Source organism: Podarcis gaigeae, assembly GCF_964106915.1.
Source record: "Podarcis gaigeae genome assembly, chromosome: 9".
In the NCBI taxonomy this organism is placed as follows: Eukaryota; Metazoa; Chordata; class Lepidosauria; order Squamata; family Lacertidae; genus Podarcis; species Podarcis gaigeae.
The window spans coordinates 70,389,647-70,966,362 of record NC_139685.1 but is presented as its reverse complement, the minus strand read 5'-3'; the positions used below and the strand labels follow the sequence as shown (position 1 = coordinate 70,966,362).

The 576,716-nt window shown below is 44.5% G+C and overlaps 10 protein-coding genes and 4 long non-coding RNA genes across 36 annotated transcripts; 7 read left to right on the top strand and 7 right to left on the bottom strand.

Moving 5' to 3' along the window:
- Positions 1–16,601: 16,601 nt before the first annotated feature.
- On the bottom strand, positions 16,602–21,971 carry LOC310852966. Its single transcript, XR_014568491.1, has 2 exons — positions 21,641–21,971; positions 16,602–16,974 (listed from the first exon to the last, which is right to left on the bottom strand). It is a non-coding gene; the product is annotated as an uncharacterized lncRNA (long non-coding RNA).
- GC (GC vitamin D binding protein) lies at positions 18,449–56,815 on the top strand. Of its 2 annotated transcripts, none has more exons than XM_083756662.1 (13): positions 18,449–18,746; positions 36,737–36,806; positions 38,302–38,434; positions 39,663–39,874; positions 42,489–42,621; positions 45,430–45,524; positions 46,983–47,112; positions 49,433–49,641; positions 51,235–51,367; positions 53,600–53,691; positions 55,243–55,375; positions 55,683–55,783; positions 56,662–56,815. In XM_083756662.1, exons 1-12 carry the CDS (start codon positions 18,683–18,685, stop codon positions 55,737–55,739), a joined length of 1,461 nt encoding a protein of 486 aa, XP_083612788.1. In that variant the 5' UTR covers positions 18,449–18,682; the 3' UTR covers positions 55,740–55,783; positions 56,662–56,815. The 2 variants fall into 2 exon arrangements, 1 of the variants encoding a protein (XP_083612788.1); XR_014568352.1 differs by having other exon boundaries at positions 18,588–18,746; positions 55,683–55,917; positions 56,021–56,815.
- A 48,110-nt stretch (positions 56,816–104,925) lies between these two features.
- On the bottom strand, positions 104,926–299,326 carry SLC4A4 (solute carrier family 4 member 4). 10 transcript variants are annotated; one of them, XR_014568331.1, is made up of 27 exons: positions 298,492–299,319; positions 253,633–253,706; positions 237,435–237,605; positions 190,056–190,191; positions 181,586–181,746; positions 180,358–180,537; positions 172,433–172,509; positions 162,891–163,048; positions 160,832–160,919; positions 159,057–159,211; positions 157,245–157,358; positions 156,692–156,866; positions 150,156–150,289; positions 148,381–148,652; positions 141,279–141,349; positions 137,314–137,502; positions 136,326–136,439; positions 134,627–134,788; positions 129,795–129,973; positions 129,410–129,482; positions 125,156–125,224; positions 121,138–121,311; positions 118,534–118,695; positions 114,712–114,808; positions 112,527–112,606; positions 108,669–111,228; positions 104,926–106,320 (listed from the first exon to the last, which is right to left on the bottom strand). XR_014568331.1 is itself a non-coding variant. In XM_083756374.1 (26 exons), the coding sequence occupies exons 1-26, from the start codon at positions 298,521–298,523 to the stop codon at positions 111,126–111,128; spliced, it is 3,372 nt and encodes a 1,123-aa protein (XP_083612500.1). In that variant the 5' UTR covers positions 298,524–299,326; the 3' UTR covers positions 110,167–111,125. The 10 variants fall into 10 exon arrangements, 6 of the variants coding, with proteins under 6 accessions (XP_083612500.1, XP_083612502.1, XP_083612503.1 ...); XR_014568332.1 differs by having other exon boundaries at positions 180,385–180,537; XR_014568333.1 differs by lacking the exon at positions 298,492–299,319 and having other exon boundaries at positions 253,633–254,436.
- Positions 190,772–248,888, top strand: LOC310852932. 3 transcript variants are annotated; one of them, XR_014568455.1, is made up of 4 exons: positions 190,772–190,920; positions 191,778–191,932; positions 214,964–215,070; positions 221,529–222,707. It is a non-coding gene; the product is annotated as an uncharacterized lncRNA (long non-coding RNA). The 3 variants fall into 3 exon arrangements; XR_014568453.1 differs by lacking the exons at positions 191,778–191,932; positions 221,529–222,707 and adding an exon at positions 247,999–248,888; XR_014568454.1 differs by lacking the exon at positions 191,778–191,932.
- RUFY3 (RUN and FYVE domain containing 3) lies at positions 275,295–506,479 on the bottom strand. 10 transcript variants are annotated; one of them, XM_083756526.1, is made up of 19 exons: positions 497,530–498,307; positions 488,113–488,166; positions 481,544–481,717; positions 480,015–480,132; positions 479,426–479,527; positions 476,169–476,292; positions 474,549–474,610; positions 473,359–473,424; positions 473,183–473,252; positions 471,915–472,007; positions 471,082–471,168; positions 470,203–470,370; positions 468,424–468,521; positions 464,043–464,162; positions 462,318–462,441; positions 460,237–460,316; positions 458,926–458,953; positions 457,943–458,017; positions 455,687–457,281 (listed from the first exon to the last, which is right to left on the bottom strand). In XM_083756526.1, exons 1-19 carry the CDS (start codon positions 497,705–497,707, stop codon positions 457,138–457,140), a joined length of 1,965 nt encoding a protein of 654 aa, XP_083612652.1. In that variant the 5' UTR covers positions 497,708–498,307; the 3' UTR covers positions 455,687–457,137. The 10 variants fall into 10 exon arrangements, 9 of the variants coding, with proteins under 9 accessions (XP_083612657.1, XP_083612652.1, XP_083612655.1 ...); XM_083756529.1 differs by lacking the exon at positions 497,530–498,307 and adding an exon at positions 488,876–488,996; XR_014568346.1 differs by lacking the exons at positions 488,113–488,166; positions 497,530–498,307 and adding an exon at positions 505,863–506,479 and having other exon boundaries at positions 464,043–464,182.
- On the bottom strand, positions 386,812–400,901 carry DCK (deoxycytidine kinase). Its single transcript, XM_083756944.1, has 7 exons — positions 400,296–400,901; positions 397,038–397,153; positions 392,515–392,708; positions 390,852–390,999; positions 390,208–390,323; positions 389,750–389,849; positions 386,812–388,134 (listed from the first exon to the last, which is right to left on the bottom strand). Exons 1-7 carry the CDS (start codon positions 400,363–400,365, stop codon positions 388,108–388,110), a joined length of 771 nt encoding a protein of 256 aa, XP_083613070.1. The 5' UTR covers positions 400,366–400,901; the 3' UTR covers positions 386,812–388,107.
- Positions 403,563–437,096, bottom strand: MOB1B (MOB kinase activator 1B). The gene is made up of 6 exons (XM_083756963.1): positions 436,531–437,096; positions 419,703–419,869; positions 413,941–414,034; positions 411,262–411,395; positions 410,058–410,221; positions 403,563–408,783 (listed from the first exon to the last, which is right to left on the bottom strand). The coding sequence occupies exons 1-6, from the start codon at positions 436,542–436,544 to the stop codon at positions 408,706–408,708; spliced, it is 651 nt and encodes a 216-aa protein (XP_083613089.1). The 5' UTR covers positions 436,545–437,096; the 3' UTR covers positions 403,563–408,705.
- On the top strand, positions 442,636–454,604 carry GRSF1 (G-rich RNA sequence binding factor 1). The gene is made up of 10 exons (XM_083756647.1): positions 442,636–443,441; positions 446,467–446,623; positions 447,729–447,884; positions 447,996–448,139; positions 448,985–449,120; positions 449,960–450,135; positions 450,268–450,389; positions 451,203–451,338; positions 452,190–452,276; positions 453,295–454,604. The coding sequence occupies exons 1-9, from the start codon at positions 442,977–442,979 to the stop codon at positions 452,249–452,251; spliced, it is 1,554 nt and encodes a 517-aa protein (XP_083612773.1). The 5' UTR covers positions 442,636–442,976; the 3' UTR covers positions 452,252–452,276; positions 453,295–454,604.
- LOC310852960 lies at positions 484,703–486,279 on the top strand. The gene is made up of 2 exons (XR_014568485.1): positions 484,703–485,437; positions 485,806–486,279. It is a non-coding gene; the product is annotated as an uncharacterized lncRNA (long non-coding RNA).
- A 2,729-nt stretch (positions 506,480–509,208) lies between the features above and the next one.
- UTP3 (UTP3 small subunit processome component) lies at positions 509,209–511,145 on the bottom strand. Its single transcript, XM_083756661.1, has one exon. The coding sequence runs from the start codon at positions 510,768–510,770 to the stop codon at positions 509,289–509,291; it is 1,482 nt and encodes a 493-aa protein (XP_083612787.1). The 5' UTR covers positions 510,771–511,145; the 3' UTR covers positions 509,209–509,288.
- A 53-nt stretch (positions 511,146–511,198) lies between these two features.
- On the top strand, positions 511,199–517,244 carry LOC310852928. Its single transcript, XR_014568448.1, has 3 exons — positions 511,199–511,346; positions 513,121–513,216; positions 516,038–517,244. It is a non-coding gene; the product is annotated as an uncharacterized lncRNA (long non-coding RNA).
- A 1,626-nt stretch (positions 517,245–518,870) lies between these two features.
- On the top strand, positions 518,871–528,117 carry JCHAIN (joining chain of multimeric IgA and IgM). The gene is made up of 4 exons (XM_083756987.1): positions 518,871–519,136; positions 521,378–521,513; positions 525,760–525,840; positions 527,121–528,117. Exons 1-4 carry the CDS (start codon positions 519,073–519,075, stop codon positions 527,323–527,325), a joined length of 486 nt encoding a protein of 161 aa, XP_083613113.1. The 5' UTR covers positions 518,871–519,072; the 3' UTR covers positions 527,326–528,117.
- Positions 528,118–530,658: 2,541 nt separating this feature from the next.
- On the bottom strand, positions 530,659–550,606 carry LOC310852761 (protein FAM47E-like). Of its 2 annotated transcripts, XM_083756734.1 has the most exons (8): positions 550,420–550,605; positions 549,761–550,142; positions 545,380–545,543; positions 538,530–538,680; positions 535,946–536,143; positions 534,111–534,254; positions 532,528–532,605; positions 530,661–530,916 (listed from the first exon to the last, which is right to left on the bottom strand). In XM_083756734.1, the coding sequence occupies exons 2-8, from the start codon at positions 550,127–550,129 to the stop codon at positions 530,788–530,790; spliced, it is 1,233 nt and encodes a 410-aa protein (XP_083612860.1). In that variant the 5' UTR covers positions 550,130–550,142; positions 550,420–550,605; the 3' UTR covers positions 530,661–530,787. The 2 variants fall into 2 exon arrangements, with proteins under 2 accessions (XP_083612861.1, XP_083612860.1); XM_083756735.1 differs by lacking the exon at positions 534,111–534,254 and having other exon boundaries at positions 530,659–530,916; positions 550,420–550,606.
- A 15,363-nt stretch (positions 550,607–565,969) lies between these two features.
- On the top strand, positions 565,970–568,950 carry CXCL11 (C-X-C motif chemokine ligand 11). The gene is made up of 4 exons (XM_083757019.1): positions 565,970–566,109; positions 567,779–567,911; positions 568,150–568,222; positions 568,369–568,950. The coding sequence occupies exons 1-4, from the start codon at positions 566,049–566,051 to the stop codon at positions 568,390–568,392; spliced, it is 291 nt and encodes a 96-aa protein (XP_083613145.1). The 5' UTR covers positions 565,970–566,048; the 3' UTR covers positions 568,393–568,950.
- The last annotated feature ends 7,766 nt before the right edge of the window (positions 568,951–576,716 follow it).

Sequence of the window (576,716 nt, the reverse complement as noted above, 5' to 3'; positions counted from 1 at the left end):
GAACATTTCCACAGAGAAATATCATGTATAGTCAATGTGATTTAATACATTTTCCAATGACATTTTTTGTCTTGGCCCTGGGTGACAAAACCAGTGAACATGCTAGCAAAAATCTAGGGTTAATTCACAACAGAGATGGGGAACCTCAGGCCCACAGGTCTAATAAGTCACTTCCCACAAGGACATTTTGGCCAAACCACACCTACCTGCCCTACCCCAGATATCATATATGATGTAAAGTGCAGGGCAAGACCTGGCTCAGCAAAAAAGAGTTCTGCAGGCACTGACAATCAGCTAATCAGGCAAAGGGGCTTCACATAGCCACCTTAGTTTATAATAGTGTTCCATTTTTCTTTTAACAACTTTGTATATTTTAGTTTTGCTCCTTCGGATAAGTAGCCTTAAGTAATTCAAGCTGTTCATAATGTTGTCTGAAAACAAAAATTGCTACTGTTTCTCGGGAATTATAAATTAGCTCTGGAACAAGAAGCAACAGGAAGGACAGAAATAAATAGGAAGTTTAATTACAGAGAAAACCACTTATACACTAATGACCTCTGTTAGAGACAGGGAGACGGGCAGTTTTTTAGGCCCTGAACCACTCAGGGACCCCCTCAACAGGAGCTAGTATCATTGTCCTGGTTCTCAGTTGTTGCCAGGCCCACCTGCCTGATTAGAGTACTGCTCTGTTTTGAGCAATGAATTCAGCAGTACAGTACCTGGGACAGCTCTATGTAGAGCTCAGGCTGGACTAGAGTGTTGTTTCAGCAGCAGTCATCCTTGGACTGAGCCTTAAACAGGAGCTGCAGCTGTATCTCAGTAGCTGGCTCTGCCTTCCATGAAAGGAACCTCTTCATTGAAAGGGGATCAAGCCTGCTTTAGCAGTACAGTGGTACCTCAGGTTAAGTACTTAATTCCTTCCGGAGGTCCGTACTTAACCTGAAACTGTTCTTAACCTGAAGCACCACTTTAGCTAATGGGGCCTCTTGCTGCCGCTGCGCCGCCGCTGCACGATTTCTGTTCTCATCCTGAAGCCAAGTTCTTAACCTGAAGCACTATTTCTGGGTTAGCGGAGTCTGTAACCTGAAGCGTATGTAACCTGAAGCGTATGTAACCCGAGGTACCACTGTAATTGACTCTGATGGAGTGTGGGTGACTGAGGTTCCACTAGGGCTTCTGATGTGTATTCAGAGGAGGGCAATGTGACCATCTTGGGCCAAGGAAATGGCACAATGGCTTGCACAAATGTTTCCAATCTGCTATGTACCTCTGGGACCGATCCTGAGGGCAATTCCCTTTCACAGTCTGAATTCCCAGCCTCATCCCCTAAAGAAGAGGAGCCTTCCAGCTTCTTCCATTAAATTAAATTAAAATTAAAGAAGGCAATTTCTACCATATGTGGTGGACTTGCGAAGAAATGAAGAAATTTTGGGATCTGATTTATAACGAGTTAAAAAAAATATTTAAATACACTTTCCCTAAAAGACCAGAGGCCTTCTTACTAGGAATAATTGGGGATGAAATTAAAAAAGAAGATAAGACACTATTCCAATATTCGACAGTAGCGGCTAGAATATTAATTGCACAAAATTGGAAAAGTCCAAATACCCCAACAGTCAGAGATTGGCAAACAAAATTATTTGAATATGTTGAACTAGCAAAAATGACACAAAAAATTAGAAACCAAAAAAATACAAAGTTTATTAGCAATTGGAATAAATTTATGGTATATATTGAAGGAAACTATAGAAACTTTAAAACTACAGCAGGTCTGATATAAACCTTACGATGCGCAAACCATTAACAATTATTAGCTGCAGAAAAAAAGAAAGAATTTTTATCAAGAAGCCCAAAATCGGGAGGGAAGGAGGTCAATAGGTGTGTAGAGGAAAGATCTAAATATCTAAAGATATAAAGATTTAAGGAATAAGACAAAGAACTGTAACGGAAATTGATGTTATTTTTGTGTTATGTATGGATATTTTCTTTTTTTCCTGAAACTGTTGTTTTGTTTTTTCTTTTGGTTATTTAAGTGAAACTCAATAAAAAGAAATTAAAAAAAGAAGAGGGGGAGGAGCCTTACCTCAGGGTCATGATGGCTCTGTTCTGCCTCCACTGTTGGAGAGAGTACTATTGTGCTCACATCCTTCTTGTGGGCTTCCCATAGGCATCAGGTTGTGAGCACAAGATGGGTAGCCTATGATGGGCCACTGGTCTGATATAGCAGTTTCTTCTTATGTTCTTGATTTATTTGTGTGATTCAGCTCAGCATGCATCTCATTCTAGAAACCCTTTGAATCAACTTCCTTTGAGCCCGGTGATCCGGGATGCTGAGCCAAGTTTCTCTCATTGTTTGTGATGTGTTTTTGCAACAGGTGGCAGTCCGGCACTCTCAAAACTAGCATGTTTGCTCCCTTCCTTGACCAACTGGTCATTAACGTTATGCCCAGCTGTGTCTTCTGGCAATTTAAAGACCATTTCAAACATGGCTTTTTGTTTGCACCTCCAGGCTCTCTGGAGCACCATTTCCCTAACATCATCGTTTAAAGCCGGATGTGGTGTCAGCGGGTTCAAGCAGACCCAGCCGCTGGGGAGTACCTTTTGAAAGGATGTTTATTAATGATTAGATCTAATGCTGTGTACTCACTGTGCAAACAGCCCAAAGGAGACCACAGGGAGAGAGAACGAGAGCCAGAAGTACATTGACCTCCTCCCTGTTTGCTGAATGGTGCTCTTACGGGATTTGAGCAAAGTGTCGGAGAAATGAGAAAATATTTAACCAGCTCTGCAAAAGTGCCACTGAAATGTTAACTTAGCAATGGAACTCCCCAGAGCTGCTAATGGTGCAAAGTGATGAACATAACCCTAGCTGGTTAAAAGCCTGTTATTATAAAGGTCCCTTGCATCTGTTAAGCACTTTTGCAGCTCAACATTTTGCAACACAATTCTCCTTCTTTCTTTAGGTGGGGAAAGAGTAGCCTGGAAAGCCTCAGTTGTCCCAAAGCTCTTCAGGAAGCTAATGGTTGAACCCACACGGAGGCCGCTCCCATCACAACCACTCTGTGCAGGCACTGGCTGCACAGAAGAAGATGAAACCGTAAGACGTGTTGGGAGGCTCACAAAGTAGGTGGAGTGCTATTATAGTGGAACCTCGATTGTGGAATGTAATCCATTCTGGAAGACCATTCGACTTCCAGGTACAGTGGTACCTCGGGTTAAGATCTTAATTCGTTCTGGAGGCCCGTTCTTAACCTGAGGTACCACTTTAGCTAATGGGGCCTCCCACTGCCACTGAACGATTTCTGTTCTCATCCTGAAGCAAAGTTCTTAACCCGAGGTACTATTTCTGGGTTAGAAGAGTCTGTAACCTGAAGCGTCTGTGACCAGAAGCGTCTGTAACCCGAGGTACCACTGTATTGTTGTTGTTTAGTCGTTTAGTCGCTTAGTCGTGTCCGACTCTTCGTGACCCCATGGACCAGAGCACGCCAGGCACTCCTGTCTTCCACTGCCTCCCACAGTTTGGTCAAACTCATGTTGGTAGCTTCGAGAACCCTGTCCAACCATCTCGTCCTCTGTCGTCCCCTTCTCCTTGTGCCTTCCATCTTTCCCAACATGAGGGTCTTTTCCAGGGAGTCTTCTCTTCTCATGAGGTGGCCAAAGTATTGGAGCCTCAGCTTCAGGATCTGTCCTTTCAGTGAGCACTCAGGGCTGATTTCCTTAAGAATGAATAGGTTTGATCTTCTTGCAGTCCAGGGGACTCTCAAGAGTCTCCTTCAACATCATAATTCAAAAGCATCAATTCTTCGGCGATCAGCCTTCTTTATGGTCCAGCTCTCACTTCCATACATCACTACTGGGAAAACCATAGCTTTAACTATACAGACCTTTGTTGGCAAGGTGATGTCTCTGCTTTTTAAGATGCTGTCTAGGTTTGTCATTGCTTTTCTCCCAAGAAGCAGGCATCTTTTAATTTCATGGCTGCTGTCACCATCTGCAGTGACCATGGAGCCCAAGAAAGTAAAATATAGCAAAAGTCATTTTGCACTGAGCCACATCACCGACCTGTGCCCTCAGAAACTCTGTAAAAGGAGCACACTTTCTGTTAGGCATACTAGCATGCCAGAAAGAGGATTCTAGCCTAGCCTTCTTCCTAAGAGGCAGTGAGTTTAAAAAAGGAGCATTTCCATACCTACACTCTGTACCAAATCTGCAGTCCTAAATCATGCAAAACACTAGAAGTTAGTTTCAAGTATATCAAATCCATGTGTCAGATGGCTCATGGTATGCAAGAAATTAGACTAATCCCATCAAGGCTTGGAGCACATAGTTACTGAAATGATTTAACAAGTGAAACTTTATGTAAGAAAAGGAACAAGTTGAGCCATGAAACACAGGTGATAAAAATGGGCTAGAGGTGCTTGCCTTGGAACAACGTGGAAAGGCTTAGCGTAATGGGAAAGCTGCTCTGCAGGGGAAGAAGAGAGATAATTAAAAACAGCCAAGAAGGGGGCGAAATACAAGCAGTTATATTCGTGGGAAAGGAGCAGTAATTGACAGCAACGTTAACACAATTATAGCCACTGTGATAATTAGATGTATAATTTCCCTGCAATTCTTACAGCTAATGGCAGGATGTGTACAACACAGTCTAAGAGGAAACCTGGCTGGTGTACAGAACACTGTGGTCAAGGGAAACTTAGGTGAAGTTCTTCAGATGTTGTTGAACTCCATCAGCCCCAGGAAGCATGGCCAAATGTCACAGGTGACAGGAGCTAGAGTCTAACAACATCGGGAGGATTCCCAATTGGCTACTCCTACATTTAGGATGAGCAGAACAGCCGTAAGTCTGCAACTATAAATGGCAAATCAATCAGCAACTTAAAAATTGAGTCCTAGTCAGCTAAGGCTACACTACTAAGCAAGCTTACTAGGAAGCAGGGGTGAATGATTATTTTACCTGTGAAGTTAATCAACTGAAGGTTTAGTTGATTAAGAGGTGGAGGCTAATTTTGATGGGGATGGGACTGTGAATTATAAGCTGTCAGTGACTGGACTGAACAGGAGGAATGGGAAATGAAGCCCTTGGTCTGATCAGCTCCTCTCAAAAGAGGAGGAAGAGTGGGAAGTTTCACCCTCCCAGTCTCCAGCAGTTTCAGGAAGAGAGGGAGACAGGGATGATGTAGAGCTGAATGAGGAAATGCCTAGTTATGCGATAGTGGAGGATGATGAGGGGAAAGTTAGAGAGCAGACAGCAGAGACCTTCCTGGAGAGTATGGGAGACCCTCCTAGTCCAAGGACTTGCTGGTCCCTCCACATTCAAGAACAGACAATGCGGAGGAATGTGACTCCTGTGACTCCCAGTCAGTGTGGTGTAGTGGTTAAGAGTGGTAGTCTCATAATCTGGTGAACCGGGTTCGCTTCTGAGCTCCTCCACATGCAGCTGCTGGGTGACTTTGGGCTAGTTACACTTCTCTGAAGTCTCTCAGCCCCACTCACCTCACAGAGTGTGGTTGTTGTGGGGGAGGAAGGGAAAGGAGATTGTTAGCTGCTTTGAGACTCCTTCAGGTAGTGATAAAGCGGGATATCAAATCCAAACTACTCTTCTTCTTCTTCTTCTTCTTCTTCTTCTTCTTCTTCTTCTTCTCCTTCTCCTTCTCCTTCTCCTTCTCCTTCTCCTTCTCCTTCTCCTTCTTCTTCTTCTTCTTCTTCTTCTTCTTCTTCTTCTTCTTCTTCTTCTTCTTCTTCCTGTAGGTTTCCAGAATGTTGTGGGAGATGAAAGAGGAGGGACTCAGAGTAGCCAATGTCGCCTATGCATGGAGACATGGATCTTTTATCCTGCAACCAGATGACTGAATAAAAAGCCATTAAATACAAACTGTTTGTTCTGCTTACCTCTGAGGCTACCGGGGGAAGAGAGGATACTCCACGCCTGACATAAGCATGCTCACTTATTTTTGTTATTTTGTTTTACTGTGCCACAAAAAAAAGACGACTTGTCCTGGAGCTCTCGCTGGCTTCTCTGGGATTGCTTGTGTTACCACATTGCAGTGCCCGCCTCTGCCACTCCAGATTCAGGGATCTGAATCTTTCTATTCTTTCAATTGACCGAGGGCAATGGAGCCCATCGCCCTTCTCTTTGGAACAATATTCACCTATCCTGAAGAAACGACTGGTCCATGTTCAACAGCTGTTCACATGGAACCCTTCTCTACTTCGGCCTTCAAAGTTCTTAAAAATAAAAATGTTATTAGAGTTTTTATTTAAAACAATAGAGTTTTAAAAATAAAAGGTCAAAGGTGTTCTTCCTTTCATATAACATATAATTTGTTTCGTATCTAAGATATTTCTCACCTTGCATCTGTGGTAGAATTCTTTTTTTAAAAAAAGATGTCTTTATAGTTTGATCAATTGCTGTTTGCCACCCTGTGCTCATTTTAGAGGAAGGATATAATTGTAATAAAAAGTACATATTTATGCCAACTTTGTTTTGTTTTGTTTTCAGTGGCTTTACCATATCCCAATCATGTGGGATAAAATGGTCCAGGAATCTCTCTTGCTACTGTGATTTTGCTAAAAGTAGCTGTACATTTAGGCTACTACTTACACACCCAGGGAAGGCTTGTTTTCACTTTCCTGTGGTTTAAGCTTTGCTCTTGACTGCCCTTTCCGTGCTTGCCATATGCACCAGTTTCACATCAGGACATTTATTCTGAAATGGACCGATCCAATATCCCACAAGGATTGCTGATCTTTACCAACAAGTGTCCTGAGCATCCGGTTTGGCCTTTTGAAATGTCTTCGGGGGATTCCGCTCCATCCCTTCAAAGGCAAAGAGCTGATATATCACATGCCATCATCCATAATGCACCTAATCTTTCCCCAAGGAGGTCCCAGGCAAATGCAGGGGGGGGAGAGAACAGGACTCAAGGGTTTTGACAACAATTCACTGCTATTGGTTAACTATCCAGAGCAATAGAAGAAATGGCAGGTACCTAATGTGCTCCAAGTGCTAAAGAATGTAGCTCGGTGGTAGAGATTCTGCCTTATGTGCAGAAGCTGCCAGGTTCATACCCTGAAGTCTGCTGGTAGAGCTGGGGAAGTTTCCTTCTTGAATCTCTGGAGAGCCACTGCCCACCAGTGTAGACAATAGTGAGCCAGGTGAAACAATGGACTGACTGAATATGAGGCGGCTTCCGATGTTCCAATTATCCCTCTTATTTACAAGGGACAGCCTAAGAACATAGCGGCACCTGTATTGCTTTGGGTTTGATCAGTGACATGCAGTCAGTGAACTAGGGGGACTAGCTAAGGTTTTTTTCCAATGAATCCAGGGACACTTTTCAACTTCAATGGATTTTGTATGGGGACTGATTTGTAAATCCGGGGACTGTCCCCAGGAAACGGGGACGTCTGGTAACCTTAGACTAGGCTAGTCCCCTAAATGTGCCCAGTAAATTGAAGTATTAAAACCTGGTGCCTTCTTCGGAAAACCTAGTAAGGTACTATACTCTTTATAGGGACTCTGTATGGGACAATGACTTTATTGTCATTGTCCCATACAGAACAAAGAAATTGAAAAATTTACATAAGACATTCAAAAACCAACAAGCCTGCTATCCCAGCTATCCTAACCTGGTTAGCCCGCTTAAAACTGTGATACCCCAATTTTAAATACAATATACTCCCACACAGACTCCTTACAATGCGTCTAAAACCAAAATTGCATTTGGGTAGAAACTGTTTCTCAGGTGGCTAGTCCTAGTCTTTATAACCCTGTACCTTCTTCCAGAAGGCAGAAGCTGAAAGAGATCATTTCCGGGATGCGCACTATCCTGCGCTAACTCTGCAGCTTTCTTATGGTACCTGGAAGCATAGATTTGATCCAAGGTGGGAAGAATGCACCCAATTATTCTCTCCGCAGTCTTTACAACCTTGGACAGCATTGTTTTTCCCCTGACCGTGCAGCTCCCAAACCACACACACAGACCATAAGTTAATACACTCTCAACAGTACAATGGTAAAATGCCATCAACAGGTCCTTTGAGAGATTGTTTTTCTGGAGGATTCTCAGAAAATATAACCTCTACTGTGCTCTCTTTATCAGGTCTTTGATGACTTGGTGGATTGACGGACCTAATGAGCACAGCAGCTTATCCCTGTTAGGTCTTGCAGATCACACACTCAGATCCGATGGGATCCAGGATTCCTCCCACCACCTGCCCAGCTTTGAGAAGGAGGCAGGAGGACTCCAGTATCCTATCAGGTGCCTGGTGCCTCCTTCCCAAAGCCTGGCAAGTTTCTGTCTGGCTTAGGGAGGGAGGCAAGATGCTCACAAGCATGATGTCAGGAAGTCAACATCAGCCTTCCCCCAACCGCCCTTGTAAACTGGTGCCTCTGACCCTAATTGTTCCCCTAAGAAAAAAATCACCACACGACACTGGGTTTGATGTGGATGGGAAGGTGGGAAAGTGACAGTGTGAAGCACAATGCTCTTCGTTCTGGATACACATGGGAAGCTGTCAGAGACCATTGGTAAAACTGGCTGGCAGTAGCTGTCCAGGGTTTTGGGCAGGAGACATTCCCAGCCCTACTTGGAGATGCTATCCAACATCCCAGTCTCACAGTGGCCAACCAGATGGCCACACAAAGCACACAAGCAGAATCTGAGCACAAGTGAACTCTCCCTTCCTGCGCTTTCCATCAACTGGAGTTTGCAAGTATACGGCCTCTGCCATTGGTAGTTTCATCCTCCATGAATTTGTCTAATCCTCTTTCACAGTCATCCAAGTTGTTGGTCATCACTGCCTCTTGTGGGAGTGGATTCCATAGTTCAACTGTGTGCTGTGTGAAAGAGTATTTTCTTTTATCTGTCCTGAATTTCCCTGTCCAGCTTCATTTTCTCCATCCAGTTTTCTCCATGACATGCGTTACTATACAGTGGTACCTCAGGTTACATACGCTTCAGGTTACAGACTTCGCTAACCCAGAAATAGTACCTCAGGTTAAGAACTTTGCTTCAGGAGGAGAACAGAAATCACATGGTGGCAGCAGCAGGCCCCATTATCTAAACTGGTACCTCAGGTTAAGAACAGTTTCAGGTTAAGAACAGACCTCCAGAATGAATTAAGTTCTTAACCTGAGGTACCACTGTATACACTTCAGTCGTGTTGCCTCTTGCTCACCTTGTCTCTTCAGTGGTACCTCACAAGACGAATGCCTCGCAAGATGAAAAACGCGCAAGACGAAAGGGTTTTTCGTTTTTTGCGTTGCTTCGCAAGACGATTTTCCCTATGGGCTTGCTTCGCAAGACGAAAACGTCTTGCGAGTTTGCTTCCTTTTTCTTAAAGCCGTTAATACCCAGCGAATCCGCGCTCCACAAGACGAAAAAATCGCAAGATGACACAACTCGCGGAACGAATTAATTTCGTCTTGCGAGGCAGCACTGTATTCTGAAAAGTCTCAAATTTACTGAGATTTACTGGAAAACAGAGGTATTATTATTAATTCAAAAGCTTCAGTCCAAATGTCCACAAGTGTTACAGTCATTGGCTCAAGATACAGAACCTTCTCCAAAGCTATGCTTCATCACATGGGCACTTTGTTTGGCCAGGCAAGCTGCCAACTTGCATAACTCAGGGACAACCTGGCACCAATGACCCTTTTGAAGAATAGGCTATCTCAGGCTCCATTTCTGGGGTCAGAGAGGAGATGACAAAATACAACTTGTCAAATCCATTTCCTGTGTGGCTAAACATAGGGTGGGAGGGGACAGTGCAGGGGCAGAAGGGACAGGAGTGAAGGATACAACAAAAAAGGATCTCCTGATCAGGGATGAATCCCAAAGCAGCTTACAAACAATAAATAACACTAACATAGTACAGCATATAACATCACAAGTACGGCATAAATAATGTAAAATAATTCACAAATCTTCAGTTGAACAATTACAATCTATAAAACACTATTAACAAAGAAGGTTGCAGGTTCGATCCCCGTGCAGGACACTGCATAATTCTATTATTCTATGAAGGCAGTAACTAAAAAAATCAGCTAATTACAGCAAAAGTCATATAATATGTTTAACAATTCAATACAGCATTTATAATCTATAAAACAATATTATCAACATTAGCAAAATAGCAACTAAAAAACCAACAAGCTAAGCGCTGCTAAGTTCATACACACACTCTCCACACCTCCATGACTTATATTTTTTCATTCTCTTCAGTTCATGAAAATACACACAACCCCTGTTGCTGAGACAGCTCAGCCAGATGTTCTGTGAGCTGGGATCCTCAGGTAGTTGGCCATGGTGGAGATGATGGGGCACTCGGGCCTGCTGCTGGAGGTAAAGTGGATGTTGGCTCTGGGTAGCCAACCCAGGTGCCATTGATGAGGCACTCACCCATGTCACCCTCAATAATCAGAAGGTCCATCAGATGAGCCTGTTCCTCCACAGCAACTCCCCTGCTGAGTGCCTGCCTCTCTCCACCTGGCCCAGGGTGGGGCCTGAATGGCATCATAAGGACTGCAGCTGCTGCCCAGCAAGGACTGGGGTATTTGGGGGAAAGTTTTTTTTGGGGGGGGGGTTGCTGTTAATGATATTAACTTTTTGAATCTTTATTTTTATGTGAAAATTGTTCAGTTCGGTTAAGTAGTTTTTAATGTTTTTATTTTTATTTTTATGACTACTTTGCTTTATTTGTAATTGTGTAAATCTTTTCATATTGTAAGCTGCCTTGAGCGTTGTTTTAACTGTAGAAAGGTGGCATACAAATAAAATGATGATGATGATGATGAAGAGTTTGGATTTGATATCCCGCTTTATCACTACCCGAAGAAGTCTCAAAGTGGCTAACATTCTTCTTTCCCTTCCTCCCCCACAACAAATACTCTCTGAGGTGAGTGGGGCTGAGAGACTTCAGAGAAGTGTGACTAGCCCAAGGTCACCCAGCAGCTGCATGTGGAGGAGCGGAGACGTGAACCCGGTTCACCAGATTACAAGACTACCGCTCTTAACCACTTCACCACACTGGCTCCCATGATGATGATGATGAAGATGTATCTGAACTTCTTGGTGGCAATATAGGTGATATATAGATGCATTTGTTTTGTGGCAAGGAAACAAAGCAGTTCTGGCATGTTTCGGCGACTGTCATTACTCAGTTATTGAGTTGGCATTTGAGAACGTTGGGTGCAGTGTGCCTCTGAATATCAATTCCTGGGAAGCTCTAGTGAGGAGAATGCTTAAGGACTTCCCATAGGCATCTGGTTGGCCTCTGTGAGAACAGAGTGATGGTCTAAGATCGACCTTTGACCTGCTTACATCACTGCTTACCTTACTGGTATTGCCGGTCTCCTTTCAGGGCCCTTCATTTGGCAGGAGGTGGATATTGCTGTACAGCCTGGATTCTTGTCCAGCCAATTCTGGTTGCCAGTTTGGGATTTTCTGTAGAGCTGAGATCCAAAAGTGTTTGAAGCTTATTTTAAAAAAGTAGCATGAAAGGTCCGATTCCACTGTATTTATTTATCCCGCAGTTCCAGCAGTTTTCTTCTAGAAATAAAGTTTGCTTCAAAAGTTTGGGATCCACCACCCCCTTTAAAAACTTGTGCAAATTTTCATTAAAACTTCATTTATTCCTCTTACCTTCATGGACTGACCCACAAACTAACTTTCTTTTATTTGTTCAGGGCTGAGTCCTCTCTCTTGCTAATAGGGGTCATCATTTCTCACTTCTACTGTTGGAATCTGAAGTGGGAGAATTGATCTTTCTCTTTCTTCAAGGACTTCCTGGGGTCCATCAAGATTATAATATTATAAAAGCCAGCCAGCTTCATTAGACATCTTTGGAGCTTGTGGGGAAGTTACCTTTTATCAAATGCTTTAGAAATGTTAATCCTTATTAGATGGCGATTAAAACCCTCTTTCCTTAAAATGAGAATGACTGCTCCCCGCTTAAAACGGGGGGCGCCCTTTGCGTGGACGCGTGCAGCCCTAGATCTGGAGCGGCTCCAACAGCATAGGCTTGGCTTTGCCTTCCCTCAGGTGGGATACCTGGAGGTCTCCACCTACCTCAGTCAGTTGTCCAATCCCACCTGGGGGAAGCGTTGCCAAGGAGACCAGGCCAGGTAGGGGAGGGATTACCTGCCCACACAACAGAGGGAGGATCTTACCTGGGAATCCTCTCTTGGCTCCATCTTCCTCTTTGCGGCAGCGATACCAGGGTTCCCCATTAAAGGGGTTTTCTGAAGGGAGGCTTTGACCGTACGCCGAAAGGTCGTCATTGCTCTCCCCTGCGGCGGCGGCATTACAGGGGCGGCTATCTCTGCTTGAACATATGTTCTCCAGAGCCGGCCCATCCCCCACACACATACTGGATAACCCTGATGCTCCCTAGGTCCCCGGCTGGGGGCTGGGGAGGGAGAACGCCCAATGCCTGAGCCAAGGTCTACCCACATTTGAAATTTAATAAAGTTGTGGCCAATTTAATCCCATAGCACGTTGTCTTGAGTCGTTATTCCACATGATGTGGGGACCATGCGGGATCTGGGGACTCCGCCTGTCCACGCAAATGTCGGCTGCTCATTGTAATGTCATGTTATTCTTTCTAAACACAAAGCACAGTATTACAGACAAATGCATTGCCTTTGTGTCAACCCTTTTCTCATTGTTAGTATTCCCTTTCTCCCATTTACAGCTGTTATAAATGAACGGGACCCTTGTCCCACTATGCCTCACCTGACACAGTGACAGTCTGCTCTTCATAAAGAAATTGTATACAGGAGCGTCATGGGTTGTCCCCTGATGGTGAGGCTCAAGTATCATTGGTCCAGTCCTTGGAATACTCAGCCAATAGAGATACACCAGGAATGTTTTCTTTCAACCTTTCAACCTTTAAATGTAAAACTTTACTGTTCTGCCCAACATACACTGGCAATTAAAGTACGTTTGTATAATGGTTAGTTGATGGCTTCTGGTTTTAAATTTGCACACGCCTTTATTATTTACATGCATCATTGTAAGATGTTTTGATCATTTTTTTATGATACAGCTGATATGTTTAAAAATAAATTAAAAATACCATCAGGCCCAGCAAAGGAAAACATTCAAGGTCATTTAATGCAGACATCCTAGCCCATAATATGAGTTGCAGTAGGCTGTCTCACTGCCTTTCTCCTCTCCATAGCCTTGCAAACAAAGCACACCCTCATTCCTCCAAGGAAGATATGAATAATTACTGATAAACTCCAGGACAGATTGCACCATGCTTTGGAATGCAGTAAATAAATCAGAGGACAAAACAGTGATATTGAGAAAATTGACTGAGCTGGAAAATTGCATCCATTCCAAAAGCTCATGCAAGTGCAATGGAAAGGAAGAAAAATGGAAGCTGTTTCCACTGAGTGGAGTTCCTTAGTCTTCATTGAGTCACAATGCTGAAAGAGAGTCATTGTCATCACACAATGTTCAAATCCAAGAGCCTTCTTCATAAGTATTGCTTATGAAGTTGCTTCTGGGAAATAACATGAATTAGCTGGACTTTTTAGTCTTCATACTATGCTTTTTTTAATGTGGTTTTAATTGATCTACTTTGTAGGCAGAGTATGTTCTGCAATCCAATCCCATTCACTCAAAGTTAAGCCCAACCAAGTTCAGCAGGAACTTCTATGAAATAGGCTTGGGACTGGGGACTTAACATTCTTGATGCCTACAAGGCTCAATGGTAGATCATTTGGCTTTGCATGCAGAAGGTCCCAAATTCAGCATCTCCAGAAAGGGCTGGAACAAGGCTCCCCGCCAGAAACCTTGGGGAGCCACTGCTAGCCAGTGTTGACCACTCAGAGCTAGATGGACCAATTGTCTGACTCAGTGTAAGGCAGCTTCCTATGGTCCCATGGCTTTGGAACACACCTTTAATTGCTGGGCTTCCCTTGAAATTCTCCATGTCTAAGGGCTATCACTGCTCAGCCTAGGTCCCATCCTGAACAGGAAGGCTTTGTTGCCCTTTCCTTTGTGAAAGTGATGAGATGAGATGATAAAATAATAAATACTCAGAACAGCAAATGGTCAGCTTGGCTAAGTAGATTCACTCCTGTAGCTGGGACACCTTTTCTAGCTAGGAAGATGCTTCACCACGTGTGGCAGCTGTATACAAAACCGTGAGTTCCCAGTCCTGATCTCCCAATTGCTTGCTTATTGGAGCATCTAGGTTATTCTGCTCTTCTCTATAAGTCATGGGTGGCTTAGGGGTGGCCCACGTTTGGCCAAGGGAGTCAGATCTTTGTCTCCCTGCACGGACCAGCTTTGACAGGTAGGTGGGTCATGATGGTGTGGTGTCAGCTGTCATGATGGCATCAGCTGACTGATAGCAGACCCCTACAGTCTTCCCACCCAGCACTCTGGCAGTCCTGGATCATTCTGGGTGGCCCAAACTAACCCAGGATGATCTAGAGTTATCTTGACCCAACTCAGGTCAAGCACCAATTTCCTTGAATCAGCCCTATTTTAAAGGGCCATCCTTACCATCATTGACCCTTGCCCAGTATACCCATAATACCTCGTCGTGTCTCATAAGGGTTGGTTTTTAAAAAAAGACCTTTTGACCTGTGAAAAGAAGAAAAGAGATTGTTTAAGAGCTATGGGAGATGTCTTGCGATGAAAGTTTTTAATAGCCTCGACCTGCTAAGTTTTATTGGAAAAGGTCAAGTGGTGGCTTGACCGAGGGGTGAGCTCTTACATAAAGGATGAACACAAAAGGTCCCATTTGCTCTGATTAAAGCAAAATCCTGGCACTTTCCCCAACTGAGCTTGTTCAGTCAATGCTGGATGTAAGGAGAATGCACAGAGTGCACAGACAGTGATGGAGGTTTGAAATCCCATGGATGAATGACTGGGTTGGGAAACAAAGTGCAGCAATCTCCCTCTTTGAAACAGGTGAGAAGCAGTCCTGTCACAGAATGCAGAGTGAAGATTTGAAGCCCCCCTAGCATTTTCTTTTGTTGTTTACATTTATATCCTACCTTTCCTCCAGAGCTCGATATTTCCCCTCCTGTCCATTGTATCATCACAACGACCCTGTGAGGTGGGTTCATCTGAGAGCGAGGGGCTGGCCCAAGGTCACCCAATGAGCTGAGTGGGGATTTGAACCCTGGTCTCCCTGGTGCTAGTCCAGCACTCTAACAACTACACCACACTGGCAGAACGGGGAGCCTCTCAGGCTCAGAGGCCAACTGAGGTCCCCCTGGCCTGTTCTGTTTGGCCCTTGGAAATGTCCTCAGACCACACACCCTGCTCAGCCACATCTTCCTTGAGTGTCATTGTTGTTGTTTGCCTAGCTGGAATATATCCTCGAACACTCTAATAGCTCTTGCCTGCCTGGATAAAGGATAGTGAGAAGCATGCAAATGTGTGTCAAAATTAGCCCACACGAAGAAAAAGCTAAGGCCAGAGCCATATGCTGAGGAAGGGTCAAGTAATGGCAGGGACCAGGGGAGAGGTGAAAATATGTGGGGGTCTTCTAGGGAGTTGAGGCAAAGAAATGGTCGTGATTAGGGGTGAAAGGATGAAAATTGAGGGGGGAGGTTCAAGAAATAACAGGCTGTGGTGGAAGAGGAATTAATAAAGGAAGAGGAATAAAATAACAGGCTGTGGTGGAAGAGGAATTAATAAAGCCTTTGGGTGAAGACTTTATTTTTAAAGAAAATAAGAAAAGCTAGCCATATATTTTTGGTTGGTTGCACAGTCCGTCCCTTTTGTCTCTGGCCCCACCCACCACTGGCATGTGCCCCTCCCAGAATGTTGTCTAGAAGATAATGTGGACCTTGAGGTGCAAGAGGTCTCTGTCTCCCCTATACCCATTTTACAAGAATGGTTGCTAAAGAAAACCAGACTGTAAAATACTTTGAGAAGCGTCTGATTCACCCCAGAAAGTGTTTTCCATGAAATAGAGCTGAGCAAGGATGAGCTCATCATTCCCTATTTCCAAAAAATGTGCAAACAAATTCAGTCTAAGGTCCCTTGCCTCTGTCCCTTGCTCTTGCCACGCTTACGACCCAGGATAGAACAGGAAGGTGTACATTCCAATAGAACACAGTTAGAATGTCTCCTGAAATATATCAAGAGATCTCTATGTCAGGGGACTGAATAGGATATTTGTAATGGGATCAGCCCTCCTTCTGCCTGTCTGGTTATCTGCATCGTATGTTTGTGATGTGTTATATAAGCACCATGATATCTGGCAGACTAGACTTCAACCTTTGTCTCAGGAGGAGATTAGCGCTGCATTGTACATGCAAATGTTTTATTTAAAAAGCTGGGCTCACTCACTCCACTTGCATGTCTTTTGTTAGAAGCTGTGGACCTCTTGGGGTGTGTGTTTGTGTGTGCATATGCAACCTTATACAGTGTCAAGACCATCTAGTTCAGAACAGCGAGAGTGGGGGACCTGTGGCCCTCCAAATTTTGTAGTCCTGCAGCTCCCACCATCTCTACGCATTGGCCATACTGCTTGCACATTGCTTTCCCACCCCATGCATTCATCTCCCCTGAACCCAGAGCATTGCAACCCAGCCAGCTGAAATCAGAGCACCACACATTCAATTGTATTGTCGGTTATCTTGGTTTATTATTATTTTTGCAGACGCATTTCACAAGGTTTCAGAATAGAGCTCAGCTGCTGTTCAGGGTCAAAGGGTTTATCCATACATGTATCAGAGAGTGGGTTTGTAACATTTGTGGTTGCAGGACTGATCTAGCCTTGCTGACAGCAGTTCTTTGGCGTCTTAAGGAGATGTCTCTGTTTCTCAGCTCTGCTGCCAGAGGTCCTTTCAGCTGGGAATCTCAGAGGATGCCCTGAGACCTTCTGCATCCCTGCAAAGCAAGTGCTCTGCTATAGCTCTTCTCCTCCAGCTCTTACAGTACCCCGAGTGGCAATGGATTCTGCCCTGTCCATCACAGCTTGTAGGTTCAGCTCCTGGATTTGAAGAGAAGAATTCACAAATGCCCAGGAGCAGATTGCCAGTTTTTGATTTCCCAAGTTATGGTAGCTGGATGGAGCCATCAGGAAGAATGAATGACAGATCCAGGGCAGGCAGGCAGGCAGTTTTATTGCACATAGCCAAAGGCTGCCTCAATGTACACAGAAACATTCAACAATTAAAAGAAAATATACTGGATTGATACAAAAAACTTAAAACATTTATATTATCAAGACATTACCTACTCTAAACTATAAAAGTATTTTAATATACAAGTTAAGACATTTAAAAATTTATAAGCTAAGATTATCACATGGCGACTAATATATTAAGAAATAATGTTAACTGATACAATATGCCCTTGTGAGTTCTTTCAAAAAATTCCCCTCTTCCCCCGCATAGAAAAAGACTACATATTTGGTAAGTTTAAAATACTTTGCTTGCACAGTCTCCAAAGGTCAAGTTCATGTGCATATCTATACAGCGTTTAGAAAAAGTTACACACGCAGTAAAACTTGGCTGAGCATCAGTGGTGAAAGTTCCTAAATTATTGGTCTAGGAACTCAAGAGTGACTTTTAAGACCCATGCAGTCTGAGCTGCAGCAACCAGCTCTGACCTCCTCACACATTGAGCTTCTCTGGTAGATTGGAAGCTTCATCACCTAGTCCCTCCCAAGGGGAGCTAAGCCTGTCAGGACAGCTTACTCTATGGTGTTAACCCCTTTGTGCATTAATTAGACTACAATATGTTGGTTATATGAGACTGGTTAACTCACAATATTGATATTATATCTTAAGTATCTCTGTGTTAATTAATGCACATTAAGTGCATTAATGCACTGTGTCATTTTCACATTAGAAAAGCCCTGCTGGGTCAAACTAAAGATCCGATTCTTCTCTCCCAGTGGCAATCAGATGCCCATGGGATGCCCATAAGCATGAGTTCTTTAGACTCTTCCACTAAAGATCTACAGCAACTGTTATTCAGAGGCACACTGCCTCTGATACTGAATGTAGTACAGTTTAGGGATAGGGAGAAAATTGATTTTGCTTGCATTTAAAGGTGTTCTAGCTTCTTCTGGGAAGATGCAGCTGGTAGTTGGGGAGGTCTTTTCGCAGCGAAATGTGATACCTAGTTCTCCTTCCTGCCCGATGTCCCACCCACTGACAGCCCTGGATCCCTTCGGGGCATCCAAACTGACCCACGGAGATCTGTGGCTATCTCAGCCCAAGTTGTCTGAGGCCCAGTTCCCTCCAAACAGGCCTGATTTGCATTGGGATTCGGGACAAATCTGGTACACGGTGCTTGTCTACTCTTTTATTAGATAAATGTACCACATTTGATGTGGAGAGTACTGTCAGAAACAAGATGCTGCAGCAGAGGGACCACATAGGTCCTGTCTCTTTTATGTGCCAAAACCGAGCATTCTTAAGTTAATGTTTAAAATGGAATATGGTCTGGAGTCTGTCAGCACCCACCAGTGTCTGTTTGCCTGCCGAAGAAGCTTCGGTTTATCTCAGCCAGGCCAAGGATGCATGCCCCCTGCCCCACCCCAAAATTAATGATTGATCAAAAAAATTGGGAGTAAATAGATATAAGTGGCATGGCAAACTTTTCCGCCGCCTTTGTGAAGCAGCCTCTGGGAAGAAAACCTTGATCGTATCATCTTCCCTTTAAACTTGTGCAATTGTCAGGGGACAAAAATGAAGGCCGTCATCATAACCGCCTTGCTGCTCATGTTAACGTATAGCCATGCAATCGAGAGAGGTAAGGAATTTTTTTAAAATATACATATGTATGCAGGCACACATTGTGTGTTGCTGCTGTGGAAACTTCCATTGGAAATTTTGGGTTGCCTCCGACAGCAAAGAGAAAGGGTTTGATTTCGTTCTTTCTAAGACTCTGTCAAGAGCTTTATAATACGTTTGAGAGGATTTGATGCGCTTGGACAAGAAATTGCTGTTTCAATGGGTTCGTAAACTACACTGATTGCTTCTGGTCCTTGCTTGGCAGTGAGAAAGAAACTCATTATCACTTGCTTGGGAAAAATGTGTTAAGCAGGTGAATTTGTAAGAGTGTTCTGAAGAGAAATATTGTGTGTGTGTGTGTGTGTGTGTGTGTGTGTGTGTGTGTGTGTGTATGAATTGCTTGGGCATTATATGAACTCCTAGATTGTGTGTTCCCTACTTCCACATGTATGTTAAAAGGTCTGAAAGAGACCCATCCTAGGTTAAAATTTGTGAAAATGATTTTGCTCACCTACATCACTGGCACCCCTGCTTGTTCAGAACTTAGAGGATGGAGACCTATGAACCTCTATGAACCATTGGGTCCATTTAATTAATAAATAAAACAATTTATAAATATTAATAAATATATAACATACAGTGGTACCTCAGGTTAAGTACTTAATTCTTTCCGGAGGTCCGTACTTAACCTGAAACTGTTCTTAACCTGAAGCACCACTTTAGCTAATGGGGCCTCCTGCTGCCGCTGCGCCACCACTGCACGATTTCTGTTCTCATCCTGAAGCCAAGTTCTTAACCTGAAGCACTATTTCTGGGTTAGCGGAGTCTGTAACCTGAAGCATCTGTAACCTGAGGTACCACTGTAATGTAATAAATAATTGAAATGAATAAAATTTGACGCTCACTCCCATTAGCCCTAGCTAGCAAGACCAATCATTATTTAGTTTCGAATATTTATTAAATTTGTTAGTCGCTTTATCTTGCCCAAGGCAAATCAAAGCGCTGTACAAACAAAACAAAACAAAAAAACCACACATAGATACATTAAAACAGAGTGTTGGGGGTAAAAATATACCACCCGCTTTTAATAGGCCACAGATAGTTAGAGTCCTGGTTACAGAGAAATGTTTTGGCCATGGATACTGGAATTTGAATTCCAGCAACAGCTGAAAGGCCACCGGTTCCTCATCCTCATATTATATAAATGTCCAAAGTCCAGACAGGTATGACCATCCTCTATATGTTCATATGGGATTCACCTATCAAACCCATAAGCAGAACTCCCTTGCAAATACTTCCATTTGTACAATGGGGCTCACACACAGACACCCCCGAATCCTCTCTCTGAGGAATTCACCGTCACACTAGATGAATGTTCCATCTGCACAAGCGTAGCAGATTAAATTAGCTCACTCTCCTCCCGCCCCAAGCACCTTGCACACTCCCAAATTGGCTCTGGGGCAGTCAAGAGAACCCCAGAAAAGCACATGAGAAGTATAGCTCCATCCAGAAAGCTGATGTGCTTGGGCAGGCAGAACATTCATCTCTGCATGACATCAAATTCCACCCAATGTCTGGAACAACAACTCCCGTCTTCCTTGCCCATTTGTCATGCCAGCTGAGGCTGATAGGAACTGTCGTTCAGCAATATCTTGAGGGCACCAGGTTGGGGAAGTCTGAATTTGATATCCCCTCTAAAGACGAAATAACAGTTTCCTAATTCATCCTAAAAAGAATTCAACAAAGCTGTTTCACTGAAACCTGAACCTCTACATGCACACAATCCCCAATTATTCTCACTGGTGGGTATAATATTTTTTTGTTTGTTGCTAATATAGAATTGAATTTAACAAGTGGCAAAGATTTCAACTGTAGAACTAAAGTTAAGCAAAGAGATTTTTTCCCCACTATCTCCTGCTTTACAAAGCCAGCCACCTACTCAATTCCTCTACCCAACCCATATTTCCCAGTAAATACCAGTTCTGAAAAAGGATTTCTTTTAAAGCATTTTGACACAAAGGGAAAATGTTAATTAAATATGAGAAGTAGTGGGAGAGGGAAAGGGGAGGGTGGAAGGCTCCTTGCAAAAGGGTGAGATTCCAGTAGAAAATTAATGTTGGATTAGAGAGCAATTCTAAAAAGTTCAGCCAGGAAAGAAGTCTAAATGTGACCTCAACCTTGCTACATTTGTAAAAGAACACCCCTCCTACAGTGCCTAATTTGCAAGTCTATCTTTAATGGACAAATCTAAGATAGCTGTCTGGAGGACCCAACATTGGCCAAGGCTGCTCTAAGACACATTGAACTCCAATATTTATTTATATGCTTAGAAAATCAGAATAAGTATTGGTATCAATATAGTTGTAGGCATGTCCAACAGGTAGATCGTGATCTACCAGTAGATCACTGGATGTCTGCAGTAGATCACAGGTAGATCATTGGCTCCCCCCAAAGAAGCTGAACAACTGTGGCTCCTCTAAAAAAAACTCAACATTTTACTTCCTTCCTGAAAAAACTAAACTTTAACCTGAACCCCCCAAAAGGGGGTAGATCACAGCCAGTTTTTAACTGTGAGCAGATCACAGTCTCTTGGGAGTTGACCACCCTGATATAGTGGATATCAACAATCCTTGAATTCAAGAGATAAATCATAGAATCATAGAATTGCAGTAAGAGACCCTGACGATCATCTGGTCCAACCCCCATTCAATGCAGCTATCCCATAGAGGGATTGAACCTGCAACCTTGGCATTATCAGCACCACACTCTAACCAACTGAGCTATCCAAGCAGGCAGCCTTCTAGCAACTGATCAGATATAGCCTTCTAGCATTTGAACATTCCAGTTGGCCTATCCCAGTATGCCAGTTGATGCAAAATTGTCGTCCTGTTTGTCCTTCACCTCACCACTCACCTGTGTTAGAACACTCTGCACCTCCAGGCATATCCTCAGCAATTTTGTGAGCAAGTTCTGTTGGGGCAAGAGGCTGCTTGATACTGAGTCCATCTTGCTCAGAATCATCTACAGTGTCTGTCCATGGTTCTCCAGAGTTTCAAGCACAAGTTTCTCCTAGTCTTACCTGGAGATGCCAGGGATTGAACCTGGGACCTTCTGCATGGACCTTCTCCCCAAGCACGTAGCCAAGCTCAGACATTGAGTCAAGGAATAGAAGTCCTTGGAATATAATAAGATGCTTTGGTCCCTCTAGCCCAGTAACTGGCAATGACTATCCAAGGGGGTCTCTCCCAACCCTAACTGGACATGCCAGGGATTGAATTTAGGACCTTCTGAAGACAAAAGATGCTCTACCACAGAGCTGTGCCCCCTTCTTCAGTTGCTAAAAGCACATTTTATTTCTAGGAGTTCCCGGGGTAAATGCATTATCTGGTGGAATTCCAATCACAAAAGGTTGAACCCACCTTTGCCATGAGAATATTGCGCATTCCCTCTCCTTTTGATCTGCGTTCAGACACCGACAAGCTCTTTCTCTTAAGACCTTTTCAGCCATAGAAGAATACAACTCCCCAAGGCAAACGAAGGTGACATTTTCACGTTGCAAGTAGCTAACAAACAGGAACAGGGAAAACACAGGGAGCGGATTAGATGATAAAGAGCTAAATATGCACACCGAAGAATTAAGTATTGAAGCTATTCATACTTTAAAAAAAATGTGTTTTGGAACAAAAGAAAGAAAAACGCTGCAGAGTCTGCTAGAATACTTCCTTTGCTTCAGCAGCACATATATTAAAATTGGAACAAAACAATACAAATAAGTTCTACCTCCGCTGTCAGATACAGTGGCTGGAAACTGCAGGAAGGGAGACCATTACTGCCCTCACGTCATAGCCATGCCTGCCAGCTACCCATAAGCATCTGACTAGCCACTGTGAGAACACAAAGCTGGGTGAGATTTGCCTTTGGCCAGATTCAGCAGAGCTCTTCTTATGTTCACAGTGTGAGTCCCTTTTTTCTATTATCATTCTGCAATGTTACTTTCACAGCTGGCTGGAGAGATGAAGCTGGCATATTCTGAGTCAAACCTTTGGTCCATCTAGATCAGTATAGCTCTGTGTGACAGAGGCTCATTGGGCTCTTACAATGGGGGACCTTCCTTAGACCTTCTCCCAGAGGTGGTCAGGGGTGAGGAACTCCCAGTCTGTGGAGCAGATGAGGCCTGTGGTACCTTAGAATGCAGCTCACCTCTTCCCAGACTCTGCAGGTGGAACGTTCCACAGGCAAGGCATCAGGTCTTCCACCGGACTATGAAAGAGCAGCTTCCACCAGCCTGGCATGAGATTGTACCTGCAGTCCAGGGTATGGGAACAGTGTGTCCTATGGTTTGGGTGGCACTGTGATCTAAACCACTGAGCCTCTTGGGCTTGTCAATCAGAAGGCCAGCGGTTTGGATCCCCACGATGGGGTGAGCTCCCGTTGCTCTGTCCCAGCTCCTGCCAAACTACCAGTTTGAAAGCACGCTGGTGCAAGTAGATAAATAGGTAGCGCTGTGGCTGGAAGGTAAACGGTCCAGTGCCGAGGGCCTTCTGATGGTTTCCTCACTGTGAGAAGCGAAATTACAGGGAACCAGGCAGAGGGCCTTCTCGGTAGTGGCACCCGCCCTGTGGAACGCCCTCCCACCAGATGTCAAAGAGAAAAACAACTACCAGACTTTTAGAAGACATCTGAAGGCAGCCCTGTTTATGGAAGCTTTTAATGTTTAATAGACTATTGTATTTTAATATTGTGTTGGAAGTCACTCAGCCATTATTATTATTATTATTATTATTATTATTATTATTATTATTTTCCGTGAGTTCTGGTTTCCGTCATGGTGTTCCGTTGCGCCAGAAGCGGTTTAGTCCTGCTGGCCATATGACCTGGAAAGCTGTCTGTGGACAAAGGCTGGCTCCCTCAGCCTGCAAGATGTGCGCCGCGACCCCATAGTCGTCTTTGACTGGACTTGACTGTCGAGGGGTCCTTTACCTTTTCTTTTTTTACCTTTCCCTTTGTTTCTTTCACAGTTGCAAGACAAAGATATCCTTGTACTGTTTTGCATGTGTGTTTCAAAATACACAGTTATCCTGCCATATAGTATGAGGGCGGCATTAGCACAGCTAGGCCCATGCTATTTAGGCAAGCTAGGCCAGGGATAGGGAATACAGTGGTACCTCGGGTTACAGACGCTTCAGGTTACAGACTCCACTAACCCAGAAATAGTACCTCGGGTTAAGAACTTTGCTTCTGGATGAGAACAGAAATCATGCTCTGGCGGCAGCAGGAGGCCCCATTAGCTAAAGTGGTGCTTCAGGTTAAGAACAGTTTCAGGTTAAGAACGGATCTCCGGAACGAATTAAGTACTTAACCCGAGGTACCACTGTACTCGGCCCTCCAGATATTGCTGAACTTCAACTCCCATCATCCCTTGTCCTTAAACATGCTTGCTGAGGCTGATGGCAGCTGTAGTCCAGCAACATTTGGTGGGTCAAAGATTCCCCCATAGCTGAGCTAGGCAGTTATTGAGGGAGTTCCCCACCCCACCCCACAACTATGCTACAGATTGTTCCCCCTTACCAGGAGCTGCCGGTGGGGAGGGGCTATTTGCAGCTGTGTTGCTGCCACCTACTAGAATGGGCAGGGGGTGGCAAAGTCAGGGCAGTTTGAGCACACAAGTCAATTGGGCACTCCCATTGGCATACCCAAACTGCATCAAGGGCTCCACAGCCCTGCCTCATCACTGTTGCAGGACATGGTAGCAATGACATTGCCAGACCAGGTGCACTGCACTGCCTCTGCCAACTGAGAACTGGGGGGCCAGAGTTGTGTGCATGATGTCAGGACATCGAAGGAGCCAGGGGGTGGAGCTGGACATGGCTCCTGCTGCTGCTGCCACTGGCTAGGGGCTGCTTCCCCACACCAGCTCCTCGGAAGCAGCAAGAGGAAAAGGAGCCGCCCACTGCCCCCCTCATTGAACATGGGGGTGCCCCTCCCCCAAAATATTGGGGGTCCCCAAAAGGGCTCGGCCCCCAGGAGATGACACCCCAGCCTCTGCCCACTGCTCACCCCTGCCTTACAGGCATTTTTCAAGAGAAGCAAATAAATTATTTGCAATAGCTACACAACCCTAGGCGGGGATCTTCATCCCCTGTGGATCCAAAGGTAGATGTGGAAGGGGCTTTCAGTCTTACCCTTGCTTAGCAAATATAACGGGCTGCTTTCCATCTCACCACTTCTCTCTCTCTCTTGTCCCAACCACGGCCCCCTCAGGACATAATGTATACAGTGATACCTCGGGTTACAGCCGCTTCAGATTACCCAGAAATAGTACCTTGGGTTAAGAACTTTGCTTCAGGATGAGAACAGAAATTGTATGGCGGCAGTGTGGCAGCAGTAGTAGGCCCCATTAGCTAAAGTGGTGCTTCAGGTTAAGAACAGTTTCAGGTTAAGAACGGACCTTCAGAACAAATTAAGTTCTTAACCCAAGGTACCACTGTAGATGGAAGGGGCCAATATGTATGGCGGCGAAAGGATGATGGGACAGAACAAAGCTCCTTTTCCGCCCCCTCCCCAAGGGCCAGGCTATGGACAAGCACACATCTCCTTTGTTAAAGGAGGAGATTGTCTGTCTACTTTGGCTTCTTGTGTCATTGCAAGTGCACCTCTCTGGTTATTTGGCAAACACATTTGTTCATTTGTTCCTGGGACAGAAGGCGTTCTCTCTATCGCTCTCATGCCCTCCCTCATTAAGCCTCAGAGTATTTTCCTGAGCCTAAAGACTACAAATTACATGGTAATTAATGCTTCAATTGCTCTGGAAAGGCAGCTCAAGTGATGCTCTGTTTTTATCAACGCTTTAATTGGATTTTCTTGATGTGATAAATGAAGAGACCTCCACATTAAGCAGCCAAATGTGTTTTCAAAGCCAGTAAAAGTTCTGGGAGCTTCTTCATCTGCAGCCCTCTTTGACTAAGCTGTGTCCCAGGCCTAAGCAACAACAACTTATTATTATTGTTGTTGTTGTTGTTGTTGTTGTTGTTGTTTGTATACCACAGGCATTTCACAAGGCAAAATAAAGGACAGTGTCTATGTTGTTGTTGTTGTTGTTTAGTCGTTTAGTCGTGTCCGACTCTTCGTGACCCCATGGACCAGAGAACGCCAGGCACCTCTGTCCTCCACTGCCTCCCGCAGTTTGCTCAAACTCATGCTGGTAACCTCGAAAACACTATCCAACCATCTCGTCCTCTGCCGTCCCCTTCTCCTTGTGCCCTCCATCTTTCCCAACATCAGGGTCTTCTCCAGGGAGTCTTCTCTTCTCATGAGGTGGCCAAAGTACTGGAGCCTCAGCTTCACAATCTGTCCTTCCAGTGAGCACTCAGGGTTGATTTCCTTCAGTATGGAGAGGTTTGATCTTCTTGCAGTCCATGGGACTCTCAAGAGTCTCCTCCAGCACCATAATTCAAAAGCATCAATTCTTCGGCGATCAGCCTTCTTTATGGTCCAGCTCTCACTTCCATACATCACTACTGGGAAAACCATAGCTTTAACTATACGAACCTTTGTTGGCAAGGTGATGTCTCTACTTCTCAAGATGCTGTCTAGGCCTGTCATTGCCCTTCTCCCAAGAAGCAGGCGTCTTTTAATTTCGTGGCTGCTGTCACCATCTGCAGTGATCATTGAGCCCAAGAAAGTAAAATCTCTCACTACCTCCATTTCTTCCCCTTCTATTTGCCAGGAGGTGATGGGACCAGTGGCCATGATCTTCGTTTTTAGATGTTGAGCTTCAGGCCATATTTTGCGCTCTCCTCTTTCACCCTCATTAAAAGGTTCTTTAATTCCTCCTCACTTTCTGCCATCAAGGTTGTGTCATCTGCATATCTGAGGTTGTTGATATTTCTTCCGGCAATCTTAATTCCGGCTAGGGATTCATCCAGCCCAGCCTTTCGCATGATGAATTCTGCATATAAGTTAAATAAGCAGGGAGACAAAATACAGCCTTGTCGTACTCCTTTCCCAATTTTGAACCAATCAGTTGTTCCATATCCAGTTCTAACTGTAGCTTCTTGTCCCACATAGAGATTTCTCAGGAGACAGATGAGGTGATCTGGCACTCCCATTTCTTTAAGAACTTGCCATAGTTTGCCGTGGTCGACACAGTCAAAAGCTTTTGCATAGTCAATGAAGCAGAAGTAGATGTCTTTCTGGAACTCTCTAGCTTTCTCCATAATCCAGCGCATGTTTGCAATTTGGTCTCTGGTTCCTCTGCCTCTTCTAAATCCAGCTTGCACTTCTGGGAGTTCTCGGTCCACATACTGCTTGAGCCTTCCTTGTAGAATTTGAAGCATAACCTTGCTAGCGTGTGAAATGAGTGCAATTGTGCGGTAGTTGGAGCATTCTTTGGCACTGCCCTTCTTTGGGATTGGGATGTAGACTGATCTTCTCCAATCCTCTGGCCACTGCTGAGTTTTCCAAACTTGCTGGCATATTGAGTGTAGCACCTTAACAGCATCATCTTTTAAAATTTTAAATAGTTCAGCTGGAATGCCATCACTTCCACTGGCCTTGTTATTTGCAGTGCTTTCTAAGGCCCATTTGACTTCACTTTCCAGGATGTCTGGCTCAAGGTCAGCAACCACACTACCTGGGGTATACGAGACATCCATTTCTTTCTGGTATAATTCCTCTGTGTATTCTTGCCACCTCTTCTTGATGTCTTCTGCTTCTGTCTATAGCGTGCTCCAATGGCTCAATTTGCCATTGTCTATAGCGTGCTCCAATGGCTCAATTTGCCATAATTTTGCCTGGGGACCAAAAATGATTTGCTTTTTGAACAGGTTGTTGTGTCCCAAAATACACACACTCCCCGCCCCCTATCTCATTATTGTGTTAAATCGAGAAAGGTTTGCAGGTTCTTTTTGTAGATGGTGAGGCAGAAGTGGCTAAGAGCTAAGCCAAATTTTATCAGCATATATTTTTTAGAGAAATGTTCTGAGATTTCTTTCTTTTTCTCACCCCTCCACCCCCCCCAGCCCCGACCTCTAAACAAGACTGATTTCTGGCCTTTTGTTCTCGTGTGTTCGCCAGTGACCTCACTTCCTGCCAGGGAAGTGAAGGAAGACCTGTCTTCTCAAAGCATCTTTAGCTAGTAGCTTCTGCGCCCTTCAGTCATGCAAAGAGATACTTAATGAAATTGGCTAGAGCCATTAACTCAGTAAATGGATTGGTTTGAGCACTTAAGGATACCTTTCAGCTGCAGAAGCCCATCTTACAGATATAAAACCACAGGCTTGAAGACATCACACCTAAGCCTTTCCTGTCCTGCCACCAAGCCAATGTGGTGTAGTGGTTAAGAGCGGTAGTCTCGTAATCTGGTGAACTGGGTTCGTGTCTCCGCTCCTCCACATGCAGCTGCTGGGTGACCTTGGGCCAGTCACACTTCTTTGAAGTCTCTCAGCCCCACTCACCTCACAGAGTGTTTGTTGTGGGGGAGGAAGGGAAAGGAGATTGTTAGACGCTTTGAGACTCCTTAAAGGGAGTGAAAGGCGGGATATCAAATTCAAACTCTTCTTCTTCTTCTTCTTCTTCTTCTTCTTCAAGCCTATGTCAATATTGTAAAATTGGTCATCTCTAGCCTAAATCAAGATTATCACCTTCGCAAAAATTACTTTTCAGCTTAAGAAAGGAAAACTCCATACCCTCCAACATTTCTTCGAGGAAAATAGGGATGTCCTATTAAATAATGATGATGATTTTATTATTTATACCTCACCCATCTGACTGGCTTGCCCCAGCCACTCTAGGTGGCTTCTGAAATATATAAAAACATAATTAAACCTTTTAAAAGATTTCCCTACACAGGGCTGCCTTCGAATGTCTTCTAAAGCTTGTCTAGTTACTTATCTCCTTGACTTGGGGGGGTCGCATAACTCCATACCCTCCAATGAAAATAGGGGTGTCCTGCCATGCCCTCCAACATTTCTCCTATGAAAACAGGGGCGTCCTAAGGAAAAGCAGGACATTCTGGGATAAAATCAGAAACCAGGACGGCTTCTGTAAATCCCAGACTCTCCCTGGAAAACAGGGGTACAGTGGTGCCTCAGGTTAAGTATTTAATTCGTTCTGGAGGTCTGTTCTTAACCTGAAACTGTTCTTAACCTGAAGCACCACTTTAGCTAATGGGGCCTCCGGTGGCAGCTGCGCCGACGGAGCACAATTTCTGTTCTCATCCTGAAGCTAAGTTCTTAACCTGAGGTACTATTTTTGAGTCTGTAACCTGAAGCATATGTAACCTGAAGTGTATGTAATCCGAGGTACCACTGTACTTAGAGGGTCTGAAATTCTGAGAGTGGTTTAAGAATCAATCCCACTTCCCAGAAAATTCAGAGAATTGTAGCTCTGGGAAGCAACTCCTGCAGCCAAGCTGGTACCAAATGTATTGTTTTCCTTTCATTTGGGCCACAAAAGCGAGGCCTGGAGTGAGATCCTGTCGTCTGGGCAGCCCAGGACCTCCATCCACACTGCCCAAGCTTGCGTCCCAGGGAGATCACTTTGGTGCTGCCAACATCACCCATGATTATTTGAGGGATACCATGACTGTTTAAAGTAGTATGGTACTGCTTAAAATGTAGAGTGCAAACGGGACCTGAGACGTTCTCCACAGCCCTGGCTAGCCACCCGAAGCAAGCTCCTCCCCAATTATCCTGTGGCTGCAGCAACTGTTTTTGTAGGCAAAGGTCATTAGAGCAGGATAATGACCCTGAGATAACTGTCCTTCTCAGTTGCACAAGACGGCCTTGACCAAACAGAAAATACATGTGCAGGGTGTACTAGTCCTATGCTAGATTGAGAAATCCTTGCAGGAATTTACCAGAAATAAAAGGCATTTCAGTGCTGGAGTGATGCTCGCTTTTTAAGCTGCAGATAAAAACAGGCTGTTGTTGTTGCTGCTGCTGCTGGATAGCATTTGTTCCAATTGCTGCCACTGCTACGCTATAAGATCTGTAAAGTCTCAATAATCTGTGTCTCCCAGTCCTTACTAGTGATGCCTGAGACTGAACGTGGGACCTCCTGTGTTATGATGATGATGATACAAATTAAATTAAAATTGTTATTAATTAAAATTGTATACTGTCCATCATCTGTAGATCTCAGGGTGAGTCACAGCATCAAAATAACATAAAAATAACAAAATAACAAAAGAAAAACACAAAATACATAAAAAACCAAGAACAAAAAAGCACAAACGAATACTACTCCCCCCACACAAGCACATTTAAAAGGACATAGGATGTTAATCAGCCAAAGGCCTGGTAAAAGAGGAATATTTTTGTCTGGTGCCTAAAGGTGAGTAGTGAACGTCCCCTGGGAGAGGATTCCAGCTCATGGGAAACCACTGCATTCTCATGTTGCCACCCTCCAGATCTCTCGAGAAGGAGACACACAAAGAAGGGCCTCAGAAGATCATCATTAACATTATTTTTAATTTGTATACCACCTTTCTATCTTGCAATACCCAAGGCGATTTACAAGCTGAAGAAACAAAAATTGTACATCTTATAACAATCTAATGCAATACAAAAATGTGATAATAAAACATATCTTTAAAATAGGCAACCTCCATCAAAAAAGTAACGTTCTACAATCATTAGAATATTGTAAAATAATAATATCAACATATAAAAGTTAAACAGAAATCCATTCAAAATTTACAATAAATAATTTCTAAACTATAATCAATAAAACAACGGCAAGCCACAGTACATAAAACAATACAATACACATTGAGAAGCACAGGGTACAGCAAGGCAGGTGGTAGGAGGCCTTGCCTGATGGAGTCTCTCCCCTCACAGTTCTTCCTCCAGGAACAGCTCCCTTATGATATCTTAAGATGATCGCAGGGTGGAGGTCAGGGTGGAGACAGGTGGTCCTTGAAGTATTGTGATCCTGAGCCATTTAAGTCTTCATAGGTCAAAACCAGCACTGTGAATGCTCTGATTCTGTGATTCCTCCTCTACAAAAAGTCCCAGAGTTGTGCTCCCTTCTGCAGCACCACCGTCTCTCCCATGGCTACAATTCCAGAACCCAGTTAACCCAAAACCTTGTGGAAGAGTCATAGCTCAGTGGCAGAACATCAGCTTTGTGTGCCAAAAGTTCAATCCCCGGCATCTTCAGGTTAGCTGCGGTTTTCAACCTGTGGGTCCCCAGATGTTTTTGGACTACAACTCCCATCATCCCTGAGCTCTGGCCTTGCTAGCTAGGGATGATGGGAGTTGTAGTCCAACAACATCTGGGGACTCAGAGGTGTGTATTCCTACATTGCAAGGGGGTTGAACTAGGTGATCCTCATGTTTCCTTCCAACTGTATGATTCTATGACTGATCTTCACAAAAGGAGAAGAAACTTTTGAAAACTTGGAACTTGAAAGCAAAAAATAAAATTTGTGGGTGTGTTGGTTGGATTGGGAGGACTAGCACACAAATCAAAACACGGTATGTATCTGCAAATATCTGCAAACAAACTTAGACAGCACCTTAAAAAGCAGAGACATCACCTTGCCGACAAAGGTCCATATAGTTAAAGCTATGGTTTTCCCAGTAGTGATGTATGGAAGTGAGAGCTGGACCATAAAGAAGGCTGATTGCCGAAGAATTGATGCTTTTGAATTATGGTGCTGGAGGAGACTCTTGAGAGTCCCATGGACTGCAAGAAGATCAAACCTATCCATTCTAAAGGAAATCAGCCCTGAGTACTCACTGGAAGGACAGATCCTGAAGCTGAGGCTCCAAGACTTTGGCCACCTCATGAGAAGAGAAGACTCCCTGGAAAAGACCCTGATGTTGGGAAAGATAGAGGGCACAAGGAGAAGGGGACGGCAGAGGACGAGATGGCTGGACAGTATTCTCGAAGCTACCAGCATGAGTTTGACCAAACTGCGGGAGGCAGTGGAAGACAGGAGTGCCTGGCGTGCTCTGGTTCATGGGATCACAAAGAGTTGGACACGACTAAATGACTTGTTGTTAGCCGCCCTGAGCCCGGCTTTGGCTGGGGAGGGCAGGATATAAATAATTTTTATTATTATTAAACAACACATCTGCAAATATAGCCCAGGTTTCGATTCAAACAGTCTTTTCAGGAGAGAAATACTCCATGGAATTGAATGTAAAAGTGGATGTAAAATCCACCACCATTTCCCCAGATTCTCCACTTGCATTTAAACCGATGGCCGTCTCTGCGGAGGCCGAGCCGGCACACTTCTGCAGCTACTCGGTGAGATTAGCTATTCATTAATAAGCCCTTCAGCACAAATGGAAGCTACGTGAGTTGCAATATTCTCTTTTGAGGTTTCATAATGGAGACGCAGTATGTTATTTCATTGGAATCATATTGACTTCTGTATGTTTCTCCGGATATTTCCAGCCAGAACAATATGCGCTAGCAAATCCTCTTTCTTTCGACAATGTGCATCACAATAGTGCCCTCTTTGGGTTCTTACCGGAACAGAAATCTCCTTCTTCCTTTTGTTAACAGGCAAGGGGCAAGAGAAGCAACAGGATAGTCTAGACCCCAAACCAGCCCGATAAGGCACATCTGTTAAGTGCGGGGTTCTCAGAGTGAGCAATACCACCCCCCTGTGGGGCAGTGCAATTACCTTTGAGATGTAGCTGTTTTACTACAAAGGAATTTCAAAAATAGACTGGAAAGAGAAGCTGCTGAATTGCAACTTATCACCAAACTTAAAACCATGGAGACACCTGGTCTGAACAAAGACCTTGGATTCTTATCTCATTATACATGACAAAGCCATTTTTCACCTTCTCACCCCTTGCTTTTCCTGTAAGACCTATTGCAGTCGTTAAGAGTCGTCAACAGGCTCATCACAGCTATCTGCCAATCACCCATTCCCACCACCCTTCTGAGTAATACCCCTCCCCACCTTCTCACTATATAGAAGGGTCTGGAAACTTCTGTTTCAGTGTATCTGAAGAAGTGTGCATGCACACGAAAGCTCATACCAAGAACTAACTTAGTTGGTCTTTAAGGTGCTACTGGAAGGATTTTTATTTTTTTTTGTTTTGACTATGGCAGACCAACACGGCTACCTATCTGTAACTTAAACTGAATAGTTTAAATTGGATTTTCAATCAATGTGCACCCAATTGTTACTGTCTTGAATTTCATTGTGTTGTTGTCTACTTTTCACGAGTCTATTCACTCATTTGTTTCCCTTCGTTGAAAATACTGCTGGGAGCATCTGGATGGCGCCAATATTGTTGCTTTTAGTTTTACTTATTTTATTATTTCCCTCAAATACCATCTTCGCATTCTCTCCTCTTTCTCTATTCTCCACTTCTGTAGACTAACCTGCATTTTTAAGAATGCATATGTATTTTATCAGTCTTTTTTTCTAAGATGCTTGCTGTCCAAACTTATACAGGCCAACTCAGAATCGATTATTCTTCTGTTCCTGTCTGTTTCTCTATCTCTTTGCTAGTTTCTACTCTCCAATGCCCTTGGCCTCTGTGCTGGATGGCTTCCTAAAACAGAAGCTGTAATCTTTCTGTTTTCTCATGATGATTGCTCTAAGGCAGCGGTAGCAGAGGGTCATTCCCAGGGTCAAAAGTGGCCCTCCAGACCTCTCTATCTGGCCCTCTCGGAATGCATCCTAGACTAAACTCCTCACTGGTCCTGCTTCACAGACAGCCTCTGGCAGATTGCGTGGATGAGACTAAGAGTGGGTTCAATTTTCAAGAGAAGGCTGTTTCTGTATATGCTGTAGAGGGAACTGAGTGGCAGATGGGGCTCATCAACCTGGGTAGGTAGCCCATCTAGGAGAAAAACTCTGACCCTAAAAGAAAAGGCTATGGAGTAAACCCTACACACATCAGGAGTAGAGTCCCTAAGATCGTTGTGTTAGAATTCCTACTCCATGATTGCAGTCATGGGATTTTTGTCTTTCACATGACGGTGTATGTTTTGACTCCACAGAGTGGGATGTGACAGAGACAGGATGTCTGTGTTACTGTGTTCCGTGAAGTGGGACTATTGTCCTTTGTTCTTTTTCTCTTTGCTGTCTGATGCTTGAGAGAGAGGGAGTCATGTTGCAGTGCTCCGTGTCTGTTTATGTGTAAATAAAGTAGATTAGCCAAAATGCTGAGTTTCTGAGGTCTGTCACGGAAGTTGCGCAAACTCTGCAGATCCCTAAGTATGCCAGTGTCGGTTGGTACCAGCCGCTGTGATGTTCGGGCAGAAGAAAGCTTTTGAAGCTCCCAAACGAAAGACCAGGAGGGAGAGAACATGCCAGTCAGGCATGCATCTCTGCCAGGGTCCTACTTGAGTGTACACTGAACTCCTGACACGTTGGATGGCGCCTTCCAGCAGCTCCTGGAGCCAAGCTGGTGCCAAACGTATTGCTCTGCTTTCCTTTGAGCCTCACTGGCGAGGGCAAGAGAAGGGTCTTGTTGTCTGGGCAGCCCAGCACTTCTAGACACACTGCCCAGCCTTGCAGTCCAGGAAGGTCACTTCAGTGCTGCTAATGCAGCTGTTTGACTTCACTCCATTGTCTTTCAAAACAGAGAGATGTCAACGATTCACGAGCATGCAGCTTGATTTGCATGTGGGGTGTTTATACATCTTCCCATTCATCTTTCATTCGCCCAACACTTTTCTAGGCATTTTTCTTTTCACTCACCAGGTAGCAAAAAAATTCCATTGTTTAAAGTGGATTTAAACTGCCAGAGTATTTTCACCCACTCTTCCTTGAATCCCACCACTCTTCTGAATAATACCCTTCCCCACCCTATAAGGGTCTGGTGACTTCTGTTTCAGTGTATCTGAAGAAGTGTGCATGCACACGAAAGCTCAGACCCAGAACAAACTTAGTTGATCTCTAAGGTGCTACTGGAATGAATTTTTATTTTATTTATTATTTTTTTCTTTCGCCTGCGAAGAATGAGTCTCAAGGCTCCCAGAGGAAAGCACAAATTCTTCCTTCATTGTTGCATGGGTTTCCATGCTCGCTCTCTCTACAAGAAGCCTTCGCCTGGAATTAATGAGCAGAAACAGCAATTTCCCTTAGAAATTCTCAGCTTTTGCTTCTAGAACATAACATACCCATTTCCAAAATGTGCACTGAGGATGAAAGAAGCAGCGGTAAAAAGGATGCTGGGATTTTTTATTTTATTACATTTTGCAGCCCTATTAGCCTTAATGAATCAAGAGGAGACGAAAAAGGAATTGTGGAAATTGGGGCCCTGGAGGGGAGGAAATGAGAGAGGTGGGTTTAGGATAAAATATCTTCCCCTTGGTGATTGTCAAGACTCATTTCAGTGCCATAAGCACTCAGTGGCAATTGCTGAAACAGTGAGCTGCCTTTAAGTTGTGACTTACGCCTCTCCAAAGGTGTAAGCCATCTTCCAGAAACTGTTCCTAACCTGGAGTTATTGAAGAATAAACAGCAGCATGCTTTCAGGATCTTTAAGCTCAGCCATTATCAAGCAAGCAACCTCCGCCCGCCCCCCCATTTTTATTAAATTTCCTGTTTTACATTTTTGAATATTCATTTAAACAACCTTAAAATATCAATGACTTCCCTTCTTCCCTTCCCATGGTTCATTTTGCATAACATAAATCCCTGCATATTTTATATAAGCTAAACCATTGGGTATTCCATTATTGCATCCATGAAAACTTATTTACACGGTTGAATTTATCTTAATGCTGCCCACGTTTTCAAATATACACAATTTTCCCCCATATATTCAATAAGCATTTCCCAATCTTCTTCAAACATATGTTCTTGTTATCAAGCGGGCAACCTTGCAGGAATCTGGAGAAGGGCACATCTTTTGAAAAATGGACAAATATTTTTATTTCAACATAACAAATTATCAAACCATATGGTCACATACATTATTTTTCCCTCTCCCCACCCTTCCATCCCTCCCTTCCCCCCCCCACCAAAGACTTCTCTCAGCTCCTCTTTCTGATTTCTCAACACTTATTATTCTCTGCATGTTATAAATTTATACATATCCTTACGTTATCTATCTATCATGTTATAAACCAATAAATTTGTGTATGTTTATTCAAAACCCTTCCTAGGAGTCCAGTTCATTTTGTTGTCTTTTTAGATAATTTGTAGAAAGCTCCCATTCTTCCTTAAAGTCACAGTTGTCCCGCAATTTGTATGTCAATTTAGCCAGCTCTGCATAGCTCATCAATTTTTCCTGCCACTGCTCTTTCGTTGGGGTTTCCTCATTCTTCCATCCTTGTGCTATCTAGACTCTTGCCGCTGTTGTAGCAAACATAAATAGATTCTTTGTTTTTCTTGGCAGGTCTTGTCCTACAATCCCTAACAGAAATGCTTCTGGGTTTGTTTGTTTTACAAATGTCATTTTAAACATTTTATTTTTTTTCAATTCATTATACAGTGGTACCTCGGGTTAAGAACTTAATTCATTCTGGAGGTCTGTTCTTAACCTGAAACTGTTTTTAACCTGAGGCACCACTTTAGCTAATGGGGCCTCCCACCACCGCCGCACGATTTCTGTTCTCATCCTGAAGCAAAGTTCTTAACCCGAGGTACTATTTCTGGATTAGCAGAGTCTGTAACCTGAAGCGTCTGTAACCTGAGGGACCACTGTATATCACTTTCCAAAAAAATTTAACTTCTCTACTTTCCCACCACATATGAGGGGAAGACTATTGATGGCTACAAAGCCATGATGGCTATGCCCTGCCTCAACAACTAGAGAAAGCAAATGTTTCTGAATACCAGTTGCTAGCCAGACATCTCGTTGACTACTGTAAGAACAGGCTACTGGACTAGATGGGCCATTGGCCTGATCCAGCAAGCTTGTATTATGTTCTTATTATCAAACTCCACCATGGCTCCAGAGAATTCAATCCTCATATTATTGATGACTGGTGACAATGATGATAAAAGTAGCTCTTTGGTAGCTCTTTGGAATGCAAACGGGCTTTCAAATTAATTGCTCTTCCTCCTGTTTGGTTTTTCAGGACGGGATTACATGAGAGACAAAATCTGTCAAGAATTCAACCACTTGGGGAAAGACAAATTCCGTTCTCTGTACGTATTTTTGAAGGCGACGCCTATTCAGAGCCGCACACCTGCTGTCCTTCAGACCAGCCAAAATGGGGTAGCTCTGGTCGTAAAAGGGAGATATCAAATATCTGTTTCTCAACAGGGCTGCGCCTGTTTGGTTTCGAAAATACTGAGCTAAGCCAGGGGCGGGGGGAGCCAGATCAGAACCCAATAACTTAAGGAGAGAGTTTGGTGGAACACACAGCCATTTGGTAAGGCAGGCTGAATCTGAGGGAGAAATAATAATAATAATAATAATAATAATAATAATAATAATAATAATTTATTTATATCCTGCCCTCTCCAGCCGAAGCCAGGCTCAGAGCAGCTAACAACAATAAAAGTAACACAGTTTACATAAAATCACAATCAATTAATTGAAATATATTCTAAAATCAATTCATTCTAAAATCAATTCAGAGTCAAATTAATGGCAACGATTGGGCTAGAGTTCTATGAGGATTACCAAAGAAGGGGGTCAGACTGTGCCTTGGCCAAAGGCTTGGTGGAACAGCTCTGTCTTGCAGGCCCTGCGGAAAGATGTCAAGTCCCACAGGGCCCTAGTCTCTTGTGACAGAGCATTCCACCAAGTTGGGGCCAGTACTGAAAAGGCCCTGGCCCTAGTTGAAATCAATCTAACCACCTTGCAACCTGGGACCTCCAAAATGTTGTCATTTGTGGACCTTAAGGTCCTCTGTGGGGCATACCAGGAGAGGCGGTCCCGTAGGTACGTGGGTCCTAGGCCTACTGCATTGTGGGTGGAGAATGCCAGAATGTGGAATTGAATGGCTTTTCGTGTCTAGGGTTTTGCTGGCTGCTGCTGGTGGCAACAGTATAGCGTGGAAATGTTTATTTTATTTTTACCGTTATTAAACAAAATTGATATATTGCTTGATTGCAACAAAGCCCTTTGGGATCCCTCCCAACTCCACAATTCCACGATTGTCATTTTGCTTGTCTGTTTGTCTGTATGTATGTCTGTCTGTCTGTCTGTTTGTTTTGCATTCCGCCCTTCATCCATAGATCTCAGGGCGGTTCACAACATAAAAATGCAAGATGAAAAACACAAAGTACATGATATAAAAAATAAGAAGAAAAGTAAACCAATGAGCCCCACCCCCTTCCCACAACACATTTTAAAAGGTATCAAATGTTAACCAGCCAAAGGCCTGGTTGAAGAGGGAAATGTTCGCCTGTCTCATAAAGGTATATAATGAAGTTGCCAGGCAAACCACCCTGGGGAGAGCATTTCACAAGTGGGGAGCCACCACAGAAAAGGCCCATTCTCATGTTGCCACCATCTGGACCTCTCAAGGAGGAGGCACATGAAAGAAGGGCCTCAGAGGATGCTTTCAGGGTCCGTGTAGGTTCATATGGAGAGAGGTGGTCCTTGAGCCATTTAAGGCTCCATAGGGCAAAACCAGCACTTTGAATTATACTAAGATTATTATAATACCCTTTCCCTCCTGTTGGTTCGCAGAGCAATTATCATGAACAGCAGGAAGTATACCAACAGCACCTTTGAGGAAGTCAAGAGTATCGCGGTGGAGATTGTCGCCCTTGCGGGAAAATGCTGCATTGAGGGAGCCGACCCGGAATGCTACACAACAGAGGTACACTTCCACAAGCAACCCTTCTCAGTGCTAAGTGGTACCAACTTGAGGAGACCATTGGGGGGTATGGCAGGTGATGAGGGGGGTTCCCCTGCCCCCTCCATGCCCCCTCATCATGCCATGCTCCTTCCAAGTCGAGGTCAGGCCAGCGTGCACTGAGGCAGGCTCAATGAGCAACAGTTGGTGGCAGCGAGAACGTCAGCATCATGGCTGGGGCACTTGCTGTCCTTCCTCCCTTCCCCCCCCCCAGTCAGCTGGCCAGATGTGCTTGTCAGAGCTTGGACTGCCACCATGGAAGTTCGGGGTAGCTCCCAAGGGAGCCACTGTCCCTGCCGTGGGATGAGGCTGCCTCTGCTGGTTCACCCATGTGCTCCTGCTAGGCTGCTACATTCTAAACTGTCAGAGATTGGCGGGACGGATGGGGAATGGTGGAGATCACACACACCTCTTCTCCTGACGCTGCAGGAGAAGAGGGATGCAGCACTGATAGCAGGGGTTTGAGGAGTTTGAGGAAGGTCATGTGGGAATGTTCAGGGATGCTGGAGAGCATCTATTGTTTGATTATATCCTTTCCAACTTGTGTTAACAAGTTCTACAATTTAGCAGAGTAACATTCCCCTTTTTAAACTCAGCGGATGCGTTTGCTCAGGCTCACCAAAGCCTCTAGAATAACTGTTCTGGTATTTTCCCCTTATTCCCTCATAAAAGATAAGACACGACACAGTCTTCTATAAAAGTATTAAAAGAGTTTACTCACATTCTGTTCACAATTGGATCCCAGAAGGCAGACTTAGCTTAGAAAAGTAACACACACTTGGAAACTATCACATAAAAAGACAGTCCCTTTGTCCTCTCTTGGCTGGAAGCCAAGAGAGCATCTTTGGCTAAGCAGATGTTGCTTTTTCGATGCATGTAGTCAAAGAGAGAGAGATGGCTGCCCTGCCCTGTGCTTTTGTCGTTACCTGCACAGGTGAGGCCACGCTCACCTCTAGTCACATGCAGAGGTAATCTGTCCCAAAATTCAATGTATTTTTCAAAACGTGTTTCAAAAAAAAAACATTTTCACAGTGTTTTTTATGCGTGTGTAGATTCCACCTAGATTTCCCTTTGCTTTGATCAGACAGTGCTTTTTCTTGTGATCTTATGTACAGTATCAGAGGCTGTAATACTTAGGCAAACCTGTAACCTTTCCCTCTTTTTTCCTTCCCTCTCTCTTCCTCCCACCCAGTCTTTAGCACTCTCGGCCAAATCCTGTGACCCAAATAATCCTTTCCCGAAGCATCCAGGAACAGCTGCCTGTTGCCGCGAGGAAGGCCTTGAACGAAAGCTGTGCTTGGCAGCCTTGAAGCACCCACCCAAGGAGTTCCATACATATGTGGAGCCATCCAATGAGGAACTATGTGGGGCCTTCAGAAAGGACCCCCAAGAATTTGCAGACAGGTGAGTCATGTGTGCAATTCAAGTGTGCCACTTACCTGTCCCATTCAGGCACCAGAGTCCATCTCTGATGGCTGTGCCACTTACCTGTCCCGTTTAGGCACCAGAGTCCACACTCTGATGGCTGGTCCAGGTCTCATGGGCTCAGGGAAGCCCTGGAGACAGATCCCTGCAGTTGGAGAGAACGCTAAAGGTCCTAACTCCTCCATCTACTGATTATCCTATCATAATATAGTCATACCTCATGTTACATTTGCTTCAGGTTGAACATTTTCAGGTTGCGTCCCGCGGCGACCTGGAAGTACTGGAAAGGGTTACTTCCGGGTTTTGCCGCTCACACATGCTCAGATGCGCAAAATGACATCATCGCATGCACATAAGTGGCGAATCGCGACCCACAGATTGCGGGTTGCGTTCTGCTCATGTTGCAAACGGGCCTCCGGAATGGATCCCGTTCGCAACCAGAGGTACCACTGTAGTTCTTACAAATCTCACCCTATGAAGCTGCCTTCTGCTGAGTCAAGATCATTGATCCAGCTAGCTCACTCCTGTCCACCAACAGTAGTCTGTGAGGCGGGGATTTTTCAGCCTAGAATTAGTTTTCTACTCTCAACAACAGAGAGGAAAAGCTGGGGCCTTCTGCACTCAAACCACGTGATGTGCTCCACCCACTGAGCTATGGCTCCTTCCTGGGTCTGTTATAATGCAAATATACCACCCCATATATTTTCCTTCTAGAAACTTATTTTTTCTCCAGTTTGCCCAAAGTTCTTTCCAGTGAGGTGTCTGTGAAGCAAGAAAGAGCTTTAAAACCACAAACAGGTTTTCTTCTCGTTGTTTTGCACAGCTGGGGATTTAATATTGGAGGGATTTGGAGGTTGGATAGGATATTATTTATTATTTATCCTTCCTCTTATCACTCCTATGAGTTACCGTATTTTTCGCCCTATAAGACGCACTTTTTCCCCTCCAAAAATGAAGGGGAAATGTGTGTGCGTCCTATGGGGCGAATGCAGGCTTTCGCTGAAGCCTGGAGAGCGAGAGGTGTCGGTGCGCACCGACGTCTCTCGCTCTCCAGGCTCCAGGAAGCTATCCGCAAGCCTTGCACGCCCGGAGGGAGTTCCCCTGGGCGCGCAAGGCTTGTGGGCGGCAGCCTGCAGCGCGGAGCACGGGGCGCCCTCCGGAGGACGCCCAGTGCTTCGCGCAGGTGTCCGCTAGCCTTGCGCACCCGGGGGATCTCCCCCCGGGCGCGCAAGGCTTGCGGGCGGCAGCCTGCAGCGCGGAGCACGGGGCGCCCTCCAGAGGACGCCCTGTGCTCCACGCAGGTGTCTGCAAGCCTTGCGCACCCGGGGATCTCCCCCGGGAGCCGAAGGCTTGCGGACAGCAGCGCGGAGCATGGGGCACCCTTCGGAGGCCGCCCCGTGCTCCGCGCTGGTGTCGGCAAGCCTTGCGCACCCGGGGGATCCCCCCTCCCCGTGAGCGCAAGGCTTGCAGGCGGCAGCCGGCAGCACGGAGCACGGGCGCCCTTTGGAGGACGCCCCGTGCTCCGCGCTGGTGTTGGCCAGCCTTGCGCACCCAGGGGATCTCCCCCCGAGAGCGCAAGGCTTGCAGGCGGAAGCCGGCAGCACGGAGCACGGGGCGCCCTTCGGAGGCCGCCCCGTGCTCCGCGCTGGTGTTGGCCAGCCTTGCGCACCCGGGGGGATCTCCCCCCCCCCGTGAGTGCAAGGCTTGCGGGTGGAAGCCGGCAGCACGGAGCACGCCCTTCGGAGGCCGCCCCGTGCTCCGCGTTGGTGTTGGCCAGCCTTGCGCACCCGGGGGATCTCCCCCCGAGAGCGCAAGGCTTGCGGGCAGCAGCTGGCAGCGCGGAGCATGGGGCGCCCTTCGGAGGACGCCCCGTGCTCCGCGCTGGTGTCGGCAAGCCTTGCGCACCCGGGGGATCTCCCCCCGGGAGCGCAAGGCTTGCGGGCGGCAGCCGGCAGCACGGATCACGGGGCGCCCTTCGGAGGCCACCCCATGCTCCGCTCTGGTGTTGGCAAGTCTTGCGCACCCGGGGGATCTCCCCCCGAGAGCGCAAGGCTTGCGGGCGGCAGCTGGCAGCGCGGAGCACGGGGCGCCCTTCGGAGGACGCCCCGTGCTCCGCGCTGGTGTTGGCAAGCCTTGCGCACCCGGGGGGCTCGTGGGGCGCCCTGAAACAGAGGGTTCCCCATGCTGCGGACTGTAGCCTGCCGCCCAACCCGCGGGGCGCCCTGAAGCAGAGCGCCCCTTGCGCCAGGCAGACATGGGCCAGCCCCACAAGCTCGGGGGACAGCGGGGAGGCGCAGCACCGCCACCCCACTGTTCCCCGACCTGGTTTTGGGGGGGGAAATAAAGGAAACATTTTTTTCCTTTATTTCCCCCCCCAAAAAGTAGGTGCGTCCTATGGGACGGAGCGTCCTATGGGACGAAAAATACGGTAACATCCAGTTAGTAGAATTTAAAATTTACCATCCCTTTGCAGCATAAAATGTGGAAACTCAGCATTTGGAGAATTCTGACAGCGGAAATAGCTGCAAAGATTTCGCTGACCTCACTTGTAATATGCAGTCACTTAGGTTCTACTTTGTGGTCCATTTTCTAGGTTTCTGTATGAGTTTTCCATTGACCATAGCCATACACCTTTGCCACTCTTGATCGCCTCCACAACGACCTACTTGTCCATCGTCGGAACATGTTGTACCCATGCGCAACCCACAGTCTGCTTCTTAAAAGAGGTAGGTGCTTTCTTTTCTCAGGACTAAACGCATTGCATTTCCAATTCAGCTGCAGCCCGATGCCGGCAGCCATTTCCCTGACAAATGAACTTTAAGCACCAAGCACATCAAATGCCTTCTCAGTGATGCTTCACAATTTGTTCCACTTATGTAGCATTGCCAGCCACCTAAGGGCGCCATGTTGTGCATATTTGCAATGGGTTTTTTAAAGAAGGAGGAGGAGGAGGAGGAGGAGAAGGAGAAGGAGAAGGAGAAGGAGAAGGAGAAGGAGAAGGAGAAGGAGAAGGAGAAGGAGAAGAAGAAGAAGAAGAAGAAGAAGAAGAAGAAGAAGAAGAAGAAGGGGGTGCCAGAACTCACACTTCCCTGCCATTGTGCATTCCTTGGAGTCTGGACCTGCTGCCCGTGTGGATCTTGCCACCTGAGGCAGTTGCCTCACCTTGTCTCATGGGTGGGCTGGCCCTGCTCCCAACCTCAGTATCTGTCAAAAGCTTAAACCCACAGAGTTAGGAACATAGGATACTGTCTTATACTGAGCCAGACCATTGGTCCATCTAGCTCAGGCTTCCTCAATCTCGGCCCTCCAGATGTTTTTGGCCTACAAATCCCATGATCCCTTGCTAGCAGGACCAGTGGTCAGGGATGATGGGAACTGTAGTCTCAAAACTTCTGGAGGGCCAAGGTTGAGGAAGCCTGATCTAGCTCTATATTGTCTACACTGACTAGCAATGGCTCTCCAGGCTTTCAGCCCAGGAATCTTCCCAGACCTATCTGGAGATGTTGGGGCTCGAACCTGGGACCTCCTGCATGCAATCAGATATTCTTCTACTAGGCTACAGACCTTCTCCATTGGAGAAGTTGGGTGGAACTCACTTTTTGCTGTCCTTGACTCATGTGCAGAACTATTCAAAGTACAGGCAACTCCCAATTTACACGAGGGTTACGTTCCAAGGCACTGCACGGTTACGTGAAATTGCGTATATCGGAAACGCCATTGGAAAAGCCTGCAAACACGCTCTAAATCTCCGGAAACCCTCGAAAAACCCAGCAGAACTTACCAGACGCCAAACTCTCACTACAATCGCTCCCTCCAAACCTCCTAGCTCAAACTCCAACTCTCCACAGGCCTCAAAGGTCGGTGCAAAGGCTCCTGGGATTGCTAGGATTTTGCATATTTTGCCCTTTCTGGGTGCTTTTAGGGGCATTTTTGCCATTTTTAAAGTCGCCAATGGGTTCGGCACAATGCGCATGTTCACAGTCACGTGCCCATTGGATGTGTGTAAATTGGCCGTTGCCTGTAATGCAGTTGATGGAGAGTCACCACAGAGATTCTCACATCTCTGTGAGGTAAACATTTGATTCTCACTGTCAGGATTTACGATCTCCCTCTCACACCAAGAGACGGCAGGCCGGCATTTTCATAATTTTCAGATTTATTGGTATTTACATAATAGTTCATTCCGAGCACACAGCTCAGTCTTCCGCCCTCAATGGGTCAGATGAACCCAATGGGGGGTGAGCTCTTTTCCAACAGGAAATACATCATCTACTCCTCCTTTTGTGGGCTTGACACCAAGCCTGAACTCTGGCCATCCTTCTAGTATGAGGAGATTCATGAGCAGCCTGTGCCTCCTCCCCTGAAAGCGTGTCTGAGAGTTGCGGCCCCTCTGCCTGCCTGACACTGTCCTGAAAATTTACGACTTGCCTTCCGGGACGGGAGTGTTAGGATATAGTTCCATTCCACCTTGAGAACAGATGTGTGGATTGTTGTATGTCACATGTCTGTTTACTTCCAGCACAGTCTGCTGGGAACTTCCGTTGTATATTGCTTTTGTTATACTGCTCTTTGCTTGGGCACAAAAGGGAAGCAGACATGTTTTTCCATTTGTTCCTGATGCTGAATAAATGCCTGTAAATATGCTTACACACGTCTCTGTCTGCCGCTTCCGTTGCAAAGAGTTCTTATCTCTGCTGGCTTGGGTGCTTAAGCTTCTGAAGGCTTCTGAGACTTGGATCGCTGTTCTGAGAACAGGAGTTTGCCTGGCTGCCGGTCAGTGGCGGGAGCCAGCTGGCGGCCTGCCATATTATTATTATTATTATTATTATTATTATTATTATTAATTTCTACCCCGCCCATCTGGCTGGGTTTCCCCAGCCACTCTGGGCAGCTTCCAACAAAACACTAAAATACAATGATCTATTAATCATTAAAAGATTCCCTAAACAGGGCTGCCTTCAGATGTCTTCTAAAAGTTTGGTAGTTATTTTTCTCTTTGACATCTGGTGGGAGGGCGTTCCACAGGACGGGTGCCACCACCGAGAAGGCCCTCTGCCTGGTTCCCTGTAACTTGGCTTCTCGCAGTGAGGGAACCGCTAGAAGGCCCTCAGCACTGGACCTCAGTGTCCAGGCAGAACGATGGGGGTGGAGACGCTCCTTCAGGTATATTGGACCGACTCCCTGGACGCATCCCAACAAGGAGGGGCTCGCTTCACTCTCTGCATGTGAAGGAAGCAGCCCTCTGTCTCCTCCTTCCTGCCACTCCCCTTGTTCCTCAGAGCTCTCTCTTTCACTCTGGGAAGGAATGTTCCTAACACCCATTTTACAGGTTGATATTCTATGACAGAGTTCTAGGACTTCCTCGTGACCACTCGCCTCACATCCCTGACAACTAAATTGAGTGAAACTGTGTGATTGCAAAGCTCTGTTATATTTCAGATTCCTGTTAACAGGCACTTCCAGATCTGCTAGAAGCAGATCCCTTCACTAAGTGTGTCAAGTGTTTGATCTCACCTCTTTCTTTTACGCTGCAGAAGCTGGAGAGGAAGTCTCTCATGATGCTCACTGATCTGTCCAACAAAGCGTGCTCCCGCTATTCCGTGTTTGGGAAAGAGAAAACAAAACTCAGGTACAAAGCAAACCTTCTGCATCCTATGTATTTATGGCAAGTCAGAACTTTACCTGTTGAATCTCTGAATTTTTGGTAGTTCCTGTTCACTGTGAAAGCTTGGATAGATCTATCTGGGTTGGAAGAAGCAAACTGCAATGGAATTTCACGGGATAGTACCAAATTTGCTACCATATCCAAATGTGTCTTTCAAGTCGTGTTTTTCAAATGCAGCAGTGCATAAGAATTCTGTCTAGGGCACACAAAAAATGATTCACTTCATATCTAAAGGTAAACCTACCTAATTCACATGTTGCAAAACAATATGAGAACTGAAACACAACCATCGTTCCAAAAAATAAATAAATCACACTTTAATGAATTTTGCAATGCAATTTTCAACTAGACAATAATATAAGGGGGAGTTTGCATAAAAATGAATGTATTAGCGAAAATAACATGCAAACATGCATTATGTTAACGGAAATGGTTTGCTAAAACTTGAACATTAGCCCAAACTGCATACAAAAATGTGTTTGTCTGGCAAAATTCACACTAAAATGCTAATGAATTTTCATGAGGATTTAAACAAAAAATCACAAATTGCTGGAGAAATGTGGAGAATTGAATTTAAGAATGGAAAAATGAGAAACTGGGAGAGCCACAGTCTCCCTTTTGTGAGATGCCAGCTTCACTCAGGAGCTCCCAAATTGGGCCAGAGGTTCCCTATAGTATAGATCCTCTATAAACATTTTGGTACTCCCATCCACTGTGTCCAGGTCACTGCCTGAAGCCAGATCACGACAATAGACCTATTATTGCCTGGACACATATTAGGGACTGGGATTCTTCACACATTTAGCTTAGCATGGTTAGAATACACACAGTAAATGTGGGAAGGTCAGAGAGTATCAGAGGATTTGGGAAATGGAGCCAATCACTGCCCCCTTTCCTACGCTGCTTCAGACAAGAATGCCATATAGGGCTAATAGGCATGTTGCAGCAATTCTGTGAACTGCCCTGAGATATCTGGGTATAGGGCAGTAAATAATAATAATAATAATAATAATAATAATAATAGGAGCTGCACAGCCAGGGGAAAAACAATGCTGTCCAGGGTTGTAAAGACTGTAGAGAGAATAATTGGCTGCACTCTTCCCACCTTGGATCAAATCTATGCTTCCAGGTGCCATAAGAAAGCTGCAGAGTTAGCGCAGGATAGTGCGCACCCCGGAAATGATCTCTTTCAGCTTCTGCCTTCTGGAAGAAGGTACAGATTTACAAAGACTAGGACTAGCTGCCTGAGAAACAGTTTCTACCCAAATGCAATTCTGGTTTTAAACTCAGTATAAGGAGTCTCTATAGGAGTATATTGTATTTTAAAATGGGGTTTCAGAGTTTTTAGGGGTTTTTGAACGGACCATTTTGGGATAGCTACACTAATTTAAATTCCCACTTATTTTCCCTGCCCATGTCTAGCTATTTCATAACATATACTCAGAAAAGTCCAAATGCTTCTGTTGAGGATATCTTATCCCTCGCTGAAGATGCTTCTGAAGTGCTTGCCAAGTGCTGTGATTCATTGGAAGAAGACTGCGTCCAGAAGGAGGTGAGCATTCAGGAGCAAAAGGCCATTTCACATTGATGGCCGTTGTCATTCTGTTGAAAATAGTAGAGCATTCTGTGTCTGACAGGAATGGCTGAGTCCTCTTATCTGCAGAATCAGGTGCTGTAGCTCTTGCTGGGTTGTACCGCTTCCAGCTCCACATAGAAAAGGAGCAAATCAGAGAGATGGGCTTTAACTGGGCCTTCTCAACTAGTCTTCTATGTGCTGGTTTTCCATCTGCAGAACAATTTTTACATGGGGCATTCAGAACTGTGATCCTGCCCTCCACTGGTTCCAAAATGGTACAAGGCAGGAAGAACTGTGTCATGTGATCATGCCGACTACGTAACACAGATTGAGCCATATACTCAAGTTCTACATATTTCAATACCTACTTCCAAGGAAGTGTGGATTTAGTGCAATGAGTCTATGAATTCCAAAAAAGAATATCCAAAAGTTTACCTATAGGAAGGTAGGCATGCTTCAATCAGTTCATTTTTGGTTTGGACCACGTACAGTGGTACCTCAGTTTTCGAACGTAATCCATTCCGGAAGACCATTCGAGTTCCGAATTGTTCGAAAATGGAAAACTCAATATGGAAAACCATGTGGCATGTTCGACTTCCGAGGCGCATTTGAAAACCAAAGCGTTTACTTCCCGGTTTTTGGCGTTCGAGTTCTGAAATGTTCTTCAACGGAGACTTTCAAAAACCGAGGTACCACTGTATGTGTCAGGGCTGGTTCAGATGTAGGTCAGCACTCAAGACGTAGAGACAAGCAGAAAAGTTAGCTCTTTATTCAAGAAAACAGCATCCCAAGCACCAAGGACTGGCCCCCATGGAATAGTTGCCAGGACTGAAGGTCCTTATCTAATAATAATAATAATAATAATAATAATAATAATAATAATAATAATTTATTATGTGTACCCGGCCCATCTGGCTGGGTTTCCCCAGCCACTCTGGGCGGCTTCCAACAAAGATTAAAAATACATTAAAATGTCACACATTAAAAACTTCCCTGAACAGGGCTGCCTTCAGATGTCTCCTAAATGTCAGGTAGTTGTTTATCTCTTTGACATCTGATGGGAGGGCATTCCACAGGGTGGGTGCCACTACTGAGAAGGGCCTCTGCCTGGTTCCCTGTAGCTTTGCTTCTCGCAATGAGGGAACCGCCAGAAGGCCCTCAGCGCTGGACCTCAGCGTCCGGAGGTGGAGACGCTCCTTCAGGTATACTGGGCCGAGGCCATTTAGGGCTTTAAAGGTCAACACCAACACACTGAATTGTGCTTGGAAACATACTGGGAGCCAATGTAGGTCTTTCAAGACCGGTGTTATGTGGTCTCGGTGGCTGCTCCCAGTCACCAGTCTAGCTGCTGCATTCTGGATTAGTTGTAGTTCTAGTTGAAGGGTCACCTTCAAAGGTAGACCCACATAGAGTAGATTGCAGTAGTCCAAGCAGGAGATAACTAGAGCACTTCCCACTAACTCCCCTCCCCAGCTGGATGCCTCCAAACTAGCCTTAAACATGGAGGCAAGGGAGGAGGGGAGATTACTACAGTAGGAAAGGCAAGCTCGGCGGATGCTTCTGCTACCTCTAACCCCTCCTTCTCTGCTTCATGTTCTGAGTCTGCCTTGCTTTCTGCATCTGGCTCCTCTCTCTCACTCAAGCCTGCGGCTTCTTCAGCCTCGAATCATTCTGCCCCCGCTTCATCCTCTGACTTGTTCTCAGTGTCCCACCACCACTCCCCGGGCTCTGAGCCTTCCTCCTCTGAGATCGCCCTAGGGCAGGTATAGGCAAACTTGGCCTTCCAGATGTTTTGGGACTACAACTCCCATCATCCCTGACCACTGGTCCTGTTAGCTAGGGATGATGGGAGTTGTAGTCCCAAAACATCTGGAGGGCCGAATTTGCCTGTGCCTGCCCTAGGGGGTTCTGCCACTACTCTTCAGCCAGTCCTTGGTGGTGTATTTTTCCCCTGGGACATTTCAGGTGAAGCAGGGACATATGGCTCTTTTTTATCTTGAGTAAAGTCACTGGCTTATCTACTTTAGTATTGTCTACACTAACCGGCAGTTAAGTCTCTGGGGTTTCAAACAGTGGGCATTTCCAGTCCTGCAAAGCAGATGCTCTACTACTGAGCTATGGCCCTTTCCCAAAAGGTGGATTTTAAAAACGTCGAGTTAGTTAATTACTTTGAAATTGGCCTCTGTGGCTGGACACGCCACATGAAATTGGTCCTTTGGTGCCCGCATCCTTCCACACGAACCATCGCATGTGGTTCAGTTTTGTTGCAAAATCATTGGCTGCCTTTCCTCCCCAGGTGTCGAACCACACTGTCAAAACCTGCAATAAACTCTCAACCCAAGATAAAAGAATTAATGACTGTTGCCTAGACAATTCTGGCTCCTTGCAGAAATACGTATGCATATATTCCCTGCCATGGGACAAGAATACCGACAGTTCAAATGTTGCACGTCCGACTCCTGAATGCCTGTGTAATGTGGACTGTAGACAGCGGGAAATTTATAAGTAAGTGTCCCCCTACACCTACACACACACACACACACACACACACACACACACACACACACTTTCCTAGAGATAAGCTTTTTAATTAGCTGTAATTTAAATGTGCTTATTCATTATTGGCAACACCTGCTGGTTCCAAACTCAAAATTGCAAACTGACCTTAATTCCCACTTCAACATAAACCTGTGTCAAAAAGGTGGGAGAACCCACTTATATGCTTTTTTCCCACCCGACTTGAAGGTAACAGGACATTTCTTAATTCATCAGTGGTAGGACTTGTGGAAGAGACTGGGGCCTTAGGCACCAAGGAAAAACATTTAAGTTCTCCCAGACAAGCTATGATGTGTTGTAATATGCAAGACTGAAACTGAACGTGTGTATTTTGAAGAAAAAAGTAGCCACGCAGCCCTAATTATCATTATTATATATTTATTTTTCACAACCTGCATTTTCCCCCAGACAGGACTCAAATGCAACTTACAGTTAAAAACAAGAACCGGTACAAACATTTTCTCAAAGAAGCCAATCATTTAAAAACAATTAAATGTTGATAAAATTAAAACTCTATACATATGTGAAATCTGTTAAACCCAGTACTTTTTTTCTGAGGGGACACAGGGGTACGCATACCCCTAAACATTTTGTGAATCTAAGTTTGGCCTGATTGAGGGACAGTATTTCAATATGAGTATTTTATTTTATTTTAGGAAAAAAGCACTGGTTAAACCCATACCAATAATTAAAATAGAAAGAGAACAGTACAGTGGAACCTCAGGTTGCGTACATGATCCATGCGGGAGGCACGTTTGCAATCCGCAGTACTGTGCCTGCGCACGCATGTGACGCGATTTGGCGCTTCTGCGCATGCGCAAAGTACGATTTAGCGTTTCTGCGCATGTGTGAGTGCTGAAACCCGGAGGTAACCCATTCCGGTACTTCCAGGTTTCGGCACATTCGTAACCTGAAAACGTGTAACCCGAAGCGTCTATAACCCAAGGTACCACTGTACCAGCCTTGACCCAGAGCCTTGGGTACTAATTCATTTGTAAGGTGAGGAATGAACTGGAACTAATTCCTTCCTAAAACAAACTTTTCAAGAACTTATTCATGAAGAATAAAAGTCCTGGTTAGCTGCTTGATATAAGAGCATATATGGTGATATATATATATGATATATGGGACGCGGGTGGCGCTGGGATACAGGTGGCGCTGTGGGTTAAACCACAGAGCCTAGGACTTGCCAATCAGAAGGTCGTGGTGAGCTCCCGTTGTTTGGTCCCAGCTCCTGCCAACCCAGCAGTTCGAAAGCACGTCAAAGTGCAAGTAGATAAATAGGTACCACTCCGGCGGGAAGGTAAATGGTGTTTCCGTGCACTGCTCTGGTTCGCCAGAAGCGGCATAGTCATGCTGGCCACATGACCCAGAAGCTGTAGCCCGGGTCCCTCGGCCAATAAAGCAAGATGAGCGCTGCAACCCCAGAGTGGTCACGACTGGACCTAATGGTCAGGGGTCCCTTTACCTTTATAAGAGCATAGGAAGACCTAGCGCAAACGTTCTGTGAAATGTTCTGAGACGCTTTTCTCTCTGTTGCAGCTATATACACCGCTTTGCCCAGACATTTACGTATGCCCCAGAAGCTCTTCTCGTTGCTCTCTATGACGATAGCCTAACAGTGGCGAACAGTTGTTGTGGCACGGAGGACCCCGCTACTTGTTTTGCCGGAAAGGTAAGATGCAATATAGTTGTGAAAGCTTCTTTTCATTTCTAAACAGAAGCCCAGCCAGTAATCTAGCAGCTGCATTTTGTTTTTGTTTTTTGTTTTTTATTAAATCATTTTTATTGATTTTCCAATAAAAAGCATCCAATTAATATATCCAATCATAATGCTCCTATTAAATAAATTAAATAAATTAAAATAAAAAACTAAAATAAAAAAGACCAAGTTATGGTCCAAATTATAATTATTAATTTTTTGGAGCTCCCCACGGTCTGGATCTCTGAAGCATATCTCCACATCTCAGTCCTACCTCTCCTCCTTGTTTCCATATTTTCCACATCTCAATTTTGACGCTTTATAATTCTCCGTCCCTGAGTCCACGATTCTCAATCATGTCAAACATCATGTACTTTCATCCGTCGAATACAGCTTCATTAGTATATATTTTTCCAACTGTCTTTGTATCAGCGCAGCTTCCTCTGTCTCCGTTCCAATCCAGGATGTTGTCCAAGCCTGTTATCTGAAGTTTAATGGCGCAGCAACTTCCAATCATTAATTGCCCAAACCTTCCTTTTGAGCTTCATTCAACCAGTACCTTCCAAGTTAAATTGTTAGGCAAAACTGTTTGCAATATTACAATGTAGATAAACCTTATTCCACAGTTATCAGTCATTTGACGATCCATCAGCCTTTGGAGACCGCACTCTCCCCCCTCTGGGCCCTAGAGGGGGGGCTAGCAGCTGCATTTTGGACCAGATGAAGGTTGCATGTCAAGGGCAGCCCCATATATAGTGTGCCCTAGTTTTAAAACCTGAAAGAGCCCGGTCTGAAAGAGACATAGAGTTGGAAGTAATCCACCAAGGGTCATCTAGTCCAACCCCTTGCATTGCAGCAATCTCAACAAAAGCATCCATGACACATGGCCATCCAACCTCAATCTTAATTTCAGGATAATGGGTTCAATCCCTATGTTGGGCAAAAGAGGGCGGTTGGACTAGATGACCCATGTGGTCCCTTCCAACTCTTGGATTCTTTGATGTAATAAATGAAAATCTGCCCTTATTCCCTTATGTGGGATACAAGAGCCCTTATAGAGTCCTTTGTAGGTTCTCCATCGGTCGGAGAAAAGAACAGAGGCCAACCAGAGAATATTGAGAAGCAAAGCAGCTCGTAAGCCTGATCTTTATTGAACTGTTGCAACAGGGTGCTCCCCTCACATGCAGGAAAGGAGAAGGACCCCGAACAAAGGTGTGTCTGCCCTTATATAGACATTTTAAATTGCCTGCCTTGGAGTCCAAGACCACCCCCAGAAACATGATACCTACATCACAGAAGAGGTGATCTACAACAGAAATCTGAGTGCGTTGTTTATCTCCTGTCTGGCAAGTTACCTGTTAATGGTTACTTGATTGGATACCCTGGAGAGCCTAGCTAGTCTTTTGTAATGACAAATACTTAGTTCCTGAGCCAGGTCACAGGCTCACCCTATTCATACACAGACAAACCCTTAAGACAGGATTTGTGAAGGAAAAGACAATGGGGAGGCTCCCCCACCTCCTCCCTCCTTGCAGAGAAAACATGTGGTCAGTTTGGGAGTGAAAATGGTTTCAGGGCAGTCCTCCTGTGCTGCTCCAGACATGTGGTCCACACATCTATGTATGCGCCTGCTTGGTACATTTATGAACATTTATTATATATATATATAATAAAAGACCTTATTTTTTTTTATTTCAATGATAAACCCCCTCACAACAGTGAATCTCACTGAGTTACCTTGGGCCAGTCACGAGCGATATTCTGCCTCCATAGGGTCTCCAGAATATGGCATGGCATATTAACATGAAAAACTGCCCTAAACGAAACCCTTTCCGCTCCTCATTTCACATTAAAAATAAAATAAAAAATATGAGGGCAATGTGGGCTTCTAGATGTGGGCTTCTAGATTCTAACCCCCATCAGCCCCAGCCAGCATGGTCAAGGATGATGGTAACTGTGGTCCGACAAATGACTGTATGACCATATGTTCCCCATCCCTGCCCTAAAGGGAATGCTAAAAGAACTAGTACTGCAAACGGAAACCAGTTAGTTTAGACATGGCCTGATTATTATTGACTTGCTGTGACACGGAGACAGGTTTTTTCACTGGTGGCATCAGCATCGCAGAATTTCATTATTGTTTAAAAAGCACTTATATACTGCTTAATATGACTGCCGTTCTACATTTTTCCTTATGAACTCCAGAAACCACCGACAAAGTTATTTGAGTTGCTTTCGAAAGGAAATGAAATGTGCGGAGCTTACACAACTCATAATTTCCTGGATTTCAAGAAGAGGTGAGCGCTACCTTCTAGATAAGGAGTGGTTGTACAGTAAGCCCGAAATTTGTGGGCATTCAGTATTATTCACGTGGCATAAATAAATAATTAAATAAATAGGAGGCAGAAAGCGGAGGGTTCTGGGGGAAATGACTTTGGCGATCCCAGCCACCACTGAACCCAGTGTGTTATGACTACAGTAGAACCTTGGTTCTTGAACGGCTTAGTTGACTAACAAATCGGCTCCCGAACACTGAAAACCCAGAAGTAAGTGTTCCTGTTTTCAAACATTTTCGGAAGCCGAACTTCTAGTGCGGCTGTCAGCTATTGTTTCTGCAGTACCTGCGCCAATTGGAAGCCGCGCCTTGGTTTTCAAACGTTTTGGGAGTCAAACGGACTTCCGGAACGGATTAAGTTTGAGAACCAAGGTACCACTGTATAAGCAATATTGGCTTTAGGCATGATCCCCAGAATATACTGTAACCCCCATGTAATTTACAGTAATACCTCTGGTTGCAAACAGGATCCGTTCCGGAGCCCCGTTCGCAACCTGAAAGGAACGCAACCCGCATCTGTGCATCTGCACACACGCGGGTCACGATTTGCCTCTTCTGCATATGCACATGACGTCATTTTGCGCGTCTGTGCATGCGCGAGTGGCAAAACCCAGAAGTAACCCTTTCGGGTACTTCCGGGTCGCCGCAGGATACAACCTGAAAAAAAACGTATCATGAAGCAAACGAAACAAGAGGTATGACTGTATAGGCTTAGTTGTATTTCAGCTTGTAGACTGGGGTGGAGAACCTCAATCCCAATTGACAATGGCCACCCTCCAAGTCTCCCTGTCTGGCCCTCATGCCTCTCATCAGCCACACCATTCTGACTCTGTTTTTCACTGTCCTTGAGTGTTTTTGCATGGCTGGGATGTGCCTGATTATGTTTCCTGCTTGTCTGGATGAAGGGTAGAGAGGTGGCATGTTAGAAACTACCCTAGTGCACAAAGGTAAAAATTTATATCCATTGCTCCACCCACTTTACCTGTCTCTTCTGATCAATGGCATGTGCCCCCCCCACCCAAAAAATGGTTGGGTTGTAAAATGTTCCCTAACCTGATGTAGATGTTAAGGATTCGATTTGGAGGTGGGGTTCCATACAAAGTGCTAGCGACACAGCTGTATTGCTTTCTCCAGTTTTAATCAAAACTGGAATAATCAAAACATTTTATGATGCAACAAAACCAAGAACCAGTTGGTGACACGCCATTAAAAGGTTCAAAGGTTCAATCCAAGATCAGTCAAGAAAAAGGGAATCTTGTTTTCATAGATGCAGTGTAGGCTAATAGAAGTGAAATTTCACATGTGATCAGAACCAAGTAAAATCAGATTTGGTAGGAACCTGCCAGTCATCTGTTGGGTTTCTAAATATACATTTAAAAAATCCACTATGTAGCAGTATAGTCCATTGGCTTAGTAGTGCCTCATGAAACACATATTGAATGAGTCATTCCCCCCCCCCCGAAATTGCAATATGCAAGGCCTTCTTAAACCAAATATTATGCCCATTCTGCAGGCTAAGAGAGCACTACCACAAGGCGCTTCCCAGTGCCTCTGAAGATACCATTTCTGTGCTGGTCGAGCAAAGGTCTACGTTTGCATCCACCTGCTGCCATTTGAACGCACCTCCATCGTATTGCGGGTTGAAGGTAAGGAGTTGTCTCTCCAGCTCAGCAATTCAAGGAAGCAGCCCTTGGATTTCTGGTTTCTAGGACCTACTAGAGACATTGCTGAAATGTCCAGGAAATGTATGTCCAGATGTATGGCAACTGATGTCGGAAGTCTAAATTTTGGTGAATTTCATAAAAAAATAAAAACTTCATTCTCTTCTGAGATTTCGCAACAAGTTTGCCCAAAAAAAGAGCCCAACATCTTTTTGTTTCTGGATTTACAATTTTAAAAATATGGTAACCCTAGAAAATAGAGTTTTGAAACATCCCCCCCCCTTATTTTCAGGTTCAAAGTGAAGTGGCTTACACATGCACCAGTGATGACTGCTTGGCCCAGGACTAATTGTGAGAATATGATTTGTGTCTTCTGGAGCGGGGAAGGCTCAGGTAGGTAGGAAAGCAAAAATAAACTCTGTGTGTGATGCAGGGTACGATGTTGTGCCTATGTATGCGCTGAGTTTTTATTTCACAAACATCTCTTTGGGATGTGTCAGGAGTCCAGTCCCTGGCTTGATAACACAGTGAGCGTAAACAAAAAAAATTCCTTCCAGTAGCACCTTAAAGACCAACTAAGTCAGTTCTTGGTATGAGCTTTCGTGTGCATGCACACTTCTTCAGATACAGTGAGCGTAGTTAATTAAAAAGGATTATTTATTGTCAAGACAAACAGATAGCTTCAGATGGCTTTAACACAGCCTCCTCCATCATCGATCAAGATGACCCTTCTGAAGACCTCTTCCGGTTACAGAAGATATTGAACTTTCTCACTTTGCGCCTTTTGCTTTGTTTTCTGTCTAACAGCCCTTCCCTTAGCCTAGTCTTAAAAGGGATTGGCTCAGCTCCCATCTCATCTCGTTCTGACAAACTGCTTTCTTCTCTGTCCATGCCAATTGGCACTTCCCAAGAGCATTGGTTGGGTCCCAGCTGGCTCCCCACCGGGGCGGGGGAGTTGGTACTATCCGACGCTCCTCCTGCATGGCAATTAACCCCTCTGTTCCTGGCTGCTTTCTTCATTTGGCTGCAAACCTTCCCTGGGGACTAGCTGCAAGCCTTCACTGGGGGTTGGCTCATTCATGACAGGAAGCTATACCTGTGCTATTGCAAGTGACTGAGAATTAAAAGTGTAGCATGGCAAATCCTTTAGGCTGATCATGTATTTCTCTGCACAAATGTATCCAGTGCTAACACTGCACAAGTATATCTCTGCTAATTAATTCATCCCTTTCCCATAGCCATGAAAGAAACATTCTTTTTCATATTTGCAGGTGCAGCGAGAAAAGACTTTCTGTGACTTCAGATTGCACACAGACCCTAGATTTTGCTGAGTCAACACTGCTGACCTCTGAACACATCTCTTTGTCTAGTTTTCTAGAAACCTGATTAGGGCATATTGGCATCTTAATAAAAGCTGTATTCATATTTCCAGCCTTGTGATTGTTTCAATACAGGTGGGGGGAGAGGAGAGAGAGCCTTTAAAAAAAAAGTTGTCTAAGTGCACACCTAGAAATGATAAGAAAAATAATCCCATTCATTATAATTTACGGATTCTGCTTACGTTGTTTGTATAGCTCTTTTGCTTCAGAGGGTGAAATGCTTTGCAGTTGTGATTCAGCATCACACAAAAAACGCCCATTTTACAGACAAGGGAACTGAGCCAGAAAAGGAGTGGTGGCAAAAGCAGAATCATGCTAGACAACAGATTCGAAACCTTGTCAAAATAAAAATAGAAAATTCATAGGACAGCAAAGCTCAGAAGGCAATGTTGCCAGGCAGACTCAAGGAGAACTGAAGGAGAACACCTCAGATGAAAATAGTGGCCATCTTATGTACTTTAGTATCTATTGTTCAGTGCATGTGATATGTCAAAGCTTGCCAGAGGTTCTTTCCCACCCACTCTTCACTATCCTTTCCCTGGCTGGTGCTTTTCAGATGTTTTGAACTACAGCTCCCTTCATCCTTGAGTTGTAATAAAAAATACTTGGAGGGCACGAGGTTGGGTAAGGCTGCTTTACACTATATATCCAGCTGTGGCCTAGTAATCCTCCACACACATTTTATATGTGCTAGAGCAGGGGTCAGCAAACTTTTTCAGCAGGGAGACGGTCCACTGTCCCTCAGACCTTGTGAACGAATTCCTATGCCCCACAAATAACCCAGAGATGCATTTTAAATAAAAGGACACATTCTACTCATGTAAAAACACGCTGATTCCCGGACCTTCCGTGGGCTGGATTTAGAAGGGATTGGGCCGGATCTGGCCCCCGGGCCTTAGTTTGCCTACCCATGTGCTAGAGGTGTGTTCTTCTTGCTACATTTCCAGAGACCTGGGGGAAAGGTTGAGGCCTAATGCATGTGTTCACATTAAATAAAATAAAAAAGACATCCTCAAACTTTTTCTAAAATACAACAGGAACAGGAGCAGGACTGTCCACAGTACATAGGGGCAATTGAAGCCACCATTGAAAAGGCCCTGCTCCAAGCAGCTACCAATCTAACCTCAAGAGGAAATAGGCATGCTTGCAGAACTTGTTCTTTGTGGATTCTGATTTGAAGAGCTAGTCTGACACACACCTCCTGAGCTAACATACCGTCCAAAACTGAAGTCCCCTTTCACCAGAGGCTGATTTTGGGAGACAATCTTTCTGGTAGCATTTAAATTTCAGAGGTAAGCAAATCCCAAATATCAAACTTCAGAATGCAGGACAGGTTTTGAGACAGGAGATGTATCTCAATATGCCACAAGGAAAATGGAATAGGCCCTCTGAGTTCTGGAAGACTTCCCAACATCTATGTAAGGCAAGCTAGAAGACCAGCCAGCAGAAAATGAACCAGGGAGGAAGGAGGGGCAACAGACCTTCCCACTCTCATTGTTTGTATATCTGGGTCCAAAAGGTTAATCAGCTCAGACTAAAGGTACTTAATATGTGTTGACTTGTACCATACAAATCAGCATTGGAAAAGGAGCTCAGCCCTTATTATGAAACACGTCTCTATTTAGCCATTCCCATGGTTTGAGGAATCTGTAAGCTTTTGGGACGCAAGAGGCAGAGCTAAGTTGTGTCAAAGTTGCCGCTGTTGGCAGAAGCTAAGCCCCATGTACTGCATGCAGAGACAGACAGGCCTCAGTCTAGCACCAGGTCCCTATTTGAAGGAATACCTTGTTTGGAGAACTGTGTGGTCCAAGCCCTATGCGGCCAAGGACCCACGTACCTACGGGACCACCTCTCCTGGTATGCCCCGCGGAGGACTTAAGCTCCACAAATAACAACACTTTGGAGGTCCCAAGCCTCAAGGTGGTTAGATTGGTCTCAACTAGGGCCAGGGCCTTTTCAGTATTGGCCCCAACTTGATGAAACGCTCTATCACAAGAGACTAGGGCACTGCGGGAATTGACATCTTCCTGCAGGGTCTGCAAGACAGAGCTGTTCCGCCTGGCCTTTGGTTTGGACTCGGTCTGACCCTTATGTTTCCCTCCCTTTATGGTTTTGATGAGGCTGCATTTTAAACTGCATTTTAACCTGTATTTTAAATTGGTATCCCCCCCTCTATTTCCCCTATTACTGTGATTTTATTACTGTGATTTTATTGGTGTTAGCCACCCTGAGCCCGGCTCTGGCTGGGGAGGGTCGAGGTATAAATAAAATTTATTATTATTATTATTATTATTATTATTATTATTATTATTATTATTTTAAAGACAACCATAAAAAGAAGACCCAGTGTGGTCTAGTGTTTTGAGTGCTGGAGCAGGACCATGGAGTAAAGGTAAAGGTAAAGGTACCCCTGCCCGTACGGGCCAGTCTTGCCAGACTCTGGGGTTGTGCGCCCATCTCACTTAAGAGGCCAGGGGCCAGCGCTGTCCGAAGACACTTCCGGGTCACGTGGCCAGCATGACATCGCTGCTCTGGCGAGCCAGAGCTGCACACGGAAACGCCGTTTACCTTCCCGCTAGAAAGCGGTCCCTATTTATCTACTTGCACCCGAGGGTGCTTTCGAACTGCTAGGTTGGCAGGCGCTGGGACCGAGCAACGGGAGCGCACCCCGCTGCGGGGATTCGAACCGCCGACCTTTCGATCGGCAAGCCCTAGGCGCTGAGGCTTTTACCCACAGCGCCACCCGCATCCCTAGGACCATGGAGACCAGGGTTTAAATTCTCCTTCAGCCATCAAGCTCACTAGGTAACCTGGGACAGTCGCTCACCCATCTCACAGGGGTGTTGTGAACATAAAATGGGTAGGACGATAGGTATGTACAGCCCCTAGAGCTCCTTGGAAGAAAGGTGGGATATAGGTTTGTTAGAGAAGGGGAAGGCCATGGAGGTGCTCTTCCACATATCTGGACAGTAGAGAGAGAAGGACACAAATCACCTGGCCACAGTTTCCCCCAGTGTAGTGAAATGTGTTGCAGTGGTTGACAGCCCTAAAACAAAACCTAAGTTTCCAATAAGGAACATGGGTAGGCAAACTAAGGCCCAGGGGCCGGATCTGGCCCAATCGCCTTCTCAATCCGGCCCACGGACAGTCTGGGAATCAGCATGTTTTTACATGAGTAAAATGTGTCCTTTTATTTAAAATGCATCTCTGGGTTATTTGTGGGGCCTGCCTAGTGTTTTTACATGAGTAGAATGTGTGCTTTTACTTAAAATGCATTTCTGGGTTATTTGCGGGGCATAGGAATTCATTCACCACCACCACCCCACAGAAAAAAAATAGTCCGCCCCCCCCCCACAAGGTCTGAGGGGCAGTGGACCAGCCCCCTGCTGAAAAAGTTTGCTGGCCCCTGCACTAGAATATCAGGTTCCTAGGATTCTTGAAGAGATCTCTAGTCTACCAAAGCCTGAATAAACCTAGTTTTATTTCATGAACAAATATGTATTCTTATTGTTTTAGCCTGCAGATGGCAACATTGCACTATCTGTGAAATAACAGCTGCAGGTCACAGCTCTAGTCTTCCTCTGGCCTCCTGTCTCTTCTCTTTGGGGCAAAAGGAAAGCCTAGTAAAAATCTGACCCACTGCTTGAATTCATTATGGAGAGTGTCTGGCTCATCTCTCTGCATAACCGTAGGGCAGGTTTTGTCCTGGATGCTTTGCTTTGCTGTGCTCTGGAGTCTGTTGTGCATAGTCTCAATATATTCCGTTTACCAGCAATGCTCCTTTTTTGTGGTACCTGCCCCTGGACAAACAATTGCATTGTTTTTATGGTATATAACACTTTATAGAGCAATGTTCTATTGTATCACATCATATGGCATGCACGCACCTTTTAAATGGCAATGCCCATCAACTTTGCCTCCTCCAGCCCCCTCAAATGTTTTATGTTGGGGACGAAGGGTCCTTGACCCCTGGGAGTTAGGTCCTATGCAAGAAACTATAAAACCTCTGCAAAATTCCACTCTGCCATCAGAGTCAATTGCATCAAGAGAGGAGGAGGCAGCTAAGAGCTCAGAGGTCGAGATGGAGATCACAAGAGCAAATAGATTAGAAGCTGCCAAAGGGTATGTAGGGGTGAATCTACACACGGGGGGGATCACTAAAAACAAGTCATAAATTAAATTAAATTAAATTAAATCGTTATAACAAAAGAAAAAACCTCCACGTAAAATCGCATAGAAATGTTTTTGTGCTTTACAGCACCATCTGGTGTTGCATGTCTATAATGCATTTTAAACACTGTTGTTGTTGTTTTGTTTTTTTTTGTTTTTTGGCTAATGTAGCTGAGTCCTAAGACTGTTGGGGAGTGTTCCAGAGGTCACTGAACATCTGCTTTCGATATGTTGCTGTCCATGGTCAATGTTACCAGCTTGAATAAAGCCAACATTGTGGATAAAGCTCACAGTGGACCATGCTAGCTGTGCATAAGTTATAATTTATGGAAGGAGTGATAGAACAGAGCATGCACAGCAACAATTTGGAGCAGGGCCACTTTCCCCAGTCTTTGAAAGCACTTCCAGACAACCTGTTTATTGAACAATCATCCTGATTTGGTTGCATGGTGCTTAGATGATGTTGCATCAAAGTAAGTGTTACCTGTCTACATTCCAGTGCATTCCAACTTCACTTTTCTTATGAATGCACAATAAAAAAGACCTTCTAATTTGAAAGCAAGAGGAGTGGAAATGGCAAAGAACCCTTTTTAAAGGCAGAATCCAGATGTTCAACCTATCTGGAATGCTGTAGAAGTAAATTTCCTGTATTGGCAAGTGGGGGCTGACAGGTCCCTCCCAATTCTATGAATCTCAGATATTCAATATAGGAAGAAAGTATTTGAAAAGCGCTACAGGATTATAGCAGGAGCGCCAAGGTAATGTTCTACCGAAAACTCATTTCAAGTCCCAGCTGAATGATTCCATTGACCTCATAAACCCAGTCCTCAGGCCAGGAGGCAAACAAATTGCATGGGACATTTCAAAGAAGAGTGAAATCATAAGGAAATCCCTGAGAGACATACAGGATCTCCAGGCACAAGCAGGATCAGCTGGGAGAAGTAGAATCATAGAATCATAGAACTGAAGAGTTGGAAGGGACCCTGAGGATCATCTAGTCCAACCCCCTGCAATGCAGGAATATGCAGCTAGTCCATACAGGGATCGAACCTGCAACCTTGGTGTTATCAGCACCATGGTCTAACCAACTGAGCTATCCAGGCTCATGGATGTACAGCATGGTCCCATATATCTTGATAGCCCTGGCCTGACCTAGCAAGTATTTCCCTTTGTTGGGCAAAATTAGGGGTGATATGTTGCCATGGGAACTATAGAGCTGGCCAATTGCTTATTGGGACAGAACAATCAAAGAGGGGACAGTAAAGGATGGGGAAACCAAGCTGGATCTCTGTGTGAAAAGAATAGACTAGCAGTTTGAGGCAGACTGAGAAAAGATGCAGAGAACTATAGTTTAGACTCAGGGGGAAAAACCTTTTGTTTTTTCTCCTTGGAAATCTGATGTGAGAACAGGGGGTTGTGAGGGTGTGCTGGCGGGTTTAAGCTATGCCTCCAAATTAACTTGTATGGATTTTTTTTTGCGGGGGGAGGGTGCAAATATTCAAACATAATGTGTCGACTTTTAGAAGCAACTGATTTTTAGAGAACTCATCTCTTCGTCCCTAGTTTATCCCTTTCCCATGGCTGTGGGGGAAAACAGATTTTTTTTAATTTGTTCTGAAGTTGGGTGTTTTTTTAAACAAAAAAACAAAAAACGCCTAGGTGCAGTGTTTCGTATAAGCTTCTGAACAGCATGTTCTCAGAGACCTTGATACTTAATAAGAGCATTTTGATTCCTTTCCTCCAAGCATTCCTGACCACATTTTCTTACTTTTTTAACCTTTTTTCTTTGGGGGCTGACATTTCTCTGATCCCTACAGATTAATCGTTAAGTGAAAAATGTGAGATTTGGAACCATAGTAGCCAAATCCTAGGGGCCAAGGGGTCTTCGGTCCCCAATAAAATATTTGAGGGGTCCGGGGGCCCCAAAGCTGATGGGCAAAGTAATTCAAGTTGGCACCCCTGGTTCCTTGAAGCCATCAGTTTTAACTGCTCTAACATCACAGTTCAGGCTAGGCAGTTATGCAAAAGAAATTCACATAGGAAGCAGGTGATAAATTCGCAGTTGCATTCAGTGTGATTCTCGCTCATGTATCTTTCAGCTGCTTTTCAAATTCTCATCAATAACCGCCAGCTGAGTAGGCAAAGACATCTGAATGGAAGCATTTATTGCTGGCATAGAATCTTGACTTGAGATCACGGCCTTTTTACGCAGCGTCCATGTCAGTAGAGTTTCTCAGAGACCAGAAGTCACCACATGGGAAGTGAGGATGGCGTGAACAGAGAGAGGGAGAAAGAGAAAATGCCATTTGTCGTTTCTAAGTAAACAACACTTCCATCATTTATTAAAATAATGTTCTTTCCATCCCAGTCTCATATCACCAAAGGGCGGTTCAAAGTGTGGGAAGAACAGCTTGGTTTATCAATGCATCAAACATTAACTTGCTTAGACCTATAAATGCTGCTGGTTTTTAACTAAGGTTTGCTTCTTTCATTCTTTTAAAGGGATATTTCCTTAAATAGCCTTTTATTGTCTCTGGTGGATAGAGGCGCTGGGCCTTTAACAGTGCTAGAACAGGCAGAAACCTACAGGTGAAGCTTTTCTCATCCCTGAACTGTTCCATTCAGCAAAGCTTCCTCTTAATATTGCTATTCCTCAGCTCCCTATGTCAACCAGTCACTGTGCACATAGTAATAGATGTGTGACTGCCCTAGGCGTCCCAACTGGTCAAGTTGGGGGGCAGCAACAGCCCTCCCTACCACCAGGATCACTTTTCTTTCCGTAGTACAAGTAGGAACTGCAACAAAATGTTGCACTGTGAAATATTCCTGTTTAGCACGCCAGCCATGCTCCCCACCATCAGCCCAACACATACCCAGCATCTTGTGGCCACTGAGCATGCTCAGTTCTTGTTGGACATTTTGGGAGGGTTCGTTCTTAGAGCTTTTTCCTAAAGCTGTTGTCTTGCCACCCTCGGGGGCCAGTCTCCCCACCGTGCCTGCAGATAGCTTCTTCTTTAGTGTGGATGGTTGCATTTGAGCTTCAGAAGAGTGGGCAGCCTGAAGGTGGCCTTTCTATAAATATATAAATGGAAATAAGCGTTGGTTCATTAAGTTTATATCTCCCTCTTCCTCCAATAGGCAGGAAAAGGAGGGAACCTGCCAAACTCCCCTCATCTCATTGGCATAGTTGTCAACATTTCGCGTTTTTGAAGGGAAATTCCCTTATTCCGAATAGGATTCCTCGCAAGAAAAGGGAAGAGTTGACAGCTGTGCTCACTGGGCAAGCAGAAATTCTCGTGCTGATTGAGTCTCAGTACAGTGTTGAGTTCTTCCCTTTACAACAGGGTAGTGCAAACCCCTTCAAACATTTGCCAGACAGAACACTGATCTAACTTCGAAGAGACCTGAGTTCGAATCCCCACTCAGCCATGATGCCCACTGGATGTGCTTGGATCCATCACTATATCTCAGCCGAATCTACTTCACTAGGGTGTTTTGAGGATAGAAGTGTCCTCCTGCTCCTCCCCCTCGCCATGCCCTGTTCTGGGGGTTTCTCCCAACCCCCCCAGAATAGGTTTGTGGGAGGTGTGCAGGAAGGAGAGCAAAGAAAGTCCTATTGCACTAGCTGGAGTCTTGGCTTCTGCTAGTAGAGCGGGTTAGTTTAATCCAGCTCAGTTTTGCAAAGCAATATTCTCTAACAAAATGCAGTTGGGTATGTTACTTCCACCAACAGATGCATTGTTGTGGACACATCACCCTAATGTATGCTTAATTCTATGCACAATTCTAAGTGTTGTTTGTGACCTCTAAAGGCCTAAATGGCCTCGGCCCAGTGTACCTGAAAGAGCATCTCTACCCCCATCGTTCCACCCGGACACTGAGATCCAGCGCTGAGGGCCTTCTGGCGGTTCCCTCACTGAGAGAAATGAAGTTACAGGGAACCAGGCAGAGGGCCTTCTCAGTAGTGGTACCCACCCTGTGGAACACCCTCCCATCAGATGTCAAGTAAATAAACAACTATCTGACTTTTAGAAGATATCTGAAGGCAGCCCTGTTTAGGGTAGTTTTTAATGTTTGATGTTTTATCACTTTATTCTTATTATTATTAATATTCTGTTGGGAGCCACCCAGAGTGGCTAGGGAAACCCAGTCAGATAGGTGGGGTATAAATTGTTGATGCTGTTGTTGTTTATACGGATTACTTGGCCAGAGAACTTAACTGCAAAATTCAGAAACACGCAAATTCTGAAGGGTTGTTGCATTTCAGTGTTGCATATTATTTTGGAAGGTGCAGATTTGGTTGAAACACCTTTAAATGGAAACAGAATTCAATTTATTCCCCACTGCAACCCACATGGACATAATCCTTGTGCTTAGGTGCCTCATTCACAAGCCTTGTGATCTTGTAATGTTTCAGTTTGGGACGTCTGGCACAAAGTTTTGTTTGACAGCAAACACTGGCGTAAGCTTTCTTTGGCACCTTCTCTTTATAGTCTGTCTCCCCACCCACCCCCAACCTTTTTTTTCTTTTCTATTTTTGCAGTGGGTTGGGATGATCTGAAGGAACAGGATTTGCACCGCTGAAGTAATGTTATGTTTTATTAATAGCAAAGGCCGAGCTATCAAGTTAAATGTCACCTTACAGTCAGCTCCTTGGGCTTCTAAGATATCACGGGTCATGGAGCTAGATATTGAAAGGAAAAGTCTGGCTCAGAGCATGCTGAGTGCAGACTGCTGTTTCCATGATGCTATGGCAGGATGTCCAAATGTCGGGGAAATGGCTCAGTTCTGTTGGAGGCAGGATGCTTCGGAATACTAGTTACTGGAGGGGAGCAAGCTGTTGAGCTCAAATCCAGATTAGAGAACCATGGAATTATGGAGTTCGTTCCCACAAGAAATAGTGATGGCCACCAACTTGGGTGGCGTTAAAAGAGAGTTAGACAAATCCAAGGTAAGTCTATCAATGGCTACTAGCCATGAAGGCTATGCTCTGCCTCTATGGTCTGAGCAGGGCTGGATTTAGGTTTGATGAGGCCCTAAGCTACTGAAGGCAATGGGGCCCTTTATATGTCCAGCTGTCCTTTGTCAACAACAAATGTTCATTTTTTATGTTGAATATTTATTTGCTATATGGTAATTTATGGACCTAATAAGTATCTAAAGCCATTTGCACATGTTGCCATGCAGAATTTAGGCACCCTATATATAGAAATGAGCAAACCAGTGATATTTTAGGGAGCAGGCTAGCAGGCAGGGCCCATTACTTACATCATAGGAGCCTACACAACACAAAACACTGTTGCTGTATGTAGGTTTTATTTTATTTGTTTTTTATTTTGGAAATGTACATCCAGGTTTTTTCCCCTTTAATTTTTTTTGGGGGGGCCAAGAGAGTGGGGCCCTAAGCTATAATTTGTTTAGCTTATACGTAAATCAGGCACTGGATCTGAGGCTCTCGAGGTCTTCCAAGCAACCAGGGACTGTGTTTGTGTGCCACCTGCCTTTCCTCCACCCTTTTTATGCCTCTCCTGGTTCTGGGAGACCACTGGGGAAAGGAGCTTGTTGCAGCAGAAGGGGGAGACACTTGTGACTCTTCACCAGCCAGACCCCTCTCTGCCTCTTAGCTTCCCTCCTCCTACCCTCCTGCTTCAGCTTCTGCCTCTGATTCTGCCCTTCTCTCTGCCACAGACTCTCCCAGCTCACTAAGCCCTGTTACCTCCTCAGCTTCCAACACCTCCTCCTCCCAGTCTTAACCCTCTTCTCCCACCACCACTCATCATTGTCCCACCATCACTCCCCAAGCTCTGAGCTTTCTTCCCTTGGTGGTTCCCCAGCTGGTTCCTCCCACCTTTCCTCTGCATCCAACCAGTCCATGACAGAGCTCCTCCATCGTAGGCTCAGGTTGTATATATGTGTAGATAAACCATACATCATAAAAACACCACAGTCTCCGCTGTCCCTCATTCCAAGGGAACTGAACCCTGGGCAAGTGGCTAGAACCCCTGGCGCCACTCACCACTTGGAGATTGAGGTGGCCTGCAAAAATATGTTAGGAACCAAAACATGGTGGGGAGATCACATTTTTAAGATGTGTGTGTGTGTGTGTGTGTGTGTGTGTGTGTGTGTGTGTGTGTTTGCTGGGTGAAAAGTCTCTGACCTATCGTTCTCCCAGCTGTGTTGTTCTTGTTGTTTATAAATTTAAGCCTATCCTAACCCAAAGTCCAAGGATGCGGGTGGCACTGTGGTTTAAACCACAGAGCCTAGGACTTGCCGATCAGAAGGTCAGCAGTTTGAATCCCAGCAATGGGGTGAGCTCCCGTTGCTTGGTCCCAGCTCCTGCCCACCTAGCAGTTCAAAAGCACATCAAAGTGCAAGTAGATAAATAGGTACCGCTCCAGCGGGAAGGTAAACGGCGTTTCCGTGCGCTGCTCTGGTTCTCCAGAAGCGGCTTAGTCATGCTGGCCACATGACCCAGAAGCTGTACGCCGGCTCCCTTGGCCAATAAAGTGAGATGAGCGCCGCAACCCCAGAGTCGGCCACGACTGGACCTAATGGTCAGGGGTCCCTTTACCTTTAACCCAAAGTCTATACCTAACCATTACCATAAGCAGTGCTATTTTTCTAGAGAAAAGATGCCAGAACTTACCACGAACGCCTCCCTTGCTCTCTTATCATGGCAATGGTGCCCACCTGAGAGGTGCTGGAACTGAGGCTGGGGGGGAGCCCTGACCATAACTAGCCTAACCCCCTAATCCTTGGACAAACGTGGCTTAGCTCTCTGCAGAATGATGTAGAATAACCCATCAAGAGATGTACCATGTGATCGCATTACCTGATACAGAGATCAAAAGAACCGTCCAGCTCTTCAAAGGCTGAAGATTCCTTTTGTTAAGAGCAGAATGGCTTCTAACCATCTTCTCCAGATTGTTTTATGAAGCACGCAGGTTATGAAAGAACCGAATAACTCTCAGAAGCCCTTCCTCCTTCTGCTGATATGTGTCAGCCTATGCCTAAGGACAGCTTCAAAGACCCATCATTCATATTTAGAATGCCTAGCATTTCATTCATTCCTAATATAAAGTTATTGAAGGTAGCGAACTATAATACTTTGTGGATGAGATTTTTTTAAAAAAAATGTTTTCTTATTGACCCAAAGAATTTAAGCTCACTGTCCAGCTCATCTCCTAGTTAAGATAGCTTCCATTTCACATACATGAAAAGGGAGTTGCTTGAGAAGCACCAGTTAAGGGAAATAATTTGTGTCTCTTGCCTTCGAATATAAACACACAATCTGAAGTTCTGAGCTAAGTCAAAGCAGCAGGGGTGGCGCTGAACTGTCCTCAGATGTTATTTCTCCAAAGAGGTTTCTCTGAAGCCATTTTCACGTGATGTGTCTAGACATCTCAACACTGAGGGTGGTAGCCAACTAAGTTTTACTCAAAGTTGACCCATTAAAATTAGTGGCTCTAACTTAGTCATGGTCATTACAATGGGTCTTCTCTGAGTACGACTTAGCTGAAGACCACCTATGGACTAGAGAAGGGAGGGAAATTCACAAGCTCATCAGAGCTCATTCTCATAGCGAGAAACCAAGACAAACTCTGAAGTAGAAGTCAGTCTTTCCTCCCATTATCAGATAGCACCCTCTAGCCCTCTCTGGGTCAAGCGAGTTCCATGGCCAAGGAAACCAAAATCTTGTGCAGAGTTGCTGCAAAGAGAATAAATTAACACACAAGACAAAACTGACTGTGTTCTTAGATAAGTAAGGTATACTATTCATGTATCAAATCATAAATTTCAACGGAAGTAACTCATAAAGTTAAACAAACGAACAAAGCAGAAGACCCAGTGGATCTAAGATCCACTGTCCTATAATATCACATATGAGCTTTAACTACTGATGAAGCCCAGGACAGCAAAACAAGGCCAATATTCCGGAAATCCTTGCCTTAGACTCTGTGAAAGGATTCTGTGGAACTGCTACAACCTTTCATGTGGATTGCGTGGACCTTATGAACAGACAGGTGGAATAGACACTATTACACTTATGCATGAACTGACTAGAGAATGATCTGATCCGCTGCGTCTTCTGCTTTGTTTGTTTGTTGAACTTTATGAGTTACTGCTGTTGAAATTTATGATTTGATACATGAATAGTATACCTTATTTATCTAAGAACAAAGCCAGTTACGTCTCGTGTGTTTATTGAGTATGCTTTACGTGACCGTAGGTTTGTTTGTTGTTGTTTTGAAAGAGAATAAATTAAGCAACATTTCACCTGATTACTCAGTGCTGCTCAGATGTCGGCAACAGGTTTAGCTAGTAGGTCCATCGCAGCCCTTCAGGATGACATTGGCTTAGCTTCCCTGATGTCACAGAGGGTCTGAGCAACCATTGGGTCCTTTGGCAAAGTACGGAAAGGAACTTGGGAGACCTTTGAATTCTTTGCTGTAAAATGAACCACTCACATTCTGTGAACACGTCATGCACTTCCAAAACAGCTCCTTGCTCGTGCAGACAGGCTTTGGAGCCATTTGATGTTAACAGGCTGACAACATTTGCTGCTTGGGTAAGCAACGCTATGTAAAAAGGCATGCCGTAATAAGTCAGTTAACCTATAAAACGTCTTTTAGTTACTGCATAAGACAAATACTTTTAGAAGATTCGGAGTCACTTAGTTGTGATAAACAAGATCCACAGAACAAATATTGAATTAAAATGTGTGTGCTTTTCACATAAAACATTTTCCTCCAATATCAACCAAACTAGATGCTTTCAGATCTCATCCCAGCAGCAGAATAGCTACAAATTTAGGGAACTGCCTTTCTATCAGTAATGGGCCACACCCACATCATGCATTTAAAGCACATTTAAAGTGTGTGGCTTCCCCCCAAGGGATCCTGAGACCTATAGTTTATTGAGGGTGCTGGAAATCGTAGCACCGTAAGGGCAAACTACAGTTCCCAGAATTCTTTGGGAGAAACCATGGGCTCTGAATCTGCTTTAAATGAATGCTGTGGGTGTTATCAGGATCCCTAACACACACACCATCTCTGCTAGAATTAGCTTGACTCGGAAAGGCTGTTCCCACATAAGCTATTGAAGAATAGATTGGGGGGTTATCTCAATAAATCTGAATTCCATCAGCCTGTCCCCCTCCCCTTCAGGGACCCTCTGAGCCCAATCCCTGAGCCTCCAGTGACAAACCTCCTTTCACCCACTGCTTCACCAAACCCTCTAGCAAAAATAGGGAAGACATGGGAAGAGGAAGCAGGTGGGCATCGTTGCCTTTCCTGCTTTCCAGAACCACCACCCCCTCAAGATAACATAGCACCTCGGACAGAGTTTTCAGGAACGTGGGAAGGAGGAAAAGCACCTATTATCTTTTCTGGATCTAGAAACTACACACACACACACACACACACAGTGATGATACAATGGGCTAAAGATTTTGGATATAATATTCAGTTAGAATCTTGGGAAAGGCTGTGGAATGAAGGTATTGATTTTACTGCATGCAGTGCATTTAAAGAAAATGAGGTATAGATGGTATTTAAGACGGTCAAAACTTGCTAAAGTGTATAGGACAAGATCTAACAAGTGTTGGAAATGTAAAGAAAAGGAAGGTATTTTTTACCATATGCGGTGGGCTTGGACAGAGGTAAAGGCTTTCTGGGAAATGATATCTAATGAGTTAAAGAAAATGTTTAAAAACGCTTTTGTTAAAAAAAACCAGAAATCTTTTTACTGGGTATAGTAGGTGAAGAAATACCAAAATAAAGATAAAAGACTGTTCATGTATGCAACAACAGTGGCAAGAACCCTTTTAGCCCCCAAAATAGAAACAACAAGAAGTACCAGTGAAAGAAGAGTGGAAGATGAAAGTGATGGACTTTGGAGAACTGGCAAAGCTGATCGGAAAAATCTGAAACCAGCACGATCAAGAATTCCAAAAAGACTGGAGTAAATTTACACAATATTTGAAAGATCATTGTAAGCAATTAACAACACTAGTAGGGTTATCTGAAGATTTGTAATGAGGAATTTTTTACCTTTCTGCATTTGTGCAGAAATTTTTGAGGTCTTTTGCAATGAGTTATATTAGAAATGGAAAATATATATAATGCTGTGATATAAAGGTTATTTTTGAAAGCCAAGAGGTGGGAGGGAAGGAGGTTGCTAGGCTCTAAAGAGCCAAAGAAGTAAAGTGGATAATAATGATGTGATTATATATGTTTCAATGGAAAATTAATAAAAAAAATTTTTTTAAAAAAAATAGAAACTCCACACACACGTACACACAGGCCCTGAGGGGTGCTGCAAGTCTCCTAGTCCAGACTGGCTGGGGCCTGAACGGGAGCACTCCAGTCAGGGCTTGAGCCAGGATACTCTGCAACATTTTGTCGCAGATCCCAACTTGCTTTTAAAAAAATTATTCCAAACAAATTGCAGTCATTCTGCAACCTCAGGCATGGATGGATGAAAGAATATCGCCAGCAAACGCAATAATGGTACAAAGCCATTGCCAATTGTTCACATTCTTCTCTCTCCTTTCCTCTTATTGCTTTTGCTTCCTTTGATGCAAAGTTTGCAAGAGGATGAAGCTGCATAAAAAAAGGATGTATTGCATTTTTCAGTTAATTGAATATGGGTATGAGAGAAATAGAGAGAGATTAATGTGGCCCCAAACAATATATAAAGGCTCAATTCAGCCATCATAGGTTGTCATTATTTGCACTGGCCTTGATTTAGAGCAGGCATGGGAAATGTGTGACCCCTCTCAGTGTCATTGGACCACAACTCCCATCTTTCTAGAGGGGGAATGAATGAATGAAGCCATCCCTGACCATCTGCCATGCTGAATGGAGTTGGTGGGAGTTGCAAGCCACAACAGTGTGGCACAATGGTTGGAATGTTGGGCTAGGACCTGGGAGACCAGGGTTTGAATCCTCTCTCAGCCACAAAGCTCACTGGGTGACCTTGGGCCAGTCACCATCTCTTAGCCCATGGGTAGGCAAACTAAGGCCCGGGGAGGGCGGATCCAGCCCGATCGCCTTCTAAATCCGACCCGCGCATGGTCCGGGAATCAGCGCGTTTTTACATGAGTAGAATGTGTCCTTTTATTTAAAATGCATCTCTGGGTTATTGGTGGGGCATAGGGACTTGTTCTCCCCCCCCCAAAAAAAAAAAAAATAGTCCGGCCCCACACAAGGTCTGAGGGACAGTGGGCCAGCCCCCTGCTGAAAACGTTTGCTGGTCTTAGATGTCTTAGCCTTACCTACCTTAAAGGGCCAGAAGTGCCTGGCATGCTCTGGTCCATGGGGTCACGAAGAGTCGGACACGACTAAATGACTAAACAACAACAACACCTCAAAGGGTTGTGAGGCTGAATTGAGGAGAACCACCACTGTAGTTTCATAAAGGGGGCTGATAATATTCCTTTTAAACCACACTGTCACACAGAACCTCTTCTAGGTGGCGTAAAGTTCATAGACCTCATAGAGATTTCTATCTTGGGAGTGTAGCAGCAAGCAATGGGGAACTACCACATTCTCACTGTGCCAAAAGGCAGAAGCTGCCTCAACCTGCCATTTTTATTTTTAAGCGAAATTATCAAGATTATAAACATTTGCATAATTACTGATTTGGCAACCGCAGGATTTTTTTAAAAAAAATATGAATCAGAGTGTAGCTGTTTCAGAGTTCAGCTCCCGCAAAGAATTCCAGTTTGCTGAGCGTAATTTATGTTGCTCACAGCAAAGTTACGAAATGTGGCTTCTCCGGTTGCAGAATGTTTTGATCTTCAGCAAGTTCTGATTTGCAATGATGAGGCTCAAAAACATTAGAAAATAAATAAATCTTGTTTACTGTACGTTGAGGTGAATCTCAGGACTGAGTGTGCCTGGTCTGCAAACAATGCAGCAAGACTGCCCAACTTGCTGCTCTCCAAGCTGTTTTGTACTACAATTCCCATCAGCCCCAGCAAATAATGACCACACTGTCTGGGGCTGATGGGAGTTTATAGTGACCATGGACCATTTATAAAGGTCATCTCCAACTCCTTGAAAGATTCCATCAATGGTGTCTCCGAACAATTTTACACATCACTTGGGAAGACAGGTGAACTAATACCAGGATACTGGAAGAAGCAAAGATCACCAGTAATTCTTCAACATTAGCTTTGTTGGACTGGTCATGCTGTGCAGATGCCTGATTATCGTCTTCCAAAGCAACTACTCTATTCTGAACTTAAAAATGGAAAGCGTAATGCTGGGGGTCAACAAAAGAGGTTTAAAGACTGTCTCAAGGCAAATCTTTAAAAATGTAGTATGAACACTGACAACTGGGAAACACTGGCCTGCGAGCGCTCCAGTTGGAGAACAGCCATTACCAAAGGTGTCATGGGCTTTGAAGACACTCAAACTCAGGACACAAGGGAGAAACGTCCTAAGACGAAGGCACGCTTGGCAAATCCACACTGTGATCTGTTCTCTCCCAGAAACCAATGTCCCCACTGTGGAAGGACATGTGGATCCAGAATTGGCCTCCACAGTCACTTACGGACTCATTGTTAAAACCGTGTTTATGGAAGACAATCTTACTTAGCTACGAGTGATCACCAAAGAGAAAGAGAAGAAAGATAGTTCCCCAAACATCTCTTGTGTTGCAGGTTAAGGAAGGCTGAACTGGAGAATGAAGCAGGTGACACACTGACCTCCAGTAACCCGGTGAGAAAGATGCAAGACTATATGTACACACAAATGTGCCACATAAGGTTTACATCACACTTGCAAGAAATCAATCTTATAGAAATATAGGAAGTGGTCTTATACTGACTCAGACTTCAGGTGCAAAAATCTTACCATTCTCATGTTACCTGTAGATGCCAGGGACTAAATACCTTCTTGACACAAGGAAGATGCTCTGCCCCTAAGCTGCAACCTTCCCCAAATCTTTTAGCAAGCCAGCACCTATTCTCCAAAACATCCCACCTAATAATATTAGGGTTAAGGTTGTGCCTCAGCTATACTGTTTTCAGCACCTTCTAAAAACTTTTTTTGCTTAGGCAAAACTACCTGGGCAATTTTATTTTGTACATTTGAATTGGGGGGCATTGGTCATTTTGTTGTGTCCACTGTTTTTGAAGTCTATTTTAATTGCTATTTAATAATGAATATTTTATCGCATTTTAGGTAAACTGCTAAAAGGTTGAATTTTATATAAATTTTGCTAAATCTATAATCTGCATAAGCAATATTCTGGCCACTAAAGCTGTATACAAGAATCCTGGGAATTGTAATTTATTAAGGGTGCTGGGAACTGCAGCTCTCTGAGAAATGATATTTGCTTCCCAGGGTTCTCTGTGGGAAAGCCATGTATTTTAAGTGTGTGCGTGCGTGTGTGTAATCAAAGATGCTCCATCATCCATTCACAATTCACAAATTCCCTGGAGAGAAAATTCTTTCTCACAGTTTCTCAATAAATAATGACCTTGGCTATTTGCTCATTCGTGTGAACAAAGGGCACCTTGCTTTCCTGTTGGATCCTGTGATGTTCTATTGATATTTTGCTACGATCCTGTTCTTCAACACACGTGGCTTTAATGAATATTTGGAAACCACTGACATAAGGTGCTCTGAGGTTACCTCTGTATTTGCAGAACCCAACTGTGATCTGGACATTTCCCACAGGGTTAGTGGTAGGGCACACATTTTGTATGCAAAAGGTCCTAAATCCAATCCTCACCTGCAAGAAACAAGGGCATATAGGTTTGAGGTAGCCATAAGCAAAATGTCCTCTGGTGGCCCATTTCTGACTCTAAAGTTGGCTAAGAGGCACTGCTTAAATTTCCCACAATACCCTGGAGTGCCTGACATGGCCTCACTCCAGGGCATTATGGGAAATTAAAATAGCAGGCTGAAGGTCCAGTTGACCAGAATTAGGCAGATAAAGTCACAACAACTGTTCTCGGGTACCAGATGCCTGGTGGGAATGCTAGGAAAGACCCAGGAATGTCATTGCCAGGACAGGAGAGACTCAATACAAGGCTGTCTTCTTCTACCTTGGATCTTTAAATGTTGGTGGACTACAACTTCCACCATCCCCACTGCCAGCTGAGCTTAGCCAAAGGTCAGGGATGAAGGGAGTTGGACCCCAGGTTGAAGAACACTGATATTAGGCAATTTCTTATACTCAAAGCATTTTGACACACAAATATTTTACTGATGTTATGGCAAGAGAAGAACTAATCTGTGGATTGTGGCCTTTTTCTGGGCTGGCTGCCATTTGAGAGTGAATGAACTTTCCCCACAAAAGCCCACTAACCTTTCCCTGGTTCTAAATAAGAGCAAAGCCTCTAAATGCCACGAATGCACCTAAAGTTCAATGAACTCGGGTAATCTCTCATGCCATGCAAAATTCCCACAAGCACAGAGTCACGCTAGCCAGCTACCCAGCAACAACCTTCGGTGGAGATTTCACAACCTTCATCTCTCTCTTTTTTTCCATTAGAGAAAGGTTTTTGCTAATACTGCTCTGTACAACAGCCAGAAGCCTCCCGCCACCCCAGCCCAAAAATCAGGCTTGAATTTCCCAATGAGGCAAATGCCTCATTTGATCATCTAAGGGATGATCACCAGACCCAATTCCTTTGAAGGGGAAGGATGCGCTCTTGCCAGCGAGAACAGATCTCCTAGACATCCCAGTTAGCACCAGAAGAGCAAGCTCAAGGCTTTATCTGTGTGTGAGTGAGTGGTGAGCTTCCCTGCTACACCATTTGTCGCTTTGCACAACTTTGGGGGCCACCCCTTTCCACTAATCAGCTCCAAGCAGCGGGTGAAGACAACGGAACATTTGCCTTGGCAAGAGAGGCAAACGGAATTGTTTCACAGTGGTGTACCAAAGCCAACCCATTTCCTCCCCATCCCCCCATACATTTACATTTATATTTCCTCAATCCATCATATTATTCTTTTCTCCCTCCTCCCACTTCCCTCCGCCCGCCCCCACTCAATTTCCTCCACATTATACAATTTACAATAATCTTTGCATTTTACAGACTTCTCAAATAATCTATATAGTCTTATTATCTTTCCTTACTAATTTTTCTTCCATCCAGTACTTCACATTTTAATCTAGGCACATTAGCATATCTTTTTTTGGAGCAATATTTTGCCATATATTCATCAAAACATTTCCACTCCTTTTAAAATTTTTGATTCAACTGATTTCTTATTATAGCAGTTAATTTTGCCAAAATTAAATATTCATTTAGTTTACAAATCCATTCCTCCTTTGTGGGTATAGTTTGTGACTTCCACCTAGCAGCAATCACTATTCTAGCAGCTATACTCGCATATAGAAAAATCCACACACACACACCCCGTGGAATCTCTTCATCTATCAATCCAAGGAGATATGTCTCTGGTTTCTTTGTTATTCATATTTTCAACATCTTCTTTAGTTCTTCATGTAAGGTAAAGGTAAAGGGACCCCTGACCATTAGGTCCAGTCGTGCCCGACTCTGGGGTTGCAGCGCTCATCTCGCTTTATTGGTCAATGGAGCCGGCGTACAGCTTCCGGGTCATGTGGCCAGCATGATTAAGCCACTTCTGGTGAACCAGAGCAGTGTACGGAAACGCCGTTTACCTTCCCGCCGGAGCGATACCTATTTATCTACTTTCACTTTGACATGCTTTCGAACTGCTAGCTTGGCAGGAGCAGGGACCGAGCAACAGGAGCTTACCCCATCGTGGGGATTCAAACCGCCGACCTTCTGATTGGCAAGTCCTAGGCTCTGTGGTTTAACCCACAGTGCCACCCACGTCCCTAGTTCTTCATGAAAATTTCTTAATTAAGAAATTTCTTAATTAAGAAAATTTCTTAATTTTCTCACACCTCCACCACATATGTATTGTTGTTCCTATTTCTCCACCACATCTCCAACAGAGGTTGGATTTCAATTTATATATCTTTGCCAACTTAACTGGCGTTAGGTACCACCTATAGAACATCTTTACAAAATTTTCTTTAATTGTATATGAGGCAGTAAATCGTATATCCTCTCACCAGAGTTTCTCCCATTGCTCCAGATAGATAGTATGTCCGAGATCCTGAGACCATTTAATCCTAGTTTCTTTCACTTCTTCCTGCAACCTTGGTGTCCTTACCACCATGCTCTAACCAACTGAGCTATCCATTTGAATTGTGGATCCCTGCATGTTACAGTAACACACCAGAACCATTGATATATTTTTCTCCTATTCCTCTGTTGCTACTTCAACGATAATGACCGTTCCCCTCATCAAATGGGGGCACCTTTTGCGTGGTCGCACGCAGCACCCTGGATCCCAGTGCAACTCCTGGTAGTTCAGGCTGGCTTCACCCTCCCCAGGCTGGATACCTGGAGGTCTTCACCTACCTCAGCCAATTGCCCAATCATGCCTGGGGAGGCGTTGCCAGAGGATTGGCCAGGTAAGGAGAGGGACCGCTCTGCCCACACAACAGAAGGTGAATCTTACCTGTGAAGCAGCAGTCAGCTTCCCCACCCTGCCTTCCATCAGTTAAGTCTTCTTTTGCAGGTTAACCTCTTCTACACAGATACGCAGGCGCTGCTATGTCATAGACACTGTTGAAGGGCCGGAAAGGAATTTTCCTGCATTGGCAGGTTTTGCCTTCCCATAGCATAACGTCACAACTTTGGCGGTTTCAGGCCTTGGGAGGAATCCTTTAGTCTATCTTGCTAAATGGGGGGGGGGTGAAGCGGTGACCCATGCCCCCCTTAAAGCAGTGATCCCAGGGTTCCCCGTTAAAGGGGTCTTGAGGGGAGGCATTGGCCATACGCTGAGAGGTTGTCATTGTTCTCCCCTGAGACGGCGGCAAAACGGGGGGCAGGCTCTCCGCTTGAACATATGTTCTCCAGAGCCAGCACTATCCCCACACACTCTTGATAACCCTGATGTCTCCCAGGCTGGGGACTGGGAAGGATAAACGCCCAATGTCTGAGCCAAGGTCTCCCAACATCTGAAATTTAATAAAGCTGTGGCCAATTTAATTCCATAGCACGTTGTCTTGAGTCCTTATTCCTCTCGGGGGTCGCTTAGGGTTGGGGGGACTCTGCCTATCCACGCAATGTATAGATTTTTGATAGCATGTGACTGCTAGTCGTAGTGATTCATTGGCCATTGTTGGTGGTGCGCTCTAAGAATTCTGCCCAGTAACCCATCAGAACCAAAAACACACAGTGTGTCCTTATGCTACAAGCAAACCCATGGATTAAAACCTGCTTCCATTTGATTAATCAACTATAGTATGCACCCCGGAAATGATCTCTTTCAGCTTCTGCCTTCTGGAAGAAGGTATAGGGTTATAAAGACTGGGACTAGCCGCTTGAGAAACAGTTTCTACCCAAATGCAATTCTAGTTCTAAACGCAGCATAAGGAGTCTCTATAGTATACAGTATTTTAAAATGGGGTTTCAGAGTTTTTAGGGGTTTTTGAATGTCTTATGAAGATTTTTCAATCTCATTGTACTGTATGGGACAATGACAATAAAAATATCGTATCGTATTGTATCGTATCGTATAATTTTAGCTATCAAACTTTGTAGCACTATTTGTTGTGCTTCCACACCTGATGGGCTTTTTCGAAGGCAATATCCTTCAAGTGTCATTGAAGTGCTTAGGAAGAAAAATCAACACTGGTGAATGGTGAAAGTTGTTATCTCCTCCTCCTCTTCCTCATTCTGCTCCTCCTCCTGTAGGGAAGAAGCCAGCTAATTCTTGATTCTACTTTAAAGAACTTTTCGTGCTCGAAAACATTTCATGAAAAATGTTGGTGGAGAACAGTGTGAGAAGGAATCGGATGCCGTGTCTGATCAAAGCATATGCTAATGTGCTGTAATTGAAAAGCAAGAGAACACCGAGAGACTTATCTTGGACAGCTGAGGTCAGTCCGACATCTTCTAATGGAAGGGGGAATGGTACTGACGAACTTCCTGGGGCAACTAAGAGACACCTTTTTAGACAGCAGGGCAAGGCCATCCTGGCATGACTATTTAGACAGGCGTGTCATAGACCCATAGACTCATAGAAGTATAATTCTATGAGTGATCCTGACATTGCCTGTCATACACGTATCTTATGCATGCACACTGAATTGGAGTACAAATGAAATCCACTGCGGTGCCAACTTGAATAAAAAATTGGGGGAGCAGGTAAGCCCTGCCACACATAATTGATCACATGATGCAACTTATGCTCACTACAGTGGTACCTCGATTTATGAACTTAATCCGTTCCGGAAGTCGGTTCTTTTTTTTCCAAATTTTTAAATTGATTTTCCACATTTATCACAAAAATAACAAAACAAAACACACAACAAGGAAAAAACACATCACACTACAATAAACTAAACACAAAGAAAAATTGTTTCTTCAAATACCTAATTCTCATAACATTAATAGCTGACTTCTTCGCATCCCCTCTAACTGAATTTCATTATGTCACCTATATAACAGTTCTCCAAATTCATATTTCTAATAATATTGACTCCTTACATTTACTAACCTCTTCTCCTTTATTAGTATTTTAATCCTTAATATTTAATCCTTAATATTTAATCTCAAAGAATAATATTCTTATTATTTCCAAGAATTTTCTATTTATCTTATATCACAATATTTAGCTACATATTCTTTAAATTTCTTCCAATCCTCTTTTATCTTCTCCTCTTTCTGGTCCCGGATACTTCCAGTCAGGTCGGCCACCTCCAAAAAGACCAACATCTTCATCTGCCATTCTTCTATTGCTGGTATTTCTTGCGAATTCCAGTTTTTGGCTAATAAAAGTCTTGCCGCTTCCGGAAGTCGGTTCTTAAACCGAAAGCGTTCTTAAACCGAGGCACGCTTTCCCTAATGAGGCCTCCCGCAGCCTTCCACCATTCGGATTCCGTTCTTAGACTGAGGTAAAGTTCTCAAGCCTGGACCTCCGGCTTTGCGGAGTTCGTAAACCGAATCGTTTGTAAACAGGACTGTTTTTAAACTGCATTTGAATGGCAATAACCATAAACTTTGGGGAGGCCTCAAATATTTTATGGGGGAGTGGGGCAAAGACCCCTCGACCCCCCAGGGGTTGGCTCTTATGAAATCCATTGAGCATGAGCACACACACACAAACACACAGGCTCAATCTCTGTGTGAAAATAGGAGGAGTAAGCTGGCAATTCCACCCTGCATGGTTCAAACAGAGGCCTGTCTTAAATCTGCTGGATTTTTTAAATGTCAGCTGGAATGTAAAATGGATTATTGCTGAGCAGATAGCAACGCCCCTCATGCAAGGCAGATTTTCGTGCTTTGATGGAAAGGGGCTGAATTAACAGATTTTTCCCATGGGCTTGCTTGTGAATTATAAAATAATGTGCAGGTGAAAGAGGGCAGGAGTGTGGAATGTCTGGGTCACACCAATCCAGGACAGATTTAGGTTCACTGGAGTTAGATAGTCACACGCCTAGAAGTCTGTGGTCAAGCAGAATTTTCTCTTACAGTAATACAGGGAAGGGAAGAGGAAGAGGAAGGAGCAGGAGATTCTAGTTCTCTCTCTATTACTAAAAGCAAACTAAGGCTCGCTGGACGGACCAGGCCCAATTGCCTTCTGGATCCAGGCCATGGATGGTCCAGGAATCGCCAAGTGGACTGCCAGTGAACACATTCTTTCCCTCTCCCTCACACGGCGGTGGCGGAGCCTCCTCCCTCCCTCCTCTTGGCTCCTCCCTGCCCTGCCTAGAGAAGGAAGGGGGCTGGGTTTCATTGGTGCTAGCAGCAGCAGCGCTCCAGCGGCCACCATTTTAAGCAGCCCCTCTCTGGAGCCCTTTTGCATGCCACTCATCATCCCTCCACCGCTGCCTTCAGCCCCTGCTGCTCGCAAGACACAGGTAAACAGCCACCAGGGCTCGTGATGCTCTTGCATCGTTATTATTTTTTCAGAACATAGTGCGGCCCTCCACAAGGTCTGAAGGTCAGTGGACTGGCCCCCTGCTGAAAAAGTTTGCTGACCCCTGACTAAAAGCAATGACACAACAGGTTACCATTATAATAATAAAATTAACAAGGAATAAAGCAACTGGATTGACCAGTTCAACTACCGAGAAGGCCCTCTGCCTGGTTCCCTGTAACTTGGCTTCTTGCAGTGAGGGAACCGCCAGAAGGCCCTCAGAGCTGGACCTGTGTCCGGGTAGAACAAAGGGGGTGGAGACACTCCTTCAGAAGGCCAGAGGGCCACATTTGACCCTTGAGTTTGAGCTTCCCCAGTCAGTTCCCCAACAAAAGCGTTTCTCCAGCAAGGAAGAGCAGCCTCAGTCTTCTGCGTTCCTCTATGCTAGCAGATGCTGTCGATACATGATTCCAACCCAGAAATAATGTCAGTTGCGTCAATTAGGCTTAATTGGGGGGAATTAATTTTGCCTGCCTGGGTTATACAACTGAGCAGAAGCCATTGGGGTCAGCCTCAAGGCGGAAAAAGGCAAACTGCTTTGTGCACAGTTTCTCAGCCTGATCAGTAGTTTCTCTATTGATATCTCTCTCCTTTTGATGCAATTTTAATCACCAATAAATTCCCTGCCCCAGATTACGTGCCTGACAAGAGCCCACCGTAATGGTGACAAATCGCTTTCTTTTTGAATCATTAAAGGCAGGTCTGGATAGAGGCCCTCATATTTGCATACGTGTATCTTAAAGTACATTGGCGCTTAATAGCATGACTCAGGAGTTGGGAAATGTTCCAGGCTAATAAAAGAAAGAGCTTTAGCCGCACCTATGGCTGCTGTGGTTATATATATAATGGGAGGTGATTTAATGGGGGGACTTTGGAGTTCAACAGCTGAGTAATGAGAAGCAGCCCATTCCAAGGGAAAACTAGGAATGTTCAGGGTACACTGGCAAATGGCATCCCAGAACTCATAACCCTAATCCATCATGGCTGCCACAAATCAGCCAGGAGTCAGTTCTTGGATCCACTTGTTGCAACCAAGTCCAACATTCACATTTTATTAACTTTCGGCTTGAAATTTTGGTGGGTGGGGCAAAAGCAGAGGGAGGTAAAATCCAGGCATCATTCCAGGGTGGGCACTAAAATCATTAAAAAGATCACATCATCTGAGGGTGATGGGGAAGAGTATCAGCATGGTGGGGGCAGCAGCAGAGTTCCTCTTCTTGGCCACCCAGAATGTCCCTTGGAATGATCTGAGAGAGAGGAGAACTGCAGACATATCTACCACACTAGACAGAGGCCACCATTTCATCCACCCATCATTTTTACTGCACAATGTCCTTGGTTGTCTTACAAGGAAATGGAATTTGGGTGGTGGGGAGAGACGGCTGCTCCGTGGGGATTTTAAACCTATTTAGAGTGCGCAGATTGTAAAGGATTTCCCCTCTAAAAATGTGCAAAGACCCAGGATAGAATAGTCCTTCTCGTCTACTCATGTGCAATGGCTACAGATGGGATCAAGACTATTAAACTCATACTTTATCTGTACCAAAAGAGAATATTGAAGCAGTACAGGCATATTTAGAGGCTCTCAAGTTGTTGTTGTTGTTGTTGTTGTTGTTGTTATACCCCGCTGTTATGTACTGAGTTGAATAGGATCCAAAAGGCAGCAGTCTGATTGGTCCTAGAACAATAGGATTCAGAATGCAACAGTCTGATTGGTCCTAGAACAATGCAGCAGTATGATTGGTCTGCAGGAGCCACCCAATCCAGCTCCAGGTGGAAGTGAATCCGCAACCTGACTGGCCTACAGGTGAATCCCAGAATTAGCCAATCATGTGGGGCCAATTGTGTAAATAATGTATATAAAGCAGACATTCTGGGGGAACGTCCATTCATCCTCACCATTATGAGCTGAATAAAGAGCATGAAATCCACTCTCGACTCCAAGTATATTTCACCCACCTATCTGGCTGGGTTGCCCCAGCCACTTCCCTACACAGTTACTGTCTTCAGGTGTCTTCCACAGGGAGGGTACCACTGCCAAGAAAGCCCTCTGCCTGGTTCCTTGTAACTTCACTTCTCACAGTGAGGGAACACCAGAAGGCCCTCAGAGCTGGACCTCAGTGTCTGGGCTGAATAATATAATTACAAGTAACAACAGGGTGTTCACATGTTATATTCACTGGGTGTGCAATCAGGGTACGTGTACAAACAAACAGTTGAACTGTACACTTATACAGCTTTTTTTCATGAATCAATAACTCTAACCTTGGCAAGGTCATTCATCTCCCGTGCTTCCAGCCAATGGCTTAAAAGAAAAGGAACTCACCCTGTGAGCACCTGGTATCATTTAATAAATGTCACCTTCAAGTCCCACAAACTTTTTTTTAGAATCTAACAAATCTGTCCCATTAATAGATAAAACTAAAGTGGAGTACTTGCTCATCCAAACGGGTTTTAAAAAATCCTTCTGCATTTGGTGGAGTGGAAAGCAAAGAAAGAGACCAAGTGGATTATACTTGTGGATAACATCCATAGGGGTTTCATTTCTCTTCCCCTCCTCTAAAATACCCACAATATTGATTATCAAGCAAGAGAGAAGGAATTATTTGATGTTACAAAGGTCAGTGAGAGGAGACAGCAAAGTGATCATGGACCTCCCTTTTGTATGTACCAAAAAGGTGTAGAGCCCGTGTACACACCTGCAAGTTTACACTCTTTTGCACAAACACTTGTGTGCATTTGTCGAGACTGCACCCTAATACTTTCATAGGGTACTGGGCCAAATGTAGTATAAACACTGACAACTGGGAAACACTGGCCTGCGAGCGTTGTAGTTGGAGAACAGCCTTTATCAAAGGTGTCATGGGCTTTGAAGACGTTCGAACTCAGGACGCAAGGGAGAAACGTGCTAAGAGGAAGGCACGCTTGGCAAATCCACACTGTGATCCACTCCTGCCTGGAAACCAATGTCCCCACTGTGGAACGATATGTTGGTCCAGAATTGGCCTCCACAGTCACTTACTAACTTACTGTTAAAACTGTGTTTATGGAAGTTTATGGGAGACAATCTTACTTGGCTGCTACAGGTGATTGTCAAAGAAGAGTGGATCCACTGATTGCCTTTAGAAGAGTGGATCCTCTGAGCAATGGGCTGGTTTGTTCCAAGTGCCTGACACAAGGCAGCTTCACATGCTTAAGTCAAGGGAAAGATCCCCTAGACAGTGTGGCTCCAAGTCAGGCATTTCTTCCCAAGACGAAGTGGGGGAGGGGACAATGCCGCCCATTTTAAGTAACTCACATAAGCCTCTGTAAATCTGGGAAAGGGAAAGAACCACAGATCTCAAGAGCCAGGTCTGAAGTCAACTCATTAATCCCCTTAGGTCCCATGTCACAAAAGCTTTGCGAACTGGAGGGGATTTTCTAAATACCTTTGGGAACCAGTGCATTAAAAAAAAAAGTTAAATGATTCTGCTTATGTCCAGGTTTGGGCACATTTAATGATGGGAAGGTGCAACGTGAATCTTTCCCCACAAAGATAAGTGCACGGAAGCAGAAGAGAACCACAGTCTGCCCATTCTGGCCCCAGTCCAATCACAGCCATGCGCAAATGGGTCACCCACAACAATCTAGTACAGTGGACCCCCAGGTTACATTACCTTTGGGTAACGTAACTTTCGGGTTGCGAACACGGCAAACCCGGAAGTGTATACTTCCAGGTTTCACTGCGCGAGCATGCACAGAAGCGTTCTATCACACTGTGTGCGTGCACAAAAGCGGCGCCTCATGTTGTGGATTTTTCAGGGTATGCAAGGACCCCCAGAATGAATTAAGTTCATATCCAGAAGGTCCACTGTACACGATTTAGAGTCTCCAGACAGGCTGGCACCTTACAGTAAATGGACAAAAGTACGAAGATTCACAAAATGTTTAGGGGTATGCTACCAGCATGAGTTTGACCAAACTGCAGGAGGCAGTGGAAGACAGGAGTGCCTGGCGTGCTCTGGTCCATGGGGTCATGAAGAGTCAAACACAACTAAACAACAACAATCCCCCCAGAAAAAAAGCACTGGGTACCAGCAACCCGGTTTTAAATTCCTGTTTGGCCAATTCAGACATTCCGAATGCTTTGCTCATGAAAACTTGGAAACTTTCTTTTCAGGTGTATATCGTTCCCCTTTTCCACACCAGTAGTAACTTTGTTTTTAAAATCCACTAGAGGGTCTCTATCAACAGATAAAGGGGGGGAAAAACCCTCTTTATTCCGTCTGAGAGTATACAGGCTTAACCGGGTGTTTGGAGAGGCTTAGATGCCCAGGGTGGGTGAGGAAACCCAGCCAGATGGGCGGGGTATGAATAATAAAATGATGATGATGATGATGATGATGATGTCTCCTGGCTTCCTGTGCCTTGTCATGTCTTGGTAAACACAACACATATTATTTATTTATTTGATACTGAAACATGAAAAATTGGTTTCCAGGTGGAAAAATCAAAATTGGAAATAGAACTGTTAGATCCCAAAACTAAGAGATTATCAAGAATGTATAACTTGCTGTTGAAATGGAACACTCAGGCTGAAACGGTGAAATCTGCTATGATAAAATGGGCACAAGATGTTGGACATAACATAATGTTTGCTGACTGGGAACAGTTGTGGATCACAGGTATGAAATTCACGGCATGTAATGCCTTAAGAGAGAATATTATGAAAATGATATACAGGTAGTACATGACATGACAATAAGTGTTGGAAATGTAAAGAAAATGAAGGTGCATTCTTTCACCTTTGGTGGACATGCCCAAGGATTAAGGCTTTCTGGGAGATGATCTATAACGAAATGAAAAAGGTATTTAAATATACCTTCCTGAAGAAACCAGAGGCCTTTCTCCTGGGCATAGTCGGCCAATTGGTGCCAAAGAAGGATAGAACTTTCTTTATGTATGCAACAACAGCAGCAAGAATACTCATCGCAAAGTACTGGAAGACACAAGATCTACCCACCTTGGAAGAATGGCAGATGAAAGTGATAGAGTACATGGAATTGGCGGAAATGACTGGCAGAATCCGAGATCAGGGAGATGAGTTAGTGGAAGAAGATTGGAAGAAATTTAAAGACTATTTGCAGAAACATTGTAAAATTAATGAATGTTAAAATGATGTAGGATTGATTGAATTGAGATGGTTTCTGCAACAAAGTTAAAAGAATATGTAAAAATGGATTGATAACTAGATGACAATATATAAACATGTTAAGATATAAAATTAAGATAAAACAAAGAGGGTAAGGATTTGCTGAATTAACCATGTGAACAGGAATACAAAAAAGGGAGGCGTGAGGAGGTCAGGAAAATAAGTAAATGAAGTACAAGTCATGAAAAGACTGATTTGTTTTTAATGTTTTTTTATTTTTCATTTACTCTTTTTTATGTATTTTGTATTTGTTAACTTGTATTTTTGTATCTTTGTCTTTTATTTTTATTTTTTATTTTTATTCTGTAACCCTTTTTTTGCCTATAAAATCTTAATAAATATCTTTTTTTAAAAAAAAAGATACTGAAACATGGACATCATCTGTGTTCCACCTTAAGCAGCCATGGCTCCCACCCCCCACAAGAATCCTGGGCACTGTAGCTTGTTAAGGGTGCTTTGAGAGTTGCTAGGAGACCCCCTATTCCCTTCACAGAGCTACAGTTGTCACAGTTCCCCATGAAGAGGGATTGACTGTTAAGCTACTCTTGAGTTGTTGCTGTTGTTTAAATCATGTGATCCGCTTGACCCTTCTAGTTTTGTCCCTGGATCAAGCAATATCTAGTAGTATCACACCAGCGGAGAACCAGGGAGCTCAACTGACAGCCACGCTTGGCAATATTTTGCATGCATCTCGACGGTAACCATAACAGATACTCAGAGCCACCTTAGGCATCGATCTCCTGGTTAGTGTTTGCACTTCCATTAACTTTAATTATTCAGAGGTGGCAGGGAGTAGGGGAGGAGTCATTCAGCTTCACCATATCCCCTGCAGGAGATCATTAGGATTAGACAGGTGATAGGATACTGAGCCATTAGGAAAATTACATCTATTACAGACGACTGCACAAGGCCACCTCTGCCACTGTCTGTCTCTCTGTGTCTCACACACGTCAAAACCCTCCATAAAACCCACTTTTCTGTGAAACCTTCAACTTCCTCAATTCTTCTCCAAAGCTAAATCAAACCACAAGTCCCTGGGACTTCGTTTTCTCACATTTATCCTTTGTCACCCTTGCCATTTCACTGTGCTCCACACCAATTCTTCATTATGTCTCCTGCGATTAAATGAAATGAAATGAAATGAAACAGGCTGTCAATTCGTAGGGAAAGGGGTCTGCCTATGAGGGTTCCATAGGATGCCACTATATTTTTATGGTATGGGGGGGGCCGTCTGTGACAGAAGCACATTCATTCCTTGGAATTGAGGTTAATGGATTGAGGTTGAATCCTGACAAGACAGAAGTACTGTTTTGGGGGGACAGGGGGCGGGCTGGTGTGGAGGACTCCCTGGTCCTGAATAGGGTAACTGTGCCCCTGAAGGACCAGGTGCGCAGCCTGGGAGTCATTTTGGACTCACAGCTGTCCATGGAGGCGCAGGTCAATTCTGTATCCAGGGCAGCTGTCTACCAACTCCACCTGGTACGCAGGCTGAGACCCTACTTGCCCACGGACTGTCTCGCCAGAGTGGTGCATGCTCTAGTTATCTCCCGCTTGGACTACTGCAATGCGCTCTACGTGGGGCTACCTTTGAAGGTGACTCGGAAACTACAACTAATCCAGAATGCGGCAGCTAGACTGGTGACTGGGGGCGGCCGCCGAGACCACATAACACCGGTCTTGAAAGACCTACATTGGCTCCCAGTACGTTTCCGAGCACAATTCAAAGTGCTGGTGTTGACCTTTAAAGCCCTAAACGGCCTCGGCCCAGTATACCTGAAGGAGCGTCTCCACCCCCATCGTTCTGCCCGGACGCTGAGGTCCAGCGCCGAGGGCCTTCTGGCGGTTCCCTCATTACGAGAAGCAAAGCTACAGGGAACCAGGCAGAGGGCCTTCTTGGTAGTGGCACCCGCCCTGTGGAACGCCCTCCCATCAGGTGTCAAAGCGATAAATAACTACCTGGCATTCAGAAGACATCTTAAGGCAGCCCTGTTCAGGGAAGTTTTTAATCTGTGATATTTTAGTGTATTTCTGGTTTTTATGGAAGCCGCCCAGAGTGGCTGGGGAAACCCAGCCAGATGGGCAGGGTTCAAATAATAAATTATTATTATTATTATTATTATTATTATTATTATTGCCACATACATTTAAACCACACATGTAAAGCTTCCCCAAAAAAATCTTGGGGGTTGTAATTTACCTTTTACAGAGCTACTGTCCCCAGCACCTTTAACAAACTACAGTTCCCAGCATTCTTGGGGGGGGGGGTCATGTGCTCTCCATGGAGATGCAGATTAACTCTGTGTCCAGGGCAGCTGTTTACCAGCTCCATCTGGTACGCAGGCTGAGACCCTGCCTGCCCACAAACTGTCTCGCCAGAGAGGTGCATGCTCTAGTTATCTCTCACTTGGACTACTGCAATCCGCTCTACGTGGGGCTACTTTTGAAGGTGACCCAGAAACTACAACTACTACAGTCTAAGCTAGACTGGTGACTGGGAGTAGCTGCTGAGACCATATAACACCGGTCCTGAAAGACCTACATTGGCTCCCATTATGTTTCCAAGCACAATTCAAATGTTGGTGCTGACCTTTAAAGCCCTAAATGGCCTCAGCCCAGTATACCTGAAGGAGCGTCTCCACCCCATTGTTCAGCACAGAAACAGAGGGCCTTCTCGGTGGTGGCGCTTGCCCTGTGGAAAGCCCTTCCATCAGATGTCAAGGAAATAAACAACTATCTGACTTTTAGAAGATATCTGAAGGCAGCCCTGTTTAGGGAGGTTTTTAATGCTTGATGTTTTATTGTGCTTTTAATTCTGTTGGGAGTCACCTAGAGTGGCAGGGGAAACCCAGAGAGATGGGTATTATTATTATTATTATTATTATTATTATTATTATTAGGTGTGCATGCAGCCTGACTGTAAACAGTTTGAAAACTGCAGCTCTATGCTAAAGAGACCCAATTATTTAAGACTTCCTTTATGGGGAATCTGATCTACACAGCCTTGATCATTTTACTCTTTCCTGTGTCTTAATCATCTCTGATATAGAGCCATGGCAGTGGAGAGTCACACAGCACAAGCCCCTATCTGTAATCAAAATCCCTCTGAAAACTGCCTCTTGCACTTTAAGCAAATGAGGCGGGGGGGGGCGGGTTGCAGGAAGATCAATCTGCCCCTCAAAGGTAGGGAACTCAATGTCACTTGATCTGTCCGCTTCAACATGCTGAACAAGACACCATGGCAGGTGCTCTCCTTGGACGTATGAAGATAGCTCCCTCCCTCCCTCCCTCTTTCTTTCTTTCCCCCCCCTTTCCTTTTGAAGAATGAAATTGCAGCTTCAGATATCCAGTCTACTCAGGATATCTGGAAAGGTGCACACCTGACATGTTACCTTTTTGGATGTGCAAACAGTTTTCTGGGAAAACAAATGGACATCTTTGGGCACAATTATGTGAGAAGATGGGGTGGCACTGTGGTCTAAACCACAGAGCCTAGGGCTTGCCGATCAGAAGGTCGGCTGTTCGAATCCCCGCAACGTGGTGAGCTCCCGTCGCTCTGTCCCACCTCCTGCCAAGCTAGCAGTTTGAAAGCAAGTCAAAGTGCAAGTAGATAAATAGGTACCGCTCTGGTGGGACGGTAAATACAGTTTCCGTGCGCTGCTCTGGTTTGCCAGAAGTGGCTTAGTTATGCTGGCCACATGCCTCGGAAACTGTATGCCGGCTCCCTCGGCTAATAAAGCGAGATGAGCGCCGCAACCCCAGAATTGTCCGCGACTGGACCTAATGGTCAGGTGTCCCTTTACCTTTACCTATGTGAGAAGACCACAGGTTTATTATAGTGTCTGTAACCACTGGGAAGCCACAAAGCAGGTTGTGATCATGTTGGCATAAGCAGATTGCTTTTCTCGGGGGGGGGGGGTTCCCGGGGGGATGCAGGGGTACGCATACCCCTAAACATTTTGTGAATCTAGTTTTGGCCTCATTGAGGGGCAATATTTCAATATGAGTAGGAAAATGAGAGTATCCCTAAAAAAAAATATTTTTTTAAAGGAAAAAAGCACTGGGTCTACTAAAGCACTCAACAGGCTCATGAAAATTCATCTGTGAATTTCTCTGAATAGACACATTTACAGAGCAATTCCTCCAAATGTAACACACTAGCAGGGAGTGCCTGGCGCTGCCCAGGGATTTGTAGAAACCCAAAAATATTGTGAGTTTCGGACCTCTCAAGCAAAGAATCGGGTTCAATCACCTGGACGTCACATTTCAGTCCACCATCTTGGTTTAAAATGGCATGTGGCACCCAAACGATCCATGAAGACCACTGCCCCCACTATGGGAAGCTTTGTGCTGAGTTTGGTGATGATATCTCAAGGGTTATCAGGCGGCGCCATATTAATAAACACCCTCCCACCAGATGTCTAAGAGAACAACAACTACCAGACATCTGAAGGCAGCCCTCTTTAGGAAAGCTTTTAATGTTGGATGCATTACTGTATTTTAATATTGTGTTGGAAGTGGCCCAGAGTGGCTGGGGAAGCCCAGCCAGAGGGGGGGTATAAATAAATTATTATTATTATTATTATTATTATTATTATTATTATTATTACATCATCCCATCATTGAAGCTGGGGGATGGGTTAAGAAATGGTATATTTCTCTCATGGAGTCCAACCCACAAGCCAGTGTGGTGCAGTGGTTAGAGTGTGGCACTAGGACGTGGGAGACCAGGGTTCAAATGCCCACTTGGCCAAATGAAGTTCACTAGGTGACCTTGAGTCAATCCCTCCCTCAGCCTAACCTACCTCGTGGGGGGGGGGGTAGGATAGCAATGCAATAATAGTATATAATAATAATTTATTATTTATACCCCACCCATCTGGCCGAGTTTCCCCAGCCACTCTGGGTGGCTCCCAATCAAGTGTTAAAAACAGTACAGCATTAAAGACAGGATAGCTGCTTATTTCCTTCACATCTGAAGGGAGGGTGTTCCACAAGGTGTTATGTGGTCCCAGCGGCCACTCCCAGTCACCAGTCTAGCTGCCGCATTCTGGATTAATTGCAGAATTAATTGCAATGCAATGCAATCAATAAAGCAGGGCATAGGGCATCTAGCTGCCCATCAGTTTTGCTAATATTTAATAAAATGCCCTTTCAACTTCTTGCGGCTTTCTCATTCTTATTTATTTTCATTAGGTAAAATGCCCCGGAGATAACATTCCTCTTTTTCCCCCGAAGGGAAAGAATAACTTCCATCTCCTTGAGTGGAAAATATTTTCTTTTATGGTGACTATACAAATGTTTTGTGCATTTTTGCTTTATAAGAACAGCAGATTTTCATGATCAACCCCCCCTCCCTCCCTCCCCGACACGTGATGCCGAGAGCAAGGGGCTGTTTTTATTCTTTTGAGCCTTATTTATGAACAACAGTTCTGCTCGCTACCTCCAGAATTCAGATGCAGGCCTCTTATTGAATCAGTGTCAGCAGGGTGTTGGCCAGTCACCTTTAAGCAACAGAGAAGGGCAAATTCCCCAATTCAAAGCAGAACCATATCCTGATGGGGAGGCAGCTGGGTGACCCAGGAACAAAAGAAGGGGCCCAACTAGCTCAGCATTGTATACCCTCCAGCATCTTGCTGATCAAAATTGGGACGGCCGGGTTTTTTGGTCCTGAGCTCTCACTGGAGACAGGTGATGAGCATGAGACAAAAAAGAGTGCCTTTTGGTCCAGCTTTCTGGTGCGAACCAGCTAATCTGTGCCAGAGCACTGGAGCAAAAGACAGGATATTCCAGAATCCAATCAGAAACCAGAGTGGCTGTTGTGTTTCTGGGATGTCCTGTGGTTGAGTGGTATGGCATTATGAACACTGACAAGCTGTGGCCCTGCAGGGTTTCAGGCAGGGGGTATTCTGACCATCCTACCTGGAGGAGCTAGGGGGTGATCCTGGGAACTTATGCATGCACAGCAGCATGGGAAAACATGTAGCTCCTCTGCAAACCCACACCCAGTAATCAGGACTGTGCATGCAGTTTCTACACTGGAACAGGAACCGCACATGGACAACCCAGCACTGCAATACTGTACCTGCTTTGCATGCAGAAGGTTCCAGGTTCAATCCCAGCATCTTCAGGTAAGGAGGTGCTCAGGGAATTATAGATGGCCTAGTGTCATGGACCGGCTGGATGCAGAGAAGTGTTTGGAGGCCCAGCTGGGGAACCCCCAGGGGCAGGCACTTATAAACGCCATCCTTGAAAGATTCCATCAACGGCGTCTCTGAAAACATTTACACATCACTTGGGAAGACTAGCAAACTGATGCCAGTGTACTGGAAGAAGCAAAAATCACCAGTGTCAAGGCAATGATTCTCCAACATCAACTTGGTTGGACTGGTCATGTTCCTTGGATGCCTGATTATTGTCTTCCAAAGCAACTACTCTATTCTGAACTTAAAAACGGAAAGCGTAATGCTGGCGGTCAACAAAAGAGATTTAAAGACTTTCTCAAGGCAAAGCTTTAAAAATATAGTATAAACGCCAACAACTGGGAAACATTGGCCTGCGAGTGCTCCAGTTGGAAAACAGCCTTTACCAAAGGTGTCATGGACTTTGAAGATGCTCGAACTCAGGATGAAAGGGAGAAACGTGCTAAGAGGAAGGCACACTTGGCAAACCCTCACTGTGATCAGCTCCTGCCCAGAATCCTATGTCCCCACTGTGGAAGGATGTGTGGATCCAGAATTGGCCTCCACAGTCACTTATGGACTCACTGTTAACACCGTGTTCATGGAAGACAATCTTACTTGGCTACGAGTGATGACCAAAGGAGGAGGAGGAGGAGGAGGAGGAGAAGAAGAAGAAGAAGAAGGAGTGGTTGGAAGTTCCAGCTGGGGAACCACCCAACATTGTGGGTGCCCGGCATGTGTCTGTGACATCATACACATCCATGATATCACACATCGCAGCAGCAGGGCTCAATGGAGTGCCCCACTTCAGTGTGCGACACATTGGGTCTCCTGGCTGGGCACGCGCAGTGAAAGGTTTGTGGGTGCCTTAGGCCCCCCTGGCCCCTGCCCCCCCAGAGATGGTGCCTATGGGACCATCGGCTGGGTGAGGACTGCAGGGCCTGCTCCTTCCAGGGCCTTTTCCAACTGGCCCAGGGGGCGTGGCCCAGGCCCTCTCTCCTGGCTATAAAGGGACTCCTGCTGCAGTGAGGCCTCGAACCATCAGCTGGGTGAGGACTGCAGGGCCTGCTCCCTTCCAGGGCCTTTTCCAACTGGTCCAGGGGGCGTGGCCCAGAACAAACTTTTGGAACAAACTCTTGGGGAAGGGTGGGAAGTGTTCTGCCATTGCTTCCCTGTTCCAGGTGGTTAATGTGCTTAAAATGTCCTCAAGCAGTCGGTGGCAATTTAAATTTTTATTTCTTTATTTCTTTTTTTCCATTGTTGGGGGTGGGTGGGATGGATATTTGGTTGGGGATTAATTTTAGTATAATTGTTCTGTTCCTTTTTGTTGTTGTTGTTTTATTGGTTCTGTATAGTTTGTGTTTTGTTTTGAAGGGGCTAGATCAAGGCTGCCTGGGAGTGGGGCCCCAGCCAACACGATGGCTGGGACAAGTTCCACAGGGGGGGAAGCACTGGGACATCCGATCTCGGTGATCATGGGCAGGAGGCGGAGTTACGCTAAGACCAGACCATGTCATTACCGAGGAGGCAGGTTTAGTGGTGTTTGAAGACTATCCCTGCCTCCGGGTCTGGCCTTGACCGGATGGATACTGGAATCAACAGGGGAAACCTACACGACCTGAAGGTGTTGCTGTGTAATGCCAGGTCAATGATGAATAAAACCACTGCCATCCACGACCTGATTGTGGATGGAGGATTTGACCTGGCATGTGTGACAGAGACCTGGTTGGAGGAAGCAGATGGGCCTGTCCTTGCCGCTGCTTGCCCACCAGGTTTCTCTTACGCACAGCAACCCAGGTCATGTGGGCGGGGAGGGGGGGTTGCAGTGATTTTTAGGAAGTCACTAGCTTGCACCAGGCGTCCTGCTGGGAAGATCCAGTTTTCTGAGTGCATGTTCTGGAAGTTGGGCAATAGGGGCAGTACAGAATTCCTTTTGGTGTACCGACCTCCCCGCTGCACCAAGGATTCCCTGTCTGAGCTGCTTCAGGTCGTGGCGGATTTTCTCCTGGAGACACCTAGTTTGGTTGTCCTAGGGGATTTTAACATCCATGCCGACACGACCTTACAAGGGGCCGCTCGGGACTTCGTGGAAAGCATGGCCTCCATGGGGCTGTCCCTGAATAAGTCTGGCCCAACTCATAGCCACGGACATGCCTTAGACTTGGTGTTTACCTCTACGGATGTTGGTGATCTGACACTAAGTAAAAGTGAAACAAAAGAAGTGCCATGGTCAGATCACTTCCTGGTGCAACTGGACTTCTCCGCAACCCTTCCCCTCTGCAGGGAGGTGGGACCAATTTGGATGGTCCGCCCCCGCCACTTAATGGATCCAAATGGTTTCCAGAGAGTGGTAGGGGATGCTTTATCCCATGTTGATGGCCTTTCAGCTGATTCCCTGGTGGCCCACTGGAATGCGGAGTTAACCAGGGCTATCGACTGTCTGGCTCCGAAGCGCCCTCTCCGATTGCATGGAGCCCGGACAGCTCCGTGGTTTTCTTCGGAGCTGAGGGCGATGAAACAATCGCTGAGACGGCTAGAGCGTCGGTGGCAAAAAACTCACTCCGAATCTGACCGGACACAGGTTAGAGCTCAACGTCGAGCCTACCAAGTGGCAATAGCGATGGCGAAGAAGACTTTCTTCACCGCCTCTATTGCATCTGCAGAAAATAGTAGCAGGAGACTTTTTCAGGTGGTTCGTAATTTAACAGAACCACCTTTACCACCGGGGCTTTGTAAAGACCCCAAGATCTCCTGCAACGATTTTGCAAAGTTTTTTGCAGATAAAATCACTCATATTCGGAAGGAGCTAGACACCACCGTGGGAGCAGGGCTGGGGAGGGAGAGTGCTAGAGCTCTGTCTGGTCAAGTTGCATGGAATCGATTTCAATCCATTATCCCCGAGGATGTGGACAGGCTGCTTGGACACGTGAAACCAACCACCTGTCTCCTGGATCCTTGCCCATCCTGGCTAATAAAAGCAAGCCGGGAAGGGCTGGGCGATGGGCTCTGTGGGGTGGTGAATGCTTCCCTCTGTGAGGGAACATTCCCAGATCCGCTGAAAGAGGCGGTCATTAAACCGCTTCTTAAAAAACCATCTTTAGACCCAGCCAGTATGGCCAACTATCGCCCAGTCTCAAATCTTCCATTCTTGGGCAAGGTGATTGAGCGCATGGTTGCTGAACAACTCCAGGCACGCCTGGAGGATGCGGACCATTTGGATCCCTTCCAATCGGGATTCAGGCCTCACCATGGGACTGAAACTGCCTTGGTCGCGCTGGTTGATGATCTCCGGCGGGCTAGGGACAAAGGTGAGAGTTGTTTCCTAGTTCTGCTGGATCTCTCAGCGGCCTTTGATACAATCGACCATAACATCCTTCTGGACCGTCTAGAGGGGCTGGGAGCTGGGGGCACTGTTATACAGTGGTTTCGCTCCTTCCTCCTGGGCCGTGTTCAGAAAGTGGTGGGGGGGGGATGAGTGTTCAGACCCCTGGGCCCTCACTTGTGGGTTGCCTCAGGGTTCCGTCCTCTCCCCCATGCTTTTTAACATCTATATGAAGCCGCTGGGAGAGATCATCAGGGGGTTTGGACTGGGTGTCCATCAATATGCAGATGATACCCAGCTCTACCTCTCTTTCAAATCAGAACCAGTGAAGGCAGTGAAGGTCCTGTGTGAGTGCCTGGAGGCGGTTGGAGGATGGATGGCGGCTAATGGATTGAGGTTGAATTCTGACAAGACAGAAGTACTGTTTTGGGGGGACAGGGGGCGGGCTGGTGTGGAGGACTCCCTGGTCCTGAATAGGGTAACTGTGCCCCTGAAGGACCAGGTGTGCAGCCTGGGAGTCATTTTGGACTCACAGCTGTCCATGGAGGTGCAGGTCAATTCTGTATCCAGGGCAGCTGTCTACCAACTCCACCTGGTACGCAGGCTGAGACCCTACCTGCCCGCGGACTGTCTCGCCAGAGTGGTGCATGCTCTAGTTATCTCCCGCTTGGACTACTGCAATGCGCTCTACGTGGGGCTACCTTTGAAGGTGACTCGGAAACTACAACTAATCCAGAATGCGGCAGCTAGACTGGTGACTGGGGGCGGCCGCCGAGACTATATAACACCGGTCTTGAAAGACCTACATTGGCTCCCAGTACGTTTCCGAGCACAATTCAAAGTGCTGGTGTTGACCTTTAAAGCCCTAAACGGCCTCGGCCCAGTATACCTGAAGGAGCGTCTCCACCCCCATCGTTCTGCCCGAACGCTGAGGTCCAGCGCCGAGGGCCTTCTGGCGGTTCCCTCATTACGAGAAGGAAAGCTACAGGGAACCAGGCAGAGGGCCTTCTCGGTAGTGGCGCCTGCCCTGTGGAACGCCCTCCCATCAGATGTCAAAGTGATAAATAACTACCTGACATTCAGAAGACATCTTAAGGCAGCCCTGTTCAGGGAAGTTTTTAATCTGTGATATTTTAGTGTATTTCTGGTTTTTATGGAAGCCGCCCAGAGTGGCTGGGGAAACCCAGCCAGATGGGCGGGGTACAAATAAATTATTATTATTATTATTATTATTATTATTATTATTATTATTATTATTATTATGCCCAGGGGAAGGAGGCTCAGAGGCAGGGGATTGGTGGTGGGATGATGTTGAGTGCTCAGAGGGAGGATCAGAGGGAGGAGGAGGTCTCAGAAGCCGAAGAGGCAATAGGGTTTTGTGAGCAGGAAGAGGGCGTGGCAGAGAGCAGTCCAGACACAGAGGCAGAAGCAGAGGCTGGAGATGAGGGGGGTCAAGAGGCAGAGATAAAACAGGCTGCTGAAGGACCCAGGGGGTCTCCCCCTCCTACTGCGACCAGGTCCCCTTCCCCCTGGTCTCCCAAGACCAGAAGAGGTATGAAGGAGGCAGAGCAAGGGACAGGCTCAGTGAAGAAGTCTCAGGTTGCTTGGGATGGAACTGGGGGAGAAGGAGACTTAGGGAGATGTGGGAAGGCAGGAACTTTCAGTCATCACAACTGCCTCATCGAGGCAAGTTCTACCTCGAAGAGTTGCTGTGCTCTCTAGGGCTGACCTTCTGAACTGTCTTGTTTCTTTGAATCAAGAGTTCACTGAGTTATTGTTGACCTGGCACCTGCTCCTCTCCCCTAGTAACGAAAGATTCCCATTTCAGAGTGGACGACCCCTATGGAGAACTCAATTTCTGATGCTGCAGAAGACAGATGAGCTTCTGCATCAAGGTGCTAATTCAGAATAATGGTTGAACTTTTGTGGACAAGGCACATTCCCACCTGGAGCCACTTGTTTTTATGCTATGAGTATTGGGTCAGAGCCACTGTGTCTTGTATTTGTGAGGATACCTTTCAGTAACAGGTAGCCCCTACTGAAATATCTCTCGACATCCTTCCAGCAGCTTAAGATTATGTAGAGCATGTAGGCTGTGTTATTCTGCAATGTTCTGCACGTGGGATTTCTTTCTATGCCCATTACCCCTAGAGTGCAAATTCAGTTCAGCACGTGCCATTTGAAGTAATCATTCAGGTTCAACTTTTTACTGGGACAATAGCAAGCACTCACTATGGCTCAAAAATGAATGCAGTTGCATAATTGAATCTGGTACAACTTGCTTGTAAAAATGTCTCTCTGTGTTATGTTCTGAACCTGCTGGCACACAATAAAACTTATTTTAGAGATGGAAGGAAAACACATTGTGTTCCTGACAACTCCTTTTTCTAACTCGCCTGCGCAGACTCTGCAGTTTAATAATTCTGATTTCCACACCCCCCTGCAATTTCCTGTAAATAACATGCAAGGAGTACAATGTTCACTATGTTCAGTGTGGCTTACTCCCAGGTAGAAGCGGACAAACCAGCCAGTTTCACTTTCACTCTATTCCTCATTTTTCCAATTTTAAATAAAGTTCTTAAATTAACATGAGTCCTCATGAAAATTCATCAGTGAATTTCTCAGATCTTTGTATGCAATTTTGCCGAATGAACCCCTTTTTGCAATTCAGTTTTCCCTAATGCAATGCAATTCTCATGTGATTTTCATGAATAATATGCATTTATATGCACACTTTACCCTAGTATGATATGCATTGTTGTATGTGTTACTTGGCTGGAGAACTGTATTGCAAAATTTGGAGTAGTTTGAATTTCAAAGGATGGCTGCATTTCGGTTCTCGTGTTGTTTCAGAAAATGTGAATTACCGGTAGGTAGTTTTGCCTTTAAATGCAACGTGAATTTAATTTCCGTGCCCCCTCACCATAACAGGATAGTAAGCCTATCTTTGCAGCCAGATGTTTCACATCTGGACTACCTAACCCTGTCATTTCCAGCCTGATTTTGACATGGACACTGGTCAGCAGTCACATAGCTCAACATACACACTCACAGACCCTCTGGCATTAGGGAGACCATGATAGCTCAGCCATCTTTGCTTCATCTCTCCCAGCGCAATGGCCTTGCGAGGGAATCGCCTCCCTAGATAATGAAAAACCTACTTAAACAGATTAAGGGATTCAGACAGTGTAATGCCTCCATAAATTATCATCTCAGGGCTACAAACCTCCATTCTATAAAACACTAGGCTATAAATACACCCAGAGAGCATGGGTGCTTAAGGCAGGCGGAGTGGGAGATATTCAGTATTATCCAGGCTAAGGCAATGGGTTTAAACTCATATGGATTGTTATTGGTGCATTTTAGCCATTGCAAACCACTTTGGGATGTTATTGTTTTGAAAGGCGGTCTATGCCCTTTTCAAGGAATGAATGAATGAATATTTAAAGCAAGCACAGTCTGGCAATTTATTAGCTCTTTTTTGGAGCACACACATGGCGCTCTCAGGTTATTTAAGGATGCTGATGATCTCCGCTGTCTACCTCCAAGACGTGAGCACTGCCAGCCTTAATTTTCTCCCCATCTTCTTCCAGGGAAGTCAATGGACAGCAAAAACACAGCTAATGATAATAATAATTTTATTATTTATATATCGCCCATCTGACTGGGTTGTCCCAGCCACCCTGGGCTGCTCCCAACAAAATATCAAAACATCAACACAATAAAATATCAGCTTCATATAAAAGGGAGGGAGGGGTTTGTGTGTGGGTTTGTACATTTTTACACAAACTGCTCACTGAAGAACCTGAACATTTTTTGCACATATGTTTCTAAATTTCAGTGTGGCTTTCACTGTCGGGAAAATGAGAGCAGGACATTCACTTTGTTCCAGAGTCTCCTTTTCCAATAAAATATAACTTAATCCTTTTGTGTGTGTGTGTGTGTTTAGTAACATGCCAGGTATGGCCTGGTCTGTCTTTTGAGTTTAGAGCAATATTTTTCTTCTAATCAAAATATTTGGTTCTCTTGCAGCCCTTGTTTGTGCTGCACGAGGCCTCAGACACAGTTAACAAGTTTTGAGTTTCTATAAATACAGTCTTGCATGCTGTTAGGTCAGCAGTCAAGTTGGCACAGCCCTTGATCAGTGTGAAGTCCAAGTCTGCTTACCCCATCTCAAAAATGGGAATCGTAAAGATGAAATGGGCTAAGATCAGGAGACTTTCCCTACAAGGAAAACCCAAGCCATCCTGGGCTCTTCTTGGATTGTAAAAAGTAGGCTCTGTGGGATATTTGATTCAGCAAACTAATTCTTAGCCTGATTGCCTTCGACCTGGAGCAAGGAACCTTGGGTCCTGCAGATGTTGGAGAACTACAATTCCCATCAGCCCTAGCAAGCACAGCCAATGACCATGGATGGTGGAGCCTTCAGAGGGCCACAGGTTTGCCACACCTGTACTGTATATTACGCTGATCATTTATTAAATGTACAAAGGGGATGGGTAGTACCTCTGGTGGGGGACATTTCAAGCTCTTTCTGGAGTAGTTTGTCCATCTTTGGTCCCCACTGGTGACTCCTAGAAGCTGTCAGCATGCGGAAGCAGCCACACCTGGGAAATGGTTTCGACTGGCCAGCTAAACCTGATGAGGAGAGAGTAGATGATGGGTCTCAAATCCTTGGTTAGTTAGGAACTTCCCCTGAGTGTGAAGACAGGATCTGGCAGATTGAGAGGATGAGGTCAATGGTCAAGAAGGTGGTTTCTGCACATACTATAAAGGGAAGCAAGGAACCTTTATAAAGAGACCTGCTCTGCTCCAGAGGAAGAACTGAGAGGGAGAGAGACTGTCTATAGGCAATGGCTTTTAGAACAGCAGAATCATCTGGGATGAGAGTTCAGGGATAGTTTTGTTTCAGTGTGTATATATATGAAGATAAAGGGACCCCTGACCATTAGGTCCCGTCGTGACCGACTATGGGGTTGTGGTGCTCATTTCGCTTTAATGGCCGAGGGAGCCGGTGTACAGCTTCCAGATCATGTGGCCAGCATGACTAAGCCGCTTCTGGCAAACCAGAGCAGTGAACGGAAACGCCATTTACCTTCCCGCTGGAGAGGTACCTATTTATCTACTTGCACTTTGACGTGCTTTCAAACTGCTAGGTGGGCAGGAGCTGGAACCGAGCAACAGAAGCTCAGCCCATCACGGGGATTCGAACCACCGTGTGTTGTGTTGTGTGTCCTTGTTTCTTAATTTAATCCTTTTACATCGTTTGTGGTAATTTATGTATTGTGATTTGCTGCTATTTTTATTTTTTATCGCTTTATTTTTATCGCTTATAGATGAGTAATCCTTTCTTGTAATTGATAAGTGTAAACTGTTTATGACTTGCTGATGTCTCTCACATGGTTTATAAATGGAACTGAGCAGCAAGCAACTGGATAGAACAACTCCATTAATTTCCCCCCAAACAGCCCTCTTGACCTATGGGCATATGGGTGACATTTCCCCTCCCCCCCCCAAAAAAAAAGTTCACAAGCATGACTTCTTCGCATCCAGATTGTCTTGGGCATCTGACAAAAGAATTATTGTGTAGCCTAGTAAGTATCCTGGCAACCAAATGGCACCTGTTGTTTCCTGCAGTTCTTTTGCAAAAGCAAAAAAGGACACCTTTTGTCTTTCTGAGCCGGATTCATTTAATGCTAAGGTCAGCTGCGAATGCAGGGGCCTCCAAGTGGAAATGGTTATTGCAGGTAAATGCTAGGCGAATTGCCAAGCCCATTCCATGCCAGCTGGAACTGGGGAGGGGTGACAGGGAAAAATCTATTTGTCTGACTACGACTAACATCCTCATTGCTTATTAAAGCTGAATAAACACTGAGCTTTATATGTCAGGTGTACTTTGAGATGGGCAATGCGTGACAGCTAATAATATGATGATTACTTTCCAAATGTTAAAAAAGAAGTAATTTATTCTGCTTAAAGCAGTGCTTTTTTCTGGGGGGATGCAGAAGTACGCTTACCCCTAAACATTTTGTGAATCTAACAGAAGAAACTTTGTTTTTTTATTACCGTATTTTTCGCTCTATAGGATGCACCTAACCATAGGGCGCACCTTGTTTTAGAGGGGGAGAACAAGAAAAAAAATTCTCCTCCTCTCTGTGCTGCGCCCCTTCAGCGAAGCGGTAGGAGAAATAGAGCCCTTTCCATTTCTCCTCCTGCTTTGCTGAAGGGGTGTTGCACAGCTCTCCTCTCACACATTGCCTTCAGTGAAGGCAACCTGAAGCCTCCAGAGTGTGGCGGGAGTGTTCCCACTGTGCTTCTGAAGCTTCGCGTTGCTATCGCTAAAGCCAAGGAGCCTGCATTCGCTCCATAAGACACACACACACATTTCCCCTTAATTTTTGGAGGGGAAAATGTGCGTCTTATAGAGCGAAAAATGCGGTATTTTTAAAAAAGGTTTCTTCTCTAGCATGGTGAATCGTCAGTTCAGTTGCTACCCCCAATGGCAGTTTCCTTTCCTTTCCTTTCCTTTCCCGGTGTTTCCCAAGTCTCAGATGGAAGCGGGTGTTTAATGTGTGAAGCAGTGTAGAATATGGATGTGTGGAATTGGGAAGATGTTAGTGCACACAAAATCACGCCAGTGTGGAAGTTACTGTGAGCTGTCAGCTGTGTAATGTGAGCTAATGCATTTGTACTTTTGTCCATCTACTGTATTTATTTCCACCGATTTAAACTATAAAATGGTGATTTCCTTGAGTCAAAAGGAGAGTACCCCTAAACATATTTTTTAAAGAAAAAAAGCACTGGCTTAAACTATACTGTAGTGTGAAATGTACCTGCTGTAATTTCATAGTAAGTGCGTCTCCCAATCGAGGGTTACCTGGATTGTGAGGGAAGGGGTTCAAAGATCTCCTTCATGAGAGCAAGGAAAGGAGATGCCTGGAGGATTCTCTCTCATCTAAAAAGATCCATAGGTGGGGCCACTTTCTACTACCATGTTATGCCACCCCCCAAAAAAGTAAGGGTTCTCCCCTTCCATTCAGAAATTAGAATTGGTTGGTCTGGGTCTCTTTGAGCAGCACATCCATATCCCCCTTCCTCAAAAGTGTCAATGCTTGATCAGCTTCCTCGGGGGTGAAGGATCTGATTCATTTCCAGGGCAAGCAGTCTACAACTTAAAAGGTAAAGGGACCCCTGACCATTAGGTCCAGTCGTGACTGACTCTGGAGTTGCGGTGCTCATCTCGCTTTATTGGCCAAGGGAGCCGGCATACAGCTTCTGGGTCATGTGGCTAGCATGACTAAGGCACTTCTGGCAAACCAGAGCAGTGCACGGAAACACTGTTTACCTTCCCGCCAGAGTGGTGCCTATTTATCTACTTGTACTTTGACTTACTTTCGAACTGCTAGGTTGGCAGGAGCAGGGACCAAGCAATGGGAGCTCACCCCGTTGCGGGGATTCAAACAGCCGACCTTCTGATCGGCAAGTCCTAGGCTCTGTGGTTTAACCCATGGCACCACCCGCATTCCTAGTCTACTTAGCCATTCCTAATTTTTAAGAGCTCAGTGTTACCCCCAAACCACCACCAGTGGGTGTTTCCCAATTCAGAAAAGCAGCAAGCAAGCCAGCAAAACCTCTCTCCCCTCCTGTTGTGACGCCACAGTGTCGTCTCGCCAGATTTTAAGCATCAAGCACTTGGGTGTTTCTAACAAGAAGCTGCTACAAGAAGACACCTCGAGTTGCTTGCCATACTGTTTTAACGAATATCAAAAGCCAACTCTTTGGCTCTGATTTATACATCCGGAACAACAGCACAGCTGTCAACTCCAGGGAAGGTTCAGAGGTCTGCCGGGCCACCATTTGGGTGGGCAAGTAGCCAGCAACACTGACCAAGGGAGGGACTAGGGTTCAGTTCAAGCACCTGCTGTGATTATAACATGTTTTCTGGCAGAGGCTTCCAAGAACAATGAATATTATCTCAAGTAGTAATCATTCCTCTCTACTCAGCACCGGTCGGGCCTCAGCTGCAAGGCTCGGCCCAATCCAGGCAACGGAAATGGAGGGATTTTTGACAAGTGGAACTGTTTCGACTCGGGAGAATCTACAAGGGCGACAAAGGCAGCAAAACGCATGGGGAGGTTGAAGCTGTCCGTCTGCAAGAAGACAGAGAGGTGCGCTGGCCACTCGTGGGATGAATTTGCTTAATTCACACAAGGAATCCCAACGAAGTAAGGCAACATGGGCTAACATTTCACTCTATTTTGGGGTGCATGCAAAGCTTTTCAGGGCATTAAAGGTAAAGGTAAAGGGACCCCTGACCATTAGGTCCAGTCGTGACCGACTCTGGGGCTGCAGCGCTCATCTCGCTTTACTGGCCGAGGGATCCAGCGTACAGCTTCCGAGTCATGTGGCCAGCATGACTAATCCGCTTCTGGCGAACCAGAGCAGCACACGGAAACACTGTTTACCTTCCTGCTGAAGCGGTACCTATTTATCTACTTGCACTTGATGTGCTTTCAAACTGATAGGTTGGCAGGAGCAGGGACCGAGGAACAGGAGCTCACCCCGTCGCGGGGATTTGAACCACCGACCTTCTGATTGGCAAATCCTAGGCTCTGTGGTTTAACCCACAGCGCCACCCGCGTCCCTTCCAGGGCATTAAGATTGCCCCAATTCTAACCAGCGGTGTCTTGTACCTATTAGGTTGTGGCCAAAGTCAAGGAGATCAACAACTGGTGAAGCCAGAGCCAACTAATTCTAGTCTTGTCCCCATCCTCCTTTCTTCTGAGTCTCTATGGGTAATGCCAAGATGGAGGAGGAGGAGACTGCCACCCCCTGTACTGGCTGGAACTAATGGCCAGCCTTCACTGGATGAGAAGCCTCAGAGTGCTTGCAGCAGCTGTATGGCAGTGGCTCACTCATTCACCTTTCCTCCAGCAATGCCTGGTGGTTTATTGGATTCTGCTGTGGCTTTCTTGTTCTCCACCACCACTGAGAGTATAAACCTAGCAGCCAGGCACTGCCAGAAAACATTCCCCCAACCATGAATGCTAAGAACTTCTCTCAAATGTGAAATGAAGCAACAGAGTCTTGCAGGGAGCACAGTGAATCTTTGGGTTCGGCAAGTGGCATTTGGTCATTTCAACAGGTCTACTCAGATTATGACTTAGTTGGAGATCGTCTGATCTTTTCGATTCCTGGTTTGCCCATACAGAAGACAACTTTGCACAACAGGTTACAGACAGGTCAAAAACCATGTGTAATGTTAGAAGGCATGCAAGCAAACAAAAAAAGTTGGGACGACGCAGATAAATGCATAAAGTTACTTTATTTTCAGTATACATTTAATTTTGAAAAATATAAATGCTAAAATATCTCATCTTCTTCATTTCTTGATTCCATAAAAGTCACAATAGAAAGCCTCATAAAACTGTAAAATCCTATAATTTTATAATAAGGAATCTCATGGTTTTACTTTTCATATTCCGGGGGGGGGGGGGGAATCATTCAACAATTTGAAATGTTTTCTTCTCTCTCTCTTGAAAAATTCCTGTTTGTTCCACTGTGTTGATCTACTTCATTTCAAAATAAAGTGGCTGTGTTTTTGTTTTAATACGTCATTCTTCCAAAGCAAGTACAGACTTTTCAATAAGAGTTTTACAACGAACAAATAATAATAACAACAACAAATAACAACAATAAAAGTATCTGAAAGTGCATCTTGATTCCGAGAAATAATGTGAATGCATGTATTGTATCGGGGAGGAACTACAGAAATGAGACAGAGAAGGACAGACAGACAGACAGACATGAGTGGTCAGTACGTTCACATTCTAGGTCTGGGACAAAGTTATCTCTGGCTCTTTAAAAGTTTCACTCAACATTAGCCCTGAGCAAAAAAAAAAAATCTCTTTGCAGAGTTTGGCTATGAAGTTGGTCTAAGCAGCACGCCTTCCTAAGGCTGTAGTCCTCAGTGAGGCCAATCATGCCTCTCTGACTGGCCTGATCAAAGACACCTTTCCTCTTTCCCTTTTGCCTTCTCAGCTCTTGCTGCTCCTGGTGGCTCTTACAGATCTAGAAAAAGACTAGAACCACACATTCATAGCCTGAGCGCCCCGTTTTAAACTACAAGCCACTGTCACTGGGCCAGGAGTCTTAATGTGCACAGAGTGGCACTCCTCTATCCCTGCTACCTCTGTGGTGAAAGCCGCGTACCTTTGCGCAACAGCAATGAGTGATCAAAAAAGTTCGGTTTCAGAGTAGGAGTAACCACTTGGACTGTGACAGGATGTACTCCATCTTTTGAGGGTCACAGGGCCTCCACCCTGGCTCCCATGTTTGCTTAGATGCTTCATGCACTGCACGCATGAACTTGGTGCCTGGGATGGGAACCTTATCAGCCACTGGATGCAGTGTGTACCCCCAGAGCAGCAGTTAAAGAAAGAGTTGGGCTGGCTCCTTCTACAATTTAATTTAATTTAATACAACAGTCCAGTCCAAAAGGCTCCACGATTAGCCCTTCTGTGGAGTTTGAAGTGAAGTGCGGGGATAAATAAAAGATTTGTAACCGCAACGTTATAACCAAGACGTAGAAATGTGATGTCGAAGTCTGAAAGAATGACACTAAATCTCTAGGGGTTCCACACTCAAGTTGGTGGCAAAAGTAATATAACTTCTGTGGACTGCGCTCCAAAGATCTACAGGCTTCAAAGCTATTCTCAACATTTACCTTTTACTTGACCACCAGCACAATCCTATAATATGTGTTGTTGTGTTCAATGGGGCTTACTCCTTCTGAAGTGTCCTTAAAACAGCAGCCCAAATTGTGTACAGTACTATAGGAGAGAATAGCATGCTTCCAAGCTGCAGAGCAATTTACTTCCGGTAAGAATCAGAAGGGTTTTGTGCATCCTGAAAGTATGCTTCACTCAGTCACTCTCTATTCCTTCTCTCAACTGGCATCAGTCCAGTGATGGGATGAGATTTATGGTGCAGTAACCTCAGAGCTCTATGGCACCACACACAAGAATGTGTTGCTACAGCTGCCTCTCTATTCTTCTGTATCCCGTTTATATGTGAAACTTTGTTCTTCCAGGTTCCCAATAGCTCCCAAGGTCTTAAACAGAAGGGAGCTGTGACTTTGACAACCAGTGAGACAACTGGGTCTGGCTGGCACGTAACGATGAGCCATGGTTTAGCAAACCATGGTTTAGCATCATGTGGGAACCCTGTCCAGCAGCTTCACTGTGACCAGCTTTCTGCCCAAAACCACACCTTGAAGCCATGGCTTGTTCCTGGTTTATAAACCTTGGCATGGCTTGGTGTTATATGTGACGCCAGCACCTTTCCTGAACCATGGTTTGTTTCGGCGCTCCAACCCAGATGTTCACCAAGTAATACAGACATGAGGCAAGAGCAACTGTAGAGTAGCTTTGGAGGAACAAGCCATGGTCTGTCTGATCATCTGTGAAAGTCGAGGTTAACCCATCGTTGGTTAAACAAACAGCAGCTTAACGAAACCATGGCTTAGTATTATGTGTGAGCTAGGCTTTACTCTCACAACACGCAGGAACCAAAACGCTCCTGCACAGAAACCAAATACTACACAAAAAGTGCTCATTTCCTGTAGCTGAAATATTTAGAGGGTAACTTTACACTACACAGTCTGGTTTTACAGCCATTCCTTCATCTAAGGGGATTTCTGTGGTGAGAGGCTATGTGGAACGGAGACCCCGAAGGGAGACTTCTCTGCACCCTCACCAAACAACAATTCCCAGCGCTCTTTTTCAGAGGGAAGCCATGCCAGTTAGACTGGCAAAAAGAACGATTTGCAGCTGTAGTGTAAATAGACCCTTAGCAGTGGAAACTGCAAAATAAATAAATGAATGGTGCAGCCAGGCACAATGAAGGCCAGGAGTGCATGAAGTGCAATACCTCCAACCATTGTTCCTTCCTTCCTCCTCCTCCTCCACCGCCCCCCCCCCCAATTTAAGTGGTACAAGCAACTGAAAACAGAATTGTCTCCCCCTCAATTCCAATGCCATTTTCTATAGTCAGAAGTTACCACAGTAAATTCAAGTACATGGTGAGGAGTGGAAGACCCTTGTCAGGAGACAATGACCACTAGGAACATATCAATGGGAAAATGGGCATGTGTGTGTGTGTGTGTGTGTGTGTGTCACATAACATCTCAAAAACATCACTGTTGGTTTCAAGGTTCTCGGTTTCCTTTTGTGCTTTGCACCTTGGTGCGTATACAGAATCACTCCCAGCTAAAACCAGGGAGGTCGAATGGGTCTCTGCTCCTGCAAGCAGGATTTTACTCCTGCAGAAAAGAAACTCGCTTCCACGCTCTCTGCACCGCCAGATCAGTGGAGAATCCAAGGCACACTGCGCTGTTCGATACCTGTGACAACAGGAGTCTCCAATGAAGTGGTGGTTTGGACAAGCACAGAAGTGAGGTACTTGGCTGCTGGAGCAAAACTACGCTTGTCTGAGAGCACCAGTAGATACAGACCCATACACAGCGCACTGGTCCTAACCCAGAAGGGCGGTGTGGTCAGCAATCTATGTGCTATGGGGACGCCAGCTCTTGCATGCTCCCAAACCGCCTACAAAACTCTGGGGAGCCTTAAAGTCTCGACCCAAATGCAGCGCGAGGAGCTGCTGTTTGAGAAAAAAGGGAGATGTCCCGGGTGCACACCCAAGCTGCTGCTCAGGGATTGCCTGGATCATGCCCAGTGTCCTTAGTCCTCCCTTGCAAGAGTAGCCTGGCTAAAGAGCATTCTGAGAGTCACTAGAGTAGCTACAGCCAGTTTCTAATTATCGCTTTTAACAGCCACTGCATATAATGCCCATCCTGTTTTTTATACCTCTGCATCTCATCCGCTGTGCACCTGGACCTAGTTGGATTTAGAGCCAATCTATATGCACAGCAGAATCGTGTGGGGAATCTTTTCCCAGGCTACAGGTGGTGGAGATCATGTTTCAGATTTTCTCTTGAAGGAAATATTCTCTGAACACTTTTAGAATAAAAAAAAAAACCCCAGCACAGTGTTTCTCAACCTGTGTGTCTCCAGATGTTGTTGGACTACAACTCCCATCATTCCTAGCCAGCATGACCAGCGGTCAGGGATGATGGGAGTTGTAGTCCAACAACATCTGGGGACCCACAGGTTGACAACCGCTGTCCTAGCACATCAGAGAGAAGGATAGCCTAAAACCATTCTCCAGAACGTGCTCTCTGTGCAGTGAGGTTTTTGCAGGGGAACTACAAACATGTCAGTCCTCCCACATTCAGTATGAAGTAGCACAGTCCCCCAAAAAAGACACCTAATGCGATTTTACTCTATATAGATTGACACGGGGTGAAAAGTAACGTAGTGTGGTTCTAGCCTTGATATCACCCTTGCCTGGAGGACTTTAAATCTACTCTACATAACGTTTGGGTAGGCAGGAATGAGGCTGGTAATTAAGGCATTAGAAGTGCCTCCCCACTCATCAGTTCCAAACCACTTTTTTACACCTGTGTGCAGTGCTTTTTTCTGGGGGGTACATAGGGGTACGCACACCCCTTAACATTTTATGAATCTTTGTACTTTTGTCCATTTACTGCATTTATTTGCCCCGGTTTAAACTATAAAATGGTGATTTTCTCGAGTCAAAATGAGAGTACCCCTAAACAGTTTTTTAAAGGAAAAAAGGACTGCCTGTTTGGACACACACACACACACACGCGCGCACGCACACACACACACACACACACACATACGTGCCAACAAGTGTGTATAAATGAAATAACACTAACAATTCTGGACAGGGACTCAACACATGACTATAGTCTGCATCTGCTCATTTGACCTTACTCATTCCCCGTCGGAAGGGAGTTTGCAAATTGTTTCCGCTACACACTCCTCGTTCACGCTGACGGCGTCTGCGCAGAGGTCTCCATGAGATGAATGGCGCCAGTGTGGCAGCAGAGTGGGCCGATTGTGCTGGTTGCGTTCAACAGAACCAGCCAAAAAAATCACATGACGTTTAAACTTGGGCCCCGATTCCTTCATTGGCTGCAACTCAGTGTTGACGCTAAGCTACAACTATGGTTAAGCAAATTAGCCTCTTGCATACAGGTTTCTCCTTTCATCCAGCAGGAGAACAAAACATGGAGTAGCTAGCTTGGTATTATAATCTAAATCAGCACTTGTGGTCTGTGGTCCTCCCAAACCGGGAAACCAACAACAAACCTTGGCTTTTAGATTGTGTTTGGTTTGGAGAAGAAACAAACCGCAAGTCCCGATTTGGGTATAACACAAAGCCAGCTATTCTGTGGCGAGAGGGAGGGAGGGAGGAAGAAAGCAGGAGAGCTTAAACTTCATGCACAAACTAATTTGCTAATTTGCTTAGCCGTAGCTCAGCTTCATGTCCAAACTCAACCGCTGGGTGATCAGGTTGTTAAGGAAGGAAGGAAGGAAAGAAAGAAATAAAGGTTCCAATGAAAGGTATTAATATTATCTTATTTCAGTTCTCTGCCATATACCCTTGAGATTGTGGTTTTGTTTCTGTTTTTTTTCTGTTTTTTCTTCTTTTTGTAAAAATCACATTATATAACATACTATACAATTATTATTATTCTTATTAATCTTCTTTTCCTTTTTTTAAAGAGAAAGTCCGACATCTAGAAATAAGAGGTAGAACTACTGAAAACTATTATGTTTCCTGCTGCAGGAAAAAAATTCATTTTTTTACAGTAATTCTTTAAAAAAAACAGTTAAAAAATTGACAAAAAAAAATATAAGTCGCAGGTTAGGCCCCCATAATTTAAAACAAAAACAATGAAGGGGGGGGAGAAAGAAAAGAAAATAACACTTGTCAATGCAGCTGACAGGTTAAGAATCCATTAAATTGGGGCAGAATAGAAGTTGCAAAGGGTAGGGTCCACACTCTCACAACAGTGATGGGAAAATGGGGTGTACCGTTTTTGATTCCTTTGCTTGAGACTATTGAAGCATGGGTGATGTTAAGAACATGTTACGGTTAGCAGCATTTTACCGGAGCAGAGGACTAATGAGAAAGGGTGGTGAATTAGACCAGAGGTCAGTTTTGTTCTGATAAAGAGGGAAAAGACATGTGGGTGGGGGCCAAAACAGAAGAAAAACACTGATTCACAACTAAAAAAAAACCCCCAGTCAGTTCTGCTGACGTTTCACAAAGCTGTGATAATATATCCTTAATACTTCCACCCCTCTGCTGAAAAGCTCAAGAGGAGGGCGTACGACGTATTGTGTGTGACTGAAAAGGCAAAACCAAGAAAGAAAAATGTCTTGGTCAGAATGAAAGAAAGGAAAAATAAAACAGAGGTAAGGAGGGGGGGAAAAACCTAAATGCTTTCGAGAGAAGAATCTGCCTTGGTTTCACCTAGGCAGAGAGCTTTTTGGATATTTGGCTAGTAGTAAAGGAGGAGAAGGAGGAAAAGGTAAAAAGCCGGTTTCAGCTGAAGATTAACGAACACATTACAACGTAGTTTCTGTTCCCTTGCTCCTCCAGAAATAACTGTCTTCAGGATCAAGCTCTATTCTAATTTGAGGCACAACTTTCATTGGAGTTCGTGGAGGGCTGGAGAGAGAGACGAGAAAGAAAACCAAAATCATCAAAGCAGAATTTATACACTCAGATGAATCCCCCCTCCCTTGCTCATTCTAACCACCCCTATCTTTTATGTGGGTGCAATAATATAAAAACTACCCAACAGTGATATGAAGACAGCAACAGAGTTGGTTGCAATTACCCCATTCTGCTGGTGGAGCCCCTGTAGATACAGGATAATAATGTTCCTTTGAATGTTCCTTTGAACATTTGAAAATGCAACAAAGGTTTATGTCATGTAGGACTTGCATAGTGCGCTGGAACATGGGCCAGGGTTTAAAGAGAAGGCCCAGAGATGTTCCCTAACTTTGGGAGGTATGTTTCAACTTGGTGGGAAGTTATTTCTTACGTGATACACGCAGGAATAAACACACTGGCATGAAGCAATTCTAGAAGCCTTGGCACAGAATGCCTTTCTAGATACATCCCAAGGAGAAGGCAAGTGTGGTATAGTTTGTAAAGCAGATTTCCCCAAGTGGGTACCTTCCAGAGTTCCCTGACACCTGGTCATTGATATTCTACAGCAGAAAACCATAATTAGACTTGTTGGGTGGTGCTGACATCTTGTAATTCAATGATGAGGTTACCTCTTGCCCCCCAGAAATTGCCGTGCTGCAAATCCCATAAGTCCCCGTGACAAAGCATTACACTGTTGACTCGTGTTTAGCTTGTGGTCTACTAAGATCCTTAGATCCCTTTCACATGTACTACTGGGAATCCAGGTGTCCTCCCCACCCCCCAATCTTATATTTGGGCAGCTGGTTCTAAGTACAGAACCTGACATTTGCCCCTATTGCATCATGCTTTCCTTTCTGGTTGTCATTTCTGTCCCACCCGCCCCGCTCAAAAGGACACCGTCTGCTACACGATTACTTGTTCTTAAGCATCTCCCATGCATCACAGCCTGGGTTCATCCTGGTTCATCACAGGCTGTGATGCATGGGAGATGCTTAAGAACAAGTAATAGTGTTAGGCAAATGCCAGCTCTATAAAAGAGCTTTAACTTTTTATGCAGGTGACTTATTTCGCCCAGAAGGGATCAATGTTTCGGTGACACCAAGCATTTTGAGAAAGTGACAAGCTTCACCGAATCATTCACTTTTGCTGATTCTGCATAAGGGCTTGATTCCGGCACATTTAGATTGCTGTCAAAGCTTTATTTCATTTGCAGTGGAACTTCTGCACTGGAGTTTCAACCCACCATACCAATGAAAAAGATGAATTACAAATAGTTTGCTTGCAGGTCATACATCCATATAGATCCTCACCTTGGCATTGTGTGGGAGTGCAGGAAAGGAATTTTATCAGCATGATGTATGGCGTTCAAGGAATGTTGGTGATTTTTCTCCTGTTATTTTTTTTTTGGAAAAATAAAATAATAATGCTTATCGACTGCTTGATTTTAGAAATTTCTACCCCTCTTTTATTTATGAATAAACACAAAGCAGCTAAAATAAAGTTGCTACATCTTGAGCCCAGTACAAAGTTCCCCATTACCAAGGCAAGATGGCGGCCCAGGAAATCGAATGCCACACCTCCAAGTGCAAAGAAGAAGCAGAGCTGTGTGCCATCAACATATTGCAGACAACGTACTGCAAAACTCTGGATGACCCCACTCAGTGATTTCATGTAGGCGTTAAACAACACAGGATATTTTTGCGTTCAAGCTGCGGATCTTCAGATGTTGTTGGACTCTAGGGCTGCCATATTTCAAGAAGTAAAAGGTCCAGACACAAAAGTTATTTTTTAGGGGGTGGGGGAATCACCCAAAAAGTTATTTGGTCAAACAGATGCTTACTTGTTCTGTTGGCAAAAACCCGGACACTTTAATGATTTTTTGAAATTCCTCCCGGGATGCTAATTTCGCTGTGGAAATCCTGGACATGTCTGGGAAATTCCGGACATATGGCAACCCTCTTGGGCTCCAGTTCCATCATCTCTGCCCAATGGCCACCCTGCTTGGGGATTGATTTGTGCTGGGAATGCAACAACCCCTGGAGGACCACAGCTTCTCCATCTCTATCCCCATCCACACTCAAGAGGGAAATGGAAAGCTCCATTTTCCTGGGAGGGAGAGGACTGTGACACTTCAGTGAAGACAACAAAATGGCAGTTTAGTATTCAAAGATGTAGCAACTTTTTAATAGACATTTGTGGTCCCATCTGATTGTTCTGCTGTCACCATAGTTACCCCTGAACCAAGCAACCCGCTCACCAGTGCTACACCTTACTTATTCCATCTCTCCTGCATCTGAAGCTTTTGACACTTACCGTCTTCCTGTCTACCCACCCAGCCAGCATCATTCCATTCAATTAGCATGTCTAACAAGCCCATCTCTTTCCACCATCTTCCCCTACCCAAAATAGGCAGTCTGCAAGTCTGGTTCTCTTGATCCGCATGTTGCAATGGCACCATGAGGGCAGGCAGGTTCTGATCGAGTCTACACTGATATATTCCCCCTAGGATATTTGCCACTTGGTTTATATCTGCAGAGAGCCAAGCCATGCATTCTTCTCCCACCAACTCGCAAAATATCCACCTGCGAGTTTTGCACGATTCCTCCTATTCAGCAAAATGCACATGGAACCATACAAGACCTGCCATATGCAATCAATAAAGCAACAAACAGAAGATAGGCAAGGGAGTAAGCAGAAGTGGGGCTGCAGTGTTTTGTTCTCATTTTGAAATGAAAAAGGCAATCACATTTTAGCACAAATTGAAGAAGAAAGTGAATATCACCCAAGCCACCTAAAGGAAGACAAGCGTGTTAATAGTGCTACATGATTCACAGGATGACCTCTTTTTCAAAAACAACGGACAAATACAATGGACAAATATTATATGCTTAAGTTCTGATTTTTGGCGGGTGAGTGGATCCTAAGGAAACAAACAGCGCGAGACAGTGGTGGTGGTGCTTCTATTAGGCTGCAAAACCAGAAGATTAGCCAGCAGGGAGGGAGAGCTAAAGGAAATCATTGAAGAGCATTAGAAAGTGCAAACACATCCACCGTGCGGGGTCAGAAATATACCATGCCATAAATGGGCTGGATTGATTTGGAGGGTTAGAAAGAGAGAAAGAGAGAGCTAGTGACGGATCTGTTAGCAGCTAGATAAAAGCAAATTAAAAAAAGTGGAGCCACAAAAGGAGGGAAGAAAGAAAAAAAGCAAAAAACCCAACGAACTTACAAGAAAGAGATATTTTTAAAAGCCAACCAAATATATATATATATATTACATGCTGTGTAAGAAAAGACTGGCTTAAAGAAACAACATGTAGATATAAGAGGGGAAAAGAAAACATCTACGGAACAAGGTTTTTTTTTCTTTTTTAAAAAATCAATGTTGTAAGTATATATAGATATATAAACCTATATCTATATATCGCTATATAGCTGCTTTTTGGAGGTGCAACTGAGACTGAAGCAGGCATGCAAGGTGTTAGTTCTACTCACTGTCGGAAGGTTTGCTATCACTTAGGAAAGGTTCCTGTTCCATGATGTCCATTGGAATTTTAATACTTGGGACTTTTTCTGAGTAGGGGCAGTCGGACTGTGGAAGAAACGTGCACAAAATTTCTTAGAATGCTTCCATCTCGCCCGTGCACTCTCTCGCTCTCTCTTGCCATTCCCCACAGATTTATCCAGGGCGTACCAGCCCAGCTCTGGCATTTCAGGGATTCCTTACCAACTTGCTATTGCTTTTTTAACTGCGGCATCAAGTTCGGCAACAGCTCCACCTGCTGGCAGTTAAGGAAATAACCGCGCAATGCACTTCAGCGCACTTTACTGCTGTCCAGTTTACGAAGGTTGTTTGAATGATACTGCAGAACTTTTAGGCCAATAGGCATTTCTTTTTTATTTTGTTGTTTATCCTCATCATCCTTCTGCTCCTCCAAGCAGCTCATGGTCATCAAGTGCCACAACTGCTAATTTGACAGAAGTAATATGCCTCCAGAAGGGTCTTCATCACAGCTCCAGAAGTAGTCTACTAAACTCAGGAAACAGAATGGGGTTGGGCTCCAGACTCCATCTCTGCAGTATAAGGTGGGTGTGTTTGTGGATCGGCCCAAAGCTACACCTCAATTGGTAGGTCCTTATAGGTTTTGATGACCATAATTTAACCACAGAAGGCACAAATCACATGAGACATTTTGCACTCGTTTTATGAAAAGCATGGGAGCCCTAGCTGGCAACAAGTCTGAGCAGGAAGCCAATCCATCACTATGAGGGTGAGCCATCAAGACCAAAGGCATAGAAGAACAGGCAAGAATGGCCAATAAACCCTAACGACTGAATTAGAAAAGCCAAGTGATGGTACCACATTTTCTCTTGAAGTCAATGAAAGCAGACTTACAAATATGTGAAGTGCACAAACACTGCCCCCTATTAAGAAATAAATGGACCACTGCCTCTTAATTAAGAGTGCAAAATCTCTGAGTCACCGTGTTTGACAGTGCAGCCAATCCTAAAGATCGGAGTGGTCAAGAGGTATTCATGCTTCCAGGGATGTCACAACAATTCAGTTAGCACCTGGGAGCTGTGGCACCTGAAACTAGCTGGCTTCATGACAGCTGGGCTCAGGATTTATTTAGGGTGGGGAAATGGAGAGAAGTTGTGTGTGAGAGACAGCTGAGCACTGATGCAATTATCCTAATGCTTCTGGAAGCCAGAAACCAGCCTTCGCCAACTGGAACCACTAAGCTAGCCTTCGCCAAAGTTATGCACTCAATGTAAGCTGGCTAGGTCTGATGGGGGCTATAGTAAGGAGAGCAGCAGGATGGCAAAGGCTGCTGTAAGCAATGCCTTTGTTGCTCCCCAACTGTCTTACACTTTTACACACACACACACACACACACACACACCACACACCACACACCACACACCACACACACACACACACTTCCTCCTTTATTCAATTTACTGCTTTCTGAGGCTAGTCAGTATGGAGCTTCCTGGAACATTACACGCCTCAGCTGTGTCACACACACCTAGTGGCCAATAAAGACCTTCCTTAGTCCAGCTTCTGCCCCATGGGCTGCCAGTTGCCAACTTCCAGAACAGAGCCTCATAGGAGCAGCCCTTAAAGGTCTTCTGAAGTTTCCATCTGCCTTAACAACATGTGGAAATGGCGGTGGTGGCCTAGGGAGTCTTTGTAATGTGGAAGAACAGCTGAAGGCACATGAGTATTAAAAAAAAACAAAAACCCAACACAATTCAACACATTGCAAGGCACAAAGTTGGGTTAGCATGCCCGTCTGTCAGTCAGGCTCAAATACCTGGAATCAAAAGATCATCGAAATCCACCCTACAGGCAGACACTTTTCTTGTTGCTGTTTCTAAAGTGAGATCACCAACAACATATACAATGCAGAATGTAATTGAGCATGTCAGATGCTTTGAAAGCATTAAAACAAATGGCAAATGAAAAGGAAAGAAAAATCAAAAGAATATTCTCACTGTTAGTGTGGATGGCTGCCAAGATTGTGTGGGCCCTGAGATAGGACGATATACTATTCTTATTCTTATCATTATTGTGGTTAAAAACGAGAATTAACTGAAAAATCAAGACTTGGGAGCATAATAAACATGAAAAAGGAGAAGGAACTGTCATATATCGATAGACTTTGATAAGGGAGGGGAAAAATAGGTTCTTGAAAATTAACCCTTCTCCCATAACTTCGGAAAGGCAGGACTTGAAAGTAAGGCTTTGGGTGGTTTCTCATGAACATATTGCCCAAATTTGCTGGGGACATATTCATATGGACAAACGTAATGTGTGATCAAAGCTGCTGATAGCAGAAATTCCTTTGACTGTTGAGACTGAAGAAAATTCAGCTGCATTCATAAGAAAGCTTTGCCAGCCATCTCTCTCATCTCCTGGACTCGTGTTAGAACCAGCCACCCGAGAAGGTTACCAAGGGCTGTCAGGATTCACAAAAGCATTGTTGGGCAATGTCACTTTTGAAAAGAGCTGGAAATACAGGAGACAGGAACCCCAGTGGGTTCAGTGCCAGACTAGGCAGGTAATGAGGCAATTCCCCCAGAGCAAAAAAAAAAAAAAAAAAAAAAAAAAAAGACATTTGAAGAACTTCTATAGGTGGGTGCAAAGAGACAGACTGGGTGCCTTTGTGCGTTGTGATCCCAATGTAGCCAGACAAATATGAGGTCACTTTCATGTTTGGCTGGATGCACAAAATTGTCAGAGGGGGAAATTCCACAGGCTATTGGTGTATGCACAGCTAAAGATTACAGAAGCTTCCTTTTCAAAGTTTGCTGTTAGATGTGATGATCCTGCACTATCAGCCAAATGCAGAAGTAACTACGCATTCAACTGGCTGAGTGGGACCACCACGACTGAGTTTGCTCAGTGTTGTGTAGCAGAGGGATGGTTCGGAGAATTGCGAGGGCAACAGCTTAGGGATGCTCCAAATCCATTTAGCTGGGCTACGTCTATTTTGTGCTACAGTAGATTAAAATCCTGTAGCCACGTAACCTAAATTCTGTGTGAATTCTGCCAGGGCCTTTTCAGTACTGGCCCCGACTTGGTGGAACGCTCTTTCACAAGAGACTAGGGCCCTGTGGGACTTGACATCTTTCTGCAGGGCTTGCAAGACAGATCTGTTCCGCCTGGCCTTTGGTTTGGACTCAGTCTGACCCTTATGTTTCCCTCCCTTTATGGTTTTGATCTATGGGCTACTTTTAAAATGAGGCTGCATTTTAAACTGTATTTTAACCTGTATTTAAAATTGTTTCCCCCCCCCCCATTATGTTTTTACTGTAATTTTACCGGTGTTAGCTGCCCTGAGCCAGTCTGGCCAGGGTATAAATAAATTATTATTATTATTATTATTATTATTATTATTATTATTATTATTATTATTAGGGAAAGGTGCATTCTGCAATTTGACGAAGTATTTCCTCTTATTTTGCTAGTATTAGAGAGAGGCTAGCATGAGCCATACAAGACACTCGTTTGGCTTCCCCACAACCATCAGACCAACATCCTCCTCTTTTTTGAAAACTTTGGCAGGCACTGCCCACTTCAATATTGAATTCAGCACCTGCTGCAGAACTGTGAAATACACGCAGACCTGTGTATTAGGCGTATCAGCCTCTGTCTCTAGCATCAGACATAGCCAAGAACCTGTGATTTCATGGCTGACGTGGCATGAAGATAGTTATGTATGTAATCCAAACCTGAAGAGCTGTCACAAGTTAGCCAGAATAAAAAACTTTTTTTAAAAAAAATGTTAACAATGGTGAAAATGGCCTTACATCTTCATTGTCACTGTCCAGGCTGCCTTTCTTTTTCTTCTTTTTCTTCTCGTCTTCTTTCTTCTTCTTGTCCTTTTCTGGAATGACGTCGTCGAGGAAACTGAGGTCGTGCTGGGAGAAGAGGTAGTCCATCGCCTTTCTGACTGCCACGAGCGCCAGGATCTATCAGGACAGAAGCCAGCACTCCCTTACTGACGTGCAACATCTCCCCCACCTTTTTGGCACCAAAGCTTACCTTCTTTGCCTCACCTGATCCAACGCAGGGCTCCTCCCTCAGCCCCCGGGCTGGTAAAAAAAGGGTTAACAATATTTGAAACCTGAGCAGCCGCTGCAGTCAACCCGGCTTGAAATCAATCGGAAGTTCCGCCACTCAGATTCCAGGTTTCAATTTCTCGAGTCACCCACAGGTTGGAAATAAATGGTACAATATTCAGAGACCGTGATGTCAAGTGCCACTTGTAAACTCTGCAACAGGCAGAGCTGCAAAATTGCACTGCCTTTATTGGAGATGTTCAGGAGAATAAGACAGGATAAAAAATAAAAAAGAATGGCAAGCACAAGGATTTCCTAGCCTCACTTTGTAATTTGCAGCAAAGGGACCCAAACATAATTTGCATGGCCGCTGCAACCTAAGGGACGACTACCTCGGAGTACTCTCATACCAAAAACAAGTCTGGCAAGAGACATTCTGCACATGGATAGCTTTTAGCTGTAAACTTGCTGCATTGTATAGCTGTGCGGCATATTGTATAGATCTGTGGCTTTAAGGAATATCCACCAGGAAGTGGGGAGAGGTGGGGATGCAAGCCTCTGTTTATCTTACATACAGACAGCATAGAGGCAGCAGAAAGCAAGGGACATGGTGGGGTTCCCCTATCCGGAAATCATTATTTATTATTTTATTGAATGTCTTCTACACCGCCCTTCATCCAAGGATTACAGGGAGGTTCACAATATAAAAACACAAAAATACATGACATAGTAACAAATAAAAACGATCACCCATGATACATCAGAGTTTAAAATTCCACAAGATGGTCTATTAACCTGAGCATTGTCTTTAGAGGAAGTGGGGTGGTTGGGGAAGGGAGAAATAACCAGCAGGAGTGATACCCTTTCAAAATTGAAATGTGAACATGGGCCCAAAAATGTAGACACTCCTTGATGCAAAGTGATGCACATTAGAACAACAACAAAAAGCCCTAATGACTGCACATAACTGAATTTGCCACAATTACTCTAGGATACAGTGGTACCTTGGTTTACAAACTTAATCCATTCCGAAGTCTGTTCTTAAACCAAAGCGTTCTTAAACCAAGGTGCGCTTTCCCATAGCACTCCATTTACAAATGGAACACATTCAACAGGAAGCGGAACATGTTCTGCTTCCAAGGCAAAGTTCACAAACCAAAACACCTACTTCCAGGTTTGCAGCGTTTTTAATCCATAGTTCATAAACTAAGCTGTTCTTAAACCAAGGTACCACTGTAGTGTGAAAATGTCCACTCAGTGAAGGTCAATTTTTCTGCCCTCCACTCCTTCCCCCTACCCCTGTATTGTTGCCCTGAGGAAACCACCCAGTACTCAAGGAAAGAAGAAACAGAAGGAACTAGTAAAACTTTCCCATATTACCAAAACTCTAGCCTACAACTACCAGGCTTCCTCAACTTGAAAAAAAATCTCGCTGCTATTATGCCTGATCAGATAATGAAAAAAACAACAACCTGAAATATATGGCTGATCCACACAAATTAAAGCTACAAGTTATTAGCCACTGACTCCTGAAAGGTATAGAATCCAACTGCAAGAGGACACCTCTCGTTTTGCAAAATATGAAAATCAGAGACTTCTCAGTGGAAGACTGGTCCAGGCTATGTATAAACTATGAAGAAGTGATGAATAAACAAGGCAAAACAAAGAACGTTGGCCATCTTACCAGCATACCTAATTATTTCATATCCACCCATCCCTCCTTTCAAACATCCTTTGAAAACCTCTACAACAATCAGCATTTACACAGGTGAGTTTTGTGGGTTGTTTTTTTTTAAGGAAAAAGAAAGGTTTGTTCTCTATTTCACACTGCATTATTAATCTTAAAGGTAAAGGAAAAGAGCCCCCTGACCATTAGGTCCAGTCATGGCCGACTCTGGGGTTGCGGCGCTCATCTCGCTTTACTGGCCAAGGGAGTCAGTGTACAGCATGACTAAGCCGCTTCTGGCGAACCAGAGCAGTGCACGGAAACGCCATTTACCTTCCCGCCGGAGCAGTACCTATTTATCTACTTGAACTTTTTGGTGTGCTTTCGAACTGCTAGGTTGGCAGGAGCTGGGACCAAACAATGGGAGCTCACCCCGCCATGGAGATTCAAACTGCCGACCTTCTGATCGGCAAGTCCTAGGCTCTGTGGTTTAACCCACAGCGCCACCCACGTCCCTTATTCAACTTACTTTTCAGCAAAATAAATATGTTCAAATTGTTTCCATCTTTGGACAGGGAAGGAGTAAGGTTGTGGAACTGTGTCACTCATCAGCAAGGCAAGTCAGGCGGCGCTAGAAGGAAGGAGGATGGGTGCAACAGGTGTCAGTCACAATCGCGCCAACCTACCATGACTGGGAATATGATAGCAGCCACTGTAGACTTCAAGATCCAAAGGAGAGCCAGACACACCACCTGGAGGAAAGTGAAGAGGTGGACTCGGCGAAGGGGGACATGGCGCAGGTAGATGAAGTCAGGCTGGTGCTTCAGAGGCATCAAGAGCAGCTTCAGGCGGTCCATGAACTGGGGTGGAGAAAGGAGGAGGAGGAGGAGGAGAGTTCAGCAGTGTGGTGCTGGCATGCGCCAATGCAGAAAAAGCAAACGGTATGTTTTGTTTTGCTTCTAGCACCCAACTGGTGAATCAGCAAGGCTTTGGTACTGCTTTAAAGCTCAAAAGAGATGGGAGCTGCAGGATCATTTCCTCAAACACACGAGCGCCATAGTGCAGATTTACTGCAGTGAAAGGAGGGTTCCCCCAGTGCTCAGCCTGAGCCTTCTGGCGGTTCCCTCACTGCGAGAAGTGAAGTTACAGGGAACCAGGCAGAGGTCCCTCTCAGTACTGGCGCCTGCCCTGTGGAACGCCCTCCCAGCAGATGTCAGGGCAATAAACAACTATTTTACTTTTAAAAGACAACTGAAGGCAGCCCTGTTTAGGGAAGTTTTTAATGTCTGATGCTGTATTGTTTTTAATATTCAGTTGGAAGCCACCCAGAGTGGCTGGGTAAACCCAGCCAGATGGGTGGGGTATAAAAAATAAATTATTATTATTATTATTATTATTATTATTATTATTATTATTATACATTCGCTTGGAAATAAACCAAGCTAATTCTCAGTGGGAAAATAATAATAACCTGGGTTAGGGTTGTATACAATGTTGGTCCTACCTGGAATAGGTCTATTGAGATTAATGGTCACAACTAACTTATGTCCATTCATTGCAAAGGGTCTGCTCTAACTCTCGAAATTTCCAAGCCAAGCCAACTTGGGAAGTCCCACACTTCCTCCCTCCTTCCCAGACACGCTGGCTATCGACCCCTCAGCCCAGCTTCATCAGCCCCCTAATGCCCCATCCCTGTACCTCTTTTCCATTTATCCCAGTCATTCATACCCAACAGAAGTGTGATTCAAGGCAAAGGGGATGTTTGAGATCATAGTGTTGAAAGGGACCACAAGAGTCATCTAGGTTCACACCCCTGCAATGCAGGAATCTTTTGCCCAAAGTGGGGCTCAAACCCACAACCTCGGAGAGCTGCACATTCTACTGACTGAGCTACCCCAGGATCAAGCAAATCTTTTTCAGCTTTGATTTTAATCCAAGTCAAACAAGCGTTATGAGATTTGTAAAGCTTGCTCCAAATTTGAGGTGGGTTTTCGCCTGAACTCAGATGAACTTCACCATCACCGTCACTCCTTTTCAGAGCTCTTAGTCCCATCCCAGCCACCACTGATACGAACGTGCCAGGGCCAGCCCAAGACATTTTGGCAGCTGAGGCAAAACACAAAACGGTCCGCAAACGCACACATCCATGCAAGGAGGAAGAGGTGATCTACATTGAGGAGACCAGCAGCACTGTCTATTTCCCAAGAGGCCACCGTAAAGGCATAGCTGGGGAGCGATGCATTCCTTGGAGACTGAATCTGCTGCCCCAGTGGATGCTGCCGCCTGAGGCAATTGCCTCACCTTGCCTCATGGGTGTGCCGGCCCTGGAACACGCACACATCGTAGTGAGGCGGGAGGAACCCACCGTGTGCATAATGGAATTGTTGCCACAAGGACAGGACGATGTGCAACTCAAGTTTTAGCTGATGATGACCTTTGTGTAACCTGAGAACCAGCGAGTGTTTCTGCAGTGTGTTGTTTTAGGAAAAGATGCTCCCTCGTCTATTTAGTTGGCTTGTATGCCTATGCTGAGAACCAACCTCCCCTCCTCGGTCCTCCTCACTTTCCTCCACTTGAGTGATGGCCTCAGTAAAGGCCTAAGCTCAGGCAAGAATTAACAATAAACTATTTGTCCTCTGGCAGCGCCCTGGCCCGCTGCCCACAGCTGGCTGACTCTGAAGCCAGATTAATCTCAATCCAGTGAATGAAACCAAGGCCCAAATAAATCTCTAGGGGAGGACACAAAACATGCACTCCTTTTTCTATTAAGCACAGAAGAGCAATGCAATTAACAAGGTGCCAGAAAGTTAACAGAAACATGACCAGTTTTTCCTGGTGCCAGTTCCAAGATGCTACGCTCTCCGAGGCAAAGAGCTTTCGTGCAGCGTTTTCTCAAGCGACAAGACAATCATTTTAAAAAGTGGCCGAGGTTTCAAGATGTGCCAAGTTTTATGAACTGTGAGCTTCCCATGAGCTTATGCCAACTCAGCCACATCAACTCAAGCCTCTTCATAAATTGGAGGGAGGCGGTCTCATTTTAAGGGCCAGGCTAAAATTCATCATACAGCTACAGAGCAGGTCCCTGTGACAATTGGACCTGCTGGTATAAAACCACATTCTACAGTTAGATTCCCTTGAATTAGGTGGCAGATGAAGATTTCGTGGCCCCCATCCGCATGACACATTTAAAGCAATTTCATACCACTTTAAGGAGCGAATGCTTTCCTGCTACCACAGGGTATAATGCTGATTTAGATGTACAATACAGATGAAGTCTGTGTTCAGAAGGTTTTTACTGAAGTGTGACCCAGTCATATCATGGAATTTTAACTATGCATCTATGGAAATGTTCTTACTGTCTGTTTGTTTTAAAGTTTGTAGAAATGGTTTTGTTTTTAAGAGTCATTTTTTCTGCATTTGATCTCATTTTATCTTACTGTGCACTACATCCGTAACTTCAGGCTGTGAAGCAGTTTACACATTTGCAAAATAAGGAAGTACACAGATTTCTCGGCCACTACGTTCCAAAACCAGGAGTTCTCAGTTGTGCTGTTTTTCCTCCAGAGATAAATGATTAGAACTGCAAACCAATTATTTATGTTGCTTTCTATAGAGTTCAGAGGGAAACATAGGGGGCCAGTAAAAGACCCCAGTATAAGAATGTGGGTCAGTAAGAGTCCTCTGTCAAGGGGTATTAAACCCACCCACGCCATGCTTAGTTGGACAGCTCTGCTTGCTTTCCCTGAAACCCTGCACCCTGCTGAAATTAACAGGCTTAGCTTTGAAGCCAATTCTTTTTTAAAAAACCATTAATAATACATGTATTGTTTTAATTAATAAAGCATGTATCGTTCCAGGGTAGGGCTGGATTTAGGTTTGATGAGGCCCTAAGCTACTGAAGGTAATGGGGCCCTTTATATGTCCAGCTGTCCTTTGCCAACAACAAATTGTCACTATTTTTTTGTGTTGAATATGCTATATGGCAATTTATGGACCTAATAGGTATCTAAAGCCATTTGCACATGTTGCCCTGCAACCAGTCCATGCAGAATGTAGGCACCCTATATATAGAAATGAGCAAACCAGTGATATTTTAGGGAGCAGGCTAGCAGGCGGGGTCCATGACTTACATCATAGGAGCCTACACAACACAAAACACTGTTGCTGCATGTAGGTTTTATTCTATTTGTTTTTTATCTTATATTTCAGAAATGTACATCCAGTGGTTTTTTCCCCTTTACATTTTTTTGGGACCCCTAAGAGAGTGGGGCCCTAAGCTATAGCTTATTTAGCTTATACGTAAATCCGGCACAGGGGAATGGTATAACTCTGCACCACAGTCCTGTACTTTTTGTGTGTGTGTGTGTGTGATACACATACTGGTCAATTTTCTGCATGCCTTTCTGAATGAGAAAGAGATGGAAGACGAGAGAGCAGGAGACCATGTTAATCAAAATAAACAGAGCTCCAGAAGAGGAAACATATTGACACGCAGCTGGAAGATGGCAACAATGGGGTCTCCCGCACCTTATTGGCCAACTGACTAATTGAGCCATGTGCTTTATTCTCAGGAGCTGAATGACCTACATCAGATGTGTGAGAATGAGGAGGCTGGTTAATGTTTACCATCTCTCCTGACAAGGGACTTCTAAAACGTGCACCCCACCAGTCGTAAGACCTTGGGTTGCCAAGGAGAAAGCTTACCTGAACGCCATTAAGGGAAGCGACGCCCATATATAGAAACACGCCATACAGCACAGGCATGGGAATAAACTAAAAGTGGGGGAGAGGGAAAAAAAAACATGAAGTATGCAATTCTGATCACAATTCAAAGTGTTGGTGCTCACCTTTAAAGCCCTAAACGGCCTCAGTCCAGTATACCTGAAGGAGTGTCTCCACCCCCATCGTTCACTGAGATCTAGCGCCGAGGGCCTTCTGGCGGTTCCCTCATTGCGAGAAGTGAGGTTACAGGGAACCAGGCAGAGGGCCTTCTCGGTAGTGGTGCCTGCCCTGTGGAACACCCTCCCATCAGATGTCAAAGAAATAAACAACTATTTTACTTTTAAAAGACAACTGAAGGGTGGCCCTGTTTAGGGAAGTTTTTAATGGCTGATGCTGTATCAGTGGCGTAGCATGGGTTGTCAGCACCCGGGGCAAGGCAAGTAATTTGCGCTCCCTAACCCATGGATTTTAATAGGGGCAGAGAGCTGCGAGTGCGAGCACGACCCCCCCCAGATGTTCCCCAGTGCGGGGAAGCCCAGCCAGATGGGCAGGGTATAAAATTATTATTATTATTATTATTATTATTATTATTATTATTACTACTACTACTACTACTACTACTATTATTACCCAAAAGAAGCAGCAACAACTATGTCAAAGGATATGCAGAGCACAATTGCTAACTGCAGTAACAGCCACGAGCCACTATATGGCAGGCACTGCTTACTCAATGACCTTCCTGAACTACTTTATATTCTCCTGCTTCTAGATATTGTGTTCACTTTTAAGCACCTCCAGTGCACAGCAGAGTAAGAAAGAAAGAAAAAAGCACAGGAACTTTAAGGAATCAGTGCATTCCCTGTTGCTTTAATAATCTCTTAGAGATCTGATCTGCAGGAGAATGCAACAACACATGATCCCAGTGTGTTGAGGACAGAATGCTCTTTACTATAATCAGAGGGAAGTGAACATGACCAACTGCACGGTCAAGAGTGAAAAGCCCTGGGGGCTTCTCTATGTGCTCAGGATGGAGGGGGGAAAGACATGATCCAAATGTCTCAGGATTACTTCAGAATGCAAGGTTGGGAACGCATGTTTAAATGCCCGGGTGGCATGACAAACAGTGAGTGAATTGGCGGAGGTACCGCAACTTGCATACGAGACAATTTGAAATTCACCCCCTGGGGAGCACCTCGGCAGCCACAACTAAACTCCAACCTGGTTTCTTATGACCTTGAAAGAACTCCCTAAGCTGCTCATCTTCAGAAATTCCTGTCTGGCTTGGCCTGATCTGAGCTCTAACTGGCCTCTCTCGTTTCTTCCCCGTCCCAACTCTGCAAGTAGTTTTACTGCTAGGTGCATAGACAAAGAAGACTCTCCAGTTGCTATTTCTGCTCGAATGTCCTGAGGGCATATTTATTTTTTAAAAGGAGGTATTAAATCACTTTTTGAATTTTCCCACAATGGCATCATCCTGGAACGCTTCGTGCTTTCTCTAATTTTTCTGTTTTAAAAAAGAAAACGCTCCGTTTTCTAGAGCAGGAGATGTCAGCCAACACAGGAAGGGAGGCCTAATTGCATGGAAAACAATGAAACTGAGCCTCCATGTACAGAGCCACTGTACAGCAAAAAGCTCTTCCCACCATGCCTTGCGTTACTGCTTCACTGATCCATCGTCAGATTTCATGGCTATTTTTTATGCTTCAGGGTTTGGTTACAAATGATTATATAGACCCATGCACTGGTATGCTATTCTACCTCATCTGTTAATGAACAACCCAGAAGCTGGAGGGCTGGTTGAAAAAGTTCTCTCTTTTTTTAATTAAAAAAAGGAATAAAAGAATTAAAGAGGATACAGGCTGTGCACTCTTGCCCTTGCCTTCTTGGTCAAGCAGGAAAAACAATATTTAAGATGCTGCACCTCTTTTTTAAAGACACAGAATGCTCCTCACACGTTGCCCTGATCTGCTCTTTGTACTCAATATGCTATTCCTACCCAAGGTTGCAAACAGCACTAACTGCTTTATAGCAAGTCAAGCCATTTGTTCAACTGGTGGGTCACAGCCTGACTTAAGGCGAACTGCAGCAGCAGTTTTGCTACTCTGTCATTGTTTTGGGGCTCAGTTCCATAATTTCAATTGTTCTAATAGTGTTTTATTGTTGTTGTTACCTGCCACGAGCCGTTTGGCTATGAGCACAAAATAATAATGATCTGAGCCTGCAAAGCGGAAGGCAATAAAACAAAACAAAACAAAAAATGCCATGCCCAGATTTGAAACATATAACCCTTGCAAATTCGGGGAAATTCCATTTTAGCACCACCAGGTTAAACCATGAAGGATGGAACTGCATGTTATGAGCAGCTCAGGGCTGCTACCCAAACCAGAAGCCTGCTGTCCACACCAAGTTCCTCCCTCTATGTCAGGGGTCAGCAACCTTTTTCAGACGTGGGCCGGTCCACTGTCCCTCAGACCATGTGGTGGGCCGGACTATATTTTGGAGAAAAAAATTGAACAAATTCCTATGCCCCACAAATAACACAGAGATGCATTTTAAATAAAAAGGATACATTATACTCATGTAAAAACACACTGATTCCCGGACCGTCCGTGGGCTGGATTGAGAAGGCTGTTGGGCCGCATCTGGCCCCCAGGCCTTAGGCTGCCTACCCCTGCTCTATGTTGTATGCAGTACTATAACCCTCACATCCTAGAATCATAGAATGGGGGAGGGAGAGAATTTTTCTATATGCAAGTACAGCTGCTAGAATAGTGATTGTTGCTAGGTGGAAGGCATAAACTATCCCCACAAAGGAGGGATGGCTTTGTAAACTAAATGAATATTTAATTTTGGCAAAATTAACTGCTATAAGAAGAAATCAGTCGAATCAAAAATGTAAAAAAAGGTGTGGAAATGTTTTGATGAATATACGGCAAAATATTGCTCACAAAAAAAGATATGCTAATATGCCTAGATTAAAATGTGAAGTACTGGATGGAAGAAAAATTAGTAAGGAAAGATAATAAGAATATATAGATGATTTGAGAAGACTATAGAATGCAAAGATGATTGTAAATTGTATAATGTGGAGGAAATCGAGTGCGGGGCGGAGGGAAGTGGGAGGAGGGAGAAAAGAATAATATGATGGATTGAGGAAATATAAATGTAAATGTATGGGGGGATGGGGAAGAAATGGTGTTGGCTTTGGTACATTTGTAATGCAATATGTGAAAACCAATAAATAGATAGATAGATAGATAGATAGATAGATAGATAGATAGATGATAGATAGATAGATAGATAGATAGATAGATAGATAGATGATAGATAGATAGATAGATAGATAGATGATAGATAGATAGATAGATAGATAGAGATAGATAGATAGATAGATAGATAGATAGATAGATAGATGATAGATAGATAGATAGATAGATAGATAGATAGATAGATAGATAGATATAGATAGATGATAGATAGATAGATAGATAGATAGATAGATAGATAGATAGATAGATGATAGATAGATGATAGATAGATAGATAGATAGATAGATAGATAGATAGATGATAGAGAGATAGATGTGGAAAGGAACATGAGGGTCCTCTAATGTAGCCCCCTGCGATGAATGAATCTTTTGCGCCATGTGGGGTTCAAACCCATGACCCTGTGATTAAGAGCCTCATGCTCTACTGACTGAGCTATCCACAGTGGCCAACCAGATGGTTCTACTACGGGTTTCCCTTGATGTGGAACAAGGGTGGAGACCTGCGTAGCATGACATAGCATGAGGACAAGGAGGGATAATTTGCAAAACATTGTGGGCTGGGCAGTGCTATTTTTGGTAAATGGCTTGTTCTTCACAAGACATGTAGTTCCACCATCCTGGTAGGGGATTTTCAAGTGAAAGGTGCATTGTGCTTTTCAAATTTAGGGAGGCACATTCCCTGCAAGTGTTGTGGCAACTCTTCAATAGTTTGCCAAAAACACTTTTGCCCTAAAACGTTCTTGCCTGTCCTCTGTATGACTTTGCTCCCGAGAAACATTATTACTCTACAAAGGCAATGACGTTTTGAAATTTTTCTTTTACAGTAATTTATTACAGCTCCTTAAATGTGTTAGAAAAATCCTTCCAACTGTTTATGGCAGACTTAGTAGCTTTCTCAAAACAGACACATACAGCTCAGCGTTGGGTGGAGGGTGAAGCAGAGGCAAAAATGTTGAGCAATCATTTACCTTCAGAATGGGAGCCATGAAGACTGAAATGCCCGTCAGAATGAACACAATCACTCCAGTCACTCTCTGCTCCCTGAAAGAAAAGCCAGCAATTATCAGACCAGTTCCTATTAGAAGTTTTCCCCCATCATCCAAAGATGTTGTGTGGAAAATACTAATAAAATTAGTGTTGTTGTGTGGAAAATACTAATAAAATTTACTACTCAAAGATAGTGAATTGCCACGAAGAACTATTGTATACACAACTGACTGGAGGGCCTTTTATCTCTTCATTTCTTTGAGCTGCGCTACAAGCTAGGTTTCCTCCTACTCTGTGTAAGACTCAGATTATGGGCCCTGCTCCCTGAAGAGTGCCACTCTTCTCCAGTTGCCCCTGCTGGCATACCTGACTCCCAGGAACTTGGGTTGCTCCCCAGGTGCAGACGTCTCCGTCTCCATCTTCAAGCTGTCAATGTGCGCGATGGAGATCACCGTAGCAGCAACGTACCAGGGAAGGCCCATGAAGGAACATATAATCATCAGCACAGCAACCAAGAACAGATCCAGGTGATAGCCAGCACCTTTCTGCAAAGGGGAAAGAAGAGGAACAGTGGTAGGGTGCTTGCTGCATGTGGCGGCAAGCCATGCTGGAAGAAGCACAGAATCATTACAGGATTAACCTTGACCCTGTTTGCTAACTTAATTATCTTTGAAACGGCTGGATGAGTGCTCCAGAAATGGCTCTATGCAGTGGAGATGCACATGCAAACAAGGAAAGGGGCTTATTTTTTTTTTATTTGAAAAGTTGCAAGTAAAGTTCCTGGGCAGGCAGGGCATAATTTAAAGTTCCTGGTGGAGGACAGCCCAGGTATGTTTAGTTTAGAGAAGAGGAAATTAAAGGAGACAAGACAACTGTCTTCAAATATTTGAAGGGGTGGGTGCCATGCCTGAAGGAATGGAGCAGAATTGTTCTCTGTTGCTGCAGAAGGCAGGGGGTAGAATCAATGGGTGGAAATCGCAGGGAAACAGATTTTAGCTTAACATTAGGAGAGGCATCTTAGGGGGTAAGAGATGTTTGACAAAAGAACAGACGGCCTCAGAGGTGTTGGTATTTAAGCAGAGCCAGAGCTGAGTGTGCTGTAGGGTTATCCTTTACTGCAGATCTACACTGAGTTTTGCTCCAGAGAAAGGCAAGTGCTCAACACAGAACACCACTTGATATCTCAGTGCAAACAGAAAGCAACCTATGGAAAGCAATCATTGTTTATGGCACGGTCAAATTGGATTGTAACCCATGTATATGGTTATGTTTGGCCTCAAGACCCACCTTTAGCTAAATCCATATCTCATCTTACCCACCCACCAGTTTAGATGCGTAACAGTTGTCAAGACTGCACAATGGCTGGCTTGCTGAAGGAACCTAAAAGGCAGGGTTGTGAAACTGCATTTTTTTTGGTAAGGCAAATATTATAGTGTGACTCACTCAGCTGCAAAAGCACAAGGAACTCAGAACCTATTAAACAAATTACAGAGCACACCTGGTTCCCACAGAGGAGGTAAACACTGAGGTGGTACTTGGGTCCAGGCTGTGCATTTCAAACTGCAGATTTGAACTCTTCCTTCTGATGGAACTGGTCTTCCACATACAGTCATACCTCGGGTTGAAGTAGAGTATTTTTGAAGTGGAGTATTTTCGGGTTGCGCTCCACGGCAACCCAGAAGTAACGGAGCGCATTACTTCCGGGTTTCGTCGCTCGCGCATGCGCAGAAGCAGCGAATCGCGACCTGCGGACACGGGTTGCATTTGCCTCAGGATGCGAACAGGGCTCCGGAACGGATCCCGTTCGCATCCATAGGTACCACTGTAGAGGGAATTTGGGGGGCAGGATGGAGCACCACAAGGGCCTCCACCTACAGTATGAAGAAGAGTTTGGATTTGATATCCCGCTTTATCACTCCCCGAAGGAGTCTCAAAGCAGCTAACATTCTCCTTTCCCTTCCTTCCCCACAAAAACACTCTGTGAGGTGAGTGGGGCTGAGAGACTTCAAAGAAGTGTGACTAGCCCAAGGTCACCCAGCAGCTGCATGTGGAGGAGCAGGGAAGCGAACCCGGTTCACCAGATTACGAGTCTACCGCTCTTAACCACTACACTACACTGGCTATTGTATGAAGTACAATATAGCCCAGAATGAAGATCTGCCATCCGAGTGACAATTGGGTCCTTGTTTATCTTTCAGCAAATCCTCCCCTCTTGACTGCATCCTCTTCCTTGTTACTGATATGCACTTTAACAGGAAGCTACTTCTGCCAAGGCGTGTAGCCCTGGTGTGTGGTGAACTGAACACTAATTGGAGCCTGGGAACAGACTCCTGGCCTCTTCTGCTGAAACCCCTGAGGAGCAACCAATCCTGAATTCTGAGGGTTTGTTTGTTCTTCCACAACTGGCCGAGAGTAGTAGGTTCTGTTCTCTCCATTGCCTCCCCACGCGTCACATGAGCCTTATAAATCCAGCATCCACGGAGTGGGAGATGGGCCTCGCTAAGAGATGCCGTTATTATCATTTACATAACACCATTAGCGCACATGGCAATGTAGGCTCTTTGGCCTGAGAAATCTAAATCTAAATTCTGACACAAGGAGAAGTGGGGGGAGAGAAAATGAAGGTTATCAGGATGAATGTGCACAAACACAGTGGGCTTCAGCCTTGTTTCCATTCCTGGTGATGACTAGGGAATAAAGCTCCATTAACTACGGAGCTTCTCATAGAATCACAGAACTGTAGAGTTGGAAGGGTCCCTAAGGGTCATCTAGCCCAACCCACAGCAATGCAGGAAGCTCAGCCAGATTCAGCTGGGGTCTGAATGGGACGAAGGATAGAGGCAAGAAGCGGTACCACACAGGTGTTTTAAGAATTTTGGGCATAAGAATGGGTGCAGCAAAGATTGGGTGTGATCCAGTGTTCCCCAAACTGGTGCCTCCAATGTGTTTTGGACTACAGTTCCCATCATCCCTGACTGCTGGCTGGGGCTGATGGGAACTGTAGTCCAAAGAAGCCAGATGGTACTAGATTGTGGGTGGCTTGCATAATCATTTGGCAGAACTGAAACTCTATGTGCAGCTGGCAGCATATGAATTGGAGTTACAAAGGCTGTTGAGAGTCTGATTTAAAAATGTGCTCAACTATAATCAAGATATAAGGAAAAGAGGGAATGAATATGATGCCACAGATGGGAACTCCGAGGCCCAAGGTGGCTAACAACCCATTGAAATCAAGCCCTCCTAGCCACTAATAATATGGCCTACTATATGAACTTGGACAAATGGGGCTCATCCACCTGGGAAGAGAAACCCATCTAGGAAAAGGGAAACTCTGACCCTAAACCTCCATTGCCTTGCAGGATATCTTTGGGAGAAGAAAAGGCTAAGGAATAACTCCTACACAAATCCAGAGTGGAGTCCCTAAGACAGTTGGATGGCATCTTATATGCCTCCTTCCGGCAACTCCTGCAGCCAAGCTGGTGCCAAATGTCTCGCTCTGCTTTCCTCTGGACCACATCAGCAAAACCAAGAGGGGGGTCCTGTCGTCTGGGCAGCCCAGGACCTCCACACACACTGCCCAGGCTTGTACCCAGGGCTAATGCAGCGGTTTGACTTCACCTCCAGAGGCACACCCCACACTGCCCAAATGTTCATTTTGCTTTGGCCAAGTTGAGATGACATACATTTTTGTTGCCCAGAGTTGTCTCTATGGTCCTAAATAGCAAAACAGCAGCAGCAGCAGCAGGAGAATAATAGTATCCTGAGCCTTTCTGAGCGCAATACACAGCTTGGCACACAACCATGTGGCGGAAACAGGAAGATGCATCTGCTGCACCCCCACAGGAACTCAATGCTCTTGCTGAATATGTGTGTGTGCATGTGTGTGCGTGTGTGTGTGTGTGTGGTTCAGGTTTAATTCCAGCTACTCACCTCACATTTGGGCATGCAGAATTCGAAGGAAACTGCACATAGCTCCCATTATTACCCTCCTTGCAATTGCAAAGCAGTGCTACGGAAAGTTTGACAGCTGTTCAAATCCTCCTTTGGTTGCTGCTACAGAAGGTGAAGTAACTACCTCTAGGAGGGGGTACATGACGAACTTTGCTAGCAACCTACAGAGACTGGTGCCCTTCTTCTGCGGCAGATGTGGGACCAGGTCCTATCTAAGCAAGAATCAGCCTCGGCAGAGGTTTGAATAAGAGCCTCCACCCAGCTATATGCAGATGGAAGAAAAATAGTACGCAGACACCGGTATGAGATAAACAAGGAGTAAATGTTCATTGAGAAAGAAACCAAGACCGGTCGAGTCCAAAAACATACTTCCTGGGCAGCATTTCCTGACCTAAAGCCAAAACAAAGGCCATCTTTATTTCTTTAGAAAACATTTTCAACTCCTCTTCTTCGGCGCAAACTAGATATGACAAAAGAAACTGTGTTTGTTTAATTACAAGTTTGCTCCATTCACGTATAAAGCGCCCACGGGGGTGGGATCTGAAATTCATATCAAAAGGGGTTCACAAGTGCAGATAGCTGAATCCTATGACACCTTATTAGTCTATTGCCCCAGGCATTTTTATCCTAGCCCACTTCACTTCTGGTATCTGAGCTGAGCAGAGGCAGAGAAACTTTTTGTACAACAGAAAAAAACCCAACCCTTTTTTACCTATAGCCTGCGTTACCAAAACTACATAATGGTAAGACTAACGTGAGGTGTACTGAACTAGGCCAGTGTTTCCCAAACTTGGGTCTCCAGCTACTGTTGGACTACAACTCCCATCATCCCCATCTAGCAGAGATGATGGGAACTGTAGTCCAAAAGCAGGTAGAGGCTCAAGTTTGGGAAACGCTGTACAAGGCCAATGGTAAGGAACCAAGGACCTTCCTGATGTGGTTGGATTCCAGGTCCCATTAGCTCCAGCCAGCATGGTCAATGGTCAGAGAGGATGTGAACTGAACTCTAGTCCAGCAACCACTAGAGATACACAACTCTCCCACCCCTGACCTTAAGTACAGCTACGAAGTGACCCTGAAGACCACATTAGAAGTTGTTTTTTGTGTGTGTGTTTTTTGCCAAAACATTTGAAGACGTCCCTCTGAAACCTTGGAAGGTTAGAAAGTTACCCAACCTAACTTCGTTGGTGAGATTCTTATAATTATACCCATGAGTTCCTGGATTCATCCCTGTTCCAGGCACCAACCTTGAGTTTGTGTTCTTTCCGGTTGACAATAACAGCTGTGATCTGCTGGTCCATGAAGATAAGGATGGTCACCAGCAATGCAGGGATGGCTGCTGCCAGATACACCCACCAGGGATTCTCGCCAAATGGCGGGACGATCCAGCCTCTGTGGGGGCTTGTTGGCTTCGGGGGAAAGGAGATGAAGATGAGTATTAGAGAGACATAGCAAAAAACGTATCTGGACCAAATGAACACTTTGCTAGATCACTCGAACACCAAGTTCTTAGAGAAGAATGCAGGACCTTCAGGGACCATAACAAAAAAAAAAAAATCCCAACCAGCAGGGGCGTATGCTCACTTCTTGGTGGCACCTTATTAATTTGCAAAATGTTCCGAGCTGCCAGCGTTAATGCTTGGCAAAGAGCATAAAATCAAGAACAGAATTACATCCATAGAGCAAATATAAAACCAACCACCCATCAGTAGTTCAGTAATACATCAACGGAACACCTTGGCGAACAGATGAGTTTTAAGAAGGCACCTGCCAATACTGAAGGTCTGATGTTCCTTGGGGGCATATTCCAAAGGATAGGTGCCACCAGACTAAAGACCCTCGTCTTAGAGGACATAAAATGGACCTTGGGAGAATAAGGAGCCACAAAGTGTCTCTCCAAAGTATTGACGTGACCAGGCAGGATAGTCAAGTGTTATAACCCGGCCCCATGTTGTTCAGGGCTTTAGTTCAAGAACTTAACCTTGGCTTGGCAAGTGTAATTCTTGTGGCCTTCAACAGCCTTGCTGCAGCTCAGAGAAGAGGGCAGAAAGAGCCAACAGGGTTGGCGAGGGAAGCTCAGAAACCCACAAAGCAGAAAATAGTGGCAGCACTGGCTGCTCTCAGGGACGCTTCATACACTTCTGTAGTGTAGTAGCCAGTTTCATGTAGCTGTAATGCCTGCCAGAGGGAACCAGGTGGGAGAGTCAGGTTCATGCTAGCTTCCCACATTAGTGCTGTAATATTAGGGTTGCCATATTTCAATAAGTGCAAATCTGAACACAAAAGTTATTTTATTTTGCCCAAAGCTGTTGAGCGTTTTCGGCAAAATCGCCCCCAAAAGACATTTTTGAGCTATTTTTTTAAAAAAGAAAAACAACACTGGTCAGTGAGAAAGAGGAGGATTGGTTTGAGAAGATATTGAATCATTTGGGTAGGTTTGAACAATTTGAGGCAATTAAAATGTTAAAAGTTCAATAAACCTTGTGGAGGGAGGAGTGTTAATGTATATAGAAGTGTACATATGGTTGATTTGAATATGTTATTATTGAATATTATTGAATATGTATATTATTGAATAGGTATACCCAATGTATCAGCCACCTGGGGGGGTTTCACTGTTTGTGTTTTGGTGGTTGGCAAAAAAATAAAATATTTTAAAAAAGAAAAACAATGCCAACATGGGTTGCCATATGTCCGGATTTTGCCAATTTCCAACCGGATACTGCTTCCGACAGGAGTATTCTGGGTATGTCCAGGAAATTCCAGACGTATGGCAACCATATGACGTGCCCAGCCCACGCAGTACCCGGGTGCATTACATTACATCATGGGGAGTGGGCAATGGAGAAGCAGCATCCACAACACAAAGGGACATGTTCGCTATGTCAACACATCACAGTTTCTTGCCTTCTTTTATGGGAGCTGAGGATGGAATGATTGACTTACCTTGAATTCGCTTGGCACAAGGAGTTTCGGTGTGTCCACACCTACCAGAGCATCAATTCCACAGAAAATGAAGATGGAAAGGATGATGGCAAAGTCGCTGATCAACTTCCTTGCCTGGAAAAAACACAGGTGTTGATTGCAGTGGTTGTTTATGTATTATATGTATTATGTATTATATTCTGTTGTTATTCTTGTTTGAACTTCCTAGTCGCTTGTTACACACACACAAAAGATCTCCAAGCAACTTACAACATATTTAAAAGCATTGGCTTAAGTAAAAATACATCGCAATAGTAACACACTTATGCAAAATAGATGTAACTCATTAAAAATATGCATAGCAATCTCCCGCCCTGCAACACACATAATAACAGTAACAGAAAGGTGCATTAGCACAACTAACAGCAGGCAACATCATCATAGTCCGTGTAACTTCTCTTCATCCCATAGGGTCAAAGGGGCAGTGCACAGAATAACCAGTCAAAACACAAAGCTCTAACCCATAATATGGACATTAAAATTATTTTAAAAATTAAAACGATAAAATAACATTCAGTAGGAAGACATTCCATCCTTAGTTAAAAAGTAGTACCAGGCTACTGTGAACAACTATTTCATTTTACTTTGGCTGCCACTTAAATAAGGCACTGCCCAGTGAGTGTTTGATGGACACAGAAGGAAAAAGCAAAAAAAGCACACAATCAGTGTTCAGAAAAAATGCTTCTGGAGAATACCATCAGCTGGTTCTCCAGTAACCAATGGACCAGAGAGGCAGGTGAAAGGAATGCTGACAATGACAGAACCCTTTGCAAATATATTCCCTGACCTCTGGACTGGATCCTTGGCTCTGATGATCTGGATTCCCTGACCTCTGGACTGTCTTATGTGGATTCTGCTCTCAGGCAAGCGTTCCTTGCAGACTCCTAGCCCCTGCTCACTCAGCAATGAGACTTGGGCGGGGCTATGACAGACATGCCAAGATACTTACGGTGGTTGGGAAATAACGGCTGGTCTTGAACTTCTTCAGGGCCATCGAGCAGGTATAGGTGCCCAGGAAGAGCATGCAGGACATAAGTGTGATGTCGGGAACGTATTTGCAATTGTTGCCGAAGAGGACTCCCCCGTATTTCAAGCACTCCTTCTTTCCCAGAGATGACCAATCGATCGTGCCATTGTGCTGCAAACCAACAACAGAGATGGCATCTGTTAACTAATTAAGAGAAGCTTACTCTCCTGGTATGCCCCACGGAGGACCTTAAGGTCCATAAATAGCAACACCCTAGAGGTCCTGGGCCTTAAGGAAGTTAGATTAACATCAACCAGAGCCAGGGCCTTTTCAAAACTGGTTCCGGCCTGGTGGAACGCTCTGCCTCATGAGACCAGGGCCCTGCAGGATCAGAGTTGTTCTGCCTGGCCTTTGGCTTGGAATCAACTTGATTCCATCCCCCTCTTTCTTTTTTCCTTTCTCCTCCTGTGAAGAGGCTGCATCTTAATGTTTTAATGTTGTGTTTTAATCTTGTTTTTAAGTTGTATTTTAATCAACTTGTTTTTATTATTGGTCTTGGTCGGGGAGGGCAGGGTATAAATAAAAACTATTATTATTATTATTATTATTATTATTATTATTATTATTATTATTTACAGCAATCCACCGTTGCTTTCTCAATCCACAAAAGGCATGTCGCAAAGCTGGGTGAAATTCAAATAAGCCCCCAGATGAGGAGAGGATGAGACCCCCCCCCCCAGGTGCTAAATTGCAAAGGTGCTAAGTTTCCTGACAGTGAGAACTACAGCAATCCAGGACAGACCAGTGGCCACTGGGAGACCAACAGCAGGCAAAGCCAGAATCAATGATAGAATGGACCAATTCTGGTTTTGCTTCCATCCTCCTCCCTGCTGCATTCTACAATGAAAACACTGGGACCACACTGAAGTGATACTAAGTAAGGAGGTAGAGCTTGGTGGAATAGCCTCCCCTGGAGTAATCTGTCACGCAGGAGTTTTGGCTGTGTGAACCAAAACTTTATTTTGCCTTGGGGTACATCAATTTGAGAAGCTGAGCACAACACATTAAGATCTCACCAGTAAGTGGGCACGGGCAGCATCTTTAGGTTTGCCATCGTCTTTTGCTTTTGGAAACAGCCTGGGTCCTCTAAACCCTTTCAGGAAAATAACACAGGACCTAGAATGATTTAGCTAAAAGCAAAAGCTCCTGCCGACAGCTTTTGTCTAATCTTAATACCGCAGTAAGGGAAGGAGGATTCACTGAGATCTTTGTTTTTGCTTCACCTTCCTTCCCAACCCTCCACATTTGTCTCATTGTGTTCCTCTGTGTCACTTTTGAAGATTGCCATCTAGCACTCGTGATCTTCCTTTAATCTATATTCAGAAGCGCTACACCGGAGGCATGCGGTCCTCTTCAGGCTATTTCTTTTATCACCCAGTTTTCAGAACAGGATTCCTTTTGTTCAAGCCCCAAAATCTCACTGCGAAGGCAGATTTCACTGCCAAGAAACCTTAGGGAGGATGGCCCTCCCTAGCGCTGCGGAGTGGAAAATAAAATAGAATCCAGAGACCACGGTGGTGCAAGAGGCAATGTAAACTTGTCGAGAGAGGACTTGGCAGGCTCTTTTGATCCATTGGTGTCAGCAAAATCATGACTCGACTCTACTGCAGCCTCGGAAAATGTCTAAGAAAGTCTTGCTCCAGTTCAGAGAGCCTCTCAATGCTCTCGTTGACTTTGGCAAGTGAAAATTGTCACCAAAGAACCAGGCCACAACTCAGTGCAGGGACGGAGAGCTTGCAGCCTTCCAGGCGCTGCCAGTCTACAATTCCCTATAATATAGGTTTGTTGTTGTTGTTTTGTTAGACTACAATTCCCATCATCCCTGACTATTTGCCTTGCTGGCCGGGGCTGATGGGTGATGGACTCCAACAACATCTGGAGGGCCACAGATTCCCCACCTCTATTTTATATAATGTTTGTGATATACAGTACACGTAACTGAAATGCACGCATATTCTCTCCCTATGTATGTACTTCTTCCCTTTCCTCTTTTCTCAGTGGCGTCAAATTTAAGACAGTAAGCCCCATGGGGCAGAGACTTCTCTTTTTTGGGCTCTGTAAAAGACTAGACACCAATGACACGGTATAAATATTGATGCCATCTACGTATAAAGTGTGCCGCTGCAAAATCAGCAAAAGAAAAGAGCCCTGCCTCAACGAGCTTGCAACCTACTTTTTTGCAAGGGAGGGAATGCAAGAGAAAGGAGAGGCAATGATTAACAAGGAGAGAGAGAGGAAGGAGGAAGGACCAAGAGGAGGGTAGTAAGAGTCAGGAGCAAGGGGGTGGGGAGGAAGATGCCAAAGCGAAGAACAAGAAAAGCTGACCCTAGCAAGCCAGGCTAGAGGAGGAGGCGGGGGATGAGAAGGCGGAAGCTATTTTGGCAGCCGATGCACAGGGGGACTGATGGGACATGCCATTTCCTATGCAAACACAAGAAGCACCTTGAGGCTATGGCACTTTGTCACAGTACATTGTAATGCTCAGCAGTTTCCTCCTCTTTTTCTGGCTGCCTTGCAGAATTTCTAATAGGATGCCCTTCCCATTCTTAATAGCCATTTAAAACAGGCCAAGGATGCTATATGGTTCCCCTTGCGAGGGTGAGTTATGTGCAGGGTGCATGGCCCCAGTTAAGGCATGTATCTCACCTGCCCGGCATCGTTTCACAGACCTCAGGACAGACACAAGCAGAGGGCTTGTCGTCACTGCACATTGCTCTTCCCAGAAGCAGTCCTCCTTGGCCACTGCCTCATCTCCCTCCACGCAGGCTCTCTCTATCACTTCCCCCTCATCCCCATGTGTACAGGGTCATGCTATCATTAGGGGCAGCTGGAAGGGAATGGCAGCACTGTGATGCTGGGGCCCCTGCCAGCCAAGTTACAGTGCTTACCCCGAAGGGAGAGGTGGAGCAGAGGTCAGCAAGCGCAGAGGAGAGCCAATCGCCAGTCTTGCCACTGAGCCCACACAGCACTGATCCGCCTGATACTTTGACCTTCCTGATAAGCACAGTGATGTGACTGATGCGTAGCTGGGCGCATGACCCCCGCAACTGCCCACCAGCCTTCACTCTGTCTCCCTTTTGCTGCCATAGGAGTCAGTGTTGCACAGAGGTTAGAGACCTGGAAGACTTCAGTTTAGATCTGGCATGGGCAAACTCGGCCCTCCAAATGTTTGGGGACTACAACTCCCATCATCCCTAGCTAACAGGACCAGTGGTCAGGGATGATGGGAACTGTAGTCCCAAAACATCTGGATGGCTGAGTTTGCCCATGCCTGGTTTAGATCCCCGCTCAGCCCAGATGCTCAGCGGGCGGCTTTGAGTCAGTCACTGTCTCTCAGCCGGACCTACCTCACAGAGTCGTTGTAAGGGCAAAATAGAGAGGTGAAGAAGTGTGCATGCCACTTTGAGCTCTTTGGGGGCGGGGTGTGGAAATAAAGGCTAATAATAATAATAAATAATAATAATAATAGTGCCCATGCTGAAACACTCCCCGTCTGAAATCCCACAAAGAAATCACCATGCTGTTGAATTTAAACACCAGGTGGTGTTTCATTTCTACAGGAAAAGGGGAAAGAGTTCAGACAAAATTTGGCATTTTTAATCCCTTCCGAAATCAAAAGAACTTGCTCATGACTAAATGATTTAAGCACACACCATTTCCCTCCAACTGTATCAGTTTGTTCCTTTATGTTATGAATCTGGGCACAGGGGGGGAAATTAAAGCTATAACCCTCTACCCACTTACCTGGCAACAAATGTCACTGAATTCCAAGAGATTAAAAATAAAAGGTTCAAAAGAGTGGCGAAGCACTGAAGTGTAACAGATAATGTAACTTGCACAGAACACAGAAACGTCAAGTGTCCGTTTTCCTCATTAGCTCAGCTTACCATCTCAGTAGAGTTACTTGCAGGCCAATAAGATGGGGTTGTGGCTGTCACGTTAAATGCAGAAGAATTAACTGCAAAAGACAAAAGAGAGCAGAACGCAGCGTTTTGAAAGAAGCGCTTTAAATGTTGTGGGAAACAAGTTGCAATTAAAAAGAAACTCACAGCCCCTTCGCCTATCTAAAAATAATATCCAGTTAAGACTCGCAATCCTCTTATGCTGCAACCTATAAACAGTCCAAAGAGAGATTCTCAATTACTCCAAAGACATAGAAAAGCTTTAAAAAGTAGACAACACTTCACTCCAAAACCTGCATCGCTCATCATTTGCTTTCTACCCAATATAGACACACACAAAAAACCTGCCCCTTAATTGTCCTGGATTATTTCGGTGCCTGCATGACTACAGATTGGAACCCTTATCAGTATTCCACTGCAAAATCATCATTAATAAATCCTCATGTTATCCAGGAGATCAAAGTGCATAACAAGATCAGAACTTTCAACTCTTTGCCATTTTATTCCTTCATTATATAGGGATAATAGTTTGAGTGTTAAAATGGTTGTGCTTGCAGTTAAGGTGTGTTGAAGAAGATTCAGCATTTCCCTTGTGGGTGGGTGGGTGTGGGTGGCAGTGGGGGGGGGGAGATCCTCCAACCTGTCAGGATTTTAGAAAAGACTGAAACATGCCTGCCGAGTACATTAAAAGAATGATACTTAAAGCAACCATAAACAGCAGTTTGCATCCCTTTAGTATACTTATACGCTATTGGAAAAATCATTGGCAATTTTTGTCTTTCAGTCCACAGTGTCACAGAACCATCAAATCATAGAATTTTGGAGTTGGAAGGGACCCCAAGGGTCATCAAGTCCAATAATAATATTATTATTATAATTTATTATTTATACCCCACCCATCTGGCTGGGTTTCCCCAGCCACTCTGGGAAGCTTCCAGCAGAATATTAAAATGCAATAATCTATTAAACATTAAAAGCCTCCCTAAACAGGGCTGCCTTCAGATGTCTTCTAAAAGTCTGGTAGTTGTTGTTCTCTTTGACATCTGGTGGGAGGGCGTTCCACAGGGCGGGCGCCACTACCGAGAAGGCCCTCTGCCTGGTTCCCTGTAACTTGGCTTCTCGCAATGAGGGAACCACCAGAAGGCCCTCGGCGCTGGACCTCAGTGTCCGGGCAGAACGATGGAGGTGGAGACGCTCCTTCAGGAATCTCAGCTAAAACATCCATGACAGGTGGCCATCCAACTTCTGCTTCAAAACCTCCAAAGAAACCTCCCTCTCGAGGGAGCCCATTCCACTGTCGAACTCTTACTGTCAAGAAAGCTCTTCCTGATGTTGAGTTGGAATCTCCTTTATTGTAACCTGAAGCCATCGGTTCAAGTCCTCCCCTCCAGAACAGGAGAAAACAAGCCTGTTCCTTTTTCCATGTGACAGCCCTTGAGACACTGAAGGTGGCTATCATTTTTCCTTTCAAGGCATCAGTTTTACACTGTAGCATTTGAGAGGTTTTGGTATGCTGTTTCCAAAAAGGATCGTGGGGATGGGGGCTTGGGTTACTGGGATGTCGTTTTTAATTTTGATTATGGATTTTGTGGTTTTGCATTTTGATTCTATTCTGCGAATCGCCCTGAGACCTCCGGATTTAGGCCAGTATATAAATGCAACAAATAATAATAATGGGCCTATCAGGCAAGCTTGATTAGGACAGTCCTTTGGGGCCCAGAGAGATGAAGATGGTGGCAGGTGGGTGCCAGGAACATAGAACATGACCTTATGCCAAAGTCAGACCACAGGTCTATCTAACTCAGTATTGTTGACTCTGAATGACAGACGCTCTCCGGGTTATCAGAAAGGTTATCAGAAAGCCCTGCATGGGGATGCTGGGGGTTGAATCTGGGTTCTTTCACATGCAGTCTTCTACCACTAAGCTACAGCCCTTCTCAACATGTTCTCAACAGTTTCCATACAGGAGAAATAGAAGCCGAACAGATCTGGTGAACAGTGGCCAGTCTACACGCCAGCTTCCTCGACAGAAGGTGAGGGGTTGTTCCCTTTCACCGGCATCAGGACCCTCTGCCATGGCCGCAGCCCAGCACTTCACAAAACCAGGCTGTGATGCTCAGCATTGAAAGTAAAGGTTTAGATCAGGGACCAGCAAACTTTTTCAGCAGGGGGCCGGTCCACTGTCCCTCAGACCTTGTGGGGGGCCGGACTATATTTTTTTTTGGGGGGGGGGGGATTCCTATGCCTCACATATAACCCAGAGATGCATTTTAAATAAAAGGACACATTCTACTCATGTGAAAACACACTGGTTCCTGGACCATCTGCGAGCCAGATTTAGAAAGCGATTGGGCCTGATCCGGCCTCTGGGCCTTCGTTTGCCTACGCCTGGTCTAGATAAAGGTGGACCCTGCCTCATTCCTGCAGCATCACCAGATTTCACTGGGGGGGGGGGGACACACAGCCAATGCTTGAATGGAAAACTGCAGTTACTTTAAATAGCACCACAAAGCCTGCACAACCTCAGCCTCACAAGCACAGCTCTCCCAGTGTTAATACACACTGGAAACAAATCGAGCCTTTTTTTTTTCCTTTCCACCTTACGCTGTTAACAAATTTTATACAAACATCCTTCGGGGGGTTTTTTTAACTGTGTCCATCCCTAGGGAAAGTCAACAATAAACGCGCGTGAGATCAGACGAAGAAAGAGACTTGGAGACTTGCTTTGTTGTGCTTACTTTCCAATTTCTTTCCTTCCACTACCCCAAACTACTTTGCTGCAGTACTGGCTGAAAACCAGCAGGAGATGCAGTAAGCCAATAATCAAATCTAGTTCCTGAGCCTAAGCAAAGGAGGAGGGATCTTCTTCCACTGCTTATTTCATTCATCAAATGGAATATGAGTGCAGGCACATGTGTGCAAAGGGATTTCAATAGCTGGTTTTAGAAAAGGGCTGCTGTAGGAGTGTGGCTTTTAATAGCTGTTGGATTATCTGTTAGTGACACACACACACACACACACACACACACACACATTTAATTTAAGCTGTTCACACATTATTAAGCACCTAGTATAGAATTTGAAGAATTAACTGTGGAATGATGAGCAGTAAATGCTGCCAACTTAACTGGAAGAAACTACACCAGCCCATTCCACCTGGTTTTCTAGATCTTGGAGTGCCTGTTCCAGAGAACAAGTATGTTCTGCAGCAAAGCACATTCCTTACATCCTCCCTGGAAAGGACAAAACTGGCAAAGCCATGCGTGGCACCTCAAAGACTAAAGGATTTATTGCAACATACCCTTTCATTGGTGATAAATCCCATTCATCAGATGCAAAAAAACAAGATACGGTCATTTTTTTTGCTGCTGCAGGGGATGAAAATGAAAATGTCTCCCACAGCCTTTAAACCTGGCTGGGGTAAAAGCCAGAACAGGAACACATGATCACTACTGCTATTTTTAAAAGCATTTTAGGAGACCTGTGACACCCTAAGACTGGCCAATTTATTTGAGGTAAGGAGAACCCGTCGGCCATCAGGTTCCAAACAGCCCCAGCCAGCATGGCCAACTAGGGAGGCATGATGGGAGTTGTAGTTCAGCAACATCTGGAGGAATACTGGTTCACCATTCCAGCGATAAGACCAGGGGGAGGGGGTTAGATGGTGTCACAGCACTTTCAGGCAAGGAATGTCCAGAGTGAGGTAGTAGCTATTGTCAAAAGTACACTTAAAGGTAAAGGGACCCCTGACCATTAGGTCCAGTCGTGGCCAACTCTGGGGTTGCGACGCTCATCTCGCTTTATTGGTCAAGGGAGCCACTTCTGGCGAACCAGAGCAGAGCACGAAAATGCCGTTTACCTTCCCACCTGAGCGGTACCTATTTATCTACTTGCACTCTGACTTACTTCCAAACTGCTAGGTTGGCAGGAGCAGGGACCGAGCAATGGGAGCTCACCCTGTCATGGGGATTCGAACCGCCCACCTTCTGATCAGCTATGTCTCTCAGCTACTTCTAGGTGTGCACCTGATAAAGCAGTTGCAGCAGGAACCCAGCCTCAGCTTATGCATATCTCCCCCCGCACTGAACGTCACGCAAGCAGGCGAAGACTATGCCTGCGTATAGCCTTCTGCTCCTCCCACTTCAATCCTCTCCTGTTCCTGGGAGCAGGAGAGATGGGGGCAGGAGGAGGACCACCAGCTTGACCTCTCTCTCCTTCCTCCTGTACCTGTTCTTGCAGCTTCTCCTGCCTCTGACTCTAGTCTCCCCAGGTCACTGTTCCCTTCTTCCAAGTCAGTCTCCAACCCCCACTCCCTTCTCACGATCAGAATCCAGCCATCACTCCTCAGATGCAAAAAGCAGTCCTGAAACTATGTCCATTTATCCACACAAGAGTCCTGCTGGATCAGGCCAAGGAAGGCCTATCTAGTCCTGCATCCTGCTTTTACAGGAGACATCAAGGTGCCAATAGGAAGCCTGTAAGCCAGACCTGAGAACAAGAGCCCTCTCCTGATCCCAGGCAACTAGTATTGAGAGGCATGCAGCCTCCAATGGTTCAGGAAGAACACCAGCCATTGTGGCGAGTCCCCGTTGATATTCTTAAAGGTGAAGGTACCCCTGACCGTGAGGTCCAGTCGTGGCCGACTCTGGGGTTGCAGCGCTCATCTCGCTTTATTGGCTGAGGGAGCCGGCGTACAGCTTCCAGGTCATGTGGTGTGAACCAGAGCAGCGCACAGAAACACCATTTACCTTCCCGCCGGAGTGGTACCTATTTATCTACTTGCACTTTGACATGCTTTCAAACTGCTAGGTTGGCAGGAGCAGGGACCGAGCAACGGCAGCTCACCCCATGATTGGGAATCGAACAGCTGACCTTTTGATCGGCAAGTCCTAGGCTCTGTGGTTTAACCCACAGCACCACCTGTGTCCCGTTGACAGTCTTATCCCTCATAATATTGCCTAGTCTTCTTTGAAAGCCATCCAAGTTAGCAGCTAAATCTTTTGGAAGCAAATTCCAGTTTTCCAATGCGCTGCATGAAGAAGTGTTCTCTTTGCCCTGTATCTCCCAAGATTTAGCTTCATTTGCTTATTTACTTGGTGCATTTGTACCCCACCTTTCCTAAAGGGAGACCAAGGCAGAATACTCTGTGGTCCTTTCCCCTGTTTTGTACCCACAACAACCCTGCAATGAAGACTAGGCTGAGAGACAGTGAATGGCCCCAAGGTCATACAGTGAGCTTCATGGCTGAAACTGGATTTGAACTAGGGTCTCCCCCCCCCTCTAGTCAAAACACTCTAACTACTACACTGTGCTGCCTCTCATTATAAATCTAGGATCACAGGGAAGCACTTCTAGACAAGAGAATCTACCTGCCTGCCTTCCAGCAGGCTTGAGGTCCAGCACCTCTCATATTAAGCACTCTGGCTTCATATTTAATGCATAATGCTTGAAATGAATCCAGGCACAGGCCATCTGACGTACGACAGGTAGGATGCAGAACGGGTCATGTTCCTGTTTGGCAAGCATGCTGAATGCTCAAGTTTGCTTTGTTCAGTGCCAGACTTCTGACTCACTGCTGTCTCAATGCTGGACATACCTCGCTACTGACAAAAGTTGACTGCCACATATCGTGCACTACTCAACTCGAGCTCTTTGTACTCCTGTTTCTACCACCAAGGCAAGATTTAATTTTAGTGTCCGAGGACATCAGACCTGGGGCGGGTGGGAGGGATGGGAGAGGGTGAGCCACTTTGTGGAAAAGGAGGATGGAGATGTTTTAATAAATTATGGTCTGCTGGCTCTCTTGTTTCTCGTACAAAGGATGCAATGCAAGTAAATCATCTCTCTAGGAGGAATTTTTATTATTATTATTTAGAAGTGGGTAAAAAGCACCTTGCACAAAAAAGAATGAATCCCTGTTAGTTAGTTATCATGTTGGCTCCGTTAACTGGAATTAAATGGAAAATGTGTAATGGATAAAAAGTTTCATATGGAACCTCTATGCCCGCCAAGCCTAACCTGGTAACCTCTAGATCTTTTCATACCTCGTGCTGCCTTCCCAAAGCTGGATAAGCAAGGCAGGGTCCTAGAGCCCTCCCATAGCTGGGAAAGCACTATCTAGGCTTTGGCAAGGAAGTTGGAGGACTCCTGCAGCCTGTCAAGAGCCCTTGTGCCTCCTTTCCAAAGCCCAATGCATCGCCTCTGGCAAGGAAGCACAAGAGCTGGGAGGAGCATCAAATGTTGCCAAAGGCTGCCAAAAAAAGGCCTCCAGAGCCACTTGAGAGCCAGTGTGGTGTAGTGGTTAAGAGCGGTAGACTCGTAACCTGGTGAACCTGGTTCGATTCCCCGCTCCACATGCAGCTGCTGGGTGACCTTGGGCTGGTCACACTTCTTTGAAGTCTCTCAGCCCCACTCACCTCACAGAGTGTTTGTTGTGGGGGAGGAAGGGAAAGGAGAATGTTAGCCACTTTGAGACTGGGGTAGTGATAAAGCGGGATATCAAATCCAAACTCTTATTCTTCTCTTCTTATCTAGATGTTTCAGACTACAATCCCCCCTTAAGGAAATCAGCCCTGAGTGATCACTGGAAGGCCAGATCCTGAAGCTGAGGCTCCAATAATTTGGCCACCTCATGATAAGTGAAGACTCCCTGGAAAAGACCCTGATGTTGGGAAAGATGGAGGGCACAAGGAGAAGGGGACGACAGAGGACAAGATGGGTGGACAGTGTTCTCGAAGCTACCAGCATGAGTTTGACCAAACGGCGGGAGGCAGTGGAAGACAGGAGTGCCTGGCGTACTTTGGTCCATGGGGCCATGGAGAGTCTGACACAACTAAAAGACTAAACAACAACAACAACAATCCCCCCTTGATCCCAACTAGCATGGACCATTGTCAAGGTTGCTGTGAATATCTGATAGGCACCAACCTAAGGAAGCATGCTGTGCGTGTTGGGCTGACACTATGGAAGGCCAATACAGGTAGGGAAAGTTGCAAGTTTTATTAGTCTGTTGGAGTGCTGAAAACCCCACCACGACACAGACAAGCGAGTGTACTTGCAGGTTGCTGGCAAGAAATCTCCCTCTTACCTGGGTCTGGCGGCATGCAGGTGCAGGAGTAAAGGGTAATCTGGTTCACTTTAAATTTGGAGTTGATGGGGTAGTAGTCTGCCAATTTGATCATCTTCTTGAAAGCGTCATAGATGAAGATGAAGCTGATGAGGGAGGAGAAGCCCTCTTCCGTGAACCGGGTGAAATACTGGACCAAGAAGCTGGCGTCAGTGGCAACCAGGATAAGACACAGGAAGGCGGACCACAAACCGATCCAGAGGCGGAACTCCAGATAATGTAGGTCATTGTCTCTGCAAACAAAGAGATAACCCAAGTGAAAATAAGAGGCAATAAGGGACAAGGGGGATGCAAGAGAGGAACAGAGTATTCCACAGTTTCAAAAGGAAGTGCATTCGGAAAAGCTACGTCAAGGCAAAGCTACATCAAGGGGAATCAGATTGTGCAAGCAAGGTTCAGTTGGAAGGTTTGTTCTCATTCCTCTACTTAGGGGGCAAAGAGGTGGGCATGACATTGAAGCCCCATCTCCCTAAACTCTGGATAACACGCTTGATTTTGCCCCTACACATGTCTTCAACATCAGCATTTCAGCAGGTGGTGCTCACATATTTCAAGCCTACTTCCCACAGCTATGAGGGCCAGAAACGTCTTTAACTAGTGGAAGAGTGAGAATACAAGTTGCTACATTTGATGCATTAAACTCCATTGTTTTGCAGAACAACGGCAGGAATGTGCAAAGCTGCAATGGCAATTATTCTTCTACAGAGTTAGGAATGAGGTGGGGAAATACGATGCCCGAAAGGGAAGGAACCATGAGCTCCTATACTATGCATGCAGAAGGTCCTGGGTTCAAATCTTCAACATCTCCACTGAGAGTTTTATGGAGCATGTGCCTCCCCACTTGGAAGAGCCACTGCAACCAGAACAGACAATTCTAGGCTAGATCAGGGCTTGGGAACTTTTTTCAGCTTTTTTCCCTTCTGAGCAACCTTCTTCTGCCCACGGTGGGCAGGTAAAGGTAAAGGGACCCCTGACTGTTAGGTCCAGTCGTAGACGACTCTGGGGTTGAGGCGCTCATCTTGCTTTACTGGCCAAGGGAGCCGGGTCATGTGGCCAGTATGACAAAGCTGCTTCTGGTGAACCAGAGCAGCACATGGAAATGCTGTTTACCTTCCCACTGGAGCGGTACCTATTTATCTACTTGCACTTTGACGGGCTTTCAAACTGCTAGGTTGGCAGGAGCAGGGACTGAGCAACGGGAGCTCACCCCGTTGCAGGGATTCAAAACGCCGACCTTCTAATTGGCAAGCCCTAGGGCTCTGTGGTAAAATTGGATGGAGCAACAAATATAAATGTTAAATTTGCTGCAATTGGTACTCAACAACTTTGCTGATAGACTGCAGATCACTCAGAGATCTACCATCAGATCCTGAATTATTCTCTGTCCTGCTTGCAGTACTGGTGTTAAATGTGTGACCAACTTGAAAATAGCAATTCCTTTGTGGAAGGGGACTTTGGCTTCCCACAAAGATTCCCTTGGTGGAGAAGGAACCAGACAGGAATGCACAGCAGAAACTTGCATTTCCTTGTGTGCAAATCTAGAAATATCCCACAGCTGCGACAGGAAGTGTGATGATGAAACCTCTCTTGCCCCTCCGTATTTCATAACTCTACCATGTTGCAAAATACCTACAGTAACTTGCACTAGTAAACATTCACATTACAAGCACAGTAGATCCAGGGCATTCTGTTGCAAGCAGCAGCTGCCCGCCATCGCCAGCCTCTCTCTTACTTACTTGCTGAAGTTAAACAGAAGCCTTTCGAAGACCAAGACAGGCCCAGTGCTGCTCAGAATAGTGAGTGGTTGGCCAGCGAAAAGGCAAAAGAGAGCTCCTGTCACTGCAGTGCCCAGAAAGCTTTCCAACACGCCCTAGAACCAGAAGAATGAAAAGAGTAAATGCATTTCAGAAGCCAGTTCCTCTTCCACTCTATTCTTTTAGTACCAGCAATGATTGCATAGGGCAGAATTAACAACCCACAAACCACAGTTAATTCCTTTCCCTTGAATTTGCTGCGACTCTAACATAAACTAACTAGGCGATCTCAGGCAAATTTCTCTCTCAGATTCAGCTCTGCCCTGCATCTACGCTTTGGGAACAATGATACTTACCTTCTGCCTTGTTGGTAAGGATTGCAACAAGATAAGCACTGAAAAACACTTTGAACACTCTAAAGCACTAAACAAATTCTATTATTATTATTATTAGTAGTAGACGTAGTCAAAGCAGATGACCACAACTCAATGAGTACAAGAGTTATATTTTTGGCATCTGAGATATGGCCATGAATATTGAGATATGTACAAATTTAATAATAATAACAAATAATAATAACCACAAACCATTTCCAGCACATATTGGATGTCACCATATACATATTAAAATTTAACAGCAAAAGGAAAATCGGTACTGCTGAGGAGACCAAGAGCTAGTTCTACCCTCCAAATGTTCAAAAACAATAAAAAGTCATCCTTAAAAAATTAAGAAATTAGCTTAGAATCCGTAAAACATGAAAAAACCCTAATATTACATGATTGGCTTTCTCTGCCTAACAGCTTCTAAATGTTTGAGAACGCAGCAGATGGGCGATTTTAAAGCTTCTTCCAGCCACCCTGAGGTATAACAACATACTGTAAAATAATTAAATCCACAACATAATGGAAAGGCAGAATTCTGCAAAGGTAAAACTGAACCCTGTGCAAGTGCTCCTCCTGGCTGAGTAAGAGGAGGGGAGAGGAGTGTGCAAGCCCAACACTTCACACACGGTTGGCTAATAATAATAATAATAATAATAATAATAATAATAATAATTTGTTATTTGTGCCCCGCCCATCCAGCTGGGTTTCCCCAGCCACTCTGGGTGGCTTCCAACAAAGATTAAGAATACATTAAAATGTCACACATTAAAAACTTCCCTAAACAGGGCTGCCTTCAGATGTCTTCTGAATGTCAGGTAGTTGTTTATCTCTTTGACATCTGATGGGAGGGCGTTCCACAGGGCGGGTGCCACTACCGAGAAGGCCCTCTGCCTGGTTCCCTGTAGCTTTGCTTCTTGCAGTGAGGGAACCACTAGAAGGCCCTCAGCACTGGACCTCAGCGTCTGGGCAGAACAATGGGGGTGGAGACTCTCCTTCAGGTATACTGGACCGAGGCCGTTTAGGGCTTTAAAGGTCAACACCAAAACTTTGAATTGTGCTCAGAAACGTACTCGGAAATGTGCCAGCTAACACTAACCATGGTTTAGTGCTATGTATGAATGCGGTTTTTACTGTCCATTTTAAGGGTGGAAGCTTTCAGCTCCAGTTTCAGAGTTTTCACCCAGGCAGGAGGCAACTTTTAAACATATTTCACATGCATTTTCCAACCATGGCCAAGTGTTTCATCAGAAACCCCTCTACTCATGCAACTTCCCCAACCCATGAATTAGCGTGTCCAGCATGAGAAGGGTTTTTGCAGAGTGAAGTTCATTTTTTAAAAGAAGTTCCTTCAAGTTTCTTTGTCTTCCCATAAACATGGCTTTGTTACACACTGCAAAGCAAACAAACCTTATGTTGTGTGCCATGCAGCAATGTCAAGAATGTAGTTCAGCAGGTCACAGATACCAACTTTTGTGGACGCTATAATTTCCTTTTACAGTTTGTAAATATGCGGAATGAATAAAAAAGATACTTGACAGAACCTCCAGGATCTGTACAGAATATTTATGTGGGGTGGGGGGAAGAAGAAAACTGGAATTGGATGGATTGCTTGACCTTATTTAATTAAACGTAAGCAAAATTCTTAGCAGCAGAAGTTATAAAAAGCAATAAAAGAGAGAACTACATTGCTGAAGGCACTTGGAAGTGGCCAAATACTACACATTTCAGAGTCCTTGGCTGGCTCCTGTAGATGGTAACCGTGAGTGAGGCCCACATCCTGACCCCTTGAGCAATAATTTTCAGTCTGTTTTATGTGATCCATCATCCCAAGGGCTCCTAAACTCACCTCAGTCACTTTTAACATTTTTTTTTTTACACATTCAAATGATAAATTCAAAGGCTAAAGGCCTATTTGTTACTACTATTTATTAACAAATAAAAGTAAATTCAATTCTGATTTACACAATATTCTATTCTATGTCTAAGAAGATATTCTATGTCTAAGAACCCTGTTTTCTCAGAAACACAAAGCCTTGATTCAAGGACTCGGAAACCAAAGCCGCCAGTCATATTAGAAGCAAACATCCTCACTCTGTGTTACAGAGTCAAAATCCTGGACATAGCAATGATAAATGCCTCAAGTATTTCTGAGCCAGTGCTAATACTGAACAAACTACTACACGAGGAATACAATACACCAAATTGTAGCACAGTTCCTAAGAATCCACTTTCTTCAAAACTCTTGTTTGCAGAGATAAGGGAAACATTCCAGTGCGTCAGCAAATGTAAATAGTGTAGTTTCATTGAACACAGAGAGGAAAGAATGCAGTTATAAATTGCACTGACCCAGTTCAAGCAAAGCTCTGTTTGTTGTGGAGGCTACACACAGCGAGGATCACAACTGCTTCCTGCTTTACCCAGTGGAAATGCCTGACCTAACAGGTGAACTCTCACCTGTGGGCATAATGTTTGCATATGGACTACATGTATGCAACACTCAACATTTAACAACCTGGATGTGGTTGTTTAGCTACATAAAAATCTTGGAAATAACTGTGTGATTTAAATATCTGTACACTGGATTTTATGTGTGCAGGCCGCCATGAAGATACTACAAACACACATGGACTGGCCCTGAATGAGAGACAGTTGCGCCCAGTGTGTGTTAGTGGGGTGCAGTACAGCTCTCCCACTATGCCTTTGCACTGTTCATGTTCATCTGATCCAGGTGACTGATGCAGAAATCTGGCTCTTCTATAATGCTACATGTGCCACTAATTTTGTGCCTGCTTTCCATTGTTCCATTTTCCTGGCTCCACCTCTTTCTTGTTGACCAGACTGAGCCTGATGAGTTGCTCAGACTTTTTGAGTACATTATCTTTCATGTCCCTGGGATCAGACTCCCCTTCTTTGGAGCATGAAGTCAGGGAGTCAGTGGGAGAGGGAATTGCCCCCAGGGCCAGTCCAAGTTGCATACAGTAAACCAGAAGGTGCTTGTGCAAGAGGAACCATGTTGACTTCCTCTGACTCCAGCTCAGAAGCCCTAATGGAACCACAGTCTTCCCTGCTCTGTTGGAATCAAAATAGGCCCATTTAAATGAAGAGGTTGCTCTCACAAAATGTTATACCAGCTCTTTTTTCAGGCTCAGCTAAAGAGTGACTGTTGCTGAAGCAACATTTGAGCCCTGCTCATATGGAGGATTCAACCTGTGCCCTGTAAGGAGCTGTCCAGGGTGCTACTGGAGCCTTGCCTCTGTACTGCAGAGGCTGTTGATCAAAACAGAAAAGTTTTCTGTGAAATCCAGCTCGAGGCTTCCTTAAATCAGTTCTCCATGCTTCTCTGGAGGCCACCCTGGGTGGCGGTGAGGTCTACAGACTTGTCTGGCTCTTCATATGGACTCTACCCTAGAGCCCAGCCTGATTGACCTCCTTCCTCATCTGTCTGCCTATCCTAGAGAACTAACACTGGATCCAACAGACAGCCTGAAGTTCTAACTTTGCCCGGATTTTACTGGGATATCATTCACCAAAGATTGGTGAGTGTTTTTGGTGGTACTCTACTTTGTGTGGAATCGCTTTTGGCCTGGGTTGGGGAACCTGTGGCCCTCTAATTGCTGCTGAATTACAGTTCCATCATCTCTGAGCACTGGCCATGCTGGAGCTGATGGGAGTTGGAATCCAACAATCATCTAGAGCAGTGGTTCTCAACCTGTGGGTCCCCAGATGTTGTTGAACTACAACTCCCATCATCCCTAAGCTCTGGCCTTGCTAGCTAGGGATGATGGGAGTTGTAGTTCAACAACATCTGGGGACCCACAGGTTGAGAAAGGCTGATCTAGAGGGCTACAGGCTTTAGACCTTTTCAAGATTAATTATTCCCCATGGATCTGGGGCTGAATGAGCAGCTAACTGAATCGGCTTTTTATTAGATCCCAGGAAAAACAGCAGCATTAATAAAACTCCGCCCCTCCCTGCCACATATGCACACACACACAACAGCAACAACAAGAGTAGGAAGAAGATAGATCACTGTTTAGCACTAGTCATTATCTCCTTAGTTACTGTGTCTTTCCATGTTCTTCCCAAATGCACTTCTCTGAGCCCAGGGCAAAGGACCAAGTAGTTCACTTTCTAGCCCTGGCCAGGAATTCATTTCAATCCTGCCTGACTATAACTTCTGGAGGTACACTCAGGATTGACACTTCTCATGCAGGGTGATTTGCTCTGCATACTTCATTTAAATGTCAAGGAATTTAATATTTCCACTGAACGCAAAGATTGGAGGGGGCCCGGGGGGTTGGGGAACCACTCTAGTGTACATACATACATATACACACACACACACAACACAACACAAGATCCAGCTGAAACTAAGCCAAATGTAAAAAGGGAATGTGCTATAAAAATTGAAGGTTAGTAGCAAAGCCTCACAGACCAGGAAGCTTAGTTCGAGGTAAAGAAACCAGAGAGTTCTTTGTTAAGCTAACTTCCTTCATTTTGAGAACAAATATTTGGCCAGTGATAGGGAGGCGAAGGAGGCATTCACAGTACTTGACACTGATTTATTCCCCCATCTCCTGGAGTTTCATGTAAGCAGATGAATTTTGTTTAGATTTGCAGCAGACTCAACGTGGAACTGAAAAGGTTTCTTTTTTTCCACTCCATGCACGCCAGCAGGAAGTTTCTTTTTTCCAAAGGCAAATCACTTTCCATGGATAGCCTCCTTTGTTCCCTTCTGGTGGGAACATTGGGAGCCGAGAATATGACAGGGCTCAATACAGGAGTGCTGTGACATAGACCCAGAACCACTTCCGAATATCAAGGTTCAGTCCTAAAACACATGCTGGATTTGTAAAGTGAAGAGTGATGGGTCAAGAGCATGTCCAGAGTGCATTCTGTGCCCCTGATTATACAACCACAATAGCACATGGCATGCATAGGATATGAGGAAGTAGTGGATAGCATGGTGAGACTGTGCTACTCACCTGACTCGACTCTACACTGTTGGCAAACACCAGAATGGAGAGCACTAGACTTTCTCTGCCAGCGCATTTGCACTGCACTGACTTCACCGCCACCTTGTCCCTATCTATCCCAATACCCAGCAGTGACGCAACCTGCGCCAAGTGAGCAATGCAGCCCCGCCCACCATGTTTGTTATTGATTAGGAAGCTTTCCTGATCAGGGAACGCACCTTCCCAATACTATCATGACAGCACTCTCTTTAGAGATTCAGCACTCATTGATCACTGCCTGGTGCTGTTTAACCTAGTTAGAGTATTATGGCCAATCTGGGCTATCATTCTTAGTGATTGTTTGAGCGAATACTTCTGTTTTGCTCTTGCAAATTGTGACGTTACTGATCTCACTGGCATATACAAGATTGCTTATAGCATTTTTGCCCTGGTGCGCTGCCCACTTTCCTCCAATATCTGATGCATGCAAGGGTTTTCAAGTTGCAGCCGACGCAGCACAGGTTATCTTGCACCACCTGAAACTGCTGCACAGGTGCAACACCCCAAGTGTCACACTGGACCAGTTAGAAAAAGGTAAAGGACCCCTGGACAGTTCAGTCCAGCCAAAGGCGACTATGGGGTTGCGGCACTCATCTCACTTTCAGGCCAAGGGAGCGGCCGTTTGTCCACAGACAGCTTTCTGGGTCATGTGGCCAGCAAAACTAAATTGCTACTGGTGCAACGGGACACTGTGACAGAAACCAAAGCGAATGGAAACACTGCTTCTGTTCCTGCTGCAGGGGCACCTATTTATCTACTTGCAGTGGCATGCTTTCGAACTGCTGGGTTGGCAGGAGCTGGGACAGAACAATGGGAGCTCACTCCATCATGGGGATTCAACCTGCCGACCTTCCGATCGGAAACCACAAGAGGCTCAGTGGTTTAGACCACAGCGCCACCTGCTTCCCTGTCACTGGACCAGTGCAACACTACAACTCACAACAGGATGCTGGCGTAATAACTCTTGCATCTCATACTCATTTTGTTTTTCTTTGCACAGCAAACCGTAAGGCTGTGCTGTTTGAAGCGGTCGTAAAAAAAGAAAAAAACTGTTTTTAACCAAGCCTAGACTACTGCAGTTGCAGAAGTTTGAACTGCCTTGCTCTGAGCCATGGCTCACCTGCATGTTGTCCGTAGCATCTCCCAGCAGCCCCCCAAAAGTGATGGCGTTGGTTACAGTAGCCAGATAGATGAAGAGAATGGCAGACAGGGCTTGGATGTTGAATGCATCATAGAAGTCGCTGGCAAAGAAAGGGGCTTTCCTCTTGATGTCTTTGATTAAACCGCCGCAGAATCTAGCAAAGGGAAGAAGAAGAAGAGTTTGGATTTGATATCCCGCTTTATCACTACCTGAAGGAGTCTCAAAGCAGCTAACATTCTCCTTTCCTTTCCTCCCCCCAACAAACACTCTGTGAGGTGAGCAGGACTGAGAGACTTCAGAGAAGTGTGACTAGCCCAAGGTCACCCAGCAGCTGCATGTGGAGGAGCGGAGACGTGAACCCGATTCACCAGATTACGAGTCTACCGCTCTTAACCACTACACCACACTGGAGAACCATGCGCCACAATTACATGAGTCAAGGCACAAAAGGAGAATCTGGAACTGAGAAGCCTGTGTGCCAATGCAATCGAGCGAGGTGCCCCATATCAGCACACAGACTTTTGTCACTTACCTGCCAGTTCGTTGCAACTCCTCGCAGTCCCCGTGCCCTCCACCTCCATTTCCCCCGTCGTGTGGAGTGTCCCCATTCATCTGCAGATTCTCACCACCCGAATACATGTTTTTCCTGAGCAGAAAGAAAGAAATGAGAATCCATCTGGGCTTCCATATATCCAGGATCTTCAGCCTGTGACTTTGGATGCCACAACTGCGGCAAGGCACGTGGCATTAAGGCGTGCCATTTTAGGCGGTGAAACTTTAATTACTACAACCATATCCAATGATGGGGTCTTAAAATTTTGAGGGGTTTTTTAGTTTTTTGAGGGGGTGAGGAATTCAAATATTTTTGAGGGGGTGAGGAATTCAAATATGCTATTACTTTTGTGACTGGACAACATTTAGCTCGGCAAGCCTAGGTTTGACGAAGAAGCGCATAAATTGCTTTCGGAAAACCAAATAATTTTAATTTTACCTAATGAAAATGTTGGGTCCTGCTAAACAAATAAGTACGCATAACTGCAAGTATTTGGTGATCATTTTTAATGATTCCTATGCAATTTTACACACAATTTACTAACCAAGCAAAACCAAAGTCTATTAATTTAACCAAAATATCCCAAGTCCTGATACAACCTTTTTGGCACGCCTCGATTTTGGAATGTGAAAGTTGAAAAAGTTGGAGGTGGAAGGAAGGAACATTCATAACCAAATGAGATCAGTTATTTCAGAAGAATATATGCAAGAGGGCCGGAGAATGAAGGAGAAATAGATGATTTCCTTAAGAAATATGGATTACAAAAAATTTCGCAACAGAGTATAATGATTTTGAATGAGAAAATAACTGAACAAGAAATAGAGGGTGCCATTCAAAATATGCAATTAGGGAAATCTCCAGGACCAGATGGATTGACCTCCAGATACTACAAAGCTTTGAAAGAATGGTTAGTACAACCATTGAAGGAGGTCTGCAATGAAATTTACGGCATGTAATGCCTTAAGAGAAAATATTATGAAAATGATTTACAGGTGGTACATCACCCCAACCAAGCTCGCAAAAATCTATCATTTGCCCAATAATAAATGCTGGAAATGTAATGAAACTGAAGGAACCTTTTACCACCTTTGGTGGACCTGCCCAAAGATTAAAGCCTTCTGGGAAATGATTTATAATAAAAAATTAAGAAGGTACTTAAATGTACTTTTCATAAGAAACCAGAGGCATTTCTCCTGGGCATGGTCGGCCAATTGGTATCAAAGAAGGATAGGACGTTTTTTATGTATGCTACCACAGCAGCAAGGATCCTCTTAGCAAAGTATTGGAAGACACAAGAACTACCCACACTGGAAGAATGGCAGACAAAGGTGATCGACTACATGGGACTAGCGGAGATGACCGGCAGAATCCGTGACCAAAAAAAAGAGACGGCGGAAGAAGATTGGAAGAAATTTAAAGTATATCTTAAAAATTGTTGTAAAATTGAAGAATGCTAAAATGTCAGGGGAAAGGAAAATATAGAATTACAGCTGTAACTGATTAAGTGTTAGAAGAAGTTTAAAAAGAAAACAAGTAATTAATTAATTGGTCTGAATAGTTGCTGAAGAAATTTGAAAACAAGGATGCAGAAAAGGGGAGGTAAGGGGAAGTCCGAGAAGTAAGGTTATGAAAAAAACGTTTTTGAAATTATACACGTTTATATGTTTTCGTTTGTTTATGTGAGTGTGTTGTTTTGTTTTTTATTTGTGTTGGAAAACCAATAAAAATTATTAAAAAAAAAAAAGTTGAAAAAGTTGGCATGCCATAATGCGGCATATGCACCTCTCTTACCTTTTGTCTGAAGACGGGAGGGACTTGGGGGGCTCTATCCTGATGGCAGGGTCCCACTCCCCAGGTGGGAGTACAATGACTTCATCCAGGAACTCATCAATCCCAGCAATCAGGTCCTGTCTGTCTTTGGCTTTGTAGGCAATGTCGTGGAACACCTGCACATAGGAAGGAATGGGAAGGTTGCCATCTAGCAAATCCTTCTACAGGTGCACAGAAAGACGCCTCATTTATGAGGTCATCCTCTTTGTCCATCTAGCCTGACAACCTTCTCTTCTGCCTCGCAGCAACTCTCCAGAGCTTCAGGCTGTGGTCTTTCCAATAAGACCTTTTAGATGTCGGGGATTAAATCTGCAGTCCTCAAAACCCAAAGCACATCCACTACCCACTGAGCTATGGTTCCTCCCTGTTATAGAGCACTAGGCAAATTGCCACTAGGCAAATTGCCACACTGTTAAAACTGAACCAAATAAACAAGTTTATTTTATAAGCACTAACAAGTTTATGGTTTCTTAGACAACATTCCTGTAAGTTTCTTAACTTTAGTTTCTTTACCAGCCTAATACCTTCTATCAACTGTTTGACTGACTCCTCTTAACAGATTCTCTCACTCTCTCACATCAGACTAGCCCAACCCACAGACTTATCCTCTCTGTCTCTTCTAACTTCAGACTGACTTCTCAACCACCCTAACTCGAACTCGAACTCCTTCCCTTGGGTTCCCATTGGTTAGTCATTTTACAATTAGTTAACCCTTTCCTTATGAACCCAGTATGATGTCACACACCTAGGAGGGCAAACGCCACATTACCTTTTATTCTACAGAGCTTTTGCTTAAGGGGGGGGAGCTGGCAATATATTTTCAGCAAAAGAGGAAGCAGCAGGGGGTGCTTAACTTTTCCTGCACCCACAACTTTTCAGTGCAACAGTTTCCCAGGCTACTCCTGCTGCAACCTGCAGCTGGGTTTATTTCTGGTCTCTGAACCAGTGATGCAGGTTTCCTGGAAATTGTTTTGCATTGGAATATGTTGCTGTGCAAATTAGTTTAATTGGGATTGCAAAAATTTCAGTTCACGTCGGGTGACTACCTGATGCCCTGGAGAGTGATCTAATTTAGGACGGTTAATTTACCTGTATTTAGCAAGCACTTGAACAACCAAGCTCAGCTAATACTGCATTTGAAGTTGGTCCTTTTCACCTGTTCATTGCTACTAAAGAAATTATGGGACAGAGAATTTCCCATGGAAAAATAAAGCACTGGAAAAGTTTGCTCCCCATATCACTGCTCTGAACCTACCTGGAAATAAAGTGGGTGTGAGGAGCTGAAAGGGGAGTGATAGGCAAGGAAATTACTCCTCAACCACCTGTTGCTTAGAAGTTACCTCCATCCTGCCATTTTACTGATGTTTGGTGGAAACCTGTGTTCAAAGACATAGGACTGCCACCGTCCCGGGAAGTTCTGCTTCTAGATAGTCAAGATTGGTTGCTGTTTCCTATCACTTGATGGTAAGCTGAACACTTTATCCAATGTAATGCGTGGAACAGCCTTCAAAATCTCCCATTCCTGGAAATTCACAGAAGACTGCCCCGAACATTTCCTGGAAGTATTGCAAGATTGGCTCTTTTGAGGCTGTGGCTAGAAAAGCGAAAGCTTTTATCTTGTGAACCACCCTGAGAGATTGTGATGAAGGGTGGTAAATATATAGCAATAACAACACTAATGCAAATATTGGTTACTGCTGAGTGAACTGCACTCAGCAACACAGAAGGGAGATTACCTCATCAGACATCAAGGTAGCGATGGCTCGGCCAATCTCATGGTATGATTTAGCTTTGCCTTTGGGACCCAGCAAAATGAAGAGGAACCTGACCCCCAAGGAAGAAAAAGAAAGAACAAACAAATGTTGTCATGATTCACTGTTTTTAAAAAACCAACACAGTATATCTTCAGTAAAATATGAACCACCAGATTAGATAAAAGCAGTGGCACATGGAGATTCATAGAATTTGTATCAGTTGGACATTAATAAACAACAAGAAGATATAGCAAAACTTGTTATATCATTAACGTCAGAAAAACTTTAATAAAAACATCTTAACATCTGACAGCGATCCAAGGAAACCGGAAGGCTATGAATCATGGAATTGTAGGACTGGAAATAACCCACAGCGCCATGTGTTCAAACCCCCTGCAATGAAGGAAAAGCGCTTCTCCATCAACCTGCTTAATTTGGTTGGGACCAAATCCCTGCTTAAGATGAAGAGGCCGATTCCAGTAGTTGGTCATCCCATCAGGTAATTACAGAACTTTAATGTAACTGAATTTTGCTTATTTCCTCTTCCTTTTCATTCTTCCATTTTGTGTCATGTCTACCAGACATTCCGGCGTGATCCTGTTTTATTTTGGCATACCGCGTAGTTGCCTTTTAATAATAGAAAACAGGATCAAAAATAGGAACGGAGGGGGTGGGAGGGAAGAAGAAGAGGAGGAGTTTGGATTTGATATCCCGCTTTATCACTATCCGAAGGAGTCTCAAAACAGCTAACATTCTCCTTTCCCTTCCTCCACCACAACAAACACTCTGTGAGGTGAGTGAGGCTGAGAGACTTCAGAGAAGTGTGACTAGCCCAAGGTCACCCAGCAGCTGCATGTGGAGGAGTGGAGACGCGAACCCGGTTCACCAGATTACGAGTCCACTGCTCTTAACCACAATACCAAAAGTATCCTTAACTGGGAGCTGTGGGGAGGTGGGGACTTCAGTCTCAGCAAATGCTTCATGGGGGCAAGACCAACCAAAGATGAGCTGCTGTGCTCATTAGGCCTGGCATTTGTTTTGCTAAGAAGGAATTAACTCCAGCTTGCACAGTGTGGTTTACTGCTGGCTCTCTCCTGTCTATAGAGAACACTTTTTGTTGCTGCTGTTATTCCTTAGTTTAAAACTGCAGCTTTCTTAAATATGAATGCACCTCTCTTCTCTCTTTCCCTGCCACCCTTCTGATTTAAGTAATGCTAATACAACCATTGACTTGAAAAGGCTCCTAATGTTTAAAATAACATTTGTGGGGGAAACAGAGGCTTTTTATTAGATATTTTAGGGACAGAGATTCCGAGTGAGCAGTAAAGACTTTTTATGCATGCGATGACAGCAGCGAGAATATTACTGGCCCAGAGTTGGAAAGAGGATAAAGTTCCAGCCAAAGAGAAGTGAAGATGATGGACTATGCTGAAATGGCAAAATTGACCAGAAGAATTGGAGACCAGGATGAGAAGCAGTTTAAGAAAGAATGGGAAAAAATTATAATGTATGTGAGAGAACAATGTAAACAACTAAAAACTTTGGCAGGATTAGAGTAATACTTGTAAAGTACAAAACACAATGGAAAAGTTAATAATATTTATAATGAATTGGGGGGGATAAGCTGGAAGAAAAAGGGATTGACAATGAAAACCAGAGAAGGGTGGGGGGAGGTCAAGGGATCCCGAGAATCTAAAATGTGAAGTTTAAATTGAAATGTGTTATGTAAAATTAAAAAAACAACAACACAGTGGTACCTCTGGTTGCGAACGGGATCAGTTCCAGAGTCCCGTTCGCAACCTGAAATGAACACAACCTGCGTCTGCGCATCTGTGCACGCGTGGGTCATGATTCACCGCTTCTGTGCATGTGCATGGCATCATTTTGCGCGTCTGCACATGCGCAAATAGCAAAACCTGGAAGTAACTTTTTCCGGTACTTCCGGATCGCCACGGGACGCAACCTGAAAACGCGTAACCTGAAGCAAACGTAACATGAGGTATGACTATATATTAAAAAGAAAAAGAAAAGGCTCCTTTACCGGGTAGGTACAGGGACTTCTGTAAGAGCACCGAGCATAACTGCTTGCTGCAGCCGAACGAAGGCAATGAAAGGGGCTTCCAAGAAGTCGACTTCTCCCACCAGGACGTTGGAGGCCTCGGCGTCTCGAGGTAACTTCTTCATGAACTTGTTCTTCAGCTGCGTGGGAGAGAGAAGAGACACAGGCATCTCGTCAGAATGAAAAGGCTCTTGTGGTTTAAGGCAAGCAAGTTTAATTGTGGCAGAAACTTCTGTGGGCTGCAGGCCACTTCGTCAGATGCATGGAATGCAATCTTCAGTCGTCAGGCATATAGATTTACCACATTTTTTCCATGTATGAGATAATGTTTTTCCCCCAAAATATTTTTAGTCAAAAATTGAGGGCCATCTTATACATGGAAAAAACACGGTATATGCATACCTACGGACATATATGTGCATGGTTGGGTGGGGAGGAGGTGGACTGCAAACAGTGAGGTCTGATGAAATGCAGAAAACAGTTAACAATAATTCCCAGGTACAACTCACAAAACAAGATTTTTAATTATTTATTTTTATTTAGTGGATTTCTATATCACCCTTCATCATAAGATCTCAGGGCGGTTCACAGAAGAAAATGCAGGACAGAAACAAGGAAATAGTTAAAACAAAACAACAAAACAATAATCCTTCTCCCTTTCCCATAGGTAAAGGTAAAGGGACCTCTGACCATTAGGTCCAGTCGTGGACGACTCTGGGGTTGCGGCGCTCATCTCGCTTTATTGGCCGAGGGAGCTGGCGTACAGCTTCCAGGTCATGTGGCCAGCATGACTAAGCTGCTTCTGGCGAACCAAAGCAGCACACGGAAACGCCATTTACCTTCCCGCCGGAGCGGTGCCTATTTATCTACTTGTACTTTGACGTGCTTTCGAACTGCTAGGTTGGCAGGAGCAGGGACTGAGCAACGGGAGCTCACCCTGTCACGGGGATTTGAACCACCGACGTTCTGATTGGCAAGTCCTAGGCTCAGTGGTTTAACCCACAGCGCCACCCGCGCCCCTCCCTTTCCCATAGACAGATGTAAAAGGCTGTAGAATATTAATCAGCCAAAGGTCTGGCTGAAGAGGAATGTTTTCACCTGGTGCCTAAAGATGTATCATGAAGGTGCCAAACAAACCTCCCTGGGGGGATCATTCCACAAGCAGGATCCCACCCTCAATTCCTCCAGTTAACACCAACACGTAAGTTTGTAATATATGCAATTGTATCTACTGGACAGTTCACATATACTGTTTATTATTAATTTACAAATTGCCTTTTACCCATATGTCACTGCAATTTAATAATGGCAGCACACCATAACAGCCACAACAAGAAGAGCGTCCCATTTACGTGTGCAGTATTACGCAGAAGTGCCCGAGCTGCATTTCCATTTGGAGGTAAATGCAGAACTGGGGAAGGAGGCAAAAATGTTTGTGGAATGAAATACGTCCCTACCATCACCTTGATAGATTGCTGGTGGAAACTGCTGGTGGAAACTGCATGAGAAAAAGGTCTAAATTTCAGAGTAGCTTAAGGTGACGAATTGATCCTAGATGCTCCAGTGAAGGGCACTTCTTATTCTTTCTTCTTTGAAAAGTGCAGCTGGAAGGATATTCCAGCTGCAATTATTCATTTTGTCCTTAGTGTTCTAGCCAACACAACACGTGTGACGTTCTGCAGATCCCTTGAGAATAAATCACGAAACCACATTTGCTTCGGAAAGCCCACGCAAACTGAGCACATACTGGAGATATTGTGATGCTTCCATCTCTTACCACTCAAACCAAATTTCCCCCCTGGAAGATTTCACAGACTACCTGGCAGCACAAAAACACTGTGTCCAATTATGCAATCTTGTGGTCCACATACCCAAATGTTTAAAAGGTCAAGGGACCCCTGACTATTAGGTCCAGTCGTGACCGACTCTGGGGTTGTGGCGCTCATCTAGCTTTATTGGCCGAGGGAGCCAGCAAACAGCTTCCGGGTCATGTGGCCAGCATGACTAAGCCGCTTCTGGTGAACCAGAGCAGCGCACGGAAACGCCGTTTACCTTCCTGCCAGAGCAGTACCTATTTATCTACTTGCACTTTGACGTGCTTTCAACTGCTAGGTTGGCAGGAGCTCACCCTGTCGTGGGGATTCGAACCGCCAACCTTCTGATCGGCAAGTCCTAGGCTCTGTGGTTTAACCCACAGCACCACCCGCATCCCTACCCAGATGTTTACAGGGTCCCTAAAATCCCACACCTAAATGCCTAAAATGGTCATTGCCTGCAATCCACTTTAATTATACAAACCTAAATTTCCAGTATGCGCTCGATTCCATCCCAAAGAATATTATTGTTGTTGCTGTTTATATTTGTAAACTGACAGTATAAAGGCAATCTGGTACTAAAAGATAAAGCAACAACAGCAGAGCTGAGAAACTGCCATCAACATGCAGGTAGGTATTGTTAACAGAAGATGCTAGGCTTTATTGAATAATCTCCAGCTGTCGAGTGTTTTGTACTTTCCAAAGAATGCACTCACTTTATTTTCTCTTCCTGAATTTGGCTTTTTGTCTTCTGGGTCCTCTTCCATCACCAACATCTACCATCACCTACCTGGGTCCAAATAGTATCTAACTTTATCTCACCCCCTTTCCTCCTCCTCCACATTGTCCTGGAGTGACCCTATCCACTCAAAAAGCTTCAGCTAAAATCTTTATGCTAGTAATTCACAGATTAATTCACCACTCCCGATACGTCCGACTTCATCAAGTCCTGCCTCTGTTAGTTGCTGTGATGTGTTCTCTTAAGACATTTTGCCAACAGCTTAAAAATGCTAACAGGGTTAGCTCCTTATCTTTCTATCCGCTGTTACTTCTTTCCTTCCATTCCCACTTAAAGCAGACAATACCAGTCGGTGGTGAAAAGGCTGCTCTGAAGAAGAGATCTGTGAAAGTCAAAAGCTTGCACACACACACATACCCCAAGAAATATTGACTCAATATGCATCGATTGGGATTTTATGAAATTCACCCAGTGACCAAATATACCATGCACCTCTGGGTGCATGTTTGCAGTAATAACATAATACAGATAATGAAAGATGGGGGGAGCATTTTGAATTAAGACAAGTGTGTTGCAATTTATACATACAAGCAAAGCAGGCAACTCTGACATGGTGAAGGAACTAGGATGGCAAGCAGACCAGGGCAATTAAGGAATATCAAAAGCACTGGGATTTCCCTTGCTTGAATACCTTTATAGACAAAAGCATTTCCCTCCAATCTATCCCAGCTAAAAGTGTATATTACTACAATACAACAGTATCATTCCAGATTTACTGTTATAGTTTCTACCCCAAAAAATCCTGGGAATTTTATTTTGTGAGGATTCTCTGTTAGAAACTGCTACACTCGCCCTCTCAGAGCTACAAATCTCAGAGTGCCTAGGGCAAAGGAAACAGCTGTTTGTCTGATAAGAACATACGAAGAGCTTTCCCCTTAAACTGGACTTAAAAGCCTAAACTGAACCTATAGCGGGGTTGAACTGAAGGCTAAAAGTGGATGTTTACTCTGCAATGAGTGCTCCTCGCGCATCCAAGTTCTTTGCAGCATCCACACAGCATCACTGGCATCAAAATGCCAACCCCATTTCTCCCTGCCCCTTCTAATCGAGAGGTACCCTTCCACAGATAATCCAATACATTGTTGTTGTTTAGTCGTTTAGTCATGTCTGACTCTTCATGACCCCATGGACCAGAGCACGCCAGGCACTTCTGTCCTCCACTGCCTCCCGCAGTTTGATCAAACTCATGCTGGTAGCTTCAAGAACACCATCCAACCATCTCGTCCTCTGTCGTCCCCTTCTCCTTGTGCCCTCCATCTTTCCCAACATCAGGGTCTTTTCCAGGGAGTCTTCTCTTCTCATGAGATGGCCAAAGTATTGAAGCCTCAGCTTCAGCACTCAGGGCTGATTTCCTTCAGAATGGAGAGGTTTGATCTTGCAGTCCACGGGACTCTCAAGAGTCTCCTCCAGCACCATAATTCAAAAGCATCAATCCAATACATTACACACTCACAAAAATAATGTTCCCAATGCTGCGTTTGCAGATTTGGGAGGAAGATGGGTGCTAGCTGCTGAACACAAAGCCTTGTGACTCTCCGTGGAGGGGAATTAGCTCCAGTGGTAGACTACTCACTTAGCATGAACCAACAGGAACAATTAATGGAGGCTTCCCCACTCTTCCTTTTCGGGGAGGGGGAGACGACCCATCACTTAGCAATAAAGCACATGGTATGCATAGATTCTCCTGGCCCCTGACATTATAAGTTAACATGGTCAGTTAGAAGGGGGTGTAGAACCACTGAATTGTAGAGTTGGAAGGGAGCATGATCTAGTCCAACCCCTGGCAAGGCAGGAAACTTACCTAAAGCGTCCATGACAGATGTGATTTGAGACTTTTCTCTGCCCGGCATACTGGAGAGTTTCTGCAAGTCAGTGTAGACAACACTGGGCTAGATGGCTAATAGTGCGACTTGTCAATAGGCAGCTTTCTATATCCCTCCTCCTCTCTATCCCAGTAACATCTAGCAACACAAACAGAGTGTTGTAACCTCACTCTGCTGCGAATTCCCCCATGCCTAAAGGAGCTGCGGCTTTTGGTGACTGGCAGATGCATTCAGTGTGGAAGCACCTGGAGATTCCCAATCATAAATGGCCACAAAGTGAGTATGCATCACTCGAGGTACTTGGCTTCTCAGACCAGAAAACAGGACATTTTCTGTAGATCTCTGGCCCCCACTTTTATTTCATTTGGGCGTTAAGGAGTTACTGCGCCTGCTATGAGAGGAGTGGGACTTGTTGCTACATCTGTGCTGCTTTAAGGGTAAAGGTAAAGGGACCCCTGACCATTAGGTCCAGTCGTGGCCGACTCTGGGGTTGCGGTGCTCTCGCTTTATTGGCCAAGGGAGCTGGCGTACAGCTTCCAGGTCATGTGGCCAGCATGAAGAAGCCGCTTCTGGCGAACCAGAGCAGCGCACGGAAACGCCGTTTACCTTCCCGCCAGAGCGGTACCTATTTATCTACTTGTACTTTGATGTGCTTTCGAACTGGCAGGAGCAGGGACCAAGCAACAGGAGCTCACCCCGTCACAGGGATTCGAACTGCTGACCTTCTAATCGGCAAGTCCTAGGCTCTGTGGTTTAACCCACAGCGCCACCCGCGTCCCTGCTTTAGTGCTGCTTTAGTAAGACTTTTAAACTTGCTTTCTACTTTTAAGCTACAGTCTTCTAGACGCAGCAGACTGTAAAATTCAAATAAGTTGGTTCAAAAAAACAACCCAACAACAAGATCAAGTAGCTGCCTGCTCTTTATTATCTTTTATGTCAAGTATGAGGACAGGGGGAGCCTCGAGGCGGGTTAGGTGGCTCAGGAAGAGCTCCTGAGGTCATGGGGCTGCTGAGGAAAGAGGCATGCAGAGCTTCCAAGTCACGCTATGAGCAGCGCATGCAGTAAACACAGCAGCCTACCATATAGTATACAACCAGGCCTGGATCTGAACACAGAAGAGAAACCAAGGCAAGGGTTGCAGGAACCTGTATCTCTCCTATCATGAACTCACCATTGTTATGGCTTGGCGCCAAAGGCATTACTCAGCTCTGCTCTGAAAAATCCAGTGTATCAGAGGAGCTGGAGGTGGGGTGGAAACCCCAGATATCTAACCACCTGGATTCCTAGGGATTTGATACAGGCACTGAGGAATGTGAAGAATTTGGAATGTCCAAGCTATAATTCATAGGAAGCTCTATGGAAATTTCACAGCTGCACCCTGCGTTCCATTCCCTCTTCATTTCCCTCTGCTTTCTCTACTGTCCCTTTTGCACCTGGCACTCTTAGTTCAGAGATGTAAAAGCCACCATGAAGCATCCTGACAGCACATCTTCTGAAATTTTGCTTGACTGGCTTCCCTTCAAACAGGTGTCAAAGCAAAAAGGTGCGCTCTCCCTCCTGCACCAGAGTCCTCTCTGGGTCTGCCTTCCTCTACTTGGCGCCCTCCGCCGAGGTGGGGCAAGGCTGGTCTAGGGTGAATCCAGGTCACCGCGGCAATTAGGATAGCCCCAGCAACGGGAAAGGTTAAACAATTGCCAGCACAGACAGAAGAAAGAAAAGAGAGGCTGCAACTGGCCCTTACACAATCCATCAATGAACTGAGCTCCGAGAAGCAGGAAGTCCTGGAAACATCTCTAGAAGAACCAAGCATGGGGTACACCCCCCTCCATCCAGGCCAACTTCTTTTAAACTTTAGAATTAGTTTTGGCCAGCAGCAGAGGAATGGAGAGAGGAGAGAGAGAGACTTTACTGTTGATATGGAAACACAGGAGTCAGGGAAGTGCTGCAAACACTGGGGACAAGTGTTTTTTGTGTAAATCATCAAATCAATGGTCCAGCTGGCTACACTCATCTGAACACATTATGCATCTTAAGCATGCACTTTTCCCCAAAGGCAGGGGAACCCACTTCCCTTCAACGTGCTCTGAGCGCGTTTGTAAACATCCGTGCATATTTTCCTGCGGTTTCTATATGGAACTGGGTGGAGCTGAGAAGCAAACACAGCCCCCAATGCTGCTTTACCCAAAGTTTATTTAACTTGCATGCATTTAAAATGCTAGCTGGTGTGGGGAGGAGGAGAGATGGGGGGTGGGGGAGAAAGGTCCTTGAGATTCATCGTCCATAAGGGCTTGCCAAGGACATTTAAACAAAGCACAGAGAACTGAAAGATTCCTGCAGGGTTCTGGGAACAGCGGCACCATTAAGGGAGGGTGAAAGCACTTGGAACCCGGTTTCCTGCGGAGCCTTCACATAATCCCCAAACAGGAGGGAATTAAGAAATAAATTTGGGGTCTTTTATGTTGGAAGATACTAGAGTCTGCTTCTGTTTCCAAACAAAACCAGATGAGGGACATTTTTAAAAAGGCAGGGGTCCTATCACACGAGTCTTCTCCAGCGTGTGGACCCACATGCATGCATGCATGCATGCACACACACACACACACACACACACACACACACACACACACACACTGTATTCCATGGCTATTGCCCTCACTGGCTTGTATCCAGCACTGTTGTAGCACCAACAGACACCCAGTTAGGCAACTGGACTGCCCAAGGCAACAAAAATGCATCTCCAGCAACTTCCGAATGGCTCTGGGTGCTTTTTAAATAAATAAATAAGGCCCTACTGGAACACAGATTAACTCGAGTCCTGGTTACTGTCTTACCATACTGCTGACTGTAACATTCTCATTTATGACATTGCATAACTGAGTCCACTATTCTGATACCACACACTTGCAGGTTGTTCACACTAGAAATCCCAGGGTCACTAAAAGAAATGGAAACGCTATTTTCTTCTGGACATGAGCAAAGTGGCTGAACCCATAAACAGAAAACATGGCCAGGGTAGATTGATTCAGTAACGGGGAGTTAAAAATCAGTGAGACAAACTCTTGTCTAAAACCAGTAATATAAATCAGTTATCCCATTGTTTAACTGATACAGTTCCTGAATAAAGATGCGTGCTAACTGGCTGCCAGAAATCATGTCGGCCTGCGGTGAAACAGAACTTTTGTAGAACCAAAGTTCAGCTGACACGGAATACACAAACCTTTTGGAACATGGAATCATCTGCTTAGAGACGAAGTAGGCAATTTGAAATTATTTATTTTTATTCTCTGTGTACACGTGCAAAGGCACCAAGCAAGACCACTTACTAGAACAAATTTATGGGGCGATACCTAATGTCATACAAGTATAGTTCTGCTCATGTAACAGGTCTTTCCCCATTCTGTCCTCTCCCATCAAGCACCCTGAGTCTTTTCTGGATGGTCCCACAAACCTACGGAGAAAAATTTGAGGGTGTGGCAGGGCAGGGGGCTGCAGAGGAGAGAAGCGGAGAGTTCCATTGCACAACTTAAAATCTTCTGTGCATTTGAAAGAGCAGCAATGGATTGAGCATAACAGGGTTTCTAGATGAGCTGGGAAGTAAGCACAGAGTATACTTAACTGCCACTATATAGACGAGTGCTGCATGGACCTAATCCCCTCTCTCTGCAGTCGATGGGATTTAAATGATTTAACGTGAAGTGAATGGTGACCTCAGTGTCCGTTCTGTTTGGCTGACTGTCATAAATAGCCATAGCTTCCTACAATGAAACATGACCTATTAGGGTAGGTCAGATGAGCGTCTTTGCTCAGTTTTATCGCTTTCTCTGTTTGAGGAAGGATGGGTTTCCATCCTGATGCAAATAAGGTTGTCATGGGCATAAGGATAATAATAAGGAAAATAAAAACAATAAGGAAACGTCAGTATATTAGCACATACTACCCCACCCCCTGGCCTCCGGTGGACAAAAAAGCAAAACAAAACAAGAGAGTGATACAGCTCTCCAATTTTTCGGTATTTATTTTCTGAACAGAATGGCATTTCAAAACAAAGCCTTGAGGATTGTCAAACTTGTAGGAAGCACAGCTAAACTAATGAATGCAAGCCAGTCAGCTGTCATGGGAAAGACAAAGGTCTTTTCATCTACCTCAAGACGCCACTAAATAATGTATTATTCCCTTGCTGCACTTAGATTGACTTCTCTCTCTCTCTCTCTCTATATATATATATAAAAGCACACACATATCACCTGAATCTGTCTGGTGTGAGACAGAATTTGAAGGATCAGCACGATCAAATTGACACCCTCATCCACCCACCCCATCAAAATGATTTCTTTGTCAAATTATAAGATTAAGATGCAGTTCTTTGTCAAATTATAAGATTAAGATGCAGTACTTCAGCTCACTAGGATCTTGCTAAGTGTGTGTGTTTGTGTTTTGGGATGGATGGGAGGAATTGGTGTTGAACTTGGGATAGGAGTCCTCAGAGCTCTGGGGTGGAGGGCTCCAAGTTGTCAAATGCTGGTGTAACATACAACAAAAACCTACAACTGATTACGCACACATAAACAAAACAGGCCAATCAAACTTTTCCATCGTTTGGTAAACCTTGTTTATCTTCACCTAAGCTTTGTTCTTGTTCCTTGTCTTAGTTAAGGATGAATTTTTCTAAAGCGATTGATAATTAAGAAGTCTGAATGCAAGCAAGAGTATGAGGGAAGGGCGGCAGTGAGGAATGAATTTAGACCTGCGGCACCACTTGCATTTGACCTCCTTATGTGAAAGATAGAGGGAAAACTCTAGAAATCAAGAGCTTTCTTCTCCAACAGGAAAAGGGCAGGCAGGCTTGCTTTGGCCTATTGAAAAGCTGGAAGAATTCTGCAGGATCTCTTGGGCAAAGTGATAAACCACCAAGTCAGGAGCCTTCAACTCAACACTGGCAATAAGACGATAGCCTCTTAAAACAGCCAGTGCTTTAAAAATTGCAACTGCTCACATTTTCCCTTCATCCTAAAGTGCTCATCTCCTCCTGAGCATCACATCCTGGTACATCTTTGCAAGGAAATGATGATCAGGAATTCCAGGCTTACCTGTTCTTTGTCAGGTTTGTCAGAGATGTCGTTCAAACTAGAGGAAGTCAGGTTTCTGTGCGTCATGGCTGGGCTGCCTGCAAGAAGAAGACCAAGGTCTGTTAAAACACCGTTTGCTAAGGGACACACAGAGACTCGGGCCACAGCAATACCCGAGCAAGGCAGTTTGCCAATTACATGAAGGGTGGTTGAAAGCTCAATATAAGACGGCCGCTATCTGCTAAAGCAAGTACCAACACCAAGCAATGGCAGAATACATGTATATATGGCAGTCTCTTTTATCCTCAACAATTTCATTTGGAGAAATTCTTCATTCTCCCCACTTAACTCAATAGGAGACTTCACTAACATGCAAAAGGTTATGTTTTCAGAGGCCTTGGTCAGAAAACTTTGAACTTTTATGTACATCTAAACCAAAAGCTGACAGAAAGAAGGGGTGAGAGATTTGCTCACTCTACTAACTGAAGATGATGCAAGAAGCAGCATGTTGACTGAGCTACAGATTTAGGATCAACATGAGGATAAAACAAAAACATCCTGATTTGGTTAGCTGGGGGCTCATAATAATCCCATGGAGGTTCCCTTCATCTTCAGCTTGTTTTTGCCTCTGAGTCACATAAAGAACATGCAAAATAAATAAGAGCATAAAATCAATTACAGAGCTTGTGCATGTAGTGCTTCCATGTTGGGTTGAGATATGGTCCAAACCTCTATTCAGGCACGACTTGATAGAATTAACAAGTCACTAGGCAACATCCTTGGGACGCAGGTGGCGCTGTGGGTTAAAGCCTCAGCGCCTAGGACTTGCCGATCGAAAGGTCGGAGGTTCGAATCCCTGCGGCGGGGTGCGCTCCCGCTGCTCGGTCCCAGCGCCTGCCAACCTAGCAGTTCGAAAGCACCTCCGGGTGCAAGTAGATAAATAGGGACCGCTTACCAGCGGGAAGGTAAACGGCGTTTCCGTGTGCGGCTCTGGCTCGCCAGAGCAGCGATGTCACGCTGGCCACGTGACCCGGAAGTGTCTCCGGACAGCGCTGGCCCCTGGCCTCTTAAGTGAGATGGGCGCACAACCCCAGAGTCTGTCAAGACTGGCCCGTACGGGCAGGGGTACCTTTACCTTTACCTTTAGGCAACATCCTTAATCACTGCATTAGTGAGGGAAGTTGAATTGTAACTCTCCACATGTGATAAACCTTCACCACCACTGCAAGGTAGTTATCAGGTCATGTATGCAAGGAGGCCTGGTGAGTTCAATTCAGTAGCATCATGGAAATCAGGTCCTACACCCCAACTTTGCAGCTGTCCTACACTGAACCAACCTAGATACGACGTCAAACAGATGGTTTGGGGCCAGGCTACAGCCAAGGGCAGTTCTACCTGAACGTCTAGTTCTGGGTCCTTGAGGACAGCGAGTTTGGAGTGCAGTGGACTTAAGACTGGCTTGTAGCAACCATGTGGTATGGCTCTGTTTACCAAACTAAACTAGAAGGATGGTTTTGGGGTACTTAGTCCGCCTGCCAGTCACAGGGCATGTTGTTGCATTCCTCTATCCTTGCAGTCTGCAGTAGCAGAAGCATCTTAGCTCATAGAGTTTCTGGTTCAAGGATAGGGTCAGTTTTCCCCATGCAAAGATGTATTTTGGAACTTTTAATTCCTTGGAAGCCCACCATTTTTGCATGTCGTCGTCATCTCCTGACTGATCCCCCGACACACAACCACACCCCCTTCATGCACACCGTTTCCCTGGAAGGTGCAACTCCTTTCCCGTCATCCACTTACTTAGCCATCCCACGCTGGGGCTGCGCTGCACCCGGATTTCATCATCCAACGTGCGGGTTGCTAGGCAGGGCACAGAACTCTCAAGCGGGCTGCGGGCTTTAGAGTCACAAGCAGGAGGAAGAGCACGCATTTGAGAGCAGCAGCGAGGAGGAAGAGGAGGAGGAGGAGGAGGAAGACAGCAGAGTTAAGGCAGAGGAGAAAGAGAAAGGCCAAAGCAACTGCAGAAGCAAGAGAGTTAAGACAGAAAAGCATTCAGACACTCGTGTTAACACACCACAGAGAGCTACGCACATGCGCAGGTCAATTAGAGACCGTTCCAACACCAGGTTTTGCCGTGTACTTGTAGAATACGTGGCACTGAGTGCATTTTCAGTGTTTTGTAATATTTGCCCTTTTGCAACCCTCAAACGTGAAGGACGTCTGTATATACAGATATTAAATATTCAAAATAAAAGGAGAAAGAGGAAATGGCAAGGTGCAAACACATAATCGCCACAACTTACTCAGATTCAATCCAGGAAACTAGTTCAAAATCGTGGGGATTTGGCCTCCGACTGGGTGGCTCATTCATACAACTGGTCCCCCCCCCCCCACACACACTAATGAAGATCTGGAAGCTAACCTCTGGGAATGAGCCCTAGGCTGAAAAATATTACCTCTGAGTGACAGTACTGTATTTTATCCTAGCAATCAAACAGACGCATGCTGGCTGGGGATGATGTGAGTTGATACCTGAGCACGGCAGGTTAAATGCTCACTTATGGCAGCGTCTGTTTGTTGATCTATGTAGAGATGTAAGGACATTAAGCAAGATCACTCACTTGAAGCTGAAATAGTAGTTTGTGGGAGAAATAGTGTTTTTCCATGACATTGGAATTGAATGTCCGAGTGTAAATATTCCTAGTTTGCCCAATAATGAATGTATTACATGAGCTGCAATGTCCTATTTTGCCACCAATGGATTCAAGTTACAAGAAAGGAGATTCCGACTAAACATCAGGAGGAACTTTCTGACAGTAAGAGATGTTTGACAGTGGAATGGACTCCCTTCGGGGGTTGTAGACTCTCCATCCCTGGAGGTTTTTAAGCAGAGGTTGGATGACCAGCCATCTGTCGTGGATGCTTTAGCTGAGATTTTTGGACTATATGACCCTTGGGGTCTCTCCAACTCTAGTATTCTGTGAATGGGATTCCTTCTGAACACCTACGTCCAATGAAGCAAAGAATAGGTTGTCAGATGCTTCTGTGGCTTAACGCTTTGTAAATAACCACGGCAAATTCTGCAACCAAAGGTCGTAACAGATGGCCAAAGCTTTTGCTGTCACTGGTTTGTAACCCGCAACCTGACAACGGTACCCAGAAAACATCTGAAGAATTTAGAAAGAAAGCGGCCTCTTTGGCTGTTACTCACAGCCAACATGCACAACAATGGGGGGGGGGAGAATGTATTCCATTTTGTAACACTTCAAATAACGTGCCAATGATTTGGATCACCTGGAGAAACGTCTCTTCTTTCACACACCCTTCCCCTTCTGTTCCTCTTTCTACTCTCATTATTTCTAAACTCTGCTGATGCATTATTCAGCTACTTAGAATAACCTGAATGACACTTAAAGGAATAAAACCCCATTGTTCTGTCCAACAACACGCCCTATTGTCAACTGCTGCCTCAATGCATTTTTAACAACTTTCAGTTTGAATAAGTAATTGTGATGAATAAATGATAAATGCTATGTTTCCAAACTATTGTTTTATCCTAAAGGGTAGCATTGAGATAAAAAAAATAATTTCTAGCATGGCTACTAGCTCAACTTTTAAGGCATTTCTCTTTGAATCAATATTTGGGAGGAAAGTCCTTAGGTCAATAGCTCAAGCTGTTGGCTTCTGACTGAACTACACCAACCCAAAGCCCTGCTCTGTTCACCTGCCATACTATAGCCCAGTGTTTCTCAAACTTGAGTCTCCAGGTGTTGTTGAACTATAGCTCCCATCATCCCTTACCATTGATCCTGCCAGCCAGGGATGATGGGAGTTGTCATCCAACAACAGCTGGAGATCCAGGTTTGAGAAACACTGCCATGGCCAATACAGAAGACCCATAGGGCCAGTCATGTCCCAAAGGACTATGATGCCTGAGTCCACAGTAACTTACTAGTTCTGTTCCCAGACCCTCAGATTCTTGGTTCAAGGCCCACCAGACTCTCAGCAAGCCTTTTCTGAATTATCTCAGCCTCTCCTTGCTAGCAGCTGTTCTACCAGTGCTACTGAGCATGCCCACGTAATTCAATGAGCCGGTTCACATGTAACACTAAACCATGGTTTAGCTGCACTGTGTGGACAAGCTAGAACCAGCCTGAGCAAAGTCTTGAGCTTCTGCACTCCCCTCTCCTCCTCCTGTGCAGCCAGAATTTGGTTTCACTTTCCACTAATCCTGGGTTGTTGTTACATACAAAATAAGAAACTGAAGGGTTGTTGAAATCAGCAAAACACAGGTATTGTAGTCCATTTGTGTAGAAAAGGACTAGAGTTTGTTTTAAACCTCAGTCTCTGGTTCATACAGAACAAGCAGCCAACATTCTTTTAAAATAAAACTAAACATCAGAAGATTCTCCTACTGGTCATTCCACACAGGAGAAGCTTGTTGCCATATTTCAAATAGTGGAAAGTTTGTTGTTCAAAATTGCAGAGAAAAATGCCATTTTTGAGCCAACACGGGCTGCCAAACATCTGGATTTTCCCAGACATTTTACCAATTTCCACCCAGACACAGTAAGAGACAGCAGCATTCCGGATATGTCCAGGAAATTCCGGACATATGGCAACCCTAGGTTTATTCTAGCTTGTGCAAGTAACACTAAACTATGGTGAGAACCAGCCCAATGAAAGTCCCACTTGAGTAAAAAATATCCTTAAACCAATATCTAAATGCTCATTAAAGCAGTTCTTTAAATCTTCTCCCTTACCAAATCACCTGCTATGTCAATTCCCTCGCTCCCATACCATCTTGTTCACCTGTTTACAGCACCAAGTTTATTGTTTGCACTATAGCAAACAAAAGCACCAAGGAAAAGATCTGCAGGAAATATGGAGCATGCAGAAATATGCAGTATATGCAAAGCAGCCTGGAACCAAACACAAGGATTGGCAAAGAGCAGCATTTGGAGATGGACCCAGTTCTCAAACATTTGCATTGAAATACTTTCTTAACAAATAAAATATTCTAGTGTCTATGGGGTCTAAAGGACAAAGAGATGGGGTTTGGGATGTGAGGAATGCGGAACCCAGCTTCTGCTATGGACTCGCTGCAGCAAGCAACTTTCTCCCAGACCTCAGCTTCCCATCAGTGAAGTGGGAACAACTTAGAGAATGCATGAATCTACCAATGACATAATTCGCACGTCGCGCTAAGCCAAACTATAGCTTAGCGTAACTGCACTAAGAGAGGAAACTATGAACACTGCATTCCTCTCACAGTCTTGCTGCCGCCATAGTACCTGGAGCTAGGGTTAACGTGTTATCTGGGCCCAGGCTCATGCTTTGTCTCGCTTCAGATAAACCATAAGTTATTTAATTTCCCATCCTTCCCTATTAGGGCTGCTCCGGATAGCACTGCAGCAAGTTGGCTTCTGAAACAGTTGAATGTAGGACTCTATGAACACAACCCTTGCTAAAGATGCTACTAATTTAAATTAATAAGAAAAAAATTAGCAAAAGCACTTATCAGAAGCTCTCTCCCTCCTGAATGAGCTTGCTGCATTTCTTTGCTAGAGAGAAACCTCTCTCTTCAGCAGCTCATAAATAAGCCCTACTGGGCTCAATGGGTGCCTACTCTCTAGGAAAGTGTCACAGGATTGTGCCCTAAGGCACTTAATATCCACTAGAAAATGAATGGTAGGGCACAGACTTAAAAGCCACCTTGCCTTCCGAAGTCTGCATCTTAAAAAGTCTCAGATCATGCTATGGTTCAACAAGCCAGGTCAACTGAAGTCCAACAGCCAATCTGCACATTCGCAGCAATCATATTATGCTGCCATGTTAGGTCTACCCCACTAAAGTCTGCAGGTGGGGAGTTCAATAGTAAAATACTCAATAATCCCATGCATTGTAATTTCCTCGTAGAAAAGTAGAATATAAGAGCAGACTATTTTGGAAGATTTCTCCCCAGCATGCTCATTATTTTTTTTACATGCAATTCATTATTTTCTGTTCTTTGCATGGAGAGCTCTTGCGCCACTTGCAGTGTTAGAATTTAAGAAGGTTCACAACAACTGGCTCTGGCTTCTGCAGAGTGCATCACACTGAAGCCAGAAATAATGTCTCCGCTCTCTCTAAAGCCTTCCTCAACCTGGTGCCTTCCAGATGTTTTGGAGTGCAATTCCCATCATCTGGCTCAGCTGGTACATCTGTGCGGGTAGGAAATATTGTCCAAATCATCTGGATGGAGGGACCAGGCTGAAGAAGGCTGCTTTGTATACTTACCAAGAGGAATTTCCCCAACAGATAAAACATTTTGCTTATCACAGCCTTGAGCCAAGTACTTTTTATTAAAAAGATGCAACTTACCACCTGCATTCCAAGAAGGAGCGCTTCTTGGAATAATAAAGTGTGGAGGGGGGGGATGAATATTCACATGTTGCAAGTTTTGTTGAGATCATATGAGAATCCATGATTCTTGGCCTTAGTGGTTCTCTCCCTCTTTTCTTCAATCAGATTATTTTTCCCTCGCATGTTGAGAAGCAAGAAAAGTCCCCTCTCATCCCAGCAGGGATGCATGGCCTTAAACAATGCTGATCCCCACAATAGACAACATCACTCAATCATGAGATTTCAGAAAACAGTGTTAACTAGGTTCCCATACACCTCCATTGTCGTATGTCTCGGTTCTCGAACGCTGAAAACCCGGAAGGAAATGCTTCCGTTTTCTAGTGTTTTTCAGAACCCGAACATGCGACACGACTTCCACTGAGTGCAAGAAGCTCTTGCAACCAATGGGAAGCCGCGTGTTGGTTTTTGCATGTTTTAGAAGCCGAATGGGCTTCCGGAACACATCGTGTTCGAGAACCGAGGTACCCCTGTAGTAATATAGATGATGATTGCTCTGTTCACCTTTTTTGCGTTTCTGAAGTTTCTCAACTCAACACTATTGAACTGTTGAACTTTTATCCTTGAGGACTAGAGAGGATCCCTCTCTTTCTGGTTAATGCACTTGTTTCCCAGAATTCTAACAAAAGCCTCTGGAGCTGGGGGGTTGGGGTGGGACCTGTCCTCTGGATATTGCTGGACTACAACCCCCATCATCCCTGATCATGGACCATGCTGGTGGGGATGATGGGCGCTGGAGTCCTACAATATCCAGAGGACTATGGGTAAGTCACCCCTGCTCACAGAGGACTATTACACAGCCCATCTGCTATTTTGCATACCAACACTCAAAATGACTTCAGGACAATTTTCACCCGCCATTACAGTCTAACACATTCTAGATAGCTCAATGTGTCATAGGCTGCATTCATGTGGCAGTTCATTCCCATTTTCCTGACGTTTCCCTAACTGCTAATTTCCACCTTCTATTTCAGCTTTCACATGACATAAAAGCCACTCCCGGGAATATAGTGGGACATAGTGCAAGGTTAGCACTCAATTCCACACTGTTTGCAAAAAGATTTTTTTCCCCCCTGGAAGCCAATAACATGGAAATGAGTGCCAAGCTTGTGTTCCATTTCTGGAAGTTGATTTTACACCACATGAACGTTCCAATATAATGAGATAAATTAAATGTCAGGGAAACGGGATGAGCTGCTGTGTGGATGCAGCCCGATTCTATTCCGGAGGACACATCGTTGTTTGTGTTGTGCCGTTTCGTGCGTGTGCCACGCCAGGTGCTTTACTGAAGTGACTGACTAAAGCAGACTAACAAAAACGAAGCGCGCCCATGTCTCTTCTCAGTTAGCCCACGGAGATATGGTTAGAGCGATGCGCCACAGCATTAAGAAGCCTTCAGAGCCCATAACTGATACATCCGTCAGTATGGTCTGCTACTCTACTTGTGGGGTTAGATGCGTTGCCATGAGATGGTGATGGAGTTAGTGGGGAGCAGGGTTTCGGTGGGTCTCTACGGGAAGGCCAAAGCCCACTGGCTTCTGCATTACCATTATCTGGGTTGGTAAACATCCTACTTGCACTGGAGACAGTCTTCCCGATGTCGGCCAAGGAGCGCAGGTTGGATTTTTTGGTCTGGTGGCGATGCTTCCTGAGCAGGGTGTAAGTGACCTTGTCCTTCATTTCTTGCTTCAACAGGCCTGTCTCGATCTGGTTGTCAACAACCATCTCTGCAAACACGAGGATTTGGGGAGAGGGGGGAGGCAGGGAGAGAAGAAAAGGAGTAAATCAATGTAAACAAAAATAAAAAATGGTTTCAGAGTAGGCTGGTATGTGTAAGTTCACATACGCATAGGGCTGGGCAGTATCTGGTTTTCAACATCACGATATACCACCAGCGAAACATTGCAATATACTGATATATCACAATGTCTGAAATAAGGGTGGCGCTTTGTAGAAGCACTGGCTGGCTTCGGGGGGGGGGGTTGCATCACTCACATACACACATACACATCATGATGTGTGATATATTGCTAGGTCAAAAATTATGTAACAGGTATCATGATATGGACTTCAAACCAGTTTTGGACAATGGATTGATATATTGCCCAACCCTCTACACCAACCTTTCTCAACATGTGGGTCCCCAGATGTTGTTTAACTACAACTCCCATTACCCCCAGCTAGCAAGGCCAGAGCTCAGGGATGATGGGAGTTGTAGTTCAACAACATCTGGGGACCCACAGGTTGAGAAAGGTTGGTGTACACTGATGTGTTTTAATCCTTAAACAACAACAACAAAGAAACTAGCAAGAGGTATACAAAGTGGGAGTTAGGGGTCCCACAACATCTAGGGGACTACAGATCCCCCACTCCTATCTTGTAGACTATCCAAGATACTGAACGAGATGAACAGGCACACTATCAAGACAGCTGAGACCCCAGCAACTTTTGGGTCATCCTCTCCTTGAACTGTTTCCATCCCAGTAGGCAATTAACTTGCACCTAAAAGAACTGGTACCCAAGCTTGCTTGTTTCCTCCTTCCTCAAAATCCATTTTCCTTTTGTGTTATGTCTTTTTAGATTGTAAGTCTGACGGTAGAGGCCATATTGTTTTCATTGATCTGCAACCCACCCCAGGAAGCTTGGTCGCTGTTGCTGTTTTGCTGAAAAGCAGCGTAAAATAAACACATGCCCAGATCCAACATCCCATTCAACGGACCAGGTTGGTTCTTGCGATGTAGGACAGTCCAGAGCACTGCGTTCGAAAGCACCTACCTACTACCTGAGGGAGCGATGAGGCCTCCAGATCCAACATGATCGACCCTTTCTCTATACACGTCCTCAACTCAAACAAGCTGTGAAGGGACAATGTGGCAACGTGTGGTTTGCTCCACCTCTCTCCACCCTGTTCCACTTTCTCCTCAAACTTTATCCACCTGTGAGAGAGAGAGAGAGAGAGAGAGTTGAAAGAGACTTTGTAAGGATGAACGTACAAAGAAGCGCTGCTGTATGAGCTTTCAAGAACAAGCATCTACATCATCAGATATTTCATTAAGAAATTCGTGCCACAACAAATCCATTAGTCTCAAAAGTACTGCAAAGTTCTTTCCCTCCTCTTTTTACATGTTATGGCTTATTTATATACCGATTTTTGGCCTGACGGCCTTTAAAATACCAAATAAAATATGCATAACATCAATTTAAAATGATATAAATTAGCATTTGTTTAATTAAAACAAACAAACAACTGGGTATGCGTTAGGAGCAGCAGTCAGCTCCAAGGCAAAGAAACAGAAAAACCATCCATCAACACAATACTATCTCTCATCTTTGGTGTACATTCTCCCACTGGATTAAAGTTGGCCTTGCATATTGGTTATAAACCAACCCCTGTGGAAATACAGTTGGATTTGTACACAGAACATAAGCATTGCAGGGGGTTGGAGTAGATGAGCCGCAGGGTCCCTTCCAATTCAATGTTTCTATGATTCTATGATATAGGGAAAGGCAGTTTCAGAAAGGCAGAGTATCCACTAGAAACATGTCTCTATGCCTCCCGCTGTTTATTATTTGCTACGCATGAGCCACAAATATCTCTGCAACTGTGGAGCCCAAATGGATTCCAGGGAGCATCTTTTCTGATTCCAGCTGTGCTTTCCGTGACTGCTTCTTTGGCCTTGAATGAACAGTGGTCTTTATTCATTCAAAAAAGAAACCACTCAGTTCAATTTCACCTCTATACCAGAGATGTTTATCGTTTAAATCAGTGGTCCCCAAACATTTTTGGGCCATCACCCACTCCATCCTCAATGCCCCCTACCCTTATAAAATAGAATAGCAGTTTGCATGACCCACTAAGGAAGATGATAACACAATAAAATTCAAAACAATAAGAATTGATGAAATAATGAAATGATCCAGTGATACCAGCTTTTCAAAGTCTGTTTACATTTCCAGCCACACCACCACCACCGCCCCTAGCCCCCAGAAGTAGAGCAATGGCAGTAACCGAGACATGAATTCAGACAACACACAAAACCACCGTGAGCATAAACCAGCAACTATGGCTTCAAAGGGGGGAAATTTTGTTATTTTTGTTGATTATTGTAAAAGTAACACAATATTTTTGAATGCACAGTATAGTTTTTCCATAATTTAGATCAATAATTTAAAGAAACTTTTTTTTAAAAAGTATGAATTCATGTTAGCTAAGTCATTTACAGTGGTACCTCAGATTAAGTACTTAATTCGTTCCGGAGGTCTGTTCTTAACCTGAAACTGTTCTTAACCTGAAGCACCACTTTAGCTAATGGGGCCTCCTGCTGCTGCCGTGCCACCGGAGCACGATTTCTGTTCTAATCCTAAAGCAAAGTTCTTAACCCGAGGTAATATTTCTGGGTTAGCAGAGTCTGTAAGCTGAAGCATATGTCAACTGAGGTACCACTGTATGGGCTTTTTGTTTTGTAATCTAAATTTTTGTTTTGTATTTTTTGGTGATTTGACTACTGGAATATTATGGAGGGGAAATAAAATAAGGCCTGATAAATAATAAACAGATTTTTTTATTATTATGGTTTGCCAGCCAACTGCAAATCGTGGTTTGCCTATTCAGATCTTCAAGACAAAGTAAAGTTTATTTAATTGTGGTTTGACGCAATGTCTCAAGGGAGCCCCGTGCAACCCGCTCTTTCCAGTTCCTGCATGATCTCCCTTCAAAACAGTGTTGATTTAATGCGAAATCCTGCAGCTGCTCAACCTGCCATCATTACGGTGGTGGAGATTTAATTATGCACCTGCTGGGCCTCTCTCCCACACACAGCTATTAAAAGCTAAAGAAGCTACCCTACAGGTCAGGAGTTTACAACCCTTGTCTGTGCTTATGAAACAGCCCTTAGGTGTGGAAAAATGTTTCTACACCAGACGGCATTTGCCCTTTGTCCTAATCTACAACTAAAAGAAGATAAAGATAAGACTTTGCTTCCCCCCACCCCCACCCCCACCCCACCATGGTTTGTCCGGACAAATTTTCCCAGTCAATCATTTTTCACAGCAGAAAAATAAGGAAATGTTCATTTTTGTTGGCAATCTTCTTTTTCATTTAATTTAGCATGTTGTCCAAACCAGAAGTCATGGTTAAGGCCATACTTTAATGACCATGAGCTGTACACAAGAACAAACCTTAGCAGAACAAACTCACAGTTATTCTGGAGAGGCCTTAACCACAAGACAAGTGTGTTAAGTCAAACCATGGTGCAGTGTAGCAAAAAAGACTGCAGAGGAAGCTCTCTGAGAACCTGCTTGTTCACACAGTCTCACCAAACCAAAGTTTGGTTTACAGTGCAAAAACCAGCTCCCTGGGGGAATTTTATGGGCTTCAAGGCAGACAATACAGAGCTCAAAACCTGCCTTGTGCCACAGATGGTGGAGAAAAATGTGTTTGACTTGGAAGATGCCTGTAAAATTAATTTAAAGCCTTAAAATTCAAGCCTAACCTTGGTCTGAGAAACAGGGGCAGACCATGGCAGTTGTGTTTAAAAACATAAATCTCTGATCCAAACATTTCTGTAAAAATCGCAGGTGTGTCACAGACACAAGTTCACATCTAGCACCTTTTCTATACAGTGGTACCTCGGGTTACAGACACTTCAGGTTACATAAGCTTCAGGTCACAGACTCCACTAACCCAGAAATAGTACAGTGGTACAGTGGGACGCAGGTGGCGCTGTGGGTTAAAGCCTCAGCGCCTAGGACTTGCCGATCGAAAGGTCGGTGGTTCGAATCCCTGCGGCGGGGTGCGCTCCCACTGCTCGGTCCCAGCGCCTGCCAACCTAGCAGTTCGAAAGCACCTCCGGGTGCAAGTAGATAAATAGGGACCGCTTACCAGCGGGAAGGTAAACGGCGTTTCCGTGTGCGGCTCTGGCTCGCCAGAGCAGCGATGTCACGCTGGCCACGTGACCCGGAAGTGTCTCTGGACAGCGCTGGCCCCTGGCCTCTTGAGTGAGATGGGCGCACAACCCCAGAGTCTGTCAAGACTGGCCCGTACGGGCAGGGGTACCTTTACCTTTACCTTTTTACCTCGGGTTAAGAACTTAATTCGTTCTGGAGGTCCGTTCTTAACCTGAAACTGTTCTTAACCTGAGGTACCACTTTAGCTAATGGGGCCTCCTGCTGCTGCCGCCGGAGCACGATTTCTGTTCATATCCTGAAGCAAAGTTCTTAACCCGAGGTACTATTTCTGGGTTAGCGGAGTCTGTAACCTGAAGCTTATATAACCTGAAGTGTCTGTATCCCGAGGCACCAATGTACCTCGGGTTAAGAACTTTGCTTCAGGGTGAGAACAGAAATCGCATGACGACGGCGCAGCGACAGTGGGAGGCCCCATTAGCTAAAGTGGTACCTCAGGTTAAGAACACTTTCAGGTTAAGAACGGACCTCCGGAAAGAATTAAGTTCGTAACCAGAGGTACCACTGTACTTCTGTCACACAGAAATATAGTGCTCACCCCTTTACGGAGGCAATATACAATTTCTCTGCATAACGTAGCAACAGCTAGAGCCCTGCTCGAGGAAGTCAAAGGTCACCTAGTTCAGCATCCCGTTCTCAAAGTTGCCAACCAGATTCCTGAAAGAAGGACATAATGGCAATCGCCCTTATGATTGCATTGCTGGAGGTGTAAGATAGCAGCCACTCGGAGCTTCCATCTTCCATAAATTTGTCTAATCCTATTCTAAAGCCATCCAAGTTGGTGACCATCAGCACATTTTGTGGCAGTGGATTGTAGTAAGAATACCAGATGTTTCTTTTATCATAAGCCAAAAGCTTTTTACTCCTCTGGCTACCAAAACTTCTTCAGCAGCTATACAGAAACATTTGGAAATCATTCTAGAGCAGGAGCCCTCTCTAAGTGGAAACTATCAGGCGTGCCATGGTTAGTCTTTGGCCAACCTAACTCTTGTTCACAAAATCTTCAGTCTTGCAAATTTTCTAGTTTCCAAATTGTATCTCATGTAACTTGTTTCTTTTTTTTTCAAGAATATTTATTAAGGTTTTCAATAATAATACAATAAAGATCAAAAAGTAAAAAGACAAAGGAAAAAAATAACAAAAATACAAAAACAGAAATAAAAATAATTAAAAACACATAAAATTTCCATGGCTTATTTTTCATTAACTTATTTCCCAGACCTCCTCATACCTCCCTTTTTTGTATTCCAATTCGAATTATTAGTTCAGCAAATCCTTATTAATAAATTTTAGCCTATTTCTAAGCCCCCCCTTTCCCCCCCATATTCTCTTAAAGCATTACAGCTGGAAACCACTTAATGTAGCTTGTTTCAAATCCATAACAGTTCAGCTCACACCATATAGTTAGTTTCAGTATTGTTTTAAAAGTTGTAGTATATTGTGAATTCCTAATTCTGTTTGTTTTGCGTAATAATGGGTATGATCACCGGTATGTTTGTTGTTAGATGGCTAGATTAGGGCGTTAATAATAATAAAAGGAAGTGTTCTCCCTAAAACATTTTCTCTTAAAAGTATCCATTTTGGGGAGGGTACAAAATCCAGATCTGTTTAGCTTTAGATACCCTGAGGGATGGTCTTGGGCAACCTGAATTCACTTTATTTCTTCTGGACAATTCATTACGAAAATTTGCATCACAAGACCAATCACAATTGTGTGTGGGAACTTGGGAGAAGAGAGGCATTCACTCAATTTTAAAATAGGTAGATAAACAAGACAGGACCAATTTTTTTATTGGTGTGCTTCTGAGTGTGGAATAAGGAATCAGCGGTGGCTTCATTTATTCAGCTGTAAGTTCAATATCTGAAAAGTCACCTGTATGAATCTTACATCTCCCTGTCTCCTCTCTCCTCCCCACTTTTCTGTATACCAATATGTGAATCCAGTGTATGATGCTTTGTTCTTCTTTAAAGGAACTGTATACAAAATGCCCTTTATGAGTACCCTTTGCTTTTTCTGTATTTAACAACATTTTGTTGTCTTTTTCAAAGCTGCCCTTTTATATATATATTTTTTAAAAAAGGTGTTTCAATACTGGTACTTTCTCTTTAAATTTTATTTTAAAAAAAAAAAAATATTTTAAAAGATGATTTACCAAAAATAGCATCTATATGAAGTTTTTGATAATAAACACAGTGATTTAATTGATCTAAGGGTCTCTCCTCTTTCACCTCTGAATCAGCTGTGAGGAATTTATAAGTTTTCTCTTTCATTTTTTATTAACCTCATTGCTGTTGTTATTTAAATTTGCATAGTGCCCTTCATCCGAAGATCCCAGGGCAGTTCATAACAGAAAAACACAAAATGAGAATACAAAATACACAATAAAAACAAAAACCAACCCATAACTCCCCTACAACAAACACATTTAAAAGGCCATTTTTATGCAACGTGCATAAAATTTTTGGGAAAGCTAGAGATGTGTAGGACAAGTGCAATTATTATTTTTGGGGGGCAGGGAGCAGATTATCTAATGCAAAGCAACCCAGAGGAAGCCAGTGTGGTACAGTGGTTAAGAGCGGTAGTCCCGTAATCTGGGGAACTGGGTTCGTGTCTCCGCTCCTCCACATGCAGCTGCTGGGTGACCTTGGGCCAGTCACACTTCTCTGAAGTCTCTCAGCCCCACTCACCTCACAGAGTGTTTGTTGTCGGGGAGGAAGGGAAAGGAGAATGTTAGCCACTTTGAGACTCCTTAGGGTAGTGATAAAGCGGGATATCAAATCCAAACTCCTCTTCTTCTTCTTCAGAGCCTCTAAACCAGGCATAGGCAAACCTGGCCCTCCAGATGTTTTGGGACTACAACTCCCATCATCCCTAGCTAACAGGACCAGTGGTCAGGGATGATGGGAGTTGTAGTCCCAAAACATCTGGAGGGCCGAGTTTGCCTATGCCTGCTCTAAACCTTACAGAAGCAAAAGTATGAGCTCCTCGTTTTATGGTCACATCACGCAACATCAACATTTCCCTGCATGGAAAGTATGGCCACATACATTAATCATCCAGTGTACACTCATCTGTGAAACCTGTCTGAATCAGTTTTCCTAGAAAAGTGTATACTGGTGTAGAAAAAGGCACACACGTTTTGCGACAGCCCCATGGCATGCGTTTGTTGTAAGAGGGTTAGATTTTGGGTTAGGATTGGTGTGTAAGACCAGTGTCCCACTCAGTAATCCTCACGCATGGAGCTTCCCTTGAGAAGTAGGAATCCCAGAGTTAGGGAGAACAAGGTGATATTCACAGGTAGGGATTAATATATCCAAACACAGTAAGAAGCTCTTAAGGCAGACGGTGGGGGGAAAGATTAGCAGAACTCTGATAACAAGAGAAAACCGAAGAGCTAATATTTAAAAGTGTGGGGGGGAGAGGTGGAGGGCCCTGGAAAACAATGACTCAGCACTGGAAGAGAAAAACAGAAGTCTAGATTTGGGGAAAGGGGTCAGTTATTGTAATGTCACAGCAGAGTCTCGCTCAAGCAAGCCCCACTGGAATTACGGCTAGGTTGATTACACGATAGTGACTTGATTAATTATTGTTGAATTGTGTCATCACTCCAGCACAATTTATCTGCATGCTGCATTGCTCGTAAGTGACCAAAATGTTTTTTATGAGTCTAATAAGAAAGTAAGCATTGTGTGCATGCAAATTAAAACCCAACCTCAAGGTGTTAAATTCATGCTAATCCCAAAATGAAAATATCTAAATGTTTGAATGACCGCATTTTGGGGGCTTTATTCTGTTACTTTAAAATGATTTCAGTCAGAAATTATTCAAGCCAAGGTATATAACAACAGCAAAACTTCATTTTGTATCACTTCAGCTACCTCAACCCTAAAAACAACCCTGTGAGGTAGGACGGTGCTACTGTCCCCATACTGCACAGGGGAAACTGAGGCTGAGAAATAGCACCTTGCCTGAAAACAATCTTGCAAGTTAATGGTTGAGGTGAGAGTTCCTGGCTGAGATCCTATATAATAACCACTACACTAGATATAGATAGATGATAGATAGATAGATGATAGATAGATAGATAGATAGATAGATAGATAGATAGATAGATAGATAGATAGATATAGATAGATGATAGATAGATAGATGATAGATAGATAGATAGATAGATGATAGATAGATGATAGATAGATAGATAGATAGATAGATTAGATAGAGAGAGAGAGAGAGAGAGATAGATAGATAGATAGATAGATAGATGATAGATAGATAGATAGATGATAGATAGATAGATAGATAGATAGATAGATAGATAGATAGATAGATTAGAGAGAGAGAGAGAGAGAGAGAGAGAGAGAGAGAGAGAGAGAGAGATGATAGATAGATGATAGATAGATAGATAGATAGATAGATAGATAGATAGATAGATAGATGAGGAACTATATTTGAAATTTGTTTTTGAGCACAGATGGTTTTAATATGAATTAATGATGTTATAACTCAATCACCTTTCTGACAAGTGCCGTGCAAAGATCACTGTCTATGTGTTGTTTGCGTGCTAATCTTCTGAATAAAGGATAGGAATATTAGGAAGCTGCTTTAGACCATTGGGTCTGTCTAGCTTAGTCTTACATACACTGACTGGGTGTGACAATTCAGGATTTCGTGCAGAGTTCCATCCCAACCCCACCTGGAGATGCCAGGGATCGAACCTGCGACCTTTTGTTTGCAGGGCAAACACTTGGCCACTGAGCTACGACCCTTCCCCATAATTAAGGATAATATAGTAGCTCTATTCACCAGCAAATGCTTGGAAAATCCCTCTGGTTCCTTTTTATTGGAAAAGCTTTCCAGAGCCACCAGAGAATAATCAGGAGGAAAGGGACAGAGAAAGCTGACTTCTACTGAGTCGGACCATTGGTCCACACATTGCCTACACTGGCTAGCAGAGGTCCTCCAGGATTCAGGATTCAAGCAGGAGTCTCCCAGTCATACCTGGAGATGCTGCAAACCGTGGATCATAGAATCAGAGAGTTGGAAGGGACAGAGTCCCAATGTGGGGCTCAACCCATAACCCTGAGATTAAGAGCCTCATGCTCTGCCAACAGACCTATCCAGTTCAGGTCCCCCCACTGAGCTACAGTCCTAATGATACTTGTGGAACCCCCCAAATTTCCAGAAGAAGGTGCTCCCCAAAATTAACACATGGCTTGCCACAACTTCTTCCTCAAGGGGCCATCCGCTTCCCCCAGAAAAGACAAAGCGATGCCAACTCACCTTGCGGTCTCCTTCCATTCCATCTCCTGCCCATCCACAGCCAGGAGCTCGTCCAGTTCCGTGAAGAGCTGGGGTGGCGCGGGGCTGTCATCGTCTTCGCCCAAAATGAAGCGGATGCGTTCGGCGGCGGGGGAGACTGCAGAGGTGAAAATACTGCGGTTAACGGACTGCAGGATGATCAGGGAGGTGCGATTCCTCTCCCTTCCCTTCTCTCCACATCCATTTGGTTGCTTCTCCTCGTCGCCTGCTCCATCCGACATCTCAGCTCTGAGTGCGGGCTGTCGGCTCTTTTTATTATTATTATTATTTGCTAGGTGCCTACTTCTCAAGTCTCTCTTTTCTTACAACTTACTTCTTAAAAAAAGAAAACAACTTTCAAGCTGGGGGTAAAGTTCAAGAGGACGTGCCTCTTCTTCCCCCACTCCTCTAAGCTCTGTGTTCACAGCAGACCCACACAGCTCCTCGTCCAAAAAAACAGGAGAGAGCTTCCAGGCTCAGCACCAATTTGCTCTATGGTGCATGCCCAGGGACCTTTAGTACTCTGATCAGGCGAGGTCCTTTAAAGTCTTTTTCTTTATAGGCAGAGAACCAGTTCCAGCCAAAACTATTTGGGGGGCACCTCGTGAAGAGGAAGTGGCTTCCCACTGCCAACTCCCCCCCCCCCCCGGTTTGTACAAAGCTGGAACTTTCATTGGCTTGCGAGGCAACACTCATTACCAGCGTAAAAGGGAATATTTAACAAAATAGCCCAGCTCTTCCTTTGCATGGGAAGCTGCTGTGTACTCTGGTCCATTTAGTCAAGTATCAAACACAGTGAGGAAAAGGGAAGGAGCAGAAAGGCACAAAGCTATCAACCCATCGACAGGTAAGACACAGTGTAGCTAAAAAGAACACTAGTTTTGGTCACATGTAGGTTACACCTGCTATACCATGCCATACCTAGAACATGCCATCCCTAGGCTAGAACCATTAACACCTGCTGGTCTGTAATGTCTTGCTGTTTTAACATTTTGCTCAGGCATCTCCAACTGCAACTAACCGCCAACCATCCAAGCAACTATGTTTAAAGGCATTTCCACATCACCTAACACTCGGCAAGTGCCACTTCTTTAAGATGCTGCATTTGATGAAAGCTACTGTTCAAATTTAGGGACGCGGGTGGCGCTGTGGGTAAAACCTCAGCGCCTAGGACTTGCCGATCGCATGGACGGCCGATCGCATGGTCCCCGCGGCGGGGTGCGCTCCCGTCGTTCGGTCCCAGCGCCTGCCAACCTAGCAGTTTGAAAGCACCCCCGGGTGCAAGTAGATAAATAGGGACCGCTTTATAGCGGGAAGGTAAACGGTGTTCCGCGTGCTGCGCTGGCTCGCCAGATGCAGCTTGTCACGCTGGCCATGTGACCCGGAAGTGTCTGCGGACAGCGCTGGCTCCCGGCCACTTGAGTGAGATGAGCGCACAACCCTAGAGTCTGTCAAGACTGGCCCATACTGGCAGGGGTACCTTTACCTTTACCTTTACTGTTAAAATTTAGAGGGGGGAAAGAACACTGTTAAGAAGTTCTTTTTCATACCAGACCCAAAGGAACAACTGCATGCCTAAACTTGCAGCACTACTACTACTACTACTACTACTACTACTACTATTATTATTATTATTATTATTATTTCCATGTTGAGGAGTCAACTGCAATTTTAGGCAATTTCATTGACTGATTGTGTTTAAAGCTGTCAAATGCAAACAGGAACCTGTAGCCCTCCAGATATTGCTGGTGGACTCCAGCTCCTATCAACCCCAGCCAGCACGGCCAACAATCATGGATGATGGGAGATGTAATTCTGCAACTTCTGGAGGGCCATAGATTCTCCAACCCTGCTCAAAAGTGAGTTGCTCTCATCTTCTTACTCCTTTGGGCTGCAAGGGTAAAATGTTCCTCCCGTATTTTAACTCAGAAAGCAAATGTGCATGTCAAAGTTCTGGGAATCCCTGGTTCAGACTCTTTGGGCATCTGGGTCTTGATATATGTTTTATCTGGAAACAAGTCACTGGAAGTTACTTCTGCAGTCTCCTTGGGCTGTCAGACTGAGCTTATCACACCTTGTGCCATTTTTTAGAGTTACTGGAAAACTCAGCCAAAGCTTTGTCCCATATCTTTTCTCCCTACATTGCATGACTATAACGTGTTCTAGCGAACAAAAGCCACGAGCCTAGGACAATTATGTCCCGCCTTTCAACCGAAACTTCTTCCAAAACTGATAAAACTACAAGATTGGCATAGTGATATCATCCTTTGCTTTTAAGGATTTTATTTGGGTTTAACTTTCTTCCTTCACCAATATATTTTCATAGTTATGGTTCTTATTTTGATATACATGGTTTAGCTGTTGTTGTTTGAAAGTTAATTAAGCATTTTCAGGAGGTGTTGTTGCATTCTGCTTCTGTGTTCTTCTTTTTCTTTCTTCCTTGGATTATACTTGGTATTCTTTAGTTTCAGGACACATTCATTATGGCTGGTTTGTGTACTTTTAGGTTAATTTGGACTGCTGTGTTACTGCAACACATGGACGTTTTTTGGATTACTGAGTTAGTACAATATGTGGATATAATTTTAATTAGTTTCTTTTTTAAAAAAATAATGTAACAGAGGGAAAAATAATTAAAATAACAGCTATGAGAACACACTCAAGATCCAGTTCCTAGACTAAGAGTGGGTTGAGCAAATCAGGAGTTGCAACAATAGTCTAAAGAACTCTTACTTAAAACAACAATAACAACAACAGCTTTTTAAATACAATTTTCTCCCTAGTTTCCTGTTGCCACAAAAGTTTCCCATCGTGAGACAAACAAGACAAGCATATCAAACCTATTCTGTTTCTGTTTTTAAAACACAGAATAGGATCAAGATCCATTCTAACTGAAGGTGGGGGGGAGACGGGGGGGAGACAGGGATCATAAAAAAAACCTTTTAGTGAGAGGAGAGGTAGTTGTTTTGTAAACCCACCTGGTGAATCAAAGCACAATACTGTATTAATTGCATGCATCCAAGCTAAAGAACTGAAAACTTTGCCAATATCTTCTGACTCAAGACAAATCCAAGTAGTTCTTTCTAGCCTGGTGCTGATGTAACTGACAGCTCGCTCAGCAGTCCATCTAAAATTCAAGGGTCCCCGTGTCCATTATTTACATCTGCATTTTGCCTTGGTCACCAACTTTAGATAGATAGATAGATGATAGATAGATGATAGATATAGATGATAGATAGATAGATAGATAGATGATAGATAGATGATAGATAGATAGATAGATAGATAGATAGATGATAGATGATAGATGATAGATAGATATAGAGATAGATAGATAGATAGATAGATAGAGAGAGAGAGAGAGAGAGAGAGAGAGAGAGAGAGATAGATAGATAGATAGATATAGATAGATGATAGATAGATAGATAGATAGATAGATAGATAGATAGATAGATAGATATAGATAGATATAGATAGATAGATAGATAGATAGATAGATAGATAGATAGATAGATAGATAGACAGATAGAATTATTATTATTTTGCACCGGGGGTCATATTTTGAACAGAAAAGGGTCAAAGAGCAAGCTATATTTGCTCCTTTCCCATGCAAACCAAGAGGGCAAAGTGTCCATTCCACCAACAAGCAGGAGCAGCAACAAAACTTCAGCTAAAAGTTGTCGCCTTCTGCACCTCAGCTGCTGACCTCTGTTTTCTGATTCATACATGTGAGTAAGCAAGGGGGAGCAGAAGACATGAACTTGAGGAGGAATTCTGCCTGACATGGTATCCTGGATCCTGAGCTATCTCCAAACTCTTTTTATGCCTATTCTGTTCAGGGTGCAGGTACTAATGTACGGAGCCATACACAGCTCAGGACCAGAATACCTAAAAGGTTGTCTTGCCCCTTATATACCCAGCCAATCACTCCTGCTGATGACATCTCACCAGGAGGCCCTTTCTATATGATGTAGGAAGCAAGGCTTTTTTCTGTGCCTATTGAAAACCTTCTATTTCCAACATGCCTTGTTAGTAGAGAGTATATACACGTCAGAATGTTTTATAGGAAGCGATTCATAAATGAAATGAATAGTTAACTGTTGTCTACTCTCTCACAGCTCCCGATTTCGATTCAAGTTCTGTAAAATTAGACTTGTATTGCTTTTTGAAACAATACAAGTAGTGTATTGTTAGTGGTGCCCTCCCCCCTGTGGAACGCCCTCCTGTCAGATGTGAAAGAGATAAATAACTATATAATCTTCCAAAGACATCTGAAGGCAGCCCTGTATCGGGAAGTTTTAATCTGTGATGTTCTGCTGTGTCTTTGTATTTTTGTTGGAAGCAGCCCAGAATGGCTGGGGCAACCCAGTCAGATGGGCAGGGGGCAAAAAATAAGGTAGTAATAGTAAATAAAATATGCAAGGCTGATGTCACCTTTTGGCAGGTGGTGTGGAACGCTGACCATGCTGACTTTCTCAAAATGTTACCTGGCCACGTCAATGCATTCACAAAAGAGTTATTAAACCCGCAGAAAATCTGGGAAGGGAAAGGATGGAGCAACTTGGATGGATCAAAGCTCAGAATTCAAGTCATTCAAATTGCACGAGGGTTGGGAAATATTCAAACTGGAGCTTGACCGAACTGTTCCTTCTTTCCGTAGATGAAATGTATCTCATTCGCATGGGACAGGGCCTCAACCCAGACACTTCCACATCAGTAAGAGAGTCCTGGACCCTATTCAAAAATATAGAGGCCCTCTCCCTCTAGCAGGAGGAAGAAGGGGCTGTGGTACCTCCATCTCCTTTTTTCCAAGCAAGGTTGCTTACTCTGTCATCCAGCACCAATTCTTCCTCACAGAAACTCCCTTACATCTGCGGATCCTGCTTTCTGTGCCAAGCCATTCCGAAATGCATCAGGAGGCACTGCAAGATGCCCCAAGAACAGAGCACAGCCAATTTCACCAAGAAGCAAGACCTAGAACACACAAGACCTAGAACAAGGAAGCAAGACCTAGAACACACACCTCCCTGCTTCAGAAGTCTCCAGGTTATTTGTTTTCTATTCAAGGACCTGCCAGTGAGCCTAGACTCATCTCTGGCTCCCACCATGCGCTGACCAAGGTGCTGACTTTAGACTTGCACTACATGCATGGGCCATCATCCCATACCACTGGCCATGCAGGCTGGGGCTGATAGCATCCTATTGGCTATCCTTCACTCTGTTACCTGCTTGCCCTTGTACCAAGCCTGGGCAATGCATCTTCTCTGGGCACCAACCTTCCATACAGAGATTTATGCACAAGGCCTATGTGAGCATTTACACACACGTAAAATTGCCACCATGCGAGAGGGAAATAGGAACCAGCTCATAGGCCCTGTCCCTCCTTCACGTCCACGCTGCATTTCTTGCAACCTCCAACATCTCGGGGGGCTGAACGTCAGCTGCCAGGAGCCTCTTTTTCTCAGTAACACTCCCCATGTGGTTAGAAGATACGGATTCTGAATCTGTTTGACTTCAGCAGGCTCCATGCTACAGCTGTTCAGCCCCAAACATGTGTGGCATGGTAGGAGCAGCAACGCAGGAGGGGTCAGGAGCAACAGGCTTATCCCCACTTCACCCCACCTCACAGGGTAGCAACCACAAGAGGAGGATTACAGTTGAACAGGGCATTAGGGTCTGAAGAAACACAGAGTTCAGCCAGTGGCCAATATTTATTTGAGCATAGGAGCCATGTATTTATTCCATAATGCTATTTAATATATACATATGAAGCTGTTGGGGCAGGCCATCAGGAGACCTGAAGGACAAAGTCTTGAGCATGCTGGTGACACCTAGCTCTTTTTCCCGGTCACATCTGAATCAGGAATGGATGTGCAGGTCTTGAGACAGTGTCTGGATGCAGCAAAGCAATACACTACCAATTATCCCAGTAACATTGTCCATATATTCAAAAAAGCCTACCCAACAAAAACAAAAGTCTTCACTTAACTTCTGATAAGTATCAAAGCATGGGCTGGAGAGAACAGGATGTGCTGAGAGCAAACACCGCAAGTCCCAAGCCCAAGTTACAAGCTAGAGACCCAATTAACCTGAAGTAATGAACTACCAACCTTTCCCTCTTCCTCTTTGACCTGCCTTCTTCATAAAGGACCAAACTTTTTTGCTCCTAGAGCACGAAAAGCCTTTGAATTCTGAACCAGCCTCTGAACCTCACACGGTGTCAGGAAGCCCTGAGGCCGGTGCTCAATTTGAGTAGCATCTGAGTGCCATTCAGTCACACAAAAGTGGCACATGACCCATCCTTCACTATACCTTTTCTAGCTTGCAGGTAGCAGACTGCTTGTTAGAATGCTACTCGCCTGTCCCCGTCTAGGGAGAAAGCTAAGCAAAACCCCTATGCTGCAATTGCCCCTGCCCTGTGAAATGGCCCTCCCTCTGCTGTGCACATAGCATCAACTATTAGCTGCTCCAGATGCCGTGTGAGGATGCATTTTCTTTGCCCGAGCTTCTCCTGACCCCCAAGATTGGTTGATGTTATTCCTGTTTTTGCCTGTACTTACAAGGGTGTTTCACTGCTTTTATTGCTTTTGTGTTATTTTTGTATGCCAGTTAGGGATTTCTTTAAAAACACACATGCATTAAGCACCTTAGAAATGCTTTTAAATAAATACATAAATAAATGAAAGCCCTTCCGCACTATACCACATGCTACTCTGGTAAAACTGAATGCACCCATGCCCAGGATACCATGTTAACACAGATTCCCCCTCCTTCTCTATTTAAGCCTCAGTTGTGCATTTAAAACATGCACATTAAAAGTCCAAAATCCAAACGCGGAATTTGCTGGGTCACAAGGTCTGCCGCAGCTCAAACTTCACCGCACTGGTCTTTTTAGTGCCACTGTTGATTAATGGGCCATTCATTGGTTATTTACATGCTCTCTTTAGCAAGAACAGCATATTTTCATGTTGGCCGCTGGAGGGAACAGGATGTGCTGAGAGCAAACACCGCAAGTCCCAAGCCCAAGCTACAAGCTAGAGCCCCAATTAACCTGAAGTAATGAACTACCAACCTTTCCCTCTTCCTCTTTGACCTGCATGTGTTGCACACAGACTCCACCAGCCTAAACTCCCCCTCTACCACTTCAAATCATACTCAGCTAGCCACCAAAAGGTAGTAGCATTAATGGGAAGAACAGCCATTAGCTGTACAACATTTCCTCTCTTTTTTGTTACTGCCTCAATTCTGTATGCATATTAGAAAACTGAAATCCATAATCTCATGGACTCATAATCAATCAATCAATGGCACACCATGCACAGAACGTTTTACATAGCTTTAAAGATAAGTATCATCTGAGGGACGCGGGTGGCGCTGTGGGTAAAAGCCTCAGCGCCTAGGGCTTGCCGATCGCAAGGTCGGCGGTTCGAATCCCCACGGCGGCGTGCGCTCCCGTTGTTTGGTCCCAGCGCCTGCCAACCTAGCAGTTCGAAAGCACCTCCGGGTGCAAGTAGATAAATAGGGACCGCTTACTAGCGGGAAGGTAAACGGCGTTTCCGTGTGCAGCTCTGGCTCGCCAGAGCAGCGATGTCACACTGGCCACGTGACCCGGAAGTGTCTCCGGACAGCGCTGGCCCCCGGCCTCTTGAGTGAGATGGGCGCACAACCCCAGAGTCTGTCAAGACTGGCCCGTACGGGCAGGGGTACCTTTACCTTTATCATCTGTGCTTTAGGCAGTAAGTGGCTACCACAGGTGGACTTATGGGGGTAGGGGAGCAAAAGACCAAAGGAAGCGAAAGAAGAGGTTTGAAAAGATCCGTGTTTATAAATAGTAATGGCCTTAGTGGAATAAAAAGGTCTGAAATATTTCAAATGATAACTTGCCAGGAGTAAGGTTGTCCTCTTAAGGGACCATTTATCCCACAAATGACAACCATAGACTGATGTACTTGCAAAACTTCTAAAACATTCTGTTTTCTAAAATTGCATGGCAGCACCTATCATTTTATGTACATGTGCTTACATATCCCATTGATTTTGTTTTTGCTAAACCCATGTCGTGGCATCTTCTTTCCCCAGAACTCACTCCTGGGACAATGCGCTAATGTTTTGCTTCTTCAGAGCTTTCATTCATTCCAACGGAGCTGCTCTGAATGAAGCAAATGGAGCAGGACTCCCAACTCACTCATGCACCCCACCTATTTTGTTTCATCTGCAAGATGTAGCAAATGCCTACAATGGATTTCAAAATGAACAAATTGCTATCTAGAGATCATACACGTCAGCAGTTTCTTGTGAGTTCGGCTAAGGCCACTCTTGTGTGTTGAAGTTATGCCCTCAAGTACCCAAAGGCAAAAAGCAATTTCCATCAGGGTTGGAGGAATCTCAAAGATCTTGCAAGAGCAGAGAGACATGCTAGAGCATCAAAACGTTTCATGTCAATTGTACACTGTATGGTGGTGTGAAATTCTTTCTGTTGTTTGTTTTCAATCTACTGCCCCATCAGCATCACTGATTCACACATTCCAGTATCACATTACCAAAACCATATGTTTGTTTGCTGCAAAGCAAACATAACCAATCTGTTCACCATCCAAGTTAAAAGCCTGTGCTTATCACATGCATATATTACCCTACTCTCGCTCCAAAAATCATACATCATGCATACAGACCTAAGACAAGGATTCTGGTCCTTGGAGCATAGGATTAATCAACCCATCAAATTAAATCATGTCCATTACATGCAGTGGTACCTTGGTTTAAGAACAGATTCGTTTATGAACAACTTGGATTAAGAACGCTGCAAACCCAGAAGTAGGCGTTTTGGTTTGTGAACTTTGCCTTGGAAGCAGAACATGTTCCGCTTCCTGTTGAGTGTGTTCCATTTGTAAATTGAGTCCCCCACTGCTATGGGAAAGCACACCCTGGTTTAAGAACGCTTTGGTTTAAGAATGGACTTCCGGAACAGATTAAGTTCGTAACCAAGGTACCACTGTACTGAATGAGGAAACCAACAGCTGACAATTTAAGAGACAACTGCAATAATAGAATAATACGAGTTCTAGAGCTGGGAGTCATGTAGTCCATGGGTAGACAAACTAAGGCCCGGGGGCCGGATCCGGCCCAATCGCCTTCTCAATCTGGCCCGCAAACGGTCCGGGAATCAGCGTGTTTTTACATGAGTAGAATGTGTCCTTTTATTTAAAATGCATCTCTGGGTTATTTGTGGGGCTTGTCTGGTTCCTGCAGCCAACATGCAAGCAGATGCCATAAGAATGGATCCATCAGCAATATTTTTTTTGCCTTCACATTTCAAACTTCGCTCTAAACTCATGAGCACTAGAAGAAATGACAACACAGGACTTGATTATCAAGAATATATATACAAAAACTGCCAGACCACACAGAAGTATGAATGTTGTTAATAAAGGAAATAAAGAAGATGTGATCCAGTTTAAAAAATAAATGTGCATTCTAGCCAACAGATTTATTTATGATTATTTATAATTATTTATTTATGTGGAAATATAGGCTGTAAAACCTTTAAAATGTGCCCTTTCCAGCTACTTGCCTAACAAAATAACAGCCAGCTAGCCAGCCACGCGGGTGGCACTGTGGGTTAAAGCCTCAGCGCCTAGGACTTGCCGATCAAAAGGTCGGCGGTTCGAATCCCTGCGGCGGGGTGCACTCCCGCTGCTCGGTCCCAGCGCCTGCCAACCTAGCAGTTCGAAAGCACCTCCGGGTGCAAGTAGATAAATAGGGACCACTTACCAGCGGGAAGGTAAACGGCGTTTCCGTGTGCGGCTCTGGCTCGCCAGATGCAGCTTTGTCACGCTGGCCACGTGACCCGGAAGTGTCTCCGGACAGCGCTGACCCCTGGCCTCTTGAGTGAGATGGGCGCACAACCCCAGAGTCTGTCAAGACTGGCCCGTACGGGCAGGGGTACCTTTACCTTTACCTTACCTTATCCCAGACTTTGGCCAAAAAGAGTAAAAAAAAAAAATGCCAGTGATGAAGGAAATGCTGAAAGCATTTTAGTATCATAGAGAAAAACACCTATATAAAACTTAGTCAGATGTTTGCTCCATAATCTGATGACCCATCATCCTGTCTTAGCAGTGAATCTCTTTGCCTTAATTTCACATAGAACACAAACATGAAGTATCTTTGATGTGGCTAGATAATCCTGGTTTTACCCACTCGTTTCTCAAGGCTTTAGGGCGGAGAACTGCAGATAAACAAACATACACCGGCAGTGATGGAAATGTGTTTATCTGAAGTGTGCTTCTCGTAAACTCAAGCAGCAGCTGAATATCTCTAAGTGTCATCAGCCGAACCAAAATCGCTTCGGTGCTTGGGCTGAGTAAATATTGAGCCTATCAGAGTGACTGAAAAAGGCAAATCTGCAAATTAAAGCCAATTTCATGTGGGACTTGTTCCAAACCAAGTAAACAAATATGGCACAGTGAGGCTCCTAAACTAATATGAACTTATATTGCGTTCTTATCATTAAGCTGATTGGCAGGAGGTTTGGGACACCCAAAAGGAACTATTTATTCACACAGCAGTTTAGCAATGAGTGGAGTTCACAACCACAAGATGGAATGACGGCCACTACTTGTTAGCTGGCATTTTTTAGAGAAGCTATTCAAAATAATAAACTTAAGGTTTAAGGCAGATTCCATTAGCATAGCTAATGTCTGCTTCCACAACACAAATTCCACCCACCTCTCATCTGCAGTCTCCACTCCATTCACCCACATAATCTGTTCCAAAGGGTTGGAGGACCCTGCTGAACAGATTTTGGTGGTGCATGGAGAAGAAGGTGAAGAAGAGCAATTCCCATTGAGCAAGCCCAACTCCTCGTATGAAGTGCTGGATACTATCCAAGGACTTTATTATGTACCACGTGGACTGATGCAGCTTGTCATGAACCAAGAGCAGTGGTGGGAAGAACCAACTGGGGAACCCCCAAGGGAAGAAGGCTCAGAGCTTGGGGAGTGGTAGTGGGACAATGATGAGTGGTCAAAGGGAGAAGACTGGGAGGAGGTGGTGTTGGAAACTGAGGAGGTAACAGGACTTAGTGAGCTGGGAGAGTCTGTGGCAGAGAGAAGTCCAGTATCAGAGGCAGAAGCTGAGGCAGGAGGGTAGGAGGAGAGAAGCCAAGAGGCAGAGCGGAGTCCAGCTGGAGTCTCCCCCTTCTGCTGAACAAGCTCCTTTCCCCAGTGGTCTCCCAGAACCAGAAGAGACATGGAAAGGGAGGAGAAGAGATTGGCGATGTACAGGCACAGGCACAGTCTCTGTTTGCTTGAGGGGGGAACCCTGGAAAGGAGGCATCTGTGGGGAAGTGGGGGCCTTCAGTCTTAGCAACTGTTTCATGGGGCAAGACCAGCAGAGAAGGAGTTGCTGTGCTCATTAGGCCTGACACTGCTCTGCAGACCCTGTTTTTGCTGATAAGGAGTTAACTCCAACTTGCACAGTGTGATTTACTCCTGGCTCGCTCCTGACACAGCCTGATGCAACTTCTCTTTTGCACCGCTTTGGCTGAAGCCAGACAGACAGACAGACAGACAGACAGACAGACAGATGGCATGGAAGGATTTAATAAATGCACTGCAACACATAGCAGTGGCGTAGCGTGGGTTTTCAGCACCCGGGGCAAGGCAAGTAATTTGCGTCCCCTAACCCGTGGATTTTAGTAGGGGCAGAGAGCTGCGAGTGCGAGCGCCCCCCCCAGATGTTGTGCCCGGTGCGGCCGGGCCCCCCTGCACCCCCACGCTATGCCACTGACACATAGGAAGAGAAAACAAATAAAGCATTGGTTATCGACTTGAAGATAACAGCACAGGGTTAAATTTGATGTCTATTTGAGAGGCTCCAGCAATGCCAGAAAAACGGGTGACCTAAAGTCCTATTCAATGGCCTCCTTTGGGCAAGAGGAACGGAGAGTTCTGCTAAAAAGGCAACCTGGACAGCACTAGAGGAATTGCCTGGCATCGTTTAACTGTGACTCTTTCAGGCCACTTTAATGAATGGTGGCAACTGTCTCCAAAAGCTGAATGAGATCTGCACATCCTCTCCTCTCTCCCCCAGACAGTCTACGTTTATTATCACTTTGTGCACTAAATTCCCCTCTCTGGAAACAATATTTCATTTTGCAACCTGCAATATCCCAAGGGCCAAAATTAGGGGAACGAACACACATAAGGAAAAACAAAGAACCTGGCTATATTCTGAAAGCAAGATGGGTGCATCAAACAGGAAAAACTCATAGAAAAGATATTCTGTAGAATTAGGAGGGGGTGGTGAGCAGGGCCTCAAAAGCTTTGGCTGGTAGGAAGGTGTTTCAGGACAGGGAGTGCTGAAAGTTATGCCACACAAACAAAAATGAGAGGGCAATATATCCTGTGAACAGAAACAAGGTAGATAGGAAGTTGTCTTGTGCCAAATGAGTTCATCTAGCTTAGCATTGTCTACACTTTTCTGACAAGAGCCCTGCTTGGAGATGCCAGAGGTTGGATCTGGGGCCTTCTGCATTCAAAGCATGTGTTCTGCCACTGAGCTGCAGCCCTTCCCCTGAAGCAGTACATCTGAATCAAATAAGTGGTGCAGGGGGTTCATTTGGAAACAGGAGAGGGGTTTCATGTCCACATGCACATATACAATTAAAGTCTCCCAATATGGAAAAGTCTGCATGGCAAGAGGAGGAGGACGAGGAAGAAGAATGTTAAGCTTTCAAGATGTGCAGAAAGCTTTTCTTTTCTTTTTAGACAGCACAGGGGAACCTTCAAACAAGTTAAATAATAGATAAACCAATACTCTATGTAGAATGTAGGGTCTGATGGAGGACACATTGTGTTCCTTCTGGGGTACTTTAACCACCTTTGGTCCCCACCCTACACTCAGTTCTCAGCTGTGGGTTCTAGAATTATAAAGCTGGAAGGGACCACAAGGATCATTTAGTCTAACCCCCCTGCAAAGCAGGAATCTTTCACCCAACATGGGGCTCGAACCCACAGCCATGAGATTAAGCTCTACTGACTGAGCCGTCGGCATGCAACAGCAGCCACACCCCGGGAAATGGCTTCTACTGGCTGGCTAAACCAAGGGAGGGTAGCTGATGGGTAGCGAACCCTCAGTGAGTTAGGGAGGGACTTCCCCTGCATGCGAAGACAAGCTCTGGGAGATTGAGTGGATGAGACCAATAGCGGGTCCAACGATCAGGAAGGTTGTTTCTGCATGTGCAGAAATGAGGGGCAGATGGGCTTGTCAACCTGGGAAGGCAGCCCATCTAGGAGATGGAAAACCGATCCTGAACCTCTGCTGCCTTGTGGGATATCTTTGCGAGAAGAAAGAGAAAACCCTACACAAATCCAGAGCGAAGTCCTAAGGCAGTCTTGTACACCTCCTTCCAGCAGCTCCTGCAGCCAAGCTGATGCCAAACATATCGCTCTGCTTTCCTTTGGACCACATTGAGAGCCAGTGTGGTGTAGTGGTTAAGAGGGTAGTCTCGTAATCTGGGGAACCGGGTTCGCGTCTCCGCTCCTCCACCTGCAGCTGCTGGGTGACCTTGGGCCAGTCACACTTCTTTGAAGTCTCTCAGCCCCACTCACCTCACAGAGTGTTTGTTGTGGGGGAGGAAGGGAAAGGAGAATGTTAGCCGCTTTGAGACTCCTTAAAGGGAGTGAAAGGCGGGATATCAAATCCAAACTCTTCTCTTCTTCTTCTTCATCAGCAAGGCTGAGAGGAAGGTCCTGTCGTCTGGGCAGCTCAGGACCTCCATACACACTGCCAGGCTTGTGCCCCAGGGAGGTCACTTCAGTGCCGCTAATGAAGTGGTTTTACTTCACCCCCAGAGGCACACTCCATTGTCTCTTGAAATAGATGGATGCCAAAAACTGCAACACCTTGCATTTCACAGTCTTTTGTTATACTATTCATGAATGTGTGTTGAAGCATTTTAGCTCATTAAAACCAGGGCTTTCTTTCAGAAGGAACTCATAGATCCACGTACCTACAGGACCACCTCTCCTGGTATGCCCCGTGGAGGACCTTAAGGTCCACAAATAACACCACTTTGGAGGTCCCAACCTGCAAGGTGGTTAGATTGGTCTCAACTAAGGCCAGGGCTTTTTCAGTACTGGCACCGATTTGGTGGAATGCTCTGTCACAAGAGACTAGGGCCCTGCGGGACTTGACATCTTTCCGCAGGGCCTGCAAGACGGAGCTGTTCCACCTGGCCTTTGGTTGGGACTCAGTCTGACCCTTATGTTTCCCTCCCCTTATGGTTTTGATCTATGGGCTACTTTTAAAATGAGACTGCATTTTAAATTGCATTTTAACCCATATTTTAAATTGGGTTTTTTTCCCTATTATGTTTTTACTGTAATTTTACTGGTGTTAGCCACCCTGAGCTCGGCTCTGGCCGGGGAGGGCGAGGTATAAAGAAAATTTATTATTATTATTATTATTATTATTATTATTATTATTAGAACTTGGTTCCAGCACGTCTCCATTGTCATTCTAAGAAAACGAAGGAGGTGTTCATAGCGAGTTCAGGCACCTCTTTTTCTAGCAAAATAGCACTGGTTAAAACTAATGCTACAATGACACTGCTAAGATTCAAGGCAACATTAGTCAACAGGATACCTCTTGGATCCCAGCTCCCACCTGCCACAGACCACACAGACAACTGTCAGGGACTATGGGAGTTGTAGTCAAACAAATTGGCAACTTCCGCTTGAAGCTGTCAGCAAGAGACTTGCTTTTGTTTTTGTTGACAGACAGACAGGCACAGATTTCCCCTCTGGAATTCGTCACCCTGCCAAAGCAAAAGATCAGCGCTGCACACCATTAAATTTGGGCAGCAATACACACCTCCTAATTAATTAATTGCTTTGCACATTTGTGAAGGGTTTGTCAAGTGGCAGACAGAGCCCCCGGTTCATCTGTTCCCCTGTTAATGAGGCATCACATGAAAAGCAGCCCACACCGTTTGGCTGCCACTCCAGAAACAATTTTTAAAAATCTTTTCAGCAAGCCTGGATTTCGGACATTCAGATGCATCCAACATTAATCAGAGTCAAAGCAGACCCGCCCTTTGAGATAAACAGCTTACACCTATTAATTTCAATGGGTCAACTCTGAGCAGAAACTACTTGGATGTAGTCTACATAATTTAATTACGTACACTTTAGTTATGTATCTGTATTGGATTTGAATTGACTTTATGTACGTGCTGCTGCTCTTTCAAACTGCAGATAGACAGATGTATATACATTTAGGGAGTTACAGTTTTTATATGTGAAAATATTTTAACTGTTTTTACATGAGCAACAGTTCTACGTATGTTTTACTATACTGTAAATCACTTTGGGATACTTCATGGGAAGCAATTCATAAACGGAACAGTGGCAACAGCACTTGTTTTGAAATTCAGGAAATTTTATCTGTATAACATTGATAAATATTCTACTGTCTTGTGGTGTTCCCAAGACGCTATTATGAAAATATTTAAAATTCTTTCCCTGTTGCCAATGGGAAATGTACCTTGTCCTGACCTCCAAGGCTGATATAGTCCATTTCATGACTATTTTTTAAAATAAGCTCGCTGCAAAGTCTCATTTAGGGGTGGGTTATGCATGCAAAGTTCCGACCCCCACTGGCCATCTGTAAGTGGTGCTCCCTCTCTTTCTCTTAGAAGGAAGAGCTGTGGTTCAGTGGTAGAACATCTGCTTTCCATGCAGAAGATCCCAGATAGGACCAGAGGCCCTGCCTGAAACCCTGGGCAGATGCTGTCAGTCAGTGCTGGCGATACTGGGCTAGATGGACCAAAAGCCATAGCACAGCTTGCCATGTTCCTACATATTTTTATATTCTGTTTAATTCCATGTTGAACACTTTTCTGGTGCTCTTTTCTGGTGCTGCTATGTGTCCTGAGGCTACGGCATGGAGTGGGCTGTTCTTCAAACGCTGTGTGGAGGTCAAAACTAGTGGGGCTCTCATCTAAATGATGGGTTGCTTCCTGTGCCAATGCAATCTACCCCCCACCCACCCACCCACCCACACCTAAAATTAAGCTTTTTTCTGCAATCACAGCTCAGTGGGAAAGAGTGCGGCACGTGCTCCTAAATTTAATAACCCCAACTTTCGCTCTAAGTGGTTTGGCGCTATGTGCTTCTCTTACCACCCGAAGGCAGCCCTTGAGTTCTAATGAAACGAAATAAATCTGTTCCCCAACTACAGTTCAAATGAAATAGTGACATTTCGGTTGTTGAACATGAGAGAAACAAATCAAGTTCAAGATCCACTCCTATCCATACAATTTGTTCCCAGCTCTCCCAATCGATCGTTGCATAAAGCTCTCTCGTCTGATCCACATGTTTTAGTTTTGCTACCTAATTTCACCCAGGAGGTAGGAAATGTCCAAAAACGAACCAGGCCTTAAGGAACTTAAGAAAACTTAAGAAGACCAAAGGGCGCAGTATCTTGTTCTCACAGTTGCCAACCAGATGCCAATGGGAAGCCCAGAAGCAATACACGAGCACAGCAGCTTTCTTTCCCCACCTGCAATTCTCAACAACTGGCTTCAAAACGAGCTCCGAAAACTCTCAGAGGAACAGAACAAAGATGGTGAACATAATTTGTTTGCAATGTTGTGCTGTGTACCAGGTAGTATACTCTCTGGTTAGCTACGACAGCTTCAGAAGCCTTACTTATCACTTGTTACTAGAACCTTTGAAGCAGAGATGCAAAGGACTGAGCACTCCCAATAGCTCAGCTGGTTAGAGCGTGATGCTGAAAACGCCAAGGTTGCAGGTTCGATCCCTGTATGGGACAACTGCATATTCCTGCATTGCAGGGGGTTGGACAAGATGATCTTCAGGATCCCTTCCAACTCAACAGTTCTATGGAGAGCATATGCTCTTGCATGGGCTGTGGCCTATCCCTCACCAAACTACATGGATGATTGAACTCAATGATCTTCAGAAGGGGTAGAAAGTTGCTAAGAAAAGCAAGGTCTCTAGATGATACTCTCATGCACACACACACTGTATGAATATAGATTCATTCATAAAAAACAAAAACCACTGGAATTGTTGTTTTACATCCTGCCCATCTGGGCAGCTTCCAGCGCATATAAAACATAGTAAAATGTCAAACATGAAAAACATCCCGATACAGGGCTGCCTTCAGATGTCTTCTACAAGTTTGAAGCTCTTCGTCTCCTTGACATCTGATGGGAGGGAAATTTCTCAATGCCCACCATTGCTCTGTACTCACACTGCGTCCAGGTGAACAATGAAAAAGGAACCAAGTGTGCTCAGCTCCCTAGTATCATCTGCCTCCATTCATTAAGAAAAAACAAAGAGGCCTTGGTGACCTTTGGGTAGGAGCAGCCAATTAATAGTTCCTGACGGACAGCGTTTCCTCTTCTACAGTTGTTGTGATGGGGAGGGGGAGACGTTGACGCGCTCTGTGCTTTGAATGAGGGCAGGTCCCTGAATGACAGCTCTCTGTTCTGCCTGAGCTCATTAGTGCGGATTCAGAAAGGTAGGCTAGCAAGGTGCCAAACAGCAGGTGTTGCAGCAAAATGTCAGCGCCAGAAATAAGCAACTCTGGGAGAAGAAGAGAAGCAGAGATGAAAAGGGGAACAATCAGATGGAACCGAGAAACAGGCCAAGAAACCAAAACAATGGTCAGGAAAAGAAAAAAGAAAGAAAGAAGAGAGAAACAAATCCGTAAAGAAAAATGGTTTGCAAATGTTGCCCTCAGTTTTGCCTTGAGGTGCATAAAGCAGATCCTGAGGATTAACGGTTGATTCTGCCAAAAGGGAGACCAGGAAGGATCCAAACAGCAGGTGCTGCAGCCAAATGTCAGCGTCAAAATAAGCAAACTCTGGGAGAGGAAGAGAAGCTGAGATTAAAGGAGGCTGCATGTGGATTAGGCCTAAGTGGAAAAGAAATAAATATATGCAGGATGAAGAAGATTCTGAAGCGTTGTGCAAACAGCTTACATGAACACAGGAAGCAGCCTTGCACAAAGTCAGAGGTCTGGCCCATCTAGCAGAGTACAGTGCTATCTCGGGTTAAGAACTTAATTCGTTCTGGAGGTCCATTCTTAACCTGAAACTGTTCTTAACCTGAAGCACCACTTTAGCTAATGGAGCCTCCTGCTGCCGCTACACCGCCGCCATGCAATTTTTGTTCTCATCCCGAAGCAAAGTTTTTAACCCGAGGTACTATTTCTGGGTTAGCGGAGTCTGTAACCCAAAGCGTCTGTAACCTGAAGCATATTTAACCCAAGGTACCACTGTACTGGCAACAATGACTGGCAGTTGCTCTCCATGAAACCATGTTTTATTATGGCTTTTCTTGCAGATCTGCCAAACGAGAGCTTGCATCCAGGCTGCAGACGTGGCCATGGTCAATGCACACATGAACAGTTGCACACTCAGTAGAGATGGGGGAACAGAGACACATATCTGGACCAAAAATTGGAAGGAAGTGCTCCTTCCTGTTTCTTCAAATGTCTAGACTTTCTATAAAAGGGTACTTTGACAGAGGGAGAGGTAGCACTTTTAAAAAGTTAAGAAAGTTGTATTGAAGGCAAAAAGACAGCTCTGTGGAACAGGTCTGGTCGTCAGGTTCACAACCCCTGCTGAAAGTCCTACCCATATATTGATGGGAAATGCATGGGAAACAACTGGGAAATTGTTTTGTGTGAGCTGTGCCACACATAATGTTAGGATGAAACAGAAATTAAGGCTTTGGTTGTTCTGATAAAAATTAGTCAGATTACTTGACATTCAAGGGCTTGTTTTATCTGTCATTCAGCATTATACAACTGAACCAACAGGATATTGTGCTCTGTATTCTATCACCCCTCTAGCAATATTGATTGAACTTCAGAATTAGTTATCTAACCGAGTTCAATAACTAAGACAGATGTAACAGGTACACAGAGAAAAATGAAACTTCAGGTGTGGGTGGGGTTAGTTTCAAATTTTATCAGGCACACATGGATGTGATGCCTTAATTAGCAAATCCTTTAAAACAAGTGCTTACAGCTCTTTTTTAAACATGGGATTATCCTTCAAACACAAAAATCTATTTTGGGGTGTGAGCAGCAAGATGTGAAGAAAACTATCCTGTGTGAGAAAGAAACAGAAGTATAATGATATGCAAAACTTTTAGGAGGAAACTCTTTTAAAAGCGGGGGCTATGACAAAGCTCAGTGGATATTTTTACACACTCATCCTCTGTTTATGGTAGCAAAGAAACGGGATTCCAGGTGCAAAGCTGGTTTGGGAAAATTATAGTTATTAGAAGAACAAAAACGTGGGAAATCGTGCTTGTGCCGCTAGTGCCCTTTCTTCTGATGGGTGGAATTCAACATATTCATGTGCTCAAAATGTGATAAAAATAAGAAGTACGAGGATTAAGTGGGGCGGAGAGAAGACTTAGGGCCAAGAAGCACTCCAACTAAACAGCAAACTGTCACCTTGATTTTGCTGCTTTTAGCCAACGTCTTGCAGAAGAAGCTCAATCAATATTCCTATTTTTACCAGCATTCCCCATTGTGCTAAATCAATGAGCACAACACTCATTTGTGAGCAGTCAGATAAAATAAGAGAGTGTTCTTATAGCCCTAAATAGATTGCACAATATAACTCTGCAATACTGTGTCAAATGAGTTGTCCACCAAGCTCAGCATTATCTACATAGACTAGCAGAAGCTCCTCCAGGGTTTCAGGTCAATTTATTTCCTCAACTCAACCTGGACATGTCAGTGATTGAACCTGGACTCTTCTGCAAATGAGGCAGATGTCTTGCCACTGAGATACGTCCTTTCCCTAAATGTTTGAGAAGCCCCTGTCCCAGCATCCCCACTGCAAGATTTTGACTCACAATAAGGCCTTTAATTTTAAAGAGCATTGCTAGAGGATAGGTTCTGCAGTGAACTTGAGCTGCCCTGGCCTGTTTAGACTTACTCCCACCTAGGCAGCTGTAATACAATAAAAAACAACCACCCAAGCCCATTTAATGGATTTCCCCCCCCCCACCTAATTACAGTTCCACCTAAGCAAGCTTTTTCTTCTTCAAGCTCTGTTAATGAAACTTTAGCAATTACCGCTTTAAGTAATTGCATGGCATTTAGAGAAGCATTTTACAACCCATTTACATGTCATTTTCCTGGTGCTTTAAGAGTAAATTGGTGGGGGTGTTTTTGGTACCGCACTAAATAGCTTGTTAGTTATTAGTCAACAAGGTAAGGAAGAACAGCTGGGAGGTCATGTTTATGGCAATTTGGATCACATAAAGCAACAATTTGCAATTTGCAAGCCTCCAAGCTGGTACCTTCTGGATTAAGCATGGATCTTGTGATTACCCCGTAGTTGGGTGTAGAGGAGGAAGGTCATAAAGGAGAGGAATAATTTGACAAGCTTCCAACTGAAGGAAGAAATGTGGACAACCCATTAATGGTTTCCACTTAAGCCTTGCACAAGGGATGAAATAGGAAGAAAAATAGGGGAACTTAGGAGAAACGTAACTTTAAATAGCCTCATCATAAATGGAGGAAAGCAAAAGAAATAAGGCCTACATTATGCCATACAAGAAACAAAATGGATGAATGAAAAGAGAGAAACAAGAGGTTTAAGACAGACTTGCAATATTGTGCCCCATCACAAATGTACTGGTGAGTTTTGATTATTTACTTTAAAGTTGTTGGGGGTGGATTTTAGAACAGAAAGGAAAGAATACAGAAAATGTGTGGGCTTTCTCCCAAATTCACTGAAATCCATGAAGGTGTACCCAATTGTGCCTAAAGTCAGATTTTTGGTGTTATTCAATGTACTGCCAAAAAAAAGTTGGGCACCTTGAATATTGGGCTCTTACTTATACCCCGAGAGAGAGAGAGAGAGAGAGAGAGAGAGAGAGAGAGAGGGATGGATGCTATATGGGGAGATGACTGTGGCGGGGGAACATTACAAAACTTTTTGAAGTCTGGTGTACCAAAGAGAACTCCAGTTATATCAGCTTGTAGATCTTCCAGGAATTCCTGACAGAATTATACTGTTCAACTTCTGTCTGTTCTGCACAGTTCAAAGCACAGGAGCTGAGAAGCAAGATATTCAACAAGGCTTTAGCCCACTGCCAAGCAACTTGCTGGAACTCACAAGGGTCTCTTTGTCTTAGACCGCCCCCACCAACCTTTTCTGAACACATGGGAAATTAGGAGCGGGGAATACCCGTCTGCAGAGGGGCAACTAAGCCAAGCTGCTTGGCAGTGCTGGATCCCAAAGTCATTCGGTCAGTTGAACCCAGGCAAATTTTCAATATGCATTGGATCCTGCACACAGCTCTCTGCTGCTCCTAACAACTAGTCTTTTTTGTCTTTAACAAGGGATTGTGTGGGGGAGCATATTTCTCCAGCTAATACCTTAAAATCCAGATAATCGTTTAAAAAAAGCAAATCTGTAAGTACCCAATATATGCTAATTGCTCGTTTTCTTCTCTTGTTGGCATGTCATCAAGAGTTTACATTAATACTCCTATAATAGGGATGAAATAAGACCTCAACAGTTATTGAAATTCCCACGTTTTATTTTGCGGAGGGGGGCAGCTCTTTTCCGAAGACTACACAGTAAAATAGTTTATGTCACAGACTTTTAAAAATAATAATAATAATAATCCAACGAAACAATGCTGAGGTTCAGCCTTGCGATCTGCGGACAAACAGGTTAGTGCAAACATAACTCTTTTATCATTAATGATTGTTTGTTAATCCACAGCTAGCTACAGAAATGTAGTTTCTTCTCCTCCCATGGCACAAATTTCCCCCTCTTGTGCTTAGGTCCTGCTTAAGGGTTTTCTGCAGGCATCTGGTTAGCCACAGCGAAAACAGGATGCTGGACTTGGTTGTCAATTGGCCTGTTCCACCAAGCATTCCTTATGCCCTTATCCCTAGGGCAGATATCTCGGCTTAATAAACCCAAGATTCAGATGAACCTGTTGCCTACACATGCAGCCACTTTGCTGCTCCCTCTGTAGTGAGAGAAAGCCAAGAAGCCGCCAACTGACCACAGTTTCTAAACTGAGAACCCACAGTTACCAGCTTCAGAACAGGTCAGTACATTAAACCATGGTTTGAAGTTAGTTTAATATCCTGGCTCATTATGAAGCTGGCAATCATAGTAATGGTTAATGACAAAACAAGAAACTTTGCTTAGAGGTTTCCTAGTTCAGAATCCTGGGATGCGGGTGGTGCTGTGGTCTAAACCACTGAGGCTAGGGCTTGCCAATCAGAAGGTCAGCGGTTCGAATCCCTGCAACAGGGTGAGCTCCCGTTGCTCGGTCCTAACTCCTGCCAACCTAGCAGTTAGAAAGCACGTCAAAGTGCAAATAGATAAATAGGTACCACTCTGGCGGGAAGGTAAACGGCGTTTCTGTGCACTGCTCTGGTTTCGCCAGAAGCGGCTTAGTCATGCTGGCCACATGACCTGGATAAACTGTCTGGGGACAAACGCTGGCTCCCTTGGCCATTAAAGCAAGATGAGTACCTCAACCCTAGAGTCGTTCACGACTGGACTTAACTGTCAGGGGTCCTTTTTTCAGTTCAGAATCCTAGAATGGTTACTGATGCTGCAAAGGGAGGACCAAAGGTCCATTCATATCTCAGATTATTAAGATGAGGAGCAATCAACTGGATGCAGCTATTGAAGGTCACCTAGCGGCTGATACACGCAAACCCACTTCCAGCAATGAACGAAGGCTGTGAAGTGACAAGTTTTCAATGCCTGGGCAAGCTGCACATTGTCAAGATTGCAAAGTGTTCCTGAAAGCAAAACAAAAAAAAGGGAGAGAAGCAAAGACAATTTTCTTCTCCAGTGGTTTATGAAGGTGCCATGGAGGTAAAGCACTGAACCCTCTCGTGGATGCACAATAATTGCTTTAGGAAGCTGCATCCAAGAGAAAGTCCTTATTCAACAAAAACGGGAATGAGTGCACTGGACACGTGACAGCCCAAGGAGATACACTGGCTAGGAATTTAGGGATGTGTGGCTTCCTTCAGGAAAGCAGCTTAAAAGCCCAGAGAACCCAAGGCAGCTTTTCAGATGGAGCAATTATACTAGAAAACATGTGCACCTACAGTGTGTCTGACATCCACCAGACACATGCAGCATAAAGTTCTGCATTTGTTTTTGGATCAGTGTTCTACAGCCTTTAGCCCCCAAATGTTGTTGGACTACAACTCCCATCATCCTCAGTTAGCTTAGCCAATGGTCAGGGATGATGGGAGTTGTAGTCCAACACCACCTGAGGAACCAAGGTTGAAGGACACTGTTCTAGATGCTAATGCTAACTGGTCTCCACCCTTCCCTGCTATGTTTTTATTCATTTAATACACTTCTTTCTCACCCATTGGTGAAAGACTGGGGGTGGCATATACAATGTCCCCAGGTGGTCTCCTACACCAAGCATTCATTTTGTCTACACTATATAAGTGACAGAACATGTCAGGAAAGCAATAGGTATCTATCATGTTCGGAAGAGCACATGTTGATGAACCCGCAGAAGTTTCACTCAGTGGCAGAATCTACTGTCCAGCACAGAACTATGCATACTACTAACTTCAGCTTTTTAATCTTTTTTTTTTAAAAAAAAATGCATGTTTCTAGACCCTGTGACTGATGGTATCACCAGGCATTGCCCTTATATGTGCAAAAGTCAGACAGGGCCTGGGCAGGACTTTCCGTGGTCATGGAAAATGGGTCTCTCTCATCCTTTCATTCCTTCAGTCTAAGAAAAAAACATTCCACGTTCTTTGAAATAATCACCGATGATTTGTGTAAAAATGTTCAAAATAGTCTCAAGGTGCAAATGTACTATATGAATTGAGTGTTTGCAAAGTACACACATGGTGCACTTCAATTGTTCAAAGGGCCTTTCATGCAATCTTGGTAATCTTTACAAAGAGCCCTGTAAAGTAGACTGCTTTGATTATCCTCATTCTGAGACTGTAAGACTAATGACTTACCATATTTTTTGCTCTATAAGACTCACTTTTTCCCTCCTAAAAAGTAAGGGGAAATGTGTGTGCGTCTTATGGAGTGAATGCAGGCTGCGCAGCTATCACAGAAGCCAGAACAGCAAGGGGGATTGCTGCTTTCACTGCACAGCAATCCCTCTTGCTGTTCTGGCTTCTGAGATTCAGGATATTTTTTTTCTTGTTTTCCTCCTCCAAAAACGAGGTGTGTCTTGTGGTCTGGTGCATCTTATAGAGCGAAAAATACGGTAGCTTATCTGTACCCAAAGAGCTTGCCATTCGGGTGCAGTGTGAACCAACCATTTCCCATCTCACACAAGACGAATTTGGTTAGCCAATGTTTGTTCCCTTTTTTAAGTCCACAGGTGGAATCATAACTAAGAGGCAGAGAATTCAATCAAACCAAATTCATATTCCCCCTCCTCACAACTCCCCAAATGCTACGCATTAACCACAGATGATGCTGCAGTATGCCTAGGGCTGAGTCAAGAGCTCAGGGCAGAATTTTCAAGGCAAAATTTTGAAGGAGTAATTGCAGGAGAGAGGAAAACCATGTTGTAATTCCCTCCTGCTCCCACTTTCCACTGCAGCTAGTTCTGCTAGCACCCTCCCCAAAAGTTACCTATTCACAAGGGTATTTGTGGGGCAATCCTGCCCCCCAGCAGTCAGAAGACTCGCCACCAGTAACCTCCCTTTCACACACACAACTGAAAATTCCTGATATGCGCCAGCCCATTCGTAAAGAGGGACATTTAAGGTTCAAGCTTTGTTTACTGCTCATTCCTGGTCTCCAGGATACTGGCAATGATTCTAATTACTTCTTCTTTCTCTTTTTAAAGACCCATGTTGATGCTGGAGTGCAGGCCTTTTGGAACAGGAAGTGGGTGAAGCCACACTGCATCAGCATTCTTGGGCCCAAACCAGAACAAGCAGCCAGTGTTTGCAGGTAACTACAATCTTTTTAGGGAGGCGGTTGGCGCTGTGGGTTAAACCACAAAGCCAAGGACTTGCCGATCAGAAGGTTGGTGGTTCGAATCCCCGCAATGGGGTGAGCTCCCGTTGCTCGGTCCCTGCTCCTGCCAACCTAGCAGTTCGAAAGCACGTCAAAGTGCAAGTAGATAAATAGGTACCACTCCAGTGGGAAGGTAAACGCTGTTTCCATGCACTGCTCTGGTTCGCCAGAAGCGGCTTAGTTATGCTGGCCACATGACCCGGAAGCTGTACGCCGGCTCCCTCGGCCAATAAAGTGAGAAGAGTGCCTCAAACCCCGAGTCAGCCACGACTGGACCTAATGATCAGGGGTCTCTTTACCTTTACAATCTTTTTAATAGCAACAATGAGTGTCGGTTCACATGGCCAACACAGCCCAATGGCACCTGCCTTCCGCTGCTCCACACAGGGGAATTGCAACAAAGAATTACTTAGCGGATCCATTCCCCAGATTGCATGAGTCTTTACAGAGTAGACAACCCTATACTTGAGTTTCCCTCCCCAGTGGGACTGACACCATGCAAGATCTGACAGCTGCCATGTGGAAACCAAGACTCAACGACTGACTCTGGATCCCTGCATGGTGCTATTTCTAGAATAGATAAGTGCACAGCTTGTACATGTCCCCTAGGTAGGGATTTCTTAGCTTAGTTCAGTCACTACTGCTTTGGCACTGGTCCCCTCGTCCATTTACTTGGCTTTTACCAGAATTGCTAGTGGTGTCATGGAAAGTTTGACCTTGCATAGATTTGCGCGTCCTAAGAATCGATGGGCTGTTGCAGGAGCAGGAGGGGGTTCCTTGGGGAACGTCAAAACAGGAAGGTACTGTCTCAGCTGCTTAGAACTAAATCTGAATCCAGGTGAATTTATGTGTAGAGACTAAATTATAACAGTGCATTGCATCACTTTAGAGCATTCAAGCTATTTAATATACAGTTGTACCTTGGATCCTGAATGCCCTGGAACTCGAACGTTTTGGCTCCCGAACACCGCAAACCCAGAAGTGATTGTTCCAGTTTGCGAATATTCTTTTGGAATCTGAACGTCCAAGGGGACTTCCACAGCTTCTGATTGGCTGCAGGAGCTTCCTGCAGCGAATCAGAAGCTGCAATTTGGTTTTGGAAGTTGAACAGTCTTCCGGAACGGATTCCGTTCGACTTCCAAGGTACAACTGTACATTATCTCCGTAACCAAAAGAGCAGCCCTGTAAGGGGTGAGTATTATTATCCAACATTGCAGGTGGGGAAATTGAAGCTTGGAGAAGGCAGCTTGTCTAAGGGCATAATCCAAACAATGACCCACTCTCAGCAGGTCACTGCAAAGTGTATGCTGAGCCCAGCCACTCAGAAGGTGTGGGGCAATCAGCCCTGAGGCCAGCACCAGCTCCAGGCTGATGTAGTGGTCAAGCCCAGATCAGGGCCAATGATGCCATTGTGTGCCAGCAGCAAGACCATATCGGGATAGAGTGGATTCTGGGCTGACTCAGCCCTGCCCCATCTCCCCTTATCAGGGCTTTTTGCTGGGATCTGCTAGTGAAGATGCTACCAGTGAGCATCCTACCATCCCTCATGTTGGGTGACTAGCAGAAGAGCAGCTCAGTGGAGAGAGACCTCTGCTCACTCCAAGCCCCGAGCTGAGCACAAGAAGGGGCTGGATTGCTTTTAAAGGCAACTAAGCAAATGGGGAAAGCCTAAATCAGAGAACTTCTAGCTGGCATACTCAACCACTGTGCTAACCGTCGTACACAGTCACTAGCTGTAACTTTTAACCACCGAACCATAAGCCAAAACCACAGGTCTGATAGGGCCAAGCCACACATGAGATTAATTAACCTTAGGGGCTGCTGTGCCTCTTTCTTAATGAAAAGCAGGTGCTCAGGACCACAGCATAGAGAAAAAGGAATGTACTAAATAAATACAGAAACAAAGGCAGATGTGCACATAGCCTGTGTAGCATAGCAATGAAAAGGAACTTCTATGCACAGCAGCGTTTAAAATTCACCAGGTGCATTTTGCACCTGGCTATCAGCCGCTTGCTACCAAGTAAAGATGACCTGGTGGCAGGATGGCACCTGACGTCTCCACCATCTGGAGGTACATTCCTGGGGATCCCTGGATCTTGACCCTTTTCAAGCACTAGCATGTAGAATCCCATAGAATTCTATCTGTGATATTTTTACCTGCACAATCAGATCAAATTTCAGGAACCAAAAAGTCGTACTGAAAAATACACATGGCCCCGAAATGGCAACTAGACATTCTGTTTTGGCAACAGTAACCCTGGTTTAAGGAGCCATTTGGTGCCTGGCTTATATAGCTGAGTCTCTAACACTGATACACAGTGGCCTCTGTGTATCACAATAGTGGCCTCGAGGATGAAGTGGCCTCGAGGATCACAATAGCGCATGCTGAAACAGGTGAGTACTATGGAAAATTACCACATGTGCTGTCATTAATTTTTTTAAAGCAAGTGCAGTTGTTCTTACAAGCGTACCGAATGCTGAGGTCGTGTTTTAAGAGCTATCTGGCCTTGCCCTACATGACTGTATCCTCCAAATGAGAAAACAGATGATAGCCTTATAAGATAAGGCATACTAAAACAATTACAACACAGCGTTATTACTCATTGACTAAAGATATCAAAAAGCTTTCAGAGAATACCGGTTCTAACACACTGCTGTGTGTCAGTGACGAACCTTGGCTAATCCCAAATTCCCCGTGCCAACTCAGAGAACAAATTAAAGCAGCTAACTCCTAATACAGTGGTACCTCAGGTTAAGAACTTAATTCGTTCTGGAGGTCCATTCTTAACCTGAAACTGTTCTTAACCTGGAGCACCACTTTAGCTAATGGGGCCCTCCCGCTGCCATTGCGCCGCTACACAATTTCTATTCTCATCCTGAAGCAAAGTTCTTAACCCGAGGTACTATTTCTGGGTTAGTGGAGTCTGTAACCTGAAGCGTCTGTAACCTAAAGCATCTGTAACCCAAGGTACCACTATACTGTCAAGATACCATGTGACTTCAAGCAAAAAAAAATTCCCTAGGCATTAAGTTAGCAAAAATTCTAGCCCATCTGGGGCCACCATAATATGAAGCAAATGTTTCCATAGAATTTTATGTTTCATAAAAAAAAACCATAGAGTTGGAAAGGACCCCAAGGGTCATCTAGTCCAACCCCCTGAAATGCAGGAATCTCAGCTAAAGCATCAGTGACAGGTGGCCATCCAACCTATTCTTCCAAACCTCCACCAAAGGAGATTCCACAACTTCCCAAGGGAGTCCATTCTGCTGGATGCCCACCCACCTCAAGGCAATACTCTGCGCCTCCAGCGAATGCATTGGACAGGACAGACAGAAACAGCTCTCAAATTAGAAAAGGCAAGGTCTTGACCTCTCACTGCCTTGTGGGAAATGCAAACTGGTCAGCTGGAAAATGGCACACAACTTTCACACACCATTCTAGGCCTGGGCAATCCTAGTGCCCAAGCAGCGTGACTTGGAGAATAGCACTGGCCAGGCGAACAGCAGGATGGGAGATTCAGCTTCTTAACTGGTAGGGACCTTGATCAGCAGGAAACATAAGGTTGCCCCAGAGGCCTCCCCCCATCACCACTTGAAGGAGCACTTCTAGGTGAGTGCAAAGAAGAGTGGGAAGAAGTAGACATAATTTGCAGATCACCAGCTGGCCAGATCTGCATGGGGCAACAAACCCACTTTTTATACCATAATTAACATTAACTTTTCTGCATTTCTAGTGTAGGACAAAACTAATGCTAACTATGGTATAAGAAGTGGGTTTGGAACAATTCAGCTTCATAAACCATGGTTTGAACTTTACATGTTTCAACACATCTTAGTTAAAATTAACCACATTTGTCCATGTTGGACATAACACTAACTGTAGTTAGTCCCCCAAAAAACAAGCAACCCTGAGCTATGGTTTAAGTGGAGGAATGGTTAACCTGTGGCCCTCTATATGTTGTTGGATGATAACTCCCATCATGGCCAACGGTCAGGAATATCAGAAGTAACGGTGCAACCTTTAGAAGATCAGAGGTTAGCTACTTCTGGTTTATCATCATGTCCAAATCAGGCTAAGATTTTTCCTTTGTGTCTCATGAAAAGCTTTATCTGCCAATTCAAGCAGATCAAGCTTCTGGTAAAAGTACAGGAGAAGGTGAAACCTCTGATCAGCTGGCAATGCTATTCCTGGTGGAAGTAGAGATACTGGTCAACTCTAAGTCATCCCTAAGTCAACAGCTAATATTGTTATTTGAATTTGGAGTTCCTAGATCATCACTCCTGAATTCACATAGGCAGCAGCAGCAACAAAAATCAGTGCCAAACACAATTTGGCCCTAATTGCAAGGTTTAGTCAGCCCCATAATCAGCTAAAACTATACCCTCTTCTTGTATGTGTGACTGTTGTGCTTGATCACAGAGGCATTTTCTACCAAGAAAATGACACATGAATTCAACTATAGTAGACACAGTTTCTGATTAACTTCCCTCTAGAAACAAAAACAACCGTACAAGTGTACTCAGGTATGATTATCAAGAGTTCAAGGCTACCTGGGCACACGTGTTAGATTTTTTTATCAATGAAATGTTTGCAAACTTATCAGATAAGATGCTAACATGAAATCATTTATGCTTTCCTTCCAGCATAGATCTATCCCCACTGATGCCCATTTCTGCTTATTCTTGAGCATTCCTTGAAAGCTTCAGATAAGTTACTGTATTTTTCACTCTATAGGACGCACTTTTTCCCCTCCATAAATCAGCGATAGCAACACGAAGCCTCCAAAGCACAGAGGGGAGCGTTCCCTCCTCGCACCGACCCCTCTCGCTCTCCAGGCTTCAGTGAAAGCAACGCGTAGCCTCCGGAGCGCAGCGGGATCTAGCGCTGCGCTCCAAAGGCTTTGGGTTCCTTTCGCTTCAGTAAAAGGAACCCGAAGCCTTCGGAGGGCAGCGCAAGTTCCCGCTGTGTGCTCCAAAGGCTTCAGGCGGCTATCCCTGAAGCCTTTGGAGTACAGCGGGAACTCGTGCTGTGCTCCAAAGGCTTCGCAACCTTGCCGCCGCTCCCGGACCTGTTATGGGGGCTGGGGTTGGGGGAAGCTTGGGCTTCCCCCGCCCCAGCCCCACGGCTAAAAACAAACCCAAGACAGCGAGCGGGATCCATCCCGCTCGCTGTCTTGGCTTCTGCCAAAGCTGCGTGCAGCCTCTCCCAGCTGGAGAGGTTGCAGGCGGCTAAAGAGGAAGCCAAGACAGCCAGTGGGATGGATCCCGCTCACTGCCTTGGCTTCTTTGCTCTTTGGGGCTGGGGGGGGGAATAAGATTTTTTTCTTGATCCCCCCCCTAAAAACTAGGAGCGCCTTATGGTCCGGTGCGCCTTATGGGGCGAAAAATACGGTAGATACATAGGACCCAGGAATGTGTTTGGTCTAGAATACACTGATTCAGAGATCTGAGAAAACCAGAGAAGCACAAACTACTTAGGGGAGGACTGAGTAAGGGGTTGCAACTGAACAAATTTGTACAAATTGTGGGGTAACCAACCTAGCATCCCCAAAATGTTGCTGCATCACAACTCCCATCATCTCTGACACAATTGGCCGTGCTGGCTGAGGTTGATGAGAGTTGGGGTCCAACAACATCTAGAGAGCCACAGGTTGGCCAACTCTGCTGTGAAGGAAGATCAGCAATTAAGAGGTGCATATTTGGCATATAGTATGCACTGTGCTCAGCTAAGGAATATATATGCAGAAAAGCCAAAAATCCCACCAGCATGGGAAAACTTTTCACGGGGAGTCATCAATTCTGCTTAAAATTTAATTGCAAAATTGCTCGTATTGTATTTAAGTTGCACCACAGAGTCAAAGAGAACTTGCTTTAAAGGAGGCATGTTTGCTAAATATCTCATGCTAAATGATTTGCAAAAAAAGAACTACGCACAGGCTCACATTAGTACCCTTAGGTCCATTTTCAACAGGGTTATAAAGGCCTATTAGCCAGAAAGAAAACTGAGCCCTTTTTATCACCTGTGTCTGTAAGGAATCCCTCCAACTTCACACCAAAAACACAAGGAGCAAATGGAAAGGAGAGCTTCTTTTTCTTGCCCATGAGAGCATTAACCAGCAGGGTCATTTAACTTTAACAGCAGGTGGGGACATTGGCTCAGCCATGATGGAGAAAAAGAATCGACCCCAACCTAAATCTGATCCGCTGTGAAGGTTGCACCCTGCAGTGACAGTGTGTCATCACCCTAAACCCCTTTCTGCAAGGAAATGGGTTCCAAAATAACCGAAGGGCTGGTTATTTTCACACAAAATAACAGGGGGAAGCACTGGAAATCAGAGCGAGCTACAAAAGGGATCACTAGGGAAAACACTGAAATCTTACTCTCTTTCTAGAGAGAAGCATCAAAGCTATATAAAGCTCATGGTCAACTCTCCCATGAAAAGGCAGCTCTACTCATCTTTCCATCTGCTCATCATTCCAAGATCAGTTTACAGTAAGTCCTGCAAAGGATATCTTGTGAGACTGTCACTCAGACCAAATCTATAGACAATGGGGAAATGCCGCACAAAATGCGCACACACACACACACACACACACACACACACACGGGTTTCCCTTATCAGAATATCAACACCTCTGTTTGAATTCCCAAGACTTTTCCCACAAAGTAAATATTTATGTAGAGCCAGCAATTGAGCACTCAGCAGTGCAGAAAACCCACAAGGACTGCCCTGAGATTTGTTGGTGGAAAAATCCAACAGGCATATCTACAAAAAAAATATAATTTGATAGTCATGCCCCCACCACAGTAAAATCTGGAGGCTGCAATACTATGATGGGGGGTCTGGGTTCTCCTACAGTGAATGCTGTTTTCAACTACCAATTTCCCAGGGTTCTCTGGGGCATGTGAGCCATGATAGTTAAACTGATATAAAACCGCAATTGATATTTAATGTTCAGAGAGCCTTTCTATCTACTTTTCTATTAGTTTAACTCAGAGTGGTCCAAGGGCCCTCGCGGACCTTTTTGGAATCTCTTGGCAACATTCGATGCCCTCCAGAGCCCTCACGCTGCCTTCCCAAACCAGGTAACTGAGGCGCTGGGCACTGGGAAGGAGGCATGAGAACTCTGTCAGTTTCCTTCCAGCTCCTTCCCAAACCCTAGTGAATACTTTCCCAGCTTGGGGAACGAGCTGGGAGGACTCAAAGACCCTAACAGAGCATTGCACTTCCTTTCCCAAAGCTTAGCCGACTTTGGGAAGGCAGTACTAGGGCTGAGGGGGGAGAGTCAATTTTTTGCCTTGCTACCAGCCCCATTGGACAGCCAGGCATTGTGTGGCCTGCAGGTTCCACGTTGAAGTACTCTTGCAGTCCACTTGGTGTGAAAAGTTGGACCGCCTGGTTTAACCCATCTCCACAACAAAGCTCCCTGTCTAAGCTTAACCCGCCACAAGTGACTATCAGACACTGCCCAAGAGTCACCTCTTGGCATATTGTGCTTACTTGAGGTCATCCTGCAGGTCACAACACATGATGGCTTGCTAGTCTAGCCTTTAGACCAGGGGCCACCAATGCTGCGCCCTCCAGGTGTGTTGGACTACAACTCCCATCATTCCTGACCATTGGCCATGCTGGCTGAAACTAATGGGAGTTGTAGTCCAGTGACAACAGGAACTTTGTTGGGTAATTATTATTATTGTTGTCGTTATATATTGAATTTATATCCTGCCCTATATCCAGGTCTCAGGGAGGTTCGGAGAATAAAATCAAAATATAAAGCCTCAAAATAGCCCTGCTTTAGGCACACTGAAAGAAATCTCAAGAGCTTGGTGGTAGACCATTTATATGCAAAAGACGCTGCTTCAATCTCCAGCAGCTTGGGGGAAAAAACTCTTGCCCCAAACCCTGGAGAGCTAATCGGTGCATAGACAGTACTAAGCTGGACATACCAATGGTCTGACTCTGTGAAAGGTAGCTTTCTGTGTTCCACTTTGAACACCATACTCCATCTCAGGAGCAGGGGAGAAATCTGGAAGATGCAGCTGTGACTCACCCACCCCACCTGGCATTCATTATTCAGAAACTGCCTTTACTCTCACTGTGACCCTTTCGGAAGGAAGGTATCAAACCCCTCTCAGCTTGGAGCATGGCACCTCCTTGTGCATGTTTTATCTGTTGCCTTTATGACTCAAGGCCTTCACAAACTTCCCAGGAACACCCACACTCACCTGAATCAATAAGCATGCAATTATGATTCAGACAACAATACGGCTGTCAGCAAGGCTCTGTTCCCTTGGATGCCACTGCAAGTCACCATATCAAGGCTCCATGGTGCAAACTGTTGGTACTCCTTCTCTGCAGGGAGGGCTGAATATTCTGACATCCCCTTTGATCAGGGAGCCCTGTCTATTGCAGAGTGCAGATTTGTTTATTTTGAAGTGATCGTGAGTTGAATGAATGTGTTGGTCTCTGGGTGCATACGCAGCAAACATTTAAAGCATGTGCCTTCTCCCAAGGAAGCATCTAAAGCTTGCAGAATATGCTGGGAACTGTAGCTTTGTGAAGGCAAACTATGGTTCCCAGGCTTCTTTGCCCTGGGGTAGTAATAAGTCATTGTTTTTCCATTCTGCCCTATATCAATCACATGCAGAGCTGTTTCCATTCCACTGCGGTTTGCCTTCTACCAAAAACTACGTTAATTGTCTCGCTGTCTGTTGTGGTGGAAGCACATAACTTATATCAGTGATGTAATCAATTTTGTTAATTGCGCAAGTTGCATTGCCGTATGCTATTCCACCACATTCATTTCAACGCAAAGGGAACACAACGCAAATAGGGAAGGAGAGACATAATCAAGTTATGCATCATTTGTGGGCAGGAAGCAAAAGCAACAGTGAAAACCGTTTTTGAATATCGGCTGGATTGATTTCTGTTCCAGATATGGGCCAAATAAGCAAAGATTTCCCATTAGGAAATAACAGCATTGAGATTTTGTTGCCCTTTGCCAATCGGCACCCACTGGATTCAAGCAGGGTTATTTTTATGGGAAGAGAACCCTCGCTCCCCTTACCTGCTCCATCACAACATTTCTATAATGTGTTGAACAGTCAAATATTCCAGTTCAAGCAGCAAAAGAGAACCTTGACAACTGAGGAGCCACCGCTGAAATGACTGGATACGTTCTCTAAACGGAGAACAGCATTTGTCCAAAAATGTGACTTCTTCCATGCTACAACATGCTTTCTGCACACTGTGCCATACACATTATATGTCAGGTTGTTTTATTCCCAAACTCTTTGTAGAAATCATATCCACACACACACACACACAAATTTCACTGTGACATCTACTCACAGCATCTTAGTGCAGCGGTAAGGCAGTAATTAACCCACAAGGCTACCATCTGCGCTCAGAAAGAACACGGCAGACCAGAGGAGGTTAGTAGGTCACAGAGGTAATTCCGGCCCCCACCTCCCAGGAACACGTGTATGATGCTCTTGCAAGAACAATCTTCCCTCCTCCAAACCACCTTCTTACTGCTCTTCGGAGCTGTTCTCAGAAGCTCCAGCCTTTTTTCATTCAACAGGAGAACCTTCTTACCTAAGCCACTCACAATGATGCAGAGACTTTGCTTCTGCATTTTTCTCTTTAGCAGAACCCTCCACGACCTGCAACCTGAAGAAGCCATTTAATTAAAGACATCAGAAAACCAGAAAACCCTTTTCTGAAAGCTTACCCTACAGAACAAAGCTGGAGACTACCAATCATTGTCTTTGTTTCTATGGGTCAAGCTGAAAGAGGTATAAAAGAGGTGTTTTGTTTTCTGTGAGGTACAGATTCATTCCACTGTTGCTTCTGGTAGGTTTTGCAGGGGGTTGGAAACTGCTTTGGACAGAAGTGGCAATGCAAGACAATAAAATTAATATGTACATCTCAGCAGCAACACCTCTCAGCACACCACTTATGCCTCTGCTTCCAGCTTCGGTTGATCTATACAGATCATGTAGGTTTTATCTGCCACTTGAGTTGGCAAATAAATCAATTTCAATTCACTAAGCACAGGCCCAGTTTGACGGAAAAGAGTCCTTACTCAAAAGAGTCCTTACACACTCAAAAGTCAGCAGAAGCAGAGGGAGTGCTGCTTCTAAGGGCCAGGAGGGGAAAGAAGGCAGCTGAATACTCTACAACCAGACACAAGAAGTAAACGTTCTGACCACAATAGCAATTATTAGTGCTGACAGTCATTAATTCAGGTGCCTTTTGAGAACAATTAGACAAGTTCATGGAAGATAGGTCTATCAATGGTCTGGCACACACTTAAAACCACATCATGGCTTGTGCAGCCAAAGTGTGGTTTGTTGAGCAATTGAACCTAGCCCAGTAGACTAGCCATAGTTTGTTTACTAGCAATTAACCATGGTTTGTTTACTGGCAACAAACCCTGATGTGAAACCATGGTTTGCTATTGGCTTACAAGCCACCAGGCAAGAGCGTTGAGCTTACACCTGGAAGGCTTCATTCATTATTTTTCAAAGAAAACTTTCGCGGCATCTTACAAGTAACATAGAATAAACGTTAGCTCGAACTCACAGCCAAGACACATGCCAGCAGCTTTCCTTCCATGCTGGAAGGAAATAACTGGAAATCCTTGAATTACTCCTGCCTGTAGGAGAGCCCAAAAAGTAACTGGACTCACTTTAAAGGTCTGTGAGCCTGAGTGCAAGGCCCATTTTAACAGTAGACCTTCACAAGCCACTCAGCGATACTTCCCAGCTGAAGACCAGGTTAAATACGGTTTAAATAAATAAACAAGCCCCATACTTCCTACTTGAGAGAGAGGTCAATGTCATCTGCTTCTCCATTTACCAATAAGAAGACACCTAGAGGTTTAGATATGAGCAAGGGAGTGTGTTCTCAAAATGCCTACTTTCTACTCACGCAAAAATGAGGGTCATATTGTACGGCTGTAAGCAGGCAAACACAAACACACCAGTTCCCATGTGTCCAAAGTCTCTAAGTCAGCCTCTTCATAATCTGCAAAGGCATGAGACCTGACTTATAAAAGATTTTGCACAGCAAAACAAATCCTTTTGGTTTTCAGGAATCTTGTGAATTCTTACGATGACAAAAAATAATACTACTACTACTTTGAGAAAGCACTGTTAAGCACCGCTTATTGTTCTCTAAAGCGGCTTCCAGCCTCTCTCCCAGGCATCTCAACAACAGTGCATGCAGAAGCATCCGGGTTCATTCTCTAACATCTCCAAGCAGAATCATCCAATTTGTAGCACTGGAAGGGACCACAAGAGTCATCTAGTCCAGCCCCCTGCAATGCAGGAATATTTTGCCTCACACTCAACTATGCTGAGTTAGGAATACCGCTGGAAAAGGCTTCTGTCCGAGACCCTGGGGAGACAATACTGCACTAGGTGGACCAATGGTCTGACTCAAGTGTGAAGGCAATTTCCTACTTCCCTGCGTTCTTACGTGCTACACCAATTTGCTGATGGAGCAACTGGTAGGATTGGCCAGGTAGTTTCTAAGCTTTCCCACGCTTCTCAGGAGATTTGGACAGAGAATGCTTAATCCAAAAGAGTGGGGTGAGCAATGCTAGCTATCAGCTGTGTCATTTCTGAGTGCATGTAAAATCTCTTTGGCTTACAAGCAGAACTTTACTCAAGAAGGGGTTTTTTTCTTCTTCTTGCCTGCTTTTGTTTTAACCTCCTTCTTCTCAGCACAGCAAATTCCTCTGACTTTTTCTGTCCCTCAGCAGTTTCACGTGAACACACACAGAGCAGAATTAGTCAAAGAATTAAGGTGGCTTAGGTAATTATAGCCACACATGCTAGCAGTTTGAGACAGGATTAGAAGAGGGAACTGCCAGTTAAGAGGTCTTCCCATGTGCTGTGAAAGTGTGGAGGGGGCTCGTTTTTTATTCAACCTTTGGGCTGGTTTCAAAGGGCTTATATCAGGCTGCAGTCTGTGTGCTGCTTTTGAACGGCGTGTTACACTGAAGCAGTTCATTGGATAGAATCACAAGCATGCATCATAAGAGCGTAAGAACATAACAAGAACCTGCTAGATCAGGCCAGTGGCTCATCCAGTCCAGCATCTCATAGTGGCCAATCAGATGATCATGGAACGTCTACAAGCTAGACCTGAGAACAAGAGCACTCTCTCTTCCTGCGTTTTCCCGCAACTGGTATTCAGAAGCTTCGGACCATGAAGGCAGAACATAACCACCATGGCTAGTGGCCACCGGGAGCCTTATCCTCCATGAATTTGGCTAATCCTCTTTTAAAGCAATCCAAGTTGGTGGCCATCACTGCTTCCTGCATTTGCTTGTGCAAATACAGTCATAGACATACAGTCATACCTTGGAAGTTGAACAGAAGTGGTTCTGGAAGTCCGTTCTACTTCCAAAACATTTGGAAACCCAAGCATGGCTTCTGATTGGCTCCAGGAAGCTCCTGCACCAATTGGAAGCCGCAGAAGCCCCATCGGACGTTTGGTTTCCCAAAAGGGTTTGCAAACCAGAACAGTCACTTCTGGGTTTGCGGTGTTCAGGAGCCAAAGGTTCAAGCTGTTCAAAAACCAAGGTACGACTGTATACAATACTTCCTAGTAGCAATAAAACCACTGGTCCATCAATGACTCTCCAGGTGTCAGGCAGAGTTTGTCCCCAAGTTCTGCTCTCCAATGTATTTTTAGCTGGGTGTGTCAGGGATGGAACCTGGGACCTTCTGCATGCAAAGCGCATGCCCTACCAATGCGCTCTCCAAATCTCCTCTCGGAAAGAAAGGGAAGAACAACTGAGGCATGAGAAATGCAGGCGTGCCACCTCTGCGGCACAGATGGGGAACCTGCGATTCTCCAAGCCAAACTCCCTTCAGCCTCAGAGAGGATGGAGAATGGTGGGAGTTGTAGTCTAGCAATGTCTAGAGGACCATAGGTCTCCCCTTCCCTCCTCTACTAGCAGGCCTCAATTAGACTCAGAGGAGGGCTTGCTTCCTGTGCTGAAATTAGCTGAAATCAATTCACATGGTTCAAAGGCGAACCCTTCCTCTAGAGTGGCATTTCTAGTCCTACCCATTCATTGAAGAAGGCGCTATTTTCACCAAGGCCTTGTCACAAACCCCTTTTCCCCACACAGGCACTGAAGTGTGCCACTCTGAACGCAGCAAGGAATACTGCAGACCTATAAATAGAAGAGGCATTATCCAGAGAGACCTAAAAATAGAATACGTATTATAATCCTTACATGACACGCATTGTCCGCTTTAATTCTACATAAACCCTGAGGCTCCCCATTAGTGTGGGTACTCTTATAAATCTCTGTAGGTGTCGAGTTTAATTGGGTGGGTGGGAACACAGGTAGCAACATGAGGCAGAGAAAGTGGTTACGGATTTCACCATGAATCTGGGATGTGATGTATGGTGAAAATTCTATACCCTCCAAATTCCAGTGGCAAAAATCAGGATGCGCATCTTTTGGTGTCACGTTCTTGCGGGAGTCAGCTTACACACGTGAGAGCAATACACCTCTGCAGGAGACAGCTCATCTTCCTCCCTGAGTTTGGAGGGGGGAAATGGGACATTCTGGAATCCAATCAGAAGCCAGGATGGCTTCTGTAATTCCAGGGTGTCCCAGGGAAATCAGGACGGTTGAGGGGTATCAAATTCTACTTTGCAATTGACGACATAAAACATTGTGCGAGAGAGGTGATTTCAGAGCTGGGAGACCAATCCATGTAGGCAATACAGTGGTACCTTGGGTTAAGAACTTAATTCGTTCTGGAGGTCTGTTCTTAACCTGGGGTACCACTTTAGCTAATGGGGCCTCCCGCTGCCGCCATGACGCTGGAGCATGATTTCTGTTCTCAACCTGAAGCAAAGTTCTTAACCCAAGGTACTATTTCTGGGTTAGCGGAGTCTGTGACCTGAAGCGTATGTAACCTGAAGTGTCTGTAACCCGAGGTACCACTGTATTAAGCTAGGCAGGTCAATGGCCTGACTAGATGCAAGGAATCTTCCTAACAGCCACCCACCACAAGGCTTTAATCAGAGGCCTTCCAAAATTGATGGCGTGAGGGCAGTGAATCAAAAATGGAAGCCAAGTGTGGCTGTTACCACCACCCGCAGCCTTTTCCAGCTCAATCAGTCCGCCAATTGCTTGGCTTGCTCAGTGCTGCCTTCAAGCATTTTCATTTCTTTCCTTCCCCCGCACCCCTTCCCATCACAAAGAAAAGCCGTGCAAAGTGCCAAACGGGAAAAGGGAAAGGTGGGTGAGGTCCAGCTTCAAGCAAATGGAAGTGTGGGGTGGCAGCGGAGGAAATGAAACCAGTACACAAATGAAGTAATTTCCTTTGTAGACCCAAACCCACAAAACAATCGGCCTGGGAGACGAAAATGATCAGTGAAATGATTCATTTATGCGATGCGTTCTCCATTACATATACGGTACAACGGCTCGAGTTCCCAGCACTACTGAATTGCCAACAGCTCTGTTAAGGTGGTTTGCTGGCCAAGCTACCCGATCGTATCCCTGATTATGATGCTGATGCTGCAATCAATCCACAGCCTCCGCCAAGCAGGGGGCATTCCCTCCCCACACCCCAGGTGACCGGAAGCAACACAACTAGCTGCCACGCACGCTGCCAGAAGCAGACAAGGGGATAGCCAATTTTCTGCTCTGCAGGGAGCAAATGTCCCTATGAAATTTAATCACTTAATGGTTTGCCCATAACAATATAGTGACCTTTGAGAAATTATTGCTTGCTGTAATGGCCCCAAGACCTGATTGTTTCTTAAAACCAAAAATATAACCAGCTCTTAATTCCCCCATGGCACGTTTTGGAAGCATTCTACAGGTTTCCAGTTAGAAGAACGGAGGTTACGTTGGACTCAGAAGTAAGTCCCACTGCATTCAGTATAAAAGACTGCGACCTTAGCTGATTTCACCAAAAGGCTTAATTGATTAAATGTATGCTTGTGTTAAGACTAGCTCTGAATTTTAAAACAGAGTACTTTCATAGTTTTTAATCTCAAAGAGCACATTTTAATTGCACGTACCATCTCAGAAGAGGAATTCCCTCCTATTTAACAGTGAAGGAGGTGGTGCCTCTTAGAGAGAATTTTTTTATATTTTATAAGTATTTAAATTAAGAGTACAGTGGTACCTTGGTAGTCGAACGGCTCCCAAACGCCACAAACCCAGAAGTGAGTGTTCCGGTTTGCAAACGTTTTTCGGAAGCCGAACGTCCAGCTTCTGTGGCTTCCAATTGAGTGCAAAAAGCTCCTACAGCCAATCAGAAGCCACGCTTTGGTTTCTGAACCGTTTCGGGAGTCAAACGGACTTCCAGTACGAATTAAATTCGAGATCCAAGGTACCACTGTAACTGACATGGTTAAGAAAATGGATTGCCTTGTTGATCAGGGACTGCTTTTTAGTCGATTAGAAAGTTTTCAATCAACGAATCCAACCAATTAATTAATTAATCAAGGCTGTAGCCCTACATACCAGGGCCATAGAGTGGGGGCGGGAGGAGGGGGCTTGGTGAGGTATTTGCAAAGCAGGAACCTCTGCTACAGAGGTGTGCGAACTTGGCTTTTACAGCTCAGAAAGACAGCGTGTTTTGTGTTGCTCTCTCTCAGATGACAAGCTATACACTTTTTTGAGTTCATTTAAGGTCAGGCAGAGCCAGGTGACTGGGTTCAAATGGCAGCATACATGAGATGTACAACACAGCCCAAAATGAAAAGGCACACCAGGACCTTTGCGACGAGTTGGCTGAGAAATCAGGGCATGAGTGGGCACAGCTCCCAAGATGCAGTATTTGAGAAAGCCTTTAATATTTCTGCATACATTAAGCTGGTTCCACATGGAATACTAAGCCATAGAAAAGTGACTCAGCCTCATGCACTCTGCCCCTCACTACTCTAACACAGTGAAAGGAGGAGCTCAGAAGCTTTAGTTTCATTTTTAAGTTAACCTAAACCAACCAAACTGTGGTTAACGTTAACTGTCGTTTGCTGAAACAGGCCAGCTTCCAACCATGGTTTAGGCAGTTGCCTTGTTTCAACAAACCATAGTTAACAATGGCAGTTTAGAGTTTGCATAATATACACTACGATTAATCTAAAACAGAAGAGGATGCATCCCATGTCCTCCTCACAGCCACACCAGAGGAGGGGGAAGTGGGGAGCTCATGGCTTGCCATGGCTCATGCTCATTGGGCTGCTTCACACAGAATGCTAACCATGGTTTACCACTATGTGCACAAGTTGGAAAGAGCCCAAGTGATGGATTGGGCTTTCGCATTTCTCCTCCTCCTGCAGAGCTGTAGAATTTCAAATACCCCCTTCCTTGACCCACACAGCTGAGAGAAGGACTTCATTAGTACTTACTTTCGGTTTAATATCCCCATGGTTTGAAACTCAACAAGACTGAAGCTTGCTCATGCACCACTAAACTATGGTTCGTTTCTTCTTCATTTCATAAAATTCAAACACAGCTTGATTGTTTTAAAACCAAACAAACCTTGAAGCAGTTTAGTGTTATAACTGAACCAACCCATTTTCACAGCACCTCAGCTCCTTATGTAGAAATTTTATTATCTGCTTATCGGAGGGGCTGAAGATGAAAAAACATTTGGTAAACGTTGTGCTTTTAAAGGAAATATAATTGATCGGCAAAGATCAAGCACAGCAATGAAATGTTTACTACAGGGTCCCTCCCACTTTAAGTCAATTGTGCTCAGTGGAATCTCTACGGCAAGCCTGTACTACTAGCGAGCATCCACACTGAAAACAGCTATTTAGCATGCCCCTTCCTAAGTATTAGACAACACCTGTTTATGCACTCCTAGGTAGGAAAATAAGCAGACAGGATTATCATGAGTACATCTCTGTTTGGTAGGTCATGAGTTGTGCTGGCTTGCTCCACAGACAACATGGTAAATAATGCCTGATAATTGAGACGAACTAGTGTTCCTTCAGACACCAGAAATGTCAATGAATTCCCTGGCTCCGACTATCCAAAAATAAAAAAGTAAGGTCAAAATGACCCACGATCGTCAACATCACCACATGTATTAATGGGTTAGTGTGACTGCATCTATTTTAGTTTGGCATGAAGAGTGGGGGTAAAAGCAGCTTTAAATAAAATACAGTGAACTACAATTAAGCTATAAGCCAGGGTGAGTCAACAAGGTACTCTACCAATGTCGCTGGACAACAGTTCTCATCATTTCAGACGACTGATTCACCGTGCTGCCTGGGAGTCCAGCAACATGAAGAGGGCACCACATGGACTATTCCCAAACTAAAGTCTGTGCATGCACAGTGTGATTACGGACAAACCATAGCAGCCAGGTTATCACCTTGCAAGCAGAGAGACTGGAAAAGTAGACAAACTGGTTTTAACCATGGTATGCTTGGTGCAGCGCAAATAGGAAACAAAAAACCCACTTCAAACCATGGTTCAGATATAACCCACTTCAAACCATGGTTTCCTGCTCCTAGTTTGCGGAAGGAAGATCCTTAACCATGGTTTAGATCAGGCATAGTCAAACTCGGCCCTCTGGATGTTTTTGGGACTACAACTCCCATCATCCCTAGCTAAGAGGACCAGTGGGTCAGGGATGATGGGAATTGTAGTCCCAAAACATCTAGAGGGCTGAGTTTGCCTATGCCTAGTTTAGATATTCAGACACTAACACTTAACCACCGCAAAACACCATCTGTATACATAGGGCCATGCAGTTTAGGTGGTGGTGGTGTTGTTGTTTAACTGATATTGGATTCTCTGGCATCTCTTACCTATGGGCAATTCCAAATGCTGAATTTGTTACATATCTTCAACTGCTAATTTTCTCACACATTCCTTAAAGGCAGGTACTGTCCAGCACCCTGCAAGCATGCAGCCAAACAGAAGGATGCCTTCCAAAAAAACAAGAGTCTGAGCCATGCTAGCTTTTCTGCCTAATCAGATTATGTAGCATTTACTTTCCAGGGAAAGCTGCATTTTGAATCACAAATGTTAAAAGCTGCACATTAACCTCAGGCCTTAGATGACACGGCTACCGCTGAGACAGTAGCAGAGGTTACATTACACACTCACAAGGAGGAGAGGGGAAAAATCCCCGCAGAGACACAGAGCATAGCAATCCATAGATTAATTTGAGTAGCTGAGTCAGATCCACATTAGCGGCCATTACTTTTTTCAAAAATGAAACCAAAGCCATATGCACAGCATTTCAGCTCAATCGCTTAAGTGCCCGTGAAAACAAGATCAAATATTGTGAGATAACAATCCCTTACTCGGAGATGCTTTGGATGCTAACATGTGGCGGCAATACGGGAAATAAATTTTGCAAGCAGTGCCAAAGGAGGAATATGCGAGTCGCACATATACCGTATTTTTCGACCCATAGGGCGCACCGGCCCATAGGGCGCACCTAGTTTTTTGGGGGGGAAATAAATAAATAAAAATATTCCCCCCCAGGTGCGGGGCTGGGGCGGGGGAAGCCCGACTTCGCGCAGCCCTCCCACGGCTTGCAGAGAGCTGCGCGAAGCCTGGAGAGCGAGAGGGGTCGGTGCGCACCGACGCCTCTCGCTCTCCAGGCTTCAACAAAAGCCTGCATTCGCCCCAGAGGACGCACACACATTTCCCCTTCATTTTTGGAGGGGAAAAGGTGCGTCCTTATAGGGCGAAAAATACTGTCTTTTTTAAGGCTGAGCTCCCTCTGCTACATGGAAGGGGAGAATTTTGAATCCTCCTCACAAGAGATGCCACAAAGCCTTTAACAGGCAATGGCAGGAGTAACGGGGGAAGCAAACAGTTTTTAGGCTTTAAAAGCAGGGTAAGAACTTTGAACAAAATAAAGCACGGGCCTTGAATCAACAGGATTTCCTATGCAGATACCTGCCCCTCGGCCAAACAATAGCTTTTTGTTTACTTACACACACACGAACACTTGTCTCGATTGGGCCAGAAGATAGACATGTAAAAGCCTTTTCACTTGATTTGCTAGTGCCCTATGGAGGCCATTTGGAAGAGACCCCTATTTCAGACATTTTAATAGGCAGAATTGATCATCTTTATTTGTGTCTCTGTCAAATGTGGGCATATTAGAATAGTTCTCCCTCATGCACACACCCTCCCCATTCTTTTCCTAGTCATAAATATAACTGAAGCACTTGGTCACCCTTTTTCGTGGGCGTTCATGATTATTTGTGACCAGCGCTATTTTTCTAGGAAAAAATAGATGCCAGAACTCACCATCAACGCCTCCCTTGCTCTCTTATCAGGGCAATGGAGAGGTGCTGGGACTGAGTTGCATTCCAGCTGAAAAAAAGGCCCTGTTTGTATCCTTGATGGCGACAGGGAGGTCATACGGCAGCCTGCTTTAAATACTGTTTGCACCTGCAAAGGTTCTGGGGTGGACATACTGCTTCTCTTCCAAATGGCGCATGTCCCATAGCTTCCTGGTGAAATATTGTAACTTTTTATAGCACAAATCTTCCAGGGGTGGTTGAGTTGGCTGCTGGCCCCTCTTTTGTTGTGCAAGAGTACCCACCCGGACAGCAATAATGCAATAACACTGGAGAAGCATCTCAGAACAACTAATGAAGAGGAATGACAGTGTGGAGAAGCCCTGAATCCTTTGCATTAGACGCAGCTAGAACCCAAGCAAAGTGAATTTAAAATACCCCTCTACAGATCTGTCATCTTGTGGGGATCTTAATTGTATTTTACTTCAGATTCCAGTTATGTTACAGAAGTCTTTTTGCTCCTAAGCAACCGCTGCAAGCGCGGGAAAATTTTTATTTGCATTGACTTTGCTTTCAAGCAGATAATTTTCTCGTTCGCTTTACCCTCCAAGTAAAGGCATAATAATGGGCAACGGTGATAAAAACAAAGCCTCCAGCCCCTTCTAGACAAGGGCTGCGTGTCACTTCTGTAGATGTGATCTAGGGACTCAGAAAGCCTTTGGTGAAATCTGCATCTAGGTTCCCAGTCAGAACTGTAACTCGGGAGATTTTTCATCACTTGTTAAATCAGCACTGGCTGAAGCCAGTCTTGAGCAAATCAGTCTTATGCAAGCCTGATGCACACCAACATCCATCCCATCGCCCCTTAATCTTGTGAACTAGCAGCCCCTGCTAGTCTATTCTTGGAACTCTTAAGGAACGAGACAGTTGCACTGAAATCTTTCAGACTGCACACTAATAACAGTGCCAGGTGGAGAGGAGGGATTTCAGTTACTTTTTCCTTACAGCAAGGACAACTATCCAAACCTATGTATGGTTATGAGGGAAGCACATCCCACCGGTAAGTACCCAGGAGACTGCAGCTTATTCACAGTTGATAGGAGATGGAAAATGCTGGCCTCTAAGCCCAAAGTGGGGTGGAGAATCCAAGACCACCTGCTCACATTGCCTCCTAGAAGTTTGATTAAGAGTCAATTAGGAACGTGGAGTAATTATCGCTCCCTGTGCTGGGTTGGTGCCTCTGATCTAGTCCATAACCCAGTTTCAAACTACAGCAAGTTAAAATGCCTCTAGGACGCTCCCACCCAACACACAAACATGGACAACTGCTCCTACTTGTATGTAAGAAAGATGCATTTATTTATTCAAGCAAGTGACAGTATAAGCCCAGCAGCGGACAATGAAGCTCAGGAACCCCGATTCAGGAGTTCAGAAACAAGGCAACAAGTTCAGAACAAGACAGAAGCAATGAAGATGTCCTAACAAGTTTCCACACCCTGCCTGCCAAGCTTTCAAAGAGGAGGCATGGTGTGCTCACACAAGAGACTCGCTCGCCTTGCGGGAAATACCAGGATTGCTGTGCATGAGCTCTGTTGGTGTGGGTGGGTCTGCTCACATCTGCGAATGAGGTGCCTGGGTTCTGGGCAATAAGGCTGCATCTACTCCAGCTCCTGTTCAGTCACAGCTGCCTCCTGCTTCCCCGCATTGGCTGCTCACAGCCCTCCCTAGCCTCCCATGAGGCTCTCCGCTCCATGGGAAGGTTGAGAAGGAACCAGGATCCCTGCTCCCCCATTCCACAGCAGCTGAGCAAAATGGGGAGATCCCCCTGCATTCAGCCCCCCACCCCCCATTTCTTCTTCCTGCTCCTCCTGCATTAGAGGCCTGCCAACCCCAGCCCTGTGGGGGTTTCGTGACACCAGGTGGACATAAAAGCTGGCTGGCATTTGTCTTCAGCATCTAGTATTCTGACTGTGGCACTGCTTCTATACACCTAGCTATTGGGGCTACTAGGCACTGACAGGTCTTGCTCTCCGTGAATTTGCATAAAATGCTAGCACCAGCCATTCCATCAGGCTGCAGCAGATGGAGAAAAAGAAAGCCAAGTCAACATGAGAAGCAAGATCCATTGGGATCCTCCCTCAGTTGTTACCTGGAAGTAGCCATGCCATAAATCTGCTGCAGAGGGAGAATAGAGAAGGAGAGCCACTCCACTGACCCAGCTGAGAGACTAGTAATTTTTGGCTTCTCCTCTCTGAGGTGAGAATACCCGTGCATTCAATACAGTTGTACCTTGGTTTTCGAACAGAATGCATTCCAGAAGTCCATTTGACTTCCGAAATGTTGGGAAACCAAGGCACAGCTTCTGATTGGCTGCAGGAGTGTCCTGCAGCCAATCGGAAGCCGAGCCAGGCATTTAGCTTCCGAGGCAAAGATTGAAAACCGAAAAACCTACTTCCGGGTTTGCGGCATTCGTGTTCCAACAAACTAAGCTGTTGGAAAACCAAGGTATGACTGTATCCTAAATGAAAGGATACTTCAAGAAGTTCCCCCAAACAACATTTATCTAGCTCAGAGACACTGAAATACATATCTGTACCCTGCAAAATTGTGTAAGGAGAAAGACTATGAAGCCATGATCCACGAAAGGAAGATAACACTGAACCTTCAATCTTTGCCATCCCAGTCTTGGCTCCGTTAAATCAATCCATAACTGACATCTTGAGAGACATAGCCCTTTTGACTCACAAACCTCGACTGTTACCAAAATAAAATAAAATTCCAAAGTGCACAAACACCCAAAATGTTCAATCAAATCATTTCAATCAATTCTGAAGGCAAATCAAGTTTTACACATCTTGCAAACACCTGGTCTAAGGTGTGTGGGGTTTCGCAAGGACTCAAAGCATTTTTCATTGCATAATTCTGTTGGCCCACATGTTTTCAGTTATACAGCTCCCATAAAGAGCCCTCGCCATTTGTACTGTGGTTCCCTGAGAAAGATTGCAAAAAGTGTCCATTACTCACTGAGTGGCTTGAGGATGCTGCTACTTGTCTCATCGGCATTTTCAACATCAGATTTGTCTGAGTTTTCAGAGATTTTCTCCTTTTCTTTCTTCTCCTTGGGCTTTCTTCTGTGGCGCCTCCGCCTTCGGTAACTCTTAGGCACGTGAACCCCAATGTAGACTGTATGATGACCTAGGAAACATAAACATGTTGCTTTTTAATAATCTTCAGATGACTTCAAGCAGCAGCAATATATCTCAGCCATGTAATCGACACAAAACAGTTTCATTCTTAGGCAAAGAACAACAAAGAGGTTGTGCATCATTCTCCTTGCCTGCAACTTCCTTGCCTGCACAAACCATAGGGAATGAAGAAGTAGGGAAGAATCATAGAATTGGAGAGTTGCAGTGGATCCCAAAGGTCATCTAGCCAAACCCCCCACAATCTCAGCTAAAGAATCCCTGGAAGATGGCCATACAATCTCTGCTTAGGTAAAGGTAAAGGGACCCCTGACCATTAGGTCCAGTCGTGGCGACTCTGGGGTTGCGGCGCTCATCTCACTTTATTGGCCAATGGAGCCAGCATACAGCTTCCAGGTCACGTGGCCAGCATGACTAAGCCACTTCTGGCGAACCAGAGAAGCACACAGAAATGCCATTTACCTTCCTGCCGGAGTGGTACCTATTTATCTACTTGCACTTTGACGTGCTTTCGAACTGCTAGGTTGGCAGGAGTAGGGACCGAGCAACGGGAGCTCACCCCGTCACGGGGATTCGAACCACCGACTTTCTGATCGGCAAGTCCTAGGCTCCGTGGTTTAACCCACAGCACCAACCACGTCCCTTGAATCTCGTCCGCCACATTTCCAAGGCAGTCCATTCCACTGTGAAACAGCTCTTACTAGTAGAAGGTACTCTCTAACGTTTCGTCAGAATGTCCTTTTTTTGTAATTTGAATCCATGATGCATGATGGCATCATGTCAGACACGCAGTGGAAAGAGAACTTGGCCCAGGGCTGCCATTTTCACCAGCAGCTCCACATCCAACATCACACTTGTTCTGCCCCAGTTTTGAAAGAGCCTGGCTTTCACAGCAACTTAAAACACTGCACATAGCTAGCCTTTAGAAATTTATTTTTACGTGCCTATCCCCATGATTGTTGGGTACATGTTGACCATAAGTTGAACACTTGAAAACATCTCTTGAAAGGTGTCCCACTTCCTAAAATCAATTTGTCATGTGCAAGAAGTTTGACTTGGGGGGGGGTGTAGCATTCTCATACCCACCCACCCCAAAAACCCCATGTGCCAAAAGTCAAACCTTTCACACAGCTCCACATACAGGGTTTCCCAGCAGGCAACATGCATGCAGATGGCCATGAGAATGGATCCCTCAGCAACCCCCCCCCCCCGTTTTTGCCTTCGCATTTCAAGCTTCCTTCTAAACTCATGAGGACTAGAACTTTTTTTATTAATCTCAAAGAAATGACAACACAGGACCTGATTATCAAGAATATTTAAAACGTTGCCGGACCACACAGGGGTATGGATGTTGTTAATACAGGAAATGAAGAAGAAGCGCTCCAGTTTTAAAAATGAATGTGCATTCTAGCCAAAAGAGATTTATTTGTTTGATGCATCATTATCCCAGTCTTCAGCCAAAAGGAGCACACACAAAAATGTCAGCAATGGTCCCTCCCTAGTTGAGGGAAATGCTGAAAGCATTTTAGTGTCGTAAAGCAAAACACCTATAAAAAAATTAGTCAGATGTTTGCTCCATAATCTGATGACCCATCATACTGTGAATCTGCTTGCCTTAATTTCACATAGAACGCAAACATGAAGTATCTTTGATGTGGCCAGATAATCCTGGTTTTACCCACTCGTTTCTCAAGGCTTTAGGGCGGAGAACTGCAGATAAACAAACATACACCGGCAGTGATGGAAATGTGTTTATCTGAAGGTGTGCATCTCATAAACTCATGCAGCAGCTGGATATCTCTAAGAGACATCAGCCGCTTTCCTTCAAACCCAAACTGGGCTCAGAGTGACTGGAAACAATCATATGCACCAACTCTCATGGCCTGGCTGAGTCAATGTATTATTAATATTTATTTATTTATTGCATTGATATCCCTTCTTATCCAAGGAGCTCAAGGTGGTGTTCATAACTCTTCTCCTCCTCATTTAATCCCCACTTACCCCTGTGAGGTAAGTTAAGCAAAGAGGCAGAGAGTAGCCCCCAAGATTACCCATTGAGCTTCATGGCAAGTGGGTATTCGAACCCCAGTCTCCCAGGTCGAAAGTCTGGGCACACTGGTTCTGTGACGATGGAGAAGGGTGGTTCGTCAAGGATCTTGGGGAAGGTTCTCCAAGTGGGGGAATCCCCTCAACCTGTTGTTCTGCCCCATCTGTCACAGTGGGAAGGCCTGCTCACCCTGCCTCCCTCTCCCCAGGGAGCCTATCTCCAGTGTTAAAAAAAACCTCAGATATATAAGTAAAGGCTCCAAATGGCTCCTTCAACCAAGGTTACAATCACCAAAATGGAATGTCCAGGTGCCAGATGGCTCTAAAGAATTCTTTTTCAAATGGCGGACTGGCTGAGATTGATTCTCAGTTAAACATCTGGCTAGTTCAGATGACAACCTTAAGCTAGGTTAAGAACTCTGAGAACTTAAAGAAGACAAGTCGCTTGATCTAGGGACAGTCCACCTATGTCCATCAGATGTCAAAGAGATAAATAACTACCTGACATTTAGAAGACATCTGAAGACAGCCCTGTTCAGGGAAGTTTTTAATGCGTGACATTTTAATGTATTTTTAATCTTTGTTGGAAGCCGCCCAGAGTGGCTGGGGAAACCAAGTCAGATGGGGGGGGGGTACAATTATTATTATTATTGTTGTTGTTGTTGTTGTTGTTGTTGTTGTTGTTGTTGTTGTTATTACTACAGTGGTACCTCGGATTAAGTACTTAAGTTCCCAAGGTCCGTTCTTAACCTGAGGTACCACTTTAGCTAATGGGGCCTCCCGCTGCCACTGCGCCGCCGCTGCACGATTTCTGTTCTCATCCTGAAGCAAAGTTCTTAACCCGAGGTACTATTTCTGGGTTAGTGGAGTCTGTAACCTGAAGCATATGTAACCCAAGGTACCACTGTAGTAGTTGTAGTAGTAGTAGTATTTATTGGCCTATTCCTACCTATTTTTCTCAACACGGACCATTCCTAACAAAATAATATTCTTCACAATGGTGAGCAGAGCAGAGCAGTGGGGGGTGGGGGTAAGCGAAGACAAGCTACAACAATTAACTGCTAACCTTCACTACACCTGCTCAAGCTGCACAGGAAAAGCATTTCGGTTCCTGAAATTCATTCGGATTGTGCAGATAAAATATAATGAATAGAATTGTGCAGGATGTGGTATTAAGTGTGTGAAAACAGTCGAGATCCAATGACACACACACACCCCAGGCATGCAACTCCAGAGGTGCAGTTGTCAGGCACCATCCTAGCACCCAGGCATCTTCAGCTGGTTGCAAGTGGCCGATAGCCAGGTGCAAAATGCGTCTGGCTCCTGGCTAATTTCTAACACAGCCTTTCCCTGACACTATGCACCTGTCGTTCAACCCACCCCAGAGTCATCAGACACTGGGTCTAGCCCCACCTCTCCAGAGGGGAATGCTCCACCCACCTAGGAGACAGACCTGTCTCCTCCATCACCTAGGTCCTGTAGATGCCAACAGGTGGAGCAGGTTCCGCCTTCTAGGCAGGACTGCTAGACCGCTTGGTAAGGAACAGAACCCAGCTGACTTATAACGGGGTTGCAAGTTGTGCATCGTCGTCAGATCAACCTGAATACCTGGCTCACCTGCCTTCCGCCTTTGTGTATCTGTGCCTTGGATTAACCGCCTGTGCTTCGCAATGCAAACATTAAAGCTTTGGGGGGGAAATCAACAACATCCGAGTTCAAATTCTCCAGCAACCTTGAGCCAGACACCAAAATACACATATCCGGGGGTGGGGGCCATATCCCATATAGGCAACTCCCAATTTATGTGGTGGTTATGTTCCAAGGCACTGTGCATTTAAGAGAAATCATGTATATTTGAAACACCGCTGGAAAAAGCTTGATCGGCTTGAAGCTGAGTGGGATTGTGGCAAGAACCATTTACAGTCTCATTCTCATGGGAAAACTCAAGTTGCATTAGTAAATGGGGGGTGGGGGAGATCTGGTACATAAAGGCTCATTGAAAAATTGTGTCAAGTGTTTCCTGCAGAGGCACTCCTGGGAGGAAAGTCTAGGAGTTTATCTTGATATTGTATACACATGCCAACCATTTCCTCCAAGAAAGTCTCTGATGGGGGCGGGGAGGGGGGGGAAGCAGAAAACCCATTCTGTCTGTCTGTCTGTCTGTCTGTCTGTCTGTTTCTCTTACGCCTAAAGCAATACTGTGATTTTCTCTCTTCTGCAGAATACGGGGAGAACAGGAAAGTAATGCACACACACAACTTCAGATTCATGCTACCAAAAGCTGCACTGGTGCACATGTGATCGAGGGATTAAAGAGATTGTCTAGTTCTGTTGGCAGCATATTAAAGTATTAGGACTACAGACTTACTATGATGTGTTTCTATTATCAAGCTGACCGCGGCATTAAAACAATTCATCAGAGGTAGCAACTGCTGCTCCAACAACCAAAGGACGGCACCAGTTTTCTACTGAATGTGCCTTGCAGATTTGATCCTGCCAACTCTGATTTTCAATGGCACGTAATGCCGCTGTCCTGAGAGGCACCCTGCGCTCATCTTTTCATCCCTAGCTCAATGTCAGGCTTGCCGCAAAATGCATCCCTTATTATTTATCCATTGACATGTTGTAGGTTGAAAGATGCGGGGGAACATATTGAGTCCCCTGCCCCAAGGAGCTTACAATCCAAATTTCAGCAGTTAGGGAAATTAACTAAAGGGCTGACGAGGATGCAGGGATGGGAAGGTAACAGGGGATTGGTGTGTACAAGTGCAATTGCACATGCTTTGGTTTTCTTCTGGGGTGGGAGGGAAGAGCTAAGGTTTCGTGGAAACAATCGGGTCGGGAGTGGGAATAGAAGAGATCTTGTCTGTCGGATGCTCTCTCCAGGGAGACACACCTGGCGCCAAAGGTGTGAGTTTTTAGTTGCCTTTTAATTCACACCTTTGGTAGTCGAGTTGCCTCCTACAGCACTGCTCATCTTTTAGTGTGGTGGGTAGGACTTTTTAATGAGCATTTTATGAAATTTGCATTTTTCATCGTTTCCAAATTTTTGGTTTTTCAATTGCTTTTAGTCATTGTATTTCATTCTCTTGAGCTGCTCTGAGACCTTTTCTAATGTATAAAGCAAAGGACAGATGCAATAATTAAAAATGACCTCGGGTTACCTCGGGTTACATACGCTTCAGGTTACAGACTCCACTAACCCAGAAGAACTTTGCTTCAGGATGAGAACAGAAATCGCACAGCAGTGGCGGGAGGCCCCATTAGCTAAAGTGGTGCTTCAGGTTAGGAACAGTTTCAGGTTAAGAACGGACCTCCGGAACGAATTAAGTTCTTAACCCGAGATACCACTGTATTGGTTGTTGCTTATGTTTTGTATTTTGTTGCTGCATTTCATGTTATTTTTATTGTTGTATTGTGGCCCTAAGCTCTTGTGAGCCACACTGAGCAGCAAAGAGGCACGGGAAAGGTAGGACACAATCTTTTGTATATTATATAAATAATATGCTGCATATGAAATAAAAGAAAGGGACAGGTGGAATTACGCAGGTCAACCTGGGATGGGAATTCTGGGCATAGGAGCCATAAGCAAAAGGGGGGGAAGGTCTAGCCCTGGAGAGCAGAAGAATTTGGGGCAGATGAAACACATCAGAGTTGAAGACATGCAAGTCACCGACAAGGACTATATATTGGCATTTCGAAGGTGGTATTAACATTTTGAAATTCAGGAAGGGTGTAAAATTTGGACCAGGCTTTGCCAGATGGCTGTGGTTGATGGGAGCTGTAGTCCCGAACATTCAGTGGGCACGAGGTCAGGGTGATTTAGAGTGAAGCACTTGAGCTGAGTATCTGAAGATCCAAGACTGGCAGGTGGCTTCCCCAAAAGCTGAGACGGAGAGAAGAGTTGGCTGAGAGGCATGGGAATTAGGTTATGCCAGCCGCAAACTGCAGCCAAAAAAACAAAAGCAAAACCTGACAAACTGTGAGAAGTTGCCAAGGTGGGGCCAGGGAGCCCTCTAGCTAAAAAGCTGGAGAGAGAGAGAGCAGCTGGAGAGGAACTGAGAATTCTGTAATCAGCAGCTAGGGCAAACTAATGCTCATTTTCTCTTTTCTGTGCTGGAGGCATCAGGTAAACTCACTGTTTTGGATGTATTCAGGCCTTGGGCCTGGTTTTGAGACCTTTCTCACCTTAGCACAGAAATGTTCAACCGGTCGACCGTGGTCGACAGGTAGATCCCCTGGTGATCCCCGTCGATCGCTGGCTCCTTATCGATCGCAAACTTTTGAATGATTGTTTCCAGCCCCCACCCCCCTGGCTCTGTCCCTCCGCCACATAAAGTGTGCACTGTTTTGTGTTTTCTTATTGCGCTGTTGAATACATTTCGAACGTTTGTTATTGTTGGAGTTTGAGATGAGCGAAGTATTTGATTCTCCCCCCAAAAAGCTCAGCAGCTGCGGTATTCCCAACAGAAGCTCAACAACTTTTGTCTGCCCAAATAAAGCTGAACAATTGTAAACCCCCCCCCCAAAAAAAAAAGCTCAGCAACTCTGTTCTCCCCAAAAGAAGATCAATAACTCTTTCTTTGTCTCCCCAAAAAAAGCTCAACAATTCTGGTCAATCCTCAATGACAATGGGTAGATCACTTCCAGGTTTTTTTTTTACACTGGGAGTAGATTGCAGTCTCTTGGGAGTTGGATGGGCCTGCCCTAGTAGATTGCGTCTGGGAGGGGCCATATAGGGAGAGTGTCTCTGTTGGTCCTGTTGGACCCCTTAGAACAGCCTTTCTCAACCTGTGGGTCCCCAGATATTGTTGAACTACAACTCCCATTACTCCTAGCTAGCAAGGCCAGAACTCAGGGGTGATGGGAGTTGTAGTCCAACAACATCTGGGGACCTACAGGTTGAGAACAGGTTAGAAGCTTTCAATCCTCCCAGGTCACCTTGTGAGGATGGAGATTGGATGGTTGGGACTGTTGTGCATTGCCTCAAGCCCACCCTTGAAAAGTAGTCTCATGAGGTTGTGCTAGGAAGGGGACTCATGTTTGGTCTCCTTGGTCTACATGATCCCACATGGTTCGTTCTTCTCCCCAGTGACCGTCTAGAGGACAGGGAACCTTTGGACTTCTAGATGTTGGTACTCCAACTCCCACCTGCCCCAGCCAACATGGCTGTCAGGGACTGGCTGGACAAAGAGGAGTGGTGGAAGGAAACCCCCAAGGGAAACTCCAGAGGAGGAAGGCCCAGAGTCAGGGGATTGGTGGTGGGGCACAGAGGAGAGGTCAGAGGGAGAAGATTGGGAGGAAGGGCCAGATGCTGAAAGGGCAACAGGGTTTAATGAGTAGAAAGAGCCTGTGATAGGAAGCAGTTCAAACTCCGAGGCTGAAGCAGTGGAGGGGGCACAAAAGGCTGATGAATAATCCAGGGAGTCCATCCCCCCACCCCTGGGTTATATAAAACATATCAGAACCACCAGCTTCCACTAACCCTTATTTCACAAGTTCTCTAGCTTATCGAGACTGGGAAATCTAAGTGGGGATTCAGCACTTATCTCAAAGTTATAATTAAACCTTTTATGGACGATGAAAAGGATAAGAGGGGGGGCCACGTCTTATCAAGTATGCGACAGCAGAATAGCCTGATCATTTCTAATCAGGTCTTTGAAGCGCAAGTGTCTTCCAAAGGCCAGTGTAATCTTTTATATAAATGACCTCTGAAGACTTTCGTGACATGCAAGAACACGCCAGAAGACTTTGGCTTGCACGATGGTCTGATAGTAAAGGGAGGAGGGGAAGAGAGGGGAAGGTCGGGGGACAGCTTTTCTGACCCACACGACCAGTTTAAACCCTGTTCTCTCTCACCCCATTTCTTACACAGAACTACTTGTTACACCCATTTAGCACCAAACTGTGCCTTGCACAACACTTGATCTGTAATACATTCATGCTTGTTCTATCCACAGAAGTTCCCAGGTTCAATTCCTGGAATCTCCAGAAAGGGAAAGAAGACTCTGTCTTGAAACCCTGGAGAGCCACTGCCAGCCAGTGTAGACAATACTGAACTAGATGGTCCAATATCTGGAAGACCACCCCCATCCCTACAGACCCTCTCGTGTGATGAAATTAGCAGACGGGGCTCTCCAGGTAGTTCCTTCACTGTTAGAGGCTCAGGCAGGGGAGGCCTGGGAGAGGGCCTTCTCTGTGGCAGCCCCTAACCTGAAGAACTCCCTTCCCACAGAGGTGTGCCTGATGCCTTCGTTGTGCAGCTACCAGATAATACTAAACATATGCCGGTTTTCCCTGATATTTGCCACTTGAGGTTTAGATTTTCAGATTCTCAAACTTTTAAAAAGGTAAAGGTACCCCCTGACAGTTAAGTCCAGTTGAGGACGACTCTGGGGTTGCAGCGCTCATCTCGCTCTATAGGCTGAGGGAGTTGGCGTTTGTCCGCAGACAGCTTCCAGGTAATGTGGCCAGCGTGACTAAGCCGCTTCTGGCAAACCAGAGCAGTGCACGGAAACACAGTTTACCTTCCCGCCGGAGTGGTACCTATTTATCTACTTGCACTTGACGTGCTTTCGAACTGCTAGGTGGGCAGGAGCAGAGACTGAACAACAGGCACTCACCCCGTCACAGGGATTCAAACCGCCGACCTTCTGATCAGCAAGCCCTAGGCTCAGTGGTTTAGACCACAGCGCCACCCGCGTCCCTTCTCAAACTTTTGTTGGCATATATACAAGATTCGAACAGGGTTCAATACCAAAAAAAAACACTCATACAAAAAAACACCACCCACCCCTAAACCCCTATATCTAAAACTTAAGTTAGTGTTGTCACTAACTCATTACACACCTCCATCCTATCCCCAGCCTGAGTAAATGTAAGGAAGGCTACCTTACATAAGTTGAGGTGAATATTTTTAGCACCCACCATATATTGTGATTGCAAGTTGTTTAAAACTGCTTCTTAATATTGTGTAATAATAATAATAATAATAATAATAATAATAATAATAATAATAATAATACTGAGCTAGTTGGGACTCCGCATAAGGCAGCTTCCTATGCTCCTATACTGAGGGAGCTACATGTCAGAGTTGGCCCCTTAAACTGGAAGCGGATGAGCAACCATTGCAATGCAGTCAAGGCAGAGATAGAAAAGCACTTCTGAGGGGATTGGGGCAGTCCTTTCATTCATCGCTTGTAAACCTGTTGCTAGAGTCGCACTCCCAGGCATCTAATCTGCTTTTCTTCCTTGCGAGTGTGAGAGGTTAGAGAAGCCATCAGGCTTGCGTTGCCATGACCCCTGCTCTGATCAAGCAAGTGCGACTTGGATCCTACTTTAAAAGGCAAGGTTTTAAAGGTAGGGCTGAAATTTGAAAATGGACCACACTGAATTTTTCTGAGCTTCTATTTAACGCCCCCACCCATATATATATATATATATATATATATATTTCTATACCACCCTTCATCTAAGGATCACAGGGCGGTTTGCAACATAACACCACGAAAATACATAACATATTAACAAACAATAACAACAACACACATACAGAGCCTTTTCTGCAGTGGCTCCTTCCCCTGGGGGGCTTACATATCTTTAAGCGCCAAGCAACGCATTCCTCTTCTCCCAGGCCTTTGACCATGGGTAGGCAAACTAAGGCCCGGGGGCCAGATCCGGCCCAATCACCATTCTAAATCCGGCCCATGGGCGGTCCGGGAATCAGCATGTTTTTACATGAGTAGAATGTGTCCTTTTATTTAAAATGCATCTCTGGGTTATTTCTGGGGCATAGGAATTTGTTCTTCTTTTTTCCCCAAAATACAGTCTGGCCCCCCACAAGGTCTGAGGGACAGTGGACCGGCCCCCTGCTGACAAAGTTTGCTGACCCCTGCCTTTGACCAATTAAACAATCTATAGCTTGTTAAACTGTGGGGGGTATTGTTTCTGTCTGAAACTACAGTGCGCATTGTCTAATGTTGGGCTTATCATTTTTTGTTCCTGACATGTTATGATTATTGCCTGTACCTAAATGTTTTGCATCAGCAAAACTGTGATACTGGAACTCTAGAATCCCAAAATGTTTTTTAAAAAACAGGAAATATAGATAGTAGGACAGGAGTTTGGATTTTTAAAAGGAAAGTCGTTTCCATGAAGAAAAGCTTGCTACTGGCTTTCTAAATGCAACATTTCAGGTCCAGACAGCATGTTCCTGGTCAGCAGCTATGATGGCTATTTTGTGAATGAAAATAGAGGTGGAGGTCAAATGGTCCTTTCTCCCATTCCGCCCCAGGCTTGCCTGTTGTCACTTCGTTTCACACAGTTCTCTTGTCCTCCAGAGACAGGATTTGGCCTAGAATCCAGCTCCTAATTACAACACCAGAAAAAGATGGAGGCAGCCCCAACTCCAATATTGCATTCAACATCGTGGATTGCAGCCACAGAGAAACAAAAAGCCCCTGCAGTTGCTGAGAGGGCAAGTAAGATAAACTTATCTCTAAAGCACTCAGTCTGATGAATACACTATACACACAAAAATTGCTCATAATTTGTGGCTAACTTCCATCTGCGTTAATGGGAGTCATGTTAATCCATTTTCCATCCTGCAGAGTGTTCTAATTAACCCTCCAGAAAGAAAATCTGAGCAACTGCTGAACATCTTTCTATTACAGGTACAAAAAAATATATGAATGGACAAGCCCTCCGGGACCCCCTTCCTGCTTCCTTTAAAATTCCAGTAATTGAGCTGTCAGATGAGAAATCTCGATTTCTCCACTCCCCTATGAAGTCATAGAGGCTACCACAACTTTCACAGGAATTCACGTTTGCTGAGCCAAAGGGCTTATCTCGAAAGGATAAAGGTGGAGCTCTGAAATGCTTTCCATTTCTTAGGGCAAAAATGTTTTATCTTGTAAAACACATCTGAAGCTCCACCAAGTTCAGGATTTAAGACTATTTGGCCTCTCAAGGAAGGAATGTACCAAGAAGCCAAGGAGGGGGTAAACTTGCTCCTGCCATGACACCCTCTGTTAAGAACCAGTCCAGGAACCTCTCTGAACACTTTTACTCTAATTCAGTAGGGACCATGTGTGAGGACTAGGACTAAAACCCCTTCGGAAGGCAGGAGCAACAGTGGGGCATTCAAGTTCAGAAAGGAACAAGCTATCAACAAGGTGGGCTCCAGAGGCAAGTGCTTCTAAGGAAGGATGTTTCAGAGCTCAATTCAAAGTGTTGGTGCTGACCTTTAAAAGACAGCCTCCACCCTGTATACCCGAAGGTGTGTCTCCACCACCATCGTTCAACGTGGAGTACAGGGTCAGGTTTAAGGTGCTGGTTTAAACCTTTAAAGCCCTATACGGCCTAGGACCCTCGTACCTATGGGACCGCCTCTCCTGGTATGCCCCGCGGAGGACCCTAAGGTCCATAAATAGCAACACTCTAAAGGTCCCGGGCCCTAAGGAAGTCAGATTAGCCTCAACTAGGGTCAGGGCCTTTTCAACACTGGCTCCAGCCTGGTGAAATGCTCTGTCTCATGAGACCAGGGCCCTGCAGGATTTGATTTCTTTCCACAGGGCCATCTTTCCTTTTCCTTCTGTGATAGAACCCCTATTTGGGGACTTCCCTGGCTTTTTTCTGTCCCATGTAGAACCAGTTTGGATAGTTGGCATTGGTGAAGATTTGATGTTTTCTCCCCCCAAACAGTTTTTGATCTGGGCTTCCACTGAAATAAGGCTGCATTTTAAGTAGTATTTTAATCTTGGTTTTAAGTTGTATTTTAATCAATTGTTTTTATACCTGATGTTAGCCTCCCTAAGCCCAGTCTTGGCCAGGGAGGGTGGGGTATAAATAAAATAAAAGGTAAAGGTACCCCTGCCCATACGGGCCAGTCTTGACAGACACTAGAGTTGTGCGCCCATCTCACTTAAGAGGCTGGGGGCCAGCGCTGTCCGAAGACACTTCCGGGTCACGTGGCCAGCGTGACAAAGCTGCATCTGGCAAGCCAGCGCAGCACACGGAAACGCTGTTTACCTTCCCGCCAGTAAGCGGTCCCTATTTATCTACTTGCACCCGGGGGTGCTTTCGAACTGCTAGGTTGGCAGGCGCTGGGACCGAGCAACGGGAGCGCACCCCACCACGGGGATTCGAACCGCTGACCTTTCAATCGGCAAGTCCTAGCCGCTGAGGCTTTTACCCACAGCGCCACCCGCGTCCCATAAATAAAATAAAATAAAATAATTTTTTTAAAAAATAAACCCTGACACTGAGGTCCTCCTCCAAGGGTCTTCTGCTGGTTCCATCACTGCAAGAAGTAAAGCTACAGGGAACCAGGCAGAGGGCCTCCTCGGTAGTGGCACCCTCCTTATGAAAAACCCTCCCATCAGATGCCAAGGAGATAACCAATTACATGACTTTCTGAAGACATCTGATGGCAGCCCTGTTTAGGGAAGTCTTTTAACGTGTCATGTTTTATTATATTTCTATACACGTTGGAAGCTGCCCAGAGTGGATGGGGCAACCCAGTCAGATGGCGGGGGGGGGGGGAATATAAATAATGAAATTCTTATTATGAAGGAGGATATTCAAGTTTCCAAAATATCGGCACATAGGCGAAAGGACCAGAGAAACAGCATCTTCTGGGCAACCAAGAAGGTACATTTCCTCAAGGTGTAGCAGCCCCTGTGAGGAAAAGCAGTGCGCAGGTGTTCACTTTGGTAGGAACTTCTCACTACCATAAGCTTGGTAGGTGAACAGCAACAATCAGCTGACAGTCAGTGCCCTTGAAGTGCTACACATAGGACTTCCCCAAGCATCAGCAACACTTTGTAGATGTGGCACATAAGGTTTCCCAACTGCCAACGATCAGCTGATTGTCAGCATTTGGGATGTGCTGCACGCCCTTCTTTGTCTGTGTGTGGTTGGATTTCAAACCCTGTGAGCAAAAGCAGGTCATCTGACACCACTGTGGTGTTGGGTGGTTGACAGGTGGGTGAGTCTGCCCACCTGTCAAATTTGGTCGAAAGGTGCGTGTGGAAATAAGGATGAAGCCCAGTCCAGTTCCCCACACCTGAATTAAAAGACTGAAGAGGAGCCCCAAAACTGAGGTTTGCTTTCCAGTGGGTTTTATAAATGCTGCTTTGGTGGCACTTAAGGAAAACCAGCCTGTGGTTGATTTGATTGACATCCTATGCCCTTTTAAAATGTGGGGGTTTGGGGGGGGGCGATATTAGGTTGCTGTTTTTATTTTGAGTATATATTTTGTGGTTTTATATTTTGGTTTCATTCTGTGAACCACCTTGAGACATCCAGGTATATGGAGGCATATAAATTCAATACATAATAAATAACAATAATGGTTTTGCCTGTTGGGAAATAGAGGTGAAATTTCCTCTCTGGAAATTTGTAGCTCTGTGAAGGGAATAGGAGTCCTCCAAAAAAAACTCTCACCACTCTTGGAAAACTGGACCTCCCATGATTCTTTGGAAGAATCCATGTCTGTTTAGAGTGGTATTATAGCGCTTTGGATATGTAATGTGAATGTGACCTCAGTTTGGAAAATTTTGACAGTCAGAGGGACAGTTAGAATGGAACTCTGAGGGAGGTAATGTCAGGAAATACACAGTTAGGATAACATGTAGGAACAGAGTCCGTTGGATGAGGGGAAGATATCGTTTGCAGGGTGTCAGTATTTAGTGTCTGCTTGTTCCAAATTTAATTTAATTCCTTAATTAAACATATATTTCACTTTTAACCATCTGTGTTCTTTCTGGACAGGGCAAGAGCGGGACTGTGTAGGTTGTGGGGAAACTGACTTTCCAGATGTTCTGGACTCATTTGGTGATTAGAAGAAGAAGAGTTTGGATTTGATACCCTGCCTTTCACTCCCTTTAAGGAGTCTCAAAGTGGCTAACAATCTCCTTTCCCTTCCTCCCCCACAACAAACACTCTGTGAGGTGAGTGTGGCTGAGAGACTTCAGACAAGTGTGACTAGCCCAAGGTCACCCAGCAGCTGCATGTGGAGGAGCAGAGACGCGAACCCAGTTCACCAGATTACAAGTCTACCACTCTTAACCACTACACCACACTGGCTCTCTTAGCTAGGGCTGATGGAGTCTATTTAGCCTGGAAAAGAAGAGATTGAGAGGAGATACGTAACATCTTCAAATATCGCAAGGGCTGTCACATGGAGGGTGGAGCAAGCTTGTTTTCTCCTGCTCTGGAGGGTAAGACCCAAACCAATTGATTCAAGTTACACACAAAAAAGGAGATTTCAACTAAACATCAGGAAGAACTTTCTGACAGAAATAGCTGTTTGATGGCGGACTCTCCCTCCTTGGAGGTTTTTAAGCAGAGGTTAGGTGGCCATCTGGCATGGATGCTTTAGCTGAGATTCCTGCATTACAAGGGGTTGCAGTAGATGGTCCTCAGGGTCCCCTTCCAGCTCTGTGATTCAGTGATACATAAAGGAAAGTCCTACTGCTCTCTGCCAAGTGAGTATGTTGCAGGAGGCAGAATCTATGAAAAGTCTGGGCCCAGTGGAGTTGCTGGAGGGGACTCACCTTGGGGTCAACCTAAGGACAGGGTCTTGCAAGGGACCCCACCCACTTTGTCTGTAATTACAAGGCCTCACTCTTCTGGTGCCTTCAGGAAGGCTGCCCAATCTAGCCTTAAGCTGTCTCTCAAAGTTGCTATCATAATAAAACGAGGCAATCCCACGAACAGCAGCCTGCATTCCTTAGAGGAAGGAAGGGGTGCAAATGTTATCATAATACTGTCAAATCTCATATTTCAGCGTGCATGTTTTGCCAGCGCAGGAAAATGTTGCTCGCAATATATCCCTCGTTCTATCAGCCCATTTGGCAAAACAAGTCATTCTACGCATGAAAGTTATTTTTTAAAAAATAAATAAATAAAATTGCTGGCGTGAAAGCAGTTGGTATGAGTATCCACGACAGCAAAGATAATAAATAAATAAATGCATTTATTTTCTAAACGGTGTTACTAGAGATGTTCCCCAAACTCTGACTGCCCACCAGAGTTAGTTTGGCATTGACTCTGGGCTTTTAAATCCATGAGAAACAGTTAATGAAATCAGTTTTAAGGGGCCTTTTTTTGGCTTTTTTGTTTGTTAAAAAGCAAATGAACACACAACAGGAATATTTTCAGCAACGGAGCCTTCCCAGAAGTTTTTTTTTTGGGGGGGGGGGATTACTAATTTTTCCCTGCAGGAACGTCATGTGTCCACAAGCCCTCATTGAGCTCATTGGACTGGTTTCCATGCAAATCCAAAGTTTAAGGCTGGCCCATGGAATCTGAAAATGCTACCCCTCTCTTCAGGAGCTTTCAAGAGTCATGCGAAAAATCTACCAACACATGGCACTTAAAAACGTTTTGCAGATTGACAGGTATGCTTCCTTTCCGCCTTTGTGGAAAGGCAAAAGGAAAAACTTCTCTGCCGCTCTGCTCTGTGAAGTTTTAAGTGGGAGGGGACCAGAGAGAAAGCCTTCCGTCATGAAAAGTCGTGTCCTGATCTGAAAGAATCCCTCAGGAAAGAAAAGTGATCCTCTTAGAGAGGCCCCCGCCTCTGCCCCTCCCAAGGCCTCCCTTTCAGAGCCAGCTCTGCCGGCCTCGTTTAGCATCAGGCTCGCTAAACGCCTTGCCGTCTGTATTATCCTTTACGGAGCAGCGATTCGCTAAGCACCGATAAGTATTCCACACATCAAAAGCCAAAACTGCATGAGAACCAAGTATGCATTAACTCGGAAGCGTAGAAAAACCGTGGCACTTAGAAACACCCCGTAGACGTTCTCAAAACAAAACTCTCCATTATTAATGAACACTCCCCATTCATTCCCAAGTGCAGTTTAGCCGGTAAGGAGACTTCCCCATCCCACAATGCCTCTGGATCATGAAAGGGGCAACCTTTGATCCATTCACGAAACCAAGACACAAAGAAACGAGGGACGGTTCCTTACCTTCCACCTCCTCGTCGTCGCACACATGCTTCAGGAAAGAGGCCCCTCTGTCCAAGACCGCCTCATCCTCCATCCTGTAGTAGTAGAAAAGGAAGAAAGAGTGTTCAGACTTCTCCTGGAGGGAGCCGCTCGAATTGGCCCAGCTCCTGGGCAGATTCACTTGCAGGCTATTGTTCATGTTACAAGAGAGCAGGGTCGCTTTTCACTCTGGGCTTGCCACTCCTTCATGCAGCTTCCCCCCACGGCGCTCAGCTCCTAATCTCGACGGGGCATCGCAAGATGGGGCAGGTGGGAGAGGGGAAAGGGTGCTTGCAACTAGAAGGCTTTTGTCTTCTCCTTCCTTTTCTTTTTAATTAAAGAGATGCCGCCGCGAAGAGGAAGAGGGGCTAGAGCCGCTGGCGGAAGCATTCACGTTTTAAAAAAACCCCACGTAAGGTAGCTGTCCACAGAGAGGCGCGCATCGTCTAGGAAAAGGCGGCGGCAGATGCGTGCAAACCCACAGACGGGGCCGATGCTCCCGCCAGCCCCCTTAATACCAGCAAAGCACACTTCTTCACTGCGAGGCAAAGCTGCGTGTCACATGTTAGCCTTACGGAAATCTGACATCTGAGGATTATCCAGGGACCAGCAAGCTCCAGCAAGTCAGAGCGCCAGGCTCATTTGCATATCTCGGACGGTCACCCACCTATCGTTCTTCTCCAGTTCCCTCCCTTCTCAAGCATGTGTATCTTGTCGATTCCCTCCGTCCCCGTATCACAAATGAAAACGTTAATGATGCTGCAACAGTTATTCAATTCCATTCATTGATTTATTTTTTCCCCTCCCCCTTTTAACAACAACAACTGGCTTAAAAGGTTTCCCACAAGAGACACTTCCCGTTCTCTTCCAAGCATGCGTGGATAGAAAGAAAGCATGCTTCATGAGTCGGGCAGAATGATTTTACTAGGACACCAAGGTCCAGCACCAACGGCCTTGTGGCGGTTCCCACAATGCGAGAAGTGAAGCTACAAGGACTCAGGCAGAGGGCCTTCTCGGTAGTGGCGCCCTCCCTGTGGAAGGATGTCAAGGAGATGAGCAATTATATATTAGGAGACATCTGAAGGCAGTCCTGTATAGGGAAGCTTTTTAGGGTTTAAGGTTTTACAGTGGTACCTCGGGTTACATACGCTTCAGGTTACAGACTCCACTAACCCAGAAATAGTAGCTCGGGTTAAGAACTTTGCTTCAGGATGAGAACAGAAATCATGCAGCAGTGGCGCACCCCATTAGTGGTGCTTCAGGTTAAGAACAGTTTCAGGTTAAGAACGGACCTCCGGAACAAATTAAGTACTTAACCCGAGGTACCACTGTACTTTGTTTGGAAGCTGCCCAGAGTGGCTGGGGCAACCCATTCAGATGTGCGGGATACAAATAAATAAATTGTTGCTGTTGTTGGCAGATTTAATTGATGTTAGGCTAGCAGATGGGCAGAGCAACCCAGAGATGGCCAGTGTGGGGTGATGGTTAAAGTGTTCGGCTAGGACTTGGGTTCAAATCCCCACTCGCCCGCCAGGTGACCTTTGGGCAGGTCATTGCCTCTCAGCCCAGCCTATCTCACAGGGTTGTTGTGGGATTAAATGGGTAGGGGGACGCCACCTGTTGAGCTCCTTGGCTGGGGAAAGGGTGGGATACAATACAATACAATAAATAATAATAAATGAACCATCGTTGCGCTGGGCGGGAATTGTTGATCGACTGGATGGGAGTGTCTCCCTCCACACACTGAATCTGTGGGCAAGTGGCAGGGCCACTGGTGAGGACCAAAGACACCCCCCCCCCAAAAAAAAATGGAGCTTCCCCAGAACAGGGATTAGGCAGCTCAGAATCCATTGGATTGAAAGCTGGCCCCACTGCCATGACGTGACGGGATCAGACCCAATCTGGGCCTGATTACAATGGCAGCTACAGGATGAAGCAGAGATCTGCCTGCCCCCCATCCCCGGTCATTTTCTGTCCCACAGGGCAGACCGCCACAAAGCACTGCCAGGTTTGTGGGGAACATGGTTAAAATTGCTCGCTAATACAATATAATACCAATATATTGGTGTTTGTATAAGCCCTAATAAACATTTTCTAGATTTTGCACCAAGGAAGGGAGGGGGGAGATTTCGGTGTATTGCTTTAAAAAGGTTATTGAAAATTGCACAAAATAAAGCGAAAATGAAAAGTGCACGAAAAGGAAATGAAACGGAAAGTTATAATAAATCACTACACAGTGGACACTCGGGTTGCGAACATGATCCATACAGGAGGCACATTCGCAACCTGCAGCTTTCGCAACTCGCAGTGCCACGTCTGCGCATGTGTGGTTTGCAAATTGGCGCTTCTGCACATGTGTGACTGACGAAACCCAGAAGTAAATTGTTCCAGTGCATCCAGGTTTTGGCGGGTCCATTACCCGAAAAAATGCAACCTGAAGCATTTGTAAAGGTATGACTGTAAAGGCAAACAACTACAATTTAATATATGCTTATCTAGTGTATAGGTATATAAGTGTTGCTAAAAATATGTGGTTATTTACAACCTACTAAGTTTTGTATAGGGACGCGGGTGGCACTGTGAGTTAAACCACAGAGCCTAGGACTTGCCAATCAGAAGGTTGGCAGTTTGAATCCCCACAACGCGGTGAGCTCCATTGCTCGGTCCCTGCTCCTGCCAACCTAGCAGTTTGAAAGCCTGTCAAAGTGCAAGTAGATAAATAGGTACCACTCCAGCGGGAAGGTAAACGGCATTTCCGTGCGCTGCTCTGGTTCGCCAGAAGCGGCTTAGTCATGCTGGCCACATGACCTGGAAGCTGTATGCCGGCTCCCTCAGCCAATAAAGCGAGATGAGCGCCGCAACCCCAGAGTCGGCCACGACTGGACCTAATGGTCAGGGGTCCCTTTACCTTTACTAAGTTTTGTATAAACACATTTCAAATATCATTGTAACTGCTATATGAAGCCCATGTCTGTAAGCAATCCATTCATAAGTTGCAAGCGCTATCATATCTTCAATCTCCTGACTAAAGGGGACCATAGACTCATCTTTCCTGGGCATCGATATCAGTCTTTGGGCTGTAGTAAGTGGGGCTTGGCTAAAACACCAAGAGAGGAATTCAGCGTTGCTCTATTATGCTTGTTCCGTCAGCACAAGCCCAAGCAATCTCCCCTTGCCTCCCACTGCATACTGTTCTGGGGGTTCTCCCACCCACCCCAAGACAATTTGCAGGGGTGCAAGGAGAAGTGGAGAAAGTCCAACTGCAGTAGTGGGACGCGTGCCGGATTCCGCTATCGCATCTGTCCAGCTGAATCCAGGCCAGCTTTATTTCCACTCAATGGGATTTACTTTCGAGTAGATGCGAGTAGGATTGTGCTGCATACTTCTCAAACCCACGGACAGGAGGACTGTTTTGCATATTGCGGAACACTAGGGATCAGCATCTTGAACTCAAGAGGCCAAATCTGGTCCCACACTGCACCCCACAATGGCTAAATGAATGGCAAAAAAAAGGAGCAATGGAGGACAATGGAATTTGCAGCTGCCATTTCAACTTTGCAGAATGGCAGCAGGTAACTTAGGCCCCATCTCCTCGGTCCTCTTCTCAAAGCTGTGCTCTGGGAAAATGGACAAGATGCTCAAGACAATGGTGGCAGGACATCTCCAGGCGTGTCTGGAAAAAGTAGTATATCTAATCTTGTTTCAAGCATCAGCGCTCAAACAGCCTTGGTCACTCTGATGGGTGACCTCAGTCAGGAGAGGGGAAGGGTAGCATGTCCCTGTTGATTCTCCTTGTTCTCTTGGCGGCTGATACTATCAGCCTTCATTTATTATGAAAGTTCTTGCTGTTTGAGAGATCTTTTCGTACATGATTTCCACTGTTTTGGGAGGTTCCTCTGATTGTGTTTGCTGTGTTCTCACTCCATACCTACAGGGCCAACTCTAAAAGGCAGCATTCTGACTTCTGCTCAGTCCCACAGCATTTGTGCTGTGGGATCCCATGAGTGCACACATCATGGCATTAACATCTTCATGAAGCCACTGGACGAGCTCATCGGGAGATTTTGCAGGGCTGTGTGCTTATGACATCCAGCTGTATTTCAGCGGGTCAATGGGTTATTTGAATCTGTAGGCTGTAATGGTCTGGGGCTAATTAACTGAGACTGAATCCCAACAAAACAGAGGTTCTGTAGGCAGGTGGGTTCACCTGTCCAATAAAAACCAAACTTTTGAGAAATTAAACCATGATTTGTTTCATCTGTCTGTGGGACAACTCTAACAAACCACAGCTTAGTATTACCGTATTTTTCGCTCCATAAGATGCACCTGACCATAGGACGCACCTAGTTTTTAGAGGAGGAAAACAAGAAAAAAAATATTCTGAACGATGTATGATTTTTGTGGTTCATGCTGTGGCCACAGACAAGTGATTTGACGGTGAGTTTGGGGTGACCCAATGCAAATATCCTGGGGATCCACGTGGATCCGTGCTTTGTAACCACGTTTTTGCGCTGTATGTAAATTAAGCTGCTATGTGGGCTCAGGAGACTCTGGACCCAAGTGAAGACAAAAGTATGTACAAATGAATTAGGGTTCTGCTTGCCTGGTGGAACAATCTGCTCTCTCCTTCATCCCATGTGCTGCTCTTGAGTTTCCCCTGACCCTCCAGAGCAGATCTGGGGCAGGCACAGGGAAGGAGAGAGGGGGAATGGTGGTTCTTCAGATGCTACTGCTTTATAGACAAAAGTTTGCAAGCTCTAAATATTTTTCTAACATAGTTTATTAAATGTAGGAATGGATGGACCCGGCTGTATTCAGACCATGTCAGCTTTCTATGTATTCAATTTATAAGCCTGCCCTGTTTCATTTCTATATTAATCTGTGCAAAAGAAAATAATCCACAGGAAAATTTGTATTTAAATAAGCATTTTCTCACAAAATATACATTTCTAAAAATAAAAAAAAATCCCTCTCAAAATGTGCATTTGTAAGAGGTAATTTATCCTAAAATACACATTTGGATACACTGTTTGAGCCAATAACTGCATTGCAAAATTCAGAGAAGTGCGGAATCCAAGCGGTAACTGCATCCTGTTTCACACATTAGCCTGGGAGGTGCTGATCAAGAAATCTGCAAAGAACAAATTGATCGATCACTCCCAATTAAATGTTGCATTATATGCACACCAGCACACTTTATGCAACAGTTGAATGTGTAGATTAGCCAACACTGTTTCCAGTATTGCCTTGTGTGTTAAGTACATCCCCACATCTGTGCAGAAAAATAGCATCTGTGCGCTCAAATGCAGACAAGCATGCAAAAACCTGTATTCTTTTGGCGAAACCCTCCAACTTTATCAGCAGGCAGGCAGCAAGCTACTCTGTGAACCAGTGTGATGATAAAAAGATGCTGCATCCTCCACAAGCTAACATTTGCCAGCTGAACACCCAACACCCATTCCCCATTCAAAGCTATGCACGCACACAAGTTCCCCTAGAGTTCACCGTGTTCATGAAATTGTTCCATGTCATGTATGTGTCTCTGGTTGCACACACCAAATGGTTGTTCTGGCCTGTCCACCATCTTTGCATCTGCATACGCATGCAATTCTTTCGAAGCAGCAAAGTAGTCGCTTGCTATAAATTCAGCTGAACAACAGCTGGAACAGATGGTGAGGAATTTCTGGTTTGTACAGAAATCTTCAGCACATGTATTGCTCCCTTGATTACTGCACAAAATCTATTTATATTGTCTGGGTAGCAAAAGGTTGTCTGCTTAAAAACCATGAAGGATTTTGAGGCCACGCATTCTGGGGAAGGAGGGAGAGAGCTGTTGCACAGGAGCCCACTATTTTGATCCACTTTCTACTAGTTGTTATGTCTTTTTATTATTATTTCAATCCGCTTGTTGTGCTCGTTTTCAGGGCTGCAGTGTGGATCGATGGGACCTTAATACTGTCCACAATCGCTTATCGTGGAATTTCTTCATATGCCACCTCGTGAGGGCAACTGCCCTAAAAGCCACTTTAATGCACTCTTTTAATAATAGTAGCTTTGGGTGTCCTAAAAATACGTGTTTGAAACTTGTGGGTTGACAACCACACAAACAGCCAATCGTGAATTTCGCCCTCATAGTGTGAAGGATTTGAATTGTTAATCAGTGTGTCCAAGCCAGATGCGAGCAGAAATTAAGCTGCTTCTCTCCAAAGGAGTAAAAGCAGCTAAACAGGTGGGGTACTGCCACCTTTCGGCTACAGAGTCTCATCACAGCCTACAGATTTATATATTTTTAAATGCTTTTTAATGCAAATCAACTGTGCAACATAGGAAAGGCCTTCTTGTGCTAAGTTTAAATGGACAATTATTCGCTGACAGCCAATGAAAAACAATTTTCTTTTTTCTGCTTGAAGAAGGAACAGGTTCATAATAATAATAATAATAATAATAATAATAATAATAATAATAATAAATAATAATAATGCATCCAGTGAAGCTATATGGGCAGAACTCTTCATATAAGTCTAGAAAGTGATCTGTTGTTTTTTTATCTCCCCATATCCTGCCAGTGGGTCTTCCATAAGTATCTGGTTGTCCAGGTTGGCAGGTCTTTTGTGTGAAGTAGAGCTCTTCATAATCTTTTTAAGTCCACATTGAAAATACACATTTCTTACTGCGGGGCCCTTTAACTCCCCAACGGTTTGACTTCACCCTTGAAGGCACAACCCTTCCATTGTCTCCTGAGACAGATGGATGCCAGCCAGGTAAAAAATTACAGCTCTAGTTCAGTCTTGAAGATGTCAAGATGTCAAAGGTTTTCAGAAATGTATATTTCATACTTAGTGAGAAATGCACTGCTATTAATTTTAAATACAGAAAGTGGGTAGTCTGAAAATTTATTTGCTGGGAATACTTTATATATTTTTATTTAAAACATTCATAACAACTAAAATAAAAAGTGAACATTTAATCTGTTAGATCAACCTGTTCTTGTAACAGTTGATTTAAAAAAAAAAAAAAGGAAGAACCCGAGTGCAATCATATGTATGTCTACTCAGAAGTAAGTCCTGCTGAAATCAACAGGACTTACTCCCAGGTAAGCACACTTAGTGCTGTACCTTGAATTGCAGATATTGACATAACATTGGAGCTATCACAAATGTGAATATATGGCAAATGTATTTCCAATAATTTCTACTTATGGGCTTTTCTAGGGTCTAAAATTAAGATTTCCTAAAATGACATACAAATTAAAGTGAGGGTTATGGATAATTCAAAATGTTGCTGCTATTTTTTTATCCATTTGGATATCCTCATTTAGTGTCCTTTTTTATTATGGTTCCACACTCTCAAGCATGCACATTTACGCTTCTCTTAAAGCTACCTAATTCCTTCAGAAGCTCTTCCATCTGTTCTTGGTATCTCTCTTTTTAAAAAAGGAAGAAAGAAATTGCACAAGCCCTCAGTATATACCTCCTTGTAAATGCTTCGTACGCAAGTTGTTTTTGTGTCAGAACCAAAGTTCAGACCTCTGCCACAATCCTAGGAATCTCTGCACAGAAATTCCAATTTGCTGGGAGAGGGAGCGGAAATTTTGACTGCTGTCATTTCAAGGTTGCTTTCGAAACCTGCAGGGAAAATGTAGCAAAAGTTGATGCCAAACGCACTGAAGGAACATCAGTCAGCTGAGGAACCTATATGGGTAGCGTTCAGTACGTCCAATAAAAGAGCCCAGTTGAAATACCACTCCCTTTGCAGTCGGTGAAGTCAGAACAGGCTACGAGAGCATACAAAGTCAGGGGAGGGGAGAGAGGCAGGGTGCAGTGGGGTGGGAGAGAGAGAACAGCGACTCCATTAATAGCTTGAGCCTGTTGGTCAACACAGGAGCATAATGTTAGAATTACACAGAATGAAACCGGCCTTGGCCCCTCCTAGTTGTGAAATTAGATCTTCCGGCTACACAAATAAGTACCACCAGGACAGTTAAGCATGATCCAGCAGGAAAAAGCACACACATACACACACACACAAATATTTCTGCACACAAAATTCAAAATATGTTTCGCCTACCTAATACCTGAACTTCCACAGCAGCAGTCTGCTACTGAAACGGAGGTAGAGGTCTGGTTTACTAACTATACAATGTAGTTTAACTTACTTCCATTCCGGAAAATATTGGCTCACACATCCTGTGCTTGAACATATGATTTTCAAACACACTGTGCTCTGGGAACATTTTCCTCATGTATATGTTTAGCAAGGAGTCCCTGCACACTCTTTGTACAAAATTTCATCTAACTAGGTGACATTTCCCCATCCTTGGCGTACTATTCCTCCAAGTCGCCGAAATGAAATGTAGACCTCGTATGCAGTGGCGTAGCGTGGGGGGTGCCAGGGGTGCCGGCCGCACCGGGAGCAACTTGGGCGGGGGGCGCACTCGCACTAGCAGCTCTCTGCCCCTACTAAAATCCACGGGTTAGGCAGCCCACGCTCGCTCGGCTTGGCGAGGAGGTCGCAGAAGGGGGAGAGCAAAGCCTTCTGCCGCGGGCAAAAAAAGGAGAGGAAGCCGGGCGGGCGGGCGGGCTGGCTGGCTGGCGGGGGTCTGGCTGCGCCTGCTGCTGCCGTTGCCGCTGCTGCCGGGCTTTGACAGCTTGGCGAAGTGGAGGGAGAGGAGCTGTATGGTAATTGCGGCTCTCTCTCCACTGGCTGCGCCGAGCAGGGAGTCTGGCGAGGGGGCGGGAAGAGACTTTCCCCCCTTTTTTCTACCTCGCCTGGTCAGAAAGGAGAGCGGAGTCTCCTCAGGGCGCCCTCAGGCAGGGCAGGGCAAGGCAAGCAGAGCGAGGAGGAGAGAGAGGGGAAGGGGGGGGAGCAGCCAGGAAACGCCTCGGTGTGGAGGGGGAATCAATTAAGGAGAGAAAAGCCTTGGAGAAAGGGAAAAAAGGAAAGAAAAGAGGCAGCTCCGGGAGAGCGCGGGGGAAAGAGAAGCCTCGCTGCTGCTGCTGCTGCTGCTGCTGCTGCTGCTGCTGCTGCTGCTGCTGCTGCTTGGGAGAGTAAATTACTGTACTTGCCTTGCCCCGGGTTAGGGGGCGCAAATTACTTGCCTTGCCCCGGGTGCTGATAACCCACGCTACGCCGCTGCTCGTATGGGGCTCTGAAAGAGACTTCCGAATAGATTTCAGCATGTCTGCAGTTCAATTCAGTTCACGGAGTGCCAAAATTAGAGCTCTTCGCCAAACCTTAGCAGGAATAGCAAAGTATTTACTACAACTGAACGCTTCGCTCCAGTGCTTCACTCAACTAAATCTTTACATATCAGGATGGCAAAGGGCAAAATTTAATTGGTTTGCTTGCCACCTTATGGACACGATTGTGTGAGATGCTCTTCCTGTGTCTTTTAACAGAATATATATATACAGTGGTACCTCGGGTTAAGAACTTAATTCGTTCTGCAGGTCCGTTCCTAACCTGAAACTGTTCTTAACCTGAGGTACCACTTTAGCCAATGGGGCCTCCCACTGCTGCCGCTGCGCAATTTCTGTTCTCATCCCGAAGCAAAGTGCACGCGCACACACACACACACACACACACAAACACACACAAGGACATGCTCTATAGAGAGCTGGCTTCAGGCATCAAGTCTATTGGCAGACCAATTCTGCATTGCAAAGATGTCTGCAAGCGTCGTGGTGTGAATGCTGTCAACATCAACCCCGCCATGTGGGAATCCCTTGTAGACAGTGCCCAGAGACAGGCAGTCAGGTCCTGTGTCTATAGCAGTGACCAGAGTAGGGATGACCGCAAGTAAGAGCCCAGAGACAAGAAACGCCATGGTGCATCTGCAGCAGCGCAACCGGACGCCTTAATCTGCCCCAGCTGCAACAAAACATGTTGCAAATATCCTTTACATACAGTGGCCCATCTAGTCCCACATCCTGTTCCCACAGTGGCCAACCAGATGCCCGCGAGAAGCCTGCATGAGCGCAGCAGCACTCTGCCCACCTGAGATTCCCGGCAACTTGAATAGCAATGGTTTGGCATTGTGTAAACTACATGCAACAAGTTCCTTTTGACTGATAAGTCACCTAGAAATTCTTTAAATCAGTTGATGGCCCCAAGTCATTCAATGACTCATGTAACTTCCCCGTTGAAAGGAGTTTCTCAATACAAGCAGGAAGTTTGAATTAATCATTGAGAAAGTTTGAATTAAAAAAAACCCCTCCCCCACAAAGCAGGATGTGTCACAAAATACTTCATCAGGCCCTATGTACATATTCAAATATCTGTACACACACACACACCTCAAAACCAGTCGGGTACCCCTTTCCACCTTTTGAGGAGAAAGCAAGGGGGTATCTTAAAATCCAATGAGGTTCCATGAACATCACACTTCTTCATAAGGTACAGAGAAACATAGCAGAAATTATCTGAGCAAAACAAGGGCAACCTCATTCATCCAAAGGGACTGGGGGGAGCATCCCAGAGTCTGGTACCCCAATCCAGGAAGGGTGCTTAGCACAAAGTAGCAGACACCATCATACAATTTCCTTGCTAAACTGGAGGCTATTATTAAGCTCTTTGTCGGCTCCAGTTCATTTTAAATGAGGCTGTGTTCCCATTATCATAAGCTCCAGCTCCAGTGTCCTCCCACTGCTGGTGTCTGAAGCAAAGTACACATGACATAATCCATGTGTATAGTTGGGAGGGTCCCCAGGGGGGTAATCTAGTCCAACCCTGTGCAAGGAAGGGATCTCCTTGCCCAATGTGGGGCTCCAACCCACGACCCTGAGGTTAAAAGCCTCATGGTCTACCTGAGCTGGGACGCGGGTGGCTCTGTGGGTTAAACCACAAAGCCTAGGACTTGTCGATCAGAAGGTCGGCGGTTCAAATCTCCGTGACGGGGTGAGCTCCCGTTGCCCAGTCCCTGCTCCTGCCAACCTAGCAGTTCAAAAGCACTTCAAAGTGCAAGTAGATAAATAGGTACCGCTCCAGCGGGAAGGTAAACGGCATTTCCGTGCGCTGCTCTGGTTCGCCAGAAGCGGCTTAGTCATGCTTGCCACATGACCCGGAAGCTGTACGCCAGCTCCCTCGGCCAATAAAGCGAGATGAGATGAGCACCGCAACCCCAGAGTCGGACACGACTGAACCTAATGGTCAGGGGTCCCTTCACCTTTAACTACCTGAGCTATCCCATACCTATCCTGTAGTTTCTTGAGAAATGCTGTCATTTGATGCGTTCTCCCCTCAAACCAGCTTCCATCCAATTTGAAAACATAAGCGACTGTTAAGCTGAGGTATGTACAGTACAGATAGCCATTGACCGTGCTCCACCGACAGTGTGGGGAGTTGCAGGCATTCAGAAACAAATCAGGCAATGTGCATTGGGTGAAACATCCCCACTTGCTCCCTGGTGTGTACAGCAATCTAAAAATGTGACAGAGGGGAAGGAACTACCTCACCGCATTCGAAGCCTCTCTGTGTACATAGCCTGAGTTTCTGCAAGGAACATGTTGATGGATTGGTGTCCTTGGACAATCTGCTGGACTGTAATCTCGCTTTCTCCCAATAAAGGCAAAATATTCACAGTTCTGACATCCCTTTCTCTCTTAGAACTAGCCTTCCGGAGTTTATCATTCCAGAAGGACTCCCTTGCAAGGCATCATCCTTGAAACATGAACAAGTCAGCTGCTGGGAAAGATGTTCGGTGCTTTGGCCATGAGATCAGCTGAGCTATGAAATGGAAATCCTGCTTACAGTAGCCTTCATTGAAGTTGCACTGGGTGGGGCCTCAAACCACACTGCCATAGTCACGCTATGAATTAGAATCACATTACTAAAATGACCCAACCAGAAAAGGAGCAGCAAAGCCAAGCGGATTTTTCAAAAGCCAGGGTGTGTTAAGGCCCAAATCGTTATAAATGGGGCAAAGCTATACCAACAGTCAATCTTTGTGAACAGGCAAGGAAGGCATCAAAAGTGATGAAGAGACTTCATGGGCTAGGAAGTCCATGCTCCAAGTCTCATGTTCACCGTGAACTTGCACAGTTCAGGGAATACCCTCCCACTCTGCCCCCCAGCATTTTCCCACTAGAAATCCACGCTAGTAACTTGGGATATCATTGTAAGAATTGCTGAGATAATGTGCTGAAGTGCTTTGAGCACCCAGGAAAAACACTACAGAAACACCAAATAATCATATCCCTTGCAACCTTATATCCAGATTGGTTTTTAAGTTTCCTTTGTCTTCCATTAGGTAATTTTATTTTAATATATTTTTTTCCCCAATTAAAAAACACAGCAGCCGCCAGCTGGGCTGCCCCTCTCCAAATCAATTTCTATCCATTCATTAGATAACACTTCCTTGTCACAGGCCAGTATGCAAGTTGGTGCTTGGACATTCAAATCCAAATGTTTTCCTTATCGCTGCCACTCGCTTTGCTTGGGTTCCTATGAAAATGTGGGCTCAAGAATATTATTGGCAAAAAAATGGAAGCAAGAAGAATTACCGATGAAAGAAGAATGGAGGACGAAATTGATGGACTATGCAGAATTAGATAAATTAACAGGAAGGATTCGTAACCTGCAGGATCAGAGATTCTTGGAGGACTGGAGTAAATATATGAACTATTTGAAAAGTAATTGTGATGAACAGATCACACTAGTAGGACTGCAAGAAGTTTTGTAAGGTGGATTATCTGAAATATTACAAGAAAGACTATGAAAAGAATTATTAGTTAAGGATAATTAAATGCAAGATAGAAATTAAGAAATGCAGAATAAGTGTTAAAGAACAGAAAATCATCAGAGGTGTTGACGGAAGTCTAAAATATTGTATAAGATAAGAAGATATGTTGTATGACTGTTGGAACTGATATGTTAAAAAATCAAAAAAAAATGTATAAAAAAGAAAAGAAAATGCGGGCTCGAAATATAATTCATAGGGGAAATCTAGCAAACCGTCTTAAAACTGCAGGGAGTGCTAGGAAAAGGGGGGAACTGGTGCAAGAAAGATAACAATGAACAAGAAAGAGATCAACAATGAACAGAGGAAAGCTGACTGTTTGCAAGCGAACCATTTCCCTTACACATCACAGTCACAAAGCAGCTCCTTTATGCACGATCATATGCCCAGTATCCTCCCGCTGTGATGACATTATATATCCGTAGAGAGAAGCAAGGGTAGAAATCTAGACATGAAATCACATGTTTCTACACCACTATGGTAGGATAGTGACCACAAAAAACAAACAAGGCTACAGTGGTAATAAATACACTTTTAACAAGGTCTGCGGTTAAGTAAACTCCAAAATTACTAGCCAAGAAGCAGGTGTAGTTCATAATAACTGCATTTGGTCATCATCTAGGTCTTGTTTTCTCCGCTAAAAAAATGAAACTTCCACACATTAGGACCCAACAGCAAAAGCAACAAGCCCAGCAACACCTGCTTCTGATTCCTGTAACTCTTGCCACCTTAATATCCAGCTTGTGACTCAGAAGCTCACGTTTTCAATACAGAACAAAAAAAATTCCTTCCAGTAGCACCTTAAAGACCAACTAAGTTAGTTCTTGGTATGAGCTTTCGTGAGCTTGGTATGAGCTTTCTGAAGAAGTGTGCATGCACACGAAAGCTCATACCAAGAATTAACTTAGTTGGTCTTTAAGGTGCTACTGGAAGGAATTTTTTTTGTTTTGACTATGGCAGACCAACACGGCTACCTATCTGTAACTGTTTTCAATACAGGTTGTTCCAAACTGAAAGGTATTGGCTGTGCTTGCATGCAACAATAAACTAGACCTTCTGGCTTTTCATAAATTTATTTAGGAATGAATGCTGCTTCATCTCTCCCACATTAATCCTCTCCTGCCACAGACAAGATAAGCAAACCAGAAAGCCATTAGCTGCAAGCCAAGGAGCATGGATTCTTGCTCCCTAACAAACCATGGCTTCAGGCTGACTAGAGTTTGTGGCTTGCTGGGGAGCAACAAACCACGATCCCAGGTTCATTAATGGGAAGCCAAGGTTTCTTAGGCCGTGTTTACACCCACACTCCTATTTACTGGGTGTTTATTTAGTGTTCACGCAACGCTATCCGAAATACGTATGTATCCTATACACCTTGTTGTAAGATACTACTGTTTGACGGCTTGTTTCTCGAACCAGCTTCATGCCGATTGAGTTGTTCCTATTTCATCCCCGGCCAAAGTGGGAACATCTCTGCATAGGGTGAAGACATCCCTGCCCTGTCAGTGCCCCCTGGTTTGTTACCAAACAGCAACGAATCGGACACTGATGAAGCTGTGCTGATGTGAAGAGCTGTGAAATGAACCACACACACAAAAAACACCCCCAGCCAATTAACTGTGCAGTAATGTGAACTCATGGGACGCAGGTGGCGCTGTGGGTTAAAGCCTCAGCGCCTAGGACTTGCCGATCGAAAGGTCGGCGGTTCGAATCCCTGCGGCGGGGTGCGCTCCCGCTGCTCGGTCCCAGCGCCTGCCAACCTAGCAGTTCGAAAGCACCTCTGGGTGCAAGTAGATAAATAGGGACCGCTTACCAGCGGGAAGGTAAACGGCGTTTCCGTGTGCGGCTCTGGCTCACCAGAGCAGCGATGTCACGCTGGCCACGTGACCCGGAAGTGTCTCCGGACAGCGCTGGCCCCTGGCCTCTTGAGTGAGATGGGCGCACAACCCCAGAGTCTGTCAAGACTGGCCCTTACGGGCAGGGGTACCTTTACCTTTACCTTTTTAATGTGAACTCACCTAGTGCTCGGAGGAAGAGTGATGTGGGCACCATTAGGTACTGAGCACCAACCAGCATGCTGCTCGTTCTTAATAAGCCAGAACGCTTGGGCTTAACATTGCATGCAAACACAGCCAATTATATTTGAGACCGCTTCATGTATTACAGTTCTTTGAGTGGAAATAAGCTTAATGTAGAAAATGGAAAAAGCTGCACCTAGCGCCATAATGTCTACACTAAGGTGTGAGTAATCTCAGGTTTGCAGGCCAAATGCAGCCAATCAAGACCACTCTTCTCTCTTTTTCACGACTCTCCCTAACCCTTGGGGGGAGTCACACAACCCAGTAACCCCACAGCTGCTGAGACTGGTAGTTCTGTTTGTGGAATACAGGGGATCAAGAACAAAAAAACCCCCAACAATTATGTGCCTTCAATGGAAGACTTAAGATTGCCATCTCTCTTCCTTGCACCCCCATTCTGGGTCTCCACAGGGCTGTCAGGCCTAGATGAACCTTTTTTATAATTAAAAAAAAACACATTTCCGATATGGGGCCCACTCAGCCTTCCTGAAGCTGAGGCTCCAATACTTTGTTTTTTTTAAAAAAAAAAAACATTTTTTATTGCTTTTTAGAAATACAGAAAAAAGAATAAAGAGTGGTTATAAGAAGATAGGGTATAAGTAACAAGTTTCCATATTCTTTTTCCATCTATTCTATAAGACTTCCCCACATCCTCCGAACCCTGCGTTCTCTGTCTTATAAAGCATCAGCAATTTGTTAACTTATTTCAAAACTTATTGTAACTTCCATTTTATCATGTTCCCTATTTTCAATTTTACTGTAGCTCAATTCTTATATGTTTTATATTAAACACAATAAAGTTATTTCATTATTTTACCTCTGAATTCTTGTGTCTTAATTTTCATTTCATTAACTTACATTTGCTGAAGCTAGAATTTCCTGAAAGGTGCATTTTTTAACATTCATACAGCTTATAATGTTTTTTCAAATAGTCCTTAAACTTTTCCCAGTCCTCCTCAGTTGTTTCTTCTCCCACGTCTCGGATTCTGCCAGTCATTTCAGCCAGCTCCATATAGTCCATCAACTGCGACTGCCATTCCTCCAGCGTGGGCAAATCTTGTGTCTTCCAATATTTTGCAATCAGGATCCTTGCTGCTGTGGTAGCATACATAAAAAAGGTTCTGTCCTTCTTAAGCACTCTCTGATCCACCATGCCCAGAAGGAAGGCCTCTGGTTTTTTAGGTAGGGTAAATCTCAGTACCTTTTTTAGTTCATTATGGATCATTTCCCAGAAGGCCTTCACTTTCGGGCAGGTCCACCAGAGATGAAAGAATGTCCCTTCCGCCTCTCCACATTTCCAACATTTGTTGTCAGACAGATGATATATCTTAGCTAACTTGACTGGGGTCATGTACCACCGGTATACCATTTTCATAATATTTTCCTTCAAGGCAGTGCAAGCCGTGAATTTCAAACCGGTGTTCCATAACCTTTCCCAGTCTGCAAACATAATGTTATGCCCCACATCCTGAGCCCATTTTATCATGGCGGATTTGACTGTCTCATCCTGTGTATTCCACTTAAGCAGCAAGTTATACATTCTCGAAAGTAGCTTACTTTTTGGCTCTAACAATTCAATCTCCAGTTTCGATTTTTCCACCTGGAATCCAACTTTTTTATCTATTTTAAATACCTCTTGAATTTGCGCATAGTGCAGCCAGTCTCGTACCTTAGTTTTCAATTTCTCCAAACTTAGCAGCCTCCAATTGTCTCCAGTTTTTTCAATTATTTCCCAATATTTAGGCCAATGGGCCTCCATGTTGGGTCTCTTACGTGCCTTGGCCTCCACCGGTGAGAGCCACCTCGGAGTTTTACTCTCCAATAAGTCTTTGTATTTTATCCAGACCCTCCAAATTGCTCTTCTAACAATATGGTTTTTAAACAATTTATGCACTTTAGCCTTGTCATACCACAAATATGCATGCCACCCAAACGCATTGTCAAACCCTTCCAGATCCAGGACGTCAGTGTTCTCCAATAAAATCCAATCTTTCAACCAGCAGAAGGCTGCAGATTCATAATATAGCCTCAAGTCTGGCAGGGCAAATCCCCCTCTTTCTTTCGCATCAGTTAATATCTTAAACTTTATTCGGGGCTTTTTGCCCTGCCAAACGAACTTAGAGATATCCTTCTGCCACTTTCCAAAACATTCCACCTTGTCCACGATCTGTAGGGCCTGAAACAAAAATAACATTTTCGGCAATACATTCATCTTTACAGCAGCTATTCGGCCTAACAAGGAGAGTTTCAATCTTGACCATATTTCCAAATCTCTTTTAATTTCTGACCAACATTTCTCATAGTTATCTTTAAACAAATTCAAATTTTTGGAGGTCAAGTACACCCCTAGGTATTTTACCTTTTTAACCACATTCAGCTCCATTTCTTTGGAGAACTCATCTGTTTCTGTAACTGTCAAATTTTTTGCTAAAACCTTATGAGGCTCCAATACTTTGGCCACCTCATGAGAACAGAAGACTCCCTGGAAAAGACCCTGATGTTGGAAAAGATGGAGGCCACAAGGAGAAGGGGACGACAGAGGATGAGATGGTTGGACAGTGTTCTCGAAGCTACCAACATGAGTTTGACCAAACTGCGGGAGGCAGTGGAAGGAGTGCTTGGCGTGCTCTGGTCCATGGGGTCACGAAGTCGGACACGACTAAACGACTAAACAACAACAACAGCCTTCTTTTGCCCTTGATTTAAGTCAAGGTGGGCTCCGAGATTCAGGTTTTACCCCAAAATTTTGCCTAGAAACCAGAGAAAGGTTTAAGGCTATTTGGTTCTTTTAACCTTCCAGGGCTGGAGGAAGGGCCTCACACACATCTAGACAAATGCAGGGCCTCCCTGGTTTATTTTTAAGTTTTCTCCCCAATTAAGGGAAACAGGGGACAAGAATGACAGAGCAGGCCGACATTCTGCGCTCTCTTTTCTCTCCCCACATGGAAATCAAGGTGTAAAGCAGGAATGTAGAAAGATGCCTCACACAGACTCAGATCATTGGTCTGGTTGATTCACTATTGCCTATACCAGTGTTTCCCAAAACTGGGTCTCCAGCTGTTTTTGGACTACAACTCCCATCATCAACTCTAGCTAGAAGGACTGGTGAGCAGGGATAACGAGAATCGTAGTCCAAAAAGAAGCTGGATATACTAATGATATCTCCAGCATGTACTCCCCAGATAGTGTTTGATTCCAGATCCCATCAGTGCATGGCCAATGAGACAGGGATGATGGGAGTTGTAGTCTGAGAGCATCTGGAGGTCTCCATGTTGGTTACCTCTGGTCTACACCGGCAGTGGCTCCCCAAGATGTGAGGCGTGATTCTCTCCAAACCCTACCTGAAGATTTCGGGGATTGGAGCATGTGAGACAAATGCTTCTTCCATTAAGCTGCAGTCCTTCCCAAGTTAAAGGCAAGTATCCCTTGGCAACAAAGTTTTAAAGATGCTTTGGCAGAGTTGCTGTAAAGAAACCACAGCTGTAGAGATCCTGAGCAATGCTTCTCTAACTCTCATTGCCCTCAAAAACTTGCCCTGATGGCAGAATTCACATTTATGCTTGTAAGCGAAAAGAGAGGCCCACTTTCTCAGCGGCAAACCCAGTCCCCTCTTCCTCCCAACAGTTTTAAAAGGCTTTTAAGACTACAGAATGTTAATGTTGGCAAAGGTCTATTTTAAGCCCTTGTTGATGTGTTTATATGGGTTCCTCCACAGCAGGACTCATATTTTCAGTTTAAGATCGGAAAAGGACTAACGTTTAAGAGCAGTAACACAGCTGGTGCGATGTGCAGTGATTTAAGACATGTAATGATGTTTATGGGATGCGGGTGGCACTGTGGGTTAAACCACAGAGCCTAGGACTTGCCGATCAGAAGGTCGGCGATTCGAAACCCCACAACGGGGTGAGCTCCTGTTGCTCGGTCCCTGCTCCTGCCAACCTAGCAGGTTGAAAGCACGTCAAAGTGCAAGTAGATAAATAGGTACCGCTCCGGCAGGAAGGTAAACGGTGTTTCCGTGCACTGCTCTAGTTCACCAGAAGCAGCTTAGTCATGCTGGCCACATGACCCGGAAGCTGTACGCCGGCTCCCTCAGCCAATAAAGTGAGATGAGCGCTGCAACCCCAGAGTCGGCCACAACTGGACCTAATGGTCAGGGGTCCCTTTACCTTTACCTTTAATGATACTTATACCATGGCAGTAACTTTTATTTACAGCAAATTCGGACAACTGTCAAGTCAGAGCCAAGGAGACAAAGGCAGATTCGCACACTCACAAGTTAACTGCTCACAAGGTCTACTGTCATAATCAATGTAATGTGGGAACAAGCAAACTCATGCAAGATGACCCAGTTCCTGCCTATAAGCTAGAGAATTGCAACGCCACTTTTCAGTCCACGGAAGGAGAGCCACAATCTTGTGTGAGTTCAAGAACCCCACATTACATTGCTCATGCATGTAGACAGGCTTGCTAGAATTGGGTTTTTTGTTTGCTTGCTTGCTTTTGCAAACTCTATCCTCAACATATTTCCATAGCCATCTCAGATAGCCATGCAGTAGGCTCTCTCAAAATGTGTGGGACATGGAGATGTAGTAATATAATTAACCCCGGTGTTTATGTCCTTCTGCTTTGGTGAACTTCTGAGTGGCAGTAATACTACTTTCGAAAGCATGGTCAGAGTGTCCCCCTCTTCCTCAAATTCAGTTCTGTATTACACAATATTCTTTTAAGCAGTTAACAGCATAGAAGGCAAACAGGAAAAACAGAACTAACCTGTAACAAAACAAATCAGCACTGTATTTACTGATCTGAGAATGCAAACATTTTGCAAACGAATTCATTTCATCCCAGTGTTAAATGCAACGTAAGTAAAAACTACCGTAACAATGTTTCCCAAACAAATTGTTGCAAGTGATTGTAACTGCCAGCAAGACCGTGTCTTCACTTTCAGACCACAGATATATTCTACACAAAAACAGCCAGATCATGCAAATGGAATTGCCCATATGATATTATTACTATTATTATTATGATATTAGCAGTAACTAAAAGATGTTAACAACAGCCAAGATACGGACTAATCTCTCCACAGGAAAAAACTAAAAACCTGAACAGTATCATTTGGTGCAAAAGTAAGTGTTGTCTCACATATTCTGTCTTTCTTGTCAATGTTATGAGAGTTAATCCTGAATGCTGGCTGCAAACTAGGAATGCAGCAAACATCTGTGAATTAAAACAGGAATACTAAAAAATAAATAATAATAACAACAACAAAAACAACCACCCAGATTCTAGCAAGGACCTTTCTAACCGAAGTTTGCTGCCATTTTACATAGCCTTGAGTAGATTCTCTGACACTCCATACTAAACCACATCCATAGAGCTGTTCTTATGAAGTTGTTGTCTATTCAGCCCAGTGTCACCATGCAGCATCCTGGAGTAGCTGCCAGGTGTGCTGAGCCCCAGCAGGGCCTACTGCTACACAGGTGCCTGCCGTGGAACCTCAAAGCACCTGCCCAGCAAGCCTGGGTTTTCAAACCAAGTACCTTGGAATCACCATTTTAATTTTGCACAATGCTGTATCAGGGACAGGAAGCAGAGGGGAACCTAGCTCAGTACTGCTTGCACTGACCGGCAGAGGCTCTCCACACTTACAGGGAGCCCTAACTGGAGACGCTGGGACTTGAACCCGGGAACTTCTGTTTGCAATACCACCGAGCAATACCACTGAGCCACGGTCCACCTCTACATGGTGGCTCTAAGTCACGTCTTGCCCACCAAAGGAACCTTAACCCACATAAGGACATTTTGGCCCACATAAGGACATTTTGGCAAGGGCCTCCTCACACCTGGAGCCAGACCTGGGACAACTGACTGGGTTGTTCAAGGACGGACCCACAAGAACATACAGTGACTCTCCAAAAACAACAGCTGTGAAATGAAATTGGGTAGGAAGGAAATAGAGGGGAGGGCCGTAAATCAGAATTTGACTTAATAATCCACAGCAGCACTTTAATAATAATAATAATAATAATAATAATAATAATAATAAATTATTATTTATTATTTATTATTTATACCCAACCCATCTGGCTCGGTTTCCCCAGCCACTCTGGGCGGCTTCCAACAAAACACTAAAATACAATAACCTATAAAACATTAAAAGCTTCCCTAAACAGGGCTGCCTCCAGATGTCTTCTAAAAGTTCGGTAGTTATTTTTCTCTTTGACATATGATGGGAGGGCATTCCACAGAGTGGGTGCCACTACCGAGAAGGCCCTCTGCCTACTTCCCTGTAGCTTTGCTTCTTGTAGTGAGGGAACCACCAGAAGGCCCTCGGCACTGGACCTCAGTGTCCCGGCAGAACGATGTGGGTGGAGACGCTCCTTCAAATGCAACATGGAATTGACTAACCTTGGAATCAGCTGTCACTTTGCTTTGTTTTGTTTTTTAAAAATCCTAAGTTTCTAGTCCTCAGCTGTTAGAAAAGGTAGGTGTGGGAAATAACTTGCGAGATTTCAAAAGACAGGAAGGGCAGCAGTGGGAACCAAGCGGGATTTGCTATGGGCAGGACTTTCACTTTGTGCCATTCCCCATGAGTAACGGGAGAACAATAAAAATTGTGCAAACCCATCTGGCACAGCATCCAGGTTAGCCTGGCACAGAGTGTTATCCGTTGTGGAGTATGCGCAGGACTGCCTAGAATTCTTACTGAGCTCTCCTGAGTTACGGTACCAACATCTGTTGGTGAATCAGAGAACCTGGTTTCCCAGCCATAAGCTCAGAGGGTGACCCTGGGCCAAATCATCTATCTCTCAACATCAACTTCCCATCTGCAAAAAAAAAAAAAAAAGATGCCACCTCCAAGCTTTATTGCAAAGACAAATGGCATAACGATTACAACAGACTTTGCACACCAAATATGGCAGTGTAATAAATCAGCCTCCAATTACATACACCGCCTTGATATTTTCCATGGGATTGACTGTGCTATCATTGAGCCATTCCACCTCTTAGCTGAGCAAACATGTTCTGGAGAGAAACCTATTAAAAATAAGCTCCTTTACATCCAATTCCTATTCAGAATTTATGCCTTCTTAAAGGTAACAGGAAGCTAATAATACTAAGCCCTGGTTATCTACACCCATTATCTTGGTGTGTTTTTTATGGCTCTAGCAGATGGAATGAGTGCACTAGGCCTAAAGCCAGATTATACTAGATCGAGAATTCAAGGTTTCTAAATCAACTCAACAGAACCTTTAGACTAACGCCTAGCTTTCACTGAGGTTGTAAGTGAGGTTGTGTCAGGGACGCAATGCTCTGACTTCAGATGGGGGCTAACATTACTGAATGTTCCTTCCATTCATAACATGCCCTCCCCATAGAAAACTAGGTGTCAAAATGACAGCCTTCTGCATGAGTTGCTTAGACATCTGCATGAGTTGCTAGTTTTCTGTGTGCAGGGAATTCCACCCACCCTCTGCAAGGTATGGTTGCAGCATTTGGGGCTACAGTGGTACCTTGGTTCTCAAACTTAATCCATTCCAGGAGTCCATTAGGCTCCCAAAACCAGCTTCTGATTGGCTGCAGGAGCTTCTTACACTCAAGCGGAAGCCAAGTTGGATGTTCAGCTTCTGAAAAACGTTTGCAAACCGGAACACTTACTTCTAGGTTTGCAGCGTTCGGGAGCCAAGCCGTTCAAGTACCAAGGTACCACTGTATTTAGTCAAGTTTCAAGTCTTGTCTGAGTGACGTCTACGTTGGCCTGGTCATGTCCCCAGAATGGAAGATGGCAGGATCCCCAAGGATGTGCTCTATGGGGAGCTGGCTTCAGGCACCAATCCCATTGGCAGACCATTTGCAGATGTCTGCAAATGTGGAGGGAAGGCTGGCAACATCAACCCCGCTGTGTGGGAATCCCTTGCGGATAATCACAGTGCCTTGAGACACAGTGTCAGGTTGTACATCCATACCAGTGACCAGAGGAGGAAGGACCTATGTTGTCAGCGTCCCTTCACCTTTCTGTTCATTCTCAACCAGCACATTAAACTTGTTTGCTGCATTCAACCAGAAATAGTCTGCTTCTCTCTCTCAGCTAATAATGTAATTAAAGAAAGCCATTTCCCAGCCAAAAAGACAAGAGAGCATATCCCCTCCTGCACTGCAAGGACTAAAATTAAACTTCTGGCACTGTTTATAGAGGCAGGATTTGGACTCAAACTCCAGAAAGGTGTCAAAGCCAATTTCCCCCCCCCTCCTGGGTAAAATTAAACATCCACATGCAGCATCTGCTGAAGGTCAGGACTGATGTTTTCAAAGCATCCTTGAAAATAATTGTGAGGTTAATGCGCACACAAACACATTGGCTTTTCATTTCCAACATCCCACCCAGCTCTTGCCTGCCAAGGCCAGAGGGCAAAGAGACCAATCATGAGGCAGCAATCCTGATGAGCACTTCCTCGGCTGGGGACAGGGGCGGCCTGTCCCATTTTGCCTCAGGGGGTGAGACAGGAAGGTGCCACCCCCCCATGCTTACCATGGTTGTGCCATGGCAGCTTCTGGCAAGATCCTGAGCAGCAATTATCTTGCCAGAAGTCACTATCACAGGCTCTGCCCCACAGGATTCCACCACCTGAGGCGGTTGCTTCGATCTGCCTCACGGTCAGGCCGGCCTTGAACACAGCAAAGCACTATGGCTAAAGGTAAAGGGACCGCTGACCGTTAGGTCCAGTCGCGGACGACTCTGGGGTTGCAGCGCTCATCTCGCTTTACTGGCTGAGGGAGCCAGCGTTTGTTCGCAGACAGCTTCCGGGTCATGTGGTCAGCATGACTAAGCTGCTTCTGGCAAATCAGAGCAGCGCACGAAAACGCCGTTTACCTTCCCACCTATTAGCGGTACCTATTTATCTACTTGAACTTTTTGGTGTGCTTTCGAACTGCTAGGTTGGCAGGAGCTGGGACCGAGCAATGGGAGCTCACCCCGTTGTGGGGATTCGAACCGCCGACCTTCTGATCGTCAAGCCCTAGGCTCTGTGGTTTAACCCACAGCACCACCCACATCCAGCACTATGGCTACGAACAGTCTTTTAGCACACCTCCGTTTTGTCTCTCTCTCTGCCCCCTCAGGTGGAAAACATGTGATTCTCCAACATGGACCAACGGTCAGGAATGATGAGAGGGCCATAGATTTCCCAGGGTTCTTACAAGGGAAAAATGATATCACAAGCTACCGTAACTCATTGCACTTTCCCAGGAGATGTAAGAATATAAGGAGAGCCTACTGGATCAAGCTAATGGAGCATCTATCCTGTTCTCACACCAGCCAACTAGATGCCTGTGGGAAACCCATAAACAGGACCCTTCAATAAGAGCACGTGCCCTTTCCGCAGTTCCCGGCAACCTCCTCTAGCAGAAAGTAGCAGACTTGGGTGGCAGCCATTGATAACCCTCATGAAGACATAGCAGAGAGCAACAGCCTATGCCAGGTCCACTGTCCCTCAGACCTTGTGGGGGGTCAGACTATATTTTTTTGTGGGGGGAGAAGAAGAACAAATTCCTATGCCCCACAAATAACCCAGAGATGTATTTTAAATAAAAGCACACATTCTACTCATGTAAAAACACAAGGCAGGCCCCGCAAATAATCCAGAGGTGATTTTAAATAAAGGACACATTCTACTCATGTAAAAACATGCTGATGGCCGGATTTAGAAGGCAATGGGACCAGATCCGGCCCCCGGGCCTTAGTTTGCCTATCCCTGGCCTATGCTCATGTGCAGCAACAGTAGAGACCATGTGAATCAGACCCACTGTTCCATCTTTCTCCAGACTGCATATACACCGACAGGCAGTGGTTCCTCAGGATTTCAAGCAGGAATCTTCTTCCCCATTGCTGAACCTGCCTGCAAAGCAGATGTACTACCACTGAACTTCCCCATCCATCACCCGCAGGCAATTTTTATCTCAGCCTAGGCAGCCAAGCAAGGACAGAACTACAAGATTGCTTTCAGAGATTCTGCAGCAGCACAGTAAACAGAAGAGCTATTTGCGACAGCCTCTTCTTGCTCTCTCAGATCCAATAGGCATGTGCCATTAAGGCGTTATGAGCTGGAAATTTATGGGGGAATTGGTGCACATTAAGAGACTACAGTTCTACCAAAGGCATCTTTACCCCCCCCCCCCAAAAAAAAACCCCACTGCGGTGCCTTGAGAGCCAGTGTGGTGTAGTGGTTAAGAGCGGTAGACTCGTAATCTGGGAAACCGGGTTCGCATCTCCGCTCCTCCACATGCAGCTGCTGGGTGACCTTGGGCCAGTCACACTTCTCTGAAGTCTCTCAGCCCCACTCACCTCACAGAGTGTTCGTTGTGGGGGAGGAAGGGAAAGGAGAATGTTAGCCACTCTGAGACTCCTTACACAGCAAATCCAAACTCTTCTTCTTCTTCTTGACACAGTCTGCCATTCCTCACCCCCAACTTGCAGAGAAGGTCCATTCATCCAAGTGCTACTACCTGTAATGATCTGCTGCTTCTTTCAAGAGACAAAGCAAATTGGTAGGCAATTCATGAGCACACATTGCGTGACGCAGCATGCTTTCAAATGAAGATGCGTAACAGCAGCAGGCCACCAGGAAATATTGCTTTAAAAGATAAGAACTAGTGATAAACGTTCTTTAAATATACCAGTCATGGGAAGTTAGTGGGAGAGGCAGTAGGGGGCTACTTAAGATGACAAAATTATAACTCCAGAATGCAACTTCACTTGAGGCAGAGAAACTATGAGCAACCGCCTACGGCACAAAACCTCTCCTCTTACCTGGAAACACAGGTACTCTTAATCTGAACTGTTTTTAACCATTCTGCAATGCACCCGAAGCAGATCCTGAGACACTATATAAATAAATATAGCCGCAATGTAGTAGAGACAATATAAATAAAGCTGCCCTCAGGAGACCCTGAGCTGTGGGGTTAATTGGAATACAGTCAGGATTTCAAGCCGAAAGGCAGAATGGAAAAAGATGCAGGCAGATCTACTGCATCTTTCTGTTAATTGCTTCTGAGCTCATACAAAATGGGTCCTTCTACAACTTGGTGCCCTCCAGATGTTCTGGACTTCAACTTACCCATCAGCCTCAACCAAGCATGGTCAGAAGAAAACAGCTCTCAGTTTAATCCAGGCTTGTATTTCACAAGTTAAAGCAAAGTTTTCAGACCTTCTAAAATTTCACCTTCTAAAATTAAAACCAAATTGTTTCAATTCTGCATTTTCAAGCAAGTAAGGAAAAGCCATCAAATTTGGCACCAAATGTAGAATTCAAACTTTTAAGCAAGTTTATTATCTTTATGGCTGATGAATATTTGAAAATCTGTAGGGAAATGCCTGATAACTCTCCAGAATGATGCTCAGAACAACTTTCAGACACCAAGAAGAGGAAATTCTATTATCTCCATATCTCCTTGCCCCTCACTATGATTAGCAGAAGCAGACTAAATTATTGTTGAAACAAAATTTAAAAATTCCTTCCAGTAGCACTACTGGAAGGAAATTTTTTTCCCTCCGACTACGGCAGACCAACACGGCTACCTACCTGTAACTAAATTATTGTTGTTAACATTATTAACTTACACATTTTTAATGAGTCACTCTTTTTATTTTATTTTTAAAAATGAACTCAAAGCGACTTACGAAAGCCCAAATGGGCTTCTAAGTGCTTTACAAGTAAGCGAAAACCCAATGACACAAGCATTAAGATAAAAACATTTGTAGTTAAATGACACGGTTAACTGGCACCATAAAACAACCCTATTAAAAGATTAAAATGTATGCTTTCATAATTGAAATATCAAAAAGCCAATCCCATTTATTGCGAACTATGCAAACTAAAGAACTGTATGCAAATGTGTATGACTAGTACAAGTTGTGAAATCCAGCTTTCCTTGGCAGAGAGAACACACTTTCCCACAGTCATCTTTTGGCCACTGTGAGAACAAGATGCTGGACTAGATGAGCCATTGGCCTAATCCAGCAGGCTCTTATGAGGTTCCTATCTGTCCACCTAGACCAGTATTGCTTACTCTGTCTGGCAGTGGCTTTCCAGAGTCTCAAGAAAGGAAAAGCCAAAGTCTCAAGAAAGGGTCAAAGGTGCCTCTTCAGCTGAAGTTGTCCTTGTCTGAACCTGCAGGCAAAACACACATGCAAAACTTTGACTCTGCCACACTGAGATGCAACCTGTCCCTTACAAACTTTGGCACTGCCCTCAGTTTCATCCAGCAAACAATATAGCGTGGTTTGAAGAGTTGAAGCTCATTCCTATGTTGTGAATTGCCCAGAGATCTACGGGTGAAGGGTGGTATACGAATTTAATAAATAATAACAATTCCAAAACATTCCTATTTTAGAAATAAACTCACTTTACTTTGGTGAGTTTTACTCCTTTATCTTGTAAAGTTACGGATTTCAGCTTTTGTTTCTTTCATTAAATTTATATGCCGCTCGATTTTAAGAAAACCTCAATGCAGTTTTTGTCTTTTGTCTTTCAGCAGGCCTTCTGAACATCACCTGAAGCAAAAGTACAAACTCAAAAGTAGAAGCTTTCAGCGATTCCAAATGAACAGCCCACAGAAAGCCGAAATATTCACAGACTTGTGTCACTTTACTCACAGTACATCAAACACCGAAACACATTCATGTTCCCACGACCTTAATTCAATCACAACATTGATTTGTGAATCCTGCAGATTTTGCCTCTTTCGATCCCATCCATTTTAATGCAGTTCCATAAATTTCCACCAGAATTACTATATACCAAATAATGTTACATTAAATATCCTATCACATACAGTATACCCATTTTTTCATTCTGTCTCGTTGTTTTCAACCATTATTTGTCTCACAAGCATCATCAATATGGCAACAGATTTATTGCTGCTATATAACGCAGGATATTCCATGCAAAAGGCAGCCTGTTTACTCTACAAATGTCATATGCAAAGTTCAGCAATAAATAATTTCTAAAAGCACAATAGAATTTGGAGTTTCCAGGAGACTAACAAACCCTGTCATTTGAGAGTACAGTGGACGCTCGGGTTGCGAATGTGATCCATGCAGGAGGCACATTCACAAACTGCAGCGGCGCATCTGCACACGCGCGGGTTGCAATTTGGCGCGCGTGCGTGAAGTGTGATTTATCGCTTCTGCACATGTGTGAGCACTGAAACCCAGAAGTAACCCGTTCCAGTACTTCCGGGTTCGGCACGGTGGGCAACCCAAAAGCACACAAGCTGAAGCGTTTGTAACCCAAGGTATGACTGTACTAGTTGTAATCCCATACTGGAGCAAGGGGTTACTAGGTAGTGATCAAAGTGCGCTCTGCACATTATCAGAAGCAAGCTTCGCAAATTCTAGCTGTTACAAGGCTGAACTTTCAGTATCCACAATAGGCTCTAAAGAGTTGCCCTGGTTTGAATGTCCCACCGAATTCTGTTAGGCTTGTATAAGAGTTCGTTCAAAGCAACAATATTTGGGGTGAAGCCACTCAAGTTTCCAAAAAGGCACACAACACCTAAGTCCCAAATAGCATTCGCTTGAAAAATTCCTATTGAGAATACATGCACGATACTACCATTCTTCGTCTTTCAAGCTTTTCTCTCACACATCTGGGTATTAAAGTGTGCCTTTTACAGGGTCATCCTGAGCATGTTTATTCAGAAGCATGTCCCGCCACATTCAAAAGGATTCGCTCCCTAGGAAGACTGCAACCTCAATCACTGCCCTTCCTCAGCCGTCACCAGCATTTGAAAACCGCCAGGCGCATTTTGCACCTGGCTATTGGCCACTTGTGACCAACTGAACATGCCCAGGAGCCAGGATGGTGCCTGAAGCCTCCACCATCTGGAGGTGCATGCCCAGGGATCCATGAATCTTGGCTGTTTTCACACACCGGCAAGACATCCTGTAGAATTCTATCCATGATACTTTATCCATACAATCAGAACAAATTTCAGGAACCAAAAACGCATATTGAAAAATACATGTGGCCCCAAAATGGCAACTAGACATTCCATTTTGGCAACTGTAACCCTGGCTTAAGGAGCTATTTGGCCCGTAGGTCATATTTCTGATTTTCTAACACTGCTCATCCATCATCACTGTACCATTTGACTGCACCCTGTGTGCATAGGGTGGGGACTCTGTGGCCTTCCAGATGTTGGACTCCTAACTCCCCATCGTGAGCAAAGGTCAAGGATTATGGAAGTCCAGCAACATCTGGAGGGTCAGAGGTTCCCCACCCCTGGCATAGTCCTCAACCCAAGGACCCTGTGTTTATGTGTGGGGTTGTGAAACTGAATATTAAAATATGTGAAACTGAATAGCATCTATGATATGGTAGTGATGATACTGAAACAGCCAACCTATAAGCCTACGCGGTGTGTATGTCATTGTGCTGCTCCCCATTCATTTTCAGTGGGGCCTGATGATGAAATGTGCACACATACTATGTACAAAGTGTAACATGGGGTGCAAATCAGCTAGGTTTTACTCAGAGCAAACCTATTTAAATTAATCAACCTAACCAAGTCATGTTCATTTATTTCAATGGGACTACTCTGAGTAGTTGAACACCACCCGTGGATCCTCCCCTCTAGCTATCAACTTCTGAGACCAAGGCCCGACCAAGGTACCTGGAATTAGGTGTAAGGTTCAACTGCACTGAGCCAACATTAGCCTGATAGCCAGATATGATAAAAGCCGTTAACCTTGATCAGAAAGTTTCTGTTCACATCAAAATGCTGAGGCCAGGAAATCCCAGAGATTATAATCAACGAAGCGAGCTGCCTTCAGAGTATTTTAGCTTCATTTCTGACCGCACTATGGAGAGGACCCTGAACTCCCTTGGGGCTAGGATGGACGGACCTGCTTCAGGATTATATGCAAGGATGTAGAAAACTACAAGAACGTCCATCCATTTCTGCTCATGCAGCACACACAAAAACCAGTTGCAATTTCCATCAGATGGACAAGAGGTAAACAGTAGAGTAAAGGTTGTATATTGGCACAGTTCAAGCACACAGTTCTATGTATTTGTTCAGGTCATGCACACACAAAATTGACTTCTGGAAACAGATTCTGTCTCGTTACAAAACAACACATGTCATTCTCTCTTGCCATGCGCAAGATGCAATGTCTAAAAAGGTTCACTCATTCACAGCAATAACAAAAAGTACTTCCCTTACTCAGATCTGGCTTCATAACATGACATAGTCAACTCATTAAGTAATGATGGGACAGCATCATGCTGCTTATATGCCCATGACTACCTGCGATTGTCACAGGAAGCAGTTAACTGCTGTGTTGTTACTTAAGATAAAGGTAAAGGTACCCCTGCCCGTACGGGCCAGTCATGTCCGAATCTAGGGTTGTGCGCCCATCTCACTTAAGAGGCCGGGGGCCAGCGCTGTCCGCAGACACTTCCGGGTCACGCGGCCAGCGTGACAAAGCTGCTCTGGTGAGCCGGCACCAGCGCAGCACACGGAAACGCCGTTTACCTTCCCGCTATAAAGCGGTACCTATTTATCTACTTGCACTTAAGGGTGCTTTCGAACTGCTAGGTGGGCAGGAGCTGGTACCGAAAGACGGGAGCTCACCCCGCCACGGGGATTCGAACCGCCGACCATGCGATCGGCAAGCCCTAGGCACTGAGATTTTACCCACAGCGCCACCCGCGTCCCAATTGTATTATCTCTATTGATTTAATGCCAAAACTGGATTCTAAGCAGCGTACAAAATATAAAAACTAGTTGCACAAACATTTAAACACCCCACAGTTAAAACACACAATAAAATAATATCACAACAGAGACACACATAGAGGTAAGCAGCATTTGAAAGCACCAAAGGATAAAAGTAGAGAAGAGTTTTGTGGAATGTCCCCCTCTGAACCCCCTTGCCTTGACCCGACCCCCCCCAAAAAAAATTCAATGCAGTCCCCTAAGAAGAAAGCTACAGAAACATTACATATAACTGAGACCAGAACTCTTGCTTTTTAGAAACAAAGGTGCTAAAATTAAAGTTACAAACTTTCAGGATGGTACTCGACACACCTGCAAATGAGTCACATATGCAACTGCATAATATTCTAGCTTAATTTGGGCAAGACATGTGGAAGCTGAACCAACAACAAAGGCTTAGGAGTGCAGGTGCAGAATACAAATTTACATAATAGGCAATACTCATTGAGAGGAATATCGAATAAGAAAGTTGCTCCAGGTTTTTCCCAGTTTATTTACACAACACGTTGTAACATTAAACTCTGTGCAAGAATAGTAAGAAATTTGACCACTTACAGAAGTTTGGAAACGGACGTGGTGTAGCGAGTTTATTAGTCCTTGAGGAGCTTGACACTGAAACTGAATGCAGAATAGATGCACGCTTTTTCCTCCCTGCGATTGTGTGCCTCTGAATCACCTGTTTAAATCTCTACACTTGTCACAGAGTAGAAAGACGGGTTTTATACCGGCTTTTCCTTCTGTCCCTTTCCAGTTTTCTTTTCAGTTATTTGTTGACTTAGGAAGAACAATGCTCCACCAGAGACGTACATCCTGCTCTAATACCAACCATCGTTCTTTTATCACATTTGCAAACCTCTCCCTCAAAATACCATTACAGTGCAGTTGCCTGCAAGCTTCGAATTGTTATTTTCCAGGCACTCAAAGCTCTGCCTGTTTTAGCAGGCATGCGGCAAAAAAAACAGGACAGTTATGAGGCCCAAGGTGGGCCTGATACACCTGCGAGCTATGTTTGGCTTGGTAGGTCACAGGTTTCAGAGGCAGGTGTCAGCCATACAGGTAATCCAACTCACCTCCTTACAGGTTCACAGAGAGTTTGGAACAGCTGAGAAAAAGGAGGCTACTGTAAGGGGGCAAGTTCAGCAGAGTGCTAGGACATAAATCACTTAGTACGAACCACAGACACCTTGTTTTTTTATTGTGTTTCACACAGCAACATGCCATCATATTCCACATCCCTATGTGAGACACTCCAGAAGACAGGGGTATAAGCCCCTGCAAGGAATCAAACAGCCCTGCTAATCACTATCCCTCCCCGATTCACCACGAATAATGAATTCATTCAAGCTCGAGTAGCTAATACAACAAAACACAGGCGTCTTGCAAAAGGCATAGTACAGTACCTGTGACTCAGATCCATCTAGAGTCAGTGGGGCTTAAGCCTCATAGAAATGAACAGGACTTAAGACAGTCACAACATACATAATCTCCATTAATGCAATAGGGCTTAAAAGAAACAACGGAGTTTAGCTGGATCAGGACCAGCATGGTGTTTCCTGCTTGGCAGGGGGGTTGGACTCGATGGCCCTTGTGGTCTCTTCCAACTCTATGATTCTATGATTTACATTACAGATTAAGGGCCAGGCCAAATGTTAAATGCAGCGTAATGGTTCCACCTGCTCTGTGGCTTTTAGCTGTTTCATTTGGTTGATGGAGTATTTTAGTATCTATTAGTTGTTTTTATTTTCTGCTCTGCACACTGCCCTGGTATCCATACATAGGCGCCGACTCCATGGGGCCTGAGGGGGCCCGAGCCCCCTCAAAAATTCGTTTGGGGGAGCTCTGCCCCCCCAATAATTTAAGAAAATTATTAGTTATATTATGCTTTGTAAAATCACAAAATTATGTTGGTATTTTTTATTTTCCTTGTTTGACGATAGTTACCTTTTAAAATACATTCAGTAATGAGTTAAAACAAAGCCACTCCCGATCTAGAGAGGGAGTGGGGTTGCAGGCTCTCGACCCATCAACAATCTCGCGGGGCTGGCGTCAGCCCCGCGAGAAGCGGGGATTCCCCCTAGCTCATTAATATTCACCGCCCACGGCGGCAGCCAATCGGCTGCCGCAAAGGGCGGGCCCTCACAGGTTCACTTAAGGTCGGGGCAGCCCGGGGCTCGCCCCTTTCGTTCCCCCAGCAGCAGCGGTTTGGAGGTCTTGGGCCCCCCCAATATTTTTTATAAGTCGGTATGGGCCCCCGCCCCCCCAATATTTTTTATAAGTCGGCGCCCCTGTATCCATAAAGTATATGTATATAAATCTTTTTTTAATACATGCATAGATATACCATAGGGCTGGGAGATAGGCCGATATATCGTCCAAAAATGGTTTGAAGTCCATATCATGATATCATTTTAATGTTTGATCTGTCAATGATATCATAAATCAGGGTGGGTGGGTGTTATGCAAAAACCACAATGCGGGGGAAACCATGAAACCAGCCAATGCCTCTGCATAGCTCCATCCTCATTCCAGACATAGTGAAATATTGGTGTCTCGTGATGTTTAGCTGCTGATATATCAACATGTTGGAAGTCAGATATCGCCCAGCCCTAGACAACAGACTATCTGGACAATGCCATACCTGGGAGCAGGTAGGGAAGAAAGTTTGTCTGAGTTCTCCCATTTAAGAAAAAAAAAATCCCCACATTCATGGAAAAGTAATCCTATCAGGGAGAAGAATAGGCCACAAACCTTCTCCATAAACTGCGAGGTGGATATTCAACTTGGGAGTAAAACTGAAGAAATCAGGTTGCTCCTACCGCAGGGGTGAGGAATGTTTTTCCACCCGGGGGCATGATTCCCTAATGGGCAACTTACTAGAGCTGAATACTAAAGGTGGTTTGGGCCACAGGAACAAGTGGGTACACAAGCAAGGAGAAATATAAAATTCAAGCACACATTCCAGTCTGGCAAAGACACAAAAGGAGAGTGCAAATCAAGGTCACTAAGGGATGTGACCTGAGGAAATCAAGTGTGGTTGGCGTGGCCGTGGGACCTGGGGAGAGTCCCAAAGGCCAGACAGAGAGGCCTGGGGGTGTCATGGACTAGTTGGACGCAAAGGAATGGTGGGAGGAGCTAGCTGAGGAACCACCAAGGGAAGAAGGTTCAGAACCCTGGGAGTGGTGGTGGGACAATGACGAGTGGTCAGAGGGAGAAGACCGGGATGAGAAGGTATCAGAAGCTGAAGAGGTAACAGGGCTTAGTGAGCTGGGGGAGTCTGTGGCAGAGAGAAGTCCAGAATCAGAGGCAGAAGGTCTGAGAGGAGGGAGGTCAAGAGGCAGAGATGAGTCTGGCTGGTGAAGAGTCACAGGTGTGACAAGCTGCTATGACAAGCTCTCATCCCTCCTGGTCTCCCAGAACCAAGAGCGGCATGAAAAGGGTGGAGGAGAGGTTGGCTTCACATAGGCACAGTCTCGAATTGCTGGGGGGGCTGTAGAGGAGGGGAATTAGGCATCTTTGGGGAGGCAGACACCTTTCATCTCAGCAACTGCTTCATAGGGGCAAGACCTACCAGTGATGAGTTGCTATGCTCATTAGACCTGACATTCTTGTGCTGATAGTGTCTTTGCTAATAAAGGATTAACTCCAACTTACACTGTGTGATTTATTGCTGGCTAGCTCCTGACACAAGGGCCACATTCAGCCCCTGGCCCTGAGGTTCTCCACCCCCCCGTACTAATGCCTCTTCTGCACCAAAGTTGCACATTGCCAGATCTTCAAACACAATTGTAATAAGCAGGCTATGGGGAAACAAATTTCCAAGAAACCATACTAAAAGGAATATTCATAACTCCGAAAATAGCTGCAATCCTTTCCCGTAGGACCTGGTTTCCAATGAAATCTCCCCAAGAAACTTCAGGCACAGAAACTTACGAAAGGGCCAAATATGTGCTGAATGGTTTTAAAAGCCCTCTGTACACACACGCTAAATCTCCTATATTGCGCTGCTCACAGAGCCATCAGGCTGAACACTACACAACACAGGAGCGGGGGACGACCTGACCTTATCAATACTGGTTTAGCAGTTTGAATAACCAAATTTGCTATGCTGGGACAGGAAGCCTCCAGGAACTAATGAGGAAAGTTTCTTCCCCCAACACCACCATAAAAAGAGATTTCCTGTATTTCTAGTTAGAAGTGGCTTAAAGCGTTGTGAAGAGAAAGTTCCTGCGCCAGTCGCGTGCCACTTTTGACGTATTTTACGTCAGAGAACAGAAGGAGCATATTGAAAAGGAGCTTTCGCCTCTCCTCTCTCAATTGTACAGTATGAGCTATCAGCAACACGATAATCTCATTAAGCTGAAAACTGAGAAGGTGCGGAGTCTACAGGCCACGGTGCTATGTTCTAACTGTGTTCCTGGATACTGGACTTCCATAAACAAAGACTGACCGAATGCTGGATAAACCAATCCATTTCTTTATTTCTGCACACGCTGACATCTGGCTGTCTTAATAGCAACAGATGGTCAGACACAGGAGCTGTTGCTTTAACCAAGCAAACCGTTAATTTCTTGTCAATATTTACACATTCTTTCGAACAATGCAACCATTAGGAAGCACTTAAAGAGAAATGGAGATGGTAGCAATTACCAAGGCCTGGTGCATCCATTTATCCTCATTAACTCCTCGTTAAATGAACCAGATACTTGATAGGAATATTTATTCCCTACTGAGCAGAGCATTTGGTATTCGGCAGACTTCTTCTCCCTCTTCAAAATAAAGAAATGATTTTGTCTTATTAAATTGGTTTTTCGAAGCTGCCTAGCATCAGGTATTACCAGAGCCCCGAGGTGTTGACAGATATTAATTTGCACCAGACGATTCGCAGCAGCTAGCCATACTTCCGTTATCGATGAAGCTATTCAAATGTGAAAGCAAGAACTGTTCCTGGGGAGCCAGCCTGACTTGCAGCTGTTGCAACAAAACTTTCTCCAATTAGGTTCTAGCGCCCTCACTAACAGCCAGGTAAGCTCAAGAACAACATACTTTACAAGCAAATAATGGTCTTAAAGTAAGTTGTCTCATCATGTTCTCTATAAGTTTGACCTGCGCAGTAAAGCCACTAGCTTACCAAAATGAATGTTGAGAATGAAGGCTCTTCACTTCCTCAGCCTCTAACTTTCTCCACTCTGTGTGCCTTCAGCTCTTTTCTTTGTCAGGCATCTGCTGCCTCCACCAACTCGTTTTCCCACTGCTACCTGCTTAGATGTGTGCTTCGTTCACAGCACCGCTGACTTCCAGACCACTTCTTACTCTTTTCCATCTCAGTTCTGCTTGCCAGCTCCACCGCTGAAACAATACAAACTTTCCTGGCCCCAGGTCCTATGTGAGGTTTCCTCCCACCCCAAACCCCTGCCTTTTCCTGTTACTACTTTTTTCCCTCTACCTAACTTTCTCTCAAATTCCTGCTTCTCTGACTACAGTGCTGCTTTTCACCCTCCCTGTTCCTTAAAATTCCTGACTTCTTTGCTTCTAACATCCCAGTCATCCCAACTACCTAATAGGTTCTCCCGGAAGTACCTTCAGTACACCATATGTGAATTTCATTTCTCTCCCATCCAAACTGACCTTTCGCTTCCCTCACAGAAGTTGCACTGTTCGTTGTGATTCTGTTGTGAACACCTACACCCGTAAGCAATGAAAACACGACACCAAAGGAGACTGGACAACGGGGAATTAGGGAATGGGGGGGGGGGATAACCAGGTTTATATTCTATAGTAGCATGTTAAATCGTACAGGCCCCTTTTCAGATTATGCAAAATCAGCAAGTGGGGATATTCTACTGATAACATTGGATACTTAAATCTTGATATCTGCCGTGCACTAGCAAAAATTAAAAATAATAAATGTCCAAACTTATCAGTTGAATGGAATGCTGACAGGATCTGACAGCAACACGACTTGCAGGGACATTCATTCCCTAGCTGGGTCCTGAACCAGGGGTGTAGGAAGGGGGGGGTCCCCCATGTTCCATCATGGAGGGGGGTGACAAATTATCAAGGAACAATTACTGCCCTACTAGGGCGGATCATAAAAAACTTTTTTTTAAAAAAAATGCCTGCTCCAAAGGTCTTATCTTACTACACTAGGGATTATATAGCTATATATGAAATTTCATGCATATCAGTTAATATATTGACCCTCCTCCACGAAAATAGCTGTTTACTTGGCCATTTTCCTATGTCGTGAAGGCTGAAATTTCAATTCAGTGGAGCACTTACTGTTCCCAACCCTAACCCTGCAGAAAGCCATCTAAGTAGACTTTAATTTGATTTTGACATGTTTTTAGGAGGTAATTTAATTGTTGTTTGATTTTATATCAGTGTTATGCATCTGATGTTAGCCGCCCTGAGTCCAACTTCGGCCGGGGAGGGCGGGATATAAATAAAAGTTTATTATTATTACTTATTATTATTCCTTTGTAAGGAAATATGAAATAATGTAAAACCATTTTTGCCGGCAAAATAAAAAAAAATCAATGGGGGGTGACTAGAAATTTCCCACACTGGGTACCACCTGACCTTCCTACACCTCTGTCCTGAACACGCGAAACCAAACTTCATCACCCATTATCAAAAGCACATGTAAGCCTAAGCCTTTCTGCAGGGCCAGCCTACAATGGCAATCATATGCTAGGTGCGTTTGTCTCCACCTGAAAGCCTTGCAGCCTCTTCTGCTGTTCTACAGCACTGTGAGGATGCTTTGCAGCCAAAGTTCTATGACGATACCAATAGTAGCGATGAGAAATGGTGGCTTGACATGTAATAAGCCCTATGTATCCTTGTGATTTCTTAAATACTGAAGGAACAGAACACCCAACACCCAAAAGGTGGTATTGCTTTTCCATGGTTCCCTGCAGGCTATACAGCAGGCTATGTGCATTACCTTAAATAATCAAAGAGTCCTGTGGCACCTTAAAGAGGCGTCTGAAAAACTGGGCTTCCGTCCAGGAAAGAGCCTATGACATAATAAATTTGTTAGTCTTTTAGGTATAACAGGACTCTGGCTGGTTTTGCTGCAAGAGACTAACATGGCTACTACCCCCTCTGGAAATTTTTACATAAAATAGTTTGCAAATGGGAAGCTGGCCTCAGGCATGTTGCCTCTTCCTCTCCACTCCCCATTATGCGCAGTGCATGTCTCTCTATGCTATATTTGTTCTAGTCTGTTGTCGTGCTGGTGACAGACTGTGTATGCTCCAGGGGGAGGGAAACACTGGGGACAGGCAGGGCAAGTGACCGAGGCGGCAGCTGGAGGGGTTGGCTTGCAAAACAAACTTGGGCATCAGCCCCTAATAACATACTTGCAATGGGAAGCCAACAAAAATTGTGGCGAAAATGGAAAAGGCAGCAGAAATTGTTGCAGTTTGTGTACAGTCGGGAACTCAAATCAGACAAGCACAGACTATTGGTATCCATTAACATTGTTGCCGTTTTAAAATCTGCAAATGGTATGTTATTACTTACTTACTTTACATTGTTTCAATGTTTCCTTTATGCCGAGATGAATGCAACTTACATAAATAATTACATATGTTATGTAACCTATGTTAAACAGCAGACAGTAAGACAAATACAGTGGTACCTCGGGTTACAGACGCTTCAGGTTACAGACTCCACTAACCCAGAAATAGTACCTCGGGTTAAGAACTTTGCTTCAGGATGAGAACAGAAATCATGCTCCGGCGGCGCGGCAGCTGCAGGAGGCTCCATTAGCTAAAGTGGTGCTTCAGGTTAAGAACAGTTTCAGGTTAAGAGCAGACCTCCGGAACGAACTAAGTTCTTAACCAGAGGTACCACTGTAATGTAGTATTTGGTGGAAACTGAACAGCAGCAGAAGAGAAACAGCGCTGATGGTCACGAATACAGGTTGGAACAGAAACACCTGCCTTCTGTACATGCATAAGCCTCACTCACATGCTCCAACTGCTGCTTTATGGGGAAGAGTGAAATGAATCGGATGTCCTCCACACATAAAGGCCTTCATATGGAATGTGTGTTTGAGTGAGGAAGGTACCGTATTTTTTGCACCATAACACTCACTTTTTTCCTCCTAGAAAGTAAGGGAAATGTCTGTGTGTGTTATGGAGGGAATGCCTACGGGTGGCATGCCTACGGATTTTCCTCCTCTAAAAACTACGTGCGTGTTATGGTCAGGTGCGTGTTATAGAGCGAAAAATACGGTACTCGACTGCTTCTCCCCCGGGGGCCACCCAGTAAGCAGCGAGAAGAGAGAATGGGCCACATGTACAGCATTCATTGCTCTGCCCCCTGTTAAAAATGTTTCATTAGGTCCCCTCATCCACCCTTCTATTCCAACGCACAGTTCACAGTTCCCAGGAATTCTGAATGGCCTAGCAAAACACCCATCAAATGCAGATAAGAATGGAGGGAAGTTTGTATATTGCAAGAACCCAAAGAGTAAAGTCAAGTGCCTCTGTGGAACCCCGAAGGAGCTCTGCCAATATGTGAGTTGTACAGTACTGTATGAGGGCGGCAGCAGATCTGGCCACCCCATCCAATATCCTCCCCCTGTGCAGGGCTTTGCTTTTCCACGTTGACTTATATGGGAGAAAGTAAAGCTGGGCACTTGGATAGGGGCCAAATTTTAGGTTCCGTCTCTTGGTCACACTAATAGTGCGACAGATTTCGGGGGGGGGGGGCTTTGTGTAGATTAGCCTATATAGCAGAGGAACGCAATCTATATTCAATCAAATTATAGCAGGCCACACGAGAACAGGAAAGAGCAAATTGCAAGATGCCCGATAAGATTATAGATCAAGAGCAGCTGCAAGTATTAATAAGCAAACACAGGTTACTCAAGTTAAATAAGCTGTGCCACAAACTGTACAGTGATGAAAGCAAGAAATGCAAAGCTAAAGGCTTACCTAATCCCTAACACAATTTGAAAAGGAGAAGTTTTCACCCCCACTTCCAAGAAACATTATGTGCAATGGAGATCCACTCACATATCCTGTCTCCTAGCGGACACACAACCAGTGAAAACCAAAGCAAGGAAAGGAGGGGGAGAAGACTGCAAACAAAAGGCAGGCTTATTACAACATTATAGTGATCTAAAGGGGGGGGGGTTGTACAGAGAACAAAAGGATGCTAAGACACCAAGTTTAGCAGGCCAAAAAAGAGGGAACAGAGCACACCAGGATTAGCAGGAAGTTTATTTCAAGAAACCAAAGGGAAGGTTGTGCAAGAAGTTAATTCTACTATAGTGTGGGCATGCAATATTTCCTCTTAGCACAGTGTAAGATTGTTTGGATATTACATGCCTTATAGAAACACGTCTTTCTAGAAATGGGGAGCCGATGCCACTTCATCCGATTTAATCAACACCAAGTCCTTAAACAATGCTTTTGTGTTTATCCACTGTTGTTCTTTTTTCTAAATGAAAACGCAATGCTAGACTGAACTGGAAATGCAATATTAAGCAGGTGGAGAGAGGAGCTGGTGTAGGTTCCATACCACCTTTCAACACGACTAAGCCACCTGAACTGAAGAAGGCTCAACATTTTGAACAGTGCAGGGAAAACCATGTGAATTTTGTATTTCAGATCCAGGAGGGTACACATACACACACAAATCGAATGCAATAGTTTCTACAGCCATCCAAACTGGCAAAATATGCACACTGCAAAAAATTTTGCTCTTTCTGTAGATGCACAGGCCCTGAGACTCAGGCTGGGGCTGATGATGCAAATTGGTAGTCTAAAACCTTTGCAGATCATTAGGCTGGCGAAGACTGAGTAAAGGGGGAGAAGCAAAACCCATACGAAAGAAAAACGAGTTGAGACGCATATCTGTTTTATTATTTATTATTGTAGTTGTGGTGGCCTCTAGGCACTTAACGGTCAAGTTTAAAAGCAACATCTATCAAAAATGTAAACAACTGAATCAATATATAAAGCCTTGGCAAGGGGAGTGAGCAGGGAATGACTTATCAGCAATCCAGAGTAGAACTTTTGACTCGGCTGGATCAAACGTCACCATACGCCCAGGAGAAAAGGAATGTGCCATAAAGATGTTAGTGTCATGTGCCATAAAGATGTTAGTGTCAGCACCAGACAGACGTCACTTGAGGGAGCATTTCACATGCACAGGAGGAGCCACTATCGAAAAGGCCCTGCCTCCGTGCCACCTTCCACGACTCTCTCACAAGGAAGCACACTAAGAAGGGCCTAAGATTGTGCTATTTCTGCACAATCAAACCTCTGAACAAACAAATATATACTAGCTATCACTTTCTCGCAGACAGGTACTACAGGAGGGAGTGTCTGGTTTGCATGAGTTATTTCTAGAAGTGGGCTATGAAAACCTCACTGTTTCTCATCCCACCAAGGTTACTAGGATGCACTTTAAAAATCAGAACTGGAGAACCGTTGTTTTGCGTTAAGAGCGAGATCAGCCCTTGGCAAGATCAACATCACCTTTCTTACTTGACAGATCAGGCTGCAATTAAACACTGGTACAAAAAATTTAGTGTCGCCTTTTCCCTACACCTTGAGCTGTCTGGGGGTGATGGAAACTGAAAGCCCCAAACATCTGAAGAAGGTTGGAGAAGACTGGTTCAGAGCAGCAGAAATGACACAGTGGAATATGTCTTTTTTTTCTCCTGCACACTTCTCCACCAGGTGCATGGGCAAGATTCACACAGTATTGTATTTCACCACATAATCATCGCCACCGCATCATCATCACACCCTGTTTTTTCAGTCCTAAAATTGGGTTAATTACCTTTCATCACATAATCCGTTCGTCTCACTACCTTAATGGAGCAGCAATGTATTCACCAGTAGCCTATGGATACGCATTTATCTCTCGCGCATTGCCAGTATACCACATTTCCGTAGGCACAAAGGGAGCGGGCAAGCAAAGCTGCCATAGGTGAGGCATGTCTTGCATCTTCCCACAACAGCTAAACTGTACAGGGATATGTTAACATGCAAAGACTATTTAGTAATTATAATTTTTTGCTTCACATAATGGTCGCATCCTGCATTTTTGCAAAAAATGGCATAAAATGTGGAGAGTGTGTGGGGACCTCCCTAGGCAACTCTCTTGCCTAGCACCATGGCCTGACCTAGTGCCCCCCCCCATTTCTTTGCCCAGCCAATACCAGTGTCAACACAGCACACTTCTGTCCCTTCAAGAGGGACTGAGCTTGGTGCCTGGTGCTTACAGACCACAAACATGTGTCCAACCCTTCTGCTCTTTCCTCTGTTTAAGCCCAAACCTTGCAAATTCCCAACAGAAACCTTGATGTGCCACAGTGGTGAAAACTGGAGGAAATGGGCAGGGAAGAAGGTAATTACTACAGGCAGGGCAGAGTTCCAGAAATACATTTTATCCATGCTTTTCGCTGAGTGGAGCCTTTAAAATAAGCATTAGCCTGGTTGAAACGGGAGAGAATGAATTGCGCACACAGGAGAGTGATCGGACTGGCAGAGGAGAGAAATCCATCCTTCTGCACGCAGTATAAAAATGCTTTATTTTCTTCATTTTGTATGCCTATCGCCAGCAGGCTAGGGGGTGGGTGGAATTACAAGCTAGTTATGTTTGCGGACTTGGTTTACAAGGCTCTACTAGCAGCAATAGATGGTGGTAGTTCTAGCTAATAAGTACGCCGGTCAATAGCTAAGTCGCTACCAGCTCTTAAAGCGCCTCTTCCCAAAGCCTCAAATATATATCCCCATCTCACAACGCAAAAACCTCCAAGCCCACTGCCCAATTTTCCTCCCTCATCACTTCCCACTGCCTCCTTCCTCAGCTGCTCCACATGGGAGTAACACAACTCCATCCAACTTGCCATTGATATCCCCAAACCATAGAAGTCAAAGCCATGGGTTACGCACAGTTGTGTGTTCTGAATCATGCAATGCGGACCCCGCTACAACCTTGGTGGGAAGGTTGTTTAGCCTTCCCCCCACCCCTTAAGCCATTTCTGTGCACACTCCATAAGTGGATTTTCCCCTACAAATGAAAAAGACCAAAGTCCTCAACTTTCTCCCCGCGCCATGGAAAAAAGCAGCTGGGAGAGGTGATTCTGAAGGGGTAGGTGGCAGGAGGGAAAAGATTTAAATGGTTTCTTCTGCCTGCTACTGTCCCATTCAAGACAGCAGTATCCAGAGGCTGCTTTTCATGTTTGTTTGTTTTTTAAATAAAAATTTGCACAGGCAAAGCGACACACAACTCTTTGAAACATGTAACTCGGTCCTCAACTTTCAGTACGCGGTCAACCTTATAAACTGAATGCTCCCAACCCCAAAACCTCATCTCCAAATATTCCCTTGGCATATTAATAATATCTGTGCTCCCCGACCTCCACAACTTGCTAGTTTATATTTTTAATTCTGTGGCGGAAAAGGACTTCCATTTTGCTTATGAGACAGTAAGGGATGGGGCTATAAAATAAATATGCCCCATTCCTTCGCTGCCCCAAAGCCCTCTGCTCCACCCCAGCTGTGCTCAGATTCCAACACCGATAGTTGACTCCCTTTGCAGTCCCTCTGACCTGACCCCTACTATTTCCCACATCTAGTGTTCCTATATCACAAGAGACCTCTATCAAAAACACACTCCATCTGCTGGCCACCTGAAGCAGGGAAAAAACTCTAATCCTCCCACAGATCCCCATTGGTTGTCTTGATATAAACCTCAATGCTACTCTATCACTCTCTTCCACTATGCAAATTATATCTCCCAGCTTCCTTCCCACAACAGCGAGAAATAATTCCCTTTCCCTGTCTCAGCCAATCCTGATTGTCTAGCTCACCCTAAACATATCCCTCTGGGCAAACTATCCTTGCATATACAGCAACTCACTCTCTCTCTTGCCTCCAAGCAAGCAGCCCTTGAAACCCAAACTCCAGCATTGCTTTCCAAACTACTTCCCTTGCCAATCTTTCTCCACCAGCCCACACCCCCAAACACCTAGCCTCTCTTTGGTAACCCTACAACTTACCGTATATCCCAAACCACTAAGCCCTGCTACTCTCTTTGTGGACAACCAGTGCTGAAATTCTCCCTGACACTTATCACCTCTCTGCCAAATTACCTTGCAGTCCATCGATAGATACTTTTATGCAGTCCTTAAACAACTCCTGAGGTTCTCTGCATTCCCACTACTTTGCCCAGACCTCTCAGGTCAGGTTTGGCTCCCTGCAGAGTTTCATTTTAGCCAGAACTCACCAAACCTTAGCTATGTGCATACATGGCTTTCCATGCCCAGGTTCAGCCTTGCAAGAGTTTGTCGGAGCATGTGCAAAGTGCTTGCCTTTCTCAACTAAGTAACCATGATCACACCTGATTGTAAGCAAGAAGAGCGGGTCAATATGCGCAACTTTCAGGCAAGTCTGAACACACAACACCCCTTCCAGAACTGTATGTCAGAACTTAAGCTATCGCCCCCTCCTGCCCAAACAAGAACCCCTCATACCTCTAAATCCTGCACTTTTAATCACCTACCCCCATTGCGGTCACTTCCCAATATATGGAAGTTAGATGTGGCGTGGGGGGACACTTTGCACATGCTCTGCAGCATACATTTTTACAGTCCTTCCTATGTTCCCATTTCCACCACCACCAATATCATTCTACAAAAAAATTGTCTGCGGTCTTATCCCCACTTTGTGCCTGTCAATTATTTAAACCTTGTCAGCAGAACCCAGCAAAAAGCTTTGCTTTATTTTAATCCAGGCTATAAATAAATAAGTACAAGGAAATATTTTTTAAAAATACTTTTCTTCTCCAAGTCTAGCAAACTGTGAAGAAGTCCTGTCCCGAACAAAGTACTTTTTATCTGGGGGTGGGGGGGGTCTCAAGAGTATGCAGTACTGGCACCTTTCCCCCCCCCCCCCAAAAAAAAATGTTAAAAGTGTGGCACTTGCTACAACAACTTCATGATGTCTATCAGCACCTTTAAAAAAAATCACTACCCCAAACTATTTTCATGTAGTCCTTAGAATGGATTTGGGGGAGCCCTGCTTCCAAAATCGCCTCCCTTCCATCCACGAATCTCGCTCCCAGCCTTAGCCTACCTGGCGGGGCGGTTGTGAGAACGCGAGAAGAAACGCGTCAGGTGGGAGCAGGTGAGCTGTTTGCGGGAAGGAAAGCGAGCGGGAACGAGAGGGCGGCATCTCCCCTCCTCGGCCCACCCCCTCCCGTCGCCTTCCTTACCTCCGGGGGTCTCCTTTGCGTCTCTCCTCCATCGCGGCGGCCAGTCAGGGCTGCCGGAGCAGCAGCAGCAGCAGCAGCAGAAGCCTTCGAGGCGAGCCGGGAGCTGCGCGCGCCCCGCGTCCTCCTCCTCGGGAGTCCTTCCCTCCTCAGACGCCGGAGAGCGGCGAGCGGCTTCGGCGCAGCCCCAGAAGCTCCGGCAGCGCCACCCAGCGCAGCCCGGCGACGGACGGAGGGCGAGAGAAAGGAAGGGAAAGAAAGAAAGAAAAAGTCGCCTCAACTTGGACGCGGAGCCCAGTCAGTCAGTGTGTCCGTCCCCTCCAGGAAGGAGAAAGGCAGCGCGTGGGTCTCCGCTCCCTCAGCGGCTCCCTGGAAGGCGGGCGCGTCGTGCCCCCTGCCCGCCCGCCCGCTCGCCTCGCCTCACGTCAGGGGGCGAGCCAGGGAGCGCGCGCGCCGAGGCAGCCCCTCAGAAGAAGCGCTCCTCCGAGGCGGCGGCGCGAAGAAGCGAGCGCGCGGGAGAGAGGCGGAGACGACGGGGAGAGAGAGGAGACCCGGCAGCCTCCAAGCGCTGGGAGCTTCCTCGCTTCGCCCGTCCAAGATTTAAAGCCGTGACTCGGTCGCCTGGGCGCCGCCTCCCGCCCGTCCCCACCTCCTCCTCTCTCCTCCTCCTCCTCCAGCCGGATCCCATTCCCTTGCCAGCCCTGGTGCGCTCTCGCCGCCGGGAAGCGTCACGGGGGCCCCGGCCAGCCGGAGGAGGAGGAGCCACGCCGCCTCAGCTCGGGAGAGCTAACCTCCGGCCGCGTTAGATCTCCCCCCTCAAAGTGCTTTCGAAGCAGCTCCCAGGAGGATTTTTACAGTATTTTTTTCCCCCTTGGGAATTGGAGTCCCGTTGCTCTATGGCGAGTTGTCGCGCTGGAAGGCAGGCTGGTTGGACACTATAGAGGAATCTGCAGCTTTTTCCTTAGGGGGTTGGTCTAGATGACCCTGGGGATCCCTTCCAACTCTGCAATTCCGTGATTCTGTTATTCTTCCATTTGCAGAACGGGCGAAGCGGGCAGAAAAAATCCGAAACCAGCATGGTCAAGCGTTGCAAAAGGACTGGAGTAAATTTCTACGACCTCTACAACATGATTGCAAGCAATTAACATCGCTAGCAGTAAATTTATATGATATTTAAAAGATTATTGCAAGCAATTAACATCGCTAGCAGGGTTATCTGAAGACTTGAAAGGAGAAGTTTTCTACCTTTCTATATTTATTTAAATTTTGAGTTGGTTTGTAATGAGCAGGATTAGAATTGGAAAACGTACAAAATGCAATGATCTAAAGGTTAATTTTGAAAGCTATTGGGGGGGGGAGGTCAATAGGCTCTAAAGAGCCAGGGAGGTAAAGTGGATAATAGTGATGTGAATGTATATTATTAAATGGAAAATTTATTTTAAAAAATATACGTAAAAAAGAAACCTCTGTGATGGTGTTATGTACTGAGCTGAATAGGATCCAAAATGCAGGAGTCTGATTGGTCCTAGAACAATAGGATTCAGAATGCAGCAGTCTGATTGGTCCACAGGAGCCACCCAATCCAGCTCCAGGTGGAAGTAAATCCGCAACCTGATTGGCCTACAGGAGAATCCTGGAATTAGCCTATCACGTGGGGCCCATTGTATAAATAATGTATATAAAGCAGACATTCTGGGGGAACTTCCATTCCTCCTCACCACTATGAGCTGAATAAAGAGCATGAAATCCACTCTTGACTCTGAGTATATTTCAAATATTATATTCTGCCTTCTCTCCAAGGAATTCAAGGTGGTGTACTTGGTTCTCTGCTTCTTTGTTTCATCCTCACAACAGCCCTGTGAGGTGGGCAAAGCTGAGAGACAGTGATTGACCCAAGGAACTTCATGGCCAAGGGGGGATTTGAACCCAGGTCCTAGTCCAACACTCTAAAACCAGCACACCAGCTTAAGTTTAAAACTTTTCTTCCTTTCAAAGGGTAAGCCAGGTATTCAGAAGAAAACTTCTGGAAAGGGTAAGCATGCTAGACGACAATCGCCTACTCATCTAACCAGGGAGTACCGTATTTTTTGCTCTATAAGACTCACTTTTTCCCTCCTAAGAAGTAAAGGGAAATGTGTGTGCGTCTTATGGAGCGAATGCAGGCTGCACAGCTATCCCAGAGGCCAGAACAGCAAGAGGGATTGCTGCTTTCACTGTGCAGCGATCCCTCTTGCTGTTCTGGCTTCTGAGATTCAGAATATTTTTTTCTTGTCTTCCTCCTCCAAAAACGAGGTGCGTCTTGTGGTCTGGTGCGTCTTATAGAGCGAAAAATACGGGTAAGTCTGACTGAACTGGGTGGAGTTTGCATCTGCAAAGACATCTCCAAGGCAGCACTGCACCGCTGTTGCAGCAAATCCAGCCGTCTTGTAGCACTTTAAAGCCTGACAAATTTATCGTGCCATAGGCTCTGGTAAGCAAGAGTTTGCTTCCTGAGGTTGCTCCGAGTGTTAGAAGCCAGGGATGTATACATATGGACGCAGAAGGAAGAGAGGGGATTGTAAACAGTCTGATTAACAGGTGATGACACGCGAAAAGCACAGTCTGAGACAATGCAATTGGAGGTCATGTGGCCAATGAGCACCGTGACACTTTCACATCAGCAAAAAATAAATAAAATAAATCAAGAAGCAAAGGTTGGAGGGAAAAACCCAAATCCATATTGCAGTGGCGTAGCGTGGGGGTGCAGGGGGGGCCGGCCGCACTCGCAGCTCTCTGCCCCTACTAAAATCCATGGGTTAGGGGGTGCAAATTACTTGCCTTGCCCCGGGTGCTGACAACCCATGCTACGCCACTGCCATATTGGGAGTGACACCATGCAGTCGTCTAAGAAGAAAGTAGAAAATTGCTGCCTACTCTGAAAAACGACCCAATGGCACATTGAAAAACCAAACCCATTCATTGTGGCATGAACATTGTGCCATAACGGGGTAGATTCTGGCCCAAAAAAGCTTCCATCACAATAAATATCACTTTTAAGGAGACACACATGGGCGGGGGTGGAGATGAACATGGCTGCCTCCTTAAAATTTATTCAGCATTAACTGAAGAGCCACTTTTGTGTGTAGTACAGGGATTTCCCTCTTCCTCTTTCCTACCCTACCAGTTGCCTCATGTAATCTAAAGGAAGTGCTTCAGGGCTATTGCAAAGTAAAAGCCTTTCTCCCCGCCCCCCAGGCAGTATATTCTATATGTTTGTGTCCCATGGAGAGGCCGGCCGTTTTTTCACTGGAGACCAATGCTTTTTCTGGGGGGACACAGGGGTACACATACCCCTAAACATTTTGTGAATCTAAGTTTGGCCTCATTGAGGGGGCATTCTTTCAATATGAGTAGGAAAATTTGAGTACCCCTAAACTTTTTTAAGGAAAGAAAAATTTGTTGAGGGAATATTTATTTTCACCAGCATTCCCAGAAGAGACACCTTCTCTTGTTTTAAACCACAGGTGGAGGAGGCACCTAAAAAACTATCTATCTATCTATCTATCTATCTATCTATATATATACACACACACACACACACACACACATATATATATAGGACTGTGCCTTGCCAACAAAGGTCCGTATAGTTTTCCCAGTACTGATGTATGGAAGTGAGAGCTGGACCATAAAGAAGGCTGATCGCCGAAGAATTGATGCTTTTGAATTATGGTGCTGGAGGAGACTCTTGAGAGTCCCATGGACTGCAAGAAGATCAAACCTATCCATTCTGAAGGAAATCAGCCCTGAGTGCTCACTGGAAGGACAGATCCTGAAGCTGAGGCTCCAATACTTTGGCCACCTCATGAGAAGAGAGGACTCCCTGGAAAAGACCCTGATGTTGGGAAAGATTGAGGGCACAAAGAGAAGGGGACGACAGAGGACGAGATGGTTGGACAGTGTTCTCGAAGCTACCAGCATGACTTTGACCAAACTGTGGAAGGCAGTGGAAGACAGAAGTGCCTGGCGTGCTCTGGTCCATGGGGTCACGAAGAGTCGGACACGACTAAACGACTAAACAACAACAACATATTGGACTGTACTGTGCAATAAAGTGGCCTGGAAACCGTACCACCTTTGCTACATTTTTTTCCTTTTTAGCCATTTTTTTTTCTTTTTACCAATAATTTTTTACTGATTTTCATATAAATACAGGAACCACATCGAACGACAGTAATTTGTCCAGTTAAGTTTGATATGTACTACATATTACAAAATCTATTTATTTATCAATTCAAGTATCCTCTACACAGAGATTCTTGTGTTGGGGATGGAATAAAAGCAGTGGTTTTCAACCAGTGTGCTGTGGCACCCTGGGGTGCCTTGAATGATGGTCAGGGATGCTGCAAGCATCACCGGCCCCTGCCCCTCTTTCCTTCCCTGGCTCCTCTCATGCCCTCTCATGTGTCTGCCTCCCAATGGCTTGCACAGCTGTTTGTTGTTTTGTTTTTGTTTTTTTAACATATTTTTAATTAGAGATTTCTTGGTTTACAAAAATATCTGCAATGTCTCTTTTTCCATGTTATATTTTCTACAGATCAGTTTACGTTAGTGTAACATTAGGAAGAAAAGGGGGAAAGAGGTGGAGAGTGGGGTGGGGTGGCAAGGCTCCTATTCTACTTAGTGTATGTGTGGGGTTTTGTGTCACTTGTGTCGGTTATCTTACTATTTGCTTGTTGTATTTCTTTGGTGGTGAGAGAGGTTGGGGTTGGCCTAGGGTGTGGTTGTTTGTTTGTGATTAGCTGTGGTGAATCTGTGAGTAGATTGGGTGGGTGTTTTTGAATCAGCTTAGCCAGATTGATTCGTATGCTGTTTGCGGGTTCTTGTCATTGTCTTCTTGGGCTGTGTATGTGATAAAGGGGAGCCATACCAGGGTGAAGAACGCGTCTTCTTCTATTTGTCCCCGTGTCAGTTTCAGTTTATTGGTTAGTTTTTCTTTTTTTCTTTTTCTTTTTTTGAAAATAATATTTATTACTTTTCCAACAATTTAAACACTACAAAAAAAAATGAACAATACAATACAATACAAAAACACTACATAACACTAACACATTAAACTAAAAAAACAAAGCAAAGACAGTTTAAAACACATCAAACAATTTCAATATCTTATCTTTCATTCACTTATTTCAACGACCTCCTCCCACCTCCCTTTTTGTATTCCACTTCTGTTAATTGTTTCAGCAATTCCTTTCCATCTTCCTCTGTTTTCTATCCTATAGTTTATTGGTTAGTTTTTCTTTCTTTTTCTTTTTTAAAATATTATTCTTTATTGATTAAAAATTTACATATCTATACAAACATTACGGTGGTACCTCTGGATGCAAATGGGATCCGTTCCGGAGCCCCGTTCGCATCCTGAATCAAATGCATCCTGTGTCTGCGCATGCGTGGGTCACAATTCACCGCTTCCACGCATGCGCATGACATCATTTTGAGCGTCTGAGCATGCGCAAGCGGCGAAACCCAGAAGTAACGCGCTCCGTTACTTCCAGGTCGCCACGGAGCGCAACCTGGAAATGCTCAACTCAAAGCTAATACAACCCGAGGTATGACTGTATGTGCTATCTCTTTATGTATGAAGAAAAAGAAAATCGGGTAATAAATTTATAAAGTAATAAAAAAGGGAAAGAAAAAAATAAATAAATAACAAAGATATGAAAGGAAAAAAATCAAAAGAAGAAAAGACAAGACAAGACAACATTATTTACACAATAAAAGTGTTCATCGACACAATCCTTATTGGTTCGTCTTTCTAATAAGGCTGTATCCCATACTATTTGATACCATTGTTCCGTGATTACTCCTGACAGGTCTCTCCAGTGTGCACAGCTGTTTGTTGCAGCAGCCCTGCCTACAAGCTCCCCAGGTGAATGGTGCCTCTGGGAAGCACCTCTCTTCGGGGCAAGAAGGGATGCTCAGAGACCAAGGACGACAGCTGCCCGGAGGACCCCCAAGGAGAGGGGAGAGGAGGCTGAGGGAACCCTCCACAAGGGAGGGTGTTCAAAAAAGGGTGAGACTGCATGGGTAGGCAAACTAAGGCCTGGGGGCCGGATGCGGTCCAATCACCTTCTAAATCTAGCCTGCAGATGGTCTGGGAATCAGCGTGTTTTTACATGAGTAGAATGTGTCCTTTTATTTAAAATGCATCTCTGGGTTATTTGTGATACGTAGGAATTCCCTTTTTTGTTGTTTTCCCCAAAATATAGTCCGGCCCCCCACAAGGTCTGAGGGACAGTGGACTGGCCCCCTGCTGAAAAAGTTTGCTGACCCCTGGGCGAGAGGCTGCCAGCTCTGCAGACAAGGGGTGACATAACAGGGCTCCTGAGCCCCACAAGAGTGCCACAGAAAGAATGCAATTGGTTAAGGGAGCTGTGGACTCAAAAATGTTGAAAACCTCTGCAATAAAAGTACCTTTATAAAGGAAAAGAAATGAAGCCAAGTCTCAACAACAATAAAAAACTCTTCTTACAAGTATCAACTTGGTGGAGATACCAAGTTGGGGGTATATATTGATTTAAATGTTTAAATTAAGATGGATGTATCAATGGTGGGGTGTTAGGGGGATGGGCAGTATCTTTGGTGGGGAACATGTCATGCTCCTTCTGGGGTAGTTTGTCCACCTTTGGTCCCCACCCTGCACTCAGCTCTCACCTGTGGCTCCTAGAAGCTGTCAGCATGCAACAGCATCACACTTTGACTGGCCGGCTAAATTAGGTAAGGGTAGCCGATGGGTCTCAAACCCTCCATGAGTTAGGCATTTCCTCTGCATGTGAAGACATCTGCCAGTAGATTGAGCGGCCGAGACTGGTTGTGGGTCCAATGGCCAAGAAGGTGTTTTCTGCACGTGCTGTAGAAGGACGTGAGGTGCAGATAGGGCTTGTAAACCTGGGAATGTAGCCCGTCTAGGAGAAGGAAAACTGACGCTAAAGCTCTGCTGTCTTGCAGGTTGTCTTCAGAAGAGAAGGATAAGGAGTAAACTCTACACAAATCCAGAGTGGGGTCCCTAAGGCGGTTGGATGGCGCCTTGTATGCCTCCTTCCTGCAACTCCTTCAGCCAAGCTGGTGCCAAACGTATGGCTCTGCTTTCCTTTGGACCACATCAACGAGGCCAAGAGGGGGGGTCTTGTCGTCTGGGCAGCCCAGGACCTCCATACAGACTGCCCAGTCTTGTGCCCCAGAAAGGTCACTTCAGTTCCAGCGGTTTGGCTTCCTTGGAGGCTCACTCCATGGTCTCACTGAATTGATGGTTATTGTATTTTTAATGTGAGCTCGTGGGTTTTTTCTCTCTCCTGTTTTTCTCTCTTCTTTTTGGTTAAATTTGTTATTAAAGAAATAATTTTTGATAGAAGAACGATTGTGAATGCCAAAGGAGAGCTTGTTGACCTGTGAAACTACCCTGCACTAAGACAGACAGTTGTTCTGGGTTGCCCAGTTTCTGGCCAGTCTCGGTCAGAAGTCTTTCATGCCCTGACGTCCTTTTAACACGAGATGCCGGCAACTGAACTTTGTACTTCTGAAAGCAAAGCATGTGCTCAGATGCTGAGCTACCTCCCTTCCCCATAGCTGTGTTGATAATATTGCTGCAGTTCTTATCTGGTATGTAACAATATAAAATAATCAAAATGTGCTCTTAAAATTCACTATTTTTTTTTCATATTTCATTTTGTTTGTTTGTTGCAAAGATCAGCAGAGCTATGGTTCACCCTTAAAAGTAGCTTTTTTAATTTTAAAAAGTATTCCCTTTTCAAAACCTGCTTTCCCTCCCCCCCCTTTTTTTTTGAAGAATGCTTCTACAGTATATCTTTTTTACTATTAAGTAGCGGACACTAGATAAAAATGAAATTAAAGAAACAGACAAGTAGGAGGTACTCTTCATTGCTTACAGCCTTGTACTGTACAGTAAAGTCCAGCAAGAGCCTGAAGGCCTTTTTCCTTCATTAGTTTTTATTAAATATTTTCTTGTGCTACAAAACAAACAAGCAAACAAACAGGGGAAAGTATGGTACATCTTTCGTTTTCTTGTTGGATTCATAGAGTCTTTTTCACGGTTCGTTTATGTGTAGTGAGAGACACTTTTGCAATGGACATCTAAGTGCCTGAAGGTCTGAATTAATCCTGGTTTTACTTCCTCTACGGTTGCCATATTTCAAAAATTGAAAATGCAAACACAAAAGTTGTTGAGCTGCTTTTTTCTTTGGGGGGGGGGCACATTGCCGAATGTCGTCTGTGTCTGGGAGATTCCAGACACATGGCAACCCTACTTTCTCTTCCCGACTTTGCTTACGCAGCATCTTTTCTGTACAGTTAATGCTACAGGATGCTAATTGGCAGCTACTCTTCAAGACCGATGGGACACGGGTGGCGCTGTGGGTTAAACCACAGAGCCTAGGACTTGCTGATCAGAAGGTCAGCGGTTCAAATCCCCGCGACTGGGTGAGCTCCTGTTGCTCGGTCCCTGCTGCTGCCAACCTAGCAGTTCGAAAGCACATCAAAGTGCAAGTAGATAAATAGGTACCATTCCAGTAGGAAGGTAAACGGTGTTTCCGTTCGCTGCTCTCCGAAGCTGTACTCCGGCTCCCTCGGCCAATAAAGCGAGATGAGCACCGCAACCCCAGAGTCGGTCACGATTGGACCTAATGGTCAGGGGTCCCTTTACCTTTACCTTCAAGACCGATGGCCAAGACTATCCATAATTTAGTCTTTCTTCAACAGTCTGGAGGAGGAAAGTTTCGAAAGGTCTTGTTCAAGATGACCCATTTCTCTCCAGTGCTGAAACACAGTCAGAAGGGTCCCGTTCCTTCTAGACCATGGGTAAGCAAACTAAGGCCCGGGGGCTGGATCATGCCCAATCACTTTCTAAATCCGGCCCACTGACAGTCAGTGTGTTTTTACATGAGTAGAATGTGTGCTTTTATTTAAAATGCATCTCTGGGTTATTTGTGAGGTATAGGAATACGTTCTTCTTCTTCTTTTCAAAATATAGTCCGGCCCCCCACAAGGTCTGAATGACAGTGGACCGGCCCCCTGCTGAAAAAGTTTGCTGACTCCTGGTGTAGACAGTACTCAGCTATATGGACCAGTGGGTCTGACTCTGCATAAGGTAGCTTCCTAGGCTCCTGTGTTGTTATTGAGACACTGGATGCAGGAGGCACAATTCAATGGCTAAGAAGCCTCCTCTGTGAGTTGTGAGTTGTGGCTCCCATTCACATCATGGGACTTGTACAAGCTGTCATGCCCAAGGTTTGTGCAGGAGGAAGAAAGATCCCCTACTTCCCTGCTTAAAATAACCTCACCTCTGTGACACTGCTGGTGTAAAGCAATTCACATTTGCAGGGCTATAAGCTATAACCTTTACAATAAAATAATAAATACTTTAGAAAAATCAAACCTTTCTTCTGCTTGAGAATTCTTCTGAACGTAACCATTTTTTCATTTCTACTTCCTCCATAAAAACTACGGGCTGCTGGGTACCTGGATGTACAAGGGAAAAAGCACAGCACAGTTATACCTCGGGTTGAATGCGCTTTGGGTTGAGTGCGTTCGAGTTGCGCTCCGCAGCAACCCGGAAGTAACGGAGCGCGTTACTTCCGAGTTTTGCTGCTTGCGCATGTGCAGACGCTCAAAATGACATCACACGCACGCGCTGATGCAGTGAAATGCGACGCACGCGTTTGCAAACATGCCGTCGCTAGTTACGTTTGCTTCTAGATGCGAACAGGGCTCCGGAACGGATCCCGTTCATATCCAGAGGTAACATTGTACAGTGGTACCTCGGGTTACATACGCTTCAGGTTACATACACTTCAGGTTACACACTCCGCTAACCCAGAAATAGTGCTTCAGGTTAAGAACTTTGCTTCAGGATAAGAACAGAAATTGGGCTCCGGCGACGCAGCGGCAGCAGCAGGCCCCATTAGCTAAAGTGGTGCTTCAGGTTAAGAACAGTTTCAGGTTAAGAAAGGACCTCCGGAACGAATTAAGTACTTAACCCGAGGTACCACTGTATAACTCAGCATCACTCGTTTTATGGAGCGTTCTTCACAACAGGTGGGTTTTTTAAATACTTATATGCATCTCACCGTCATTTCCAACACTGAATTTCAAAGGTGCCTCCAGGAAAGAGAGCTTGAGCCCACGAAATCTTACGGCATGGTAAATGTGCTAGTCTCTAAGGTGCCACAAGACTTTGTTTTCAGTTGCAAGAGATGAACAGGGCTGCCACACGGGAATTAAAAATCCCCTTTTCCATCTGTAGAAAATGCTGGAACACCATTGGGAACAGGTGTGGGGGTGAAATCCCTAGCTTTGCAAACATAACTGAAATAGCAACTGCCAGCAGCCACCACGGACCTCTCCCTGCATCATATTTGTTGATGGAAGTCTGGACCCTTGTCTAAGGAATTCTTCCTGCCTTGCTGGGGTGACCTGAAAGGATCAGCTCAGCATCCCTTCCAAAAGTTTCAGGCAGATCGTCCAAGATGCTTTGTCAGCGCACTTAAACAAATTGCCATCCTAGCAATTGCTTGGCTTGGAGTGCAATCAGGCTAGCCCTGGGAGATGTCATCATACCTTCAGAGAAGCCACATAGTCTAATCCAAACCAGGAGTGTTGAGTGAGAATAGCACGGCCAGGAAGATGGCGTTGTGATGCCAGCTGGCTGGCTGGCTAAAGGTACCCCTGCCCGTGCGGGCCAGTCTTGACAGACTCTGGGGTTGGTGCGCCCATCTCACTCAAGAGGCCGGGGGCCAGCGCTGTCCGGAGACACTTCCGGGTCATGTGGCCAGCGTGACAAAGCTGCATCTGGCGAGCCAGCGCAGCACACGGAAACACCATTTACCTTCCCACAAGTAAGCGGTCCCTATTTATCTACTTGCACCCGGGGGTGCTTTCTGCTAGGTTGGCAGGCGCTGGGACCGAGCAGCAGGAGCACACCCCGCCGCGGGGATTCGAACCACCGACCTTTCGATCGGCAAGCCCTAGGCGCTGAGGCTTTTACCCACAGTGCCACCCGCGTGACTGGCTAGCTGGCTGTTATTTTGTTAGGCAAGTAGCTGGAAAGGGCACATTTTAAAGGTTTTACAGCCTATATTTCCACATTTTTCTTTGCTGCACGTTTTGGTGTGTTAAATCCCTGCTGGAGTTCTCCCACCAAAGAGCACTTGCCCGAAACTCGGGTCTTGGTTTCCAGGATTTCCAATAAATCCTTTAAGGCTGTTGGCTGACGTTTCGCCAGTGGGAATGACTGTTTGCCAGCCCCTCTTCTGATAACTGGAAATCTCTCCACATTTTTGCATAAGACACCTATCAGAGGTTGGAGATAACAATGCCCTTAGGTAAATTTAGAGTCCAGATTTCGATGAGCTTTAGATGACAATGTGTTTTACTGCACTTACTTTGAAACGTGCTAAGCTGCCCCCAGGCATCCACCGTCCCTTCCAAGGGTGCAAAACTGGCCAGAGCAACGGGTGTGACTCTTATCTTTGTAAGGTAAAGGGACCCCTGACCATTAGGTCCAGTTGTGGCCGACTCTGGGGTTGCGGCGCTCATCTCACTTTATTGGCCGAGGGAGCCGGCGTACAGCTTCCGGGTCGTGTGGCCAGCATGACTAAGCCACTTCTGGTGAACCAGAGCAGCGCACGGAAACGCCGTTTACCTTCCCGCCGGAGTGGTACCTATTTATCTACTTGCACATTGATGTGTTTTCGAACTGCTAGGTTGGCAGGAGAAGGGACCGAGCAACGGGAGCACACCCCGTCGCAGGGATTCAAACCGCCGACCTTCTGATCGGCAAGTCCTAGGCTCTGTGGTTTAACTGGCAGAATCTGAGACCAGGGAGAAGAGTCTGTGGAAGAAGATTGGAAAAAGTTTAAAGACTATTTACAGAAATATTGTAAAATTAATGAATGTTAGAAAAATGTGGGAATGGAGTTATATGGCTTTAGTAGAAATGTTATAAGGAATTAAGTATAAATAGATTATTAGAGTATTAAAAGCAAAAATAAGGTTAGAATATGTTAAGATAATTATAGGATAGAAAACAGAGGAAGATGGAAAGGAATTGCTGAAACAATTAACAGAAGTGGAATACAAGAAGGGAGGTGTGAGGAGGTTGTTGAAATAAGCGAATGAAGGATAGGATGATGAAATTGTATGATGTGTTGTAAATTGTTTTTATTTTGTTGTGTTAGTTTAATATGTTAGTGTTGTGTGGTGTTTTTGTATTGTATTGTATTGTCTATTTTGTTTTGTAATGTCTGTAATGTTTAAATTGTTGGAAAAGTAATAAATATTATTTTTTTAAAAAAAACAAAGTCCATTTTGGGGGCCTAATCCAGCCCTCCAGTCAATTTAATCCACCCCCTTGGCAGTATATGTTCTGGGGTAAAATCTTAAATCAGCAACTTCAGTCATAAAAAAAGCTCAGCAACTTTGGTCAACCCTCACGCATGTTCACTTTATCCAATCTGGCCCTGTTTGAAAAAAGTTTGGCCACTCCTGTGTAACAATTACCATGGATTATATGGAATGATGTAAAAGCTGGAGGTTGGAATAAGATGCAGTTTTTAATGTAAAAGCTGGAGGTTGGAATAAGATGCAGTTTTTAATGTTTAAAATGGGACTCCGTGGAGGGGTGGAAGTCCTGAGATTCAGAGAAATCTCTGTATATTGATATATATTTGGTTATTTAATATAGTTTTGTATTGGTAAAATCAAATAAAAAAGGAGAGAGAGAGAGAAGCATATTTAGGGATAGGCGAATCTGTAATTTCAGTTCTCCATTTCCACATCAGTTTGCAATCAAGTAGTCATGTTTTATCATGTTTTATCAAGTAGTCTTCATGGAAATTCACCAACATTTTAGTGTGAGTTTCTCCTTAAAAAACACATTTTTGTAAAGTAGTTTTCCCCATAATGTTTCATTTTTGTATGCTGTTTCACTAAAATATGCATTTCAAGTGCACCTTAGTATATGCATATATTTTTTACAGACAGCTTGGCTGGAGAACTCCATTGCAAGATCTAGAGAAGTATGAATTTCAAAAGAGGGCTGTTCTTGTATTGTTTCAGAAAGGAAGATTCACCTTTGAATTGTATTGTTTCAGAAAGGAAGATTCACCTTTGAATGCAAACGTAATTGAGTTTCTTCCCCATCCCTAATCGTATTAAAGCCTTGCAGAACACAAAGGTCCTTGCAGCATGTCTAAAGATAGCAAGAGAGGTGGGTTTGCCAGATTTCTTCAGGAAAGGGGGTTCCAAAACTAGGAGGCCACCACTGAGCAGCCCCTGTCCTGGTACCCATCAGTCTAATTTTAATTAATGACAGGTTGGAGAGCAGGACTCTGATGCTGATGTTAGGGCTTGGGGAAGATAGCCACGGACAAGAAGCCACCAGCACCCTATCAGCCTCTTCTTGACCCTAGGTCTTCCTTCAACATGAACATAAGGAGAAGAATGCCACTAGCAACCAGGACTTCTCCTCTCTGGTACGGAAGTGACTCAAATTACTGGTGTGCTGTGGAATAAGGTTTCATGGGTGAGAGGTTCTGCAAGCAGAGCATGACTACTTCATGCAAAACAACCAGTAGGTAGATATGTACTTTGAGTACAATGAGAAGGAAGGAAAAAGTGGGTTTAGTGAACAAGTGAGGTCAAAGATAGCTGTGGGTGTGCCCCGGGGCTAAGCAGAGCACAAACTGATACAGAATCCAATCCAATGAATAAGCTGGCTTTCATAATGTGCTAAAGGCACATCAAGACACAATGAACTAATGTAAAATCCATCCAGCACATGCCATAATGAGAGCCCAAGATTTCTTTCTGAATAATGAAATCACGGAAGCACCCAAAAAAGGAAATGTAGCAATGGTTCAATGGGTAATTTCAGTGAGAACAAAGAGGTGATTGTTATTTTTTAGATACCCTAAGTTTTTTTAGATATCCTAGAACACTGGGCTGTGGAACTGACCAGAGGGGTGGTGATCCTGGACTAATAATAATAATAATAATAATAATAATAATAATAATAATAATAATTTATACCCTGCCCGTCTGGCTGGGTTTCCCAAACCTGGTACGATATGCAAGGTCTTGTCGATAGCTTGGCTTAATGTGGATTGTGAACCCTTCATGGCTCCTTTAATTCCTGCTTTGTCCCGATAGCTCAGACGGTTAATCTCATGGCTGTGGGTTCGAGCCCCACGTTGGGCAAAAAGATTCCTGCATTGCAAGGAGCTGGACTAGATTGCCCTCGTAGTCCCTGCCAACTCCAAAATTCTATGATGATGATGATGATGATGATGATGATGATGATGATAATAATTTATTATTTATAACCCGCCCATCTGGCTGGGCCTCCCCAGCCACCCTGGACGGCCTCCAACAAAGTATTAAAATACAATAGTCTATTAAACATTATAGAATCATAGAATCATACAATCATAGAGTTGGAAGAGACCACAAGGGCCATCGAGTCCAACCCCCTGCCAAGCAGGAAACACCATCAGAGCACTCCTGACATATGGTTGTCAAGCCTCTGCTTAAAGACCTCCAAAGAAGGAGACTCCACCACACTCCTTGGCAGCAAATTCCACTGTCGAACAGCTCTTACTGTCAGGAAGTTCTTCCTAATGTTTAGGTGGAATCTTCTTTCTTGTAGTTTGGATCCATTGCTCCGTGTCCGCTTCTCTGGAGCAGCAGAAAACAACCTTTCTCCCTCCTCTATGTGACATCCTTTTATATATTTGAACATGGCTATCATATCACCCCTTAACCTCCTCTTCTCCAGGCTAAACATGCCCAGCTCCCTTAGCCGTTCCTCATAAGGCATCGTTTCCAGGCCTTTGACCATTAAAAGCTTCCCTAAACAGGGCTGTCTTCAGATGTCTTCTAAAAGTCTAGTAGTTGTTGTTCTCTTTGACCCCTGGTGGGAGGGCGTTCCACTGGGTGGGTGCCACTACCGAGAAGGCCCTCTGCCTGGTTCCCTGTAACTTCATTTTTTGTAGTGAGGGAACTACCAGAAGGCCCTCGGAGCTGGACCTCAGTGTCCGGGCTGAAAGATGGGGGTGGAGATGCTCCTTCAGGTATACTGGGCTGAGGCCTTTTAGGGCTTTAAAGGTCAGCACCAACACTTTGAATTGTGCTCGGAAATGTACCGGGAGCCAATGTAGGTTTTTCAAGACCAGTGTTATGTGGTCTCGGCGGCCACTCCCAGTCACCAGTCTAGCTGCCTCCTCCAACTGATTCCTCCAACTACTGCTGTCCCACACTCTCCCCCCTAGATCCAGAGATTCCTTTTGCTTTGAAAGCCTGACTAGGAGAGCTACATTGATTGCAAAGGGAATCTCTGATCTGAAAAAGAAAACCTCCACGGTGTCTTCCCATGGGCTTTAAACGAAGCTCAGGGAACAGCAAAAGTTGCAGAGTTAAGACCACTTGTGAGATTATTTGTAGAATGAAAGGATACTCCAGCCCCCCAGCAACTGCAAAGGTAAACACTACTGAGCCCCACCTGAGCCCCATGAGAATTTCACCCAGGTTCTTTTCTCATTAAACGTGGCGAAATGGTAAAAATAAATGCAAGACAAATGTTCATGGATATGTGTACACAGTGGCATTTTCTCCTGCATTTTCATCACATAAATCCAAAAGGGATTGCGAGGCAATTGTAATTATGGTTATAGTGTACTGTACACATATAGATAAGCTCTGGCTCTATCAAGCTGTGCAGAATTGGGAGGAAACGCTCCCTGGAGTAGAGGTTATTCCTTGATCGCCTGGCGCAGTTTGTTCCCAAAGCGCCCAAGACTGGCTGCTGACCCAGACAGGATACAGCACAAGACGAACAGACAGCCCAACCTACGGCTGTAACTACGGCATTCCTCAAATTGTGCAACCTACCCAGGCAGGTCTGCAAGGCATTGCGTAGGGACTGAAATGTGCTTTCCCTTTTCCTGTCCTGTGTATGCTTTGCGTAAATCTCTATCCTCATTCCTAGGGATCCCACGGTCCCAATCTGCCATTCAAAGATCCAGCTAAAAAACATGGGTGTGAACAAGGTGCAAATGTTAAAACGCACAGAGAGAAAGCATTACTTTTTTGTTATGTGAAGCCTAACTGTAATTGCTTTTCCAGCTGACTACAGAAAGGAAAGGTTTCTGCACTGCAGAAAGGTTCTAGGGTAGATAGAGACTAAGTTTACCTATTGCCAGTGTGGTGCAGTGGTTAGAGTGTTGGGCTAGGACCCAGGAGACCAGGGTTCAAATCTCCACTCAGCCTTGAAATTCATAGGGTGACTCTAGGCCACTCACCTCTCATTTTAGCCTACCTCAAAGGATTGTGAATTTTCTCAATTTTATTATCTTTGTGGAAACCGCTTTGAGGTATTTTGGGTTTTTTTTAACAATCAAGTGGTATATAAATTTTATGAAATAGAAAAACAAACAGCATGCCTAACATCACACTGTAAATAAAACAAGCCAGTAGCGTAATAGTTGGCAAATGGTAAAAAGGTAAATGTAAAAGGACCCCTGACAGTTAAGTCCAGTCGCAAATGACTTTGGGGTTGCGGCGCTCATCTCGCTTTACTGGCCGAGGGAGCCGACGTTTGTCTGCAGACAGTTTTTCCGGGTCATGTGGCCAGCACGACTCAGCTGCTTCTGGCAAAACCAGAGCAGCACACGGAAATGCTGTTTACCTTCCTGCCGGAGCAGTACCTATTTATCTACTTGCACTTTGAGGTGCTTTTGAACTGCTAGGTTGGCAGGAGCTGGGACCGAGCAACGGGAGCTCACCCCATCATGGGGATTCGAACCACCGACCTTCCGATCAGCAAGCCCTAGGCTCAGTGGTTTAGACCACAGCGCACAGATCTTACAGATGTTCCCTAAAGCTTTCAGTTTGTATGTGTACTGCAGATCATCAGCCTGCCATATTACCTCTGAAGCTGTGTTAATTAGTAGCATAGACAAGCATCAGGAAGAAAAAATGTATGTTGGGTGCATTTTGAGCCACAGGAGTAGGTCTCTTCTACCTGATGCTCTGATTTTGTTATTTTGGAGCCCTCTTCTGGAGAACAGAGGCCCTATGCACGGTCTAAATTGCCTAACTACAAATCCCAAATGCTGTTGCATGCTCAGCTGGGAAAGGGGCAAGAAACATACTGATAAATCAATTTCTGAATAAAGCAAATACCTTGTGTGGAAAAATAACACCAAGGCAATAAGCATCGTACATGGCATTTCCTCTGTGTTGCCTGCTGAACCTTGATTCTGAAATTTACATCAGGAAGATATTAAGCACAGGCTTATAAGCAGAAGGTCTATACCGCTCCCTGGTAGGGTTATTAATACAGTGGTACCTCGGGTTACATACGCTTCAGGTTACATACGCTTCAGGTTACAGACTCCGCTAAGCCAGAAATAGTACCTCGGGTTAAGAACTTTGCTTCAGGATGAGAACAGAAATTGCGCAGCGGCAGTGGGAGGCCCCACTAGCTAAAGTGGTGCTTTAGGTTAAGAACAGTTTCAGTTAAGAACGGACCTCCGGAACGAATTAAGTACTTAACCCAAGGTACCACTGTACCTTCGCAGGTGGCGCTGTGGGTTAAACCACAGAGCCTAGGACTTGCTGATCAGAAGGTCGGCGGTTCAAATCCCCGCGACGGGGTGAGCTCCTGTTGCTCGGTCCCTGTTCCTGCCAACCTAGCAGTTTGAAAGCATGTCAAAGTGCAAGTAGATAAATAGGTACCGCTCCGGCAAGAAGGTAAACAGAGTTCCCATGTGCTGCTCTGGTTTTGTCAGAAGCGGCTTAGTCATGCTGGCCACATGACCCGGAAGCTGAACGCCGGCTCCCTCGGCCAATAAAGCAAGATGAGCGCCGCAACCCCAGAGTCGGTCACGACTGGACCTAATGTTCAGGGGTCCCTTTACCTTTACCTTACCACTGTACCAGCTAGCAGCAGGGTTTCTCCTAGGCCATGGGAAGAAAGTATGATGGCCCAGTGAAACAGCTGTGCAGAAGAGGGAATTTCAGAAGATGTCGCTCCTGACTTCTTTTTTCACCCCAGAAAGGGGAGTGGAGATTATGAAGACTGAACGGTGCTTGCAGCTCCAAACGTTTCTTCTGCACTCATGGCACTTCCAGACAACCTGCTGATTGAGTATTCATCCTGTTTGGAGGAAGATAGATGATTTGGGCAATTTAATTAGTATTCCCTCTGATATGATTGTGGAGTCTTGACAGACTAGGTCATTCAGAGCAGCAGACAAGACTGTTTTAGATGGACCATGAGCTCCTCCAGACAGTCTCTTCACTGAACATTCATCCTGATTTGCTTGAACAAAGCTTCCACGGAGGTTAAACTATAATTTCTCCTATTTGAAACAAAATAAAAAAATTCCTTCCAGTAGCACCTTAGAGACCAACTAAGTTTGTTATTGGTATGAGCTTTCGGGTGCATGCACACTTCTTCAGATACCAAGTGTGCATGCACACAAAAGCTCATACCAATAACAAGCTTAGTTGGTCTCTAAGGTGCTACTGGAAGGATTTTTTTAATTTTGTTTCAACACGGCTACCTACCTGTAACTGCTCCTATCTGAGCATTTACTCTGACTTGTTCATGGAGAAGTTGTATGACAATGAGCATTCATTCTGAATTCATCCAGTTTTGCTTGCATGTTGCTTGTACATCTTTTTGTTAAATGTTAGTTCACCCCACATGTTTCAGTGCATTTCCCATCACTTTCCTAACTGTGAAAAGTCTGTTTTGTTTTGTAAGTGGATTTGGTAACAGCATTCTATAAGAAGAGTTTGGGTTTGATATCCCGCCTTTCACTCCCTTTAAGGAGTCTCAAAGCGGCTAACATTCTCCTTTCCCTTCCTCCCCCACAACAAACACTCTGTGAGGTGAGTGGGGCTGAGAGACTTCAGAGAAGTGTGACTAGTCCAAGGTCACCCAGCAGCTGCATGTGGAGGAGCGGAGACGCGAACCCGGTTCCCCAGATAACGAGACTACCGCTCTTAACCACTACACCACACTGGCTCTACACCACTACACCACATAAGTCACTTTAACTTCGCAAACCTAAATGTCCAAATGCCCTTTCCCACAAAATACTGACAGTCCGGAAGCAGCCTTAGTATAAGGCAACAACTTCCATGGAAGAATTTTGCAAACTGGGATGCAGCAGCCTTAAGATACCTTTTAGGAGAAGGAGGAGGAGGAGGAGGAGGAGACAAATTGATGAAAACGTGAAAAGCAAACAGTACGTTTTGGAAACAATAACGTATTTATAGTTAACACAGTGGAAATGAACAGTCTATTCAAGTAGTCAAATATCCAGAATCGTAAGCAGCTTTGTTGCCTTTTCCCCAGTGCCAAAACACTTCCCAGATTGTAAACAAGTCAGATCATGAAGAAAGTCAGCTCCTTATGTTTTTCCATCAACTCATAAATAATAATGCCAGGAGGGCCTTTGCTATGCTAATCTGTTTTGTGACCTTTTGCATCACACAAGGCATTCAACTGGTTGTCCTGTAATTCCAGCTTCAAAACCCAAACATTTGGGAACTTGAAAGCAGGAGCAGAAAAGAATTTTAATTTCAAGAATGGGATCATCTGATCATCAGCCTTCCCCCCCCCCTTTTTTTCCCCTGGATGACATGATCAGCAGTTTCTCCTGCTGGGCTACACCATCATAAATTCCAATTTATACATGTAATTTAGCAAAAAGGATGTTCCTAGCATGGCTTTCTGCCTGATATGATAATATTAATAATAATAAAATTTTATTTATATCCTGCCCTGCCCAGCCAAAGCTGGGCTCATAGCAGCTAATAACAGTAAAAATAGCACAATTTACATAAAATCACAATTAATTGAAATACATTCTAAAATCAGTTCTGAATCAAATTAATGGCAACCATTGGGCTAAAGTTCTATGAAGATTACAGAAGGAGAGAGAGGGTCAGACTGTGCCTTGGCCAAAGGCCTGGTGGAACAGCTCCATCTTGCAGGCCTTGCAGAAAGATGTCAAGTCCCGCAGGGCCCTAGTCTCTTGTGACAGAGCGTTCCACCAGATCGGAGCCACAGCCGAAAAAGCCCTGGCTCTGGTCAAGGCCAGCCTAACCTCCCTGTGGCCCGGGACCTCCAAAATGTTTTTGTCTGAAGACCGTAAGGTCCTCCGTGGGACATACCAGGAGAGGTGGTCCCGTAGGTAAGAGGGTCCTAGGCCGTATAGGGCTTTAAAAGTTAAAACCAGCACCTTAAACCTGATTCTGCACTCCAGTTTTAGAATCATAGAACTGTAGAGTTGGAAGGGACCCTGAGGATGATCTAGTCTAACCCCCTGCAGGACAGGAATATGCAGCTTTCCCATAGAAGGATCGAACCTGTGATTTTGGCGTTATCACTACCACATATTAACCAGCCTGCATTATTTGTGTACAATGTTTCAGGTTTGAAGCTTATGGAGAAACAAATACCTTAGCAAGTTTGATAAATATGCCAATCAGTCCATCAGTCAGCCTCAAATGTTGTCAATAATATATGGTGATACTGTTATATTAATCTTTGGTAGAATGTTGTTCTTCTGTATCCTTCAGTTACTTCTGAATCTTAAATGAGTGCCCTCTTCTGGCTGACTGTGAAAAAAAGTCTGCCATTCATTCGCAAATTTCCTTCTATTAAAAATGTTTATGATTATTTGGTATTTGATACATCTTGTTTGTTAACGCAGAAGTTAATTGTTAAATTTCCTCTCTTCCTTTCCCAATTACTGTTGTTTCGTTGCTTTGGGTAACCTTTTCATAAACATTTTGTCTTGCACTACTGTCTGGTTGTGTTTCTCTTTATGGTGCTTGATAATAAAGGTATGATAATAAAGTATGAGGGGAAAATAAGTCTCCTGGAGTTTAATGAGACTTGTTTCTGAGTAATCATTACATTTGGTGGGACTTGCCATATATCTCTCTTGAAGCAAGAATCCATAAACTGCCTACTTCAAGAAAGGTTGTGTTTTTTCTGGTTTGGTATTATATGTTCGTTTTATTCATTGTTTATTTGTATGATGCATAAGTGTAAATAAAGTATTAAAAAAGAAAAGAAAAGAAAAGGTTTCCTCTTTGCTAAGGAGCTTGTTTGTACAGTGGGGTGGCGCTGTGGGTTAAACCACAGAGCCTAGGACTTACCGATCAGAAGGTCGGCAGTTCGAATCCCCACAACGGGGTGAGTTCCCGTTGCTCGGTCCCTGCTCCTGCCAACCTAGCAGTTCAAAAGCACATAAAAGTGCAAGTAGATAAATAGGTACCACTCCGGCGGGAAGGTAAATGCCGTTTCCGTGTGCTGCTCTGATTCGCCAGAAGTGGCTTAGTCATGCTGGCCACATGACCCGGAAGCTGTACACCAGCTCCCTCGGCCAATAAAGCGAGATGAGCGCCGCAACCCCAGAGTCAGCCACAACTGGACCTAATGGTCAGGGGTCCCTTTACCTTTACCTTGGGTTACAAACTTAATCCATACCGGAGGCCCATTCTTAAACCAAAGTGTTCCTAAACCAAGTCGTCCTTTTTCCCTAATGAGGTCTCCCGCTGCTGGTATTCGGCTTCCATTCATCTTCTGGGGCAAAGTTTGCTAACTGGAACACCTACTTCCGGTTTTGAGGAGTTCATTGTCTGAAGCGTTCATTAACAGGACTGTTCGTAGACCAAGGTACCACTGTACATTGGGGTGTTATTTTGGAAACAGTCCCAAATATTTCAGTGGCACTTATTTAAATGGTGCCTGAACCAAGGGATGCTCACAGCAGGACAAACATCAGTTACAGAGATGTATTTGCATCCATATACAAAGATGGGTGGGAAGCCATGTGACATTTTCCACCTCATGTGACAGTGTCTTGTGTCTAGTGTCTCACCAGAGTGGTGCATGCTCTAGGTATCTCTCGCTTGGACTACTGCAATGCGCTCTACGTGGGGCTAAATTTGAAGGTGACCTGGAAACTACAACTAATCCAAAATGTGGCAGCTAGACTGGTGACTGGGAGTGGCCGCCGAGACAACATAACACTGTCCTGAGAAATCTGCATTGGCTCCCAGTACGTTTCCAAGCACAATTCAAAGTGTTGGTGCTGACCTTTAAAGCCCTAAACGGCCTCAGTCCTGTATACCTGAAGGGGTGTCTCCACCCCCATCGTTCAGCCCGGGCACTGAGATCAAGGGTCTTCTGGTGGCTCCCTCATCGCGAGAAGTGTTGTCATCCCATCAGATGTTAAGGAAATAAGCAGCTATCCTATTTTTAAAAGACATCTGAAGGCAGCCCTGTTTAGGGAAGTTTTTAATATTTAGTACTGTATTGTTTTTAACACTCGATTGGGAGCCGCCTAGAGTGGCTGAGGAAACTCAGCCAGATGACGGGCTGGGTATAAATAAATTTATTATTATTATTATTATTATTATTATTATTATTATTATTGCCTCAAGGAACACCTTTTTTGCACACTTAAGGTGAGAAGGCGAAGTCTCATCCCATCGTATCCTCTTACTGTATATTGTCAAACTGGCTGCGATGTTCAAAGTACAGATAAACCAATCTGTCAATCCTGGTTTCTTTCTTTTCCAGGTTCTCCACATTTCTGCAACAGTTTTCTATATCTATCTATCTATCTATCTATCTATCTATCTATCTATCTATCTATCTCTATCTATCTATCTATCTATCTATCTATCTATCTATCATCTATCTATCTATCTATCTATCTATCATCATCATTTATTTATTTCTGAAAATTCATGAACACTTTTCTGTATGCAATTTTGCACAATATACAAGTTTTTGAAAGCAATGTATCATGGATAGCTCAATGAGCTCAATGAGCATGAGACTCTTAATCTCTCTTTTTTAAAAATAATATTTATTCAAATTTTAAAAATTACAAAGGAAAAAATAGAAAAAACGAAAAAATGAAAAATGAAAAAAGACAGAAAAAATACAAACAATTAAAAAAAAACGCTCAAACCTTTACATAACTTTCTTTCCTTTGCTTATTTCCTTGACCTCCTCACACCTCCCTTTTTGTATTCTAGTTCAATTAGATATTTCAGCAAATCCTTTCCAGCTTTGTTTTTATCCTAATAATTTATCTTAATATACTGTAATTTTACATTCTCGTCTTTCACCAATTAAAAAATCAATTTTTACCTAATCCTTTATATCATTTCTGCTAAAACCACGTTAGTTCATTCCAACATCCTTCTAACATTCCTTAATTTTGCAATGTTTCTGTAGATAAACTTTAAATTTTTTCCATTCTTCTTCCACCAACTCTTCACCTTGGTCTCGGATTCTGCCAGTCATTTCTGCCAGTTCCATATAGTCCATCACTTTCATCTGCCATTCTTCCCGGGTGGGTAGATCTTGTGTCTTCGAGACTCTTAATCTCAGGGTTGCGGGTTTGAGCCCCAAATTGGGCAAAATGATTCCTGCATTGCAGGGGGCTGCACAAGATGTTCCTCATGGTCCCTTCCAACTTTACAATTCTATAATTCTATAAGTCTTTGATACCTGCAAACTCTCAACACAAACTCTTCTCCTGGCACCCAAACTTTGGGACTCCCGGCCCAGGAAGGCAATTTATTTTTTTTGTTTCTAAAATCTTCCTATTCTTTTTTTCAGTTCTAAAAAGAGCAGCCGTCCCAAGGCAGTTTCCAATAACAAGACATCTATAAATTGATAAGAGCATTCAAAGCCGAAATAAACCAGCCAAAACAAAACAATAGCTCAATAGAAACGAGATATTAAAACCTGGCAGAACAAAAATGTGTTAAATGTCTGTCTAATGGACAACAGAGAAGGGGGTCATTCTAATATCACTGAAGAGGGACTTCCCCAGCTGGGGTGCTACCACTGAAAAGGTCCTGTTCCATGTCTCCACAAATTGTATCTCTCTTGGCAGAGGAACATGAAGACATTAAGAGTACTGCTGGATCAGCCCGAGTATCAAGTCCAATATTCTGCTCCCACAGTGGCCAACCAACTGGAATTCATTGACATATTGCCTCTGATCCTGGAAGAAATATAGCCAGCATGACTAGTACCTATTGATAGTTGTTCATGAATTTCTCAGATCCCCTTTTATTTTATTTCATGAGAGTCCCATGGACTGCAAGAAGATCAAACCTATCCATTCTTAAGGAAATCAGCCCTGAGTGCTCACTGGAAGGACAGATCCTGAAGCTGAGACTCCAATACTTTGGCCACCTCATGAGAAGAGAAAACTCCCTGGAAAAGACCCTGATGTTGGGAAAGATGGAGGGCACAAGGAGAAGGAGACGACAGAGGACAAGATGGTTGGACAGTGTCCTCGAAGCGACCAGTATGAGTTTGACCAAGCTGCGGGAGGCAGTGGAAGACAGGAGTGCCTGGCGTGCTCTGGTCCATGGGGTCAAGAAGAGTTGGACATGACTAAATGACTAAACAACAATAACATAATAATAATTTTATTGGGTTTTGCATTTATATCACAATCACATCATAACAAATAATAAAAAATTGAATTCCCCATTTCCCCCCTCCCCCCTGTGATTTCCCTCAACTTCCCCTTCTGGATTTTTTTTACATATGAACTTGCCCTGCTTGCAATACTATACTTCAAAATTATGTTCTTTGAATCAGATCTTTTTGTATTCTTATCACTTTAACCTCACCTTTATAGCTTCTATGCTGGTTTTGTTAATTGTAAGTGTTTACTCAAACCCTGCTAGTGAGTCCATTTCTTTACATTGATTCTGTAAATACAACATACATGGTTCCCAGTCTTTTTAAAAAATCTCTATAGTCTTCATCTCTAAGTCTTTCAGTTAGCATATTGAATCAGTTTCTTTTTCCATTGTTCTTTAGTTGGTATTTCATCACTTTTCCATCTTTGGGCTAGTAAAATCCAAGCTGCTGCTGTAGCATACATAAAAAATATTTTTCTTCTCTTTTGGCAAATCTTGTCCTGAAATGCCTAGTAGAAAAGCTTCTGGTCTCTCAGATCCCCTTTTAAAGCCCTCCAATGAACACAGAGTGAGGCTTCTGAGTATAACTGCAACTGGCATGTAGATTCGGGGAGGGTGGCTGAGGTGTTCCCTAAAATACCCTGCTCCCAAGCCCTTTAGCGCTTTACAGATCATTGCCGGCAGCTTGAATTGGGCCTAGAGGCAAACCAGAGGCTAATGCAATTTTAGTAAGGCTGGCATAATATGGCCAGCAAAACAAGCACTGGAAATTATTCTGGCAGCAGCTGCACTTTCTACACACTTTTCAAGAGCAGCCCCACATAGAGTGTCTTGCAATAATCTAATCAGGATGTGGCCAAGGCATCTGCCTAGCTAGCCACTTCCTCCTCCTCCTCCTTCTGCTTACTGGTGGAGATCTTTTTATATCTGGAGGTCTGAACTGTTTTAACAAATAAAACCATCTGTTGGCATGAGCCTTGCATAAGCAGGTGTGCATGTTCCAAGCAGATTTTCTTCTCCGTTTATGTGTGCTGTTCACTTTTCCCACACAAAGTGGCCAGTATGAGTGTGTGTTCGCACATGTGTGAGTTTACATACACACACACACACTTCCCAATGTAGGCAACCTCTGGGTTTGTTCTTTTCTGCGTGTGCTTTGCTGACTCCAGCGTGCATTTCTGTACGTACAAAACAGTGATTGTACACACAAGGCCCTTGCCACATGGAAGTCAATTACTGGATTTGGACTGGAGATTTGTTGGCTGGGTGGGTGGTTATTAGAGTGACGTATAGCTTTGATGTGAAACTCCCTGGGACTCATTTTCGGTCTCCTATTAACTCTGAAGTTTTGTGTCAGGCTTGACATTTTTGTTGCTTTGCTATCTCCTCGTTCGAGGCTAAAAATTGCATCTGTGTCATTTACATTTCGCTTCTCCATATATATTGCTCACATTACATTTTTACTCTCTTGGACAGTCTAAAGAAAACAGTTCACATAGGGGGACTTAGAAAGTCAAACAGCCCCCCCCCCCAAATAAAGGTTTGCAAAACGCTTCGCGAGGCAGAGATGCGAGCATCAGAGGGGAGAGGGAAGGAAAGAGGGACAGAGGTCAGTGTTGCTCACGGCATCCCTGACCGTCACTCAAGGCACCCCAGGGTGCCATGGCACACTGGTTGACAACCACTGCCACAAAGTCTCCCCTGCATATATGGCATTTCCTAGTCTTGTGGGTCCTTTGGTTTGAGATTTGGAAACCAAAGATCACCAGTGTTGAAGCAATGATTCTTCAACATCAGCTTCGTTAGACTGGTCATGTTGTGCGGATGCCTGATTATCGTCTTCCAAAGCAACTACTCTATTCCAAACTTAAAAATGGAAAGTGTAATGCTGGTGGTCAGCAAAAGAGGTTTGAAGACTGTCTCAAGTCAAACCTTAAAAAATGTAGTATAAACACTGACAACTGGGAAGCACTTGCCTGTGAGTGCTCCAGTTGGAGAACAGCCTTTATCAAAGGTGTCATGGGCTTTGAAGACACTCGAACTCAGGACGCAAGGGAGAAACGTCCTAAGATGAAGGCACGCTTGGCAAATCCACTCCGTGATCAACTCCTGCCCAGAAACCAATGTCCCCACTTTGGAAGGACGTGTGGATCCAGAATGGGCCTCCACAGTCACCTATGGACTCATTGTTAAAACTGTGTTTATGGAAGACAATCTTACTTGGCTACGTGTGATCGCCAAAGAAGAAAAAGAAGTTGTTTGAGGTTTGTTCTTTTATTTATAGTTTTGGTTTTGAGTAAAAACTTTTTGCATTTACGTAGGGGGATTATAAACTGTCAATAGCTATTTTGAACAAGCTGTGTGCGTGTGTGCGTAATTAACATTCAGGATGAAGATCTCGTGTGTTCCTCGGCAGAAGAACGTAAATCTCTGGATTTTCACAGTCCCTCAACATGCATGACAGGAGATTCCTCCACAATCTCACTTAAGCACTTTCCCCAGCAAACACACCTAATTCCCTCCACAATATAGAGAATGTTCCCATCCTTTTAACATTTACCATTTGCTTGTTTTTGTTAAGAGCCACATCGTTCCATGCACTGGGGAAAATAGGGTGGAGGGGAGATAATACTTGCTTAAGTCCCATGGACTTCAGTAGGGTTTAAGCACACATGAGAAGGCCACAGGTTCACACAGCCAGTACGAGAATCTGGATCCAGTTGCCCCGATATCTTTAAAAACAAACCAGTTTAAAGGCCATCTCTGTTGGCTGGGATAACAGAAAACACTTGTGATTTTTTTATAATTAAAAAAACACAGCGTACACAGTTACACACTAGAGTGATGAAGGACGGATGTCTCCTTCTTTTCCAAAATAATCAGAATCAGGGCTTCACCTCCGCGTTTACACAGCAGCGGGGGGCCATTGTCTTGGTGTGGCCGTTCCGTTCCGCTGACTTTACGGGGTTCGGACAAGGCACGACGGAGCTGTGATCTGCACGGAGAAGACAGAGTGTTCTGGGCTCACATGCTGAACGTAAACATTTGCGCTGTCAAAGGGCAAGGCTTTCATTTCAGGCTCTCAGAGAACCAGGACAAAATATTTCCTTTGGAGGATCTCACACATCATTTCGGCTGGATAAACACATGTGCTGATCCTCTGCATCTGGGTGGCTCCAGACTTTTTTCCCTTCCCAGAGCCTTGCATCCAACACAGCGTTTCGTCAGGCCAAAGGGACAGGCTGCCTCATGACAAACCTAGACAGCATCTTAAAAGCAGAGACATCACCTTGCCAACAAAGGTCCGTATAGTTAAAGCTATGGTTTTCCCAGTAGTGATGTATGGAAGTGAGAGCTGGACCATAAAGAAGGCTAATTGTCGAAGAATTGATGCTTTTGAATTATGGTGCTGGAGGAGACTCTTGAAAGCCCCATGGACTGCAAGAAGATCAAACCTCTCCATTCTGAAGGAAATCAGCCCTGAGTGCTCACTGGAAGGACAGATTGTGAAGCTGAGGCTCCAATACTTTGGCCACCTCATGAGAAGAGAAGACTCCTTGGAAAAGACCCTGATGTTGGGAAAGATGGAGGGCACAAGGAGAAGGGGACGACAGAGATGGTTGGACAGTGTTCTCGAAGCTACAAACATGTGTCTGACCAAACTGCAGGAGGCAGTGAAAGGAGTGCCTGGCGTGCTCTGGTCCATGGGGTCACAAAGAGTCGGACACGACTAAACAACTAAACAACAACAGCAATCTCATGACAGGAGGTGCTGGCCATTGAGTGACACTCACCAAGGCTACTTCTGATGTATGGGCTCTTCCTGAACACATGTCCGCACTCGTGGGGCCAGGGTTCTTAATATGTGGGGTACTTGGGGCCCTCAGGATGTCAGCAATACCCTGCAGGGAGACACACACGCTCTTTCAGACATACTAGCTTAATGTGCACAAGATGGCATCAGGGTGCAAAGGATTCTGGGACCGTTTTGCACCGCACAGTGGAGACGGAGCCATTTAGCCACATATACAGGCTAAGTGTGAAGTCTTTGGAGAGGGGAAGGTAGCTGAAGATGAAGCAATGACGGCCTTGGAGTTCTCTGCCTGAAAAAGTGGCCTTTTGTGGTTTAACTTGTTTTATTTCACCTTTGCAAACAAGGTTGTCTTCAGTCCAGCTGGACTTGTGAGGGATTAGAAATTGAAACCCAACAGAAAAGGAGCAGTATATTCCATTCTTTATCCACCTTCTGGGTCCTGCTCTGTGGAGCTGTTGGTGTCCATTATGTGTGACTCTGTGGCATTTGAATATAGACTGCATTTTTAATCAAGACTTATATTGGCTTATATCTTGATCAGGTTCCTAAATTAAATGGGCTTAGATTTTCAAATGTTTCATGCCAGGCAGAAAGAACCTTGGCAAGAGGTTTTTCTCCTAAGACAAGGGGGCCCCATTGATTTATAGCAGAAAAACAATTCTCAAAGTCATAAAAAGGGAGAATTACATATGCTGCCCTTGCAGACTGAGAAAACACAATTAAAGGCAAGGGTAAATAGTAAAATAATACCAATGTGCCTCTCAGTAAAATGAGCCAGATCTTCTTTCCAAGGTTGAAAGGCCAAGAGCAGTGAAAAAGGCAACTGGCTTGGCTAGAAGAAAAAAGAGCATTTTTGGGAAATTTTCTAAAGCTGTTGGGAAGAGCTAATGGGAGAAGCATCTAGCTGGCTGGGAAAGGAGGGGGAAAGGGGGGAGGTGTAAACTGAAGAGGCTTCTTTTTAAAAGCTGTTTTTTACTGAGTTCCTTTTTACTTTACAAAGGCTTTATTCTTTTAAAAGGCTACCTATGATAAGTGAATGAAATATATTAGCTTAAATATATTGGCTTAAATGTAATTATGCAAAGGATTTAAGGAATGCTAGATTCTTATTTCATATGGTTGTAAGAGTTGTATTTATCCTGAAATTAAGTCAGCCACCAGCCTAGCCCCCCTGCTAGACAGAAGACGCCATCCAAGCACTCTTGATATATATATGGTTGTCAGGCATTTGTTTAGAAACTTTCAAATGAAGGAAATCTTTCAATATTGATGTGAAACTCAAGATCCTTGACATCTGTTGAACATAAAAATGTAAGATTAAACATTTGTTTTAGAAGGCAATAAGGGCAAGGAGGGCAAGAGGTGAGCTGGTAATTAAGATTCCATGTAAGATATATTATTACTTATTTGTCATTTATATATAGCTCTTTGTCTCCCTTATAAGGGCAAGGAAGTGGGTGTATCTTTTGTGGGTGTATCTTTTGTGATTGGTTCTACCAAACAGCCAATAGGAATTTCAACCAGGCTGATTGGACAGAGGCAGCCACAGGAGGAGCAAAGGGGGCTGGATTAAGGGAATATAAGTGCTGGCCAGGATGGCAAGAGGCCAGGCCAGAGCTTGGTAACCATATACCACTGAGCCTCTCATTTATTTGTCTGACAAATAAATTATTATTTTAATTTCTCTATTGCTGCGTTGAATATTTCATTCCAGCTAAGCGTTAACCACAAGCAGGGTGCTACATTTTATGGTGCCACCGTGACTCGGATAAGTGGTCTGCTGGAACGCAGCCCCTTCGCCCTACTGGGCAGGGTACAAGAGAGAGGACCACTGCTTACCCAGCACGCACTGGTAAATTTTTCCAGGGGGAACGCAGAAGACTCGTCTGTCTGATACCCTGCTCACTGGCGGCGACGGACCGGGGGAAACAGGGAACCAACCAAGGGTAAGTGCACAAAGGGATTTTTGGCCCTCCAATTAATTGGGAGGAAGAGAAGTCTTGATCAAACTTCTGCGTCTCAGTAAGGGGAAACTGAGTACGCTAGGTGGTTGGGTACATCAGATGTTGGTCTGGTGGAGGAAAAGGGAAAATTGGGAGGTAGAGTGTGGTGAAGTATCTAGCGCATTGTATGTGTGAGAAAGTACAGAGCAATCTGTAGCTGACCTGAGTGTGGAGTGGGCAGTACTTCGGTTCTTAGTAAGGCGACTTCACTAGGCAAGGAAACCCACAAAGCGTGTGTGTGAGTGACTGAGTGGATACTTCACAGGGCCATACAATGGGAGTTGGGGGTTCAAAGGGGGAAAATACACCTCTTGAGTGTATGTTAAATAATTTTAAGAAAGCCTTCTCAGGGGCATATGGAGTCAAAATGACGCCAGAGCGCTTGAGAACGTTATGTGAACTAGAATGGCCGAAACAAAATACTGAATGGCCATCTCAGGGAACTTTTGATATAAATTTAGTAAGCAAACTTTGGTCTAACATCGCCAAAGAAACTGGAGGGTGCCCAGAACAATTTCCATATATAGATTCCTGGCTGAGCACATTAAATAAAAATCCTCCATGGATAAGGGAATGCAAAGTCAAACGATGCAAATTATTGGCTGTAAAAGCCGAAGCTAGGAAAGGAATCTTGCCAAATAAACTCAAACCCATTTTTGAGGGACCAGAGGAAGAGGTGCTTCCACCTCCACCCTATGCTCCACATCGAAGGGAGCTTAATTCAAACACTCCGCCAGTTGTAACCCCAAGGCAAGAAAGTGGAATGAATAATGGGAGTGGAGTCACAGAGCTTGATTCCTTGATAGATTATGATAAATATCTTCAGGAGGCATTGGAGTCCTATAATAAAGCCCAAGCAGAAGTGGTTATTCCACCTGTGACTCCTAATAGACCTGCATCTAAAGTCTCCTTTAGTGGAACAACTGATTGCCCACCCCAAACCCCTGTACATCCAAGTCCTAGAGAATTATTACAGAAGTTACAGGGAGACCTTAATCGGTCAGCAAGCAATACAGCCAGGCGTATAAAGCTGCTAAAAGAACGCCTTGGGACAAATACCATCCCCTATGATTTGAGGCCCCTAGAGCAAAGCGAAGAGAAAGATCACGTAGTAGCCCCTCTTAGAAGAGTATTTGATGCACTTGAGGAGCCTGCGCTGGTTAACGGGCAACCCGGACCACGGCCACCTCGAACTTCGACCCTGCAATATATTCCATTCACAACTACAGATTTGATGAATTGGAAAACACACACCCCATCTTTTGCAGAAAAACCTCAGGCTATGATGGACTTGGTGACTTCAATAGTAAATACTCATAGCCCTACTTGGACAGATTGTCGCCAGCTCCTAAATACTCTTTTCACCACTGAGGAAAGGAGAGACATAATTGAAAAGGCACAGATATATTTGCGTGAGCAGGCCAGAGTGGGAAATATTTTTAATATTGACCGTCATCTCCAAGATAACTTTCCCTTGGAAGATCCTAATTGGGATCCAAACAATGGAATTCATCTGGCCAGACTTACCACCTACCGCCAGACACTTGTGCAAGGTATCCGCAGGGCATGCCAGAAGCCCACTAATATGTCTAAAGTCTCAGAAGTAGAACAGAAACCAAATGAGAGTCCAGGAGACTTTTTAGAGAGGCTGCAAGAAGCCTATCGTATATGGACTCCTTTTGACCCTGAAGCCCCTGAAAACAGCAGAATGATTACTGCTACATTTGTGGCCCAGTGCGCTTCTGATATTCGTAAGAAAATTCAGAAATCAGAAGGATGGGAAGGGATGCTGATGAGCCAAATTATGGCCATTGCACGCCGAGTTTATCGGAATAGGGATGAGGCTGAGAAGCAAGAGAAGAAGAAGTGGCAGAAGGAAAAGATGGTAATGCTAGCCACAGCAGTGAAGCAAGACCACCGCCCCTTAAATGGAGGGAGAGGGCGAGGAAGGAATCCACCACTGGGAAGGAATCAATGTGCAAATTGCAAGAAGGAGGGTCATTGGAAGCGGGAGTGTCCTGAACCCCTGAGGTTGGAAGAAGTACGCCCAGGCCCAGGCCCAGGCCCAGGCTCCGGCCCAAGAAACCAGGGACGGGGACGGGGAATGATCCGAAATGGAAGATATCAGAGACCAGGACAAGGACAGAATAGAGACAATTTCATTGGACTGGCAGAAGAGGATTTTACTCAAGACTAGGAACGACCGGACTCCATAAAGTTAGGCTTCCAGGAGCCCACGGTCACGATTCAATTAGGGAGCCATTTAATAGACTTTATGATTGATACTGGGGCTGAATACTCAGTACTCCCAGAACTATTGCAGAAAAAGGCATCCAAAAGTGTAGTCATTAAAAGTGCCACTGGACAGTCAGCTAAGAGGTCTTTCCTCCAACCTTTGGAATGCCAGATTGGGGGACATCGTTTAACCCATCAGTTTTTGTATATACCTGAGTGTCCAATACCTCTCTTAGGCAGAGATATGCTGTCCAAATTGCAGGCCCAAATCACCTTCACTCCTCGAGGTCCAGAAATGAAACTGCCATCAAAAGCAGCAGGAATAATTACCCTCTCAGTACCTAAGGAACAATCATGGCGCCTAATGTCAGCCCTGCAAGTCCAACCCACATTGGATACAGAATTAAACAAGCTCCTCCGAACTCTACAAGTGCCACCAGGAGTATGGGCCGAAAATAGCCCACCAGGAATGGCTAAGAATATAGCTCCAATTGTAGTAACCCTAAAACCTATGGCTACCCCCGTATCTGTAAAGCAATATCCCTTACCCCGGCGAGCAGCAGAGGGCATCCAGAAACATTTGGACCGCCTATTAAAATATGGTCTGCTTAAGCCTTGCCAATCAGAATGGAACACACCCCTTTTGCCTGTTCGAAAACCTGGGACAGATGAATACAGGCCAGTGCAGGACTTGAGGCTCGTAAACCAGGCTATCGAGACCTTGCACCCAAATGTACCAAACCCATATACCTTGTTGAGTTTGATCCCACCAGAAGCAACATTTTTTACTGTATTGGACTTGAAAGATGCATTCTTCTGTTGCCGGCTGGCACCACAGAGCCAACCTATATTTGCCTTCCAGTGGGAAGATCCTTTGACAGGAACAAAAGGCCAGCTAACCTGGACAAGATTGCCCCAGGGCTTTAAAAATTCCCCAACTTTATTTGGCACTGCCTTGGCGAAGGATCTAACAAGTTACCCCTCAATACCGGGAGAAAAGGTGGTTCTGCAATATGTAGATGATCTTATACTAGCGGCAAAGGATTTTAATACCTGTAAAGAAGGGACAGAGGAACTGCTCCACTTGCTCTGGGAAGCTGGCTACCGAGTTTCCCAGAAAAAGGCACAGTTATGTTTAGAAAAGGTCAAATATTTGGGCTTTGACATCTCACACCAACAACGAGCATTGAGACCAGAGAGGAAAGAAGCTATTTGCCTTATCAAGGAACCTACCACAAGAAAACAACTTAGAGGATTCCTGGGAACAGCAGGGTTTTGTAGACTATGGATACCTGATTTCAGCAGTCTGGCCAAGCCCTTACATGAAAGCACTCGAGGTGCAGAAAAGGACCCATTCGTATGGGGACCTGAGCAGAAACAAGCCTTTTTAGTTATCAAACAACGACTTATGGAGGCCCCAGCCCTTGGATTGCCTAATTCGGAAAAACCCTTTCAGCTGTATGTACATGAACAGAATGGGATTGCAGCTGCAGTCCTGACCCAGAGATTAGGAAGTTGGAACCGCCCAGTAGCTTATTTGTCTAAACAATTGGACTCAGTAGCAAAAGGATGGCCTCCATGCCTAAGGGCAGTAGCGGCCACTGCAAGCCTTGTCAAAGAAGCTGATAAATTTACCTTCGGCCAGACGATGTATGTGAATGTACCTCATGCTGTTCTGACACTCATGGAATATAAGGGTAGTTATTGGCTAACGAACCCAAGGATGGCTAGATACCAAGGCCTATTGTGTGAAAATCCCAGGATTCATCTACGAGTAGTGAATATGCTCAATCCAGCGACTTTGCTGCCCCTACCAGAGGTAGATGATGAGGAATCACATGATTGTCTCCAAGTAATGGATGAAGTTTATTCCAGTAGACCTGATCTGAAAGATGAACCATTGAAAAATCCAGATGTTGTATATTATACGGATGGTAGCAGTTACCTTCATGAAGGTGCCAGACGAGCAGGATATGCTGTGGTCACCAATGAGGAAGTTGTGGAAGCTGAAGCTTTGCCTGCTGGCACATCAGCACAAAAAGCTGAACTTATAGGCTTAACTAGAGCTCTGCAATTGGCAGCTGGATGTAAGGCAAACATCTATACTGATTCTAAATATGCCTTCTTAACCCTGCATGCACATGGAGCTCTATGGAAAGAAAGAAGTCTAATAGGAGCCCACGGGAAGGCCTTGAAATATGGACCTGAAGTAGAAATCCTGTTAGAAGCAGTATGGGCTCCAGAACAGATTGCTGTAATGCACTGCAAAGGTCATGGACGAGGAAGGGATCCAATAACCAGAGGAAATCATGCTGCTGACAAAGCAGCCCGAGAGGCAGCCCAAAAGCCTGTGGGAGGATTTATAGCAGCCCTCATACCAGAGGTAGTTCCAGAAGAAGTTAAACCTCACTATACCCCAGAAGAGAGGAAGTGGGCTGAACAGGAAGGAGCGGTTATGAAGGACGGTTGGATGATCCTGCCGGACAATAGGATTTATGTACCTCATCATCTAGCAGGCACAATTGTAAGAAATTATCATGAATCTACTCACCTTGGCGGTACTGCAACCAGAGAGAGTCTCAGTCGGAAGTTGTATATTATTAATCTATCACAATTAGCAACTTGCATTTCACAGAAATGTGTTCTTTGTGCTAAAAACAATCCCAGGCAGGGACCAGTACAACCTCCTGGAATTCAACATGTGGGATATGTCCCCATGGAAAGCCTAATTGTGGACTTCACAGAGCTGGTCCCTTCTAAGGGATTCAAGTATCTCCTTGTGTTTGTAGATACTCTTACCGGATGGGTTGAAGCTTTTCCCACCCGAACTGAAAAGGCACGAGAGGTAACTAAGAGACTCCTCACTGAATTGATCCCAAGGTTTGGATTACCTAGATGCATTGGAAGTGATAATGGGCCAGCGTTCATTGATCAAGTAGTACAAGATGTATGTCGAGTCCTACAAGTAAAATGGAGACTGCATGCAGCATATAGGCCTCAGAGTTCAGGGAAAACTGAAAGAATGAATCGGACTCTGAAAACCCAATTGGCAAAATTAACCCAGGAAACGGGATTGGGATGGGTAGATGTGTTACCCATAACACTGTTTCGTGTTCGGTGTGCACCCACAAAAAGACTTAAGTTGTCACCTTTTGAGCTCCTGTATGGGAGACCGCCCTCCTTTGTTCAGGATATTCCAGCTGACCTTAAACAAATAGGAGATCATGTGACACAGGGACAAGTGCAATCTCTCTCCCGTGTTTTTGTTTCTCTTAACAGGTGGGCCCTCGAACGCACGCCGTGCAGCATTGCCGAGCCGATTCATCAGTTCCAGGCTGGCGATAGCGTATGGGTGAAAGAGTGGAAACGTGATCCACTTGCACCAAAGTGGCGTGGACCTTACACCGTCTTGCTCTCTACTCCAACAGCGGTGAAGGTAGCTGAGGTGACCCCCTGGATTCATCACTCTCGTTTGAAGAAGTCCGAAGGCAGTTGGACGTGCAAAGGTGACCCCTCTAATCCTTTAAAACTAACTCTCTCCAAAAACCCCTGTATCTAGCCCTACCGGGAACGGGCTAGGTCACGGGCAACATTTGACGACCGGCCTGCTGCAGCCACAACCTGGAAGCTGGCTGACCTGCGCACGCCTGAAGCTTGAGGAGCGTCTGAACCAGCGACTGTGAACGGAAAGATTCTCTAATACAATTGATTGACTGCCCCCTTGTGGAACAATTATCAGAGATATTACTCATTGGGGATCCTCGGGATATATGTTTTGGTCTTGGTGGTACCCCATTTCTGTCACTGGGGGAATTATATTGGGGCTAATAATTATTTGCTATCACAATAAGGTAATCTTTTGTGGAAGGAATGCATATACTAAACATCAACATGATTTTATTATTAATCCTGATCCCTTGGGAAGGGGAAGGGTCCTTGAATCTGACCAAATTGGCTAAATATGGATTCAGCCATGACCACAATATGTGGGTAGGCTTAGCTGAGATGGTAGCCAATGTTGCAAATAGGACCAATTGCCTTGTTTGCTCTCTTGGGCCAGATGATTCAGAGGGAGGTATGCCCTTATTACCGATACCATTAGATGCCATTGGTATGGTAAGCGAAATGCCACACCAAACAGAAATACAGAATTTCCCCGGATGGAACTCAACTAAACCATTACGAGTTATACCTGTACAAGGGGAATTCTGTGTACATAAATCATCAGATGCAGCTGATTCTCCCATGATAGGCTCTTCTCATTGTCACTATACTTGGGATTATATTAAGAATAGTCATACCTGGGCACACGGTACTACCTATCGAACTCGGAATACCTTGCCCTGTGCACCTCCTTTTATTCACGCATGGAAAGTGGTGTGGAACATAACTGTGACAGAAAAAGGCAATCTAACATACTGCACTGTGAACTCTCTACCTCTTTTGGTATTTCGCCTTCTGTACTCCACGTACCAAAAACCTCAGACCCGATGGTTGTGGTGGATATGTGGAGAATGGGCATACAAAAAGCTCCCTTCCAAATGGAGTGGGACTTGTTTCTTGGGTTGGGTATTACCACCAATGTGGATTATGCCCACTAGTTCGGCCAGGCGAACACGAAGGAATGCTGATATTTCTCATATAGCAGGAGGAAGTACCCAAAGTTGGAGCGGTACTGATGATTGGCCGCCAGAGCGCATTATAGCCTATTATGATCCTGCCTCCTGGAATCCTGGTGAGCTCATACAAGGGGCACGGGATCCTATTTATAATCTAAACAGAATAATTCGATTGCAAGCAGTAGTGGAACTTGTAACCAATGCAACGGCACAGAGTTTGAGACTTATTGCACAACAGTTGGATGAAAGTAGAGCCGCCATTTTGCAGCTGAAAATGGGAATGGATTATGTACTTGCCAGGCAGGGAGGCCTATGTGGAGTCTTGAACTTGACAGGGAATGCCTGTTGCTTTAACATTTCAGATAATGGTGAGGCAATCCGTGTGTTGGCCACAAAGATGGAGAATATAGCACATGTCCCAGTACAAACATGGGAAGGATGGGATATGGGATGGCTCACCAATTGGTTACCTAATGTCACAGGACTCAAAGGGATACTATTGTCTTGCTTGTTTTTCTTGACAGTAGTGGTAATGGTTTTGTGTATGATGCCATGTATCATTTCATGTTTTAGAAGTACAATTAGCAAGATGGTTTCAAATGAAACTCTACCTCATATCATGGCCCTATACAGAGCTTTACCTCAGGAATATGATGAAGGTCAAGCTATCAAGGACATTTGGGATGAAGGTCCTTGAGCTTGAAAGGGGGGAATGTGGCATTTGAATATAGACTGCATTTTTAATCAAGACTTATATTGGCTTATATCTTGATCAGGTTCCTAAATTAAATGGGCTTAGATTTTCAAATGTTTCATGCCAGGCAGAAAGAACCTTGGCAAGAGGTTTTTCTCCTAAGACAAGGGGGCCCCATTGATTTATAGCAGAAAAACAATTCTCAAAGTCATAAAAAGGGAGAATTACATATGCTGCCCTTGCAGACTGAGAAAACACAATTAAAGGCAAGGGTAAATAGTAAAATAATACCAATGTGCCTCTCAGTAAAATGAGCCAGATCTTCTTTCCAAGGTTGAAAGGCCAAGAGCAGTGAAAAAGGCAACTGGCTTGGCTAGAAGAAAAAAGAGCATTTTTGGGAAATTTTCTAAAGCTGTTGGGAAGAGCTAATGGGAGAAGCATCTAGCTGGCTGGGAAAGGAGGGGGAAAGGGGGGAGGTGTAAACTGAAGAGGCTTCTTTTTAAAAGCTGTTTTTTACTGAGTTCCTTTTTACTTTACAAAGGCTTTATTCTTTTAAAAGGCTACCTATGATAAGTGAATGAAATATATTAGCTTAAATATATTGGCTTAAATGTAATTATGCAAAGGATTTAAGGAATGCTAGATTCTTATTTCATATGGTTGTAAGAGTTGTATTTATCCTGAAATTAAGTCAGCCACCAGCCTAGCCCCCCTGCTAGACAGAAGACGCCATCCAAGCACTCTTGATATATATATGGTTGTCAGGCATTTGTTTAGAAACTTTCAAATGAAGGAAATCTTTCAATATTGATGTGAAACTCAAGATCCTTGACATCTGTTGAACATAAAAATGTAAGATTAAACATTTGTTTTAGAAGGCAATAAGGGCAAGGAGGGCAAGAGGTGAGCTGGTAATTAAGATTCCATGTAAGATATATTATTACTTATTTGTCATTTATATATAGCTCTTTGTCTCCCTTATAAGGGCAAGGAAGTGGGTGTATCTTTTGTGGGTGTATCTTTTGTGATTGGTTCTACCAAACAGCCAATAGGAATTTCAACCAGGCTGATTGGACAGAGGCAGCCACAGGAGGAGCAAAGGGGGCTGGATTAAGGGAATATAAGTGCTGGCCAGGATGGCAAGAGGCCAGGCCAGAGCTTGGTAACCATATACCACTGAGCCTCTCATTTATTTGTCTGACAAATAAATTATTATTTTAATTTCTCTATTGCTGCGTTGAATATTTCATTCCAGCTAAGCGTTAACCACAAGCAGGGTGCTACAACTCTCCTACTGTTTTCCTAGAGTGCCCTAGTCCTCAACTTGGAGGCCTGTCTGGCCTGTTTAACACTAAAGAGTCACAAGAAGGGAGAGCAGAGGGGAATTGAAGTTGCCCATCATGACTTCACACCTGGACAGCAGACAGAGCAACCACAGAGGTCCCCTGAATTATTATTATTATTAATTTATTACTTATACCCTGCCCATCTGGCCGGGTCTCCCCAGCTACTCTGGGTGGCTTCCAACAGGATATTAAAAACACAATAAAAGATCAAACATTAAAAACTTCCCTCAACAGGGCTACCTTCAGATGTCTTCTAAAAGTCAGATAGTCTTGACATCTGGTGGGAGGGTGCCACTACTGAGAAGGCCCTCTGCCTGTTAGTAATACTAAATGTGCACCTAGACATTTAAATCAACATACAGTGTGCCTCAGGTTAAGAACTTAATTCATTCAGCGGGTCAGTTCTTAACCTGAAACAGTTCTTAAGCTGAGGTACCACTTTAGCTAATGGGGCCTCCCGCTGCCACCACGCCACCACCACACAATTTCTGTTCTCATCCTGAAGCAAAGTTCTTAACCCGAGGTACTATTTCTGGGTTAGCGGAGTCTGTAACCTGAAGCGTCTGTAACCTGAAGCATCTGTAACCTGAGGTACCACTGTATTTATGCAAATCTGCCTCCTCTTCCCCCCTTTTTTTTTCTTGGCAATGCATTAAGTGCTCAAACCACTTGTTCCTTGTCATTGAGCATCTTCTCCGGCCTGCATAATCTTGTGGCACAGTTTCTAGAAGGCCTTGTATTGTGGCCCATCACCTAAATGGCAGTCCCCAATGGTTCCACGGCAGACTCTTCTTTTCTGAATTGTGGGGTTGGTTGTTGGTAGGGAGCAGAGGGAGAATTCATATAGAGCATTTCTAGAGATGAAGTTGTGCCAGAACTTAAAGTTTGGGCTGGGCCTTCTTCTGTTGCCTAGGCAACGGAGCCCTGCTGCTATGACTTTGGCTGCAGTTTCTGCAGCCCCTGCTAATGACTTCACAGGGATCCTGGCAAACAGATATCCTGGTTTGAATTGGTGCTGCCTGCTTTTCCTGATCTGGCCTTGACAACTGCTACAAAGCCGTTATCAATTGATTTGTATTTATTTAAAACCGCTTTATCTTGCCACTCCCCAGCATGCGCCCAAGGCAGTTTTTACAGCAGCTTTTAAAACAACATCCATCAAGCCAATCATATAAAACGAATAAGTGAGATTAACCAACCAAAGAGCAAAGTCAGCGGCATCAGGGGAAAAAAGTTCAAGACGTCAACCCATGGAAATGAAATCACTTTCACCTGGTGCCAAAATGCTAGAAGGATGCATGTCAAGCAAGAATCCAGGGGAGGTTTTGTCATCACCACCAATAACTATCGGTAAAAGCCAAGAAAGTCACACCCAGTCCCCAATCCCATTGCTCATGAGTAGTGCAGAAAAATAGATCATAATTTTCTGTCTCTGGCACCAAAATATATTGGGCCAACTGATAGTGCGCTGTCACTAGATGGGAGAGCTGGGCAGAGTGTGTCAAATTACCTGTGACTCCTACCATTTCAACATTATTGGCTCCCCCCAAAAAATAATAATAATAATCAGAACTGTAGTTTCTTAAGTGCTGATAGTTGTTGAGAGGCACCTGACAGAGCTACAGTTCCCAGCACACCCAACAAACTACAGCTCCCAATTTGGGAGTGGGGGGAGCCATGAAATGGCATAAGAGTGTTTTAAATGTACGACAGCAATGTGACCATACCGTGAATCCAGTTTTTAAAAGGCCAGGGGACGTGCTGGCTACAAAACACCTTAAACATGATTAAAAAGTGTGTTTTTTATTGCACTATTAAAAACGACGTTACGAGAGGACGTGCCCAAGCCTGAAGAGAAGAAATTCCCTTCTTGTGCTACGGCGAGACCAGCTTGCAAGCAATAAAAGTTCTTATGCAAAGGAAGCCCTCAGGGCATATATCAAAGGCATTGAGATATGATTGGCAAAGGATACTGACGAGAGAATTAACTGGGCCCCTTCTTCACCTTACGCTGCCCTACCAGCCCAAATGGCTCACGGAAGAGTAACAAAATATGGATTTGGCTATGTGCGGAGGGGTGGTTACTTTTTTCCTCTATGCGTGCCATGATCAATTTGAGATATCCCTCTATTTCTAATTATCAGGCTGTGAGTGCTGTTTCATTTTTAGCCAAAAGCAGCACCACACAAACGCAAAAGACAGATACCAGCAGGCTTGAGGGATCCCCATAGTTTGCAGAATTATAATAATGGGGAGAAGTTCCCAAAGCAGCTCAGTGAGGGCTGGACTTTCTCAGTGGCCACAGAACGCTGCCGAGTTGAGGGTGGCAGATAAACAGGATGGGATGGGATGGGGTTAGCTGGGATCCTGAACTGCAGTACCCAGCACAAGGGTCATACCCTCCAAGTATCCTGATTTTCCAGTGACAGTCCTGGAATTACGAAAGGGACAAAAATGAGGGGTCAGGGAGGGTCAGTTGGGGGAAATAAGAAATGTGGGCAGATTTTGAGGGTAAACCATACGTGGAACGAGTCTGCCCCTGTGGCTTGATGGAGGTAGAAACTGTCTCTCATGTCTTGTTACGCTGCCATGTCTACGGGGACATACGCTCGGTATTTATCACGCCTGTTATACAAAAATCTCCAAATGGGTCCGAACTTCAATGTCTAAAACTCCTGGTAGAGGACAAGGATCCAGAGATCATGCTAAATTCTGTGGCCAAATTCTGTGCGACTGCCATGAAACTTAGGGAACAAGCTGTACTACCAGAATGATTAAGGTTTTAAATGACAATTTTAGTGTTCAAGATTTTATATATATTTTTAACTGCTATATCTGTATTGTCTCTGTTATACCCAATTGCAGTTCAATGTATTCCTGTTGTGTTTTACGATTTCCCTGTTATTGTAAGTGAGCCGGAACCCATCTGTGACCGTAATAATAAAATTCATCCATTCATTCAAATGAGAAATGTCCCTCTTTCCAACTGAGCAATGTTGGAGGATATGAAGGGTTATTTTACTCTTCTCAGCTGAGAGCGACCTCTACAGGCCTGCAGAACTTTGATCCTGAATCTCCTAGCTGCCTTATACTATCTAGTTTAGTACTGACCACACTGGTTGGCAGCAGCTCTCTGGAGTTTCAGGAAAAAGGTCTATATCCCAGTCCTACCAGAAGATGCTGGGGACTAAATCTGAGGCTTTCTGCATGCAAGGATAGATGCTTTGCCCCTGAGCTGCAGCCCGCCAAGAGCAGCTGTACAAACTGCCCAAACAGAGGAAAGAGAATTAAATTAAAAATCCTGCACTTCTACCCAAAGAGAAGGGAGACCTGCTGGACTTGCTGGGATCCCTGCCATGACACTGCCATGTTCTGACGATAGACCTGGACATAGATGAGACCCTCAGGATCCACCGGAGCCTAGGAAGCTACCATACATCCAGATTTTCCCCATACATTTCTGCCTGGACACTGTTTCCGAGGGCTATGTCCGGGAAATTCCCGACACTTGGCAGCCCTAAAATAGATGGAAATATCAATAGACGCACGCATACATTGGGTTATAATTAACTGTTACTACTTCAGGAACGAGATCTGAGAGTCATTGTGGATAACGTGTCAGAACCATCTGCTGTGTTTGCTGCAGCACACACACAAAAAAAGGAAGACTAAGACGCATTTGGAAACGCAGAGCAAATAATGTGAAATTGGTAATAACAGCACAGCTGGGAAATATCTTTTGGAGTTGGTTCAAATATTTCTCAGATATGTGAGTGCAACCGGATTAAGACCAGTTCTTATATAATATATAGCATTAGAAGCAAGCAACAGGGTGGGAAGTAGAGTGGTTCTGGGAGCAAGATTCATAAATTCCAGGTGTAATCTCTGGGTGACATCTTCAAGTCCATCTCTGGATTTCGTGTCAGCAGAGGCAGCCCCCAACTTGTTGGTGCCTGAGGAAGAACTTCCCAACAGCAATCCCTAATTGGTGATTAAAATATGATTGTGCGCTTTAATGTGCTTTGCTTTGTGTGCTCCTGATAATTATAATGTTGCTCTATTCTTGTTTGTTTTTGCATTTGCTCAACACAAAGAAAAGTCTCCAAGAGCAGCTTACAAAACCAGCAATGAGATGATCCACGGGGTCAGGCTTACAATAGAAAAGGACACAACACTGGAGGATAAAGGAGTGGGAGGGAAGAGGAAAAATGCATGATGGGTGTCCAATACAACTGGAGGACCCTACATAGGGGGACCCTTCCCTGGGGTGGGCAGCATGGCCAGTAGCCCCAGTTCCAGTTAAACTAGGGTTACCAGATGTCCCCATTTCTAGGGGACAGTCCCCAAATTTGCAAATAAGTCCCTGGACAAATTCCATCCCCGGATTTCATCTAATGTCCCCGGGACACGCAGCAGCGGCAGCCTCAGCAGCTCGGAGCAGTTGGCTCTGGCTGGCTTCAGGAGCTGCTCGGAAGTCCCCATCTGATGGTGGTGCAGGGGCTCTAAGATGCAGCTTCCGGGCCGCCTCCACCTTCCCTGACCCCAGCAACTAAGCTGTGAAGGGAGGCTTCATGCTGCCTATCGAAGCAGCCTCCTAACTCCTACTTGTGTGCAAGCAGGAGCAGGGCGGGGATCTCTCAGCTGTGAAGGGAGGCTTCAAGCTGCCTATCAGAGCTTGCGTGCAAGCAGGAGGGGGCAGGGATCACTCAGTTAGGCAATGGGAAGCCTCCCTTCACAGCTGAGGGATTCCCGCCCCCTCCTACTTGCATGCAAGTAGGAATTGGATTGGGGCTGCTCCAATAGGAAGGGAGGCATCGCGCTGCCCAAGCCTTGCCGCTGCCGCCGCTCTCGGCCCTCCTTCTCCGCCTTCCATGCCTGACCCACCGCACACCGCTTCCCCATCACCACCACCAAAGAACCCACAACTCAGGGGCTGCCCAGGCTCATGGAGAAAGGAGATAGAAGCCTCGGAGGAAGGGGAAACATGGCGGTTGAGGTCAAGGCGGCGGCCTCCCCTCTGCCACCGCCATCACTGCAGCATCAACGCCCCGAACGTATAGTATTTAATTAATTAATTAAAGTGTCCCCGGGTTCATTGGAAAAAAATCTGGTAACCTTAACTTAAACCCTGGCCTACAGATTTGCAAAAACACCCACCCATGCCCCACGAGACTTAAGGTTCTTAATGCTCCATGAAATCCCTGCACACCTTCTCCAAAATTTCCACCTCCCCTTCCCCCCCAAAAAACAAGTCTTGCAGGCAAAACTGGATGGAAAACACACACTCCTGGACACATTTAGCCTCAAACCATCCATCTCACCGGTTGTTTGCCTGGTAGCACACGTTGCCAACCATCCACCTGCCCCAGACTGTTCTTTAATATAACTGTCCACGTCAGCTGCAACGCACATTGGCAAACACCCCACTCGATAATTGCAGGTTAGAGGAGGACCATGCAGTTCTGTCTGCACAAGATCCTCAGAGCCCTCCACTGGAAAGCCTCCTTCCATAAGTCACAGTTGAGCCAACAGAGGAGCTTGAGGATGAGATCTTAAATAATTACAGAATTCCTGGCCGGTGTTTGTCCCACTTCATTTGTTTAGGGGCGGGGCGAACACCAGGTGGAAAGAGATTGAGTAATTTTCTCCCCTCTCCCCTTTTGCTCCAGCAGGAAGGTCTCAGCCTGGCCAGTTGTTGTGGAGATGAAGTCATGCTTAAAGCTGTCGGCTGCAACAGTTCAGGACAGTAGCTCAGTTCCTTGGCTGAATTGACCCAAAAATGTGTGTCAGACAAGGTCAAAGGAGCCAGCAGATACAGCCAGAAAGATAGTGTGGCACCTCTTCAGTTTGTGGGCTGCTCTGTCAACTGATGGGGAAAGAACATAAGAGTCCTGTTGCATCTTTGCTGAGGGAGAAGTAGGCAAGAGGATTAAGAAAAATGCATGAAAGACCCACACTGGCTCCCAGTACGTTTCCGAGCACAATTCAAAGTGTTGGTGCTGACCTTTAAAGCCCTAAACGGCCTCGGCCCAGTATACCTGAAGGAGCGTCTCCATCCCCATCATTCTGCCCGCATGCTGAGGTCCAGTGCTGAGGGCCTCCTGGCTGTTCCCTCACTGCAAGAAGCCAAGTTACAGGGAACCAGGCAGAGGGCCTTCTCGGTAGTGGTACCCGTCCTGTGGAACGCCCTCCCACCAGATGTCAACGAGAACAACTACCTGACATTTAGGAGACATCTGAAGGCAGCCCTGTTCAGGGAAGTTTTTAATGTGTGACATTTTGATGTATTTTTAATCCTTGTTGGAAGCCACCCAGAGTAGCTGGGGAAACCCGGCCAGATGGGCGGGGTACAAATAATAAATTATTATTATTATTATTATTATTATTATTATTATTATTATTGATAAGGCTACCCATGGCTGTTTTCTGCCTCCTGCATGCCTCTTGCTGGGAGACATACCAGTTGCCAGGAATTAGAATCACAGACATGCAGAGCTGGAAGGGACCCCAAGGATCATCTAGTCTGACCCCCTGCAATGAAGAATCTTTCGTCCAACGTGGGGCTCGAACCCATAACCCTGAGATTAAGAGTCTCATACTCTACCGAGTGAGCTATCCCGGGCAAGCTGTGAGCATGCTGTGTCACTCAGGTCCAGCTTGTGGGCTTCCTAAGGGCATCCGATTGGCCACTGTGAGAACAGGACGCCGGACTAGAGATGGGCCACTTGCCTGGTCCAGCAGGGCTCTCTTCCTTCATGCTGTTTACGTTCTTTTAAAATAACAACAGCTTGATTAAACCTGACAATTTCCCTCCATTTCCGCCTATAGTTTGCTTGCAGCAGGCTATGCATTAAAACCGGCACGATGTCCTGCTGCGTCCCTGTTCCTGGAGAGCCTAGATTTTTATTTCCTGAGGCTAAAGTAGGACTTGACTGCCTAGCGCAACATTAATTTTGGCATGTGTCTCTCTCGAAGGTACAATGGTGGAAGCGGCTCCTCAATGCATGCTTGGCTTGGCCATCCCTCCTCGGGAGTGTTCCTTTAGGGAGTTGCCCGGTCATTAAAAACCGATTCTCTGTGTGAACCAAGCGGAAAAATCCAGACGGGACATTTGAGGAGAGAAGTTCAACCATTTTATGTAGGCACTTGCTCAGCCAAAAGGCCACCTGGTGGCTAAGCTGGCTAGCATGCTGAATCCTGCCCCTTTTACTGGCGTTGTCAGTCTGGGAAGCTGACCCAATAACCTAGTGAAACAGAGAGAAAGGAAAGCAAACAGAGGCATGTACGAACGGATTGACCTGCAAAACAGAACAGGGCTAAGGATTTTTAAAAGCACCTTCCATCCCGCTTGGGAACAACCCCATGCGGAAGAACTCGAAGATTAGGAGCCGCCTTGGAGGTCACAAGCTGTGTGTGCATGCCTATAAGAACATAAAAGCCCTGCTGGGTAAGGCGAATGTCCCATCTAGTCCATCTAGTCTAGTCTCACAGTAGCCAGAGGGAGTGGGTGGCTCTGTGGTCTAAACCACTGAGCCTCTTGGGCTTGCTGATCAGTAGGTTGACGGTTCAAATCTACGCAATGGGTGAGTTTCCGTTGCTCTCTCCCAGCTCCTGCCAGCCTAGCAGGTTGAAAACACACCAGTGCAAGTAGATAAATAGGTACCGCTGTGGCGGGAAGGTAAACAGCATTTCCGTGTGCTCTGGTTTCCGTCTTAGTACCCCGTTGTGCCAGAAGCTGTTTAGTCATTTCTGGTCTAACAATACTCTTGCCGCTGTTGTTGCATATAAGAACAGTTTGACATCTTGCCTATTAATGTCTTGGCCTATAATACCAAGTAAAAAATGGAAGCAAAAAGAAATTCCGACGAAAAAAGAATGGCAGACGAAATGGACTATGCAGAATTGCACAAAATGACAGGAAGGATTCGAAATCTGCAGAATCAGAGATTTACAGAAGATTGGGAGTAGTATATGAATTATTTGAAGAGCGACTGTAGTAGGACTACAAGAAGTTTTGTAAGGAGAAATATACAAAGTGTTACAAAGAAGAAAAAGATAGAGATATTGGTTATGAGTTTGAAATGCAATAGGGAAAATAAGAAATTCATACTAAGAGATTAGATTGGAAAATTTTCAGAGAGGACCGATGGAAGTCAAAAAAATTGAGTAAGATGTAAAAGTATGTTTAATTACTGTTGAAAATGATATTATATATATATATATATATATATATATGCAGGTTTTGGTGTCCTCGGGTGTCTTCCCGTGTAAAAGTTGGGGTGTCTAGGCGACGTTTCGACGAGGTCTCACTCGTCATCTTCAGGCTGGTGCTTTCGGCTTCTTGTTACTGGAACAGAGCGGGATCTCAATGTTTGAGTTCCTATAAATACTGTAGAGGGGGTGTGGTGTCTAGCCTCCAATGTTCTGGGCAGAGAGGAAGTTCCCAGGCTAGTGTGCCTTTTCTTCTTTTGTTCCTTAATTACTTGAGAGATCTCGATGGCTTCCATGATTATTCTCTTGTGGTGATGTTCCGTGTTAAAGAGCAATTTGGAATCTGCAAAATTAATTTCGTGTCCTGTTTCTTTCATGTGTTGGAAAAGAGAGGAAGTTTTTTCTTCTTTTTTGACGGCATTCTTGTGTTCTGCGATACGTGCATTTATTCGTCTGTTTGTTTGTCCAATGTACGTGGCTGGGCAGACTTTGCAGGGTATTTCATAGATCCCTTGGTTTTCCAACTGGATTTTATCCTTGGGGTTTCTGAGGATATTGGCTATTTTTTGGTTGGTGCAAACTTCCTCTCTGCCCAGAACATTGGAGGCTAGACACCACACCCCCTCTACAGTATTTATAGGAACTCAAACATTGAGATCCCGCTCTGTTCCAGTAACAAGAAGCCGAAAGCACCAGCCTGAAGATGACGAGTGAGACCTCGTCGAAACGTCGCCTAGACACCCCAACTTTTACACGGGAAGACACCCGAGGACACCAAAACCTGCATTCCTGTACCCGTGAAAATCTACGAAAGCATATATATATATATATATATATATATGCAGTTTAGTCATGCTGGCCACATGACCTGGAAAGCTGTCTGTGGACAAACACCGGCTCCCTCAGCCTGAAAAGCAAGATGAACAAAAGAAGAAAAGGCACACTAGCCTGGGAACTTCCTCTCTGCCCAGAACATTGGAGGCTAGACACCACACCCCCTCTACAGTATTTATAGGAACTCAAACATTGAGATCCCGCTCTGTTCCAGTAACAAGAAGCCGAAAGCACCAGCCTGAAGATGACGAGTGAGACCTCGTCGAAACGTCGCCTAGACACCCCAACTTTTACACGGGAAGACACCCGAGGACACCAAAACCTGCATTCCTGTACCCGTGAAAATCTACGAAAGCATATATATATATATATATATATATATATATATATATGCAGGTTTTGGTGTCCTCGGGTGTCTTCCCGTGTAAAAGTTGGGGTGTCTAGGCGACGTTTCGACGAGGTCTCACTCGTCATCTTCAGGCTGGTGCTTTCGGCTTCTTGTTACTGGAACAGAGCGGGATCTCAATGTTTGAGTTCCTATAAATACTGTAGAGGGGGTGTGGTGTCTAGCCTCCAATGTTCTGGGCAGAGAGGAAGTTCCCAGGCTAGTGTGCCTTTTCTTCTTTTGTTCCTTAATTACTTGAGAGATACCTTGAGTGATTTCTTGAGTGATATCCTGAGTACCACTTAGGTGGGTCATTAGGTGTGGATTAGTTGCTAAAGTCTTTGTGTCTTGACCTCTTGAACTTTGTGAAGAGTTTTCCTGAGAAGATGGCTGTATTGCACTTAGTTGTGCTTTGGCTTGGCTTCGTGTATAGGGGCGAGCTGTGGTTTTGTGGCTTGTGTCAGCCAGATCTGTGTAGGGATTGCAGGGGGGTGCAGCATCCGGAGGTGCCACCATGGATTGGCTACTGGATGGTGTCAGTAATTCATCTGTGGAGAGGGTCTGGGTTTGGGTCTGGTGTGGTTGATTGGTGTTGGCGTTCTGTGTGCCTCTGGATCTGGTGTCAGTTTTTGTGGAGAGGGCTAATTTCCAGATGTCTGGCAAGCGGGATGTGTCGTCACGCTTGTTCATGTTGTGAGGGTGTTTCTCTATCTCGATGGCTTCCATGATTATTCTCTTGTGGTGATGTTCCGTGTTAAAGAGCAATTTGGAATCTGCAAAATTAATTTCGTGTCCTGTTTCTTTCATGTGTTGGAAAAGAGAGGAAGTTTTTTCTTCTTTTTTGACGGCATTCTTGTGTTCTGCGATACGTGCATTTATTCGTCTGTTTGTTTGTCCAATGTACGTGGCTGGGCAGACTTTGCAGGGTATTTCATAGATCCCTTGGTTTTCCAACTGGATTTTATCCTTGGGGTTTCTGAGGATATTGGCTATTTTTTGGTTGGTGCAAACTTCCTCTCTGCCCAGAACATTGGAGGCTAGACACCACACCCCCTCTACAGTATTTATAGGAACTCAAACATTGAGATCCCGCTCTGTTCCAGTAACAAGAAGCCGAAAGCACCAGCCTGAAGATGACGAGTGAGACCTCGTCGAAACGTCGCCTAGACACCCCAACTTTTACACGGGAAGACACCCGAGGACACCAAAACCTGCATTCCTGTACCCGTGAAAATCTACGAAAGCATATATATATATATATATATATATGCAGTTTAGTCATGCTGGCCACATGACCTGGAAAGCTGTCTGTGGACAAACACCGGCTCCCTCAGCCTGAAAAGCAAGATGAACAAAAGAAGAAAAGGCACACTAGCCTGGGAACTTCCTCTCTGCCCAGAACATTGGAGGCTAGACACCACACCCCCTCTACAGTATTTATAGGAACTCAAACATTGAGATCCCGCTCTGTTCCAGTAACAAGAAGCCGAAAGCACCAGCCTGAAGATGACGAGTGAGACCTCGTCGAAACGTCGCCTAGACACCCCAACTTTTACACGGGAAGACACCCGAGGACACCAAAACCTGCATTCCTGTACCCGTGAAAATCTACGAAAGCATATATATATATATATATATATATATATATATATATATATATATGCAGGTTTTGGTGTCCTCGGGTGTCTTCCCGTGTAAAAGTTGGGGTGTCTAGGCGACGTTTCGACGAGGTCTCACTCGTCATCTTCAGGCTGGTGCTTTCGGCTTCTTGTTACTGGAACAGAGTGGGATCTCAATGTTTGAGTTCCTATAAATACTGTAGAGGGGGTGTGGTGTCTAGCCTCCAATGTTCTGGGCAGAGAGGAAGTTCCCAGGCTAGTGTGCCTTTTCTTCTTTTGTTCCTTAATTACTTGAGAGATACCTTGAGTGATTTCTTGAGTGATATCCTGAGTACCACTTAGGTGGGTCATTAGGTGTGGATTAGTTGCTAAAGTCTTTGTGTCTTGACCTCTTGAACTTTGTGAAGAGTTTTCCTGAGAAGATGGCTGTATTGCACTTAGTTGTGCTTTGGCTTGGCTTCGTGTATAGGGGCGAGCTGTGGTTTTGTGGCTTGTGTCAGCCAGATCTGTGTAGGGATTGCAGGGGGGTGCAGCATCCGGAGGTGCCACCATGGATTGGCTACTGGATGGTGTCAGTAATTCATCTGTGGAGAGGGTCTGGGTTTGGGTCTGGTGTGGTTGATTGGTGTTGGCGTTCTGTGTGCCTCTGGATCTGGTGTCAGTTTTTGTGGAGAGGGCTAATTTCCAGATGTCTGGCAAGCGGGATGTGTCGTCACGCTTGTTCATGTTGTGAGGGTGTTTCTCTATCTCGATGGCTTCCATGATTATTCTCTTGTGGTGATGTTCTGTGTTAAAGAGCAATTTGGAATCTGCAAAATTAATTTCGTGTCCTGTTTCTTTCATGTGTTGGAAAAGAGAGGAAGTTTTTTCTTCTTTTTTGACGGCATTCTTGTGTTCTGCGATACGTGCATTTATTCGTCTGTTTGTTTGTCCAATGTACGTGGCTGGGCAGACTTTGCAGGGTATTTCATAGATCCCTTGGTTTTCCAACTGGATTTTATCCTTGGGGTTTCTGAGGATATTGGCTATTTTTTGGTTGGTGCAAACTTCCTCTCTGCCCAGAACATTGGAGGCTAGACACCACACCCCCTCTACAGTATTTATAGGAACTCAAACATTGAGATCCCGCTCTGTTCCAGTAACAAGAAGCCGAAAGCACCAGCCTGAAGATGACGAGTGAGACCTCGTCGAAACGTCGCCTAGACACCCCAACTTTTACACGGGAAGACACCCGAGGACACCAAAACCTGCATTCCTGTACCCGTGAAAATCTACGAAAGCATATATATATATATATATATATGCAGTTTAGTCATGCTGGCCACATGACCTGGAAAGCTGTCTGTGGACAAACACCGGCTCCCTCAGCCTGAAAAGCAAGATGAGTGCCACAACCCCAGAGTCGCTTTTGACTGGACCTAACTGTCCAGGGGTCCTTAACCTTTTGCCTCCCACAGTGGCCACGCAGGTGCCTGTGTGAAATCTGCAAACAGGACCCAAGCGCAATAGCAATTCTCTCTTCCTGTGGTTTCCAGCAACTTCGATTCATCCTGCTTTGCCCCCCCCCCAAGCAGAGGCAGAGCGTAGCCATTGTTGCTAGCCTTGTCCTCCATGAATCTGTAGAATCCTTTTTTTTAAAGCCACCCAAGTTGGTGCCTATCGCTGCCTCTTGTGGCAGTGAGTTCCATAGGTTAACTATGTCCTGCATGAAGAAGTACTTTCTCCTGCCTGCCTGAAACTACCAGCATTCAGCTCCATTGGATGAGCACAAGTTCTACTGTTATGAGAGAAGGAGAAAAACATTTCTCCAGACACTTTCTCCATGCCCGGCATAAATTTTCATAAACTTCTATCCTGTCGACTCTCACTCCCATTTGCTCTGTGAATTCCCACCAGTGGTGTTGGAAGTGGTGTATGCACGACATTAGCCACAATCCGTATCTGGGCTGTATCTATCCTGTAAAGTAAAGGTAAAGGGACCCCTGGCCATTAAGTCCAGTCGTGGACGACTCTGGGGTTGCGCTGCTCATCTCGCTTTATTGGCCGAGGGAGCCGGCATACAGCTTCCAGGTCATGTGGTCAGCATGACTAAGCCGCTTCTGGCAAACCAGAGCAGTGCACGGAAACGCCGTTACCTTCCTGCTGGAGTGGTACCTATTTATCTACTTGCACTTTGACATGCTTTTGAACTGCTAGGTTGGCAGGAGCAGGGACCAAGCAATGGGAGCTCACCCCGTCACGGAGATTCGAACCGCTGACCTTCTGATCAGTAAGTCCTAGACTCTGTGGTTTAACCTTCAGTGCCACCCGCATCCCTTCATCTATCCTGTAGTTTCTCTCAAAATGCTTCGTTTTGATGCATTTCCCCCAAATTGACAAAAGGGAATGACCTAGCTGTGTCTTGAGCCAGTAATGTGTACAGGGAGAAGTCTGTGGATGGTGATCCTCTTTGCTCTCCTCCTCCTCCTCCTCACATCTTCCCCTCCATGATGTTCACATAACCAGCAGAAGCGACCAAGCGCCTGTTCTGGAAAAGAGGGAGAGACACGTGGGGAGCTGTTTTAACAACCGCCCACAGACAGGCTGGCTGTGTGTTTCATCCATTTAGATTTTCCTTCACATGCAAGAACGGTGGGCATCAAACTTGCAGACTCATCCGAATGATTGCTGACGGAAACATCCCAAAGATGAATTTTGAAATACTATGCACCTTGCTGCCTATGTATATGGTTTCAGAGGCCAGATGCATGGCAGCCAGCCTGCCAGCCCTAACTTGTTGCCCTCCAGATTGCCCAGTCTGCAAAGGATGGGAGATGTTTTTATATTTGCTGGAAGCCACCCAGAGTGGCTGGGGCAACAAACAGTCAGATGGGCGAGATACAAATAAAACAGCAGCAGCAACAGCAGCAGCAACAACAACAACAACTTCTAGTAGGGGAAGGCTTTGAAGTGCTCAAGTGCTCAAGAATAGATTTGTTGTTGTTGTTTAGTTGTTTAGTCGTGTCCAACTCTTCATGACCCCATGGACCAGAGCACGCCAGGCACTTCTGTCTTCCACTGCCTCCCACAGTTTGGTCAAACTCATGCTGGTAGCTTCAAGAACACTGTCCAACCATCTCGTCCTCTGTTGTCCCCTTCTCCTTGCGCCCTCCATCTTTCCCAACATCAGGGTCTTTTCCAGGGAGTCTTCTCTTCTCATGAGGTGGCCAAAGTATTGGAGCCTCAGCTTCACAATCTGTCCTTCCAGTGAGCACTCAGGGCTGATTTCCTTCAGAATGGATAGGTTTGATCTTGCAGTCCATGGGACTCTCAAGAGTCTCCTCCAGCACCATAATTCAAAAGCATCAATTCTTTGGCGATCAGCCTTCTTTATGGTCCATCTCTCACTTCCATACATCACTACTGGGAAAACCATAGCTTTTACTATACAGACCTTTGTCGGCAAGGTTATGTCTCTACTTTTTAGGATGCTGTCTAGGTTTGTCATTGCTTTTTTCCCAAGAAGCAGGTGTCTTTTAATTTTGTGACTGCTGTCACCATCTGCAGTGATCATGGAGCCCAAGAAAGTAAAATCTCTCACTGCCTCCATTTCTTCCCCTTCTATTTGCCAGGAGGTGATGGGACCAGTAGCCATGGTCTTCGTTTTTTTGATGTTGAGCTTCAGACCATATTTTGCACTCTCCTCTTTCACCCTTATTAAAAGGTTCTTTAATTCAATAAAAGGTTCTTTAATTCAATAAAAGGTTCTTTAATTTAAGAATAGATACCATTCGTTCAAAATATCCAAATGCAGAAGGAGTTAGTGCTGGTTTGGTCACGTGCACAGAATGGGAAATGGCGGGATCCCCAAGGACATGCACTATGTGGAGCTGGCTTTAGGCACCAATGCCATTGGCAGACCAACTCTGTGTCACAAAAATGTCTGCAAATGTGAGATGAAGGCAGGTGACATCAACCCTGCCGTGTGGGAATCCCTTGCAGACGATCGCAGTGCCTGGAGACAGACAGTGAGGTTGTGCATCCATAGCAGTGACCAGAGGAGGAATGACCCCTGGGAGGAGCACAGAGAGGAGAAACGCCATGGTGCATCTGCAACAGCACAACCAGACACATTCATCTGCACATCATACATTTCTTGTATCTGTTAAGTTGTGGGTGAACATATCAGACGACACAGCGATTCTTCAAACAGCTCTTGTTTATTCACAGGCCAGAACAGAACTGAACTGAAGGGTTCAGCCAGCCTGCTTATATAGAGCTCCACTACAACGCAACTGTAACACTTTCTGTAACTATCCAATCACTGAACGTCACTTTCAATCCCTTATTTGCATATGTGGACCTGAGTGAAAACTATTTACAGTATCCCCCTGCTGGCCCAGGGTGAGAACTTCAGTACATAACAGTATCGGTCTCTACTCTCCCACTGGTATCCGCCGACATGTTACCAGAAGCAAGAGGATTTCTCCCTTCGATATATACAACTACCTCCATGGTAACTGTTATGTATTAAGCTTGTATCCTAGAACAATAGGCAGGTAGGATCGTAGAATGCAACAACTTATTAGCCTGTGAGAGAAGACCAATCAGGCTCCAGGAGGGAAGCAGAATCAGCCAATCAGACGGGACTCATTGTGTAAACAATGTATATAAAGGCCTGGATTGGGGAGAAATTCAATCACTGTTTCACAAGCTGCAATAAAGAGCATGAAATCACTGCAGGACTCCAAGTATATTTCAGTAACCACCAGCAGGCAGGTGGGCAATGTCTGAATGTGCAAGTGAATGTTTAAATGTGCAGCTTAACCTCAAGTGTGTCCTAGGGACCCCACATCATCAGAGACATGACATACTATCTTCAATTGGCAGACGATATAGATCTAAAACCAACTCAAGAATCCTTGAGCATGCAGAGTGGGGATCATAAAAATATTTTTGCAGAGAAAAACAGCCCTTCCCCCATTGGCTGAACTTTTCTCCTAAAATGGCTGCCCAAACTTTGACCTCTCCGCCCATGTCCTAAAACAAAAAATTGCACAACATCTTTAAAAGATGTGCCTGAGAATTAATAATTATTACATTGCCGTAGTCCAAAATCAACTCGACTGAATACCAAACCTGGGCATCGTGCATGGAGGTCCTCGGCTGCCAAGACAACAAGACCCCCCTGTTGGCCTTGCTGACGGGGTCCAAAGGAATACAGAGCAAGATGTTTGGCACCAGCTAGGCTCCAGGAGATGCTGGAATGAGGAGTACAAGGTGCCATCCAACCCTCTTAGGGACTCTGCTTCGGATTTGTGTAGAGTTTACTCCTTAGCCTTTTCTTCTCCCAAAGACATCCTGTAAGACAGTGGAGGTTTAGGGTCAGAGTTTTCCTTCTCCGAGATGGTCTACCTTCCCAGGTGGACCAGCCCCATCCGTCACTCACTTCCTTCTCTACAGAATGTGCAGGAACCGCCCTGTTGACCGCTGGACCCACTAGTGGTCTCATCCACTCCATCCGCAGGTGCCTGTCTCTGCATGCAGGGGAAATCCCTAACTCAACAAGGCCTTGAGACCCATCAGCTACCGTCACCTGGTTTAGCTGGCCAGTCGAAGCCTTTCCTGGGGTGTGGCCGCTGTGGCATGCTGACAGCTTCTAGTAGGCACTGGTGAGAGTTGAGTGCAGGGTGAGCATCAAAGTTAGACGAACTACCCCAGAAGGAGCACAATATATGTCCTCCACAAGAGGTCCTACCCCTCTTCTAACATCCCAACATCCCTTGTAGGACTTAGCATATCCCTGCCCGTAGCCCTGGAGATCAACAATACCAGGACCAGTGGTCTGACTCAGTAAAATGCATCTCCCTATGTTCATAATGAACTCTGAAAGTACACGGGCGACAGTCCTTTAGCTAGTGTTGTGGAGAGCTAGTGTGGTGTAGTGGTTAAGAGCAGTGGACTTGTAATCTGGTGAACCAGGTTCGATTCCCTGCTCCTCTACATGCAGCTGCTGGGTGACCTTGGGCTAGTCACACTTCGCTGAAGTCTCTCAGCCCCACTCACCTCGCAGAGTGTTTGTTGTGGGGGAGGAAGGGAAAGGAGATTGGTAGCTGCTTTGAGACTCCTTAGGGTAGTGATAAAGAGGATATCAAATACAAACTCCTCCTCCTCTTCTTCTTCTTCTTCTTCTTCTTGTGTTGACTTTCCACATGCTTGGGCTATATGTAAGCAAACACTGACACCCAGTCAGGAGGGCGGTTGATATCAAAACATCTGCAACTCAGAATACATTTCGAAAAGGGAAAAGGTTAGGGAATGCTAACGCACCCATGCGCGCTGCCGCAGCGTTGAGATGACATGTGCACGCAATTAATTGTGCTTGCACCGTTCTCATTAAAATAGCTGCAAGGGTGGAACTGAAGTCACAGGAACACCGTTTGGAAAGATTTCACACCATGCTTCACACTGAGGGCTTCTGGCAGTCGGTTGGCAAGGCAGCGAAAATGCCAGAGCACAGAGAACGTTCGTTTGTTCGTTGTTATCCTCTAGACTACCAGCAAACTCGGTTCCCAGAGTGATCAGCCTTCATGTAGCCAAAATAACACCACCCCACGCACAGGATGGAGGTGATCAGCAGCTTGGGAGAACCCCAAAATTTGCAGAAGAACAATGACAACAACAAAAGTCTTTAGAAAAGCACCCTTCTGTTGCAGGGCAGATTGTGTTCTTCATGCAACCTGTTTTGTACTGCCATAACTCGGCTTCTGCACTCAGGTGGTGTGGTGAGCACTCTCCCATCCAACTGTCAATCCAGATTCAGCTGGCCATCTATTTTGGCTCCTGTACATGGAACTGCCCCTTCATGGATCACTGCCTTGTCGTGGCGAAGGGATTTGGAGTTATTCAACTCCAAGAAACTATGAGCTATGCCGTGCAGGGCTACCCAAGATGTACAGGCCATAGCCAAGAGTTTAGACTAAATGTGATCCACCAGTATTTCTGCTGTGAAAACTCCATGGACATTAAAAGGGAGAAGCTTTGAGAAGAAATTTCCAAGGCATGCTTGGGTTCATGGGGTCATGAAGAGTTGGAAACACAACTAAGACAACTAATCAACAACGACATGGAACTGAGGCAGAGGTTCCCTTGTCCGTTGCCTCAGGCAGCAAAAAAAAGGCCCATGCAACCAGCCCTGGCCAACTAAGAGTAGTATCAGGAGAGGCTGGTCCATTCAGGCAAGTGGCACGTTCAGTATCGTGATTTAATTTACTGAAATTGGGAGTGTTTAAATGCCTTACTGTGTGTGTTTAATTCTGGAATGTTCCCCAGCGGCTTTTGTGTGATTGGTTAACTCTGGTCACATGGGACGTTACCGTATTACATTCTGCATTTTGTTTTGTGTGTGAGTGACTTGACTTTAATGGCTGCATCTCCATGATCGCTGAAGAAGAGATAGTACTCTCTCTCTCTAAACGCAATACAGTGGTACCTCGGGTTACATGCGCTTCAGGTTACAGACTCTGCTTGTTATGTACTGAAGTTCTCACCCTGGGCCAGCAGGGGGATACTGTAGATAGTTATGCAAATGAAGGATTGAAAGTGACGTTCAGTGATTGGATAGTTTGTATGCAAATGAAGGATTGAAAGTGACGTTCAGTGATTGGATAGTTTTAGAAAACGCCAACAGTTACATTGTTCTGGAGCTCTATATAAGCAGGCTGACTGAGCTCCTCAGTCAGTTCTGTTCCAGCTTACAAATAAAGAGCTGCTTTGGAAGAATCGCTGTGTCGTCTGATATGTTCGCCCACAACAAACACAAGTGACGAAGGTGGGATCGATGGACATCAGAGCACAGCCAGATGCGGCCAGCCTCTGAACTGAGCTGAATCACAGAGCGAAATCACTGAGCGAAATCAGTGAACAGAACCAATTCAGAGCTGACTGTTCTGGCTAGAGCACTGTGTTCCATCCATCACCCTTCACGCCGGCATCGGAATCATGGCTTCACTTGTGCCTCTACCACCGTTTGCGCCAGCCTCTGAATCATGGGACTCCTACCTCGCTCGGTTCGACTGCTACCTCCAAGCCAACGAGCTGACAGCAGTATCAAAGGAACGGAAGCGGCACCTATTCCTCAGCCTCTGTGGGCCTGAGGTGTTTGAGACGGCCTAAGCATTGGTTGCGCCTGAAGCAGTCCAGGCAACACCATGGGACACGATCCATGAGAAGCTCCGCAACCACTACGTGCCAAAGCCGTCCAAGATTGCTGCCCGCCATGCATTTTACCACCGGAACCAGGCAGAGGGGGAGTCAATCAACAACTACACCACCACCCTCCGACAGGCTGCAATGCACTGCGAGTTCCGAGACTTAGACGATGCCCTGATGGATCAAATTGTCTGCGGGGTCCGGGACATCCATCTGCAACGGCGTCTCCTTGCCAAGCCAGACCTCACGCTGCAGAAAGCCATTGAGGAGGCTGTGGTCTCGGAAGCTGCTGAACGCTCCGCCCAGGAGATCCGCAAGTCCAGCAGCCCGCGTCTTGCTAGGAAGCCAGTTCCAGTGCATCACGAAGAGGCCAGCAGTGATGAGGCATCCTCCAGTGACGACGATGCCATGCACCAGACAAAGCGGGAGCTCAGGAAGTTCCAACAGAAGTCCAAGGGCCAACCGGAATGTGCTGGCTGCAGAGGCAACCATTCCCGTGCCATGTGTCGATTCAGAGACGCCATCTGTCGGACGTGTTCCAGAAGGGGCCACATCACTAAGGTCTGCCGATCGGCTCCGTCTGACACCCCCCCCCTTCACCGACTCACAAGTCCAAGTCTTCACTCCAGTCTGCCAAGGAAAGCTGTTTCGCTCTCACCAACTGCCACTGCCCGTCTAGAACCACGATTGGCCAAACCGACTCGCCTACGCGACGCAAGCTGAACATCACGGTGCTCAATGAAGGAGCTCCATGTGACATGGAGATCAACGCCGGGTCTGCCCTGTCCATCGTGTCTTGGAGCACCATCAAAAGACTGGTACCCAGAGTGTCCAAAAGGCAACTCGACTCTCACCGCGTACACCTGAGAGACTATCAGGGAAACGACATTCCCGTGGTAGGTGTTGGCCAGTTCCGGATCGCCTTCAAGGATTTTTCGGGCCTGCTCCGCCTGGTGGTGGTCGAAGGTCAGCGGCCAAGCCTCCTAGGGCTAGACTGGTTTGATGCCCTTGGCCTGGAAGTCACCGGCATCAACTGCATCTCTAACGCAGAGACTGAGGGTCTGGTCAAAGACTTTGCCGAGGTTTTTGACGGCACTTTGGGGCAATATACAGGTACGCACATCTCCTTTAGCCTTGATCCACAAGTCGCCCCCATCAAGCTAAAGCCACGCCGGGTTCCCTTTGCTCTCAAGGCTAAGGTGGACGAACAACTGGACAAGCTGATTGCCCAAGGAGTCTTGGAGCTGGTTGACCACGCCAAGTGGGAAACCCCCATCATCATGCCTGTCAAGCCAGACGGGTCAGTGAGAATCTGCGCTGACTACAAGTGCACGATCAACAAGGCACTTCAGCAGCACGCTTATCCGGTTCCTGTTGTCCAACACCTGCTGCATTCCCTGGGTGAGGGTAAGGTCTTCGCTAAGCTGGACCTTGCCTAAGCCTATCAACAACTGCCCGTTGATGATGCCACTGCTGAAGCCCAGACGATCGTCACCCACCGAGGGGCATTCTGTTGCCGCTGGTTGCAGTTCGGGGTGAGTGTGGCTCCTGGCATCTTCCAAAGCCTTATGGAGCGTCTCCTGCAAGGGCTTCCGGGCGTGGTACCATATTTTGATGACGTCTTGGTGTCCGCAGACTCACACCAGCAGCTGTTCGAGCGCCTCCGTGCCGTGCTGACCAGGTTCCAGGAGGCCGGACTCAAGGTAAAGAGGGAGAAGTGCCAGATCGCCGTTCCACAGGTGGAGTTCCTGGGCTATCTTATCGACGCCTCCGGCCTTCACCCGACCACATCCAAGATCCGCGCTATCCAGCAGGCCCCCATCCTAAAGAACAAGACAGAGTTGCAGGCGTTCCTGGGGCTGCTGAACTTTTATAACATGTTCCTGCCCCACAAAGCCACGGTGGCTGAGCCTCTTCACCGACTCCTCAGCACAAAGACGCCTTGGTCCTGGGGTCATCGGGAAACGGCGGCCTTCAACGCGGTCAAGGCTCTCCTTTCATCGGACAGTGTGCTGGTACAGTACAATGAAGCCAGGCCGCTGGTCCTTGCCTGCGACGCCTCACCTTTTGGCATCGGCGCTGTCCTTAGTCACCATTTTCCAGATGGAAGAGAAGCACCGCTCGCCTACTCTTCCAGGACGCTATCTCCAACGGAACAGAATTACAGCCAGCTCAACAAGGAGGCACTGGCACTTGTGGCTGGAGTGAAGAGGTTCCATGAATACCTCTACGGCAGGACTTTTGACCTCATCACTGACCACAAGCCGCTCCTGGGCCTCCTCGCCAGTGATCGTCCAACTCCATTGGTCCTCTCGCCGTGCATGCTGTGGTGGACTGTTTTCCTGGCTGCCTACCACTACCGGCTCGTCCATCGCCCGGGGAAATCAATGGGCCATGCCGACGCCCTCAGCCATTGCCCTCTTCCAGCGTTTGTGGAAGACCTGGCTCCCGCTTCATCGCTCCTCCTGATTGAGGATCTTCCGGCAGCGCCTGTATCAGCTGCCACTGTGGCCTCTGCATCTGCCCAGGATTGCACCATCAGCCGTGTGCTCAACTGGGTGTGGAGGGGGTGGCCACAAGGGCCTTTTGCATCGGAGTTCCAACCGTTAGCAACCAGACAACATGAACTCTCGGCTCATCGCGGATGTCTGCTGTGGGGAGACCGTGTCGTGATTCCCCAAAGACTCTGTCAATGTGTCCTGGAGGCTCTGCACGTTGGCCACCCGGGAATCATCAAAATGAAGGCTTTGGCTCAGTGTTACGTCTGGTGGCCTAACATGGACGATGCCATCACTGCCTGGGTGTCCACCTGTCAAGCGTGCCAAGAATCAAGGCCTGCACCACTGGCAGCTAAGGGACACACCTGGGAGACGCCCAAGACACCCTGGTTGAGGGTGCACATCGATCTGGCCGGCCCCTTTCACAGCCGGACCTTTATGGTAGTGGTGGACGCCTATTCCAAATGGCTGGAGGTGGCCCTGATGCCCTCCACCACTACCGAGGCCGTCATCCGGGTGCTGCAAGGCCTCTTTGTGACGCATGGGTGTCCTGATGTCCTTGTCTCCAACAATGGACCGCAGTTCACGTCAGGCTCTTTTGAGCGGTATCTTTTGGGACTGGTCATCCGCCATGCCCTAACAGCACCATTTCATCCATCCAGCAACGGGCAAGCGGAGAGAATGGTGCACTCGGGAAAAGAGGCACTGGCGTGCCTGGACCGGGGAGATTGGCATGAGCAGGTTGCCAAATATTTGTTCGTGCAACACATCACCCCTCATGCGGCCACAGGGTGGAGGGTCCCTGCTCAACTGGCTGCACCCGGACTTTGACGTGCCAACGCGCCACGGTCATTTGTTCCAGGAAACCAGGTCTTTGCCCAGAACTATGTGGGGGACATTCCTTGGGTGCCAGCCACAGTAGTGGGAGTCACTGGACCTCGCTCGTACCAGGTGGCACTCGAAGACGGACGCTTGTGGCGCTGGCACATAGACCAGCTTAGGCACAGGGTTGGGGACTTGGACACTACCATGGTGCCCCCAACTGCGCCCGTGGCTCCAGAAGAGACACTTACAGATGGTGAGGCTCCACCTCTCTCGCAAACTGCCAGCGTGGAGCCGAACCAAGCCACTTCAGAGGGTCTGCCGGAATTACCACAGGCTCAGACCACTCCACTTGCGGAGGCTCCACCCACAGCAGCGGATCCAGGGGACTTGGTTTCAATGCCACCTAGGGTCGCACCACAGCCTCAGCAAGAATTATGTGGCCCCCCAGACTTGGCTACCAGTCCCCGGCTGTCTGGCAGAGTTTCCAAGTGCCCAACTTATTTAAAGGACTATGTTGTTGGACATGTATCACTGTTGGTTTAAGTATGTGAAATGTAACCGATATGCTTTTGTCCCTAATTGAACCATTACGTGTAGTGCTGTATATAAGGAAACCATTACGATTGTAACTAACGCTTTATCTCGGTGGGGAGGGGTGTTATGTACTGAAGTTCTCACCCTGGGCCAGCAGGGGGATACTGTAGATAGTTATGCAAATGAAGGATCGAAAGTGACGTTCAGTGATTGGATAGTTTTAGAAAACGCCAACAGTTACATTGTTCTGGAGCTCTATATAAGCAGGCTGACTGAGCTCCTCAGTCAGTTCTGTTCCAGCTTACAAATAAAGAGCTGCTTTGGAAGAATCGCTGTGTCGTCTGATATGTTCGCCCACAACTTAACACTGCTAACCCAGAAATATTACCTTGGGTTAAGAACTTTGCTTCAGGATGAGAACAGAAATCGTGCCCCGGCGGTGTGGTGGCAGCAGGAGGCCCCATTAGCTAAAGTGGTGCTTCAGGTTAAGAACTGTTTCAGGTTAAGAACAGACCTCCAGAACGAATTAAGTTCTTAACCCGGGGTATCACTGTAGAGGAGAGGAGGGCTCATGTTTCTGTGTGAATGTATGTGACAGAAAGAAGTGCAGAAGTTGATGTTCTCCCAAATCTGGAAGGAGAAAGCAGAAACCTCTCAGAAGGAACTGCATGGCTGGGTCATGTGCAGAAGGCTGAGTTCAAGTACTGGAAAGAGAGAAACACACAGTTTGCTTGAATGTTTAAGGAAGAAGCTGTAATCTTCAACTAAGAAAGACTAAGCCCATGCTTGGATAAGCATGTGAATGTAAATACTTTGCATATATTCTTCTTTAGCTATATGTCCTGCAAGTAAAACCTTTCAAATAATGTAAAAATTGTCTTAATTTCAAGAGAAGAGTCAGTATTGTGCATAGTTTGGCTTCCTAGTTACAACTTAGCTACTCTGCCAACACCATCAACTTCAGTCTGTCATCAGCCTCTGTGCTCCCCCTTGTAAAACTCAGAAGGCAGCGGAGTCAGAATTAGCCGCTCCTGCCTGTCAGTAACTCTAGCGCCACCTGCTGTCGGGCTCCCCTCCTTCCACCCCACCAGTCCCAATGGGCACCAGCCACCACTGGCTAGCATGGGTGGAGCAATGGGGGAACTGCTGCTTTAGGCATGTGTGTGCTTGTCGCTTAAGCCCAGGTGCCACAAAACAGCTCTATGTGACTAAAGAATGACGCAGGCAAACGCTTGGACACGGTTTTGATGGAATTATACTGCTTTCCTAACTGTTCTCCGTGAAATAGCTTTGCTACTCCACAGCAGCAGGGGATGCATTTAACCAGAGGTTCAAGGGTTCGCATCAAAACACTGCTAAATAAAGAGTGGGGAAGCTATATTGAGAGCACAGGGGGCCACAACCCAATGAAACAAGCTGCTGTGCTGTCAGGCTTCCTGGTGGCTTTTTTTGCTTCCTAAAAATAGGACCCTAAATAACACGGAAATGGAGTTTGACTTGGGGGCTGGCAAGTCATAGGAGGGAAGGAAGACAAGCTCTGTCTATTTGCAGCCAATCTGCACATCGCAGGCATGGCTGCACTGACTCTTATAGCATCTCTAAATGCATTTGTGCCCTTTTCACCAGAAACAGAAGCCAGATTTTCCCTGAGCAATTGCTCTGCTTTTCCTCCAGGATCCCTTGGTGGGTGTTATGTGCTGAGTTTAATAGGATCCAAAATGCAGCAGTCTGATTGGTCCTAGAACAATAGGATTCAGAATGCAGCAGTCTGATTGGTTCTAGAACAATAGGATTCAGAATGCAGCAGTCTAATTGGTCCACAGAAGCCACCCAATCCAGCTCCAGGTGGAAGTGAATCCGCAACCTGATTGGCCTACAGATGAATCCCGGAATTAGACAATCAGGTGAGGCCCATTGTGTAAATAATGTATATAAAGCAGACATTCTGGGGGAACTTCCATTCCTCCTCACCACTATGAGCTGAATAAAGAGCATGAAATCCACTCTCGACTCCGAGTATATTTCCCTGGCTTAACCCTGGACCTTCGAAAGGTTAATCGTGGCAGAATCAGCCAAGTCATCACAACAGGATTATGTTTTCATGGTGCTTGTAAAAGGGAAGGGGAGAAGGAAAAGGGAAGCACAACGCTTCTCAGCCTTGCCAGTGTGGCTGCCTTTGCTCCTCACCCCCCGGGCCCAACCATGTCCCCCAAAAGAAAGTGCAAGGTGTCCTGAGATAGCTTCTCTTCCCCCCAATCTTCTCACTGTTCCCACACCCCCAGAGGGAAGGTGAACAGACAGGAACAGCAAGGAGTTGGACGGAAGAGCCAGGAGCCTCTGGAGGTTGGCAGCGGGTCTCCTGCCAAGGCGTGGGCCTTGGCAGGTGCCCGATAATGCCAGTCCCTGATCCAAACCCTGATGATAATCATGATACCATGGCATGTACTCAGTACATTATAAATGCTCAATGAACTTCAGGTGCATTCATGGGTTGTCTCAGAACATCTTACCGCAAATCTGTAAAGTTGAACAGTTTTGCTACCCCCATGTTTCATGTGCGGGACTGAAACAGACAGGTGGTGGGTTCATACCCCTCAACTGTCCCTGGAAAACCGGGGCATTCTGTTTTTTCACATGAGAGCACGGTGGCCATTTTGGTTTCCGCAATCGCATCTCAAAAAAGGTGCTTCTTTCAGAGATGCGCTCTGTCAGGAGTGCATGCAGGAGCCAGGCCCTGTGACCAGTAGGGCTTCACAGGACTAGGGCCTTCCCAAGTTCTGGAGAGGCAAGGTGTGGCCGCACAGGAGAGGCCGCTTGGTGACTCACAGCACCTGGTGACAAGAGCCAGGAAGGGATATAAGGTCAGCATTTCCCTTCGGCTCTTTGCCACAGCAACACATTTCCTGCCTTGCTGCATTTGGCTTCTTGCTTCCTGATCCTCGGACCTCGGCTTCGTGACTCCCTGCTTCCTCACCCTCGGACCCCTGGCTTCTGGACTCTCATTCCTGCTCCCACCCCACCGTCTTGCCCCGGTCCCGACGTCCTCAGCCGGGACTTCGATTGCCCGTAGACCGGACCGTGACACGCTCTTGCACAGCCCTGAAAAGATGGCATCCTGATTTTTCACCTCTGCATGTTGGAGGATGTGGTGGGTTTCCAGAGGGCATCTTGCTTCTTCCAGAATTTTAGAAGAACAGGAAGCTGCCCTGAAATATACTCGGAGTCGAGAGTGGATGTCATGCTCTTTATTCAGCTCATAGTGATGAGGAGGAATGGAAGTTCCCCCAAAGTATCTGCTTTATATAGATTATTTACACAAAGGGCTGCACGTGATTTGCTAATTCCGGGAATCTCCTATAGGCCAATCAGGTTGCGGATTCACTTCCATCTGGAGCTGGATTGGGTGGCTCCTGCGGACCAATCATACTGCTGCATTGCTCTAGAACCAATCAGACTGCTGCATTTTGAATCCTATTCAACTCGGTACATAACATGCCTTATGTTGAGTCAGATCATTGGTCCATTTGCCTCTGAATTTGCACTAACAGGCAGCAGCACCTCTGCATGATTGCAGAAGGAAGTTCTTGCCACCCCTACCTGAAGATGCCAAGGATTGAACGCAGGATCCTCTGCATTCAAAGCAGATGTTCTGCCACAGAGCTATGGCTCTCTTGCAAGAATCCATGTTCCAGCATGATCCTTGGTTTCCCCCCTTTGTTGACCCTCCAAGTGTAATGCAATGTGTCCAACCTCAAGGACATGGGTAGGCAAACTAAGGCCCAGGGGACGGATCTGGCCCAATCACCTTCTCAATCCAGCCCATGGATGGTCTGGGAATCAGCGTGTTTTTACATGAGTAGAATGTGTGCTTTTTGTGATGGCCTGGGACTCGGACTTGGAACCAGAGGAGTCTCAATCTGCACTGGATCCTTTGCCTCAGACATCATCTGAACCAAGTCTGGGGCCTGATCCTGAAGAGTTCCAGTCTGCACAGGTTCCCTTGCAACAAACACCAGCTGCGGTGAGTCAGGGGCCTGAGCCTGCCCTGGCTCCAGATGCAGGAATTACCTTGTTGCCTTCAGTTGGGCCATCATTTACAGCTGCTCCACTACCGGTTGGGTTAGGGGAGGCTGAGGCAGCCTCTGGGTCTAGTAACCCACCGACATCTCCCAAGCTGCAGAGACTAAGGTCTGAGAGAAGGAGAGACCTGAGTACTCGCAGGAGGAGTGCTCACCTGGGGGTGCGTAGCCGGGGGATCAGGACCGGCCGCTACCCCGAAAAAAGATAAAAGGCTGTCGAACCCCACCCCAGGTTGTGGGAGCAACATTGCTGTGTGCCAGATCCTGTACCTGTCCTTGCCTGGTTTCCTGCCTCGTGTCCTGCCTTGGCCGTGCCGGACTGACTCTCAGCAGAATCTTCGGATTCTGGACCGGCCCTGGACCGTGTTTCACAGGTTACCCCCGGGCCCAGCACACTTTTATTTAAAATGCATCTCTGGGTTATTTGTGGAACATAGGAATTCGTTCTTTTTTTTTCTTTTTTTCAAAATAGAGTCTGGTGCCCCACAAGGTCTGATGGACAGTGGACCAGCCCCCTACTGAAAAAGTTTGCTGACCCCTGCTCAAGGACCTCAGAAGGTCTCTGTACTCGCATGTATGCTGCAGCCCTATCCTCAACAAGAGTCCATTTAGATTTTGCTGTCTCTAGTTTTTTCCCCATTCTCCACATCTCCATGCCAGTTTGCAAATTATTATTTTTTTAAGTCTTCATAAAGTTCATCAACATTTTAGTGGTGATTTCTCCTAATATACTCGTATGTGTATGAAATTTTGCCTTTTCCACACGTTGCAAAGCGATTCCCCCTAATACAATGCATTTGTTGTGTGTTATGCATTTGTAAGCACAATTTAACTGTGGCGTTTGCATTTTCCATACACGTTATTTGACTGGAGAACAGCATTCCAAATTCGGAAAAGTGCAAATTTTGAAGGATGGCTGTGATTCTCCTCATGCATTGTTTCAGGAAACATAAATTAAGTTCTCTCAATGTGAACTGAACCAAATTTCTCCCCCAAAACACCCTGTATGCCAGGGAGACAGCAACATCTCTGCTGGGACATCCCACCATCTAGGCTACTTTCTACGTATCTTAAGCACCCTTTGCCAATCTCCCCTACGGTTTCTGGTCTTTGGCATCCGTTCAGAGGCATTTTTATCTCTCCCTCCGCTGCTGTTAGTTTGGTCCCTCAGGTAATTGCTTCCTTTGATCCCCTTGGTAAATTATGCAATGTTTGTTGGCCATTTGATCTCCACGGATGATTGTGTCGTAGAAACCCTGGGTTGTTTGCAATAGATGTCATGTGAGCCCTCTGCAATGGACTACATTTAGGCATTGCACTGAGATCTTGGGTAACATAGGGAGAGATACCTTGAGTTAATAATGCATGCTATCTAGCTTTCTTCATTGTTTTCTCTTCTTTAAGATTACAGCATTTGAAAGAGGATTGGGAGCAGCAACAATAACAACAGAAAACACTTTCTGAACTTGGTTTGACTTGGTTTGACTTTGTTATGTAATTGCCTTGTGTGATTTATCCTTTTATTTTTGGTTTTTTAAATAGTTTTTATTTGATTTTACCAATTTGTTGACATTCAAAATCACAAATAATAAAAGTTACACAAGATTCTCCCGAATTTCTAGACTTCCTCCCCCCCATGGGTTCTTTAATAATAGTAATAGTAATAGTAATAGTAATAGTAATAGTAATAATAATAATAATAATTTATTTGTACCCCGCCCATCTGGCTGGGTTTCCCCAGCCACTCTGGGCGCTTCCAACAAAGATTAAAATACATTAAAATGTCACACATTAAAAACTTCCCTAAACACGGCTGCCTTCAGATATCTTCTAAAAGTCAGGCAGTTGTTGTTCTCTTTGACATCTGATGGGAGGGCTTTCCACAGGGCAGGCGCCACTACTGAGAAGGCCCTCTGCCTGGTTCCCTGCAGTTTTGCTTCTCGCAGTGAGGGAACCACCAGAAGGCCCTCATGCTGGACCTCAGTGTCCAGGCCAAACAATGGGGGTGGAGATGCTCCTTCAGGTATCCTGGGCCGAGGCCGTTTAGGGCTTTAAAGGTCAACATCAACACTTTGAATTGTGCTCGGAAACATACTGGGAGCCAAAGTAGGTCTTTCAGGACTGGTGTTATATGGTCTCGGTGGCTGCTCCCAGTCACCAGTCTAGCTGCCGCATTCTGGATTAGTTGTATTTTCCGGGTCACCTTCAAAGTAGAGTGCATTGTCACCTTCACCACGTAGAGCGCATTGCAGTAGTCCAAGCGGGAGACAACTAGAGCATGCACCACTCATGCCTTTTCAGCTGCATATTATAAATCACTCTAATTTTCTGGTTCTCCATTGTATCCGAAGTCTGTGTAACATTACAAGAGTTATTTAAGACCTGCTAAAGAGTTCAGATGTTTACAGTGGTCTCTCAAGTATAGTCTAAATTTCCTCCATTATTTGTTGAAGTTTTGATCCTCCTGGTTTCTGATTTTTCGCAGTCATTTCTGCCATCTCTGCATAGTCCAACAACTTGGCCTGTCATTCTACTCTGGTAGGGACCTTATCTTTCCAGCGAGTTGGAAATGTGTGATTTATCATTTTAAATTATTGTGTGAACTGGCCTGATGGACCAGGCAAGGGGTGAGCCCAGGAGACCCTTTCCAGGGCACAGGAAACACAGCTAATGCCCCAGAATGCCAAATACTGGTGCTGGACCTGACCTGTCCCAGTAACCAGGTCCCAGTTGGACATAAGCATATTAAGGCTGCCATGACGTAGATGAGGGATAGATAACCTGTGGTCCTCCACATGGGTTGATAGATTACTGCAACACGTCCTCTGAAAACGGTTCGGAAACTTCAGTTCGGAAACTTCGAAACGGTTCGGAAACGGTTCGGACCCTGAGATCATCCTCTGAGGCTTTTTTTCATGCGCCTCCTCCGCAAGAGGGTGGCAACACAAGAACAGGGCCTTTTCTGCAGTGGCTCCCCGTTTGTGGAATGCTCTCCCCAGGGAGGCTCACCTGGCACCTTCATCATACACCTTTAGGCACCAGGCGAGAATGTTCCGCTTCTCTTAGGCCTTTGGCTGATCAACATTCTATGTAATTTTAAATGTTTTTTTGGCAGGGGAGAGTTATGGTTTGTGTTGTTGTTGTGTATTTTGGGGGGGGTTGTGCTGTGAACCACCCTGAAATCTGCAGATGAAGGGTGGTATACAAATTTAATAAATAAAATAATAATAATAATAATAAATACTCTACATTTGCATGCTTCAATTCACTTACTAAAAAGCTGGCGGAAAACCACAGTTTGCTGGTTAGGACGTAACAACAAACTAAGGTTTGGGTTTGCCCTTTAAATCACGTTCAGTCATATAGAAGAAGAAGAAGAAGAAGAAGAAGAAGAAGAAGAAGAAGAAGAAGAAGAAGATGATGATTTTGGATTTGATATCCCGCTTTATCACTACCCGAAGGAGTCTCAGATTGGCTAACATTCTCCTTTCCCTTCCTCCCCCACAACAAACACTCTGTGAAGTGAGTGGGGCTGAGAGACTTGAGAGAGAGGTGTGACTAGCCCAAGGTCACCCAGCAGCTGCATGTGGAGGAGCGGGGAAGCGAACCCGGTTCACCAGATTACGAGTCTACCGCTCTTAACCACTACACCACACTGGCTCTATTGAAGCAATGGTTTGGTATTACATGTAAACAAGTGCTTTTATGTTAAGCAATAGCTTGCTCTACTACAAGAAACTCATATTTGCATAAGTCATGTGGGAATATTCTAGAGCAGCAATGAGGAACGAGTGGCTCTGCAGATGTTGAACAGCAGCTTCCGCCAAGCATTCTGAGGTTGGTGGGAGCAAGATTCCAAAACATCTGAAGCATCACAGCTTAGCAACCACTGATGTAGGTACCATCATCAGAATGCCACCCAACAGGAGGAACACTCCTGCTTCCCTAGTTGTGCATGTAGTTCAAAATAGGGAGGCCGTTTCTGGATTCAAAGTCGCCAAGGAAGGCACAAACCTGTTTTAAGGAGCAATATCTATGATTCAACAAAGTAGCAACTTTCTCTGAGTCAATCACACATTTGAATATATTCTAATTAGCTGAATCACACCTCAGTGTGATACAGATCACTCTCACTCTCCAAGTGCGATACACCCTCCTTCAGTATTTCCAAGGTACGTTAATTTTTTGAGGTGGTAAAATCATCACAGAGTAACTGTGGTGGCCCCCACACTGTAGAATGCCCTCCTCTCCAAGGTGCTGGTGGCCTCATCACTGTAGGCATTTAGTCGCCAACTCAAGATGTGCCTTTTTGCACAGACCTTTGCGGGTGGAGAATGAGATCAGAATATGCCTCCATTTAGCAGAGGTCAGCAAACATTTTCAGCAGGGGGCCAGTCCACTGTCCCTCAGACATTGTGGGGGGCCGGACTATATTTTGAAAAAAATTAAGAAGAAGAACGAATTCCTATGCCCCACAAATAACCCCTTGCTGCCAAGGAGTGTGGTGGAGTCTCCTTCTTTGGAGGTCTTTAAGCAGAGGCTTGACAACCATATGTCAGGAGTGCTCTGATGGTGTTTCCTGCTTGGCAGGGGGTTGGACTCGATGGCCCTTGTGGTCTCTTCCAACTCTATGATTCTATGAATCTATAACCCATTACAGGAAGGGGGGGGGGGACCAAGGATCATGCTGGAACATGGATCCTTGCAAGAGAGCCATAGCTCAGTGGCAGAACATCTGCTTTGAATACAGAGGATCCTGTGTTCAAGCCTTGGCATCTTCAGGTAGGGGTGGCAAGAACTATTTATACCCCACCCTTCCCGGTTCAAAAACCGGGCTCAGGGCTCCTAACAACAAATTTAAAACACTTTAAAATGCTTAATTATAAAAGCAGCATAAAATACAGTAAAATACAGAGGCAGATGGACCAATGACCTGACTCAACATAAGGCAGCTTCCTGTTCTCCTAAAATTCTGGAAGAACCAACATGCCCTCTGGAAACCCATCACACTCTCCAACACGCCGAGGTTCAAAATCAGGATGCCATCTTACAGGACCATGCTCCCACACGAGTCATGTGACCCGTGCAAGAACGCATCTCTGAAAGAAGCACCTTTTTTGAGACGAGATTGAGGAACTAAAAATGGCCACCGTGTTCTCACGTGAAAAAACGGAATGTCCTGGTTTTCCCGGGACGGTTGAGGGGTATGAACCCACCACCTGTCTGTTTCAGTCCCGCACATGAAACATGGAGGTAGCAAAACTGATCTACTTTACAGATTTACAGTAAGCTGTTCTGAGACAACCGATGAATGCACCTGAAGTTCATTGAGCATTTATAATGTACTGAGTACATGCCATGGTATCATGATTACCATCAGGGTTTGGATCAGGGACTGGCATTATCGGGCATCTGCCAAGGCCCACGCCTTGGCAGGAGACCCGCTGCCAACCTCCAGAGACTCCTGGCTCTTCCGTCCAACTCCTTGCTGTTCCTGTCTGTTCACCTTCCCTCTGGGGGTGTGGGAACAGTGAGAAGATTGTGGGGGAAGAGGGGCTATCTCAGGACACCTTGCACTTTCTTTCGGGGGCTGGATTTAGAAGGCAATTGGGCCAGATCCGGCCCCCGGGCCTTAATTTGCCTACCCATGATTTAATGTGTGTGTGTGTGTGTGTAGCTGAGGCTCCAAGACTTTGGCCACCTCATGAGAAGAGAAGACTCCCTGGAAAAGACCCTGATGTTGGGAAAGATGGAGGGCACAAGGAGAAGGGGAGGACAGAGGACGAGATGGTTGGACAGTGTTCTTGAAGCTACCAGCATGAGTTTGACCAAACTGCAGGAGGCAGTGGAAGACAGGAGTGCCTGGCGTGCTCTGGTCCAGGGGGTCACGAAGAGTCGGACATGACTAAATAACAATATATATATATCACATGCATGTAAAGACAGGCTCCAGCAGATTGAGCAAATGAGACCAACAGTCTAAGGGTCAAGAAGGTGGTTTCTGCATGGGCTGTAGAGGGAAGTGATGGGCAGGTGGTGCTTGACAACCTGGGAAGGGAGCCCATCTAGAAGGCAAACTCTGATCCTAAACCTCTGCCTTGCGGGATATCTGTGGGAGAAGAAAAGGCTAAGGAGTGAACCCTACACAAATTCAGAGTGGAGTGCCAGAGATTGTTGGATGGCGCCTTGGATGCCAGCAACTCCTTCAGCCAAGCTAGTGCCAAATGTCTTGCTCTGCTTTCTTTTGGTCCACATCAGTGGGCAGCCCAGGACCTCCATACACACTGCCTGGGCGTGCGCCCCAGGAAGGTCACTTTGGTGCTGCTAGCGCAGCAATTTGACTTTAACCCCAGAGGCACACTCTATCGTCTCTTGAGACAAACGGATGCCAACATGCATCATATATAGTAATGTGTCTTGCGACCACATGGTGAATGAAGGGCAATAAATGCCAATCAATCAGTGCTTCCCTTTCTGCTGAAGTTTGGTATCTGCAATAACTTCCACTCTCAAATAGATTTCCTGGTGCTTTAAATGCCAGGCCTCACCACATGAGAATATCAGGAAAAAGGCCAGTGATGTTGCCCTTTCTACACATGGATGGAGACCCCTTTGTGTGGATAATGCATGGAAAGAGCTGTAGATGTTTGGGGATCTGCTTTCTGAAATGAAGAAAAACTCACATTCTAGTAATACTGACATGAAACTAAATCAGATCACTAGGGAAGGTTATGCTTTTTTAATGTCCATAACTGGCAGAAGTCCTTTTATTGATTCTGACAATAAAATTGTGGAGCAAAAGTACTGGCATAGATGGTTCAAAAATACCTCTTTCTCCTCCATGGCAAGTGCTGAGTAGTTGATATAAGGACAGGCAAAACCAAACTACAATTCCCAGGAAGGAATATGTCAATGGTCACATGCAGGGGCGTCGCAAGGGGGGGGGTCCACCCTGGGTGTCATGCCTAGGGAGGGTGACAAAATCCCCCCAGGCCGATTGGCATGGCAGTGCACCCCTCGGCGAGCGTATTTGTGCGATCAGCTGGCGTATCTGTTTCACGGCCAACCCTCCCTTAAAAAAGGTCAGCAAGTTCAGGGCACCCTAAAAAAAAAAAAAGCTGACAGTACCAAATAATTGAAGGTTATTCACCAAAGCCAGACTAAATGTCTTTCCTTCTGCAGTGTTGGATGGCAGGTTGAGAGGAGTTTCCTACCAGGACAGACTTTGCTTGTGTGCTCAAGACATTGATTCTATAAAACATATTTTGCTGCACTGTGTGAAATATGAGCAAGCCAGGGCTGAACTGATATTACCCTTGCTGGTACCTTTCGTGGGAAAATCAGAGGTTCACTATGTCAGATTCCTATTGGAAGACCAGACAAACGCTAGAACATTAGCAGTGGCGAAGTTTTTAATTGGTGGTTGCAAGAACCAATGATCCCTATCTTTAAGTCTGAACAAAATACTTGTTTAACCTGGAGGTAGGATATCTGAATTGTGCATTGCTTTGTAACGATTTGTTGGGTCTCTGGACCATAATAAAGATTGATTGATTGATTGATTGATTGATTGATTGATTGAAAAAGCTCAACAACTCTGAGCAACGTTCCCAAAAATTGCAATGTTGGTGGGGGGGGTGACAAAAAAAATTCACACCGGGTACCAGTGTTGCTACGCCTCTGGTCACATGCAGAGTACCATCAGAATCAATGCACCTTCAAGTCCACGCTTGGCAAGTGGTTCTGGATAAGATTTTTTCTGAAAGCTCTCCAAGAAAGCTTGTAAACACTGGGCTAATTCTGAATTTGGTAGAGGGGGGTTCACACGTGACTAATCCTAGGTTGGCATCAACTGTTGAAGTGATTGTATAAATTGCAATATCTCACAGACCCCAGAGTTTGAGAGCACTTCCAGACCAGCTATTTTCAGGTGAGATTCAATCACATGCCAGGAAATTCAAGTTGCACAATTATAGTTGATTGGGAGGTCTTGCAAAATAAACTCCCCCCCCCCCGACTTTTTGTGATTAGATAGGGTGGAAGCGGAACGGGAAAGACAGCATGGGTTAATATCCTCATCTTCTAACTTCCCCTTAAACAGATCAGAATGAATGCTCATTGTCAACATTGTCTAATCTCGAAGAGAAGAGAAGAGAAGAGAAGAGAAGAGAAGAGAAAAGAAAAGAAAAGAAAAGAAAAGAAAAGAAAAGAAAAGAAAAGAAAAGAAAAGAAAAGAAATTCAGGATGGATGCTCTATAAACAGGTCCCCAGGAAACAGCCTTAATTGTCGCCAAAACTACCTATTTATTTATCATGCTGGGACCTAACAGGACCAGGACACTGTGAATGGAAACCTGCTTTAAGCTTTGGAAAAGTTTTGAGGGGGTAACCAAAGCAACAGCTTGAGAAAGTGGGCTGTGTGCCAGAGGATTATACTGGATCCACCTGTTAGGCTCAGAGAAATGCCATTATTGGAGTCTGCAATAAATCTCCTTTCTCCGTCCTCTAGTATCATTTCGGTGAGTCACTTCTTTATTTTCGTAAAGGACATTTCATGCTATTGGTCCTTGGAGGACCAGTTTGACACACCAACAAACAATTAAAAAGGGGAGAAAAAGGAGCTGCGCACCTCGGGGGGAGAATCAGAAGTCCTCAAAAGAACATACAAGCAATAAAATGTCTCAGTGTCTTAAAATCAGAAGAGTTTGCAGAAGTTCAGTAATCTTGGGAGATGTTACCAGGAAGCAAGACAGGTGGTGATGAAGAAGCCAAGAAGAGAAGAAGAAGAAAAAGAGTTTGGATTTGATATCCCGCTTTATCACTACCGGAAGGAGTCTCAAAGCGGCTAACATTCTCCTTTCCCTTCCTCCCCCACAACAAACACTCTGTGAGGTGAGTGAGGCTGAGAGACTTCAGAGAAGTGTGACTAGCCCAAGGTCACCCAGCAGCTGCATGTGGAGGAGCAGGGAAGAGAACCTGGTTCCCCAGATTACAAGTCTACCGCTCTTAACCACTACACCACAGTGAAAGCTTAAAGATTTCTCTGAGTTGCAAAGCTGGAAAGTGTCCCAACAGATCATCTAATTCAACACCAGTGTCCTTGGAGGGCACAATCCCAAGTTTCTCACACTTTTTGCACTTGGCCTCCCTTCTATATTTATATACAGACACATAAGTATTATTTATTTTAGCCTGCCTTCTCATATACTATACATGTAAATAGATATCTGGGAATATGAACATTGTTAGGCTACTTCCACATGACAGAGAGAAGAGGGGAGCGAACCTTTTCCATCCCAAGGGCCGCATTGCTTCTTGGCCAACCTTCTCAGGGCCGCATGTCATTAGTGGGCGGGGCCAGGTGCAAAAATTGGGCGTGACAAGTGGCTAAAGGGAGTGGAGCAGCAGATGGGACAGAACTCAGCCATGCAAGGTCGCACTGACCCTATGCAGTTGAAGCAGGATCATACCATAGCCATGGTTCCCCCCAGAGAATCCTGGGAACTGTAGTTCATTAAGGGCGCTGAGAGGAAGAGCCCTCCATTCCCCACAAAGAGCTACAATTCCCAGGATGCCTGCCCTCCAACATTCAGCTGATCCAAATTGGGACGCTCATCATAGATTGATTGATTGATTGATTGATTGATCAATTGATCGATCGATATAGATTTTCAGTTTTATACATTTCAATAATTTTACAATCATTTTAACATTTCAAAACCTGACTTCCTTCCCCCCTTTCTGCAGTTCCTTAAATTTATTTTTAATATTTTTCTGCATATCCAAATTAACTTAATTTGATCATTTATTCATCCACTTTAAATACATACTCTTATAAAACTGCAGGTTACTACAATAATCCTAGCCAGTGTTCTTATGTGTTTACAGTTTGCTTGAAAATATTCAACAAACCATTTCCATTCTTTTATAGAAAGTTTGTTATCCTGATTTCTTATTTTTCCAGCAAGTTTCACCATTTCTGCATATTCTGCAAGTTTTTGTATCCATTCTTCTTTAGCTGGGACTTCTTCTTTTTTTCCATTTTTGGGCAAGTATCATTTGTGCCAGGGCATGCATTTTTTTGGGTACTGAGCTCTCGCGGGAGCCAACTGACTAATGCCAGAGCGCCAGACCAAAAAACGAGACCTACTGGGATCCAATCAGAAGCCAAAATGTCCTGTTTAAATCGAGATGGTTTAGCAGTATGAGAGTGCTTTAACAGTCAATTCCTTTTCCTGGAGAACTATGGGAATAGTAGCACTGTGAGGGGAAAGGGGGCACCTTAACAATTTGTGAACTGAAAGCAACAACAGTGAATGCAATTTTCTGCATTGATCTCCCTTCCGGACATGGGAGGAATAAACAATCACCAGTGATTTGCTCCCATTTCCAGTAGAATTTCAACATCCCTACCTTACACCAACCAAAACTCTTAGAATCATAGAATCCTAGAGTTGGAAGAGACCACAAGGGCCATTGAGTCCAACCCCCTGCCAAGCAGGAAACACCATCAGAGCACTCCTGACATATGGTTGTCAAGCCTCTGCTTAAAGACCTCCAAAGAAGGAGACTCCACCACACTCCTTGGCAGCAAATTCCACTGTCAAACAGCTCTTACTGTCAGGAAGTTCTTCCTAATGTTTAGGTGGAATCTTCTAAAGTAAAGTTGAGGAAACTTTGATGTCCTGAGGGCCACAACCTTCTGGGGGCCAAGTTGGCAAAGAAACAAACACGACTCCTGCCTTCGTCCAAGCAAGCGACCTCCCGGCTGTGCAAAAGCCAGAGATTTATAACTCCTTTCCCCACCCGCTGCCACCATTTCTTCATGCAGACTTACAAGAGGCAAGGATGAGCTCCAGCCAGGAAATTCTAAAGAAATTCTCACATTCCCTGAGAATGAGGCAGAAAAACCGCAGCCAACAACTCCTGAGGCACTGGAGGGAAGATTGTGGGACAGCACCAGTCAAGAGATCCCATTTTCCAGCTGCTATTAATGCATGTGTCTCAAGCTTGATTAGTCATGTATCAAGTCTTATCTTCGTAGGTGTTTGGGAAGTCCCCTCACGACGATGCTGGTATTTATGAGAGGGAGGAAATGAGTGAGTGAGTCTACCAGGCTTGCCAGCCGTTTTTCATAGAGACATCCTCCTTCACATGAAATATGTGCCTATGTTTTCCAGATGCTGGCATAATTATGCCGGTACAGTGGACACTCAGGTTGCGAACGTGATCCATGTGGGAGGCACGTTCGCAACCCGCAGCGTTCACAACCCGCAGCACCACGGCTGTGCATGCGGGTTGTGACTTGGAGTTTCTGCGCATGCGCGAGCGCCGAAACCTGGAAGTAACCCGTTCCGGTACTTCCAGATTTGGCGCAGTACGCAACCCAAAAACGCACGACCTGAAGCGCCTGTAACCTGAGGTATGACTGTACTGTACCTGAGCAGTAAGCGAACTTGCTCAGAATCCACTTTTCTTTTTTTGGCATTGCAATTCAAATTATTGTGAAAACAGTTTAGTCATGCAGGCAGAGGCATCCTTTGCACACCGCAGTTGATGCAACCAGAGTGGGAGTTGGCATGTCAGGTTTCCAGCCAGAGGGCATAGCACAGGGCTGGTGCTTGGAGGAAAGGGACGGTGAGTCAGTCTGAGGCAGAATCTGGATCCAGAAAGGTGTCGCCCTCGTGGTTACTGGGCCAAAAGAGGGACAGCCCAGAAGCAATCCATGAAGTTGTGTGGCTCAGGCCAATGGCAAGCCTACCTCTAGACAACCTTCAGGACATCATTTGGGTGACTCTCCTTAGACTGACTTTTCCACTGTGCAGCCTTATCTGGCCAGGTGTGCAGACCAGTGCGCACATGTGATAGAGTCAAGTAAAGGTAAAGGACCCCTGACAGTTAAGTCCAGTCACGAATGACTCTGGGGTCGCGGTGCTCATCTGGCTTTATTGGCTGAGGGAGCTGGTGTACAGCTTCCGGGTCATGTGGCCAGCATGACTAAGCCGCTTCTGGAGAACCAGAGCAGCGCACGGAAACACCGTTTACCTTCCCGCTGGAGTGGTACCTATTTATCTATTTGCACTTTGACGGCACCCTGAGGCTCACTTAGTCTGACCCCCTGTAATGCAGGAATACGCAGTTGTCCCATGCAGAGATCGAACCTGCAAGCTTGGTGTTATCAGCACCACGCTCTAACCAACTGAGCTATCCAGGTGAGAGCTACTGCCAGTCACTGCAGATAACAGACCAATGGTCTGAGCCAGTATAATTTTGGCTTCCTGTATTCTTGCCATGGGATGCGGGTGGCACTGTGGGTTAAACCACAGAGCCTAGGGCTTGCCGATCAGAAGGTCGGTGGTTCGAAACCCCGTGACGGGGTGAGCTCCCTTTGCTTGGTCCCTGCTCCTGCCAACCTAGCAGTTCGAAAGCACCTCAAAGTGCAAGTAGATAAATAGGTACTGCTCTGGTGGGAAGGTAAACGGCGTTTCCGCAGGCTGCTCTGGTTCGCCAGAAGAGGCTTAGTCATGCTGGCCACATGACCCGGAAGCTGTACGCCGGCTCCCTCGGCCAATAAAGCGAGATGAGCGCCGCAACCCCAGAGTCGGTCACAATTGAACCTAATGGTCAGGGGTCCCTTTACCTTTACCTATTCTTGCCATAAATGTTTGTTATATCTGAGCTCCTGGAGAGCAGCTGCCAGTCGGTGTAGACGATACCAAGGTAAATGGACCCAAGGGTCTGACTCAGTGAAAGGCGTCCTCATGTGCTGATGGGAAAGGGCCATAGCTCAGTGGCAGAACATCCGATTGGAGCAAACCTGGAATGAATGAGGAAACCACCTGCCAAAATGCGTTCTGCAGACCAGCCCCACTTCTTCAAAAGTAAGGAAGAGAGAATCCAGGTTTGGCAGCCTCTCCTTGCAAACAGAACTCCAACGCTTCAGCTGCTCCGCTTCAGGAATGTTTAATTAAACTGGAAAACCCACAGCTATCGGGAGATGAAAACAATTAATTCTGATCTCCCTCTCTCTGCTAAGTGGGATAAGAAAGAGGCTTCCCAACTATCTCAACAGCTTGGTTTTTAAAAAACGTTGTAGTCAGTGCAATGCACCTGGAGCCAACAAGCCTAAAGGGACACACCTGTGTGTGTCTTTGAGCAACAGGGCCTGGAAGAAGGAGGCTTTGGGCTTGCATATCTCACCTGGGTATCTGACCTCATCCTACGCTCAAGGAGGCTTATAATAGCGGTGGTTGCATACAGTTTCTGAGCCACCTTCAAAGGCAGCCCCGTGCATAATTCATTGCAGCAACCTAACTTAGGTTAACAGAGCATAGACAACAGGAGTTAGGCTGTCCCTACCCAGATATAGGTGTAGCCGGGTCACCCGCCGAAGCTGATATAACCTCCCCACAAACTTTCTGCAAACAAAACAGAAAGAATGCTCTTCAAACAGGCCATCTGGATCCAACCTTTCTTCACTCATGCATCAGCCCCCAAACCTCAGTTGTATCCCTTCCTTGCAAAATCTGCAGTTCAAATTGTGAAAGCTCCTAGAGAGCAAGGACATACAGGTACCTCTCTTTTTTTCTTTTCTTTTTTTGCCTGTTCTTCTAAAATGCCATGTTTACTGATGGATGGAAGGACAGACAGATAAGTGGAACATGCAAACCAACTCTCAGTCTCACTTGCCTGTCTTTAAAACTAAGGATACTGGTGACCTACCTCACAGGGTTGTTTTTAAGGATGAGCAAAATTGTTGGTTGCAAAATATCTTGTACATCAAAGCAGTGGCGTAGCGTGGGTTGTCAGCACCCGGGGCAAGGCAAGTAATTTGCGCCCCCTAACCCATGGATTTGCGCCCCCTAACCCGTGGATTTGCACCCCCTAACCCGTGGATTTGCGCCCCCTAACCCGTGGATTTGCACCCCCTAACCCGTGGATTTGCGCCCCCTAACCCTAACCCCCAGATGTTGCGCCCGGTGCGGCCGGGCCCCCCTGCACACCCCCCCACGCTACGCCACTGCATCAAAGGTGAAATGTGACCGGTTAACAGCAATACCTTCTCCGCCTCTGGAGCTCCTGACCACGTGATTTGTACTTCCCAAGAATGGCTCTTTCTTTTCCCCAAGAGCTGGGCAACTATCCAATGCTGCAGTCTTCCTTTTCTTGTTCTCATGAGGAAGCAACTTGAAACACCTTCCCATGCAACACCCATAAGCCAGCAAGCCAGAAATCACCACAAGCCAAATTTCCAGCTGTGCCTGAGCACTCCTGCCTAGCTTGTTGCCAAATTACCAGAGTTCACACTCCAGGTGGCTAGAAAAGTAGGCCAACCCAGGGAAGAAAGCATTAACAGTAGCATCAACTGACATAAATATTCTTCGTTCTCCGTCTTCATTCATCCACCTTTCTCCCCCTCCAATCACTCCTCTGTGCCCCCGAAAAAACAAAGTCACAAGCTCCATTTTCCACCTGTTCCTGCCGTCGTAGCACTTTACCTTCCGTGGATATTATATTTAAACATGCACGAACATTCATGTCGTGCACATCAGAGTTTTCTGTGTTTAATTTCTGCCACATGCACCTTCCTCTCTCCAGGCTCCGGGAGGAAAAACAACAGCACTGATCTGCTATTTTGAATCAAATATAAAGTGTGGACAGCACTGATTGGCTAGCACTGGTCACATCATTAAAGGCATTCATTGATTCTCTCTCTCTCTCTCTCTCTCACACACACACACACACACACACACAGAGAGAGAGAGAGAGAGACTTTAGAGTAGTTTTGCAAGAGTTTCTAAAATGTCTCCCTTTTTTTCTTAAAGGCTAAATATGCAGGTTACAATCTTTTTCTTTCTTTTTTTAAAGTGAGCGGCTGGCATGATACATGCACATATTTTAAATCTAAGCAGAGCTGTTTGAAGATTTATTTATTTATATTCCCACCTCGCATCTTTGCGTCTAGCTAATGTGCTTACAGTCTCTTTTGTCTTTGTGCTTTCTCTCGCCTGCCTGTTCTTTCCATTTGACTATATTATTTGGGCCTGTTCACGAGTATCACAGAAGCGCAGTGGGCAACGTAGCCCAAGCCGGAGCCACAAAGATGGGCGGCTGCCACGCTTTTAAAGAAAAGCGACAGGTGCTTCCTTCTGAAGTCCAAGATCCCAATGCAGACTAGAGGAGGGAAATTCAAGGTTTTTCACCTTTTGAAACAGAATGGAAGGCCGATAGCTGTCTAAACCATTATGCTCACCCTAAATCTGAAGAATATGGCTTCCCCCAACAGGGCCGTCTTTACCCAGGGGTGCAAGGGGTGCGGGGCACCCTGGCGCTGAATTCTGGGGGGCACCAAATGTATACCTACTGTATATCAGTCCCTCTCGATCGGTGGCAGTCAAAAGCAATGGAGCTAAAGTGCCCCCCCTCCATCGCTCTGTTACTCCATTGCACCAGATATTCCCGAGTCAGAAAACAAAAGCAGTTACAGTGGTACCTCTGGTTGTGAACAGGATCCGTTCCGGAGCCCCGTTCGCAATCTGAGCAGAATGCAACCCACGTCTGCGCAGGTCGCGATTCGCCACTTCTGCGCATGCACGTGATGTCTTTTTGAGCGTCTGTGCATGCGCGAGCGGCGAAACCCGGAAGTAACCCTTTCCGGTACTTCCGGGTCACCTTGGGACGCAACCTGAAAAAATTTAACCCGAAGCGCCTTTAACCCAAGGTATGACTATATTTCTGCTGCATCGTTGTTACAGGTGAATGATTTTCCTCCTCCAAAAAAGGTCCACAACTTTGGCCTCCCCTTGCCAAAAAAGCTCAACAACTTTGAGATCGCCCCTCCTAAAAAATTTGGGGGTGGCTAAACTAAATTTTGGGGCACTGGGTGGATCTTTGCACCCCAGGGGCACATATGCTAAAGACGGCCCTGTCCCCCAAAGAGCCCCATGGTCACTTAGAGTAACGAAATCCTGCAGAATTGGGAAGGATCTCAAGCATCACTTAGTCCAATCCCCTGCAATGCAGGAATCACAGATAAAGAATCCCTGGCAGATATTCCTGCCCTGCAGGGGGTTCGAGGACCGTCGGTGTCCCTACCAACTCTGCAATTCTATGACCTCCCAACCTCTGCTTTAAAAAGTCCAACAGAAGTGGAGAAATGTATATATTTTTCCCCTTCTCTCATATTATGAAAACTTCCATTTGTTCCGTGAAATTGATTGGCAGTAGGCAAAGCGTATAAAAGAGGGTTTAAGTATTTCGAAAACAAACAAGCTCTTCTTTACACGTTCTGTATTTCACCCTCTGCTGTATGCAGTGACCTCTGTTAATAACATGTCTAATTGCCAGGCTGTTGGGTTTTTTTGTTGTTGCAGTTGTTGCTACCCTGCCGGTATTAGAACCTCAAGCTGTCTTGTTCCGAGCGCAATAGATTCTGCCCTGGAAGACGGTTCTCATGCAGCAATGCCAGGATTAGTATTATCTGTGCATTAATATCTCGCCGCAGAGCTGAAACAGCTGGGAGCTAAAGAGAAAACCTTCTGGTGTCAAAAATAGTGCCCAGCCTTTAGAGAACCCTTTGCTTAAGCTGCCGGGGCTTACTTCTCAGTTCATAAAATAATAGTTGCCCATTCAGAAGACAATTAATCAGTTAATGCCTTGGGCTTTGGGGCACAGAGACGGAATGACCTCTCTTGCCACTTTGTCCGAAGCCATTCAATGGAGACGCTGGTGCTTCTTTGCTCATGTGAGCACACAGCGACCCCGTGTGGCACAACTGAGCACAATCACAACGGTGCGTCCGAAGCGTCTCACTCCTTTCTCATCTCAAGTAGAAGCCTGAAAACCATAGCCAATATTTTAGGGAGCTCCACACAGAAGAACATTTTCTTGCCAGAGGCCTCAGTGAAGGGAGCATCATTCCAAGGTCAATTATATTCAGTGAATCAACCTGCATGGAAATGAGATTTTCAAGGGAGGATTTTTATAATCTGATTTAAACCCAAATAAGTAATCTCTCCTGGCCATGACTTTGAAAGGACTGTCGTTTCTCTGCTGGCAACCAGAAGTATAGACACACACAAAATATCCAATTACTGCTTTTATTTTTATTTTTTTATGAAACCCTTAGAGATTAGACCCTAAAAAGCCATAGCTGAGTAGGAGGCAAGGCATTATTCTCTCTTTCTTTTTTTAATTGCATTTTAACATACATAGCAAGGCAAGGCATTATTCTCAAAGGTCCAGGAGATGTATACCTGGGAACACATGTAATATTGATTTTTTGTTCATGACAGCAGAGAAAGGGCAATATCCAACTAACTTTCTTCATCAGCGCAAGGATTTTAACCTACACAGCAGAACTACCCTCCTCTCCTTTCCCAAATCTGCTCTGGGTTCTTGCGGAGAACCTAAAGAACAAGTTTAGCAGGGAGCCCAGGGGAGGAAGTTCTCTTATAGTACAAATGGAAATCCTTGCGCTGATGGAATGAGTAAGATTCTGCCCAAAAACTAATTATGAGCAGCACTGCCAAAGTCTCAAGTTTGTATCCAACAGCAGCGTTGTACCAGCAGATGCCCTACAATTTGGTTTTTGACAATCTCTTCTACCCAATGTAGCCCCAAAAAGTTTCTCATGAATGTTGGGGGAATGGAATACAGCAAAGAAGGCTACAATTAGTAGGGGAAATTATTGAAACCTAGGGACTGAGGGAACACTCCACAAGGGAGGGTGTTTGAAAAGAGGTGAGGAGCTGCCAGCTCTGCAGGCAAGGGTCACGCACACCTGAGTCCCACAGGGGTGCCAAAGAAAGAAGGAAGGAAAGAAGGAAAGAAGGAAGGAAGGAAGGAAGGAAGGAAGGAAGGAAGGAAGGAAGGAAGCAAGCAAGCAAGCAAGCAAGCAAGCCATGGACTCAAAAAGTTTGGAAAGCTCTGGATTAGAACATGCATCTGGATAATCATCTTCGTCATCTGGGCGGCTTCCAACAAAATATTAAAAACACAATAAAACATCAATAATAATAAAAATTCTCTAAACAGCCAATGGGCGATGTAGTCCAAAACATATGGAAGGCACCAGTTGGGCAAGATATATGTAGCAACATCATGATACTGGTTTCTTATCAGCTTGTTTCCAAATCATTCCAAGCACTGAAAAGCACAATCTATTACAACCTCCAAGAACAGGGTACTATAGTTAGATGAAGTTAGGCTATGTTTTTCTCCCAACATGGATCACTTTGCACTTAGGTTAAATCTCACCTGAGACCCACTAACTCACTTGGGACACATTTTCTTCTTTAGAGCTCTTTAAGAACCTGATTCACATTTCGCCATCTTAGTTTTTATATCACAATCACATTTGATAATCTATTCCCTTGTCTCCAATGCTGATATGCTGGAACGCAAATCCTGAATTCCTTGCTATATAAACGTATATTATTCCCAGCCTTTGCTTCTACTGAGCCAGCACTGAAACTTCCAGCCTGACCTTTTAACTTACGACTGCCCTGAAATATTGTGCAAAATGCGCAAGAGACTTGTTTTCCGTCGTGTTTTTGGAAAGAAAAAGCAAAATCCTAGTATCCAGGGACCATTAGATCACCTCTTTTTTTTAAAAAAAACAACAACCCTGAAGCTGAAATATAAAATGTTACTCGTGCTAGATGTATTTTTAGACTCTGTTGATATTTCCAAAATTAAATGAATTGACGTCTCCACTTTCTCTGCTTTGGCGCCATCTCTTAAGCAAACTCTTAATAGAAAAGGCGAGGGTGGGAGGAAGCACTCTGCAAACCATTAAGGGATTGCAAGGCTTCGTTTCAGCAATGTTTCAGAAGGAATTGCAGCAGCAGCAAGGAAACCATTAAATGACCTTGTACCATGTATTGGCCAGGTCAAGATCCCATTATGAAGAAGGGGAAGAGAAGGATGAGTCCAACAAAATTTGAGACAATTGTGTATTTTATTCTTGCTTGTAAGCAGCAAGGAAATACAGGGTTCAATCTTCAATTCCAAGTAGATGGCGTCTCGTTTTTTGGGGTTGTCCCTGCCTTGGGAAACAGAAGTATGTTCATAGAATCAGAGTTGAAAGGAACACTTAACATCTAGTCGAACAACCTACAATGCAAGTATCTCAACTAAAGCATCCATAACAGATGGCTATCTGTTCAAATCCCCTATGATTTAGCCAGGGCTAGGGAATCTATCACCCTCCAGATGTTGCCCATCATTATTCCTGAGTGTTGGCCATGCTGGATGCAGCTGGTGGGAGCTGAGAGGCCAGCAACATCTGGAAGACCACCCGATATAATCTCAAGCAGTGCTTTTTTGAGCCTTGACTATCAGATTTCTGTCCACTGTTAGCGGAGTTGCATAAATCTTAGCATTTGGTTTGTAACACCCTGACACAGAATGGTTACTGCGTTAATTTTGTATATGCAATATTCTCCAGGACAGGCCCAATGCGATGCCCTCCAGGTGTTTATTTTTTTTAATTGAATCTGTAAACTGCCCTTCATCCAAAGATCAAGGGGCAGTTCACAACATACAAAATGAGGACATGAAATGCATAATAAAACAAAAAGCAATATGCCCCCCCCCAAAAAAAAACCACATTTCAAAGGCCATAGGATGTTAATCAAAGGCTAGGTTATAGAGAAACATTTCTGCCTTGCACCTAAAGATGTCATGAAGGTGCCAGGTGAACCTTCTTGGGAAGAGCATTCCACAAATGGGGAGCCACTGCGGAAAAGGCCACTCTCTGGACCTCTTGAGGAGACACATGAAGAAGGGCCTCAGAAGATGATCTCAGGGTCCGAGTAGGTTCATATGGGGAGAGGCGGTCCTTGAGGTATTGTGGTCCTGAGCTGCTTAAGGCTTTATAGGTCAAAACCAGAATTTTGAATTGTGACCGGAAACTACCGTATTTTTCGCTCTATAAGACGCCCCAGACCACAAGACGCACCTAGTTTTTGGAGGAGGTAAACAAGAAAAAAACTATTCTGAATCTCAGAAGCCAGAACAGCAAGAGGGATCGCTGAGCAGTGAAAGCAGCAATCCCTCTTGCTGTTCTGGCTTCTGGGATAGCTGTGCAGCCTGCATTCGCTCCATAAGACGCACACACATTTCCCCTTACTTTTTAGGAGGGAAAAAGTGAGTCTTATAGAGCAAAAAATATGGTAATTGGCAGCCAGTGCAGTTAGGCCAGGATCAGTGTAAGATGCTCAAACTGTCTTGGCCCCAGTGAGCAAGTTGGCCACCAAATTCTGCACCAGCTGAAGTTTCTGAACCGTCTTCAGAGGCAGCTCTCCTTATACAGTGGTACCTCGGGTTACATACGCTTCAGGTTATAGACTCCGCTAACCCAGAAATAGTACCTCGGGTTAAGAACTTTGCTTCAGGATTAGAACAGAAATCGTGCAGCGGCGGAGCAGTGGCAGCAGGAGGCCCCATTACCTAAAGTGGTGCTTCAGGTTAAGAACAGTTTCAGGTTAAGAACAGACCTCCAGAACGATTTAAGTTCTTAACCCGAGGTACCAGTAATGTGTTGTAGTAATCTAACCTAGAGGCTACCAAAGCATAGACAACAGTAGTTAGGCTATCCCTGTCCAGGTAGGGTCACAGCTGGGCCGCCTGCCAAAGTTGATCGGAAGCCACCTGAGCCTCAAGTGATAGCAAAGGATCCAGTAGTACCTTCCAAGCTACGTACCTGATCCTGTAATCCTGTAACCCCATCAAGAGCAGGCAACTTCCCAGGCAGATGCTGACTACTACTCCTGTGATCTGTGACAATTGGTCATGCTGGTTGTGGCTGATGGGAGCTGGAATTCACCATGGGTAGGCAAACTAAGGCCCAGGGGCCGGATCCGGCCCATTCGCCTTCTAAATCCGGCCACGGACAATTCAGAAATCAGAGTGTTTTTACATAAGTAGAATGTGTCCTTTTATTTAAAATGCATCTCTCAGTTATTTGTGGGGCATAGGAATTCATTCTTTTTCCCCCTTCAAAATATAGTCTGGCCCCCCACAAGGTCTAAGGGACAGTGGACCGGCCCCCTGCTGAAAAGGTTTGCTGACCCCTGAGCATCACAGGTTCTCCACAGCTGCTCCAGGAGGAAATGGTTTTGCAAAAAGCAGGAAGGCACACAAGAGAATTTGGGGCTGTAAAATTTCAGATTCCATTTTAAAACGATAAGAGCAATGCTTGCAGATCGATGCTTCTAGCCAACGCCTAGTGAACTCTCAGAAATCAGAGGAGCTCTGAAAGGAAATGAACACCACTCCCCCCCCCCCCAGTTCAATTTCTGAATCTGAGGGGGCCCTAGTGGATCTATTTGGGGGGCTGTAGCCTCTTCTTCAACAAGCTCAAAGTTTCTGGCTTCACAATAGACACTGAAGCACAAACTGACCAGCTCTCAAAAAGTATTTGGTTGATAATTCTTGACCCAGGTCTAGTTAAATAATCCTTATGCAACAGATAGGCTGTGATTTTAAAGAGGACAAAGTCTGCTGCTTGTAAAGTCAGTTTTAAACTGCTGCAGTGAATGCAAAGAATGTTTATGGGGCATGGGAGTAGGAGGAAGAGAGACTGTTGCTGGAGACCTCTGGCTATTTATGCATAGAGCAGCTGCAATGCATGTATAAGCAGAGAGACGGACAGAAACAAAAACTGCTGATCTGGTCCCAGCCCCCTTCACTCTACGCTGGACTGTGCCCAAACGGAGAACGCTGAGGTCTAAACACAGAATGTATGTGGAGCGAAGAATGTAGGTTATTCCACTTATTTTAGATATTTGGGGGTGGGGGTGAGGCCTGCAGTTTAGAGATAAAGGGGAAATGAGAATCAAATCCAGGCTAGAAACATGCGAAGAATTGTGACAAATGACTTAAGTGGCGCAGAACTGAAGACGCTTCTATATTTATTTCAGCCAAAAGTTTCCAACATGATCACACAGATCACAGCACTAACACTGTAGAATCTTCAGTTGCTAAAATGACCTCGAGGCCAACTACATCCTGACAGTAATACATTGCATTAAAATAAATATAGATTTCAAGTGGGTTACACAATTGGTTTGATCCTTCGTAACTTTTAATATTTTTAAAAAATCAGTTTTAAGAATAAAAATTCAAGCCATGGTTATTCCAGAGGTTCCCTTTCTGTCAATCCAAAGGCATGCAAAATTCATAAAACATCACGCTCCCATTATCAGTGCATACAAGATTTGTAGGTATACATGCCCACCCACCCATCCTCCCCTTCCCTCAAACAGCCCTGATGGGAAAGGGAATGTTTAAAACAAACCACATTTAGGGGCAATTCGGGAACAAAGCAAGGAGTCCTTAAATGGCCCCATCCCACCACTACCCCAATAGGAAATAATTCATTTAAAACATTTGAGGAGGGGAGGAACCCTACTGGATATGTTCTTCCAACTAGTTTTCTGTATGCAGCGCCTTGGCTTTAAGTAAAGAAGAGGCTGCAGGATTCGGCTAAGTTTTCAGTTCAGTGATTCTCTCCCCGTCCCTGACCTGGTTGGATTGCTGGGCCTCTCTACAGAAGCAGGAAAAAGCAGTATCTTGGAAAACAGCAGCGGGGGCCAGGGATTGCCTTTAAGAACTGCCTTAATTTCTAGACAAACAACACACCTGACTACAGTGCTGTTGCTTTTGGCTGGTTTGCATATGGCTTTAAAAAAAAAAATCATCACCCCTTACACACACAGACTGCTTTGGACAAAATGCAGACCCTATGCCCCCCTTCCTAAACCACACATGCATACAAAATCTAGGTGAGCAGAAACAGTATTCCTTTAGTATGATCCCACTGCTCTTGGAACTTTATGAGTATCCCAATCAACTTGTGGGTGTGCACAAAGAGGTCCCACGTTCACACACAGGTTTCCCGAATTCAGTTCCAGAGAAGTAAATGGTTCCGCCTATTTCGTTTATGTCGCAAGCAGAATGAATTTCGCAGGACTCCCTGAACTCTGATTTGTAATATTAGGGATGGGTCTTTCCAAACACTTCACCTAAGAAAGCCAAATACAATATAAGTGCTATAAAAACCCAGTCCACTGCAAAGGTTCAAGAATGCAACGAAAGCTGGACTCTGCCCTCGGACACCTTAAGCAAAAACAGAATTGGCAACGCAAACTAAGCAATATGAATGCCAGGAATGCTCAAGTTCGGGAATGGCTACAAAGTGCTCAGAAATTCTTTGACCTGCAAAGACAAAAGCACAGAATTTATCAAAAATTAGTGACCCAAGATAAAAAAAAAAGCACTGGTTGCTAGGTTCTGGGAAACGTCTCTTTCATATTACAGAATAACTAACTTGCCACAAGAGTAACACATTTTTGAATTTAAAAAGCTCCCAAAAGGATTCAGGGTTTGGTTTGGTTTTTACTTCAAATAATCACCCTCGCCTCCACCCATCTCTTAGGGGCTGCCAGCAGCTTCTCACTTAAGGGACTGAAGCACCAAGTTCTCCCAGGCGACTGAAAACAATGTGAACAGTGGCCAGGAATACTAAAGAAAGCCAACATTAATAAATACCACAACCATCTCAGATCAAAAACAAGCACTGCATGGCAGCGTACAAAGTAATGTTAGTGAAGTTTCTGATCACTTTTCCAAAGATGGCACAAAATCCGCACTAATGTAGTTCATAGTAATGTTCCAAAAAGTGACCAAGAGAGGGGAGAAGGGCCTTGGGATTGCACCCGTAGACTTACGAAGAGGCCTCAGTGTTTGCAGCTGCTGTGGATTTATTTGTTATTTAAAATATTTATATACTTCCTACTCATATAAAATATCAAGGCAGTGTGTATGTAACAACATATACAATAAAACACAGAACTCCATAAAAAGAATACAAAATCATCACTAAAATGACTGGCCAATCAAGAAAGTGTAAACTTTCTTCAATCACCAAAACAAAATCAGGTCTCTATTTCTTGAGAACGCTTTGGGGAAAAATACAACTTTCTATAAGGAAGCAGAACCGTTCAAGTCCTTACTGCAGACCAGTGTTCCTCGGGTAGCAAATGTGGGTGTGGAGCAGTTGGGGGTGGGGAGAAAGGAATCACTCTTTCGATCTATTTTGCATCAATATGACGATGAGAGCAGGATTATTCAAGTCTTCCTAAATAAACCACCATAAAGGACTTAAACAAAGCCTGTTTAGCTCATGTGTGAATGGGGCCAAAAACTTTGTACAACAGTGATCAGGGAAGCAACGGAACTTCCTTCGGGCTTTCAGAAACGTGGAAGCAGATTGTGCACTTATATGACTATGAAAACGCAACAATATCTCAAGAGCAGAGCTTTGCAAATTGTGTGTCAGCTGCAGTGTGTAGGTGTGTCGCGCGAATGCTCCCTGCACTCCTCCCGCGGCTGGAAAAGGATTAGTTTAACCTCCAGCTTGCTAGTAAAACTGAATTACTGTGTCACGAAATGATGCATGTCTAAATAGTGTGTCACCAACATGAAAAGTTTGGAAAGCTCCGTCTCAGAGAGCTAACCAAAATTAAAAGGTCAACTACTGCTTGTAGTGCAAAGGAGGAAAAAAAAGAGGAATATACAGAAAACATATCTGAAAACTATTTGCTACAGGCTGGGCATGAAGACTCCAATGAACCGAGAAAATTCCTGCAAAATTTTGCAAGGCCTTCTGCATTTACTCTGATGGGTGGGGACCACTCCACATATGCCCCCCTTTGTATGTGTGGACTTTCATCCTCCACCATCAACATATTAAACCACCAGGGCTTTTAAAAATAGTTAAGTGTGGTCATTCCAAGAAGGCAAATGTTAAATACTTTCTGGCAGCTTTTACCTTTTCAATCATATCTTCATGCCTGTCTTTGTTGCCTTTGAAGTCTTCATTTACGTCCAGTGTTAGAACAGGTACATCTTGCAGGTATTCAAAATCCGTTCTGTAAAGAAAACTGGACATCTGAATTGGGAAACTGAAGACATGAAGAGGGCAAAGGGAGTTAAATTATAAAAATACGTCTGTTTCTTGAAGTTTGCAGCACAACCCTACGCCTGTTTCTCCGAAGTAAGTCCTGGCAATGGATCTTACTTCTGGGAAAGTGTGCACAGGATTGAAGCTTTTGCTGTTCCATTTCCAATCGTGGGAGCTGCCCAGGCTGAGAATTCTTTACAGACTTATAAATTAGGGTCTCAAATATACATGGCGAAGTTTCTAAAGTTAGGTAAGATATCTATAGTTTTCAGCAATGGCAACTATCTTATCAACCGGTTTGAATTTGTAATCTATTTAATATTTACCGCAACGTTCTGTGCTGGAGCCAGCTTTCATGTTTGTAATGAAGTTTTTCCAGATATTCCATAGGAATGCCTTGTTCTTCATCCCTCCCACGCACATAAATCCTATTCAAGCATTTCTAAAAATAAAGAAGTCACAACTGGAATGAAGCAGGAATAATAATCATCTTAAAGGGGAAAAGGCACAATAACACTAACCTTAAAGGGAAAACATGTTAAGGCTGAGGATTCTTTTATAAACTGCTTAGAGACTTTAATGTATGAAATGGTATATAAAATACATATGAGTTGCAGAAAATGTCACCCTGACACCTTAAAGACTCATTTACTTTATTTACGTTTCAGCATGCATTTTTGCAAAGCGAAACAAAATAGCACACCAGCTAACACAGAAAACTTGTGGTGCAGGGAGTCTTTATGGCGCCACAGAACTCTTTGTATTGTCATTCACCCTAAACCTGCAATCCTACACCCACCTGTACACAAGGCACAATGTAATCCTTAGTCACAAAGGTGCATGACAGCACCTGAACTTGTTAAGACGCAGCCCAATGTGTTCTCTCTCACACACAAACACTGCCTTTTCAATAAGATTAGGTTGATTGACAGAGGTGAGGGCACACAGGCCCACAAACTTCATTTCTTACCTCAGGGGTAGCTCGGAGATAAATAATGCCATCCAGCCGAAGACTTGAGCCAAACTGCTGGTTCATCCAGTTATGCCAGTCTTGGTAAATAGTCCACTCGGTTTCATTCATGCAGTCCGTCTCATATAAATTAGACGCAAAAATGTACCTACACAAAAGGAGGCAATCAAGCTCAATGTCATTTTCTAACCTTTCTAAAAAATGATGTAAGAATATTTGCTGAAGGGAAGGCGAGTGACGATAGGTAACTAATGACTAGGGATGAAACTGTAAACCATTGAATGCTATTTATGTAGAAGAGTGGATTCAATGAATAACAGAGGTGAGTGAACAATGATGTGTTTTGGCGGATGCCCCACCAGTACAGAATGCCCTTTCTCTGGGCACTTGCCACAGTCTGAGTATTTTCTAGACAACCTGTACATCTTTGGGCTAACACATTTCCCCAATGGGAGGAGAGCCTACAAAGGAAGAAACAGTGTGGCTCTCTCTAAGCCTTGTTTATCAACTTGCAAACACTCCATTCCCCAGACAACTTCTTGAATGGCCTGTGTATGGATTCTCCTTGAGCAAACTGTGGGGAGGAGGGGCAACGATATGCCCAATGATGTTGGGGCAGCTTGCTCAATACCAAGATGGTGGCCATCTCTTCGGGAAGGCCTTCTGTTTTTAAAGGCAAATGACGGATTTATCTTGCATTACATTTTACACAGGAGCATTATAATACAGTTTCTCTTATAAGCCCCCAAACCCCTCTATTCAGTTTGAACACAGGTACTTAGCCAAGGAGTGTGGTGGAGTCTCCTTCTTTGGAGGTCTTTTAAGCAGAGGCTTGACAACCATATGTCAGGAGTGCTCTGATGGTGTTTCCTGCTTGGCAGGGGGTTGGACTCGATGGCCCTTGTGGTCTCTTCCAACTCTATGATTCTATGATTCTACTTTCTCTAGGGGTCTGCAATTTCAAGAACTAGGTATTCAGGGACTGTTAACACTGCAACTGTAATTCCTGGAAAATCAATCACACCTCCAAAATTTAGCCAACTGATCAACCATTTGTTGCTTTTTGATTACATAAAGCCAGCCTCCCAGGAGCCGCTTGGAAGTTCCAGAGGAGCAGCTTAAGGTATATGGTGCTCCAGAGGTATCCTCATATACTGCTTTCTGCAAAGGGAAAGAACAGCATGGCAGAAACCAATACAGAGATTGTGATCAACCCAGCAGCTAACATCTGCTTCTCTCCCTCCATGCCACTTTTTCATATACAGTCATAGCTTGGCTCCCAAAGGCCTTGGTACTCAGACGTTTTGGCTCCCGAATGCCGCAAGCCCGGAAGTGACTGTTCTGGTTTTCCAATGTTCTTTTGGAAGCCAAACATCCGACGTGGCTTCTGCGGCTTCCGATTGGCTGCAGGAGCTTCCTGCAGCCAATCAGCAGCCATGCTTTGGCTTCCGAACGTTTTGGAAGCCGAACAGACTTCCAGAATGGATTCTGTTCGACTTCCAAGGTACGACTCTATACATGTTTCCTCTGTTCCATTCCAGCGTTGAGAACATCGTTCTAACAATCCTGAGGAGGAAAGCTTTGTCTTACAAACTGAAACTGCCGTTAGGAGCAACACATAAAAGAAAGGAACTGCAAGAATTAGCAAGAAACACATACAAACCTGTCACTGTAAACAGATCTCTCAAAGAAGACGACGGGGTTCTCAGCTTCTTTGAGTTTCCCTTCAAAAGATTTAAGTTGAGCCCGGATTCTGCTCAGGCAAGCATAAGTCTGGAAAGTGAAGGACCATCTCTCTGGCTTCTCATACATCATCTCAAGCAAGTTGCCACCACTCTTTTGAGAGGAAGTAAGCTCCTGTTTAAAATACAAATAACGTGACTTTTTTAAAAGGTAAAGGCAAAGGGACCCCTGACCATTAGGTCCAGTCGTGACCAACTCTGGGGTTGTGGCACTCATCTCGCTTTATTAGCCGAGGGAGCCGGCGTACAGCTTCCGGGTCATGTGGCCAGTATGATTAAGCCGCTTCTGGTGAACCAGAGCAGCACACGGAAATGCCGTTTACCTTCCCGCTGGAGCAGTACCTATTTATCTACTTGCACTTTGTGTTTTCGAACTGCTAGGTTGGCAGGAGCAGGGACCGAACAACGGGAGCTCACCCCGTCACGGGGATTCGAACTGCCGACCTTCTGATCAGCAAGTCTTAGACTCTGTGGTTTAACTGTGGTTTAAATAAAAAAGCTGCTGTTAAAATATTCCAAGGTCACCAAGTTCTAACAGAATGTCCTAACTTCATTCAGCTTTACCTCCTCAGCTGCATTTTGAAGTTGGCCAACTAACTGAGGTGTATTAGTGGAATAACTTTTGTCAGAAACAGATAGGTAGCCGTGTTGGTCTGCCATAGTCAAAACAAAAAAAAAATCCTTCCAGTAGCACCTTAAAGACCAACTAAGTCAGTTCTTGGTATGAGCTTTCGTGTGCATGCACACTTGTGTATCTGAAGAAGTGTGCATGCACACGAAAGCTCATACCAAGAACTGACTTAGTTGGTCTTTAAGGTGCTACTGGAAGGAATTTTTTTTGTTTTGTCAGAAAGGCAGCTATGTCACTGTCAGTTTCCTCTGTGAACAAAAACCAGCAATGTCAGGTACATTAATACCTCAGTGAACGTTCGCTTTGTCCAGCATCCACTTCGGCCAACGTCCGCAGCAAACCCGGAAGTACCGGAATGGGTTACTTCTGGGTTTGCTGCTCACGCATATGGAGAAATGCTAAATTGCACTATGCGCAGAAGCGCAAACTGCTACACACGCATGCACAGATGCAGCACTTTGCTCTGTGTCTTTTTCGGCTAGCAGTCGGGGCTCCAGAACAGATCCCGGTCACAAAACAAGGTATGACTGTATAGACTAAAGATTTGTGGCCAGTGATTTCTAGAACCTTCATAACTTTGGATTCAATCACCTAAAACACCAAACCAGAATATGGTGTTACATGAACAAACCTTGGGCTCCTACTCTATCTTCTTTTGTGTGTCCCAATTCACCTATTATTTTCCTAGTCTGCAAGCAAACTAGCCGGCTCCCCACCACGGCACCTGAGCATTTTCCCCACAGGCTACACCTCCCACCTGACAGTGGCTAAGCTACCTGGCGCAGATGGGTATTGGGAGTCCAACATTATCTGAAGCCAAGCAAGAACACTCTGACAGTTTGCATTTCTTAGTGCAGAAAGTATTGATCTGATGTGTAGAGATCTTTCCTAGTCTACTTAATTCAAGAGGGCTCTGGATCTGGAAGCTTCTCTGCGTGAAAGAAACAAGAAGGTTCATGATGTTTGGACTCTTCCTTCAGAGAAGCTGAGTACAGCTGGCTTAAACTGGTTCTCTTATCTCTTCTGGCAAGCTGACTATAAAATAAGGCCAGAAGGAGCCTGGGTTTCACTTCCTCTTTCTATCTATTTTTCTTCCATTGTGGTGTTCTGTACACAGTATTAGCGTTAAGGTTTAGACTTATTATAAGTTGTTGTAAGTTTAAGTTAAGTTGGCTGCAACTGGATTTCTTATGGACAGTACCAATTCTGAATGTATTGGATTTGTGACCATTATGCTCATTTGCCTTCAGTAGCAGTAAAGCTCTGCTGGACGAAATACAGTTGCCTCTGGTCTATTTTGGGGGAATTCTACAGCGTGTTTTAGTTTTTACTCTGCTAACTGTACACTGGAGTTCTGCTCTGGATCACTATTGAGTAGATTTCCATGACACACTCTCCCCACTCATTGGGTGCAAAAAACTACTACAGAAAGTCTTTTCCTAGGAACAAAGTTGTTCTTTCTTTGATTTATTCAACAAAATTTATATACAGCCTGGTAGGAATAATATGTCTAAGTCAGGCATAGGCAACCTTCGGCCCTCCAGATGTTTTGGACTACAATTCCCATCATCCCTGACCACTGGTCCTGTTAGCAAGGGATCATGGGAGTTGTAGGCCAAAATATCTGGGGGGCCGAAGGTTGCCTATGCCTGGTCTAAGTGGTTAAGAAGAAATATCTAAAAATGATCAACAAAAGAATTAAATCAGGCTGACTGGGAGTTGACGGCACAAGCTCCCTGGCCTGTTTTCCCTCAGTTCTCAAACAGAGCTCCAGTGAAGGTTGGGAAGAAGCTACGCCAACACTTCTCTCAGGCCATTATTGGTTCTGTCAGGAGCCATTGGCTCAAGAGCTTGAGCTCCAGCACTTATTGCCCTCCATGAGGGGACACTTTAAGCAGCCCCAGGGAAGAAGGAAGAGGGTCTGCCCCAAAATTAAACTCACCAACAGTAGGAAGAGAAGTAGAAGTGAGATACACTGGCTAAAAATCAAGCAGCTGGTAATAATTGTTGACAAGTCACTGAAAGTTTCAACCAAACAAAATAAAATAAAGTCTGGGGATTTGGCTCAAAGAAAGCACTTTCTGCCTCAGGAGTTAAAAAGAAGGATCGGACTCCAAGAGTTTTCATGAGAGCAAGTGGAAGAGAATATCAAACTCTTGATTTAATTTGATTTTGACCTGTTTTTAGGAGGTAATTTAATTACTGTTTGATTTTATACTAATGTTATGTATCTGATGTTAGCTGCCCTGAGCCCGACTTTGGGCGGGGAGGGCGGGATATAAATAAAAGTTTATTATTATTTATTATTGAGGACACTTTTTATTCCTGCCATGAGACAGTTTCATTAAAAATCAAGCTGGCCATGCTCATACCATCTGTCGAGGGAGACAATTCAGTAACAGCTGCTACTGATGTCCAAAAGCAGTTGGCGGCATGCTCCTATAACATACAAAAGCCAATCTTGATATTTGAAATAGTATTCTTCCTACCCCCATATGAAGGTAATATTTTAGCTTGTTACGTCATGACATTTCCCACTAGAAACAGAAATGCTCTAACTTGGATAAGATGAGGACTGTAAGCTTGGTAACTGTAAAGGTAATTGGGGTTGCTTGTGCGTAAGTGGCCGCTGTCTGGCTAATCCTTTCCCTGGCTGGACAGCCCTTTCTCCACGGCTGTGTCAGTCACTGGCAGAATCCGTCAGTGGGCGTTTCCTGAACTTCTTCCAGCATAAAAGCTCTTTGACACCAAGTCTCCGCCTAGCCTCCCTGCGCGGAAGTTTTCTGCGCAGAGTGGGTGTGGCCAGCGGAGGTCCTGGGCTCTCCCCGCTGGTCTCTGTGGAAGAGTCTTGGAGCCATCTCTCCGAAGTCCTTCCCTGCTCCCCTTTCTTCCTGGTGTCACACTGATTTCCTTCCTCAGAGGAAGTGTTCCCTCTCTCCCTACTGGGCCCTTCTCCTGCATCGCTAGGGAGCCTTAACTCCACTCTGGGCTCCGATGGCAGTTCCCTGACAGTAATCTTCATAAAACCAAATATTACATGCATAAGATAGTTACAAAAAAAAAATCATTTCATGCACTTAATACTTAAAATTACCTTTTCCAAATAGTTACTTTTTTGATCATGCACTGTGAATTCCAGTGCAGGAAAAAGAGATTCTGAACCATATAACAGACATTTAAAGGCCCCAAGCAATGAGATGTCTGTCTCCATTTATTTCAGATCAGGAGACTAAATGGATACTTATCACAACCCACATCTTAAGAAACCCAATCAAAAATACATTTATACCTCAAAAACCCTTGCAATAGTTCATTTATAGTTTGCTGGAAACACAGCTATGCATTGGCATTCATGACTCTGACCACTAGAGAGCAGATCTGCTGCACTAGCATTAAAAACAGAGAAGTTTATTTAACATAGATCTTAATTTCCTTTTGTTTTTTCAACTGCTGAAGATATAAAACCCACATGGTGATTGTAGGAACATTTGGGTGAAGAAATTCTGTCTACAGTCAAAAATAACAATTCCAGTTGGTGTAGTTACGAAAATAAAGCAACCTTGGATAAAGAACCTTCATTTCCATATTTATTTTTGCAGTTCTACTTCTGCAATATATTTTTTTGTCGTCATGGGCGAATGAAAGCAGAGTTCTTCTTTTTCAAACTAGAACTGTGCAAAGATTTGTATGCATCACTAGTCTAAAATATAGATCATACACCCTCTGATCTAGACTGAAATTTAGTGGTGTTTTTTTAAAAAAAAAACTCCATATGTTCGTCGCCCCTAAACACAGAATCATATTTCTTCATACCTCTTTGTCATCAGGGCAGTTCTGAACATTGCACCACCTTGCTACTGGTTCTGGAACAACTTCCCAGTCTTCTCTGGCTTGTTTGAGAATATTCACAAAAGTAGACTTCCCGGCAGCTGTGGACATAAAATCTATTTTGATCAAACTGGCATTCGTGTGCTTGGGACCAATTTAAAAAGAGGAAATGTTTGACAGAACAGATGTAGTTGAAACATTTTATTTGTTGAATGTAAACAAGTAAGGAAACTATTTTCATTTTTTAATATCTGGCAAAGTGTAGGGTAATAATGGCACGCCCCACAAGGGTTTTCTCCAGTGCTTCACTCCCACCTGAGCAAATTGCATCTATACATATTTGCATAATGAAATAAGCATTATTCATCACATTGTACCAGATACAGGAAACACTGTTTGCTGTAGCATTGCTTTACAAATCATAAAATTTCATCATTTGGGCACAGATTTGGTGTTTTATTCCAGTGAGAGTATAACATTTATTTTCTGGAGTGAAGAATGAGCCTACACATGTTTACCAAGACGTAAGGCCATAAGAGCTTAATGGGACAAACCCAAGGTCTGTATTACTGAAACCATGTAGCCTAGTCCTAGTCATGTTTACTCTTGCATGTGAACCCAAAATAAAGGAAGGGACATACAGGATGTATAGCTTTGGATTTTTAGGCTGTAACATCTATGGACAGAGTTTTTCTTTTTAATTTAAATACTGTGAAGCACCTCAAGTCTTCGAGTTTCTTCCCAACTCACCACTTCACATTTAAAATTGGAAGTTTTAAAAGGACACACCTGAAGACTAATTCACTCAACAAACAGGGTGTGCTGTATAAGAGATGAGAGAATAATTGCTGAGGAGTCTTTTGTTTTGGTGTAGGGTGGGGCAAGATAAAGGAAGGTCATACAAAGCTAATATCAATGAGAAGAGTATATAAAGAACATTTTCAAGTTTACCAACTTAGGTTCAAGTTCAGATAGTTGGTAATTTTAGAAGCCGATTTAGAATGCACACCCAAAATTATAGGCTTGAGGGTCTCAACAGTGGACCTCTACTTCCCGTCTCCCATAGATCTATACTGATGTACTGTACACCAAATATTATTGCCCTACTCTTTTGCAACTTGTCAAACCCCTACAGTAGGAGTGGCTAACCTTTGGTTGTCCAGGTGGCAGTGGGACTACAATTTCCATCAGTCTCAGCCAGCATGGCCAATGGTCAAAGATGTTGATGGGTGTGGTCAGAAAGTATCTACAGGGCTACAGGTTTACTGCTCCTGCCCTAGAGCCTGCCAGAGCTCCTGCACTATATAAACGGTAATAACAATCTTGAGATGATATGTGTGATGGCTTTGGGCCTCAGGAGTTGCGTGCAGATAAAGGCACCTTTTTAAGCTGTTTAGCTTTCTGAATTTTAAAGACATCTTCCAATTCAAGCATTCTTCTGTTACATCACATGAACTTTGAATGATACTGTATGCTTAAAGAAACTGTAAACCAAATCCAAATATCTTTAATACGGTCAATGACAGAAAACAGTTTATAAAAATATGAGATTATAAGTAGTATTTAACTACAAATAGCAGTAAAAATATAGCCAGTTCACAGAATTGGTGCTTATGTTTATGACCAAGTATCGGCTTTTAAGGTTTTAAAATTCAATTCAAATGTCACTACTGTTTATTATCGTTCCTTCGATGTTTACAATTTAAATTCCGTTGCTGATCATTGCTCGTCTTACTCTTGTTGCAATGTAACAGAACTTTGCCACAGGCCTGTTGATTTCGGTCTCTTTGTCAGCTAAGAGGTGTCTGATATAGGTGTCGTCTGTACTAAAGAAACTGTAAACCTTAAAGTATCATGGAAGTTCTTAAAATTAAATAAGTAGAATTGGGGGGGGGGGGAGGAGAGAGAGCAGGGTACCAATGCATTGCCAGGAAAGAAGCCACACACATCTGCTCAACACAGCAGTGGGGAGAACTTGAGCATTTCTGCCTGTCATATAATATAAAGAAACAGGAACCCCATTACGGAGTGGGGGGGGGGGCACCTGTGGCTTTGGGGACCTATTATGTTCTATATGATTTATGCTGCATTTGCGATGTTCTATCATGTTATTGCTATTTATTGTTCATAAGCCGCTTTGGGGTTCTTCTGAATGAAAAGCAGCATGGTAATATAATACAGTAAATCAAATCAATTCCATACCATACCCCCAAAGGCAAGAACCATCTCCCCCTTCAGCTTATAAGACCCTTAAGGTCAATTCTTCCTCAGCTCCTGCCCCGCATCAAGAGCCCAATGCCATGGAAGAGAGTGTAATTCAGCTGGTCCCAAGGTTTTCCCACTTCCCATATTTTACAGACACCTCCCTCAGCAGCAGCCATTCCTCATTCCATCCAGCAATAAAAATGAGGCCACTTTTACGTCATTGTTGGCATCTGTCCACCTCGAGAGACAATGGAGGAGTGTGCCTTTGGGGGTGAGGTCAAGCTGTTGGAAGGTTGCAGCATCTTGGCATTCCAACTTGCAAAAGGTTTTCTTTTCTTTTCTTTTTTTGCCTGGTGCAGCAGCTCAGTCCACTTGTGGAGTGATATTCTAAGCTTCAAGTGAGATTGTGGCGGGTCAGCACTTTATGGACCAGGGCTGTCCAGCTAAGGCAGGTGTGTGGGTGGGTGTGGGTGTATATATCTATAGGTATACATACACTTCAGGTTACATACACTTCAGGTTACAGACTCTGCTAAGCCAGAAATACTACCTCGGGTTAAGAACTTTGCTTCAGGATGAGAACAGAAATCGTGCTCCGGCAGCGCGTCGGCAGCAGGCGGCCCCATTAGCTAAAGTGGTGCTTCAGGTTAAAACAGTTTCAGGTTAAGTACGGACCTCCGGAACTAATTAAGTACTTAACCCGAGGTACCACTGTGTGTGTGTGTGTGTGTGTGTGTGTGTATGTATATATACACACACACACACGTTTTGTTTTACCTCTACTGCCTAGTCCAGCCAATTCTTTATTACAATAACTTTCGCAACCAAGTCGAGCAACTGACACCTGAGCCTGCGTTTTTTCCTCCTCCCTCCCAGCCCGCTTTTCCTTTTATGCCGTGCTTCTTGAGAAGGAAGCTCTGGCCTTATCCTCTGCTCTCTGTAAACCGCCATTGGAAGCCCCACCCGCAACCAACACTGCTGAAAAGCGGGAGGGGGGGAGGGGAATAAATAAAACGGCTCAAATAAGAGACAATTCACCTATGTTGCCTTCTATGGCGATCTTCTTGATGGCTTTCTCGGCCCGGCTCCGCTTAGGTGGGGTTGCCATGGAAACTGCCTACCGGCTACGGTGCGAAGCTCCCGAGGAAGACGGTGCGACTGAGAGGACAAACCTAGGCGGGAGCGCTCCGGTCTTCCCGCACGCCTAGCTTACGTAAACCCGCCTGCCCGCGCGCGCCAGCCGGCCGGCCAATCCCGTTTGTCCCGCCAGCCGCCGTTCGAATTTGGCGCGGCGTCGCTCGGGGTTGGCTATGCCGGGCAGTGACGTCACCCGCGGACGTCCAGTCAGCTTCTTCCTTCCGGCCTCGTTTTCAGCTCAATGACGGCTTTATTATAATAATAGCAGCCGCAGCTGTCGTCGTTCTCTCCCCTCCTCAGCCGCCTGAAGAGTCCCTACAGGTGCCCGAGAGGGTCATAAACCGTATGGCGAAGCGCGCGCGAGCGACTGCGGCTTGCGGCAGAGCAAAAAACCAACCGCGCTCGCTAGCCTCAGAAGGGCCGGCGTTCCATGGGAAGGCAAGCTCAATCACACACCGAGCAACGGATGCAGCCGGAGGGAGCGCTGTCGAGCTATGAGTGCATCGATCGGCTTGGGTCGTAGAATCCTGGAGATGGAAGGGGTACCCCAAGGGTCATCTAGTCCAACCCCCTTTCTGCAATTACGTCGTTGCCATGGCAGCTTGCCAGGCTTCTGGGGCGAGATCGCGCTCCGCCTTCCAGGAGGAGATTTTAAAGCTTTCTTAGAAATAACGTTTAAAATGCCCCGTGTTGTGGTCTTTTTCTGCTGTGATCTTTGAAAAGGCATATAGCCTAGGAGGCTTTGAGACCCGGGATTACGGAAGAAGCTGCGCATATTGTGGATCAGGGATGGTGGATCTGAGGCCCACTGATTAAGGATGGTGGGAGTTAGGAGTCCCCGTAACATCGGGAAGGCTCTCGATCCTGGTTTAAATTCTCCCTTAATTCGGTTTTAGAGCATCCAGCTTCAGAATAGCATCAGATGAAAACATCAGATGAGTTCTGCCGGAGCAAGCCAATGGCCCATCTAGTCCAGCATCCTGTGGAATTGCACTTTGCGATAATACCACTGTGGTGATGAACATTCGCTTCTATACAAATGTGTAGCTAAAGGGACAACAGCATACTCCCATCTCTTTACTTTCCTTTGTAACTTAGTAATGACATGACACCCAGAGTTTAATACACTGCCTGGAAAAGGTTTGCTAGTTACAACTTAAATCCATCTGGGAAGCAAATTTAATCATTATATTTGTGTTTCTAGGAAACCTGCAAGGAGGATCTAAGCACAAGAATACTCCTTCCCTCCTGTGGTTTCCAAAAACTGGTATTCAGAAGCATTGCTACCTCCAGCCGTGGAGGCACATCGTAGCCATCATGGCTACCAACCATCAATAGCCTTCTCCAACATGAATTTCACCTAATCTCTTTTCAGAGGTGTACTGGGGATCTGTTGCATCCCTGACAAGGAGCTGAATTGCTGCCGCCGCGGCGAATCACTTTACTGCAATAGCCATATTCGAAATTACTACATTTTACATGACCCAGATACTCAAAGGGAGGAAGAAAGGCCCACTTTTGTGCTATGGTGTGAGAAAGACATGTAGCTTTTCCCTTGTTTGATCTCACTGCAACAGCGGCAGCATGTCGCCACATGTATAGCGTCATACACTCCATAGTCAACACCGGCAGGGGTCAGTTCTGCCAACTCCTAGCTACACCTCTGCCTAAGACATCTAAGTGAGGGTAGGGACCTGTTCTTTTATTCCTTAGAAAATGCTATGTATAGTGATCTAGAAATATAAAAACGCAATTCAAAATGTACAATTTCTGTGCCTTTCACATGGTTTGCATTTGGACATAGAAACTTTAAAAGTTTCCAGGAGGGTTTTTGTTTGGTTTTTTTAGTCTTCGAAAAATTCTGAAGAATAGGACCCAGGTAACCTTGAGTTCAGCAATAACATCTGAGAGATTAAGCATTGAATTGGAAAGGGCAAATGCTAATGAATACACCATCCCCACACAGAGCTCATTTTGCGCAGAAAACACAGCAAACGCCAAACAAATACTGGAAGAAAGGCTAGAGGAACAAAATGAGACATCCATAGAAACCTGTTGCCCAGGTTATGGTCAAGACAACCAGAAAATCCAAGATTTAGTAGTGGCATGCAGTAAAGGCTTCACACAGGAGATGTAAACTATTGTAAAAATTCTGTAGAAATTCCCACGCGCATTACTGGGTGTAGACCACTTCTAAGGGCAAATCTGACTTTAAAGGAATTTCTTGCCCAAATGTGTTGCTCAAACTATTCTAGAACCCATACACATTTTTTATAACAGCTGCATCCAGGGGCACAAATTTTGCAGCTGACAGATGCCCCTTCCTCTACAGTGCAGTTGACACAGATCTCATTTACCTTTCATTGCCAACTAAAAGCATCTCTGCTCAGACCCTTATGGAAGTTTGTGGGTGTCTTAACAGTTAAATGATGGGAGCAATAGTTTTAAGGCAATTTAGTTACAATGGTTTGGTGACTGTTGTTTTATGTTAATATCTTGCAACCCACACTGGCATCCTTAATAAACAGCAAGCTACACATTTAATCAAAAACACAGGGGATATCCAATGTTAAAGCAGACCCACTGAAATCAATGAACTCAAGCAATGAGTCCATTTCAATGGGTCTGCTTCAAGTATGATTGGTATTTCCCAGGTTCCTAAGCCGTCTTCAGGAGGCACCAAACCAAACCAAACTTGCTTAATTTCAGTTTTGTTTCATGTATCTTTAGACCAAAAGTGAAACTAAACTAGTGCATTCCAGCACTCCTTCCTAACAGCCACATATTACCTTACAGCTTTGTATTGGAAGCGGCACCATTTTGATGGGGAAACAGCCCATGTCTGAGTTTGAGTACAGCTGAGGAAGGACTTCCGTTTTGCACAACTAACTATAATTTCTGGGTAGGCTTGCCTCCCGTTTTGAAAACTTCAGTTGTATGCCAAAACTTCAGGGCTATAAGAGTTAAGGAAAATGGAAGGACATCAGGTTTGTTTTATTGCTTTTAGATTTGCCTGCTTTACAAATAGTTCACAAATTCAGGTGAGGTAATCACATAAAGGAACTTGTACGCAAAATGCTCAGATGTGTACAATGTACAGATACATAATGGATGTAGATCCATTGAAAAACGGCAAGTTAGGATGAGGAGGGAAAGAAAAGGCAGTCATGGTCAAACATAGCTATTTATTTTTCTTCTTATAAACAGCATTCAGTTCCTTACTGAAAAAGCCTAGAATTTATATATATTTTTCATCCCATCACTTACAACAATCTGTATACATTATTTACATCTTTCCAATACATGTGTTGCAGAATTTCAGACATTCAACTTTTTTTTAAATCAAAAAGCTGTTTTCATTTAAAACAAGTATTGATCAATAATGACTACAAACTGAAGTAATATTGGCACAGTCTGCGTACAGTACAGGTCTCTGTGTTGCATTCTATATTTTAAGCCTATTTTGTCCAGCTGCTTTTGAAGTATTTAAAGGAAGCAGACATCATAGTGTTGCATCTGCGATACCTTCTTGCTTCCAAAAAGCAGGCCCAACACCAGGTTTAGAGAAGGGGTCACTGAGTGAGCTCACACATGAAGGCAAGACTGATACAGCATAAAATCAAGTACAAGGGGAACCAATTTGTGCACTCAGAACAATTAAATTGTAAGGCTTTTCCTGTACTGCTTCTAGCTGCCAAGGGGAGAGAGCGAGCTGTATGCGTGAATACTCCTGCCACAGCTTAAACTCTTTACAGGTGGAAAGCACCTTTAGGAGATGGTTTGCAGTTTAAGCATTCTACCCAAAATGCTGCTTTTTCTTTGCAAGGAAATCCCTCACTCCGCTGCCCAACCCCATGATGATGCAACTCCTTCCCCTTCTTACCATCACTGATTGTAGCCTGAGGTTGTGCAGTCCAACAAGCTAGACTGCTTGATTATGCTGGCTGGACAGACCTAGCCTGATTCAGGCAGGAATCTGTGGCCATAGCAGATGTGCTCTGCAGTGCACATCAGGAAACCTCCATGCTCCTGGATGTTCCCTGTTAGGAGAGCACAAGCAAGTGGTCCTATATTTTATCTAGTCCCCTGTCCCCCCCACTGTACTTAAGGCTTTGCCAGTTATAGTAAGAGTTAGGCAGGTCTGTCTGCATGTACCAGGTTTACCAATGAGTAATATTTACTCAAGCCTTTTAATTTTCACAATACAAGTTAAAAGGTATTGATTTTTATGGCAATATTTAGCAAACACAACATCTGTGAATAAATGTCTTCAAAAATGGAACCAAATGACCTTTCAAAAGATTTGCGTTCCCAGAATGACCTAGTTCTACATGTACAAAAATAATGAGTACAGTTTAGTGGCTATAAAAATTAATTTCCCCTAAAAATACAGTTATCTATGAAAAAACTATTGAAAGGACAGTGTTCTTGGAGAAGAAGAAAAACCAAGCAAACGAAGAGTTTCAAAAGTTGAATTACTTTGCCATTTTAGGAGGGAACTGAATTTCAAAAAAATGAAACTATGTGTACAACTGGCAGAAATAAGATGCCAACTAAACTTTTACTTAAATTTACGTAACTCACTCCTAAGGTGGCTAGTGGTTCTATCGATGCAGTCTAGAAAACCCTAAATAGTTACCTATTAAAAGAAATGCAATGGAAATAAATGAACATATTAAGTAACATGGGAATGTTGCAGTTGAAAATTGGCAGGTCCACCTTTTTGTTTTGATTCAATATGAAAGCAGAAATTTCACCTATAATATAGTATTCCAGGGGGAAAGAATACATGTCAGCTGGTTTAAGACATTCCCAAGCTGATTTTTTTTTATTAAAAAAAAAATCTTAAAACTTTGTATGGCAAGTCAAGGCAAGAGCTCAAGGAAAAGAGAGGAAAAATCTGAAAAGGTAAGAAGAGTCAATAGCAGCAAATTGGGCTTTTGCCTGTAAAGGGAACTTTAGAGAGAGATTTCAGTTCTAAAAGGTTAAAGAGTCTCTGGTTTTCTATCTTAAAAGTAACTGCAAATATTCAGAGTTCTAGATTGCATAGTAAGCAGTAAACGAAAACTTGACATGAACTTACAGAAGAGCAATTAATCCTTTTGAAAGCTTTCTGGCTAAAGCTGAGTTACCACTAAAATATTGTGGGACATTTTTATATTTACACAATGAACATGGATCCCTGACATGAATATGCAAAGGAGACATACAATTTCTATGGTCAGAATTTAAAAATGTGTCTTAATAATGTAAATCCTTGTTCACTGGCCTAAGAAAGCACAACACAACGGCTTTAATGGACTTGCATCAACTTCCATGACCATCAATTTTACTCTGTCTCATCAGATTGAGGAAGGTTACCTCTTGAAGTTATTAATCCCATCACCAAAACAAAGAAACACACTGAAAGCTGAAATAAAAGTAAAACTGGTTCAGACTTTTGAAGCTCCTTCGCTCTTCCTCCACAATGTAAAAAAAGAGTGTTAAAATACAATGGCTGGCTGTGACTATATTCCCAGGCCTGAATATCCAATGTTTAATATATAAAAAAGCAACCTGGCATTTAGCAGACTATCCCTTCAAGAGTGAAACCCAGATCCAGACTATAATTTTGTGGATTTTAAAATACTAAGGTGTTCAGTTTTCAAAATCCTTGGTCAGATGAAAAAAATCAAGGAGACCTGGATTTACGTTTGAATGCATTGGTAAAATAGTATATATTGTGTCTGAAGGCCATCACCGAAAAATATAAAAGTTTCCAATGCAATACAAAGATATACTCTGTGTTCAATACAAAGAGATATCTTCCGTGTTTTCATTTTCAAGTTTAATGAAATCAACAGAGTTTAACTAAATGTACTCTCAGTGATCTCCAGCCTTTTATTATCCAACCAAGAAGTCAGCAAACGAAAGCAAACCAAATTATCCCCCCCTACAAGGAGCATTTGAAACTTAATACACTCTCATTGTACCTTTATAGAACAGACTTACCTTATAGAATGTTCACAACAGTCCCTAAAAAATTGTGTGTGTGTGTGTGTGTGTAAAATTAATATTTCAAGGGATTGAAATTGCTCATCAGTGGGAAACATTTAAATAGTAACTTCCTTCCTTATAAACTGCTGTCTGTAAATTCCAATTTTTTTAAAGGTTCTCAAACATCTATTTAAATATTTGATCTCAGAATGGTAAGCCTGACTTCTATAAAATCAAGCCTGGACATAGATTAGCATATGTAATACCATAAAAGATTAGCATATGTAATACCGTGTGTGCATATTAAGTAGTACCCAAACTGCTGATCATTTATTTTGCTAAATCTACATGCAGAATTATGGTGCTCCATGCAATATGTACATTAGGTACAATGAGCAAGGGCTACCTAATTATCAAGGTGAAGTAAGCCTAGATGAGTTCACGGCATTTCTTGTTTTTCCTTTTATGACTGAGTTACAAAAAATTCAAGACCACGTCTTAAGCTCAAGAGCGTGTTGAATACTTGATAATGCAGTGTTTCAAACACACATTGTGCATATGTAACTTACATACACTGCAAAAAACATGCTATGGGAAGGTGTTGTGCACACAAGATTTTAAAAGGGACATGCATGGGCACACAGCTTATGTCTGAAATGCATACTCAATAAGACACCACTTTGTGAATTTGCAGATTCAGATCATGTTCACCCAAGGAAGGCTATCTCTATACTACACAGAACTCCGTTTTAAATCATTCTGTGCAAATTGGTTTAAGAACATCTGAAGAGTATGATGCATCAGCAAAAAACCCCCAACATTTTAGATTTAACACTATATAATCAGAGAGTGGCAAGCTGCAAATGTGCAAGAAAGATCTGATTGTATATAGAACTCTGAATTAAACCTGACAATTTTATGAACATGTGGGAATTAGAGACAGCTCATGTTCTGAACTTCTAGGAATGAAAAGTCTTGGGTTTCCCAACATGCTATCAAAAACATCCACAAACCAACAGGTGATGGTTATCTGGGTGCTTGGTTATAAGGTACTGGGTCATCTCATTTGAAAGGAGGGGAAGAAACAAAGAAAGAGTGACAAAAATACAAAATATGTGTGAGTAAAAGTAAACAGAGACATCTAAAAACATGAAAAAGTGGTAATGTGTGCCGTATAAGAAAACTGCTGCGTTTGGGTGTACAGTTAGGACTGCAGTGGGACTGTGCGCTCAGGATGAATGGAATGGCAAGTGTTCCATACGATAAATGGATTGAGGCAGTTTGCAACTAAGGAGCCCACACTTGTACGTCAAGTGAGATTTCTGCCACTCACAATAAAATGACTATGGTGGATTTAAAAGTATTTTTAAAATCCTTGTTAACACCACCGTTGTTCTCCGTAAACAACTTCCCCTTGTTTCCTCTTGATGCTCTGGCAAGGCTACTGATTTATACGGGTAAGAAAGCTTACAGTACAGTTTGACCTCCCGTGATCATCAAAATCAGGCTGGCTAATCTAAAGGAAAGCTGAATGTTTGAAGAACAAATGCAAGCAACAAGGAAGAAAGTGGTCAACCCCCATGCTGTCCTTAGTCCTCCACAGATGCAAGACGTTGGGTGAGTTTCTGAGGACATAAAAAAAGAAAGAAAAAAATGAGCCCCCCTCTCTCCCCACTTCCTGTAGCCCACATTCATCTCTAAAGGCATTGTTTTGCATTAAAAGCTGGAGATCACTTATAGAAGTTATGGCTTTTTTAAAAAAGGTTTACACATATTTATTTATATCTAACAAGAAGTGTAAGTCCTGGGTAGCAATTTGTGTTTTCTGGTTCCAGCAATGTTCTTTGTATGTGCTTTGTACCTCAGAAGAGAGTCTGCCAAGGCACTTAGAGAATGTTAAGTCTCTTAAAGGACTTTCTGAGAATGGGCTGCAACTGGCAACGCAGAACCCATACAACCAGCAGTGTCACATTTCCCAACAAGCATGTATTTTTTTCTCTCCTTTATAAACACTCGACATCTGCTAAAAGAAGATTACACAACAAACAATAACAGAAAGCCATTTACTGTGTGTGTCTCACTAAAGACAAACGAGTTCCTCTAATAAAAGCACAGAGAATGGATCTAGGTTGCCCAAATAAAAAACAAGGACAGGTTTCCTTTTCTTTCTAAAAACATAAACAAAAATTTAAAAGGCTGCAAGCCTCTTCACACGCTTGCTCAGGAGTAAGTTCCATGGATCTTAAATCAGTGTGCAGAGGATTGCAGCTCAAATCCCTAAAACACCACATGCCTGCTTAAACCAAACAAGTGATTTGCACAAATTCACTTCTGCTTATCTGTCCTTTGAAGTGAGTTTTTCAATCAATTCTTGAAGTGGAGCAAGTTCTCTTCTGTCTATAAGGTTAAATTCCTGTGGGAGGTAGAAAAAGAGCAACAATTCAGTTCAACATTTAGCAGGATATCCATTAGTTATCAACAGCATGGTTTCACCCTTTGTAACTGAAAACACAATTACCTTACGCTGGAAGTAAAAGCAGTCAACACAGTTTTTAGGAAGAACAAAGATGAGGGCAAGGCACACCGAAACTAAGACTAAAAGAAAGATCCCCATCCGAGAAAGACAGATATTAAAGTTCATTGTGGGGAGATTCCACAGAGAGCATTGCCCTAGCTGCTGTTATTGCAAAGATCAGAAGAGAACCAAGTGAGGTTCTCATTTCACTTCTCTAGGCATATTCACTTGCCTCTTGTTGATATGTGAGAGGATCACCAGTGTCCCAGTTAGAACTCTAGAATATTCATGAACCTGCACTACTTAGGCGCAGAATCTATATGTGGGACTGCACATGGCACATGAAGAAATCCAGCAATATTTTTAATTCTGCACATGGCACATGCAGAAATCCAGCAATATAATTAATTTTTAATATTTTTTATTTAATGCTACCAAACACCTCTAACAATAGAAGTCTGCCATGCAATCTGTGATAGGACTAATTTCCATTCCACACAGAAGGATTTCAGCATTTCCAAATGGGATATATAATCCTAAAGGAACTGCTTTTACAGTAATCAGATAATCACTTATGCATATTTTTAAATATCCAGTTAAAGTGCACAGAGGTTTCTGGTTTTGCATATTCACCATTCATGTCACATTAAGGCAATCACAAAAGAAAATATTTGGCAGGTGGCTTTACTGTACAGTTTTTGGAACCTGCTAAAACCTTTCTCGTTAGGTAAGCCTACCCAAACATGTAATTTTACTAGGTATATTTGTTTTAAAAGTACTAATTTTAGTTACCTTTTTTAAAAAAAATTATGTCAGCTTGTTTTTAAATGTTTAATTCTGCTGGTATTTTTAAATTAATGCTTTACATTTTATAGAACCTCCTTTGATTTTCTGGTTGATTAAGATAAGAGTATATAAGTATATTTATTCAAATAAATAAATAGCTCCAAACCTTTTCTCCCAATAATACTTAACGGCATGACATAGAACTTAATTGGGAATAGGGCACAGCAGACAACATTAGAAACATGTTAAAGAGAAACTTCAAATGTGCTGAAGAATATAAGGATCCCTAGTTGCCGCAATAAGCAACAGAAAACTCAAAAGAGAATGTGAGCCCATGCTCCATCTTGCAGAGATATATTAAGTCATAATACCCCATGGCTAGTTACCTGAACAAAAAAGATAAAGTGCTTGAAGGATGTGTTGAGATGTGCCTCTTCTTGCAGCTGAATGACTGGATCAAAGTGCTGGTGGTAGATGTGAGCATAAACTCTGAAGAGACGCTTTAGGATCGTTTTAGCTACCGACATGAAGTTCTTTGGGAAAGGAACACCTAGAAATCAACAAAGCAAACGTCCAAGTGTTTACATTCAAGCCCTACAAAGAACGCAGGGTTGTATCCAACAAAACCATCCTGTTCACACAACTATGTCCACTTGCAAAACAGAACTTCCCTTCTCTTCGCCCCCAGATCTGTTCTGGGGTTTCCCCTAAGCATCCAGAGCAGGTTGGGGGTGGGGGGGGGAGAGAGAAGAGGAAGGGGAAGTTCTGTTGCACAAGCCGAAGCAGCCTTTGTGCTGATGAGACGGGTTCATTAGATACAACCCCCAGCTGCTATCATGCTCAAGACTCATCTAGATAGTGGCTTCTTGCTTCAGTGCATAAGCTGTAGCACAATGCATGACCCATGCACCAAGCATAAGAAGCCACTCACAAGGAAAACAGAGTTCTTGTCATCCCATGAATGGGCAGGGAGCAGCAAAGGTTTAAACAGCCCATGTATCTGGACTGAGAACCACAAATATCGGAAAAGTACCATCTATGCAAGCGTTTTTCCAGCCGTAATCAAAAACACAACCAGAACTATTCAGCAAGCATGTTTTTTAAAGACATGTGGTAACTGTATCTTGCACTGATTTAAAATTTTAAGTTTAAAACTGTAATTTTTATAAACCAACAAATGAATTGTGCAGAAGTGAACAAAAATGCAATACTACACTAGCACAGAAATCACCCTAAGAGAAGCATCCATAAGCAGAGAAACATTTAATTGCTTATTTTCAAAGATCACTCTTCTTTTTAATTAAGGACTGCTAGAAATTAGGTATGTTCTGGTCTACATAAAGGTAAAGGTACCCCTGACTGTTAGGTCCAGCCGTGGAGTCTTAAAATTAAATCTTGTAAAAAATTAATTAATATTGAACAACTGCTGCTTAAGATGGTTACATATATTTTCAAAATCTTATGTTAGTTTCCCTCAGGTTAAAAGCTTTTGTTTTCTCCTATTCCTTTTGAAGCAGCATAGATGTTCACAGTTTGCAAATTAAACCATCCAGCTTTTATATAGCAGCAATATACTAATTTTAAAATTACCTATTTTGGATGGGAAGAGTGTCTCATCATCCAGCTGGTCCTGAACCCATGTCATAAGGTAATCAATGTACTTTGGTGCTGAACACTTGATTGGCTTCTTTATGTTTGTCCCATCTGCCCAGTGGTACTCATATCTGGAATGAAACAGGGTTAAAAGACATCCCTTTAAATAAATCTAGGACTGTACACACTAAACAAACGAATTATTGTTTTTGTAACATTGGGATATAAAGGCCTGCTTCAGGTGTGCCCAAGGGCCTGGAGATGCTCAAGAGAATTTTTCTCTCTTTTAACCCCTTCACCATACACAAGTCTCCTCAGTTTCAAAAGTGATTAGCACAGGAACAAATTCTCCCCGGGCACTGAGAACCAGTTGGCTGGCATCCAAATATACACACATGAGAATTAGAGTAATTATGGTATCACTATATAAGACGTGACATAATTGGCATTTTGCAAAGCTATCCCTACAACCAGCAGGCCCTGTGGTTCAAGGAGAATTATCGTGCTAACCATGTTCCAATGCCCCAAACCTCATAGTATGTCAAGCCAGAGGCAGGTTCTTCCCCGATACAGCCATGCCCTTAGCTCATGAAATGCTTTTTAATTCCAGAACTTTTGAAGCTAAGTAACACGTGCATTAAACACACTCATTCATGTTCTACTCCTTTTTAATCTAAAGCTGACAGTCTAGTTTTATACTTTAATAGCATTGGATTTAAAATTATGGTACAGTATTGCATATAGCTGAACTGATGCAAAATGACACATTAAGTGGAATAGTAAAACAGAAAACATTCAGCCATGAACCTTAATTATTCCAGAACCTGGTCTCTGATCCCTTCCACAGCCTCCTTAAACAGCCTTCTTTTTGATAATCTTAATATTATGCACAGCTCCCTCAAATTTTCTCTTTCTCTTGTTTGGAGTGAAACTACTGTACAGTATTTCAGCTCAGCACACAATTCCAGGATGCAAGCAACAGTGTAACAAATCAAACACAAGACACCCATGGAGAGAGCTTCAATGTATCTATGAACCAGAACATTGTAATTAAGCAATGTTCTCAGAACTTAGATCTTACGGTAGGAAACTATGAATTGGCTTCTTTTGAGCCAATGCAGTAACAATATGCAAGCAAAATTTGAAAAAATGTGCTTAAAACAGTTATGTATTCCACAAGCACCGAGTAAAATAATAAATGCTAAAGCCACTTTCTTCTGTATTACATCGATATTCAGCATGGAGGGCCACTTTGGCCACCTCGCACCTATATTCACCCATTTAAAGTTTTCAGAAATCTATTAGCTGAACAAAATAGGAAGATCTGAATGAATGCCGGAAACTGGCTTCTGAACATGTGGAACATTTTGGGCTGGAGACAGACAACAGTTGTCAGGGGAGTTGAAATGGTTAGGAGGAGCCATCAAATCCCATAGCGAACATCAAGGTTGTCAAACCTGCAACTGTTAGACAACCAAATTGTACGTAAAGAGACCAGTAAAGCCTGTTTTGCACCTTGTAAGTTCAAGTGCAGTTTACTTCCAAGTTATGTGTGCATAAGATTACAGTATTAACCAAGGTCTGCACACCCACTTCAAACCAGTTACATATCCTGGCTTGTGGCCATTCTTTTCTCTAAACAGTGGCTTTCAGACACAATAATTAAGGAAAGCAACTGATAGCGAAATGTTATGCTTGCACATGGCATCTGAATAGCTAACCCAAGAAAAACAGCTGCTTAATTGTAGTGAATAAGAGGCAACCATTGCCTCTTATTGCAAACGGTGCCAGTGTAATAACATGTCTGTGAGTAAAAGATTTACATATCCGCCTTCATTTTTAACCATGTTCAGCTTTTGCCAGCTAATAAATTTGGAAGTGATCAGAAAAGTCCTTTAATCAAGGTTTCTGTACTGAAAATAAAACCCTGCATCCAAACAACTCTGATTCAACCAGTCGTCAAGATATATTAAGACACAGAGAAACAGAGGCAGATCATGCTATTTCCAGATGCATCAGTAGAACTAAAAGGACAAGGCAACTAAATATGTATGTATATATGTATGTAAAGGGGAAACAAAGGGGGGGCCTATACAGACATATATTTAATGGTCCTCTCCTGTCTTAACAACACTGCTTAGCGTAGGAGACAGCAAATAGAGGACCCTGAGCCAACCCAACCCACTAGATGGTATTGCTTAATCCCAGTTACCATGCTTCAGGCAAGTGTGGTGTTGAAACAGTTGTAGTTGTGGAAAAGGGATTATCTAGTGGGCTACCTTAGGTAGCTGGAAATCGGAGTTAATCACTATCATTTTTAAAATAAAAAAGGGTTTCCAGTTCTCAGGGTTGTAGAGATGAAAAGCATGCAGGCAGTATTTGCAATTCAGCAGTTTAAGGTCAGATCATAGCCTTCAGGACTATTAAATTCCTCCTGTTCTGCTCCCACTTACACTTTCATTGACCCCCCCCACCACCACTACCACCAAACAAATCTGTAAAGAATTTGATCGGGCTAAAAGCAAAAATATGAAACACAGAACTTTAGTAAATAAAATTTCAGGTTTTTAACTTACTAAGAGTAGCAATTATCATTGTTTAAAACCCAATTAAAAATGAAAAACAGCAAGTATTTTATGTCTCATAGTTTCAAAGTCGCATAACTAGCATACTTACTTTGGACCTGCAGACATCACTGGGCAGCTCTCTTCTGTGCAGAAGTCTGTAATTGTCCCATAAAGCATGTTGATCTGGTTGAAGAAGTCCACAGCTGTAGATATAAAAAATAGGAACGATTTCAATTTGGCAGATAAAAAGTGTGTGCTTTCAATTGCAAGCTAGACCATCCACACAGCTTCTCAGCAAAAGTACTCTGCTGTGTTTAATATGTTACTAAACAAAGGAAATGCCGGTCAGAAAACAGACTAAGACCTCCAGAAAGACTCACATAACAAGATTAGTGTACTAAAATGGTTTTGAAACTATATAATCTATGTTTGTTAAAAGTGGTGAAAGTACAAATATGCAATTCCCTGGCTTTCCATTCCTTCCAGTGAAATAGGATCCTTATTGAGTCAGACCATCTACAACTGCTAAGCACACATCCGTCAGTGGCTCAGTGTCTACCTCATCTCTTAACGTGCTTTGCTACCTTTACATCCCTTGCTTGGTCGTTCCTTGTCTATGGTATCAGGATCTCTGTCTGGAGTTTATCCCCTGGTGTTATTGAGCAGCATGTCTACCAAAGCAATGCTAAGAAGGCAAAGTTCCTTCTGTTGACTGCTTTATCATTTATTTATAACATTTCTATATCTTCATCAGTAATACCAGGGAGACTCACAACAATACAAACATGTTTCTCATAAAAGGTAAAGGACCCCTGGAGGGTGAAGTCCATTCAAATTCAACTATGGGGTGTGGCATTCATCTCGCTTTCAGGCTGAGGGAGACAGCGTTCGTCTGCAGACAGCTCTTGAGAGTCATGTGGCCAACATGACTAAACCACTTCTGGCACACAAAACACCATGAGTGCCAGAGCACATGGAAACGCAGTTTACCTTCCCTCCGCAGCAGTACCTATTTATCTATTCACACTGTTACGCTTTCGAACTGCCAGGTTGGCATAAAACATTATATTAAAATACAGCAGAATACAAAAATCACAACAAAACCAGCCAAATTATACTAAAAGGGTGGCACTGAGAACCAGCAAATGCCTGGATGCACCAGAAACTTAATGAAGTTGTGCAAAAACTTAATAAAGGGGGGGACGATTCCATAAACTGTGTGCCATGACAGAAACAGTCCATTGTCACTAAGTTGACCATGCAGACTTCATCCAAATATCTCAGCCTATGGGCAGTTTTATGTGGGAGAATGCATTTCTTCCTGTACCCAGGTCCTAATTTTTTAAAGGCCCTAAACTTGGCTTGGCAGCAAACTGGCAGCTGGTGCAGTTCTTTCAAAAGTGATGTTATATATTGTACTCATGGTTAGTCTCCCTTTTCTGCAGCTTCCAAGCCAACCTTAAGGGCAGTTCTTCATACACCACACTATGGTAGCGAAATATTGAGGCTATCGAAACATGGCGTGCTTGCACCATGCTATCCTGTCCTGAAATGTGTGCAGCTGACACACTAGCTGAAGCTGGTAAAAGGTGATCCTAGCTACCATGGTCACTTGAACCTGTCAGGATTCAGTTACAACTTGTAGACCCTCACCCATCCCACCAGATCCATGCACTGATCCAGGACCTGCACGTCCACACTTGACTCAGATGTCAAAGAGAAGTAGAGCAGCATGGCCACTGCCAATGGCTTCACATAGATGTTAAACAACACTGGGGACAAGATTGAACCCTCTGGTACCCCAAAGCATAACTGCTAAGGGGCTGAGGTACAGTCACCCAATACTATTCTGAATCTAGCCTTATAAATAAGACTGGAACCACCAAAGCACAGGACCTCCTACTGCCAACCCAGAGAGTTGGCCCACTTGGAAACCATGGCGTCAAAAGCCATTAAGCTATCAAAAAGCAACAGGGTTGCACTCCCCTGCCCCATTTAATACCAAATCTATTACTAGATTGCCCTACTCCAAATCCTGAAAAATGCTGAGCACCCTTCTTTCAAGATGCCATTTACAGACTTGTATTTAAAGATTGGCCTTGTAAACAGGAAAGGTAAAAGGTAAAGGTACCCCTGCCTGTACGGGCCAGTCTTGACAGACTCTGGGGTTGTGCGCCCATCTCACTCAAGAGGCCAGGGGCCAGCGCTGTCCGGAGACACTTCCGGGTCACGTGGCCAGCGTGACATCGCTGCTCTGGCGAGCCAGAGCCGCACACGGAAACGCCGTTTACCTTCCCGCTGGTAAGCAGTCCCTATTTATCTACTTGCACCCGGAGGTGCTTTCGAACTGCTAGGTTGGCAGGCGCTGGGACCGAGCAGCGGGAGCGCACCCCGCCGCAGGGATTCGAACCGCCGACCTTTCGATCGGCAAGTCCTAGGCGCTGAGGCTTTAACCCACAGCGCCACCTGCGTCCCTATGTAAACAGGAACAGCTGTGCAATTTGTCTTGTTTTAGTTTGAATGCAGACAGAGCAGCAGCACAAAAGGATTTGTGGCCTTCCACAATCTAATTGCGTGATGTCTGGGAAGTCAAATTATGACAATTTCAATGTCACTGTCATTAAACTGCTATTGAGATCATGGCCTCCTCCATTCAGCAAGACTGACAGATCCTTCCATGCCCTTCAATTCCAGTCAAGGAACACAGGAATTAAAAGTTCCTATGTTCTGAATTTTTTCTTTATTTTCACACAGCTGCGCTCGTATAAGGGCATTATGATACTGGCAATTTTATTCTGTGTTATGTGTTAACTGGACCTGTCAGGGAACTGACATCAGAGCCGAGTGGAGAGGCAAGGCGCCCTAATGATGCCGGAGAGGGAACCAGCAAGGAGAGAGAGCTTCCGCTGGGGAAGGAAACCGAGGTGACACCAGGAAGAAAGGAGGGGCTGAGAGTACTTTGGAGGGGAGGCTCCAAGACTCTTCCAGTGAACTCAGTGAGGAAAGTGCAGGACCACCCCTTGGCACACCCACTCTGCGCAGAAGGCTTCCGCGCAGAGAAGCGAGGAGGAGATTATCTGTTAAGGAATTCTTATGTTGGAGGAAGTTTAGGAAACGCCCATTGACGGATTCTGCCAGTGATTGAGACAGTCGCGTTTTTAGGGCTGTCAAACCGGGAAAAGGTCCAGCTACATAGCCAGCTCGGAGCAGTTTGGAATTTACGCACAAGCAACCCCAATTCCCATTACAGGACCATAATCTTGCAGTCCTTATAAAGGACACTTTAAGAAAGGTTGGTATTATTACCTCCAAACTGCAGCTAGAGGGGCAGGCAGTTGAGGTTGAGAGCAGAACATGAGAGCAGAGCTTGCCTAAGACCACCTACTGAGTTTATGGCAGAGGCAAGATTCAAACCAGGGTCTTCCCAAACCATAGCTCAATCCTTTATCCCAAGATGCAGTTATTCATTCAAAGTTTTCCATCTAGATTTTTTGACACAATATTTTCCATAAAAACAAAAGACTGTCTGTAGAATGCTCTCCCCAGGGATGTTTGCCTGGCGCCTTCATTCTAATGTATACGTTTAGGCGCCAGCCAAAAATGTTCCTTTTTAACCAGGCCTTTGGTTGCTTTGATTCTGAATGGGTCCTGAATGGGGTAACTGTGCCCCTGAAGGACCAGGTGCACAGCCTGGGAGTCATTTTGGACTCACAGCTGTCCATGGAGGCGCAGGTTAACTCTGTGTCCAGGGCAGCTGTCTACCAGCTCCACCTGGTACGCAGGCTAAGACCCTACCTCCCCGCGGACTGTCTCGCCAGAGTGGTGCATGCTCTGGTTATCTCACGCTTGGACTACTGCAACGTGCTCTACGTGGGGCTACCTTTGAAGGTGACCCGGAAACTGCAATTAATCCAGAATGCGGCAGCTAGACTGGTGACTGGGAGTGGCCGCCGGGACCACATAACACCGGTTCTGAGAGATCTGCACTGGCTCCCAGTACGTTTCCGAGCACGATTCAAAGTGTTGGTGCTGACCTTTAAAGCCCTAAACGGCCTCGGTCCTGTATACCTGAAGGAGCGTCTCCACCCCCATTGTTCAGCCCGGACACTGAGATCCAGCGCCGAGGGCCTTCTGGCGGTTCCCTCATTGCGAGAAGTGAGGCTACAGGGAACCAGACAGAGGGCCTTCTCGGTAGTGGCGCCCGCCCTGTGGAACGCCCTCCCATCAGATGTCAAAGAGATAAAGAATTACCTGACATTCAGAAGACATCTTAAGGAAGCCCTGTTCAGGGAAATTTTTAATATGTAATGCTGTACTGTTTTTAACACTGATTGGGAGCCGCCCAGAGTGGCTGGGGAAACTCAGCCAGATGGGCGGGGTATAAATAATAAATTATTATTATTATTATTATTGACACCCTATGCCCTTTTAAAATGTGGGTGGTTTTTTTTGGGGGGGGAGGTAACTGGGTTGTTGTTTTTATTTTCATTATGTATTTTGTTGTTTTATATTTTGATTTTATTCTGTAAACTACCCTGAGACCTCCAGGTATAGGGCGGTATATAAATTCAATAAATAATCATCATATTTTAACAACTGATGTCTTAATTCAGCTGTGGGAGGACATGTCTGTAAAGCAAAACAGCTGTAGATGGAATCTGGGGGAGTCGAACTTACTAGGCTTTTATCAGCTTTCAATGTTTGCTAAAAACAGTGGTGACATTTCTCTCAAGAAGAACAGCTGAAATTTAAAGAAACCAGTATGGAAAATCCCCAGGGAACACGGCAAGTCTTCGAGCCCAAGACACTTCTGCAGCCACATGTCATAAACAACACTGTAAAATCCAGTTCTTCTGCTCAAAGAACAGACAGACCACAGCTGGTACCGTATCAGACCTAGAGAATTTGTGATCCATCAAGCTGGACAGAGACAATTAGCCATTTGCTGCAGCTTGCTAGGGCCTCCAATTGCTTCCCCTTTGTGCAGTTCCAGACAAGGGGAAAACCCAGAAAGTTTATCCAGTCCCTGGTGAGTTGCATTCAAATTGGTGAGTCACAAACTGTGCATCTACAAACCTACTTGCCACCTCAGTGAGTGCTTCTGACCTTCTGGTAAGCTGTACACTTGGGAGCATATAGATCACCTCGCCAGATTTGTGCTGTCAACGAATGAAGGAAACAACAGGGGTCTCTCTTTTGCTGCTTGAAGTTTTCCTTTCTGTCTTATTTTCTGGGAACCCGAAAAGTAAGACCTTGCCTCTGTCCCAAGTCCTCCAAGCATGCATGAGAGCTAAGGTGAGTTGGTTTAGTTCTCTATTGCTTTCTCCTACTTTGGTATACCTCTGTAAACAGTCAATAGTGGACAGTACACATTCATGTAGAATCCCATGCACACAATTTCTTCTAACCTACCAACTCTAGTTTTGATTTGCTTACCACCTGTCCTATAGAATTTATTAATTTATATCCCACCTTTTTTGTCCTCCAAGGAGCTCAAGGGGGCATACATAGTTCTCCTGCTTGCCCTTTAATCCCCTCAACAACCCTGTGAGGCTGAGATTAGGCTGAGAGACACTAACTGGCCCAAGGTCAGCCAGGGAGCCCAGTGGAGATTTGAACCTTGACCTCCCAGGCTCTATTCAAACATTCAAGCTACTACATCATACTGGCTGCAGTTACATCATGGCACATTCAACCATTTCTAAAAAGAGTGTTTTCCAGAGGTAAGTTTGCAGAAATAAATTTAACCATTACCATCCCAGGGGAATGAATGTCAAATCTCTCATGCCTCCCCTACCCCCCCAGCTTTATCAGTCAATATTAATGCTCAGAGGGCATACGGGGGGGGGGGGGGGAGGTCATGTTACTTACTGTTCACTGCAACCCATTCATTTAGATCTTCACCCTCAGGCAGCATAACAGCCATCCGTAGGTTACCACTTCCAAGAGTGGCCTCTGCATGTTTCAGCAGCTCATATTGGTGAGAGCCTTCTGGAATATTCTTCTTTGGTTTAAAAGTTTTAGAAGAGCGGCTACCACTGCAAAAGGAGGGAAATATTTTGGTTTCAGAAAATCTTGTGTACTGGGGAAAGAGAGAGACAGGTTCACAGAATGATCCCCTAATCTTACACTTAAATTCTTATGAGTTAGAATGTCTTCTCCCCTCCCCACAAAATATAAGATGGCTGTGTGACTAATCTGTTGCATGCCTGGAAACATGATGTACACCCTTATTACATACCACAAGGGGGGGGAATCCATGAGATTAGCAAAAACACAGATGACATAAACTTCCGTCACACAGTCAAATAGCCTGCATAGGAGCTACTTCTTCATGCTGCAATTCCATCTAGAACACTGATCAAATGAAAAGGTCTACACAAATCCTGCCATTCACATGCAGCCCTTAAATTTACAAAGGAAGGAAGATTATGCGGGATCTCTTAACAGTGAAGCCATAATTAATCCAGGTTAAGTGATCTTGAATCTGTACTCTTGTGTAAAAGTATAAGAAGTGTGTTGCTATTTCAAGTGAAAGTTTACATGAAAGTCAAGATTCTTTTTTTACAAATCTCAGCAACCAGCAAGTGTACAGAGGTCCACTGGAAATTGGCTAGTGATCCATCAGTGCAATACTATCTGACTACCTTCTGCTTTGAGCTACTCATATAACATTTCCTTTCAAATATCTCTCCCTTCTATTTTAGTCCTCTTTGGACCCATTTCTTCAAAGATGTAGAGGAATACATCTACATACTCAAGAAACAGTAACGTTCAAGGTGCCCTGTGTTAACCACAGTTTAGCCACAGAACAGCAACATACTGAAAGGCATACAAGAACAACTAAACTTTGAACAATTGTTTTGACAAAGGTTCAAATGCAAAAGGTTATTTTTTAAAAAATTCTATTCTGAACATGTTGGTTCCAATATGGCGGGAATCCAGGGATAAAAATAGTAAGTGTCTTTCTTTTTGGTCAAGGAGTACAATTTACTCAGAAATCTTTAGGTGGTAGAATAGGAAGTCCAATATGTTGTCAACTAAATCAGAGGAACTCTAAAGTCTACTGAACCTACTAACACCTTTTCAGGGGATCAGGTAAATTAATTAACTAAGAAGTAAATTCTAATGAAGATATTTTTCCAACATTCCCTTCTGATCCTCCTGAACAACCGTAACATACATGCAAGTTATGCAACTTTGAAAGAAGTAATCTAGTTTGTGTCACCAAAAATATAGAGGCACAAGCTTTAATGAGTTGTTTTTGGGACTTCAGCATAGGTTACCCGAGCAGTGAAATTTGACACAACTAATCCCCTTAGCAAAGCAAACACAATGAATTAAGCAAACACATAGCATTGGACAGACAGAAAGGAACAAGTCAACGGCGTTGACAGAGTCACCTGAGGCATGGTTTGTCTTGTTCCAAAATCTTTAATCAGGCTGTATGTTTTTTATATCTTCAGAGACACTTTTCTAACATTAAGGTTTACTGCTATGGAGAATGCACTATTTAGTTAATGAATTTGTGTAATAAATTAGTATACTGCCCTTCAGTGAATATTTCCATGGTGATTTAGTTAAAACTAGACATGCATAATAAAAACCGGCAAAAAACAATAAAAGAGCAGGGGGGAAAATGCATTAAAATTATCATACTGGGAGACAATTAACTGAATAACAACCCATCCCTCTGGATTTGTGCAGGGTTTACTTCCCTTCTCCCAGAGATGTCCCACAAGGCAGTGGGGATGGATTTTTTGTCAGGGTTTACTCCCAAAGCCTTTCTCATGAATGACAATAGTGGCAAAGCAGTGGAAGTTCAGGACTGAAATTAATCCTAACTAATTTAAATCAATGAGGAGGTGGCCATGTCAGCAACAGGGAAGGCCTGTGCTGGTGCCATTTGCGATACCCCAAATACCTTCTACACACAATGCCTTTTACACTTTTTGATCCGCTAATCTTAAAGTAGGAGAAGGAAGGAAGGAAACGTGTCATTGTGGTTTGCTTATAACGCACACACACTGTTATGTGCACACTCCTCTGTAAACACACAATATTGACCGTCTTCAGAAATGGGAGGGGATTCTGAGTTTTAGGAGCTAGCCCTATGCAGATCTGGAAAATATTTCAAAATCCTATGAGTTCATCCTTCTTTTAAAAATAAAATTGAACACCTGATGTCGTAGCTAGGTTTAATCATTAGCATACTGAACCCAAAGGTGCCTTGGGGTAAATGGTTTATTTACATTTCTACCCCTCTTCCTCTCAAGTTTCATAAAAGAAAAAAATTGTATATTCATTTTTAGCAAGGGCTGTGTATGCGTGTTAAAAAATATCATTCAGCACACCTACTTGTGCATAAATCTGGTTACTAAAGGCTACCCCATCCAAGAAAGTCTTGCAATACTTCCAGCAAGCTCAGACATCTAAGGAAGGGACATAATTGAAGGACAACCACAGAGTAGTTCTCTGCAGCCTTGCTCTTTGAACTTTGTACAGTGATGGCAGTAAAGAAGATGCTGTGAGTTTTTTATAAAAAAAATCACAGCAATGCATGAGAGGAAAAATGGTTGGGATGCTGTAGGCCCTACATTTCCTACGAGTAACAAAAAATGTAATTTGTTTTCTTCAGGACACTTTCCACACCTCCAGCTGAATGCTACAGCTGTTGCCTAGACTGCAGGAGCATAGGTGACACTGGGGTGTTAGGAGAGAGGTAGTACCTCTGATGGGGTACACAATGTGCCCACGTTTTGTCCTCACCTTGCACTCAGCTCTCACCTGTGGCTCCTAGAAGCTGTCAGCAGGTGACAGCGGCCACATCCTGGAAAACTGCTTCAACTGGCCAGCTAAAGCAGGTGAGGGTAGCCGATGGGTCTCAAATGCTCAGTGAATTAGTGGCTTCCCCTGTGTGTGAAGACAGGCTCCGGTGGATTGAGTGGACAAGACCAATAGTGGGTCCAATGGTCAAGAAGGTGTTTTCTGTATGTACTGTACAAGGAAGTGATGGGCAGATGCGGCCCATCAACTTGGGAAGGGAGCCCATCTAGAAGAAAAACTCTGATCCTAAACCCCTGCTGCCATCTTTGGGAGAAGAAAAGGCTAAGGAGTGAACCCTACACAAATCCAGAGTGGATGGGGCCTTGTACGTCACCCATGAATTAGTCAGGCCATATAAGTCAGTGCTAGCATTACATCTTCTAGCAGAAAATTCCATAGGCTGTTATAAATTTTGGAAGTGTTTTACTGTGTCCTGAATCTAGGCAACGCTTTCAGAAAAACATAATCTATTCACTTTCTACATATCATTCACACATTTGTGAATCATTCATCTCCCCTTACTCCAACTTAGTCATTTTTTTTCTTTAACCTTTCCCTTACAGGAAAGATGCCCCAACACCTTCAATATTTTGACTAATCTTTTCTGAACCTTATTAGGCACAGATTTAACAAAACAGATGCAAAGAAGTATTTAAAAATTTCCTTTAAATACCATAGCAACCTACAACCCCCTTGTTAATTGTTCTTGAGGGACTAATATTATTAATCAGTGAGTGGGTAAAAAAAATTAAAATATTGTTCAGGTTTCTTCGAAACCTGCCATGATTACCAGTTCTTAATCTGTTACTTTATAATCAGTTTAATCAAGGCAGTGATCTTGTACTCTATTATTCTGCTAACCATAGTTAATCTACCACTACTACTACTACTACTACTACTCCTACAATTTAGTGCAGGCTTCCTCAACCTCGACCCTACAGATGTTTTGAGACTACAATTCCCATCACCACTGGTCCTGCTAGCCAGGGATCATGGGAGTTGTAGGCCAAAAACATCTGGAGGGCTGAGGTTGAAGAAGCCTGATTTAGTGCTTTACTTCAGTTTGCTACTAGTTTTCCCATATATTAATATGGGATTCAATATATCAGCAAACTTTCCTTCGACATTAAAGTTCCCATCTCAATTATTTTTTATTCTTATTTTTTAGTCATGCTGAAGTCTCATTTTTATTTTATTACTATTATTTAAGAGTATTTATACCCCAACCACTACCCAATGTTTTGAGGCTCCTTTACCTTTACCTTTACAATATATTAAAAAGGTACCCCTGCCCGTATGGGCCAGTCGTGTCCAACTCTAGGGTTGTGCGCCCATCTCACTTAAGAGGCCGGGGGCCAGCGCTGTCCGAAGACACTTCCGGGTCACGTGGCCAGCGTGACGAAGCTGCTCTGGCGAGCCAGCACCAGCGCAGCACACAGAAACGCCGTTTACCTTCCCGCTATAAAGTGGTACCTATTTATCTACTTGCACTTAGGGGTGCTTTCGAACTGCTAGGTGGGCAGGAGCTGGGACCGAAAGACGGGAGCTCATCCCGCCATGGCGATTCGAACCGCCGACCATGCAATCAGCAAGTCCTAGGCACTGAGGTTTTACCCACAGTGCCACCCGCGTCCCACAATATATTAAAAACACAATAAAATAGGCAAGCATACAATAGTGACTGCAGTAGGGCAAAGGGCTACTCTGAAATAAATACCTTAGTGTTGCTACTGTTCATTATATGCAAGTCGTTTTCCTGAAGTGAAATAAGATGCTAGCTGAATACCATGTACCTCCTTGACAACGTGGAAATATTAATTTATTCCTAACAATGTCTCTCCCTCTCATGTTGATGAGCCTTCACACACCAGAAGACTTCACACCGAAAATCAGCAGAACATGCAAATGCTGCAGAAGTTGCTGGGAACTATTCAGCAATGTTTGAATAAACTAAACAAACCAGCCAAAGGAAGCCTAAGCTCTAAATCTTTCTTTGCTTTTGTGAAGGGTCTCTTTTGCCAAGCACAATCCGGTCTTAGGAATCCAACCGAATACTCTAATATTTTACTGTATGCATATTTTTAGCACATTCTCTCTTACCACAGCACAACACAGCTATAAATATCACACCATCAAACATGAAGAAAAGGAGGGTAGCTTTGTTCACTGACTTCATGCAGCAAGAGTAGCTTGCTCCTCAAAAAGAAAATACCAAAAATAATGATACAGCTGAAAATAAACAAGAACTAGTCCATTGAAGAATGTTATGTAAATTATCATGACGAAACACTAAGAGTCTTAAGGAACATAAGACACCTTTCCTATTCAACAAAATACACTGTCCTAAAGTCACATCCACACTGTACGTTTAAAGCACATTGTTTCCTCCAAACAAATCTTGAACTATAGTTTGTTCAAGGTGCTGGGAATTGTGGTGCTTTAAATGTGTTTACAAAGGTCTGTATAGTTAAAGCCATGGTTTTCCCAGTAGTGATGTATGGAAGTGAGAGCTGGACCATAAAGAAGGCTGATCGCCGAAGAATTGATTCTTTTGAATTATGGTTCTGGAGGAGACTCTTGAGAGTCCCATGGACTACAAGAAGATCAAACCTCTCCATTCTGAAGGAAATCAGCCCTGAGTGCTCACTGGAAGGACAGATCCTGAAGCTGAGGCTCCAATACTTTGGCCACTTCATGAGAAGAGAAGACTCCCTGGAAAAGACCCTGATGTTGGGAAAGATGGAGGGCACAAGGAGAAGGGGATGACAGAGGACGAGATGGTTGGATAGTGTTCTCGAAGCTACCAGCATGAGTTTGACTAAACTGCGGGAGGCAGTGGAAGACAGAAGTGCCTGGCGTGCTCTGGTCCATGGGGTCACGAAGAGTCAGACACGACTAAACAACAACAACAAAAATGTGTTTTACAAGCATGGTGTGAATGTGACCTGAATAGTTCATAATTCATTCACTGCATTGACACAGAGAACATAAACACTGAATGATCTTGAAGGAAGGAACGTAAGACTATTTAAACACAAGGGCAGCACCCTATAAAAAGGGGGTGTAAAGAGGAAAGAGACAAAACAAACAGCCAGGAAGAAGGAAATAACTGCAAAGATAAGGAAAGGGTTGAGTGGCCAGTGAAGATGAAGTCGACACATTCAGACACAGAACAGGATATTATCTCAAAGCAGAAGCAATACAAAGAATTAAGGAAGTAGGGCAGACTCTTCATTACACTTTAAAATATCAATGCATTTTTACAAGAAGATGCTAACAGCGCAACCTTATGTTTCCTTATTCAGAAGCAAGTCCTACTGTGTTACTTCCTTGTAATGTGTTTAGGACTGCAATGTAAGTAGCCTAATCAGGAACTTACGTTAAATTTCTGCAAAAGGCTGTTGCTATTGCCACTGGGATTCCTCAGTTATTAAACATAATTTGTTATTGTGCTTGTAAATAGAACAGAGTTATTAAAGACAGGGTTATCTAGAAATCATGATCCTCCTCTCAAACTAACCCACTCGCAGGATTGTTGTTTAGGAAAAAATATGGGGGAACAGTAGAGAACCATGTATGCCACTTTGAGCTCTTTGGAGGAAAGGTGGAATATACACAATTCCTGGTTTAAAGAGCAAGAGCAGACAGGGGAAGTCGTGTGTTTTTTGAGCCCAAGGAAAAAAAGGGAGTACATGAGAATATGGCTCCACTTGCACATATATTTTAAGTACTGTAATACCAACCTATAATTTGGTATTACATCTGAAACATCTTAATGTTTCATGGTACCTTGCCAGAACTAGAGAACTGTATTTGCTGTTAAGATAAAGATTTTTCAAAGGAACTCAGATGCAGTGATTAATGCAAAATTGGACCTTACAACCTATTTATGAACTACTCCCACTAAAATAATTTTTTATATTGAAGAACAAATGTGCCACTACTTTCCAGCCATCTGCTGAGAGCTCAGTTTCTTAGCCCACACATTCACTTTCCTCCACCCAGAAGATGACAATTCTCTGAACAGATGCAAACTTATTATTTTATACACACCCTTCTTCCATTGTCTTAGCTACAGCATCAAAAATATGCTAATGAAACGCTAGCCAACTTCACCGTAGTGCTGCAAAAGGCACAGGTGCACAGTAAGCCCAGCTAATTATTAATTCCACTGGGTTTCCCAGGTATTATATACACTGTGGACCTTGACAAGAATCTTTTGCCCTTAGGCTTTAACGGCTGGACAAGTAGCCAAAATTCTGATGTATGGGAAACTGAATGTGGACAAAGTAGTAAAAAGTAGAAGCTAGATTTATGCAAGCTCTTCTAATGCATGTTTGTACTCTAAATTCAGAGTCAGCTGGCAGCAAGTGATAAAGTAACAAGCCAAAGTTAGTTAGATTATCTTGAAAATTCAATGAAAATTCACTAGAAAAATACCCTTTAAGCAAACGCTTTTTGAGAGCTGGTTAATTTGTAGTATTCATAGCAGCTAAGTACTTCTTGCTTTGTGGTGCTTAAGAGTAAAGATAGCCTACATTAAAAAAAAACCTTAGTAATCTGATTTTCTAATAACTACCTACCCGCAGTTTCCAGCTAGGCAACAAAGTTGGTCCACATGTGCAAATTTCATCATAAGAAAGTGTTGCTCTATCAATCCCAGCACTCTTGTCTCCAGCCATAGTTAGCAAGATGTTCTGCTTGGATATTTCCTATTATCACACCACCACCACCACCACCACCACTATATGTCTCTAGCAGTCATTTTGCCTCTGAATATGGATGGGGGGGCGCTCTCATGGGTAGTAACAATTTATAAAACCAGGTAAGTGGTGTGCGTAATGGCCATGGGGATAGGAGGGAAGGATTGGCGATAAGTTGCCAGAGCCCAAAGGAGTGAAACAGGGCAAGTACTGTACATAACCACACATAATTCAGTGGCGAAGCATTCGCCTGCCTTCCGTGCAGAAAGTCCAAGGTTCAAACCATGAGGGAAGTTTATAATGCTGATGTATGTCTTACCATGTTTTTATATTTTGTTGGAAGCCGCTCAGAGTGGCTGGGACAACCTGGTCAGATGGGTGGGGCATCATCATCAACATTAGTAGTAGTAGTAGTAGTAGAAGTGGTAGGAGGAGGAGATGTATTTCTCCAGGTAGGGCTGGTTAAAACTCCCAGTCGTCAGACCATGCAATAGTGTGCTAAATGGAGCAATAGCTTGCCTCTGTAAAGCAGCTTTCTATATAGCAATGAATTTCATAATTCTTAACTTGCGGCAGAGAAAGGGTTTAAAAATGGACAGCATTTGGAAATGGAAATTGTTGAACTGGCCTTCTAACACGAACCTGACTGGCTCCAAACTCAGATATTCCAGAATAACACCAAGATATTCCAGAATAACACCAAGTGCTGCCAAGACTAACCAAGAACCCTGTTTAACCAGATCACCTTTTACAGCTGGTTTCAGACCAGTATTGCATGGAAACCATAGTTAATGTTAGGGAACAGGAAAGTATTCCATCCTGAGAAGGGAACATGCGTTCTCAAGAACGGCACCTGATTTCTTAATTGCAATTAAGAGGGAGTCAACATTATGTCTGCACAAGCTGCGTATGTGATTTAGGAATTATACAACAAAATGTAAATCATTTGAAAAGGAATGCAGAAGAATTTATACATTGTGACAATATTAACTTCTAGAGAAGTTAATGCACTCAGGGTAAATGGAGAATTTCTATTTAAGTTTTCATGCTTTATTAGTCTCTATGGTTTCTGACAGCTTTCAAAAAGAGGAACACACAGAAAGCGAATCTGCCAGCCTGGGGCAAATCCCTAAACTTCTAAAGCCAAACACAAGATGAAAATGTTAGAACAGAAAAACAGATGTTAGAACAGACTTCAAGTAAAACTGCACTTGTGAATTATGATGTTCTTAAAAGCTACGGCATAAGATGAAACCTGCCAATTATTAAGGAAGACAAAGAGTGACAAAACTAATTTTTCTAAAATTTCCTCTTCATCTCAGATTTCCTCTTCTGGACATCCCAGATTGCTGTTCCAAGGACTGGAAAATATCTACCTTTCCCAGATGTTCAGGAAAACATAGTTAGGTTTGTTCTGCAAAAAGTATTTCTAGCTCTTACACAAGGGTGAAAGGAAGAACCGGGTCCTTTTGGAGGCAAAAGTAGCATGATCTATACAGCTTTCCTTTTTATGTCCAATAAGGAAGAATTCCGAGCAACTAATTTACCGGAGATCAAATGTTGGCTAAAAACGTTCAAAAGGAGAAAGAAATTCTTCCAATGACAAAAATAATTCACATTTAGTGTTTTAACCAACTTATTATTTTCTTCATTTCTGCAGCTCTTTCACTGTGCAAAGTATTGCTTTATTTTAATCTCACTAACCCTTTGAGCTTCCAGGTGAGCAGGGCATTATTATTCTACTTTTATAGACTGGTAGAGAATTAATTACCAAAGCTCAATCAAAACTAGAATTTGGACATACATCTATGCCTATAAACGGACTACCATGGTAGCCTGGACAATTGCATTCTTCTTCAAGAAGATGCCTGGAGGTATGATTTCCAAAATGATCAGATTGTTATATTTAAGCAGACAATCCTGGAATACTTTCCAATGCTCTTTGTTTCTCCCATCAACTTGGAAGAAACCTCTGGCTATCACTAGAAACAAGGCTACCAATATAAAAAGGTGGTGCATACTGTTCTTTAAAATCTGAATGTTACCCGCAGCCCTTCCCCCAATTGGCAATGACTTCTCTATAGCAGGGGTAAGGAAAATCAAGCGAGGGAATTTAACTTAGTCCACAATGACAATTCCCTGAATCTCTGCCCACCTACCTACCAATTGCCATCCTCGTTACTTCAAAAAGAAGTGGGAGGTTGCCCCTACCCCCTTTAAGATTGGAGTGAAAAGGTTTGTGGGTGGCCCACCTGCCAAATTTGACCCACGAGGCAGATCCTCATAAGGATCTGGCTCATGTAGCCAAAAGGGTTCTGTACCCCCAGCCTACAACCTTTCATCACAGACTTCACTGTTTGCCAAAGATAAGGCAACTTCGGATTTGTGAGAATCTTTCTGCCTACAGAAATTCTGCGCACACATTCTGACTCAACAGCCTTTTGTTGGAAACATGGAAAAAAGCAAATAAATCAACGCACTGCTCTCCAAAGTCAATAAAACAGAAATGTTTGGTGGGAATGGGTGCTGGCGTGGCAGGAGGGCTCTGCAAGCTAAGATGTCTATAGGACCAAGGAGGTGAGGAGACATGGGAAGTTTCACATACTGATTCAAAATAACTGGTGACAACTCTCTAGTGGGAAATATTTCCCCAAGGAGAAAAGTAAACAAGTCCCCAAGCAGAAAACTTGACCTCTGTTCACTCAGGGTTAACAATTCACTAAAATCTAAGACTAGCAGTATTTGTTCTCAGTGACAGAGTTGGGGCTGATGGGTAGGTGGGTGGGTGTGTCTAAGACTAATATTCGGATACAGTCATACCTCGGATTTCAGATGCTCCAGGTTGCGTTTTTTCGGGTTACGGACCGCCAAAACCCAGAAGTACCAGAACAGGTTACTTCCAGGTTTCGGCGGTTGCGCATGTGCAAAAGCACTAAATCTCTCTTTGCGCAGAAGCACCGAATCGCAACCTGCGGGTGCGCAGACGCGCTACTGCGGGTTGCGGACGCTGCAGGTTGTGAACGTGCATCCCGCACGGATCACGTTCACAACCCGAGCGTCCACTGTACAGCGAGAGAAAGGAAAAAGCTGTATTTGGGGAATAATTACAAATATACATTTTACTGTCTTAGAAATGCATTCTATAAGAGTCTTCCTAGACAATTAGGAGATGAAAAACATGTGCACCATTAAATATGAAATACATTGCATAAGGTGTCTCCCCGCCCGCCCCCACACAGGGGTAACCTAATGTAGAAAGTGGTGCTTACTCTGAACCATTAGGAAAGACATCAGCTCAGCTTGTCAACATGGCCTATACATTACCATTGTTGATTAAGTGCATACCTTTGGCATGCTAAATGCTAAAAAGGCACAGAGAAAGATGAAAACAGCCTCCATCCTGTGGCTTCTCTGTCCCTGCTGCCCTGGGGTGGATATTATTCTACTGATGTAGATATGCATCTTTGACACTTCATATCCTTCCACATTCTATGGCAGCTTTGTAGAATAATTACATGATGCCCAATGTGATGACTTTGCAACAACATGGGCAATTTTGCAACAACATGGATGAGCCATCACATAGAGGCCATTTACAGCTTCTTCCATGTATATAATTTTAAAAGTGCTTGACAAGTCTCCCGTGGGATAGCTTGATAAAAAAAGGAGGCAAGTAGGCTAGCTATTATCTTTTACATTAAAAAGGCACACCATGGGGTACTCAAAGGGCTTATAGTTACAATAAGCCCATTCTATTCTAGAGTTTTTTAAAGCCTTCAGATCAATATTGTACAAAAGGAGGAGATCAGAAGGGGGGGGTGATGTAGCACAGGATACACAGTTCTAAAGGCTTGGGGCAATTAACAGATTCAAAAGCAAGCATAAAATATCCAGTTAACTAGCTTGCACAGAAGCATGAGTTCCTGCATGTAAGAACATGTGCTTCCAAGCAGCACCAAAGGGAGTCTGAAAAGGTATATGAATGGCATAACATGTATCCACATACAAGGCAAAATGAGAGCAGAATCTGACAAGAGTTTTCCCATAGCATCTCACACTTGTGTCTCTGCAGTGAAAAACAGCAATAATAATATAAGAATCTGAATCCATCTTAATGTCCTTATCATACAACTTTGTTTAATGCAAAGACCTAGGCCTTAAGAGAAAATAGGGGCAGTAGAGTTGATTTTTTAAAATGTACATTTAAACAATCTATAGTCTTGGAAGCTTCCTAAAGATATGATTCAGAAATAATAATAAAAAATCAGTGTCACTCCTACAGGTACATTTTATCTAGATATATTAAACATGTTTTGGGCAAATAAGCTTAGTTCTGTGCATGCTGGTGCTTTTCACTGAGGCTTACATAGTTGGAAGTTTATCTTGCTATTGGAAGATAGGCTACCAATTAGCTTCCGGGCTAAGTTCAAGGTGCTGATTCGGGTTTATTAAGCCCTATATACCTTAGGACCAAGATACATGAAAGATTACCTCGCCCCTTGTACACCCTGTCAATCACTGAACTCTGCAGGTAAGGGTCTCCTGCAGAAACCATCTTAACAGAAGGTACAGTTCTGCATAGTGCAGGAACAAGGCCTTTAGTGTTGTAGCACCGACCTACTCTTTTGGGATTCTCTCCCCTTGAATATTAGACAGGAGCTGTCTCTGTTGTCTTTTCATCATCTACTGAAGGCCTTCCTCTTTCAGCAGGACTTTTCTGCATCTAGGTCAGAATTGTTTTTAAGATATTTTATAACTTTTTGTTTGCAGCCTTGGGGTGCTTTGAGAGGAAGGGTCGGACATATATTATTTAATAAACAAATAAATTAGATACCCAATGCAAAAATAAAAAACAACATGCTACTGAAATATGGTGAGCTTAAGCAAGGTGTATGGGGTTGGTTTTTTTCTTCACAAGGGTTTCTTTTGCAGGCAATTTAAGCAATTCTAAAAAGCAGTGGTACATTGCCATATGGTACGCCTACCAGAGCTATCTTTAACATTTTCCTGGGAATTGCAGGCTATGGTTTCTGCAACTCTGCAGTAATTTGTTCTTAAAGTAACACTGCCAAATTGACCTATATGAAAGTGTGCATTTCAAGTTTCCAATTGAATACTACTGTCCACAGCCCTATCATAGAGCCACAGCACAAACACAGCAACTAGTAGCATCAGTACTGGCTGCCCCACAACAGACCAGTGTTCAAAATTTGCCAGGCGCATTTTTCACCTGGCTATCAGCCACTTGTGCCCAAGTGAAGATGCCTGGGCCCCAGGGTCGCACCTGAAGTCTCCAACATCCAGAGGTGAATGGCTGGGGATCCTTGGATCTTGACTGTTTTCACACACTAACAACACATCCTGAAGAATGCTATTTGTTGTATTTTATCTGCACAATCAAATAGGGACGCAGGTGGCGCTGTGGGTTAAAGCCTCAGTGCCTAGGACTTGCCGATCGAAAGGTCGGCGGTTCGAATCCCTGCGGCGGGGTGCGCTCCCGCTGCTCGGTCCCAGCGCCTGCCAACCTAGCAGTTCGAAAGCACCTCCGGGTGCAAGTAGATAAATAGGGACCGCTTACCAGCGGGAAGGTAAACGGCGTTTCCGTGTGCAGCTCTGGCTCGCCAGAGCAGCGATGTCACGCTGGCCACGTGACCCGGAAGTGTCTCCGGACAGCGCTGGCCCCTGGCCTCTTGAGTGAGATGGGCGCACAACCCCAGAGTCTGTCAAGACTGGCCCGTACGGGCAGGGGTACCTTTACCTTTACCTTTATCTGCACAATCAGAATGAATTTCAGGAACCAAAAAGTTGTATTGAAAAATACAACTTTTGAGCTGTCTGGCCCAAAAATGGCAACTAGGCATTCCATTTTGGTAACTGTAACCGTGGTTTAAGGAGCCATTTGGCACTTAGCTTATATATCTAAGTTTTTATCCCTGCTACAGACATGCTACCCATGTCTTGCCATGAGGAAGAGAAATGATGTACTTGGGCCACTATCTGCGTTGAACACTTGTGTTCATGCAAAAAAGGGAAACACAACAGGAACCAACATCTATTTTCTTAGAACTGTGAAAGCTCAAAAGGAACAGGCAGATCAGAAAACCAGCTTTCCTCCTCATTTCCAAATATTTTATATTTTCTTCTGTGTTTGCTAACCAGGGCAGGTATGAATATAAAACCCCAAACCAAAGACAAGAAAATGGAAGATTTCTTGTCCTCTTCTTCTACAAGGGTGGATGGATGGGCACAATTCACTGATATATCTGCACAGCAAGTATTTTTAGGCAGTCTCAGACTTCAGGAAGAGTTCTCTTAAAAATGCAGCTGTCAGTTTCACAAGCAGAATGAAGATAACATGGGTTTACAGAATCAGAAATTACTATGGACCTTAATTATATAGAAAGAAGCATCAATCCACAACAGATCATTGCTCCAAGAGACCAAATGAGAGCACCTCTTTTTTGCCTTTTTGAATAAAACACACTTTATTTGTTTTAAATAAATTTGTTTTTAGTTTTCCTTTCAAGATACAGTCCTTCCAAACTATCTACATGGCCCCACGTGCACACAAAGAAAGCTATGTGGGTCTGGAAGTTTGCTTCAGGTGGGTTTTTTTTTTTTTTTTTTTTTTTTTTTTTTTGCATAGACACAAATCCATTCCAGATATTTTAAAGAGTAAGAAGAGAAATGAGTCTCTATAAGGCATAACATTTTGACACTTACTGTGGCTAAAGCATATGCACAGGACTGGGCTATCCTAATATTAATCAATAAGATATTTGCAGAGGTTCGTGGAAGCATGTATAAGCACAACTACATTTTACAGGAACATGACAAAGTAAGTCTTCTGCAACAAAGTGATTATTTTGTTTAAGTCCCCAACATTCCCTTTCCCAGGAGTACACTGTGTTTTATTTTGTAAGTCACTTAACCGGTTTATGTTGATTGTCATAATTAGATTGCCTCCACTCCAACCAGCAAAGACTGGAGATTACTTGGTTGTACTTTTGAACTAGGAAACCAAATAACAGAACAACGGGCCCTACACATTTAGTATGTGCCAGTTAGCTAACAAATACTGATATCTAGAGCTGTTTTCATGTTGCAAGTGTCTGCATCAATCTGTCCTTTCCAGTACCTGCTTGCTATAATGCCAGACAAGTTGTTAGACAATTAGCTTTGAGTTTTTCAGAACATGTGCCAATCCTTCAAAAGTCCAAAAGCTTTGTACTAGCTTTTAACTGCATGGTATACTGAAAGGCTTAAAGAACCAAGCAAAGTAGTTGTTTTCATGTGGTTTTCTTTAAGCCATCCTATGTTGGTTACTCAGATGTTAAAAGTCAGGATGTTCCATGGTGCTTACTGTTGTGTATAAGACGGTAGCCTTTGCCCATAAAATTCAATAAACTTCTTCAAATTGCTTCTTCAAGTTTAGTATTAGGGAAATGGAAGATGTACATTCTCCAAATTCTGTGCTGAACCTCAAAACCTCAAAGCAAATAGACCCTTCACAAAAGAAGCCCCTTCTTCTGCACTTTTGAAGGCCAAAATGTTAAATTTAGTTTCTACTATACATATGTGTCCTGTGTTCCCTAGAGGAACTTAAAAGACTATCAAGTACCATGCAATCTACTTCTAAATTTAGATACGTATTTTTTAAAAAAGATTTTAAGCAAACCAAAAGTTTGCTTTTCACTCTAGCAGATACTTGGAGAAAAAATTAAGAGCAAACTAGACCACCACAACGCAGTTGCAATCAATGGCCAGAGTACAAAAGGAGGAAGGGGATCTCTCAGGGTTATTGTTCAAGATGTCTAGCCCCCTACGTAACAGAGCCAGCTGCGTTCCCTGTCAGTCTCAGCAAAACAAAAAAACAACACCCCCCAAAAAAAACCTTCTCTACAAGTTGGGTACCCTGTATAACCATTATCTTAATCACAAGAACCACTCAAGAGAAAAACTGCTGCCTTTTCAAACACAGAAAAGGCCGGTGGGGAGAAGGGGCGATTAATTACAGACTCCTGTATTCCCTGAGAGGGGGGTGGAAGGGAGGAGACAAACTAGGGGATGCAATTTCATTTTATGGTTACAGACAGAAACCACTAGGGAGTCTCTCCAAGCTGCTGTCCAAGAGGGGGCAGTGGGGGAGGGAAGAACAGGCAGGCTTATGGGGCACCTGATATTACAAACACCCCCACCATCATTCTCACCCCACAATTAACAGAAATCACCTTATTTTCTATAATACAGAACTCCTCCACTTGGCTGCAGATGGCAATTCAAACAACAGCAGTGAGATCCTCCAAAATGCTAACACCCCCATTTTAGCTCAAATGGCACCCAAAGGTCCAAGAACGAAACAGAAACTTTTAGGATAGGAAGCAATTTAGGTGCAACAAATCAGCCTCCCATTTCAGCATAAGCGGACCCCCCCAAAAAATTGAGGTACAGAAGGGTTTCCCAGAGCCCCCATCCCACCAATCTCTCCTTTTTATAACCAAAGGGTCAATCAAGCAAAGAGATAACCTCCTTAAATAAAATAAAACACCCTTGCTTTTTAATAAGCATTTTGTATTTTCATTTTATATTTTTCTGTTGCAAACCGCCCTGGGATCTTTGGATGAAGGGCAGTAGGGGATGATGATGATGATCAATATGGGGGGAGCTATTTAAGGAGAACCAGCAACATTAACACCAGAAAATACAAATAAAAGCACTTCCCTTTTTTTTTTTCCTGCGGTCGGTGGGGGTGGTGGTGATTTTTTTTTTTTTAAAGGAAGCACCAGCACATAAGGAACAAATGTGCTGGAAACCAAAGGGGCGAGGGCAGAATTGGGGAGAGCCGGAGAAAATGGGGAGCCTCAGGAGGGGGCCAGCCATGGAAGGGGTGGCAAGGCATATACACAAACACAAAGGATGTGAGGAAAGAGGCTTAAGCGACAGAGCAAAAAAAAAACCCCAGAAGTAAATAACCCCAGTGGTGGAGGAAGCGGCGGTTGGAGAGCCAAGGCCCCCGGGCAGAGCCATGGGGCGCTGCGCCGAGGCTAGGCGGAAAGGGCTTCCGTCCTCCTCCTCCCCCCGGCGGGGCTCGGGCGCCAGGAAAGCAGCCCGGCTTGGGCCCGGCTGCCGGCGAGGCGGGGAAAGGGGCTCCCTCGGCGGCCCGCACTTACAACAAGAAGCTCATGGCGGCGGCGGCGGAGGAAGAGGAGCGGGACTCGGCTCGGCTCCCAGCGGCAGGCGGCCCCGGCGGACGAAGGGGAGGAAGGACGGGCGGACGGCGGTCGGGCGGCGAGAGGGAGCGCGAGCGCCGCGGGGCGGGGACTGACGAGGCCGGCGGCGGCGGCTGCGGCGGCCGGGCGCCTCCTTCTTCCTCCTCCTCGGCGTCGCCCTTTCCCGCCTCCTCGCTGCCTTCTCCTCAGAGGGCGCGAGGGATGGCGGCGGCGCTCTCCCGCCTCCTCCGGCCGAGGCCGGCCATAACGTCCTCCTCCCTCACAGACACACACGGGCACCCCGGGTTTCTGAGAGGAGCCAAAATGGTTTCACCACCACCACCGCCACCCCTCAGCCGCCGCCCCTCCTGACTAAAATCACAAGCCGGCCTCCCGCTTGGGGCTTGTAAAATGGTAGAGCTGGACCAGGGGACCCCCGAGGGTCATCTAGACCAACCCAGCTCTGCTTAGCTGCTCAGCTCTGCTTAGCTGCATGGCAGACGTTCAACAGGTGCTGCTTCTCTCTCCTCCTGGGCTGCAGCTTTGGGCTGCCTGAGGGGGAATGTTGGCGGGGGAAATGGGAGCTTGTGTTTCTGACAGGGAATAAAAGCACTGTGTCTGTGGTGCTACAGCACCCAACACACACATTATTATTATTATTATTATTATTATTATTATTAATATTATTAGGCACCCATCTGACTGGGTTGTCCACTTGCTCTGGGCGGCTCCCAATAGTTAAATCCATACCAGGTCCGTATAGTTAAAGCTATGGTTTTCCCAGTAGTGATGTATGGAAGTGAGAGCTGGACCATAAAGAAGGCTGATCGCCGAAGAATTGATGCTTTTGAATTATGGTGCTGGAGGAGACTCTTGAGAGTCCCATGGACTGCAAGAAGATCCATTCTGAAGAAAATCAGCCCTGAGTGCTCACTGGAAGGACAGATCCTGAAGCTGAGGCTCCAATACTTTGGCCACCTCATGAGAAGAGAAGACTCCCTGGAAGAGACCCTGATGTTGGGAAAGATTGAGGGCACAAGGAGAAGGGGACGACAGAGGACGAGATGGTTGGACAGTCTTCTCGAAGCTACCAGCATGAGTTTGACCAAACTGCGGGAGGCAGTGGAAGACAGGAGTGCCTGGCGTTCTCTGGTCCATGGGGACACGAAGAGTCGGACATGACTAAACGACAACAATCTTCACACTATATGCAACCATCATGCCCCTTCTTCCAAATTCCATCTGCCCAACCTGTGATAAGCCTGAGTTGGTGCAACATAATTAATATTGCTCTTTGTTGCTCAAGATACCATTTGGAGGAAGCCAGCACTTCGAAATAGTTGGCCTTACCTAGACTTATGTCAGCCTATTGCATTTCGTGTCATCTTAACTGCCATATGCAGTGTGTGCATGTGTGTGTGAAAAGGGGGTGCAACGCCTGGGTTACTTGCATTCCGGTTCCTTTTGCTCCATATGCAGCTGTCCAGCCTCTGCTGCTTCCTGCTTTCCTCATGAATAGGGCCTTACTCCTGAGAGTAGCTGAAGGGAACCTGCAGTGTAGGTGGTTTATTTTATATAGAACAGGGGTTAGCAAACATTTTTAGCAGGGGGCCGGTCCACAGTCCCTCAGACCTTGTGGGCGGCCGGACTTTATTTTGAAGAGAGAAAAAATGCCCCACAAATAACCCAGAGACGCATTTTAAATAAATGCACATTCTACTCATGTAAAAACACGCAGATTCCCAGACCCTCCACAGGCCGGATTGAGAAGGCAATTGGGCTGGATACGGCCCCCAGGCCTTAGTTTGCCTACCCATGATATAGATTCTCCTTTGCTTTCTCTACCTTTGTCATGGACCCATTCCCATAGCTGGGAATTTAGGCGAGGTGAAGAGGTCCACTGAAACTACTGCACGCACAGTGGCAGCACATTTGCATGTTCTGTCTGCCAATTAAGCAACATGGTCAGGCTCTCTCACCTTTTTTATTTATAAACTTACATTTTGCTTTATAGCCCCAATTTCGGAAGTAAATCCCAGTGTATTCAATGCCTTGCCCTCAGCTGGGTATTCATAGTTCTGCAACACTGTTCAAATACTGTATATAGAAAAATATTTACTCATGTAGAGGTGGGACTGTGTGTGTGTGTTTGGCATCTGTTGTACTGACTTTTTGTATGCTAAATATATCTTGTTTAGTGCCTGAAGGGGTGTGGTGGGTAGTACCTCTGGTGATTGAACAGACCCACATTGCTCCTTGAACGCATGTACACACCATCTTCAGTCAACACATCAAAGCAGCTAAATTTTATTATGTAAAAAAAAATAAAAACGCCTATGTCTCCCATCTTTGGCCAGGAAAGCCAAATGTATTTTGATTATTTCACTTATAAATGTAGACTAGTCAAATGGATTGTTTTGAATCTTATTGGCAGGAACGATTACTGTATGTTAAATTGACAGGAGAATGAATCAATCAATGGGGTTTCCAAATTGGAAATCTGACAAACTTCCATCTATGCAAGACTGGATCCAAAATTTGACTGAATATGCGGAGCTGGATAACCTGTCAGAATAAACCAAAACAGGTATTTCTTTCAAAATGGTAAGTCTTTAAAATATATTTGAAAAATAATTACAGAAGTTTAAACTCTGTTGCAGCATTTAACTAATTTCAGTAGTAGTTTCAAGAATGATGTGAGATAAAAGAAAAACCAAGAATCAGTTAAACCATGCTAATTTTTTACCGGCAATAAGTTATATGTAATTGAATTAAGGAGTAAACGAGAGGTCAGGTCTGTAGTCAAAAGACCTTTTTTCTTATAATGCTGTTTTTGTTTTGTTTTTTAACTTATTATTATTTCTACTTGTTTTTTGTTCAGTTTTGATGTATGGCTTTTTTCATTGTGCATTAATAATAATAAATAAATAAATATTTTTTTAAAAAAAGAATCAATCACTGGGAAGCCACTGGTTATTTCCTTACCTTGAGAAATATCAGGAAAGTCAAATGCTAGTCATACATATCTTTTGTAAATAAAATTGTTTTAAATACTTTATTTTCTGAACTAGATTATCAGATGTTTTTGAATTAATCCAAGAAATGTTCTTTTTGTAAAGGTAGCTGATTGTTTTAGATATTAACATGAAATTAAAGTCAAGGAACCTCCCTGGTAGCAGAAAAACCTGTACCTTTGTACCGTGAAGCCACTGTTCTTTGCCTGTTAATTGGTTCTACTACAGCAGTATTAAGGATCTGCATTTTTGTCGGGCCTTTGGTTTAATTTCCAGCATTTGCCTCTTTATTTCAGGTAAAACTTTCCCACCTGGGAACGAACTATGAAGCAAATTAATTTTCACATCACTATCTTGAACCTGAATAATTCCTTCCAGTAGCACCTTAAAGACCAACTAAGTTAGTTCTTGGTATGAGCTTTCGTGTGCATGCACATTTCTTCAGATACCTGAATAAGATATGTTGCCTTTATTACACATGAGAATAATGTATATCAAAGCAGAGATTAGATACCTAACCAAGCCTTGAAGAAGTGAAATGCCCTGAGATCTGGCATTCCACAACGAGTTCTATGGAAACACTGCTTTTTCTTTGTGTGGGTATGCCCCTTTAATGCAAACATAAGCACATTTTCTTAAAAGTGTTCCACTGACATCAATAAGCCTGACCTCCAAATAAGTGTGCTTAGGACTGGAATGTAAAATTAGATAAATACAATAAATGCAGAGAACCACAGTGAAGCATAATAAAACATAGCCTAAAAATTCAGACCTATTATTCTCTTCAAAATATTTTGTATTTCAGTATATATTAAATTCCAATTGTTACTGCAGCAAGCCAGCAGTATTATTTTGGCTCAGTAACTGCCTTGTGAGATAATTATATTATTCTGTTTCTACCGTATGGTTATTGTCATACTGAAAAGGGTTACGGGTCAGTTGAGATGCTTACTCTAGTATGGGAAGCTCTGGTAGTCTACTGCAGTGTTACATAACCACAAACTGTTAAGACACGCTAAATCAGATCTGTCATTTGAGGTTATCTACTCTACCAAATGTTGGGACGCAGGTGGCGCTGTGGGTTAAAGCCTCAGCGCCTAGGACTTGCCGATCGAAAGGTCGGCGGTTCGAATCCCTGTGGCGGGGTGCGCTCCCGCTGCTTGGTCCCAGTGCCTGCCAACCTAGCAGTTCGAAAGCACCTCCGGGTGCAAGTAGATAAATAGGGACCGCTTACCAGCGGGAAGGTAAACGGCGTTTCCGTGTGCGGCTCTGGCTCGCCAGAGCAGCAATGTCACGCTGGCCACGTGACCCGGAAGTGTCTCCGGACAGCGCTGGCCCCTGGCCTCTTGAGTGAGATGGGCGCACAACCCCAGAGTCTGTCAAGACTGGCCCGTACGGGCAGGGGTACCTTTACCTTTACCTTTACTCTACCAAATGGGCATAATGAATTACTCTGGAATGGCCATACAGCTGAACATTCACAAAACCCTTTGGCTGCGAGATGTCTTTTTCAGGCTTTGTGAACCAATAAAAAGTTGATTATTAGACAGTCACACATGGTAGCATAAAAACTGTAAAAATGTGCAATTACAGATTTGGTATGTACTCTTTTAAGTTCTATTTTGAGATTGGGGGGGAGATGACTTGTTAAGAGAATCATCTTCTTTGGCGATCACTCATAGCTGACTAAGATTGTCTTCCATAAACATGGTTTTAACAGTAAGTCCGTAAGTGACTGTGGAGTCCAATTCTGGACCAACATGTCATTCCACAGTGGGGACATTGGTTTCCAGACAGGAGTGGATCACAGTGTGGATTTGCCAAGTGTGCCTTCCTCTTAGCACGTTTCTCCCTTGTGTCCTGAGTTCGAATGTCTTCAAAGCCCATGACACCTTTGGTAAAGGCTGTTCTCCAACTGGAGCGCTCACAAGCCAGTGTTTCCCAGTTGTCGGTGTTTATACTACATTTTTTTTTTAGATTTGCCTTGAGACAGTCTTTAAACCTCTTTTGTTGACCACCAGCATTAATATATAGCTCATTTCATGTTTTTGGAATTGTATATCCAAGGTTGTCATTTGCTTTTCGCTTTAGCGGAAGTACTGATCTACTTGGCAGTTTAAACTTTTCAAACGACTACCCAAATCGGAGGCGTCCTCAAACAGAAATGCACCTTCTAATCCAGCATCAGTCAAGCAAAGCCCCTTCAGCAGCCTACAAACAAACCTGCATTATCTTGGGGGGGGGGGGGGTTAGCTAAGTGACCCTTGAGGTCCTTTCCAACCAGGGGTGCCAACTTGAGTAAAATATTGGGGGAGGCAGGTAAGCCCCATACCACATAATCCATCACAAGATACACACATACTTTGAATGGCAATGCCCATCAACTCTGGGGTGGGGGCCCGGCCCCCTCAAATATTTTATTGAGGGGGGATCGCGAAGGGACCTTGGCCCCTAATAATAATCATAATAATAATTTATTATTTATACCCCGCCCATCTGGCTGGGTTTCCCCAGCCACTCTGGGCGGCTTCCAACAAAACACTAAAATACAATAACCTATTCAACATTAAAAGCTTCCCTAAACAGGGCTGCCTTCAGATGCCTTCTAAAAGTTTGGTAGGTATTTTTCTCTTTGACATCTGGTGGGAGGGCGTTCCGCAGGGCGGGTGCCACCACCGAGAAGGCCCTCTGCCTGGTTCCCTGTAACTTGGCTTCTCGCAGCGAGGGAACCGCCAGAAGGCCTTCGGCGCTGGACCTCAGTGCAGAACGATGGAGACACTCCTTCAGATATACTGGACCGAGGCCGTTTAGGGCTTTCAAGGTCAGCACCAACACTTTGAATTGTGCTGGGAAACGTACTAGGAGCCAATGTAGGTCTTTCAAGAGCGGTGTTATGTGGTCTTGGTGGCTGCTCCCAGTCACCAGTCTAGCTGCCGCATTCTGGATTAGTTGCAGTTTCCGGGTCACCTTCAAAGGTAGCCCCACATAGAGCACATTGCAGTAGTCCAAGCGAGAGATAACCAGAGCATGCACCACTATGGCAAGACAGTCCGCAGGCAGGTAGGGTCTCAGCCTGCATTTGCTCTCCTACTTCCAAAATACCATTGCACGATTCCTTCAGGTGTTGGGGCCCAACAGGGCCTTCTAGTCGTCGACCCCCTTACCCAAAGCTGCGGGGGAAGTTGTCTCCTGAGCCCACCCCCCAAATAAACCCGCTCTGAGGAGAACCGAGTCCCCTTCACAGCGCTAGGCCTCGCTTCAGCCCCCGGCCGCCGCCGCGCTGCGCCTGCCAGAAGCAAGGCCCTCCCGCCTCCCACGTTCCCTCACGCGAGGCCCAGGCCTCGGCCTCGGCGTGAGGGGCGGGCCGAGCGAGCGAGCGAGAGGCCTCCTGGGATGCCGCCTCCTGACGCAGCTCCTCCCTGCCCGCCGTGGCTCCGCTGCAGGCCGCTTGCCGCCGCCTCCTCCTCCGCGCATGTGCCTCAGGCTTTCGTAGCGGCGACGACAGCGGCAGCCGCGGAGACCACCACGACGACGCCGGGGCTTCCGCCTCCTCCCATGGCCGGGACGCGCTGGGTGCTGGGCGCGCTGCTCCGGGGCTGCGGCTGTAGCTGCAGCAGTTGCCGCCAGACCGGCGCGGCCTGCCTGCCGCTGCGCCACGCCGCCTCAGTCTCCTCCTCAGCCGTCCCCTCCGCCTCCGCCGGTTCCCTCGGCCTTTCCGGCCGCCGCCGCCTCCTGTTCTTGCTCGGGGCAGCCACGCAGAGCCGCGGGTTCGCCGGCTCCGCCGGGCCTCTGCCCGGCTTCGGCGCCCTGAGGAGCTCGCTGCTGCCTCCGGCCCTCGCGGGGAGATGCTACAGCCAGGTAAGGGCCCTCCTGAGGGGAGGGGAAACGGGGAACTGCCACCCCCAATACTTGGGGGCGCCTTTGGGAAATGGGTCTCCACACACACAGCCTCCCAAAAGTGGGCGCGTGAGAGAAATGCTGTTTATTTCGTTTCTGTACCGCTTTGTGGTGTTTTTCTCTCCCCACCCCGCCTTCGACAGGGGATCGTGTTCGTGCCTTTGCTCCCGAGGAGTGCAGGGCGGGTGGTGCCTTTTTTTATCCTCGCGACTGCCCTTTGGAGGTGGGCTGGGTGTGTGTGTGTGACGGAGACAGACCCTGGCCCAAGGTCACCCCACGTACCTTATGGCCAGTGGCGAAGCGTGGGTTGTCAGCACCCGGGGCAAGGCAAGTAATTTGCACCCCCTAACCCGTGGATTTGCGCCCCCTAACCCTAACCCCCAGATGTTGCGGCTGGCCCCCCCTGCACCCCCCCACGCTACGCCACTGCTTATGGCTGAGTGGGAATTGGGACGGGCTCTCTGGACGGCATGGCTTCTTCCTTTTGCTCACTTACACACACGTGCGCACACAAACACACGTGTGTGTGTACACATATACATATATTCATACACAACACAGGGAAAGCTAAAATACTGCTCCCCCAAACTGATGTTATTGGTTGGGTCATTTCCTGAGATTTATATGCCGCTTGGCTGTACGACGAAAAACCCTCAAAAGCGGTTTGCACAAGATCTTGCATCTTGAAGGATGAAAGAGTGATACCGTCACTAAAAAGGAAAAAAGGACACAGCCAGAATTTGAAACATACAAGAAGTTAAAAGCACAGGAACATAAATAAAGACTCACGTTGGTGTAGAGGCCTTGTAACGGGGGGGGGGGGGGGATGCGGTCCAATCGCCTTCTCAGTCTGGCCCACTGATGGTCTGGGAATCAACGTGTTTTTACATGAGTAGAATGTGTCCTTTTATTTAAAATGCATCTCTGGGTTTTTTGCGGGGCCTGCCTGGTGTTTTTACATGAGTGGAATGTGTTCTTTTATTTAAAATGCATCTCTGGGTTATTTGTGGGGATAGGAATTTGTTCATTTCCCCCCTCAAAATATAGTCTGGCCCACCACATGGTCTGAGATGGACCGGACCTCGGCTGAAAAAGGTTGCTGACCCCTGAGCTATTGCCTGCTCTTCCCAACAGTCTCTAAAGAAGCTCCCCACCCCCTATTTCCCAGGGCGAAGCTGTATTCTGAAGGACTAGGAAGAAACCACTTGTCTTCCTAAACTGCAGCTGCAGGGGCCACGGGATTATGTAGTCAGAGCAAGTTTGGGGATTCTCTCCCCAACCAAGCTGCTTGAGGGCGGTCCTTCTGACCATGGTATTCTGTGTTCTTTCTCTCCTGGAGCTGACCAGATGGGAAGGAAACCTGGGTGCTGTTTGCTGGGTTTTCAGGTCGCCCCATTGCCCTTTCTAGTGCAACGAGAAGACAACAGCTTCTGTGATATGACAGAAGCTTCTTGAGCATTCTTACATTTGGGGTGAGGTGGGGAGAGGGGATCTGCTGGATAGGAAAGGGACCTTGAGTACTGGAGTCCTACTTCTGACCTGGCATGGCAGGTGAAGGAGAAGCCTTAGGGTTTCAGTGGCTGGACACCTGGAAGTATGGTGCTGGCCATGCAAAAAACAGCACTGCTGGCTGCCTAGCTGTGACCCCCTAATGTGAGGGTGCTACCCTGAACACCTTTGGAAGGAAGAATGGCATATAAATTAATAACTAAATAAGTAATAGATCCCAGTTCCCTACCCACATCTCTAACTATAATATTCCAAATTCTGGAGAAAGCCAGAAGACATGATCATTGAATGGGCATTCATTCTGACTTGTTTGTGGGAAAGTTAGATGCAGTTGCATCAAAGCAAGTGTTATCCAGCACTTTCCAGTGCATTTTTTCAGTTTTTTGCTTATCACCAAAAATCAGATATTTTGGAGAAGTGGGTTTGTTGCACAAGACTTCCCAATCAGCTATAACTGGGCAGCCTAGATTTGCCAGTATGTGAGTGAGGTGGAATCTGCACACATAGAAATACCGTTCTGAAAATGCTTTTTTAAAAAAGCGTTTTTAGAAATACATTGAATTTTCCATAAGGCTCACCATCTAATGCCACATTGCATATTGTACTTCAGACACGCTTAAAACATTTTATTTGCAGCTATATAGCTGAGTCCTCAATCTCACCTAATTGTTGACTAACCCTGGCCCTCAGATGTTTAAGCGGAAACATCCAAATTCAGCTAGGTACCCATTGCTTCACCACGTGGTCCTAGTAACTGAGGAGAGGTTTTTCCCCCCCACTCTTTGTGCATATTTAAGATTAAAGCAGCAATTGTAATCCATTCTTGATTGAGAGTCATTTGAAGTAATCAAGAATGCCGCCCTTGTTCCTTCACTTCTGCTTTCCTTTCAAATTATATTAATAATAATAATCTATTTATTTATTATATGCTCTCAGCAAATATGTAACATAAACTCTTTTCATCATCCAGATCATAATGTGTTTTCACCTTGGTGCTAAGAAAATTTCCCATTCCATTGAAGAGACACACTTGTGACATTGAGGACATCCCTCAGAGCTATGTTAGAGTATCACATGTGCTTTTTAAGCAATCTGGTCCCTGCATGGGACATGCACAGGATGCTTCAGTCCACTTGTCACATTGCAGTGATGTCAGGTGACCTATTTTTGCCCATGTGATTTGAAAACAAACCTTGCAAGCAATCGGCTGATTTCAAGTGCAGACGAAGCCCTGCAAGTAGTGCTCCTCCAGTGTATGGCGTCAGGTGTAGGGAAGGTGGGCATGGCTTGGCTGAAATGGCCTCACAGGCCTAAATAGGTCCATGGGTCCCACCCTTGTCTAGATAATACAGAACTAAATGGACCAATAGTTTGACTCGGCACGAGGCAGATACCTATATTCCTGACTCATAAATTGTGCCCTGATTATATGTTTAGTTACAAATATAATGTTGAAACGACAACTCTCTCTTTGAAGGAGCACAGCCCTCCATTTCATGATGAATATCCGCCTCTCTCAGAGTATGACCCATCTCCAACTAAGTCACGTGGCGAGGAAGATGATGTGTATCTTATTCGGGCCCAGGGTCTGCCTTACTCCTGCACCGAGGAAGATGTTCTCAACTTTTTTTCAGGTAATTTCATTCCCCCCCCCCCCGACCAACCCACATGGCGACGTGGCTAAGGGTCTGGACTACAAATCACATAAAATGCATGCTTTAAAGTTGCATGTTGGGTTTTTTATTGGGGGGCAGGGAGGCTGGTCCAAACTGGGGCTGCCAGGAGGGAGAGGCAATGCGCTTAAAGCAGCTTCTCTCTTTCAGCTGGAGGGCGCATGGGCACAGCCAGGATTTATGTTGTGGGGGGCAGGACCCCCACCTGTCATCATCCTCTGTCTGGCTCTGTCTAGCAGATTCAGAATGAAATGTCTCAACAACAGTTGTTTTAAATTACTTTCCTTTGACCCCAAGTGCTCAGAAAAATCTGTCAAAATCTTTCTACAATTTCTACTTTTAGTTCAGTATTTTTATTTATTTACTTGATTTAGGAGGAGGCAGCTTCCCCCACACCCACGAGAGGGCGGGGAACATATTTGTTTGTATTGATCTCTCAGCAGCTCTGAGAGCCTTTCCAGCTGTAGAGCAGGATAAAAATGTTTCCAGTAAATAAGGCTACATACACTAATGTGAGACACATATGCTGAATTGAACTATGCAAGAGTTCTGGCTAACCAATTAATTAAGTTTAGATTTCCATGCTGGCACAATATGTCTGGGACTGTGTACTTCTGTTGAATCTGTTCAGAACTGTATTGATCGCCTACATTTCTGTAGAGCTGCTCCTGGTTGTGGAGCCTGTAAAATGGCTATTTTCAGAAGCTCACAATTCCCTAGGCGTACTCATTGGCTAAAGCAATTAATCACTGTTGTATGTTTTAATAAGCGCAGAGGGTTTATAAGTAACTTGGCACACCGTGGAAGAGCATCTTTAAAAGTAGCAGTAATGTGCCAACATACTGAATTCCCAGTTCTGTAGCTGAGTGGAGTTGTTGAATCCTTGGAGCTTTTAATACAACCCTGGAGATACTGGACAGTCGTCCAAATAGGGCTACCTCATTCAGGCCTTGTCCCTTTGGTGTAGGGGAATTTAGTGGCATTCTGGTATGAAACATCAAAATGTCCCATTGCATCTGAATCAGAAAAGAAGGCACCTGACGTTCCTTCATCTGCCTACTTGTAGGCAGCAAGATTCGAAATGGTGTGAATGGCATCCACTTCCTCTTAAACCGAGATGGCAAACGCAGAGGAGATGCTTTGGTTGAACTGGAGTCAGAACAGGATGTGCAAAACGCCTTGGAGAAGCACAGAAGATATCTGGGTCAGCGTTATGTGGAAGGTAAGCTTCTTTTTTTGCTCGGGATTAAGTATGATTTAAGAACTCATCGCACTATTCAGCTAGTCATCGCACTATTCAAAAAAACTCTTGTTGGTTTTTTCCCCACTGCAGTTTTTGAAATACATAATGAGGATGTTGATGCCATCATGAAGAGCTTGCACTCCAGTTCAACATCTGTGACAAACGATGGAGTGGTGAGACTGAGAGGCCTTCCCTACAGCTGCAATGAAATGGATATTTCTGAGTTCTTCTCAGGTGATTCTGCGTGGAGTAGCGATTCTGTGAGCAAGTGATTGTGAGCCTGTGTCATCTAACGAAATGGGGATTTTTTAAAAAAAAATCACCTTGGAAAAATCTTGTTTGTTGTACACCTGGTATGGAGATGTCAAATGGGGTTTCTAGGGTGAGCAGGAAAAGTTAACTCAAAGTGGGGGAGGGGGTGCAGAAGCAGGTTTAGATATGACTAGAAACTCCTTGTTTTCAGATCAGGAAGAATTATGAGTAATTTTTTTTTCCAGATCAGGAAGAATTCTGATAAAGAGGATACAAGGATCATCTGATAGCGTTACTGGAATTGTTCTTTCCCAGAAGGGTCAAGTAACAGAATAATTCAGAAAATAGTTTTTAGTGGTGGCGATATTTTGTCACACAGGGTAGAATTAAATGGACACATTGTTTCACATTTAGGTTTAATCTGACACCTGGCAGTGAACCAAAGCTGAACATACCATCATAGTGAATCTGCTTTATCTAATTTTGTGCTGTATGAACAAGTGCCCTAGGGGGCCTCCTGCATATCTCGTGTGTGTGTGTGTATTTAAATTGAATGGGAGCAGGTCAAAAGGGATGCAGGTAGAAACAGGAGAGTCTTTTGTTTCATGTATTGTATGTTTAGCTTCAGGCTCTTGAGACTGATCCATAACATTTTTGCATCAGTTTGTAAATTGTACAAGAACCAAGTGCTAAAGTGTTAGTGCCGCTATATTTAAGGCAGCCTTTGATGTGCAATTTTATCATGGAGCGTGGGTTCACATTTTGCTCCTCTTAGGAAGAACAGAGCAAAATGTGCCCTGCTGCTACTGTAATGCCTTCTCTTGCAGGTTTGACTATAGTCGACATAACATTTGTCATGGACCAGAGGGGAAGAAGGAAAACGGGAGAAGCATTTGTGGTGTTTGCTACCCCTGAGATGGCTAATCAAGCCTTGTTGAAGCATAAAGAGGAAATTGGGAGCCGGTATGTTGCTACTGGATCCATGAGAGGAGTGGTGGATATATATTTTTAAAACAAAAAAAAGCAGGTGGAAGTTGGATGTATGCTGTCTCCTCTAATCAAAACATTTATGCTGGATTGGTTGTTGTGAGAAGGGATGGGACTTGAGAGAGGGTGATTGTATGTACCTACATATATACATGGCTTGTTCTGGTCCATGGGGTCACGAAGAGTCGGACACAACTAAACAACAACAACATATATACATTCCAGTATTGTGTGTTTAAGTAGCTAGCAGTGGATATTGGACTAGAGAAACCTGGGTTTGAATTCTGGTGTCAGTCATGGATTTCACATGGTAGATTTCAACAGGGCCTTGTCTTCTGCTCCAGTTGTCATTTTAAATGAGAATAATAATATTGACTCGCTTTATAAGCTTGTCAAGAAAATAAATGAGGGAGAGAAAATACTCTGAATTGGTTCACATGTAATAAATAATGGTTTTGCATTACATGAATGAACCTTGAGCTTGTATACTCCCTCATCCCCTCGTACACTCCAGTTTTCCCTGCATTTGCATTTAACTATTTGCTCTTACATCTGAGCCGGCAAACGAAGGCTTGAACTTTCCCTGTAAGCCATAATTTCAAAACATAGGTTAATTGTGGTTTGGATGTGACAGACCTGGCTTTACATTCTGGTTTAGTTCTTACGTAGATTTGAATACATTCCTCTCTCTGTTTCTGGTTTTTACAAAAGTAGGAGTGCCAGGAGCTTGTTGTCTGAACTGAGCCTTTGCGTATTTGGTAAATATCAATCCTGATCTAACTCTTCTCACTTAAAAAAAAACAACCCCATTATAGATACATAGAAATATTCCCAAGCCAAAAGAGTGAAATTCGAACACACAATGGCTTTTTCCGGGGCAAGATGATGGGCTATCCCACTCTGAAACAAGATTCCGAATCTGTTTTTGACGAAAGTGAGTTGAATGAGGCCTTAAGACCGATTGCTACGTATGAAAGTGATAAAGAAAATGGTAAGTCCATACAATACTTATCATTTGAGACATCTTTGACCTGCCTCTTTATGTCCTCCACGTGTTGGAGAGAGGCAGACAAGACACAGATGTAATTTGCACACATTCATTCTGGCCTTGTTCACTTTACAGAAGTTTTTAAGCAAGCATTTGAAAAGACTCGGGATGTGTCAGAGTCTGGGAGTTTCTCCTCGCTTCACTTTGTTCATTTGAGGGGTCTGCCATTTCAAGCAACTGCACAAGATATTATAAATGTACGTAGGGGTAAGATCATTTAAAATATCCTGAACAATTTTATTAGGAACTACTGTATTTATCCTTCTAAATGGGAATTTTAGCTTTTGACAGTCACTGAAACTTACAAGTCCTGATTGGCCAGAAGCAGTTTGCAAGCAGTTTGCTAAAACTCATTCATCCCTGCACTTCTCTCCTGAATGCCACTACTTCTGACCTGTTCCCAATAAGCTTGTGCCGCCAGGAAAATCAAGAGCACATTAGAGTATTATTTCAACTTTTAAGTCTTGGAGAGGATTGAGACAGTGAATGGTAACAGCTTAATATTCACATTCAACAGCCCTGAAGATTGGGCTTATTGGTCTGTTACTCCTTCAGTACTAATTAGGCTCCCCATCTTGATTGTGACTGATTCCTGGCCTTTAGGAAAATGCTCAGAACCACTTAGTTGTGCATGAAAAGAGAGCGGAAATGATCTTACTTTAACATCAATCTCACACGATGAACAGCTTCTGAACTGAGGACCTTTTCAAAAGCAGTTTTGAGTATGGCATGGTCTGCACTTTTAAAGAAAACAAGTAAAATTTCAGCAGGACTTGTCCAAATTAGCTTTTTGATGACAATGCAAAGTGTGTAAGCTTCAGTTGTGGAACAGGTCCAGCTCTGGGCAACAAGCAATTTGGCTTATTATGTCTGGACAGCAGCTAAGACCTTTTAACACATTACTGCTAGTCTCAAATATAGAACAGTAATTCCACTGCTTCTGCTCGGTCTTGGTTTTCAGATTTTGATAATTAAATCTTGACTTTCACCCCACATGCCTTTCTTTAAAGTTCTTTGCTCCCCTGAAACCGGTGAGGATCACTATGGAATATAATTCAAGCGGGAAAGCAACGGGAGAAGCAGATGTTCACTTTGAGACACACGAAGATGCGATTGCAGCCATGGCCAAGAACAGGTCGAACGTGCGTAAGTGGAATGTCTGTATTTTCCCTGGGGACACAGGATTAGAAGGGGACTGCTGAAACACAGCAGTGTCAATTCAAAAGCAGGAGGAGTATATAGCAAGAGCCCTTTGAGAAGGTACATATTTTTTCCTTTAAAAATTCCTTGCGAAGATGTCCTCCTCTGATGTAAACTGCCGGGAACAGAAAGATGACAGGTTCTCTATTTTGCCCTTCCCACACCTGCCTTGAGTCAGTATAAGAAAAGATTCCAGAAGCGTTCAGATGATCCGGTTGCGCAAATAGAGAGAGCAAGAGGTCTTGCAGTGGGGCGAATGGGAAAAAACGTTTTGATTGCGCTTTTGATCATCCCAGTTGCAAGCTGCTTTGCCGGGGTGAGTGGATGTAGAGAAAACCATTTCTGCAGCATAATGCCTGAACCTGTTCTAACACAATACTGCAACAAAACCTAACAAAACCTAACACAATACTGCATTTTGAATTATTAGATGCATTGTGTGTGCCTTTTGAGCCTAGAAAATCATGGTTCGTATTTAGTTGCAAGGCCACTGATGACAAGTGAGGAATCCTTACCTGATGACATTGCACATCAGTATATGTCTAGCAGTTTCCAAAAGCAGGCAGGTCTTCTTCATTTGCAGTTCCAGAAGTCACCACACAGCTGTGGAGGGACCACTTTAAGCAGCTGTGCCTGCTGTAAACTGGCTTTCTGGAAAAACTGAGGTCAGTAATGTAGGTATCAGGTAATGGGGGCATGTAGTGCTTGATAAGTGATATGCATTGCTGCATAAACTTTTCCTGCACAAACATTTTAAAGCATGAACGGAAAGTTAAAGCTGTTCTTCTCTCCTACAGAGCATAGATACATTGAATTATTCCTGAATTCATCGCCAAGCAGAAAAAATGGTTGCCAGTGATGATGGCATAATTCCCAAAGTATAGGTGAGTGTTAAGGCAAACTTGAATTTATCTAGGAAACCAGACTGTTTGTCAAGTAAGCATCTGTAGAGATAATCCAATCTATAGCTGCAGTGAATTAAAACTTCTCAGAGTGGCCAATCAGATGCTTCTGGAGGTCATGAGGGTATCCAGCTCCCCAGTAACAGACATTCATGCAGCCATGATGATGTGTAACCACTGCCAAATCTTTTTCTCCATTACAGTAGGCAATTTCAGGCTTAAAACTTTTGGTTTAAGGTGCAAATTCTCTTTCTATGGGGTGTTATTCCATTTAATTCAAGGCTTTTAATGCAAACAGCAAATAATGGTGCAATATTAGAGAAGTAAGGTAGTGGGGAGCTGGTGGCTATTATGGGATTTTCATGAGGTAACCATGTGAAATGGCTTTGAGAAGCCTATACAGGAACAAGTTGTGCATGCTGTTCTCTGATCAGGTTACTGGAAGCTTTTCCCCACTTATACTCATGCATTCAGGATGAAAATTGAAAAGGTATTTTCTAGTGGAAGCAGTAATTCTTTTTCTGTTTTTCTTTTGTAATCTCTTCTCTGTTCTTACGTAAATTGTGACTTTTTGGAACATTGTCTCTATTTAAATACCTTGTGGTAGAGTTGGCTATAATAAAAAAAGCAGTCAACCAAATTTAGAGCAGCACTAATAAGAGATCTCATATTCGGGATTTAAGTCTGCGTTGCTAAAAGAAAGTTAAAAACTAAATTCTGCATACATATTCTTTTGTATAATTTTGCTGATCCTGGAAAGGAGAGAGCTTTGCTCTTTGACAACTGGAAACCTCCCTGGGCTAAGATTGCTGCTAATTATAGCTCTCATAGTCTTTTAAGCCTGTATTTGCAGGCATAAGGACTGTTGAGATTCTCCAAATGCTAATGACACCCAGCATGTTACTGTTGTGTTACATTTGAGAGCTAAAGAAAGAGGAGGGTATTGGGCCAGGATGACTTGCATTCATATTTGTTAATTCAACACCCTCTTTCCCAACAGGATAAATCAAGATGCATTTCATTTGCACATTTTCCTAGAGCTGGAATATAGGCGTCCCCATAACCAGCAAGGATAAATTCTAAAGGACACTTTTTCTCCTGAATTGCCTTTCAAAGTAAATCTAGCAGCTGCAGCTGCAACCCTACAAATGGTTTGTGTAGGATCTGTTTAAAACCAAAATTAAAGTTGAACTGTCCTTAAGCTTCTTGTTACATGTCCTGGTAGACTGGGGGCCAAGCTATGATGCACACAGGGTTACGTAAATGTCAGTTTCTAAACCACGGATGGTTCAGATGCGTTGCTGATTGTTTCACTGTGGTTAAGCAAGATAGATGTGGGCTCTGATTTCAATCCCAACTCAACCGTTAAACAAAGTTAGGGGGAGACGTGTGAGATTCTGTAGCCTGCTGCCAATTGCTTATCGGTGGTAGGTAGAACAGTGTTACATCTGCACCAGTCTGTTGCATGGAACTTAATGCCAGAACTGCTCTGATACAGTAATTCATGGTAGGAATTCTGTGGGTCACCAGAAGACTGAAATGCCCCATAGGAGAGATAATTGCCCAAAGAAAGTCCCTTAATATTGACTAGGAGAGGGAAGCTGAATGGCAGCATATGCGCAGCCGAGCACACATGGGGCTTTTGGGTCAGATGTTAGATAGGGTGCTGAATACTGGCTATAAAGAAACTGCTATTTCTCCATAAGTAGCTTCAGCTGTATTAACATTTAACTCAGAAGTTAGCAGATTGTCATGTGTGTGGTAAAGACTTAATGCTTTCAGTCTTCATCCTAGTAAGATGGTTAGGTTGATGCAACAGCCCTTGGATCCAACTAATTCCTTACATGAAAACTGATTTTTACCATGTGAATGGTTTGAATTTACCATTACCTTGCTTGGTTCTGCCAGGACATGCGAGAGGACTGATAATACCGTTGCCAGCATTATACTTGTGCAGCCAAATCCCAGATGAATATGAAGTGTATGGTTGCTAACATATGCAGAAAGTTTAAAAATGCTAGTGCCCATACCTCAGCTTTTCAACTAAACTAGCTAGGCAATGAAAGGATTTTCAGATGGGTGATTAAAGATTGCCAGGTGCTTTAGGCCCCTCTGTATAAATCTGTTCTTTTCATAGTAGAGACCAGCAAGTTTGATAGGTGAAGCTGTGCCCAACTGCTGCTGCTACCGCTAAGTATAGTGACAAGTAGGTGTTAGACAAGTAGGTGTTAAACACTGCTTATTAGTTTTGCCTGTCTGATCAAGTCGATGTATTACTCTTAATAAATGAAAGTTTTTTTTCTTAATGCAGACACTGTGCTTCAGGGTTCTTTATCTGGTTTTGACACATTTCAACACAGCTTTCAAAGGCAATACCCGTCCATTAACCATAAGACCTCTAAGAACCACACCTTTCTTCTGATTGTACATAGAAGCTATTTTCAAAAGTAAATGTGTTGGTCAGTTTTGTGTACGATCAGAAGTGCAGCTAGGGTTTATAGAAAACTAGAAGATACAAAAAGTTCCATAAAAATAGTTTCGTCTACAAGGCAAGTTTGCCACAATATAAGGTACTGTGTCATTGAGTTGTTAAGCACAAGAGCCTTCCATCAAAAGTGGTTTGCCAATCCCTGTGTTTTTAATACTCTTGGTATCACTTGAAATACAAAAGCAGCCAAGGACTAGGCACTTTAAAATGCAGTGTGAAAAGCTCCCGTGTTAAAATAAAGGGGAACAGGCAGTTGTTGTGTACATCAACATGTTGACTGTGTTACATGCTTTAGTTTAAGTCATATGAGAATTAATGGACCTAAGAGCCATTTTGATTTATTTCAATGGGTTTACACTAAGTATATTATTTATTATTATTATTATTATTATTATTATTTTGTACCCCACCACTCTGGGCAGCTTCCAACAAAGATTAAAAATACATTAAAATGTCACACATTAAAAACTTCCCTAAACAGGGCTGCCTTCAGATGTCTTCTAAATGTCAGGTAATTGTTTATCTCTTTGACATCTGATGGGAGGGTGCCACTACCGAGGCCCTCTGCCTGGTTTCCTGTAGCTTTGCTTCTCGCAATGAGGGAACCACCAAAAGGCCCTTGGCGCTGGACCTCAGTGTCCGGGCACAACGATGGAGGTGGAGATGCTCATTCAGGTATACTGGGCTAAGGCCATTTAGGGCTTTAAAGGTCAGCACCAACACTTCGAATTGTGCTTGGAAACGTATTGGGAGCCAATGTAGACCTTGAGGGCCACCGCTTGGGAAGGCTAAACTATTAAATTTCAGTAACTAATTGTAGTGTTATAGCTGGAACTTCAGATCAGTCATGACTTAAAGCCACATACCCTTCTACTCCATATAACGTATCATAAAATAAGCCATGTAAAACTTCAGTATGTTTATAGTAAAGATTGTCTGCACAGAACAAAACATAGCAAACAAAATATACAGCAGTTTTGTACGGATTCAAATACATTGTGCAGTTTTGATTTAATTTCCAGTACAAGTAGGTCTCTTCACACAACACACTTTGTGTGGTCTACGGTTCAAGAAAGCAGCCACCACTGTAAGAGTCAACCTCTGCTGCCGAGTAATCTTTGCAGATCAAGGTATATTCTATATCATACTTGACAGGTTTTCAAAAATCCATTGTTTTATGGGTAAGCAGCAGTATTGCAATATATGCCTTCTTAAATTTACATTTACATAAATAGGGAGTACTGCCCACATAGTCCTATTGTGTCAATCACATCTACAGCTTGAATAAGCAGCTTTGCAAATAAAATAAATTGTCAAGTCATTTACAATCGGTTGCTGTCCTTGTGGGTATTCTGCAAAAATATAGACTCCCAAGTTGAGAGGCCACCAGACATGTGAGTTTTTGTGCAGTCAAAATATTTTTTGTACACAGTACATTCTCTTTCAGATATTTTGGTTACATACAATGCATTTTTTAAAGCAGCAGCATGTATAAAGCACAACCCTAAAGAAAACACAAGTTCAGGCAAAAAATAAACTTATTTGTGGTATTTTCATCTTTGGCCAGACAACCAGTTGTAGTTTGTTTTTACAGATCACCTAATTTAGTGCCAAAGACTTGTGGAGCCTATTCAACTGCTACATTTTTGCGCACACATGTGCAATTCTGTAGGCTATAAAACATGGGTAGAATGCACCACCAAGTCCTCTAGAGGGTTTTGCAATTCAAAGCGAGGACTCAAATTGCAGGTCGCACAGGTCTGCTGGCAAGGCAGAGTACATCTGCATAGCTTGCTCTTAGGAAATCAGACTGAGAGTGGCTCAGTGTCCTTGCCCTAGGCTGAAAATAAAGGATGAAGTGGCTTAGGCAAGACACATGCCTAGTTTGCATAGCTGACAGGGGCCCTACAAGCACTAGAGAAGTAAAAAGAGTGCCAAGGTAGGAAGAGTCCTATTTATCCTTATGGGCACCCATGCTCAGGTTGCACTGCTATCCCCCAGGGAGCAGTGTCTAGATACACCTCCACCAATATCTTCTGTGTCTTCAAAAACTAAACATCTCAAGATTTACAGAACCTGCTTCTAATGCTTTTTCATCTCTTAAGCATCTGTAACATCAGTGCATGTCAGAATCTGGGTAGAACTCGGAAGTGTTCACCCAAGTCTTTTAAAGGTTTAGAAGTTAGGGCTGATTGGTCAATTCACAGCCCCCAACCCAACACGTACTCTGATTCTGCAAAAGCAGACAAAGGTGTTCTTTTGAGTAACTCTCCAAGATGTTGCAGCGTTCAGAAGCTTACGTCTGGTGGAAATAAGCTGCCTTTGACAGGACCGCTGCCTATCACCGTTGGAGTCCTACGAAGGGCTTGCCGAATATTGCTGCATCAAATGCTTGTGGCACAGGTTACAGACCCGCTCTGGGTAAATGCTGGAAGGAAGGGGCAGTTCATTTGCTGAACAGTCTTCACAGAACACCCCGCCACAGTTCTTGCAGGTGTTCTGAAGAGGGGAGAAAAACAAATGGAAGTTAAAACCAGCATTACATTTCCTCCTTAAGGGAGCAGGAGGAGAGAATCTCAAGTTGCCTTGTGTTTGTTTCAGGTTAATAGCTTGTCCTGTCCTTCGGGCTCAGGTTGGGCAGTTACTTCTGTTCACTATTTGCAGACTAGTTGCACTGCAGAAAGCGTGCTGGGGAGACCACAAATTACAAGGAATGCAAAATAACTTTAGCTCGGTTTTAATAACAAAAACAAAAACTCCTTTTACATTCATTATAATATATCAATAAGCATGACCCAACCACCAGGGTACTGAGAGAGCTAGGTGCTGCTCTTTATATACTACACCCAATTGCTGACACAGCTTAATTAACACAACTTAACAGCACCTGCTATACTGCTTCACAGCTGTAAAACTAGGTCGTGTTATTTGCTCTGGCCCTTAAAGACATACACATCTTGTGGAACAATAACGAACCTTCAAATTTAAAGAGACCATTCAACAACTTCCTCTCATTGCTGCACACACAACCCCCTTAAAGCAGGTTATGAGAGTGGTCAAAAAGTTTGCATCTGTTATTCCTACAAAAGGCTGAGTACACTACTGGGGCAGAAGATGGATTCCCCAAGTTAAGCAGGTGAGCCACTCTGTTTAATTTTACCTTTCTTTTGCTCTGTGTACTTTCTTCTTGACACAGCTGGCACAACTCTAATTTGCCAGGTCCAAGGAGCGTCTCCTAAATAATTGAAAAACATGTTATTTAAACATACAGTTATGCTTTTTTTTTTTTTTGCTAGCCTTTTGATTTCTCATGTGAATGTTTTGCTTACAATTTGCTGAAGCCCTCCCACTTGGACTTAAATCTCAGATGAGCTGAGTAGGCTCCAAACTCACTACTTCCCCTTCTGAGTTTGTGCGCTTTGAACATTGAAGCAGAACTCATTTGAATTTACCATTTTATAGTAATATTTGTATAGTACTCTGAAGTGGTCAGAGCACTTCATATGCGTTGGCTAGTTGTATAATCCTTATCAACAATCCCATAAAGTACCATAAGTCAGTATTATTCCCCCATATTAAAATACACAGAATTCAGACTCAGTCCCTTTAAGCTGGCAATTCCCAGACTACTTACTACAAAACTAAATTCAGTACTGCTAGGGCAACCCAGTCAGATGGATGGGCTACAAATAATACAAATATGAGCTTGGACACCAGGGCCAAAAGTTCCAACAACAGGAATTTTGTGCGGACTGGAGTTTCTTCATTAATTTTATGGTTTATCAAAATAATTTTCTAACAACGCTTCTGTTCTCATTGGAGGGTACATGCTTACAGCAGGCAGGGGTCCAGAATACAACATTTTAACATTTCACTTAATGCTCAAAATATTTATACACAAATATTTGGAAATTTACAAAAACAAAAGTAAAACTTCAAATCTATAAGCCAACATTCTAAAACCAACTTATTGATTTTTGACAAGTAAGTCAAAGACAAAATTACATGTCAGCATCCCAAAACCATCTGCACACCACTCAAGCTACTCAGCCTCTTTAGCAATTCATCATTTTAAATATTTGCCTGCATATTAAAGGCTCTTGGCTATTGACTGTTCTAAAATAAGCAACATAGATGACTTACATGCTCCTCTTGCAAGATAGGAGGTGCCCTGGAAGAGAAATAAGACATTAACTTTGAATGTTATTTCATCCACATCTTAACTAATGCAAGCTAGCCATTAGGTTTGTTCTGATTTGTCATAATGGTAATGTGGCCACGCACATTCATAATAATAGATGCTCTAAACATAAAGTAGGGTTGGTTGTCCGTGCCTCATACCAAGCTTGTGAAAGGTAGAATACAATCCATAAAATTAAAGTTATGAACTCCCAGGTTTTTACCAGCCCACCATGCAATGAACTCTCAGAATCCAAACACAAGGCCCTCAAGCTACTTTGTAAGCATCTGATTAGATTTACAAGGGAGCTCTGCTTGCCCACATCTTGGACCCAGAAACTAAGATGTGCTTTCTACAATTGTCAAAACTAAGACACATAAACCACATTGATGAGCACATCTACATGAAAGTTGCTTGTTTCACACTTCAGCAGAAGCCAATAGTTCAAATAACACTTCCCTAGAAGAGCCACCACAATGTGGAGTTTTGTATTATATGCCTCTATGGGACACGGGTGGCGCTGTGGGTTAAACCACAGAGCCTAGGACTTGCCGATCAGAAGGTCGGCGGTTCGAATCCCCACGACGGGGTGAGCTCCCGTTGCTCGGTCCCTGCTCCTGCCAACCTAGCAGTTCGAAAGCACATCAAAGTGCAAGTAGATAAATAGGTACCGCTCTGGCGGGGAGGTAAACAGTGTTTCCGTGTGGACAAACGCCGGCTCCCTCGGCCTATAGAGTGAGATGAGCGCGCAACCCCAGAGTTGGTCACGACTGGACCTAATGGTCAGGGGTCCCTTTACCTTTATCTATGATATCTATGCTACCTGAACAGACCCAACAATTTCCATAAGCTTCTGTTTGGCCACTAAAAACCACTGCAATGGCCAAGCAATTTGGAGGGAATGTGGCATCCTGAATCTGGGCATCCCATGCCCTGCAAGAAAGCAACTGTAAGCTCACAGCAAAGCTCACTCTCCAGATATGCCACCTTCAGCATAACTTATCATGGGATGTTAACTATCCTCCCTAGAGTACTTATCATAGCTGGAACACATGCTGAAAATGGTGTGCAAATATAGTATAATTGAAAAATGTCTGGATGACAATTGTCTAAATTCAGCCATTGTTTGCTAGGATGTCCCGCACAAACATCAGATAAAATTTCATGTGTGTGAGTCTACAAGAAGTCATCTTAGCTGAAAAACTGGCCACTGAATCATAACCACCAACACCTGTATGATCAAAGAGAATATGGATTGAATATATGGTCCATACTTGCTTGGAAGAACTGTCTGCCCCTCTTTTATTGGTGTTCTCCACGGAGACTCTCCTTCCAGGTGTTTGCTTCCTGCATCCTGCCAGAACAAACAGATACTGAAGGATCAAAGAAGAACACAGAAGAAATAATATGTGCTGTGTCCATTTCCCCTCCCCTCAGCAATAGCTATTAGTTTCCTGAACGGCCAGAATCTACAAACTTTTGGCCACCATGAAACTACCTACTACTACTAGAAGAACTAGAGATCACTTAAGAGAAAATAACGAGAATTGTGGTAACAGAAATTGCCATGTGCGTGTGTTACTCTAGGGATATTTGAAGAAGCATGTGGTTATCCTTCATTTACTGGCTTGATTTAATGTGCTGGTACTAACTTTTAAAGCCCTGAATGATTTCAGACCAGTTTATTTGAAGGATCACTTGCACACTTATTTAAAATGGGCAACATCCCTTTCTTCTTTGCTGTGACTCCCCCAAATCAGTTTCAGGGGGTCCCCAACCATCTTGGCAGATTAGTGTCCATTCAGCTGCCAGACTATTACTGAAAATCTATGCCTTTCTGGAAAAAGTCCTCCCAATAAGATGAACAATGATAAACTTAAGATTACAATAAAATGTCCTTCTATTTAAATCTCTCTTTTTAAGTAAACAGTGGTGTTTTTAAATATGATTCAGGCAGTACACCCCACCCTCCCTTCACAGCATATCAAATAAAATTACATCAATTAAAAGGAGGGAGTTTCACAGAATACAGGCCATTAATGAGCAGGCTCTGTCCTCTAGTTCTCACGAATTGAACTGATCTTGATTTATTTAAAATTTTTGGAAATTCACAGAGCAGCTTATATTAAAATTTCTGTAAGCAGTGTAGAGTCTTAATAGCAGGCCAGGAGGCAGGGGCATGCACACAACAATTGTACACCCGCATATACCACTCACCACTCTCCTTTCTTTCTTTTTTTTGCTGTAAGCACAAATGCAGAAAAGCAGCAGCTACTCTTATGCATGCAACAAAACAGGCACCTATCATCACACATGAGGATCGATGGACGATTTGCAGGCTGCTTTTACCTTTTTAACTTTTTTCTACATGCAAATTGCACGTGCACGGGGGAATTTTATCTGCAGGAGTTCAGGGGCCAACCTCCAGGTCACCTGCCCCTTCCCCCGTCTGTTTTTTTAACTTAAAAAAACCCACACAACTTGCCACGGTGCTAGCCACTCACCATCTTAATCAACCGGAAGTCAGGCATTAAACGTTGCAGGTCCCATGCTGTGGGACACTTTTCCGGCACCCTCACTTTTGACTTAAAGACATCTCTCGATATAGTTGTTTAAAATATTCTTGAGCAGCCAGTAATGGTAATTCTTTTTCTCTACTGCTTTTAATATTCCTTTAGTGTTTCTATATTGCTGTACACCACCCTGATTTTTTAATTTTTAAGGGCGGTATATAAAGAGCTTATAAATAAACAAATAAGTATACTCAAAGTCCTAAATTTACATTTAGACCTACAAATTAGCTAATGCATGTTTGTGCTCTGGGTCTGTGCCCTTTTAAATAACCTAGCAATGTCCTTGCAGGAAATTCACCAGCTTTGAATCACCTCAAGCTGTTACAGTATACAGTGGTGCCCCGCAAGACGAATGCCTCGCAAGACGAAAAACCCGCTAGACGAAAGGGTTTTCCGTTTTTCGATGTGCTTTGCAAGACGAATTTCCCTATGGGCTTGCTTCACAAGACGAAAACGTCTTGCGAGTCTTGCGTTTTTTTTCGCTCCCCCCCCCTTTTCTAAGCCGCTAATAGCCTTTTAGCTGCTAAGCCGCTAAACCGCTAATAGCGCTAAGCCGCTAATAGGGTTGCTTCGCAAGACGAAAAAACCGCTAGACGAAGAGACTTGCGGAACGGATTATTTTCGTCTTGTGAGGCACCACTGTACTTATGCTTCACTGTGACCAACAGGAAACACAAACCTCAACAACAGCAACAGTAAAATAAGAAGAATCCTAACAGGTTAACAAGAGTAACTGAATTAAAGCTACAGTTAAGCACCAAGAAGCAGAAGAAGAACATTACTGTTTTCAATCCGGCCTTCTGGAATCCTTTGCTTTGGCTGTGCAAGCTTCTGTTCTCTTGAATTCCAGGGTGGAAATGTGACCATCGCTCTCGCTCCAGTTTCAGTTCCAGTTCCAGCTGACCCCTGCAGTAGCAGCGTGGAGAGAAAGTGTGTTAAGGACAAGCTGTAGTTTACTGACCCGATAAAAAAGGCCACTGAAAGAAGGAAAGGTTTCCTATTTTTTATGCTCCAGATTGAGAATTTCAAAAACGACCCCTCTGAAGAAAACTGCACTGCCTCCAAGTCGCACCCTTGGCCCATCCCAATGCCAAACTTTGTAACCCCTCCCTTAGGCATGTAAATGCCTTGCCCTCCTCTGACTCTGCTAGCCTTGCTGGTACCCAGCTAAGCAGTGTGGCATCAGGTTCGCAGATTCAATCCCCACCGTCTCTAGGTGGGGCTGGAAATGGCTCCTGCCTGAAGCCCTAGACAGCCACTGGAGACAACGCTAAGTCAGATGGCCCAATGGTCGGACTCAGTATAAGACAACTTCCTATGTTCCTGCATTGACCAATTTCATTTCATTTTTGCCAGAGCACATAAAATCATAGAATTGTAGAGGTTCCGGGGGTCATCTGGTCCAACGCCCTGCAATGCAGGAATCTCAACTAACGCATCCATGACAGAATACATCATTATGTACTCAGTGTGAACACAGAAAGACATGGGTAAACCCGGAGGCACATGAGCCATGATTCACCACTGCACACAAGAACAGTGTGCATCAACAGCACTTCCCCTGCATGGAGACTTGCAGGTTCTATGCACAGCTTATGATTTCTCATGTCTCCTGCATGAACAGGTAGAGGATCAATATTAGCTGTGCACGAGTATCACAAAGGCCAAGAACATAAGGCGTGGTGAATGAGTATGCCCGTTTGTGTGGGCATCGTTTAATACATTCACTTGTGGTTCTTCTAAAGTGGCCCACAGATTTGCACACATGGGTGACAATCCAGGCAAATCTCTAGGCACACAGCACACAGGCTGCTGCCGAAGATGGAGGAGACAACTCTTAAAAGCCATATGACTTACAGTCATATCTCGGCTCCCAAATGCCTTGGGAGTCGAACTTTCTGGCTCCCAAACGATCAAAAACCGGAAGTGTTCCGGTTTTCTTTTCTTTTTTTGGAAGCTCAACAACCGGTATGGCTTCTGCTATTGTTTCTGGCATGCCTGTGCAATCAGGAACCAATTGGAAGCTTCACCTTGGTTTCCGAACCTTTCGGAAGTCGAAAGGGCTTCCAGAATGGATTCCGTTCTACTTCCAAGGTCCGTCTGTACTGACTTACATTGGCTGGCTACACAAATGGAAAGAAGCTCTTCTTCAGCCTTAAGCTTTGAGATAGCTCAGTTGGCAGAGCATGAAACTCTTAATCTCAGGGTTGTGGGTTTGAGCCCCACGTTGGGCAAAAGATTCCCGCATTGCAGGGGTGGGACGAGATGATCCTAGTTTTCCCTTCCAACTCTACAGCTCTACGATTCTACTGAAAGATGTATATGGACTTACACAAACAAGAACTTAACAGTTTGGAAATTTCAAAATGTCACCCTTGTTTTGGAGAGGCTTGCTATGACAACCTGTGAGGAATCCTGCAAAATGCGCAGAACATGCAAAATGTTCCAGCAGAGCTGGAAAAAGGCTGCTCAATAAAATCACACACAAATAAATCAGTTCTGTTCACCGCTGCTTGGTGAGCTGTTCCACCTCCATCTGAAGGCTGTTGATCTTATCCCCAAACTCCTGCTTGAAGAGCCGATTGTCTTCCTCCAGGGACTGACGCTCCTTCTCTGCATGTTGCAATCTGGATTTGAGCCACATGAACTTGTGATAAAAAACAAAAGCCATGGTGGGGAGGAAGACTGAGGTTAAACAATAAATTAAAGAAAAAACTGAGCCCAATGAAAGATGAGAGGAAACGTATGGGAACAGGAAGTGAGAGGGGGAACCAAAAGAAATCTAAAGAAAAATCAAAATGGAGGTGAACCAGGCAGAAGAAACTTCTATTTTCATTTTTTTTTATTCTATAACTACAGTTTACAGTCATTAGATGATAAACATAAAACATCACTTTTATCCATAGTCAAAGCAAATCTCAATTACACAGTATTTGTAAGTCATTTCTTTTAAATTTACGTTACATTGCAGCTTTATACAAGTAATTAGAACTTGCATCATGGGTTACCTACTATATTAAGAAATTAGTGCATTTGTCTGGTCTCTTCCACAACTGTTACATCAGGTTAAACACACACGGATCCAAGTGGATACAAAGTCGTGGAGAAGTATTTAGGCTTCCCAATCTACTTGAGGCATCACTGCAATTGGGGGGGGGGGGGCAGGGAGAGAAACGCACTTTCACAACAGAGGGGCTGATTTCAGACTGCATGTTTTCACCAGCTATGTGGCATATACTCAGCACAGTGGCCTAACTGTAGGGTGGACAAATAGAGGCGGTCACTCAGCAAAAATAATGGAGTTATCACATATTCCAGTCCACCTCTGAAATACCATCTTCCAACAGACTCAAACGTGATTTAATCAGGCATATGGCACAGTCCTCCATTTACCAGCTCAGGATGCTGACAGGGCATCACTTCCTTGAAAGAATCCCACTGTCACAAACTCTCAACAGTATGAAGAACTGTATCATGTGCCCAGTTCGACATCCTGCCCCTTTCTTGGTGAGTGGCTGGCAGATGCACAGCAATTCAAGCCAACAGTGTGGAGAAGAGAGGGACAGAGGGGACTGACTCATTAGCAAATCACCGTCAAGATCAATCAGCAAAATAACATTTTCTCTTCCTTAAGCAGAAGAAAGTCCACCAGACCATTCTCTGAAGGGCTAAGATGGCGACAGCTTCCGCTTCCAACCATTATTCTAAGCTACCATCCTCTGTTCTCACTCAAACTAAGGCATCCTAAAGCCAACTAGCAGGAACCAGGTATGACTCTGAAGCATCACTTCAAAGGACATTTTAAACAGAAGGAATTATGGGCTAGAATTCGGAAGCTGTGTATTTGTTCCCTTGTCCTCTCTAAGCATGATAATCATAGTGCAGCCTATGTGAAGCCAGCCAAGTCTCTTTTGCTCATGTGAAAGCGAAATCCTAACTACAAGAGGGGTGTGGCATCGTAATAATCCTCGCCACCAAATTAGATATTTTAATGAAACATGTTTACTTTAGGATGGAATTTAAATTGGTGCCTAAATAGACATTGCTCCAAATTAACTGGGTACAATTACAAACATGCCACACCAAAGTGTAATTCTTAAGGATTCTTACTTTAAAGGAAAAGAGCAAAACATCTGCTCTGCCAGTTTTACAAGGAACACAAGAGTAAAATTCAGCCCCCTAGATTCTAAAATCAGCCAATTATTCCCCTCCCCCATCTTTTAAAAAGTCAATTTTCCCCATTTTGCTTGAACACAAAACGAGATTTCCATGGGAGGGAACTGAAAAAAGAACAACAGACTATTTAAAACTATAAAACTAATTTGGACAGCTGGACGAGTATTGATAATGACTCTACACACTAAAGGCTGTTTAGGGACTAACACAGTGAACTCTTGCAGTCACGAGAAAGACCCCTAATTTAATCCCAAAACAAAAAATGATGTTATTTTGAGTTCCAGCAAGGTGTTTTCCTATGCTTTCTAGGTTTTAGTCGGTCTTTCGGTAAGTCCCCTGTTTGAACCAAACACTTAGAATCAAAAGTTAACAAGATCAAAAGGCAACTTTAAGCAATAACGATCTAGTTATCGTATGCTGTAGCTACTCTGAGTCAATGACTGACCAGCAGTAAAACACTACCAGTTCCATTCATCCTCTTAAACAAGGTAAGAACCATAATGAACTGTTCTGCAAAATACATTATTCCATCTTTCCTAAAAGAGGAAGAGAAGATAACACACACCTATTATGAGAGTCCTTCTAGAAAAGAGAACCACTGTTTATTTTTTAGGGAAATGAAGGCAGAGGTAGAAGGCAATGCAGAAACGAAAAGGGCTTTCCATTTTAAAATATAGCTAGCGACTAGGCATTACATCCATGTCACTGGAGGGGGTTGAATGAATATGCCTTTCTCTAATGCAAAAGGGTTGGCATTGGCGCATTGTCTTAGTGCGTCCTTGCACTGCAAAATATTCTGGTTACAGTTCGTTACAATTTTGGTTTGCATTATTTGTTTTGTATTATTACTGCCCTCCTCTGGATATTTCTTTACGTCCATGTACAGTGGATTATATCAAAATAATGGGGTTGTGGGATCATTGGAATGGGCAGGTGGGAAAAGACACCGAACAAGACAATTGTATCTAAATGCAATTGAGAAAAGGTGAAAAGAGCAAGTCCAAGCAGAAACACATTTTGTTCTGCTATAAAGCAAAACAGTGTAATCTCGCCCCATTTCAGCTGGGGTGGTTGGACGCACAATATCTGTGAACTGGTGCATCCTTTGAGTTGTGTGCTGAGCACACTGTGCATATCAGACCCACTTTCCGTCTACATAAATTTGTGATAAATGCACAGTTGGGGTGGGGGTGGGAAACGTGCAATGCAGACAAGCCTTTGGTAAACAAGGACTAGGCCCTTCTAATGGGAAGTTCTTTCGACGTGAGCTTGTCCTGGTCTTGAGATCAAATGGGACAGAAAAGCTAAACGTTCATGGCTTGCAGCAGGCACCCAACTGCTTTAACTTTCATGTGTGTATTTTCTTCATACACTTCACAACAGGGAAACAGAGGGAACTACCTCAGCTTCCCGCGAATCTGAGAATTTTCAAGGGGAAAGCTTCACACTTTTCCAATATCCTGTCAAGAGTAAAAAGCTTGTGCTGTATACACTTGGTATCAATTGTATGTACAGACCCACAAATCTGTTTTTACTTATGATTTTATGGAGTAGGTTCTGGTCAAATCATTTGTAGTTTAGTAAAGTTTAAGCAACAAATAACTAAGGGAAGGAAGATTATAGGCTACCTTTTCTATTTCCAAACAAAACAGATGCTTAAAAAAAGAAAAGAAAAAGAAATCCACCAAATTCCAAGTCAACTTTAGGTGACAACATTTAAGTCTGACATCTAAATTCTCAATCTCTTTTTGCTTTCCCCTCATAACTGAGCTGAGATGTCAAGAGTTGTGAGGCGACCAGCTGCAAAAAAAATGCCTAATGGGGCTTCTGAATCAGTTTGTTTGCTGCACTATTTAAGGTTTTTGCCTGTTTCACCAAATCCTTTTCACTATATAATGATAAGGAGATGATAAGGGGGAAATGGAGGGAAAGAAGAGGAGGAAATTGACAGCAGAAGAAAACACCAGTTAATTCAACAGGTATCTGACAATATAATTCAATGTCAATGCTTTTCTTGAAAATACAAACAACAACTATTTTATGTGTTAAGAAACCGGTCTTGATTTCCATTCAGTAACAGCAGTGGATATAGCGATAGATATTTCAGTACGGCTAAATCTGGTGTATTTGCAAGGTTCAGCGCTCAAACAGGGGCAGCTACACCCTGGTTTGGGGTGGCCCTTCCAAACAAGTTCTCTGGTCTCATCAAGAAGTCCTCAATTTTGGCAGCAGTGGTAAAAAAAAAAAAAAAGGAGGGGGGATGAAAGAAGGAATGATTTAAACCTTTCTGCCAAGTCCAGCAGCCTGATGGGAATGCGAATCACCCCCTCCCCAGTCATCAGATCGATCATTTGAAGGAGGAGGAGCTTCGTATCTTGTGTATGTATGTGTGTGAGAGAAACCGTGCATGTTTGTGTGATGTGACCATACCCATGACTGCCATGCAGTCCTCACTAGGCCAAATTCCTTTTTCCAGGTTACGTATTGGATAATCAGCCCACTTTAACTAACTTCTCACTATACGCAAAGGAGATGGAGGAAATTACTTGTGCCTGCTGCTTCAGGGTAATGCTTTGTAGTGCACCATGTTGAAAATGCTTAACCTCCATTTTCAAATATCCTAAAAATATGTACATTAAGAGTATCTTTAAAAAACACACCCAACTGAAGGCCAACTTTGTGTTTTGCTTACTAAGCAAGTTTCAATCTTACCTTTGTTCGAGCTGTTTAATGGTAGCAGCCATCTGATTTGTCTTCTCCTCCAAGCGGCTGTTTAGTTCACTCTTTTGTTTCACTCCCAGGTCAGAACTCTAGAAAGGCAAAAAATCACAACACCATCCTTATTTATTTATGCAGCAGTCACCTGCATCTTGCTGTTGACTGAGTATTGTTGATGCTGAAGTACCAAACTGAGAGAAAAATGCACAAACACTGAATAGTTGCAGTGGAAGACCTGGAAAGCCCAGAGGACAATAAAAAGGGAGACACGAGTTCAAGTCCTATTTCAAGCATAGGCTGAGTGCATGGTCTTTGCGAATCACACTACTGGCCTCAGTGCCTCGCTACAGAATTGGAATTGCAACGACCAGCTTCACAAAGCTGTGCTGAAGTGGCCTAAAGGTAAAGGTAAAGGTAAAGGTACCCCTGACAGTTAAGTCCAGTCACAAATGACTCTGGGGTTGCAACGCTCATCTTGCTTTACTGGCCAAGGGAGCCGACGTTTGTCCACAGACAGCTTCCGCATCATGTGGCCAGCATGACTAAGCTAAGCCGCTTCCGGTGAACCAGAGCAGCGCACGGAAACGCCGTTTACCTTCCCGCCGGAGCAGTACTTTATCTACTTGCATTTGACGTGCTATCAAACTGCTAGGTGGGCAGGAGCTGGGACCAAACATTATTGTAAATAATGTTTACATTATGTAAACATAATGTATCTACTTGCACTTTGACGTGCTTTTGAACTGCTAGGTTGGCAGGAGCAGGGACCGAGCAACGGGAGCTCAGCCCGTCGCGGGGATTCGAACTGCCGACCTTCTGATCGGCAAGTCCTAGGCTCAGTGGTTTAACCCACAGCGCCACCCGCATCCCTAACAATTTACATTATTGTAAATACACTTTGAACATTAAAAGTATTGTATATGGCTAAAATACAATAAATGAAATTTGAAGGATTTAAGATTCTCGACACAAGGTTTACTTCAAGGCTTATCTATTTAAAGCTTGTGCAAGACTAAATGGTATCACTATAACTATGATTAACCAAATAGGGAGAAGCAACAGGCCCTGAATTCAAATGCTGAGTTATAAGCACTCCATGTGCAACACTGAACCATGGCAGGGAAAAATTAGCAAGAGAGATTGAGGGGGGAGAGAGACATACAGACAGAGGAAAGATGCAAATCCCACAGCCCTTTCCCAACCTCTTACTCAGAGGTAAGGTGTAGCTGTTGTGATATCTGCTGCAGCCCAGATAGTTCCATGTGGAGAAATTGTAAAAGGAGCACAGTGCAGTACAGAGATGATGTTAAGTGTCCTTTCACAGAGAAACACACTTAAATTACCCTACAGAGCAGGGCCCAAGATGACTGCTGTCCTACACTACAGCACTATGTTTCTTTCTTATGCATACAATGCCGCAAGAGTTCAGGGGAGGTAATAACATTTAATTATGCAAGCCAAGTGAGGTTGAGAATGCCGAGAGTCCTCTTCTTGAACTTCAGGCTGACCAAGCATTTGAACCTTGGTGTCTCATATCCAAACCCTGCATATTTTCCACCATAAAGCTAAGAGGAGTGCAGTGGCGTAGCGTGGGTTGTCAGCACCCGGGGCAAGGCAAGTAATTTGCGCCCCCCCTAACCCATGGATTTGCGCCCCCTAACCCTAACCCCCAGATGTTGCGCCCGGTGCGGCCGGCCCCCCCTGCACTCCCCACGCTACGCCACTGGAGGAGTGAGTCATTACCTAGCAGCCAACCTGGTCTTGCTTGCTTACCTGCAGCTTGAAGGAAAGTTCGAGTTTTAGGGCCCTGAGATCATCAAGCTGCTGCCTGAGTGCCACCAGTGCATCTTGCTTCTCGCAGACATCTTTTTCCAGCATCTTCATGGCCAGTTCCATCTCTTGTCTCATTCCAATCTGCACCTCAAGCTCTTTTTCCACATCCTAAATCACACACACACACATATACATTTACAGCATATGAAATCTGGAATGTGAAAAATCTACCCACATTGTCCATTCCTCCAGCACAGAAAATGAAAGGTGAATTTTCTATACAAATCCAGAAGAGCAGCAGTGCTAGTTTAGCACACTGAATGCTACTGAATTTATTTTGAGAGGAGCCTTTCTAGGCTCCGCTCTACTTTATCAAAGTGATGTTTCTCACATCTGATTAAGTAGAATCCAGCTTACCATGGATGATAAAGGTAAAGGTAAAGGGACCCCTGACCATTAGGTCCAGTCGTGGCCGACTCTGGGGTTGCGGAGCTCATCTCGCTTTACTGGCCAAGGGAGCCGGCGTACAGCTTCCGGGTCATGTGACCAGCATGACTAAGCCGCTTCTGGCGAACCAGAAACGCCGTTTACCTTCCTGCTGGAGCGGTACCTATTTATCTACTTGCACTTTGACGTGCTTTCGAACTGCTAGGTTGGCAGGAGCAGGGACCGAGCAACGGGAGCTCAGCCCGTCGTGGGGATTTGAACCACCGACCTTCTGATCGGCAAGTCCTAGGCTCTGTGGTTTAACTCACAGCGCCACCCGCGTTCCGTACCATGAATGCTACTTCTCCATTAATATGGGAAAATGTCAGTACAGCATGAGATCCAGGGCTTGTAACAGTCTCTTAGACCTGAGCGTTGAGCTGTGCCACCTACCAGCCGCAGCTGTGTTTCTTCCTTTAAGTGTTTCCGTGCTTCACTAAGGGCATGTCCATCTGCAGTTCTGTCTTGCTTGGGTACCTGCTGTTAAATCAGAAAAGCAATGGGGGTTTGTTGTTGTGTTTTTGGTACTCAAAAAATATCACAATGATTAAATGATGTCACTTCTGATTTTTCTCTTTTGGCTAAGTTCATGCAAAAACATCATCTTTGTTAATTAATCTGTGTAGCTACTAGGATACCTAAGGCCACACTAATTATTTAAACATCAGTGTGTGTTCGCAATGGATAGCGTACATTCAGATCTTAATGTCTGTCAGTGTGGTGTAGTGGTTAAGAGCGGTAGTCTCATAATCTGGGGAACCGGGTTCGCGTCTCTGCTCCTCCACATGCAGCTGCTGGGTGACCTTGGGTCAGTCACACTTCTTTGAAGTCTCTCAGCCCCACTCACCTCACAGAGTGTTTGTTATGGGGGAGGAAGGGAAAGGAGAATGTTAGCCGCTTTGAGACTCCTTAAAGGGAGTGAAAGGCGGGATACCAAATCCAAACTCTTCTTCTTCTTCTAATGCATGCAAGCAAATGACAGCACGAGGACCCTTCTGCAAGAACTGGACCCAAGTTCTCCAAGGGTAGCTCTATAATTTGGCATGTCAAAACACATACCGGACAGGGGCAGAGAACAGGAGAAATAAGGTGCTTTGCAGTAAAATGCCTTCAGGTCCTAGAAAAGTAAGTTGCACTACATACAGGCAACTCCATGGCAGTGACGCAGTGGGACATGATCTACCTGCAGTTGCTAGACACACACAAACACACTCTCACACACTGACCTTTCTGTTGGATTCCAAAATATATGAACTTTCTTCTTTGACTCGCTCCATGTCCTCTTGCAGTGTTATTATTCTGTTGTTCGCAACAGCAAGCTGTGTGTGTCAATGAGAACAATGCAACAAGTAAAAAAACAACACTTTTTGTGACTTCTACAGATGCTTTCTTGGCCAAGAGTTAAAATGTAAAATGAACTTGGACTAGGGCAACTGCAGAACTCCTATTGCTGCATGCCAAGACAAATCATGAGAAATCTTACATATGCGAAAGTTGGCCAGTGGAAGATAGCTGTGATGGGTTGCTCAAGAAAGGTGTAGCAACCTCTGGTCCTGACAGTTCTTAATGGCCTCAAACCAAGACCAAAGAAGAACCAAAGCTACCCAGGCTTTCATGTTCCCTAAACTTGTGCCAGACTCCCTGATCAGGCCTTTTGAACCACTCTGCCCACAACTTCATAGTCCTGCTTCCTCTAACCTACCATTCCATGTTCATGATTCCTGTCCTTAACAAAATATGCCTTCCTTGGGGTAGGTGTCTGCCAGTCTTGTACCAAAATAGTCCTTTACCTGACATCTCCAGGCCATAATGTTATTTGTTTGGTTTGTACTAGTAAAATGTTTGAGAATTACTTCTGAGTAAATACAAATAGGATTGGGCTTTTAGCTGGTCAACCATCCTGCATTAACTTGCATACACACAGGAGTTTTGAAGGAAAATGCCTGTTTTTGTTTTTACAGGGTTCCATATCTGCCTTGGGACGCAGGTGACGCTGTGGTCTAAACCAATGAGCCTAGGACTTGCCGATCGGAAGTTCAGCGGTTTGAATCCCCGCGATGGAGTGAGCTCCCGTTGCTCGGTCCCTGCTCCTGCCAACCTAGCAGTTCAAAAGCACGTCAAAGTGCAAGTAGATAAATAGGTACTGCTACGGCAGGAAGGTAAACGGCGTTTCCGTGCGCTGCTCTGGTTTCACCAGAAGAGGCTTAGTCATGCTGGCCACAAGACCCGGAAAAACTCTACAGACAAACGTCAGCTCCCTCGGCCAGTAAAGCAAGATGAGCACCGCAACCCCAGAGTTGTTTGCGACTGGACTTAACTGTCAGGGGTCCTTTACCTTTACCTTTATATCTGCCTCATCATGCTCCAGTACAAAAGAGGTATTCCATCCATGTGAGAAAAATTATCAAACATTCAGCCCTAATTAACTTAATGTCTGAAACATATTTCCCTCCCAAACATGAACAAAAAGCACATTTCTTTGATTTCTACCTACCTCCTCAGTAAGTTTAGTATTGGATTTTTCTAAAGCATCAACTTTCGCCTGCAGATTATTGACTGTGGCACTGTGAAATTAAGAGACCTGCAGTAATTATACTGAAATGAAAGAACTCAACATTAACAAACCAAGTCTTTTACAGTTCATAATTATATAGGAAAACTACACATTACCTTAAATGTCTGTTCAGCTCTTCCACATAATTTTTCTGGTCCAGAATTGCAGTAATTTGACCATCTCTGGAATTGGGACACAATTAATAATAAGCAATAGCAGCTCAATATTATATATCAAATACATATGAACCAGATGGGGAGGTGGGGGACTCGTTCTATTGTTGTTGTACTTATGAAAAGAAAAAAGACTGAAAGCAACTGTAGTTTAGCAAACATTATAACACCATTCCATAACAATCAGACAAACTGGACTTAATTCCAACATTATTCCAAACTATGATTAGAGAAGCTTAAGTATAGTTTGGTGTGATATCTGAATAGACAAACAATGGCTTATAACCAGGTAGCAAACCAGAATTTAAAAACATGGTTTGAAGTGTGTTTGCAAACCAAAGTTTCTGTTAGCTATTGTTTGGTATGATGTCTCAATTAACAAGCCTACGATCCTCATTCATCGTCCAGCATTCAAAATCCAGAGAGTGCTGTACCACAAGGACAGAAGTGAATTCGTCAAGCTGAGTGCTGAGAAAACTCAAAAGCTGACAAGTAGCTCCAAACCATGGTTTGCATGTTGTAAGTTTAGAAGCTCCAACAAGACTTGAGTTGAACCACTGAAAGCAAAACCTTGATTTCCAAGTATGTATGAGTGAGAATGATGAATAGCAAACATGACAAAAGCAAAAGATAATTTATTTAAAAAACCAAACAATAAAGTGACAGGAGTAGTAACCAATGGGGACATTAATTTAATAACTGTGCTAGTATTTCTGTCAACACCTTCTCATACAGTATCTTGCATCTGTGTAAGTTAAGTCACAGCTGCTGTATTAAATTTCTTTAACAAAAGAGAATATAAGCACACGTTTTTTCAGGCTCCATATCTGTACTTCAGAGCTAAATATTTTGGCATTCAGATCACTTTAGTACAGCCTATTTCAGGAAAGAAGTAAACCTTCAAGGCTTCAATATTAACACTAATATTAGCAGATCCCACCCCAAAACAGTTTTGAATTTATATACTGGTTACAATGTCTCCCAAAAGGTTAATGAGATTGTGTTAAGCCTGTAATTGAATGCTGGGGCTATTATTAGGAGGGAAAGTACAAAGCAGCATAATTGTTAAGTTCAAACTAATATATAGTTTCACAGAACATTCTGACGCACTAGTCCAGAGAAAGATTACCTACCCCTCACTTCCCTTGCTGCTGTTCCCATCCTTTAAGTACATTGAAAAATCGATAACTCCAACCTACAAGAGAAGTCAGTAATGCTTCAGGTCAAAACACAACTATATTTCTTCTTGCATGAAAAATTGACTGCCTTATGATTACATGGGCAATAATCAGGTAGATGAGCCAGCTTTGCGTGCTCAGATCTTCCTATTTTCTACTTTTTCAGCAGCAGCTCTGACATCACCAATGGTCTTTTAAACAGCTGTTTGAAATGAAAACATATGGGGGAAACCCCAGTGAAAGCACCCTACTGCATGCAAGTGAATAATTCATCTCACTGGATCATGGCCACAGTGTGCCATCAGTGTGTTTCTTCCTACTAAGAATGAAACCCAGCTACCCAAAGAAGATGGGAACTATATTTAAATCAATATCAGTCCAGTTCTTCTGCAGACAGCATCTTAGAAGTAGGGTAGGACAACAGATCATAGCCGACACACTTTTTCCCAGGCCACAACCAAATATATATGAACAGAAAATGCAAATGAGATCTACTTCTGTTCAAAAATAGACACGGTTATCAGACCTCTACAACAAAGGTCACCAGCGTAACACCTGCAGGTGCACATATCACTTTCCTGACACCCACAGGGAATGCTTACTCTTCAGAAATTAGACTTGAAAAAGCATTATTTTGTAGCTAACAGAATAAGCTGTGATGTGTACTTGGATGCAGTGCCTTTGTGGTGCTCACAACACTTTCTCTAATTTGAAAAAGCACCCACAGGCTTAAAAATGTTGGTGACTCCTGCTCTACAATTCTATGTCCATAAATCTAGAAGCCAGCAAAGAGTATGGATACCATAAACTTTCTTAAACATGCAGGTTTCTAGGCCCCATGGTATGGAAGAACTTGCACACTGCTTGAGGAGGGCAGCTTAGCTTGGCATCTTCACAGTCAGCTGTCCGTACAGATAGATGTTTTGAATGCCCCTCACTTACCCTCACTTCTCTCCCTCCTATCATACTTTCTCAGAAGTCCAAGAATAAACCATGAACACTGAGCAAGTCAATATTTTAAATTTTCAAAATTTTCAAAACTGTAATTCTGTACAGAAAAATGTGTGTTTGCTCAACACAACAGAATTTTTTTTTTTAAAGCACAAAGTTCAGATTTTCCCTTGAGGATGCTTTCACCTGGTTCTGAGACAACTTCCTTTTTCTGCTTTCACTTCAAATCAGAACAAAGGAAAAGTAACTAACAGGCTATTTTACTAGTTTAAAGTAACTAGTAACAAGAATGAAGAAACGGCTGCTTAGAGATGTGTAGAGAACAGCTATATTGTTTCAAATGGAAACACATATAGTAAAACCTAAAAAAACTAAAACCCTCTTCACTGATAAATGCCAAGAAAATAGAAAACCATACCACAAAGTATCTTAGTTCCCTAAGCCAAAAAAACCTCAACCAGAAGGAAAATCCTTTATTTAGAGTTCAGTAAATCTTGATTTGTGTAGCAGCCACTGACTAGCCAAACTGCATCCCAGTTATGCCCCCCCCCTTTTTAAATACTTTTTCAAGAGCCAAACGGAAACAACTAAAGAGCGTATTTAGGGGAACAAAATATCCATCACCTGTGAATCCAAGTCTTCACCCTTCATGCAAAAGTTTGCATCAATTACATTCAGACCTACTAAAAGACCAGCAATTATGGCACCTTCTTCTTCCATCATTAGCGCGTTAGGTTCATAAAACTCACTGCAAAACAAGTTGAGATAAAGCTTGTCAAATCCCTATATTCAAGACTTCAACAAATCTACACGTGGTTATTTACTGCTCAGCCTAGTGGATGAGTTGATAAGAAAGCTTTTAAGTTTTACTGTAGTTTGTGCTGATTAGCCAGGAGGCAGTGGAAGCCAAGCCAGTCACTCTGCAAGAGAATCCTTGCTCAATTATCTACATTATTCAATCACAGGAAGCAGGGATTCCAACTTTTAAAACAAGGCTAGGGGAATGGGGCAGAGGACAATTAGGGTTCGATACAGATCCTCCATCCCCCAATACATGCAGAGAGATTTGTGGGGCACTTTTGATAACTTCAGAGGGGCATGAATATACCTTGCTTTTGGAGGGGGTGTTATTCTATTGCAAACAATTACACAAGGTGGCCAGGAATGCCTTCTTTCCTTCTAAAAACATTATTCATTCACTAAGCGGCTTAGTTACACTCTCCTGGCTACTCTGCACTTTGCTTTTTTCCCCTTTTTTTGTATAAGATATTTATTAAAGTTTTAGAAGTACAAAAAGAGAAATAAAAAAAACATCCTTTTAAACAAGAAAAAATAAAATACAAAAAGGAAAAAAGAAAAATCAGTAAGCAAAAGAAGAATCAAGAAGAAGAAAAAAGAAAAAGGAAACAATACAACAAATCTTCCCATTACTTTCCTTTCATTAGCTTGTTTCCCTGACCTCCTCACACCTCCCTTTCTTGTATTCTAAGTCAATTATCCATTTCAGCAAATCCTTTCCCTCTTTTCAAATTTTTGTCCTGAGAATTTTTCTTGATACTAATATAAGTTTACTTCCCTTCCCTTCAGCAATTAACAGTCTATTTTTCTTAAATCTTTGTTACATTTCTGTTACATAAATTGTTATTTGTTACATAAATTCATTCCAACATCATTCTAACATTCATTGATCTTACAATACTTTTGTAAATAGTCTTTAAATTTCTTCCAATCTTCCTCCACCGTCTCTTCTCCCTGGTCACTACTCTGCACTTTGAGAGTGGCTGAACAAAAATGCCTCTCCCCGGGAATGATGCTATGTGGCACTATATGGGAAAAATAATGGCTGCCCCATCTTTTGTCCACTGAGAACTTGCAAAAGGGAAGATAACTGATTAAAGTTTTATTTTCCTGTCCACTTTCATTGCAAAATAAAGTGAATTTTATAAATATATCATTTATAGGCCTTCAGAATTTTAAAAAATAAATAAATCAAAATGTCAACCAATCAAAACTTTACAACACTGGCTCAGAAATGGCGCAATGAGTCAGTGTGTCTGTCTGTAAGCCAGACAGTTGGTGGTTGGCGCCCACCCTGGGACAGTTGTAGACAAAATTCCTTCATTGTGGGGGTTGGACTAGATGACCCTCAGGGTCCCTTTCAACTCTATAGTTCCATGATTCTATGAAAGTAGTCAGCAAGTTTTATAGGGCTCTTCTTCATCCTGGATGTTATATTAAAATAAAATAGCAGTAAGTGCGGGAAGTACCGTATTTTTCGCTCTATAAGACACACTTCTTCCCCTTCAAAAATTAAGGGGAAATGTGTGTACGTCTTATGGAGCGAATGCAGGCTCCTTCGCTTCAGCGATAGCAACACGACGCCTCCGAAGCGCAGAGGGAGAGCTCCCCCTGCACTCTGGAGGCTTCGCATTGCTTTCGCTGAAGCCGCCTGAAGCCCCCGGAGCGCAGCAGGAACTCCCGCTGTGCTCTCCAGGCTTCAGGCAGCTATCCGCAAGCCTTCGGAGCGCAGCAGGAGTTCCCGCTGCGCTCCGAAGGCTTGCGGATAGCCGCCTGAAGCCTGGAGAGCGAGAGGGGTCGGTGCACACTGATCCCTCTTGCTCTCCAGGCTTCGCTTCACTGGAGAGGTGCTGCACAGTTTTCCCTCTCTGCACAGCGCCCCTTCAGCGAAGCGGGAGGAGAAATGGAAGGGGCTCCATTTCTCCTACCGCTTCGCTGAAGGGGCGCTGGGCAGAGAGGGGGAGATTTCCCCCCCCCCCTGTTCTCCCCCTCCTATGGTCCGGTGCGTCCTATAGAGCGAAAAATGCGGTACTGGGGGTCATGGTAGAAAAGCTCCAGTATTTGCCATGGCGTCATTTCAGGATTAAAACTGAAACTTTTCTTTCATGGCTCATGAGACCGCATGTACAGGATGGGATTATGACACATGTGCAAGAGGAGGCCCATGTTAGAAGTCTGAATGGCTTGCTTGCATCAAGGTCATTGTGAATAATCAAAAGGCATGTAAAAACAGAGAAAAATCAAAATTCCAAAAACATTAAGAGCAAGGAAATGGTTTTCCATAACTATATTATTTTAAAAGAAAACAGAAGGCAAGCACCGCATGCATTATTTACATTGAATCTGTCTATAGTCCATGCTCTATAGCTCAGATGGTAGAGCACGAGACTCTTAATCTCATGGCCATGGGTTCAAGCCCCAAGTTGGGTGAAAGATTTCTGCATTGGCAGGGGGTTGGACTAGATGATCCTCGTGGTCCCTTCCAACTCTATGATTCTATACGTCTATTTCTGACTTATAGTGGCTCAAGAGCAAACAGAGAGAATGTGTATGTGTGCATGCACAAACACACCCACAGAGTTTAGAATGGGCATCTGCTGTGCATTCCCACTCTCCTGAACTGCAATCCATTTGCTGCCAGCAAGATTAATTCTCACTTCATTTCATATGCAAAGTTAGCCTGCGGATAGGAACCTATTTATCTTATTTTTCTACAGTAAAATGTCTAGTAAAATTTTAAGTGCTTTCATAAATTTGTGATAGTGTACACATTTTTTTTCTCGGTGTACTGTGAAGTCATGTCTACGGGAAACCTTTGAGTTTCTTTCTAGAGCCCTCAATGCTGGCAGGCAGGTAGGTATTCAAAGAAATTATGACAATTTAGCAAGTCTCCAAACAAGATTATACATTCCACCCATGCTGCTATCAAAACAACCTCTGGAAGTGCCAGAACAACAATGAGTCAAATTATGAATACAGAGGCGCACAGAGAAGATACCCACAGAGAACAATTTGCTTATGTAATAAATCCCCTTTTATTGAAAGCAAGGCTTCTCTGGGTCAAGAAACAGCAAACCACTAACCTGAGAATTTCCCTTCTGTTTATCAAGGCTTTCATGTACTCAGAAAGCTTCTTCTGCATGAGAGCTAGGCGAAGCCATGCCCTTCCTCTACCCACAGGCGTCCTATCAATACCAGAGACAAAAATATATATGCTGTTATATAATCTACATTCCAACTTCCACACCCAAAATAAATAGTAAAATTGAGACAATGTTTTATTTTAGTGATGCAGACTGTAGCTCACTAAGTTGATATTTTCTTGCTCCATGCAAGAAAATTAGTTTTTAGTTGGGGGAATCAGAACCATAATATTCCAAATATGGCCCAACAGATTTCTAAAATTTGCTATTGCTTTCAAATCTCTTCATTTGCAATGCTGAATTTGCCTGTTTCATTGTTGTTGCACACAGAGTTGACATTTTAGTCCGGTTCAGACATGACAGAAAACAGGCAGCTAAACTGAAGGCAGAGAAGCTGTGGAAAGCTGGGCAAGTTGCTAACTATTTGTGTGATGAATAGACTTCTGGTTGATGGCCACTGCCCTACAGCATCCCTGGCAAATGCCTAACCAGCTTCTTGTTGAAAGGGTAGACAAAAGTCTTCACTTACTTCAACCCTGGCAGATCTTTAACACTTGCTGTGATTTCTCCAGCTTCAGGGACAAACTTCTCTACCAACTCCAGAGGTCCCCAAAATGACTTGTTTTGGCCCAGGAAAGTCTTCTTGGCTAGATAAAAGCATTGTTACTCTTTATATCTGAATCAGCATCTTAAAATTACAATGGGATCATGTGAATTGCCTTAGAAATACAAATCATATACAACAGCCCACCCAAAATATTAATCCGTTTACACTGCTCCTTCACCTTTATCCTATGCTCTGTTGTGCTCTATAATCCTTCTGCGAACAGTGTAATTATTTCAGACAAGGAGCCATGCAGATGGCAGCAGGTATGCAATTACGGGAAGAAAGAAGCAGTTCATTTCCTCTTCCCCCTTTTCTCATTTTGTGTTTTCAGACTTGAGTGTCTCTCCAGTGCAGTTTTTCAGCAAATAGTGTTATGCAGTCCTTTTTTTCCGGAGGGTACTCAAGGGTACGCAATACCAGCACCTCTTTTTTGTTGTTGTTAAAAAGTGTGGCACTTACTGTAACAATTTCATGGTGAGTACTAAAAGTATAAGAGTTGTGCAGGAAGAGGCATCTTTGATAACAGAACTTGCTAGAAAGCCACTTTAGGGGGTGAGCATGCAAGTGTTGACCCACAATCTCTCCCTCACTTGTCACAGGTGGAAAAATAGTTCCGGTCCCAGGATTCAGATTATAAAAGAAAAGTTTGCTTAAGCCTGAAATGGAAAAATACTGCTCTATAGCAACCAGTACAGAAGTCTCTGCTACAGTATGCACGATGAGACAGGAACTATTTTTCCACCTGTGAGAAGTGAGGGAGGAGTTGTGAGTCAACACTTACACGCTCACCCCCTTTTAGGCTGCAACTGGTGAGCCAACTGGCATCCGTTCAGGGGCTGGGTTTGGCTCCAGAACCTCAATTTTCTGAAGAACCTGATTATCAGCAGGCAGGAGGGCAATTCTCTCTCTCCTCTTGTGATTGGCTCTTAAGTGCAATAAGGTCAGTTGCTTACAGAGAGAACTGTGTGCCAGGAATGGCTGTGACCAGGACACTTATCTGTTTTGCTCCCATATTGTTCTGGGGTGACACACTTTACAGAGACGTCTCTCTTTGTCCTGCTACTGCCACTGTGGCATTGCTGGAAGGCAATACCAGGGCATAGACTGGACCTCCAGAACAGACAGCAAGTACTGTGTAAGAAAGTCTGCTGATTTCTTCTAGGCCCTAAGAGAATTAAGGGGTGGGAACACCTTCACGTAGAAACCTGCCCCTGCCAAATTTGACTGAAAACAACTTTATTCTAACATCTTTGTAAGCTGCCTTGAAGACCTAAATAGTAGAAGGGCAGAATAAAAATATGCTAAATAAAATAACACCCACATAAGTATTATTTCTGTGGGCAGCTTTGTGCATAGGACAAAAAAAAAAGGTGACCACATGCAGAGGTGGAATAGCAATTTAACATTGTGGACCTAATCCCTCAAGTAGGTTTGCCATCACAATCACCCACCTTTTAAGCCATGTTTGAGACAATGTTCCATCACTACAAAAAACTGCTGGAGGGGTGCATAGTCAGAGTCCAAAGTTCTCCCAAGATTAAGAGCAGATTCAATCAAGCCCTTTATGCTCAGCTTAGCCATGTTCATCAGGTTCATGCGTTCATTAGCCATGAGATAGTTGGGATCTGCAACAAAACACACAGACAAGATTTGGTCAGAAAAATGCCTTGATGGAAAATCATTTTCAATGGGTAACTGTTATTTTTAACATAAGGGACACTATGGATACTGAAAGGCAGTAGGAACCAAAGCTTTAGGTCTTTTTTAAACTATGGCAACAGCAGCACATCAGACAGAGCCGAAAGTGATTCAGTTACTGGAATATTTAAATTAATTAGTAAACAAAGAAAAACTAAGTGTCTCTGGGGGAAAGGTTTAAGAGACTTGTGGCAGGGAATTTCTAGAGAAATTAGCCATAAGGAAAACAGCAGAATGGGCAGAGGGAGGAGGAAACAGCTTTTTGGTGACTGACAGATCTAGCTTCTAATCAGAAGGAATGGTTTTTCCAGAGCTCTCCTATCACAGTGTTTTGGGAAAGGGATGCTGCAATTATCACCTTGTATCTTGTATCATCTTGTTCTTATCTGTGCTCTTTGCTGGTCCTACTAGTACTGCAAGCTGGGAAAATGTGGGATACTAAGGTCCTTTTGCATCTTAGTCACATACTCACACATCCACTCCTGTCAAATCAGTTTTGCTTTCAGTTCCTATGACTTTTAGTGCCAATGGGGCAGAACAGAAGCCTAAGGCTTCCCCTCAACCCTATTCATCATAACTCCATAGCCCTTACACCCATTCTTCTGGAAAAGCTGCAGACTGCTTTCTTAGGGACACCTCTACAATGCATACCATTTTCATGATAACGTTTTTGCCTGTAAAACAGCAGAGAGGAAGTGAATCCTCACCCCACAAAAAAACCCCACCCAACTTTAAAGACACCTAGCACATAAAAAAAAACCCCAACCCTCCCATATACTGTATATTCATCTGTAATTTGGCAGGTTTCTTATCTAGCAGCACCTCTCTGGCGGGTGCTATTTTCCTACAAAATTGCCCACAAAACAATAGGAGAAATCAAGTCATTTTCTTTATCCACCTCAAAATTCTAAATCTTGCCCTAGTAGGAAAACAACTGTAGGTATCCATTTGAAATTTGGCAGGATTCATCCCCTCAGAAGGGGTAACAAGCCTGAAAGTGTCATCCATGTCTGTCAAAATTATAGACAATGCTTTTTGAAAAACATTAAAAATAAATCCCTAACTGATACTGTTGTACCTCTTTATCTCCAAACTTGGTCCAATAGCTTCCTTTTTTTCATATCAGGATTCAGACTTGGACCCAAACCAAACTAGACAGTCTCCAAAGCACCTCAAATTAGGCTGTTTTAGATATTTTATTGAGCATCCTTTTTAAAATCCCTAACATCTGTTTTACATTTTTTAAAGCAAGTTTTTAAAAATCTGTATTTATGTTCTAAATTAAGCCTGTTTTACACAAGAAAATGCCTTTGCATGTAATGCTAACTCACACATTCACAATTAGATTATAAATGTCTCAGGAAACGGTCAGTCAAGCCAATTATGTAAGCAATTAAATTTGGAGAAAGTGTATGTACAAACAAAGTATATGTACAAATTTCATGCAAGCAGTATTTAACAAATTAATCCAAAAAAAGATATCAACAGGATTTCTGCCCAGAATTCTGTTTCATGAGCAATTAAAAGCAATATGTGTGAGCTCCAAAATTAACCAAGGGTTTGTCCACACTTGAGTTTAATATACATTTGAAGCAATTAGCAGTCCTTCTTATGTAAGGTCATCCACATGGCACCCCACCCAAATAGTTCCTGTCCTGATAACTTTCCTGTGAAATTTTGGATTTCTTCAAACTAGAGATAATCCATTGAGTTTTGGAAAACACAACTCCAAACCACACAACTTGAAATGGCAGACAGTTTTTTTCCTGGAAGTGGCTCAAGCATCCATTTTTGCTGTTCCCCTTTCTATGCCCTCTAGATCCGTGATTCCCAACGTGGGGCACACGCCCCACAGGGGGGCAATCTGATTTTTAAGGGGGGCAGTTTGAGAATGAGTTATTAACAATGAATAGCCTTTTAGACTTCCTCCATGTGAATAGGAGTTCGTTTTTTGAATAATAAGAATTGTATCATGGAGGAGGGGCAACAGGATTTTAGAGATGCTTAGGTGAGGCATGGCCAAAAAAAGGTGGGGAAGCACTGCTCTCCTAAATCCTCCTAAAACCAGTACTGCTCGGACAGCAGTAGCGCCTATTTCTGGTGAGCTTCCACAGCCCTGTTGGTTTGGGCATTTTCTTACATTGGGGGGGGGACAGATTTGTGAAATATTGACAATGGAAAAATGGAAAAACAATTATTTCTCCAAAGCTTTTAAAAATTTGATCTCAGTGTATATTACTGTTTTGTTTCAATTTCTTCCACAATGATCTACATCACTCTTAATTCCAGTTGTGTCGTGCTGATTTCCAGCAAGCTCCAGAAATCACTACTACAGCCATGTGTGTGTGTTTTTAAAAAAAAAAAAAAAAAAAAATGTTTCTGCAATACTGGAAAACTGAAGAACAATTATTTTTGCAGATCTCCCTGCTTCATTTCCCCCTCTTCATTCATTCATTCACTCACTCACTCATTCAGCCTTTATTGGCATAATCACCCGCCCCCCCCCCCGTTGATTTCACTGTATGTCACTGTACTGATTTCTCCCACAACCATCTTCCTATTTTTGAGTGGGGAAAGCCTGTCACTTTAGGACTGAACATAAAGTACAGTATGCACACACAAGCTTGTAGTGAATAGAGAATTCTTGGATGTTTGCTATTATGCAATTCCTGGGTGGATGCATTAAAAGAAAGGCACACGTCGGTCAGCTGACTCCTGCATGCATGGCCTGTTCGTGCGAAATTAAAATATATGAATCAATGCATTGGGAGGTGGGAATAAGGACAAAAGGGTATAGATGGAAAGCAGATTTCGTCTTGTACTACAAATGCATGCACTGAGGTCAAATTTGAATGGCAAGATGAAGCTCAAACGTGTGCATGCTTTTAAACAGAAACACAACAGTTTATCATTGGAGGAATGAGATCTGCAGAAGTGTAGTTGATCTCATTTATCAAATATATGATATACGTATATCCCAATGAATCATCTCCTCTGCCTCCGAAGAAAAGACAAACTAATCACATATAATTTGAATCTGCCTATTTACTGACATTCCCATATTGACATTCTCTCTACTTTTATTGTACAATTTTACTGTAGCAATATAGGCCTTGGGATTTGTAAAACAACTTATCTGTCTTGAAAGAGTGATGTCAGCCACAATGAAACTGCATTCCAAAAGAGGATTTCCCTGACATATTTTTCAAAGGAGGATGTCTAGATACAAAGCAGACATTGTATTCCTAACCAACTCCAAAGATCGTATCAACATATAAATGCATACATGCATACATGTGAGAGAGAAAGTCAAAACTGCAACAGTAACAAGTTTCTCAGCTAACTAACAAGGCTGCTGAATGAAGCTGGCTAACTACTTTGTTAATATAAACCCACTTGAAAGTACACTGTGTTGCAATCACTACAAGGACAGACAGTGAGGACTCTGGAATGGAAAAGCAACATAATTTAATACACTGACATGAATGCATTTGTTTTAAATGAGTCAAAGCAGAAAGCAGATTTAAAATGGATTCTTTTCACTGCAAAGCATGTATAAACTGTAATCAAATTGCAAATGCTTCCCTAACATTTTGAGCAGGCAACACGGGGCATTGTCCCCATGAATCATATCCTCTGTCGATTAGGTAAAAGTAAAGGGACGCCTGACCATTAGGTCCAGTCGTGGCCAACTCTGGGGCTGCAGCGCTCATCTCGCTTTATTGGCCGAGGGAGGCGGCGTACAGCTTCCGGGTTATGTAGCCAGCATGACTAAGCCACTTCTGGCGAACCAGAGCAGTGCACAGAAACACCGTTTACCTTCCCACTGGAGCGGTACCTATTTATCTACTTGCACTTTGACGTACTTTCGAACTGCTAGGTTGGCAGGAGCAGGGACCAAGCAACAGGAGCTCACCCCGTCGTGGGGATTCGAACCGCCGACCTTCTGATCGGCAAGTCCTAGGCTCTGTGGTTTAACCCACAGCACCACCCGCATCCCTCCTCTGTTGATTAGGATGCTATAATTATCTTAGTCAGGTTTCCTCAACCTCGGCCCTCCAGATGTTTTGAGACTACAATTCCCATCATCCCTGACAACTGGTCCTGCTAGCTAAGGATCATGGGAGTTGTAGGCCAAAAAACATATGGAGGGCCAAGTTTGAGGAAGCCTGATCTTAGTTCTGCAGTGAGGCACACAGGAACAGATAAAAACATCTGCCTGACTAAAACAACCATTGCAACTGGTTCTAAAAAGCTCAAAATCTGAACTCAAAGCTCTTTGAACCACTACCTCACCTTGTTTAGACAATGTCCTCTGTTAGCGGAGTGGATTCATAAACTTGGCAACAGATTCTCCCCAATTTCCACAGGAAAAACCTGAAACTCGCCTGACAAAATCTATGGCAAAGGTTTGGGCCAGGGCAAGTTATAGACGGGCAAATCTGTCAATTTTGGTTTCTCATTTTCCAATCTAAAGTTCAGTTCCTCCCATTTCCATATCAGTTTGCAATTTTTAAAAAGTCTGCATAACAATTCATCAGCTTTTCTGCGCTAGACTGTACCATTATTCTTTGCTTACTTCAGCACCGTTTAATGTTATTGCTTTCAAATGTGTAACACATAGATGAACATTTTTTCAATCTTCTTAACAGCACAATCCTATTCTGAAGAAAGCCCCATAGAAGTTAATGGAGTTCACTCCAGGGTACGCATGTGCAGGATTACAACCTAAGAATTTCTCACTTCAAGGTGACCCAACTTAAACAATGTTTTTACAACTCCACTGAATGTGTGTTTTGCTGTTCTATAGAACATATCTTGTGAGAAGGGTCTAAAGGTCATGTTTGCCATCCTTCCTCTTTCTGGGATTTTGCTTCCTCTGTACATCCCCATTCTTCCTGTCAACCAAAGCAAGTGTAGCTCTAAATGCTAAACAAAACATGAGCAACTACACCATATGTACAACAAGGTTAGGTGAAAACAGAACTCTTAAGACAGCAATAAAGTACGCCTTAGGGCACAACTAGACACAAGGTGGGAGACTCATGGTTGTGGTAGAATCTCCCACATTGAAAACAACAACACAAGGGGAGGAAATCCAATCAGGATCTCAACACAAGGAGTAGATCCCCTTCCCCTGGTGCCATTTCCTCCATTTAATCCCCACCCTCTATAAAGGATTACAGTCAAACCTCAGCTCTCAAACGTCTCCATTGACGTTTGAGAGACGTTCTCAAACGTCTCCATTGTGTATCTGAAGAAGTGTGCATGCACACGAAAGCTCATACCAAGAACTAACTTAGTTGGTCTTTAAGGTGCTACTGGAAGGAATTTTTTTATTTTGTTTTGACTATGGCAGACCAACACGGCTACCTATCTGTAATTCAGAACCCAAACGCCAACAACCCAGAAGTAATTGCTTCCGTTTTCGAACGTGTCTTGGAAGTCAAACAGCTTCCAAGGCGCGTTTCTCCATTTTTCAATGGATTTTCCCGACTACCCTTTGATCTTCGGTTTTTGAACGTTTCAGAAGTCGAATGGTCTTCTGGAATGGATTATGGTCAAAAACTGAGGTTCCACTGTATTTGTCTTGCAGAGGCACACTTATTGGTATCATGGACACATTTCCCGAATATACACATTCCCTCCTCACAGTATTTTGTTCTACAGCGATAATGAATTTGCACAATCCCACACATGCACTCTGTGCATCCATTTGCACTACAATAATTCTGAGGTAGTGTGCCAGGAAAAACGAAACAGACATGGGATCATAAAGCACCACACTATGCTTCTGCTGCATAAAATTATCAGAAGAAACCAGCAAGATATCTATGGTGAACAGGTACAACGACTCGAATTCCGCACAAGTTTTAGAAGTTGGCAATAAGGAAGGAAGTGGTGTAGAACAATGATTGGGAAGTAAGAGAGTGAAGGTGTGGTCTTCCAACCACATGTAGGAAATTGTATGGTCCTTTATGAGATCTTTTGTGCCCATGTATAAAGACACCCCAAAACTTCAGAAGTAGACCGCTATACAGTGAACAAGCTATGGAACTTGATGTGGGCTGTGCTACCTCTCACTCCCCAAAATAAATATCAGTATGGATGCATTCTGAGAAAATAATACATGCAACTGGTTTTTCAAAAGGAAAAACAAACATTTTAACAAAGGAAAGGTCAGCACAATATAGTTACAAACATGTATGATCCAGTTGCTATCACTGGAGTGTACCTGGTGATCCAGCTCAAAGACAGACAAGAAAAGCCAGTTGAAAATGAAATGGAAATAATAGCTGAAAGATGTTGGTGTGGCACGCACCTTCTGTATCATCGCGCAATTGCTCCACCAAATCTGTCAAATCCTCCCAAGAGTCTTTGCAAACAGCGAAAAAGGAAAAGAAAGAAAAATGTCATGCAAGCCATGATTCAAAGAAAAGACTAAAAAATCAAGATAAGAAAAGGAACACAAAGGGGGGTTGGTATACCAGATACGTACCAAAGGGGTTAAAGATTTTAAAATTCATAAGTTAGTATAGTCTGCATAAAGCAACAGATTGAATTTATTAAACACAATGAGAGGATCATTTTTAAAAGCTTTCAAAGTCATACAAACACATTGATTTTAAATCAAGTGGCATGGATATGCTTAAACTGGATTTATAACCTGCCTGACTAGGTATAAAAATCTACCCAAGAAGTTTTATGGTACTTTCCAGAACCAGCTCAGAAATAAATCCCTCCAAATAAAAGGAAGAAATCTGTTCCCTTGTTTTGAACCAAGGTTGGGGTAAGGCACTAGGTTAAAACAAATCTTAAGATATTGCTTGCACTTAAATACAGCCAAATTTATTGGTAGTACCATGTTCAGTACTCTAGCAATGCACGAATAGCACCCCTTCCATTAAACAAAAATTAACCACTGTGCGCTGGACTTCAGCAGAGCTGTTAGGTAAGTGGGGGCAGGGAGAGAAATGTCCTGAGAAAACAAAGGACGCAGCTTGACTCACACGCACAATCATTTCAATATCTTGTCAAACAGGAACCAGTTCTGAAATCAGTTATCATTCTAGGTTCATACTTACATTTTCTTTCCCTCCGTAAAGGCCTAAAGGCAGAGCCGTAAACCTGAGCAAAAGCATTGCTTCCTAGTAGAGGCAGAGAGCTTCAGTAATCTGCCTATACTAGGATTACTGGAGCAAGCAAATGACACACCCATTGTGGCTTTCTTCCCACAAGAGAGCTATAATCTTGTGCTCTCCTGTATTAACTTGTGAGTAGCAGAGAAACTTGAGTATGAAAACAGCATACATTTTAAAGTGATCCCAATAATTCAACGCACAAAAGACCCCTGTATCTCAGAACTGATGTCCTACTTCGTGTTTTTATATTCTGCAAGCCCATTAAACATAGTAACATGAACTACAAAGGTGGTCATAATTCTGGAGGTATGCTTAACCATTTGTATCTTAATATATATTTAGTTGTATTCTTTTAAAAGCTTTTGTATGTTGAATATTATTAGTAGCAGTAGTATTTTTGTATTTTAATGTAAATACATATATTAATAGACACTGTCCCTCAACATTTTATTAGTGTGTGTGTATTTTCCTGTGCTCACATACACTAGAACCCAGAAGAAACCTGCTCTTATCTTTCATTTTTTTGCAATGGAAAGACTTGTTGATGTAGCAGATGCTGTTATGAAACATCTATTTGGATCCTAAGGCAGCTTAATTTATGGAAACTGACAGAAGAAAAGTTTGCCATCCCCTATAGGCACTGGCAACCCCCAAAAAGCATCTCCAGAGGGTTACGGTGCTGTATTGAGCAATTTGGAATGGGTTAGGATGGCTGCCTGGGGGAAGGAAGGAAGGAAGGGAGGGGCCAAAAACTTTCCTTCTGTGATCTTCCTTAAGCGAACTTCTTAGGGGGCAAGCCCAATTTTGGGCTAGACCCCCCTCCCCCAGAGACCTCCCGCACACCACACCACACTGAACAGCCACCCCAGCTTTCCAAAGAAGCTTTTAGAGGATGCAATGTTTGCTGGAAACTATCCTTCCATGAACTCCCTTAAGTTCACTAATCTTGGGATGCAACAAAAGTTATTTGCACAACACTTTGAGAAATTAAGGGAGGTTTTGTCTCCATACTACAAATGAAAGAGGAGCTTGAGACTCAGAGGCAACAAGTTGCCCAGGGCTAGATTTATACTGTGTAAAAAATTAAACGGGACGCAGGTGGCGCTGTGGGTTAAAGCCTCAGCGCCTAGGACTTGCTGATCGAAAGGTCGGTGGTTCGAATCCCTGTGGCGGGGTGCGCTCCCGCTGCTCGGTCCCAGCGCCTGCCAACCTAGCAGTTCGAAAGCACCTCCGGGTGCAAGTAGATAAATAGGGACCGCTTACCAGCGGGAAGGTAAACGGTGTTTCCGTGTGCAGCTCTGGCTCGCCAGATGCAGCTTTGTCACGCTGGCCACGTGACCCAGAAGTGTCTCTGGACAGCGCTGGCCCCTGGCCTCTTAAGTGAGATGGGCGCACAACCCCAGAGTCTGTCAAGACTGGCCCGTACGGGCAGGGGTACCTTTACCTTTACCTTTTAAAAAATTAAACACAAATAAATCTGAACAAGGTCATTTAAATTATGCAATCAAAACTGAATTCAGCAAAACATTCTTTATTTCTTACCCCTTAACTTGCATTTGTTCCTCTTGTTTTTGCTACAAGGGACTATGTAGAGGGACTAGGAACTACATGAGACTTTGCCATTTGAACACTAAAAATGTTATTCATTAACTCCTCTGGCTTACAAAATTCACCAGGCACTGTCCACACACTTCCAAGAATATTTCTGCAGCCAGAAAAGGTTGAACTCCTTGTCAAATATCTGATGGAAAAGTATTCCGCAGCATTGGACCAAAGACACTAAGTGCCCAACTTCAGGTTTAAGTCAGTCAGACCTATATAATGCAATGGTCAATTAACAGTGCTCCTATAGATGATCCCAGTGATCAAAGCTGGAATATAAGGGCTAAGGTGAACCTTCAGGTATTCTGGACCTAAGTTGTTCAAGCTTTGTATATTCGCACAAGAGACTTGAACTGACAGTATACTGGCCGCCAGTGCAGATGTTTTAGCAGAGGTGTTACATGCTGTTGACTGTCTGCCCCCCATCAGCAGTCTAATTCTTGAATTTCACACCACCTAGACCCGCCATACCAGGCTCATGGGCAACCCCACATAAGAGTGCATTGCAGTAATCCTGTCTCAAGGTTACCAATACATGGACTACATTAATAGGCAATCCCAATACAGATTAAAAACATAGCTGGCATACCAAATGAAGCTGGTAAAAGGCATCCCTAACCAAAGAGGTTATTGGGAACTAAAATAACAAAGGTGCATCCAGGAGTACACCTTTATGGGGACTCCAAGCCCATTCTGAACAGGAAAGTGTCCGGCTTTCCAGAAACATGAATGACCTACCCACAAAGCCTCCATCTTCCCAGGATTCAAACACAGTTTACTGGCCCTCATCCACTCCACCATTGCATTTAGGTGGTCCAGGGCTTGCACAGCCACTTCAGAAGCTATGGAGAAAAAGAGCTGTCTCTCATCAGTGTACTGATGGCACCATGCTCCAAAACTCCTAATGACCACTGAGAGATTAAGAGTAACAGGTTCACACTCCTCTGTATCTCTCTTGATAATGGGGCAGGGTGACCAAGTCCGATTCAGTCCCAAAACCAGGCCTGAGCTCAGGTTGAGGTGGACCCAAATAATCAGTGTCAACCAGGAATTTCACCCATCAAATAGCCCTGGGTTTACTTAGTCACCTAGTGAACTCCTGGCTGAAACAAGATCTGCACATAGCTTTTCGGGCTCATAACTCATTCTTTTAACCACTATGCCACAAAAGCTCCTTCAGCTCAGGCTGTCAGTATTAGGCAAAGTCCTGCCACCAGAGCCCTATTCTTTCGCCCTCCTACAATAAAATACTTGCAGGATTCAGCACCAAATAGCATTGGGTGGTTTTGTAAGTTTTCATCATGCAAAGGGAGGCAAACCATTTACTGTGCTTTTTATTGTTCCATGAGCACGCAACTGCTTGGTTCTTTACATCCATACAAACACATGTCGCTTTTTAGGCACATGTTGGTATGCTGATATGGTGACAAGGTAGATATGTGCATTGTGCTTGCCTTCACTTAACCAGATTGCACCCTTCACTTAACCAGATTGCTCAGTGGGAATCTGTGGAAAGCATGAAATGGTGATGGCTAATAGAGTTCTGTCAAGAGAACAAGCTGGTCATCACAAACACGCTTTTCCAACAACACAAGAGACGACCCTACACATGGACATCACCAGATGGGCAACATCGAAATCAGATTGATTATATTCTCTGCAGCCAAAGATGGAGAAGCTCTATACAGTCAGCAAAAACAAGACCTGGAGCTGACTGTGGCTCAGATCATCAGCTTCTTATAGCAAAATTCAAGCTTAAACTGGAGAAAGTAGGAAAAACCACTGGGCCGGTAAGATACAATCTATACCAAATCCCTTATGAATACACAGTGGAAGTGAGGAACAGGTTTAAGGATTTAGATTTGCTGGACAGAGTGCCTGAAGAACTATGGGTGGAGGCTCGCAACATTATACAGGAGGCAGCAACTAAAACCATCCCAATGAAAAAGAAATGCAAGAAAGCAAAGTGGCTGTCCAACGAGGCCTTACAAATAGCGGGGGAGAGAAGGCAAGCAAAATGCAAGGGAGATAGGTGAAAGATACAGGAAATTGAATGCAGATTTCCAAAGAATAGCAAGGAGAGACAAGAAGGCCTTCTTAAACGAGCAATGCAAAGAAATAGAGGAAAACAACAGAATGGGAAGAACCAGAGATCTGTTCAAAACAACAGAATGGGAAGAACCAGAGATCTGTTCCGGAAATATGAAAGGAACATTTCGTACAAAGATTACCATAATAAAGGACAAAAGTGGTAAGGACCTAACAGAAGCAGAAGACATCAAGAAGAGGTGGCAAGAATACACTGAGGAATTATACCAGAAAGATATGGATGTCTCGTACACCCCAGGTAGTGTGGTTGCTGACCTTGAGCCAGACATCCTGGTGAGTGAAGTCAAATGGGCCTTAGAAAGCACTGCATATAACAAGGCCAGTGGAAGTGATGGTATTCCAGCTGAACTATTTAAAATTTTAAAAGATGATGCTGTTAAGGTGCTACACTCAATATGCCAGCAAGTTTGGAAAACTCAGCAGTGGCCAGAGGATTGGAGAAGATCAGTCTACATCCCAATCCCAAAGAAGGGCAGTGCCAAAGAATGCTCCAACTACCGCACAATTTCACTCATTTCACATGCTAGCAAGGTTATGCTCAAAATTCTACAAGGAAGGCTCAAGCAGTATGTGGACCGAGAACTCCCAGAAGTGCAAGCTGGATTTAGAAGAGGCAGAGGAACCAGAGACCTATTGCAAACATGCGCTGGATTATGGAGAAAGCTAGAGAGTTCCAGAAAGACATCTATTTCTGCTTCATTGACTATGCAAAAGCCTTTGACTGTGTCCACCACAGCAAACTATGGCAAGTTCTTAAAGAAATGGGAGTGCCTAATCACCTCATCTGTCTCCTGAGAAATCTCTATGTGGGACAAGAAGCTACAGTTAGAACTGGATATGGAACAACTGATTGGTTCAAAATTGGGAAAGGAGTACGACAAGGCTGTATATTGTCTCCCTGCTTATTTAACTTATATACAGAATTCATCATGCGAAAGGCTGGGCTGGATGAATCCGAAGCCGGAATTAAGATTGCCGGAAGAAATATCAACAACCTTAGATATGCAGATGACACAACCTTGATGGCAGAAAGTGAGGAGGAATTAAAGAACCTTTTATTGAGGGTGAAAGAGGAGAGCGCAAAATATGCTCTGAAGCTCAACATCAAAAAAACGAAGATCATGGCCATTGGTCCCATCACCTCCTGGCAAATAGAAGGGGAAGAAATGGAGGCAGTAAGAGATTTTACTTTCTTGGGCTCCATGATCACTGCAGATGGTGACAGCAGTCACGAAATTAAAAGACGCCTGCTTCTTGGGAGAAAAGCAATGACAAACCTAGACAGCATCTTAAAAAGTAGAGACATCACCTTGCCAACAAAGGTCCATATACTAAAAGCTATGGTTTTCCCAGTAGTGATGTATGGAAATGAGAGCTGGACCATAAAGAAGGCTGATCGCCGAAGAATTGATGCTTTTGAATTATGGTGCTGGAGGAGACTCTTGAGAGTCCCATGGACTGCAAGAAGATCAAATGTATCCATTCTTAAGGAAATCAGCCCTGAGTGCTCACTGGAAGGACAGATAGTGAAGCTGAGGCTCCAGTATTTTGGCCACCTCATGAGAAGAGAAGACTCCCTGGAAAAGACCCTGATGTTGGGAAAGATGGAGGGCACAAGGAGAAGGGGACGACAGAAGATGAGATGGTTGGATGGTATTATTGAAGCTACCAGCATGAGTTTGACCAAACTGCGGCAGGCAGTGGAAGACAGAAGTGCCTGGCATGCTCTGGTCCATGCGGTCACGAAGAGTCGGACACGACTAAACAACTAAACAACAACAACAACATCAGAACCAAACAGTCCTAATCAGATTTCTTGTCTAGCCTCAGCAGCAGGAGCAGCAACTCACATGCAGATAAATTTTCCTCAAGTCCATTTCTTCATGGCTACATGCAGCCACGTTGCCCATGTCAAAATGGCTGATATTTTATATCAAACCTTATCATCAGAAAACTTGTCACAGCTATATTCTGCTAGAATGTTGAACAGTTTCATCTTACTTTCATCGGTCCATAGGAAGCGATGCTGAGAGATAAACTTTGATCCCCAAACCTGCACCCCTTGTCTCTTGAACACTTTTCTTCAAGCTGCCTTTGTGTGACGCTTCTCCAATGATACCAGTTTTAACTGTTGGACCCTAGTTTGGAAATGTGGCAAGAAAACCACAGGAAGAGCCCTTCTGGATCAGACCATATGCCCGTCTAGTATAAATATATTTAAATATATTTATTGCCTTTAAAAATCCAAAGAGGCTCCAGGTTTCTCTTTAGGCAGCTGCATCTTGCAAAACCCCACGCCTTACAAATCTGCACCATCATTTGAGAGTACTGTACTTCTAAAATAAATACCACTGTGCATTAGAATCTTGAAACTCTTAATAGTTATGGTAAAGTAGGAAGCTGCCTTAAACTGAGTCAGACCATCTAGCTCAGTATTGTCTACACTGACAGAAGCTATTCAGGTTTCAGACAGGATTCTCTCCTAACCCTACCTGGACTTGGGGGGGATTGAACCTGGGACCGTCTGCATTCAAGGCACATGCTCTACCAATGAGCTACAGCCTCATGCAATCCCAAACACATTATCAAAATGCAATGATTTGAGGCAGCCTTGCCCAACCTGGTGCCCTCCAGGAGGTTTTGACTACAATTCCTATCATTCCTTACCATTAGCCATGCTGGCTGAAGTTAATAGTCCAAAACATCTGGAGGGCACCAAGCTGGGGCAAGCTGTAAAAATCTGAACAGTGTTTTTCATACACTTCTTGCACTTATTTTTGATTAGTTTTGGACTAATTAGTCAGTACCGAAACTGCTATCATTAGCAGAAATTTTAACTACTGTGCTGTAGGCGAAAGAATGTCAATGAACAAAGGTGCTCACATAACACTGGGAAGAGTACAATGCCAGAAATGCAAACAATTACAGCTAACATTGACCATAATTCTGTTAAAGAAATAGTTTTCTGATTATCAGTAGTGGTAATCTTAGATGGAACAAGACTTCGTAACTAATGGGAAAAAATGCCACTGATGGGATTTGTGTGTGTGTGTGTGTGTGTGTGTGTGTGTGTGTGTGTTCCCTAAGGTCAAGACACCTACATCACAATAAATCATAATAAGCCTGTAAGTATTTTATCAGACTTGGACTTACTATCGATTTACTTAGGTGAGGAAATAGGGTGAGGAAATTGCAAAAAAATAGTATGTATCTTTTTTCCAAGAGTTAGATAATTTGGCAACAGCAAAATCTCATTTGCCATACTTAGATCGCTTGTCCTACATTTGTAGCAGGGTCTATCACAGCATAATAAGTAATATCAAAAGAAATTGGAAAACCCTCAGAGAAAGAATGAAGACATTCTACCCAATCAACACCAAGACTCTCCTGTAGTAAGCACAGCAAGACAGGAAGTACGTGGACACTTCTAATTCACGCTAAGCTTGTTATTTCCAAGTAATTTCCTCAAACGTAAGCACCTCATTATTTGCTCATTTAAACGGAATACAAACCATAGGAGTCTATGGCTGCATCCTTTTAATCAGGACTTTGAAGTCATTTGATGCTTGCCATATCAACTGCTTGTTTTATTCCACATGATGTACTGACAACGGTACTGTCCATATACCAAGATATGATAAAAAGGATGCTTGCTTTGACTTTTGAACTGCTACCACTTTAATTTTAAAGCTGCTACTTATTGCTACCAGCTCCCACAGGGAGGGCTAGAACCAGCTGGTGAGTGAAAAAAGCCTTCTGAATATTTTCACAAGCCGCTGGCAGTGGGTTATGAAGACAATGCAGCACAAAGAAGCTCTGTTTCATTTCCGGGTCAGAGATGGGAACCAACATGTGAACAAAGGGGGGGGGGGACTGCACTGGCAAGTCTCCCAGCTAAAATGCTTGGGAGCCAGCCTTGGTTACTTTTGTACACTACAAAATGAAAAACAACACTCACCTTGAAACAAACTCAGTGTGGTTAAAGGCTGTTGGCAGTGACAATGCCAAGTGGTACAGGTTTTGCAGACATGACTAAACTGGGGCATGATGCTACAAAATGGGCTGTGCTCTCACCTTTAGTTCACAGCAACCATCAAAGCAGGAATCCAGTGAGTAACTTTGGGTTTTAAGAGACATAGCTATATCTGCCAGCTCCAGGTGCCTTACTGTTTCAAATGAAGAGATGTAGGAGAGTTGAAGGACAAGCCTTTATATTATTCAATTTCCTAATTCCAATAGCATCTCCTACCATCTAAATTGCCCTTCTTACAAAATAGACTGCCATGAGGTATCATTTTTAATTCCCAAATAAACTGTATTTTCTGCCTATGTCATCCAGACTTTAGAACACTATAAACGACAGCAAGTCCATGTAAATATACTTTGTGATTTTTGAAAGAGTCACCTGCTACAATCTCTGGCTTTGAAAGTACGCAGGAGTTTCCCAACCTCATAAATATAATATTCTAAATTCAGCTCCATTTATAAAACAAAAGCTTTTTCAAAAGCAATATTTAAAGAAGAAAACACAGATCAAAATGCTACTATTGAAACATCAAGTTTTCTTTATTTGAAGTGTTGCACATAAATACACAACTTCACCTCACAGAGATATATCTTGGTTGCTAGGGGTGGGGTCTAAGAAAAACAAAGCAAATGAGCACAGGAGTTGTTTAGGATGCAGGTGAGTCATCTTAAAAGACCAGCAGCTGTTTTGGAAATCTGTATCAAATTAAGTTATACTGCAATGAAGCAATTAAAATATGTCAAGTTTCCCATATTCCTACATAAAGTTATGGGGTGGTGAAGACCAGCACCCTCCTTACCAGCCTCTTTAACCCAAAACAAGACCTGCAGGCCTCCCTACATAAAAAATGCAACCATACCTTCATGGGTAGGTTCAGGGTCGGGCGTAAGAGAGATGTCATCCAGCTCTCGCAAGCAGAGCCATTCCCCATCCATGGACACTCGGAATTTGCAAAGATAGATGGTCTCCATGGCAGCTTGTGTGATCTTGTCTGTGGTGGGGGTTGGCATATCGCTTTGAGGCGTCAGAGCAGACATGATGACTCAGCTGGTACAACAATAAAATAAAATATATAGGCTAAAAGGGGGGGAAGGCTTTCTGATGATGGGGGGGGGGAAATACCTTGCTAAGTCAAAAAAGAGCTGCTGAAAAATCACGCAGCTGCACAAGTCTGAGAAAGGCAAGGCACAGTGCAAAGGGAAGAAAAGATGCCTCTTCTCCTCTGTGGTCTCTTCCTCTGTTTTCTTCCGCAAGACACACTCTTTTCTTCAATTTGACTCTAAGCAGCGTACTGGTAAATGACCACAGCAAATTTGGCCTTCAGAGGGTAGGAGAAGCTCTGTTTACTATTTGCTAAAGATGCTTAAAAAAAATATATATCCAAAATGGTAAAATGCATTGAAGAAAACACATCCAGAATTGCAGAAATCGACGAGGCTCTCTTGCTCTCTCACCCCTCCAGACAAGCCAAGATACAGAGTGATAATAGGATTGGTTGTGCGCAGTAAGCAGGGTGTTGACCAAAATGGCTGACTAATGAACTGAACTGAAAATTCAGACTCATGTGACCAGCTTGCACTGAACGTAGAGCAGGCAATTCCCAGGATGCTTTATAGATGCTGCTGCTGCTGCTGATGTAGGAAGAGCAATGAAGCTGATCTTGCTCTCAGCATCCACAGCCTCTTTTCAGACTGTGCTAGTCAATCTGCGATCACAGACATAACACAATGCATGCTTTTCTCCTCAGCCTGCCTTACGGTACAAAGAGATGTAAAACATGCCCATTAGCAGTCAAAAGTAAGAATCGTATACAGTAGTTGGGGTCATGGAACTGCAACAAAAATTAAGCACAAGCTGAGTATTAGCAAATACGTTAAATGTTGTAACTTCTTAGAAAGTGTGTCAGTTTCCAATAAGAACATTAATGTTTTTATTAATGAAGATAATAAGAAGAACAAAGATGACAATATATTTTATCAGCTTTGGATTTAACCACTCTCCTGCTAGCCATAGGCAATGAAGAATTGCATGGGGGGGGGGGAGAGGACTGGTGGAAAAGTACAGAGCACTGCATCCCTCTTCTGCATGAACAATAGAGATCAAGCAAGCTGCCAGGGGACAGAAGTTCCCTTTTCCACATCCAGCATCGAAATGCAGATGGCTGCTGGAGCACTGCTTATTTGCAAAGCTGTATTCTATTGATAAGGTCTGGTAAATACACCAGAAGAACCGCAAGGTCAATGCATGCCCAAAATCTCTATAGAAGATCATAGTCACCCTTCAGCAAAGCTATCTTTCCAATCTGTAACCCAATATGTACAGGTTTCTAATTTATTCATTAACCTCACAATTTCTCACCAGACTGATAAGTGAAGAGGGACACTTTTTCAGTTCTTGGACACAGGCCCCATCTGTTTTACTTATGGCTATCATTTGATGCCTAGACATAAGTGTATCTTTAAACCTAGTGCTATTGAGAAAGCTTGAGACATGAGTCCAAGAGGGAATTACTATTGGGTGGATATCTAATGACCAAAACGTACTCCATACTGAGAAGAATATGAAGTTACATCCATATGTTACAGGAAAGCAGTACTGTATCAATCATGTCTCTGCCCTGGCTCTTGTTTAAAATCTTCATTAAGAATTTGCTGTAAAGAGTGAATAAAGGAACCATATACTTATCAGATAAAAAAAAACCTGGGGAGAATTGTGCACATTTTAAAACCTTAAATGAACTTTCAGATGGCTCTAAATGTAAGAGTTGCTCTGCCAAAAAACCAAAATGCACAAAGGACAAATATTTAAAACTGTGCATAAAATTCTATACACAAGCAACAGATAAAGGATATATGACAGTAGAAAGTCTAAGACGCATAAACCAAGTTTGAATAAGGCAATACCATTCAATTTTGCATTAAAACAATTATTACAGTAAAACTGTCCCACTCCTATTGCAGCAGAAATGTTATATTCACAGAACTGTGCCAAAATACTGCATAGATTGAAATTGCCACATTAAGAGTAGTGTGAATGCAAACTCTCAGATGGATACAAATTCAAAGGACACAGCACTATCATGAGGTTGCTGACCAAATTATGGCTAACATATCAAAGAAAGTACATACAGAAACACAGTGGCCATCTGTGCATGCTTTGCTACTGTCACAGTCTGAAAGCTTGCTCTAACATACTTGTTCAGCAGTACATACAATGCTATAATAAAGGTAAAGGTACCCCTGCCCGTATGGGCCAGTCGTGTCTGACTCTAGGGTTGTGCGCCCATCTCACTTAAGAGGCTGGGGGCCAGCGCTGTCCGGAGACACTTCCGGGTCACGTGGCTAGCGTGACGAAGCTGCTCCGGCGAGCCAGCACCACCGCAGCACACGGAAACGCCGTTTACCTTCCCGCTATAAAGCGGTCCCTATTTATCTGCTTGCACTTAGGGGTGCTTTCGAACTGCTAGGTGGGCAGGAGCTGGGACTGAAAGACGGGAGCTCACCCCACTGCGGGGATTCGAACTGCCGACCATGCGATCAGCAAGCCCTAGGCACTGAGGTTTTACCCACAGCGCCACCCGCATCCCTTATACAATGCTATAGAAAGTGCCAATCAGCTCCTTGGGAAATTGGAAGCCACATGAAATTAGAAGCCCGGAAGGTTATTCCCTACATCAAGAGAGAAGCAACTGAGAATAGGAGACATTTATAGAAATCAAAATTAAATCAAACAGGATAAGAATCTCTTCCATTTTAGGAATAGCATACACACAAAATCACTGTTTTCCAGCATGAGTTACTTGAACTGGAAGATAAACTGAAAATAGTCCTCGTGGATACATCGCAAGAATAGGAACTGATCGGGAGGTAAGCCTTGAGATAAGCAGACTCTTAGAGACAAGCATATGTAATCTGTCCTGCATTTATACTACTAGAAAAGAAAAGAAATTATCTTCCACACTGCTCAGAGTAAAAGGGCTGGTTGGAACTTACAGAAGCACCCATGAGGCTCACAACTAGGCAAAAAGCTCACAAAGAAGTGTCATTTGTGATAACAAGTGCCTTTATGTGGGGGAAACACACCTAACAGCTACCACTTGTACAACCGTTAACAGCTCTTTTTGGAACCAAAATAAACATGCACTTCCAAGCACCCATATGTATAGCCCCAGCACAGGGATGCCAGTGTTCACCTCAGACTGAGCACTGCCTAGCCGCAACCATAGCAGGGGCTCTCATGTACTACCAAGGTGTCTGCAAAGAGGCTGTGTAATCATAAAAGCAGCCTGAAATGTCTTCACTAAAAATAAAAAAAAAACTGCCAGCAATGATGGAAGTATCCTGGTAAAAGAGCCTTTAATACCACACACTGCTATAAGTTGATATGGGTGCTTGAACTTTCCTGTGTGTTCAACCCATGCTATACCCAAGTCAAAAATATAACTTTTTACTGCATTGCTAAATGTCAACTTCAAGACAAGTGCAGCACCCATCATCAGCCACACAGGTACAACATAGCAACTGATGACACTGTATAAGCCAATGGAAGAGAAGGGTAAACTTTGAGTTGATAACTCAACCATACCATGCACTCAATGATTTTATGATTCCAGAAACACCAACAGGGGGAAAAACATTGACAGTATGGTCTTGTAGGCAAATTATAAGGCTGTGTACACATTCATGTTTACTCTGCATGAAGTGCACTCTCACTGCTGGTTTGGGAAGTGGTATACACACATTAGCCATACCTAATCTGCTGTTCCTTATGAAATATTGAGTTTTGATTCAATCCCACCCCACCCCCCGCCAAAACTGCTTCAATATGAGAAAAAAAACTTCTAAGTCTGTAATGCATACGCAACTTTGGAGTCACTGTGAAGATACAAAAAAATTATTTGCAGGATTTTGCATGCTGTGGGTTAAACCACAGAGCCTAGGACTTGCCGGTCAGAAGGTCAGCGGTTCGAATCCCCGTGACAGGGTGAGCTTCCGTTGCTCGCTCCCTGCTCCTGCCAACCTAGCAGTTTGAAAGCACATCAAAGGGCAAGTAGATAAATAGGTACCGCTCTGGCGGGAAGGTAAACGGCGTTTCCGTGCGCTGCTCACCAGAAGCAGCTTGCCATACTGGCCACATGACCCGGAAGCTGAATGGCAGCTCCCTCGGCCAATAAAGCGACATGAGCGCCGCAACCCCAGAGTCGGCCACGACTGGACCTAATGGTCAGGGGTCCCTTTATCTTTACCTTACCTAAACATACTATTTGAAAGTTGTTGAATCTTGCTTCAAGGTATATGAGGTAGGATTGGGCTGTGGACCTAATTTATATACAGGTTTGGGAATACAGAGAAAACCTGAACTGGTTTTATTTTGAAGCTGTTATGAGGCCTTGAATTGGAGGCTAGAGCCAAGAGTACAGTGGAAAGATTTCCTTTGTTATCCCAGAAAACAGAATGCCTCCTATCACCTTTTTCCGCACAAGTTATTGCAAACAGTTGTTGTACTGGTTTTAGTGGTCTTCCTAATGAGACAACAGTACTGGGAGATCAAAAATGTGATGTGTATAAACTGATTGTGGTTTATATTGATTATTTAGACTTTGTAGTAATTTGCTTTTAAAGCTCAGGTATATACACGTGTAGCTTTGGATCAGCACATTCAAAGTAAACCTGACTGTTCCTGAAGACACATCTCTTTGCTCTGGCCTTTGGCATCTGAAATCTGTGTTCTAGGGTCCATACTAACGGTTTTTAACACTGAATTTTAAATTGTTGTAACCAACTCTGGGACCAGTTGGTGAAGGGCAGGTAATAAACATTATTATTATTATTACAACAACAACAACAGCATGAATATGCAAACACTTTGTAAGTGTGTTTTATGCAGTGCAACATTGTTCCCTTATTATCCAACACAGATGCTAAGTTCAATTTTGTGACAGATTTTTAAAAAGTATTTAAAAACAGAAGATGGTAGGTGATCATGGAACGATAGACAGTGTGGTGTAGTGGTTAAGAGCGGCAGTCACATAATCTGGGGAACCGGGTTCGTGTCTCCGCTCCTCCACATGCAGCTGCTGGGTGACCTTGGGCCAGTCACACTTCTGTGAAGTCTCTCAGCCCCACTCACCTCACAGAGTGTTTGTTGTGGGGGAGGAAGGGAAAGGAGGTTGTTAGCCGCTTTGAGACTCCTGAAGGGGAGTGAAAGGCGGGATATCAAATCCAAACTCTTCTTCTTCTTCTTCTTCTTCTTCTTCTTCTTCATCATCATCAAAGGGCGGTAAAAGTACCTCAAAAGAACCCCAATTCACATTATCCCAATGCTATTCCTAGCAGAAAGGGAAATCACATAAATACTACCAGGTCTAGGACTACTACTGCCTCTCTCTATTGCCTCAGCCAGAGAAAATAAGCTCTCTGCCAGAGTTTCCTCCTCTGCTTTAAAAAATCCACAAATGCCTAACTCAAAAAGGTTTGGTTCATTAGCTTGACACGTCACTAACTCTTCAGTAATTTCTAAACAAGCCAGTGTATATCACACCAGGCAGGTTAAACTGGTACCTCGGCATCACAGTCAAACATTCTTCTTCAACACTGGGATCACTGATAATTATTTGGTCTGCTTTCAGGTTCACTTCAAAGAGCAGATGCTCACATTTAAAGGTTTGCATGGCTTAGGGCCTAGGTATCTGCTGGACAATCTTCTCTTGTATCTATTAAAAATGTGGTGTTGACAATGTGTCACTGATGTGAATTGTGTATTAGTTCATGCGTTTCAAAAAATAAATAAATAGTAAGTGCTGCTGCATTGGGGGGTGGGGGTGGCGACTAGCTATCCTGTTTTTGTGTTGTACTTTTGTACTGTTTTATTGTTGTTAGCCGCCCTGAGCCCAGCTTCAGCTGGGGAGGGTGGGATATAAATAAAATTTATTATTATTATATTATTTTGTGCCTGAAACCCAGGTTCCTGGAGCCATTTGACTCCTAGCTTTTCTACCTCTGTTTATAACACTGATGTGCCCTCATGCTGGGATCTACATCTGAGGCAGTTCTCCACATGTCCCCACCATTGGAAGCAGGCAGGTGGCAAACAGGGAAAACCTGCCTGCCCTTTTGGTGTTGGTATCCAGCCTGTGAAATGCCCTCCCAACATTGTGAAATGCCCTCCCAACATTTCATGGACTGGTACCACATGGCAAAGAACTTCCTATTTCTCCAGGTGAACATTGCAAACTTTTAACATTTACCGGTAAGCAGCTATGAGTTTTTAATTGATTGGAGCTTACATCATGTGCTGTGCTATTATTTTGTATTTTTTGGTTGCACAAGTAAGCAATTATGAGAATGATAAACCACGAGGGGACAGGGTATACATTTTTAGGGGGGGGGAAACAATCTTTGCAGTTCTGTCAATCCATTTTTACACACATTCTAATAGTGCCCCACACTTCCATGCTTTATTCTTATAAACAGCTTTACAACTGCAAGAGTACAACTCAGAAACCTGCAACGTTTTAACTGGGAGACATACCCAAATATCCCTTTCTCTTAGGAGTCACATAACATTTTCCCTTCTTGCATTAGGGAGCCATCACCACCACAGTGTTGGAAGCCTCTATGTGCGATATAAATCATTATTACAGTAGTAATAATGATGATCAGTTTAATAAGACAAAACTCTTGAACACCCAAGGCTGCTAGAATCTTAACACAATGCAGTTACTAACACTTAAAACAATCAGCTTGACTCTTTCATTCGCTCAAAATCTTCTCACCCCAGTGACGCTATTATACCTATTGAAAAGACAAATGGCATTGTGGAAGGAGAAAGAAAGACCTCCTTATCATTTCATCAGAAGTTCCAGAGTTAATTCTTTGTTAAAACAAGCCCTTAGAACAAAATAAAATGAACCGGCAGAAGAAAATCTAATAAAGTCCTCATTTCCAAAGCAAGTCTCATTCACGACTCAGCAGTTTTTCTAATTCAGCCTCATGATTCAAATCACCACGTATCAAAAAGTTAAAGCAATCACCAGTTCGTTGTTCTTTAACTAAATTACTAAAGACACAGAGAATGAAGTTCCCAGCCAATTTGTGTTTAAGTACAAAGCTGATGTTTTCAAATATTGCGGGGTGGGGTGGGATGGTGTAAAGCAGTGATATCCTGAACCTAAAAAGGACCCAAAACTTGGGTCACTAAGGCTGCAGCCCTAACTGCACTTACCTGAGAGTAAGCCCTGCTAAAACAAAAAGGACCTTACTTCTGAGTAGACAGTAGGACTGCAGCAAGAAACACAGCTGGGAATTAGTGTTTTAACGTCTCAGCCAGAAGAAAATATAATATTGGAGATTAGGGAGAAAGGAATATGAATTGATGGGGGGGGGGCTGAGGAGAGACCAAAAACCACAGCTAGAAAGACAAGGCACACTTTCTGGAGAGCAAATCTCACACACAGTTGCTTGGGGAGAGGACTGCAGAGGGATCCTAGTTGGGTCTTGCATGTGTGTGTGTGTGTGTTTTTCAGAAAAACGTAGACTTGGAAGGGACCCTGAGGGTCATCTAGCCCAACCCCCTGCAATGCTTTTTAGCTTGCATTGATCTCAATAACCCCCAGTGCCTTTTTTTTTTAGTCGGATAGACGATTAACAGGCTTGTTTCATAAATAAGGGGGAGGGAGGGTTGCGGGCTTAGTTCGGTTTGCCTTTGTTCTAGTTTTTAGCAGGGGCTTAGTAGTTCCATGTTGTGAGCCGCCCTGATATCTATGGGTGTGGGGCAGCAATAATAATAATAATAATAATAATAATAATAATAATAATAGTGATGTTTTTCGCAAGGCTTGGACTGAGCTGGTGATGGTCAGCTGCTGAAATGAATGGGGTCGGTGCTAAACGATCTGGCTTGCTTTACAGCCCCTAGGACCCTAGGGGTGTCGGAGAAGAAGCCCACCCCCCTAAAAAAAAAAGGAAGAAGGAGGAGGAAAGCGAAGGGAGGAAGCTTCCCCTCCCTCCCTCCCTCCCTGGGACAAGAGTTGCCCGTAACATTACACAACGTTGAGGGGCGGATGACAGCCGAGCACACCATGTGCGGCGGACACACAGGGCGCGGTTCGGGGAGAGAGGAGAGAAACCAGGGCGGGAGCAGCAGCTTCTGCCGGGGGACGGGAAGGGAGGAGCGGCGCTGCCTACTACTCACGGGCGCCGCCGGCTCGGTGCTGCTGCTGCCCGGTCTCGGGCCCGATGTAGCTGAGCAGGACGGGCAAGGGGACCCCGCAAGGGCCCGGCGGGGCGGCTCTCCAGGCGCTCTGGGGCTGCAAGCCCGGCGCGGCGGCGCCTCCACGGCCCGGGTAGAGGAGGAAGAAAGGGGGCGAGTCGGGGGGCGCCTCTTCTTCTTCTTCTTCCTCCTCCGTGGTGGCGGAGGCGGCTTTGCCCTCCTCCTCCTCCTCGCGCTCCGCTTCCCCCTCGCCGTCGCCCGCCTCTCTCTTCCCCGCTCCCTCCATACTCCCTCAGAGGCTGAGGGTGGCGGCGGCGGCGGCTCCCTCTTTTTCTCTCCCTTCTTCCTCCTCCTCCTGGACGGCGGCGAGAGTGAGCGGGCAACTTTTTCCACAGGGCGGGCGGGCGAAAGAAAGCGGCGGCAGCGGCGGCGCCTCCTTCTCCCGCCTAGACCAGCCCCCTTCCTAAGCCCTGACTGGGCCCAGGCCGACCGGAGGTTGAGATGGGCCGTCCCGGCCTCGCGTGGAGCTCCGCCCCCGTCTTGCCTGGCTCTTCTTTCTCCCCTCACGGCCGCTGTGGGCTCCGCTCTGGCGCTTTCCCGCCGCTTTGTGATGGTGGGGGAGGGGAAGGTTCTGGCCCCTCTCCTTTTCCCTCAGAAGAGGGGCCACTTCGGTAGGGGTCAGCTCTGACCCCTTTCTTTGGGGGGGGGGATCCGTTTTGACCCTTTCTGCCTCAGGAGTGGACACAGTTCCTGCCCCCTGGGAAGGGCGACCCCTTTGGGGTCAGTTCGTGCCCTTCCCGCTTCTGAAATATGGCGTGTGTGTGTACCATTATTGCCCTTTGACTGGCTGTGTGGGAAGAGACCACTTTGCTGGTCAGTTTTTGCCACTGTGGGGTATACACACACACACACACACACACACACATATATATATATATACACACACACACACACACACACACACACACACATGTGTGTGTGTGTGTGTGTGTATATATATATATATATATTTGCTTTCGTAGATTTTCACGGGTACAGGAATGCAGGTTTTGGTGTCCTCGGGTGTCTTCCCGTGTAAAAGTTGGGGTGTCTAGGCGACGTTTCGACGAGGTCTCACTCGTCATCTCCAGCCTGAAGATGACGAGTGAGACCTCGTCGAAACGTCGCCTAGACACCCCAACTTTTACACGGGAAGACACCCGAGGACACCAAAATATATATATATATATATATAAATTATTCAATTTTACATTCTTCATTTGAATTCAAACATCCATCAGCATCATCCCCATTCAGTATTCCCTGAATCCTTAGACTTCCCACCCCCCTTCATGGTTTCCATTATCAAACTTTTCCTGCTGCCATCACTTAATTTCTCTTATTTTTCTTTCAATAGTCCATCTTTACCTTCGTTTTTAATGCATTACATGCGTTACGCAAATCCTGCCAAAGTTTTTAGTTGTTTACAGTGTTCTCTTAATTATAAAGTTTTCCCATTCCTTCTTAAAGTTCACTGTGGGCTTCATTCTTGCCTGCTTCCTGCCAGGGAATGAACACGAGAGCACTTGAGATTTTGTACAAAGTAGCTTCATACATTATTTTGATGTAAAAAATCTGTAACGGTGTTTGTGATAGCCTATTTACAAGGCCAAATAATCACTGATATTGCGGTTATTATTACTCCCAAAGGATCAACGTATTGTTCCCTTTCCCCACTCTACCCCTTGACTGCCCCATCACCCATTTATGGCCAGGCAGAAATACAAACCTATGGTTCCTTAATCAAACACACTTGCTTGGCTTTTACTGCAAGCATATTGAGAAGCCATTGTGAAGCATGGCCTCTCCTCATAAATGCACACAGAAGAATATGCCTATATTTGCTTACCTCAAATGATCCAGACATGGTCTGTTTGCTAATTTCTACACAGGGGCACTTTCCCTGTAAAAGATAAATACTCAAACTGCAGCCCATTTAAAAAGCTTACCCTAATCTTCCATTTCACCACTTTATTCCCTTTACAAAATGATGTCTCAAACATTACAGAGAATTTACAAACATTTCAAATAAACACCATGGTTCACTCTTATTTTTGATGCCCTAGCATGTGCATCAAACCAAAGACACCATCCAATAGGCTTGGGGGAATGCTAAGATTTTCAAAAGTGCAATATTATTTTTGGGGGTGGGAACTAAAGGGGTGTGCAAAAACAGCCTACTGAGGACCAACCATGATTACTGACCACTATGCTGTTTGGGGGCACAGGCTATAGAAAGGAAGATAGATGGAGTATCATGAAGCTTTGCAGCAAAAAAGCACTCTACATTGCAAGAGTTCGTCCCACATGTCTGTCCTTAAAACCACATCTCAAAATCATGGCTTGCTCTACAAAAAGACTGACCTCTCCCCACCTGCAACAATTATCAGCTTTTCTGCAAAGTAACTTCCAATCACTATTTTCTGTGGCCTTAAACGCCCTCCCCAAAAAACCCTCACAATTTTAATTACAATGTTGGTGCCCACCACTAAAAACAAATCATCACAGCATGTGCCTCTATGCTCCAGGGCTAATATCCCTTAAAAACTACTTATAGGCATCCCTTCACAGTTCATTTCTGAATGGTTTCTAGTCATTATGTTAAACATACCTGCTAACATTTTAAAATCAGTAAGTGGTTGGTTTTGGTTTCACTCAGCCAAGGTACTGATGCACCATATGCTAAGCTGTGGCTTCAAATATTTATGCTGTATTAATGTAGAGCACACAGGTAACTTAGAAGGTATAGAAAGTACATAGAAAGTTTTTGTGAGTCTGAATGAAGCAAATTAAATAAAACTTATGCATTATAAGCTTTACCTGCCAAAGCTCTTATCTTCCACAACATACAGGACCATCTCCACTTTTGCATTGGATCTGATCAGCCTAGCCCTAATTGTATGCTCAAGATAGCTTAATGCAGATTAAATATTCCTCGGATCCCTTAACTAAGGAGAGCCTTATTGGGTCAGGCCAAAGTATCTGGAACTCAATCCTGGGCATATTTACTGAGAATTCCCATTGAGCTCAGTGCAGTTACTGAAAGTCAAAATTGCACAGAAATACAACCTAGCAGGTCAAAAGGTGGTGGAAGGTGAGAGGATTGTTGACCTGCTATGCTCTCAATGCAGTGATTGGGATTTACATTTAAACATAGTGCCTGGTTACTGAGGATGACCACAAAGATGAGCCGCTGGACAAATGAAACAACTGGGAAAGGCAGTTGCCCTGAACTTTGCATTCTATGAACAATGCTGCTTTCTCCATGTTAAAATAAATACATATTGCATTTATTTACCCCAAAATGAACATTTATTGAGCTGACATTCACTGCATTCAGCCAGTAAAAAAAGAATTATACAAAGAGAATCACTTAAGCTTAACACTTTTCTTAACTCCAGCACGAATGCCAGACAGTTCGCCTCCGTATCTTTGTTCTTCTCTTCGGACCTCACGAACCTGCCCCTTCCTACGAATCTTGGCTCGCCTGAATTTCTCACGGTGCTTGACTCTTGGGTTACGGTCAATCTTTTTCCTTCTGGGTGTGAGACCTTTATTCTTGACAATCTGGTATGTTGCACCTCTCTTTTGATCTCCTGCTTCCTCTTCCATAATCAGGTCTTCCACACATTCTGTTTCTTCTCGTTTCCTCTTTTTCTTAAGCTTTATCTTTTCTTCCATCTCCTTATAATAATTCAGGGCAGCCTCCTCATCCAAATCTGAATCATCTGTAGGTTCTTCAGGATCATTACCATTAGAAAGCTCACCAAGAGCTTTAGGTTTGATTTTATTAACAGGCTTTCTAGCAGACACGATAAGCTTCTTCCTACCTTCCACATCACCTGTGTCACTACTATGGAATTCATTAAGAAGCAGACGAATCTCCGGTGACAGTTTTTGGTCCACAATCGCCAAGTCATTTATTAGATTTCTGTAACTTACAAGTCTTTCAATGACGGGGTGACCGTGGACTGGAATCCTTTTGGCTTTCAGCACCAAGTAAAAACTAATGTTGCAGCAATAGTTCAAATAAAGATGGTATTTGGTCTGCAAATACTGGCTGCCCTTTCCCTCTGGGATGACCCCATCTTTTACCATTTGCATGAGAGGCTCCAGTTCATCTCTGAGCTCAGTTAACTTGGCTTCAAAGTCCTGAATCAGCTCCAGCAACTCCGGGGATTCCTTTTTCAACAGCTTCAACTTCTCTTTTTTAGAGAGAGACTGCAAGTCCTTGGCAATTTTCGACCCGGTCTCTTTTCGACCTGGCTCCTGGGCTGCTGCAGCGTAGGCCTCTATCAGGTCCAGGCCGTAGTCATCCTCCCCCAGATTCTGCACCAGCCTTTTCTGAATGGCTTGGGCCTCCTCCTCTTCCTCCAGCTCCTCGGCTTCGGCTTCCTCCTGGCTCTGCTTGGCTGCTTTGGAGCGAGCCGCAGCCTTGCCGTAGTCGGTGCCGTAATAGAGCTGTTTCCGCTGGCCCCAGGCGAACTCATGGGGGAGGCCGAGGTCTCCGCTGCCGCCCCGCTGCTCCTCCAGGTCGCTGTCCATATCCAGGGGCTCGCCTTCGCCTCCATCCTCGTCGTCGTCCGCGCCCTCATCTCCTCCTCCTCCATCCTCCTCCGTCTCACTCTCCTCAGAGAGCTCTAGTCCCAGGACCTCCTCCTCGCCATCGTCCTCCTCCTCCTCCTCCTCGCTGCCCAGCGCCGCCAGCACTGCCTCCTCCAGACGCCGCTGGTGGAAATCGTCTGCCTCCTCCGTGAAGATCGGGGCTCCCGGCTCCGGCTCCTCCATCTTTTCCTCCCGCGGCTGCGAGGCCCTCAGGCCCGGGGCTATTCTCCGCCGTGGCTTCCCCATGTTGCCGGCAGCGCGGACGGATCGGCAGTCGGCAGACCAGCGTGCGGTACTGCTGCTGTGTGGCTGCCAACGCACGACACTACTTCCGGGTCGAAGGTCGGTGCCCCTTGGAAACAGGCTTTCACTTCCGGCTCACAAGAAACTGGGTAAGCCGCCGCCTCCACCTAACTAATTCCCAATTGTCATTTTGTTCTTCAGGAAATAACCGGACGGCCGTAAGCCTCCCGCTTGCCGTCCTTAATCTACGCGTCTCCGGTAGATTCCGAACTGTACAGCGACCTTGCTTTCCAGGTGCTTTACTTCCGGCCTGGAGTAAGCGAGTAAATTCTACATCCGGTCGGTTGGCGCCCTGCTTTATACCTTCCGCCTCACTTGTGGACGCTCTGGTTTCCGTAAGAAGCATAAAGAGGTGATGCGCGCCGGAGGCGAGGCGAGGCGTTCGGCCGATGAAGTGCGCATGCGAGAACCGCAGCGGGACGCGTGGCCGACGTAAAGCGTGCGGCGTAATGGACTGCCAAGCGGGTGCATCTCAGCCTTTGCTGCTGCTTCTATTCACTAGAACGAGCCTCCACACAGGTCCAAGATACATATTAATCGATGCCAGTTAATAGCAATGCACTGTTCACTCATCTCGATAGACAGATAGATGTCTTTTTATTTCTCCTTAGGAATCTGCTTTATGCTGAGTCAGACTTTTGGTCCATCTGGGTTAGTGTTGTCGACACTGACTGGCAGCGGCTTTCTAGGCAGCAGTCTCACAACTCAACCTGAAGATGCCTGCAGGGACCAGCTGCATCAGGGGTGGAGTTTGGTAATATGGCTCCCTGAACAAGACCAAGATTGGGCGCCCCTTCCCCCTAAATCTTTATTATTTTAGTGTATTTTTCATCTTTGTTGGAAGCCACCCAGAGTGGCTGGGGAAACCCAGCCAGATGGGCGGGGTACAAATAACAAATTATTATTATTATTATTATTATTATTATTATTATTATTATTTTCCACAGTATTTCATTTTGGTACAGTTGCTTTTTAAATGGGTTATCTCAGTATTGTTGTTATGCAGGACGCAGGTGGCGCTGTGGGTTAAACCACAGAGCCTAGGGCTTGCCGATCAGAATGTCGGCGGTTTGAATCCCCGTGACGGGGTGAGCTCCCGTTGCTCAGTCCCTGCTCCTGCCAACCTAGCAGTTCGAAAGCACGTCAAAGTGCAAGTGGATAAATAGGTACCGCTCTGGCGGGAAGGTAAACAGCATTTCCGTGTGCTGCTCTGGTTTGCCAGAAGCGGTTTAGTCATACTGGCCACATGACCCAGAAGCTGTACGCCAGCTCCCTCGTCCAGTAAAGCGAGATGAGCGCTGCAACCCCAGAGTCAGTCACGACTAGACCTAATAGTCAGGGGTCCCTTTACATTTACCTATTGTTGCTATGCTCCCTGTCTGCTCCACACCACCCTAAATTTGGTGTTGTCTGCTTGCAAGGCAGCCACTGAGCTACGGTGGACCTTCCCTTAAAGAAAGAACAGACCTCCTGGATTTTTTTTCCTGAGGCCTCTCACACAGACACCCTGCTTTAGCAACAGAAGGAGTGGTAGAAAGTGTGAAATGATAGTGTTGTTCTTCTCTCCCTGCTCTCACTGCTCGGACCTGGGTTCTCTGGATGAATCCTGATTCAGAACAAGCAATGGTGTTTCTGCTCATGTTGTGAGATCATTTTTGTTGCCACAGGTTGGAGACAGATGCCGACTTTTAGCTTTTCCAAAGGATAAAATGTATGTTAGGGTGGAAGCAGGTAACATGATGCCTTCCAGATGTTGGACTCCATCTCCCATCAGCCTCAGCCGGAATGGCTAATGGTCAGGGATTGTGGGAGTTTGAGTCCAACAACAGCTGGAGGGTACCACACATTAGCAGTTCCTGCCATAGAAGGCAGGTTTATTGATGGATGCTGGCCACTGTACATCCAATTACTGAAGCGTACATTGGAATATCAAAAGATGGATCACCACATGTGAATATCAAAAGATGGACCACCACATGCGACTTTCCCCAGAATAATCTGCTAGTTGCCATCAGAAACAAAATCCTGGGCTTCGTAGGTCTTTGATTAATCCAGAAAGGCAAGTCTTGACATTTTTGCATCTTCAGGATTGCCAATGTATTAACAGAATCGATAAATATATCAGTTTAAGCAAAGTAAATCTGCAGCCCTATACAAGTCTATACATGGAATATACTTCTGAGCAGGCCTACATAGGCTTGTGCTGCTGGTAATATATTAAATCCAAATTAATTTGCATATTAATAAAAACAATTGGCTTGTATCTAAATGAACATTCTTTTTTCGTTTCTAGATAATTCATGTACCTGCAACAGCAGGGACTGCCTTAGTAATTAATGTAGAAGACAGGGTGCTTTTTCTGAGAGGACACCTTCCACCTACCGTTCTTGTAAGTTTAATAAACACTTCCATGAGTTTTGCAAGCACGTTTTTAGGCCATTAAAAGGCTTTTGATCACTGGTTAACTGAGTAAACACCACAGCCCCAAATGACATAAGGTAAAGGTAAAGGTATCCCTGCCCGTACGGGCCAGTCTTGACAGACTCTGGGGTTGTGCGCCCATCTCACTCAAGAGGCCAGGGGCCAGCGCTGTCCGGAGACACTTCCGGGTCACGTGGCCAGCGTGACATCGCTGCTCTGGCGAGCCAGAGCCGCACACGGAAACGCCGTTTACCTTCCCGCTGGTAAGCGGTCCCTATTTATCTACTTGCACCCGGAGGTGCTTTCGAACTGCTAGGTTGGCTGGCGCTGGGACTGAGCAGCGGGAGCGCACCCCGCCGCAGGGATTCGAACCGCCGACCTTTCGATCGGCAAGTCCTAGGCGCTGAGGCTTTAACCCACAGCGCCACCTGCGTCCCTCCCAAATGACATAGGAGGGTGTTAATAGGCAAGAATTGGTGCAGAGTCCGTGGCACCATTCACATAACAAAAACTACCATAGAGATATCAAGTTTTTCAAAGTAGCAAGTCCATGGCTTCACTTTTGAAAAACAGGTCTGCAGTCCTTAGCTAATTGGGACCCACTGGTTTAGTCTAACCTGCTTCATGCAAGAAGGCCGGAGGCTTCTCCCCAACAGATGACTTTTCCTGTCCAGACTCTGCTTAAAGACTTCCTGTGTGGGTGATTCCACCACCCCTCTAAGTAACAGGTTCTTTTGTTAACCCACTCTTACTGTCAAGTGGTTTCCTCCTAATATTGAAATGACACCTACCTGCCTGTAGCTTAAGTCCATGAGATATAGTAGTGTCTTCTAGGGCACCAGAAAACATTTTTTTGCACTCTTCAATGACTGTGTATGCATCACCCTTTACTCTTTCTCCAGTGTACTCCCATCGCTGGTATTTGAAACAATGTACACGTGATGTTAGGCACAATCCCATAACTGTCCTGTAATTCTTGAGAAATCCTGCTGTTCAGTGCATTTCTCCTCAAACCAGCTTCCATCCGATTTGAAAAATGTCAGCCACATTCAATTTGCAGTTAAGCTGAGGTGTGTGCACTCAAGACAGTTGTTGCATATTCCCAGATGACGGTTTTCTGAACAAAAGTTGGAAAGGTTGCAGGTGTGGAAAAAGCAATTGTGCTTTGAGTGATGAAATCTGGGAAGAGGCGGCCTTGCTGTGTTTTAAGGTGCTAAAGCAGAGCTTTCCAAGCTTTTCATGCTGGTGACACACTTTTTAGACATGCATCATTTCGCAACACATTCAGTTTTACTACCAAACCAGAGGTTAAACTAACCCCTTTCAGCGACACACCTACACACTGCAGCCAACACTAATGTGTCACGACACACACTAATGTGTCACGACACACAGTTTGGAAAGCTCTGTCCCAAAGTGTATTTGACCTACGTGTCAGCCTTTCAGGGATTTGAAGAGTGCTGTCATGTCCCTCCTCTGTCTTCTCTAAGTTAAATACAACCAGTTCCTCCCACCTTTCCAGTTGTGCTTCCTGAACAATTCCATTTTTGATCTACTTGTGGAGGCTTTCAAGCTGCTTTTCGGGCTATCCTTCCACCTTAAGTTACCACAGTCAATATGTTCTGTCGGGCTGGACTGCTGTTTCTTAGTGCCCTCTGTACATCAGCAAAGGGATGTGCAGCAAGGCATTGTAATCACTCAGAGTGAAGTAATGGTGCTGAAAATAACTCTTGCCTCTGAAACAAGCAGGCTGACCGATACCAAACCCAAGAGCCGTTCTATGCAAAATATGTGCAGGTGCCAGTTTCTTCTTAAGAAAACCACAGAGCAGGTGCAGCAGGGCCAGTTAAACTGGAATTAAGAGTTGCAGCTCTCTAAAGGAAAGGAAATGCAACTATTAGGGCGCTTAACCAAGTAAAGATGCTTAAATCTTCAGATACCATGTATATAATTCAATGGCTTCATTAAAATATGAATTTGCATATCTTTTTATTTGAAGGAGCTCAAGGTGGCATACGTGGTTCTCCCTCCTCCTTGCTTTATCCCAGGTAACGCTGGGATGTAGTAACTAGCCGAAAGTCACCCAGGGAGCTTCATGGCTGAGCAGAGATTTGAACTCGAACCCAGGGGTCAGCAAGGTTTATCTTGCCTGGGCCGGATCAGTCCCGCAGAGATCCCTCTGTGGGCCGGATCACGTGCGCACATGAGGCGCACCCGCAATTTTTGGCATCTGCATGTGTGCACCCGCAGTTTTTGGTGTCTCTGCATGCGAAGACACAATTTATAGCGCCACGGAAGCGAGTCCATGTGCTGTGCTGCACTGATTTAGTGCAGCGCGCGAGTGGGCAGCTCGATTTGGGGGTGGCTCGTGGGCCAGTCAAACGACCTCTGCGGGCCGCTTCTGGCCCATGGTCCTTAGGTTGCTGACCCCTGCTCTAAACATAACACCTGACACAGGACTCCTGCCAACCCCGTAATGCAAGATGCTTTGGGACAGGCTGTGGTTACTCACTGGTGATCAACAGGCACTCTGCACATGCTTCAAGCCCAAGGCATTGTCCTCCGCGTGAAATAAGTTACAGCTAATCCTATTGGCATAGTAGGTGTGAGTCCTGACACACAAAATCCTTGGATAAATTAAGTCCAGAGAGTGAATCAACCACCTCTGTAACTTTTTCCTGTTATTGATTTTCCCCTACCGGTTTTGTCAAACATGTACTTGGTGACTGAAAAAGTAACTGAAACTCTTCCTGTGGTCCTAAGGTGTGTATTTTTAATCATGTGCACAGAGACTGATATAAGGAGCTCTGCAGCTGGTCCGTGGAAAGCAAAGAGCCATGTGATCTAGAGGCAAGTGACTTCAGTAAAATAACTTTACTCTTTCAGGCACGCGAGTTTGCTGGTTTAAAGGCGTGGATCTTGAGTTTGGGGGCAAAATTAAACCGAAGTTAGGAGCCGAATAATGTAAAACATACTGTATATGGAATCACAGAATCTTAAGAGTTGGAAGGGACCCCACGGGTCATCTAGTCCAACCCCCTGCAATGCAGGAATCTCAGCTCAAGCATCCATGACAAATGGCCATCCAACCTCTGTTTAAAAACCTCTAAGGAAGGAGAGTCCACAACCTCTCATGGGAGACTGTTCCACTTCTAAACAGCTCTTACTGTCAGAAAGTTTTTCCAAATGTTTAGCTAGAATCTCCTTTCTTGCAGCTTGAAGCCATTGGTTCAAGTCCTACCCTCCATAGCAGGAGAAAACAAGCATGCTCTCTCCGCCATGTGACAGCCCTTAAGGTATTTGAAGGTGGTTATCGTATCTCCTCTCAGTCTCCTCTTTTCCAGGCTAAACATACCCAGCTCCTTCAAGCACTCCTCATAAGGCTTAGTTTCCAGCCCTTGATCATCTTGGTTGCCCTCTTCTACATACAGCTTGTCAACATCCTTCTTAAATTGCAGTGCCCAGAATTGGGCACAATATTCCAAGTGTGGCCTGACCAAGTCAGAATAGAGTGGTACTTTTGCTTTCCTTGATCTGGACACTGTACTTCTGTTGATGCAGCCTAGAATAGCATTAGCTTTTTTGCTGCTGCACCACACTGTTGACTCGTGTTAAGTTTGTGGTCCACCAAGACCCCCAGATCCTTTTCACATGCACTGCTAGTAAGTCAGGTGTCCCCCATCCTATATTTGTACATCTGGTTCTTTCTGCCTAAATGCAAAATCTTACATTTGTACCTATTGAAATGCATTTTGTTAGCTTTTCCAATCTGTTAAGGTCATTCTGAATTCTGATTCTGTCTGTTCTTAAACCAAGGCATGCTTTCCCATAGCAGCGGGGGACTCAATTTACAAATGGAACACACTCAACAGGAAGTGAAACATGTTCTTATTCCAAGGCAAAGTTCACAAACCAAAACACCTATTTCCTGGTTTGCAGCGTTCTTAATCCAAGTTGTTCAAAAGCTATGCTGTTCTTAAACCCAGATACCACTGTATATATATAAAGAAGTTATCTTGATTTCTTATTCTTCTGGTAAGTTTTGCCATTTCTGCATATTCCATAAGTTATTGTATCCAGTCTTCCTTTGCTGCCTCTTTCCACAAAGGTTAAAGTCTTGCCTGTTCCTAGTTTTGCCTTTGGCCAAACCAAGGAATGTTTGGCTCTGAAAGAACATGAACTTTGAGGTGTTAAACATCCCCACCCTTTAGGGTCCCTACACATGAGCAATCCCATGCTTTTGCATGTTGCTGTACATACCAGAGAGGGGATGGGGATACCTGATGTACATTTTCTATTTAGTTTCCCCGTGTCTGCAACACACACACCCTGAACACTTATCCATGAAGCTGTCATCTGCTCAAATATGCACGCCTCAGCTTAGCTGCCAAGTGAATGTGGCTTATGTTTATAAATTAGACATGAGGTGGTTTGAGGGGGAAAGCATCAGGCAGGAGAATTTCTCAAGAAACTTCAGGATAGATGTGGATTTTGGCTAAGGTGAGCTCCAGAGGATCCAGAGTTAACAGTAACACAGCCGTAAAAGCCTGTTCCAATAGTTTGCTGCCGGGATAAGATGCCAAACATTGCTGACTCTGCCAGCAGCAAGAGTCCCAGTGAGGTGGGGGGAATCCTAAATTAGCAGCCTGATTCTGGTTACAAAACTTAAAATGCCCGGGCGAATAAATCCAAAAATGCTCAAGAGAGGCTGGTAAAGGGTGTGGCTGGGGAGAGAGTGTGGCTGGGGAGACTCTCAGGGGCCCAACAAAGTGTCCCAGGGGCCAGATATTTTGCCCTCAGGCCTGAGATTCCCTAACCCTGATATAAAATAATAAGAAGTTTGCCAGGAGTAGAGTGAAGCCAAATTCATTCTATGCCACACAGCATCACCTCAGAAGCATTTGTTTTTTTAGCTTTTTTTTTTTAATTAAAGATTTTCTTGTTTTACAGAAGTATGTGTAATGTCTCTCGTATTTTTTCCATGTAACATTTTTACAAATCCGTTTCATTTGTTGAGACATTAGGTGGAGGGAAAAAACGGGTGGATGGGGGGAAAGATGGGTGGGGTCGGGTGGCGATGTTTCTATTATTCTTAATGTATGTAGGGTTTCGTGTCAGCGTTGCTTGTGCTGTTCACTTGTGTTCCTTTCTCAGAAGCATTTGTGACATCAGATCACTGCCAGACAATTTATTGATAGTTTCTTAACCCAGAGGCAAACAACCTAAGCATCATACTTCTTAGAATACTCTTGCAGTCTAATCTGTTTTAGTTCTCTAATCTCCCTGCATATGTGTGTTTTATGTCTATACAGTGGTACCTCAGGTTAAGTACGTAATTCATTCTGGAGGTCTGTTCTTAACCTGAAACTGTTCTTAACCTGAAGCACCACTTTAGCTAATGGGGCCTCCCGCTGCTGCCACCGCACGATTTCTGTTCTCATCCTGAAGTAAAGTTCTCAACCCGAGGTACTATTTCTGGGGTTGCGGAGCCTGTAACCTGAAGCATCTGTAACCTGAAGCATATGTAACCCGGGGTACCACTGTATGTGTTTTATGTGTATTGCAAACCCAAGTTCAAAGAGAGAGAGATGTTGTAATCCTGCCCACCAGTAGAGTTTTCGAAGAACAGGGTTTTCCTCCCTTATTAGTAAACCACCATTAGTTTGTGGTTTCATTCTGTCCGGATGTGTTTTGCACCACCATTAGCACAACTTGACTGCAATCTAGGCAGGCGTTTTTAGGAAACTCAGGCTGCCACCGCCACACAGACTGCTTTTTGGCAGAGAGGCACAACTCTGAGAGTGTTTGAAGGCAGGCAGAGAGAATGAAGAATTACTGGATCCTCTGTGGAACCCTGGCTGTCTTTTGGGGAGCTATTCTTGGAACAGGTATGCAACATTTGTCCATTGGAAGCAACTCAGATACAAGGTTTTAAGCAAAGAAAGTGCTTTTGTGCCGGGAAGAATTGTCACTATTTTAATTGGCTCTAAAATTCTTACCTAGAATGTGGTACTTTATCTAGAGTGAAAATTTTAAAAGTCAAAGGGATGCTTATTTTATCCTACTGGGCTGTTCTGAAATCAGGATTAAGGTAATCTACAATGTGCATTAGATATACTTAGAATATCAGAGCTGTGTTTTGAAATGGTGATCACCAGGTGTTCAATAATGCTAAAGTATCCATTTTTTCCCAGTTTTTGGGGTTGGCTTGAGTGATCCCTCCGAACCAGAAGTGCATTGCTTTCTATAATTCTCCCCTGGTCTCCTCACTGGCCCAAATAGGACTAATTTAGCCAGCTAGCCCTGGTGATCATCTAATGTTTATTGGATGGATTCCCCCCCCCCCAATTGATTTTTGAATTCTGAATTTATTATTATTCACGTTTTATATGGTCTTTTATGCTGTTTTTTATTGCATCAATTAAGAGTTTTAAATTTGTTGTTAGCCACCCTGAGCCCGGTTTTCTGAACCGGGAAGGGTGGGGTATAAATAAAGATTTATTATTATTATTATATGAATCTTAATATGTCTTGGAGTTTGCCTGCATCCCTACTGACTCTGCTCTAATGGTTGTAGTTGTTGTTGATAATGATAATGATGATGATGATGATAATAATAATAATAATAATAATAATGGCAGCTTCATGGTAGAAACCACTTATTAAATTCAGAAAGTAAGATGGAATTAAGGGGTTAAGATAGGGGAAAGGGAAGGAATACAGACTGACATATAAAAGAAAAAGAATCCAGAATGGCCCCAGGGGTGACCCATAGTAATGTAGGAGGAAGAGGAAGTGTAGTAGAGAGGATTGTGGCCAGTGCAGGATTGCTACTTTTTTCTGGCAGGGCTCCTGTGCTGTTTATGCTTGAGGGAGGCTGGGGCCGATTGCGACTGGATAGAGCAAAAAGAAGAGACCCCAAGCAGTGGGTGGCAAAAGTAGTGCAGTGGCAAAGTCAAAAGTGCAGGTTCTCTTCATGACTGTCGCAGCCATGCCCCCTCACAGCAGCGCCTCTTTTTATTATAATACCACAATTGTATAATTATGCAATAATAAAAGTTGGGGATGCATTGCAACAATTAATGCCCCGAGGCCAGGGGAGCTGTGTCACCAGCTGGAATAAAAAAATATTGGACCAGTGTTCTGATCCAGCGTAAATCATATATAAATTCATATATTATCAACTAATCCAGGCTTTCCCAACCTGGTGCCCTGCAGATGCTCTAAAAAAAAATTTAAATAAAGTAAAGTAAAAAATAAATAAATAGCGGACTTTGCTTATAGGGCAACTGAGCATGCCACAAAGTGCAGTGTTGGTAAGATGCCAACCATCTGTTACCTTTATTTGTTCGAAGGCAGTGCAGCAACTGGGGAGGGGCTTGTGATAGAGAAGCTTGTTGAGTGACCATGAAGCTTACTGTGTCATGGTGGGCTAGTCACTTCCTTGCAGCCTAACCTACCTCTTAGGGTTGTTGTAAGGGGAGAGACTCCATCAGGCAAGGCCTCTTTCCCCTTGCCTTGCCCCACCCTCCAGTCTCTGCTTCTCATTTTGTATTGTATTATGTTGTGCACTGTGGTTTGCTGTTGTTTTATTGATTGGAGTTTAGAAATTATTGTAACTGTTGAGTGGATTTCTGTTTAATTTTGAAATGCTAATATTTAATATTCTACATTATTTTAATGAATGTTGAATGCTATTTTATATGCATGTTGTATGTTGTATTATGCATATTGTCTTATTTATATGATGTTAGCCGCTCTGAGCCCGGCGTTGGCTGGGGAGAGCGGGATACAAATAAAATTTATTATTATTATTATTAACCAGCCCAAGCCTGTAACCCAATGATGAACCTGAGATACGTAGACCTCTGAGTCTGAAAATGCCACGTTGAAGCCTTGGGTTTCAGCTTCCTCCCTAGCAGCCTAAATTTGGCTTCCAGGATCTTTCAGCTGCAAATCTCAGTATGACTCAGTAACCCACCCTTTGCATCTCATTGTTACGTTGGCTTTGTTTTTTGGGACATGTGCACGTGATAAAATAGGTGCGCCCTAAACATCTGGCAGATCGGCACCAGAGAATGTTCTCGTTTTTCTTCCTCAGTCTAAAAAACCTTGTGTTTTATGGGCAGCTTATTATGGCCTGGGTGAAGATGAAGAGAAGGTCCTGGTTGATAACAAGTGCCAGTGTGTGAAGGTGACATCGAAATTCATCCCTTCCAAAGACAACCCACAAGAGGAAGTACTGGAGAGAAACATCCGCATCATGTAAGTGGTGCTTCATATAAAGTTTCTCCTTTTCCTGAGACATATATATAACAGTCAAAGCCATAACCACCGAATGGGACGGAATAAATGCTGCATAGCCTTTCTATAGTTTGGGGAGCAGGATTATCTCACTCCTCATGCAGCTTCTGTGGTGAAAATGGAGGAGCAAGCAGGACACCAATACTGTACAGCCCTCTAGTATCTCCCTCTTCCGCCACCTCAATCACTTTGTCAGTTTCACAGGTAGCCCAGTTAAGTCTTTTTGCAATGAAAACCATGAAAAATCTTGTGGCACCAACAGATTTGTGGTGGGTGAACTCCCAAGATGCCACAAGACTCTCTGGTGGTTCCTCACATCCAATCCTCCTTCGACTCTGAGAACATCCTGGAAGACCCTCTCACTACACATTCAACTACAGGCATCTCCCCATTGCTGGGTACCACACGTATACATGAAATTGTGTATAGTGGGGAACACAATCTTTAAAGCCTGTGAACACCCTCCTTTCTCAAGCTCCAACTCTCCACAGGCCTCAGAGGTCGGTGCAAAGGCTCCTGGAATTGCTAGCCATTTGCCAACTCTTTCCCCACCATTTTTGCAGTTTTCCTGCTTTTCCTGCACCCCTTTTGCCATTTAAACATATTTATTTATTTCCCGGCATCACACTGTAATGCGTAAGTGGAGAAATGCCTGTACTGCACTTGACCTCTGTTATTGGCAGCCATAAAACCCTTCCAATGGCTTGACAACATCATACAGATGACCTAGCTGCTGCAGAGAGAGAGAGCTCAGCCATCTGCACAGGCTCACTGATTGTTGTTGTTTAGTCGTTTAGTGGTACAGTGGTGCCCCGCAAGACGAATGACTCGCTAAACGAAAAACCCGCAAGACGAAAGGGTTTTCCGATTTTTAGCGGCTTCGCAAGACGAATTTCCCTATGGGCTTGCTTCGCAAGACGAAAGCCCATAGGGAAATCTCCGGGGACAGCGGGGAAGAGCAGCGCGCCTTCTCCTCTGTTCCCGGACCTGTCCTAAGGCTTGCGGTGGGAGGTCCGGGAACAGAGGACAAGCCGCGAAGGGCTTCTCCTCTGTTCCCGGGGCTTGCGGTGGGAGGAGGGGTTTTCCTCCCCACTGCCAACATTCAGAACAGCATTCTGAATGTTGGCGGTGGGGAGGAAAGCCCTCCTCCCACCGCAAGCCTTCAGGACAGGTCCGGGAACAGCGCTTCTCCTCTGTTCCCGGACCTGTCTTGAAGACTTGTGGTGGGAGGAAGGTTTTCCTCCCCACCGCCAACATTCAGAAGGCTGTTCTGAAGGTGGGCGGTGGGAAGAAAAGCCCTTCTCCCCCGCCAGCCTTCAGAAGAGTTCCCGCCTAGGCTACGGATAGCAGCCTGCTGCCCCGCGCGAGGGGCGCTCTTAAGCAGAGTGCCCCTCGCGCGGGGCAGCAGGCTGCTATCCGCAGCTTGGAGAGCCCTCTGGACCTCTTCTGAAGGCCGGCGGGGGCAAAAGTCTTTGCTCCCCCCTGCCTGCCTTTCCGGGAGAGCGGAGAAACGCGCTGCTGTCCCGGACGGCTTTTGAAGGCAGGCGGGGGGGGAGCAAAGACTTTTGCCCCCCCCGCCCGCCTTCAGAAGAGGTCCTGGACCTCTTCTGAAGGCTGGCGGGGGGCAAAAGTCTTTGCTCCCCCCTGCCTGCCTTCCCAGGAGAGCGGAGAAACGCAGCGCTGCCTTCCTTCCCGGGGGCTTTTAAATCGCCCCGGGACAGCGGAGAATTCCTCCGCTGTCCCGGGGCGATTTTAAAATGCTGGCGGGCAGCAGCGAAGGCTTCGCTGTCCCGGGAAGGCAGGCGGGGGGGGGGAGCAAAGACTTTTGCCCCCCCCCCCCCCGGCGGCCTTAAGAAGAGGTCGGGGGACAGACTGTCCCCGGACCTGGTCTGAAGGCGGTTTCCATAGGAACACATTGATTGATTTTCAATGCATTCCTATGGGAAACCGTGCTTCGCAAGACGAAAAACTCGCAAGACGAAAAGACTTGTGGAACGAATTAATTTCGTCTTGCGAGGCACCACTGTATCTGACTCTTCGTGACCCCATGGACCAGAGCACGCCAGGCACTTCTGTTTTCCACTGCCTCCCACAGTTTGGTCAAACTCATGCTGGTAGCTTCCAGAACACTGTCCAACCTTCTCATCCTCTATTGTCCCCTTCTCCTTGTGCCCTCCATCTTTCCCAACATCAGGGTCTTTTCCAGGGAGTCTTTTCTTCTCATGAGGTGGCCAAAGTATTGGAGCCTCAGCTTCAGGATCTGTCCTTCCAGTGAGCACTCAGGGCTAATTTCCTTTAGAATGGATAGGCTTGATCTTCTTGCAGTCCATGGGACTCTCAAGAGTCTCCTCCAGCACCATAATTCCAAAGCATCAATTCTTCAGCGAACAGCCTTCTTTATGGTCCAGCTCTCACTTCCATACATCACTATTGGGAAAACCATAGCTTTAACTATACAGACCTTCGTTGCATATATGTGTAAATAAAACTATATGCTCACTGATGCGCTCACTGAGCATCAGGGCTCACTGACGCGCCTTGCCAAATCAAAATTGTGATTTCCTCCCTCAACACAGCAGAGCTTACACTGGTGCAGTGGCAATCCCACCAAGCTGCCACAGCCCACCAGGTGTGAGGACTGGCCTGAAGGAAGTGGTCCATCTTGTTTCACACACACACACACACACACACACACACACACACACACACACACACTGCAGGCCACGTTTGACAGACGTGTGGGGTTGCCCACCTTTCAATCACCTGTTGACCCATTTTCAGTAGCACAGTTTTAAAGTAAACTGTATGCAGGCAAGAATCCTGTGTGCGGTGCTTTGCAGCCCCAACGATCAGGTAATTGTCGGGACTTCAAAGCACCGCATGCAGCTATGTGCAGAGAGCCATACGTGGTGCTGTGCATTGGGCTTTGCCAGTCCACTGATCAGCTGTGCCTGCTAATCCTTTTTGTCCCAGCTATGCCTGTACCTGCCTCATGGCTGATATTATATATGGTGTCAGGTAGACAGCAGGTAGACATGGCTTTGCCAGAATGAACTCGCAGGTCAAACAGGGAGACCTCATGGGTCATATTCGGCCCAGAGCCTAGAGGTTCCCCACCACTGATCTACGGAATGGCCCAGACGAATTGGTTCATCCAGGATTTGGTCTAGAGGAACTGGTTTTGCAGGGAACTCGGGCACTAGTGACTATTAAAGCAGCAAAATTCTACGCATCAGCATGTATTTCTAAGAACCAGGTGGTTAAATCTAACTTACCACGCCAGTAGTCAGTGATCCATTCTAGAGTGAATGTGCCACAATGTGGGTAGACACTTCCTAGCCCTTTGCTGCTCTGTCAATTCCAAAAATCTTTCTGCTGGCTTGCAAACTTCAAAAGTGTTTGATTGCAACGTAATGGCAGATCTGCAATAGTAATAATAAAGAATGATTGATAGTAACCCTGGTGCTGCTCAGACTCATGTCCACCACTCGGCTTGGATAGGCGTCACTCCTCTGCGAGCCAATTGGTTTTCACAGAAGCTGGCATGATGGCACTGTGACCCTTGCTAGTGTTTTTATCTTGCCGCAACCAACAGTGGGAAAGAACTTGTCAGCCCAGAGCGTGGGTAGGCAAACTAAGGCCTGGGGGCCGGATCTGGCCCAATCGCCTTCTCAATCCAGCCCGCAGACGGTCTGGGAATCAGTGTGTTTTTACATGAGTAGAATGTGTCCTTTTATTTAAAATGCATCTCTGGGTTATTTGTGGGGCATAGGAATTCATTCATTCCCCCCCCCCCCCCCTTTCAAAATACAGTCATACCTCAGGTTCCGATCCCTGCAGGTTGTGTGTTTTCGGGTTATGGATGTGCCGAAACCCGGAAGTACCAGAATGGGTTACCTCCGGGTTTCGGTGCTCATGCATGCACAGAAGTGCTAAATTGCGCTTTGCGCATGCGCAGGAGCGCCAAATCGTGCCACGCGTGTGCGCAGACGTGGCGCTGTGGGTTGCGAACGTGCCTCCCACAGAGATCACGTTCACAATCCGAGGTTCCACTGTATACTCCGGCCCCCCACAAGGTCTGAGGGACAGTCGACCGGCCCCCTGCTGAAAAGGTTTGCTGACTCCTGGTCCAGAGCGATGACAGTTGTGTTTCCATTCCTGCATTTCATGTGGCTTGTAACTTCCTCTTCCTCTTTGCCTTCTCCAGAGTTCCCCTGATGACCAGAGAGAACATCTCTGACCCCACCTCGCCAGTGAGAACCAGATTTGTCTACAACTTCTCCAAGCTGTAAGGGCTTCCCTTGATTGCACTTATCTCAATAAGCTCAAGTAGCACTAAAAGAGTTGAGGTCACTGAAAAGTGTGTTATAGTTGCAACAAAGCATATAACCGAGATGGCACCAACTGTGCCTTGTGCCAACTCGGCTATATTGGCTTTGGGTCATATCCAGAATGTAGCGCTATCAGCCCTGCACACACCTCCAACACTTGCCTTGGGCAGTAAGGGCAGTATCCAGCAATGCAGGGTTTCCCAAACTTGGATTTCCAGCTGTTTTCAGACTACAATTCCCATCATCCCTGACCACTGATCCTGCTAGCTAGGGATGATGGGAATTGTAGTCCAAAAACCCCCAGCCGACTGCACTGGTTACCAATTAGTTTCAAAGTGCTGGTTTTGACCTATAAAGCCTTAAACGGCCCAGGACCGCAATACCTCAAGGACCGCCTCTTTCCATATGAACCTCACCTTTTGAGGCCCTCCTATGTGCACCTCCTTGAGAGGTCCGGAGGGTGGCAACACGAGAACAGGGCCTTCTCTGCAGTGGCTCCCCATCTGTGGAATGCTCTCCCCAGGGAAGTTCACCTGGTGCCTTCATTATAAACCTTTAGGCGCCAAGTGAAAACGTTCCTTTTTAACCAGGCCTTTGGTTGATCTGATTTACATCCTTTGCCCTTTTAAAATGTGTTTTTTGGGGGGCGGGGGGCTATTGGGTTGCTGTTTTTATTTTTATTATGTATTTTATGGTTCTATATCTTGATTTTATTCTGTGAACCATCCTGAAACCCCCAGGTATAAGGTGGTATATAAATCTAATCCATCAATCAGTCAGTCAGTCCATAAAAAACAGCTGGAGACCCTAGTTTAGGGAACCCCGAACTAATGCATCCCATGGGCACTAGGATTTATACTTGCACAACAGAACTTCCTCCACCTCCTAAGCATGTTCTAGAGCAGTGGTTCTCAACCTCTGGATCCCCAGACGTTGTTGGACTACAACTCCCATCACCCCTGAGCTCTGGCCTTGCTAGCTAGGGGTGATGGGAGTTGTAGTCCAACAACGTCTGGGGACCCACAGGTTGAAAAAGGCTGTTCTAGAGGGCCCCCCCCCTACCTACCCTCCAAAACAGATCTGGGCAGCATGCATCGGCGTGTCTGCTCTGGCAGGGGTGATGGGAGTTGTAGTCCAACAACAACTGGAAGGCAGAGCATTGGCTATTCCTCCTGTGGAATCTCTTTGTACGGATCTGTTGGCTAACCTTTCTCCTCCTCTGCCACCTGTCTTCTAGCTGTGATAAATGTGCTGCAGCAGAGGGCGAAGCCACGAACGACCACCCTGCGCCTGGGGAGAGCAGTATGTGCAACGACCCCGACCAACCCTGCTACACCTACGACAGAAATAAGTGCTACACGGCCTCCTGCCTGTTCTCGAACGGTGGGAAGACGGAGGTCATCCAGACAGCCTTGACTCCCGAATCCTGCTATGCTGATTAGATCATAGAGCTGAATCGTCGTGCAGGGCACGGTGGGGCAGATCTACGCCACCACAGAGACTTATCTCGGCTTCATAGTACCAGTTACAGCTTCCCTCAAGGGATCCTGGGAACTGTAGTTTGGTGAGGGTTCACCATTAGGGATGCTTTGAGGTGGAGAAAATTGATAGGGTTCTCACCTAAAGGCAAACTTCCCCCAATTCACATTTCCCATAATGTGAACCACCGAAAAAGCTCCCCTTCTAAATTTGTGTGTCTCCAAATCTGACGCGTACAGAAATGCATGGCCTGTGCAAAAATCTACGTATAAATGTACCTTTTAGTGAAAATAGCATACAAATTTATGCTTGGAAAGTTGCTTTTGAGAAACCGGATCGAAAAGAAACTGGATTAAAAGAAAACATGTATAGTTGGAGCACTTCATTCAGAAATCCAATTTGCTTTATGAGGATTCTTTTTTAAAATTGCAAACTGGTGTGGAATTGTGCAGAAATGAGCTTCAGATTGCAAAAATGAGAATTGGAGAAAACAACAACATTTGTCCATCTCAAGGGATTCCGAATGCCCCTCACAGAAGGACAGGTCTCTTGGTTGAGGGAAATAACCATATGAAGTTTGTGGTGTAGAGACATACTCACATTGCCCTGCATGCTAGAAATTAAAAATATGTCTTTATCTGTATCAGCAGAATGATCTCTTACTATTTCCTCCCCATAATTTCTTGCAGTTTATAGAATCCCCCCCCCATCTGCAGCCCCTACATGTTGTCAACAATAAATATTGCCTTTCATTATCTCCACAGTCATTTTATTGGGACTAAACGCTGCCGGTTCCACATTGTGCGTTCGACATCTTTGACAGGCAAAAAGCTAGCATAATTCCTTGGAAGTACTGGCGCTACATCAAATTACTTCTGGGGCACAGCTGGGAGGGAGTGTGGTATAGTAGTTAGGGTGCTGGACAAGTGGAATTATTGTGTTCCCTTATCGGAGGTCAATAATAACAAGGTAATAAACCAATAAACATTTATTTTGCATGTGCAAAGTGGCCACCCCAATGCAGAAGTCACTACAAAGGATCCAAACTGCAATACAAGCATAGCTATAGCAAACCACCCCTTCGTTACAGCCTTAAAACATTTTGGGGACACTAAGCAACTAGCAGTTTACACTTTTTGACATGCTCAATTAGTCCTCTTTGTTGCAGCTACACTGTTTTGCACCATGTAAAAGTTAAAGGTAAAGGACCCTGACATTAAGTCCAGTCGCAGACGACTCTGCGGTTGCGGCGCTCATCTCGCTTTACAGGACGAGGGAGCCAGTGTTTGTCCACAGACAGTTTTTCTGGGTCATGTGGCCAGCATGAATAAACCGCTTCTGGTGCAATGGGACACTGTGACAAAAACAGTGCATGGAAGTGCATGGAAACACCATTTACCTTCCTGCCAGAGCGGTACCTACCGTATTTTTCGCTCTATAAGATGCACCAGACCACAAGACGCACCTAGTTTTTGGAGGAGGAAAACAAGAAAAAAAAAATTCTGAATCTTAGAACCCAGAACAGCAAGAGGGATCGCTGCGCAGTGAAAGCAGCAATCCCTCTTGCTGTTCTAGCTTCTGGGATAGGTGCACAGCCTGCATTCGCTCCATAAGATGCACACACATTTCCCTTTACTTTTTAGGAGGGAAAAAGTGAGTCTTATAGCGCAAAAAATACTGTATTTACTTGCACTTTGATGTGCTTTCGAACTGCTAGGTTGGCAGGAGCTGGGACTGAGCAACGGCAGCTCACCCGGTCACAGGGATTCGAGCCGCCGACCTTCTGAACAGCAAGCCCAAGAGGCTCAGTGGTTTAGACCACAGCACCACCTGCGTCCCTTTTGCACCACGAGTTACGCATAAATGCCTAATCTGCCATTCACTTTGAAGCTGGGAGGCCAGGATTCAAATCCCTTCTCGGTCATGAAGCTCACTTGGTGACTTAGGAGCAGTCGTTGCTTGGCCTAACCTACCTACCTAACCTACCTTTGTGAGGATGAAATGAAGAAAGGGAATACTGTATACTCTACCTTGAGCTCCTTGGCAGTAGTAGACCTTAGCAGTAGTTTCCTGCGGTTACCTAATCACTGTCGTTTCTGCCTTAAAATGCAAAACAGAATTGCAACTGGTTTTTCAACACTATAGCGGGACTACTGCATTTTGCCTGCATGTACAGCCTGCTGCATTTTCGCCCAAACAAGCAGGCTTGATGCAGCCATGTGGGTTGGGAAGGGTCTGTTCACCTAAAATGCACCATTTCTGGGGTCTTTTCCCCAACTCTCAATCCTTTTCATCACTTTTTAAATTTGTGCTGAAGTGCTTTTGTTATTTAAGCACTACTGTCAATTAGTAATTCTATCTATCTATCATCTATCTATCTATCTATCTATCTATCTATCTATCTATCTATCTATCTATCTATCTAATCTATCTATCATCTATCTATCTATCTATCTATCTATCTATCTAGTCTATCTGTCTATCTATCTATCTATCTATCTATCTATCTATCTATCTATCTATCTGTCTATCATCTACCTGTCTATCATCTAGATATATCTATCTATCTGTCTATTTATCTACGTATCATCTATCTATATTATCATCTATCTATCTATATCTATCTATTTATCTATTTTTCTACGTATCCATCTATCATCTATCTATCTATCATCTATCTATTTCTATCTATCTATCTATCTATCTAATCTATCTATCATCTATCTATCTATCTATCTATCTATCTATCTATCTATCTATCTATCATCTATCTAATCTATCTGTCTATCTATCTATCTATCTATCTATCTATCTATCTATCTATCATCTACCTGTCTATCATCTAGATATATCTATCTATCTGTCTATTTATCTACGTATCATCTATCTATATTATCATCTATCTATCTATATCTATCTATTTATCTATTTTTCTACGTATCCATCTATCATCTATCTATCTATCATCTATCTATCTATCTATCTATCTATCTATCTATCTATCTATCTATCTATATCTATCTATTCTAAAGTGTTCAGAAAGAATTTTGCTGAAAGATTTGGGGGAAGAGCATAATTAAAATTTTAGTAAAATGGTAGTAACCTATCCAATAGGAGGATTCCTTTTTTTAAAAAAAGAATTAGTACGAAAACACTTTCATTTTAAGTGCTGTTGTGAAAACCCTCAAAACGACACCCCACATCTTCTGCCTGGTTCCTTCTTCCCTCCCCAATTCCACTCCCCCCCCCTAGGACCTCTGGCTCCCTGCTATTCAACCTCAATTTCAATTCCAGTCCCCCCCCTCAAAACCAGCTTGCTCACCCCCACACCTCCCTCAACCCAGCCAGGCAATCGCTCCAACCACTAGGCTGGCCTGCAGTAGACCAACGCTCACTTAGGCCTCTTCTTGATAAGTTATTTTATATTAATTCCCCATTGTTGATGCAAAATCTTCTCCGGGCTCTTCACACCTCTGAAGTTCATTCTTGGAGCGTCTCAGGGCCCCCACTCTTGGTCCAGCTGCTTCTTCTACAGCCAGCATCTGCTGCAAGAACTGGATCAAAACACACAGACTTTGGTTTGTTTTTTTAAAAATGGAGCTCTTCACTATTTTCTGTAGTGCATCTGTCACACCTCTCGACTACAACTCCCACCTGGAAGGGGCTGGTGGGGCTGTAGTCTAAAACCTATGGAGGGCACCAGGTTGCTGAAGGCCACTCCAGTGACTGCAATCTAATCCTGTGTTTCTCTAACTTGAGTCTGCAGCTGTTGTTGAACTACAACTCCCATCACCCCTAGACGAACCAGTGGTCAGGGGTGATGGGAGCTGTAGTCCAACAACAGCTGGGGACCCAAGTTTGAGAAACACCTGCTCTAATCCAAGATGGTATATCCTCTGCCCTTGAAACCCTAAGAGCCATAGGTGCCGACTCCCTGGTGTTCTGAGTGCCCACAAAATTCCCCATGAGGGAGCTGGGCACCCACAAATTTCAGCGCCAGGGCCATGCATGCTGCATAGCACCCACGGTCATGGGGCCAGGTTGGCACTCCTGCTAAGTATAGGCCAGCAAGTGCCAACGTGTTGCATCCCAGAATACAATTCCCAGCAGAGCCAGCCAGCATGGCTAATGGCCAGGGATGGTGGGAACTGGAGTCCATCAACATCTGGAGGCCACCTTGTTGACTACCCCTGACCTGATGTTGACAATACTGCATTAGATGGACCAAAGGTCTGACTCATGAGGAGGCCCTCTTCCTCATAAGAAAGAGCTCTGCTGGACCAAAATATCATCTATTCCAACATCCTGTTGTCCCAGTATGGAACCAGATGCTTATGAGAAGCCCTTAAGCAGGAGATGAGCACAATTTTTAACATTATTACATATTTTGTGTTTTTCATATTGTAGTATAATAAAAATAAAAATAAACTTTTTTTATATCCTGCCCTCCCTGGCCAAAGTCTGGCTCAGGGCGGCTAACATCAAGCATATAACATTATAAAATCAAACAATAATTAAATTACCTCCTAAAAGCAGGTCAAAATCAAATTCTAATTAGAAGGCTTTCCGCAGAGTTAGGATTGGGAACAGTAAGTGCTCATTGGCCCAACTGTTTACATTGGGCCTGTGAGAATTCTGGGAGGATTCTTTCATATTAGTTCTTATACAAAAAGAAGAGGGGAGTCAGGGTGAGCCCTGACCAAAGGCCTGGCGGAACAACTCCGTCTTGCAGGCCCTGCGGAAAGATGTCAAATCCCACAGGGCCCTGGTCTCTTGTGGCAGAGCTTTCCACCAGGCTGGGGCCAAGGCTGAAAAGGCCCTGGCCCTGGTTGAGGCGAGCCTAATCTCTCTGAGGTCTGGGATCTACAAAGTGTTATTATTTGTAGACCGTAAGGTCCTCCGTGGGGCGTACCAGGAGAGGCGGTCCCGTAGGTACGAGAGGGTCCTAGGCTCTATATGTTGTGATCCGCTCTGAGATCTATGGATGAAGGGCGGTATACGAATTTAATGAACACAATATAAATACTGCTGTCCTGACTTGGGATTCCCAGTGACCGGTTTTCAGAAGCATTTTCTTGCCCCCCAAAAATGCCTCAGTATTTAGAAAGCGAGCAACCAAACTTGTTCTTGATCACTGATAACAAATGTGTGCATTTAAGCCTTACATCTGGGATCCGGTAGCCTTTTCCTTCAAGGAATTCCTTAAAAGCATACGTTCCATGAAGCTGCGTGATCTCCATGTCCTGGAAAGTCATTCAAAACCAAACCATGTTAAGATGCACATTGAGGGACCATTTCCTCCCTCCCTTCCCTCACCCCAGCTCTCTTCTTCTTATTCATCCCCTCTGCGTCTCTCCCTTTCCCTCACCCCTCGACTTGAGGGCAAACACACACAAATGTATTATCTGTGTTTCCAGGGTCCCAAAAAGTGGAACACTGGCCTGATGGGGCTAAGCATTCAATATGAGCAGGGCTATGCAGTCAGAGCAAACATGATTCGCAACAGCCCCCATTAAGTTCAATGGCATTAAGTGCCTCGGATGCCAATATAAGCTAGCAAACCAGGCACAAGGATTTTATCTTGACCTACAAAGCCCTAGGGACGCGGGTGGCACTGTGGGTCAGAGCCTAGGGCTTGCCTATCAGAAGGTCGGCAGTTCGAATCCCCACGACGACGGGGTGAGCTCCCGTTGCTCGGTCCCTGCTCCTGCCAACCTAGCACTTCGAAAGCATGTCAAAGTGCAAGTAGATAAATAGGTACCGCTCCGGCGGGAAGGTAAATGGCATTTTCGTGTGCTGCTCTGGTTCGCCAGAAGCGGCTTAGTCATGCTGGCCACATGACCAGGACGCTGTACGCCAGCTCCCTCGGCCAATAAAGCGAGATGAGCGCCGCAACCCCAGAGTCGTCCACGACTGGACCTAATGGTCCCTTTACCTTTACAAAGCCCTAAACAACTTGGATCTACAGAGCACTACAGAGCCATTAATCTGTTGAGGTCCTCCTGGAGTGGCTTCAGCCAACAGATGTGCAAATTAAGTCCACTAGGGGGAGAGCCTTAACTACAATTGTTAGGGATTCTGCAGGAGGGGGTAATATGTATGTGAGCACAGATCAGACCAAGATATACTATTGAAGGCAGCTGAGATGCTGCCGCTGCCTTTGCATTCACTTTTCTGGTACCATTTTGCCATCATCATCATTTTTACCCACCTTTCATCCTAAGGTCCCAGTATTCATACATCTTGTGACAGCTAACTGTAGGTCCCTGGTTTGACCGTGCTTATCTACATACGTGATATATATAACTCAGCCTGGACACAGAAGTCCTCCTCTGAGGGCCTTCTGGTGGTTTCCTCACTGCGAGAAGCCAAGTTACAGGGAACCAGGCAGAGGGCCTTCTCGGTACTGACACCCTCCCTGGGGAACCCTTCAGATGTCAAGGAAATAAACAACTATCTGACTTTTAGAAGACATCTGGAGGCAGCCCTGTTTAGAGAAGTTTTTAATGTTTGGTGTTTTATTGTGCTTTTAATTCTGTTGGGAGCCACCCAGAGTGGCTGGGGGAACCCAGCCAGATGGGCAGGGTATAATTATTATTATTATTATTATTATTATTATTATTATTATTATACATCCCAATGTCACTCTCTCATTGACTGCATGACTGATGTGGAGTCTTTCATTCGGAAAAAGACACACACACACACACACATATGCACACACACACACCCAAATATTTGGCAATACCTTTTCACCCAATGCCCTCTTTGAATTCCTGGAGCTTCTGTCTCTTGCTTTTGGATCTTCTAAAGGGTTTTGTTTCTTCCATGTCTTTGGGTCCAGGTACCAGGCACCATACCTGATCTTCTCAGACTTGGATTGACAAGATTCCTGAATGATAATAATAATATTATAATAATATCATCTCTAATTGCATTTTTTAAAACTGCATCTCAAACACTGGGTGCCTCCAGACCATGGGTAGGCAAACTAAGGCCCAGGGGCCAGATCCAGCCCAATCGCCTTCTCAATCCGGCCCACGGACGGTCTGGGGATCAGCGTGTTTTCACATGAGTAGAATAATAATAATAATAATAATAATAATAATAATAATAATAATTTATTATTTATACCCCGCCCATCTGGCTGAGTTTTCCCCAGCCACTCTGGGCGGCTCCCAATCAGTGTTAAAAACCGTACAGCATTACATATTAAAAACTTCCCTGAACAGGGCTGCCTTAAGATGTCTTCTGAACGTCAGGTAATTCTTTATCTCTTTGACATCTGATGGGAGGGCGTTCCACAGGGCGGGCGCCGCTACCGAGAAGGCCCTCTGTCTGGTTCCCTGTAGCCTCACTTCTCGCAATGAGGGAACCGCCAGAAGGCCCTCGGCGCTGGATCTCAGAGTCCGGGCTGAACGATGGGGGTGGAGACGCTCCTTCAGGTATACAGGACCGAGGCCGTTTAGGGCTTTAAAGGTCAGCACCAACACTTTGAATCGTGCTCGGAAACGTACTGGGAGCCAATGCAGATCTCTCAGAACCGGTGTTATGTGGTCCCGGCGGCCACTCCCAGTCACCAGTCTCGCTGCCGCATTCTGGATTAATTGCAGTTTCCGGGTCACCTTCAAAGGTAGCCCCACGTAGAGCACGTTGCAGTAGTCCAAGCGTGAGATAACCAGAGCATGCACCACTCTGGCGAGACAGTCCGAGGGGAGGTAGGGTCTCAGCCTGCGTACCAGGTGGAGCTGGTAGACAGCTGCCCTGGACACAGAGTTAATCTGCGCCTCCATGGACAGCTGTGAGTCCAAAATGACTCCCAGGCTGCGCACCTGGTCCTTCAGGGGCACAGTTACCCCATTCAGGACCAGGGAATCCTCCACACCTGCCCGCCTCCTGTCCCCCAAAAACAGTACTTCTGTCTTGTCAGGATTCAACCTCAATCTGTTAGCCGCCATCCAACCTCCAACCGCCTCCAGGCACTCACACAGGACCTTCACCGCCTTCAAAAGAATGTGTCCTTTTATTTAAAACTCATCTCTGGGCTATTTGTGGGGCATAGGAATCCATTCATTTTTCCCTCAAAAATATAGTCTGACTCACCACATGGTCTGAAGGACAGTGGACCGGCCCCCTGCTGAAAAAGTTTGCTGACCCCTGCGTCCAGACTGTCACTGTTAAGTTGTGGGTGAACATATCAGACGACACAGCGATTCTTCAAACAGCTCTTGTTTATTCACAGGCCAGAACAGAACTGAACTGAAGGGTTCAGCCAGCCTGCTTATATAGAGCTCCAGTACAACGTAACTGTAACAACTTTCTGTAACTATCCAATCACTGAACGTCACTTTCGATCCCTTATTTGCATATGTGGACCTGAACTATCTGCAGTATCCCCCTGCTGGCCCAGGGTGAGAACTTCAGTACATAACAGTCACCCTTTTGCAAGAGGGATTAGAGCACTTCAGTTCTATGCAACTGAAGCAGATTAAAGCACTCCTTTGCCCGAGCTCTTTGCTTTATCCCAAAGAACAGCATAGCAAGTACAAGATGACTAAACCTGGGGACCCGAGGGTTGCTTACCTTGGAATGGCTACCTTGCTGAGCATCGCTTCTCAGGCTTGTCTGGGGAGATGGCATCCCTACATACTTCCGCAACTCAGCAGGCAAATAGTTCAGCTCCTCAACGTGTATTGGGCCAGACAACGGGGGCTTGGTTTTGTAATTTGTATCAAAGAGGCTTATAATGGTGGCTTCATCAATGTCGTATTTCTCTCCACCCTGGAATGGTAATTCAATTAAAACAGGTATATATTTATATTTATATTATTTAGAAATATATTCCAACAAAAGGGATATTTATTAACTCGAGTATACTTTCGCCATTCACAATTGCAGATTAGCCTTGGTAAATACCCCTTGATAAAAAAATCATTTGATTTTTATCTTTATTTTAGTAAACTTAAGAATCAGTTTTAGGTCTTAACAGCATGAAATCTTGCAAGGAGGGCGACTTACAAAAAGCTCGGGCTTCTAGTGATTCAGAACATAACCAATCAAGGATCAGCTGCACCTAAGGAGTTCCCTATTGATCAGCTGATTGAGACCGATAGCAAGCCCCACACTGGCTGCTTGCAGGTCCAGTTTGGATTCAGATCTATGGGGCTCATCTCACGTTACTGGCCGAAGGAGCCAGCATACAGCTTCCAGGTCATGTGGCCAGCATGACTAAGCTGCTTCTGGCAAACTAGAGCAGCGCACGGAAACGCCATTTACTTTCCCGCTGGAGCGGTACCTATTTATCTACTTGCACTTTGTGCTTTCGAACTCCTAGGTTGGCAGCAGCAGGGACCGAGCAACAGGAGCTCACCCTGTCATGGGGATTCAAACCGCCAACCTTCTGATCGGCAAGTCCTAGGCTCTGTGGTTTAGACCACAGCGCCACCCGCGTCCCAATACAAAGTTACTGATATATAAAAATCAGTATCGATTCATTTTCCTTTTGACACAGCCTCCCACTCAGCCTCTAGGTTCTTGCCAAGGTCCAAACAAACTCTTAGCTCATCCACTGTTATGTACTGAGTTGAATAGGATCCAAACTGCAGCAGTCTGATTGGTCCTAGAACAATAGGATCCAAATTGCAGCAGTCTGATTGGTCCTAGAACAATAGGATTCAGAATGCAGCAGTCTGATTGGTCCTAGAACAATGCAGCAATATGATTGGTTGGCAGGAACCACCCAATCATGCTCCAGATATAAGTGAATCCACAACCTGATTGGCTTACAGTTGAATTCCAGAATTAGCCAATCATGTGCAGCCCATTGTGTAAATAATGTATATAAAGCAGATACTTTGAGGGGACATTCATTCATTCCTCCTCACCACTATGAGCTGAATATAGAGCATGAAATCACTTTGCGACTCTGAGTATATTTCATCCACAAAAGTCTCATGACAAGAAGAGTTGCTGGAAACGGTGGACATCACACTAATTTGAAACTCTTGACTTGTTTTCTATGGGCAGGCCCAGGGGGGATGCTGCTTCCTCAGCTGCCCACAATTGTGTCCCATTCAGATGCTCTCTCCACACCCAGGTCCAGTTACAGCAGGTTTGTTGAGCTTCCCAGGGGCTCCAAAGGGTGGGAAGAGGGGCCCCTCCACTCACATCTTTTTCCTCACCCCCCCCCCATCCTCTCTTCCTCCTCCAACTGATATGACTTGATAAGCGACACCTCTCAGACTGGAGTTTAACTGTTCTGGATTTTGCTAAAGTTGAAATGCATCAGTTCTGACAGGAAAACATGACAGGAAGTACAAATACAAACACTGCATATTCTGAGAGAAAATACACATTTGGGAGTAATTTTAAAACGCACAGATTAATGTGAAAATGGAATGAAAAGGTCTGAAAATAATACGGAACAGAAATGGTCAGATTCACCGATCCCCAGTGCAGAATCACAACAGGAAAGAGAGGAAATTGCCTTATACTGAGTCAGACCATTGGTCCATCTAACTCAATACTGTCTGCACTGACCAGCAGTAGCTCTCCAGGGTTTCAGAGAGGGAGGTATTTCTCAGTGTTACCTGGAGATGTTGGGAATTTACCGTATTTTTCGCTCTATAGGATGCACCCGACCATAGGACGCACCTTGTTTAAAGGGGGAAAACAAGAAAAAAAATTCTCTCCCTCTCTGCTCAGCACCCCTTCAGCGAAGCGGCAGGAGAAACGGAGACCCTTCCATTTCTCCTCCCGCTTCGCTGAAGGGGCGCTGCGCAACTCCCTCTCTGCTGAAGCCAGGAGAGTCTTGCGCTCCCGGCTTCTGCAAAAGGAACCCAAAGCCTGCGGAGCACAGAGGAAGCGCTCCCTCTGTGCTTCGGAGGCTTCACGTTGCTATCACTGAAGCCAAGGAGCCTGCATTCGCTCCATAGGACACACACACATTTCCCCTTAATTTTTGGAGGGGGAAAAGTGCGTCCTATAGAGCGAAAAATACGGTAATTTTGGATCTTCTGCAATGTTCTGCCACAGAGTTACAGACCTACCGGACAAGTCAGTCCTTGCTTTTGCAGTTCCCCACATGCAACATTGAGACATTAATCTGTAGCATAAAACCTAATTCTGGTCTTTCAGCAAGATTGCATGCGGGGATTATTTTGCTCACCAGAGAATCAAACCATCTGCAGAACTCCTTCGCAGCTTGTTTCACATTCTCACCGACGGGAGGGACATAATTCATCCTGGCCTCTCTTTCTCTTGCTGCTATTTCCGTTTTAGTGAGCCACTTGTAAGGGTCCTTGCCTTTGGGATCCTTGCTGTTGGAAGCAATGGCAGAATGAAACCATTAATGGTGCAACCCATTCCCCTGTTTGTTTGTTTAATTTTCATTATCCTTTCCTGTCAAGGAGAAAGGGCAAGGCAGCAAATACCAAAGCGGTGAAAGAATACCATTTAAAATAAAATGTAAAACATCTAAAAATATATATTTAAAAGCATAAAACAGTCACATGTCCTCATAGCATTTTAATTTAGAGAAAAGGCAGGTAAGAAGCGAGATGATAGAAATTTATAAAAAAATAAATATACATCGCGTGGAGAAAACGGATAGAGAGAAGTTTTTCTCCCTCTCTCATAACACTAGAACTTTTTTTTAAAAGGGGGAGGAGGTAAAAGACCCCTGGAGGGTTAAGTCCAGTCAATGGTGACTATGGGGTTGTGGCGCTCATCTCGCTTCAGGCTGAGGGAGCCGGCGTTTATCCACCGACAGCTTTCCAGGGAATAGCTCTGTCTTACAGGCCCTGCGGAAGGAAATCAAATCTATGTTTATGTTTGCTGCGTTTTATTTGTCATTGAGACATGGCTTCAACCGTCCATACCAGACACGGCTATTCAGTTGGAAGGCTGTGTGGTACATCGTCATGACCGAGGCATGGACTTCGGAAAAACCAGAGGAGGGGGGCTGTGTGTATATGTGAACAAATGCTGGTCCAATAATTCTAAGACCGTTGGCAGTTACTGTTCACCGGATTTGGAATATGTGGCTGTTAAATGTAGACCAGCCTATCTCCCTAGGGAGTTTACAGCTGTTATGCTAACTGGTGTGTACGTGCCACCAGATGCCAATGCCAACTTGGCGCTGGGATGCCTGCAGAGCCTTATCAGCAGCCAGCAAGACAAGCATCCTGAAGCTGTGCACATCATTGCGGGAGACTTTAATCATGTTGAACTTAAAAAAGTGCTCCCAACGCTCTATCAGCATGTGAAATGTCCCACAAGAGGGGACAAGACACTGGACAAAGTTTATTCGAATGTAAATCACGGCTATAGGGCTTTACAGCTGCCACATTTGGGCCAGTCCGACCATATGTCTCTGTTCCTGGTACCAGCATATATCCCACTCAGGAAACGGGCTCCCACAATATCAAGGACTGTTAAAATCTGGCCTGAAGGTGCTATCCATCAGCTGCAGGACTGTTTTGAGAGAACCAATTGGGACATTTTCGATCGTTCAGACCTGGAGGAGCACACGGCGGCAGTTCTGTGCTATATCAATCACTGCACAGACACTGTCACAGTAAATAAATCCATCCGGTTTTACCCCAATCAGAAACCCTGGATGAATAGAGAGGTCCAGTGCCTGTTGCGGGAAAGGAACAGGGCTTTTAGGTCGGGCGAGGTGCAGCTTTACAGTGTGGCAAGAGCAAACTTGAAGAGGGGTATTCGACGGGCAAAACTGGTCTATAGGCAGAGGATTGAGGATAATTTAAGGAGTAACAACACAAGACAGATGTGGCAGGGGATTCAGCATATTACCAACTACAAACCTAACCTTGGTGCTGTCGACGGTGACCCTTTGCTGGCGGAGGAGCTTAACTTCTTCTTTGCTCGCTTCGAGAAGGAGCCACCTGAGACGCCGGTATTACAGCCACCAGCCCATAGGGGCCCCTCATTCACTGTAGAGGAGCATGAGGTGAGACAGGTATTGAGGATGGTGAATCCGAGGAAGGCTGCTGGACCGGATGGCATCACGGGAAAGGTGTTGAAGGGCTGTGCGGATCAGCTGGCGAGGGTCTTTACTAAGATCTTCAACAAGTCCTTACACCAGTCTATTGTCCCACCCTGCCTGAAGTCGTCAACTATTGTTCCTCTGCCTAAAAAATCCACAATCAGTAGTCTGAACGACTACAGACCAGTTGCACTGACTCCAATCATCATGAAGTGTTTTGAGAAACTGGTGCGCCGTCACATTATTTCCTGTCTTCCATCAACTTTTGACAACTACCAGTTTGCATACAGGGCAAATAGATCCACGGAAGACGCTATCACTACCACTCTCCATGCTGCTCTGTTCCATCTGGAGCAGCCGGGGAGTTATGTGAGGCTGCTGTTTGTGGATTTTAGCTCTGCTTTTAACACTATCCTCCCCCATAGACTGGTGTCCAAGCTAGAGGCGATTGGACTCTCCAACTCCACCTGTCTCTGGGTTTTGGACTTTTTGTCAGAACGTTCTCAGAGGGTTAGAGTAGGGTCACATATGTCCACAGCCCTTAGCCTTAACACCGGCTCACCACAGGGTTGTGTGTTGAGTCCCCTGCTCTATACTCTCTATACGTATGATTGTACAGCCATTTATTCCAGCAACAAAATCATCAAGTTTGCTGATGACACTACGGTGGTGGGGCTCATTTCAGGAGGGGATGAGTCCGCCTATCGGGACGAGGTGGAGCGGCTTTGTGCTTGGTGTGGAGAGAACAATCTGGCTCTTAATACGACTAAGACCAAGGAATTGGTGGTGGATTACAGGAAAAAAAAGGCGGACATTCAGCCCTTGTATATCAACGGGGAACGGGTGGAGAGGGTGGCGGAATTCAGGTTTTTGGGAGTGACTATCGATCAGGGCATGACTTGGAGCGCAAATACCACTGCTCTGGTGAAGAAGGCCCAGCAGAGAATTTATTTCCTCAGACTTTTAAAGAAGAACAATCTGAGTGAGAGACTGCTGGTGTCCTTCTACCGAGGCTCCATAGAGAGCATTCTCACATACTGTATTTGTGCCTGGTTCTCCAGCTGTACAGCTAGGAAGAGGAAGGTGCTCCAGAAGGTCATAACCACAGCCCAAAGGATTATTGGTCATCCCCTCCCATCTTTGGAAGAACTGTACGGTTCCCGTTGTCTTAGGAAAGCAAACAATATCCTGCAGGATGCATCTCACCCGGGACACAGTCTGTTTGTACTACTGCCTTCTGGCAGGAGATACAGAAACATCAAGTCAAGGACAAATAGACTGAAAAATAGTTTCTATCCAAGAGCTGTGGCCTTCTTAAATGCAGTAACTCGATAGTGTGACCTGGGAGTTTGATGGGTGTGGGTGTGGGTGTGGCTGGAATGTGGTTTGTTTGGTTGTTGTTGTTGTTTTGCTTTTGTTGTTTTTAAGGGATGGCATCCAATTTCGTTGCACTTGTGCAATGTTGCACTTGTGTAATGACAATAAAGAATCTATCTATCTATCTATCTATCTATCTATCTATCTATCTATCTATCTATGTTCTTCCTCCACAGTCTAAATGACCTCTCCAATACTGAACACCTGCCTAGAAGCTTCCTCTGCTGGAAAAATGTTTCCTACCAGTTATCACAGCTACCAGTTTTCCCAGTAGTGATGTATGGAAGTGAGAGCTGGACCATAAAGAAGGCTGATCGCCGAAGAATTGATGCTTTTGAATTATGGTGCTGGAGGAGACTCTTGAGAGTCCCATGGACTGCAAGAAGATCAAGCCTATCCATTCTGAAGGAAATCAGCCCTGAGTGCTCTCTGGAAGGACAGATCGTGAAGCTGAGGCTCCAAGAGGCCACCTCATGAGAAGAGAAGACTCCCTGGAAAAGACCCTGATGTTGGGAAAGATGGAGGGCACAAGGAGAAGGGGACGACGGAGGACAAGATGGTTGAACCGTGTTCTCAAAGCTACCAGCATGAGTTTGACCAAACTGCGGGAGGCAGTGGAAGACAGGAGTGCCTGGCATGCTCTGGTCCATGGGGTCACAAAGAGTCGGACACGACTAAACGACTAAACAACAACAACAAAATCACAGCTGGAGGGAGCAATGCTTCTGAAGACCAGTTGCTGGAAACCAAAGTAGGGGGTAGAGTCCTCAGATCCTTCTTGAGGGTTTCTCATCTTGTTGGTCATTGTGAGAAGAGGATGCTGAAGTAGATGGATCATTGGCCTGATCTAGCAGGCTCTTCTTCTCAGAGGCTACCATTTTCTCTTTCTCCAAAGGCTCTGCAAGCACTGGACCCATTGAACCCCACAAGGTGGCATTCAAGAGCCAAGCAGTGCATATGTGGTTCAAGTTTTACACTGGCCTTCAGACAGGCTGAACCAACCTTAAGCAAGGCAAAATTACACACTGCAGAAGATCAATGTGTAAAATGTATGTCCTTGTGCTATAAAGCAGGTGACCAAGGGCAACTTCAAGTGGGCAGAGGAACCTTCCCTGCACCTCACTGCCCATCGCCCCACAAGTGCTTTGCCCCTGGTGTTTTTCTCTTAATATGGTTCTGAGACCAGAAGTAATCCTTGACAGGAGAAACTACCTTTGGGGTGAAACAATTTCAGGGGAAATCAGGCAGAGGAACGTGAACAGAAACATCTGCAGATGCCTTCTACCATGTCGGACCACTGGTCCATATAGCTCCATATTATCTGCCACATTATGGTTGTCCATAAAGTGGAACAAAAATAAGCCAGAACATTTATCGTAGAAAAAGTCGTGGGATTTCAGCAGGAAGTTGTGGGGTGTGCAATTACTGGAAATGGACCACCCCCAGAACTCTGGCACATGCAAACTGCCCCTATGAGGGAAAAAATAGATAAGGCCTGTGCTGGGTCCGGGGGTAACCCGTGAAACGCTGTCCAGGACCGGACCAGAATCCAAAGGTTCTGCTGGGAGTCAGTCAGGCAGGAAACCAGGCAGGGGCAGGATCTAGCATACAACAACGTTGCTCCCGCAACCTGGGGCAGGGTCCGACAGCCTTTTATCTTTGTCAGGGTAGCGGCTGGTCCTGATCCCCTGGCAACTCACCTCCCTGTTTCGCCCGAAGGCGAGCACTCCTCCTGCAAGTACTCAGGTCTCTCCTTCTCTCAGACCTGCAGCTCTGCAGGTCTGAGAGAAGGAGAGTCTCTGCAGCTCGGGGGACGTCGGTGGGTTACTAGACCCAGGGGCCACCTCAGCCTCCCCTGACCCAACCGGTAGTGGAGCAGCTGTAAGTGATTGCCCAGCTGAAGGCAACGAGGTCATCCCCGCATCTGGAGCCAGGGCAGGCTCAGGCCCCTGACTTGTCCCAGCTGGTGTTTGCTGCAGGGGCACCTGTGCAGACTGGGACTCTTCAGGATCAGGCCCCAGACTTGGTTCAGATGATGCCTGCTGCAAAGGATCCGGTGCAGACTGAGACTCCTCTGGTTCCGAGTCCAAGCCCAAGTCCCAGGCCATCACAAGGCCTAACCCTGTAAGCTGCTTCATAGTTCCCAGCAGTCCCTCAGGGTCTTGTTCCAGGTGTTGGGTGTGCAACAGAGACAGAGTTGACTATCACTTAATATGGCAAGGTTTCAGGTTTTCTTACTTTTATTTGAGCAAGATGGGAAGCAAATGGGTCTTGTCAGTGTAAGGAGAGTGCAACTGTTGAATAATAATAGGGTATGTGGGGGTTTTTGTGTTCAGATTAGTTTTGAGTAGAGTGCATGTGAATGGTTTTGGTGATTGTGTTATTATTATATGTGCGCTTTGGGGTAATATTTGATTTTCCAGATGATACATATATTGTAATTATGTTCCCTTTTCATAATTGTATCTTGATGCTTTGTGTACAATTTGAATTTGTGGCTCTTATTTATGTTACCTATGTACATTGTTTTCAGATATCTTTGTTGCTTAATCATGTTTCTTATAGCGCAACTATAGGAGGAGGACGACAAAGAGTATTGTTTTGTATTGTATGTGGAATTTGTACATATTTTTTCATTGGGATGTGTAAACTGCTTAGAGATTTCTCTTGAAATATGAAGTGGTATACAAGATAGATATAGATAGATAGATAGATAGATAGATAGATAGATAGATAGATAGGAAGGAAGTGGAATCACATAGCAACTTGTGTATCTGAAGAAGTGTGCATGCACACAAAAGCTCATACCAAGAACTGACTTAGTTGGTCTTTAAGGTGCTACTGGAAGGAATTTTTTTTGTTTTGACTATGGCAGACCAACACGGCTACCTATCTGTAACTACAACTTGGGCACAAATCATCATGATATTTAGAGGAGCCCATAGTCTGTCAAGTATCACAGGGCCCTTGTTTTTTGCTGTCCACATTATTAGGTGCTGCAGCTATGGGATAACAAACCTCATTTAACCAACAAGCTTAAGTCTAATTAATGCATGAAGGAGTTAATACCATAGAGCAAGCTGTCCTGCCAAGCTTTATTCACCTTAGGAGGGACTAAGCAATCAAGCCTTTGCTTCCCTTCAGTCAGCCTGAGGAGCTCAGCATGTGAAGGACATGGCTCTTACAAGCCACTCTTGAGTTCCTATCCAATAATTTAGGAACTTTCACCACTGTAACTAAGCAAAGTTTTACTGCTTATGCAGCTTTTCCTGAATTCTGTAAGGAAAAGCATTTGAAACTAATATTGGAAGAAGTTGTAAGTAAACAAATTTTAACCTACCTAACGTGGTTTTTTTCTATGCTAGGGGAAGAGGGAAGTTTTGGAACTCACAAGGACATATTTTAAAGGACTAACAGCCTATATTTCCCCACTTTACTTTGCCACTTATTTCATGATTTTAATTCTCTACTGGAGTTCTCCTTTGGTGAGAGAACCTGCCCCAAACATGGATCTTGGCATTCAGGGAATTCTGGTTTATATATGGTACCTATATTTTCCTTACCACCAGTGCCTTCATCCTTTCAGAAGCAACCCATCATGCTCTTTTGCTGTGTGATCCCTGACACTCACCAGCCAATGAGCATGGCCCCTGGCTGCTTCTTTCTTTTGTCCTCCAACCGAGACGGAACTGCAGAGGGAACTGGGTGCTCCTGTGTAATGTCAGCATCAGCAACAACATCTTCATTCATCGGAAGCATCTCTGGGTCCAGGATGCTTAGAACTTCCTTGAAAAGCTAAGAATAAAACAAGCCAGAAATAATTTCTCAGTGTAAATGGAACAAGAGTATGGCTTCCTTGGACAACATTTGAGCCAGCCCTCGTTGAGGTATCAGTCACTGGCTTTTATTTTGCTTTTATTTATTTAAAAGCATTCATATACCCCTTAAAATTTGGAAAAAAAATATTTTCGTCTGTGATGCATTACATTCATCTTGGTTTATTTGCACAAAATTTGTACACAGGTTGTAGGACGTTGCTGTTTATTGGGCATTGCCATTCATCATTATGTGCCCAACCCAATATTTTTCCAAGTTGGCACCCCTGGGGGACAACTCTTTTTAAAAATTAAGGATAAATTGATTGCACTATGGCACAATCATAGGAAATGTGGAGATCACCATAGGAAATATTTTCTAGAAGTTCACCACCAATGCAGGGATGGATGATGAAGGCAGTATGAACCTTACCAGAGTAAATGGTCCAAGCATGACACTATTATGATGAGTCATGAGAATGAGTCATCAATGCTAGATCACTCTCTCCTGGGACAGATGAGAACAGCAAGCCTGGAGTGTGACCTCCTACATGCATTGGACCAAGGACATGTGGGGACAGTCCCAGGGATGCTGATTGACCTGGGAACCACGATATGGAAATTAAGTGGCACTTCTAATGCATAGCAATGTTTTCTGCTTGATGAACGGGATGTTTCAGTTTTGTACCTAGTAAGACAATTTGAATGCATTTATCAGTTATTTGACCTTGAAAGGAGTTCACAGATCAGTTTCATTCAATTTTGGGGAATAGACGTTAGAATATACTTCACCATTAAGAAATTATGAATTATAAACTTGTTTAAAAGAAACCTTCCACTTACCAGCCAGAATATGTACATCAACCTCAGCTTTCCATTGCTCAGATTTTTATGCTACTAAGGCCCAGAATTTAACCGTATCGCTCCCAACTGCAGCCTGTTCCAGTTCTTGGCAAAGTTGTTTGCAACAAAGCACTTTTTTTACTTTTAGCAATTGTTTGTCTTTCCTTCCTTGTTGCACCATTATTACCCATATTTCATTTCCCAATTGTCTAGTCTGCCTTGCTAAGGCGGAGAAGCTCTTGTTTCTGGTCAAAGGCCTGGAAATGATGCCTTATGAGGAACGGCTAAGGGAGCTGGGCATGTTTAGCCTGGAGAAGAGGAGGTTAAGGGGTGATATGATAGCCATGTTCAAAGGATGTCACATAGAGGAGGGAGAAAGGTTGTTTTCTGCTGCTCCAGAGAAGCGGACATGGAGCAATGGTTCCAAACTACAAGAAAGAAGATTCCACCTAAACATTAGGAAGAACTTCCTGACAGTAAGAGCTGTTCGACAGTGGAATTTGCTGCCAAGGAGTGTGGTGGAGTCTCCTTCTTTGGAGGTCTTTAAGCAGAGGCTTGACAACCATATGTCAGGAGTGCTCTGATGGTGTTTCCTGCTTGGCAGGGGGTTGGACTCGATGGCCCTTGTGGTCTCTTCCAACTCTATGATTCTATGATTCTTTTTCCTACATTTCTCATCAGGAATCCCTCAGCTGGGAAGGGAGGCTTCCTGTTGCCTGACTGAGAGATCCCTGCCCTGCTCCTGCTTGCACGCCAGTAGGAGTTGGGAGGCTGCTCCGATAGGCAGCATGAAGCCTCCCTTCACAGCTTAGTTGCTGGGGTCAGGGAAGGTGGAAGCAGCCTGGAAGCTGCATCTGAGAGCCCCTGCACCACCATCATATGGGGACTTCCGAGCAGCTCCTGAAGCCAGCCAGAGCCAACTGCTCTGGGCTGCTGAGGCTGCCGCTGCTGCGTTTCCCGGGGACATTAGATGAAATCCGGGGATGGAATTTGTCCAGGGACTTATTTGCAAATCCAGGGACTGTCCCTGGGAAACGGGGACATCTGGTAACCCTATCTCAGGAGGAAGGGATTTTTTTTGCCTCTGGTGATATATATACCACTTTAGCTGGCTTGGGGTGACTGAGGGACATATTTTGCTATTCTGTCTCAGATTAGAGGAAACAGCAGAGAACATGTGGATGTCAGGAGACATTTGCACTAAATGCTGTTGAATTTTCATGAGGATTTCTTTTTTTAAAATTCACGAAGTGATACGGAAATGTGGAAAAGTGAAGATTGGAAAAATGAGACACCAAAACTGACAGACTCTCCCATCCCTATCTAATGTAAGATCCAGCCATCAGCATGGTGTATGAATTTTGGTCGGTTGTCTTTTAAGAAATAGAATCAGTTTGTAGTATGAAAATTGTACAATCCCCTCTCTTAGTTCTGCTGGGGAATATAGATCAATCAAACCAGCAAATACGCAACAGGGAGTGCCTAATCTTTATTCTAGTCGCTGCGGGCCTAGTAATTGCCAAACATTGATGTTCTGCCACGGGACTGTCATTAGACTTGATATATGCAAGGGTTGTTTGGATATTGTGAGTATGGTGTTTTTAAAAAAGAAATTTAAGGGATTTTCCAAGGAAATGGTAAACCTTGATTAGATGAGGGTTGGAATACAGGCTGGCATCTTGATGCCAACAACATTCTACAGTTGCTGGCGGGGGGGGGAATATTTGCATCTGTGAGCAGGACCACAAGAAAATCCCATTTGGAAGCAGCCAAAATTTCTTTCTACAAACAAGCGTATATGTAAGGAAACGTCTCAGAAATGCATTAGAAATAATGGAGCTCATTGTGAGCTGGGCCTATGATCCTTATAAACAAAATTCAGGAAAATGCATGGGAATAATGATGGCCTTTCAGTTTGGACCACAAACTGCACCAAGGGAGTGATGGCTTCAGTTTCGGGTTGGCTTCAGTCTGTTATGAGCATGCTTCTTTGATGCCCCTTGCAACACCAGTAAAAGTCCCCTGCAGTAAGAACCCAGTTCCCCCACCGTATTTGTGAGGTGTGAGAGCCCGAAAAGGGAAGTTCCTCTCATTTGTATTTTACAGAGAATCCCCTGTCGGTATCGTGTGAGAGATATAGCAAACAATGTCGCTGGTGCACAGCAGATTATTCCTTTCACTAACTCCCCTTCAGTGGTGAAATCTCAATGTTAGAGCATCTGCTTTGCATGCAAATTGTGGTTAGACGTTTTCTCATTCGCTGCCCTGTGCAGCGGTGGAAGGAGGGAATATAACTTTATAATATCATCATCCAAATCAAATACCAGCAAATTTAAGCTGTGCAATTAAATGTGATCTGTAGCTCTTGCAAACAATCCCCCTTCCCCAAAGGACTAGACTGTTTGCAAGAAGGAAAGTGATAGAAAAAGGCAATGGAAAGTGTGGATAGTGCCTGATTAGACGCAATGTCATTTAAGTTGCCCACAAACTGATCAGGGTGCATGCTCAATAAACAAGTGAGCCAGAAACAGCCTGTGTCACAATTAGGGATAGGCAAATCTGTCAAGCTTATTTTCTCTCTGTTTCTTATGTTTCCAGTCTTCACATTTCCACATCTATTTGCATTTTTTTAAAAAGAGTCCTCATTAATATTTGTCAGCAGCTTGCTTTAAATTTTCTACGCAATTTTGCCTAATGTAATGCATTTTTGCATGCCGTTTTAATTAATAGACCCACTTTATGCATGCATTTAGTGCAGTGGTACCTCAGGTTAAGAACATAATTTGTTTTGGAGGTCCGTTCTTAACCTGAAACTGTTCTTAACCTGAGGTACCACTTTAGCTAATAGGGCCTCCCGCTGCCGCCGCACAATTTCTGTTCTCCTCATGAAGCAAAGTTCTTAACCCGAGGTACTATTTCTGGGTTAGCGGAGTCTGTAACCTGAAGCGTCTGTAACCCGAGGTACCACTGTACATGCATTTTTCTACACATTGCTTGTTCAGAAAATTGCCTTTAAAAATTAAGAGAATGGTAGTTTTACCATGTGTTGTGTGAATGTCAAAGTGAGTTTCATTTCATGTGTTGCTGCAGGAAATGTGCATTAGGTAGATTTGCCTTTCTATGTGACCTGAAACAAAATCCTCCCCCATTCGTCCTGTTGTTTAGTGGGGGTCTCCTTTCTTGTAACTTGAAGCCATTGGTTCGAGTCCTAACCAGGAGAAAAGAAGTTTCCTCCATCTTCCATGTGACAGCCCTTAAGATATTTGAAGATGGCTATCATATCTTCATATGACAACCCTTTAGATTTGTTTCAGCATTAGCTGAAATAATTTTTACACAAATGCTAAACCTTACCTCTGGGGGAATGCTTTCTTCCAGATGAGGATAGAGAGCTAAGGGGTGCTGGCTAAGGCAGTACTCAATCTGAGCAATGTAGTCCCTTCTGGCTTGCAGATTTGGGCTGATTTTGGAGGTCTTCGTCTGGGGCTTGGTTAGCATCCTTTTGGCCCTCTGTTGCATTTTGCCCAGGTCCTCAGGTTTACTAGGGAGAATAATAGGGTTGAGCTCCTTTGGGCGTTGGATGACAATGTTGTCACAAGGAGGAGGGAAACCGTCCCTGAAATCGTCCAAGCCATTTTTCAGGAAACGCCAGCGCTGGCCATTTAAGGAATCCAAAAGCCTGGATTTGTTAAGGGAACGCTTTTGAAAGCATTTAAAGGGCATTTTCTCCTTGCATCTGGAAAACAACAACACTATGTTAATAATAATAATAATAATAATAATAATAATAATAATAATATAAATAAATAAATAAATAAATAAATAAATAAATACATGGTTCCAACCACCAAACTTGCAGAATCAAACTGAAGTTTGTAGCTTATCTTTACACTGTAAAAAGATGGGATTTACCACACAACCCCAAGCCATATTTCTATGGGGCTTAGACCCGTGTATGTTTTCTCAGAACTACAACTGTTCTTAGCTAAAATTGCAATTGGAAGAATACATACGAGCAGGTGAAAGTAGCAAAATTCCACACAAAATCTGGCACCTAAGACGTGTGCAAATATTGCATCAAACGTTGGCTGGCTGGCTTCAGTGTTTTCACAAAGCAGCAAATCTTTGCCTCCCGGTAGAAAGGACACAACTGAGCAGCGTTAAGCATGTGCGCTTGGTGTGTTTGGGCTGGTTGTTGTGGCAACCGAACTCTGCCGAGCTGGTTCATTCATGGCAGCAAATTTTCTACAGGCAGGGCCGAAGAGGATTTGCCCGCCTTTTATGCTGTAAGGAAGTAACCTGAGAACACCAGTGTTAACGGAGAAATCTGAGGGCTCCCTTGGACAAAAAACAAGGACACCAGCCAGGAATACCAGAGCAAAACAGCAGCCAGTAGGCTTGGTCTTTATTGAAGTTGTGACAGGATTCCCACCTGCCACAAGGTGGAACAAGATGGAAGCCCCCAAACTTTTATTATTTTATTACAAAAGAGCCCCCAAACTTTTATTAGCTGCTAATCCCCATGTTACACCCCCCCAAACTTCATCACTAATACATCACAGTTACATCATGAAAGGGGAGGTCTGGTGGCAGTAATATGAGCATCCTGGACCCTGCCCCATGGTTCTCCTTGCCCTCCACCAAACACCCATCAAGTGTAAGAAAAAAGATATTTACATTTCCCTGTTTCCCAGCCAAGTTCATCACACCCTTTTCTGGGTTTGTTATTTCTGGAATGGCTACCTGTCTGGCACTCAGGTATCAGGATGCCAAGAATTATCACTCAGGCAGAGGGGCTGCTGAGTAGCTGAGCTCACATCTCTATATGAATTTCTGAAGTTTTCCCAGTGAGCCAGTGCATAGGTACATTTATCAGTGAATTGTTACATTTGGTATCGAGTAGCAAAGGCCCTTTGAATAAATAGAAAGAAACTGTGATGAAGTGTTTAGTGGGGTCAAATCACAAAAGTCACAAAAGTGATTGTGCTGGTTTTGTGTTGTTGTTTTTTTGAATAATATTTATTAAAGTTTCAAGGAAATTACAAAAAATAGAAAGAAGAAAAGAGAAGAAAAGAAAAAAGACAAAAAATACAGAAAAAATACAGAAAAAATAAAAAGCAATTAAAAACAAATCGGTCTTTCCATGTCTTGTCTTTCATTTGCTTGTTTCCCTGACCTCCTCACACCTCCCTTTTTGTATTCTAGTTCAGTAGTTGTTTCAGCAAGTCCTTACCCTTTTTGCATTTATCTTGATATAGTATCTTAATATATTGTAACTTTACATTTTCACCTGTTGACAATCCATTTTTACATACCCCTTTGTAACATTATTGCTAAAACCACTTAACTTCATTCCAGCATCCCTCTAACATTCCTTAATTTTACAGTATTTCTGTAAATAGTCTTTAAATTTCTTCCAATCTTCTTCCACCGACTCTTCTCCCTGGTCTCGGATTCTGCCAGTCATTTCCGCCAGTTCCATGTAGTCCATCAACTTCATCTGCCATTCTTCTCGGGTGGGTAAATTTTGTGATTGTGCTGGTTTTGGTAGTGGGCTGCATGTGCTTGATATCTGCTGGAGCGGCAACCCCCCCACCCCAACCTATACATAAATTCCTGCAACACCAGCAGAGGAAACCTTGAAGGTCTCGATCCAGAGAGCTCCACTCATAGCATGCTAGGTCAGACTGAGGGCCACATACCCTTGCGGGCAGCATTGCAGGGGCCTCAAACCATTGGTGTGTGTGTGTGTGTGTGTGTGTGTGTGTGGCAAGCACAGATGTGGGCGGCCAGACAGGCACTGCTCTCCATCCTAGCAAGCAAGACATTGTCAGAGCTCAAGACTGCATTTCAGCCATGTAAAATGAGGAGAGGAGGACCCAGAGCAGGGAGAGTCAGAGAGAGAGAGGCCTCACATTCTCCATTTCTGCACTAAAGGAACATGCAGCTTGGAGGGTGTGTTACAATAATTCTTAGGTCCCAAATACAGTGGTACCTCGGGTTACAGATGCTTCAGGTTACAGACTCTGCTAACCCAGAAATAGTACCTCGGGTTAAGAACTTTGCTTCAGGATGAGAACAGAAATCGGGCTCTGGTGGCACGGTGGCAGCGGGTGGCCCCATTAGCTAAAGTGGTGCTTCAGGTTAAGTACAGTTTCAGGTTAAGAATGGACCTCCAGAACGAATTAAGTTCTTAACTTGAGGTACCACTCTATAGAATAAATGTCCATAAATGTAGAAGGCAAACACATACACATATAAACCACATGTCTGAAATAGTACAGGAGTGCAATCCTGAAGTCATTTTGACTTTCCCAAATTGACCTCAAATATTTCTCTGCAAGGAGAAGGAAATGAGAAAAGTTTTTTTTTAAAAAAAAAATTTATTAAGAATTTTTATAAGAGAAAAGCATAAATAACAAACAACATTGCTTATATCATACACAAAATTTCATAACCTGTTTGGACTTCCTCACGTCTCCTGCTCCCACTTACATTGTTAAAAAGTTTTTTCAAGCAAATTATCATCTTGTTTACAATCTTATATCCACTCGTTTAAATATAATCTGATAGTTCTCCCAAAGGATTTGTCTTTTCCTTAATCTCACTTATCATCTAATTTCAATCTAGTTTAGTGGTGGCCAATTATTTATGATCAAGCATCCTTCTTAACATTCAATCAAATTACAATATTTTTGTAAATAAGTTTTAAATTTCTTCCAATCTTCTTCCATCCTTTCTTCTCCCAGGTCTTGGATTCTGCCGGTCATCTCTGCCAGTTGCATATAGTCTATCAGCTGCATCTGCCATTCTTCCAGTGTGGGTAGATCTTGAGTCTTCCAATTCTTGGCAATGAGTATCCTTGCTGCTGTTGTTGCATACATAAAAAATGTTCGGTCCTTCTTTAACACCCTCTGGCCGACAATACCCAAGAGGAAGGCCTCTGGTTTCTTGGTGAAGGTATACTTAAATACCTTTTTCAGCTCATTATATATCATTTCCCAGAAGGCCTTCACTTTAGGGCAGGTCCACCAGAGGTGAAAGAATGTTCCTTCATTTTCCTTACATTTCCAACATTTATTATCAGACGAATGGTATATTTTGGCAAGTTTAACTGGGGTCATGTACCATCTATATATCATTTTCATTACATTTTCCTTCAAAGCATTACATGCAGTGAAGTTCAGCCCAGTGGTCCACAACCTTTCCCAGTCCTCAAACATGATGTTATGCCCAATATCCTGTGCCCACTTTATCATAGCAGATTTAACCAGTTCGTCTTGTGTATTCCATTTTAACAGCAAGTTATACATTCTTGATAGTACCTTAGTCTTTGGTTCTAACAGTTCTGTCAACAACTTCGATTTCTCCACCTGGAACCCTAGTTTTTTGTCATTTTTAAAAACTTCTTTAATCTGGGCGTAATGTAACCAGTCTCGCACTTTACCTTCCATTTTCTCCAAACTCTGCAATTTCCAATTGTCACCGTCTTTTTCTAATATTTCCCAATATTTTGGCCATTTGGCCTCCATATTGGGTCTTTTTCGGGCCTTGGCGGGAATGAGAAAAGCTTTTCAGTTGTCTTTGGAGTGTAGGGGCCTACATCTCCCTGCAAATACAGTCTGGAAAGTATCTGTTAAGCTGAGCAAACTATCAATAGGTGTAAGAGATCCAGGAACTAAGTATTTACTATCTCATGGCCAGGCTACCCAGAAAATGCAGTCAAGTAAGGCATGATCAGGTATCCTGGCAGACAGGAGAGAAGCAACACACTCAAATTTCTGCTGAAGACTGCCTCCTTCTGTGATGTATGTATGATGTTCGGGGCGGGGGGGTGTCTTGGGGTACAAGGTGGGCAATTTCAAATGTCTTTATAGGGGCTTACGCACCATCGTTCTGGGTCTCTTCTACCTCCTTGCAAGGAGGGGAGGGAACTCTGTTGAAAAATAAAGATCTGCCTTGCTTTCAATGGATCTTGCCTCCATCCATTCATCTCTGACCAGTTCTTATGCTCCCGGTTGCTTCAAACTGCGCAATATTTAATATCTGCAACAGAGGTCGGTTCCACACAATAGCAGAATTGGGCCTTTAGAGTGCTGGTACCTTTCCTGTGGAACTCCATCCCACCATATATCAGAGGGGCACCTTCCCTATTGCCTTTCCAGCACTTGCTAAAGTTATTCCCCTTTCAACAAGCTTTCTGAACGGAGATCTTTATCCCAGGAGCCATCTGTCTTGGTTTTGAATTGCTTTTATGTTTAAGCCATGGTTGGTTTAAACATAGACAGAGAGCTACAGGTAATATTTGAGAGTTTTTAAAATTGCTTTCATGCATGCAGTTAACTGTTTTTATACAGTGGTTAAGTACTTAATTCGTTCCGGAGGTCCGTTCTTAACCTGAAACTGTTCTTAACCTGAAGCACCACTTTAGCTAATGGGGCCTCCCGCTGCTGCCGTGCCACCAGAGCACGATTTGTGTTCTCATCCTGAAGCAAAGTTCTTAACCTGAAGCACTATTTCTGGGTTAGCAGAGTCTGTAACCTGAAGCGTATATAACCTGAAGTGTATGTAACCTGAGGTACCACTGTATACGTAACTGCTTTATACAGTCATACCTCAGGTTACAGACACTTCAGGTTGCACACTGTGCCAAACCCGGACGTACCGGAATGGGTTACTTCCGGGCACATGCACAGAAGCGCCAAATCGTGACCCGCGTGTGTGCAGACGCGCAGGTTGCGGGTTGCGAACACTGCGGATTGCGAACGTGCCTCCCGCACAGATCACGTTCACAACCCGACCATCCACTGTATATGGTTTTTATTCTATTGTAAACCACTTTGGGGGGCCTCGTGGGAAAAGATTCATCAGTGAAAATAACCTATAATTTGAGATGGGGACAGCCAGCTGCAGAGGCTACTGAAAGTGGTAACGAATTAACGTGATGAAAAATTGGTTTTTGAATGGCATCATCTGGAAAGGCCCTGCGGCCCTGGCTTCTAATAACACCACTGTTTAGCAGAACACACAGGCTGTTGGGAAAGTCCCGTCCCCCACGCCAGCGGACCCAGAGGCCAGCTGATACTGAAATTCACAGCTAACCACAAGGGTCACTGCCTACCACACAACTGCACTTTGATATGCAACACTAGCTCAAGGAAATAGCCAGATAAGGAAGTGGAAGTGTTTGCAAACTCTGGAGGAAAAACAACTGTGATGTATCAGTTGGTCCTGAGAGAGATTTCTGCTGCTCCGTTACATAATGTCTCTCTTTTCCCCATTATATGAGGGTGTCAGTGAGCCGGCAGTGGAACTTACCCAAAGCAGCTGCAGGAAGTTCTGGACCTGGATGCTCCACGCACATGATTTTTTCCCTCAGGAAAAAATGTGAGAGGGGCTATTTTGGCTAAGGAGCTATGTGCACCAAAGAGAGAGAGCAGAATCTCTTCCTGCCCACCCAAATGTCAGCTTGCTTTTCTCTTTGTTTATTCACTTCCCACCCGTCATCAGGTTTCCGGCACAGCTCGCAAAAGGGAACATTTAAAAATTCAATAAAGCAAATTAAAAAAATAGACATTTTTATTACACAGGCACAGACCTGACACAAGTAAATAAAACACCGAAACCTTGAATCTCTAACACACACTCAGACCCTCCAAGCGCCCCTATTTTCCAGGTACAGTCCAGGATTTACAGAAGCCGTCCCGGTTTCTGAACTGATCCTGGAATGCCCTGCTTTTCCTTAAAGGTAAAGGTAAAGGGACCCCTGACCATTAGGTCCAGTCATGGCCGACTCTGGGGTTGTGGCGCTGATCTCGCTTTATTGGCCGAGGAAGCCGGCGTACAGCTTCCGGGTCATGTGGCCAGCATGACTAAGCCGCTTCTGGCGAACCAGAGCAGCGCACGGAAACTCCATTTACCTTCCTGCTGGAGTGGTACCTATTTATCTACTTGCACTTTGACATGCTTTCGAACTGCTAGGTTGGCAGGAGCAGGGACCGAGCAACGGGAGCTCACCCCGTCACAAAGATTCGAACCACCGACCTTCTGATTGGCAAGTCCTAGGCTCTGTGGTTTAACCCACAGTGCCACCCGCATCCCTGCTTTTCCTAAGTACGTTCCTATTTTCATCAGAGAAATGTTGGTAGGAATTGGAGTTATGCGACCCCAGTGCCAAGAAGATAAGTGATTACACAACCTTTAGAAGACATCTGAAGGCAACCCTGTATAGAGAAGCTTTAAAAACGTGTTTAATGTTTTTATATGTGTTATATATGCTGTCAAGAGTGGTTGGGGCAAATCAGTCAGATGGGCGGGGTATAAATGATAAAATTATTCTAATTATGGAATAGGATGTCCCTATTTTTACCGGCGAAATGTTGGAGGGTATGCACACTTACAGCCTGAGGTGAAACATGGTGCCCACATCTAAAGACAACATGTGCTGCTGACATAAACTAAGGACAGGAACAAGCCAAGATACAATAAAAATTTGCAAAATTGCTTTACAGGTCCTTGCAGCAGAAAAGAAGAATTTAGCATCAGTTTCTGTTAATGTTTGGTCTGTGTCAGCCAATGAGGCGAATGACCATACAGAATGGAAATAAAAGCATTTAAACACTGCAGCATATAAAAGTGTTGTATAATAGCAGTTAGTACAAAATTAAGATTTAGCACCAAGAAGTGTAAAAGCAATGTATAGAGGACCTGGGGGAGGTGGGGGTTAGTGTTTTCCTGACACAGAAACTTCACCAGGCAAAGCTCAGTGGAAGGAGGAGCCCATAGATGTGGTGCCAGCACTGAGCAGACCCTTTCTCTATAGCGTAGCAGGAAACTTACACTGAAGAGTTTAAGAGTACAGTGGTACCTTGGTTCTTGAACGGCTTAGTTGTCGACCAAATCGGCTCCCAAACTCCACAAACCCGGAAGTAAGTGTTCTGGTTTGTGAACATTTTTGGGAAGCCAAATGTCCGACGCAGCTTCTGCTTGAGTGCAGAAAGCTCCTTCAGCCAATTGGAAGTCGCGCCTTGGACTCCTGGAACGAATTAGGTTCGAGAACCAAGGTACCACTGTACAGGCCAGCAGAGGCAGCCATTTTATCCAAGACTGTAGCTTTCCACAGACACTTGCAGACCTTCTAAGTGTCCCTATTTTCCAGGGACGTCCCTGATTTTGTAGCACCCTGCTTGTGGTTAACGCTTAGCTGGAATGAAATATTCAACGCAGCAATAGAGAAATTAAAATAATAATTTATTTGTCAGACAAATAAATGAGAGGCACAGTGGTATGGTTACCAAGCTCTGGCCTGGCCTCCTGCCATTCTGGCCAGCACTTATATTTCCTTAATCCAGCCCCCTTGCTCCTCCTGTGGCTGCCTCTGTCCAATCAGCCTGGTTGAAATTCCTATTGGCTGTTTGCTAGAACCAATCACAAAAGATACACCCACTTCCTTCTGTCCTTTTATGGAACACAAAGAGCTATATATTCTTCCATCTATAAATGACAAATAAGTAGTAATATATCTTACATGTGTCTCAACAAGGAATCTTAATTACCAGCTCACCTCTTGCCCTCCTTGCCCTATTGCCTTCCAAAACAAATGGTTAATGTTATGTACTGAGTCGAATAGGATCCAAACTGCAGCAGTCTGATTGGTCCTAGAACAATAGGATCCAAAGGCAGCAGTCTGATTGGTCCTAGAACAATAGGATTCAGAATGCAGCAGTCGGATTGGTCCTAGAACAATGCAGCAGTATGATTGGTTGGCAGGAACCACCCAATCATGCTCCAGATTTAAGTGAATCCACAACCTGATTGGCTTACAGTAGAATTCCGGAATTAGCCAATCATGTGCAGCCCATTGTGTAAATAATGTATATAAAGCAGATACCTTGAGGGGACTTTCATTCATTCCTCCTCACCACTATGAGCTGAATAAAGAGCATGAAATCACTTTGCGACTCTGAGTATATTTCAGTTAATCTTACATTTTTATCTTCAAGGATCTTGAGTTAATCATCATTTAAAGATCTCCTTCATTTGAGGGTCTTTTAAACAAATGCCTGACAACTATATATCAAGAGTGTGATGGCGTCTCCTGTCTGGCAGGAGGCTGGGCTCATTTGCCCCTCTGGTCTCCTATTGCAATATGACTCTATGAAATAAGAATCTAGCATTTCTTAAATCCTTTGCATAATTACATTTAAGCCAATATATTTAAGCTAATATATTTCATACATTATCATAGGTAGCCTCTTAAAAAAATAAAGCTTCTCAAAGTAAAAAGGAAGGAACTCAGTAAAAACAGCTTTTAAAAAGAAGCCTCTTCAGTTTACACCCCCCCTTTCACCCTCCTTTCCAGCCTCAAAATAAAATAGAAAGAAGCTTCTTCTCCAGCCAAGCCAGTTGCCTTTCCCAACATTTAACCTTTTTAACTCTCTCAGTTTAAGAAAGAAACAGCTTTAGAAAAGACTTTTCAAAAATGTTCTCTTTTCTGTCAGCTAGATGTTTTTCCCCATTTGCTCCTGGCCTTTGAAAATACAGCTCAAGGTTTAACGAGAGGCCCATGGCATCATTTTACTATTTGCCCATTCCTAATTGTGTTTTGCAATCTGCAAGGTCAGTTGTCTGTAATTCCCCCTTTTTTATGACTTTGATTATTGTTTTTCTGCTATAAATCAGGGGCCCCCCTTGTCTTAGGAGGATAAACATTGCCAAGGTTTTCTCTGCCTGGCATGAAACATTTGAAAATCTTTTAAGCTCATTTTTAAATACAAGCCTTGATAAAATATAGAAGCTCTGATAAAAAATGCAGGCTTATGACTAGATGCCTCAATTTAGAGTAGCCGTCTCGGTTTCTGATCTGATCCTGGAATGTCCCACTTTTCCTTAGGATGTCCCTATTTTCATTGGAGGAATGTTGGAGGGTATGGAGTTATCCGACCCCCGAGCCATCTGAAGGCAATCCTGTGTAGGGAAGTTATTTTAAAATGCAGTGCATGACATGAAATTTACTTTGCCAAAAATGTGTATATCAGGCAAAAGTACCGTATTTTTCGCCCCGTAAGACACACCTAGTTTTTAAAGGAGGAAAACACACAGAGAAATATTCTGAATCAAATGTTGTGCAGTGGTACCTCGGGTTAAGTACTTAATACGTTCCAGAGGTGCGTTCTTAGCCTGAAACTGTTCTTAACCTGAAGCACCACTTTAGCTAATGGGGCCTCCCGCTGCTGCTGTGCCGCCGCTGCCACATGATTTCTGTTCTCATCCTGAAGCAAAGTTCTTAACCCGAGGTACTATTTCTGGGTTAGCGGAGTCTGTAACCTGAAGGGTATGTAACCTGAAGCATCTGTAACCCGCTGTATAGGGAAGTTGTTTTAATGTTTAATGTTTCATTATGCTTTTATATATGTTGGAAGCTGCCCAGAGTGGCTGGGGAGACCCAGTAAGATGTGTTGGGTATAAATATTAAAATTACCATTATGGAATGGGTCGTCCCCATTTTCATCAGAGAAATGTTGGAAGGTATGCACTTGGGCATTAAAATCCCTACCTTGGGGGGGATTCAAGACTCAGCTCATGTGTAAATTGACTCTAAGGCTGCAATCCTATCCCAGGATTTGTTTGGGGGGGGGTAATTCCTTCCCCGTTCGAAGAGAAAAAGCCCTACATTTAAAAACTGCACCTGTTATGTTTTCCTGGGTGCTGAAACATATGTGCAAGTAGTTGCGTAAGACACAGACTGCAAATCTAAGAACAGGAAGATGCAATTCCTGTGGGTGCGTTTTGTTCTTATTAATGCCTTTTCTGGCCAAATTTGAAAATGAGGTCGCTAGAAAGAGGAATCAGCCCTTACGTTTGTGTGTAGGCGGACCCCGAAATTCCTACGCCTCCTTCCTACCCCCAGCTTTTTAAAATCCAGCTTCTGCCTCTGCTGCAATGACAACCAGTTTTCACAAGGACTCGGACTTCCTTGTTCCAAAAACAGTTGTTGCATGGAAGCAATCACGTAATCTGGCAAATCTGGATTACTCAGATTGCAAAGAAGAACAGAAGTTACGGGCTGTGTACAACACTAAGCTAATACTAATAACTATCTGATGATAGATAGATAGATGATAGATAGATAGGTAGATAGATAGATGATAGATGATAGATGATAGATAGATAGATAGATGATAGATATAGATAGATAGATAGATAGATAGATAGATAGATAGATAGATAGATAGATAGATATATAGATAGATAGATATAGATAGATGATAGATAGATAGATAGATAGATAGATAGATAGATAGATAGATAGATATAGATAGATATAGATAGATAGATAGATAGATAGATAGATGATAGATAGATAGATAGATAGATAGATAGATAGATGATAGATGGATGATAGATAGATAGATAGATAGATAGATAGATAGATAGATATAGATAGATGATAGATAATTTATTACGGTCGGAGACCAGCTTATAAAACACACTTGGGGGTACAATCCCAGAAGGAAAACAAACATTAAAAACCATGTACAACAATAAATTTATAAGTGCGATAAGCATATAGACACTTAAAACCTTAAGATAAGCTACCGCAGAGAGATGACCCAGAGTCAACCATGGAAACGAGTTTGGGGATTTTCTTAACAAACTATTTTGTTTGGGGGATGGTCTGCACCTACAGATCTGTACACAGAATCTGGTGAGCATCCGGGTCGTCTTACGATCTTTGCCTAACAGGAAAAGGTCAAATTTTTAACTATCTGATAACTAATCTGATTAATATCTAATAACGATTTCCATATACCCATATAGGGTTGACTTTGCAAATGGGCCGGTGGAATCTGATCTGTCAGGGAAAGTGGGGCATTGCCCCACCACATCTTGTTTCCTCCAAGTCCACCTGCCTGCCTTCTGGTCCTGCAATAAGTAACCAAACCAACCAACCAACCAACCCCTGTGTTGCAAAGAGAACGTCAGCAATGTCTAGGAAACACAATGACCATATACATACATAATAGACAATCTTTATAGAATTCCTTCAAACCATAACAAGTACAAAATGAAATCTTTAGTCTCAAAGTCTCTGAAAATCTTTAAATGAAGCGAGGTACCAAACTTCGTACGATGCAAGACCAGCTGTGAAGCTTTGTGTATTCAGCGAACAGTGATTCCGGATATTGACTACTTCATAAACCCATCTTATTTCGAATGAATGTTTTACACGAGCACTGTTCCACAGCATTTGATATTTTCATTTACATACATTCATTAGAAATAAGATGGGTTTATGAAGCAATTCTATATCCTCCCACCACGCTGATGAAGAATTCTACGAAACAGTTGTCAATATCCGGAATCACTGTTCAGTATTGGACATCATATTTGCTGAATACACAAAGCTTCACAGCTTGTATTTCATCATACAAAGTTTGGTACCTTGCTTCATTTAAAGATTTTCAGAGACTTTGAGACTAAAGCTTTCATTTTGTGCTTGTTATGGTTTGAAGGAATTCTATAAAGATTGTCTATGACGTATGTATATGGTCATCGTGTTGCCTAGACATTGCTGATGCCTTCTGGTCCTGGCTGTCTGCTTTGTTCTCCAGGCTCTCAGGGAGATGGATTATTATTTGGGGGGGGGGGGGAGTATAATTTGTTGCTTCCAACTGCCATCAGATCTGGCGCCACTGAAATTGATGAACCCAAGTTCGTCACATTAGTAGGCCTGAGTATTTATTTATGGCATTTATATTCAATCTTTTTTATTCAAGGACCTCAAGGTGGCATACATGGTTCTCCCCCTCCTCATTTAATCCCCACAACAACCCTGTGAGGTAGACTAGGCTAAGAGGTACTGACAGCCCCTAAGTCACCAATACCAAAAGCCACTATTGCCACCATTCATTTCCATCTGGTAAGGGAATCAATGCCAAACCTAGACAGCATCTTAAAAAGCAGAGACATCACCTTGCCAACAAAGGTCCGTATAGTAAAAGCCATGGTTTTCCCAGTAGTGATGTATGGAAGTGAGAGCTGGACCATGAAGAAGCCTGATCGCCAAAGAATGGATGCTTTTGAATTATGGTACTGGAGGAGACTCTTGAGAGTCCCATGGACTGCAAGAAGATCAAACCTATCCATTCTTAAGGAAATCAGCCCTGAGTGCTCACTGGAAGGACAGATCCTGAAGCTGAGGCTCCAAGACTTTGGCCACCTCATGAGAAGAGAAGACTCCCTGGAAAAGACCCTGATGTTGGGAAAGATGGAGGGCACAAGGAGAAGGGGACAACAGAGGACGAGATGGCTGGATAGTGTTCTCGAAGCTACCAGCATGACTAAATGACTAAACAACAACAACAAAATCATAGCTGGAGGGAGCAATCACAGCTGGAGGGAGTGTTCTCGAAGCTACCAGCATGAGTTTGACTAAACTGCGGGAGGCAGTGGAAGACAGGAGTGCCTGGCGTGCTCTGGTCCATGGGGTCATGAAGAGTCGGACATGACTAAATGACTAAACAACAATAACAAAGGGCTTATTATTATTATTATTATTATTATGGTTTTCAAGGGTTTTCAGAAGTTTCGAGGGTGTCTACAAGCTTCTTAGACAGTGTTCCCCACTATTCACAATTTCATGCATTCGCAGGGTACCTGGAAACATAACCTAGTTGTGTGAGGAGACGCCTGTATTAGGGTAAAGCCTGCATTTAAAATGCACATAAATGTGAAAATAACGTAAAATGCAGTACATTACATGAAATTTACTTTGCCAAAAAATTGTGTATATCAGGCAAAATTAATTCAAAATGTGCACAGTAAGCAAAATTTGAACCAAAATGCTAACAAATCTTCGCGGGGACTTTTTTTTTTTTACTGCTCCCCTCACCATAAAAACCCCTTCCAAGATTGCAGACTTGATGTGGAAATGTGTAAAACTGAACTCAAGATTGGAAAAATGGGAAATGGAAACTGAAATTGAAACTGACAGATTTGTCCATCCCTAGCAGGGCAACAGGCAAGACTTGGCAGGGCGCCAAAGGGGAAAATCCCCTTGTTTCACACATCCTTCTCTGTCCTAGAGACATTAACCAGAGTTTAAGGACACATTCAGCCAGGAATTTCCCTATTTAACTGTCCCGTTTCCTTTCAGATTAAGAAGCACATTTATTGTAAAAGAAAAAAAATGCTCTCTTCAGGCAATTGCTTGATAACAATAAATATATTGAGAGGGGCTGATAAGGGCTGCATGTGCTGTTCCTACCCAACCTCTGCACGTTCAGAGTTCATGTTTGCATAGAGACACACCTTTCCATCCACACCTAAATTGTGTATAGGCTTCTGTACATGCAAACAGTGGCCCTCTGTTTTCCAGGGCACCAGATTCGATGTGCGTGGGTCTATGTGCTTAGACCATGGGTAGGCAAACTAAGGCCCAGGGCTGGATCTGGCACAATCGCCTTCTAAATCCAGCCCGCCGGCGGTCTGGGAATCAGCGTGTTTTTACATGAGTAGAATGTGCCCTTTTATTTAAAATGCATCTCTGGGTTATTTGTGGGGCCTGCCTGGTGTTTTTAATGTGTGCTTTCATTTAAAATGCATCTCTGGGTTACTTGTGGGGCATAAGAATTCGTTCAATCCCCCCAAAAAAATATACCGTATTTTTCGCTCTATAAGACGCACCAGACCACAAGACGCACCTAGTTTTTGGAGGAGGAAAACAAGAAAAAATAATAATTCTGAATCTCAGAAGCCAGAACAGCAAGAGGGATCGCTGCGCAGTGAAAGCAGCAATCCTTCTTGCTGTTCTGGCTTCTGGAATAGCTGTGCAGGCTGTATTCGCTCCATAAGACGCACACACATTTCCCCTTACTTTTTAGGAGGGAAAAAGTGAGTCTTATAGAGCAAAAAATACGGTAGTCTGGCCCCCCACAAGGTCTGAGGGACAATGGACCGGCCCCCTGCTGAAAAAGTTTGCTGACCCCTGGCTTAGACTGTCTTCATTTAAAGTGCATTTCTACCTCCTGGTTGTAAACTCCTCTCTTTTTACATGAATAAACAGAAAGTAGCTGAAATGTTGAAACACTGTTTATTTGTCAGATGGTAAACAGCACTCAAGACCTTTTATTGATGACCAGGGGCGCCGACTTATAAAAAATATTGGGGGGGCCCATACCGACATAAAAAATATTGGGGGGGCCCAAGACCTCCAAACCGCTGCTGCTGGGGGAACGAAAGGGGCGAGCCCCAGGCTGCCCCGACCTTAGGTGAACCTGTGAGGGCCCGCCCTTTGCGGCAGCCGATTGGCTGCTGCCATGGGCGGTGAATATTAATGAGCTAGGGGGAATCCCCGCTTCTCGCGGGGCTGACGCCAGCCCCGCAAGATTGTTGATGGATCGAGAGCCCGCAACCCCACCCCCTCTCTAGATCAGGAGTGGCTTTGTTTTAACTCATTACTGAATGTATTTTAAAAGGTAACTATCGTCAAACAAGGAAAATAAAAAATACCAACATAATTTTGTGATTTTACAAAGCATAATATAACTAATAATTTTCTTAAATTATTGGGGGGGCGGAGCCCCCCCAAACAAATTTTTGAGGGGGCTCGGGCCCCCTCAGGCCCCATGGAGTCGGCGCCTATGTTGATGACATGAAGACTAGTTGTAATAATGAGTTTTTATTTGATGTGATTATTTTCCCTCTTTGCAGTTACATTATTAGGTATTCTGCAGATTCCTGTGTTCATTTATATTTTTTACATACTTGCTATAGAATTATAATAATGAAAACTTGCTGGGGGGGGGAACTCTATGAAGTAGCTAAATTAATATTTCTTCTCTGGCCAGAATATTTATAGAACACCCTTCAAAAAAAAAATTCTCAGGCCACTTTACAGTTAAAATTCTAACCAAGTATTAGAAAGGCAGTAGTGATATATGAACAAGAATCAGCAAGAGAAAATGGATGAATGAAGGAGAAGCAACACTAAAAAAGGTACATCAACAAGTACATTAGTATTTAGAGGATAAAAAGCAGGAAAGGTATAGAGCTAAGTGCTCGATTTACTTCAGGAAGTAAATAAAATAATAATAATAATAATAATAATAATAATAATAATAATAATAATAATTTATTTATACCCTACCCATCTGGCTGGGTTTCCCCAGCCACTCTGGGCGGCTTCCAACAGAATATTAAAATACAATAGTCTATTAAACATTAAAAGCTTCCCTAAAGAGGGCTGCCTTCAGATGTCTTCTAAAAGTCTGGTAGTTGTTTTTCTCTTTGACATCTTAATTACTATTGAGAAAATGGAGAGCAAAAAGTAAACATGGGAAGACGTATGGAGCTAAAAGTGATGGCTTTCAAGGAAAATTTGTCTGGAATGGTTAAAAACACACACACACACAGACCCCATTCCATTATTCCACTGGCACCTTTCTGGCAGTTAGGAGATGGGAAATAATTTATTTGAAATTATAGTGGCGTGGGAAAGGAAAGTGAAAGGAGCAGGAATTTCCCCAGGGGATGTCAGAAGTGGGTGAAGCTAGCCAATAAATACTGGCCCCAAAGCTCTCTGACTCCACCACACAGCACATTTCCTCCTCTCACAGCAGCCGCAGCAAGAGCAGCAAAGATGATCCAGAAGTCCTGCCTCGTAATCCTGATGCTTGTCCTTTGCACAGCTCTCATACAAGGTAATATTCTTTTGCCTTCTTTTCTTCCGTATGATATTACATTAATTTGCCTCCTTTTCTTCCATATAACATTGCATTAATTGCATTTTCTCTGCTTCCACATTTTGCAATGCAATCACAATGTGGCAATAATGTTGACTAATGAGGAAAGCTCCTAGAATAATAGAGCAACAAAGTAATGATAATGGGTGGTATTCAACTATTTATTTTACCGTTGCAATTAATGGACCTGACTTAGTTGAGTTTATCGATTACAGTGGATCAGTTTGGAGTAGGTGAATATCATACAATGCTTTCAAGCAGGGAAATTGGATAGTACAGTGGTACCTCAGGTTACATATGCTTCAGGTTACATACGCTTCAGGTTACAGACTCTGCTAACCCCGAAATAGTGCTTCAGGTTAAGAACTTTTCTTCAGGATGAGAACAGAAATTGTGCTCCGGCGGCGCGGCAGCAGCAGGAGGCTCCATTAGCTAAAGTGGTGCTTCAGGTTAAGAACAGTTTCAGGTTAAGAACGGACCTCCGGAACGAATTAAGTACTTAACCTGAGGTACCACTGTACAATGTAATAATGACTATCACCACAATAGTGTTGTCAAACTGGGAAAGGTCCCGCTGCATTGGGGAGCCTTGGGACAGTCTGTCCCTCAACCAAATTAACCTGTGGAATCAAAGAATTGTAGAGATGGAAGGGACCCTGAGGGTCATCTACTCCAACCCCGTGTAGTGCAGGAATCAATTACAGATGGACACCCAACCTTTGCTCAAAAACCTCCAAGGAAGGAGAGTCCACCACCTTCTGAGGGAGTCCATTTCCACTGCAGAACAGCTCTTACCATCAAAAAGTTATTCCTCATGTTTAGTCGGAACCCTCTTTCTGGTAATTTGAAGCCATTGGTTCGAGTCCTGCCCTCCAGAGCAGCAGAAAACAGGCTTCCATGTGATAGCCCTTGAGATATCTCCACTTAGTCTCCTTTTTTCCAGGATAAACATACCCAAATCCCTCAATCGTTCCTCGTAAGGTTTGGTTTCCAAACCCTTGATCGTTCTGGTGGCCCTCCTCTGCACACATTCCAGCTTGTCAATATCTTTTTAAAATTGTGTGGCAGGGTTCATGTGATAATAAAATGGGGGCAAGGAAAACAATATATGCTGCGTTGAGTGCCAAGGAAGAAAGGTGTGATATACAGTGGTACCTCAGGCTTCAGGTTACAGACGCTTCAGGTTACAGACTCCGCTAACCCAGAAATAGTACCTCAGGTTAAGAACTTTGCTTCAGGATGAGAACAGAAATCATGCTCCGGCGGCAGCGGGAGGCCCCATTAGCTAAAGTGGTGCTTCAGGTTAAGAACAGTTTCAGGTTAAGAACGGACCTCCGGAACGAATTAAGTACTTAACCCGAGGTACCACTGTAAATATAATTAAATCAATAGAAAACAAAGCGGTTTTTTTGGGGGGGGGAGCAATGTCATCTCCCCCCTCCTCCCAAAGAAAATCTCCAAGCATTAAAAAGATTGTGGCTTACCACTTTCGCATTCGTTCCTCTGTCTGAAACGCCCCGCTGAAGAGAAGGTTTCGAAGGAAAGCCTCCCCTCTCACATCACACCCGCAACCCTGTAAAGTTATATTACGACTGAGCGTAACAAGGGTGACATTCTTCTGTTGCAGGTATGCCAACTACCAGCAGAGGGCGTTGCCTCTGTCGAACAAAAGGAATGATGCTGAGCTCTGTCCCTATTCAACGCGTTGCTGAAGTTGAATTTCACCGGCCCAGCAGCAGCTGCGATCAGGAAGAACTGGTGTAAGTAGTGGATGTTGGTTCTACTCCAGAAGCCTTAACATTTGTGTTAAGTTTCCTACTCGGGGTCAATGCTATTTTGCTACTCAATGCAGTACAAGTCACCATATAAAACCCTAAGGAAGTTGTGTTGATCTAGAAGGGCAGGGCAAATGCCTTTTATTTTGGAGCAGTCCAACTGCCACGGAAGGATAATAATAGTAGTCCTGTTTCTAATTTGCCCTCAATTGCTTCTTTGCAGAGTCACTTTCAAGAGAAACGAGCGCAAGAGGTGCCTGAACATTAATTTGGAGCAAGGCCGTCGTATAAAGGAAGTAAGTGAGACCAGAATAAGTACAGTGGGTTGGGATGAGACAAGGTAACGGGGTGGTTGCGTTGGTGGGCTCCCGATACCTCATCCACTCTGGCCACAGATAAGCGTCTTGTACTCACCAGGTATTTTTCTGTGCTTCCCTTACAGGCAATTATGAAGAAGAGGAAATGAAGATTATTAGAGACTGAGAGAGGAGAAGGCAAAGAAAATATAAGCGGGCATTTGGTTACTGAGGTAGAGAAGTCATGAGGTTCAAGCTTCTTTTGGACAAAGACATCATCCATTTCTCCTTCAGGAGGATCTCCTGACAACCTTCTAAAAGACTGACGTTCTGTGGACCACACAGTTTGAAAACTCCCTGACCTAAGTGTTTAATTGGCAGGATTTGGTCTAGTATAAAGCTGCCGGAATTTGAAAAGGAGCTTTTCCAATTTAGTTTCTTTCCCTCAACTTTCAGGACAATAATTATGTGTTACCACGGGAAGAAACAAAAAAAACTGAGAAATCTAGAGGACAAATAATTTCAAATTGCAAAGCCCTCAATAACCCAGTGGCTAAAAAATCTATGTGAGTGGAAGACATTTGGTACTCATTGTTTCGTTGTTAAACTTAAAAGAATAATGTTTTCTTGCTATCTTGTTGTTGTATTCTGCTCCTTGCCGAGTCTTGAATACAGGCTTAGCACCTGTACATTTGTAAATAAAAATATTTTTGTTTTGTAACAAATCAGCCAGTGTGTGTTCGTCCATTCGTCCTCTCTCTCCTCGAAAGTAAACCTACAGGAGCTGCCATTCAGCTCCCAAATCAAACTTTGGCAACACAAGTAACATTCGCACTGAAGGAGGTGAGGACAGGTGACCCCACCTGGGCCCGAAGTCACCCCCCCAATTAGCCCTCAAAACTGTCCAAAATTCCTTTTCTCTCTTCTAAAAATCCACAGCTAAAGTTTTCCTCACAAGATGCATAGGCAAAATGTTATTCTTTTATTAGTATGAGAGAGCTTCAAAAAGGCTAATGAATAGGCTCTGTCATTGCCAAGAATACTCAGGCCTGGGAACTGACTCTTATCTCATTCGGTTGTAACACATCTTGAAGATGCTGAACGCAAGCCTCCTCGACCCCCATTGGCTTCTCACCCCCTTTCCTGGGAAGGGCGCCAAGAGTCCAAAAGAGTCCCAAGACAGGAGCTTTCTGTTCATGCTCAGGGGAACTCCTGAGGCAGGACTCTTGAGGAGGAGGAGAAAGGGGAGGGAACTGGAGGGAATACAGTGGTGCCCCGCAAGACGAATGCCTCGCAAGACGAAAAACCCGCTAGACGAAAGGGTTTTCCGTTTTGGAGGCGCTTCGCAAAACGAATTTCCCTATGGGCTTGCTTCGCAAGACGAAATGTCTTGCGAGTTTTTCTGACTTTCCCCCCTTTCCCCCCCTTTTTCTAAGCCGCTAAGCCGCTTATCCGCTAAGCTGATAAGCCGCTAAAAGCCGCTAAGCCGCTAATAGCGCTAATCCGCTAAGCCGTCAATGGGCTTGCTTCGCAAGACGAAAAAACCGCTAGACGAAGAGAATCGCGGACCGGATTCTTTTCGTCTTGCGAGGCACCACTGTATATGCTCTGTGCAAATAGCTGTGAACTTGTGCTTGTTTTATGAATCTATCACACTTGCTCCTTCTACCAGCCGGATGGTAGAAAAAGGCTACAACACCATGTACAGTGGTACCTTGGGTTACATACACTTCAGGTTACATACGCTTCAGGTTACAGACTCCGCTAACCCAGAAATAGTACCTCGGGTTAAGAACTTTGCTTCAGGATGAGAACAGAAATCGTGCAGCAGCGGCGCGGCAGCAGCAGGAGGCCCCATTAACTAAAGTGGTGCTTCAGGTTAAGAACAGTTTCAGGTTAAGAACGGACCTCCAGAACAAATTAAGTACTTAACCCGAGGTACCACTGTATTTAAAACACATGGATTCCCCCAAAGAATGCTGGGAGTTGTGGCTTGCTAAAGGTCTTGGGAACTGTAACTTTGTGAAGGTAAACTACAGTTATCAGGATACTTTGTGCTTTAAATGACGTGGATTTGTGACATCAAATTCCCTACAAACACAGGAATGGGGATTTTGGTGTGGGGTGGGGGAGAGGGAAGGACTCATTTCCTTCGTGTTTCAGACAAAATACAGTTTATGTCCCAGAAACCCACATCCCTCTAATTCCCAGTTCCATGCATACTTGGCTGGAAAGCCCATCTACTAAGATGATATGCTTTGAACTGCAAGGCACGTGTCTTTAATTGCAATTACTAAGCAATAAAGTAGGCCCTGGTATTCAGGAAGGTTAGCACCATATAACCTGACTGATATATATACATATGAGGTGGACAGCTTGGTTGGTTAGAGCAGTGTTTCCCAACCTTGTGCCTCCAGATGTTTTTGGCCTACAACTCCCATCATCCCTGACCACTGGTCTTGCTAGCTAGGGATGATGGGAGTTGTAGGCCAAAAACATCTGGAGGCACAAGGTTGGGAAACACTGGGTTAGAGCATGGTGCTGATAACACAAGGTTGCAGGTTCGATCCCCATATGGGACAGCTGAATATTCCTTAATTGCAGAGGGTTGGACTAGATGATCCTTGGGGTCCCTTTCAACTCTACAATTCTATGACTCTATATAGGGCCATCATGTTGTTATGGCTGGGCTTAGGGTAGAGATACCCAGATGCAAACCTTCAAACCAGGAAGCTCACTTAAGCCTCTTTCTCTCTCAGCCATGTCTGAGCTTCCTAGAGGAATGTGTTACGCAAATTACGGGGGGGGGGGGGGGGCACATCTTTAAAGTTAAATGTTACACATATTATGCCTGAATGTATCCTTTCAACTTGACAGCTCAGGGAAGTTACCTAGCTTTAAAAAATAATATAAAATCATCTCCTTTGCCAGTTTCCTCCATTCCAAAGCTATTTTCCCCTTGAAAAAGGACTCCAGAAAGTGTCCAGAGGTGACAATTGCTGGGCTGATTGTTAGCCAAATCTTATCACCTGACTTGCCTCAGGCTCCAGAAATGCAAAGGAACTTCTATTGTACTTTTGGGTGGTGGGTACTTAAGACATATTTGTCTATGCTAATCTTATACCTGAGTCTTGCCCTGCCATGTCTGCCTATGCTAATCTTGTACCAAGGACTTGTCTGGACATGTTTGCCAAGGTTAACCCCTCCCCTTTTGTGACATGTCAGTGATGTAGCAATGATGTAGCAATGATGCTGTACGAACTGTATTCTAGGATAGGGTGGGAAAGTTTTAAATGTCTTTGCCACCCCATCCTCGGGGTTCAAATTTGCTCTTTGAACCTATTGCACAATAAACTTTGGTCTACAGCTATTTGCTCCGTTTGGTGGCTGGACTCCTTCCTTTATTCCGCAGGGACCCGCGGGCTCTGCCCGACGAGCTGGGTGACTGAGCAGCTTCACACTTAGATTTTTCCATAGCAAATGTGAAAAATAGGCCTTTTGGATCAAAGCAGCATCCTGTTTTGCCAGAGAGATGCCCCCAGAAAGCCCACAAGCTATCTCTGTCCCAATATTCAAGGCCATTCTGCCTCTGGAGATGGTGATTCTGCTTTGCAATTAAAGGCAATAGCCATTGACAGAACTAGAACCACATTGGGACCTGTGGCCCTTTGGGTGCTGCTGGAGTCTGGACTACAACTCCCATCATCCCCGACCCTTGTCCATGCTGGTTGTGCCTGGTGGGAGATGCAGTCCCACGATGTCAGGCATGCCATAGATTTCCCCACTTGTGATCGGAATCCTCCATGAATTCGTCAAGGATGTGGGCGTTGAAAGAGGAGCAACATAACTGGACTTCGCATGCCCTGTTGGTGGGCAAAATACACTTAAAGTCTCCCTATCTTAGAGGATGGGCTGTAGCTCAGTTGGAGAACATCTGACTTGCATGCAAAAGGTCCCTCTTTCAACCCCCAGAATTAATAATAATAATAATAATAATAATAATAATTTATCCCCAGCCACTCTGGGTGGCTCCCAAACGAATATTAAAAACACAATACAGCATTAAACATTAAAAACTTCCCTAAACAGAGCTGCTTTCAGATGTCTTTTAAAAGTAAAATAGTTGCTCCAGGGGTCAGCAAAGTTTTTCAGCAGGGTCTGGTCCACTGTCCCTCAGACCTTGTGGGGGGCTAGACTATATTTTGAAAAAAAAATATGAACCACTTCCTATGCCCTACAAATAACCCTAAGATGCATTTTAAATAAAAGGACACATTCTACTCATGTAAAAACACCAGGCAGGCCCCACAAATAACCCAGAGATGCATTTTAAATGAAAGGACACATTCTACTCATGTAAAAACACGCTGACTCCCAGACCGTCCATGGGCCGGATTGAGAAGGCGATTGGGCCAGATCCAGCCCCCGGGCCTTAGTTTGCCTACCCATACTCTACTAGATAGTGCTGGTAATGTCAGTTGCCTGAAACCATGAAGAGCTGCTGCCCACCAGTGTAGACAATACCGAGGTAAATGGACCAATGCTCAGCTCAGTGTAATGCAGCTTTCTGTGTTTCAAAATTCCTACATCTTCCCTCCCTCCCTTCCCCACCCAATTTTATCATCCAGCTCTTTCCCCACCTGGCGAGGTGAGCAAGACTCCAGGTGATTTGCGCAGCAGCTGAGGGAAGGGAGTGGATATCAGAGTGATGTTTGAGCATATCGTGGACTGGTTGGGTGCAGAGGAGTGGAGGGAGGAGTCAGCTGGGGAACCCCCAAGGGGGACCCCCCCCCCCCAGAAGACGACTCAGAGGGCAAAGGACGACCAGACTGGGAGGTATTGGAAGCTGAAGAGGCAACAGGGTTTAGTGAGGAGGAGGAGTCTGGGACAGGGAGCAGTTCAGACTCTGAGGCTGGAGAGGAGGCTGGAGAGGAATGGGGCAGGAAGGGCAGGCTGCGGAAGAAGCCAGGGAATCTTCCCCCTCCTGCTACGACCAGCTCCCCTCTCCTCTGGTCTCCCAGAATATGCAGAGAAATGAAGAGGGTGGAGGAAGGAGAGAGAAGGCTCACCAAAACTCAGTGGAAAGTAGTGGGGGAAGCATTGGAGCAGGCTGGGAGCAGGCCTTGTGTGCTTCTGCTGCCAGAGGCAGCTGCTTCACTCAGCCTCAGTTGTGGGCCGGCTCCACAATCAATGTGAAGGTTGGGAAGGCTTGTTTTCATACGTTGAACCAATGTGGTGAATGAGGGCCAGTCCCATCACACAGCAGTGAAGCAACCTGCACAGTTTCATCACGGCAGGAGCCGTCCTATTTTCTCGTTGCCATTCTGCTTTACTGCAGTTCAGCTGGATTGCATAAATGCAATGGATGGGTTTGGGGAACTGGGATCCTTTCCCAGAAATTGAGTCACTTCCAGCTGCAGTCCAAAGGTTGGCCTCTTCAACTATGCATCTGCCAGTGTGTTTGTTTCCTTTCTTCCTACAATTGATTTCTTCCTACAAAGCCAAGTTTCACTCTCAGTGTCATGAAAGTGCAAGCGAAGAATCTTTCTTTGGCCGCTTCCTGAGTTTGAAAAGGGAAGAAGAACAGAAAAGCATGGAATTAGCTCAACTTCTGCCTGCGGCAGAATCACTTTTACCATGACGTTGACACGCATTGCAGTTTTGAGGTTGATTTCTCTACAACACCGTTCTCCAACGTGGTGCCCTCTAGTTGTTGACTCAGTGTGTGCAGCAGCTGTGGAAAACAACAAATTCCGTGCTAAGGACCATTAGGAAATTGTCAATCTCATAATGCCATTAATAGAAATCTTTGGCATATCCCTCAACTGTCTCAATTTGAGTGGGACAGACAGGGACGTCTTAAGCATATCCAGCGCCGTGGTGCAAATACAGTGGTACCTCGGGTTACATAGGCTTCAGGTTACAGACTCCGCTAACCCAGAAATAGTGCTTCAGGTTAAGAACTTTGCTTCAGGATGAGAACAGAAATTGTGCTCCAGCGGCGCGGCGGCAGCAGGAGGCCCCATTAGCTAAAGTGGTACCTCAGGTTAAGAACAGTTTCAGGTTAAGAACGGACCTCCGGAACGAATTAAGTACTTAACCCGAGGTACCACTGTATCCCTCCCCCCCCCCCCCCGTTTCCCAGAGTTTTCTTGTGCCACAATGTCCCACCTCCTGTGTTTTAAAGGCCTTATGTCAGCCCAACACAATCTCAGCAGCCAGCTCCTTCCACACAACTGGTTGCATCTCAACGCTCATAGATATTAAAATATGGAGGAATTATGCATCTCCGGGGAGGTGCTGAATCAATAGAGGCTGGCCACTCTCACCATGGGCGACTGGGTAGATCAAGGCACTCTGCACATGCTTAAGAGAACGAAATGGTCTGCAGCTCACCAAAGCTTATGCCTCACTAAAAACCCGCCCCCGTCTTTAAAGGACTTTTTGTTGGTGTTTGCTTTTAACCACTAACTGCATTGAGAGCACGGTCTTGAGTCCATCCTTACCTCTGAACTGAGTCCTAATGGTAGTGTGCCTCCCCTCAGCTTTCCCCTCCCACCGCCCGAAATCTGAATGAATCCCTCCACCTTTTTCCTTGACAGAAGGGGCGGCTCCCCCTTCCCCCTGCGCTGGGCAGCTCGAGACTGGCTTGCCGTGTGGGCTTCTTCAGCAGTCCTGCTACTGCCACGGGGTGGGCAGGAGGGAGAAGGGTGCTGCATAGCTTTGAGTGCCGCCACTGCTGCCTCCTCTCCCAAGCAGGAAGCAAGAGAGCGCAACTGGCCATAGGAACAGCTGCCACCGCCACCGCCCAGCATGCCCTTGCAGCCAGTGGCGTAGCGTGGGGGGTGCAGGGGGGGCCGCCCGCACCGGGTGCAACATGGGGGGGGTGCGCTCATCGCCTCCGGAGTCGCCGAAGAGCCTGGGCGCAGGCTGTAGCAGAGCCCCATGTCTCGCGGAACCAACGAGCTGTGCGCGCGTCCGGGCTGAAGGCATCCGGCAGGCAGCGGCTCTCAGCGCTCGCCGCTGTCCCCGCGCGTCAGGGCCGCGGAGGGCGCGCCAGACAGCCCCTCCTCACAGCGCCGCCGCTGCTACTGCAGCTGCTGGGCCATGTTGCATTTTCCTCGCCTCTCTGTCCTCCTCCGGGCAAGTGGCATCGTTTGGGTGGCAGCACCAGCGGCAACTCGCCTCAGATCACCTGACACGGACCCGCCGCCGCTGCCGCCGTGGCTACCTTACTGTAAATACCCCAGCCCAGGCAGCAGCAAGAAGAAGCTGGCTGCGGCAGCAGGTTAGGGGTTAGGGGCGCAAATTACTTGCCTTGCCCCGGTTAGGGGGCGCAAATTACTTGCCTTGCCCCGGGTGCTGACAACCCACGCTACGCTGCTGCTCGCAGCTGTTCCCCGTCGGTCCCAGACTCCTGCTGCTGGGTGCCCCTGATGTGTGGGTGCCCTGGTGCAGGGCGCCACTAAGCCTAATGGATAAGACGGCCCTGGGGACAGAATCCATCCTGGCTTCTGACTGGATGCCAGAATGTCCTGGTTTTTGATCCAGTGCTCTGGATCAAGTCAAGGGGTTTGCACCCGAGTGCTAGACCCCCCCCCCCAAAAAAAGGCTCCTATTTTGGTCTCGTGCTCTTGCACGAATAAGCTGGTTTCCATGAGAACCTGGGACCAAAACAATAGCATCCTAATTTTGATCAGTGGGACATCGGAGGGTGTGCTATGCTGCAAGCATACTTCTTCAGTTCTGGTCGTCTTATTCCAAAAAATGCTCAAGGGAATGAAGCAATTCTGCTGTGAGGAAAAATAGCAGCATTTGGGTTTTCATTGGTTAGAAAACAGGGTGAGTAAGAAGGGACATGACAATGGTGTATGGCATGGAGAAAATGGACAGAGACAATTTTCTTCTTCTCACATAATACTCAGACTTGGGGACATTGAATGAAGCTGAATATTAGCTTCATTTACTTTGGCAGCAGTTTGGAGGGGATCTCAAATTTTGGGGTTGACAATGTGGGATTTTGAGTGCTGTTAACTGCAGTGCCATTAAGTTCAAACCCAGGTATCAATTCCTCATTTTGGGAGCGGGTTTTGCGGTGCAGAAGGGTTTGAAACTATTGCAAAAGTTTGGCGTCGGTCTGGAGTAAATCGGACAGTGTTCCTGAGCCCCCTGCTAAGGAATATTGAGGGGGTTGATGATGACACCTCGTGTGTCTGCTTATGTTACTAGTACCTATTACAAAGCTTTGTATTCAAGACAAAAACTGGTACAAAAACAGGGCGGCAGGAGAAACTTGTTCTCGCCACCTTGAGCTTGTTGAGGTGGATATAAATGTAAAAATAAACAAATAAACCAGACCACTACTTTCCACACTTCCCCCTGCATTTTCCATTTTATTTTATTTCATTTGTTTTGTTTTTTTAAGAAAGTGGTAAATTCCCGGGGGAGCCTTACGTAGCCCTGAAATCGTCAGCAACAGGCACACACACACTTC

Bases quoted from the DNA above. Each gene is read 5' to 3' on its own strand.
- GC (XM_083756662.1), top strand. From the start codon at position 18,683: ATGAAGGCCGTCATCATAACCGCCTTGCTGCTCATGTTAACGTATAGC. The intron at 18,747-36,736 runs GTAAGGAATTTT...TTGGTTTTTCAG, and splicing joins TAGCCATGCAATCGAGAGAG to GACGGGATTACATGAGAGAC. The intron at 39,875-42,488 runs GTGAGTCATGTG...TCCATTTTCTAG, and splicing joins CCCCAAGAATTTGCAGACAG to GTTTCTGTATGAGTTTTCCA.
- SLC4A4 (XM_083756372.1), bottom strand. From the start codon at position 253,810: ATGAACAATAGCCTGCAAGTGAATCTGCCCAGGAGCTGGGCCAATTCG. The intron at 160,920-162,890 runs GTAAAGGAGCCT...CTTGGGGGTCAG, and splicing joins GAAGTCCCTGTACCTACCCG to GTTCCTCTTCATTTTGCTGG. The intron at 150,290-156,691 runs GTGAGCCATGGC...TTCTGGTTCTAG, and splicing joins ATGCTACGGACAACATGCAG to GGCGTGTTGGAAAGCTTTCT.
- DCK (XM_083756944.1), bottom strand. From the start codon at position 400,365: ATGGCAACCCCACCTAAGCGGAGCCGGGCCGAGAAAGCCATCAAGAAG. The intron at 392,709-397,037 runs GTATGAAGAAAT...TATTTTAAACAG, and splicing joins ACTGCCCTGATGACAAAGAG to GAGCTTACTTCCTCTCAAAA. The intron at 388,135-389,749 runs GTAAAAGCTGCC...TTGTCTTTGCAG, and splicing joins ATGAAGATATGATTGAAAAG to GTCAAAGAATTTCTGAGCAC.
- MOB1B (XM_083756963.1), bottom strand. The intron at 414,035-419,702 runs GTAAGTAACATG...TTATATCTACAG, and splicing joins TGAATGGGTTGCAGTGAACA to CTGTGGACTTCTTCAACCAG. The intron at 408,784-410,057 runs GTAACTAGCCAT...TACCTCCCACAG, and splicing joins ACTTTATCTTTTTTGTTCAG to GAATTTAACCTTATAGACAG.
- GRSF1 (XM_083756647.1), top strand. From the start codon at position 442,977: ATGCCGCCTCCTGACGCAGCTCCTCCCTGCCCGCCGTGGCTCCGCTGC. The intron at 443,442-446,466 runs GTAAGGGCCCTC...CTCTCTTTGAAG, and splicing joins CGGGGAGATGCTACAGCCAG to GAGCACAGCCCTCCATTTCA. The intron at 449,121-449,959 runs GTATGTTGCTAC...ACCCCATTATAG, and splicing joins AAAGAGGAAATTGGGAGCCG to ATACATAGAAATATTCCCAA.
- RUFY3 (XM_083756524.1), bottom strand. From the start codon at position 506,166: ATGGAGGGAGCGGGGAAGAGAGAGGCGGGCGACGGCGAGGGGGAAGCG. The intron at 480,133-481,543 runs GTGGGTGATTGT...GCTTTTATCTAG, and splicing joins TCTCAAACATGGCTTAAAAG to CCAAGAAGACTTTCCTGGGC. The intron at 468,522-470,202 runs GTAAGCAAGCAA...TTGCCTTTCTAG, and splicing joins AACTTTCCTTCAAGCTGCAG to AGTTCTGACCTGGGAGTGAA.
- UTP3 (XM_083756661.1), bottom strand. From the start codon at position 510,770: ATGGGGAAGCCACGGCGGAGAATAGCCCCGGGCCTGAGGGCCTCGCAG.
- JCHAIN (XM_083756987.1), top strand. From the start codon at position 519,073: ATGAAGAATTACTGGATCCTCTGTGGAACCCTGGCTGTCTTTTGGGGA. The intron at 519,137-521,377 runs GTATGCAACATT...TTTTATGGGCAG, and splicing joins GGGAGCTATTCTTGGAACAG to CTTATTATGGCCTGGGTGAA. The intron at 525,841-527,120 runs GTAAGGGCTTCC...CCTGTCTTCTAG, and splicing joins GTCTACAACTTCTCCAAGCT to CTGTGATAAATGTGCTGCAG.
- LOC310852761 (XM_083756734.1), bottom strand. From the start codon at position 550,129: ATGCCCTTTAAATGCTTTCAAAAGCGTTCCCTTAACAAATCCAGGCTT. The intron at 538,681-545,379 runs GTGAGTGTCAGG...TGCTTCCAACAG, and splicing joins GGGGCCATGCTCATTGGCTG to CAAGGATCCCAAAGGCAAGG. The intron at 532,606-534,110 runs GTATTGCCAAAT...ATGACTTTCCAG, and splicing joins AGAGGGCATTGGGTGAAAAG to GACATGGAGATCACGCAGCT.
- CXCL11 (XM_083757019.1), top strand. From the start codon at position 566,049: ATGATCCAGAAGTCCTGCCTCGTAATCCTGATGCTTGTCCTTTGCACA. The intron at 566,110-567,778 runs GTAATATTCTTT...CTTCTGTTGCAG, and splicing joins TTGCACAGCTCTCATACAAG to GTATGCCAACTACCAGCAGA. The intron at 568,223-568,368 runs GTAAGTGAGACC...CTTCCCTTACAG, and splicing joins AAGGCCGTCGTATAAAGGAA to GCAATTATGAAGAAGAGGAA.